This window comes from Odocoileus virginianus, chromosome 34 (genome assembly GCF_023699985.2).
Source record: "Odocoileus virginianus isolate 20LAN1187 ecotype Illinois chromosome 34, Ovbor_1.2, whole genome shotgun sequence".
In the NCBI taxonomy this organism is placed as follows: domain Eukaryota; kingdom Metazoa; phylum Chordata; class Mammalia; order Artiodactyla; family Cervidae; genus Odocoileus; species Odocoileus virginianus.
Genome location: NC_069707.1, coordinates 15900108 through 16415319, shown reverse-complemented (window position 1 = coordinate 16415319; position 515212 = coordinate 15900108). Strand labels below are relative to the sequence as shown.

At 43.2% G+C, this 515212-nt stretch overlaps 12 protein-coding genes, 1 long non-coding RNA gene, 1 other non-coding gene and 7 pseudogenes across 30 annotated transcripts; 6 read left to right on the top strand and 15 right to left on the bottom strand.

Annotated features, from left to right (window-relative positions):
- Positions 1–25214: 25214 nt before the first annotated feature.
- Positions 25215–61036, bottom strand: ZC3H12D (zinc finger CCCH-type containing 12D). Of its 6 annotated transcripts, XM_070461674.1 has the most exons (7): positions 60954–61036; positions 60139–60310; positions 49813–50188; positions 37164–37303; positions 32789–33023; positions 29698–29804; positions 25215–28029 (listed from the first exon to the last, which is right to left on the bottom strand). In XM_070461674.1, exons 3-7 carry the CDS (start codon positions 50115–50117, stop codon positions 27245–27247), a joined length of 1572 nt encoding a protein of 523 aa, XP_070317775.1. In that variant the 5' UTR covers positions 50118–50188; positions 60139–60310; positions 60954–61036; the 3' UTR covers positions 25215–27244. The 6 variants fall into 6 exon arrangements, with proteins under 6 accessions (XP_070317775.1, XP_020749332.2, XP_070317777.1 ...); XM_020893673.2 differs by lacking the exon at positions 60954–61036 and having other exon boundaries at positions 60139–60561; XM_070461676.1 differs by lacking the exons at positions 60139–60310; positions 60954–61036 and adding an exon at positions 59942–60022.
- Positions 61037–75393: 14357 nt separating this feature from the next.
- PPIL4 (peptidylprolyl isomerase like 4) lies at positions 75394–112630 on the bottom strand. Its single transcript, XM_020893676.2, has 13 exons — positions 112507–112630; positions 106977–107044; positions 106827–106891; positions 106425–106542; positions 105618–105760; positions 104745–104841; positions 103859–103975; positions 98507–98631; positions 96935–97001; positions 95389–95500; positions 89352–89448; positions 84198–84345; positions 75394–79049 (listed from the first exon to the last, which is right to left on the bottom strand). Exons 1-13 carry the CDS (start codon positions 112574–112576, stop codon positions 78798–78800), a joined length of 1479 nt encoding a protein of 492 aa, XP_020749335.1. The 5' UTR covers positions 112577–112630; the 3' UTR covers positions 75394–78797.
- Positions 112631–126359: 13729 nt separating this feature from the next.
- Positions 126360–145505, top strand: GINM1 (glycosylated integral membrane protein 1). The gene is made up of 8 exons (XM_020893678.2): positions 126360–126517; positions 132698–132754; positions 132921–133017; positions 140460–140611; positions 141135–141291; positions 141789–141919; positions 143623–143786; positions 144798–145505. The coding sequence occupies exons 1-8, from the start codon at positions 126398–126400 to the stop codon at positions 144907–144909; spliced, it is 990 nt and encodes a 329-aa protein (XP_020749337.2). The 5' UTR covers positions 126360–126397; the 3' UTR covers positions 144910–145505.
- On the top strand, positions 128869–128940 carry TRNAC-ACA (transfer RNA cysteine (anticodon ACA)). Its single transcript has one exon. It is a non-coding gene; the product is annotated as a tRNA-Cys (tRNA).
- A 1674-nt stretch (positions 145506–147179) lies between the features above and the next one.
- KATNA1 (katanin catalytic subunit A1) lies at positions 147180–179637 on the bottom strand. Of its 2 annotated transcripts, XM_020893680.2 has the most exons (12): positions 179352–179637; positions 177520–177654; positions 171078–171252; positions 169029–169186; positions 162786–162966; positions 159688–159809; positions 158249–158354; positions 156876–157034; positions 150802–150928; positions 150163–150297; positions 149297–149423; positions 147180–147541 (listed from the first exon to the last, which is right to left on the bottom strand). In XM_020893680.2, the coding sequence occupies exons 3-12, from the start codon at positions 171237–171239 to the stop codon at positions 147343–147345; spliced, it is 1476 nt and encodes a 491-aa protein (XP_020749339.1). In that variant the 5' UTR covers positions 171240–171252; positions 177520–177654; positions 179352–179637; the 3' UTR covers positions 147180–147342. The 2 variants fall into 2 exon arrangements, with proteins under 2 accessions (XP_020749339.1, XP_020749338.1); XM_020893679.2 differs by lacking the exon at positions 177520–177654.
- A 7338-nt stretch (positions 179638–186975) lies between these two features.
- LATS1 (large tumor suppressor kinase 1) lies at positions 186976–226001 on the bottom strand. Of its 2 annotated transcripts, none has more exons than XM_070461473.1 (8): positions 225681–226001; positions 214297–214767; positions 209436–209583; positions 198433–199946; positions 195387–195969; positions 192739–192921; positions 192424–192530; positions 186976–190843 (listed from the first exon to the last, which is right to left on the bottom strand). In XM_070461473.1, exons 2-8 carry the CDS (start codon positions 214636–214638, stop codon positions 190334–190336), a joined length of 3387 nt encoding a protein of 1128 aa, XP_070317574.1. In that variant the 5' UTR covers positions 214639–214767; positions 225681–226001; the 3' UTR covers positions 186976–190333. The 2 variants fall into 2 exon arrangements, with proteins under 2 accessions (XP_070317574.1, XP_070317575.1); XM_070461474.1 differs by having other exon boundaries at positions 214297–214646.
- A 92-nt stretch (positions 226002–226093) lies between these two features.
- Positions 226094–227843, top strand: LOC139033006 (uncharacterized). The gene is made up of 2 exons (XR_011485627.1): positions 226094–227401; positions 227619–227843. It is a non-coding gene; the product is annotated as an uncharacterized lncRNA (long non-coding RNA).
- A 2333-nt stretch (positions 227844–230176) lies between these two features.
- Positions 230177–246227, bottom strand: NUP43 (nucleoporin 43). Of its 2 annotated transcripts, none has more exons than XM_020910268.2 (9): positions 246161–246227; positions 244707–244932; positions 244289–244411; positions 243404–243481; positions 242236–242416; positions 240280–240415; positions 238443–238594; positions 235979–236101; positions 230177–232895 (listed from the first exon to the last, which is right to left on the bottom strand). In XM_020910268.2, the coding sequence occupies exons 2-9, from the start codon at positions 244824–244826 to the stop codon at positions 232666–232668; spliced, it is 1143 nt and encodes a 380-aa protein (XP_020765927.2). In that variant the 5' UTR covers positions 244827–244932; positions 246161–246227; the 3' UTR covers positions 230177–232665. The 2 variants fall into 2 exon arrangements, with proteins under 2 accessions (XP_020765927.2, XP_020765925.2); XM_020910266.2 differs by lacking the exon at positions 246161–246227 and adding an exon at positions 245530–246127 and having other exon boundaries at positions 244707–244793.
- A 271-nt stretch (positions 246228–246498) lies between these two features.
- On the top strand, positions 246499–289617 carry PCMT1 (protein-L-isoaspartate (D-aspartate) O-methyltransferase). Of its 3 annotated transcripts, XM_020910271.2 has the most exons (9): positions 246499–246794; positions 259766–259870; positions 261104–261135; positions 270501–270605; positions 272548–272668; positions 274606–274691; positions 278924–279093; positions 287119–287262; positions 288813–289617. In XM_020910271.2, the coding sequence occupies exons 1-9, from the start codon at positions 246566–246568 to the stop codon at positions 288823–288825; spliced, it is 1005 nt and encodes a 334-aa protein (XP_020765930.1). In that variant the 5' UTR covers positions 246499–246565; the 3' UTR covers positions 288826–289617. The 3 variants fall into 3 exon arrangements, with proteins under 3 accessions (XP_020765930.1, XP_020765931.1, XP_020765932.1); XM_020910272.2 differs by lacking the exon at positions 287119–287262 and having other exon boundaries at positions 246509–246794; XM_020910273.2 differs by lacking the exon at positions 287119–287262 and having other exon boundaries at positions 246511–246794; positions 278924–279140.
- On the bottom strand, positions 252599–346211 carry LRP11 (LDL receptor related protein 11). 6 transcript variants are annotated; one of them, XM_070461478.1, is made up of 8 exons: positions 345482–346211; positions 336194–336351; positions 319941–320082; positions 313182–313307; positions 312179–312385; positions 299838–299933; positions 283015–283109; positions 252599–257004 (listed from the first exon to the last, which is right to left on the bottom strand). In XM_070461478.1, the coding sequence occupies exons 1-7, from the start codon at positions 346113–346115 to the stop codon at positions 283051–283053; spliced, it is 1422 nt and encodes a 473-aa protein (XP_070317579.1). In that variant the 5' UTR covers positions 346116–346211; the 3' UTR covers positions 252599–257004; positions 283015–283050. The 6 variants fall into 6 exon arrangements, with proteins under 6 accessions (XP_070317579.1, XP_070317578.1, XP_070317577.1 ...); XM_070461477.1 differs by lacking the exon at positions 252599–257004 and adding an exon at positions 260951–261196; XM_070461476.1 differs by lacking the exon at positions 252599–257004 and adding an exon at positions 274807–277105.
- Positions 346212–356928: 10717 nt separating this feature from the next.
- Positions 356929–363599, bottom strand: LOC110148333 (homeobox protein NANOG pseudogene; annotated as a pseudogene).
- Positions 363600–371126: 7527 nt separating this feature from the next.
- On the bottom strand, positions 371127–380536 carry LOC110148334 (UL16-binding protein 1-like; annotated as a pseudogene).
- A 9050-nt stretch (positions 380537–389586) lies between these two features.
- LOC110151708 (UL16-binding protein 3-like) lies at positions 389587–397324 on the bottom strand. Its single transcript, XM_070461745.1, has 5 exons — positions 397085–397324; positions 392759–393022; positions 392073–392357; positions 390845–390977; positions 389587–389669 (listed from the first exon to the last, which is right to left on the bottom strand). Exons 1-4 carry the CDS (start codon positions 397311–397313, stop codon positions 390862–390864), a joined length of 894 nt encoding a protein of 297 aa, XP_070317846.1. The 5' UTR covers positions 397314–397324; the 3' UTR covers positions 389587–389669; positions 390845–390861.
- A 7288-nt stretch (positions 397325–404612) lies between these two features.
- LOC110151706 (UL16-binding protein 3-like) lies at positions 404613–413086 on the bottom strand (annotated as a pseudogene).
- LOC110151707 (tyrosine-protein kinase RYK-like) lies at positions 408112–412782 on the bottom strand (annotated as a pseudogene).
- A 5143-nt stretch (positions 413087–418229) lies between the features above and the next one.
- On the bottom strand, positions 418230–423756 carry RAET1E (retinoic acid early transcript 1E). Of its 2 annotated transcripts, XR_011485609.1 has the most exons (7): positions 423352–423756; positions 422319–422501; positions 421266–421529; positions 420738–421019; positions 419750–419889; positions 419306–419346; positions 418230–418617 (listed from the first exon to the last, which is right to left on the bottom strand). XR_011485609.1 is itself a non-coding variant. In XM_070461426.1 (6 exons), exons 2-5 carry the CDS (start codon positions 422413–422415, stop codon positions 419780–419782), a joined length of 753 nt encoding a protein of 250 aa, XP_070317527.1. In that variant the 5' UTR covers positions 422416–422501; positions 423352–423755; the 3' UTR covers positions 418230–418617; positions 419750–419779. The 2 variants fall into 2 exon arrangements, 1 of the variants encoding a protein (XP_070317527.1); XM_070461426.1 differs by lacking the exon at positions 419306–419346 and having other exon boundaries at positions 423352–423755.
- A 24518-nt stretch (positions 423757–448274) lies between these two features.
- On the top strand, positions 448275–459561 carry LOC110151709 (UL16-binding protein 3-like). The gene is made up of 5 exons (XM_070461437.1): positions 448275–448468; positions 455465–455728; positions 455966–456241; positions 456842–456974; positions 457841–459561. Exons 1-4 carry the CDS (start codon positions 448396–448398, stop codon positions 456955–456957), a joined length of 729 nt encoding a protein of 242 aa, XP_070317538.1. The 5' UTR covers positions 448275–448395; the 3' UTR covers positions 456958–456974; positions 457841–459561.
- Positions 448481–453907, top strand: LOC110151710 (tyrosine-protein kinase RYK-like; annotated as a pseudogene).
- Positions 459562–471844: 12283 nt separating the features above from the next.
- LOC110133964 (UL16-binding protein 3-like) lies at positions 471845–475220 on the bottom strand. The gene is made up of 6 exons (XM_070461594.1): positions 475124–475220; positions 474729–474992; positions 474218–474493; positions 473470–473586; positions 472554–472680; positions 471845–472302 (listed from the first exon to the last, which is right to left on the bottom strand). The coding sequence occupies exons 1-6, from the start codon at positions 475218–475220 to the stop codon at positions 472188–472190; spliced, it is 996 nt and encodes a 331-aa protein (XP_070317695.1). The 3' UTR covers positions 471845–472187.
- A 7232-nt stretch (positions 475221–482452) lies between these two features.
- Positions 482453–483006, bottom strand: LOC110133966 (EP300-interacting inhibitor of differentiation 1-like; annotated as a pseudogene).
- Positions 483007–484398: 1392 nt separating this feature from the next.
- LOC139033032 (tyrosine-protein kinase RYK pseudogene) lies at positions 484399–485057 on the bottom strand (annotated as a pseudogene).
- Between the last annotated feature and the right edge of the window lie 30155 nt (positions 485058–515212).

Here is a 515212-nt window from a genome sequence, read left to right as displayed (position 1 = left end):
GTGAGTAATTGAAGATGGCCATGCTGCTTTAGAAAATAATGTCTGCAGTGGCACCAAAGGCCATTCCAGATTTAATATATGCTTGCTTGGTATTAGTACAGTTTTACACATAATATTACAAAATACTTATATTTCTTCATGACAAGTGAGCATGTTTTTTTATGGCTCTAGTTTTTAGAAGCTATAATTATATCCATTTTACTTGAAGATGAAATGATTCAGGGTTGTGATTTCATTTTTATTTCCATCTGAAAATATAACTAGGCAAATGAGAGAAAAGACTTCCTCTAAAGAAAGCACAATTTTTGTAGCTTTGTATTTGTTAAATTGGATTTCCTCCCCCTTAATATGTATGAGGCTGTTCGGTGTTTTTTGTTATTCTTGTCTTTTTTTTTTTCCCCCAGGGAGTATAGTTAATCATTAAATATGCTTGGTTATGCATTGTCTTCGCAACTGTTTAGTTTTTTCTGTGTTACAGATTCAAAACTCAAGTTGCTTTGTTAACAGTATAATAGTTCATTTATTTACTTAGTTATTTAAGAAGGTTCCGAAAGCAGTTGCTTTATTATTACTGCCACCTTGTTCCACAGCTAGACCCCCTCAAGTCTTAAAGAGTTGGGACAGCCGAGATCCAATTGGGCATCTCCCTGGATTTACTCTGTGATCCTGGGATAGTCACTTGCTTTTCACTACTTACCTTGTTAAAGGAAGATGATATTAACATTAAATGCTCCTCACAGGGGTGTTGAGAGGCTTAATGTGAACCATCAGAGCCAACCTCTTCTCTCCATAGGAACCAGATTATCCTAAAGCAATGGATTACGTTTCTGTATGAATGGGTTTTGAAACATTTTTCTCAACAGTATTAACAAACAGAATGCTAACTTGACTATTTATTTCTTTGAGTTGGCCTCAGAACATTTCAGTCTTTCAGAGTTTGGTATTTGAGTCACTGTGATTGAATTCTGTCCCTTTTTTGATGTCAAAAGATTTATTGCTTTGCAAAGGTTTCAAGGCTGACCTGAAGATCAAGTCTGTTTATACATGTCCAGCTCTCTAAAGAATGTACTTTTTATGATGGAGAATAACAAATTATTTCTCCAGTAAAATAAATACTTTCTTCAAAGGACTTAGTCCAGTGTTTGCACATCTGCATATTTGTTTTAACGCTAAAATTGACCCAAAGTCCACTTCATTCTAGCTACTCTTTACAGATGCCCGTCTTTACCCCCTTTCCCCCACCCCTTTTCTGAGGGCAGGACTACATCCTTCCTTTGATCCCAGCTGCACTCAGCACTCCATACCTACAGGTTCTACATCTTCAGATTTAAGTAACTATAGATCAAAAATACTCAGGAAAAAAGTTCCAGAAATCAGAACTTGAATTTATTGTGCATCAGCAACTATTTACATTGTATGAGGTATTGTAAGAATCAGAGATGACTTCAGACATACTAAATACTCTACCTTTTTATATAAGGGGCCTGAACATCCACAGATTTTGGTATGGGGTCAGGAGGATACCAAGGGACAACTTATATAATAGAATCATGACAACTTACTGATCCACATTTCAAAAATGTTTATTGATCCTCATAGCACACTGAATAAATGCTGCAGTATCTTCACTGGGGAAATGTTTTCCAGAGATTTTAAAAAGGAAAAAAAAAAAAAAGCACTCCCACCTGAGAGACCAACTAGTTCCTAGTAGGCTCACGCCTTTCACACTGATCTGAGTGGTTCCGCGTCCAGCTTCCTCTTACCTTGCACACTGCAGCTAGATTAAAGAGAGAACGTCCTGTCCATGTTCTCTTCAGAAATGTCAACTGTTTCCCCATTGCTAACTGGGCTGACTTGTGAGATTCTGTAGTCTTAGGATGGTTTTACTTTCCAATAGAATACACTTTACAACTCAGCTGGCCTAAGCACTTACTCTAACAGATCTTGCACGTTCCCCGCCGTTCCCCCGCCCCCCACCCCACCCGCCCCCTGGCCCACCGGCCACCGTGTACTTTTGTCCATCCCATTTCCCCAGTCTCTACTTAGGTTTAACCCTTCAAGCATCAGGTCAAGGGTCAAGACTAGGAGAACTTGGCCAACTACACCTTCTCGTAACACTTGCTGTATTTTCTGCCCACTTGGCGTTCATTGCGGCTTTGACCTTTCCATTTACATACTGACAGTAGGTATTGTGACACACCCCCTTTGTGTCCTCACAGTCAAAGACCCTATGCATAAGAAGTCGGTGATTGATGGTGATAATGATCCTTGAGGACCAAGTTAATTTCTAACATTTAGTCCCAAGTTAGTCAGCAGGTACAGCCACTTTAAACTTGATGTATATATTCTCATAAGAGCAATATCATAAGTGGTAGGTTCCCAGACCAAACCACTGACTGACTGGAATGGTTTGCATCTGAAAACAGGGCGCAGTGCTATTGGCATAGATAAATCAACAATGAAGTGAGAATGTTTCACCTCCCAACATGCATTTCTGGAAGAAGATGAGGAAGTCAAGACCCCTGGATATTCTAGAACATTCAGAAATTTGGCATTTGAAATTGAGTCTCCTGATTCTATTACCTCTGATTTCACTTTAGAGCTTTAATTTTATCTTTCCTTAGATAAAGATGTTTGCATGACTTAAACATAACAAGGATCTTTTTTTTTTTTTTGAACTAACAATTGAAGCAGAGAGGAAAATGGGAGAGTATTTTCCCGGGAAAATTGGTCTAGAAAAGATGAAAGTTGAATGTGAAATGTGTGATAAGTCTCTTCCCCTTTGCCAAGAGAGGGATGGAAAGGCAGACTTTGGACCAAAGGAACAATAGCAGAGAGCAGGGACTAGGTGTGTATTTGTGACTAGGGCGTGTATAACCAAGACATTGCCTGTGTGATGGATGCCATGAAATGTGTGCACTTTATGACATGAATCAACTTGAAGTCAAAATTACTACCTTTTTGAGTTTTTGTTTTCTGATTTTTTAACTTTTTTTATTGAAGGATAATTGCTTTACAGAATTGTGTTGTTTTCTGTCAAACCTCAACATGAATCAGCCATAGGTATACATAGATCCCCTCCCTTTTGGCCCTTTCTCCCATTTCCCACCCCATCCCACCCCTCTAGATTGACACAGAGACCCTGTTTGAGTTTCCTGAACCATATGGCAAATTCCCATTGGCTATCCATTTTGCATATGGTAATGTAAGTTTCCATGTTATTCTGCATATATCTCACCCTCTCCTCCCTTCTCCCCCATGTCCATAAGTCTATTCTCTATGTCAGTTTCTCTTTTGCTGGCCTGTAAAATTCATCAGTACCATTTTTCTAGATTCTATATATATGCATTAGAATACGATATTTCTCTTTCTCTTTCTGACTTACTTCACTCTGTATAATAGGTTATAGGTTCATCCACCTCATTAGAACGGACTCAAATGTGTTCCTTTTCATGGCTGAGTAATATTCCATTGTGTATATGTACCACAACTTCTTTATCCATTCATCTGTCAATGGACATCTAGGTTGCTTCCATGTTCTAGCTATTGTAAATAGTGCTGCAATGAACAATGGGATACATACGTCTTTTTCAATTTTGGTTTCCTCAGGGTATATGCCTAGGAGTGGGATTGCTGGGTCATATGGTGGTTTTACTCCTAGTTTTTAAGGAATCACCATACTGTCTTCCATAGTGGCTGTATCAATTTACATTCCCACCAAAAGTGCAAGAGCTTCCCTTTTCTCCACACCCTCTCCAGCTTTTATTGTTTGTAGACTTTTTGATGATGGCCATTCTGACCAGTGTGAGGTGATATCTCATTATAATTTTGATTTGCATTTCTCTAATAATGATGAATGTTGAGCATCTTTTCATGTGTTTGTTAGCCATCTGTATGTCTTCTTTGGCGAAATGTCTGTTTAGGTCTTTTCCCCACTTTTTGATTGTGTTGTTTGTTTTTCTGGTATTGAGTTGTATGAGCTAATTGTATATTTTGGAAATGAATCCTTTGTCAGTTGTTTCATTTGCTATTATTTTCTCCCATTCTGAGGGTTGTCTTTTTACCTTACTTATAGTTTCCTTTGCTGTGCAAAAGATTTTACGTTTAATCAGGTCCCACTTGTTTACTTCGGTTTTTTTTTCTGTTACTCTAGGAGGTGGGTCATAGAGCATCTTGCTTTGATTTATGTCCTTGAGTGTTCTGCCTATGTTTTCCTCTAAGAGATTTATAGTTTCTGGTCTTATATTTAGGTCTTTAATCCATTTTGAGTTTATCTTTGTGTATGGTGTTAGAAAGTGTTCTAATTTCATTCTTTTACATGTAGCTGTCCAGTTTTCCCAGCACCATTTATTGAAGAGACTGTCTTTGCCCCATTGTATATTCTTGCCTCCTTTGTCAAAAATAAGGTACCTATAGGTGCCTGGGTTTCTTTCTGGGCTTTATGTCTTATTCCATTGGTCTATGTTTCTATTTTTGTGCCAGTACCATCCTGTCTCGATGGCTTTTTGTAGCACAGTCTGAAGTCAGGAAGGTTGATCCCTCCAGTTCTATTCTTGTTTCTTAAGACAGCTTTGGCTATTCAGGATCTTTTATGTTTCCATATGAATTGTGAAGTATTTTGTTCTAGTTCTGTGAAAAATGCCATTGGTAATTTGATAGGGATCGCATTGACTTTTTGAGTTTTAATAGAATTATTCCACAGGCTGTTTCACTGAAGCGCCAGATTCAATATCCCAAAGCATAGTTATGTTACCATTGAATGGCAGAAACATACAGCAAAGTTTTTTAAACTTGTCACCTGTATTTCTTCATTAACCACAATTTTATTCTCTTCTACTGTTCATAACCATTAACATTCCGTAGTTAAAAGCACTGATTTCATATTACTGAAACAAATGGCCCCCACATTCTAAGACAAGTGAAATAATAAGCAGGACTCAAGCCACAGTTGTAATATATAGTGGAACTATATGTAACTTCTGTATTTTCCAGGTCTCCTATAAATGTGTTATCATACTTTCACAATTTAAAAAATAAAAGAAGAGAAACATTTTTTTAAAGAATAAGCAGGACTCGCTGAAAACCTTTAGCCAATAGTCATTTTTTCCCTCTGACCATGTGTACTCTGGCATCTATGTTTGCTACAGGGCAGAAATCTTGAGACCCTTAGCATTGTATAAGCCTTTCATTTTTCATGGCATTTTTACGTAATCATGAGTCCACAAGTAAAAAGATTTTATTACTATACTGAGTCATTGGTTCTATTTTCTCAGATTTCTACAAGCAAATAGGGGGGAAAATACCCTTCCATTCTCAAAAAATGCAATTTAGTAACACCAGCTTTCTCCTATAAACAGAGGAGTGAACTTCAGTTATTCCTCCTACAATCTGCTTTCATTTCCTAAGGTCCCAGGTTGTTCTACTGTTCTTTAAAAAGTATAATTGGACATAGAACCTTTGGCATCTTCATTCATTCAGAAAATGGGCTTAATATGTGTTTCCTGGCACTTGCATGTCCTATGTGTTGCCTGCACGCTGGGGGCATGTTGGAGTTCTCCTCCCACCGCTTTCGTAACACAGCTCTCTCTGGCTGTGCTGTCCAGGACCGTTTCCTGGACCTAGTTGACCTCAGAATTGTGCTATCCAGTTACACACTCTGGTTTTTGGTTTCACTGAGAAGGGCAGAGGTGGCCCTCTTGAGTGACGGATGTGCTTACACCTTGACTGTCAAAAAAAATCACATCAGTTTAATCGCTCAGTCATGTCTGACTCTTTGCGACCCCATGGACTGCAGCACGCCAGGCCTCCCTGTCCATCACCAACTCCTGGAGCTTGCTCAAACTCCTGTCCATCAAGTCAGTGATGCCATCCAACCATCTCATCCTCTGTCGTCCCCTTCTCCTCCTGCCTTCAGTCTTTTCTAGTATCAGGTCAGGGTCTTTTCCAATGAGTCAGTTCAAATGTATCCATTTGTCAAAGCTCATTTAAAAATTGGGAACTTTCTATATAAAAATCACACAATTTATGTGAGTGCACTTTACTGTATTAAAACAATACATATTAAATTAAAATAATGAATGTGTCTTAAAAGAAACTTTATGGGAGGAAACCTCTAATACATTTTAGTACTTTGAGGTGAGAAGTAATGAACAAACACTCGTGAGAAAGACAGATAAGGGGAAAAGCAGGAACACAAAAGAAGTACCAGCCAGGTGCCCTCTTGTAGCGATAAGGTATAAGGTGATACCTTGTCACATCTGAAGCTAAGGACTCACAGACATCATCCTATGTGAGAATTTCCATTATCCACACTGTCGCTAACTTGTGTTTTATTTACAAGTTCACAGGAGTGTGTATAACAGTTTCTCTGAAAGCTGTCACTGTCTATCAGGTGACCAAGATACCTGGTTGGTGTTCTTCTCAATCCGCTGACACCGTTGAATTAATGCTAAGAAAGATGAGGACAGCCTGTGCCGAGGAGCGTCGTGTCCTCATCCGCTCTAGGGAGCTCAGCAAGAGCTCAGCGCCTATGAACACACTGTGGAAGCAGCTGGTGAACTGTACCCCAAGATCAGCGCTTCCTAGGACCTTGGTTCCTCTGGCCCCTCCTAAGGGTCGTTCTTTGTGCGGGAGGGAAGGGCTGACCTGTCCTGGTGATGCTCAGCCCCATGAAGCCAGCACCCGGTGTCCCACAAAAGGACACAGCGTCGGGGTGGGCGTCCCCAGGGCCCAGCCTCTGGCAGCTCAAATTCTGCAGAACAAACAGACGTCCTCCTGGGGTGACTGCCTTTTCATTAAACTATTTCATTTTCTTGTATATAAAATTAATACCTCTGGTTACACTTGCTATGTAACATTTTATGCTTACACATCCTCAACAACTATCAGATGCTTCTACTGAGTTAAACCTTGCTTTATAAATTTCTTTTTTATTCATTCAAAACACGCAGTCCTACATACCTAGGCTTCTTCTGGTTCTAGGGACACAGGCAGGCCGTTGAGGTCTCTCCTGAGCCCACCTGGCCCCCGGGGACCTCTCGCCTTCCTGCACTGCCTGTCATGTGCCTGCTTTGAGAGTGGTCTTGTCATATCTTAGCTTCATGTTCTCTCCTTAGTAGCCTGTGCTCAAATTCAAGAGAATACGATTCTAGGAGTTGTTTGGGTGGTTTTGTTTTGGCTGCACCATGGGTCATGCGGGATCTTAGTTCCCCAACCAGGGATCGTACCCGGGCCCCCTGCATCGGAAGCACAGAGTCTTAACCACTGGACCGCCAGGGAAGTCCCGAAAATACACTTCTAAATGTCAGCAACCGTTTCCTTTACTGAAGAACTGTGAACTGGCTTTTCTGGCTTCTGCTTCTGCGAAGCAGTGGAGAACCTCACCAGGCAAGACGAGCTGCAGAGTGCTCCAAAAGCCAGCTGTCAGTCTCCTCAGAGCGGGTTTCGGTTGTGAGGTTGAGGCGGGTGGAGAGGGAAACGGACAGAGGAACCGCCCTGGGGTCCCTGCTCCTGAAAGGCTGGAGAGGGTGGCTCCGGTCCCGTGCTCCTTGCCTCTCGATTTGCTCAGAGGCCGCTGACACTAAGTTGGATGGGTTCCTAAGTCTGACACGGTGCTGCTTCTTTCTTGCTGACTTTCACTGTTCTCTTTAATAAGGAGGGAAGAGTGAGAGTATCTCAGAAGGATGTCTCCCCCCTGGACCGCCAGGCTGTGATGTGAGGGACTCAGCACACACGCGGCTTCTCCCCTTGGGCCCCCCTTTCTTGCTTTCTAAGCACATCATGAGAACATCTTCCATCCGCCCAGCCCCGGGCGGCACGGCTCCTGACTGCTGAATAAACAGAATGGAAGTCGAGCAGCAGAAAATCACGAATGCACACAGAGGCATAATTAATTACAAGGGAACGTTTTTGACTTGAGCACATTGCTTACCTGGAAAAAAACTTTAGAGAGAGGAGTTGAAGCTGTTTTCAGTTTGCCCTTCAGAAATAGTTTCTGACAGGGCTGATATTTCCAGAGTTCAAAAGCAACTCTTCGAGCAGAGGATTAAAGTTGGGATTAATTCCACCAGACGGCACAGACGTGGTGCAGCAGGCTTCAAAAGCACCTAGGATGCTGATCACAGGAAGGGACGTGGAGCGGAGGAAGCAGCGGCCCCACAGAGGGGTCTGGGCTCCCCCACACCTCGGAAGGCGCTGCCTGAAAGTGCCCGTGAAGCCATCACCTCCAGTGCCTGAGAACAAAGTCCCCCCCAGCAGTGGGCCTCTGCCAACCACCTACATTGGCTGGGCTAAGGCATTTAACCTTGTGTGAGTCCCATCCCTAAGCGCTCTTCACAAAGCACTAATGGAGAAAAAAAGGAAAAAGAAAAAACCCACAACTGCACGCCACGTGAGCACACAGCGTGAGCACACACATTGAGTTCACGGGCTCATCAGGGAACACGAGGAACAGAGCCAGGGAAACAGAGGAGCCCCAAAGAGGGATGTGTATTCCGGTGGCTCCCTTACCCCAGGCTTCAAGCTACTCCCAGCCCACGCCGATTGCTTCAGCAATCTGTAGCAAATAAGAAAAAATGAGAACGATACGCTGTATTTCCATAGCTGATTTTTTTTTAAAAGGCTGCCTTTTGTTCTAAACATTTTTAAACTTCTCTGTAGACCCTGAACCCCTTGAGACATGACCCAGCAGTGAAGGTTTTAAATCCGAAGGGCCTCTGTTAGTTCCCAGCCCCCAGGAAACAGACACGGTGAGGTGATTATAGAGGCGAGATGGGGGTGGGGGGAGCCTGTAGAGCTCGAGGTGGGCCTGAGCCCCAGGGTTGCAGGGGGGAGAGGCGAAAGACTAGGCAGACAGACTGGGACCCCAGCACACATCTAAGGCAGTTCCTTCCAGCCGGGGTGATGCGGAGTCATCAACTCTAGCGACATATCCGAGGAAAGCAGAGGAGCCCATGTCTGCATGGATGAGGTCTCATCTGGTACCCCTGGGTTCCATCAGTGACTGGAAGCTTCAGCAGAGATGCCGCGATGGATCCGCAGGGGACAGCAGCTGGGGCCTTGTGGCAGCGGGATGTCTGGATGGTCCGTGCTCGTGGCTGTCGCGGTCCAGCTACATGCTTCATGGATCTACCTCATCTCTTCCCGTGGGTCTAGGGAACAACACCTCCACAGGTCTATGGGCCTCTTCCTGTGGAGGGAGGGAGGTGGTCCGACTCCAGCTCCGGTCACTGCCGCTGGTCCTTAGGGCCACAACCCATACTCACTGCCTCCCTCATCCTCTGCCCATTCCAGTTTCCCTTCACCCTCCGCTGGTCTTTGGGGCGTCCCGGATGTAACCCAAACCTCGTTCCCTGAGGATCCTGAGTCCGGCCAACCACCACCTGCACAGCCCAGGGCAGCACTGCCTACTAAGAGCCGCGAGGAGGCAGGTAGCCAGAGGCCAAGCCCATCACCTCGGCTCCTTACATATGCCTCCCTGTCCCCATTTTTTAAGAAGCAGCCTGCCCTCCTCTGGCCGACCGTGACCATGACCTTCACACACTGGTTGTCGGACACAAGTATTGCAGGTGCCACCACGGTGCTTGTGGTTCAGTGGGCCTGGCCGTGCACTCTGGCAAGAAAGCTCCCCCTTTCTGACCCTGCAGAGCCTGAAGTTGGGGAAAGAGAAGCGCACAACCCCCAGGGTCATTAGTGGTCTTGGGAAGAGCACCCACTTCTTCTCCACCCCCCGTTTCCCAGCCCTGTGGGCATCTGATCCTGCTGGGACTTGATTCTGGATGGACCATCCCCATCCCAAAATGAACTGATGGTGGTTCACTCAACCCCATGACTTGAGGGGTCTGGTGGAGCCCATGATGGACAGTTCTGCATGGTCACTTGCCTCCCCATCATCAAGGCCCAGTAGCACATGTGTGTGCTAAGTTGATTCAGTCGTGTCCAACTCTTTGTGACCCTGTGGGCTGTAGCCCACCAGGCTCCACTGTCCATGGGATTCTCCAGGCAAGGGTACTGGAATGGGTTGCTGTGCCCTTCTCCAGGGGATCTTCCTGACCCAGGGATGGAAATGGATACTAATGAACCCTGCTCTGTGCCACCTTTTTACCACCAACCCTGGGCAGCTGCAGAAAGTATATGTGAACCTCCTGGTGATGCTGGCTCCCTCTCCCCCATGCATTCCTGATGAACCCTCCTGGAGTATCTCCCCCATAAGTCTTCAGCCTCACCTAGGACCATTCCCCTCCTTTCCAGCATGGCCATTCCCCTCCATCTGCATTTCTTCCTTCACCATCTGTTAGGGCAACTCAGGCCTGCTCACCTCACTCAGTGCTGGCTGCCACGCTTCAGCTTCAAACAGCCACCTCAGCAGGAGTTTTCCGCACCTCTGGAGGCCTTACCAGGATGTTAAACCCCATATCCAATAAAGCACCCCAAATAGATGAATTCTTGCTTATTCAATCTTATATTCCATCCCCCTTTGATCAAGGCCCTCAAAATCCACTTCCAGAGAGATGCCCCTGGCTCCTGTCTGTAGTGCTTTCTGATTCTCCCAGCTCCTTGGGATTATAATCATTTTCCTCCTTTATCAGATTCAGTCTGTGTGCTGGAATCGAACTGGCAGCCAGGAGAGGAGATGAGGGCAGCTTCGAGGGGCGCTCCTGCGGCACAGGGCAGGGCCACCTCTTCCTGGCGAGTGGCCACTCTCGCCAGCTCTGAGGCTCGGGGATCTGCAGAGCCAACACCCTCAGAGGCGTCGGTCCAGATGTCCCCGTCACATGCTCACCGGTCATGCGTCCAGCCAGGGCGATGCCCATAGCAGCCTGATAGACCTGCCTTGGCTGAGGCGTTCAGGTCCTCAATCTACTCTTTAGCTGTGTCAGTTTTTCCACTGCAGAAGATAATGGCTTTTAGCAAGAGGCCTCCCACCCAGCCTTTAATTGCTCATTAAGGGACTAATAACAACAATAGTAATAGTAATATTTATTATCCCTCTGCAGGGCCTCAAGGCAGCTTTGCTTAGTCACTCAGTCGTGTCCAATGCTTTGCAACCCCATGGACTGTAACCCGTCAGGCTCCTTTGTTCATGGGATTTCCACGATGTGTCGGAGTGGATTGCCATGTCCTTCTCCAAGAACTGGATAATAGGCCTCAGCATACCTGTTTCTTAGCTTGCACCTAGTAATTCAACTAGAGATAAAAGCTTTATGCCCAAGATATTTATATTGATAACAAAAGACAAATAAATAATGTGCAATAAAGAAAATTATAGTCTCTCTCACAGATCAAAGCATGTAATAGATGAGAAATTGCTCATTATAATATTATAGGAAAGAATATGATTTTTAGTTGTATCTGGAGAATGAGCTCAACTATACATCTGCAAACCAACAATAGCAACAAAAACTCTTGAGAGCATATCAGAAGGAAATACACCAAAATGTTATGTAGTTGATTTGATTTTTTTCCTTGTCATTTTTCTGTATCTCCTTATTGTCTATAGTGAGTATGTATCTCCTTAACTGTGGGATAATACACGTGCACAGTATTTTCCCAAGAACACTTGACGTTAAGGCATTTCACTCAGGATATGGATATCTGCGATGTCCGTCTGGTGACGTGTGGTGGGTGGGGACCATTCCCCTGCTTGTGAGAAGAAGCAGGAAGCAGAAAAACGTGGGGTGGAGGCAGCTCTGGTCGTCATGTGACTTTTCACTGCATCATGATTTGGGTTCAGCTGCATTTTTATATTTCCCCATGGAAAGCCCAACTCCTTGGAAAAGATCCTGATGCTGGGAAAGATTGAGAGCAGGAGGAGAAGGGGGTGACAGAGGATGAGATGGTTGAATGGCATCACCGACTCAATGGACATGAATTTGAGCAAGCTCCAGGAGATAGTGAAGGACAGGGAAGACTGGTGTGTTGCAATCCATGGGGTCGCAAAGAGTCAGACACAACTGAGTGACTGGACAATGACAGGGGAAGCAATGGTCTCGCGTAGCCTTTATCACATTTCCCGAAGAGCCCATTCAAGGGAGGAGAAGACGAGATAAACCCCGAGGAGAGTCACAAGCTGGCCAGCATCAGGCTCACAACTGGACTTTGTGCAGGACAGCAGCTGTGAGCCATGTGTGGCCACTTAAATTTAGAATTAAGTTAGCAAATAAAACAAAATTTAAAGTTCACTTCCTCAGCCGCACTAGCCACATTTCAAACACTCAGTAGCCACACATGGGTAGTAACTACTCTCTTAAACAAAGCAGAACATTTCCATCATTACAGAAACTTCCACACTGCTCCACAGTTAACAGAGAAAATTAACCAGCTTCTCCCATTTGCAGAGATAACTCAACATTAATATTATAAAAGAAACTCATATGGGAATTTCCTGGCTGGCAGGTGATTAGGACTTGGTGACTTTCTAACTTGGTGAACCAGGGGACACTGGTTCAATCCCTGGTCAGGGAATTAACTTCCCATCAGCCATGTGGTGTGGCCAAATAAATTTAAAAAAGAAATGCACATGAACCGATTAAAGGGGAAAATTGAATCTTCTCAATAGATGTCAACAAAGCATTCAGGGAATTCAAGATTTATTTATGCAAAAATAAATACACCAAGAATAGACTATGGGGGAAAAAAGAATAGACTGGGAAAATGGAAAGAAAAAAAGAATCCATTTATAGTAACAATAAAGACTACAAGGTGTTCAGGAATAATTTCAATAGTGAATGCACCCATACCTTTGTAGAGAAAATTGCAAATTATTACTCAAGGAAATAAAAGACAACCTAAGTAAATCTAAATATATGCTATGTTCCTAGATGGAGAGATTCAGTTCTCCATGAACTATTCTACACATCTATCAATTCAAAGCAATTCTATTAAAATTTCCATTAAGGTTTTCTGTGGGACTTGACAAGCTGATCTCAACATTTATCCAGAAGCATTAAGAAGAAAGTTGAGCACCGAAGAATTGATGTTTTTGAACTGTGGTGTTGGAGAAGACTCTTGAGAGTCCCTTGGACTTCAAGGAGATCCAACCAGTCCATCTTAAAGGAGATCAGTCCTGGGTGTTCACTGGAAGCTGAAACTCCAATACTTTGGCCACCTCATGTGAAAAGTTGACTCATTGGAAAAGACTCAAATGCTGGGAAGGATTGGGGGCAGGAGGAGAAGGGGACGACAGAGGATGAGATGGCTGGATGGCATCACCGACTCGATGGACATGGGTTTGGGTGGACTCCAAGAGCTGGTGATGGACAGGGAGGCCTGGCGTGCTGCGGTTCATGGGGTCACAAAGAGTCGGACACAACTGAGTGACTGAACTGAACTGATTAAGAACCAAAGATAGTGAAGACTCTCCTGAAGAAAAAGGAGAAAAGAAACTTGCCCTAGCACCATTCATTCATCCAATAAATCCTTACTGAACATTTACAATGGGCTAGAGCTTTAGATGCTGGGAATATAGAAGTCAGTACAATGGTCATTGATCTGTGCCCTTGTAGAGCTTGATAACATTCCAAATATCAAGACCTGCTCTCAAGCTGTAATAATGGAGATGCTATGTATAGGCACAGGCCCAGAGGAACAGACTAGAGAGGCCCAGAAACAGCAACTTGACATGGGATGAGATTTGAAAGAAGAAAAGGAGTCTATATGGAGAAAAAAAATTCCTTGTCACATGCAAGAACCAAGTACAGGTGGATTAAAGACCTAAAGTGGAAAAAAAAAGAAAATCTAAAGTTAAATGTAAAGTTTTAAAACTTTTAGAAGAAAATATAGAAAGATATTTTGGTGATCTCGGGGTAGGAAAATATTTCTCATAAGACACAAAACTCACATACACTTACCAAGTTGTTGATAAATTTGACTACATAATCATGTATAACTTTTGGAACTTCACTGGTGGTCCAGTGGTAAAGAATCTGATTTTTCCAACTCAGGGGACAAAAGCACAGTCCCTGGTTGGGGAACTAAGATCCCACAGGCAGTGGGGCAGCTAAGCCCACGCACTGCAACTGGAAAAGCCCACATGCCACAATGAAGAGCCAGCACAGCCCCCGCCAAAAAATTTACAACTTCTTTCAACAAAAATCCCTAGAGTTGAAGTAAGCCACAGATTTGGAGAAGATATTTCCAAAGCATGTAATGGAAAAAAAAATTATTATACACACACACACACATATACATAAGGGACTGCTACACATCAGTAGGAAAGGACAGTACATTAGAAGATGAGCAAAGAATATGAATAAGCAATTTATAGATGAGGAAACTCAAAAAGTCAGTAAGCACCAAAAGAGAGAAATTAGGAAAATGCAAATTAAAACAACAAAATGATTACATAAATCAGATTGGCAAAGAAAAGAACAAAATTAAAGAACATAGACAAAGAAGAAGGGTACACACCACTGGTAAGAGTGTAAATTGATTCAACCACACAAGAAAAATAAGGCAAAATTTGAGAATCAAAATACACATGCTCATGGCCTTTGCAATTCCACCCTTCATGGGAGAAACTCTTTGTACATGAGCACAGAGAGACCCACATAAGGATGATCACTGCACAGAAAATATAATAGCTGTTGCCTGGTTGTCCTGAGTCTGGGAATTTATGGTAAACAGGCATGGAGCCTTACTGGAGTGATAGCAAAATATTTGAAACCTGAATTATAGTAATAGTATATTACTATAATAGTATATATATATAATATATATATAGTATATAATAGTATATAAAACCTGGTAAATTTGCTAACAGTCCTTAAATTTGTACACTTAAAGACAATAAACTATTTGGTAGGCAAGTTATACCTAAGTAAAGTTGTTTGAAAATTGTCATCGTAACATTTGCTGCAATGAGTAAAAAGTTGAAATCAGCCAATAATTTTATAAATTGATTGTTGTAGAGATGCAATTGAATACAATAAAGTGCTTCAAATAAATAAACCAGAGCTACTCATATCAACATGAGCAAACCTCCGAAATGAAAAATAATGACTGAGGTTGTAAAAGCAACTTGCAAAACAATACACATAGTGTGGATGGTAACATTTACCTAAAAATTGCAAACACACAAAATGATATTATATAATGTTTATGAGTACATATAAATACAGTGGTGGCGCAGAAATACACAGGAATGATAAACACCAAATTTAAGATAGTATTACCAGAGAAATGTGTCTTCAGGGTTTTGTTTCTTTAAAACAAACACTGAAAAAAACATGGCAAGATATTACAACTCAACTCAAACGTTTCTCATAATAGTCTCTGCAATTTTCTGTGTATTCAAACTAGTTTACAATGAATTTAAAACTACAACATAAAAAATAAAATGTATTTTCCTTTTCAGTAGTTCGTGATACCCACAGCTCTTACATCTTCCATTAACAAAGAATGTAAGTGCCAGAGTGCAAGACAAAGAGTTTTACCTATATTCTATAAACTTGATGCCCGGTTTACTGATTTCTGGCCTCAGGCTGGCCACTGCGGAACAGTTGAAGCAAGAGCGCGGTCAATCGCCTGGAGTCCCGGTCAATACCAGTTGTGTGCAACAGTGACACCTAATGGTCAGACAAGGTACTTCCCTGTGCTCTTGGGTCTTGAAGGGCTGGGTGGTGGTGGTGGTTTAAGTCTCCAAGTCGTGGACGGATTTTTTGCGACGCTATAGCCCGCCAGGCTCCTCTATCCATGGGATTCTCCAGCCAAGAATAGTGGAGTGGATTGCCACTTCCTCCAGGGGATCTTCCGAACCCAGGGGTCGAACCTGCGTCTCCTGCGTTGGTAGGCGGATTCTTTACCACTGAGCCACCAGGGAAACCTCTAAGGGCAGGGTGGTGACAGGTGAATACTACCAACCACATGTGCGGGCGTGTTCTTCCACTGGCTGTTAAGTGAAACAGAACTAGTGATTCCGGACTAGAGTGGACTGTAGTTGATCAGGTCCCTTAGCCGACTCAGATGAACGCTCCCCCCAGAATAGAGGAACTAATTTGGAGAATTCTGATGCTGCTTTTTCTCTCCTTTCATGGGTAAGGGAGCCAAGCTCTGAGTCCTGAAGAAGCTTTCTCCAGGCATCCTCAGCACAACCAGGGCAGCGTCTTGGAGCCCTTTTAAAAGGATGCCTCCAGCCCACATGTGAAGTGAGATTTGAAGGGAAGAAATGTTTCTGCAGTTGGATAGGAAAGACTCCATGGGCCCATGTATTTTTACCCATTTCAAAGCAAGCTGCCTAGTGATGCTACATAAATGGGGAGGAAGTCGTTTCAAAAATCACAGAGTGCTGGGGCCGGACAAGACTTTGGAGCTCATACATACCAGTTCCCCACAGACATGGGACATCTTGAGATGCCTGAGAACGTACTCTTGACCAAGAACAGAAATGACTCAAGAACACTAAAGTTTCTAGCACCACACACAGGACCAGTGGCCTTAGCGTGTGTTCCCCAAACAGAAAACACGCTGAGATGAGCCAGTTTTCTCTTTCCACAGTCATTTGTAAAGCCTCTAAATCTGCACAGTAACAGGCCACCAACAAAACTTGCTTATTATCTGCTTTGACATTGAAATCATCACCAGCTTGAGTCTTTCAAAATTACTAAAAGTCAGCATCTTAATTTGAAGGGTGTTAAGTAAGTAGTGCAGGGAGAGCTAAATTCATCAGTATAGTAAGGGTTCACCAGAGAAACAGGACTGATAGGACAGAAAGGGAGAGAGAGAGATTTATATAGAACTGGGCCCCGCAAGAGCTGAAGCTTCAGTTCCAGTCTGAGTCCAAAGACCTGAGAACCAGCAGAGCCCAGGAGTAGTTCCCGTTCAAAGGCCAGCAAGCTTGATACCCAGAAAGAGATGATGTTTCAGTCAGAAGGCTGTTAGGAGGAAGAACTCTCCAACTCAGGAGAAGGCCAGCCTTTTGGTTCTGTCTATGCCTTCACCTGATCAGATGACACTCACCCATACTGGGAGAGCAGTCTGCTTTACTCAGTCTCCAAATGTTACAGAAACATCCTCACAGACACACTCGGAATGCTATGACTAAACATCTGGGTGTGGCCCAGTCAAGTTGGTACATAAATTAATAATCACGATCAGAAACTGTTAAGTCCCTCCAGGGTGAGGGTGGGAACTGAGGGAGGCAAGTGCCCACTGGGCCCCACAGGTGCCCTGGACAAGGGCCTGATTCCTAATGGTCCAGCTTCTCATTGGTTTCTGTCTCTGGAAAATGGGTTGCCAGGTTTATATCAAAACCCTCTTCCTGGGAATTCCCTGGCAGTCCAGTGGCTAGGATTCCACACTTTCACTGCCAAGGGCACAGATTCAACCCCTAGTCAGGGAATTAAGGTTCCACAAGCCTCATGGCCTGGCCAAAACCAAACAAAAAAAATAAAAGCCCCTCTTCTTTCCCTTCTTCTGGAGACGTTCTAGTCATTGCGGATATCAGGACTGAAGGAGGGCAGTAGCCATTTCTTGTAGCATTTCAGGAGTCTTTTGACCTGTCCATTCACCCGCGTCCAGGTCTCTTCCGACCCCAGCTCCCCGCACTCCCCTGGTGAGGACAGGGCAGTTTTCCACGCCACAGCACATCCCCTGATGAAAGTGGTTGCTGTCAAGCAAACTGCCGTGGCCACCCTGCGGGCCCCTAAGAAGCTCCCTCCAGCCCTGCCACAGCTTCCATCCACTCCTGATGGCCTCCACATCCTCAGAAGTCCCACCAGACAGCCATGCTTTCTGCTTCACAAAGAAAAGAACTATCAGTGGCTGCCTGGAATGGTCCTGGGGCTGGAAGCTCCCTTGGGCCTTGAGCGTGCCTCCCGGGAAGGGAGCCCCTGGGAGTGTCCTTCTGGGTCCATCCTGACGGGAAAGCATTGAGTCTGGTCTACCAGCTGCAACGTCTCATGCACAGCCCTCAGCTACAGGCCGCAAGAAGGAGGCCGGAGTTCCCAGGGTCCACAGGGCCCAGCTGTGCTCACAGACCCTGTAACGAGCTGACCCATCAGAGTCAATATGAAGTTATTTGACTCAGCCCACCAGCAAGCAAAGAGCAAGCTGCTGGGGAAGAATGCTAGGGACAAAGCTGGGCTGCAGGCAATGGCTGTGCAATGAGACACATCACAATGGGAATCTCCTTGGGGGTTTCTGGAAAGGGGTTAAAAGCCAGAGACCATGAGTGACGTGGTCCAGGGAGTCCAAAGGATCATGGCCTGTCTGAGATATGGGGCCAAGCTCCGACTAGGGCGTGAGGCCCAAGGGCAGGAGCCACGCACGCGGTCAGGCCATGGGCGGGAAGAACCAGGGAACCCTTCTTGGCACTGCAGCTCCTAAATCAATCTGGGTAAACAAGCAAAGGAAAGGCTCCCCGGGGCCCCAGGCAGCAAGGCAAAGGTCAGCAAAGCCATAAATCAACTGTATTTGCGCCAAGTAGATCATGGAGGGTTATTTTTGAAATGGCAAAAAAAAAAAAAAAAATCCCTGGCACTGAATCAACTCAACAAACACAAATAGAGAATGGGAAATGTCCATCTTCCTCGTCTCCCAGGCGATAAGCCCGAGAGACCTCTGCAGGGAGAGCTGCCGCCTTTACCCTTCGAGGGTGCGATCCAGATGTGAGTGTTCATGGACTCGGGTGCCAGAGGTGATGGGTCTTCATGGACCACCTACTGCAGCTGACAGACATACAGCTGGGGTGAATGTTGCCTCCCAAGAACCTTCAACCTTCCTGGGGTCCAGGGCCTGTTCTCTGGCAGTGGATCCAGTATGAGGCTCTGCTTATCTGGGCTATGACGTCACTGACCTCAGCCAGGTGTGACCCAGATCCTAACCCATGAGGATTCTCTTTCAGTTAAATATGCATGCATGTAGGGAAAGAGGTCTGGAAGGATCTACACCTTGATGTTATCAGATGTTAATTTAAGAGGCCTGAATTTCCTGGATCTTTTATAATGAATGTGCATTTTATCATTTTTTTAAAGGCAGCATTGTTTATCAAGGAATTTTTCTCTTGTTACCAAAATTAGTAGCTATAGAATATTTAGAAGACTATACTGACCAAAGAAGAAAGAGGGTCACTTGTAATCATAATCACCCCACCCAGATATATTCCCTTGACCTTCTACTAAATTTCCCTTGGTTCTTTTCTATAAGTATAATAAGCATTTTTTTGAAAAAAGGGACCATATGATTTCATTTTGGTTGTTGTTTTTACAATCTACTTTTCTACTTCATAATATAGACTCAACATTTTTTGTGTCATCAACATCTTCCTTTGATACCATTTCAGTGGCTTATAGTATTCTATTAAATGGATGCACCATGATTCATTTAATTCATTCCTTCTGTTGAGGTTTTCAATCACCAAACATGTCTCTCTAAGCCACCACAGGCAAATGTTTGTAGTGCTGTTCTCCAAATATACCTCTCATATACAGACATACAGAAGAATTGCATTTTCCTGCCCCTGGGGAGTTAGGTGTTGTCATGTCACTTGTTTTGGCCAATGGAACGTGGACGGCCATAAACCTGGGCGGGAGCTTTAAGGGAAGGTACCCATCTGAGAGCAGCCTCTGCACACACAGCCCCAGCCAGCCAACAGACACGGAGCACAGTGGGGAAATGAGCTCTGTGCTCTTAGCTACTGAGATTCAGTTCAGTTCAGTTCAGTTCAGTCACTCAGTCATATCTGACTCTTTGCAACCTCATGGACCCCCTGGCAGCACTCCAGGCTTCTCTGTTCATTGCCAACTCCCGGAGCTTGCTCAGACTCACATCCCTCAGGTTGGTGATGCCATCCAATCATCTTTTTCCTCTGACATCCCCTTCTCCCCTGCCTTCAATCTTTCCCAGCACCAGGGTCTTTTCCAAGAAGTCAGTTCTTCACATCAGGTGGCCAAAGTATTGGGATTTCAGCTTCAGCATCAGCCCTTACAACGAATATTCAGGACTGATTTCCTTTGGAATTGACTGGTTGGATCTCCTTGCAGTCCAAGGGACTCTCAAGAGTCTTCTCCAACACCACAGTTCAAAAGCATCAATTCTTTGGCACTCAGCTTTCTTTATAGTCCAACTCTCACATCTATACATGACTACTGGAAAAACCATAGCTTTGACTAGACGGACCTTTGTTGGCAAAATAATACCTCTGCTTTTTAATATATTGTCTAGGTTGGTCATAACTTTTCTTCCAAGGAGCCAGCGTCTTTTAATTCCATGGCTGCAGTCAACATCTACAGTGATTTTGGGGCCTCCCAAAAATAAAGTCTCTCACTGTTTCCATTGTTTCCCTATCTATTTGCCATGAAATGATGGGACCAGATGCCACGCTGTTCGTTTTTTGAATGTTGAGTTTTAAGCCCTTTTTCACTCTCCTCTTTCACTTTCATCAAGAGGCTCTTTAGTTCTTCACTTTCTGTCATAAGGGTGGTGTCATCTACATATCTGAGGTTATTGAGAAATATTGATATTTCTCCCAGCAATCTCGATTCCAACTGGATTCCTCCAGTCCAGCATTTCGCATGATGTACTCTGCATATAAGTTAAATAAGCAGAGTGACAATATACAGCCTGGATGTATTCCTTTCCCAGTTTGTTGTTCCATGCCCGGTTCTAACTGTTGCTTCTTGACCTGCATATGGATTTCTCAGGAAGCAGGGATTAGGGGCCACTTTGTTTCTGTAACGTTACCTTGCTGACCCTGACTGCCTGGACGCAGAGTTGACGGAGAGACAGGGTTAAAGGCAGATTCCCAGCCCTCCAAGTGTGCACAGTCGTGCTGGGGATGTCCAGCCTGGATACCAGGGAAGAGTTCAATGGTAAGCCACCAGTCACCATTCAGAGGCACGGCGCCATGGAGCCGAGCGAAAACGTTCAGCCCCGGGAAAGACAGCATGACGTGATCTGAGCAGAGAGCCTGCTCACCAGTGCTGGGACAGCCTGAGGGGGCTTCGTGGAGGAAGCATGATTAGAGGACTTTGAAGGCCTGGAAGGTTTGAGGGCAGGGGTGGGGGCAAGAGACCAAGGAGGTGAGAGCTAGGAGCCAGGATTGAGCGAAACACGGAGCCCAGAGGGCTGCCTAGCAGGTGATTTCATGTGAAACAGGTGTTTTGAGAAAATGAGAGATTAAAAACAGTCTGAGAGAGAGACAGATAGCCCATCTGGAAGAGACATCCCGTCTCCTTCCTGTGCTTCCTATTCTTCCTTTGAAGGAAAAACTGCCTCCAAAAGCTGCGTCATCAGGAACGACATCGGTCAAACTGACCTTTGGAGGCTTAATATGGCTTGTTTTAGTCAAGCATCCACTTGACTTGAAAACAAGAGTAAGGTGACTGCAGATAAAGTCAAAACTATTGTGGGTTTTCAAATCCTATTTGAGTAATCTCTCCCCACAGCTACAGGCGCTGACCACGCTTTCCACTCCTCATTTATCCAGTGTCAGTCAGAGTCAGTCAGCCTGTGAGTGTCCCAATGTCAATCAATCCGCCGATCACTGCCAGTCATTGTCCGCCAGCCAGTGACAGTCAGTCAGTCATTCAATCTCAACTAATGTCTGACAGTGTCAATCAATCAGTGTCAGTCAGCCAGTCAGTATCTGTCAGTCAGTCAGTCACCTTCTTAATCAGTGTCTGTCCATTAGTGTCAATCAATCACTGTCAGGGGCTTCCCTGGCAGTCCAGTGGTTAAGACTTCACCTTCCAAAGCAGAGAGTACAGGTTCGATCCCCGGTCAGGGAGCTGAAATTCCATATGTCTCATGGCCAAAAAGCCAAAACATAAAAAAAACAGCAGCAATATTGTAACAAATTCAATAAAAACTTTAAAAAATGGCCCACATCCAAAAACAAAAAACTTACGAGAACAATCAATGTCAGTCAGTCAACCAGTCAGTGTCTGTCAGTCAGTCAGCCAGTCAATAAGTCAGCTGGCTTCTGAGCACCGTGCCTGTTTGCCTCTATTTACCCAGCACCTTTCCTGTTTCTGATTCTGAAGACAGGTGTGTCCTGCCTCCATGAGGACATTTAGGGGACCTGTTTCCCCAGGAATCCAGAACAAAGCAATTGCCAAGCTGGGTCAGGCCCTCAGCCCTCATTTTCAGGCCAGCCATAAGCTGCTGAGCTGAGCTGCCATGATTCTGAGAGCTTCCTGAGGGCATCAGCTGAGAAGTAAGTGACTGAGAGGGAACCAGGTCGCCTTTGACTCTGAGGAGCCGCTTCCTCCCCCGCAGGGATTCTGGCAGTCTCTCACCTAACTACTCACCTGGCCGCAGTCCCAGGACTGGCAGGACAAACACCATGATACCTCAGGCGCTGTGGCAGCAGGCCCTCCTCACTTCCTCCCACAGAAAGCTCTGCTCTCTGCTGTCTGTGGATGTGACTAATGGGGACAGAGAATAAACAGCAGCTTCTTTCTCGGGTAGGGCCATCGTTGAGGGTACTAGAGGGTGAGGCCGTTCTGAGCCCTGAGGCACAGGGACCTTCCTCAGTGCAGACCTGGTGTGTTTACCGTCTCTTGCTTGTAGAAAATGCCCTAGTCTCCGAGGCTTCCCTGAGTCCCAAAGAACAGACTCAAAGCAGTTAGTGATTTTTGTTGTTCTTTGGTCACTCAGTTGTGTCTGAACTCTTTTGTGACCCCATGGACTGTAGTTCCCCAGGCTCCTCTGTCCATGGAATTCTCCAGGCAAGAATACTGGAGTCGGTTGCCATTTCCTTCTCCAGGGGATCTTCCCAACCCGAGTCGAGTCCACGTCTCCTGCATTGCAGGTGCATTCTTTACCACTGAGTCACTGGAAAAGCAGTCAACTCAAAAAAAAGGAATGATAACCTAAATAATAGATCAGCTGTAAAAGAATCATAAGGCTTCTAGTTTTCCTTGAGGGATACAGACAAACTTCTGATCACATTTTTAAGTTGTTTTTACAGAAGCCAGGATCCCACCAGGTGAAAACTGCTGATCACAAACAGGTGGATCCTAGATGAGCTGAACTGGTAGTCTGATGACTGAGATTTTGAAAACACCACACTGTTACCTCATCACCAACCAATCAAAAATTTGTCTAATGTTGCCTTTTAAAACCCTTACCTGAAAGCCACTGGGGAGTTTGGGTGTTTTGAGCATCAGGTGCCCATTCTCCTTGCCTGGCTCCATCCAATTAAACTGTACTTTCTTTCCCCACAACCCAGTTTCAGTATGGGCTTCCCTAGAGGCTCAGTGGTTAAGAATCTGCCTGTAATGCAGGAGCTACAGGACACTCGGGTTCCATCCCTAGGTTAGGAAGATCCCCTGGAGAAAGGAATGGCAACCCACTCTAGTATTCTTGCCTGGAGAATCCCATGGACCTGAGGAGCCTGGGTTCCAGTCCATAGGGTCACAAAGAGTTGGACACGACTGAAGTGACTTAGCACGCACAGTGTCAGCAGATTGGCTTTCCTGTGCATCGGATATTTGCTTTGTCTGCCTGGACACTGTCCCCACTTGTTTGATGGAAGCTCTGACCATCTCCATCAACTCCCCACAAACCTTGTGGATTCAGGTATGAACTGACAATCAGTGTGCCCCCTCATTCTGCCCACAGGTGGACCTGAGGCCCAGCTGGACCAAGGCCCAGCCCGACCAATCAGAATTCTTCCCAAAAGTTTTCTGAGGCTGCCTCTTGAGTCCTTTAGCCAGAAGGATACGTGCCTGTGTGCCAACAGAATGGCTTTCATTATGTGCTATGTGCTAAGTCACTTCAGTCGTGTCTGACTCTTTGTGACCCTATGGACCGTAGCCCACCAGGCTTCTCTGTCCATGGGGTTCTCCAGGCAAGAACACTGGAGTGGGTTGCCGTTTCCTTCTCCTTCATTGTATAGGGAAGTCCTTAAAAGGAGAGGATAATTCCACATATGGAAGACAACAGATGAGAGAGTCCTGACAGGGTTCAAGCCCCTAATTTCGGCCCCATAGTTGCCCCCATCCTAGCTCCCACCTTTAGGTTTGTGAGCAGTGCTTGTGAAAAACCACCTCACCTGATACCAATGAGTGTGACTGCTGCCCTGTTAGAGCCATCCCTACCTATATCTCCTATGCACTTGCAAGTGGCTGATCTAGTGTGTGGTTTGCCCAAGCCTCCCAGATTCTCTTCTTCAGCCCCTTGCATCTGAGGTGGGCACTTAGAAGGTCTTGTTTCAATGCTTAGTTGGCAACGTCTTGATATTCTTTTATATATATATAGTATTTACTTATTTATTTATGGCTGTGCCAGGTCCTTGTTGCTGCTCATGGGCTTTCTCTAGTTGCAGTGATTGGGGTCTACTCTCTAGTTGCAGTGTGCAAGCTTCTCATTGCGGTGGCTTCTCTTGTGGCAGAGCACAGGTTCTAGAGCACGCTGGCTTCGGTAGTTGTGGCACACAAACTTAGTTACCCTGCAGCACGTGGGACCTCAGTTCCCAGACCAGGGATCGAACCTGGGTCCCCTACATTGGCAGGCGGACCACCAGGGTAGTCCTAATGTCTTGAAATTCTTGATCACTTTTAAACACAGAGCCCTGCTTTTTGATTTTGTGTATGTCTCACAGGTTAATTTTGCACGGGGTCACAGTCCCTCCTGGTGGGATTTGTGACCCCACTTTATTGCTCCAGTTCCCAGAGCTCACTCTTCCATCACCCACTTCTTAATGACCCTTCCATTCACCCCCTCCCCTATCCTGCTCTCCCCCACAGGAGACTATTTTTCCCAGAGACAGGGAGTCATACCTGTGCCCGCATGCAGTTGGCTTCTTGCTCCCCATCCAAGCTCTGTATAAAATCTTGAGAGCAGGGATTCACTTGATCCAGAACAATGCTGACATGAGTGGCTTCTCTTGCATCTACCCCTCAACCTCCGGAATTCTGTGATTGTGTCTCAAACCACCTCCTAGAGGCCTCTGGGAAAGCTACACCATGTGGTTAAACATGGCCCAGCCCTGGGAGGCTTAGATTCAAGCGATGGAGAACTCTGCAGGCGTCCTCAGCAACAGCCTGCTGAGCATCCAGCAAAGGCTTGTCTCACTTGGGCCTTGCTGCTTCTCCTGGAAACGGTGAGTTCCAGCCCTCTCCCACCTCCCCTAAGGGAGAAATAACAGTAAAGCAACTATAGCCTCAGCCTTTACACGCACAGTATCTAACTTGAGAAGCCAGCCCTGGGCATGGGGGAGGTGAGAAGCTACCACAAGAGAAACTGATATGCAATTTGACAATGGAGACTCCAGGTGCAGGAAAAAAAACGATTTATTCTTGGAACACAATAGCAGCTATGCAACTAGGAACATTCTATTCACTCCCATCCCATTCATGTTTTGTGTCACAAAGACATACCAAGACTTTGGAAAAAAATTCCAAAGGGGATTACATTGAAATGTGCTGTTTCTTCACGTTTTTTTGTGCTTGTCTTAATCACAGTGAACCAAATAAAATAGCTTTACAGCTTACTAAAACTCAAACTTGTCCTCAAAGGAAGCAGTTTAAACATTCCTCACTGTATATCAGCAACACAACAATTCCAAGTCAGGACACAGACCCAAGAGACAAAAGCAGCTCTACCAGAAAGCTTGTCTTGTCGAAAAGAAAATAAAAACCACCGTGAGGGAAATCCAATTTGTCTAGAAAGACTGGGTCTTTTTCAGGACCATGGTCTCAAAATACTAAGGTACAATTTTGTGTGTTTCCTCTTTGGAAAAAAAGAGGCGAGGAAGAGATCTGACTGAAACCACACTAAGAATCTGGTTTAAAAAGATGAAAGGGTTTGCAGGAAATACATCATCTCTGTATCTCTAAAGGTAGCATTGACCATACTGAAGGGCACAGAAGCAGATTCTCCAGGGGAAACCCTGGTAGTGCTTGCCAGTCTGCAGGCTTGCCGGGGTCTGAGAGGTGGATTTCCACTGGGAGGTGCCTCAGGTCTTCTCAAGAACAAAGCAGCCAAGATCTGTGAGTTGGACTGGTACCCCGGAGTGAATGGGTAGATGCCACCCAGAGCTGCCAGGGCTCCAGAGGACACAGGGCCTGCATCCTGGCAGCACTGCCTCATCTCTGTCTATTGCAAATATGTAAGCCCTCCCTTCCCCTCCCCAAACTCAAAGCAGCAGCTAGCTAGGAGAAACAGCAATGGCTGAGGTGGCGAGAAACCTCATGGACTGAGAGGCTCATCCGAGCTCTCCTAGGATCCCCCTGGAGGTTTCTGAGCAAAAGTCCTAACTCACCGGGATTGGGCTCAGCTCGGAGGTGTGGCTCAGAAGGCCTGGCCAGTACAGTAGAGGGCCTGGGCTGGACACCACCATGGCCGAAAAACGAGGACACTTAGCCCTCAGTCAAGTGGGGTGTGTGTGGGCGTCAGGGCCCAGTACCAGGTGACCCGCCACACCTCCACAAACCAGCACAGCCACACAATCTCAGAGTGACAAGTAGGGCCCATACATGGAAGCCAGAACTCTGCTCATATAAAACAGCTCATATAAAAACCTCCAGGTGCCAACATCTCCACTGGCCAACTGACAACAGATTTCACACTTGATCTGCTGCAATGAAATCCAAGGCCTTTTACCAGTTTCCCCCCTTTTGCCCATGTCCCACATTAAGTTCACATGGCTGTGTGTGTGTGTGTGTGTGTGTGTGTGTGTGTGTGTGTGTGTATGCGCGCGCGCGCAAGCGCGTGCACTCGCTAAGTAGCTTCATATAGACTTGTCCCACTCTATATGACCCTACGGGCCAGCCAGACTCCTCTGTCCATGGAAGCCAAGAATATATATAGCTACCAAGCATACTGGTAGCTAACAGAAGAATTTCCTACTTAGCCTGTTTAAGTGGGGTATGCTCTGCCATTTCCTATTTCACTCTATTTCAGGTGTCACTCACTAAATTGATCTTGTGACCAACTTAGGACTCCCAGTTGTAGCGGGACAAAAACAGCCAGGGAGTGCTCTGGACAAAACCTTGGGGGCCTAGTGGGCCTCCTAGTCTTCAGGCAGGAGAAATCACTCCTGCCACATAAGGTCAACCTTATTCTGCGGGACATGGACTTTCAGCAGCGGCCCCTGTGTCATCAGTGAAGGTCATCAAGCACCGCCATGGGCACCACAAATGGTGATGAAGCTGGCCTCCTCCAGGGAACTGACCATCTTTAAAGCTAAAGGGGCTGGCTCCACAGGGTGGGCCGGCCCACGTGCCGGCTGATCTTCGCCACCAGCCCAGTTAGGGTACAAGGCAAGACTGGGTCATCACACGCGGTGGCTTCCACTAGCTCCTCAGCGCTTCCCCACGGGTGCACTGGACCTTTGGAATCTCTGGATGAGGAGCATGAGCCTGGCCACGTCGGAGAGCTCGGGGAACAGGGCCATGATGCTGTCCACCTCGTGGGGCGGGAAGATACTGTAGAGTGCGGTGCGCGCCCGGGCACGCGCGTCCACCTTGCCAGCTACAGCCTGGGACGCGGGCCTCAAGGGCCCCCCGAAGGTACCGTCGTCCCAGTCTGACTCGGCCCAGGCCGAGCGGCCCGGGAGCTGGCCAGCGCCTGGAGGAAGGACCCACGGGTCGCCAGGCTGCTGGCGCGGGGAGCGCCGGTCACTCTGCGGGGCACAGGCGCCATACCCACCCCGCAGGCCGGGCTGGCTCAGGAGGCCAGGTGGGGCTGGCAGGGGCGACAAGGACCCGGGTGCCACCCAATCGGGACCGCGTGGCCTGGGCGTGAGGCCACAGCCGGGACCCCGAGGGGCCACCCGGAGAAGCCCCGGGTCGTCGCTCAGGAAGAGCCGCGAGAAGCTGCTTTCGAGAGTCGCCACGCCCGCCGACTGCCGCGCGGGGGGCAGGCTGCGCGTGCCAGGCTCCCGGGGGCCGGGCCGGGCGGCAAGGGCGTCCTGGGAGCCGTCCTGCTCCGCCAGGCTGGCCGCACGCGCGCTCCCCCGCCGCTCCTCCTCGCCGCCCCGCCAGGCCCGCGTTTGAGCGCGGAGCTCGTCGGCCACTGCCAGCTGCGCCTGGTGCGGCCTCTCCGGGTGGTAGAACTTGCACTTGATGCCGTAGGTGCATTTCTTGCCTGGAAGGGACAGAGTGGGGGTGGAGGGGAGGGGCTGGTGAGACCTTGAGTGAGGACTCCCGTGGGGTCCCGGCAGTGGCCGCCTCGCGCCGCTCGTCTTGTTGGCAATTCCTGGGGGTAGGCCCCCAGGCCTGCTGCAGCCTTATACGGTTTGGGGTGAGAGGAGGTGGAGGGCAAGAAGTGTCCTGGGGCGCCGACAAGACTGATGCGGGCGCAGCACTGTGCTCCTCGTGGTACTGGGCTCTGCATGCGGTACCCCAGCGTTACCAGCTCAAGGCAAGGTCTTGTCTACGGGCTCCATAACCAGGAACTGAGACCAAATCTCTGGGTCCAGCGACCTTCAGCCTCTACTTCCCCAGGGATCCTGTGGATCCTGCCAACCTCGCAGGTGAAGAGTAGGTGCATATGGATGGGCCTTCACTGCTAACTCGGTTTCCTCCCTCCTTCCACCCTCCATCTCTCCCCCCACAAACCCCGACCCTCCCGCGGTCCACATCCCTTGTGCCAACCCTTGCCCTCTTCCTTATAGACTGTTTTAACAGAGATGATCAAATAATTTATCATCCAAACCAGGGCCGTTCTGAGAGTGGAAGGGAGAGGAATGGGCCACCAGAATGTCTGTGTGAGCACCTTAATTCTAACAAGAAATGACTTTCAGTATCACTTAGTGAAAGTCACTCAGTCGTGTCCACCTCTTTGCGACCCCATGGACTATACAGCCTATGGAATTCTCTAGGCCAGAATACTGGAGTAGGTAGCCTTTCCCTTCTCCAGGGGATCTTCCCAACCCAGGGATCAAGCCCAGGTCTCCCGCATTGCAGGTGGATTCTTTACCACCTGAGCCACAAGGGAAGCCCCTTCAGTATCACTTAAGGCGTCCTTAACTTTTATAGGCACAAAGAAACGAGACTTGGGTACATTAAATAACTTGCCAAAACAAGCTAGTGAAAGAACTGGCTAGAAGGCTGGTGTCCCTGGAGGGCTCTGGGATAGAATCCTCAATTCTCAGTGGATAGCACCAACCAAAGTCTCCTACCAACCAAAGTAGGAGATGGGGGAGACTGTGGGGCAGGATGGTGGCACAAGGCGCCAGGGGAAGGGCCTGAGAAAGGAGAGCTTGGGGGTGCACACAGACAGCAATCCTGCTTCCTGGACGTGGCTTTGTCTGTGGGTAACCCCTGCATCCAGCCCTCACAAGCCTTATGCAACAGGCAGTTCATCATTACAATGACAATAATTACAGCTTTCTGAGTGCCATCCAGAGAGGTTCAGTTTCCTCCCCAGGGTCACACAGCTGACTAAGGGCAGAATCCAGACTACAGCCCACGCTGCTGACCATCAAACATCTCATCAGGATGAAACTCTGGTTCTCTCTTAGGCATTTGCTTAATTTCACAAATCTTAACAGGTCTATTTTTAATAATACACTACACATCAGACACAATAACAACCTTCTCATCAGTTACACACATTTGCCAAGACGTGACTTATGGATGAATCATGAGATCTATACATCCAAACGGAGCCTCCATATATTCTTTATCTGCTTATTAATACACATAGGACGCGGCCTATATTACCTTACACCTTTCTAGAAACATGAAATATTGGAACCCAGGCCAGCACAGCTGACCTGAACAGGGCCCACAGATGTGGGGTGCTACCCACCGTAGGGGCAGTGCTGCCAGGACGGCTCTGGGGGCTTTGGCTTCCTGCTCAGAAAGTTGCTCAAGGTGGGTCCCCGACGGCCCAGGGGGTCATCAGGAGGCATGAACCTGGAAAATAAGCATGGGGGTGGGTGACTGCAAGCCCCCAAGAAACTCACCACTGGCAGCTGGGGGAGGGGGCGGAGGCGGCAGCAGGCCTGGCCTCTCGGTTCCGGGCTCTTTCTCCCACCCGGGAGTTGCCACGTGTCAGAGACGCGCAGCCTTTGTCCGCACTGACCGGTACAGAGCCCAGCACGGACAGCTCCCAGGACAGCGGCCCCGGGCCCCGTCCAGGTGTTTCTCCTCCTGAGTCAGCAGCGTCAGACTCGCTCAGCAGCTCCTCGAAAAAGGCAGGCTCCGGGCCTCACAGGAGACCTGCTTAAACAGAAGCTCGGGCTCTTCAGGAATCTGCATTTTGACAATTTCCCAGGTAGATTTTAGCCACTTAAGTTGAAACAGCAGTGCACTAGGTCTCCCCGGAACTTAGTCTGAAAGCAGTTCTATGCTGCCTTCCAGAGTCCTCAATGGATGACTAGAGACCTCTGTGGGGCCACAAACAGCCTCTCATCTTGTGAATTTCATTTCTCCCGTGTCACCCCACAGCTCTGGGCCTCTCTGGTGCAGGATAAAAAATTTACAGGGTCTGAAAGGCCAGTCAGTGGGTCAGTGAGGCAGAGGATACAGGGGCGGCCTGCACACAGGTGCGGCCTGGGCTCCACCCCACCCCCCAAAAACCTGGGGGCTGGGGGGGAATGTCACTCTGTCACTCTCTGACACCACCCTGCCCCCTGCCGGCCCCTTCCCTTCCCAGGCATTAAGGAAAAAGGGAACATATCCACAGAGCCCAGGGCTCAAGGGGGAAAACATTTCTCAGAAGGAAAACTCCCTCATTTAGCACAACCCATTTTTTTTTATATGAATGCTTTCATTCCCAGGAGACACTCGAAGGTCATACAAAGGTTCCACTAGAGAGGGTGTGGATTCTAATCGGGGCCTGTTTTTACAGACTGGCTTCCCCCTAAGAGTGAAGGGTCATGCTGGGGTCCCACCCAGCAGACCACATCCACCAGGCCGGCCCTGAGCTGGGCGATCCCCGGCCGAGGACAGCCTCCGTGGCTGAGATCCCAGCTACACAGCCGGCTTCTCAGAGTTGGGCCCTGACCAAGAATCCGGGGAGCCACCCAGTGCAGTTATTAAAAGTTCCCTGAGGCTTCACCTCCTGCTCTTTCCCGGGCCTCACAGCCGGGAGCTGGGCCAAGACGGCCCTGTGGACATGCCCTGGGCGCGGGGAGGGCGTCTTTGCCCTCGGGCAGGCGGCAGGCTCTGCACTCTGGCAGCTGGGGACCTCCGGGCAGGCCCTGAGCGAAGGCCAGTGCGTCAGGAGGACTTGGCCTGGACCCCGGGTTGTCGCCAGGCCAGAGGCGGCCATGATCCATCAGAACTCAGTGCGGATTTTCTGGATCCCATGATGACCAGCCATGCCAGATTTCCTCCAGGGCGGAGCCAGAGAGAGGGAGCTGCCAGCCTTGTGAATGTGGATATGACCGTGGGGGTTACTGCAGGGTAGCTGCTGTGACCATCTGCCCTGGGGCTTAGGAGCTAACCTCTGCCTCCTTTGCTGTGAGTCTGGGGGTAGTGGGGGCACCAGCACCCCCCTGGAGGCACATGTCCTGGCCTGACCTAAGAGTAACCACAGCCTCTACGGGGTACAGGCCTCTCTGATCCTCCAGATCACCTAAGAGGTAAGAGTGACTAATCAGTGCGTGCGTGCTGAGTCGCTTCAGTCGTGTCTGGCTCTTTGCGACCACATGGACTGCAGCCCGCCAGGCTCCTCTGTCCATGGGATTTTCCGGGCAAGAATACTGGAGTGGGTAGCCACTTTCTTCTCCAGGGGATCTTCCTGACCCAGGGATTGAACCCACGTCTCTTATGCCTCCTGCATTGGCAGGTGGGTTCTTTACCACTAGCGCCACCTGGGAAGCCCCTTGACTAAACCAAAGCGTGCTAAGTTCAAGGTGAAGAACGCTCAGCCCAGTGAGGTTGAGAGTTCGCCCACCGCACGCAGCCGGTAAATGGCAGCGCCTCAGCTTGAAACCTCATCTGCTGCTTCCAGCTCTTTCCACCACACACCCAGCCCCCCAGGCTCCAGGGTTATGTTGGTCTGCCGCCTGCAGGCATCCTGATACAGCGGCAATATGGCCTGTCTGTCCCCAGCTCCCCTTCCCCAGGGCTGCAGCCAGGGACAGTCACTCACTATCTACAACTATTCCTAGCCATTGGGTGCCCACATGTGCCAGGCTGGCTGGGAGCCGTGGCAGATAACACACATACACGCCCTGCCCTCACAGAGCTGGGCAGCTTGTCCTCGACCACATTCCTAACAGCCACGGAGAGAGCCAGGAATGAGGACCGAGCTGTCATCCCTGGAACAGAAATTGAGATGGGAGCCAGATCTCAGCGGCCGTGCCCTCCCCAACCCTGTCCCACCCTGTGGCCACGCCCACCGGCCAGGCTCCTCCCCTTTCCCCCTCAACCTGCGGCCGTGGACCACCCATCCTTCCTCCCACCGTAGCTCTGCCCGGAGGCCCTTGTCCTGCACCTGTTGTCTGGCCTGTGCCTTGTGACCCTGACCACACCCTCCCCGCCCCACCCACCGCCCTGTCGCTGGTTGGTCCGGGGTGGACCTGACCCAGGGCGGGCAGATGAAATCAATCAGATTCTCTGGAAAATGTCCACCAAGCCGTATTAGGACAGTCAGTTCTAAGGTCTTAACAGCCCTAAGGAAAAGAGGATGTTGACCGTGCCCGGACACCTGTCAGGCAACTGGGCGCTGGGTCAGCCGGATGTGGCCGCGGGAACAGAAAGGTCACAGGCAGTGGGGACAAAACAGCCCCAAGGGGAAAGCTGGTCGCGAAACAGAGGAGAACCGGGAGGGCGACAGAGATGGTGGAGGAGGGTTGTTTTAGAGCCCCGCGGCCCGAGCTAGTTGGGGTGGTTTCTGCCGGTCACCGCCCCCGCCCCACGCACCCCCGGACCCCGTGGGCCCCACGCACCGATCGTTGACGAAGGAGAACATAAGCAGCCTCTGCTCGATGAACCACTTCCACTCGGGGTTCTCACTCTGCAGGTCGCGGTAGTTGTCGTTGGAGACGATGACGCCGTCCTGCTCGTAGGCCAGCTTCACGATGTAGCGGTCGTCATAGCACACCACGCGCCTGCCGCTCACCTTGCGGGACGGCGTGTACACCAGCACCGCTTGCCTCTCCAGCTCCTCCAGCACGTGCTGCTCTGCAGACCGCAGGGGCACGCATGGAGCGTCTTCTCCGGGTGGGGGACTCCCCACACCCAGAACCAGCCTCAGACCCGGGGCAGGTCCAGCAACTCCAGGCTCCTTCTCCGATGGCCCCCTCCTCCCCTCTTCTTCCCCCTTCCCCCAGCCGCTTCTACTCCCCACCCCGCCCCACGGCCCAGCCCATCAGGCCATAAGTAGAGGTGTTTGCCAGCAGCCTGAGGTGAGGTGGGCTCTTGGCTTCCGTCCTGCGGGTGGTACCCAGCCAGGGAGACACACTTTGGAAGGAAGAGTGGCACCTCCGGCTCTGTCCTTCTCACCTGCCACGATGCCCCTCCCACAGTAGACACGAGATCTGTTTCTGCGGAAAGACATCTTCCCTGTTTTAACTAGCATCCTGGCAATGCCTGATGAATTATCAGGAGCCCCGCATCCACTGGGAAGTCTCCTGCTGGAGCTTTTACCAGAGAACCATGACCCTCTGTGATACAAGCATCTGCCAAGACAGCTCAGGCCGGAGCAGCCCACAACTGGCAGCTCTGAGGGACACAAGAATGTCACAGGGAAAGGCCAGAATCTGCAGCCTGTTTTCTGGTCTTAGCTCCAGCTCTGGGGCTCAGACGGTAAAGACTCTGCTTACAATGCAGGATACTCAAGTTCGATCCCTGGGGCAGGAAGATGCCCTGGAGAAGGAAGTGGCAACCCACTCCAGTATTCCTGCCTGGGAAATCCTAGGGACAGAGGAGCCTGGCGGGCTACAGTCCACAATTGCAAAGAGTCGGACACGACTGAGCAATTAACACTTGACACTGGGGTGCTTCGCCCCTCTCTGAACATCAAGTTTTACATTTATAAAATAAAGAAAATGACTCCTGCACCTGCCTCACAGTGTCTGTGGGGACACTGAACCAGTCCATGGGGGGCTGGCAAGCCCCCACGAAACCTGGGAGGAGAGAGCGTGTCTCAGGCAGTGCAGGCGTTACAAGTTCTCTTAACAGATGAAATCTGCATACCTGGAAGGTCTACTCTGTAATCCTAGTTTCGAATTTGGAGACAAAAGAAATTCCTTCCACATGAAACAGGTACTCCCAATGTGGAAGAATATGAGCACGTTCTTCACAAATCGTTTCTCCTCTCAAGTCTAAGTCCTTTGCTATATGACGTGGTTCCCAGACTTTTAAAAAGTGCATAATGCATTTAATGGCACAAAAATCACTTTTAAAAAATTACATGTGTGCATGGTGATCATTTTGTAATGTATAAAAATATCAAAGCACTGTGCCATATACCTGAAACTAATGTAATTGTGCTCAGTCATGTCTGACTCTGCGGCCCTATGGACTGTAGCCCGCCAGGCTCCTCTGTCCATGGGATTCTCTAGGCAAGAATACTGGAATGGGTTGCCATGCCTTCCTCCAGGGGATCTTCCTGACTCCGGGACAGAACCCATGTCTTCTGCAGTGTGGGTGGATTCTTTGCCATAAGCACCACCTGGGACGCCCACTAATATAATACTGTAAGTCAATTATACTCCAATTTAAATTTATAATTAATTTGTTAAATGCCATGCATGCAGCACTCCCTTTGAGAAACAGCACGAATGCTTTGAAGTCCCCACTGCGGCCTGAAGTTTACTCTCCCTCCACTCCCTTTAAGATAACCCTATTTTTAGAACTTTGTGTTTATAATTCCCTTGCTTTTACTTTTTAGGATGCATACGTATGTACCCTTCAAAAGGGTTATTTCCAACGTGATTATGAACCTCCAGACTTTACACGAATAGACTCATCGTGCACATATCCTATGCAACTTGTTTCTTCGTTGAACATTGTGTGGGGGAGGTCTGGCCATGTCAGGGTTATCGGTTTTACACAGACGTCTCCCTGTACAGGAGACAAGGATTTCTCCAGGGTCTGTCTTAAGAAGTGATATTGCTGAGTTGTAGGGAAAGCTGCCTTATGAGACAATGCTGAATCATTTTCCAAAGTAGTTATATCAAGTTACTACTCAACACTGCATCTAAGACGAACTTGCCGGCACTTGATATTTGCAGATTTTTAAGTTTTTCCCAATCTATACATAGATTGGGTATATATACAGATAGATAGATAGATAGGGTATAAAGTAGCCTCTTGTGGTTTTATTTTGCATTTCTCTGGTTACTAATACAACTGAACATCTCTTCATATGTTTATTGGCCATTTGTGTTTTCCATCAAAGGCTTATTCATGCCTCAGCACATATTTCTATCTGTCCTTTCAGTCTTACTAGCTTGCAGAAGTTCCCTGTAGATTCTGGACCGTAATCCTTCACCAGGGATATGTGATGTGTGGCCTTTCCCAGTCTGAGGCTTGTCTTTTCATGATCTTGTTTTTGTGGTATCCACTAATGAACAGAAGTTTTTATTTTAATGTAGGCAAATTTATGACTCTTTCCCATCTCCTGACACTTTTTGTGGCTTGTTTAAAAATTCTTCCCTACCCCAAAGTGAATTCCCTACTCTTTACCCATTCTGTGTTGCATAATATATATTGCACAATATTGCACAACTGTTGAAAGCCACCCTCCTCCACGTTCAGACCATAAAGAGTAATCTGGGATGAGTGGTCCATGATGAACACAAGTGTTCAGTCCCTGGCTTCTCAAAACCTCATTGAAAGAGCAGTGAAAAAGTACAGAAGGGGGAGGAGTCCATAATCACATTAAAAATCACATAAAAAAACAGCAGCAAAACCAAATTTTGATAAATTTAGGAAGACAGACAGCAGGTAGGATCATACTGATCCTACATTAAAGAGGGAGCCATAAGGTGTACAGAAGGTGTACAGAAGCTGAAGCAGAGGTGGAGCCCGTTCTCTGCAAAGCCCCACTTTCCAGTAGAAGTGGAGAGTGGGGAGAAGTCAGATGATTAACTGAAGGGTTACTATAGGGCAGCCGCATCCACCCTTTCCTATAAGGGAAGTGAAGATGTAACTACAAAGGAGGAGGCCTTTGACCGCCTACAGTAAAACATCACCCCTGTGGCAAAGCCACTTTCAGTTCCAACAGCTGCCTCTTGCCTGTTGAATGCAGGGTGCGATGAAGCAAACCCTGCTGGTCAATATAGTCAAAGGTCAGCCTTGACTTTTTGGGAAAGATCCAAACACCAGGAGAGAAAGTCCATGGAAATTGCACAAGTGTATATTTAACCAGTTTGGTTCTTTATTCACAAGTAAACACTAACAAGCAAAGGATCACCAGACTTTGGGGAAGAAGATTTAAGAGCACAGAGAGAAAAAGAGAAGGGAACAAAGAGAATCAGAGAAAAGAAATATGATTCATGGACCTTCAGAGAACCTTTTCAAAGCCTGTATCAGTATAGAAATATTCAAGAGGATACAATAAAACAAGAAAAGCATTTTATTTAAAATAAATGAGAAAGAGAAGAAAGAGAAGAGAAGAGAAGAAGCAATTGGTAAACACTGATAGAACTGAAAACAAAACCAAAAACCTTCAGTTAAAAGACTAGAAGAAAAACTCAATGAAACCTCCCAGGATCACTAGAGGTCAGTCATACCATCACTAACGTGGCTGAAACAACACCAATAATATCTCAGGATGGGACCTCTTATAAGAAAGCCAGACAAACAAACCAAAAAAAAAACCCCAAAAAACCTGTTTATTTAAATGACTTATTCTGTTCTTCGTAGCTTAAAATATTCCTAGCTGATGTAAGAATTAAAAATAAAGAATTCCCTGGATCTCAACTTCCTTTTTTTTTTTTAAATGAGGAGATTGGACTAGATATTCAGTGGACCGAATGGATGTCTCTTTCATTTCCTATACTCTATTAGGGGTGGGAAGCAGACCAACTTTTTCTGCAGAGTGTTGAAATTTATAAAATAGCTATTTTTGAAACTTAATCTTTCACACTATAAGAGTAAATATGCCCAATCGCCTGTTCAACAACTATTTATTGGGCACCTACAACATGCCAGGTAATACACTAGATGCTAGGGCTCTGGTTGTGCTTTCACAGAGTTTGAGTTCAGCGAGAAAGACATCATCAAACAAAGGATAAGCAGACAACTGCAACTGTGAGGAGCGCTGCAGAGGAAAGGTGCGCAGTGCGTCTTGAGAGCGCAGCCGCCCCAGCATACCTCTAATCGGGGAGTCAGGCCTCGGTGGCTCTTTCCTCCAGGAGGGGACAAAAACCTTGATGCAGCTGTGTCCTCTGTCCCTAAACCAGTCCACGGCCAGCTGGATTCCCCGGCAAGAGAAGACTTCTTTATTCCCATGGCTACAATGAGAAAACAAAGGCATCTGTAGAGAAGCAGGCGGGGTTCCTCAAGAGTGATTTTTCCTGGGAATAGCCTGGATCCTAGTCTCATCATCAAAGGGAATCAGGCAAATCTGCATTTTGAAAATAGGCCATTCTTTACACAAAATATATCTCTTAATCAGAACCAATTAGCTTGTGATAACATGTAGGGGGTCTCAGGCTCCTTGGGGAGTACATTCATTCCAAGGATGAAAAGACAAGCTCCTCTTATTAACTGAAGCTTATAAGGATCAAGAGACGGTTGTCAATGTGATAGTGGGCTTCCCAAGTCCAAGTAACAAGGTCACGTGCCCCACAAATTCCACTGAAATCATCGATGGAGGCAGGAAGGAGAGAGTGGTGTGAGAGGATGCTCAGAACCAGGCAGGGGCTTGTTACTGAAGGTCTGTCTTGCTCCTAAGAGGAATAAGAAGCCATAGATGGATTTTAAGACTAGGGGTACATGTAGTGTGTGGTGGCTCAGAGATAAGAATCCGCCTGCCAATTCAGGAGACAAGGGTTCAATCCCTGGGTCGGGAAGATCACCTGGAGAAGGAAATGGCAACCCACTCCAGTATTCTTGCCTGGAGAATCCCATGGACAGAGAGCCTGGTGGGCTACAGTTCAAGGGGTCACAAAGAGTTGGACATGATTTAGTGACTGAGCAACTGAGCAGGCGTGCTTATGTGATGTGAGCTGATCTTATGTCTGTTTCAGAGCTCCACCTGGCAGCAGAGAGGACAGTAAGTTGGAAGGAGCAAGAATGGAGAGTGGACAGCAGTTAAGAAGCTGTTGCAGTGACTATCAAAGCAGAACCTGATGGTGACCTGGACCCAGCTGGTGGTGATGAAGTGGAGTGAACTTGAGAGACAGATACTCAGGAGGTAATATCTCCAGATGCAGTGATCAGTTGGATACAGGGATGCTAGTGAAAAAGACACTGAGGAGCTTTTAGATCTCCAGCTTATATAAGAGGATGGAGGGCCCTGAGACAGACCCTGGTCTGGAGGAAGACAGGATTTAGAGAAAAAGATCCTGAGTTTGGTTTTGGACACATGTTGAGATGGGAAGAGCCTTGGTGACCTCTAAGTGGAAATATTAAATAAACAGCCAGGGTTCAGAAGAGAGGTCTGAGTGATAAAACGTGTGAGTCATCTGTTTAAGTACTGGTTGGAGCCACCACGTGGAGAGAATTGCCTGATCGCCTGAACAGGGAGTGAGTGGCCGGGGAACTGGGCGTGGAGGAGCTCCGGAGCCCAGCAGCTGGTCGCAGGCAGAGGAGGACAATCACACAAGAGACAAGAGGCATCATTCAGAAAAGTTCAGTGGTTAAGACTCCACGCTTCCAATGCGGGGGACCCAGGTTCAGTCCCTGGTCCGGATAAATTAAAAATTTAAATTAAATTTTAAATTTTAAATAAAATTTAAAAGAAAAATTAAAAATTAAAAGTAAATAAAGAAAGGAAGGGGGTAAATCCAAAGAGACTGCACTGTGGGAGCCTCGAGAAAGAAGCAGTCAAATGCTGCTCTGAGAAGCCAGAGCATCCCTTAAAACATCCCTCAGACTCAGTCAGTAGAGGTCAGCAGTGTTTTGCTGGAGAGGGAGACAAGGGCATGGATTTGAGATACTGAGAACGCACGCTCAATGGAACTCAGCCAAGGATGCGCCACAGACCAGCTTAAGACTAGATCAGCCACCCTCTGCTCACAACTTCTACCCCATCGCAATTCCTCAGCCCTTCGTCCTGCCATGTGCTTCCCTCCACTCCCACCGCAAGGCCTTTGTACCAACTATTTTCTCCCCTCTTAACCCAGTCTATTCCTCCTTCTCCTTTAGATCTCAGCTTCATTGCCACTTCCTTAGGAAAAGCAGCGCCATCAGATTCCCCTGTTAGGAGTCTTCACAGCAAGGTCACGTCCTGGTCCTTCCTGCACTTACCACAGCTGAACGTGCACATCCAACCACGGGATGAATCGCACCCCCCTTCCCTTTCTATATCATTGGCTTCCCAGGTGGCACTAGTGGTAAAGAACCCACTTGCCAAGGCAAGAGACATGAGACTGGTTTCATCCCTGAGTCGGGAAGGTCCCCTGGAGGAGGGCGTGGCAACCCACTCCAGTATCTTTGCCTGGAGAATCCCATGGACAGAGGAGTTCCGTGGAACCCTACAGTCCAATAGGGTCACAGAGTGGGACACAACTGAAGCGATTTAGCATGCATGCATGCATTTCCAGATCATAGGTTCCTGTTGCTGCCCATCAAATTCCCAGCACCTAGCACAGCAGTGCCTGATCATTGATAAGGGTTCAGTGAGAACATGTCGAAGGAATGAATGACTGAGAAGAAGCAGGTCTTGTGAGCAGCTGGAGGAGAAGCAGTCCAGAAGGGTTGGCTGGAAGGACCCTGATGTAGGAAAGGTTTGCATGTCCAGGGACCAAAAAGAGGACAGTGTGGCTGGAGCGTGTGGAGTGAGTGAAGGGGAGGTGGGGAGGCAGGAGGGGGCGCGGCTGGGTGCTCAGAGAGCCAGGGTCCCCACGACTCTTGCACCCTTTCCACATCCAAGCAAGGCCAGCACATCAAATCCTCATATCTGTGCTTTTGCTGGTGTGTGGCTCCTTCTGCTGTTTCCTCAGAGAGGGTTGGGAGGGGTCAGGGTTTGTCAAGAGAAAAGGGGAGTCTGGAAACACTCATCACTAGTGTTGGAAGCCAGGCTTTGTGGAGATTCAAGAGGACTCTACACCCCAGGGACATATCAGGGACCAGGCCTCAACCTCTAGGTCCATAGGATCTTCCAGCTTAGGGCAATAGCCCTTTGGCCATTGAGGCTAGACTGAGGATTCTGCAAATAGCAAGCAGAAAAATATCAATGGGGCCATCCGTGGAAGAAAAGGAAGAGGAAGTGGAAAACTAGTCCCTTCCACCGCAGCAGAAATTGAAAAAAGAAAGGAGATGGAGGAAGAATGTGGAGGCCATTCACAGGGTCCTTACCCCGCACCCCACCCCCAGGCCTACCCCACCCACTGAGACATGAGGGGCTGAAGAGGTTGGAAACAGCGGGACAGGTGTGAACAAGAGGCTGAAGGCTTGTCTCTCGGCACAGCCTGGGCAAGTCACAAGCCTCTCGGAGAAATCCTGGTTTCAGCAGATGCAGCATCCCCCAGGACTGCAGGGCCGTTGTGAAGAAAAGTGGCATCTAGGTGAGCCTGAGACAACACCCCTGGATTCCCTGCTTCCCCTGGAGGATGGTGTGTGGCCTGGGAGTGGACAAACAGGGGGGATCCCAGGAGGCACTAGCAGTTAAAAAAAAGAAACCCACCTGCCAGTGCAGGAGACGTAAGAGTCACTGGTTTGATCCCCAGGTTGGGAAGATCCCCTGGGCATGGCAATACACTCCAGTGTTCTTGCCTGGAGATGCCCATGGACAGAGGAGCCTGGCGGGCTCCAGTCCATGGGGTCGCAGAGTCGGACACGACTGAAGTGAATGAGCACCGCACATGCGCAGGGGAACAGTACTAAAGCCAGCATGGCTCCCCCAAAGGCCAAACAGGACCAACGTCCCTCTGGTGACCATTCCAGAAGCCTGGCCAGCCCCGTCACTCTGCAGCAGAGTCCAGTGAGGGTCCCAGACCCTTCTCCCAGCCAGCACCAGGTCTCAGAAGCTTCCAGCTGCCACTGGGGAGAGGAGCGGGAGAAGGGAGAGGAAACACGAAACTGGAGTCGTCCAGAAGACAGGAGAGGCTGAGGCACCACACATGGGCAGGTGTGAAGCTTGCTCCCTCCTGGTTCCGAGAAGGTGGTGAAGAGATTTCACTGTATCGCAGAAAATAAAGTCTATGTTCTAAGCAGCTGCAGCAGTGATGTGAGCATTTGATGACACCCCCACTCCCACCTTGCCCCCCAGCACAGGTATCTCTTGGCTACAGCAAAGTCTGTGCATGCGTGCTTGGTCGCTTCAGTCACGTCTGACTCTTTGCAGCTCCACAGACTGTAGCCCGTCAGATTCCTCTGTCTATGGGATTCTCCAGGCAAGAATGCTGGAGTGAGTTGCCATGCCCTCCTCCAGAGGATCTTCCCAACCCAGGGATCGAACCCATGTCTCCTGCATCTTCTTCACTGCAGGCAGGTTCTTTACCAGAGTCACTGGGGAAACCGTGCAGCAATGTCTATCCTCGGTCATTTCTCAGGAAAACAAATCGTTGCCACAATTCTTTAAAATTTGTTTCTATGGCATGCCATGTGGGATGGGGGATCTTAGTTCCCCGACCAAGGATGGAAACTGTGTATTTGGGAGCATGGAGCCTTAGCCACCCAACCACCAGAGAAGTCCCTGCAGTTTTTCCTTGCTTGCTGTCTTTTCTGTGACTACGTCTACGTATCTGTTCAACTGTTCAAACGCCAGCTTTCCATCCCTGATGCCCTCGATGGGTGTGTGATTTGGGGGAGGGATGGGGGCAAAGGGAACCCAGTGCCTGTGAGGGGACAAAGATGAGAGGTGTGACCAGTTCCAGTGACTCTGGACAGGACCTCAGCCTGCAGTGGCCCCGGCTGGAGGCAGGTGGAGGGGAGGGGGTTGGAGGTTCAGGAGTTCAGGAAGAGAAGAGCTAAGGAATGGAGCCACAATAGCTTCACGCAGCAAAAACTGGCCCCACAGCTTCTCGGACACAAGACTCCAACCAAGAATCTCTGAAGAACAGGTTAAGTACCACCTAGACCAGCTAGGCCAAGGCAAGGATGGAGGAGGTACTTGTCTGTCCATCAGTGCAGCCAGGACCTTCCCCGTTTCCCTAAGAAGCGCCTTCTCTTCCAGCTGGAATTCCAGGCTCAGGGAGGTCAGGCACTGGCCCTCTCTGGAATGGAGGATTTTCATTCAGGATTCATTCATTCATTCATTCCCGTTCTTGCAGACCCTACCCCAAATTCAAGAGCCTTCTGGTCTCTTGAAATGTGAAGATTATCTATTGTTCAGTCCTTACTATGTGGGTTTTTTTTTTTCCTAAACCAACCCCATCATGGCTGCCCTAGATCTGGCCACAGAACACCCTGGGCAATGGAAGGGTTGATGCCACAAGCAGGGAAGACCTGCTCGCCACGTGGGAGCTGGCAGAGCTCTGGTAATAAAGCTCAGCGGTCACCCTGGGAGCCCAGGCCCTGCATTCAGAGGGAGGGACGTAAGCCAGAGGCACCCTCCCCTGTGTGTCTCCTCCACTCACTCAGCATCCAGGCGTGAGCAAGCATCTCCATCAATGGGGCGCTGTGCTTGGGGGCCTGGGGAGCAGCGAACGAACGGACCTGCCCCCAGCCTCTCAGAGCTCACTTCTAACAGAGTCTGCGTACCTGGCCACTTTGCACACGCGCCTGATTCAACCACTGCAAGGAACTGTTGAGGGTGTGACGGTGGCCCCATTTCACCCTTGAGGAAACTAAAGCAAAGCTGTGTGCCCAGCTCACTGATCTTGCAGCTGACTTCACAGCCTGATCTGTTGGGCTGCAAACTCTTCCCCCCACCCCGTCTCCATTTTTTTCCCCTTTATTCCTGCCCCTCTCCAGTCTCCACCCCTGGGATCCAGACAGCAGCTCCTTCAGCACAAAAATTACCAGCTGGTAAAATGCTCAAGCTGAGGGCGGGACCCTAGCGCTTATTAACAGTCAGCGAGAACCAGTTCATCAGGCAGCAAGCTGAGCAGCGGGCCCTGGGAAAAGGTGAGAGGAGTGGTAGGTTTTGAATAAAGGGAGGTGGTGAGGGAAGTGGGTTGGTGCCCAGGGCAACTTCTGCCTGTGTGACAAATGTGCCGGGGCACCCGCCCATTAGCGTATAGCCATCTACAGTCACTGACAATCCAACTGAACACTTCTGTATCACTAACTGTTGCCCAAAAAGTCTCTGCAGAAATTAGCAGCTCACAAGACAGTCCTGTGAAGAGCGAGGCGGTGGTTTTGGGGTGGGACGAAAGGAAAAGTTAAGCAGTGATTCCTTTGCGGTGTGAGATATAAAGGCGTAACACTGATTGAATCGTGTTTCTTATTTGGGGTTAAATTGCAAACACTCTGAAGCTGGAGATTATAGCCATTTCACCAAGAAATCTCTCCCCAGCTCAGATCCAGGTGGGTGACTTCTGAGAGAGGGTGCTCCCTTATCTCATAGTAGGGAAAATGGGTGCAGACTTAGGAACCCAAGGTCAGCCTGGTCAGAGTCCACTCAGAGGCTGAAAACCAGGTCGGATCCCCTGCCCAGGAGTGTGCCCCCCACCACCCCATCGGTAGCCCTTGGTGAAAATCTCCATTGCCGATCTGAGCCCTATCATCACTGAAGATTCGTTTCTCCACCATATGCCAGAGCCTGTCTAGGTTTTTAAGAGTTTAAAAAAGTCAACAACAACAAGTTAAAGGAAAAATCCTGTACGACCCAAGGCAAGGACACGTTCAGATGAAACCCCTGTCAAGGCCAGTAAAAGGATGGGAAATTACCAGGTGGTTTTTCCCCAAGCTGACGGCCCTCAGATGGCTCCTTTCTACATTTGCCTACAGAGCGTTCACCACTTGTACTTGTGAGCGCGTGTGTGGGTATTTGTGAGTTTGCCAGGCAAGAAAAATGCTGACAAGAGCTGGCAGCGAGGGTTAATGCTCTTCCTGAAACCATGGTGCAGCTGGTCACAGGCTTTCAATGGTCACGTTTTTTTAATGGCATCTTTTTAAAACCTGCTGGGCCTTTTCCCAAAGGCCAAGCGTACAGCGACTCCAGGGCTCAGCTCACATCTCCCTGTCTCCTGCACGTACACACATGTGCACACACCCAGGTACACCCCCCTGAAGGTGTAGAGACCGTGCCTGGAAACCAGTCTCTGTGCTTCTGGTCAGGCAGAGCCACCATGAGATGCACCTGTGACCTTCTGTGGGCTTCCAATAGGCTAGGAGCCCCAGGAGGGGCGTGCTGGTCCTGAGGAAGAAGTGAGACACAGCACCTTCTGCCTGGGCGCTGTGGGCCTCATCACGCCTGGGGAGAGCTCGGTGGAACACGGGCAGGCTCTGGTCCCAGGGTAGCCCGCCCTAAGACCAAAGATAGTACAGAATTTGCAGCCCAAATATAGCTGATGCTGGAGGAAATGGAAAGACCACTGAATCCTGAGCCTGGCACTTACTTCTCTGTGACCTTGGGCACGTTACTTACTCTCTCTGAACCTCTGCTGAAGAAGAGAACTTCCTTTATAAGAAAAAGCCTTTATTTCTTTCATGCATACATAAAATAATCACCTGAATCCTAGAATGTCAGAAATGAAAAGCTACTTGAGACCATTATTACTCAGCGCAGCCACTTAATTGTAATAAACAGGGCTCAGAAATGTCAGATGACTCATGAGGAGGTCACACAGTGGGTAAGATGAGAAACTGGAGCTATACCAGCCATTATGTACCATACCACTCACCACATGTGGCTATTTACCCTTCAAGTGAATTCAAAAGAAATAAAATTGGAAGTTCAGCTCCTCTGCCACACCAGCCACATTTCCAGCGTTAGGTCACCCTGTGTAGCAAGTGGCCACCACAATGTACAGTGCAGGTACAGAACATTCCATTTTCACAGGGATCTCTATTGGGCAGTCCTAGGCTAGAGGTCTTCCCAGGTGATGCTAGAGGTAAAGAATCTGCCTGCTAATATAGGAGATGCAAAAGACACAGGTTTGATCTGTGGGTCATGAAAATCCCCTGGAGTAGGAAGTGGCAATGCATTTCCATATTCTTGCCTGGAAAATTCCATGGACAGAGGAACTAGGGGGACTACAGTCCGTGGGGTTGCAAAGAGTCGGACACGACTGAGCACACACACACACACACAGAGGTTAGAGGCCAGAACTCAGGTCTTCAGACTCTAAGCCGCATGTTCTGGGCCTGCTTCTGACCTCCCTGGTTTCCTACATGAAATACAAGGGATTTGGCAAAACGGCGCTTAGTTGCTCAGTCGTGTCCAGCTCTTTGCAACTCCATGGACTGTAGCCTGCCAGGCACCTCTCTCCATGAGATTCTCCTGGCAAGAATCCTGGAGTGGGTTGCCATGCCCTCCTCCAGGGGATCTTCCCAACCCAGAGATCAAACCCAGGTCTCCCACTTTGCAGGCAGATTCTTTACCATCTGAGCCACCAGGGAACCCAAACTAGGCAAAACTAGGGGCAAGCATAAGGTCTGGCTTCCCAGGTCACCATCTTATGCCTGCACCCCTGCAACTTATGGATAGAATTCTCACTGAAGTTGACCTACCACTTAGGAGTGATAAATGAAATGAATGCTCCCATTTATAAGAGCCAAATAGACTCCTTTTGTTGTTACAGTGGGGAGATGGAAGACTCTTGGAAATGGGTGGTATAGTCCTATTGAAATGACTTGAACAGAATTGTGTGCTCAGAACAAATACATTCCCACTTCTTTTAAAAAGCATTTGGTCAGTGACCCTTGCTGCCACTCTTCAGAGAGCAGCCACCCCAGGCTGGGTTCAGCCACGACAGATAGCCTTGGGCTCACCTAGGGAGAGGGGCCCATGGAAACTTCTACAGTGGTGGCAAGGTCAGAGCACAAGGATAGAGCCAGGGTCTGATGGAGTCAGTGTTGACCTTGGCCAAGCCCATCTAGGTCTTTCCTGTGCTTCTTCTCTCAACGTAAATGTCCAGAGGCAAGGACAGATGACCCCCCTCTCATGTTCTCTGAGCTAATGGAGAGGCTTAGCACCTCCCATAAAGCATGACACTACCTACAACTGCTCATTCTTCATTGGTGGTTCTTTATGTTTTGGGGGTCACAGACCCTCTAAGTATCTACTGGAAGCTGCGGATCTTCCCCCCAGGAAACCACAGATATGTATACTGATTCCACATTGTGTACATCATTTCAAGCCATTGCTACTCTGGAAGATGGAAGGGGCTGCATGCCAAGGAATGCAGATGGCCTCCAGAAACCAAAACAGGCAAGAAAATACATCGTCCCCTAGAGCTCCCCGAAGGAAACACAGCTCCGCCAACACCTTGATTTCAGCCCAGGGAGGCTCAGGCCAGACTTCAGACCTCCAGAACTGCAAGACAATACACTAGAGCTGTTTAAGTCACTACATTTGTGTGGTAATTTATTATAGCGGCAATAGAAACTAATACAGATTTTGATCTTTAAGGAAACACAACTTCCAAAAGAAAATGAGAAGGAAAAAAAACAACTGTGACTGAAAAGTGAGGCTGGGGCTTTCCTGATGGCTCAGTGGTAAAGAATCTGCCTGCTGATGCAGAAATCACGAGTTTGACCCTGGTCCAGGAAGATGACACATGCCGCGGAGCAGCTAAGCCTGTGTGCCACGACTATTGAGTCTGTGCTCTAGAGCCTGGAAATCGAAATTACTGAGCCCACGAGCCCTAGAGCCCTTGCTCCCCAACATGACAAGCCACCAAGGAAAGAGTCCTCACGCTGCAACTACAAGTAAAACCCCCTCGCTGCAACCAGAGAAAAGCCTGCATAGCAACGAAGACCTAGTGCAGTCAAAAATACATCAATTAGAAATTTTTTGAAAAGTGAAGTAAAACTTTAAAAATAAAGTAGCCCTGAGCTAATGTTTAAAGAAAAGAAAAAATGAGGCTATTCGTGAGCAAAGGCAGACTTCAGAGGACAGACCCCAGACAGCAAGTCGACAACAGGCACCCTAGAGGATGCTACTGCCAACAGAAGACACGCCTCCCGCCTGCTCAGGACAAAAAGGAACACGCATCCCAACCTCTTTTAAGCTCCTCCCCCTCCTTCCAGGACCAGGCAACACATGAAGCAGAAGCATCTTCAAAAGCAGAGAATGGCAACACTTGCGATACTACAAAACCTCAGCAAAGGAGAATTTTCAGGCTAACTGAGTTTTGAGGTCAAGAAATAGCAACTAGATTCCACACTGGGTTTCAACCACCTAGCCCCGCTGAAAGTGCACCCTACTCTGGGATCTACTCTATCCTTCATAACTGAAAACCAGGCAAAGTCTGAGGTCAAGGGATCCTGTTGAACTCTGGCTGGAGGACCAGGAGGCATTGTTGCAGGAGAAGGAACAGGGCTGCAGCTGAATGTCTGACCCACTCTCTCCTAGATGTGCCTTTGGACCAATGAAGTCCCATGCATAGGTGGTAGCTGTGAAAATTTTTTCCTAACTAATGGGATGCAGGGGGCAGGGGAAGGGATGTTTGTGTATATGTGCATACATGTACAGACACACAATGAGAACACACACAGATACACGTGTTCTGGGCATTTGAGGTGGTTTTAAGACAGCATAAGTGTGAAATAATTAATGTTCTGACACATTCTTCAGAATAAGCCTGAGAGATGGTTTCTCTCTGTTACCCACACAGACTGAGCATGAATAAACTAGACCAATTACAGCTGTAGGATGTGGGGGTGGGGTGAGACTAAACCCCCATGTTCCCAGAATTTACCTGGAACACCTCAAGGTCACATGCAAATAGAGGACGTGGTTTAAATTTGAATTCCAAGCAGCAACAGAGACTTTCATCAATAGAAAACGCTCCACAACCACCCTATTGTAACCATTCCTAAAAAATGGCCCCCGAAGGGAGAATGCTTTCCTATAGCACCTAAAGTAGTTTTTTCACCCTATAGCCACTCTGCTTTTCTGAGCTGGAATCAGAGAGTTCATATAATCTTAAGGCTGAAAAGGTCCTTGAATTAAACAGCATCATATCATTTTATCAAGGGGTTCTTGAGGCAAGAATATCGGAGTAGTTTGCCATTCCCTTCTCCAGCAGACCACGTTTTGTCAGAACTCTCCACCGTGACCCATCTGACTTGGATGGCCCTGCATGACATGGCTCATAGCTTCACTGTACACAAGGCATGATCCATGTGGTCATTTTGGTTGATCTTCTGTGATTGTGGTTTTCATTCTGGAGGCTATGGGATTGTAGTTCTTGCTTTAATGAGGTGGCTGGATGGCATCACCGACATGAGTTGGAGCAGACCCCAGAAGATAGTGAAAGACAGCCTGCTGTGCTGTAGCCCATGGGTCACAAAGAGTCAGACATGACTGAGTGACTGAACAACAACCATCTCACTTTAAATGTGAGAGGATACCTTCCTACTGATATCCAGAAGAAGAGATGCCTCATCCAGACCAGACAGAGGACAGGCCACCTCTCAGAACCCAGCAGACTTTCTTCCTAGGACCCTCAGAAACTACTGAATTCTTAAAAATCCCTTTAACTCCCTCCAGGGATCTTGAATTATCAGGATTTCAGAGGCTCGCCTACCTGGTGCCTACACAGAGCATGTGTGAGAATGCTTTCCAGACCCGAGGACCAGCTCCTAGGCCACAGGGAGAAGGCAGGGCTCTATTGCCTGTTGATATAATCAAGCTCAGGGAGACCTGGGTGGCTAAAACTTGAAAGAATGTTTGAACAATCTTGCACTACACACAAGCAAGGAACCACCCCCAAGGCTGGGCCATCTTGAGTTAACCCTTCCAAACTTCTGTCCTGCAGCACCCAATCCAGAGTGAGCCCAAATTCCCAGGGAAAAGCACTCAGCTCCTCAGCCAAAGAATCCCCTGTTGCCATATTCAGCAGTGGTGACACCGGTTTTCTCCATGCCCACCGTGGCTCAGCTTTTGGAAAGGGATGTGCATCTATGTGTGGCTCTGAATGACCGGCTTCCTATGGCTCTGCCCTCGGCTGGGCTATAGCTCAGCCAAACAGTAAAGTAATGCACTTGTTTGGGCAAAGCCTTCTCCGAGCCCAGTGGTGGGTGTGGGTGAGGCTGTAGAATCCCTCTCTCAGCAGAACTTAACCTCTCCAGGAAAGAAGAGGCCCGGCCTGGAGCTCTCATCACCGCAACACACAAAGATGCCAACGCACCAGTGTAACTACTGGATCTGCAGCTCCGGGGGCGGGGAACCACAAACGCCGCCCCCGACCCTAGATAGGGAGCTCCACCACCTCCACCACTGCGCCCCACCCCCAGCAGAGGGCTTTCAAGGCGGTTCAAGTCCATTTTCCATCTGATTCTTATAACCTTGAGGGAAGCAAAAGAGTTGTCTCTTGACCTGTGTCACAGAAGGGGAAACTTGAGATACCCAGCTTTCCCAGGGTCATGCGGCCGGTTAGGGACAGACTCCAGACCGAAAGCCACCTTCTCCCAGCTCTAGACTCCTCACCATTTATCCCTGCTGGGATAAAAGGGGGACAAGAGCCCCCTCTGCCTTAACGTGAGAATAGCTGCCTTCTGTTGAATACTTACTCTGTGTCAGCACTGCCCTAGGCATGTCCGGCAGCTCCAGTTCTTAGGACTACCTTCTAGGGAGGTTGTAGACCCATCTTACAGATGGCAAAAGTGAGGCTCAGAGCGGCGAACTGACTGACTTAAGGCCACGGGCTACTGAGGGATGAACCGGGGGTTCCGAGCCCCACCCACTGGCTCCAAAGCTCCTTATACCAAACCACCAACAAGAAGGGGTGAAGGACGCTACCTCATGGCCACGTTGCTGCCGTCGATCACTATGGGTCTCAAGGAGCTGGCGGGGCCTCCGCTGTCCTCTCCGGGGTCCGCTCCCAGCCCGCACTGGGCAGAGTCTGGCGTCCCGCAGGAGCCCCTGGGCACGAGCAGGGGTGCGGCGCTGCCCTCGTGCGCGCTGGGCCGGCTGCCCGTCTGGATCAGCTCCTGCAGCACGTCATTGACCAGGGCGTCCGCGCCCAGCTTGCCCAGCACCCTGACCACGTCCTCCCGGCTGTAGCCCAGCTTCTGGAAGAACTCCATCTTGCTCGAGCGCTCCATGCTGCGCCAGCCGGGGCCCCTGCGAGGGTCCTGCCGCCGGCTTCCTCCTGGCAGAGCCCCGCCGGCATGAGCTAGAGAGAAGAGGCATCCATCAGGTATTTGCTGGGCCGCTGGAGGCCGATTACGTGTGCTCCCCACCCGCCCCGATCTGTCAGGAAGTCACATCGGGGCCTTGTGCCCTGGGGAGTTTCAGTTGCCGGTGTGGCTGGTGAGCCGCAGATGCAATCTCGCTGCCTTTCCTAGCTGGCTCTCCCAGGCTTTCACCCCACTCCTGGCCCTCAAGAGGGTCACCCGCCTGAGCAGGCCACCCACAGCTCGGGACATTCATGTCCAGGCCACAGAAGTGCCTCTGAGGTTCTGCTGTGGCTGGACCGTGTCCCACCAAGTTGAAGCCCTATCCCCACCCCACCCCTCAGCATGTGACTATTGGGAGATAATGTCTTAAAGAGGTGATTATGCTAAAAGGAGGTCAGCGGAGCGGGCCCTAATTGAGTGTGACTGGTGTCCTCATACAAAGAGGACAGTTGGACACAGATGAATACAGAGGGAGGCAGTGAGGAAATACAGTGGCGGGAAAAGGCCAATAGCCAGCTGAGGAGGAGGTCTCAGAAGAAACCAGCCTGCCAACACCATGATCTCGGACTTCCAGCCACCAGAACTTCGAGGAGGTGATGATGATGGTGGCGATAATGTTAAATGTTAAAAACAGTGGATCAGGCGGTTAGGAATCTGCCTGCAATGCAGGAACCCAGGTTCGATCCCTGGGTCTGGAGGATGCCCTGGAGAAGGGAACGTCTACCCATCCAGTATTCTTGCCTGGGGAATTCCATGGACAGAGGAGCCTGGTGGGCTACAGTCCACGGGGTCACAAAGGGCTGGAAACGACCGAGCCGCTAACACAAAGTCATCCCTCTGCTGGGGGGAAGGTTCCAGGACCGCTGAAGATACAAACTCTGGATGGATGCTCAAGTTTCTTATACAAAATGGTTTAGTACTTATGTATAACCTAAGCGTATCCGCCAGGACTCTAAAGCCTCTCTGCACTACTTATGATATCTAATACAGTGTAATGCCATGTAAATAGTTGCTGGGACACGGAAAAGGAAAATTTTGCTTGTATGGCCCAGGTCTCAGGCTTTAGGAACTCTTTGAGTATGATTAGGGGTTCAGGGGAGAAGGGGGTCAGTGACGACAGAGGAAGCAGCAGCAGGTAGGGATTCCCCGTCCCCCATGGCTCAGTCTTGCCCCTCAGTCAGGCCCCACCAGGCCAGGGAAGGGGGACAGGGCCCAGGGCAGGTGAGGGGCTAGGCCTCCCAGGGCCTAGGAAACTTCTGGGATTCTTTTTTTTTTTTTTTAACATTTTTAATCCACAATTGGTTGAATTCGAGGATATGGAGGGCCGATTGTTTACATATTATATAGAGGTCTTAAAAGTGGTAGTCGCTCAGTAGTGTCCGTCTCTTTGCAACACCCCGGACTGTAGCCCACCAGGCTCCTCTATCCATGCAATTCTCCAGGCAAGAATACTGGAGTGGGTTGCCACGCCCTTCTCCAGGGGATCTTCCTGACCCAGGGATTGAACCCGGGTCTCCCGCATTGGAAGGCAGATTCTTTACCATCTGAGTCACTAGGGAAGCCCATATATACCCAAAATAAAAACCAACTCTGTGGTATTTTGTTATGACATCCATAGAAAATTAATACAACTCCTCGAGTTAAACAGGGGAAAACACCCTCTGGTGAATTCTATTCCCAGAAACACATGCTTTGACCGAAATTCAGATCTGCGCACCAACACAGTTTTCCATAGCAGTTAATTCAGATAGTGTTGAACCTCTAAAACAAGAGGTCCTAACTCACATTTGATTCTTTCCACCCAACTGTCACTTCCTGGCCTGTCACTACCCCCTTTGGGGTAGTTGGGGGCAGGAGGCTGCAGCCTGACAGATGTTTACAAGAAAAATATGACTGAGTCAAAAGGAACACTCTGAACAGACTGGATCTCTCTTTTCTACTCACAAAGACCTATATCTTTCAAAAAACTTTTAAAATACAGTGATAATCCTGAAAATCTATAGACTATGAAAAGTTGAAACAATGTGGAAGTATAATGAATGAAAAGATATAAAGTCTCTTCCTATAAACCCCAAACCCTACTTGCCTCTCCTGTCTCCTTCTAGCACTTTTTCTATGCATTTTCTTGCATGTCTAGCAGATACATGCACATACTATTTAAGGGAGGTTGTTTTTACACAGAGTATCATATTGGATTTATTGTTCAGCAAGTCGCTTTTCTTATTAAAGATTCATTTTGGAAATCTTACCCTTCCAGTTTAGCTGTTTGGCTGCCCACCCTATCCACCATATTTAGAATAGTGCCCGGCACACCTGAATCTCAATGCATATTTGTCAAATGAATGAACAAATGAAAGAATGTATGGTGTTTATCCATATGCCAAATGATGGAAATTCAGGTGGTCTTTGATGTTTCCCCTACAAACGGTGCTCAACATACATTCACACACATCTATCATTCCACCCTGTCTTCTTCTTCATTTCCTAGCCTCCTACTGGAATCCTCTGCAACACACTATCTTCTAGGTTCCCAGCATGGCCTCCTCTTGTCTTGCAGAGCCTCTCCCTTAATGCAAGAACCTCAGTAGAACTCACAATGCCTGGGGCTGGCAGGTCACAGACATTTGTCAACCAGCCTCCTGGATAGAAAATTCTTGTGGAAAATTCTTCAAGAGATAGGAATACCAGACCAACTTACCTGCCCCTTGAGAAATCTATATGCAGGTCAAGAAGCAACAGTTAGAACTGGATATGGAATAATAGACTGATTCCAAATCAGGAAAGGAGTACTTCAAGGCCGTATATTGTCACCCTGCTTATTTAACTTATATGCAGAGTACATCATGAGAAATGCTGGCCTGGATGAAGCACAAGTTGGAATCAAGATTGCCAGGAGAGATATCAATAATCTCAGATATGCAGATGACACCACCCTTATGAGAGAAAGCGAAGAACTAAAGACCCTCTTGATAAAAGTGAAAGAAGACAGTGAAAAAGTTGGCTTAAAACTAAGCATTCAGAAAACTAAGATCATGGCATCCAGTCCCGTCACTTTGTGGCAAGTAGATGGGGAAACAATGGAAACAGTGACAAACTTTATTTTGGGGGCTCCAAAATCACTGCTGATTATGACTGCAGCCATGAAATTAAAAGATGCTTGCTCTTGGTAGAAAAGCTATGACCAACCTAGACAGCATATTAAAAAGAAGAGACATTACTTTGCCAACAAAGGTCCATCTAGTCAAAGCTATGGTTTTTCCAGTCATGTACGAATGTGAGAGTTGGACTACAAAGAAAGCTGAGCGCTAAAGAATTGATGGTTTTGAACTGTGGTGTTGGAGAAGACTCTTGAGAGTCCCTTGGACTGCAAGGAGGTCAAACCAGTCAATCCTAAAGGAAATTAGCCCTGAATATTCATTGGAAGGACTGATGCCGAAGCTGAAACTCCAATACCTTGGCCACCTGATGCAAAGAACTGACTCATTGGGAAAGACCCTGATGCTGGGAAAGATTGAAGGCGGGAGAAGGGGATGACAGAGGATGAGATGGTTGGATGCATCACCGACTCAATGGACATGAGTTTGAGCAAGCCCTGGGAGTTGGTGATGCACTGGGGAGCCCAGTGTGCTGCAGTCCATGGGGTTGCAAAGATTCAGACACGACTGAGCGACTGCACTGCCTCCTGAATAGAGAGGTCTCTGCTGCAGCCAGCACTTGTCCGTTGCTACCCGCCTGGCCTACTGATCACTGCCATACCGAAATTGCCCTCAAGGTCACCAGTGACCTCCTAACTGCCAAAGCCAGCAGCATCTTTCCACTCCTTGCCTTGGGCAGCCTCTCTGCTGCGTTTGGCTCTGTGGCCCACATCCTTACTTGGGATTTTAAATCCAAAAATTTTGGACCACCTCCTTCTTGAAACTCTCTTCTCCCTTAGGTTGCACAACTTCACCCAGGTCTCCTACTTCTTTCCAGCTCTTTGCTTAGCTTCTGGTCCCTTGTTCAATGTCGGGGTCCTGCCCAGGCCATCTTCCCTCCCCCTCATGCTCTCCACCAGCCCCCTAGATCATGAACCCACAACTGCACTTCCAGCTCAGACTTCTTGCTAAGCACCAGGCAGACACAGCTGTAAACCTGTGAGATAAATGCCCTACGTGCTGTTTGGTAAAGCACTGTGGGAACTCAGAACATTTGCTGAGTCGGCTTCAGTGATTCTCAAAGTGTGGTTCAGAGGGAGCCCAAGACCCTCCCAGGGAGTGTATAAGGTACAACTATTTCCCTAATAAATGCTAAGTTGTAATTTGCTTTTTCTTCCACTCATCCTTTCACAAGTGTACCTTGAAGTATCCCAGGAACTACATGTCATTGTGATATTGCCAACAGCTTGAACATGGTAGCAGATATGAGAAGCCAGCTGTATTGTATTAAGCTGGATATTAAAGAGATTTGCAAAAATATAAATCAGTGCCAGTCTTCTTACAAATTTTGGGGGTTTGGAAAATAGAGTTCTTTCTCATAAAATACATCATTTATGTTAACATGATTGGTTTACCCTGATTTTGAAAGTAAATGATTATTTTTAAATTTCATAGTTTTAGTTTCTAATAAAGTACATATCGACAGATAGATATAAACCACATAAACAAAATGGGGGGGGGGAGGTCCTTAATAGTTTGTGAGAGTGGAAAGGAATTCTGAAACCAAAAACCCTCTTCTTAAATCCAGAGCTTCTCAACAGATTTTTCCATGTAGACGGTTCCGTGTAGGTGGCCTATAGACATATCATCCAGGGCCCCAAGCAGAGGCCTATGTCTTTCCTTCCTTCAGCGTCGCCCCTCTCACACCCATCTCCTGCCCACCAGCCCCACCCAAGCCTCCATGCCCATCTTCTGCATCCCACCCCCCGTGCAGGCCACAGCCTCCTAGGGGCCCCTCCTCCATCCCATCTGGCCCAGCTCCCATTTGTAGCCAGCACTGGGTTTCCAGAACCAGTTTGACCATGTCACCGCCTGCTTAGAAACACCCTCTTACCCTGTGTTGACCTCAAGAAAGACACCAAGTTCCTGAGCAGATGACTGAGCTGTCAGGATGCATTGCAGGCCCCCATCCGCTTCTCACCCACAATTGCCCTCTGGCCCTTTCTCTCCAGCTACACTGAAGCTCTTTCTGCTCCCCACTCCAGAATATTCTTATCATTGCCCTTCTGCATATGATGTCCTGTCTACCCAGAGTAATCTTTTGGGTTTAGCGAAAAACAAGATTCAACTTAAAAAAAAAAAATATTCAGCTCAAACGCGCTCACAGTGGTCATCCCTGACTCACTGACAGAATGAGTGGCTTGGGCACCTCAGCTCCCAGGCGTGTGCACACACCTCTGTAATGGCATATTGAGTTGTCAAGTATCTGCTTCTCAGACTGTGACCTGAATTCTGACCCATCTGTCTCAGAGTCAGTAGCACTGGGCTTGTATGTTCTAGCTGCTCAGTTATGTCTGACACTTTGCGACCCCATGGCCTGCAGCCCACCAGGCTCCTCTGTCCATGGGGATTCTCTAGGCAAGAATCCTGGAGTGGGTTGCCATGCCCTCCTCCAGGGGATCTTTCCAACGCAGGGATCGAACCCAGGTCTCCCGCATTGCAGGCGGATTCTTTACCATCTGAGCCACCAGGGAAGCCAGCACCTGGCATAGTGCCTCACACATGTGAAGAGTTTAGTAGTTTTTTCTTTAATAAATGCCCAAAGCTGAAACTATCTTCCCTCCTGGAATATTTTTTCTTGAGTTCCCATCTCACTGAATGGCATCCCCCGGAGATCCATAGAAGCAACCATGAGGTCAGCTTTGACTCATCCCTTTCCCACACTTCAACATTGAATGAGTCATTAATTCTGCTTCCCTGAAATTTTCCATAATCATGCTCTCCCTTACACTCACACCACCACCATCCAAGTTCACTCATTCATCCATTCATTCACTCTTTCATTCATGTAACTAACAGTTACTGATCACTTCCTAGGCATCAGGCACTGTGCTGGGACAAAGTTCTATAAAGACAAAATAATCCACAGTCTGATTTCTCTACAATCTATTCAGGAAAACAGACAAAAAATGTAAACAACAAGTCATACATCATGATGATAAGCACAATGCTTTCTATTAGAAAAATGTGCTTTTAAGAGAGGAATGACTTATCTTCGTTCGAGGAGAAAAAGGCAAGGCCAGAGGGGCCTGTGCAGAGCTGGACGACTGAGGACGAGCTGGCCTCTCCCAGCCAGAAACAGGCCACATTGTCAACTCCCCAGGGATCCTGGGAGGGCCACCTCACCACACTCCCACCCACAACCGCTCTAGTCAAGTTGGTTGCTGATCAAGACTTCCGTGTCCCCCCAAAATGTCCATGTCCCTCTATCCTGTACAGAGTAGATGTCAAAGCCCCTCAGCATGAGAAGCAAGACTGATCACACCCAGGACTGAGTTCCTCTCTGGTTTCCATGGCCACATACCTGTAGTCCAGCCTCACCTTTTCCCTGACCAATACCATTCTTTTCTTTCAGGGTGATTGCTTCCTCGGACCAGGGTCCAGCTTTGACCCCATCTCCATAGAGGAAGGCAACACTCACCCATGTGGTAGGCCATCAGACCAGGGACTGTGTGCTATCCCTAAAAGACGCTAGTGTCTCAGACCTGGAGACCACACCCCGGGCTCTTCCCTCTGTGGAACCCCTGCCCCATCTCCACTAGACCTAATCTCACTGTCACCTCCTCCGAGAAGTCCTCCCAGACCTAACGGCTTCAGTTACTCCCGCCCCACCCTTCCCCTGCTCTTCGTGCACGCACTGTAGCTCTCATTTGGATTTGGAAGAAAGAGACAGTAAGCTTGAGAGAAGAGGGTGGGAGAAAGAAAAGAGGGAGGGAATTAAAATGAAAGAAAGACAGTACGGACAACATGAACATAAAAGTTTATATTCACGTTCTTCTTCATTGTTTCCACTCACTTTCTTGCAGAAGCTCTTACTTGAAACTTCCCATTATCCCTGGTGGGTCGACAGGGTGGATTAAAAAAAGTATTCCCTGCTCACAGATGAAGACACTGAGGTTCAGAGTGGTACAGAGTGAGGACTATACAGCTGGCAAATGGCAGAGACTGACCATAAGTAGATGCTCCAAATAATGGGTTGCTTTGAGCTGTGGTTCAAGATAGCAGCAATACCTTATCACCCCAGAAATGGAAAAGTCTAAATATGACTGGGTCAGGTGACTTCTCTTGAGTCACCTCGTAACAGTTACGAGGAGAGTCCGAGTTTATTTTGTCACTTTGCATTCTGGTAGGGCAGAAGCATGAACATTCTTGAAGTGAAAAACCTTTCTCCTGGGGATTGGGAGGGGGGTCCCTGCCATGGCAGCTCTCCACAGAACCTTCAAACTTCAACAGAGCTCCTTTCTGAGCGGAGTTTTGCAGGGTATGCGTAGGATGGGAGGGCTGTTTTCACACGAAATTAACTGAAAGAATTCACCTACTTCAGAGGCTTTTTTTCCTCCCTTGAGACTCTAAAGTAACTTCATTTCCTTTTAAAATTTCTAAATAAGGGAGAACACTGGGGTGGGGGGCTGTTCTCCGGAGCCCCAAGTCACAGGCCGCCCCCCCCTTCCCCATCACCCCCCCCCCCCCACCAGCTGTGATGGTCTTTGAGCCACAGGGCTGCCGGCAGCTACTTTTTCCATTCTATTTTTAAGACCTGAAAGTACTAACAATTTCATCTTGGTTTTCTTCCTCAATCTTGACTGGAAGTCACAAACAGCACAGATGGCTAGTAACACTTTGAAACCTTCCCAAGTCTCCTGCACGCTGACAAGGGTCAGCAGGGCATGCTGCCCGATGCTCAGTGTCGAGGCTGCGGAGGGTGGGCTCCGGACCTGACGACCCAGCAGGAGAGAAAGGGAGAAGGGGGAAGGGGCACAGGGGACCCTCGCAAGTGGAACAAGGCGGGTCAGATCTGGTTTTTTAGCATCAGTCAATCCAGAAGGAGGGGCTCTGGGCCAAAAAGTCTGGCTGGAAGAGCCCCTAGGGGAAGAAAAAAACACATGGCAAACTGAAGAAAAAGCAAATACAAGCAATAAAAACTGCAGAGAATCAGCGGCTCACAGGGACACCGTGTTTTCTGGTTACAAGGTGCCTCCTTCTGTGTCATCTTTGGGAAATCCTGAAGTCGCTGCGACATGGGAAGAGTTGCTCAGGTTGCAGGTGACAAGACTCAGGTTTGGCTGACTTACCCAGGATCTCACAGCTGGATGGGAGACTCCCAAGGGTGGCAGTTCCTGCCAGCGGGTGCTACCCGGGGCCACTCGGGGGCCACGGAGCAGGGCCAGCCCGCCTTCAACACTGGACCCTGACCTCCAAGTCCGTTCCCAGGTTGCCTTGGCCAGCTGCAGAGAAATCTCCCGCAGACGCCCACCGGAAGTCACCCACCATGGTGAGGGGACGGTTCTAAACAGAGTCCCTGCAGAAGTTTTCTGGTTCAGCTTAGATCTAGAAGCCCTCAGGGGAGTTGTCAGAGTTTGAGGAAGTCACAGAGAGGCAAAGACTTCAGCCCATGAGATTTGTGGCTTTGGCCTGACCTTTTTTTTTTTTCCTTAACAAAATTATAATTTTTTAAAATTGTGGCAAATGAATCATAGCATAAAATTTACCACTTTAACGATTTTTAAGAGTGCATTTCAGCAGCATTAAGCAACCATCCTCACTCTTCATAGTCAGAGCATTTTCATCTTCCCAAGTGGGAACTCTGTCCCCATTAAACACTAAGTCCCCATCCCCCCACCTCAACTCTGGTAACCACAGTTCTACTTTGTATCTTTATGAATTTGAGGATCCTAGCTGCATCATGCAAGTGAAATCGTACAGTATTCATCCTTCTGGGACTGGCTTGTCTCATTTGTCATAATGTCTTCAAGGTTCATCCGTGTCATATAAACCACACTGTTTATCCTTCCATTCATCCATGGACACTTGGATTGCTGCCACTTGGGGACTGTTGTGAGTAATGTTGCTCTGAGCCTGGGGGGACTGGGCTAGCCTTTTGTTTTCTCCTGCCCTTGTGTACTGCTATAGGTTGCTTCAGGTGTACACACAAGTATTTACAGCCCTGATCGATACCCCAGGGCAACTCTGAAGCAAAGTTTAAAACAAAACCCTCCTCTCAACGCCCCTCCCAACCTATTCACCTGCCAGGTGTTGGCACTCCTGGCTTGGCAACATGTGGCCCTGGAGAAGAGGTCACCTCTTGGAGTTCATGGCCAAGCATTCTAAAATGGCTCCAGGGCATAAGCCAAGATTATATTCACTGCCATCAGGTGAAGACTTATTTCAACATCCTCATAGCCTTCTTGAAGCCCACGGGGCCATCCTCTAGAAGATGTGGCATTTGGGGCCATTGCCAAACATTCCCAATCTGCCAGGAAACTAGACACCCACCAGTTACCATCTCATCTACAAGATGCTCTCAAAAGCATTTTGACAGGTTTCAGATGTGCCCCAGAGTTCTGTGCGTGCGTGCTAAGTCGCCTCAGTCATGTCCGACTCTTTGGGACCCTAGTCCTTCTGATTTCATAAAATTAAGACATCTTTAAAGCAGGTTTTATGTAAACCAAAGAGTTTCTTCTGATTAATCTTTCTCCAGTAAAAGCCCTCTTGACATTAAATACAATTTTGCTAGACAGAGCAAGATTTCACCCAAAGGAAATTAAAGATGCTTACCTATTTTTTTTCCCCCACCGAGCCCTCAGAGTATCTGAGGGAGATGAGATTGTTGCTAGGCTGCTTCCCGTCCAAGAACACATGCCCTCCATCCTGGCCCCTGCCTCCCCGACAGCTCTGTCTCTGCCCTCCCACCCCCGGCCGCAAGTGTGACAGCGCTCTGTCACTCTGACCCATGCCAGGGGACGTGCACTCACCAGCAGGGCGTGTCGAGGCCCCTCGCAGTGGACACCCTGCTCCCCTCAGCTGTCCTCCCCGCTCTCCGGGTGTCCCCGAGGCCCGGGGACTCACTTCAGGCCGAAGTTCTACTTCCTTTCACCATTCACATTCAGCTGCAAAGGTAGTTTTGCTTTACTTTTTTTTTTTTTCCTTTTAAAGGAAAGGAAGAAAGCAATCAGATGAGGGAGGGAGATGAAGCCTGCACCTCAGCATGAGTCACTGAATCAAAGTTCAACAACCACATGCAAAACACACTCCGTGAGGGCAGGGCTGGGGCAGATGAAAGTATGAGCTCTCCGCCTCCCCACCCCCGCCCTGGACGGTGGACACGGTGGATGAAGCTGCTCCGCGGTGGCCGCTGACTGAGAAGAGCATCTGATCCTAGATGCTTCTTAGGAGGGTGGGTGCTCACAACTTTATACACAAAATTGCAAGTTATACAGAGCCAAGGCAGGGGCGCGGCAGGGACAGAACCTGGGTGCACGGGGCGTGGGCATTTCCCTGCCAGCACAGGGGTCCCGGGCAGGTCACAAAGCCCTTCTTGCTGGAGGGGCAGGGCACTGGCCTCCGTCAGGAGATCATACGGCCCTGGGCTTCCCTCTCTGTCGCCTCGCATGGGGTGGGCGGTCTCCTCTCTCACAATGGCAGGAGGAGCCTGACCCCAGCATTCTGAAGCCCAGCTTGCTGCAGCCTCAACAGGTATGGGCAACAGACCCCAAGCTCTGTGATTATTTCCAGCATCGGGGAACGCCCACCAGAGGAAAGAACACAATCAAACCCCACAGCAACCCACCTGCAGAGCAAATGCCAATGTCCCGACTGTGACCAGTCCAGAAATACACAGTCAGCCAGTTAGTTAAGCTGAGTTTAGAGCCTGGGCGTCGGTGCCGAGGAAATAAGAAGCCACAAGTCGCCAGACTTCCGATGCTCTGCTTCTTTATTTCCCATCTGTGCCACACAGAAGATGGGAGGCAGTCTTCTCTCTTAACGCACGTATAGAATGGATTATCTAAATAAAGATTAGAAGTACAGTGGGGAGGGGAGAGGGGTCAATTAGGAGTTTGGGATTAACATAAACGCACTACTATGTTTAAAATAGACAGCTGGTGGGAACTGGCCGTATGACTCAGGGAGTTCAAACCCAGGCTCTGTGACCTGCGGGGCGTGGGATGGGGTGGGAGGTGGGCGGAAGGTTCAGGAGGGGGGGCCGTAAGTATTCCCACGGCTGATTCGTGTTTTGTATGGCAGAAACCGACACGATCTTGTAGAGCAACTGTCCTTCAATTAAAGATAAATAAATTGAGATGTTTAAAAAATAAAATCGATAACTAAAAAAGATCCACTGTATAGCACAGTATACAAAATACTCAATATCTTGAAATAACTTCTAAGGGAAAAGAATCTGAAAAACAAATATGTGTGTGTGTGTGTGTGTAACTAAATCACTTGGCTAAACAACTGATACTAATACAACATTGTGAATCAACTATACTCCAATTCTTTTTAAACAATGAAAAGTCATACAATTTTAAAACTTTTAAAAATAATTTAAAAATTAAAAACAAAAACTACAATCAGAAACCATTCAAAGAAAAAAAGAACATTGTACTAGAACCTGGGTTAACATAGTCACTTCACTTGAGCACTGATCCTAGCTTTGAAATTTGGGACACAATGGATTTTTCTAATAACAATTACCGTTTGTTCACCTCTCCAGTATATTTGCTAAGTTTCCATCAAAGTTTCCTAATCCATACAACAGCCCTACAGTGCAGGAACTATTCTTCCCAGTTTTGAGCCGAGGTAATCGGTGTTGAAGGGCTTCCCAGGTGGTGCTAGTGGTAAAGAAGCCAGCTGCCAATACAGGAGACACAAGTGACACGGGTTCAATCCCTGGATCGGGAAGATCCCCTGGAGGAGAAAGCGGCAACCCACTCCAGTATTCTTGTCTGGAGAATTCCATGAACAGAGGAGCCACAGGGCTGCAGATAGTCAGATATGACTGAGCGCGCACACACACACACACACACACACAGAGTGGTGTTGAGAAAGGGTAACTAAACTGCCCAAGTTCACTCAGTAAGTGGTTTGAGTCAAGATTCAAACCCAGAGCCATCAGGCTCCAAAATACACCCTTTATCTGGCTGTGGGTAGCCTCTCAGCTCTCAAACACCTAGTAAAGCATGCTTGGTTTGCAAGAAAAATAAAGATTTTCCTGGTATGAAATTTTAGGAAAAATCTAAGTCCTAACACTGAGTAATATATCAGATAACATTTTCAGCTCAAGTTCTGCAGAAGATGCATGCATATATGCTAAGTCCCTTCAGTTGTATCAGACTCTTTGCTGCCCCCATGGACTGTCATCCACCAGGTTCCTCTGTCCACGAGATTCTTCAGGCAAGAGTACTGGAGTGGGTTGCCATGCTCTCCTCCTGGGGATCTCCCCGACCCAGGGATTGAACCCATGTCTCTAACGTCTCCTGCACTGGCAGGCGGGTTCTTTACCACTAGCCCCACCTGGGATGCCATAGTAGATGCAGGGGCATCAAGTGTCCATTCTTCACTGGAAGCCTCTGTCCAAGCGGTGTTGTTGCACCTCAATGCAAGGAAGGGTTTCTCTGTGGAAATGACCTGACATTGTCCAGGAGCCTTGTTCTCTGACTGTCTGGCCGAATAAAGCCACAGAACTCAGAGCCAATCACTGCCAAGAGGCTCCTTGGACTCTCTTGCCCAAATACCAGATTCTGAGGTGCAATATTTCTACATACAGGATAGCAACCAGTCAAGGAAGGAATTATCTGCGGAGGTTGCCAGGTGCCACCATGCTGTGCACTTAATAAAAGATGAATCTGAGTAATGAAATTTCTGAATCCTGATCTGTATCAGTCCAGGGTAATGGACACCTCTGCACAGATCAGGGAATGCAGTGGCCAGCAGCAAATGCAAAAAAGACATTAGAACCTGCTCAACTGTCAGACAAGTCAGCATTTATTTGGCAGAGACCCCATAATTCTGTGTCTGAACTCTCAGAGACATTATACAGACCTGAAAAACAGCTATTCTGTGGTCTTCATAAGAAAAGAACCACCATCTGGTGTTTTTATGGTATCTGATTTGGAGAAAACTCATCTTGGTTTCTCCACGACTGAAATGACTTAGCTGCTATGACTGTCAGAAGTTCAAAGAGTTGAACCGCTGTTTAGCCAGCCTGTGTGCGTGCATGTTCAGTCGCTCAGGTGTCCAGCTCTTTGCGGCACCATTGACTGTGGCCCGCCAGGCTCCTGTGTCCGTGGTATTTCCCAGGCCAGAATATTGGAGTGGGTTGTCATTTCCTCCTCCGGGGGATCGTCCATGCCCAGGGATTGAACCTGCTGTTTAGCCTATTTATCCCTAATTGTAACCCGCCAGAGGTAACAGCGGTTACTCAGTGTGCCAGCAAATGTGGAAAACTCCGCAGTGGCCACAGGACTGGAGAAGGTCAGTGTTCATTCCAATCCCAAAGAAAGGCAATGCCAGAGAATGCTCAGACTCCCGCACAACCGCACTCACCTCACACGCTAGTAAAGTGACGGTCAAAACTCTTCAAGCCAGGCTTCAACAACAAGTGAACCATGAACTTCCAAATGTTCAGGCTGGATTTAGAAAAGGCAGAGGAACCAGAGATCAAATTGCCAACATCCACTGGATCATCAAAAAAGCAAGAGAGTTCCAGAAAAACACCTATTTCTACTTTATTGACTATGCCAAAGCCTTTGACTGTGTGGATCACAATAAACTGTGGAAAATTACAAAAGAGATGGGAATACCAGACCACCTGACCTGCCTCCTGAGAAATCTGTATGCAGGTCAGGAAGCAACAGTTAAAACTGGACATGAAACAACAGACTGGTTCCAAATAGGAAAAGGTGTACATCAAGGCTATATATTGTCACCCTGCTTATTTAACTTATATGCAGAGTACATCATGAGAGACACTGGACTGGAGGAAGCACAAGCTGGAATCAAGATTGCCGGGAGAAATATCAATAACCTCAGATATGCAGATGACACCACCTTTATGGCAGAAAGTGAAGAGGAACTAAAAAGCCTCTTGATGAAAGTGAAAGAGAAGAGTGAGAGTTGGCTTAAAGCTCAACATTCAGAAAACTAAGATCATGGCATCCGGTCCCATCACTTCATGGCAAATAGATGGGGAAACAATGGAAACAGTGACAGACTTTATTTTGGGGGGGCTCCAAAATCATTGCAGGTGTGATTGCAGCCATGAAATTAAAAGCCGCTTACTCCTTGGAAGAAAAGTTATGACCAACCTAGATGGCATATTTAAAAGCAGAGACATTACTTTGCCAACAGATCCATCTAGTCAAAGCTATGTTTTTTCCAGTAGTCATGTATGGATGTGAGAGTTGGACTACAAGAAAATTGAGCACCAAAGAATTGATGCTTTTGAACTGTGGTGTTGGAGAAGACTCTTGAGAGACCCTTGGACTATAAGGAGATCCAACCAGTCCATCCTAAAGAAAATAAGTCCTGAATATTCATTGGAAGGACTGATGCTGAAGCTGAAACTCCAATATTTTGGCCACCTGATGCAAAGAACTGATTCATTTGAAAAGACCCTAATGCTGGGAAAGATTGAAGGCGGGAGGAGAAGGGGATGACAGAGGATGAGATGGTTGGATGGCATCACTGACTCAATGGACATGAGTTTGAGTAAGCTCCGGGAGTTGGTGATGGACAGGGAGGCCTCGTGTGCTGGAGTTCATGGGGTCACAAAGAGTCGGACACGACTGATCAACTAAACTGAACTGAGAGGTTACAGTTTTAGTTACTGCCTCATTGACCCCAAACTAGACTCTGCCCAGGAGACACTGAAAAGAGAACAGCAGCTTCCCACTTGCAGCAGTAACTTGGGCCCATGTTTACATGTCTCCAAAAGCTGTTAGGGGACTTCCCTGGCAGTCCAGTGGTTAATATTCCGTGCTTCCAGTGGGGGGGCCGTAGGTTCCACCCTTGGTTGGGGAACTAAGAGCCCACATGCTAGGTGGCTAACAAAAAAAAATAAAAGCTATTAGACTTAGAGAAGAGTGGGACCACGAGCATGGCACACTTCCCTCTTCTGCTGTGCTGAAGATGGGCATGGAGTCTGCCCCGAGGCTATTTTTCTCCACTCTGGCCCTTTGTGGTGAGAGACAGAGGTCTGTGCTTTCAGGAAGCAGCCTGGAGATGCTGAGACAGTGGCTCCTAAATGTGGGGTATGGACCCTGTGCAGGAACACAGGAACACGTGGGCAGATGGCGTGGGCTGTTTCAGTGGTTGACGGACCCAGGGCAGAATCCTTGGCTTGGCTACTCCCGTGTGCGAACAGCATCGGTGAGCACCAAGAACCGTCTGGATTGTATGATCTGTTTTCTCGGTGAACTAAAACAGGGTGTAGGTATTTGTAGCTCTGGAGGTTGTCACCAGCTTCCTCCCATTGACTCCTCCACTGGCGGTGTGTGGGAGTTCTTTTTTCTCTGTCACCCCACGAAATTTTGAGCCTGTGATTCTTTTTGCTTTTTACCAGCCCGATGTGTGAGACATGGTAAGTCATTTCTTATGGTTGTTTTAACTTTTATTAACCTGATTACAGTGGTAAATAATCCACCTGCAATTCAGGAGACACAAGAGACATGGGTTCTGTCCCTGGGTCGGGAAGATCCCCTGGAGAAGGAAACGGCAACCTACTCCAGTATTCTTGCCTGGGAAATCCCATGGACAGAGGAGCCTGGTGGGCTACAGTCTAAAGGGTCACAAAGAATCGGACATGACTGAGCATCTTCAGAAGCAGTAAAATGGAGGGTCTTTTCACATGCTTATGGAGCATCCAGTTTTCTTCTTTTTTCCCTCTGTTGACCATTCGCCTACCGTGTAGTCTTTTTCTTATTAGTTGGTATTGATCTTCAGGTATTCTTCATACCAGTCCTTTCTCTTTTGAATATGTATATCCTTGGTAACTTTCAGCTCCCAGTCAAATGCTTGTCTTTTTAGCTTTGCTTATGATGTTTTGGGGCCTGTGGATGTCTTTCCTTTCGTGGAGTCAAAACTTGGTTTTTTCCTTTTTTACTTGTGGTTTTTGAATCTTGTTTAAGAAGTCTTCCCCTATCCTGAGACCCTAAAGATATTTTCCCATATTATCTCTAAAGTTTGTTAAGTTTCCCCTTTTTGTGAGCAGATATTTTATGACGATGTGGAATTTTTTATAAATGGTATGAGAAAAGATCTAAGCTTATAAGGATGGCCAGTGTGGTGTCATGAACTTGAAGTCAGACTGCCCTGCCAATTATTAGCCATGCAACCTTGAGCAAATTATTTAATGCCCCTCTGCCTCCATTTCCTCGTATGTAAAACAGGGAAAAGGATCATACCCACCCGGGACTTCCCTGGTGGTCCGGTGGTTAAGACTCTACGCTGCCAGTGCAGGGGGTGTGGGTTTGTTGGTAAGGGATCTAGGACTCCATGTGCCATGCAGTGTGGCCAAAAGATAAAGAAAAATAAAAACTAGTAATCATAAAGAAAACAGCTAGGGCATTCCCTGGTGATCCAGTGGCTGGGACTTTGTGCTCTCACTGGAGTGGCCTGGGTTCAATCCCAGGTCAGGGAACTGAGAGCCCATAAGTCACGTGGCCTGGCCAAAAAAAAAAAAAATAAAATGGCCAATAGTAAGTAATGCTTCAAAAAATAATTACACCTGTCTCATCAGGACATCCTGAGAATTTATTTAATGCACACAGAGTGCTTAGAATAGTGCTTGGCTTAGAGTAAGTGCTCGATAGTTAGCTGTTGTTTTCATGAGAACTTTTATGAAGATGGGATAACTAGAACTTATAATGGAAATCTTAGGGCCCAGGGAACACTATGAAACTGCCAGGGCTACAGAGACAAGCAGAACAACATTCTGGATCTTTAGCAGCCATTTGCATACCCACAACCCACACAGATGCAAGTGGGAAAGCCGCTCTCATTGTTCTCTTGCTTAGCCAGTAATCTTACCAGTTATTATTGGCTTTGCCCAACAGTCTAACTTAAAACAGTTGTGTGTTTAAAACAATTTTTGTTTATTAAAATCTACTTTCTCTGAGTTCCACCTGAGATGTTACCACAAGCAACTGCAGGGATCAAGGCAATGAGAGCATTGCTAAATTCATTCCAATTTCATTTCACACCACCCACCAGCCTGAGAACATAAACACCAACTAAAGTTCCTGCACCTTAGTGACACGACTGTCAGCGAAGAGTGACAGTCACCGCGAACATTATTGTGAAGCAGACCCACATGCGCGCATGCTAAGTCACTGCAGTCGTGTCCAACCCTGCGACCCTATGGACTGTAGCCCGCAAGGCTCCTCTGTCCATGGAGACTCTCCAGGGAAGAATACTGGAGTGGGTTGCCAGGCCCTCCTCCAGGGGATCTTCCTGACCCAGGGATTGAACCCATGTATCCTATGGCTGTTGCACTGCAGGCAGATTCTTTACCACGGGGCCACCAGGGAAGCCCAAGGCAGACCTAGAGGAAAGCAACCTTGCTACCACTGCTGTTTCGGGCTGGAGGGCTCTTTGCTGTGAAGGCTGCCCTGTGCAGTGTAGGATGGCAGCTGGCCTTTACCCACTCCATACGAGTGGCACAACCCTCCACGTGGTGACAACTAAAAGTGTGCCCAGACATTGCAAAACATCCTCTGGCTGTAAAATCTCCCCTGATTCAGAAGTGCTGGATCAGAAGTCCCATCAAAGGGGAAGTGCTGACTGCATGAGGGGCAGAGGAGGCCGTGCAGAGGAAAGGGTGGCTTGATGGACTTTGAAGGAGAGTCTGAAATGTCCTGGGAGAAGGCTGGGTTCTTGGGAATGTTTCAGATGGAGGGAAACCCAGACAGAGGCTCAGAGGGACATGACTGGCTCACTGTGGCTGAGGTTCACAGAACAACTCAACTCAGGAGGAACTGAGCAAGCTTTGTTTGTGTGTTTAGAAAGCATTTTCATTTTTAAAAATAACAGTTAATTGAATCATTAGTATTTTTCACACGTGGGTAGTTTTGTTGTGATTTCCATTTCTGGGTCATCACGAAGACACCAGGTTGGGAAAACTGAGTCTCAGAGTGCTCAAGGTTATCAAGAGAGGGGTCTGGCCTTTGAAAGGTCATCTAGCCTTTGAAGCATCTCAGACCTTCTTACCAACCAACAGTAAGAAAAGTAACAGTTTTCCAGGGTGCTGTGCAACTGGCCCTATTCTTTCTCCAACCTCGGTTACAGAATTCGCCACCCTATCGTTTAGTATCTGAGTTGCTGACTGAGGGCTGGAGACTGTCTCTACTTGGATTGTGAGATTGTGTCTGTGTAATTAAAATAAGTTGGCATTTTGCAAAGTTCCCTAAATCTGCTGCAACTACAGTTTCAGTTGAAGTTGACTTTGGAGAACCTACTTTTTCTGGAGTCTGTAGTTCTCTCACAAAAAGCCTTGAGGGAATTATGAGATGGTCTAACACACTAGCCATTGTGAGGAAGAGAGACCATGAACCGACAGGTGTGAAGTTAATGGGAAAGAGGTAGAGAAACCCAGGTTAAGGGCACAGAGGGAGTGGTGATAGCTCTGTTCAGATCAGGTGTTTCTGCAGGGCTAAGGACAGCAGATTGTAAGTGGTCACATTTGAACACCTGCAACACATTCTGCATCTGGAAGCTTGTTCTCTAGGGCTCAGCTCCATATCCTCGCAACAGCATCTTTGCTGGCCTCTGGCCCAGGCGCTGCAGAGGCTTTTCTTGAATGTGGTAAATGCCTCACCCCTTGCAGTGGGTTGAAACGATATGTCCTAAAAAGATATGTTCAAATGTCCTAACCTCCAATATCTGTGAACGTGACTTTATTTGGACATAGGGTCTCTGCAGATGTAATCAAGCTGATTTGCTATCAGACTGGATGAGGGTGGCCACGGCATCCTGTGACTAGTGTCTTTATAAGAGAAAAGGTTAGCCTCGAGAGACCCAGAAGAGCCACAAGGAAGAAGGCCAGGTGAAGAGAAGCAGAGATAGGCGCGATGAAGCTGTGAGTCAAGGCCCACACTTGAAGCTAGGAATAGGCGAGCAAAGATTCTTCCCTACAGCCTTCAGAGGGAACACGGCCCTGCTGATCCTTTGCCTCTTGACTTCAGGCCTCCAGATCTGTAAGAATCAACACCTGTTGTTTTGGGTTTTTTTAAAAAAATTTTTGTAATAATTTATTTTTAATTGAAGGAAAAATGACTGTTGTTTTAAGCCACTCAGCTGGTGATACCGTGTGATGGCAGCCCTAGGAAATGAGTAACCCCCGCAACGCCTTCCCTCAGAGCCTTCAGCCGAGGTCACCATGGACTCCGCTAAGCTCCCCGCTCCTTTGCAGCGGGAAGACAGGAAGCGGCCAGAGGGAGTCCGTGGGCCCAGGGGCTGGCGGCCGACTGAGCAGCTGCTGGCTGCACCTACTTCTGCCCAGCCTACTCCTACACATGCCCGGCGTGTGCCGCGAGAGGACAGCTGAGAGAAGCCCGGAGATCAAGCAGGGAAGCCCGTCACATCCTTTCCCATAAGCATACGCTCGGGGGAGAGGCCGTGAGTGTGTGTCTCTGGTTTATTTTCAGAGAATGAGTAGTAGATAATTATCCACATAATAATGAAACACCACTTACTATAAAGTTACAAATACATACTGCCCCTAGCTGAGATGGCGGAATCTGTGGGGCCGGTCTCCTCCTGAGGTGAGGCGCTCTCCCGTGTGTCAGATGTGCAAAGACGAATCTGGACAATTCCAGGCTAGCCCTCGGCACACATCCCACCGACACAGTACAAAGTGAGCACCCCAAAATCGGGCCGGTGCGGTGGGGAGGCGGTGGTCTCCATTCCAGCCCTCACCAGATCAAACTTTCATTCAAAGCATTGAGTGATTGTCCAATGAGTGATTATGTCGCTAAGATAGTATGACTTCTACAGTTGTTATTGTGTGGCCCATTCCACATCCTAGCACTGCACCAACCTGGATATCAAACACAGAAGGTGTCACGTTATACATCGTCTCCTCTGGGAAGCCTGCTTTGATGTAAATCTGGATTGGGGGCTGTGTGTCGACAGATGGCAAATGAGTCGCATGCAAGGCCACCTGAGGAATTTGGTGTCAACCCTTGGGTAACTATACACAATGGCCAGAGCGACTTTTTCGAAAGTCCAGTTGACTTTTTCAACTGCCTTTGTTAGACATATATTCTGCTTTTCCTCTGTCTGGAAAATCAAGTCTCAGTTTTGCATTCATCTCACTCCTTCTCTCGCCTTTCCATGCTCTCTACTATGTGGTCCTCCGCTTCAGCCAGACCACCATATTACTCTCCCTCTTGCCTTTCTGTTTTATTTATTTTTTTGGCTGCGGCAGTTCTTAGTTGTGGCATGCGGAACCTTTAGCTGTGGCACGTGGGATCTAGTTCTCTGGCCCAGGCCCCCTGTTTTGCCAGTGTGGAGTCTTAGCTACTGGACCATGGGGGAAGTCCCCCTTTCGCCTTTTGAGTCATTTTCTGACTTGGAATCCCAAGTTCTCTTCTCTAGATCACACTGCCTGGAGGAAACAAAATTAAACAAAAAATTTTCTCCCTTTCAGGAACCAGAGGTCATTGTGGTCTTATTCTAGATTCACAACAACAAAACAGCACTTTTCTAATTTCTCATATTATCCAAGCCCTCTTGCTCATAAGTTACCATATTTTCGACCTTTTAGGTATTTTGAGCATTCCGGTGTCCTAGGTAAAAATAAATAATAACAATACAACCTTGTAATTGCATATAAAACATTTCTCCAAAACTCTGCCCAGCTGCCACTTCAACGTGCAAGGAGAGGAAGCAAAGATAAAATTAAACCTAATTAGCAGTTCTGGGTAAGTAAGATAGGGTAAGAAGAAAGAGTGTCTGTCCCATTATAAAGAATAATTGAGGTTAGTTGCTTTTAAAAAAGGGCAATTTTGAAAATTAAGGGGATCTCCATATTCTATCATTTAACAACAGGAAGCACAAACTTCTCTAAAATTTCCCATCAAAACATGGTTTCATAGCAACAGCCACTGAAAGGTAAGTCTTCTGTGATTTCGATTTTACTATCTGTAATATATTCTTTGTGACTCAGTCTTGATGCAAGGAAGAAATGTCAAACTTGAGACTGAAAATTTTTTATGATGAGTGGAAAACATAGGTATGAAATACATCTTTCAGTAACTAAAAAGCAACTAATACATTGAGACATTTGTGAAAATATGGACCTACTTAAAGTTTCTCTTCTGTTAGCCTTTAATAGTTCTATTCAAAATCAACCAGTTGAAAATTCAACTGGTAAGGGAGATCAAATCTGAAACTTTACAGCAAAGTTATAAGGAATGAGCAATTTTAGTCTCATAATGGCTATTTTTTCCCTCTGAAAGATAAAAATATATAACTATAGCTACTTTTTTAAAGAAAAGTAAGATATTACTGGAGCCTGGCTTTAAGAGTTCACCTAAAACCCAGAGAAGCAAAACAGAAGCAGGAAACACAGTCACTTTACCCTAGATGTTAGTAGTAGTAACATAGCACAATGATAGCCTTGTATCTAGTCAAGGAGACTTGATGGACATTATATCTAGAGGTCACCACCATTAAAAACAGTTTCTGATTAATAGGATTTAGTGTTTCCAAACACACATCTTTGCTAAAACTAGTCTTTCATACCTAAAATGTCATCTATGGCAATTAGGAATAGCTTTTCCTTGAAACAATAGGTTCAGAAATTTTTACTACTTTTACTTTTCCCACTGAACCTACTGAATTCAAATTTCAGTTGTCAGTTATTTCTTCTCAAGACTCCTATCACAGTCAACCATCATTTCTTTCTTGCTCATTCATTCTTTCAGAACAAATTTAAAATCTTCTGTATTTATCTTCTGTAATTTAGAATCTTACCTTTCTATATTCGGGATGATAGTTTTTTATGCAATATCTATACAGCTTTCTTCTATTGATGCCTAAGAATTACATATGTGACCAGAGAGACACCGGCTCTTAGCAGTATAGTTGTCTGGATATTCTGAACTGTAACACCTCCATTCCCTTCTCGCTACTCTTCTGTAAAACATCCACATGCCAGATAAATCAAGATAAGTTACAGCGATCATACTTTAAGTGCACTGGTGAGACTGTAAGACAGTTGGGGAATTTCCTCAAGGCCGAAAATATATGAACAAAATGATAAGTAAACCACCAGCCATGAAAGTAGAGCTTTGGGGACTAAGGGCCTCAGGCCACAGTGTTGAAAGATGTTGATGAAGACTATTAGGACTGATAGAAAGTTGGAAAACAAAATCTAAGATTTTCACATGAAGCCAGGAGAATAGAAGGGCTCTCCATCAGAGAAGGACTAGGCCAGGGGGGGAAGAAAATCTGCAAGCATCTTCCCAGCCCTGCAAGGATGGAAATGGGGATAGATCTTAATAACAGATTTATTTCCCATGACATTTTGTATAATCTATGTTTTATGGTTCAAAATTAAACTATGTATGCACATGGAAATGGTAAGCCAAGAAATTAAAGTGGCCCTAGGTGACAGCATCACCTGAAGTCTAAAAAACAAATGTAAATCTTCTTTAGAGAAAAGCATCCTCAGTTTAGATACCTTAAGAGTCCCAAATTATGTTAAAAAAACAAAACCAGAAAAACATAAAAAAGAAGCCACTATACATGAGTTAGCAGAAGAAAACTAAAGATTCAAATTCTCAAAAAATTTAAATGGGAAGCTATATATCAGCAGTTAATTTGTTTTTATGGCCAGTTTCCCAGGTGGCACTGGTGGGAAAGAACCCGCCTGCCAATGCAGGAGATATAAGAGAGGCAAGTTTTGATCTCTGGGTCAGGAAGTTCCCCTGGAGAAGGAAATGGCAACCAACCCCAGTATTCTTGCCTGGGAAATCCCATGGACAAAGGAGCCTGGTGGGCTACAGTCCATATGGCCGCCAAGAGTCAGACACAACTGAGGTGACTTAGCACGCACACACAAGGAAATCAAAGGTTGTGCTTCAGAAAAATGCAAAATGATACTAGGTGGAAGATCTGAGATGCAAGAAGAATGGAGGGTAAAAGAAACGATTAACACATGGGTAAATCTAACAGTTACCTGTATAAAAATGGTAATAACAATATAGACTAATTTCTAAGGTTAAAAATCACAAGCTAAGACTAAAACACTGGAGGATTATGGCACAAAATTAGAAAAGTGGTGATTTAAACTTTAAAGATGTCTAATATCTTCAGTTAGAAAGGAGGGTGAAAATATCACCTTACATTTTAAGTATGGATGGGAAATTCAAAGGCAATTCCCCAGGACAAAGAAGATGAGGGGGAAGAGGGCAGAATATTTTTTCAAGTTTTAAATTAATCCAAAAGAAAATGAAAACAAAAACCCAAAAAAGCACAAAATAAGGTTGTAGGAATAAATCCAAATATATTAGTAAATAATCAGGACTAAACTCATCAGTTATGATCAGATAAAACATAACCCATTTTGCTATATGCTGTTTCTGAGACACTAAAACATCAGGACCAAGTAAGACAAAATTAAAAGGTCAGTAAAAAAAACCAACTAGGTGTACTGCAAATATCTTCACATAAATTGAAAACATCAATGAAAACAAAAAATTTACAGAAAGACAAAGTAACAAAAATGAATAAACTTTTTGAGAGTAATAGAAAAACTAAGAATTCTATAATTACTGAAATTTAATCATTAGTTAAATTTTCTCACAAAAGAAATGCTAAGGTCAGACCATTTTGTAGGCACCGTCTGTCCAACATTCAAGGAAGAGCTATTTCAATCTTTCTCTTCTAATAGAAAAAAAAGAGAACAGTCACAAACTTAACTCTATAATGTGGACATCAAATCCAGATTAAGAATAACACAGAAAAGGAAGATTATAGGAAAATTTTATCACAGTACTAGAAATTTTAGCCAGTAAGCACTATATGAATACCACTGTCACTTATTGTCCACATAAAAGACCCAAGAAAACCATACAAATTCTAAATAAAAGACTTTTAGCGAAATGGCTGGATATTTCAGGGATAATTAATCAAAAATCTAACTTCTTTGGTCAAGAAACAGAAAAAAATCATTTGTAAGATATCATTTATAACAGAACATAAATGATAAACTAGCAGTAAATCTAAAAAAAATGTTCAAAAGTTTTCAAAAGAAAATTCTAAGAATTAAATGGAGGGGTTCGCTATCTTTGGGCCTCTCAGGTGGCGCAGTGGTAAAGAATCTGCCTGCCAATGCAGGAGACGCCAGAGACTCAGGTTTGATCCCTGGATGGGGAAGATCCCCTGGAAAAGGAAATGGCAAACCACTCCTGGATTCTTGCCTGGGAAATCCCATGGACAGAGGGGCCTGGTGGGCTACAGTCCATGGGATCACAAAGAGTTGGACAGGACTGAGCACATGCATGCATACACACACATGCAGCCTGTATGAATAGGAAGATACATGAAGATATTGTTGCCACAAAGTGATCTACTATTTGAATATAAATACAGTTGAAGTCCTAACAGAATCCTTTGGGAAACCTAACAAGTTGGTTCCAAATACACAGAAAAAATTGCCACAGCATTGCTAATGAAACAGATGGTGGGGGGTGAGGGGCGGGTGTGGGCGGGGAGGGAGGGTGTTGCTTAAATACCAAGACTTCTTTAAAGCCATAGAAATATAGATACTTGGTATTCATGTTGGAACAAACAATAAACCAATGGAACAGACAGCCCATGAAACAAAACCCACACACAAATCTATAGAAACTTATATGACAGATCAATGGGAAGTAGATGAACCATTCCTAACAGGTTTTTAAAAAATATTATTTCCCTAGTGGCTCACTCAGCTGGTAAAGAATCTGCCTGCAATGTGGGAGACCCCGGTTCAAATCCTAGGTTGGGAAGATCCCCTGGAGAAGGGAAAGGCTACGCACTCCAGTATTCTGGTCTGGTGAATTCCATGGACTGTAGAGTCCATGGGGTTGCAAAGAGTCAGACAACTGAGCGACTTTCACTTCATAATAGATTTTGGACAACTGATTAGAGCCACATGTGGGGGGAAAAGTGAATTTAAATCCCTCTTATCACACCATACACATAACACACAAACAATATGGACTGAATGTAAAAAATAAAACTTTATACTTTTGGAATATAGCAGAATATCTTTATTAAGGATTTCTTCAACAAAATACAAAAAGCACAAAACATACAGGGAAATGTTAATAAATTTGACACTAAACTTAAAAATTTGTCTAAAATGCATAACCTCATTTTAATCAAATATCTAGACTTAACTCACAGCTTATAAAAAGTAGAAAGGATGAAGGACATCATGAAGATATCATCAAATAATTTCAGAATGTGGAATACTCTACAAAGCAACTGGCCTGAATTCTTCAATGTCATCTAAAAATTAAAAAAAAAAAAGTGGTTGAGGTGGAAGGATGGCAGGAGAACTCTTAGATCAAGAGAATAAAATGACAACGACAAGCACTACATGAAGCATGGTTGACACTGGGTTTAGAAACAAATCAACATCAAAAAATGACATCCCTGGGACAATGGGAGAAATCTGAGTATGTTACATAATATGAGATTGTTGTTTGTTTTCAGTGTGACAATACTATCGTGGTTATAAAGGACACTTTTTAGAAAATGCATGGTGAAATACTGAAAGGTGAAATGTCTTCAATTTACTTTAAAATTATTCAACCACAAAACGTTAGTTTAATCTGGACGGAATAAATATGGAGGTTTGTTATGTTTTTGTGTTTCTACACATGTATGAAACCTTTCATATTAAAAAGTTCAGGGGAGAAAGGTGGGGGGAGGCAGAATTTACAACCTGTGCTCTTCCAAAGGCATCAATAGGTGAAAATGTAACCATGAACAGTGAGAAATGTTTACAACATTTAGTAGTAAAAAAGGACTAGTGTCCACAATCTGTTTAATTCCTTAAGGAAACATAAAATAAAAATAGCAATAACACAATATAAAATGCACAAAAGACATGAAATAAGCTTTTCACTGAGAGCATTCAGGAAATGAATATACGTGAAAAGAAGCTCAACCTTATTAGCATTTAGGAAATGCACAAACAATAAGACTTCCACTCTGGCCAAAGTGGAGTGACAAGGCCAGGGTTTCCCTTCTCCATGTTAACCAATGCAACACCTGTACAAAATATATACAACAGACTTTTTCAGACACTGGACAACTGTGCAGGGCAGTGACTCTTGAGAGAACAAATAGGAAAGTCCTACCACTGCCCGGACTAGCTGCAGGGAGAGCCTGGGTGTTCCCCTACCGGAGCATTTGGGACACCAAGGTAAAATCTGTAGGGCAGAGTACTGGAAATGGCAACCCACTCCAGATTCTTGCCTGGGAACTCCCATGGACAGAGAAGCCCGACAGGCCCCAGTCCATGGGGTCCCAGAGTCAGACACGACTGAGCGACTCATACATACATACGCAGAGCACCGGAGAGAGGAGGGGGCCACAAAGGGAGAGTTCTGCAGAGAGATCCCCTGAGGCTTCAGCTGAACAGTGTATACACTTGAGAAGACTACCCAAAGGTGGGGAAGAACCACCAGAAAGGAGTAAGTGGTAAAATTCAAGTTCATACAGGGCTCAGAACAGTTCTCATTCTCCATAGCCAGCGTGGAGAAAGCTCATAACCAGGCAGAAGGAGGATTATTCAGAAGGGTTATTACCTCAGTAGTGAGCCCAACTAGCTCTAGATTGAAGGCTGTTCTGGTCCTAGATCATTAAGTGTAAAAGCAAGCTATAAAGGATCAAGTTGTTTCTAAATAACTATGTCCCAGAACAAAGCTCAACATATTTAAAGGAATAAGCTCTAGCCCCCAACAATGTAAAATCCAAAAATTACCAGGCATGCAAAGAAGGAAATTACAACCCTAATAAAGAGAGGGGAAAAAATCAATAGAAACAGACAAGAAATGGTAGATGATAGTAAGGTTAAAATAGTAATTACAAATATATGTCAGATGTCCAAAACAAAAAAACAACAAAAAAAAAGAGGAAAGCAGGAGTCTGGAAGGAGAGACATGGAAGATACAAGACAGACCCACATGGAACTTCTGAAGATTAAAAATATAATATATGAGGTGAAAAATACACTGGATGGGATTAACAAGAAATTAGATACTTCAGGAGAAAAGGCTAATGAACCTGAGGAATGGCGACTGAAACCAATCTGGAAGGCAGGGAAAAAGGACAGAAAACAAAACAGAGCACAAGAGCACTTGCTGCAACAGTTTCAAGAGGTCTGACACACAATGAAGAGTCCCAGAGGGAAGAAATGAAGGCCAGAGACAAAAAAAAGTCATGAAAAAGTCCCCCAAATTCCAAATTTGATGAAAACCATAAACCTACAGATAAACAGCCCCAGCAGAAGAAACAAGAAGGGGAAAACAAACAAACAAAAACTATACCAAGCACATCATAATCAAAGTGCTCAACAGCAGTGATCAAGAGAAACTTTTAAAGCAACCAGAGAAAAAGAATAAAAAAAAATTTTATATAGAAGAACAAATGTAAGAAAAATAGTAGTGTTCTTGTTGGAAACTCTAATAATATACCACTTAACAGCCACTGGATTGACAAAATTAAAAAGTCTGAAATTAGCAAGTACTAGATGTGAAATACGATATGAAATATTATCATGTGAAACAAAGGTAATTCAAATAGTGCCTAGGGGTATTAACTGGTACAGCCACTGCAGAATATAATTTGGCATTATCTTATAAAGATGAAAATATCCATATCATATAACCAAGCAAATTATTCCTAGATAAAGAATGTTTATAGCAGCACTGTGTACAACAGCAAAAAGAAAACAAAAACCAAAACCCCAAACATCCATCAACAGAAGAATGGATAAATTACAGACTTGTCATATAATACAGTATAGCAATAAAAGTGGATGACTTTTAGAAGACACTAAGTTGAAAAAAGCCAGTCACAGAAGTAAACACACATTATACCATTTATATAAAATTCAAAAAAATACAAAACTTAGTACTTCATTTAGGGATACTTACATATGTTGTAAAACTGTAATAAGCAAGAGAATGACAAACACAACATTCAAAATAATAATTATTTGAGGAGACGGCACTTTTAAAATGCCAGCAATATTCATTTCCTAAGTTGGCTGATTGGTACACAGACATTTATTATTCTTTATACCTTATATATACATGATTGTGTATTTTTGCAGGTATGAAATACTTCATTAAAAATAAAGACTGAAAATATGAAAGACTTTAAAAATGAAAACTACTGATTTATGTATAACAATAAAATTAGTGTAAAAAAGTATACAAAGAAAATGTTCAATTCTTTATTGTCTTTCAGCGCCCTACACAATCAGTATTAATCTAAAAGGGCCATAATCCTACTGTGAAAAAAAATAACAAGCGGAGTCTTTAACTGCTCTGACACGAAATCTGAACATCTGGTACTCCAAGTTATACAAGAGTAAATATATTAGCACTCATGTCTGATTGATCCACTTTCATCTGTACTTGGATTTTTCTTTATCTTTGGATTTCCTGGGACTCCTGCTTCGGTCTCTCTTTTTACTCCTTTCTCTTTCATAGGGATCTGCCTGGTATTTGGATTTGTGACTGTTACTATAGTGGCCATCCCTTTCTCGAGATCGGCTACGACTTCGGTCCTGAGGTCGGTCCCTCTTTTCACTCTTCTGCTTCTCCCAACAACTTTCTTCTTCTTCATAGTGACCAAAGCCCATTTCCCTGTAGATATCCTATCAAAGGAAGAGAGAGAGAGGTATAAGTGAATCAGTAAAATAATCATTTTGTAGGACTATCAAAAATTCACAAAACTTAAGACATATCCCCCATTAGCAAGCAGTTTTAACAGGTCAAATTTGAACACCACCACTAACGCCAAGAATCCTGCAAATTAAAAAGCAAAACTAATTCAGAAAAAGACTGAACCATTTTCTGACTGATCTCACTGCTTTGTACCTACTCTTTCAGCTGAACTGAAAGACCACATCTAAAAACAAGCAACTGAAATAGCCCAGTTGAAATAAGTCTTTGGAAGAAATTGCAATACTGAGAATTCTGGTTATGCACAGCCACTGTTCCACTCTCCCCTTCCCCACTCCCCCAAAATGTGGTTCCATCACTGATCCACAATGAAACTACTAAAATCCCCATTAAGAATGCTATAAAGAAGACATCAATTAAATAACATATCCAAAAGAGATTTGAGACAGGTCAGTCAGTCTAAAGAGGAGAGAAAACAGATTCTGAATACTTGGGTCTGAGCAATTATTTTTTAAAGTACTTTTTTTTTTATAAGAGCTCCTCTCTAAATCTTCAAAGCGGGTGCATTCACTTCTGTTCTCAGTAACTGAGCAGCAAGGTCCAGGGGATTCTCCAGGCAAGGACGTGGAGGGGGTGGCCATCCTCCTCTCCCGCAGATCTCCCCGACCCAGGCTCTGAACCCAGGCCTCCAGGACTGCAGGTGGCTGCTTCACCGTCTCTACCATCTCAGCCAACACAGAAGCCCCTCAAGGAGCAGAAGTAACTCCCATAGAGAAAAGGGCCAGTTACAGCACCCTCTGCCTCTGCTCATGCCTATCCTTGATCAAAATGAGTACCTCAGCAAGTGGCTGAAATCTAAAGATATCAGAGCCAATGCTCTTTCAAGAATAACTGATAAAATTCAACTTTCTTAGAAGATTTCTCAAAATAAAGGGGAAACTCTGAGGACTGAACTCCCAAGTGCCCAACTCTATTACCTTAGACATTATTACAGTAGATGTAAATGTCAGTTTAAAATCCAAGTGATGAACATCCATGGTTATGGTCTGGGTTTTAAGGAAATGATTCACAATTATTCCATATAATGTCTGGATACCATACATTATGCTTATTACAGGGATTGCAGTATGGGAAAACAGACCTAACAAGACTGTTGCATGCCACAACATTTGTGGAAGACCTCCTATAAACTGATTCATTATTTCCCACAATACCAATAGTTTCTATCATTCTGTAAGAGTCCCAGAGGTAGAAAATGAGTAGGTGTTTCAACTTAAAACTTTTACCAATTATTTTTGAGCAAAATGTGACATGCCTAGGAAAAAGACTTTTTTTGTTCTTCCTGTAACATACACAAAATGTAAATATGTATGTATTATTCTGACTGTACAGCAAGTTCTGGTTGAGGCAATAAACTTCTTAAATGGAGACTGTTTTAACTGATGGATAATCCTATAAAGTCTTCAGCACATTATTATACCAACAGGCACTTAAATGCTTTGAGTGTTTAAAATAAGAAAGAGAAAAAAACAAAATAAAATAAGAAAGAGAGATTACATAGTACTTAATTCTTTGAAAAAAGTTGAGGAAGCTGAAAACCTGAAATGGACTGAAATCTTAAAGCCTCTCCTACTTGGCTTAGTTTTCAAAGCTACACAAGCTTTGAAGTCACACAGTTCTAGGTTCAAATGGTCTTTGCCATTTAGGAAAGGTGTCAAACAAATCCTCTTGAGGTTAGATTTATCAGTGAAGGTTCACAGAGGAGCTAAAAAGGACTTGAGCCTCAAAAGATGAGTGAGTGAGGGCTTGGCCCTGCAAGAAGGCTAATGCAAGAAGTGTATGTGAAAACTGACAGCAAGGAAGACAGCACCGCATGCATGAAGGAGAGGAGTTTAGGTGAAGCCAGATTAGAACAGATCTAAGAGTGTGCTTGCACAGTGCTCAGTACTCGTGGCGTACGTCACGAGATACAAGGAAGCTGAGACTCTTATTTAACTGATCAGGAACTTTACAAATAAAACTGAAAAGGGGGCAGTATGAAAAAATAATACCATGTCTGACTGAATTTTTTAAAAACATTAAAATTTCAGTCCTCCTACTAAACTATAAGGTCCATGGGGGCTTGCGGGGTCAGGATTTTCTTATCTAAGGTAAGGGAAACAACTTAGATAAGCTCTAAGTCATTTCCAATATGGACTTTTAGAAATCCTACTCATTTTATAGATTTAAGAAATAAGACATGATGATTAAACAAGCATGAAGCTAAAAAAAATGAAAGAATACCATAAAATGGCCAGTTTAAGGCAATCAACTTAACTGAGCCAATGACTTCACGTTTAGTAGTCAAAAAATTAAAAAATCAACCTTTGATGAGGTCTCCAGCAGTAAACTGGAGATTCAGTAACATCTAAATCACTAAAATAATATTAAATGATGAAAATGACAAAAACAGAGCTCCGGATTATAAGAACACTGAACACCCATGAAAGCCACAGAGGAGGACAGGCAAGCAGGCTGATGTTTCTCAGCCAGGCAGCCCGCGGTGGAGTACTCATTTCCTGTAACCCCAGTAAGACTCAAACTTTAAGAACACAGTAACCATCTCTGGATTTAAGACACGAGGTGGAAAAATTATAAACAGATTTCGAATTGAACAGTAAGGCTGTCGGTCAATAAAAAACAAAGCACTTGAAGAAATAAAGCATTCTTAGGAAACTAAGCTCACCAAGCAAAAAGACCAAGAAATAGGAAAATTTGAGCTGTACCTGAAAATTACTTAGCACTGAAAATTTCCTTTAATGATTATGTAATACTTTTGAGATTAAAATCAAAAGGATAAAAAGCAGAATAATAGAAAAAAACTGGGCCCACTGAAATCTTAAATATGGATGCTATTTTATTAGGAGGAAAAGAAAATCAGTGCAGCTATATTATTAAATCAAAGTATAAAACCAAAAACAACTGCTTTAATACACTTCAAGGGAAGGGATAAAGTTAAAATATTATTGCCAAAAGAGAAGGACATTTACTGTTGTTACTGTAAAGTCTTAAGTAATCAAACAGCAAGACAAAGAAAGATTCACAAAAAGGCAGGGGTGCAAAGATGGGAACCACAGACTTGAAATGCAGCCCATCTTCGGATTTTTTTAAGACTGCTGATTATCTCAAACACATCAATGTGTATTTCAGGCCTAAATTCATCACAGATTCCATGTACAAGTATAAGATGAGGAGCTGTGGCAACATATGGGAGTTGGCATGATTATAGAGTTTTAGTGGAAAACATGCTAAATATTCACAGAAATGTGACATAGCTACCATTAAAAAAGATGAGATGATCGTTGGCTAAATTAATAAGAGCATAAAAATTAATAGGGAGATGTTCCTGTTAGATGACACTGGAATATTATACTATGGGACAAGCTACATGAATTCCCAATTGGATTGAGGAAAGAAAACTGCTGGCAGGAATATATCTCAGGGAAGGAGATTTGTGAAAGAATCTGACAGGAATACATTCCAGGTAAGAGGAACAGCAGTGGGTACAGGTCCAGACTTACACTGTGCTTCTACTACTTACCAGCTGCATTAAGACCACTGGCAAGTAGCTTAACCTTTTTATCTTTTACTTTCCTGTGAATAGAGACAATAGCATCCACCTTGCATTACAAGGACGCAAGAGATGTTACTATTACTGATTCATGTGAGGATTACTGGAGGGATTGACAAGGGTGTAACTTAAAAACAGAGAGCAGGGCATGAATAAAGGGCAATTGAAAGAAGAGAGATTAGATCCTTGCTGGATGACAGCAAGGAGTAGGAAGATATGCTGTCTAGAGAATAGGGTGCTAATACATATAAAACATGCATTTGCTGTCATTTTTAAAAAGAAGAAACCATGCAAGACATAAAATGGCTGTCTTGGGGAAAGAAGAAAAAGGGGAGAGGGCAGGGATAGCTGCTAGGTGCCCTGCGTGTACCACTCTGGAGACTTTACTTTGGAACCACACAATTTTTCAAATTATAACAGAAAATATTTTAAGTGATTTGTAAACATCAAAATGAAAAAACTGAAATGTGAATCCAGTTAATGGCCTTACCACAGAGAGAAATGATTCCAAGTGATTTAAAACATATTGACTGTAAAAATAATAGTTACAGCCAATGGAGAACATGTTTGCACACACACTTTTGGGAGACAAGTATTGTCTCAGTTTCACAGAGGAGGAAACCATGGCTGAAGAAAGCGAAGTCATGTGATGAGGTCACATCAGTGACCAGCAATGTAGAAATCTGGGCTTCCCTTGTGGCTCAGCTGGTGAAGAATCCAAACCTAGCTCCTCTGACAGACAAATCCTTTACTGTGCCAGTCACACTGCATCTCTCCATCTTTGTGTCTTTGCTTGACATTCCCACTGCCATAAGCCCCCGCAACCTCCCCGCCAACTGAATGCCTCCTCATCTACCAGGCCCAGTTTAAAGGTCCTCATGTGGTAAAAACCAGAGCAAGGGGCCATAATGTAATCTGCTTTTCAATTAACTCAGAGCCAAACTGCAGGTTGGAAATGATTTCTTCTCTTTAATTTACTTTCTTTGGGGAAGTTTTATTATCATTGTCTTAGAAAATTTACTGTTCAGGAAAGCTTTGGGGATGATCAAGCTAACTATTTAACGTGGCTTTTATTTCATATATACCATATGTGAGGGCATAAATGTTTTTTTCAGGTTCTAAAACCTCAAGAGCTATAAATGCTATACACAACACCTTGTAATAAGTTAACATGATAAATTAGAAGGATTTTTTTTTTCTTTAACCATAACCACACTTGTTTTTGATGGGAATGAGTAAGTGTTCATAGAGATGAAAATCACTTCTGCTTCACAGTGTGGAACTATATGACATATTAAGTTATTCTGAAAACAATCTTTTATAATCTGTTATATATTCTTGAAAATTAAAGTTTCATTACCCAAGTAAAACCGTTCTACATCTTAAGAATTAAGAATGCATCCCTCCCTGTTCAGAAGCATACCTTTATTCCTAAATTACATCATTAAGATGTAATTGACAGATGGATGAAATATGTGTTTCTCAGCGGAGTCTGAGTAGCAGTACGTACCTGGTTGGTACTTTTGATTGGCATGTAGTCCTCATCTTCTTTTTCTTCAGAGCAGTGGCGGGTCTTCTTCTTGTGTTTCTTACTTGTGTGTGAGTGACTCGCCTTCACGTCTTCTGCCTGCTCATCCAGTACAAGTTCGTATTTGGCACTGGGGCAGCTAGTTAAGGACAAATGTGAGAACTGACCCAGATAACACATCAAAACATGAGAGACCGGTCAACAAGGAGGCCATCAGGCTGAAGACAACTTTTTAAAGCAAAAAGCATCTCAGAGCATAGAATATACTTCTAAAACAAAACTAATTAATATTTTACTTCATTACACAGGCAGGAAAAATGGAAAGAATTCTGGCTTCAAATAAACAGTTTACAATGGGTAAGTGGGCAAAAAACACAGGGGAAAAATTGATTTCATAAATGAAAAATATAAGTAGCATTAAAAAAATAAGGAAACCTATTTGTCAATAAGGAAAAAATTTAAACTTAAAAAATGAGGCACATATTTAACTTGAAAATATTAAGACATTATAAACCTCAATGCCAGAGAAGCTATGTAAGATGAAAATACACTCACGTGACTCTTCTTTTGAGTCTAAGTTCAGTACCACAGGAGAAAATTTAGCAAGGCATATCAACAGTTCTCATGTTGAAATTGAAATAAGAATTCATAAAAAATTGAAATGACAGTAAGTTAAATGAGTAACGGCACAGCTGTCCCTCACTATCTACAGGGATTGGTTCCAGGACCTCCTGGGGAGACCAAACGCCACAGATGTTCACGTCCCTTATATAAACAGCATAGTGCTTGCCTATAACCTACACACATGCTCCCTTACACTTCAAATCACTACATTACTTATAAAACCTACCGCAATATAAATGTGATATAAATAGTTGTAAATACAATGTAAATGCTACATAAATACATAGCTGCCTACACAGCAAATTGAAGTTTTGCTTTTTGGGACTTTCTGGTATATTTTTCCAGAATATTTTCCATCTGCAGTTAGAGATCCACGGATGTAGAATCTGAAGATGCAGAGGGCCAACTGCATACATAATAGGGTTTATCTTAAATAACAGAAACTGAGAACAATAAGCAGCCTAGTAATAACGATATACATAAACACATCAGAGTACTGCAACATGGAATTATAGAGGAAGTTATTAAAAATGACAAATGAATGCTGTTAAATAACGTGGCATGGTGTTTACAAAAAATAATAAGTTAAAACAGCTTGAAGCAAAAACTGTATATAATTTCATAAAACTTCATAAAAGATCAAGATTTGAAAGGAACAAGGAAAAATAAAATATATCCTTTGCCTAAATGGTAGACCTATGAGTGAATATTTTTTAATCTCAATAAATATATTATAAAAATTATAATAATGTATGCTTTACCTTAGAAATAAGTGTTTCATAAGCTTCAGTATCTGAGAATGAGAAAAAATGTAAAACCATTAGGACCTCTCTAACAATAATCTTAAACCCTAAACAGGCAAGACTAGAACAGTGGTTTTCAAAAAAAAGATTAGGAAGAAGCCCAAACACAGAACCATTTTAGTGGCGTGTGGCACTAGAGGCAAACAGACACACTTCCCTCAGGACCGGAGTTTCAGGTCTGTTTTCACCAGGCCACAGCTCGATGCCCCCTCAGGGACGTGTCGTGCAGTAAGGAAACCCTGCACCCTCTGGCTTGTCACAAGATGGCTGACACCAGCGAGTCCGCCTGTGCCATCCTATCATTACCCCACTATCTCCAACTTCTTTCTTCCTCTAGTCCGTGTAACAAGAGTTTCCACGGTACCTTCTGGAGAGTCTCCTTTTCCGGATACAAATCCAGTAGCCCTTGCCTATGATTTCACCTCAGTGTTTGCTCTACACATGCTGCTCTGTTCAAAGTGCGGCGGAGCTCCTGAGTATTTCTAATTGCTACTCAACAGGGTATAAAATCCATTTAGTGGGTCACTGAAAGCCAGCATTTAAAAATAACACAGACTAGAAAACAGAGTACATGGAATCTAATAAAAATATTATTTTACAAACTTGTCTTTCAATTCTGCGTGTATGTGTATGATTATACTTGGACTGTCCAAGGGGAAGATGTAAACTGTATTCCTTAAATAATGGACCAGAGTTAAAGAAAACAGTACCCCACCTCAGCCCTCATCTCCCCATATTTGCTGTAGCTTTAATGTCACTACTTACAGTATCATTTGAGGATCCTCTGACCCCTCACCTCTACTATGAGTCCCATATCCCATGAGAAACACTGGGCTGGAAGAAGCACAAGCTGGAATCAAGATTGCTGGGAGAAATATCAATAACCTCAGATATGCAGATGACACCACCCTTATGGCAGAAAGTGAAGAAGAACTAAAGAGCCTCTTGATGAAAGTAAAAAAGGAGAGTGAAAAACTTGGCTTAAAGCTCAACATTCAGAAACTAAGATCATGGCATCCGGTCCCATCACTTCATGGCAAATAGATGTGGAAACAGTGGCTGACTATTTTTCTGGGCTCCAAAATCACTGCAGATGGTGACTGCAGCCATAAATTAAAAAACGCTTACTCCTTGGAAGGAAAGCTATGACCAACCTAGACAGCATATTAAAAAGCAGAGACATTACTTTGTCAACAAGTACTTCCTCCTAGTCAAGGCTACGGTTTTTCCAGTGTCATGTAAGGATGTAAGAGTTGGGCTACAAAGAAAGCTGATCACTGAAGAATTGATGCTTTTGAACTGTGGTGTTGGAGAAGACTCTTGAGAGTCCCTTGGACTGCAAGAAGATTCAGTAAGTCCATCCTAAAGGAGATCAGTCCTGGGTATTCACTGGAAGGACTGATGTTCAAGCTGAAACTCCAGTATTTTGGCCACCTGACGTGAAGAGCTGACTCATTGAAAAAGACCCTGATGCTGGGAAAGATTGAGGGCAGGAGGAGAAGGGGATGACAAAGGATGAGATGGTTGGATGGCATCACCAACTCAACAGACATGAGTTTGGGTAAACTCCAGGAGTTGGTGATGGACAGGGAGGCCTGGCGTGCTGCGATTCATGGGATCACAGAGTCAGACATGACTGAGCAACTGAACTGAACTGAACTATCCCACAGATGCACTTCTTTGCAACATTCTACACATATTTAATTAATGGTGATTATTTAATGTCTGTTCTTACCCCAACTCCAAAATACAACACAAGGTCCATGTGGGCAGGGGCCATGTTTCATAGCTAAATTTCTCTGGGCATGTAACAGCCAAATAAGTATTGGCTCATTACTAAGACACTCATTATATCTCTTCCTTCCTAGCTCGTCCACTATCTTCTACTCACTACTACCATCAAGACTTTTAGAAGATGTCAAATCTCTCCGAAACCCTATTTCGTGATCCCCCTGACCTCTTCTCCAATTACTTACCAAGGTCTAGTCTAGCGAAGTTAAACTTCCGTCTTCTACCTCTATTTTTGAATCTTATTAATAGTTGTATAGCAATTTCTCTCTCATGATCTATAAAGTACTTCCCATGTCTTTCTGACTTATCAGTACTTAGATAATCCTCAGAATCCTCCTTGTTCACCACAGTAATAAAGTAATATATGTGAAAACATATATGAAAACATATGTCCTGTCCCTCTATTAATGTATCTGAAACAATAAATGTCTTGATAAAACAAAACCTATCAATTACCAAAAACATAAAGATCATTCCACTAGGTCAGATTCATGAATTCCTTTCTCTTGTTCAATATTCTATATCCGAACACGTGGTTTGCACCAGGACATGCCTGTCTTCTGTATCAACTTCAAAGGGTTAAAGCAACACTGTTCAATACTAGCTATGGGCAGTGGTTTAAATTTAGATTAATGAAAACCAGACAAGCTATAAAACCCTGTTCCTCATTCCACTTGAGACGCTCACGAACCACACGTGGTTAGTAGCCACACTGGACAGGGCAGGTACAGCACGCTTCCATCGCTGCAGGAAGTCTCATTAGGCAGCACCGGGCTAGGGACTGCTTCTCAAACATGCCGAGTTTCTTTCCTAACTCATAGTAATCTATCACCTTGAATGTAAAACACTCTTATACTAGGTAGCCTTCCTTTACAGCAGAAGATGCTCTTTCTACTTTATACTCCACGGTGACTTTCTTTTCATTTGTCCTACACACACCCCTCTTCCAGCTGCAGTTTCTAGTGATTTGCCTCAATTTAATTTCAAAGATTTGGTGAATCAACCTCAAGTGTATCTATCCATACCTTTTATGATGCTAAGAATTCAATCAAACGCCCTCTAATGTTCATCTTTTCAGACCAACCTTAGTTTAGTGTTTGGTTTAGAGTCTGAATATGAAAGCTTCCCTCGTGTTGACTATGTCAGTACACTCCAGACATTATCCAGCTCTAACACCTTACAATACTTGGTGCACTGCAGACAGCTAATACAATAAAAAACAAACACACAACAGGTCAACCTGATATTCATCTTTCCTTGATGAATTCTTTGGGAAAAAAATGTTTACACAGTATGGGGAAAGAGTATCCCTAAAACACCAATAGAAACTAGGAAACAAAGAAACCATTCACCAGATAAGAACTGCAAAAGAAATAACCACGTGTGGAGTGATAGGTTTATAATGAGAGTATCAATGAACAAATTAAAATGACATCACATGAAAAGTATGTTTCATTGCTTCTTTCTTGTCTCAACCTAAAACTTGGACAAATTTATAAAGACTCAAGTCTTTGGATTTCTTTTTAATCCTATAGAAGTCAACTCTTGCACACAGTAGGAGTGCAACAGTAAAGAAATTTCTGACGGTGAGACATTTAAAACATTAAGATTATATATAGAAAATACAACTCTTAACCGCATTTCTTCTGAAAATAAGTGGTAACCTTAACCTAAGTATAGGGAGGTAAAAGAATTAGTCTTAAAATTTCTCAACCCTAACTTTCTCCCCACAACAAAGAATATATTGAAAAAACAAAGTATACATATGTAAAATGGTGAAAAGAGATAAACTGATTTCGTCACAGAGCATCTGAATTCAGGTACCTTGTTTTCTATAGTCTTTTCATAAGATATGACAATGTACTCTCCAGAGTAGAAGGTCAACACATACGGGCCAACTAGTTCTTGTGAAGGATACTCCTGTTTGGGCTTTACTTTATCTTTCAGAACCAAATTAGATGGTTTATCCTGTTCTTTTTCATACTCCTTGAAATCACTCTTGGTGTATTTCCCACCTATTTAAAAAAGAAAAAGGAGCTTAGAAAAATCACCCGATTAAACAAGAATAACAACTGTAAGAGACAGAATACATAAGAACTATTTTATAAGTGGCATATATATCGGGGTGGGGGCGGCGGGGGGCAGGGGGGGGGCTTCCCTGGTGTTCAGACGGTAAAGTATCTGCCTGCAATGCAGGAGACCCGGGGTTTGACCCCTGGGTTGGGAATATTCTCTGGAGAAGGGAATGGCTTCCCACTCCAGTACTCTTGCCTAGAGAATCCCATGAACAGAGGAGCCTGGTGGGCTACAGTCGATGGGGTTGCAGAGAGTCGGACACAACTGAGCAACTAAGCAATATATCAGAGGATATAAAAGGCTGAGAAGAAAACAAAAGAATCATGTTAATTCATTCTTCACCATTATTTTAACTGAACTCAGAAATCCATTTAGTTAGGTAATGATATGCTGCCCCCTAATGATATATGTGAATATTACAACACCAAGTTTTCAAATCCTAAATTAAACAAAGGATACAACCACTGGAAAATAATGCAGGGTTTAAGTAGAGCCATTAAGTCTATGAGAACATTAGGCCCAAAGGAAATTGAGGGCTTAGGACTTGTACTTGGGATCAGAGAGGCTTATACATTTAGAAGAAGTGAGAGTTTAAGGATCTCTTATTTGTCAAGAAAGACTGCTCAAAATCTCAACAGAGCACCAGGCAGATAGGGGATAGCAGGAAATGTACAGATTTTCACTAAAGAGATGTGAGAGGGAAGGGCTGAAGAGAGCACCAAAGATAAATTGTCTCTGCTTTGAAATTCTTAAGAGCACCTTTACTGTCTCCAAGGGCCAAAAATGAAATCAACAATTCCTTCAGAGAAACAGGACTGCTAACTGGCCACCGCAGCAGGGCATGAAAGGAGGGAGCACCCCATGGAGCCTCTCTAACCTCAAACCTAGTCTCCATCAGATGAGGGTCCCGCTCCCGTCTGTGCCCTAGACCTGCCGCCTAACCTGCCTGACCCACCCCGCCTGACCCACCCCCTCAACTACTGTGAGGAAAGGTTTCCAGAGGGGAAGGCCTGCTACACAAGAGTCCACGTGCAAATAAAGCCGACTTGAGGTACACAGGTGTTTTGATTGAGAAACCTATATACACCTTGACTGCCACCAGGGTATTTAAACAAAAGAGAAAAGTAAAAAGAGGGGTAACCATCAAAGACAAGGTTAATCTATTGGCAATTTCAGACGCTCTGGAAACAAAAATAGCGAGTAGACAATGTTTCATATAAATGTGAAACAACATAAAGAGTTAAAATAGTGGTAACTGTAGCAAATAGGCATGGTTTCATCACTGAAAAGGTGTCTGCCATGTGCTTGCTATTAGAAGTCTCACCATGGATGAAGTATAGAAGGAGCAACAGATTAAAGCGAGAAGTTCTGGATTCAAATTCTGACTCGTGAGAAGTTGTAGGTAAGAAACTTCAATTCTCTGAAACGCTCTTCATTTAGGAACTGAAAATAATATTAACATTTCAGAGGGCTGTTGGAATCACCTCATAAGGCTATAAGAAAAAGTACCCCGCACCGTGAATGGTACAGAGGATGTGTGCTCAGTCGCTCAGTCATATCCAACTCTGTGACCCTATGGACTGTAGCCCGCCAGGCTCCTCTGTCCATGGGATTCTCCAGGCAAGAATACTGGAGTGGGTTGCCATTTCCTCCTCCAGGGGATCTTCTCGACGCAGGGATCAAACCCAAGTCTCCTGCAGCTCCTGCAATGGCAGGCATATTCTTTACCACTAAGCCACCTGGGAAGCCCAGGGCATAGGATACCACTCATTTTTTTAAATGTGAAAACATAATACATAAAATTATCGCAACATGAACTGAGATTAACAACAAATTACATGTTTATGACAGCACACATGAAACTGAAGCATGTCTCCTAAGACATTTTACTATAAATAAACTATACTGAAACTACTTAGGAAGGCAGTATTATTTTTAAAGTGGGCAGATGCATTAGGAAGAAAAGAAAATTGAGAGGGAGGAAAAAAAACTATTCAGATTCAGGAGTGATTTAAATCTGGGTAAACCCGACCCTGGGTAAATCACTTCACAAGAAGCTGCCTCAAGTTCCCCCTCTGTAATGAGGAATTATAATAATATTTGTTTCATATGTATCCCAAATGACAAAATTAAATTAGCTTTCTAGGAAAAGAGCTCCACAGAAGAGCTATTTGGCAGTACCACGGGACCAGAACCATAATGCATTCGGTCATTGTTTGTCTATATTTCCTAAATATACTTGATTCTTTTGACCATAAAGCTACAATTATCATATGTGGGGAGGGAAAAAATGTTCATAAGAACCATGAGAAATGGAGTATTATATAGAAAAAGAAAATAATCCTACAATTCCTAGTAAAATTTAGCATTACATGGTGAGTAACTGCCAAAACACTGTATCAGTGATCAAAAACCCGTATTACTTCAGTATACACAGATTCTACCTAAGTTTTGCATGCTACTACTAGGAGGAATTTATTTGACATATTTACGCATTTGTGGGGAATGTCAATATGTATAGGAATAGGACACAGTACACAGAACAAAAGATTAGAAACTTGACTGTGCTTTAATAGGACTGGTTCAGTAAATTATGATACATAGTTCAATCAAACACTACACAGCCACTAAAAAGATAAACTGTTACTTCATATACTGATACAACTATCTCTTAGATATATTGTTAAATGAAAAATGCAAAGTACAGAAACACTATGTATAGCCTGCAGTCATTTGCTTTCCTCTTCTAAAGGAGAAAACATACATATGTGTGTGTTTCTTTTTTAAAGGAGAAAATTTTATGTGTATATATATACACACACACACACACACACACACACACACATATAATAATGTGGGAAAACATGAAATGAAATCCTAAACATCAAATAAGTGGCTCAGATGATAAAGAATCTGCCTGCAATGTGGGAGACCCAGATCAATCCCTGAGTCAGAAAAATCCCCTGGAGAAGGAAATGGCAACCCACTCCAGTATTCTTGCCTGGAGAATTCCATGGACAGAGGAGCCTGGTAGGCTATGGTCCACGGGGTGGCAAAGAGTCAGACAAGACTGAGTGACTAACAGTTATGCTTTCTTTTTTTACATATATATATATTAATATGTATTATTAGATATATTCAAAGAATATATGTGGAAGGTTACAAAAGAAATAGGTAGCTGTGGTTAGTCAGTTCAGTTCAGTTCAGTCGCTCAGTCGTGTCCGACTCTTTGCGACCCCATGAACTGCAGCACCGCTAGGCCTCCCTGTACATCACCAACTCCTGGAATTTGCCCAAACTCATGTCCATCGAGTCGGTGATGCCATCCAGCCATCTCATCCTCTGTTGTCCCCTTCTCCTCCTGCCCTCAATCCCTCCCAGCATCAGGGTCTTTTCCAGTGAGTCAACTCTTCAAATGAAGTGGCCAAAGTATTGGAGTTTCAGCTTCAGCATCAGTCCTTCCAATGAACACCCAGGACCGAACTCGTTTAGGATGGACTGGTTGGATCTCCTTGCAGTCCAAGGGACTCTCAAGAGTCTTCTCCAACACCACAGTTCAAAAGCATCAACTCTTCAGCGATCAACTTTCTTCACAGTCCAACTCTCCCATCCATACATGACCACTGGAAAAACCATAGTCTTGACTAGATGGACCTTTGTTGGCAAAGTAATGTCTCTGCTTTTTAATATTCTATCTAGGTTGGTCATAACTTTCCTTCCAAGGAGTAAGCGTATTTTAATTTCATGGCTGCAGTCACCATCTGCAGTGATGTTGGAGCCAAAAAAAAAATAAAGTCTGACACTGTTTCCACTGTTTCCCCATCTATTTCCCATGAAGTGATGGGACCAGATGCCATGATCTTAGTTTTCTGAATGTTGAGCTTTAAGCCAACTCTTTCACTCTGCTTTTTCACTTTCATCAAGAGGCTTTTTAGTTCCTCTTCACTTTCTTCCATAAGGGTGGTGTCATCTGCATATCTGAGGTTATTGATATTTCTCCCAGCAATCTTGATTCCAGCTTGTGCTTCCTACAGCCCAGCGTTTCTCATGATGTACTCTGCATATAAGTTAAATAAGCAGGGTGACAATATAAGGCCTTGACGTACTCCTTCTCCTATTTGGAACCAGTCTCTTGTTCCATGTTCAGTTCTAACTGTTGCGTCCTGACCTGCATACAGGTTTCTCAAGAAGCAGGTCATGTGATCTGGTATTCGCATCTCTTTCAGAATTTTTCACAGTTTATTGTGATCCACACAGTCGAAGGCTTTGGCATAGTCAATAAAGCAGAAATAGATGTTTTTCTGGAACTCTCTTGCTCTTTTGATGATCCAGCGGATATTGGCAATTTGATCTCTGGTTCCTCTGCCTTTTCTAAAACCAGCTTGAGCATCTGGAAGTTCACGGTTCACATATTGCTGAAGCCTGGCTTGGAGAATTTTGAGCATTACTTTAGTAGCGTGTGAGATGAGTGCAATTGTGCAGTAGTTTGAGCATTCTTTGGCATTGCCTTTCTTTGGGATTGGAATGAAAACTGACCTTCTCCAGTCCTGTGGCCACTGCTGAGTTTTCCAAATTTGCTGGCATATTGAGTGCAGCACTTTCACAGCATCATCTTACAGGATTTGAAACAGTTCAACTGGAATTCCATCACCTCCACTACCATTGTTTGTAGTGATGCTTCCTAAGGCCCACTTGACTTTGCATTCCAGGATGTCTGACTTTAGGTGAGTGATCAAACCATCTTGATTATCTGGGTCGTGAAGATCTTTTTTGTACAGTTTTTCTGTGTATTCTTGTCACCTCTTAGTATTTTCTGCTTCTGTTAGGTCCATACCATTTCTGTCCTTTATTGAGCCCATCTTTGCAAGAAATGTTCCCTTGGTATCTCTAATTTTCTTGAAGCGATCTCTAGTCTTTCCCATTCTGTTGTTTTCCTCTATTTCTTTGCATTGATCGCTGAGGAAGGCTTTATCTCTCCTGGTTATTCTTTGGAACTCTGCATTCAAATGGGAATATGTTTCCTTTTCTCCTTTGCTTTTCGCTTCTCTTTTCACAGCTATTTGTAAGGCCTCCTCAGATAGCGGTTACCTCTGGTAAGGGAAATTGGGTGGATGAGAGGCAGGAGTGAAAGAGACTTTGTTCTACCACCTTTTCATTGATCTATTCAATTTTGCACTGTATGTGTGTGTTAGTCACTTAGTTGTGTCCGACTTTCTGTGACCCCATGGACTATTGCCCACCAGGCTCCTCTGTCCATGGGATTCTCCAGGTACGAATACCTGAGTGGATTGCCATTTCTTTCTCCAGGGGATCTTCCCAACCCACGGATCAAACCCAGGTTTCCTGCATTGCAGGCAGATTCTTTACCATCTGAGCTATATACATATAACAACTAAAACAAACAAACTTTAGAAGGAAGAATTAAGCGTTTGCATCATGGACTTCCCTGGCAGTACAGTGACTAAGACTCTGCTTCCACTGCAGAGGGCACAGGATTGATCCCTGGTCAGGGAACTAAGATCCTGCACACCGCACGGTGTGGCCAAAAGAAAGTTTTGCATCTAGAAGAGCCAAACCACCAAAGTCATAATAATTACTTTGGAAACATGTCATGTCTGCAATGGGTAATTATAAGTAATTTATAATATAGTCAAATGTAGAAAATACATTCATCATTAGTTTAAAATACACATCCCCACACCCACACACACCCCCACACACCCACCCTACCCACCTTAGATGCTAGAAAGCAGCTACATAAAATCAAACAGCAGGAGTTACATCTCTGAACATTTCTAACTAATAGCACTGTCAAAGGAGATACACACGCACACAAGAATGCAAAGCAGAACAGAAACAAATGAAGATGAACAACATACCTTTTCCTTTCCATTTAACCTTTGCAACAGACTGGCTAAAGTCCACATGTATTCTTCTGTCATCTATAAGCACATTGTCCATTTTGAAGAATGCTTTCTCACAATCTTCTTCCTGAGAGTAATCATAAAAACTCAAGCATAAATCTTTATGGAAAAGATTTCTGCAGCTAGAATAAATACTGAAAATATAAGAAGTTCCTTGTTACTAAAACTAAAATTTGAATATTTATGCACCAAATGCTTTGCATCTATTACCTCAGTTAACTCTGATAACAACCCTATGAGAAAAACATTCATAGCAAACTAAAGGTAGGCGAGATCTCCTTTCTGCTGACAGTGATGTACCTTGTAAATATCATTTCTGGTACACCTGACACAGTGTCTAGGTATAATCTGTTATGTGTCTGTGTTCCTCAACCCTCCAGTATACATTTTGAACCCCTAGGGCGTATTGCAGTGCCTATTGCCTGAAACACAGAAGGTATATGACAAATACTTTGGAACAATTATAATTCAGAATGAGCTACTATTGGACATACATCTGTCCAAAGTTACAAAAAGAAATAACACAGCCTAGCTAAATGGCCAAAAGTAGTAGGAATAGCACTAGACATATCTAAGTTCAAATCCTAAGGGTAAGTAACAGCTTTTGTATTTATTTATCAGATGAAGAAAAGTGCTGAGAAGAACTAGAATACAAATATTTCTGGCCACTGTATAAGTCACATTTAAATTTGATAATTTTTTAAAAGAATTACACTAAATATATGAGTATTTACAATGCTTTGAATCTGAACAATTTTACAAATATGGGTGGTAGTTAATACTTGTAACAAAGAGTGTTAACTGAGTTATTAACTATTTCTTTGAAAATAAAACAGCAGGACAGAAGGCTATGACATTAACTAGGTGCACGATTTTAAACAAGTCATGCTACCACTGTGTGTCCCAGTTTACTTATTTAGAAAAGGAGGATAGTACCTATCTCAGAGTTATGAGACCTAAATGTGAGCATAACACTTGCTTAAAGAAAATTACTTGAGTAATATAAGCTATCATTCCTATTATAGATCTAGAAAGTACCATCTAATCCAAACCTCAAATTTTATTTATAAGAAAAATAATGCCTAGAAAAAAGAATTCTAAATAAACTGCCAAATATCAAAGAATACTTGGTCAGTGACAGAGTTAAAATTAGTATCTAGATCATAATAACACTCAAACTGGTTTTCTTTCTACTACTCAATTGTTATATCTACCTAAATAGCACTGAAAACTTACTTATAGAATGTGAAGGACTTTACCTAAAACTTTAAAAAAGTTTTAGATACATTTACACAGTAAATAAAAGTACATATACTAACATTAACAGATATTAAACTTATTCTCTATTTGAATATAATTAAAGTTATTTTTCTTAGGTGCTAAAGAAATGCCAAACTAATTTCCTAATCTTCCAGACTAGAAAAAGTTCTCTACATTTTCGCACTTTAACACCACAGAACAAAAAAAAATACAAATTTAAGATAGCTATACTATAACTTACTTTTTCAAATTCAATAAAAGCATAACACAGGGATTCTCCAGTCTTCCAATCCCGGATAACTTCACAACTTGAAAGTAAGCGTGGAAAAAGAAAGAAAGAAAGAGCATTCACTGTTACTTCTCAAAAGTAAAAAACAAAATAAGCCAATTATTAAAAGGCAAAGTTAAATTCACAGAGTTATATTCCTCCAAATATCTTCAATAATAATTATTTTTTTAAAATAACTGACCTGTCTAGTAACTAAGTTTTCTAGATTCTACTATAAATGCCCTATACAGGCCTATAATCCTAAATTCCTAAAACACTGGAGAACAAAATAAAAACATTTAATTTTTCTTTAGCAAAGGGAAATTACTGCTAAAACTTCTTTTAAATCATAATTTATTTTTAGTCAAATACAAATGAATTATAGATTATCTAATGTCACTACAGAATAATGCACACATATTCATATATATATGCATGCTTATTAGTAAACTTATGATTGGGTTTTTTTTTAATTTTAATATAAACAAGGCTCAAATTTAATCCCGTAAGTACAGCTATTACATAGAACCAATCCATCTTAATAACCAAATGAAATAGCCAGTAAGGTGGAATTTGACGCACTTGGTTTAACCCTTTTTGCTCATATATCTTAAGCCTCATTTTAAAAACATGATATGAAACAGGAATATAAAACATTGCGAGAGGAAAAAAAATTGTGAAAGGATAATTAATCACATTAAAGAACATGGTTCAGCTGTTGCAATATTTAAGTACACATTAAAATGTAAATATTGAACAAAGACTTAACCAAAGTTATGATACAACCAAAGTAGCAGGCAGGGAGAACAAATGAGTATATAATGTCCAATTTAAAAATAAGATGTAACAGTGTAAGAATTTTTTTATAAAGATGCTCCAACTAATAAAAATAAATGAAAAAAAAATTTTTTAAAAAGAATAATTTTTTTTATAAAGATGATATACTATCAGTGAGTGGAAGAATAAAGTCAGGTAGTCTTTTAAAGAAAAATTTTTCTTTCAGTAGGAATAATAAAGAATGGCTTCACAGAAGAAAAAACATGAAATAAAAGGAAATTCTAAAGATAATACTTTTAATCAATTATAAAATACTTCCCTTTCTCAAAGAAATACTAGCTTCAAAACTTTTGCATTAATAATGCAGGCAAAATTAACAAAAAGAAAAATTTTAGAAAATTTAGATTAAAATTAATTTTGGAAGAGGTTGCTGGAAATTCTAGGGAGAATTTAAATGAGACAAGACATTTAAAATATTAAATAAGGTTTTTGAAAATACTATAGAACTACACTTAAACGGTTTCATTCACTTCCTGTTTTACAGTTGAAATGTATGTTTTGTAAGAAAATCACTCAATTTATAACACACACACATACACACCTACACATAGGCATACATACGTGTTTTTCTTCCCTACTGTTCAACATATTCACCTGTAAAACTCACTAATATAAATTTCATCTATAGTTCAGAGACTCATCAAAAATGTCATTAGAAAACCACCAATACCTAGTTTCTCTAAATCTTTCACTAATTCTAGAGACTACCTTCTTATTGGCCCAAATCTTGAGAATATTATCTCCAGATCTTCATCTGTGGTCACTGGATTCAATTTACAAACAAACAGCACATTTTCTGGAGGTTTAATATCTGCATCAGGTAAGTCTCCCACCTAAATGATAAATAAGAATATAAATTAACTTTTATTTAATTTCCATCATAAATACCATGAAGTTAGCTCCCATTGCTGATTCCCCAAAATATCTAAATTTACATTATTAACTGTGGGCTCTGGGAAAGAGATCTAAACAGATTTCAAAATTCAAAACTCCACTCTTCCTGGCAGTAAGAGTAACAGGCATGGTATTCACACAAAGTCAACATTTACCAAGTCTACTGGCTTTAGACTTCCAGTTTTATCTCTATTTTTTCTTTTTTCAAGTACTTGATCTATTTTTTAAAGAATTTACAAAAAGTATATCTAAACTAAGTAGCATGAAAATAAAAAGACCCCATGGTGATAACCAGCCTAAGAACTACCAGTAAAATGCTCCCTGATTTCATTATCCTTCTTTCTCTCTCACCACAAATGAGCCTTCAATTTTCATTCCTGGCCATTCCCTTACAGATTTATACAGGTATATATCCCTAACATAGTGTTTAGTTTTGCTTGTTTTTAAACTTTTGAAATACTATTACATTGAATCTAGCCTTTTAAGTAAGTAATGCCCAATTCTCTTCCACCGTATTGTGCAGTATGGAACACCAATTCCTGGATACAGTTTTGAGCTTTTTGACCTCACATTATCATCATCTACTTCAGGCAAACCAAAGTCAACTTCATAGTCAACTACCACAATGAACCAAGCAAACTGCATTCTGCTGAAGAACTCAAGAGGGTGACAGTAAGATAAAACCATGATTTAATGATGGTGTTGTTTTCACTGTGAGAAAAATATATTTACCATGAGCCTTTAGGTGGGGAAACAACATTCCTTCATACATATATTAAAAAATTCTCAGAGATGAGTTCAGGCAAGATTATCATGTGAAGTGTCTCCTCTTGGATAAACACATTTTAAAAAAGGTAGGGGGGAGGGACTTCCCTTATGGTCCAGTAGCTAAGACACTGTGCTCCCAGCACAGTGGGTAAACGTTTGACCCTGGTCAGGGAAAATACTTGCCATGTTCAGTTCAGTTCAGTCACTCAGTCATGTCTGACTCTTAACAACCCCATGGACTACAGCACGCCAGGCTTCCCTGTCCTTCACCAACTCCTGGAGCTTGCTCAAACTCAAGTCCATTGAGCTAGTGATGCCAGCCAACCAACTCATCCTCTGTCATCCCCTTCTCCTCGTGCCTTCAATCTTTCCCAGCATCAGGGTCTTTTCCAATGAGTCAGTTCTTTACATCAGGTGGCCAAACTATTGCAGCTTCAACATCAATCCTTCCAATTCAGAACTGATTTCCTTTAGGATTGACTGGTTTGATCTCCTTGCAACCCAAGGGATTCTCAAGAGTCTTCTCCAACACCACAGTTCAAAAGTATCAATTCTTCAGCACTCAGCCTTCTTCATGGTCCAGCTCTCACATCCATAGATGACTAATGAAAAAACCATAGCTTTGACTAGATGGACCTCTGTTGGCAAATTAATGTCTCTGCTTTTTTAATATGCTATCTAGGTTTGTCATAGATTTTCTTCCAAGGAGCAAGCATCTTTTAATTTCATTGCTACAGTCACCAACTGCAGTGATTTTGGAGCCCAAGAAAATTAAGTCTCTCACTGTTTCCATTGTTTTTCCATCTATTTGCCATGAAGTGATGGGACCGGATGCCATAATCTTAATTTTTTGAATGTTGAGTTTTAAGCCAGCTTTTTCACTCTCCTCTTTCACTTTTATCAAGAGGCTCTTCAGTTCTTCTTCGCTTTCTCCCGTAAGAGTGGTGTCATCTGCATATCTGAGGTTATTGATATTTCTCCCAGCAACCTTGATTGCAGCTTGTGCTTCATCCATTCCGGCATTTCATATGACATACTCTATAAATATAAGTTAAATAAGCAACATGACAATATACAGCCTTGACGAACTCCTTTCCCAATTTGGAACCAGTCCATTGTTTCATGTCCAGTTCTAACTGTTGCTTCCTGACCTTCATATAGACTTCTCAGGAGGCAGGTCAGGTGGTCTTGTATTCCCATCTCTTGAAGAATTTTCCAGTTTGTTGTGATCCACATAGTCAAAGGCTTTAGCATAGTCAATGAAGCAGATGTTTTTTTGGAACTCTCTTGCTTTTTTGATGATCCAACAGATGTTGGCAATTTGATCTCTGGTTCATCTGCCTTTTCTAAATCCAGTGTGAACATCTGGAAGTTCTCAGTTCACATGCTGTTGAAGCCTCACTTGGAGAATTTTGAGCATTACTCTGCTAGCATTGAGATGAGTGCAATTGTGTGGTAGTTTGAACATTCTTGGCATTGCCTTTCTTTGGGACTGGAATGAAAACTGACCTTTTCCAGTCCAGGGGCCAATGCTGAGTTTTCCAAATTTGCTGGCATATTGAGTGCAGCACGTTCACAGCATCATCTTTTAGGATTGGAAATAGCTCAGATGGAATTCCAGCACCTCCATTAGCTTTGTTCGCAGTGATGCTTCCTAAGGCCCACTCGACTTTGCATTCCAGGATGTCTGGCTCTAGGTGAGTGATCACACCATTGTGGTTATATGGGTCATGAAGATCTTCTTTGTATAGTTCTTCTGCGTATTCTTGTCACCTCTTCTTAATATCTTCTGCTTCCGTCAGGTCCATGCTATTTCTGGCCTTTCTTGTGCCCATCTTTGCATGAAATGTTCCCTTGTTATCTCTAATTTTCTTGAAGAGATCTCTAGTCTTTCCCATTCTATTGTTTTCCTCTATCTCTTTGCATGGATCACTGAGGAAGGCTTTCTTATTTCTCCTTGCTATTCTTTGGAACTCTGCCTTCAAATAGATATATCTTTCATTTTCACTTTGCCTTTCACTTCTCTTTTCTCAGTTATTTATAAGGCCTCCTCAGACAATTTAAGTGTGAATTTCACAATAAGGAGTTTATGATCTGAGCCACAGTCAGCTCCCAGTCTTGTTTTCACTGACTGTATAGAGTTTCTCCATCTTTGGCTGCAAAGAAACAAACTGATTTCAGTATTGACCATCTAGTGATGTCCATGTGCAGAGTTGTCTCCTGTGTTGTTGGAAGAGGGTGTTTGCTCTGACCAGTGCATTCTCTTGGCAAAACTCTGTTAGCCTTTGATCTGCTTCATGTTGTACTCCAAGGTCAAACTTGCCTGTTACTCTGGGTATCTCTTGAGTTCCTACTTTTGCATTCCAGTCCCCTATGATGAAAAGGACATCTTTTTTTGATGTTAGTTGCAGAAAGTCTTATAGGTCTTCATAGAACCGTTTAACTTCAGCTTCCTTGGCATTAATGGTTGGGGCATAGACTTTGATTACTATGATAATGGTTTGCCTTGGAAATGAACAAGAGATCATTCTGTCGTTTTTGAGATTGCGTCCAAGTACTGCATTTCGGACTCTTTTGTTGAATATGATGGCTACTCTATTTCTTCTAAGGGATTCTTGCCCACAGTAGTAGATACAATAGTCACCTGAATTAAATTCACCCATTCCCGTCCATTTCAGTTCACTGATTCCTAAAATATCAATGTTCATTCTTGCCATCCTGTTTGACCACTTTAAATTTACCTTGATTCATAGACCTAACATTCCAGGTTCCTAAGCAGTATTGTTCTTTACAGCATCTGACTTGACTTCCTATCACCAGTCACATCCACCACTGGGCACTGTTTTTGCTTTGGCTCAGCTTCTTCATTCTTTCTGGAGCTATTTTTCCACTCTTCTCCAGAAGCATACTGGGTACCTACTGACCTGAGGAGTTCATCTTTCAGTGTCATATCTTTTTTCCTTTTCATACTGTTCATGGGAATCTCAAGGCAAGAATACTTAAGTGGTTTGCCATTCCCTTCTCCATTGGATCATGTTTTGTCAGAACTCTCCACCATGACCTGTCCATTTTGGCTGGCCCTACATGGCATGGCTCATAGTTTCACTTGCCGTGTGGTGTGGCCAAAAAAAAGAAAAAAAAGGATGAACCTGGGTAAAAGTTATATAGAAGTTCTCTGCATTATTTTTTTTTCTGTAAATTTGAAATTCTCTGAAAATAAAAAAAGTTTACAGAATATGTTAAACCCTTTAATTCTGGCATATACTTTCTATTATTTGTTGTTGAACACTCTAATGATAATCTAATGTTCATTCCCTTTTAAGTCACTTACTCTTGCTGCCAGGTGTTCAAAAGATTTTTCTTTTAAGTCCATAATTTTCTTAGAGTTTGTCTTGGTGTTGACTCTTCTGGGTCAGAATTCTCAGGTAACACATTATGTTCATTAAGCTGTGCTTTTTAAACTTTTTTAATTCAGTAAAGTTTTCTTGAACTATACTCTTTAATATTTGTTCCTTCAGACTAGTGATGCTAATACAAATTTTAAAACAGATAATGAATCCTAAAGCTCTATTATATAAACTGACGTTAGCAATAGAAACTTAATTATTAGCTATCCATTCCAAAATTGATGATCTACTACATGAAAGGTATACCTATTCCACAAAAATAAGAAATGGGAAAAAAAAGCCTAGTAGGTGAAATAACCATGTACTGAATAACTGTTCCCCAAATAATTTCATATTGCTAGTAAAAGAGAAAAGGAGTACATTTTAGAGGTTCAATTTCTGCCCAGGTTTATTTTATCCTATAATTATTATTCTATTATTTAATCTCAATACTAGAGATATACAAAACATTATTCTCTATCATACTTAAAATTCAGTCCAAGAAACTCTTTAAAACTGAGATAACAAGTGCTCGGGCCTGGTGCACTGGGAAGACCCAGAGGGATGGGGTGGAGAGGGAGGTGGGAGGGGGGACTGGGATGGGGAATACATGTAAATCCATGGCTAATTCATTTCAATGTATGACAAAAACCACTGCAATGTTGTAAAGTAATCAGCTTCCAACTAATAAAAATAAATGGAAAAAAAATTTAAAAATTTAAAAAATTAAAAAAAAAAAACCTGAGATAAGTATAAGCAACTGAAATCCAATTAATATTTATAAACTAGATACCCATTTCCCATTTGCTTAAAATGCATTTGACACTACACTGACAGTAGAACCAAACTGCTTACTTTCATATGTATTATTATGTCATATCAAATTTAACCCAGAAAAGAACTCAGCTAATTTTTAATATTTTAATACTATCAATAAGTCAGGAATAAACTCACAATGAGTATGTATTGAACACACTGCTGAACAACTATTTGAACAAATTAATTACTTTACCATTTCTAGTAGAATAGCTTGAGTTTTGGCCTCTTTTTCAGCCTTTATTTCTTCTACTTCTTCAGCTGATCTCCCTTTGAAATCATCAATTTCTTCATCTGCTCCAATTCGACCACTCTGTAAGGCAGAAGTTACTCATATATATATACACATATATATATAAAAAAGAAAAATCTAAGAAACATGAGACATTATGCTTCATTCTTAGTTTCATCAAATTTGTTAAAACATTTGTTTCACAAATGTGAAACAAACTTATAAACCTCTGAAAACTGATTTAAGCTAATTCATTAATATAAACTAAACTAGGCTTCTAATTTATTTTTAAATCAAAATAAACATTTATATAAGAACTATCCGGTATCCAAGTAAGTGCTGAATACATAAGATAAATGATCTTAGAAATTAAGGATTAAATCCTAACTATAGAGATAAACTCAGCTTTGAGGAAGTCTCATTAAGCAGAAATTTATACCTTAAAAGATCTGAGGGGAAGTCTCCACTAAGTCACAGAAATTTCTGCATTCCAGCCTGGCTCAAAAGTGTCCCCAGTTGAAAAGTTCCCTCACAAGCTGACAACGTAATTTAGTCTTAAAGCTATACTCTATCTAGAGTTAAGAGGTAAGAGAAACATTTTATCAAGGTATTTGTATTCAGAGCTAAGACTGTTCTGGTAGAACAGAAACTGAAGAAAGAATATTAGGGAAAAGACAAGTATAAAAATGAGTGTCTCCATGGAAGAGAAAAAGAATTGCAAACTTTGCTTAGTATTACTGATCAAGCAAGATAGTCATTCTGGAGAAGTAAGTTTTAAAAAGGTAAAAAGCAAAATCTATGCAAAACATTAATATGTATGTACATTCAATCATAAGAAGACTCGACTCACATCTAGTTGTTCTCTGGTAGGTTCTGGTGATCGATCAGGAATTAACAAATCAGGAGGATCATCAAATGGATCATCTAAAATCACCGTATGATTTATCCTTATAAAATAAATCCAAGTCAAGTGTTACATTCATATTATTTCAGAATCCATGTTTCATTTTTTATAAAAATTATAACAAATATACTAAGTATCCCTAATGCCAAAAAAAAAAAAAAAAATCCATAAGCTCTTAAATTTTATTGCACAGGGGTATTACTAGGATATATTTTGATATTTTGAGTGCTTGATATTATATATTAATTCTCTGCATTATGCTAAGATGTAATATGAATAGCTATATCTTAGTAATCTTGTCATCTCTTTCAATAATCTGAATTTTTAAAAAAAAAACTAAAAAATTAGTAATTCCTCCCAACGTAAGCAATTATAATTAGTACAGTAATGGTCTTCTCTGTTATAAAGATTCTTACTGCTAAGTCACTTCAGTCGTGTCCGTCTCTGTGCGACCCCACAGATGGCAGCCCACCAGGCTCCCCCATCCCTGGGATTCTCCATGCAAGAATACTGGAGTGGGTTGCCATTTCCTTCTCCAATGCATGAAAGTGAAAAGTGAAAGTAAAGTCACTCAGTCATGTCTGACGCTTAGCGACCCCATGGACCCCAGCCTACCAGGCTCCTCTGTCCATGGGATTTTCCAGGCAAGAGTACTGGAGTGGGGTGCCACTGCCTTCTCCAAAAGATTCTTATTGTCCCCAATTAACTCACATTTTAGGATTATCCAAAAACCAGTCCTATGTATGCCATCCCTATGATCTGGCAAACATCACATATGAAAACGCCATAGTCCATTCCAATAATAAGTAGTAACCATACCTGATATCTTGATATGGTACAAAGTCCTTATCAACAAAGGTCTCATTAATTTTCTTAATTATGTCCATGCCTTCTGTCACCTCACCAAACACTGTATGAACGCCATCGAGGTAATCCAGATTCTCTCCTGTGGTAATAAGAAACTATATAAAAAGACATTTAATAAATACAAATATATACCTATATATATATATATATAATTCAAACTGGTATTAGTTACAAAAGACTCTACATTAACTGCATTTAGTACTTGCTACTAGTATTTCTCACCCACTTGGTACTAGTACTAAGTGAAAGGCACAAAGTTTAAATATAAAATATTAATAAATACACAGATGCTTGATTGTTTAAAAAATACTTGAACAAACCAAATCTCAAGTTTTTTCACAAGTAAACTCTGTGGAAAAAAAGCATCTACTCCAATGGGAACATTGTGACAGTGAGTGAAACGTGCTCAACATGACCTGTTTTGAAATAAGTAATAAATACTGCAAGAACAGGCCTTTCTATCTCTGAACAGTGATGATCTATGAATTGTGGGATTATAGGTAATGCTATTTTCTTCTTTGTACTTTCCGGTTTTTTTTTTTTTACAAGTTTCCTGTATTTTCTAAATTCCTCCCAAAGGATATGCCTTACATTCAAAAGAACAAAATAATAAGGGTTTTTTTAAACATAGGAAAAAACAGTGTCATTTTTAAATCCTAACAAATATCTTTGGTTGAAATTCTCTCCTTACTAGATAGTTCAAAAAGATAATTTCATGGTGCCCTCCAGCAAAACTCATCTCCTCACGCAGTTCCTAACCTGAGATCCATGCTGATCACTGCCATTGTTCACCATGGACACAGTGCCTTTCTTCTTGTGCTTAATTCTTGGCACTTTTTCAGCCTCGAAAAAGCTTGCTTGATCACCATACAGTTGACTAAAAATATATATAATAAGGTTATAAAATATAAGTACACTCAACATGAAATGCAGACATACTAGGATTATAAATAAAGGGGACTAGAGTTAGCATATAAGGTTACCATTTCTTTATAGAAATGGCACCTTTATTCAGAATATTCCTTTTTTTGCTATAGACATTTATGGAACTTGGGAAAAATCTGTATTTGAACCATATTTAAAAATGCAGATTGAGATACACTACTTAACATTTTTAAGAGGAATTTCTATTTTTATTCATTTGAAAATAAAGAAACTTACCCAAAAACTGATTCTCCTCCACGTCCAGTCCCTGTAGGATCACCAGTCTGTATGATAAAATCCCTCTGTAATATACAGGGGACTTCGTTAATTCAGAGTTTGTTAGACGGTTCCAATAACAAAGAACATGACTAATATCTACCAACTCACCTGGACATTGTGAATAAGGCAATAATTGTAATATTTTATTTTGCACAACTTCAGGAAATTCAAGCAAGCTGAAAAAAAGTAAATACTAAATTTACCACAGCAGTTCACAAATACATTTTCAATCAAGTAAAGGCACAGTTAGTATAATTTAAGTTTTAAGCTACCATATAAAAACCTCCCCAAATGGTCAAACGTCCAAAGTCATTTTAAAAAATAAGTAAGCTTCCCTCGTAGCTTAGTCGGTAAAGAATCAGCCTGCAATGCAGAAGATCGGGGTTCGACTCCTGGGTCAAGAAGATCCCCTGGCAAAGGAAATGGCAACCCATTCCAGTATTCTCGCCTGGAGAATCCATGGACAAAGAAGCCTAGCAGACTACAGTCCATGACGTCACGAGTCAGACACGACTTAGCAACTAAACCACCACAGCAAGCCTAGAAAAATGCAATATATTTTAAGTTATCTTTTATTCTCTTTTTCTTTGGGTTTTTTGGGCATCTGAGCTATACAGGAAACTAAAACTTATCTGGGATAAGCAATCATCTTTTTTTTTTCTATTTTGTAATTTATTTTTAATTGAAGGATAATTGCTTTACAATATTATGTTGGTTTCTGCCATATATCAGCATGAATCGCCATAGGTGTACATATATCCCCTCCCTCTTGAAACTCCTTCCCACCTCCCAGGCCAACCCACCCCTCTAGGTTGTCACAGAGCACCAGTTAGAGCTCCCTCAGTCAGCAAACATCTATTGATGAATTGATTTTGTTAAGAGAAACAAGAAAAACTAAAGAGAGCACTGTAATGGGAAAGGATCTAGCAGAGTATCTGAAAATGAGTATAGCTTATGCACATTAGATAAAACAAAGTATCCGGGATCCAATTTTTTTAACAATGATTAAATACCCCTTCACTAAAATCCATACAGTCACCATGTACCTCTGGAGGAGGGAATTGCTCCCCTCCTCCAGGGGATCTTCCCAGCCCAGGACTGAATCCAGGTCTCCTGTATTGCAGGCATATTCTTTACCGTCAGAGCCACGAGAGAAGCCCGAAGAATACTGGAGGGGGTAGCCATTCCCTTCACAAACATCCATACACTAATCATGTACCACCTTTTAAAATAAGTTCACTCATTTACCCAATAAACACGGAGTATCTTCTAGGCACTTGGCCCTCTATAAGGTCAAATGCCAGTAAATCTCTGCTGTTAACAAGTTCATAGTCTAGGTGTAGAGTAACATTCTAGCAAGTCTCAAGGCACTAAGCTAGAAACCAAACAGAAAGATATATGAGGGATCCCTACCCCTCAAGGAGCTTACACTAAATAAGGGTCCTTACATCTGAACAGTTATAATACTGAGCATACCTGATAATACCATTGGTGCACTTAAATAGTACGGTTTTGTTAATAAATATGCCAGAAGAGTTGAAAAAAAGAGATTGTTTCTGCCTGGGGAAAAGAGAAGACTTCCCGGAGGCTGAAAATAAACACTAAAAGAACTGGACTGGCAGAGAGTAGAGAGGGGCCATTTCAAGGTGGGAAGACATTGTGAAACAGCCTGCCCTCCTCCAGGGGATCTTCCTGACCCAGGAATTGAACCTGTGTCTCTTGAGTCTCATGCATTGAGGGCAGATTCTTTACCACTAAGCCACCTGGGAAGCCCCATTTAAGAGATATAGCAACCAATACAATACATGGTCTTTGTTTGGATCCCATTTCAAATGATGAAATATTCTTTTAAATGTTTATGAGACAACAGATAAACATGAATGATACTAAAGAATTATTGGGGCTCCCTGGTGGCTCAGTGGTAAAGAATCTGCCTGCAAATGTAGGAGACACGGGTTCAGTATCTGGATTGGGAAGATTCCCTGGAAAAGGAAATGGCAACCCACTCCAGTATTCTTGCCTGGTAAATCCCATGGACAGAGAAGCCTGGCAGGCTTACAGTCCATTGGGTTGCAAAAGGGTTGGACAGGACTGAGCAACTAAACAACAAAGAGGAATTATTGCTTATTTCTCTAGACGTGACCATGACTTATGGTTGTTATCTTTTTTAAAAAATAACTTTTCTTGTTGTTCAGTTGCTTAGTTGTGTCCGACTCTTTGCGACCCCATGGACTACAGTATGCCAGGCTTTCCTGTCCTTCACCATCTCCCAGAACTTGCTCAAACTCATTTCTTGCTCAAACTCATGTCCATTGAGTCAGTGATGCCATTCAACCATCTCATCCTCTGTCGTTCCCTTCTCCTCCTGCCTTCAATCTTTCCCAGCATCAGGGTCGGCTCTTTACATCAGCTGGCCAAAGTATTGGAGCTTCAGCTTCAGCATCAGTTTTTCCAATGAGTATATAGGGTTGACTTCCTTTAGGATGGAGTGGTTGGATCTCCTTGTAGTTCAGCAGACTCTCAAGAGTCTTTTCCAGTACCACAGTTCAAAAGCATCAATTTTTCATGGCTCAACCTTCTTTATGGTCCAACTCTCACATCCATACATGACTACTGGAAAAATCATAGCTTTGACTATACAGACCTTTGTTGGCAAAGTAAAGAGTTAAAAAGACTTTTGCTTTTTAATATGCTGCCTAGGTTTGTCATAGCTTTTCTTCCAAGGAGCAAGTATCTTTTAATTAATTACAGATTAAATAAATGCCATGTGTTGGTCACTCAGTCATGTCCGACTCTTTGCCACCCCGTGGACTGTAGCCTGCCAGGTTCCTCTGTCCATGGAATTCTTCAGGCAAGAATACTGGAGTGGGTTGCCATTTCCTTCTCCAGGGGATCTTCCCAACCCAGGGATCGAACCCAGGTCTCCAGCATTGCAGGTGGATTCTTTACCATCTGAGCTACCAGTGAAGCCCTTTAATGTCATGTAAAGAAATTCCCTGTCAGTGCAGTGGTTAGGACTCAGCACTTTCACTTCCACGGCCTGGGGTTCAATTCTTGGTCGGAGAACTAAGATCCCACAGGCTATGAGGCACAACCAAAAACAAAAAATTCAGTGGACGTGGCAAAATAAATGAAACATATATTAACAACTGTTACATGAAGCTGATCATCAACATGGGAGTTCATTCACATGATTCTACTTTTGTATATGTTTAAAGTTTTCTATAATAAAAAGCTTTTATAAAAAGGAAAAGGGAATTCATGTCAATGTATGACAAAATCCACTACAATATTGTAAAGTAATTAGCCTCCAACTAATAAAAAAAATAAATAAATAAAAAATAAAAATAAAGTTCAAATTCAAAAAAAAAAAAAGGAAAAGGGAGAGAGGGAGTGAGGAAAAAAGAAAAATAAGTCTGGATATATTTACTATAGATTGATAAGTAGTTATACATATAAGTAGATATCCAATCACAACTACTTACACATTACAAATATATACAAACAGCGTGGATTTATGTTTTAAGTGTTCCAAGCTATCATTGCAGAAACACGGCAAAAACACACAAAAAAACATTCTGTGTTAATTAGGTGGGATAATCCTACCTCTCTTTCAGTTCCTCATAATTCTAGGGAAAAAGGCCCATTCCTTGCCAAATGCTGCTCCACATGGAGAGTGTCAAACTCAAAGAAAAACAAAACCGAAAGATGAAAAATACAATTCCCTATAAGAATCTGTGAACCCCTGGATCCTGTCATCCTTAAAGCTTACCCCAGTGAAAGTGAAAGTCGCTCATTCCTGTCCGACTCTGGAACACCATGGACTATACAGTCCATGGAATTCTCCAGCCCAGAATACTGAGTGGGTAGCCTTTTCCTTCTCCAGGGGATCTTCCCAACCCAGGGATCGAACCCAGGTCTCCCACATTGCAGGCAGATTCTTTACCAGCTGAGCCACAAGGGAAGCCCAAGAATACTGGAGTGGGTAGCCTACCCCTTCTCTAGCAGATCTTCTGGACCCAGGAATCGAACCAGGGTCTCCAGCACTGCATGCAGATTCTTTATCAACTGAGCTTTGAGGGAAGCCCAAAGCTTACACCAGTAACATAAGGCAATCCATTATTTTCTTTAAGGCAGTTTCAGTTGAGTTTCTATCACCTGAACAAAGAGTCTGAATACAACACATATTATCCATTACTTCGGTGTGCACCTTCAAAGCGTCAGGCACTGCACTAGGTGCTCAAGATATAGAGATAATTAAGGAATAGTCCCTGCTCTCTTAAAGTTTACATTCTTGAGAGGAGACCGAGACTTGAAAATAATTCCAGGCCAACAGGAAAATGTATAACAAAATATGTACTATGTGATTTATAAAAGACCAGAGGCAGAGCAAAAGAAACCAATCTAACTCTGCTTAGGGACACAGGAAGCTTCACAGAAGAGATCATGCTTGACCTGAGAACTGATTAACAAACAGGAAGTTTGCCAAAAGGACAATAGTGGGAGAAATGTGGGGTACAGGCATCAGTATAAGAAAGGAACAGATGTACGTTGAGAGTTGCTGGGATGGGGGTGATAACTCAGTGTGGGATAAAGCTTAGCACCTCAGCAGGCACTCATGGTACCATATTTTATAGCTTGTTTCATCTTTGACAAACTGCATTCCTTGGGGGCAGAACCCTGATTGTAACTAAACTCTCCTGTTTAGTTACAGTTTCTCCCCACTCTGAAACATTCTCCATACTGCTGCCTATTATCGTCCTAAAACAAGTTTGTTACGCCTCTCTCAAACCTGCTTTCAAACCCTTCAAAGACTACGGTTTTCAGTAGGGCACACAAGGCTATTCAGGACCAGACCTAACCTAAAAACGTATATGACCAGATTCACGGCCTGCCATTTCACTGTCAAGCCACCCCGATCTACTTCCAGAAAATTCTAAGCAAACAAGAACACCCTCACTCCCACTCGTTTTTAAAAGAGCGAGTTCAAGTGCTCAGCATTCTGCTTCTCCCCACCCCCAGCCAGGAAGAATTACTCCCTCCTCTGGTTTCCATGGCAACTTACACATTCTACCACTACAACGCTTAAGAAATTAAATGGGTTGCGGCGCCTATTTCCCCCAATGGAAAATTAGACCTTCGAGGGCAAGACGCCCATCCCACGGCTTGGCACAAAGTCTCACGTAGTGTACGATCAACGAGTGTTTGCTAAGGCTGAGCGCACACCTCCAGACAGCCCTCCCTCTACCTAGAAGGGATGTCCACACTCACTGCTCCAAGCCCTTCGTCCTTGCTTTCATCAAGATTTACTGATTACACGCTATGTTCGTCTGACTTGTAAAAACCAGTAAAGCCACAAGAGCTATAGGCACTGAATACGCAGCCTGCATTACACACACACACACAGGGATTCAATAACCACAAGCACCCGCCAGCCAACTGGCCAGCACCAGAGGCGGAGAAGGGTTGCTCCTCAGAAACAAACTTTTCAACCAAGGCCCTCTGATAAACTGCGCGGTCGCGGGCACCATCAGCCCAGAAGCTCCAGCCAGTCCTCGCCGGGGACTGGGCAGAAAAGGCAAAGCGGGGGGAAAAAAAAGCGCGGCCCGCCGAAAGGTGAGCAGGGCCGGGGCCTCACCGCGCGGCCGCTCCTCGGTGTACAGGTCGATGACGACGTCGCCCAAAGTGGTCTCCAGCAGAACAGCCATGGCGCCCGCTCCTCCTCGCAACCAGCCCCTGGGGTGACAGGCGCAGCCTTACGTCATCTACGCCACGCGTCACCCTCGACGCGACGCCTTTACGTCATCTCTCCGGCGACACCGCCCTCTCTTGGGGAGGTTCCTTGGGCGGGTCTGATCGGTGGCAAGCCAAGCTGTCTGTGGGTTCCCGGCCCTTGCGCGGCCGTTTTGAAAACTCTTCCAAAGCCCCTGGGGACTGGCGCGGAAGGCTGTCACTCAAAGTGACTTCTGTGAAGGGTTTGTGGTCCATTTTGTGTTCATCTCAAAAATGACGCGGACCTTTCTTTAATGCTCCGTAGGCCCTCTGTTTCGTCGCTCGAAGGCGAATGTGGGGCGCCACCTTCCCCCGCCCTGTTGGGACAACTATGCCATGTTTCCTAGTCGGTCTCTTCTTATCGCCTCGAATCAGAAATTTTAGCCCTTAAAGGTAGGATTTGCTACTCGGAAAGACGGTTAACAGGTAGTTCTTTCCTGGCTAATTGTGTCAAGTGAAGCGAAGTAAAAGTCACTTAGTTTTGTCCGACTCTTTGCGACACTATGCAATTCTCCAGGCTAGAATACTGGAATGGGTAGCCTTTCCGTTGTCCAGGGCATTTTCCCAACCTGGGGATCGAACCCAGGCCTCTCGCATTGCTGGCGGATTCTTTACCAGCTGAGCCACAAGGGAAGCTCAGTTGTGTCAAGGACTGTACCTTTCACAGGTACAGCTGATGATGGGTGCGTCCTTAGTCCAAGTAGCTAAAAAATCGTAGGTTTCAGCTCATATCTCTACTGGTTTTATCAATACTCTTGATGAAATAAGAGAAAACTATTTTAAGGCAAGAGGACAATTTAAGCTGAAAAAGTTTTCTCTGCTCTTCGGCCTCCTCCCTTCCCTCTAATGTGCATTGTGCAGCTGTGTTGTGCATTACCCAGACCTCCTCCCCAATGGGAGAAATACCTGCTCAAATCCTAAAGATCAGTTTTTCTCCTGGTGACAACCATGTAACTCCTTGGAAGATAACATTGCTTTCTCAGTCCTGTAAGGGGTCCCCTTAAGGTTAAGTTGTGCAGACATCTGGTGAACTTTTATGTACAATGCAAGTGTATCATTTCCATCAGAGTTAATTTTTGGTACAGAATAGACTGGTAAGATGCCCTGGGGAGATACTGGGTTGCATCTAAAGGAAGCTCTTAGCTTAAGTGCTTACTTAAGACCATATTAATGTGACTAGCTGAATTATTTGTATTCTGCCTATTTTACAAGGTTATTGCACCTTGTATTAGCAAATGTGTGACAGAGCCACCAATAAAAATTATGATGACTAGTCAGCTTGAAGTGATTGACCAAATATATAGTGCTAGAAGATCAATGATCATAACGGAGTAACTCTAGCTATGAGAAGCAGCAACAAGAGGGAACCATTTCCTGAACCGTAATAGACTAGTAAGACAGGCGGTCTAGAGATTTAGGCTGCTAGGCCAAATCTAGTAGATCTGGGCTACTAGACCAAAAGTCACACTGGACTTTTGCTGTTCATTAAACACTACTTGTGGAGGAAGGGTTCTGCCGCAGGGCCATCCCATCTTGTTGGAGCTCTTCTTTTCCAGTTATCACATGATTCTCTTTTACCTCCTGTAGGTCTCTTCCTCATAGTCACCTCTCAGTGAGACCTTCCCTGACCACTACAGTTAAAGTTAATCCCACAAGCATACACTTCTATTTTTCTTCATAGTACTTTTTACAGTCTAACATGCTATTTAGGAAATTTGTATATTGTCACCAGAATGTCAGTTCCAGAGGGAAAGCCAGTTTTGTCTGTTTTGTTTACTGCTGTATCCCTAGTGCCTGACTGCCTGCCACATAATAAGTGAATACTTAATTGTTAAATGAATGAATATTGGCAATTAATTAAAGAAATGCAAATTAAAATAACAATGAAATTGTTAATGGGAAAGTAAAATAATACAGTCACTTTGGAAGACAGATTGGCAGTTTCTTCCTTGTACAAAGCTAAATATAATCTTACCTTGATATCAAGAAATCACACAGTTAGGTATTTACCCAAAGAAGCTGAGACAGGTCCATGTAAAAACCAGCATACAAGGGACTTTCCTGGGGTCCAGTGGCTTAAGACGGTGCTCCCAATGCAGGGGGCCTGGGTTTGATCCCTGGTCAGGAAACTAAGGATCCCTGTGCAAATAAGACCTGGCACATCCAATAAATAAATAAATCTTTTAAAACAAAAACCTGTGCACAAATGTTTATAGCAGCTTAATTCACATTTGCCAAAACTCAGAAGCAACTGAGACGTTTTAAATAGGTTAATGAATATACAAACTGGTTTAACAAACTGGGATAAACATCCATGTAATAGAGTATTATTTAAAGATCAAGAGAAATGAGTTAGCAGGCCATGAAAAGATATGGCAGACCTTAAATACATATAGGTAAGTGAAAGAAGCCAGACTGAAAAGGCTACATACTGTGTAATTTCAATCATATAACTTTTTGATAAAGGGAAATTATGTAGATAGTATAAACATTGGTGGTTGCCAATTTTCTGGCAAATTGAGAGAGAAATGAATAGTTGAAGCACAGGGATTTTTAGGGCAGAGAAACTGCTTGTATGAGTGAAAGTGAAAGTAGCTCAGTCATGTCTGACTCTGCGACCACATGGACTATATACATGGAGTGTATATAGTGTATATAGTCCATGGAGTTCTCCAGCCTGAATACTGGAGTGAGTAGCCGTTCCCTCTTCCAGTGGATCTTCCCAACCCAGGGATCGAACCAGGGCCTCCTGCATTGCAGGCAAATTCTTTACCAACTGAACTATCAGGGAAGCCCTTATGGTTATGTTTATTACCACATATGGGGCTTCTGCTCTCACTGTGTCTGCTCTAAACTACTACCATCCACAACACAAGTTCCAGTAGGGGCAGGGCTGAGATTTGAACCTGTGAGAACTGACCATGGAGCCCATACAATTACCCACTGCACTACAGCTGGTGGGGCAAGCGAAAATGAAAGTCGCTCAGTCATGTCCGACTCTTTGCAGCCCCGTGGACTCTGCAGTCCACGGAATTCTCCAGGCCAGAATACTGAAGTGGGTAGCTTTTCCCTTCTCCAGAGGATCTTCCTGACCCAGGGATCAAACCCATGTCCCTTATGCCTCATCATATTTTGTATGAGGCTATCTGTATTGGTGGGTTCCCAGGTGGCACTAGTGGTAAAGAACCTGCCTGCCAATGCAGGAGACTTAAGAGATGCAGGTTTGATTCCTGGATCAGGAAGATCCCCTGAAGGAAGAATTGGCAACCCACTCCAGTATTCTTGCCTGGAGGAGCCTGGTGGGCTGTGGTCCCTAGGGTCCTAAAGACTCTGAAGGACTGAATCAACTCGACAGCAGTGTATTAGTGGATACATGACATTATGTATCAATATTTGCAGAACTCTGTAAAACTAGGACACAAAAAGTGAACCCTAACATAAACCTATGAGCTTTAGTTAATAATAGTGTACCAGTATTGGTTCATCAGTTGTAACAAATGCACCAGACTAAGTCAATATGTTAATAATAGGGGAAACTGGGAGGTGGTGGAGAGGGTGGAGAGATCCCAACCTCTGGGATCTAGTGTCTGATGATCTGAGGTGCAGATGATATAATAATAAAAGAAATAAAATGCACAGAAAAGGTAATGTATTTGAATCATACTGAAACCATCCCCTACCCCTCCAATCCATGGAAAAATTTTCTTCCACAAAACCTGTCCCTAGTGCCAAAAACGTTGGGGAACCCTGGTATATAGGAACTCCTTGTACTTTACATTCAACTTAACTTTAAACCTTAAATTGCTCTAAAAAGCATGTATACAGAAAAAAGATTTACCATTTTTCATCTTTTACCTTAAGTGATTCAGAAGATAAACAGTCCTAAATATTAAATTTAAATATATAGCACTTAACATATTCTATGGCCTTATGGTTATATTTTCAATAATTATCTCTAAATATGGAGTCCCCAGAGATAGTAACCTTCCACTCCTCTCCAACTTCACTCATATAAAAATCTTAACCTTAGTGTAGCAGAATCTTTAAAATAAAAGAGATTTCATTTATTTTTTCTTTCCAAAATTTAGTACTTTGCTACATTATACCAAATGATGTTTTGCCAAAGATACCTATGGTGGTTAACATTATGTCCACTTGACTGGGCTAATAGATACCCAGATAGTTAGTAAGGCATTGTTTTTGGTGTGTCTGTGAAGCTATTTTTGGAAGAGACTGGCATTTTAATCAGCATGCTGAGTAAAGAAGATTACAATCACCATTTTATTTGGGCATCATTCAATTCCTTGAGGACTAGACTAGAACAGGCAGAAAAGGCACACATTTGATCTCTCTGCTTGACCTAGGATATTCATCTTCTGCCCACGGACCATCAGCATAGCTGGTTCTTTGGCTTTCAGACTCAGACCAAGACTTAAGACATCATTGGCCTTCCAGTTCTCAGGGCTTCGGATTTGGACTAAATTACCTAAAAGGGGTAGTTCTTTGGATTTCCCTGGTGGCTCAGATGGTAAAGCATCTGCCTACAATGCGGGAGACCCGGGTTCAATCCCTGGGTTGGGAAGATCTCCTGGAGAAGGAAATGGCAACCCACTCCAGTATTCTTGCCTGGAAAATCCCATGGACGGAGAAGCCTGGTAGGCTACAGTCCATGGGGTAGCAAAGAGTCAGACACGACTGAGCGACTTCACTTTCACTTTCACTCCAGAGGCTTTCTTGGTTCCCACAGACAGAAGATCACAAGACTTCTTAGCTTCTATAAGCACACGAGCCAACTCCTATAATATCTATACCTATGCATGCATGCTAAGTCACTTCAGTCATGTCCAGCTCTTTGCAACGCTATGGACTGTAGCCCACCAGTCTCCTCTGTCCATGGGATTCTCCAGGCAAGAATACTGGAGTGGGTTGCCATGCCCTCCTCCAGGGGATCTTCCCCACCCAGGGATTGAACTTGTATCTCCTATGTCTCCTGCATTGACAGACAGGTTCTTTACCACTAGCACCACTTGGGAAGCCCATCTGTACCTATAAATACCTATTATTTGGTTGCATCCGATCTTAGTTGTGGCACACAGGGTCATATGGGATCTTTCTTTGCTGTGCAGAGACTCTAATTGTGGCACAGTCTTATGTTAGTGGCTCCACAGCATGCAGGATCTTAGTTCTCCCACCAGGAATCAAACCCAAGTCCCCTTCATTGCAAGATAGATTTTTTTTTTTTTTGCAAGATAGATTTTTAATCACTGGACCCCTAGGGAAGTCCTCAGGAAGAAGTCTTTACTATGGTTTAGGGAGATGGGCAAGACACAAGTAGGTCTATCATTGGCTGCTTTGAATAATTTCAGCGGGCTCTGAGGTACGGACGCTATCTCTAGTTGTCTGGTGCCTGCCCTAGGATGATTAGGGCAGAGAAATACTGCCTCTTGGAGTTTAGTAAAAGCCTGATGTTGTTGTTTAGTCACTAAGTCATCTCCAACCATTTTGTAACACCATGGACTGTAGCCCACCAGGCTCCTCTGTCTATGGGACTTCCCAGGCAAGAATACTGGAGTGGGTTGCCATTTCCTCCTCCAGGGCATCTTCCCGACCCAGGGGTCAAACCCATGTCCCCTGCATTGCAGGCGGATTCTTTACTACTGAGCCACCAGGACCTGCAGGCCTGATAGTGGAGGGGATTTGGAGTACAGACACTGGATTGATTGGTTTACATATGAAAGGCAGGCTCACAGAGGAGAAGTTTACTAACTCTAGAAATTATCTCGAAGCTTCCCTGGTGGCTCAGTGGTAAAGAGTCAGACTTAGCAACTAAACAACAGCAACACAAATTAGCTCAGCCCTGGGAATCTCTCTAGTGTCAGCCAGGCCCCGGACAACAAACATACAGAGAATGAGAAAATATAGTTAATACATAGACATTATGAAGTTGCCCATCATTTTGGCATAAAATGAGGTAGAGGATGAGAAAGTAAGGCTCCTGTTTTCTAATGAATCAAATAAAGTGAAGCTTGACTCAAAAGAAGAAAACCCACTGCCAAATACTGGAAGCCCAATGAAGGCAGAGCAAAGAAATCCTGCAATCTGGCTTCTGCTTCCACATGGAGGCCCCTTCATTTCCTAAAAAATAGTCTTAAAATGTCGAAAAAGACAAATAAAAATGGGGACTTACAGCAAAATAATACCCGCTTATCTGTGTTACTAAATGTGAAATGATCCCTAAATAGACTCAAAAAGATTACTACCTCCACCATTGAATTTTTCTTGCAATATTTGTCACAGATGTCCTAATTTCAAAATTGGATAGTATTTTTAAATGTTTTGGATGTTTTTATAATCTTTTATCTCCAAAGTTTTTGTCAGAGTACCAATCAAACACTCATTTACATCTCATTTAACATCCTTGGATACAGATTTCTCTGCATGTGTTCAGGTTGCTGGCATCAGTTAGCTTGGGGAGCAGACAGCAAAGCCAGTCTCTTGACTCTAGGGCCCCTCTGACTATAGTTGTGGTGGAGAAGGAGGCAAAGATCTCCCACACTTTCCTATTTCTTTACTCCTCTCAACCCAGCTTATGTCCTTAGAAGGTCAGCTGAACAGAACATTTTGTAATCATCTCTATAAACATACAAAAACAAGTTAAAGTATGATTTTGTTTAAAATATATTATGACCCAAGAGAATGTATTCTATTCTTTTTCCCCTGGAGGGAACGGCAACCCCCTTCAGTATTCTGGCCTGGAGAATTCCACGGACTATATAGTCCATGGGGTTGCAAAGAGTTGGACATGACTGAGCAACTTATGCTTCACTTCACTTCAGAATGTACTAATTTAGTACATCAAGGTTAAAAACCACAGCTCCATCACTTACTATCCTGTGCATGCATGCTAAGTCACTTCAATCTGACTCTTTGCAACCCTATGCACTGTGTAGCCTACCAGGCTCCTCTGTCAATGGGATTCTTCAGGCAAAAATACTGGAGTGGTTTCCCATGCCTTACACCAGAGGATCTTCCCGACCCAGGGATCAAACCTAGGTTGCTTGCATTTTCTGCATTGGCAGGCAGATTCTTTACCACTCTGCCACCTGGGAAGCCCTTATTATCCCGTAACTCATGGCAAAATTCTTCATCTCTATACACAGAAAAGGATGATACTGTAAAGCAGTTTTAAAACATCTTAGGGGAAAAATAAGGTAAAATGTGTGAATGGTTTTAGAGATGTAAAAGGAAGATCTTCCTTTCTTTATTTCTTTTTTATCATCTCCTGGGGGTCGTCAAGAAGTTTGAAAATGTGTAGTTGTGTAACTCTGGAAAATAATGGAGTGGAACTGTGTTGCAACAGAAATGTAGTGACTCACTCTCTCCCAGAAATTGGAAACAGACATAGATTATGTCCCAGACTTCCCTTTGGTGCCAAGACTGCTTTTGGATTACAGAAAAAGCAGAACTCAAGTTCTGATTGAGAGAAAAATAAAAATAACAGAATCAGTCATTGGAAAAGAAAACTTATTAAAGTTTGGAGTCAAAGAGTACTATCTTGCATGAGAATAAAGATGTATTTTTTATACCTCATATATAATTTGTTTTCTATATATTAAATTTTTTATTTACTTGTCTGCTTGGGTCTTAGTTGTGCCATGTGGGATCTTTAGTTGTGACATGCGGGATCTTTAGGTGCAACATGTGAACTCTTAGTTGAGTTGAGACATGGAAACTCTTATTTGCCATATGCGAACTCTGGTTAGTTGCAACATGTGGGGTCTAGTTCCCTGACCAGAGATCGAACCCCGTCCCCCTACATTGGGAGGGCAGAGACGTAGCCACTGGGTCACCAGGGACGTCCCTGTATTAAATTTTTTCAAGGCTATCTTCTGCTATATGAAGGATTATCTTCAGGGAACATAAAGTGTGTAATGTGCACAGAAATAGAATGGGTTTCTATCGGCAAAATTAACCCCTTTGGAGACAAATAAGTGAAAGAATAATGTCTTTTCAGGAAATGTGGTGGGCTCTGTTGGGAAATACAGACTATGTTGCTCACCTTCCCCAACTACTTTTTCTTTCAAATGTATTTTGGAAACTTATATTACAAATTACACAAATCTACATATATCCTATGTCCTGATCATTAGATTTGATTTGTTTTTAATCTCAGTGGTCTGAAACAGAGTGAAAAGGCCAATGGTTGCCTTTGGACCCCTCCAGTGGGTGAGATATCACTGCAGAAACCATGTGCCAGTTAATATTGTTGTTGGGTATCTCATAGTAGGCAAGGAATTAGTTGAATGACTAGTTTACAACAATTTTGGCCAAAGATTTTGTTGTTTACCCTAGCTAAAAACACAGGCATGGGTGGGGGGGAAGTGTTGATAAAAGAGGAAGAGGACTAAGAGAGAAACCTATTTCTTTTTTGTGCCACAGTTTTATTTTAAAAAAAAAAAGACTTCTTTACTCTGCCTGAATGGCAATATCTCCAAGTTCTTCTTAATCAATGTACAATCCTGTTAACCTGAAAGACCTAAATTTCTTAGCATTTCTGTGTCAACCTTAATAAAACAGCAAGTTATTTTACCAGCAGAATGAGTTTATTCAGGAATAACAGAGGAACTGCAATAAGGGACATGCAAACAGAGTTTTGCCTAAAGAACACACTGGTCATAGCAAACACCCTCTTCCAACAACACAAGAGAAGACTCTACACATGGACATCACCAGATGGTCAATACTGAAATCAGATTGATTATATTCTTTGCAGCCAAAGATGGAGAAGCTCTATACAGTCAGCAAAAACAAGACCGGGAGCTGACGGTGGCTCAGATCATGAACTCCTTATTGCCACATTCAGACTTAAGTTGAAGAAAGTAGGGAAAACCACTAGATCATTCAGGTATGACCTAAATCAAATTCCTTATGATAATACAGTGAAAGTGACAAATAGATTCAAGGGATTAGATCTGATAGACAAGAGTGCCTGAAGAACTATGGATGGAGATTCGTGCCATTGTACAGGAGGCAGGGATCAAGAACATCCCCAAGAAAAAGAAATGCAAAAAGGCAAAATGGTTGTCTGAGGAGGCCTTACAAATAGCTGAGAAAAGAAGAGAAGCAAAAAACAAAGGAGAAAAGGAAAGATATATCTAGTTGAATGCAGAGTTCCAAAGAAGAGCAAGGAGAGATAAGAAAGCCTTCCTCAGTGATCAGTGCAAAGAAATAGAAGAAAACAATAGAACGGGAAAGACTAGAGATCTCCAGAAAATCAGAGATACCAAGGGAACATTTCATGCCAAGGTGAGCACAATAAAGGACAGAAATGGTCCTAATAGAAGCAGAAGATATTAAGAGGTGGGAAGAATACACAGAAGAACTATACAAGAAAGATCTTCATGACCCAGATAACCACGATGGTGTGATCACTCACCTAGAGCCAGACATCCTGGCGAAGTTGAGTGGGCCTTAGGAAACATCACTATGAACAAAGTTAGTGGAGGTGATGGAATTCCAGTTGAGCTATTTCAAATCCTAAAAGATGATGTTGTGAAAGTGCTGCACTCAATATGCCATCAAATCTGGAAAACTCAGCAGTGGCCACAGGACTGGAAAAGGTCAGTTTTCATTCCAATCCCAAAGAAAGGCAATGCCAAGAATGTTCAAACTACTGCACAGTTGCACTCATCTCACATGCTAGCAAAGTAATGCTCAAAATTCTCCAAGCCAGACGTCAACAGTACGTCAACTGTGAATTTCCAGATCTTCAAGCTGGATTTAGAAAATGCTTTAGAGGAACCAGAGGTCAAATTGCCAACATCCGTTGGATCACTGAAAAAGCAAGAAAGTTCCAGAAAAATATCTACTTTTGCTTTATTGACTACGCCAAAGCCTTTGACTGTGTGGATCACAATAAACTGTGGAAAATTCTTAAGGAGATAGGAATACCAGACCACCTGACCTTCCTCCTGAGAAATCTGTATGTTGATCAAGAAGCAACAGTTAGAACTGGGCATGGAACAACAGACTGATTCCAAATCAGGAAAGGAGTGCATCAAAGCCGTATATTGTCACCCTGGTTATTTAACATATGCAGAGTACATCATGAGAAATGCTGGGCTCAGTGAAGCACAGGCTGGAATCAATATTGCCAGGAGAAATATCAATAACCTCAGCCATGCACATGACACCACCCTTATGGCAGAAAGCAAAGAACTAAAGAGCCTCTTGATGAAAGTGAAAGAGGAGAGTGAAAAAGTTGGCTTAAAACTCAACATTCAGAAAACAAAGATCATGGCATCCAGTCCCATCACTTCATGGCTAATAGATGGGGAAACAATAGAAACAGTGACAGACTTTATTTTTGGGGGCTCCAAAGTCACTGCAGATGGTGACTGCCACCGTGAAATTAAAAGGCACTTGCTCCTTGGAAGAAAAGCTATGACAAACCTAGATAGCATATTAAAAAGCAGAGATATTACTTTGTTGACAAAGGTCTGTCTAGTCAAAGCTATGATTTTTCCAGTAGTCATGTATGAATGTGAGAGTAGGACCATAAAGAAAGCTGAGCACCAAAGAATTGATGGTTTTAAACTGTGGTGTTAGAGAAGACTCTTGAGAGCCCCTTGGACCACAAGGAGATCCAACTAGGCCATCCTAAAGGAAATCAGTCCTGAATATTCATTGGAAGGACTGATGCTGAAGCTGCAATAGTTTGGCCACCTGATGTGAAGAACTGACTCCTTGGAAAAGACCCTGATGCTGGGAAAGACTGAAAGCAGGAGGAGAAGGGGATGAGATGGTTGGATGGCATCACCGATGTGATGGACATGAGTTTGAGCAGGCTCTGGGAGTTGATGATGGACAGGGAGGCCTGGCGTGCTGCAGCCCAGGGGCTCGCAAAGAGTCGGACATGACTGAGCGACTGACCTGAACTGAGCTGAAACTAGGCTAAGCTGAAGACCGAAGGAGAGGGACACAGTTTTATAGAGAAAAGGGTGTTATTGGGAGGGATGGTTTTGAGTAGAAATCCATTGGAAGAGAAGTGTGAAAGTGTTAGTCACTCAGTCCTGTCCAACTCTTTGCAACTCCATGAGCTGTAGCCTGTCAGGCTCCGCTGTCCGTGAAATTCTCCAGCAAGAATACTGCAGTGGGTTGCCATTCCCTTCTCCAGGGGATTCAGAGACTGAACCCGAATCTCCTGCATTGCAGGCAGACTCTTTACCATCTGATTCACCAGGAACCTCTGGGGAGAGAGTTGGAGTTCAAACTTCTCATTGATCGAATGTGGTGGTTTCTCATTGGCAGGCTATTGCTGGGTAAGGAGAAAACCTTCCTTATGCTGGAGCAGTATAGTAAGACTCTTCCTTTTGGAAATGCATGGTGCCTCTCTCTTCTTGTTTTGGGGTTCTGCAGCACAGGGAATGATAAGGCACGAGAGCTCCCCCGTTGGGGCTTCCGGACATCCATCATTTTATTTTATTTTTTTAAGTTGTTTTTTCTGTTATGTTTGTGGTTGTTCTGGGTGGCATGTGGGATCATAGTTCCCAACCAGGATGAACTCCGAGCCCCCTGCAATGGAAGTTTGGAGTCTTAACCACTGGGCTGCCAGAGGAGTCCCTATTTTTTTTTTAACTTATTTGCTTTTTAAAAGCTTTTATTTTATCCATTTTCTTCCAGTTTTATTGAGATATAATTGACATATAAGTTTATGTATATGTTTAAGGTATGCAGGGCTTCCCTTGTGGCTCAGTTGGTAAAGAATCCACCTGCAATGCTGGAGACCTGGGTTTTATCCCTGGGTTGAGAAGATCCCCTGGAGAAGGGAAAGGCTAGCCACTCCAGTATTCTGGCCTGAAGAGTTCCATGGACTATATAGTCCATGGGGTCTCAAAGAGTTGGACATGACTGAGCAACTTTCACTTCAGTTCACTTTAAGGTATACAACATAATGAAGTTATTATCACAATAAGTTTTGTGAATATCCATCATCTCATATGTACATAAAATTAAGAAAATAGAAAAAAATTTTCTTGTGATGAGAACTTTTAGGATTTACTTTCTTAACAACTTTCATATATTGCATAATATAACATACATCAGTGTTGCTTATATTTATCATGTTTTACATTACATCCTAGTATTTTTCTTACAACTGGATATTTGTACCTTTTAACTGCCTTCATCCACTTCCCCCCTCCCACTTCCTCCCAGACTTTATTTTAAATGGGGTTTCTTTATTTTCACATTTGCTTTAGAGGGTTTCACCAAAAGTTGTTGTTGTTGTTGTTTTTAACCAGAAGTTTTTTTAACCTGAAGTGGGGAAGAAAAATCTGTCATTGTCAGTTTATAGGTTAAGAAACTGACTAGACAAGCCCTGAGAGCCCAGGTGACCTGGCTTCCAGCAGAGTGCTGCTCATCACCTCTCCAGTGATCCGATGAATGTTGAATTGAATGCGCGGTTGGTCCTTGGCCTTGGCACAATAAATCCCTGGGGAATTTTAAAAACTATCAATACCCAAGCAGCTGCCCAGACTTATCAAACAGAAACTCAGGTTCCCCGGAAGACCCCAGAAACAGCAATTTTTAAAAGTTCTGACAATTCCCAAGTTCAAACCAAGGTGAAAATACCTATTTAATAAACCTCTCCTCCAAACGTGATGGCTTCCCTAGGTGGCGCATGTGGTAAAGAACTCGCCTGCCAGTGCCGGAGACAGAAGAGACGGCGGTTGGATCCCTCAGTTGAGAAGATCCCCTGGAGGAGGGCATGGCAACCACTCCAGTATTCTTGCTTGGAGAACCCTCATGGAGGAAGGATCCTGGGGGGCTACATACAGGCCATAGGGTCGCAAAAAGTCAGAAAGGAGTGAAGCGACCTAGCAGGGCACGCTAGGTGATATACCCCAAATGTGGTATACAGTTCAGTCCCTCAGTCGTGTCCGACTCTGTGCGACCCCATGGACTGCAGCACGCCAGCCCCCACCCCCCCAACTCCCAGAGTTTACTCAAACTCATGTCCATCAAGTCGGTGATGCCATCCAACCATCCCATCCTCTGTCGTCCCCTTGTCCTCCCGCCTTCAATCTTTCCCAGCATCAGGGTCTTTTCCAATGAGTCAGTTCTTCGCATCAGGTGGTCAAAGTATTGGGAGTTTCAGCTTCAACATCAGTCCTTCCAATGAATATTCAGAATTGATTTCCTTTAGGGTTGATTATCCAAATGTGATACATACAACAGTGTTCTGATACATTACCATTATTTTCACTTTGTCAGTTCAGTTCAGTCGCTCAGTCGTGTCCGACTCTTGGCGACCCCGTGAATCGCAGCGCGCCAGGCCTCCCTGTCCATCACCAACTCCCGGAGTTTACTCAAACACATGTTCACTTTGTAGATACATGTAAGTATATACACATAGAGACATACTGATGTACACATACAGTATATACTAAATCAAAAACAACGGCAATGAGAATGTTTACACTCATTCAGGTGAGGAAATTCTCCTCAGATCAGAGAGCCGGTCTAATGACGAAATCGGACCTTCTGTGACTTGACCCCGCCCCCGAACGTTGTGCAGCGGCCTAGAGCCATACACCCCCGGCTGATCTCGGAGACTTCCGGGTCCCGCCCCGCCCCGCCCCCACAAAGGCTCCCCCCCCACCCCGCCCCACTAAAAGCCCCGCCCCTCAGGCGCGCTAGGCCCCGGCCTCCCGCCCGCAGGCCCACGCCCGCCGCCCGCCCCCGGCCTGTCCAAGATGGAGGGCGCTTTGAGGGCGCCCCTCGCTCTCCGGCTTTTCGTCTTCGCGGCCCTGCCAGCCACCGGGTGGCTGACGACCCGCACCCTGGAGCCGCCGCTCCTGCCGCCAGCCCCGAAGGTAGGGCTAGGCGGACGCGACTCGGCCGGGATCCTCGGGGAGAAGCCCGGGCCGGGGACTTGGACGGCAGCGTCCGCGTCGACGCCTCCCACCTCCCAGCGGGCAGGCCGGGGACTGGGGGCCGGGCTCCCAAAGGGCGGGGAGTGGTGGAGAGAAGCACCCAAGGAAACGGGGGCGGCAGGGGACGGGGGAGGCGAGAGAGTGAAAGGGAATCTTTAACGTGTGGTTAAGCCCGGCGCAGCGAAACTGTTTGGGTAGTCTCGGCTGTTGCCGTCTTGACGGGCGTTTGCCGTCGAAAGTCGCCGATCACCGCCTTTTGTAATGGCGCCTTCTTGGGGTAGAGCCGGGCTCTGGGGCGAGGCAGTGTTTATGTGCTAGGGAAACGTGGAAGTTGCTCAACGAGAGAGAGCGAGGGCGTTCCAGGCCACCTGTCTGCTGCAGCGGGCGGCGGGAAGGAATGCCTGCCCCCGGCGCGCGGGGCTCCGGGTGCGCGCAAGCTGGGTGCCCGGGGTCCGCAGAGCGAGAGAGACGGAAGACCCCGCGCAGACCCTGCCGGCCTGCCTTTAGCGGGCGGTATTAGAGGAGCCGGTCTCTAAGCGCGGTGGGGCCAGGCGCGCCAGCATCCTCTGGGAACCTGGTAGAAACCCTCCAATCAAAAGCTCGAGGGTGAGGACCCAGCAGAGCGTTGCAGCAAGCTCTCCATCCAGGTGATCCCGAGGTGGGCTGAAGTTTGCGCATCACCGCGTGCTTCTACTGCAGGGTGACTGACTGGTTCTTATAGCTTTTGCCCGGGTCGGGGGGACTCTCGCTGCCCTTAACCAGTATTTGCCTCTCAGCCGTTGAATGTGTGATAGGGGAAAAGTCTGAAGACTTCACAATGCTATTTTCCCAGAATGAGAAGAAAAGACATAGGTGCACCTTTTCTTACTAATCAAGACCCGAATACCCAGCATTTAGGTGTGACTGACACCATAAATGTCACTGTTTTACTTTCACTGTTTTAAGAGTTACGGCGTTACCCTTCCTGGCTACAAAAATAATAGCGTACCTCGGTTTCAGTTCTCTTGGGATTTTCCAAGAAGCCACACCATCCCAAGCTCTAAGAACCACTTATATCCAAAGTGGACCACAGTTGCAGCTGTTCGAAAATATGAATATGAAATCGAGACCAAATTAAAATGAAGTAATTCCTAGGGTCCTGGAACTAGAGTCATTGGTTACCCCTTTTCCAGACTTTAGAGATTTATCATAGTTATTTATCAACCCCAAAGACCTTTGAGTCTATTCCTATTATATGCTTGCCTTTAGACTGCAGGCTGATAATACACCATACTGTGGGTTCTTAGTGAGTTGTTCATTTCAGTTCTTCTTATGACTTCTGTCTGCTTTTGGGAAGCCCAGATCTACACTCATTTCATTGGTTAAATGAATGCTCTGCAACTAGGAGGAGAATCTCATTCCTTGGAAGGTGTATGTGGGAAGCTGAGGCTTCTGAATCTAAACATTTTTCAGAGTTTTATTGTGAAAAATTTCAAAGGTACAGAACATTTGAAAGAGTTTTAGAGTGGTCATGCATATTTGATACAAGTTGTTCTGTTGACTGTTGTGCAGCAATGGTGTATTTGAACTCTGCATCATGGTAACCACTGGACTACTGTGGTTATTGAGTATTTGAAATGTGGCCAGTGTGACTGAGGAATTGAGTTTTTTTTTTTTTTCCCCATTTATTTTTATTAGTTGGAGGCTAATCACTTTACATCATTACAGTAGTTTTTGTCATACATTGAAACGAATCAGCCATGGATTTACATGTATTCCCCATCCCAGTCCCCCCTTCCACCTCCCTCTCCACCCCATCCCTCTGGGTCTTCCCAGTCCACCAGGCCCGAGCACTTGTCTCATGCACCCAACCTGGGCTGGTGATCTGTTTCACCCTAGATAATATACATGTTTCAATGCTGTTCTCTTGAAACATCCCACCCTCGCCTTCTCCCAGAGTCCACAAGTCTGTTCTATACATCTGAGTCTCTTTTTCTGTTTTGCATATAGGGTTCTCGTTACCATCTTTCTAAAGTCCATATATATGTGTTAGTATACTGTAATGGTCTTTATCTTTCTGGCTTACTTTGCTCTGTATAATGGGCTCCAGTTTCATCCATCTCATTAGAACTGATTCAAATGAATTCTTTTTAATGGCTGAGTAATATTCCATGGTGTATATGTACCACAGCTGAGGAATTGAGTTTTTAATATGTTGTTTAGTTTTAATTAAATGTAAATAGTCACATGTGGTTAGTGGGTACCATGTTGAATAATACCAACTCAGCCTACCATTTGTATTTTACTATACTTCCCTGCTGGCTCAGACGGTAAAGCGTCTGCCTACAATGCGGGAGACCCGGGTTCAATCCCTGGGTTGGGAAGATCTCCTGGAGAAGGAAATGGCAACCCACTCCAGTATTCTTGCTTGGAAAATCCCATGGACAAAGGAGCCTGGTAGGCTACTGTCCATGGGGTCGAAAAGAATCGGACACGACTGAGCGACTTCACTTTACACTTTATACTTGCTTTATCACACACGTTTTCATCTGTTTATCTTCATATCCCGCCTGACCTAAATGTAAGAAAATTGGTTGAAGTTAGGAAAATTCACTGTGTATCTCTTCAGTCACTCATTTATTGGATTATAAGCATTTTTCTGTTTTGTTTACATTTGTAAGCTGTCAGCTGTTGAGGTTACACAGATTGTGAAGTAATAAAATTTTTTTTACAGTTTATTTTTCTAATATTAAAATGACTTGGTGACCAAAGAGAGGCGGGCAACCAGAGGACACTTATTTTTTTATATGTGTAAATATTTTTTTCTTATATGTGTAAATATTTATTTCATTTATTTCCCTCAGACTTACTTTAAACCAGGTATCTATTACTTTTGTTCTTAGGAAGTCATTTTGTCCCAGGTGGGCATTTGTGAGTGACGGAATCAGAGGAGAATTGAAAATGAGTGGGGAGAGACTTCAGTTCTGCCACCCATTTCTAAGTATACACTGCCCTGGCTGACAAGCCTGTACTTCCAGTTCCGTCAGAGGCTCTCGGAGAGAGCAAGAAATATGACCTGGCTCTGAACTTTGGGTTAGGAGGCAGGAAGGGATGAGAGTTTCTCCTGATGTGAAGTCACTCAAGAGGATCCAAAAGAATGTAATTGAAGTTGGCCCTCTGGAAAATATAGTGTGCTCGTGTCTATTCATTGTCTTTTCCAAAGACAACGGGTCCAGTTCTACTGGGCAAGTGATGTATGTAAGTGCAGTAAATGGCTCACAATATAGGGTATGTTCTCTACTGAAAGGCAGAAGCTATGAAAAGGTTTCTCGGAAGAGCATTGCTGGAGACGTATCTCCAGACTGTTAGAAGAACAGTGCTCTACAGTTTTCAGATAGATCATCTAGTTTGGAAAGAATGAATTCTTGACTGAAATTTGGGCATAAAACAGTACAGCCAGCAACTTGATGGTTTATTGAATGTTAGTTTGTTCTAAGAGATGAGTTCACTTGTTCTAACCCACACTTAATTCTAGATAAGGATGGGCCAGAAGAAAAATGGGCTGGAGCTGAGTAATCACTAGTCCTAAAGCTTCCTGGGCTCCTTTGGGAGTTGGGAAGTGGACCAAAGTCATCCTGAATAGATGATACAAACTTACATGTTCGTATCCTCTTGATCAAGTTGTCCCAGGAATCAATAAACTCAGCCCATAAAATTACTGTCTTAGTCTCTCATTTTTTATAAATTATATATAAAGTATTGGGGTTGCTCACAGTGCCAAGAAATACGCTGGTATGTTAGTTTGATGTTTATGAATAATTTTTCTTGGGGAGGAGCCAAGATGGTGGAGGATTAGGATGGGGAGACCACTTTCTCCCCTACAAATTCATCGAAAGAACATTTGAACGCTGAGCAAACTTGACAAAACAACTTCTGATCGCTAGCAGAAGACATCAGGCTCCCAGAAAAGCAGCCCATCGTCTTCAAAAGGAGGTAGGACAAAATATAAAAGATAAAAAGAGAGACAAAGAGCTAGGGACGGAGACCCATCCCGGGAAGGGAGTCGTAATAGAGGAAGTTTCCAAACACCAGGAAACCCTCGCACTGGCGGGTCTGGGGGAAGTTTTCGAATCTCGAAGGGCAACCTAACTGGGAGGAAAAATAAATAAAACTCACAGATTGCATGCCTAAAAGCAACTCCCAGCAGAAAAGTACCCCAGACGCCCACTTCCGGCACCAGCAAGGGGTGGGGGGGGCGGAATGGAGAGGAGCAGGCGGCATTGCTTAGGGTAAGGACCGGCCCGAATGCCCTGAGGGCAATTGGAGGGAGCTTTCGTGAGATAGCAACTTAAACTGTGGGATAGCTAGGGAGAGAGAGAGAAAATTAACCTGCCTACCGTTCGCAGAACAAAGGGACTGAGCAATTCCAGAGAAGAGCTAGCCTGCGGCGGTAGGGCCCAGCCCGGCGGGAGGCAGGAGGGAGTGGGGAGGGGAAAGGGGCAAACTCGGCTCCAGAGACGGCACCCCTACCAAACTGCAGAAGGCCTCCAGTTTCTAACCAAAGACTTCCTGAGATTCTGGATGGTCGATATCCGCTGGGAGGGTCGCGGCTAGAGCCCAGCTCCCGGGGATAGACACAAGCCGCAGGCACGCGACTGGCGCGCCACGGAAACTGAGGCTGGGACCTCGGAGGGGAGAAGGCGCGCCGCATCCGGGGAGAGTGCGACGTCAAGCTCCTGGCTGCCTGAGCTGCTCCGGCTGGGGAAGGCACAAAACGCAGGCGAAACCGAGTCCACGCTTTTGTGGAGTACCCGAAAACTGGAACTGCACGCAATGCAGGGCCCGCTCCATATAGAGCAGCTGGGAGCCTGAGCAGTGTAGACGGGGAGAGCACACACCCGTGAGCGGGGGCAAGCCCAGTGTGGCCGGAACACGGTGAGTGCTCCCCACACACAGTGATATCTGTCTGCAGCGCCCCTCTCTCCCCGCAGTGCGACTGAAAAAGAGAATAATTTTTCTCTTTGAAAATTAAGAATCCCCCCCCCCAAAGGTATTTAAGAGGAGTCTTCTTTTTGTTCTAGGATAACAACATCTGTGAATACACTTAGGAAAGAATTTCATTTACAGATAATAAATTATAGTTCCTGTGACCCTGAATACTTAAAATAGTGCTTTCTTCTGTGTAGTGAGCATCTCATGAATAAACTTATATATTTGAGTAGACTGTCTTTGAGCATCCCGTGAGAGGCACTGAGACTCTGTACCCCAAGTCCTTGTCCATGGGCATTAGAAGACACCTCTAAGAAGGATAAGAGCAAGTTTGTATGTGAAAACAATAAAGTTGGAAACATTTGATGTCTGCTCTCATGGAACAAATAAATTGATGGTATATTACACAATGCTGTTTAAAAAAAAAAAGTGCATCTACCCACATAACTGTTTTAAATGAAAGAAGTTCCAGAAGAATACATGCAATATCATTCCACTTATAAAGTTCAGGCACAGATGAAACTGAACAATAGGTTGTTTAGAGAGAGAGCACATGGGGAGTTAAGTTGTAAAGGAAAGCAAGAAATGTTAACATGGAAGACAGTATAGGGATTCCTTCTGAGGGCCAGTGGGAAATGTGACAGGATCATGCAGGGGACTTAGAAGATCTGAATGACATTTTAGTTTTGCTCCTGGGTAGGAGATACATGAGTGTTTATCTTTTCTTTTAAACTCTGTATTTGCATATTACATGCTCAGATACATGATATATTTCATATTAAATGGATAAGTGTATAGATTATGAAAAACTGAAATTGTGAATAATGGCATTTAAAAGACTATAAAGGGAATTCCCTGGTGGTCTAGCAGTTAAGATTCAGTGTTTTCACTGCTGGGGCCCTGGGTTCCATCCCTGGTTGGGGAACTAAGATCCCGAAAGCCCCCCCCCCCCCCACGCACACAAAAGAGCTGTAAAAATGAAACTAATGAGTCGTGTTTTCTTTTTTTTTCCTGATGAGTTTTTTAACAGTGTTCTTTTAATGTAGACATAAGCGATCATACAGTAAGTATAACTGAGGGAGAAGAGAATGAACTGAGTTATTCTCAGTTCAGCAAATGCATACCTACCTGATTTGTGTATTTATTTTGCAGGATAGCATCAGAATTAATGTAACCACCCTGGAGGATGGGAAGGTGTCTAAAGAACAGGTGTGTCTTTGTTATGCTTTCATTATATCACTTAGCTAAGTATCATGCAGACTATTTTATTTTTTATCTATACACCTCATTTAGTTAGATAAAGTATTTTTGACATGAAGAGTTTGTCATCATTTGTAAACCATTGGAATTAATGTATATGCTGCTTTATTTTAAGGTTGTTCTTAACATAACCTATGAGAGTGGACAGGTATATGTAAATGACTTCCCTGTAAATAGTGGTGTAACCCGAATAAGCTGTCAGACTTTGATAGGTGAGTACTGCTAAATTATTTCCATTATTGTTCTGTGTTTAATAACACTAAGTGAAACACAATTCTTTGATGTTATTTATTTCCATTTTAAATTTATAATATACATCATTACTAAAGTATATGATAACAGTAATGGATTTAAAACTCTATTCCTACTTAATATTGGTTATTTCTGGCATTTTCTTCTATCATGGCATTGATATTGCTCAGAACTGCATGTCTGGAAAAAAAAAAAAAGAACTGCATGTCTGGTAGGTTAATAACAATGTAAGAATGTGCCTCGAGGTAGTAAATAGGGATTTACAAGCAAGGCAAAATCTCTTCACATTTGTAAAAAGCAAAGAGAAAAGTGAATTGTCTTTCTGATTCTTCTACCTTTATGTCTATATTACATTTCCCTTTTTAACCTTTTAAAATCTTGAGTTGTTTAAAGACAAGCAAACATGTTACATTAGAATATACCCATTGTTTGAGTGAGATAAAGAATATGAGAAATTTGTATAGTATTCCTGTTACCTATTTTAATATACAGATTTAAGGTAGTAAGTATTTCTCTGACCACTTGTGTCCTTTACTTAATTCATTATGTGTCTTTATTATCATTCCATTCGTAGTGTTTTCCAGTTATTTATTGTGATATTTCCTTGTCCTAAGAGTCATTTTGAAGTGTATTGCTTAATTTTCAGACACTGAGGGATTTTTTTTTCTTTTTTTACTGATTCCATCTCTATCATCAGAGATGTAGCTGTATAATTTTAACCCTTTGAATTTGGAGACTTGTTGTATAGCTTAACATATGGTCAGTTTTAATAAATGTTGCTTTCCATTTGTATTTGAAGAGAAAGTTAATCATTTAATTAGTTGGATATGATGTTCTATATCTGTTAGGTCAAATTTGTTAACCACGTTCAGTCTTTTATGGATTTACTGATTTTTTTTGTTTGCTTGCCCTATGAATTACTGAGAATGGTATGTTAAAATCTGCGCTAAGAACATTTGTTCTTTCAGTTTTGTCAGTTTTTGCTTTGTATATTTTGACATACAGTATTACTAAATCCATGCAGATTTAGAGCTGTTATGTCTTCTGGTGAATCCACTCTTTTGTCATTATAATATGTCCTTATTTATTTCTAGTGATGTTCTTGCCTTAAAATCAGCTTTATCTAAGTATATTATTTTACTAGTAACTGCTTTTTGGCTGGGCATGGAGGAGGATGGTGGATGGTTTTGTGGTATGCTTCCATTTTTTTTCAGTCTTCCTGGGTCCTTATAATTAAGGTGAATGTCTTACAACAGCATATACTTGTGGTTTCTTTTTTCTTTCTTTTTTTAATTCAGGCTATCATTCTGTCTTTAATTGGAATTTTAATTTAGTCATATTAATGTAATAAATGATATATTTAGACTTAGATAGTCTATCTTGATTATTTGTTTTCTGTGTCTTATCTGTTCTGTTTCTTTTTTTTCTTTTTTGGTCCTCTTCTGGGTTATTTACTTTTTGTTTCATTGTCCCCTTCTGTCTTGTTGTTTTTATATTACTTTACGTTCTTTCTATTATTTTATGTTCTTTTCATGGTTGCCCTTGAGATCAGTAAACTGATTCTTTTATCCTTTCCCAACCACTGCAGGAATCTTAGAACACTTAAACTCTGTGTATTCTCTTTTTGCTTTTAATTTTTTTAATTTAATTTTTACTTTTTTAGCCTTGTGCCTTGAGGGATCTTTGCTCCATGACCAGGGATTGAATCTGGGCCATGGCGGTGAAAGCCCCGGGTCCTAACCACCAGACCACCAGGGAATTCCCCCACCTTGCTGCTTTTGTGTTGCTATTTTCATGAATTTTAACTCTTTGGATTCTTAAACCCTGAGCACCCTAAGTTGTTCTTAGTGTTTTCCTGTAGTCCAATGTTCTTTTGTGCTTACCTTCACAGTTAGTCTTTCTATTGCTTTTCATTCCTTCCTGAATATCTGTATTCCCCTCTGGAGTTATTTTCCCTCTACCTAAAGAATTTGGCTTAGTATTTATTCAGTGCAGATTTCAGTGTCTTGTGTTTGTGTTCATGTTTTTACATGTTTCCTATGGTTCTCAGTGAGAGAATTGGTGTACTGCAAGTTAATCCATCATAGTGGGGAAAAGAAGTGCCATTACTGGCTTGAATAACATCCCACTGATGTTACATGTATTAGGAATTTGACATGGCGCACAGTCTGCCTGCTTTATTTACTATAGTCATCTTTCTAGTCATCCCAGTTGCATTGAGTTTATTTCCTTGAAAGCTGAAGTAAAAGCCTGTCTTACCATTTCACAGGAATCTTTAAAACATTAAATGTAACTACAACAAGAGTCTCCTATCCTTAATTCTTTAAAAAAATTCTTCTTTGTAGATGTGTTAGTTATATTGCTGTTTAACAGTTGAACCCAAATGTTGTAGCCTGTGACACTATTACCTCCTAGTTCCTGTAGGTCATAAATTTGAGCTTGGCTTAGCTGGGTGCTCTGACTGTCTCAGCTGGGAAAGGTCTGCTTCCCAGCACTCGTGGTTCTTGACAGGATTCATTTCCTTGTGAATTGAATCCAGGATGTTAGCTGGAGTCCCTCCTTCATGTTCTTGCCACATGGGCCTTTTTGTAGAGCACCTCACAACATGGCAGCTGGCTTTATCACAGAACAAGAGAGACTGTCAGGGAGAGAGTGTACCAGCAAGACACAGGTCACAGTCTTCATAAGCTAATCACACAGGTGACATTCCAGCACTTTCGCTGTATTCTGTCTGTTCGAAACAAGTGTCTAGGTCCAGCGTGTCCTCCGTAGAAGGCAGTTACAAAGGGGCATGAAGGCTGGAGGGGCAAGAGTCACTGAGAGCCATTTTGGAAAGCGGTCTCCCTCAGTAGAGAGTCAGAATATAGAGGGCTCTTGTTACTAGTTTTACTCTATAGCAGCCATTACAGATTTGGAGGAAGAGTCATGTACATCAGTACTATTTGATGTATTGATGTGACTGCATTTTGTCATCTATTGAATCTCTATTCTGGTGACTGGCCTTTGGGCATACGAGTAGGCTGATGAGGAGCCTGCCCTTCGCTGAGGGAGTTCAGTTCAGCCCAGCTCAGCAGCTCAGTCGTGTCCGACTCTTTACGACCCCATGAATTGCAGCACGCCAGGCCTCCCTGTCCATCACCAACTCCCGGAGTTTACTCAAACTCATGTCCATCAAGTTGGTGATGCCATCCAGCCATCTCATCCTCTGTCGTCCCCTTCTCCTCCTGCCCCCAATCCCTCCCAGCATCAGGGTCTTTTCCAATGAGTCAACTCTTCTCATGAGGTGGCCAAAGTATTGGAGTTTCAGCTTCAGCATCAGTCCTTCCAATGAACACCCAGGACTGATCTCCTTTAGGATGGACTGGTTGGATCTCCTTGCAGTCCAAGGGACTCTCAAGAGTCTTCTCCAACACCACAGTTCAAAAGCATCAATTCTTCAGCGATCAACTTTCTTCACAGTCCAGCTCTCACATCCATACATGACCACTGGAAAAATCATAGCCTTGACCAGACGGACCTTTGTTGGCAAAGTAATGTCTCTGCTTTTTAATATGCTATCTAGGTTGGTCATAACTTTCCTTCCAAAGATTAAGTGTCTTTTAATTTCATGGCTGCAGTCACCATCTGCAGTGATTTTGGATCCCCCAAAAATAAAGTCTGACACTGTTTCTACTGTCTCCCCATCTATTTCCCATGAGGTGATGGGACCAGATGCCATGATCTTAGTTTTCTGAATGTTAAGCTTTAAGCCAACTTTTTCACTCTCCTCTTTCACTTTCATCAAGAGGCTTTTCAGTTCCTCTTCACTCTCTGCCATAAAGGTGGTGTCATCTGCATATCTGAGGTTATTGATATTTCTCCCGGCAATCTTGATCCCAGCTTGTGCTTCTTCCAGCTCAGCGTTTCTCATGATGTACTCTGCATATAAGTTAAATAAGCAGGGTGACAATATACAGCCTTGACGTACTCCTTTTCCTATTTGGAACCAGTCTGTTGTTCCATGTCGAGTTCTAACTGTTGCTTCCTGACCTGCATACAGGTTTCTCAAGAGGTAGGTCAGGTGGTCTGGTATTCCCATCTCTTTCAGAATTCTCCACAGTTTATTGTGATCCACACAGTCGAAGGCTTTGGCATAGTCAATAAAGCAGAAATAGATGTTTTTCTGGAACTCTCTTGCTTCTTTCAGTGATCCAGCGGATATTGGCAATTTGATCTCTGGTTCCTCTGCCTTTTCTAAAACCAGCTTGAACATCTGGAAGTTCTGCAGCCTGGCTTGGAGAATTTTGAGCATGACTTTACTGGCATGTGAGATGAGTGCAATTGTGCAGTAGTTTGAGCATTCTTTGAGATTGCCTTTCTTAGGGACTGGAATGAAAACTGACCTCTTCCAGTCCTGTGGCCACTGCTGAGTTTTCCAAATTTGCTGGCATATTGAGTGCAGCACTTTCACAGCATCATCTTTCAGAATTTGAAATAGCTCAACTGCAATTCCATGACATCCACTAGCTTTGTTCATAGTGATGCTTTCTGAGGCCCACTTGACTTCACATTCCAGGATGTCTGGCTCTAGGTGAGTGATCACACCATTGTGATTATCTGGATCATGAAGATCTTTTTTGAACAGTTCTTCTGTGTATTCTTGCCACCTCTTCTTAATATCTTCTGCTTCTGTTAGGTCCCTACCATTTCTGTCCTTTATTGAGCCCATCTTTGCCTGAAATGTTCCCTTGGTATCTTTAGTTTTCTTGAAGCGATCTCTAGTCTTTCCCATTCTATTGTTTTCCTCTATTTCTTTGCATTGATCACTGAGGAAGGCTTTCTTATCTCTCCTGGCTATTCTTTGGAACTCTGCATTCAACTAGATATATCTTTCCTTTTCTCCTTTGCTTTTTGCTTTTCTTCTTTTCACAGCTATTTGTAAGGCCTCCTCAGACAACCATTTTGCCTTTTTGCATTTCTTTTCCGTGGGGATGGTCTTGATCCCTGTCTCCTGTACAATGTCACAAACCTCCGAACCTCTGTCCATAGTTCATCAGGCTCTCTGTCTATCAGATCTAGTCCCTTAAATCTATTTCTCACTTCCACTGTATAGTCATAAGGGATTTGATTTAGGTCATACCTGAATGGTCTAGTGGTTTTCCTTACTTTCTTCAGTTTAAGTCTGAATTTGGCAATAAGGAGTTTATGATCTTAGCCACAGTCAGCTCCTGGTCTTGTTTTTGCTGACTGTATAGAGCTTCTCCATCTTTGGCTGCAAAGAATATAATCAATCTGATTTCGGTATTGACCATCTGGTGATGTCCATGTGTAGAGTCTTCTCTTGTATTGTTGGAAGAGGGTGTTTGCTATGACCAGTGCATTCTCCTGGCAAAACTCTGTTAGCCAAGGAGACCACTGGGTAAACGGTGAAAACACTGAAATGGACCATGAGAGACGGGAAGTTTTCCAGTTAGGAGTCTCGAGGATGTGAGGGAGGTTAGGTAGACGAGAGAGAGGGCACCGTAATGAGCCTGAAGAAGGAGGACCCGGCAGAGAACCACCGGAGAGATCGTAGGGTGCCACTGAAGGCGTCTAACAAGGACACTGTGTACTCAAAACCATGTGATGTGAGATTAATACGGCACCATGTGAATGGTGGAAGAGGGAGGGATTACAGAAGGGGAGAACAGTTAGGTAAATATGTTAAGAGTGAGTAGCTAATGAACTAGGTGTCGGGTGGGGAGGTAGGTGGAGCTGGAAAGGACACATGGAAGAGATACTTTGGATCTGGAATGGTCCAAAGGGAACAACTGACTGGATACAGAGGATGAGAGTGCGGAAGTCAAAGGTAACCTAGTCATTCTTGTCCTTGGTAGTTTGGAGAACGGGAGGGGTTTCTTAACAGAAGCAGAGAAGTCAAGGCGGAACACGTTTGTGAACTTCGGTTGAGCCCAGGGGTTAGGCCACTTGTTTCTCAATAAAAATGTATGTACCTGTTTAAAAATTACAAATGTTAGTCTGTACCCCTTGAGATTTTAAGACTAGAGTGAGGCTTTAGCATCTGTACTGTTCCCAGTTGGTTCTGATACATAGTTAGGGTTTAGAACCACTAGACCAGGTGTTTGTTTTAAATTATGTATTTATAATTCTGGGTGGAATCTCTACTTCACATTGGCTATAGAGTAAGAACTTAATGCATCCTCTCAAGGAACTCGGCCCAGTTGAGACAGGTTTATAGACTAAGAACTACACTGTTAGTGCTTTAAATTTTTTTTTAAAAAGGCATGAACTCAGCATTGTAAGGATATGGTATCTAGAACTATTAAGTAGGAGTTTATTAAAAATGTATGGAAGGGGACTTCTCTGGAGATCCAGTGGTTGACTTTGCCTTCCAACAAAGGGGGTACTGGTTCAGTCTCTAGTGGGGGTCTAAGATCCGATATGCCTCACGGCCAAAAAACCAAAACACAAAACAGAAGCAATATTGTAACAAATTGAATAAAGACTTTGAAAATGGTCCACATCAAAAAATAACAAAATGTAAAAACCTAAGGGAGGAGAGTGAGTAATGGAGAGCATGCTGGATCAAGAGAACAGCTCTGTAAAGGCACAGTGTCGGCTTGAACAGCTGGGCCTGCATGCAGGATATCCATCTGGGTTCCTTTTTGGTGGATAATTCTCAGCCAATAACATTTGAGGAACAGAAACGAAATGCTGCTTTTGCAGCAGTTTCATTGGTTTCTATTATCTTTTTCTATAGCACTGCTCAGCTTTATAAACCAGTTGTGACTGCCACCCTCCATCACTGCTGGAGTGGGGGTAGGGTTTCTCAGCCAGAAGGAACAGGGCCAAGAGCTGATCCCACTCCATCGTTTGTTAGTGGGGAGTAATTACGGGGCTTTCCCTCCCTCATCCCCATTCCCACCCTCCCCAGCGATTAACAAGTTGCCTACTGGGAAAAGAATTGACAAAAACCCTCAAGTGTCCTTACTGCTAGAGTCTTTTCTATCACGGATTTTGTGAATGAATGAATGGATGAATGAATGAATGAATGTGCTCACCTCTAACACGTGGGATTGTCTGTGTCTTCCATCCTGTTTTGTAAACAGTTGCACCTACTGGTTCCTCATAGCGAGTCTATGTAAAAGAATAGGAAAGATGTGGCAAGTGTGAAGTTCCATACAAAATCTGAAAGTCATCAGGCATTTTTCCCTTTAAATGAGTATAAGAATTGTAGGGGTTTGTCAAGTTGTCTTTGTTTTCATCGATCTGAAACATCAATGAGGTCAGAAATAAAGGTAAAGATAATGGTATACAACTGTCTCGTTCCATGTAAATGTCAACAGAATAATCAAATTCACTAACTGATTTGGTAGCATTTTTTGTTCAAAGCTATCACTACTTTTTGTTTTTTTTTAAACAGTGAAGAATGAAAATCTGGAAAACTTGGAGGAAAAAGAATATTTTGGAATTGTCAGTGTAAGGATTTTAGTTCATGAGTGGCCTATGACATCTGGTTCCAGTTTACAACTGATTGTCATTCAAGAAGAGGTAGTAGAGATAGATGGGAAACAGGTAAGATAGTACGCTTACTATCTGGGAATTAATTGTAAAGATTTGAGTTCAGTGTTATGCACATGTTCAGTTATTTATTTCTGACTTGATAAGGAAAGAAGCTACAGTAATGTTGCCTGTATCCAGTCATTTAGAATTGTCTACTTGTTTTAGCATTTACTTGTTTAGAATTTGAAGTCTTAATTTGAAAAAAGATCATCTTCATACATGTTTATATCCCTTAAAATTATGATCATTATTAAGCAGAGCAAGTAAGTGAAAAGACTGAATTTGGTTCGTAACTCTGCTGCCGTTTCTTCTGGCCAAGTCTCTCTTAAGTCAATGAAACGAAACTGAGAGCAAACCTCTAATAGTGAGTGCTGAAGCACACTGTGTGTGATTAAAGTTGCAAATTAATTGTCTTAAAGAGGAATTCTGTGAATAGGACAAGTTTTTTAGTTTCAGAAATCAGGGAAGAAAATTCAGTTTTAGATTCTTACCAGGTTATTCAAAATAAAGAGTAATTGCATCTATTTTTTCATAGGCTCAACAAAAGGATGTTACTGAAATTGATATTTTAGTTAAGAATCAGGGAATAGTCAGACGTTCAAACTACACCCTGCCTTTAGAAGAAAGCATGCTCTACTCGATTTCCCGAGACAGTGACATTCTATTCACCCTTCCCAACCTCTCCAAAAAAGGTACTTTGAAAGACCATTATTTAAAGTATTAAGGAAATGATTTCTTTAATTGGTAACTTTTTCATCATAGTTTGGAAGTAAGCTTCTTTTAAAAATGCTTTATAACATGTATTGCTTTATGTATCCATTTTGTAAAATGTGGTCTGTGCTGATGACAGAGGGGCATTTTGCTGAAATAATCTAAAAATACATAATAAGAAATCATTCACTTAAGTTCATTAGAAGAGGAAATATCATTTTTTCCACTGAAACACAGAACTTAAAAAATTTGACTTTCTATGTGACAGAATTGTAACTGCTGTAGCTCCCTTCTTACTGTCTTAATTTGAGGTTCCTTTCTGGCATTTAAATCTAAATAATCAAATGTTTGTTTTTCTCCCACGAAAAAAAACGGATGTTCTCACCATCCCAAATGTTACTGGTGCAGAGGCCTAGAACTGGTGGGAGAGTCACCAGCACGTGCTTAGCATTTGGGTAACCTGGCTTTTCCTTCTCAGGAGACAGTGTTAGTTCATTGCAGACCACCAGCCAGTATCTTATCAGGAATGTGGAAACCACTGTAAATGAAGCTCTACCTGGCAAGTTACCTGAAACTCCTCTCAGAGCTGAGCCTCCATCTTCATATAAGGTAAATAAGGTATCTGGGATTATCTTTATATGTGTAACAAGCATTTATGGTTATGGTAAAGAAAATAAGTGCTAGCGTTTTAAATGAGGTGGAAACCATGAGAATTTGATCCATGGGACGTTGTTAATAATGAACTCATCACTGTTTTAATGTGACATTTTTAGGTATTCCTTTTTTCCTTCTTAGTAATGTAGTCAGATGATGATGGTTGAGGTATAGATTTCAGTTTGTTTGGGGGTCTTTCTCATATCCCCATTGGTCTGTTTATTCTGTGACTTCATGCATGCACACATGTACACATACACACAGTCCCCTCAAGACCTTGTACAGTGACTTAGCACACTTGGTTGAGTGTACTTTCTGAAATCAGACTGCCTAGGTTTGAATCCTGGTTCTGCCACTGACTAGCTGTGTCAGCTGGGACAAGTTCCTAGCCTCTCTAACCTTTTTCTTTATGTGTACAGCAAAGGTCCATAAAGTGATGCCTTTTCTATGAGGTTGTTGTAAGCATTTAAATAAGATGGGTGCAAATGTAAGTATACATTGGCACCTGTTAAGTAGTCACATATGATTAATAATAGTATACTGCTGACTGGGAAGACAGGGTTCAGAGAGTATGGTGAAATCTCTGTTAGCTCAGCCCCTTACTCAAAATAATTTACATTTAAATGAGCAGGATATGTGCTTAGTAACACAAGATTGCAGAGATGATTCTTTGAAGAGGTTCTCACTGAAGGTTAGGATTGCTTGCTTTGGGTTACTGGAGAAACCTTGGTCATTTTTTGAATGCCTGAACTCTGGTGCCCTTACTAATCTTACTCCATCTCTCTCAGAGCAAGGAAGAGCAGACTCTTCAAAGTCCTTGCCATCAAAGCATGCCCAGGTTTCATCTGTCACTGTTGAAGTGCGCAGTGAACCCCCCATCACCAGTGGGCATCACCGACTTGATGGACATGAGTTTGAGCAAGCTCCGCGAGTTGCTGATGGGCAAGGAAGCCTGGCGTGCTGCAGTCCATGGGGTCGTAAAGAGTCGGACATGACTGAGCAACCGAGCTGAACTCCCTATAGGGTTCCAAAAGCTACGAATATGTCTGTCACTCCTTCCTTCTGTTGTCTTTCAAATACTGGAAACACAGAGCTGACAGGTCCATTCTGTATAAGTGGACTAGCCTTCTTGTCATGCATGCTTAGATACTCAGTCATGTCTGACTCTTTGGGATCCCAGGGACTGTAGCCTGCCAGGCTCCTCTGTCCATGGAACTTTCTAGGCAAGAATAGTGGAGTGGGTTTCCATTTCCTCTTCAGGGGCTCTTCCTGACCTAGGGATCAAACCAGTGTCTCTTACATCTCCTGCATTGGCAGGCGGATCCTTTACCACTAGTGCCACTTGAGAAGCCCTTTATAGTTAAGACAACACGTATGAATAACTGTAAAGGATAGTAACATGTAACAAACGTTTATGCTTCTTTTGCTAGAAAACAATTTTTAAATTGTAAATAACTTTGAGGTACATTTAAAAAATTAAATGCACCCATTTAAAATGTACAGTTCAGCAAGTTTTGACAAGTGTAGATACCCATGTTACCACCATTACAGTCAGCATGTATAAATGTTACCATCACCTAAAACTAGAACATAATTTTTAAAGTTTCTTAGAGCTCAAATGAAATTTGCTTATCTAATAAAAACTTTTTTTTTTTTAGGTGATGTGTCAGTGGATGGAAAAGTTCAGAAAAGATCTATGCAGGTTCTGGAGCAGTATTTTCCCGATATTCTTTATGTTTTTGAATGTCATGGTGGTTGGAATTATAGGAGCAATTATAGTAATAACCATCTTAAAGGTGTTTTTCCCAGTTTGTGAATACAAGTAAGTATTTCTCATTTTTTATCAACTTTAGTATTTTTAATGATTAAAAAGTAGTTGTATTTACTATAGAGTAGAAAATATAAAAATTAGGAAAAATAACACAAGTGGGGGGAAAAATAATATATCTCTTTTTTTCTAGTCCATCTTTCAGCTTTAGCAAAATTAAAAGACATTTATTGGATACCTATATGGTCAAGACACCTGTCTTGGGAATTCACATGTGGATAGGACAAACTCTGCTCTGTAAGAACTTAGTATATTGGAGAGAAAGGAAACAAGTGTCTATAACGGAAAATGCATTGTGTATAATAAGAAATAAATGAAACGAGGGCTTCACTATGTATTTTCAACTGCAAAGTATCAATTTAAAATGCAGTAAATTTTTTAAGACTAGCAAGGTATTTTAGTAACACGAGAAAGTAAAAGAACGTAAAAGTGAAAGTTGCTCAGTCGTGTCCAACTCTTTGGGATCCCATGGACTATATAGAATTCTCCAGGCCACAATACTGAGTGGGTAGCCTTTCCCTTCTCTAGGGGATCTTCCCAACCCAGGGATCGAACCCAGGTCTCCTGCATTGTAGGCGAACTCTTTACCAGCTAAGCCACAAGGGAAGCCCAAGAATACTGGTGTGGGTAGCCTATCTCTTCTCCAGTGAATCTTGCAGGTGGATTCTTTACCAACTGAGCTATGAGTAACAGGAGAAATGCTGTCTAAAGATCTGTGGTTGCATGCCAGTGGAGTGCTGACTAGAAAGCTGCTCAGGCCTACTCTTCTTGCCCACTTTATGCAAATCTAGGACTGTTTATGCCATGGGGATCTGTAATTTACCTTGTCATCTCCTACAGTACCAGCTAAGGAACTTCCTCTTACTCCTCCAAACCAATTAGTTTGGTTAAAGTGAACTAACCATCATAAATAAAATGAAGCAAAAATACCTAACCCCAGGTATACATTTAATTACAACCTCAAAGTAGCCCTGTCTTACTTTAGTATTAATTTTTGTATTTCAGAGGAATTCTTCAGTTGGATAAAGTGAATGTTATACCTGTGACAGCTGTCAACTTATATTCAGATGGACCTGAGAAAACAGCAGAAAACCCTGGAGATAAAACATGTGTTTAGAACACCCTCTCAAATCATGGACTCTGAGTTAGCCTAATGGTTCAAATTTGCCACTCAAATATAATTTTCTTTAAGCCATTAAGAATCAGTTTGTACACTAGAGAAATTGCTAAACTCCTAAAGCTGTCTAAAACTTGATCTTTAAAGTGACAGTTAAAGTTCACCTTATTCTATAATAGGGCTGCCTGTTCCGGTGGTGAATTATTAAAGAAAATTTAAATGCAATGGAAGAGAAGACATGTGAAGAAACTGAAACTACCAAAAAGAAAAAAAAAAAAGGGCAAGACAAAATGCCACGTGCCAATTCTTATCAAGGTGCCTTTGTTAAGGAAATTATATACATTTAATTACTATAATATATAAGACTTTATGAAAAGCACTTTATGAAATTCTAATTTAAAAGCTCAAGAACTTAACACTTATTTTTTTATTCAGTAAAATGTGCCTTAATATTAAGTATGTGACTCAGTATAAAAATCACTGAAGTGTGTATCATGATTTGATTGTATCCTGTATCAAGACCACTTACCTTGGATGAACCAGGATTTTAAAATAGTGACATGTTCTCACTCTAAAAATAAATCTTTTTTTTTTTTTTGAAGATAAAAGTATAATGTTTTTGGAATAAAATCTTTGCCCATGTGAGTTACTTATAATAGCTCCTTTCACATAACACTGGCTGAAACCAAGGGTCACATCAGTTAATAAGTCCATCAATGTTGTCTAATTAGAATGTGCCTTTGCTCTCATGGTTCTAAGTATAATCCTGTTTACCCCACAATAATGTTTGGTCTTTTTTTAACCATCACCCATACTGACGTATATTTTACAATATGATCTAGGACATATAATTCTTACCTTTACTCCATGTGATACTTTGTTCTATTAAAATTCTTTAAGTTTTTTAATTGTAACCCATCATTTAAATGGCTTCTTCGGTGGCTCAGTGGTATAGGATCCAACTGCAATGCAGGAGCCACAGGAAACACGGGTTCAATCCCTGAGTTGGGAAGATTCCCTAGAGAAGGTAATGGCAACCCACTCCAGTATTCCTGCTTGGAGAATTCCATGGACAGAGGAGCCTGGCAGGCTACAGTCCATAGGGTTGCAAAGAGTTGGACACGACTGAAGTGATTTAGCAAGCATCATTTAAAATACTTTAGAGGAAAAAAAAAAATACTTTAAGAGGGAAATGACTGGATTTTAAAACCACCTTCAATTTTGACTAAATAGGTACGTGTAGTGGAAGGATGATAGGTAGTAAAGGAGTCATTCATTCTGCGTATTTGTTTTTAATAAGGAATAACAGCCCTGTGTAATGCACTGTGTCCATCTTCTAGACAAATAATAATACAATTTGATCCCAAAGTCACTCAGCAATTAACACTTTTTTTTTTTCACTTTATTTTTTTATGTCCTTCACTAAGTTGCTAGAAATCACGAGTTCTAACTTTAAACAATGACAGGGTCTTATTTCATCCTTTAAGCATAAGCTTGTAGCCTCTTGTGAGAACAATGCAGGAGGCTTTCACTGGAGGGTGCAGGCCCTGCAGTCAGCAGCTCCTAGCCTGCCTTCTCTCCTTGCCTGTGATACTTGAGACCATAGCAAATCATGTGGTCTTCCTGAGGCTCTGTTTTCTATGGTCAGGGTGATACAGTAAGTATTAATTTATAAGGAATTATAAGTAGAAATCTTACCTAAAGGTTTATACCCTTACTCTTTATTTCATTTATTAATTTATATTTGTACTGTTAATTATTTTAATTACACTGTGCATCCATGAGTGATGGGTTAGTGACTCTCATTAGAGAACAGTGAGCAGCCCGAACGTAAAGGCAGCTTCTTGCCTGCAGTGCAGCCTTTTCTATGTGGGCAGAATAAAGTCAGGCAGGCAGGACTGTACAGATGTGTATATATATATTTTTCCTTTTAAACTGCACAGTAAAATGAAGGGGCCTTTAAAGCTCTCAGAACGAGGCGGGAAACCGGCCATAACACCAGGCAGGAAGGAAAGCACAGTGGGTGTGGTTCGGGCGTCACTCAATTGGCTACTTGTGTAAAAACGTTCAGGAATTTTCAGTTACCCTCTGGCACCTACAGAGCTAGGGCCAGGCTTATTCTTCAGAAGCAAGAGCAGCCACAGGCAGTGGAAGAGAAAAGGATACACTCAGAAGTGCACATAAAGACAGTTTTCCAAGCCAAGTAACAGCACTTGTGCTATAACATTTGTCAGTGAAGGAGAAACACAGTAATGCTAAAGTAAAACAAGTTTGCTTGTAACTTGAAAAAAATTGCCTTTATTCAGAATCATACTTTTTTTCACTCTTACCATAACGAAAGTTTAAAAAAATATAGCGCTTGGTGCAATGAAATACTACATTTAATTATTCAAACACTTAATGCAAGGTTGCTCACAGTTTACATGTGAGAATTTAGCATGATCCAAACTCCAATATCCATTTCTCATATCTTTCAATGTCTGCAGCAGACACTGACTTTGAAACCTTTTTTAAAGCCATTTCAAAATCTTCCATAGTTGTAGGCATGTGCATTTCTTCTCTTGAAAGATTTCTGATTTCTTCCGGGGTCAAACCTTCAATACGCCTTCTCATTGCCATCAAGGATGCATCCCTAGGTTTTAAATTAAAAAGACAAAAACCACAAAGTGATGTGCTGGTCAAATAAAAAACTGAACAGAAGGTTTTTTTCATTTCATGTGTTATTCTGCAATTATTTTATTATATATACATAAGTAGTACTGCACAGAATCTAGTATTGAACTACAAGGCCTGTTTTGGAGCTGTTTTGTTAGCAGTTAAATCTGAGCAAAAAGCCCAAGAAGAAGTAGAAGGATATAACATGAGGGCAACTGAATTTTTTTTAAAGTGTACCATAAAATAAAGAATAAGCATCACAGGGACAGGAGAGAACTTGTTAGCTGGAAAATTAAATATTTTCTACTGCATGTGTAAGAAAAGCTGAACAATCAAGTGGTCTCTCCTTTCCCCTCCTCTGTATTAGTGCTATATTTTTTAAGGAGAAACTTAAGATTCAACCACCTCCTTGCTTTCACCCAGTTTGATCCTTACCAGCAGCCACCACATGTGCAAAGCGACAGCTACAAAGCTGCTTCATACACACATTACTGCTAATCCTCACGTCAGCCCTGCATGGAATGCTTACTTTGGAGGTGAGTAAACCAGTGCAGTCAAGAACCTTCCTAATAAATGTCCAAACTAATACCAAGATTAGGACAAAACCTACTTCAATCACGTTTTGAAGCAGAGACCATCTTTTCTTGTTACTGATAATTCCTATCACATTTATGACACTTCACTGAAAATGAGACTGTATTTCCTTCTGATGTGCCAAATCAGTCTACGTCAGGTTACGTCCCCTATGGAACCATACGCTGAATGAATGCGCCGACATTACTTTTTCTAACCCAGGCACTTGGCAGCAGTCACCGTGCAGACGACTCCGCTCAGTCTTGCCTTGCTGGGCTTCCTCTGCCACCAGGTCTGACACACCCAAAATAGCTGAGATTATCAAATTTGGTAAGTCAAAACTGAAGACAGAAACAAATGGAACAGACAAATCCACTGCTTTCAAAAGAAATGACTGAACAGAAGCAGGCAAGTTTTAATAAGGTAAGTGACGCCAATAAGCACCGTACATTCCACAAGCTCTTCCTTCTTATTTTACTTCTTTTAGCTGTTTAACTTTGTAAGATGAAAAGAGTGTGGATCAAATTTAAATGACTGTGCTGCCCTTTTCACATCAAAGAAAGGAGAACTACTGACAGGAGGGCTGAAGGCCATTCCTGCCTCTCCCATCTGCCTGTCTGGGGAAGAAGAATAATTTACATGGTGGTGAAGGAAGAAGCTAAGTGGGGTGACAGTGAAATCTAAAGTAAAAAAGCAAACTGGTCCAAGGTGTCCCGTGGGCTGTTAAAATACAGTGTAATCAGAGTGACTTTGTTGTTGTTCAAATGATTTTAATTACTGTAATGCACACTTTTTAAAGTATGCAAATAAAAAGTTTGAAAACCTAAAACTTTTTTTTTCTAATCCAAGATAATTACTGGTTTTCTATTTTATATCAGTTGTTTTAACACTACCTTCTTGAACGTGTAGCTTTTAAATGAACCACAGTCTTCAATGACATACAAGATAGCCACATGACTTTACTAGCACTAGCTAACACTAGCTTAATGCCAAAATTTGTGTCTCTGACTAGGTTATATTATGTGGGTCTTTATTCTTCATCTATCTTCATTTAGCATAAAACCTTCATAACAGAAGTTTACACTGACAAAATTCTATGCTTCCTAAAAACAAAACCAGAACCAGAAACAAAAACCTATACTTCCAAAATAATTCATACCTGCACACGTTGGTAATGTCCGCACCTGAATAACCCTCCATGTTTTCTGCTATACTTGCAAGGTCAACATCGTCAGCCAATTCCAGCTCACGGAGACTTATTCGTAATAGCTCCTCCCTGCCTTTTGCTATTAGGAGAAATAAAATATAAATGAATATATATAAATATAAATATAACATATAAAAAATAAACATATAAATATAAACAAATATAAACATATATATAAATACCAACATATAAACAATGTTTTATTTTTCTCCAGTCTACTTTAAGAAGTTGTTTTTCAATTCTTAGAGCTCATTTGCTTAAAAAATTTAAGAGTTATTCCTCATTGAATTTTTATTTTTAAATTTTAATTTTTAATTGAAAAATAATTTTTTAATTGAAATTTTTTTAGTTTTTATGTTTTTAATTGAACTGGTTTGTCTTTTTTTTTCCCATTTATTTTTATTAGTTGGAGGCTAATTACAATACTGTAGTGGTTTTTGCCATACACTGACATGAATCAGCCATGGATTTACATGTGTTCCCCATCCTGATCCCCCCTCCTGCCTCCCTCTCCATCCCATCCCTCTGGGTCTCTGGTTTGTCTTTTAAAGTAAAGTTAATTAATACCAAACTTCAAAATTTAGCAAAACTACTTAAGAGTTAACATGAGGGACTTTACTGATGGTCCAGTGGCTAAGACTCCGGCTCCCAATTCAAGCAGCCTGGGTTCAATCCCCGGTCAGGAAACTAGATCCCACATGACTACAACCAACAGTTCATGTGCTGCAACTAAGACCTGGTTCATCCAAATAAATAAATTAATTAAAATATATTTTAAAAAAAATTTAACATGAGCTTCCTGATTCAAATGAAGATACCTGATGGTAATGGAATATAGATTCTTTTCTCAAGACGTCGTCTTAAAGCCTCATCAATATCCCAGGGAAAATTAGTAGCTGCCAGAACCATAACCATTTTGGAAGGGTCATCATTTTCAGAAGCACCTCCAACACCTTGAGGAAGGGTAAGAACATAGTGAAAAAAAAAGAAAAGCAAAGCTCAGATACTTAAAGATCCTCAAATATTTAGCACAACATTAAAAGCAATGTAATCATCAAGCCTCCTTAAGACTTACAAAGCAAACTGGTACATGTGTGAGTTTGCAGCTCAAGAAAAATGAGTTTTTGTAGCATGCAGAAAATATGACTCAAAAACAGATTTAATAAAAAGACTAGTTCAGCAAAACTATGTAACAATTTTAAAAATTCTTCAAAACCATACATATCCCCCTCTAAGGCCAACTGATCTGCATTTGTTTCAGTTTCCTGGCTAAGAACGAGATCAGCGTGTATGAGAAAAGGTGTCCAGTGAAGGGGCAGCCATTGCTTCCGGTATGTCAGCACTGTCAGCAGCCCCGTTTACTGCTGTGGATCTCCAGGACCTACTCGCCAGCCCTGGCCGCCGGAGCTGGGCTGAGCACTGAGTGGAGCTTAGCTCCCGCTTAGACACACGCGTACCGTCCATCTGAACCAGCAGCTCGGCCTTCACCCTTCTGCTTGCCTCGTGCTCTTCAGAAGTCCCTCTGCGGCTGCAGATGGAGTCTATCTCATCAATAAATATAGTAGCTGGAGAGTAAAATCGAGCCTGCAGGAAGAAACCAGGCAACACCAGGTTTTTAACTCCATTTAAAAGTAATCTACAGTTAAGCAATTAGAAAAGAGTGGAGCAGCCTGCCCACACTGCGCATCTCTCCCTCTTGTCCTGAGGACAGAATTGGAAGAGCTAAAATACAGCTTCTAATACAGACTTATTGTATACTTAAATATTATATGGCAATTTCTATATTATTCAATACTCTAATGGGCTATACATAAGTCATAGAAATACAGGAATCCTGTACATTACAATGGTATGGATAACAATAATGGGAAGACATTTATAGATTCTGATAAGTGTTCTAAAGTTTCAGAAAAAATTTTGTTAAAGAGAACCATTACCTTTTATATTAATAATATCACATAGATTTTTATAAATATTTTAAAGTATATTTAAATTTAAATATTTCACTTATATGTAAATGTATTTTAATGTAAATATATACAATATAATATATATAATGTATAAATGTATTTAAATTTATATTTTATACATATAAATTCTCTTTAAGGAATTCTAATTAAATTGCCATTTTTCATTTGACTAATACAAGTATAGCTGACCCCTGAATAATTCGGGTATGAACTGCATGGGTCTACTTACATGTAGGTATTTTTCAGTAATAAATACTATACTACTACCTAAGTTGGTTGAATCTGAGGGTATAGAGGAATTATGGATACAGAGGGCTAACTATAAGTTACATGCAGATTAATCTTCACATTGTTCAAGGGTCAATTAGAAGAGTCAATTAAAATGGCTTTTTAAAGATAAAATTCATACAACAAAAAATTCACCATTTAAACCATTTTAAAGTATACAATTCAGCATTCAGCATATTAATACTATTATGCAACCATCATCACTGTCAATTCCAGAACATTTCAGTGCCTCGCCCCACCCATTAACCCACACTTCTCTTCCCCCAGCCCCTGGTGATCACTGATCTATTTTCTGTCCCTAAGCATCTGCCTGTTCTGAACATTTCAAATTAATGGCATCATACAATACATGGCCTTTGTGTCTGCTTCCTTCCACTCAGCATGTTTTCAATGTCTATCTGTATTATAGCATGTATAGTACTTCATTCTCTTTTATGGCTGAATAATATCCCCCAAGTTTATTTTTGTACCTCAAATGCATTTCTTCTTCCTCAAATCAAAGGACAGGGAAGATTGATCCACCGGTCAAGTATTAACCTAATAAACAGCTGTGTAAGACTCAGTAGTATCACCCTTTTCTTAAGGAGACAGAAGCAGCATTTTATTTTATCTATTTATTTTTGTGGTTTTTTTGTTTTTAGTATACTTTATTTTTTTATTGGAGTATAGTTGATAAGAACCATTTTATTACAGTAATTAATATTTACTGTTAATCAATTTTTAAATGAAATATCCAAACTTACAGAATCACCACACAAGAAAGCTTGAAACTAAATGATGGCAAAGATTTCTCAAAACAGAGCTTAAGTGAACAAACAGCATTTTAAAGGTTCTGCTAAAAATAGAAGTCCACAATGGCAAATGAACACAACAGACTTCAACATGCAATTGTACTAGGTCCACCAATTCTTCTGACCATGAGGTTACAATCCATTCCCCTCTAAAACGCGATTAACTGTGCAGAAAGACTGTGCCTCCAAAGTACAGATTTACTTTTAGTCTGTTCACTTGGAAAAACCTAATATTAAATCTCACTTTCTTTTCTAGTTAAAAACTTGAATTCTAAGTCATCTATTCCCCCCAAAAGGATAATGCCATTTTTAATTCAGGTATCCTTTTACTTGGATTTTAGGCACTATGTACAAACATTTTTCTGCTTTCTTTTCAAGAAACAGAGGGGGAAAATAAACTGGATGGAGGGAAAGAAAGAAAAAAGCAAACATGCAAGAAAATTTGTAATTGAAATTCTAGCTAGCAACCATCAGAACCAATGACAAAAATCAACTTTCAAGCAAAAACTACTAGATTTGAGTTTCCCCCCATACTACGGGTACATAGAAAGGTCTAAATTAAAGCAGAGGCTATGTGGCACATTTAAAATTTGGTTTGGATGACCTGGGAAAGTATCATAGATGTGGAAGAGGACACCAAGTGTTTCTGTCTGCACAGCACCCCTTCTTCTGATAAGAGAAGCTCTCCTTTTCATTTGTACATAAATTATCTTTCTCATTCTTACTCCACTACTTCAAATGAGGCCAACCTCTGCTGGAGTCCCAAGAGAGTCCAGGCACAAGCGTGTGACTCAAGTAAGGCCAAACATTAATCTCTGGAGTTTTGCTGGAACAACTGAGAAATGAGGACTAATTCTTAGGGATTACCATAAGGACAACAAAAATAAGATTTAAACTTCTAACAGCTATCTTAGTCACCATATGGATCTGCCAACGTCAAAGTCAACCCAGACGTAAAAAGAGCCAAATGTTTAGACAGAAACAATTCCCAAGGACATCTGAATTGCTGGATCCTGCTAGACCTAAAAATATAAAATGTAACCTGATAATTCTGTTATGTCACCCAACATATTATTCTTTTTGTTTAAACTGATTTGATTAGACTTTTGTTTTCCTTTATTGGCTGCGCCTGTGGCATGTGGGCTGATAGTCCCAGACCAGGGATGGAACCCATGACCCCTCCATTAGAAGTGTAGAGTCTTAACCACTGGATCACCAGAGAAGTCCCATGATTAGATTTCTGACACCTGAAAATGAAAGTTCTTGACAACATAACAAAAAAAATACAATTAAATTTTTAAATGTCTGTACCAAGTCATGTGAAAACCCCTGGACAGATCTTAATATTTAAGTGGGACTACCCTGGTGCTACAGTGGATAAGAATCTGCCTGCCAATGTAGGGGACACTGGTTCGATCCCTGGTCTGATTTCACATGCTCATGGAGCAACTGAGCCTCAGAGCCAGTGCTCCACAGCAAGAGAAGCCAGTGAAACCAGAAGCCTGCGCAATGTAACTAGAGAGTAGCCCCCTCACAGCACCCAGAGAAAGCCCGGAACAGCAATAAGGACCCAGTGCAGCTGAAAATAAATAATTTAAAAAACAATATTTGTCGATGTATGGCAGAAATCAACATAATACTGTAACGCAATCATCTTTCAATTAAAAATAAATTAATTTAAAATAGTAACGGTAATATTTAAGTGGCCTTATTCATAATATAGGCCTTAAGCCATGCTCACTTTGAAAGATTCTGGTGGGGCCAGGCGCATGAGAGGCAGTCATCTGCAGAGCAGTCAAAACATGACATAAGAGGCAGTAGCACAATTTTACTCCTTGAGAGAGGCCACATGATGAAAAGGAGGAAATCAAGCTGGTTTCAAAGGAGCCATAAACAAACAAAGGAGCCTTCAAAACTACAGGCACTGGTTTGTGATTGAGCCTGTGCTCAAGTAAGCAGCTCAAGGTAGCACCCTCTGGATAAGATTTAAAGATGGTTAAGATTTTCCTAGGCAACACCAGGGAAGCCAGTAAAAAATAAGTTGTTTGATATGTCTTTATAAACTGCACTATAAAAAAAAACTACATATTAGCACTTTGTAAGAGGCTTTCCCTCATAGAAGAAAACAGTCCTTTTTCCTCAATACAAAACCCTATCTTATATACCTATGGCTGATTCGTGCTGATGTATGGCAGAAGTCAACACAGTATTATAATTATCCTCCAATTAAAAAAAATAAGTTAAAAAAACTCCCTATATTAAAAAATAATCAAATAATTCTTAAAAAGTAATAGTAAATATTTATGAGTCAGGCTCTATATTAAGCAGCTGAAGTGTACTGGCTGATTTCACCCTCCAAACATTAGGTCAGTTCAGTCGCTCAGTCGTGTCTGACTCTGTGACTCCATGGATTGCAGCACGCCAGGCTTCCCTGTCCATCTCGAACTCCCAGAGCATGCGCAAACTCATGTCAGTTGAGTCAGTGATGCCATCCAACCATCTCATCTGCTGTCCCCTTCTCTTCCTGCCTTCAATCTTTCCCAGCATCAGGGTCTTTTCCAGTGAGTCAGTTCTTCACATCAGGTGGCCAAAGTACTGGAGCTTCAGCTTCAGCATCAGTCCTTCCAATGAATATTCAGGGTTGATTTCCTTTAGGACTGACTGGTTTGATCTCCTTGCTGTCCAAGGGACTCTCAAGAGTCTTCTCCAACACCACAGTTCAAAAGCATCAATGCTTCAGCACTCAGCTTTGTTTATGGTCCTACTCTCACATCCATACATGACCACTGGAAAAACCATAGCTTTGACTAGATGGACCTTTGTAAGCAAAGTCATGTCTCTGCTTTTTAATATGCTGTCTCAGTTGGTCATAGCTTTTCTTACAAGGAGCAAGTGTCTTTTAATTTCATGGCTGCAGTCACCACATGCTGTGAGTTTGCAGCCCAAGAAAATAAAGTCTGTCACTGTTTTCGTTGTTTCCCATCTATTTTGACATTAAGTGATGGGACCAGATGCCATGATCTTAGATTTTTTAACGTTGAGTTTTAAGCCAGCTTTTTCACTCTCTTCTTTCAATTTCATCAAGAGGCTCTTTAGTTCCTCTTCACTTTCTGCCATAAGGGTGGTGTCATGTGCATGTCTGAGGTTATTGGTATTTCTCCTGCAATCTTGATTCCAGCTTGTGCTTAAACATTAGAGGCAGGTCCTAAATTATAGTCTTCCTCTTATAGATAAAGCAACTGAGCAACAGGAGAGGAATTCTCCCATAGGGAGCTAGCTGGGAAAGTGATAGAAGTGGGATCTAAGTCAGGCCATCTGACTCTAATGACACCATACTTAGCCATTCATTCTACTAAGCTTACATTTTTAAAACACCAAGTTATTCTGGAATACTGATAATTTTAACCCCTGAAGCAAATGGCAAAAAATTTTTTCAAGATGATCTAAGAGGTTCTCCATTAGACACCTACTGTGGAACGGACTATTAATAGTCCATAAGAACCTGTCAGAATTTACATTCTGCCTTATGAATTATCGCAGTTGAAGGGAAAAAAAATGGGAATGAAACAGGAAGAAGCCTTTGCAGAAATGGATAACATGAAATTATGAGGGTTTTTGTTTTGTCTTATCCTGAGCCTAGGAAGAAAGATGTGGTATAATGTTAGCATGATCATCTAAGATTTTGGCCACCATGACTAAGGATGTAAATCTTTGTTATTACTTATCTAATAAACCCAACTCTGTCTTCATGCATATAACTACACAATTTCTTAAATGAGTTAAGATGGAAACAGTTAAGTGAAACTTAAAAGTCTAAAAGCTATTGAATTCAACCCACTCAATCAGAACTTGTTGAATTATATTTCTTCTACTGATACTCAGAATTGTGACAGTGGATGAAGGAAAAAGAAACTCAAAGGAAGAAGCAAAGAACTGAGTTCAAAGATTATGGTTATGATTAAAAAAAAAAAAAAAAGATTATGATTATGATTAAACTCCAGGTATTTGATACAGTGAATAGATCAGAGGTAATCTCAGTTCCATATTTACTTGTGATTTTCACCTTTCCCTATTATTTACCAATACTGAATTTACTATAACAAAGCCTGGCTTAAAAAACATAATAATTTCACATTCCTATAGCAGCAGATCAGTAACATGGATCCCATAGCATGAGCATGTCCATAAGCTAACAGTCAGTCCTCCAGAGGAAAGGAGTTAAAGAGAAACACAAGTAATTCATGTTAGTAAAAAGTTTCTATGGATGAAGGAGCCTGGTAGGCTACAGTCCATGGGGTTGCAAAGAGTCGGACACGACTGAACGACTTCACTTTTTCTTTTTCACTTTCTTTCAAGGGCACAGGAACCATACCCTGGGCACAAGTGCACCCTGCCTGGCGATTCTACACCATGGAGTTAGTTACAACTCATTTTCTTCCCTTCTAGAAGTAAAGAATCATTAGAGTTGTCTCAAACATTCACCATTTCAAACAGAAGACGAACAAGCTTCTCAGACTCTCCTCTGTATTTGGAAGTCAGAGTTGATGAAGAGACATTGAAGAATGTTGTCTTACATTCCGTTGCTACTGCTTTAGCAAGGAGGGTCTTTCCTGTGCCAGGTGGGCCCACCATTAACACTCCCTGTTGGGAATATAACAGTGTCAGTAAAGGGTTTATCTGCCGTTGTTCTAATTCACAAGAATTCCATTACTAAGAATCAATCTTCAACAAACTTATACATAATATTGAGATATGTAAAAGACAAACAGAAGGATATTTTATCACAAATTTACTTTTTGCATTACAAAAGTAAGGTAATTACACACTATTAAAAATTTGGAACTAAGAGATGAGAAAAAATATAATTAATATTATAGTACTGATATCATATCCTAACACAGGTACCGTTAGGATCTAGATATATTTCCTGCTAATCCTTTTGCTCAAACAAATTAGTTGTTTTTTTTTTTAACATGGTTGTACTCAAGGTATGTCTAGAAGTTTTTATCTTGCTTATCACTTAACATTTCAAGAATTTAAAGAAACAAGTACAGAGTGAGCCATTAGCACATTTCCCAAATCCAAGAGTTCTTTGGACACTTTTCAGATCAGCACGTGACTTTTACGAAGTACTCATTAGGGCTTCCCTGGTGGTTCAGTTGTAAAGAATCTGCGTCCCAATGCAGGGGACACGGGATTGAAATTAAAATTCCTGCTCTGGAAAGATCCCACAGGCTGCAGGGCAGCTAAGCCCACGTACCACAGCTACCAAGCCTGTGCTCCAGGGCCCGGGACTCGCAACAACTGAGCCTGAGGGCTGCAACGACTGAAGTCTCAGCACCTACCTAGAGCCCGAGCTCCGCAACAAGGGAAACCACTGCAACGAGAAGCCCGCAACTCGAGAGCAGCCCCCCGCCTGCCTCATCTAGGGAACGCCCACGTGCAGAAATGAAGACCCAGTGAAGCCACATATAAACACATTTTTAAAAAAAGGAGTACTCATTAGATGCAGATATGCCTTGTTAATTTCTTAAGAACAATTCCAAGAAATACACAAGTTTTGCAACACAAAATGTAAAATGGAGTATTTTAGTATTTAGGCAACTTGTTCATATTTGCAAATCTAAGTTCACTATAAATCTACTATGGGTATACCTTTTCAAAGATCACACTTCATCTGTTTCCTATTCTGGAAACCTTGCAGTAGGTTTTGGTCTGAATAACACAACATATTTAAATTTTTCTGTACCTTCTCTACGTTCTATTTCCCCTTCCCTCAACACAGGTAAATACTGGCTGTCTACACAATACATTTGCCCTTTGCTTTGACAACGCTGTTACAGTAAGAAACTTACTTTCCATGGTCTCCTAATGCCTTTAAAGAATTCTGGCATCCACATTGGTAACACCACAGCTTCTTTAAGCAACTTTTTAGCTTCTACTAAATCAGCAATATCATCCCTGAAAGAGAAGATATTTGATTAAAACCTTAGATCACATATTTAATTCAGTGTAGTCATTCTTGAGAGTCACTGAAAGCACATGATTTTATGTTGCTGACAGAATGTGAAGTTTCTCCCTAGGCACTAGTGAACTAACACATTGTGACAAGGTTTCTGCCACACCAGCCAGTATATAGAAAGGGCACAATCTGAATCTTCAAGTCTTGGCAGCAATGATTTTCAGCTTGGTGGATGAGAACACAGGTCTATAGGCCTACTCTTTAAGTATTATTATGCCATCTTATTTTAAATTTCTGTTCTTAAAATGCTCATTCCATAAATTCCATGGTTTAGAAATAATGAGCCCACTAAAACAAACAAACAAACAGAATAAACATAGCATAAAGCAGACACAGGTTGTAATTCAGCTGCTTTGCCCCCTACTCTACCAAGAGGTGGACAGCAGGGTTAAAAAGTATCATAGAGATTGCCACGAAATCATCATCAACCACGAGACCACCACCACTTCTACAACTACTAGTACACATGGCACAATAATATATTATGATATATAACATGATAATATATTTTAAAATATCCCCAAAACTATACCTAAAAATAAAGTTTTAACAAAAAATATATAACTGAATGTGCCTAACTTTGTGGGAAATGGAGCTTTAGAACTTGTGATAAATTATAGTTCTTTGATTAGATATAATGTTTATTTTTTAATAATTTATTGAAGTATAGTTGATTTACAATGTTATGTTAGTTTCATGTGTACAGCAGGGTGATCCAGTTAAACATACATAGAGTATCCTTTTTTTTTTAGATTCTTTCCCCTTATAGATTAGTACAAAATATTAAGTATGGTTCCCTGTGCTATATAGTAGGTCCTTGTTGGTTATGTATTTTATATATATCAGTGTGTAATAAGTTAATCCCAAACTTCTAATTTCATAATATTAATAAAGTTGAGAACCACTGCTTTAAGTACTAGGATATAGGAGCAATACGTATTGTATAAACCTAACCAGCAATACATATGCATGAGAATGACTGCTATTTCACCTTTAAAGAATGTCCCAAAAAGAAGATGAAATTTTTGTGATCTTGTTCACATTCTGTACATAGGATTTTTTTATTTAACAAAATTTTATTATTATTTATTTCATTAAATTTAAAAATTTTAAACAAAAACTGGTACAGCCTGAATCAAAGTGAAGTTTTTCATTATGTGTCTTGCTCAGATTTTATGTCTTCCAGTCCTGTCCTCAAAGACTGATTGTCAGCACATGCCCATTTCTGTTCCAAAAACCAACATCCAATTGTTTTGTTGTGCTATAACTTACCACCGAACATTGGGATTCTGAGAAATTATATCCCTTTCCAAAGCTTCTACTAGGTCCTTATCATACCCGGTACTATCAAATTTATTTGTCTCTGGTTCTGCAGCAGCAGCAGGTGATTTGTTCTACACAAATAGAGGGAAAAAAAACATGAGCTTATGATTAACTCAGACACTATATTTCATTTCTATGAGTCAGAAACAAAGACTGGACTCGTGACATTTTTATAAAAGCTAACATAATAGTACAAGTAATACAGACAGAATCAAAGACTGTAAGTCATCGTTCTACATCAACAGCAGAGTTTCATACTGAATTTTTATTTTTACGTAAAAAGTATGACAATGGTGTTAAACAAAAATATTATGCATATGAACTGACAATAGAAAAAATTAATATTGAGATAAATTGTGGTCACTAGTGAATATTAGATATGTATATTTATCTCAAAGCTTTAGAAGAGATAAGGTTAAAGACAGATGGTTTTCTTAGGTAAGATAATAGGTCAATCCTTAACACCTACTCAGTTCCTACTGATGCTCCAAAAACACCTTTTGATTATTCCCCTATTCCCCCAAGAGACACCTCAGCCCTTAGAAGAGATTTCCTCCCATCCTCTGTGATGTTAGTCATTAGGGCCACAAAGCTGCATGCTAAAGCACTCCAAGGCACAATGACAAACTCACAGCACACTGCAGGATATTTCAAACTTCTGAGAGAAACACAAAAACATCTATGTGAACATTGGGTGAACTGCCAACTCAATGAAACCTAACAGAGAGCCCATAAACAGACCCACACGGATATTCCCCCCCAAATTTTTGAGAATGGTATAAAAATTTTATTGACATATATTATTTATAATGTGTTAATTTCTGCTGCACATCCTAGTGACTCAGTTATACATATATATATAATTTTTCATTTTCTTTTCCATTATAGTTTATCACAGGATACTGAATATAGTTCCCTGAGCTATAATAAATCCTTTTCAACAAATGGTGTTGGAACAACTGAATATGTATGGGCAAAAACTGAACCTTGAACTAAGCCTCACACTTTACATAAAAATCAACTCAAAGCACATCATGGACTTACATATAAAACATAAAATTATAAAACTTTTAAGAAAAAAATGTTTAAAAATTGGGATCTAGGGGTAGGCAAAGAGTTAAGGACTTGACAACAAGAATATACAAGGAAATACTGGACTTTACCAAAACTAAAATCGTTTGCCTTGTGAAAGATCCTGCTAAAACAATGACAAGACAAACTACATACTTAAAAAAAAAATTTGCAGAACACATATCTGACAAAGAACTAATCTCTAGAATATATAAAGAACTCTTAAAACTTAACAGTAACAAAAAAACGTCATTTGTATAATGGGCAACAGACCTGCCCATTATAGGAGAGACGTTTCTCTGAAGAGACTTGGTTCTGTGCTGTTATTTCCTTTTAAGTCAGCTTGTACAGCCACTATTTAGAAGAATAGACTGTCAGCATAGATTGTTAGACTGTTGAGAAGAACAGCACTGGGGACTTTACATTTGCTATAACCCAGTTTTTACTTTGCCCAGGTGGTGTGGAGAGGCCTTTTGGTACAATGAGCCAAATGATCCAGTGCTTTACCATTTCATAGACTATTTATGTTTCTTAGACTAATAATGTTCATGTGCCTCAGTCAAGGGAGTGGGGAGGTGGAACAAAAAAGACTGAAACTAAACTCCTAGAGTCCTATATGCTCCTGCAAGGGAGCATAAGCACTCAAATAATAACTAGCACTGAAATCTCGGTTTATAAAGCTCATTCCTCACTAACAGGAAACCAGGGTTTCCTGGAGAAACAAGAGTAAATACAGGAGGAGCCTAGGACACTATTTTGTCAGAGGTTGGTGAGTACATGTTAAAAAGACTTAAGATCCTGCTTCAAGGGTCTCCCTCTCCTCAAATCCTGGACAATTTAAGCATCAGAAAGATAGTAACACATTTTAATTCATTGAATAAAATAATCCATGAGTCCATACAGATAAAATTAAATAAAGGGGAAGAGATAGAGCTTTTTCTTACAATTCAAAGTCAATTTATTAAAGAAGAGATAATAGCATTAGAAAATGATTTTTCAATTGTCAGAGGAGTAACTGATTCAGGCAAGAACTCCTGGAGGCTGAAACAAATAAAATTTTGATGAGAAACAGGATATTTATGTAATCTCAAAAGTATCTCCCCACAAATGACTATAAAGGGAAAAAGAGTAACTTTAGAGTGGAGAGACTTGGCAGACGCCACCCTAACCAAGTGATCCAATGTATCACAAGTAACAGAGCCATAAACATCCTGTGTGCCTCATATGATACGCTGAGCAGAACAAAACTTCACTTCAGTGGCACTCCTGCCAAGAATGCACAACCTTAATCTAATCGCAAGGAAACATGAGGTGAATCCAAACTGAGGAATATTCTACAAAGTAACTCTTTAAAAAGGCCAAAAAAGGTAAAGGCTGAGGAAATGTTCACATTAAAAGAGACTAAAGAAACGGGACAACCAAATGCAACAAATGCTTCTATACTGGGTCCTGGCATGGAGCGGGCGGGGGGAAAAGCTATAAGTGACATTATTAGTGAGACTGGCAAAATTTTATAAAAGTCTGTGCATTAGATAACAGTACTGTATCAATGCAAAATTAATGATTTTTGATCACTGCTTTGTGTTTGTGTGAAAGAACATCCCAGTATTTAGGAAACTGACACTAAAATATTTAAGGGTAAAAGGGCATGATTTCTACAACTTACCCTCAACACTTCAGGAAAAATCAAGTATACACAGAGAGTAAATGATAAAGCAAAAAGGGTAAAATATTAATAACTGGTAAAAACAGGTAAAGAATATATGTAAGTTCTTTATTACCAAGATAGAAAGTTACAAAAAGCAACCAAAAATATTTGTTGAATACTGAGTGGGAAAAATCCTAGCCTAGGTGCAGTATGACTATGGTTTTATTATAGTAGCAGATTTAATTCCTAAAAATTATTAAAATTTGTACAGTCTTCACTTTTAGGGTTAATAAATAACTTTTAATTTATAAAAATCAGTAACATTTACCTTTTCCTCTCTTCCTTTATTCTGTTCTTTCTTTTCCCGACTACGAACAGCTTTCCCTCTGTCATTGTGAAGACTGTGTGTGGATGGACGGTGAACTCTGACAGCTGTACTTGGACGGTTACCCTGTGGTTTAGGGTCGCTGTACTGAGAAGACTGGCGTTTTCTAGGTCCTGGTGATGGTCTAATCAAAGACAAGATCAAGAAAATCATAATCAACTCTTGGAGTTGGTACAAACACAGATGAACACACACTGTGTAAGTCAATCTATGACTTGAAGCGATGGCAATGACTGAACACAAGATAGAACTGCAGGTCACTGAAATCTAAGACCTAGCATTGAAACTGGACATAACTGTCTGCAGTGCAGTACGGTTATATGGCAGAAACACAGAGGGCAAGTGATCATCACCTCTCTTTTGAAATGAAATACCTGCTGTATATCAAGGATAAATGAAAAAGTAGGCTGATTCTTGAAAACTGAAAAGAGAACAAAATAATCAGAGAAGGGAGTTTTATCAAAAGATAAAGAACAAAGAACGCAGGTGTGAATCACATTTATGTACAAACATACACACAGTTTGGTACCATTTCATTTAGAATGTATCATAGTTCTCACATTTTAATTAATAAAATTTAATCATTTTTCCATTAAATAAAAAACTGATACAGCACTGGCTACGGATAGTTACAAGAAGTCATGTATAGTGTTTTGCCTTTATGTAGATCACTTCATCTTCATTTCTGTGGCAGAATTTAGAGCTCTCAAATATTTATTAGGATCCTACTGTTATGCTTCTAGACTTGGTTGGGGTAAGATGAGCAATAAAAATGGTACTAGAGTCCTGTACTCAAATACCTCAGATAGAGTTAAGAAAGAGATACACAAGATTAGGCAAACATACTATAAAGTATGAAAGAGACCTAGTGCTGTGGCAATAGGAATGGCCTCTTGAAGACAGAAAGCAAACTGGATCTGGAAACATCCTCCTAATTTAGGAGTTGACCTAAGTAAGATGGTACAACTGCAGATAAGAAAATGAGTGGGTAAAAGCAAAGAAAGCAAGATGAGCTTAATCTACATAAAGGTCATAAAGACACAAATTGTAAAGATACAATGATAAACACTAAAGAATGATACTGGAGCTTCCCTGGTGGTCCAGTGGTTAAGAATCTGCCTGCCAATGCAGGGACACAGGCTCAATTCCTGGTCCAGGAAGATTCCACATGACACGGGGCAACTAAGCCCATGCTCGGCAACAAGAGAAGCCACTGCGAAGAGAAGCCCGAGCTCCACAGCGAAGAGCAGCCCCCACCGCCACAGCCAGAGAAAGCCCTCGCGCGGCAACGAAGACTCAGCACGGCCCCAAAATAAATCTTTTCTGAAAAGTGAAAAGTGAACTAAAAACAACAACAAAAAAAGAGGATACTGAACAGATAAGCTGGTTCAGTAAGTAGATCTAAATATCACCAGTTCAAGAGGCTTGGTTGTTAGCTGACTGTCACTGAAAAGGTTTTACAAAGACCAGTCTCACAATGAATAAGATATACTGATGAAAGAATGCAGGGAGGCACTATCAAGGCATAAGATGAGAGCCTAGCTTACGGAGTGATGATAAAAGTCTAAAAGACACACTGTGAAAAAAGACACCCCTAGATATCTTTCATATTGAGAAATGAGAATTTGGGAGGATGATAAAGCCAAACCAAGGTACTGATTTTTGTGAAAGGAATGATGGGGGTTCAACTTTGAATTTAGAAACTTGGGTAGCCAAGTAGGGATACTGTTTTAAAATATATATTTTTCCCCTTAAAAAAAAAAAAAACACTGAAATATATTTCAGTAATAAAGAATTCGAAAACGTCACCTGTGTGTATGTGTGTGTGTTAGTCGCTTAGTCGTGTCCAACTCTGCAATCCCATGGACTAGAGACTGCCAGGATCCTCTGTCCATGGGGATTCTCCAGGCAAGAATACTGGAGTGGATTGTCATTCCCTTCTCCAGAGGAACTTCCCAATCTAGAGTTAGAACCCTGGTCTCCTGCCTCACAAGCAGATTCTCTACTGTTTGAGTAGCTCAAACGGTAAAAGTCACCTGTATCCCCACTATCCAGAGTTAACCACTTAACATGCTATTTTCTTATGGTTGCCTTTCATTTAAACAAAACTGGAACCTTTATACATACATATTCCCTGGAGGAGGAAAAGGGAACCCACTCCAGTATTCTTGCCTGAGAATCCCATGGACAGAGGAGCCTGCCGGGCCATAACCCATGGGGTCACAAAGAGTCGGACACAACTAAGCGACTGATAGACACATACATACATACACTCATATTTTTCTCTCCTCATTATATCATGAAGCATTTTCAGTATCCTTTCCTCTATCATTACCTCATACATGACTTTTAATGGCTAGATAGCAGTCAGTCACATAAAATGTGCCACACTTAATCTACTTTTTTGGGGGGGCCAAACCACGTGTCTTGCAGAAAGTTACTTTCCTGACCAGGGATGGAACTTGTGCCACCTACAGTGGAAGCAGAGTCCAAATCACTGGACCACCAGGAAAGTCCCTTTATCCACTTCTTACTGCTGTTCATTCATCCGAGAAACTACTGACAGGCACTACTCTGAATTCAAGATAAAAATTAAAAAAAAAAAAACAACTAATAAAAGCCTTTACTCTCACAAGTTTACACATCAGTGTGTATGGGGGGCAGACGGGGTTTCAATGAAGAAATAAACAGTACATCAGACGATGCTAAGTGCCATCTAAGAAAATATAATAAAGAAGGGTAGGGGTTATGGAATAATACAGGTAGGCTGATCAGAGATGGTCTTTCTGAGGCAACATTTGAGACTTAAAAGAAATGAGAACAAGCCATCACACATGTGAGCTGAAGGAAAGGTGAGTGCAGAGAACTGAAACATTTGCATCCGACTTGTGCAAGAAGGCTGAGGGGTAGAACCGTGAGCACTGAGGTCACGGAGGTAGCGGGGGACCGGATCTCACTGGGTGGCACCGAGGGGCATGCTGAAAGCGTTGGGTTTTATTCAGCGAGATGAGATGTTTGAGGGACTCCAGCTGACTTTTAAAAGACATTTTAAAAGAATTATACCTAATGGCTTTATGCTATTTTTAATCGCTCCTCTGAAAGCCTTCAATGAACCTCCTTGTACAAACATGTTTGTGTACAGCACTAGAAGAGAATGAAGGATCGACTGACTCAGTTCTCTAAATGGGATTAAAATTTAGGCGATGTCACGGTTACAATCCCCAACAGAGGTGAAAGAATAAGCTTTCTTAAGTATGAGTACAGATTAAGACTAACAGAAAAATAAAGAGTTTTGAGGGATATTCAGCTGAGGAAGTTAAGTTAAATAAATTACAGAAAGAAATAGAAAGATGTAGCAAATAAAGTCAAAGCGGAGGACTTCGTAGCTAACAGCTGTCCAGGGCATTTAAAATCAGAGACAGAACAAAATATGGAAGAAAGCCAGAAGCAATAAGGAGGGACCCTACAGCTCATCATTACAGACTTTTCAAGATGAAAAGCTCATTTAACAACTTTCTATTACCCCAAAGAGAGAAACCTCCTCTCTCCCCTTGTTAAGATTATGTCAACCAAACAGTTCATTAAATCTGAAATCACCTGAATAATCACTGGGCACATCTATTCACTGGAAAGTTCTTATCAGAAACTGAGAAAGGAGTTATGGTGCTGTTACAGACAATTTTTGTATTCCTCCAAAACTCATTATGCTGAATTCCTAAACCCCAGTGTGATCATTTGGAGTAAGGAAGTAATTCAAGTTAAATAAGGTCCTAAGGGTGGGGTCCTGATCTAAGAAATAGTGTCCTTATTAAGAGACACCAGAGAGCTTGCTGTTTCCTCTGCCATGTGAGGACGCAGAGAAGAGGTCAGCTGCTCAAGAAGACTCCTCACCAGAAACCAAACTGGCAGGCACCTTAAGCTTGGAGTTTCTAGCTTTAGAACTGTGAAAAGTAAGTTTCAGTCGTTTAAGTCACCCAGTCTGTGGGATTTTGTTACAGCAGCCAGAGATTCTGTTACAGAGCAGACCAATACAAGGGCCAAATGATGATTCTGAAGGAGGGATTAAAAGAAAGTTAAGCAGGAGTAAAACATATTTACAGGCAAGATAAAATAAAAACACAACTTCACTCATCTTTATTAGTTCTACTTTGGAAATTAAGAAAAAGTAAACAGAGATGTGGAAAAAATTTCAATTTATTTATAATAAGAAAAAAGGGGTTAACTATTGTAGGTTATATCCCTTAAAAGTGCAGCAAACAATCCTTTAAAAGCAGCAAAGAAGAGGGTCTAAGATGGCTTATAAATTACCAATGTTTACACTATAAACAGCAAGTTACTTTACCTATCTAAGCTTAAGTTTCCTCATCAGAAATTGGGGCTAACAGTTTAGTACCTACCTTCTAAGTCTGTTTTGAGGATTAAATTATATGTGTAAAGTGACTGACATGGTATTCGGCAACACAGTAAATGTATAGCAATTGTCTACTATTAGGATTTTTTTTTTAAAAAATATGATACAAAGTTAAATATTATGGGTATAGCACAACTACAACTATGAAAATAAACAATAATGTATAAAGGACTAGAAGTTGTACTCGGATGACTATATGATTTCTCCTCTACTTTTATGCATTTTCCAGTTTTTCTTTAATGAGCCTATTGCTGTAGTTTTGAGGTTTTTTTTTTCTTTTTAGTGAATTCTAAAATAAAACAGAATACATACACACACACACACACACACACACACACATATATAAAAGTACTTAAGAGTAAGGGTAAAATGTAGTAAATATTCAGAAAGTATCACAGTCAATAACAGAATATTAATACTTTTATCTGGAGCTGAAGAAAAAGAAAGTGGCTAAGAAACAATCAATGCCCATTAGCCAATCCTAAACTGGAGGAAAAACACTTTGGTACAGTACTTCTTAAAGTGTGATCTACCAACCACTTGGATTAGAATCACCTGCAGATTCCTGGGCTCCCCTACTATTATACCAGACTCTCTGGGAGTGAAACCCCAGAATTCACATTCTGAATGAGGACCCCAAGAGATCTTTATGTATGCTAGAGTTTGAGAATGACCAATATGGCCGAGTGTGCCAGCTTTGTAACCAAACACATCTGAGTTCAAATCTTAACTCCACCAGCTACTAGTTTTGTGATAATGGGGAAAAGTTACCTAACTTCACTGTATCTCAACTATCTTACCTGAAACACAGAGGAAATATAACTAATTATTTGGAAGGCTTATTGTGAAAAATAAATAGCATGTGTATTCTATATTAGTGCTCAAACCACATGAGTACTCAGTATCTAGCACTTGTCATAAACTATAGTCAAGGAGGAACAGTTTCAATGATAGACTCTTAAACACCTAAAAAGCACCTGAGCAATGTTTTAATGCAAGGCTCTCAAACTGGTTAAGGGGCAAAGAAACTGGAAGTCACTGTTCTTTGTAGAATGCTACTATACACTAATATATCTAAACACACAATACAAACTAGGAAATCTATTGTGTGAGTAAAACAGATAAATGACATCCACTTGCACTCCTGTCAGTTAAAAAAACATGCAGTGGAACTAAGCATAATTGGCTGTTTTGAGCATTTCAGTAAATATAAACTTTCACTGATCGTTCACTTGCTGGCACCAGGTAATAGGAATCTGGAAATAAAAATGTCAGAATAAAATCTATAATTGAGAACATTTTATCTTTTTTCCCTGTTAACTAAAAAGCCCACTTTTTCAATTTTAGCAGCAGTGTAGCTTGATAAACAGCAGTGTTCTGTGATAGCTTTTTCAGAACTACTGTTTTAGCCTAATTCCCTCACTTTATATAACAAAATCTGAAGTCTAGAATGGTTATATGCTTTTCCCAAAGCTACAGACTGTGGCAAAGATAGACTTACAGTCCAGATATTTCAGTCTCCATCCCCATGTTCCTTCCATAAGGTGTATCTCTACTGCTTTGAGCTCATTCACAAAGCAATATGTCTACCTAAATTTAATTTACTGAAATGAGTCACAGAATCACATGATACAGAATTTAATTTATAAATGGTATTTAAAAAAAAAAACAAAACCCTCTCCCATTCCTGTCTCTCAGCCCCTCAGTTCTCCTCCTAGACAGGACCAATGCTATCAGTTCTGTGTCGGTTTGTTTCTTAAAGGGTCTCCACTTACCTTCGTTCGGCAGGTACGGGCAAGGACCAGACTTCTCCCTCAGATGCTGGAAGCTCGTGTTGTGCAGCTTTTAATGGAGTGCTGTCTAGTTTAAAGCTCTCTAGTGTTTTCATGATATCCTTAACGTGTTTCGCTTCCACGTTTATTTCCTGCCAAACCTGATTTCAAAGAAGAATGTGGTTCTTTACATTTCTGTAACTAATAAATCACTGCCAAATTAAGTTGGGCCATTTATTAAGAATGCTAGAAGCCTCTATTTTGACATCAGATATCCAGGAAACCATACCAAAATGTTTTGTTGAAATTTTAATAACAGATCATAAATTCTTTAAGTACAAAATTAATTCTGATAAAATGAATAACGTGTTCTGGCTAATTAGGCCATCGCTACTTATAGTTCTTATTCAAAGTGCATAACAAGTTTAAAAGTTACCTGTATCTTTAAAGTTTGGTAAAAAATATGACTTCTGCAAGTTGTGCTTTGACGGTTCTTATGTTACTTAACGGACTTTAAAAACGCTCATTAGAATTGACTAATTTCACAATTCACTGATGGAATGCATCCCACAGTTGGAAAAATAAAGCTTCAGAAGATAAATGGCTCAATTCACATACAACCTATATATTTTTTTTAAAAAAGCTGCCTTGACTCAACTTCAAAATGATATATATTTCATATATGAAGCTAGCAATGTTTGGTTTTAAAACTAAATGATTTAAATATCCTTTTTTTTTCTCTACTTTTTTTTAAAAAACACATTTAATCTTGGCATTTCCCTGGTGGTCCAGTGGTTAAGACTTCACTTTCTAAAGCAGGGGGTGGGGGTGCAGGTTCAGCCTCTGGGTGGGGAGCTAAGATCCAACATGCTCTGGGGCCAAAAAATCAAAACATAAGACGGAAGCAATGTTGTAACAAATTCAATAAAAATTTTTAAAAATATAGTCAATCTTTTATTTTTATTTATTTTTGGCCACAGCACGTACCCTGCAGGTTCCCACAACAGGGATTGAACTTGTGTCGTGGAAATGTGGAATATTAACTACTGGACAGCTAGGGAATTTCCAATTTAAATATTCTTATAAAAAAGTTTAGACTTCTTAAGTAAAAGTTGCTGGCCTAAGAACAAAAGGTCTTAAAAGTCTTTCAGTGGCAAATTTAAGACACTTTACGAAATATTTTCCCCTTCTAATGTAAAATATGAAGACGAAGATTTAAGGAAAGAGGTTAAGTTCACAGAGGTAGACCATTTCTCTGTTAAAGAAATTAAGGACAAATATGGAATATTATTTTAAAAGCAGTTTAGTAAAACTTGAGGGTAATAGTCTATCTAGAAGATCAGCTCAAAAAGACTATTAATTTCTATAACATTTCTCTCCTGGGACATTGTTGAACCTTATTGTAAGTGACACATCCAACTGGATGTGTAAGTTCTATAGTTTCTATTTATAAATTTTTTCCCTCATGGCTCAGTGGTAAAGAATCGGCCTGCAATGTAGGAGCCGCAGAAGACTTCGGTTCCATCCCTAGGTCGGGAAGATCCCCTGGAGGAGGGCATGGCAATCTGCTCCAGTATTCCTGCCTGGAGAATTCCGTGGACAGAGAAGCCTGGTGAGCTACAGTCCATGAGGTCGCAAAGAGTCGGACACGACTGAAGCAACTTAGCAAGCACAGAAATTTCTACTGTTCCTCGGTGGCTAAGATTCCTCACATGGGATTCAAGTATGGTCTGATTTATGACGTCCTATAGGGAATACAGTACATGTGAGATTCAGGTGTCATCAGCTTAATAAAGTCAATTCTAATTTTACCAGGTCAAAATGTGATCTAGAAAAAAATTTCAAAACCATTCCTATTAGATTCCAAAAATTAGAATAATTGAGTAGAACTCATAATACTGATGACGGTGACTATGACACATCATTTTAAGTAACTTTATATACAAATCCATATAATAAATTATACAGTCTTAATGCATAACTGCAAAAGCACTATCTATTTAAATCTGAGTATTTTAAACCACTGAAACAAACCACAGTCATGAATCTTACCTGTTGCCATTTCTGCTGGAGGTATGTGTCTTTGACTGAGCACAGATACTTGTTCATTTGGTCAAGAACTCCCTGATAGTAGACCACTGCAGAGTCGTAATTTCCCAGCAATGCATATTCACGGGCCAGCTTCACATTCTCACTAATCATAAGAAGACTCATGCTCAACTACAAGCTAAAAAAGGAAAATTTCATATTAGGTCTTTTAAAAATAAGTACAAAGAGTTTTTTTTAAAAAAGCATACGTTTCAAGGATCCCTGAAGAAGCTCGCTTTTACACACACTGCATTTTCCATCTCTGTACATTTGCTTATGATAATTTCCACTCCTTCAGAGAAATTTCTTAGTTCCCACAGTCAAACCCTACCTATGTGTCAAAGTCCCACTCAGATAAGTAGCAATTATCCCAGTATGTCTACCTTCCAAACTTGCAGTTCAGAAAAAGCCCTCCCCCTTCTAAGGACCCCTGGTACTTGACTGGAGCCCTTCATCTCAAGGCACTTGTCTACCTTGACTCTCTGAGAGCAGGAAAAGATCTGAGTTAGTAACTTCAGTGCATGAAATACAAGTCTTATGGAATATCTGCAGAACAAATGTAGAATGTTAGATGCTTTTCTTGGAAGGCAGTGTGAAATAGAGAAAACACATGTTTTGATGTTAGAAGAATCTTGGTAGAATTCTAATTTTGCCACCTTTGTCAAGCCCTTTATCTTTTCTGAGCCTTAGTTTTTAAATCTGTAAATTGGATAGTTACTACTTCCTTTTTGTTTTTAACCACATCACACAGCTTGTGGGAGGGATCTTAGTTCCTCCAACAGGGATTGAACTCCTAGGCTCTCAGCAGTGAAAATGCAGAGTCTTAACCACTGGACTGCCAGGGACTGCCCAAGTAACCATACTTCCAAGAGTTGCACTATAAGGAATAAACGACTATTTAAAATAGCCAGCACACTACTTGGCAAAGAGTAGGCCTTCAATAAATGCTAACTGCACCTTCCCTGAAACTTTTCATATGCAAAACCAAGCATAGTCTTTGTACTTAGTAGCATGTGGATATATGGATATGGAGTTTTCATAGGTAGGTTTTTGCTTACCCTCTAGACAGCAGATAATTTCAACGACATAAAAATTGGTCCAGAAAATAAGGGAAAACTGATCAACTTTTTATGAGGTAGAAAGTGGAAGTGTTAGGCGCTCAGTGGTGACCGACTCTTTGCGACCCCATGGACTGTAGCCTGCCAGGCTCCTCTGTTCATGAAATTCTCCAGGCAAGAATACTGGAGTGCGTTGCCTTTACCTTCTCCGGGGTATCTTCTTGACCCAGGGATGGAACCCACATCTCCTGTGTCTCCTGCACTGCAGGTGGATTCTTCACTTGCTGAGCCACCAGGGAGCCACCATCTCAATTTTCAAAACGAATTAAGAACAATACAAAGCCTACCTCACTTAGGACCACGATGTGGTCATCTTAAATAAAAGATTAGCTAACTAACAGTGTATCAGCAAGGAGACACGTGCACGTGCGTGTGTGCGCGCACACACACACACACTCCACGATCAAGAAGGTTTACCTCAGGAATGTAAGGATAACCTAAGATCAGAAAATCCACCTTATAACTCCTCACACTAACAGACAAAAGAAGTTCATACAAAAACGTGTAGCACATGAACGGCAATTTATGAAGGGGAAACCCAAATCGTTAACAAGTATAGATACTAGTAACAGAAGAATGCTAATAAAGTGTGAGACCTCTTTTACATTAACTAGATTTAAAAAAAAAAAAAATTAGTACTGGCAAGAATTTGGGGAAAAAAACATCCCCTCACATAAATTTGTGGGCATAAACTCCAATCATTTTGGAGAGCGATCTGGTAGTACTTAGAGAAATTATGTACACAGCTATCCTATGATGCTGCCACCCTACTTTTCTATAAATACTCCAGACAAAGTTTCACACAGATCCACAAAAGAACTTGTTTTCATATGTTAATGACAAAACTGTTAGAGATACCCAGTAATTGGAGGCTTTTTTCTTTTCAAGTTTTCAAGTTTTCTTTTCAAGATTTCCTGCTAGGGAAAAGATAAGGAAGTATGGTGCCTGCACTAACGAATACTACGTAGCAGATGGAAGCAATGAAGATGATGTGCAAATAGCAACATGGATATATTGTCAAAATACAGGGTTAAGGGGATTTCCTGGTAGTCCAGTGGTTAGGACTTGACACTTATTGCCGAGGGTCTGAGGATTCAGTCCCTCGTTAGGGAGCTAGGATCCCACAAGCTGCTAGGCCAAAAAACAAACAAAAAGTACAGGGCTGGGTGAAAAACAAACAAACTTAGACACAGAACAAGGTCTAAATCCCCAATACCATTTTATAAACTTAAAAATATGCTATATATGTGGTATATAAAACACTCTTTTTCAAAGGATACATACACATCCAAGAACATATCTTAAATATATTATAGTGTCTATAGAGGGTAAGATAGGGAAATATGAGTGGAGAAAGAGGATGAAGGGTAGTGTTAGGGTTAAATAACCACAACAAAAGAAGTGCCTTATATCCATCAATAATCACCGAGAGCCTGTAACATGGCTCTCAATGACCTCTGCCTTCTGGTGTCCATTCTCCCCCTGAATGTAAGCTCGTAACAAACAGAATGCACGAAAATAACGAAACGTCACTTCTGAGATTACACTGAGACTTCCGCCTTGCTCACCGTCTTCTGCTCTCTGGTGGGACCACTCCAAAGGAAGCCCAGCTACCATGCCTCGAGCTGGCCATGCAGAGGCTCATGCGGCAAAGATCTGACGGAAGCCCAAGGGCAGCAGTGAGGAACTGAGGGCCTCAGTCCAATGGTCCAGAGACACTGAATCCTGCCAACGACGCCGTGAGGGAGCGGGGAAGTGGATCTCCCTCAGCCGACCCTTGAGGTAACGGCAGCCTTGACTGGTACCTTGACTACAGCCTGTGAAAGACTCTGAATCAGAAGCGCCCAGCTAAGCTATGCCCAGAGCCTAACCGGAGAAACTGTGAGATAACAAATGCTTGCCATTTTAAGCCATTTAGTTTTCGGTTAATTTGTTTTGAAGTAGTACAGCTATGAACTGGGTCTATAAGTAATTCAAGACTGATCATCTGAGGTCCAAAAGAAAAGGGGAAAAAAAAAAAAATCCCATGACTTTCTGAAGTCATGACCATGGATAATATTCCACCTGAATGAAAGCTCTGGGTCAGGGACGTGGCTCTCTGTTATTTTATGGATATATCCCCAGCACCATGCAGCCTCTCACTCGGCAAATCTTTGGATGAATGAGTGCTGCCAGGTTTTGTCTAACTACTAAGATTTCTTACCTTTGTCCAGTTTCTCACCCTCGGCACGCTCACATTCCCTGATCCTCAACTCATCCCTACTACAAACTGTGTGACTGCTCGGCTCTGAAGCTACATATGCCCGAGAGTGACACCCAGTCTGGGGAGCAATGTAAGAAGAGCACAGCTGGGGCCTGTCAGAAGGTGTTCCGAGCCATACTGCTTGCAGCAGTACATCCCTGATCAGGACAAGCAAGGACGGCGACCTCGTACGTCTTTTCCTTCCTTTAACACACTCCTTTCAGCTCTTTGATCACCCCCACCCCACCCCCACTTTAAAAAAAATCTAAATTGCTGCCCTTTTGTTTTTCTGAGGGCCAGGGTTCACTGTCCCAAAACTCACAGACGTCACTCCAGGCCTTCTTTGAAGGTTCTGTGTTATGGATACTTCTTTCTACTCAGATAAAATTCCTAAGGAGTCAATGAATGGGCACTTCCTAACAAACAAATGTAAAGTCAACCCAAGGCCACATTAAAAATGACCTAAAAATTCCTGGTTATCAAAGAAAAGATGGATTTACTGAAAATGTATCAAAATACTACTCAAAATCTAAATGTCAGACAAAAAATAAATTTTCCAATTCTTTTACCATCTCTCAGTCTAAGACACTCTTCTCAAATGAATGTCAACATTGTAAGTTTACAGGAATCTTCAATTTCCAAGAATATATCCTTAGTTGTGCCTGCATTCTCAGTCATGTCCGACCCCGCACCGGCAGGCAGATTCTTTACCGCTGAGCCTCCTGGGAAGCCCTGGTGGCTCAATGGTAAAGAATCCTATCCATCTGTCAATGCAGGAGATGCAAGTTCAATCCCTGGGTCAGAAAGATCCCCTGGAGGAGGAAATGGCAACCCACGCCAGCATTCTTGCCTGGGAAATCCCATGGACAGAGGAGCCTGGCGGGCTACAGTCCACGGGGTCACAAGGAGTCGAATGACTTAGCAAAGAAACAACAACAATATATCCTTACCATTGCCAAAATTACACTTCAGGAAGACAGAATTTGGGTCTACCTGACACAGTATCTGGCAATACTTGAAGAAATGAATATATATGAAGAAAAGCCCTTAGACCAAATTTTAACCACAATGAACTGAAAACACTACCTATTGATTCAATTAATACCAAATGAGATTGTAAAATTATAAAAATGAGATTGTCCAAAAACACACTGCTGGTTTTTAAAGAGAGATTATTAAAAAGAAAAATAACCATAAGTATAGGTTATGCATGCCTTATCTGGATAAAAAATGTAAGTTTTTCCTTTATGTGATCCTTCCTGTCAGAACCACTCTTTTGCTTAAATGTCTGAGTATTTAGTTTATGATGAAATTCATTCATTTAACCTAAGTAAGATGCAACATGAAATTTTAATTCAAGTAACAGAGCCTCCTGATGAGGGTTTCTGAAAGAGGAGAGTGAAAAAGCTGGCTTTAACTCAACATTCAGAACTAAGATCATGGCATCTGGTCACATTCACTTCACGGCAAATAGATGGGAAAAGTAGAAACAGTGACAGATTTTATTTTCTTGGGCTCCAATATCACTGCAGACTGTGACTGAAGCCATGAAATTAAAAGACACTTGCTCCTTGGAAGAAAAGCCATGACAAACCTAGACAGCATATTAAAAAGCAGTCATTAGCTTGCCATATTGTCTGTGCAGTCAAAGCTATGATTTTTCCAGTCTTCCTGTATGGATGTGAGAGTTGTATCATAAAGAAGGCTAAGTCCTGAATTGAGGCTTTTGAACTGCGGTGCTGGAGAAGACTCTTGACAGGCCCTAGGACAGCACAGAGATCAAACCAGTCCATCCTAAAGGAGATAACCCTGAATATTCATTGGAAGGACTGATGCTGAAGCTGAAACTCCAATACTTTGGCCACCTGATGCCAAGAACCAACTCACTGGAAAAGACCCTGATACTGGGAAAGAGAGAAGGTGAGAGAAGGGGACAACAGAGGATGAGATGGCTGGATGGCATTACCGATGCAATGGACATGAGTTTGGGTAAGATCCCGGAACTGGTGATGGACAGGAAAGCCTGGCATGCTGCACTTCATGAGACCACAAAGAGTCAGACACGGCTGAGCAACTGAACTGAACTGAACTGAACTGAGAAGGGGACGACAGAGGATTAGATGATTGGATGGCATCATCAACTTAAAAGATATGAGTCTGAGCAAACTCCGGGAGATAGTGAAGGACAGGGAAGCCTGACGTGCTGTAGTCCATGGGGTCACAAAGAGTCAGACACAACTTAGCAACTGAACAATAGAGTCAAATTATTTTAAACACTAAAAACTCAGTATTAGAACAAAATTTCTAGCAAACTTGATGCGATGCTATGTAGTATTTTTGCTGCTGCTGCTACTAAGCTGCTTCAGTCAAGTCTGACTCTGTGCGACCCCACAGACGACGGCAGCCCACCAGGCTCCTCTGTCCCTGGGATTCTCCAGGCAAGAATACTGGGGTGGGTTGCGATTTCCTTCTCCAGTGCATGCATGCTAAGTTGCTTCAGTCAAGTCTGACTCTGTGTGACCCCATAGACAGCAGCCCACCAGGCTCCTCTGTCCACAGGATTCTCCAGGCAAGAATACTGGAGTGGGTTATCATTTCCTTCTCCATAGTATCTCTATAAAGAGACAAAGTATCTTTATTCCTCCAGGATTAGGGAAAGAAGCATTCAAAGAGACTGAAAAAGGTTACAGACCCAAATATCTGAGTTCTAAGATTTCTGTTCTCTGCCCAGAACAAATACCGGGCCTTCCCAATTCCACACCTAAACAGGATACCATGCCCAATTAATTTTTAAAGGAATCTCAGACAGGGTTCCACTCTCACTACAGTTTTTACTGTAATGTGCAAAGGTCATTCATTCAAGAAATATTACGGAACACACACAGAGGTGCAAGGAAAATAAGACAGACTTTGAAATCCTTTAAGTTTAGTGGGATATCATTTTATTTATCCTCAGTGTGTTTTTTTTCTTTGCTAAGCAGGAGGAAACACAGAACATTATTAAGCACACGCTAAAAAATCAGTATCAACGTTAAAAAATATTTACCTGCAAAACTAATGTCCTAAATTAAAAACAGATGAGGCTCAATTACGCATTTTCCTGCGGGCATTTCAGTTAGCTGAGTGTGTGTAACTTCAGCAGTGACAATACACTGTGAAGCAATTTTCAGAATGTTCATCTCTGGAATATGAAAGCAACCATAATGCTAATTTAGAATCAGTCACTGATGATTACAAATAAGTACAATAAATAGTGACCAATGATCAAGTATAGCATGGCATACATTCATACCTTTATAATCATCATGATAAATACTCAAGAAGTGAAAAAATGTTATCACTACAAAAAAAGCACCAAGAGATACCCGGTCAAGAAAACAAATATATATATATGTATTTGGTAAACTTTCAGTTCACCTCGAACAAAACAAATCAGTGAATATAACAATTAAAGTGTAACTTAGAAGCCATATCAATAAACACCACAGGCAGAACCTATTTAGCATGTTATCAATATTGACCATACTGATTTGATACAGTATCTTTTAAACCAGTCAAGCACTAAAAAGCAAACAAGCCCAGACCATTGTTGTAAACCAAAATTCAACACTGTTGTTAACACAGTAAATTCTACAAGATTCTCTAATCCTTAGTATTTGTCAGAATCGTGATACCAGTTTCAAAATAAGATGCAGAATCCATTGCAGACTATGGGCCTAGCACGGAATCTTTAAAATGTAAAAGCTACTTGAGTAACTTATGCCATAAAGGACCTTTACATAGCTTTTCATAGTCTAAGAATGTTGGAAAGTTGACTGGCATTGAAAATAAGTAAAAGGAAAACGTGAATAAAAAAACACGTTGATTGGCACTACCTCTTTATTTTTTTTTTTAAGGCATGAAACAAGTCACAAGTTAATACTTGTATTAATAATGCAAGACAAAGAGTTTTGCCACTGTTTCTTTGTGTGTGAACTCACTGATTACAAAAACCATCGCCTTTGGAAAAGAAAACAGGACTGCACTCAGATATTTTGGCCTGTATGAACATCACAAGAATCTTTCTTGATACCTTGGGTGTTCTAGCATTGTGACTATGTGGCAAAGATACATCGCACACATTCTAAAACATTAAGAACGTCCTCAGCAGCACCTAAGGGTCTGATTTCAAAGAGGAAGACACACATGAGTGCTTTTAAAAGAGAGAGGTGCAGCAGTGTGTTGTCAGAAGTTGGTAACTGATATAAAAATGGCACTTGGCACTTAAAAGAGAAAATTATTTTTGAGTCAACGAGGGCTTGAGTCTATCCCCCACAAGGCAATAAGGATCCACGTCCATCTCTAACTTTTATCACCACATAATATACAATATGAAACAAAGTTTCGAGGGATACTTTTTCTAAAAGGTACCAACTTGAAACAAACAAAAAGAGTCGTTAGCCTCCTGTAGGATGCCCAGCTCCAAAATAAGTAAGAAATAACATCCTCAACAATATCACAGCTACCTAACAAAATGTAATCCCCAAAGTCAAGGCTTTTGCTTCCCCCCGCCCCCCAACCCAGGGGAGAGGGTTTCGGGCGGAGAACGTGTCAAAAAAGCGAAGAAATAAAAACAGGTTCGTCGACCGGAGACGTCTCTAACGACATAGGCCTAGAATGGGATCGACAGGGGCCCCCAAAAGTCTCCGGCCAGACAGGCTTCCTCAGGTAGGAGGACCGCCACCCGAGCCACAGGTGTCAGCGACAACAGGGAGGACCTAGAACCTCGGCGCAGGCACCGGCAGGCTCACAAGCAGAATGCGCAGCGAGATCGCATCACAGGCTCCCGAGTCCCTCCGAGCCCCGATCACGGGGGTCCGGGATCCCCGCGACACTCACCTGTGGCGCAGAGGCTCTCGGGAAACCGCCCACTGCCGGGCGGAGGGGGAGGGCCGAGCGGGGCTCCGGGCAGCGAGGAAGGAGGGCCCTGTCCTGTCCTGCCCCAACCACCCTGCTCTGTGCTCACGGACCCAGCACTGCCTGGTCCAACCGTCACGAGCCCCAGATGCTGTTTCAAGTAGCCCACAATTTGAAGGCAGACCCGCCAGGGTCACTTCCGGTGCCAAGGGTGGCCTCGGTGACTCCAGCGCACGCGGGGCGACGCCCCGGGAGCGAGGACGCCAGGCGGCGTGCGCGCGCCGGGCGCCAACTGGGCGGGGCCAACGGAGGTGGGCGGGACCGACGGCGTGGGCGGGGCCGACGGGCGCGTCGGCGCAGTCCCGGGCAACCGCCTTCCCTGCGGACAGGTCAGGCCGAGAGGTGGCGATGAGTAAAATGAGTACTGCGGCTTCCAGTTCCTCGATATTTTCCGAAGTGCTTTGCTCGCTTTCCCCCCCCACTTGATTTTCTCCTAACCTGCTCAGAGGTTAGAAGAATTATAGTTTTTGTTTTACAGGTGACTGTCAAGGGTCATACAGTTCGTTTATGACAAATCCGGTTTTAGAACCAAACAGAATTTGGCTGCGGCGCTTCTAGCGATATAACATGAATACTATAAAATAGAGAATGAGTGACCAAAGATATTAGGACACAATGCTGGTGAAATTTTATTTTCTTTTTTTGGTCAACGTTTTAATGCAACCAAACTACAAATACAGTTATGATGTTCCACGATGTTTAGAAATACACGTAATGGACAGTTAGTACTTGTGGACAGGCTTCCTCCAGTCTAAATCTCCAGCCTTTTCCTTCACCTGAGGTGAAATAGACGCACTTAAGACGCGATTTCCTCTAGATGGGCTTGGTAATTAAAATTCTGACTTTACAGCATCCCTGCTTTAAAAATATTTAACATACTGATTTTAAATCCCCTAATTTAACACAGGCTTATATAAAGGCAATTCAAGGGAAATACATCCATTCAGTCCACAGATGTTTATTAATCGAGTACTTATGTGCCAGGTGACATTGTAGGCATTGAGTATATACATAGTTAACAAAATAGGATGTTTCATGAAGCTTAAAGTCTTGTAAAATTCTCAGCTAAGTAGAAAATAATAGTTTTGCTATGATGCATGTAAACTCTATTATAATGTTAAAGTATAATTAGTATAAGAAAATACAGTGTATCTTTTTGAAATGAAAAAATATTCAAGAAGGTACAGATTAATTACCTTAGTTAGACTGAATTAAACTTTAATTTTTCTAAGAGTGAAAAGATATGTTGAATTATACAGGCAATTTATAATTTAGTTTTAAAACTTCTCAGAGGGCACAAAATGAATACATATTACATGATTCCATTTATATGAAATTCTAAAACAGGCAAAACTAGCCTACATTAATAGAAAGAGGCTGGACTGGGGGCTAGGAGAAATGAGGGAAAAGATTATATTACCAGAAAGCATGAGGAAATGTTTTTGAGGTGGTGGAAATGTTCTGTATCTCAATTAGTATAGTGGCTAAGTAGGTGTGTATGTTCATTAAAACTCTTTGAACAGTACACATAAAATGGATACATTTTACTGTACGTAATTTATACCTCAGTGAAGTTAATAAAAAAATCCAAATAGTGGCTTACACTACTGTTTCTTATTGGTTGTAGGGTGTATTGTTTCTAGGGAGACTATTCTGTTGTCTTAGTCACTAAAGGTATTCTGTAGTAACCTCTACGCTGAAGAGGTTTCAAACACTCTTCTTATTTCCTCTATATGTTCATGTAGAGTGGAGGCAGGCACTTGGGAACAGTTGGAAAAAGAAAACGAGTCACTTGTCCAACTTCTGCCTGGGTATGAGAGGTGCCACCTCTGCCCACATTTCATTGGCCAGAGCAGGTCATGTGGCCAAACCTGTCTTCAAAGTGATGGGACATTGAGAAACATACTTGTGTTCCGCCTTCATGAGTACTACACTAGTCATTTCTTCTTTTACGGTGTGGTTTCTACAACCACCACCCCTCTAAAATGATTATATCCAAACTGGGACTCAGAGAAACTGGAGATGAGTTTTTCCCTGGTGTATGGTGACATAGATTTGGTAGGATCATAAGATACATACAGGGAAGTTAACAAAAATTAGGTAAAAAAGTAGGTGCCAGTAGAGATTAAATTTTATTCAGTAGGTATCAAGGAACCATTGAAAGCTCAGATGAAGGCATACTTTATAAAGGAATAGGAAGATTAACTTGATAACTGTGAGTAGAAAGGTTTGGAGGGGAGAGAGAATTACACAGAGGGGACAACATGAAGACTACTTCTTAGCATTATGTATTTGCTGTCTCTTTGCCCTCTTTTGGGCTTCCCTGATAGCTCAGCTGGTAAAGAATCCACCCCCAATATAGGAGATCCTGGTTCAATTCCTGGGTTGGGAAGATCCCCTGGAGAAGGGATAGGCTACTCACTCCAGTATTCTGGCCTGGAGAATTCCATGAACTGTATAGTTCATGGGGTCACAAAGAGTCAGACACTACTGAGCGACTTTCACTTTCACTTTGCCCCAGTAGGTAAATGATATAAAGTTACATACTTCCTCCATTTGGCTGGGGCAATGTCTGGCTTATGGTAGGCATTACTTAGACACTTGCAGGATAAACACATTGTCATTAAAAAAAAAAAAAATTCAGAGACACTTTTTACATTTTATCAGAGAAATCTAAAGGACTGTCAGGACTAGTTTCACTCATCTGGTCTATTGCATCTGGCTGTTCTCCTTCAAAAATCTGAGCCATCTCTTCAGGTACAGAATCTGTATAAGACTAGAAAAGTGAACCATGATTAAGAACCTCCAAAAAGAAAAAAAAAAGAATTCCTTGGTAGCCTACTGGTTAGGATTCTGGATTCAGTCCCTGGTCGGGAAACAGATCCCACATGCCACACAGTGCAAAGAATCTGCTGAATTTTTAGTCCCTGGAAACAGATCCCACATGCCACACAGTGCAGCCACACACACACACACACACACACACACACACACACACACACACAAAGAATCTGCTGAATTTTTATTACTAGATTATGTCACAGTATTTGAAGGAACAAACTGAGATAGATCCTCAGTGCTATCTGAGGATAATGAGATATCACTATCTCACTAGTGATAAGAATGTTCTTCCTAAATAATAGCTTCCATTCTTCCTAAGTAATATTCTTCCTAAATAATAGCTTCTTCCTTCCTAAATAATAGCTTCCATCACAGACTGGCTACTCCCAGATTGCTTAATGCCATAGGAAAAACAAATCACACCACCTTGAAGGCTGATGCACAATTGCCTATCTCCCCCACCTGACACACATTTTTCTGCATGTGATCAGTTCTCTCTCTTACTCTTCACTTTAGTTATTTCAGATTTGCACCACTGTCCTCAAGCCAGCCACATACCCCTTTCTGACCTTTCAGCAAATCACTTTATCTCCACCTTCAGAGAAAACACCTGTCCTATTCTTTGTGATCCTATGGACTGCATGCAGCACACCACTCTACTCTGTCCTTCACTATCTCCCAGAGTTAGCTCAAACTTATACCCATTGAGTCAGTGATGCTATTCTACCATCTCATCCTCTGTCGTCCCCTTCTGCTGTTGCCCTCAATCTTTCCCAGCATCAGGGTCTTTTCTAGTGAGTTGGCTCTTTGCATCACGTGGCCAAAGTATTGGAGCTTCAACTTCAGTAACAGTCCTTCTAATGAATATTCAGGATTGCTTTCCCTTAGGATTGACTGGCTTGGTCTCCTAGCAGTTCAAGGGACTCTCAAGAGTCTTCTCCAGCACACAATTCGAAAACATCAATTCTTCGGCGCTCAGCCTTCATGGTCCAGCTTTCTCATCTGTATATGACTACTGGAAAAACCACAGGTTTGACTATATGGATTTTTGTTGGCAAAGTGATGTCCATGTTTATTAGAGAAAATGGGAGCTATCAGATTGAAATTCCCTCAGCTTGCTCACTGAGACAGAGACTACCATCTGCCCACCAAGTCCTCATTTTCCTAAGTAACAAAGTCTTCCTTAATTAAGTTGAGCTGCTTGGAATAACGACTACATTTTCCAAGACTCTCATGCAGCTAGGTGTGGCCATGGATCTAACTTCTGGCCAGTGGAAGTGTCACGTAGAACTTTTAGGAAGGTACCTTACAGGGAGAGGCCCTGAAAATCCCCCTTCCAGTCACACCATCCTCTTTTCAGAAGGTTAGAACATGGAAAAAACTGGATGGAGTATGAGCAGTCAACTCTGACCATGAATGACCTTTAGGATGTAAGCCATGTGAAGATAGCAGAACTGTACAGATGAAGTATGGACTGGCGCTATGGAGCTGCTATACCAGGTGATGACTGCCAACTCTAGTCAGCCTAAGCAATTGTTGTTTTGGATTTTTTGTGTGTGTGTGTGTGTGTGTGTGTGTGTGTGTGTGCGCACGCTCAGTTGTGTTCAAGTCTTTGTGACCCCATGGACTGTAGCCTGCCAGGCCCCTCTGTCCATGGAATTTAGAAGGCAAGAATACTGGAGTGGGTTGCCATTTCCTACTCCAGGGGATCTTCCTGGGAATTGAACCAGATACTGTGTGTCTAAACAGTCCTTGTTTTGGGTTTCTTATGCCACATAACCTAATCCTAATAGTTTGACCAACATACAAACGTCTCTATTTCACACTTGCTCTTTCATTTGGCCTGTCTCATTGAAAGTATATCTTGCTTAGTCTAAGCCCAGTTCCTCCACTTGGACTTAAAGATTCTATTTTTTAAATTTTAATTATTTTTGACTGTGCTGGGTCTTTGCTGCTGAGCAGGCTTTTCTCAAGCTGCAGCAGGCGGGGGCTCCTCTCTAGTTGCAGTGTGCAGGCTTCTCATTGTGGTGGCTTCTCTTATTGCAGAGCACGGGCTCTAGGGTATGTGGCCTTCAGCAGTTGCAGCTCGAAGGCTCTAGAGGACAGGCTCAATAGCGGTGCACGGGTTCAGTTGATCCCTGGCATGTGGGATCTTCCTGGATCAGGAATTGAACCCATGCCTTCTGCACTGGCAGGCAGATTCTTTACCACGGAGTCACCAGGGAATCCCCAAGATTTTATTTTTTGTTTCCATTTTATGTATTTATATTTGGATAGGCAATGCATTCACATGGTTCAAATTCATAAGTATAAAAGATTATATAGTGGGAAGCCACCTGATGTGAAGAGCCGACTCATTGGAAAAGACCTTGATGCTGGGAAAGATTGAGGGCAAAAGAGGGTGGCAGAGGATGAGATGGTTAGATAGCATCACCAGCTCAATGGACATGAATCTGAGCAAACTCCGTGAGATAGTGAAAGACAGGGAAGCTGGGCACACTGCCTGGGGTCGCAAGGAGTCAAGACATGACTTAGTGGCTGAACAAGTGCCAGGCAGTTAACTTGGTTTGATTCTCTGTCGGGCAGCATCTCAGATTAGTTTAGTTGTGAGACAGGATGCCTTCCACCCAGAATCTGCCAGTTCTCTGTTCCACCTCAGTATCTTTAGGTAGATTTTTATTCTGCCCCCAAGTTTGTAGTTGTGTGATAATCAAGCCATCAGGAGCTTACTTGGTCACACTAGCAAAATCTAGAACTATCTTTCAAGTATGTCATTTGGTTGACAGTTGGATAATAAACTTGAAGGACCTGAATGAAGTTAAAGACTCCAGTTAGAAAGTTCTTACAATAATTCAGGCGAGTTGATGGGGGTCTCAACCAAATTAGTTTAGCCAAACAACAAGGGGTGAAGATGATGAATCAGAAAATGTACTAGTTAAGTAACTGAATTTCATGAGTCATTACATGGGAAATAGTCAAAGTATAAAATGACCTGCTTAAATTATTTTGGAAATCAGATTATATACTAACATGAAGTGTACATTATATTAGTTAGGCTATGAATTCAGCAACAGGAAGGAGTGAGCGGCAGGCTCGAAATATTAATTTTAAGGGTATGAAGTAGAACTGCATATATCACTTCTGCTCATACCCCACTGGTCAAAACTTAGTCACGTGGCACAACTAATTACAAGTGAATATGAGAAACACGTACGTTAGTGACACAGTTGAAACATGAACAGGGGCTGGGGGGTGCTGTGTTAGTAAAAGGAAAACAGAATGGAAGTTGGAGAACAAGAGCAGCCTGCGTCAGCCCCTCTGGAAGCTAGGTACCCTCGAGAATCCCCCTTTCCTCAACAGAACAGATTTAACCCTTCTCCAGAGAATGCAACTCAAAGTCCCACCCAGATTCTGAATCCACCAAGATTTCAGGATCTCTGGGTGACTTTACAGAAGGGAGAAGACTGGCTATTTGTGAGAACAATAACTGCCTGTGTTCCAAACATAAATTTGACATCCTCCCTTCAGCCTTCATACACATAAGCGGATACACTGTCTGTGTATTTGCATTTGGCATAACAAGGTATGGTCACAATTTAAGCATGCCAAACATGGATCCAAAATGTATTAAAATGACAAAGCTAATGAACTAGCTAGAAGGAGAGTTCCACAATGGCGCTGGCCAGCGCCACCGTTCATGTGGTAGAAAGAGCTCCCAAGAAGGGCTGCCACAGTGTCGATAGCTGCAGCTGCCCCCCACCTCAATGGGAGACTCTCCAAGACCAGCAGTGTATGTCTCCCATTCAGTTGTCAGCAAGATGGTGTGGGAGTCAGGGGAAATAAGCTTGGGCAAACAGAAACTAAACTGTGATGCAGGTCTGCTGAGACCACAGCCAGCCTGGCGGAGAGCTCTTGGATGATGATGGTAATGACATATGAGGGCAAACACACTGTATACAGGAATTAACAGAATTAAAAGGGAAAATGGGTTGCATGGAATCCTTATCACCTCTCACCCACCAAAAATATGCTAGGTAACTAAAAGGACAAATAATTAATAGGAAATTTTAAAAAATAGTAGTAAAGTGAATCATAAGCATAATGCAGTTTGCATCAGCTACACAACAGTCTCATATAGACCAAATATAATTTAAAGTGTGTGCAAACAAGAGGATAAAAGGAGACTTAAGAATGATGGTAATACTTGAAAAAGGTGGGGGAAAAAACCCTAAATATTTGTTCATCCATGTAAAATGGATTTAAGGTATAACATCAACATATATATTTGGTAGGCAGTTCATGTGATAAAGTAAAAGACTGTAAATAAAGAAAAAGATATTAGCCAATAACTTCACATTTTAAAAATCATAAACTGGACTCAAATGATACTAGAAGCAGAGTTTAATAATTGAAAATTATTAATTTTTTAAACCTGTACTGACCTAAAGGAAGCCTTTAACATGAACTATTTATTGTACTTATATTGGACAAAATGAAAACATTTTACTGGGTTACACTAACTCTATTCAGTTTGCCTTAATCTAAGTAGGAATTATCATTAGCTATATATATATATATATATTTTTTAAATTCCAAAGTATCAGATTTTTGACCATAAATTTTCTGAGAATAAAAAGATTAAATATTTGAATTAAAAAAGTCAACTTACCCTAAAAGCTTTCCACACATAATTTAAAGATTTGAATTTTGCTTTTTTTTTTTTTATTATGATCCCAGCAAATGTTACACTAGAGAAAATGATTGGGAAAATACAAATAGATTCATTAAAAACACAGGCTGATTATTCATTTCTACTACATTCATAAGTATGCAAAACAATTCAGTTATATTGCAAAGCTGTAATTCCTTTTCCTAACAAAGCATTACTTTATAAAACTGTAGTGTTGTACTGATTCAATTTTAATACAAAATACTTATATACATAATACAATATAAAAGTAAACCGTGGTATATAGTGCCTTCACAAGGGATCTATTAAGGCGCTTTACAAATATACCATTATATTGACCAAAATTACTTTTTGTTTTAGATTAAAACAAACAGGCTAAATGTTTTACTTTAAATACCAAAGGGATTTTTGTTTATTTTTGTTTATTAAAGAAAAATGTCTAAAGTACCTTAGGTAACAGCAGCAGCAATATCTAAAAATCCTCCCACTGTATTCTCTAATTTCAACATATTATTAAGTCAGAATAAATCATTTCCTCTCACAGTTTTGCACTTTGCAACAGCAGAAGGTTATAACTTTTTTAAAAAGTCAATTTCAAAGTGACTTCTTAGTCATACATTCTATAGTTTCTATTACAAATAAGGTAGAAAAGATATAGCAACAGGGCCTGCCTTCAGACATCACTGGACAATACATAACTGTATCTACAATTACATAATTACAGAACACATTTCATAAATACCATTGATATGCATAAAAGGGGAAAGTATAAGAAAGACAGCAAGTTTTTTTTTTTAATGAGTGGCAAAATTATTTTAAAAAGAAAACATGACTGGTCAGTGTTTTCACTCTATTTCAACTGAGAGCATATAGATTTTTGACATTGTTCTCATCTTTTTGGCAGGAAGCACCAGATTCCTACTGGAAGACTAGATATAGTTTGGGAATAAGTCAACTTAATGTAGTTTAATAGTTTGGGAATATGACAGTATATCCAAACGGTTAAAAAAATGCAGATACTAAAGGCTTGTACACTGCTTCATTTAAGTACAAAAAGTTTATACTGTCAGAGGAAATTTAAAAGGATACAGTATTTGTAGTGTCTGTTACATTTGAGGAATAAGGGCAACACAGATTTTGTGGGGAGAGGGAGAAAACAGCACCTTAGTTTTTCTACAATGTAACTGTAACAAAGTTGGTTCTGTACTGTATTGCACCATAGTCCAGAAATAAAAACTAAATGGAAATTTCAATAAATCTGAGAAAGCCTGAAGAGCAAGGGGTAACAACAAAAGTTCTTGAACTAATCTGTTTTGCATAGAATTTTATAGGACTAATCAAATACTCCATGAAGTGAAGACTGCCGTCTTACACAGTGCATTTTCTCACAATTCTGAGTAGAGGTCCTTCAAAATATTTCTATATTAAGCCTGTAACAAGTCAAACATGTATGGTAGTGCCCTTAAAAGTGTGTGTTTAAAGTGGAGCGCTGTTCCAGAAAGAGAGGCATTCATAAGGATATCTTATCACACGGTACAGACCTTTCTCATCATAAATTATCAGTGTTTATACAAGATGTGCTAATCTGAGCACTAATCAGTAAATTTAAAGCAAAGTTCTTAATTTAATACATCAGTGTTCTTACAGGACAGAGGTCCATAACCAAGAGTTTGTGACAGGTTTCAACACATCCAACTGCATGCGACATCTTAGGCATATTTGTTGATGTGCATTTTCCTGGGAAGAGAGCCAATTTTCATCAGATTCTCAAAATGATCAATAACTGCCAAAGACCCACCATTACATACTGGGTTATGCAGTGCTCTGAGAAGGCCACCTATGAAAACATTTTAAGTGTGAGCTAATTAATCTTTGCCCTCCCCAATTCAACTGGAACAGCTTTGCCTTTTTTTTTGCCTTTAATTTTACTTACATATATGATTCCATTAGCTTTTATAAGTTTGAAAATCACTAAAATTATGCCTCTTATCCACAGATACTAAGTTTTGATAAAACAATTCCCTACCAGTGGAGCTTAAGAAAAGCAAATAAAATACAAATTTTACTAATGTTAGAATAGAGCCCTTTTCCCCTTCCTAAAAGATAAGCTAAATGTATTTTGGTATGAAACAAGCTGTCCTTAAAACCTAAGTATTATATATAATAGTAATGCTGAAAAACATATTACTTAACTTTAAATAAGTTATGAGGTTTTGAATTTTCTACTACAACCACTATGTATTTTTTCCTAATTACTAATGGCCACCTTAATTAGGAGTTACATAATAATAATTTTTTTCACCAATTAATCTGACCATAGGTAAAATGCTGCCAAATAGCCAGACTTTCCTTTGCCAGTAACAGTCCATGTATGCAGCACTGTTTTGAAAGGGGAAATCTATAACATTATTGATGACATAATCCAAACTATCACTATATAGAAAAAGTACCCACAAGTAAGTTCTAATCAAAGTTTTATATGAAGTTGAAAATAATCTCTCTGCTTAACATGTGGAATTATTTCTTTTTTAATTTCAGAATCAAAATATGAAAGATCTTAGCTTTTAGTACTGAACCTTATAATTTATGGCAGCTTTATTCCCTTTAAAAACTGAAAGCAGCATTAAAAATACCAGTATAGAAAGAAAAATGTAGTGATTTGCTTCTTTCAAAGCCATTAATTTTTGAGATATGTTAAAAAATTAAATATTCTATAGAGGGGGAAAAAGATAAGCTGCACTATTTTTCATTTGGATGAGCATACTGTATTTCATTTTTGTATTTCATATTTTGTATTCATATTCAACTTTGTATTCCTTATTTATCAAATGTGAATTATACAGATTATCATTAGCCTAGGAACAGTCACCACCATGATGCCTTCATTTCTATAGCTTATTTTTTCCAATAATAAAGTTACAGGGAAAGGGAGAAAAAAAAAAAAGCTCTGTAAATGTGGGGTGTATTTCATATTTGGTTAAAGCAAGATAAAACTAAAACTGTCTTTCAAAAACTTTTCAAAAATTCTTGTTTTTTAAAATTATTTAGCATTATGTACAAATAGATAACAGGCTTCTCCTTTTAAACAAAGCACTATTTTTTATTTTAAGTACTTTAAGTACCAAGAACTGACTATAATATTCAGCTCATAATTTACTTTCTTTATAACAAATTTTTTCTAAATTACTGATTAAAAAGGCTGGAATAAATTAATATTTAAAAGGATTTCCCATAATTTAGGAACATAAAATATTGTACACAGAGCAAACATACATAGCTCTGTCACATTTGCATAATTTTACTCTCAGAGCTTCAAAAAACCCTGCGTTTCAGGCCTTTTTGCAAATCCTCATTACCATTATTTCCTAGCGTGTCAGACATACACTAGATCACGATTTTTCATCTCTGAGCCTGTGTGCTGATCATCTTCATCTGACTGCTGCTCTGAGCCTTGTGAGCTAATATATTCATATTCAATAGGTTTTGGATAATTATAAGGGTAGCCATTGTCATCAAAAAACCTCCGAAAGGTAAACTCATAGAAAGCGTGCTCAGGGTGCTTTCCATTTTTATACCACCCGTTGAGGGTGTCGTTTACATTTTCTTCCTCATTATCATCACTCCGTAACTTGTCAGGATCAACAGGATCAAAATTTGATGTATCTGTTGGGTGTGTGATTTTAGGAATGTATGAAGCAGATTGCTGTCTCAGGTCACTGGAAAAATCAATTGTTTTAAAAAATGGATGAGCTTTTATTTCATCAGCACCATTCTTGCCTAAGCGATCTTCTGGTCCTCGGCAGAGTTTAATAATAAGATCAGAGGCTTCAGGACTCAGTTTAGCTTGCGGTGGGATGTGAAGAGATGTTTGCCAGTTGATAACCTTTAAAGAAGATTTTTAAAAATTAGAAGGAAAGAGGTAAGAAAAACTTTCTCCAAGTTTTATGTGAAGAAGTCTTACTGGACTATTTGTGTCTGTGTGTTTTTAAATAAATTGCATGGTATTTCACATTCCTTACCTTTATTTTTTTGGTTTGTTTTTTGGCCACGCTACACAGCTTATGGGATCTTAGGTCCCTGACCAGGGATCAAACCCATGCCTCCTGCATTGAGAGTGCACAGTCTTAACCACTGGACTGCCAGGGAAGTCCCAGAAGTTATCGTACTTGCAAACTCTTTTTTTCTCTCTGCTGTTGAGACTGCATAATTTCTATCGATTTTTCTTTAAGTTCACTGACTCTTTCCTCTTGCCAATATGGTACCATGTGGATTAGTGTAACTTCCTCATAAGTCTTAAAATCAAGTAATTGATTCCTCAAACTCTCTTCTTTTAAAAACTTGTTTTTGTTATCAGTTTCTTTGTCTACCCAAATGAATGTTAGAATTGGCTCACCTATTCGATTGATTTTTATATATTACTCTCATACCCTACAACCATGCTAAACTCACTTATTAGTTCTGTGGAGGTTTTCACAGATTGCCTGAGATTTTCAATATAGAAAATTATGCCACCTGTGAATAAAGCAAGTTTTATTTTTTTCTAACTTTTATGCCTTTTCTTTCATTGCTGTATTACACTGGCTAAGACATCCAGAACTATGCTGAATAAGACTCAGACCAGACATCCTTGCCGTGTTCTTAATCAAGCATCCAATTTTTCACACACACAGCACCCACACAAACATATATGTATTTCTACCTATGCATTTACTTACATATATACATATGTATTAAAATGAAGGCTAAAATAAAGATAATTTCAGACAAAGCTGACACAAACCTGAGAGAATGTATTACCAGTAAACCTTTAAGAAAAGAAATTCTGAAGGAAGTTTTAAATATAATTTATTAAATAAAGTGACAGAAGTTATAACTTGAGGAGAGTGTCACAGAAAAGATAGTATGTCAAGACACGCTCAAAGAATGATTAAAAATGAACAGAAGCGAAACAGAAAGGAGGGAAAGTTGTGAAACATGGGAGAGAAAGAAGGGCATTCCAATACAGAGGGAATGGTATGAACAAGGAACAGAGGAAAGACTTGGACTTTATAGACAAGGCCACTAAAAGGTTTCTTAAAAGGGATAATTTATGATCAAAATTGCGAGCAGCTTTTCATTTAAGTGCTAGAGAGATACAGACATTTGTTAGTAATTTGGTGCAAGAATGTACGTGAAAGGAAACAAAGCCAGTAGTCAGTAGAAAGAATAAATTGGAATACATCTTCAAAAGGTACTAAAAACTTGTATGAGGAAGAACCATGAATGCAGTGTATGAATGAGGAAGGATATGAGGGTGGTAAACAGTCACATGGTGGAAATCACACGTGGAATTTTACTGGGTTCCTATATCCTTACAAGCTCATTCTTTAATTATAAATTAAGATGCTCTAAATAAAGGACTGATAAAGGTGTATGGTAATGGGGCTTCATAACAATTACTTTGGTACAGATTCTACACCTTACCTTCACTTGTGTTTCAAATGGTGTCTGTGCCAAGAAAGGAGGCTGTCCCACCAACATTTCAAAAAGAATGACACCAACACTCCACCAATCACACAACTGTGTATAGCCTAAAATTAGACACCAAATTTATGGTTATTCATAAGCACTTTTGAAAAAACTGCTCAGAATGAATACAATCAAAATTAATATTAAATCACCAATTTACACTATAGAATTAATACTTTTATTGTAAACCTGAACCATTAGGCATATTCTCCTGTAAGTTTCTGCTGGTCTACAGGCACACTGAGATTCTTTATAAGACAAATGTTCTACCTGTTCGTAACAAGACTTCAGGCGCAATATAATTAGGAGTCCCAACCAAAGAATGTGCGAGACACCGCTGATGCTGGCGTGCAGCTCTCCGCTCCAGCGGTTTCAGTCTATCACCACATCGACAGTTAGAGGGGTCACCCCATTCATTACTGAAATCCATGCTATCTTGCCGTGGATGGTCACCTGTACAGTAAAATAAATACATAAATAAAAACAAGAGTAAACCTATCTGTTTAATCTTTAGACATCGTAGTTTAGAGTTAACAACACTTCCCCATGTTGACAAGCTAAGACACAATGTATGCCAAATCACTGATGGTATGCTTATTAATAACTAGAGACTGTACTCTTGAAATACCAATAGGACAAGGTCTTACACTAAGAAAAATTAGCCTAAGATGCAGTAATTTACTCAACAATAAATGATGACAATAAAAGTTATTGAGTAGGCAGGACTGAGAATTTGTTATTCAGGCTGCTCTCCAATAGTATTCTGGACAAAGTTTCAAACAACTTAGATTTGTGTTTCATTTATTCAGCAAATGACAACAATAACAATAAAGACAATATTCTTCTCTCAGGCAGGTTATCTGTAGGGGAAAAATATAACAAATACATATGTAAGAAACAGTGATGCATCCCGTACAGAGAATCAACATGCACTGCTATGGCAAATGTGCTGAGGTGACATTTGTTTAAAAAAGGAAAAAAAAGAGGAACTCAACAATATGAAAACCAGACAAGGCATTCTACACACAACAGTACTAGAGAGGACCAGTGTGGTTAGTAAAGGGGAGAATGGAACGAAATGGAGCAGGAGACAGCGCACATGGGTTTTACAAGCAAAAGAAACAGTTTGCCTTTTACTCCCAAGTACAGTGAAGATATGGGAATATATATATATATATATATATATATATATGTATTTATACATATGAATATACTTACATATATACATAAGTATTAAAGAAGGCATTTCTTTTTAAACACATATCAGACCTTTTCATTCTCTTGAGGTGATGAAAAGGTCTGATACATGTTTTAAAAAGAAAACTGTTAACTGCTGTATAGAGAATAGATTATAGGGAGAACAAAGGTGAAAAAGAGACCAGGTAAGAGGCTGTTACAGTTAAGTTTGGACTATGATGATAATAGTGCAGATGGAGAAAAGTGAACACATTTAGAATCAACGATGGGTGGTGGTAGTACAATTTACCAAAAGGGGCGGGGAATAAATAGGGAGGGGGAGAAATTAAGAATCGTTTATTAGCAGTGTTAAGTTTGAAAGGCCTATTAGGAATCCTTGTGAAAGGGGGAGGACATTTCTGAAGAGAGATTTGGAAGTCATTGATGCAGAGATAGTAATTAAAGCTACGACTGGATGAAATCACCTAGGGGAAAAAAATCTGAAATTAACCTAACTGTAATAAACAACTGGGATGTTTGATTAAAATCTAATTTCTACCCTCCAGTGGAGAACAATCAGAAGACTGGAATAGAGCCTAAGAATCATATTTTTAAGATAAGCCCCAGATAAGATTCAGGTAAATCTGGGGAGATATTAAATTACGCTAAACTGAACATTAAAGTAGGTTCAGATATCTTAAGTTCTATCTAATGTCAATCTGCTTGTGTTCACAAGAAGCACTGGAGGCAATAATACTTACCTCAGAGGATTGCTGTGAACATTAAATTAGAATATATATAAAGCACCTAATCATGGTAAGTATTCAACAAATGTTAGATTGACTTACACTTCCATTAGTGCTTGGAGGGATCTTGGTGAGGCAGTGTGGTATAGCAGAAATAACATTGGCCCTGTAAGCAGACAAACCTGGGTTCAAAGCCTAGCCCTTACACTTATTTTCTGTCCGACCATGGGCAAATTTCTAACTTAGCCTCAGGTTCTTCACTCTGCCTCACAATGACATTGTGAGGATTAAAGAGAATCATGTACATAAAGTGTTTAAACAAGCCCTGTAACAGTCATACAATGGAATCCTAAACAGCTGTGAAAATAAATGTTATATGCAGGAACACAGATGAACCTCACACAAATATAGGAAGTCAACATAAAGAATGATTACATTTAAATAAAGGTCCAAGAGCAGGCAAAATGAAGTAATATGTTGTTCAGGGATATGAATAAAAGTATACAGAAAAGGAAAGAACTGATTATGGAGTTTTGAAATAAAGGTTAACTCTATGGAGGAAAGAAAGTGAAGTGATTGTTCAGGGACTTCAAAAATACTAATAATCTAGTTCTTAAGCTGAGTGGTGTGTAGGGGGCTTCATTTAAAAATTATTTTCAAATTGTGTATGACAGAAAACTACAAAATTCTGTAAAGCAATTATCCTTCAATTAAAAAATTTTTAAAAATTATTTTCAAATTGTTATTTGTCTGACACATTTCACATTAAAATGTAAAGAGATTAACTCAAAAATGTTAATGACATTTAGAAATAATTAATTCTAACACACACTTCCATTTTATAAATCTAAGTATCTAAAGGATTCACTCACATTTATCCAATGGAGTTAAGACCTGACCCAGGACTTCTGGCTCCCATCCAGGGATAATATCATCTTATATTTTATTATACTAATAAGTCATATGAATATGTACAAATTTTATGATTTTACTCACCACTCTGGTAGTACTTAGAGTCATGTGTCCATCTGAAGCCAGTGCAGAGGCCGAAGTCAGTCAATTTAATATGACCATCACGATCAATCAAAATGTTATCAGGTTTAATATCTCTATGAATAAAACCCATTTTATGAACACTTTCAACTGCACAGGTAAGTTCTGCTATGTAGAATCGTGCCAGATTTTCTGGAAAGATGCCCATTCTAATTAATAGGCTCATCATATCACCCCCAGGAATATAGTCCATTACAAAGTATAAATTGTCTTTGTCTTGGAATGAATAATAAAGACGAACTACCCATTCATTGTCAGCTTCAGCCAGGATATCTCTCTCAGCTTTGACGTGAGCAACTTGATTTCGAAGCAGAACATCTTTCTTTCGAAGAGTTTTTGTTGCATACAAAGCCTTGGTATCTACTTTTCTTGCTAGACAGACTTCACCAAATGCTCCTATTCCTAATGTCTTTATCTTCACAAACATAGACTTGTCCATTTTAGCCCTCTTAAGACGGATGTAATTAGACTCTTTTTGGCAAAGCATCTTTCTCATTTGATCTTGGGCATCTTGAGATAATCCAACCTAGGCAAATAAACTAAATATTAAATGAGGAATTATCTTCTATACTAAATATTAAGAAATTGCTTGGGAAAAGTTCAGGCATATATTTAAAGGTTAAATGCATAATAATTTTTAATAAAGCATGTTAGAAATCTAGAATATATTTCAGAGAAAATTAATCATCAAAAGTGCAGCATAAGGGATAGTTAACAGGACACACAAGGTGAATACATACGCAGAGTCTGCTGTGGAGAGCAAAGAGAAAATGCTATCAACAGTCAGGTTTCTACTCCTCTCTAATGCACTAAAAAAGAGTTCCCAATGTGCAATCACCAAACACGTTAACATGCACCCTCATCTACCTCTCCCTGCATATTCATCCCAAACTACATTATCAGATTGCTTTCATTATATGCATCTACTTGTGGAATGCCTATGTCTCAAATATTCTCATTTTGGTCTTCATGAAAAGAAATTCTTCACTCCAGGTTCATTTATTCTAAAAAACTGATGTATTAAGAACAAAAGAATATCTTTTCTAATCTACCCACTCACTAATCAGTCTTTCCTTTTATCTTTTTCAGGGCATTAGAGAAAGGGTAGGACTCACAGCCATCACTAACACAAAATGCACAGAGTATGTCCTACCTTATTTCAAAGGGACTACTTGCTTGATTATAAGGTATCTTTTAGATATTTTGGAACATTTCAAAGAAGAGTCAGTGTGACTTGTGAAGATACAAAAAAAAAAAACCCAGATAAAAACAAAAACCAAAAACCAGTGTCTAAGTAGACATGGAATACCTGGATTTAGAAGGAAAGAACAGTCTATTTATGACTAGTTAATAAAGGATTAATTTAAGAATCTAAATATAAAAGGAATTTGTTTTGAAAAGTAAAGAACTCTAGAATTGCAAGACTAATTAAAATACAGCAACCTCATGCTTCTGTTAGAATAAGCATTTGCATGCAAAATCTTTTAAGAAGGGTGGCATGCCAGACTTAGTAAACAACTGTTTCTCTTAAAATCTTACTTGCCTACACAGTAATGGAGGCTACAGAAGTCAGCAAAGCTTCCAACACCATAAAAGTTTAAATCAGCTATTAGTGAAAGTGAAGAGGAAAAAGGAAAAATAAACTAAGAAAATACATACAGACAGACTTTAGTAAGAAATCCTAAGAGCTAAATACGGATAAGCCATATACGTTATTATGGTATTTCTCACAATAAAATTCAGTTTATAGCAAGAGTAACTATACCGTGAAGTCCAATCCAGAAAAATCATTTTAAAAGAACAGCTCTCTCAAATGTCATGAGAAACTTTAACACAAATGAGCCTCTTGGATTTGGGGCAGTAGATGTAAGACTGGGAGTCAAACCTCTGACTGTAAACATGTGATAAAAGTAACAACAGTACCACCGTAGTATCTAATGAAGAGAGTTACATGGAATCACAACAGATATTAATCTAAAGTGTCTAATTATTCTGATCTCCTTTTTAGTAGATTTTAATAATTTCAGGACATTTTTCTAGTACATTAAAAAAATAAAATTAGAAAGGGAAATAACTGAAAGGAGATGTCTCTGACACTTTTAATAAGACCAGCCTGATGAATAAACCCCTAAGCCCCAAAACAACTATAATTAAAAATAAATGTTTCATAACTTTATCAAGAAATAGGGCTCAGATATTTCTGGTTTATTTTAAAATGTAAGATAATATATAAACTCTAGAAAATAACTCTTGCTTCAGTTTCCATTAAAGGGATTATGTATACCTAAACTGCATACGGCAAATTATACTTTACTTAATTTATTACAATTTTATTATAGAAAATTCTGAGTAAATTCTGAAATGCTAAAATAAAATGGTATAATCTAAAGTATTATTTACTGACTTTTAAATGATAATACATTTAGCATAAAAAGAAAAATACTAGACCACAGTATTTTAAAAGAAACACCAAGCAAATGCATGATCAAGTATAAAAACAGAAAATTTGAAAGGTTTTATACTCAGCCGTAAAAGAAATGAAACAATGCCATTTGCAGCAACATGGATGGACCTAGAGACTGTCATACAGAGTGAAGTCAGTCAGAAAAAGAAAGACAAATATAATGTTGCTTATATGTGGAATAAAAAAAAATGCTACAAATGGACTTCTTTACAAAACAGATCTAGAGTTATAGATGTAGAAAACAAACTTACTGTTACCAGCAGGGTAAGGAATAAACTGGGAGACTGGAGCTGACATAGACACACTATTATATATTACACAGAGAACAAAAACGGGCCTACTGTGGAGCACATGGAACTCTACTCAATATTCCACAATGGCCTACATGGGAAAAGAATCTAAAAAAGACTGGTCGTATGAATATGAATAACTGATTCACTCTGTTGTACAACTGAAACTAACACAACATTGTAAATCAACTGCATTCCAATAAAAATAAAAGATAATAATATAAAAAAGTTTTACCCGCATCATTTCGTTCTCTAATTGTTTTTTACGATGTAGACGTTGCTGATGAGATTTGAGCACATTTTCTACATGTTGCTCCATGAAGAATTTAAATGCCTGAGGAGAATAACTTTGAATACGAGATTCCCTTCGCTCTTCATCTTTCTTGTTTTTCCTAACGGTGATAGGTGAAGTGGTAATCTGTTTCTTTTCTTTATCTCCAGTATCAACATTGTCATAACTTTTTTCACTCTCATCTTCCTTAGGCAAGTTTGGCTGATCCTCTTTGCTAGACTTACTGACTGATTCATATGGAGGAACAGATGGGTTCTGGTGTAGCAGATGCTTGGGATAAGGTGGTGGTGGACCTTGATAGTTTGGAGCTTCAGCAACAGGTGGCATAACGGTCATATTTGAAGAGGTACTCTCAGGAAAAGCACTAGGTTGAACACTCTGAACGGGCTGTGGTATCCAAGAAGGGTGTGTAGGTGCTAAAGCAGTCTGCAGCTCTGGTTTCAATACACGTATACTTTTCACAGGCTGTTGAATGGGAGCTGGTGTAATAGCAGTGACTGTTGTAGCCGAAGGTTGAGAATTAGCAGAATGACTTGTTCTGTTTCCTAATGGGTTATTAAAAGAATTTGACCTCACTGGTATGTTAGGTTGCCAAGGAGGGATTTCATGTCCGCTGCTTGGGGATGACTGGGCAGGAGCAGATGATGACTGAGGCCAAGTTGTTTGCAGTCCAGGTACATTAATGTTATAAAGCTCCATGTTATGACTATTTCTGTTTGGCACCATCATAGCTTGAGGAATGTTCCCATTTGTGTATGACGACGGAGCAGCAGAACCCCCTGCTTGTAAAGCAGAGGGGCTTTGTCCATTAGTTGGGGTCAGAGGATATGGAGGGGGTGGCTGCCGATTGACAGCGCCAGCAGGGACAACATTCTGGTGCATCATAAAATCAGTCTGACCGCTACCATTCTGAATTCCAGGTCTCCCGGGTGGAAAATTAAATTTGTTAGAACTCTGCATGATGATTGGCTGTCTGCCAACAGGAACAGCATTAATGCCTCTCTGTCCCTGATTAGCAGGATTCATCGGGGACGTGTTAAGAGGTGGTGGAGGATAGCCCTCCTGCCAGGCTCCAGGTGGAACGGGAGAGATTCGGGAGATGACGTAGTCCATGTTCCCAGAGTAGCGCTTTGTTTGAGAGTTTGGTTCCCATGATGGGGGAGGCGGCGTTGTACCTCTTGGAGGGGGAGTCTGGCCTCTTGGAGGTGGTGGGGGAGTGACACTCCTTACTTGAGGAGGCGGCAGGGGGTTCACTCTCTGTCCATTGCTAGGATGAGCTTGAGTAAATGCTGTGATACCAGATCCTGACAAAGGTCTTCCTACATCTGCCTGTGAGCTGGGACTTTCAGAACGGTACGCTACACTTTCTCCTAGTGGTGGACCATGTCTCTGAGGAACTAAGGATTCTTTAGAACCCTTCCAGCTTTGTTTGCGGTTAATTGATTGTTGCACACTCCCTATGGGAATAAAACAGAAAAAAACAACATGCTTTTTAACCTCCTACTTTTGAAAAATTAAGCTTGGAATTCTAAGGCTACTAAAAGATAATACTCTTTCAAGAATTACAAAAATAAAATTTCAGCTTGTGGTTTTATATTTTAAAATTTTATCCATTTTTGACTAGGTAATACTTTCTCAGAGCTTAAAATTCAGGCAATAGAAAAGGACACTGATCTCTGTCCCTTAGCCAACCAATGTCACTGAAGGTAACCAAGGTCATCAGTAAGATATTTCAGGAATACAGTAAACAGTACTAGAAAGGGGAAAGGAAACCCTCCTACACTGTTGGTGGGAATGTAAACTGGTATAGCCACTGTGGAGATCAAAAAACTAAGAGTTGCCACATGATCCAGCAATACCACTCCTGGGTATGTATTTAGACAAAACTATAATCTGAAAAGATATATGTACCCAAATGTTCACAGCAGCACTATTTACAATAGCAAAGACAATAAAGAAAACTGAGTGTCCATTAACAAATGAATAGATAATGTAGTGTAGAGAGGAGCTACCCCTGGCCAGAGGTCAGGGGCAGCGGCTAACAGGAGCTACCCCACGCCCAAGATCAGGGGAGGCAGCCAATAGGAGCTATCCTGCACCTGAGGGAAGCGGCGGTGGCCGAGAGAGGCCACCCCGTGGCTGAGACGGGCTACCCCACACCTGAGGGAAGGGGCAGCAGCTGAGAGGGGCCACCCCGTGGCTGAGACGGGCTACCCCGCACCTGAGGGAAGGGTCGGTGGCTGAGAGGAGCTCCCCCACGTCCGAGGTAAGTAGCAGCGGCTGCGCTTCGCTGGAGCAGCCGTGAAGAGAGACCCGCGTCTGAGGTAACAGAAACCCAGGTAAGACGGTAGGCACTGAAAGAGGGGATCAGTGGGCAGACAGACTGAAACTACAGTCATGGACAACTAGCCAATCTGATCACATGGACCACAGCCTTGTCTAACTCAATGAAACTAAGCCATGCTGTATGGGGCCACCCAAGACAGACCGATCATGGTGGAGAGGTCTGACAGAATGTGGTCCACTGGAGAAGGGACTGGCAAACCACTTCAGTCTTCTTGCCTTGAGAACCCCATGAACAGTATAAAAAGGCAAAAAGATAGGACAATGAAAGAGGAACTTCCTGGGTCAGTAGGTGTCCAATATACTACCGGAGATCAGTGGAAAAACAACTCCAGAAAGAATAAAGGGATGGAGCCAAAGCAAAAACACCCACTTGTGAATGGGACTGGTGATAGAACCAAGTTTCAATGCTGTAAAGAGCAATATTGCATAGGAACCTGGAATGTTAGGTCTATGAATCAAGGCAAATTGGAAGTGGTCAAACAGGAGATGACAAGAGTGAACATTGACATTCTAGAAATCAGAGAACTAAGATGGACTGGAATGGGTGAATTTAACTCAGATGATCATTATATCTACTACTGTGGGCAGGAATCCCTTAGAAGAAATGGAGTAGCCATCATAGTCAACAAGAGAGTCCGAAATGCAGTACTTGGATGCAATCTCAAAAACGACAGAATGATCTCTGTTCGTTTCCAGGGCAAACCACTCAATATCACAGTAATTCAAGTCTATGCCCTGACCAGTAACACCAAAAAAGCTGAAGTTGAACAGTTCTATGAAGACCTACAAGACCCTCCAGAACTAACACCCCCAAAAGATGTCCTTTTCATTATAGGGGACTGGAATGCAAAAGTAGGAAGTCAAGAAACACCTGGAGTAGCAGGCAAATTTGGCCTTGGAGTATGGAATGAAGCAGGGCAAAGGCTAACAGAGTTCTGCCAAGAGAACACACTGGTCATAGCAAACACTCTCTTCCAACAACACAAGAGAAGACTCTACACATGGACATCACCAGATAGTCAATACTGAAATCAGACTAATTATATTCTTTACAGCCAAAGATGGAGACGCTCTATCCAGTCAGCAAAAACAAGACCAGGAGCTGACTGTGGCTCAGATCATGAACTCCTTATTGCCACATTCAGACTGAAATTGAAGAAAGTAGAGAAAACCACTAGACCATTCAGGTACGACCTAAATCAAATCCCTTATGACTATACAGTGGAAGTGAGAAATAGATTTAAGGGACTAGATCTGATAGACAGAGTGCCTGATAAACTATGGATGGAGGTTCGTGACATTGTATAGGAGACAGGGATCAAGACCATCCCCAAGAAAAAGAAATGGCAAAAAAGCAAAATGGCTGTCTGAGGAGACCTTACAAATGGCTGTGAAAAGAAGGGAAGCGAAAAGCAAAGGAGAAAAGGAAAGATATACCCATTTGAATGCAGAGTTCCAAAGAATAGCCAGGAGAGATAAAAAAAACCTTCCTCAGTGATCAATGCAAAGAAATAGAGGAAAACAACAGAATGGGAAAGACTAGAGATCTCTTCAAGAAAATTAGAGATACCAAGGGAACATTTCAGGCAAAGATGGGCTCAATAAAGGACAGAAATGGTAGGGACCTAACAGAAGCAGAAGATATTGAGAGGTGCAAGAATACACAGAAGAACTGTTCAAAAAAGATCTTCATGATCCAGATAATCACGATGGTGTGATCACTCACCTACAGCCAGACATCCTGGAATGTGAAGTCAAGTGGGCCTTAGAAAGCATCACTATGAACAAAGCTAGTGGAGGTGACGGAATTCCAGTTGAGCTATTTCAAATCTTGAAAGATGACACTAAGAAAGTGTTGCACTCAATATGCCAGCAAATAACAAAAACTTAGCAGTGGCCACAGGACTGGAAAAGGTCAGTTTTCATTCCAATCCTGAAGAAAGGCAATGCCAAAGAGTGCTCAAACTACCGCACAACTGCACTCATCTCACACGCTAGTAAAGTAATGCTTAAAATTCTCCAAGCCAGAGGAACCAGAGATCAAATTGCCAACATCCACTGCATCATTGAAAAAGCAAGAGTTCCAGAAAAACATGTATTTCTGCTTTATTGACTATGCCAAAGCCTTTGACTGTGTGGATCACAATAAACTGTGGAAAATTCTGAAAGAGATGGGCATACCAGACTACCTGACCTTCCTCTTGAGAAACCTGTATGCAGGTCAGGAAGCAGCAGTTAGAACAGGATATAGAACAGACTGGTTCCATATAGGAAAAGGTGTATGTCAAGGCTGTATATTGTCACTCTGCTTATTTAACTTATATGCAGAGTACATCATGAGAAGCACTGGGCTGGAGGAAGCACAAGCTGGAATCAAGATTGCCAGGAGAAATATCAATAACCTCAGATATGCCGATGACACCACCCTTACGGTAGAGTAAAGAGGAACTAAAAAGCCTCCTGATGAAAGTGAAAGAGGAGAGTGAAAAATTTGGCTTAAAACTTAACATTCAGAAAACTAAGATCATGGCATCTGGTCCCATCACTTCATGGCAGATAGATGGGGAAACAGTGGAAACAGTGGCTGACTTTATTTTTCTGGGCTCCAAAATCACTGCAGATGGTGATTGCAGCCATGAAATTAAAAGACGCTTACTCCTTGGAAGGAAATGTTATGACCAACTGAGATAGCATATTAAAAAGCAGAGACATTACTTTGCCAACAAAGGTCCATCTAGTCAAGGCTATGGTTTTTCCAGTGGTCATGTATGGATGTAAGAGTTGGACTATAAAGAAAGCTGAGCCCCGAAGAATTGATGCTTTTTGTGGTGTTGGAGGAGACTCTTGAGAGTCCCTTGGACTTCAAGGAGATCCAACCAATCCATCCTAAAAAACCAGCTTTTAGTTTTGTTGATTTTTGCTATGGTCTCTTTAGTTTCTTTTGCATTTATTTCTGCCCTAATTTTTAAGATTTCTTTCCTTCTACTAACCCTGTCCATCCTAAAGGAGATCAGTCCTGGGTGTTCATTGGAAGGACTGATGTTGAAGCTGAAACTCCAGTATTTTGGCCACCTGATGTGAAGAGCTGACTCATCTGAAAAGACCCTGATGCTGGGAAAGATTGAGGGCAGGAGGAGAAGGGGATGACAGAGGATGAGATGTTGGATGGCATCATTGACTCGATGGACATGGGTTTGGGTGGACTCCGGGAGTTGGTAATGGACAGGGAGGCCTGGCGTGCTGCATGCATTCATGGGGTCGCAAAGAGTCGGACACGACTGAGTAAGTGAACTGAACTGTACACACACACACCCCCCACAGGAATATTAGTCATAAAAAAATAATGAAATAATGCTATTTGCAGCTACATGGATGCAACCAGAGATTATCATATAGCAAAGTAAGTCAGAAAGAGAAAGACAAATACCCTATATCACTTATATGTGGAATTTAAAATATGACACAAATGAACTTATCTGAGAAACAGACTCACAGATATAGATATAGAGGACAGATTTATGGTTGTCAAGGGGGTGAGGGTAGAGGTGGGGGGAGGCTGGAAGTTTGGGGCTAGCAGATGTAAACTGTTATATTTAGAGTGTATAAACAACAAGGTCCTATTGTATAGCATAGGGAACTATATTCAATATCCATTATGGTAATAAACCATAATGGAAAAAAATATGAAAATGAATATATATATATATAAAACTGAATCACTTTGCTGTACATCAGAAACAATGTAAATCAACTATACCTCAATTAAAAAAACAATATACCTCCTATATATACTATTGTGCCTGGGTCTTTTCATTTTAAAAAACCGAAGATTCTGTATTAGTACATAAAGCAGTTAGTACATGTATTAGTACATAAAGCAGTTTTTTACCAAAAAAAAAAGTTATTACAGTTTTTCACTATATGGTTGTACCCAGATTTATTTAATTAGTTTCCCTGATGGCTATTAAAGTGGTTTCGAATCTTTTGGTTTACCCCTCCCCTCCGAAAGCAATGAAGAATTTTGTACAGATATCATTTCATAGATAAGTTAGGTGGGTAAATTATTAGAAATGGCATTATTGAGCCAAAGGATGTGTCCATTTGTAGTTTTGATAAATATAACACTAATTTTAAATATATTTCAGTACAGTTTTTAAAACAAAAAAAGGGATAACTAGCTGAACACTAAATAAGGTAGAGATTTTACAAAGTCTCTATTTAATGCAATTTCCAAATAAACAGGCAAGAAAACAGATGCTACCAAGGGAAAAAAAAATGATGTGTTCAAAACAGTTTTGTCACTTAGAAAAGTGCAGATATAATGTATTTTAAATATATGTAAAATACATTGGTGTAAAATACAATATACATAAATAATATATTCCAGAAGGATTAAACATTTAAATGTTAGAGATGATACCATACAAGTATACTAGGAAAAAAGCAAGGAACATTTGTTAACATTGGGGTACCTCTTTGTACCTCCTGGGAAGGTCTTCCCAAATATGACAAACATAGAGAACAATATAGTAAAAGACTGATAGATTTAAGTACATAAAACACTTAGCACCATTCAAAACAAAACAAATAAGAAACACCCATAAATTTGAAAGGTCAACACCACATTACCGTGATGGGGAACACATGTAAATCCATGGCTGATTCATGTCAATGTATGGCAAAAACCACTACAATATTGTAAAGTAATCAGCCTCCAACTAATAAAAATAAATGGAAAAAAAAACACATGAAAAAAGAAACTGGTAAATATTCAGAACGTGCAGTTTTAGCACTCTGTTTTATCTCGGCTTGGCAGCATCCTGGGGCTATGATTTCTGGGACCGTCACCACTCTGGGCAAGCTGCACCAGTCCTGACCACAGAGGCCTCTCGGCTTCCTTGGAGAGTCAGCAGAAGCCAAACGTGCCAAGCCACTCCCACTTTCACCAGCTAAGATGGAATCCCCGCAACCCTCAAGCGCACTGTGCTTCGCAGCTCAGTCGTGTCCAGCTCCTTACCACCCCGTGGACTGGACCGCCAGGCTCCTCTGTCCGTGGGGATTCTCCAGGCAAGAATACTGGAGTGGGTTGCCACACCCTCCTTCAAGGGGATCTTCCCAATCCAGGGACTGAACCTAGATCTTCCGAGGTACAGGCGGATTCTTTACCGTCTTGAGGCACCACGGAGGCCCAAGCACACTGCGACCCTTACTGCTGAACCGCCCATGAAGATCTGCGTTCTTCTACTTCCCAAACCCCCCACTACTGCCCTCTAGACACTCTTATTCTAGGACGAGCAAATGCTCCTCCATACTGACCTCTGCTCCAAGCTCTCCCCCACCTTCTTAAAGCGTATTATCATCTGCTGACGTTAACTTCCTTTCAGCCCTTTACAGTTAAGGCTTTCTTTAAAAAATAAACTGGGTTAAAAGGTGGAGCTCCACTTCTTTGCTCTCCATTTATGTTTCTAGATCATGGTTATTTCTGCATTCTCATTTAAAAAGCCAGTTCTTTGGAAGCTCATGCTATCTGTGGGAGGTCACATTCATTCTTTTAATGTTCGCTTAATGAACACCTACTTGCTCACCTTCATTCACCCATAAATTCTAACTCTGATGCTCTCCGCTAAGCCCGGACATTCTATAACTTCAACATCCACATAGACAAACCATGAATCACCCTGGTTCCAGGTTCAATCCCTGGTCAAGGAACTAAGACCCTGAAAGTGGTGTGGGACAGCCCCCCCCCCCCCAAAAGAAAACTGGATAAGAATTCTGAAGTATCAAGCTAGGATCTTCAACAAATTCTACAATATAATGGGATACTTTCACTTGGATAACTCAATGAACCTAACTAAACCTTACGTCAAAAACCAGACTTATGATTCTTCTCCACCAAATTCTGTCCTCTGAGCATTCCCTTTCATAACGTGAGGCATCACCACCCATAAAAATGGGTGTATAATGTATAAAAATACATTAAAAGCCTAAGAGTCACCATACTCTGTTATCACCCACCACATGCAATCTGTATCTAGGTACTTATCAATTTTATTCCTCCTCTTTCTTAATTCATTCAATTTTCTCCACCACCATCTCCCGAGTTCATTTCTTGTGTACTGTATTTCTTATCAAGTCTACACCCTCCTTTGCTCTAATTCGTTCTCATCCATTGCACCTATCTTTCTGAAACACAAAGTTAATCATGTCATTACCCCGCATGAAATGCGTCTGCAACCTCCTATTGCACTTAGGATAAAATCAGTAGACAGTCCTGCATAGTCAGGCCCCTATGCACTTCTCCATTCGTATCTTATACTCTTGTTTTCAGCGTTTGAGCCACTTTCATTTTTTCGAATGCACATACCTTACTGAAAGAAAAGTCAAAGCAAAAGTCGCTCAGTTGTGTCTGACTCTTTGTGACCCCATGGATTATACAGTCCATGGAATTCTCTAGGCCAGAATACTGGAGTGGATAGCCTTTCTCTTCTCCAGGGGATCTTCCCAACCCAGGGATTGAATCCAGGTCTCCCGTGTTGCCAAACAAGCCATGCATAGGAACAAACTTCCTCACTAAACCCATCCCCACTAACCCTTTTTTTCTTCAGCTATCAGCTCTATTATCAGTTGAACAGGAAGATTTTCTCTGATGTCCTTGATCAGGTCAAAAACCCCTCTATTGTATAAGTCCACAGAATCACATAACTCTCCTCTCTTCATTCGCACTTGTAATTCTACATGTATTTCTGTATTTGATCTCCCTTATTAGAATCTCACTCAAAAAAGGGCAACAACTTTATACCCAGTGCCAAGCAAAGGGCCTGAAACAGAAGTTGACCAATAAAAACTTGCTGAGTGAAAGAATGAAAAAATTAGGCCTCTTACAAGTCAATTTAAAAAGATAAACACAAGATTAAGAAAAAATTAAAATTTCAATTTAAAGATAATCAATAAACAAATGCTCAAGCCCACCAGTGATCAAAGAAATGTGGATATAAACTGATAGTATTTTCATAACCATTAAACATATGAAAAGGATAATACCTAGCATTTACAAATACAGGCATTCTCACATTAAACTGATTGGGACAGTATAAGTTGGTAACACCTTCCTGGACAGCAATACAGGCATATCTTGGATGGAGAAGGTTGTGGGTTCAGTTCCAGGCAAGGTCAGGAAGGTGAATAATGTGATAAAGTGAGTCATACAGACTTTTTCGTTTCTCTTTGCATAGAAAGGTTATGTTTACCTTATACACACACACACACACACGTGAATATATGAATATATATACACACACACACACACACTATAGTAAGTGGGCAATAGCATTACATCTAAAAAACAATGTACATACCTTATTAAAAATACTTTATTGCTAAAAAAAAAAAGGCTAACCATCATCTGAGCCTTCAGCGGATCATACTCTCTACTGGTGGAAGGTTTGAAACATTTCGAGAATTACCAAAATATGACACAGAGACATGAACTGAGCAAACGCTGCTTGCAAAATGGCACCAACAGACTTGCTTGGTGCAGGGTTGCCACAAACCTTCAATATGTAAAAAATGCAGTATCTGCAAAATGCAATGAAGTGAAGCACAACAATATGAAGTATGCCCATAAGAAAAACTTTCTGTAAGTCTTTGAAAATCTACTTTTACCCAATCACTAGAAAAGTACAAAGATTTAGGTAAAAGGGCATTTACTTCAGTATGTCTGTAATGGCAAAAAAAAAAAAGAAGCCAGGCAAATGTCAAAAACTGAGAGGCTGGCTAAATAACATATGTGATATATCTACCTCACTGTAGCTAAGGGTTTTGTAGGCCATTTAATAGCAATTAAAGTTTTACACGGTGAAGCAAGTGAAAAAAGCAGGTTTTAATATGCCCTCTGCTTTCACTTAAACAATAAACAAAATACAGACATATAAATCCACAGGAAAAAAAGACTAAGAAATAAAACATACCAAAGTCTGGTGGGTATTTATAGTGGTGCTTTATTTCATTTACTTTCTAAATCTATGACGAACATGTTTTACAATAAAAGAAAATTATGTACATGAAAAAGGAATAGTTTGAATGATGATATTTATGGTTAACAAGAAAAATATTTCAGTTGCATTATAACCAATCAAGCAGTTCTCAACCTAGATAGCTGCTTATCAGAATTAACTATGGAACTTTAGGGCCCCAGCAAATTCATTTTGGTTTAACAACTATAATGTTATTATGCTGGCTTGAGACTCTCACTTACTGTGATGCTTTTAACAGTTCCTAAGACAAAACATTTTATATACTTAAATATTTTTAAATATTTAAGGTGAGGGTGGGATGTTCTGAGAGAATAGCATTGAAACAAGTATACTATTAAGGGTGAAACAGATCGCCAGCCCAGGGTGGATGCATGAGGGCTGGTGCACTGGGAAGACCCAGAGGGATGGGATGGGGAGGGAGGCGGGAGGGGGGATCGGGATGGGGAACACATGTAAATCCATTGCTGATTCATGTCAATGTATGGGAAAAAGCACTACAATATAAAAAATAAATAAATAAGTAAATATTATAAAATAAGAGATTAGGAAAAAAAATTGATTGATCACCTGGCTTCAAGTTGGCATTAACAGGTCTGGCAGCTGCTGCGGCCATCTGTTCCCGTCGAGGATCTTGATAACTCATTTTACTGATGAATTCAATTGCGGCTTCAATACTTCTGTTATTAGTTTTCTGAAGAGCTTGTATAACCATATCCTGGCATGAAGTTTAATAAAATTTACATCATATCATTAACAAGAAGGAAAGAACACTATAATTTCCACTAGAGAAGTTCATAATTTTGAGGAACAAGGCCTGAAGCCATAATACTAATGTCCTGTTTGTAAAACTACTATGAGGCGGAGGGGCAAGATAAAGGTAGGGTATTAAGAGGTACAAACTACCATAGATAAAGTAAATAAGCTACAAGGTATAGCACAGTAAAACTATAAAAATCCATACAATCTCAGATTACTGAAAAACAAAACAAACCCTCGAATCCTTCAAATGTTTCTTTAATATTTTCACCTTTATGTAAAGTATTCCTGTTTTCTTCTAGGGGTTTTCCCAGATACAGTCATAATAACATGCTTCTGAATTTCTCATTCTTAATTTCATTTTATATAAACAGAGATTATCAGATTATTAAAAACAGTATCAATCAACATACTGGAAACCACTCTTCTGCATCACGGGAAGTACTTTATTAAACACCTCTGTTGTGTTTATTAGTAAAAGAGCTATGTTGTTCTGGTTCCTACCTTCCTAAGAGTTTAAGGAGACAAATACAGGACAAATGGTAGAGGGAAAACACTCAGACTTTATATGACTATGTCACAAAAGACTTCAGGAGACTAGGTGGTGTGACAGGAAAAAAGGACTTTGAGATCAACCGGAACCAAAGGGTCCGAGTTCCACCAGCCCTGCATTATCTTCTCATGCTTAGAAGCAAAAATACACTCCAGAGACTGGAGGTTTATGAGCCTCACTTTAGGGCTGAGCAAACTTTGGCAACTTGACTTAACATCTCAGAGCTCAATTTCTCTACCTGTAATTCACTCAGAATTGACATGAGGAATACACAAGAAGAGTATGTAAAAGCACAGAAGCACAGTGCCTGGAGCTCAGATATGGGTTGTTCTCCTGCTCTGTTCCTTATCCTTTATGTTATGTAAACATAAATTATACACTAACATGCAGAAAGTATACTGATACACATTTTTCAAGAGGGAGGCAGCTACTTACTTGTCCTATAGTACTTGTCCTATAGGATTTACTATTTCAAAAACTATTTTTAAATGAAAAATGGCTTAGTAAGACTAATGTGTTGAAGACAGTTAGGCAATCATCTTAGACAAAAGGACTAGAGATGACTGTGAGGCCAAGTAAAAAAGGCTGTGGCAGAGACTTGCTGCTTACTCAAGACCTACTCTTTCTTTAAAAAGTTTAAAGAGGATTTTGACCGAAGTTTTCCTTATACCTACAGTGGCCACATGACAATTCTGACCAATGAGACAAAAACACAAGGATTTCTGGAGGAACACTGCTATCCCTGATTTAGGTACTGGTCCTTGTTGTATTCTGTTTCTTAGGCAACAGATAAAAAGGTACAGTGTGGTCACATTTTATGTGATCAGACTTTGCTAATTTGTAGTGAGATACAAAGGATTAGTAAGTCTTACTTTATGTGCAAATTTAAAATAATACAAATCACTCAAATTAAAATTCATCAGGGAGGGCTTAACTTTAAAACTGGTTAAACCAAGTGAACTGCAAACTGTATTTATGCTGTTATCACATGGCAGTGCCATCTCAGTTGGTAAGAACACTGATGCCCACCATTCTCTTTCAACACTGTGGAAACCATATCCTTAAGCGCATTAGAATTTCAGCCTGTGATTTTGATGATTAATAATTATGCTGGCCTTTATTTTTTAATTTTACTGCTATATGTTAAAATATTTGTTACATCTGTAACAGTATCAACCAAGTGCTCCTTATGTGGGGGTATTAGTGCCCGTGTGAAAAAGCACCCTCAAATCAGTAACTTTGGAACAGGTCCTGTATGATACAAAAACATTATGTCCATATTGCTGTGCTTTGGTTTTTCATGCTTAGAAGCAAAAATATATTCCAGTGATTGTAGCTATATGTGACCCAAGAATACAGTGATCCTATTTAATACTTATTCCTATGAGGAAATTAATCTTGAAATATTTAAGGCAAAAAAAAAAAAAAAGGGTAAGTGAAAACTGAATCAGAATTTTGAAGTACCAAGTTAGGATCTTGAACAAATTCTGCAATACAATGGGAAGCTATCAGAAAGAATGATTCAGGAGGCAGAAGAAGTAAACTGCCATACTCTTTATATCACTGCAAATATAAATAATACCATTACTTCCTTATTTGAATAAATGAGAATTGATAAATGTCTAAATGTTTTTAGTAAAGCAACCTTGCTTAAGGGGCTACTAATGTCATAAGGTAAACAATTTTGAAATGTGTGATAGCAGTAAAGCTAACATCTTTGTAATGCAAAGCAATTCTTGTTGTTATTGCCAACAGATAAAGAATAGGGCACTGACTAATGCCTTACAATTCTTAAAACTGTCTACGTTAGAAAAAAATTTTAAGTTCCTTAAAGGTATGGTGGCTTCCCTTGTGGCTCAGCTGGTAAAGAATCCGCCTGCAAAGCGGGAGACCTGGGTTCGATCCGTGGGTTGGGAAGATTCCCTGGAGAAAGGAAAGGCTAACCACTCCAGTATTCTGGCCTGGATGGATTGTATAGTCCATGGGGTCACAAAGAGTCGGACACAACTGAGCGACTTTCACACTAAGGGTATGGAGCATTTTTGTTATGATTCCCTACCCCAACTGATGGGTTCACACATAGTAAGAGTTCCATAAATACATATTTAATTTTTTTCTTTTTTCAGTTTCAATAAAACTTTATTTATACAAGTGGCCAGCCCATAGACCACAGTTTGCTGATCCCTATGTTAAAAGATTCCAAATATTAGTGTAATGAATGAAATTTACCAGATAAATTTCAGGTACATCTGCCAAATTTCTCTCATTTTAAAAACTGTGACTTTAAAAAAGTGACAATTTCAGCATGCAAAAATGGTTTCTGGCTCTGCAATAAGTCAAACTAGTTATGATGTGACTTAATCTGACATACATATTATCACTCAAGGGCCTTTATAGTATAGCCATGTGCTTTCCTAAACTTCCTCTTCCTAGTACTAAGTAAGAGGAAAGTAAAAGATCAATGATTCAGCCTTCTCTCTATTCTCTGCCTTGTGACTAAAGGGTTAGGAAGAAAGTACTCTAAAAAAATCTCCATTCAAGCCATTTCTTTAATCCTCCAACTATTAACCAGGTCCTCTCCTCTACATATATTTTTTGGTGCAAATCCAATATTTTTAAAGCATTTAAATACAAAATTAATAGGAAATAAGATTAATCAAATGAAGAGAAAGGGCCAGAAAGAATCTTTTTTCTTCCTAGTTCTGTTGTAAATTTCCTGTTTCAAATCCATTACTATAATGCATACTTAGGTTCTCATTTTAAAAATTAAACAGAGATAGTTGAAAATGTGGTCACTAGAGTATTAACAAGGTGAAGAAAATTTAAGGGTAATTAATTTTGTGTGGTGAAGCTAAAGGTAATTTTTAGTTTTTTCCTTATGTAGTTGAATTTTGAAGATGGAATAGATAATACTTTTAAAATCAGGAAAAAAGTTAATATAATTTTTAAAGAAAATGTAATCAATGCCTTATTATTCACATTTAGTTATAATTTCCATGGCCAGTTTTTACTTAGAATGATTTCTGCCATTTAAAATACTCATCTGAAGAATATAATCACAGAAAAGAAATTTTATTAGTAACTTAAAACAAAATATGATTAAATAATAATGGCTATGAAAACTTTCAAAATGAGTTCTAAAGGTAAAAATATTAAAGTCAGTATTAATATGAACTGAAATTTCATCAAAAAACTGAAATTCTTGGAGATTGATCAGTAAGTAAATTTTTAGTTTTTGTGAATTTAAGATTTGATCTGAGAGTTATGTGAACATAACTGCTTGATGACACCTCTGACAGTACTTCCTTCTCTGTAACATAAGCTTCAGCTTCATATCCTGAGGGCTATCATTACTTCAACAGCCACTCAGCTCACCATAGCAACTATGACACACAAGCAGATGTCCTTACCCTGACCCCACCTGCAGCTTTCCTCACCTGCACTTTGGCTCTGACTTCATAACCTTTTAAATCTCAGAACCACAGAAAAAAATAAAGACATATTAATTATTTTGCTTCAGTAACTAATGAAATTGTGAACAACATTCTTTACTTGTAGAATGTACATATTTGTATGACTCACTGGAAAAGACCCTGATGCTGGGAAAGATTGAAGGCAGGAGGAGAAGGGGATGACAGAGGATGAGATGGTTGGATGGCATCACTAATTTGATGGGCATGAGTTTGAGCAAGCTCTGGGAGTTGGTGATGGACAGGGAAGCCTGGTGTGCTGCAGTCCAAGGGCTCACAAAGAGTCAGACATGACTGAGCAACTGAACTGAACTGAACTGATGGTAGTTGGTGGTTCAGTCGCTAAGTCGTGTCCAACCCTTGCGACCCCATGGACTGTAGCCTGCCAGGTTCCTCTGTCCATGGGATTCTCCAGGCAAGAATACTGGAGTGGGTTGCCATTTCCTTCTCCAGGGGATCTTCCCAACCCAGGAGTCAAACCCAAGTCTCCTGCATTGCAGGCAGATTCTTTAGGGACTGAGCTACCAGGGAAGCCCTACATATTTGTATACATACATAAATTCTCAAAGGCAACATTTAGGCAGGAGATCACCTAAAGTGCTACACAGTGTAAGGTAAGAAAAATTCTTTTGTTTTTAACAATGCTTACCTCATCAAATCCAGCAGCTTGCAAGTCTTGAAGCATTTGTGGATTAACTTCTGAAGGACTTCGACTTGTTTCATTTGCAAATGGTTGTAGGGAGTTTCGAATTTCCAGCAAGGCTTTATGATGCATCCCAAACTTGGGGGGATTTCTGACTTGCCGAGGATCTTCAGCTGACATTTTACCCATGTTTTGCTCAGCCTTAGCAGCATCTGATGGTTTGGATAAGTTCCTAAGGGATTCCCGAATTTCTTGCAGCATCTGCCGACTGCTGCCAGTGTAGTTACTGGCAGGAAAGGTCTTAGGCCTCATTTGTCTATATCCTTCCGGCTTTTCACTCCTCTTCATGAAAACATCTATATGTATAACCCACAAAAAAGACTTCTGTAACAGATACTGGATTCAGAGCTTTCCCTTGAGCAAAACTTAAAAAAATCTTTTGCAGAAGTCCCCAGGAATGTTACAATTCTTTAAAATCTAAATAAAAGAAAAAAATAAACAAAGCTATAAAGTGACTGACTGATAAAGCAGTGCCATGCTCAGTAGGTATCCCTTTATCCAAGGGGTATACCTTTTAAGACCACAAGTAGATGCCTGAAACTTCAGACAGTACCCAACCCTATATATACAGTAGACCTCTGAACAACATGGGTTTGAACCGCATGGGTCCACTCATGTGGATTTTTTTCAACAAATAGGTATTACAGTACAACACAATCTGGTGGTTGGTTGACTCCAAGGATGCCAGACAGAGGGCTGACTAAAGTTATATTCAAATTTTCGATGGCACGAAGGGTCGACACCCAGCCCCCGAGCTGTTCAAGAGTCAACTGTACTATGTTTTCTCCTATACATACATAACTATGATAAAGTTTAATTTAGTAATTAGGCACAGCAAAAAAATTAACAACTAATAATAAAAGAGAACAACTATGGGAATTCCTTGGCAGTCCGCTGGTTAGGATTCTGTACTCTCATTCCCCCGATGCCTCAAGTTCAATACCGGGTCAGGGAACTAACATCCCACAAGCCGTGTGGGCCCCCCACTCCCTCCAAAAAGATTTATAACAACATACATGTAACAACATGAATGTAGTTTCTCTCTCAAAATACCTTACTGTATAAATGTTATGTCTTAACTAAGCACATGTCATATACTGTGGTGATAACTTTCACAGTTTGAGGTGCAACAGCAAAACTAGTACACATTTCTGTTTTTCTTCTGCACAATCACAATTTTGCATATAGAAGATTTGTTCTTATGGTAGATCTTAAAGTCTCAGCACAGATTTTTTTCTTATTAAGCTGAGAACTTTCACATTAAACAAGTGCTTGATGGCTTTTCTTTGGCATATCTGAATTGCCAGCATCACTACTCTTGTGCTTTGGGGCCATTACTAAGTTCTCTCAGTATCTAGGTTGCATTTCATTTACAGCCATCTAGGCATTCCTTTAGTTTGGGTTTCAACTCCAAGTTAGCCATCATTTTATTATTATTTACCATTCCAAAGATGGTTGTCCTTAATAGAGAGGAAAAAAACAAAATAGGAATAGTTTTGCTTCTCTATGTCAAGACACATTTGCCTTCCACTCCCCTAACACAGAAACTGGTAAATATAGGCAGTGCAGAAGTATCTGTTAAACTAATAAATGCAAGTGATTTACTCCTTTTTACTCTTAAGAAAATATAATTTTGTTTCTTTAAATTTTTAAAAAAAAAATCACCCTACTGAAAAAATTCAAATACCTTGTAATTATGTAAGGTTAGAAGTCCCTCATAATTCCCTCCCTCAACAGAGAATCGCTGTAGTAGGCTGAATAATAACATCCCAAAAGCTAAACACTTCCTAATCCCTGGAATCTGCAAATGTTATCTTATTTGGAAAAAGGGACTTTGCAGATACCATTAAAGGATCTTCAAATGGGAAGATTATCACAGATTATCCGGTTGAGCAAGTACACGCATGAGAGGCAGGGGGAGATTTGATACACAGAAGAGATGGAGCCAATGTGACCACAGAGGCAGGGACTAGAGGGTGCAGCCAGAAGCCAAGGAATGCCAGCAGCCAAATGGAGATGGAAATGACAAGGAACTGCTTTTCTCCTAGAACCTCTGAGGAACAGTGGGCTCACCGATGATTTAATTTTGGGCCAGTGATACTGATTTTGGAATTCGTGCCTCTAGAACTGTAAAAGCATGCTGTTTTAAGCTTTCAGTTTTATAGTAATGTGATTGGGTTGGCCCAAACCCAAACTAACTTTTGGGCCAATCCAGTATATAAGACAAAGGAAACTAATACAATCACTATTTTTTAAAATCACTATTATTAATAATACTGCATATTATAATATTTTACTCAATCAAAATGGGATCACAACACACAAAAGACATTATTCTTTTACCTTATCATCTGAATTTACAAGAAAGGAACATCATGTTGACCAAACTGAAATGACCAAAGAACTCTTTCCTCCACAGCATTTTATGAAATTGGTGCTCTGTGTACTATACTTTAGAAAATGCTGAACCAGAGAGATTCATTCTAGTCCTATATTTACGAAGGACTATATTTAAAGGTGTGTCTCATCAAGGCTATGGTTTTTCCAGTGGTCATGTACGGATGTGAGTGTTGGGACTATGAAGAGGGCTGAGCGCCGAAGAACTGATGCTTTTGAAATGTGGTGTTGGAAACGTCTCTTGGGAGCCCCGTGGACTGCAGGGAGGTCCACCCAGTCAAAGGGAGATCAGTCCTGGACGGGCACTGAAGGGCTGACTGCAGGGAGGTCCACCCAGTCAAAGGGAGATCAGTCCTGGACGGGCACTGAAGGGCTGATTGCAGGGAGGTCCACCCAGTCAAAGGGAGGTCAGTCCTGGACCTTCACTGAAGGACTGATTGCAGGGAGGTCCACCCAGTCAAAGGGAGGTCAGTCCTGGACCTTCAGTGAAGGACTGATTGCAGGGAGGTCCACCCAGTCAAAGGGAGGTCAGTCCTGGACCTTCACTGAAGGACTGATTGCAGGGAGGTCCACCCAGTCAAAGGGAGGTTAGTCCTGGGCCTTCACTGAAGGACTGATTGCAGGGAGGTCCACCCAGTCAAAGGGAGATCAGTCCTGGACCTTCACTGAAGGACTGATTGCAGGGAGGTCCACCCAGTCAAAGGGAGGTCAGTCCTGGACCTTCACTGAAGGACTGATGCTGAGGCTGAAACTCCAGGGCTTTGGCCACCTGATGTGAAGAACTGACTCCTTGGAAAAGACCCAGATGCTGGGAAAGATTGAGGGCAGGAGGAGAAGGGAACAACAGAGGATGGGATGGTTGGATGGCATCACCGACTCGATGGACGTGATTTTGAGCAAGCTTCAGGAGTTGGTGATGGACAGGGAAACCTGGCATGCTGCAGTCCATGGGATCCCAAGGAGTCGGACACAGCTGAGCGGCTGAACTGAACTGATATTTAACTCTGTACTTTAGCAATTACTCAAATGTAGTTACTAACATTCCTAACATCCAAGTGAGTGCACAAGTCATAGAAATGGCTGAGTTCTGGGATATGTGTAAGAATGTGTTTTAGGTTTACACAAATGAATAGTTTACACTTTTTCATATACACATTGAAATATTATACTTGTGAATAAATATGATGCCTGGAACTTCAAAATAATATGATTTTATGATGATTTGGATGAAACAAAAGTAGTGATAAACTGATGATTGCTGTAGCTGGGTGACAGGTACCTGAGAGTTCACTGTACTATTTCCTCTACTTTTGTGTACACTTGAATTTTCCAAAACAGAAAGTTAAAAAAGAAAGAAAAGGAAATGACTCTGGATATTGGAATGGTTCTGATACAAATTATTCTTATTCAAATACAAAGTACACTAAAACACACAGGATTTCTTTAAAGAACCTATCTATTCCATGTAACAATATCATTTCAACATTAGCTTTTCAAGGAAAATAACAGAAACATTTTTAATTAAAAAAAAAAAACCGGAATATAATTGCTTTACAAAGCTTCTGTATTTAAATGTTCATTTCAACCACAAGATGATGTGCATCACTGACTTCAGAAATGGTGAAATGGAGGAAATATGGCATATGTTCATTTTCAATCACTGTTTATTCATCTCTGTGGCAGAGACTATACTGACATACTGCCCTCTATTTCCCAGATTAGCTGCCAAAGCCCTGCAAGTAGATGTCTGTGAGTCAATTCTGGGCTGAGGCAGTTGAAAGCTGGTGAGGTTCTCCATCTGCCATTTTTCTGCTTCAGTGACAATCTAGGTGACATTTTGAGATGGTAGCTTCCTATTTATGGAGGCACTGTAGGTCCCTAAGCCACTGAATGACTTAGAACTGACCCCCACGGGGCTCTGTGTGAGCAAGATAGGATCTCTGATGTGTTAAGTCATTGATTATTTTGGGATTTGTTACCACAAAACAGTTTAGTATTATGTGGCAATAAAGACCATCCAAAACAAGCAGAGTCTATTTATTCAGAGCTTACTACAGGAAGGCAGTTAGCCACTATCACTTGTGTTTAGCAGAGACTCAAAGGCAGGCATGGGAGTGAAAAAACTTTATACTGAAAAAAGAGGGAAGACTTCAGGAATGCTCTACCACAGGGAAGTTGGAGGCCGGCTAACTAGAAGTACAGCATCCTGATTGCTTTGGGAAGCATATTTGGTTTCTCTGCTTGGTCCTGAGGCAAGGTGGCAACTACTGATCAAGACTTGACTCTTTGGGACTACTGCCACTAAGACTGTGCATCCCAGTTCTGTTTTCACATATGATCTGGCCACTGTGTATCTGTATACCTAGTCTCTCATTATCCTAATACAGAAGTTGATACCTAGAAGTGAGGGGCTGCTATAACATAAACATAATATGGTACTGGCTAAGTGGTCAGGCTGAGGGCTTCGAGGGAACTGATACTGGAGGCTGGACAAATGGAGAACCATGTTTCACAGTAGCAAAATATTTGATAAAGTGATTTGCCTGTTATAACTTACAAGGTAACAAGGAGCCCTACTGAACTTGTAGTTCCACGAAATGAGTTAGGAAAAGAGAATCTTAGAAATGTATGTAGGCTGCTATTGGCTATCTGGGAAAGCATTATAAATAAAGGATAATGTCATGAAAGCAGCAGCTTATTTGTAAACAAAAATAGAAAGGGATAGAGTCCAGAAATTTAAAGTCTTGCAGAACTGGAAAAGCAGCTTGCTTCTAGATTGAAACACGAAGGGACAGAAGTGAAAGATTTTGAACACAGATGCTCACTGAAACCTCTTAGCTACCTAAAGTACCTCAGTGGCTTAAAACAAACAACAACAACAAAAAAACCAACATTAAGGGTATGGTCTTCCCTCAAATAACCAATTGAGAAGAGAAACGAGAGTTCTTAAATCTTTGGATGAGGTTCCTAACACATGTGAACTTTTGTATGGTTACTGACACATGGAACTGACTGGAACTAAACACATCAGAGGCTTTCTAACTTTGAGGAAACTGTTTTGTTAACCATTCAAGCTCAAACGAAAAAAACTTTCAGCTCTTGGGCAACAAAACAAAAACCCTTGGGCTCTTAACTTCTTTGAGCAATAACTTAGTCAAAAAAGATCTGCACCTTCCAAAGAAGAATATTTCCCCAAAACTCATGCTTCACAGGTGACTAAGGATGGAAAATGAAAAAGAACTCCCTGGCTCTTGGAGAACAATGGCCAACAGTAACAGAGAACAAAGGATGAGGCAGTTCCTCCCAGGAATCTCCTCTTCCTCCAGGGCTGGTTGCTTTCACAAGATCTGCCTGTGGAGGTTTTAAAATTGTTTTATCAGAAACTGCTATTTCCCATTCTTCTTTTCTTTTTTAAAAAAGATTTACTTATTTACGGCTATGGTGGGTCTTCATTGCTGTACTCGCGCTTTCTCTAGCTGTGGCAAGCAGGGGCTCCTCTCTAGTCGCGACGCAAGGGCTTCTCACTGCAGTGGCTCCTCTCGTTGTGGAGCAAGGGCTCCAGGCACACAGCTTCAGTAGTTGCAGCATGTGGGCTCTAGAGCCGGGGCTCAGTTGCTCCCCGGCATGTGGGATCTTCCCAGACCAGGGATCGAACTGGTGTCCCTTGCACTGCAAGGCAGATTCTTAACCACCAGACCACCAGGGAAGTCCCCCATTCTTCTTTTCTAATAGTAGTGCTTATTACGGCCCTCCTGTCCTTGTTCTACCATTGTGTACACGGTGAGTGAAGGGTAACAGAGAGGATGACAGACAGCAAGAGTGAGGATAACTTCACAGATCTCTGGACCCAGAGGAGCTATATCTGGACCTGATGGAGAGATTACTGGACATACAGAACACAGGACCTGTGTGTGAATCTACCTACTGCTGCTTAGGGCCCAACTTGCTAGCAAGAGTAACACAGTACTAAGAATGTCTTTCTAGGATAGAAAGTATAGTGTTTTCTTGATTCCAAGATACATGCTTTTCCACATTTTAACATTTTTGAAATTGAGCATATCTTAAAATCAATATTAAAAGGAATTTGCCAGCTCCAAAGCAGAGAAGATCTAGAACAGCAGAGAACACATGTAACTTGACCATAAGTAAAAGGTCAAATTTCCTTGTCACTTCAACTGCATTATTTTCACTGGCAGCACCACATGTGGTTGAATCTAGACCTTTGATTAATGCTCAAAATGTCTTTGAAGACATTTCACTATGATGTAGCATTATGTATTCAGAAACTGTCATCCAACATGCAACGCAATTAAAGGCATAAACAGCTGTCAAATTTCAGTGAGATCACAGAATTTTCAAAGGAAAGAGTCTTTTATGAAGGACAAGCACTCAGACAAGAAATATCTGTTAAAACCTTTTGAGTTACCTTCAGAAGTTGTTTAATTTCTAGCAATAACTCACTCAATTCAGATAAAAAAAAAAAACTAAGAGTTTAAGAAAAGAGGAAAGGAAGACAAAACTCCAGTATTCTTCAATATGCCTCAAATTATATTTCAATCATAAAGACAATAAAGAGGTTGAAGATTATTAGCTGGGGTTATAAAAAGTAACACACCATCATGATGTTATATGAAGCCTAAAGTAAATGAAAAGAACTCTAGATTCTGAATGTGAATAAGGCTGAAGCTCAGAAAAATTGAAAGGCATTGAAGGGATAAATGTATGCCATTGAAGCTTAGTTAAAAAACCAAGTTTATTTTCTTTGCCCTGAAAAACTTACTAAAAAGACTGCTTGTTTTAGACTTATTAACGGTATCATGGAGTGGAGGAAACTGACAATTCAACCTCATCTTTTAAAATAACCATATTGAATTACATCATGTAGATGTATCATAACTATCTATCCCCTACTGATGATCCTTTATGTTATTTCCAATATTTTGCTATTATAATGTTTTAAACACTGGTAACTTCAACTGTATTGGTAATATTCCAGTTCTGAGGATGGGTGATGAGTTCATGGATATTCATTTTATTATGCTTCATAGCTTACATGTATACACATGTTCTTTGTACATATAAAAGTTAATAAAAATTGCAGCAATAAAAATTCTTGTGTTGGGACCTCCACTGCAATGGGGCATGGGTTAGATCCCTAGTCAGGGAACTAAGATTCCACATGCCATGTGGTGGTATAGCCAAAAATAAATAAATAATGAAGTGCATAATTCAATCATTTAAAGTAAATTTGCAGAATTGTAACCATTGAAACAATCCATTTTAAAAAAACAACACTTTGTGTGCCAATTACTGAGCATTTCCCTTTAAGATGAATACCTAGAAGTGGAAGGAATTGCTGGGTCAAAGAGAATGTGTATTTAAAATTCTGATACGTATTATTTAGGTTGCCTTCCAAAAAGCTATATTAATTTACAAACCCTCCAACAATGTATAGTTGACCCTGGCATTAACAAATATGAAACTGATATGTGAAAACTCAAGAAGTAGAGAAAAATTTTAAAACAACTCTTCAACACCTAACAGCTTACCTCTTTAACCCATACCACACTGGTGCCAGATGAGTCTTTCTAATACATAGTTCTGACCATGTTACCTCAGTACTCCAGAGCCCTCAATGATTCCTTTAGCTTAGTAATTAAAGCCAGAGATCTGGGTCAAAGAGCAGGGTACAAATCCCAGTTCCACTAGTAACTAGCTTTGTGATCTTCAAATGTGGGCAACAGTCCTATTTAAACAGGGTTATTTTAAGCATTAAATAAGTTTAATACATGTCAAATGTTTAGAATAAGTGCCTGACTCAATAAATGTTATCTTCTTACTCTTTTCACCATCTTACCCACCCAGATTCTCCTGGATGTAACAGACACTCTAATCGAACCAAATTACTTGCTCTCAGCTAATGTACCTTGTGCTTTTCTACTTTCATGTTCTTACTCTTCCTGTTCACTCTTCTTGGGAAAACCTCTGCCATATTTCTTGTAGAAATGATACCCAGCCTTTAAGGTACCATCCAAATGCTTCCTTCATGAAGTTTTTATTGAAATGTTAGTTGTTATCCTATCCAAATGCACTTTGCATAGTCAAATAAAATTTATTTTTCCTGCTAAATCACAAGAGCATAAGATGTCTTGGGGATATATATATATACATATATGTATATATTCTTCAGATGAGAAGATCGATCAGAGAGGTAAAGTGGCCTGCCTAAGATCATATAGCCAGCTGGAGGTCATGCTACAGATGGACTCACCATAACCTGAACCAGTCCAGGGCTCTTTTTATTATACCTACATCTTGAGTCTTCCTAAGGGATTATGATTCTTTCTCTGAAGGAAATCTTCAATTTGTTAGACTGGACTGACAAAACCTCCATTTCCTAGAAAGTCCAGACCTTGATCAAACGTGCAAGGACCTACTGTGTAGCACATGGAACTCTGCTCAATGTTGGGTGGCAGCCTGGATGGGAGGGGAGTTTGGGTGAGAATGGATACATTATATGAATGGCTGAGTCCCTTTGCTGTTCACCTGAAACTATCACAACATTGGTGATTGGCTATACCCCAACACAAAATTAGAAGGTTTTTCTTTTTTCTTTTTAAATAAACTTGTGGATCATAACTGTTCTGACTATCCCATTATTCAACACTTGGAAGTCCAGCTTGCTAAGAGAGTTTTCTGATGTACACAGAGAACAAAATGAGCTCCTTCCATACCCTTCCCCCATACCTTTCCCCTTGAGATTCAAAGCTCAGTATGAGTTCCATTTTCCAGGGATAAAAGGGCTGCATTAACAATAATGTGCCCTAGATTTCTTCCTTTTACAATAAATTATCATATTTATTTTTTTAAAAAGTACAAATGTAAGTCTCAAAACATATCACTGATATCTTGTCCAGCTTTTAAGAAGAATAGATCCCATTACAGAAGGAGATTTCAAAGTGTTACTTAGGTGGGATTGGTTTTATAAAAAGACAGCATGTCTCCATACTTTGACTAAATCAGCTATGAGAACAGAAACAGTAACATGTACCATCTTAGCAGCAAAGCCTTAGCTGCTCTCACAGCAATATTCAAGAATCTCTGCATATTGATGACGTTTTCTCCAACTCACTTTCTAAGAATTTATCAAAAGTGAAAACAATCACTATATTTTATCTTCATGCTGAAAAAGGGTTGCCATTTATACTTGATAAAAATGTTGACCAATGACTAAATTACTTTTGCAGTCAACAAAAATCCCCCATTAATCTAAATGTAATATCTAGAAGGAAAACTAAATCATCAGAGTGGACACTATTCCAATACTACATTTATGCAGAGTAACAAGGAGAAGCATTAAAAACAAAAACAAAGGGACTTCCCTGGTGGATAAGAATCGGCCTGCCAACACCGAGGACACGGGTTCGATCCCCGGTCCAGGAAGATTCCAAACGCTGCAGAGCAACTAAGCCTGAGCGCCACAACTACTGAAGCCCACGCTCTAGAATCTCAGCAAGAGAAGCCACCACAATGAGAAGCCTGCACAGCACAACTAGAGAGTAGCCCCCGCTCTCCACAACTAGAGAAAGCCTGCATGCACAACCAGAAATATAAAAGCAAACAAACAAAAACTTAAAAAAGAGAAAACCGAAGAACCTACAGAAGGAAATCTATATATCATATCAAAAATATGTAGCAGAAGCATTTATTATTTGCTTTTGAAGAGTGCTGAGTCACATTCAATAAATATTCAAGCACAAAGAAAGTGTGCCTTCCCTGGCATGTACCATGATCTACTTTCTTGCAGTAGCAGCTGATCAGGGGAACACAATGCTACTTCTTTTACTGTTAAATCAGTCAAATTCCTCCATTGCCTTAGGGAATCAACAAGCTCATTTTACCTGTCTGTCAACTTATTAAATCACAAATGTAGACACCTTAGCAGAGAATATTCATTCCAATGATAAGAGTCCTACCTCTTCTTCCACATGGAGTTAATTTGATAAAAAAAAATTTTTTTAATCTCCAATATATAATCCATAAAGGCCTGACAAGCTTCTGATTCAAACCCATTTCCCAAACTGGAGTGAAACAATATTATTTGTGTGTGAGATTATACCTATTTCCCACCAGATTTATGAATAACTTCTACCCGATAATATATTTTGAGTAATATGAACATATGGGTCAACAGACATTAAATTTTGCTCCCTTAGAGAAGTCCTTTCAACTGAAGAAAACAACTTTCAATCGGAGAGAATGGGGTGAAATCAAGTCACCTGAAAGTCATTCTTTGTGATACAAATTCTTTTTGAAGTTATAATAAACAGTGTCCCCTTAATTTCCTTTCCTTCCTTTTCTGTGTTTATATATACACTCCTCAGTAATGATCCCTCCAGCTCTCCTACCCCTTCCAACTATGTACAGTACCTTATTTATAGAGGACTGTAAACAGAAATTCGCAGAATTTGTTCAAGGTATATAGCATCTGGTTCCTCTGGGATGAAAGAACCGTGGCTCTTTTGCTGCACATTTCCTTCAGAACCACTTTTCGCTTTTCCCTCCTTCCTAAATACCGCTGACCCGAGCGCGCTGGGGATAAGGGTGGAGGAGTGGGAGAAGACAGTTCGCGCAAGGCCTCCAGCGGCACAGGTCCCTCCCAGCCTAACCTGAACCTCCAAGGCCTCAAATCCCGGGGCTCTTCCTGCAGCCCCGGGCGCGGCCAAGCCTCGCTTCCCCAGGGCAGGGCTCCTCTCAGGTCCGTGCAACCAGCCAAATCGGGCCCGCACTGGGCCACCGCGGCCCGCCCGTCCACAGCAGCTCCTGGACCCCCGCCAGAGGGGATGGGCGTGGGCCCCCACGGCCACCGCCCCGCCAACTCAGGTTCTAGAGGAGAGAGTGCGCCCCACCCGCTACGCCAGCCTCGGACCTACCTGCAGGGGGACAGCGGGGCTCCTGGACAGCGGCCACGGGCCCGAGGGCGGGCGCCGAGGCGGCCGGAGCCCTTCCCGGGGACCCCAAGTATCCCCGAGGGGGCAGGGCGGACAGAGGCGCCGGGGGGCTGCCGCGGGCCAGCGCGGCCCGTCGCGGAGGTCGCGGGGACCTGGCTCTCCCCTCAGCACCAGGCCACCGCCGCCGCCGCCATTTTGCCTTTCACTCGGTGTCGCCGCCGCCGCACTCCCTTGCAGGTTTCCCGGATGTGGGCATTTCCCGGCGTCGCTTGCGCGGGGGCCGAGGACTGGGGGCTTCTGCGCGCCAGGCGGCGGGGAGCGAGCGCGCCGCCTGCGGCCTCCCTCCCTCTGCGGTCGCCCGCTAGTCTGCGCGTCCGCCGGCTGCGTCGCCCCCGCCTCGCGCTGCCCAGTGACTCGCCGTCTGGTGGCGCCAGGCTCCCTCCTCCCAAGCCCACTCCTGTATTTCAGTGTCTCTCTCTTTTCAATTTGAGCTCTTTCTGTGGCCGAGTATAGAATAAAAGATGCGTATCTGAAGGAGTTTAATTCTCAAAAGGAAACAGCAGTGAGCTCTGAAACCTAGCTGTGGACATTCGGGATTCGGGATTTCTAGAGACTTTGAAATAAGTACAATTTTGCTTAGCACTTTCCCCGAGTGAATTCTTGCGTTTAAGAATTTGCTGAATCAGCCGGATTAGTATATTCTCGAACCGGGACAGACCAGGGAGTTTAGAGATTTTGATCGGCCAACCGAATCGGTAGAAGTCATTATTGCCGTAATTGGGATAATGATGACCGCGAGAAGAGGCTTTATTTCTTGTTAGACTGAATTAAAAGTTTCGGATAGGATCATTGAGTTTATGATGTTTAAAGGTCCTTTCCACCCATTGTACAGAGACTCTTTGCCAATTCTGCCTCTAGAAAATATATACAGTTAGTATTTTCAAATATCTCATCCTTTTTTAACTAGAGGAGACTATTTGTTTTTAAGACTTTTCTGATGTTGAATTCGTTGTTGGCTACTGTATGCAGAAGTTCAAATGTGAAACCCTCTGTTAAAAGATTACATTCCAGGAGGGGTTGGTTGAAAATCTATATTCCAGAATCACAGAGTCTGTAGAAAATATGACCCAAAGTGGCCCTAGGTCTTAACTGTCTTCAACTGGAGAACTAGGTAACCTGCAGGGTATCTCAGCCTCAACATTCTATGACTTCTGTCAATCTAATATGTTCACGGGCCTGCTTGCCCTTGCTAGAAGGATTATGTATCTGAAAGAGCAGACTGCTCCCTGAACCTTGTCACCTCTGTCACCAACCCTCAGAACTTAAGCTCTTCATCTCTCTAAACCTAAAGGTGGATATCTCCAAAAACTACTGTCTTTGGGAAAACTCCAGGATAATTCAAGGAGCTCAGGAAATTTCACTATATATTAAGAGGTTGACTCCTGTGAAGCCAAGGGAGAAAAGAGCAGGGGAAGAGAGAGGGAGTGCTCAGAAGAGAAGAACCAACCAACAACATGAAAAGTAGCAGAGACTGGGAGGGGGTGGAAGCGAAAGACAAGGAAATACCTACTAGGAGTGCTGGATGTCTTAAGAATGACAATACACGCCATTGTGTTTGAAGGTCTTTGTGTTTGTGTCGCTGTGATGGAAAACCCTTGGTCCAGCTTTGGCCTATTCAGCTCTTCAATGCTTCATGGAAGAAGGTTATTTTGCTTTTGTTGTTGTTAAGTGTAGTTGATTTATAATATTGTGCTAGTTTCAGGTGTACGGCAGTGACCCAGTTCTAAATGTATATGTTTTTCAGATTATTTTCCATTATAGGTTATTGCAAGATACTGAATGTAATTCCATGTGTTATACAGAAAATCCTTGTTGCTTATTTATGTAGAGTAAGTTGTCTCATTTTGTTTTTATCAACAGATGTAAGGGGTCAAATGGCATGCTTGGGTGATTGCAGGAACAGAGGCAGCACACGTGGAAGAAGTCGCAGAGCACCGTGGTCCTGAGGACACAGGCCTTCCCAGTTCAGAGTATCTTAGGGGAAGGTTCTCAACTGTGAGAAGTCATGTTCTCCACTTAGGAGTGGAGGATTGTGTTCCACCTTCTTGAGAGCAGAGAATCTACATAAATTACTTGGAATGCTGAGCAGATTTGTGTCTCCAGTTTTTTTCAAACATTATTAGTGTGGACTTATGGATATTTCTGTAATAGTTTGGGAGTTTTTAAAATGGATCAAATTTTTCCAGCTTTGGCTGTTAAGAGCTCTTCCAGTTAGCTTCTGTGTCCCTGTGACATACTCCCATCATTGCGAGCTTAAAAAAACAACAAAAAAAACCTTTCTCACTTTCTGGCACTGCAAAATGCTCTAAACTACCTGGTTTATTTCTTGCCCTCCAAGGAGTCTTGGTTCCTTTTATTGGGAGAACGTTGTTAGAAACCAAATCTGGGTTCAAGTTGTGCTCATTGCTACTGAGGTATCCTTGCTTGTAGGATCTCTAGCTAAGAAATTTTGATTCCATACTATACAGGAGTAAGTATAGTGTGTTTTGATTTGTTGCAGCTAGTATTTTACAGTCTGGTATTAATTACAGTTTAGCTTATTTCCATGGTCTGTACAAAAATTGTTTTGAAAACTGATGCATATCTGATGGCTATGTTGGGCTGTCAACCGTTCTTCCCCCCAAGTCCAGTCATGACAGTTTGTAATTAAAATTTTTTACCTGATCAGCTAGATTTTAGTCTCTTCTCCCTAATTCTGTCTTCTCACCCCCACCTCCTTTGTGGCTTTCTCTTCTAATATAGTGAAGTGTTGAAAATGTTTTGATGTTAAGATGACTGTAGTCAAGTATGTGTGTGCATGCTCAGTTACTCAGTTGTCTGACTCTCTTCGACTCTATGGACTGTAGCCTGCCAGGCTCCTCTGTCCATGCGATTTTTCCAGGCAAGAATACTGAAGTGGGTTGCCATTTCCTCCTCCAGAGGATCTTCCCAACCCAGGGATCGAACCTGAGTGTCTTGTGTCTCCTGCATTGGCAGGTGGATTCTTTACCACTGAGACTGTTAGTTTGTTATTTTATTCTGTATTGCCACTTAACATTATGGTTCAGAATGATACCAGTGAAATAGTTTAACAGTTGCATATCATAATTTGGCTCTACCCAGATTTCATTATCTGTAAAACAAGAGCACATCTATTGCTTCAGATCATCTAACTAGTCTGAGCTAGATATCTTGATACCGTAAGCTTAAATGAAGGCTTGATATAAATTCTACACTAGTGAACTTAGTATGCTCCTTAGACAAGATTCTAGAATGGATTATTAAATGGATGACGTTTCCACACTACCTTGAAATAGAAGTGTTAATTCTCAAGGGACAAGGAATTTTTCAATTATGCCAAAATTTGGCTAGGAAGATGGCTATAGCACAGGTGTTTTTCTCACAGTAGCCTTGTGAACAAGATAAATGAATGGGGCCGAATGTCAAAAATCAGGCTGGTTTACAAATATTTCAACAACTATAGCCGAATGCTAATGACTTGGCTGTCACTGATACTTGGGAAGACTCTAGGAGTGTGCCTAAGCATTATAGTCCATTTAACCCAAGGGGATGAAGGTGCAGCAAGCATGCTGGACAATTCTAAAATGATCAGCTTCTGCAGAAAGGACTGAAAGGTGATCATTAGCTCTTTCCTAAAGTGACGTAACACTTGTCTTATTAACCAGGAAGGATGTACCCATTCCAAGAATCAAAACCATTGGCGTTAACTTCAGAATAGGGAGGTATGGTTTAGGGAGTATCAGGTGTGAAAAATTAAAGGTGTAAGTTAAATTAGCAGTCTAATTGGACAAGTATCAAAATAGTTAGAAAAGGCTGAGACAGCCACTACAAAGGAATATTGTACCCAGAACCAAGATAGATTTGTCATACTCTTAGCAAGTCAAGGCAGATAGCACTGAGAAAGTATTAATTTTGGAAGTCACACTTTAATGGTGGTCTTCGGCAAATGAGGCATTTTTTTAAAAAAGGGAAAACATAATTGTGAATTTAATTTAGTTCAGACTGATTCAGGGCTTACTGTTATCAGATGTTGTGTTAACTCAGAGATGGGCCCTGTTCTTGGGATTATGCTCCAGTAGAGGGAGACAGGCTGCTCAGCAGATGGCAGGAAGCACAGTACAAGTTCTGCACAATGGGCTTTTGATGCAGAGTACAATTTAGCCCAGATTGTTAAGAGGCCAGCGAAGGCTTTCTCGAGAAAATGACACCTAAAAGGAGTTCAGAAAGGTAAGCCGGATTTAGCCAAAAAGGGCAAAAAAAGTGGGACAGGGAACCTGCCCACAAGAAACCACTAAAGAGATTTTAAAAGTTTACCCCAAAGCAGCTACAATATGTAGTTCTGAATATCTGAATATATGCTGAAAGAAATTAAATTTGCTTTATGTGGCTCCCAAGTAAAGAGGACAAATGGAAGCAAATTTCAGTTCAGTATGTGAAAATTCATTTATTTAGTGGAAACTTAAAGTACCCCAACACAATGGAAATTCCATAAAATGACTGGTGGTTGGCTTTGTCTCATAGTGAACCTACTATGTAGTAGGTTCACATGATCATTTCATTAACCCACAATAATGATTCTACCTTTTTTATAGGATTGTTTAGGACCCCACTCACACATTAAAACCTTGCCATGTGCTATATCACTTACAGCTGTCCAAACGAGGAGGCTACACTGGGAAATGGGAGATTTTATCATCATGTATTTTCAAGTAGAGGCTGGATGAAAATTTTTCATTGGGAATCTGTGGATGTGATGATTAAATTTAGGTTGGAGATGCCTTCAAAGATATCGCTCACCTTGGAGATCCTAGAGCCCTCAAAAGAAACTATTTGATAGCTTTCATGAATGAAAGCAGTGAGAATGAACAAATTCATAAATAAGGGTTTTATTTATACTACATAAAGCTTATGTTTCTTATTACATCTGGCAGAACTCATCAACTGATAGAAAATGTAACACTATTCAAATGTACTTTCTTTTACTTATGGTTACAAATACCCTTAAATCAAATCAAAGCTTCAAACTTGTTTCCAGTTCAAGCTAGTATGCTAAGCCTATATATCTGGTTCACTCCCTCTACTGATTATTTACTATAACAATCAAGAGAAATTATTTACATTACTGCTGGAAATTGAGAAGGGTGCTAACAGCATTCATGAAACCTTCAACTTTTCAGCAGCAGGTAATATGATTAAAGCAGAGCCACAAAGCATTTGCCATTCACTGAACATGGAAAATGTGCCCCTTGGGAGCCAGGGTCTCCCAGGAATGAGGATCAACTCTGGGCCCGTTCAAAGCAAGGATGCTGAGCTGCCGAGTGGAATGCGAGGATGCCTCTGCTAAGTGAAGAGAGGGGCGCTGCTGCTTAGGCTGCAGTAAGGCATTCCTATAAAGGGAAGTATGAAGCCAAAAGGACAATTCTTAGCTATACTTTTATTACCGAATCTGTGTATTTACTGTGAGAGAATGTGCATTCACAAATATAACAAGTATATTTCATTTTTTATGAAAAATTATTTACATTAATGGATACAAAGTGGTATGAAAAGAACTGTGTCTGTTTGAGATTATCAGTACTTTTTCTTTTGACTGCTTTTTCTGTAATGAATGGCTTTTGTAATAACAAAGTTTTAAAAATTAGCCCCAGCAATAAAACTAGAAACTGATTAAAAATTCCTATCAGCAACATTTTTTTCCGTCTTTGAGTCTTTGGAATTCAAAGGTACTAAATACCTTTAGTCAATTATTTTTTGAGCCAAATACATACATACAGAACAACAAATGCATATATATATTCTATTTTAAAATGTAGACCAAAAAAACTCCAAACCCCCAAAATCCTGAGAGTAAGTCAACATAAAAAAACTGAAAATATTTATTGGGCCAGAAAGACAAAAACTCATAGTTATCTGTTGTTGGAACTGTAAAGTAAATAAACATACACTTCCTGTGTAACAGGAATGATCTTTCATTAAGGTCTTTACAATTCAATGATGCATTTACTCTTAACAAACTTTGGAAAGACAGTATCATAAAACTGTCTCAAAATGTGTTAGGTCATCATTAATATTAAAATTAAGGATAGCAAAACTCTTTACTCCTATCACATCATCATGCTAGTCTCATACATGTTACCTCTCAAATTTTAGTTTGGAAGCTGGCTCACTTACCAATGTCAAATCCTATTTTATTGCACAATGTCCAATTCAGCAATTTTCAACTATGGTGTAAAAAAACTAAATAAAAGCAAAAATTCTTAGGAAAAATGTATTTTGTCTTTTTTCATTTCAAGAGAAACAAAGCTGGGTCTAAGGAGGTGACAGAGTTCTATTCAAACCCATTCTAATAAAGGAACCCATTGAAACATTTTTCACTTTAAATAAAAATTTGAACACTACCAAAAACTGTCATTTTTGCTCTACTTAATTCTTACTGAAGAAAGTTTACTGAAATTATTAAGGAAATAAAATGTTGAAGAACTGAAGAAATACTTGCAGTACAGAGAATAAATACTAGTATTGGAAAATGTCACCAGGGAGGGGCATACCATACCCCACATACTGCTGATAAAAAGGAAAGGAACCTGTTGGTGGTTTGACATTAGTAAGCCCTACAGCATCTAAAATGGAGAGTTGGTTCCATGAGCTGTCTAGAATGGTGCCGAAGGCAGTGCATTTATCACAGATGTTCCGCCACATGTTTCAATTCTGTTGCCATGGGTCATCAATCAGACTCCAGCAACTGTTAGAGCAATATTCAACTAACAGACTGGGCATCAACATTAACAATAGTTTACGGATGTTTCCCTTACAAATTTCACATTTTCCAATAACAAAAATTTGCACAGAAATTGGCATTTGAAAGGCTGTAACTGTATTATGTTTTACCTAAAATCTTTTAGTATCTTCATGAAAAAAGCTGTCTAGTAACATAAATTGCTTCTGCATCCGTTCCACAAACAAGACAAGGACCTAAAACATCCAGACTGTTTACAGACAAAGTCCTATTAGGAAGCAAGCTTGTGATTTCAATACGATCTTTGGCAGGATCAGTGCTGAGCCAGGAGCTTATAAGAGATTGGTGAACATTAGCTTGGTTACTAATGCTATGAGACAAAAAAGTACTATTTCTTCCTCCTGGGAACAAAAAGAAAAGGGGAAAACATTGTTCAAGACCAATTTTATACTAGTAAATATCTGAAATTCTAATATTTAAAAAAATGTAATGATATAAACTTGTTTTAACTCTCAAGAATAACAGGCTGATGATTCCATTATAACACATCACTGTTTTTGACAAAAAGCTTTTAAGTCAGTGATATTAAACATCATTTAATGGGATAATATGGTTTTCAAACTTGAACTCTTCAGCAAAGCACAGGATTCATTTTGACCCTGTCTTCCTGGTTATACTTTAATGGAAGGTCTCAGAAATGTAGCAAAATGGCTAAAGGACAAGTAGAACAGATGTAGATAATATGTAGAAACCTAAATGGTTAGATAATCAAAAAATGAAGTGATCATGAGAAAATTTCTGGATGTATTTCTGAGTATTTCTAAAAATATATTTATTTGTATATTTCTAAAAATATAATCAACTTGCTGTAGATCTCCCTTTATTCTTGAGTTTATTTTAGGTAAATATTCTTAAAAGTAGAATTTTAGAACACTACCAAATTATAAACTTTTATCTCTGACAGTGCTCTGCATTTAACATATAATTAATTATAGTTTTAGCCTTCATTTGAAATTTTCTTTCTACTTTTTGCCAGATCAAATAAAGACAGGTTTCATCTACTCTCAATAAATGGTTTGACACCTACTATATGCCAGGCTCTGTGCTAAGTGCTGGAAATACAAGGCAAAGTTTCTCATACCTTGAAGTTTAAAAATTAGTGGGTTCAAATCTTGCTGATTCTTAAAGCCCAGCTCAATTTCCTTTTCTGAGAAGTCTGTTCAGATGTCTCTAGTTCATGCTTCTCTTTTCCTTCCTGGAACCCTCAGCACTTGTATGCACCCCTAATAATTTACTATTTGCAACATTTCTTATATCATGATTTAACTTTCTGTGGCCCCTTCTCGTAAATTAAAACTAAATTAAGTATTCCTTAAAAGCAGGTTGTATAGATTATTTTACTTTTTCACAGTGTCTAATACTGTTCCTTGCAATACCAGACACAGGATATAGTAAATGACTATTTCTAATCTAACCAGCATTCTTCAAACTATAAAATCTCAAATGCAAGATAGTGGGGGTAGAAGAAGAAATAAAAAACCAAGTGCTTAGCTACTCCTGGGTATTTATTAGAAACGAATAAAACTAGTAGTTTCTCCATACATGAAGTTATTAACACAGGCATACTCCATGCTCCGCACATTGCATACTTTTCCAGAATTTTTCGGGAGAAGTTTTGGCCTTTTCCTTCTTAGTTTCTGTTTACCTTTTGCTCCGATGTCTTATATTACTCTTGAATACCGTGAAAAGGAACATTAGAACCACTGTGCAAAGTCTCTTTCCTGGTCTCCCTGCTTCCACTTTTCCAACCCTCTCCCCACAGTTGCCAAAGCGACTGATTGGAAACCTAAGACAGATCACCCCACTCCCCTGCTCAGAATTCTCCAGTGGCTCTGGGTCATGTCAGAAGGAAATCCCAGGCCCGCTCCCAGTCTGCAGAGGCCCGCTCCCAGTCTGCAGAGCCCCGCTCCTCAGCTCCGCCCTACCACCTACTCCGCCTCCGGCCTGCTGAGCGGCGGCCACACTGGCCCTTCTGTCTCAGCCTCAGGCGTTTGGAATTTGGTGTTTCCTCTACCTGGAATGCTGCCTGTGACTGCTATTTTCATCTCTTCAGGTCTCTGCTCAGATCTTCTCTCCTCTGCCCCGTGGCCCCTCCCCGATTAATTTTTTATCGTCCTCCTCTCTCCACTCTTCGGCACCATCATCAGGGTATTTGATCAGGTCTTTTCCGTTTTGCTCTGTCTCCTTTGCTGTGCTCTGCTATGTACTGTAGGAGTGAATTCCTTTTGCCAGGCTCCCTTGCCATCTGCCTTCCAGGCAAAGCCGGCGTGTGGGAGATAACTATTGCGGGTGAGAAGGCAGAAAGGCTGTGGGGAGTAGGGTGGGGTGGAAAAAGCTCCAGGTTTCTGACAGTACAGTGATTCCAGCCCCAGCTGAGGTGGCACCTTTTCTGCTGATCCAGAGCCAACTCTGACAGCACTTGTAACAGGACAGTGGAGGTTACTAACAACTGTTCATTTCTGGGCATTCCTCCTTTTTGCTATTTGCTCTTCGTTCTTCTAGCCCAACACACATGAAAACAATTCCTTCTAAACCCAGGGTAGTTTCTGCTTTTCTGATTGGACTTTTACTGAAACATCATCTACTGACTTACTGTTTACTGGAATATTTGCTCTACATGCCTCAAGGCTTTTCTGCTCACTATCATGGGCTCTAAGACCTAGAAGAGTACCTAGCACATGGCACTTGATAAACATTTGCTGAGTGATTGAACAAAGTTTGTGGTCACAGGCAAGCTCAAAAACAGGAAGCTTAGAAAATACCAAAAATAGAAATAAAAATACTTCTTGATTTTAAGTGTATAGTTTCTGGATGACCTTTACTTAAGTTATGTCGTTTCAATCGTGTCCAACTCTTTGCAACCCTATGGATGGTAGCCCACCAGGCTCCCCTGTCCATGGGATTCTCTAGGCAAGAATACTGGAGTGCGTTGCCGTGCCCTCCTCCAGGGGATCTTCCCAACCCAGGGATTGAACCCGCACCTCTTAGGTCTCCTGTATTGACAGGTGGGTTCTTTACAACTAGCACCACCTGGGAAGTCCAACCTTTACTTACCTGTCTTTAATCAGGAGACAGAGCCTTTTATTCTGAGAAACCAGTACCTTAATACATAAAAGATCAACTTTTGTCTTGTCATACACCTTTGACAATGTAACGTAAGAGAGTGATCAGTGCCTATTCTATGGCATGAGGGCCCACAACAATGTACTTACAAAGTTAGCCAGCTAATAGCATTTCTAGTTGTCAGCAGTATAGTGGTCAGCAGCTGATAGATTTCATGTCCTGTGATACTAAAATTTACCCTGAGGCCACAGAATGGAAACCTTCTCTCATTCCTTAATGTTAAAAATATGAGTATTTCTCATTTAGTATATAAAAATATAATCTCAAGTTGCCCACAAGAATCTTCATCAAAACATTTTACCTTGGTGAAAGAGTGACGATTTCTCAGGCCCGTCTGTGGAGGCATCCCAGTGCCAGAGAGATCCATCTTCAGAACAAGTGAACAGGTGATCTGGGTTGGATGGGTGAAAGTGAACTTCCCACACTGTGAGATAAGAGCCAAGGTCAGTTAAACCAACATCAAAACCCTACCTCTAGGCATATCGTCCGTTAACCTCCATCACACACCTTCAAACTCCAAGCCTGTGATAAAAATCAAAGGCTTCAGTGTCAAAGAGAAAGCATAATATAATGCTTCAAATGGCTGAAACATGTAGATAGGATAAAGACGTCAACTAAATCTACTGGTGTATCGGGCCAGCAAATGAATGAAAATAAACCCTAGTCATCTGACCTACTGCTTTTTTATATAAGAGTATTGGGTTGGCCAAAAAGTGTGTTCAGGTTTTTTCACATCAATTTATGGCAATTCGAACAAAGTTTTGGCCAACCCAATATAACAATGGGATAATTCTGAAAAGATTTTTTGAAAATTGTTAAGTTCTTTCATTTTCAATTTCTATGTCATTAATATTTGAAGGTTTTATTATTGGAAAGGGAGAGAGGGAAGACCATAAAAGCAGTATACAAATGAAGTTCTAAGAGGCAGAGTCCAATTCTGGCTCATGCCAAGACTCTGCTCTGTATCACAGAAATAGCAACTAGCTCTCAACAAGCCAAAACCTGGAAAGGCTTCAAGAATCTGGATCCAGTTTCAGATGGAGGACTTTTAAGAAGCCAGCTTGGGACTGGGGGCACCTCAAGCTCTAAGCATTAAGGGAACTTTATGTGCCAACAGTCACCTGGGAGCCAAGGGCTGGCCAGGACTCCTCAGGAAGTTATCTGCAGCATGAAGGTGAAAAAAGGAATCTGTGAGCAAGGCTTCTGTGATCCTGGGTTAGGTAGGCTTACAGAGGCAGCACAGAAAGCACCCAGAGTGTCGTATAAAAAGTGCAAGGCACATGTTTGCAAGCTGGCATTTTCATCCTGACAGTTACCACAATTAAACATGCTGCAGAACAAAAAGGTGACCTTCCTCCAGAAAAGAATGTATTCTGGGTGACTGTGTAAAGTACATTCATGCTGTTTCACTAAAACAAAGTAAAACAAGAAAAGCCTAATAGAGCCATTGCAGGCTGCCCAAATCTAGACACTTACGTATTTATATACTTTCCAATTAGAAAACAAACCTCTAGCCAACAGTCAGGATGAATCGAAATACACTACAAGCCACTAGTGTGTTCTGCTTAACAATACAGGCTGGCATTTAAAAATAGGCTGGTGAGAAGAGCTTTGAAAGTTTATAACTCTACCTACCACTAGGTTAGCAACAACAGACTCTGATGCATACCCTATTCATTCCCCCCTCTTCCCCCCTGCCCCGCCCCACAGAGCCATACAGAGAAGAGGGAAACAGTTTCTATTTGCTTCTTATATATAATCTTAAAAACTATTTATCTTCCCCAAGTATTAATGACGTGAAACTTTATAGCTTCGAAGTTACAATACTGGTATAACATTTGCTCTTCTACACTTTTATTCAAGCATTAATACCAACTTTTCCTAAGACAGAATTTAAAACTATAATCCACCCTGACCTGTGGTGATAAAATGAAACATTTCTGTTCAGCCAAAACATCTCCACTAAAATAAAAAAACAAAAAAAAAAAAGGCAAGAGCCTATATCTTTTGTTCTTGCTAAAAGAAAAAAAAAAAGGTATAATAATAAATTGAAGAACACACAGACTGGCAAATATTAAAAATAACAACCTGCATTTTGCATGGGAAAAGTGCATTCTGACATACTGGGTATGACAATATAAACTGTTTATTATTTTTATGTAGAACAATTTGTCAACATGAATCACAGCTTTAAAATTATAACAACTTTTTGACTCATCAATTCTATTTCTAAAAATTATCCTAAAAAATAAGCACATAAAGATAAACATATATGGATAATCACTACAGTTTTATGTATAACAAGCATGTTAAAGAATGTAAATGTCAAATAAAAAAGGAGTTAATTATTATGCTGCTGCAGCTGCTGAGTCGCTTCAGTCGTGTTCGACTCTGTGCGATCCCATAGACGGCAGCTCACCAGGCTCCCCCCTCCCTGGGATTCTCCAGGCAAGAACACTGGAGTGGGTTGCCATTTCCTTCTCCAATGCATGAAAGTGAAAAGTGAAAGTGAAGTCGCTCAGTCATGTCTGACTCTGTGTGACCCCATAGATGGCAGCCTACCAGGCTCCTCCATCCCTGGGATTCTCCAGGCAAGAATACTGGAGTGGGTTGCCACTGCCTTCTCTGCTAATTATTATAAATCTATTCAATCCAGTCAAAAGTTCTGCTGTAGAATGATCCATATGTATCATTTATGGAAATCTGCTAACACTACATTGTATAGCTCACCCACCAAAAACTTCATGTATCTTCACAAGACTTACTTTCAGCTTCATGAGCCTTCAGCAGAGACACAGGCATTGTACCTTGTCGAACATCCCAAATACTCAACATTCCATCCTGGCCTCCAGTAGCTACAACGTGCTGCTGGTTGGGATGTCGATCAACACAGTGGAGTGGCACTCGGTCACCAGTCCTTTAATGGGAAATACAATGACTTCAAACAGTGGTAAAGTGTAATTAATCATTGAACAACCCATGAAACAAGTGTTATCCCATTAACTAAATGATAATTTTGTGGCTGGAGCTACTGGGTAAACTTAAATTATGTCAAAAACCTGACTACATTAAATATGAAAGTGAAAGTGAAGTTGCTCAGTTGTGTACAACTCTTTGCGACCCCATGGACTGTAGCCTCCAGGCTCCTCTGTCCATGGGATCTTCCAGACAAGATCTCTCATTAAATATACCTCTAAATACTAGAATTCTGAGGGGGAATTAAAGCCTAGAGTTATTCATTCTCTCTTCAATTTGGACACATATGGAACAAGAAAATTTGATGGTAAGATATGCAAAATATTTCCATTTCTTAGCTTTTCTTTTTTTTCTTTTTTTTTCCCATTTATTTTTATTAGTTGGAGGCTAATTACTTTACAATATTGTAGTGGTTTTTGTCATACATTGACATTAATCAGCCATGGATCTACATGTATTCCCCATCCCGATCCCCCCTCCCACCTCCCTCCCCACCCCATACCTCTGGGTCTTCCCAGTGCAAGCCCTGAGCACTTGTCTCATGCATCCAACCTGGGCTGGTGATCTGTTTCACCCTTGATAGTATACTTGTTTCAATGCTGTTCTCTCAGAACATCCCAACCTTGCCTTCTCCCACAGAATCTAAAAGTCTGTTCTGTACATCTGTGTCTCTTTTTCTGTTTTGCATATAGGGTTATCGTTACCATCCTTTTAAATTCCATATATATGCGTTAGTATACTGTATTGGTCTTTATCTTTCTGGCTTACTTCACTCTGTATAATAGGCTCCAGTTTCATCCATCTCATTAGAACTGATTCAAATGAATTCTTTTTAATGGCTGAGTAATATTCCATGGTGTATATGTACCACAGCTTCCTTATCCATTCGTCTGCTGATGGGCATCTAGGTTGCTTCCCATTTCTTAGCTTCTAAAAAGCATTATATATCAACAAAACAGCATACTCCTTACTTCTGCTCTGTCTTATTTAATGCTTAGTTTACATATATATTTTTCAGTTTGACACATACTATTATCTAGAGAAGAGGAGGCTGCACACATAGAAAGGGGATTTCTGTTAGAAAAAGTATCTTGGACCATATTTTCCTCCCAATCACATCTAGAGTGTATTATTTCACTATTAATAGGATCATCTGATGAGCAAAAATAAGTACCCCATTAATTAATATACACCTCAAAGAGAAAATATAAACTTCTGAATCAATATTACAAATATTTATTAAATGCAGCAAGGTATTATCAAGCCCATCAAATTATACAATTGACCTTGAACAACATGGGTCCACTTACATACGAGTATTTTTCAATAGTAGATGTACACTGCAACATGATCCGAGGTTGGTTGAATCTGGGAAGGTGGAACCTTCAGTACAGAGGATTCCTGGAATATGGAGCACTGACTATAAAGTATACATGGATTTTTGCGTGTATAGAGGGTCAGTGACTCTAACCCTTATATTGTTCAAGGGTCAACTGTATTTGCTTTATCAAAGTTAATCAGAAATTACTCTTAACATGAAATTAAAATACAATATGGCTTATAAAGTTAGTTGCTATAAATAAACAAATTTGTTTTACACTATTGAAATTACAAATCAAAACTTACAGTGATAATATCTGAGTGGGCTCATTTCCTTGTTGTCTAAAATCCCATATTTTTAACTGTCCAATTGAATTTACTGTAAGAATCTCAGGAGTTCGAAGGAAGGTTACAGCGTGGAGTGTACTGCTATCTGCATTGTCTGTAAATTAAAAAAACCGCAGGGTATGTTAATAGGCCACCACTTTTCCATGAATACCTTAAATAGCCTTCCCTCTGTTGACTGAAAGATTACAAGTAAAATTTTAAATAAGTCACAGTTTTATTTCTATGGAAAAATATGGGAACATATGTTAAAATGGACTCTCCTTTGGTAGAAAAATTATATCACTCACAGGACATCTGAACTGTTTTCCAAATAGAGGACTAAGTTTTCACATATTTCTGTTTCCACGTAAGAGTACTACCCTCCATTTCTGAGACAGCTGTCCAAGTCCCTTTATAATCCAATTTTATCTCCCATCACTGCTTCACCCTAGACAACCTAGACAGCATATTAAAAAGCAGAGACATTATTTGCCGACAAAGGTCTGTGTAGTCAAAACTACAGTTTTTCCACTAGTCATGTATGTATGTGAGAGTTGGACTGTAATGAAAGCTAAGTGTTGAAGAATTGATGCTTTTGAACTGTGTGTTGGAGAAGACTCTTGAAGTCCCTTGGACTGCAAGGAGATCAAACCAGTCCATCCTAAAGAAAGTCAGTCCTGAATATTCATTGGAAGGATTGATGCTGAAGCTGAAGCTCCAATCCTTTGGCCACCTGATGTGAAGAACTGACTCATTGGAAAAGACCCTGATGCTGGGAAAGATTGAAGGCAGGGGAAGAAGGTGGTGACAGAGGATGAAATGGTTGGATGGCATCACTGACTCGAAGGACATTGAGCTTGAGCAAGCTGCAGGAGGTGGTGATGGACAGGGAAGCCTGGCGTGCTGCAGTCCATGGGGTCACAAAGAACAACTGAACTGAACTGCTTCCTCCAGAACCTTCATTCTGTTGGGCCAAACACCACAGCTTCCTACAGAGCTCATTCTGACCCTGTGTTATTCTGCTGACTCATCTCAAATCAATTCATCTTTATCCTCATCAGCTCTCTCTTCTTCTGCCATGAACTTCTTCCTGTTTGCTTTCATGGTCCTTCTGTTTTTCCTAGTGTGTCTAAGCTTACACATCTTTATTTAGTATATACTTAAAAACTTTTGTTTTGTGACCCTCCTCCAAACTGTCACCAGGCCAGAAGTCTTTCAAAGCTAAACAAATGGTATTCCTCAGAACTAAAAATAATAACAATACAAAAAACTGATTCATGGGCTCAATTCATAGAAGTTCTAATTCAGGAGGTCTAGGGTGATAGGCTGTTAAAAATCTCCTCAGGCAAGTCTGTACAAAATATGGTTGAGAACTATTACACTAGTCAGACATGACTTAGCAACTAAACCACTACCACTGAACTAAATAATCCTTCTAAAACATGATGTGGGTACATTACCCCTTTTCTCAAAAACTTTCAATGGCTCCTCAGCCACCTACCTAAAATATGTGTTAGATTCTTCACAACCTGACTGCAATTTACCTTTCTTGTTTCATCTCTCAACTCTCCTATACAAATACCTAAAGTCAGGTCAGACTACACTTTCTGTCATTCTCTGCACGGCCTTACCCTGCCTCTATGCTATTCCCTGTATCTGGTGTGCCACTTCTTAGTATTATTTATTGTCTAGAATCTAGATTAATGAATTGTCCTGCCCCTCAATTCTTTATCCGATAATTCCTTCCAACCCTCCTCCCCACAAATTTCTCTTTCTTCTATTCAGTTCTTCATACAGGCCTTATCAACATACTATCTTGATAAAGGGATCCTGCTTTGTATATTTCTAAATCCCTCAAACATTAAACCCCTGGCATTGCACATGGGAGGTGCTCAATTACTGTAAGACAGGCCAAAGAAAGATGACTTTTTTTACCTATAGTTCTTACAGCTTCCTTGTGATCAGCTCTGAAGAGATTTATCCGGCCATCTTCTCCAACTGTAACAATTTCTGGGTTGTTGCACACAATGCCCGTGCATGGTGCATTGCTACAGGAAGGACTGCCTGGACCTGTGTGGTAGTGAGCTGCTGTCCACTGCTGGCTGACTGACAGAGTCTAGGTGTCAGAAATGAGGCTACGATTAATTAAAGCAAAGCTCCAAAAAAATAGCCCTTTCCCCAACTAAACTATTATTTTAAAACTGTGTCTCATACTTTTCTAGAAAAATAGTACTCTTTTCCCTTTGTATTTCCAAGTATTAAGGTCTAGGAAATACTTCCATTAAAGCTCTGTATTCACCAGATTAGATTCAAAAGAAACAATGTTTAATAATATCCCAAATTTATCTCAAACTAAAGAAACAGTTTTTAAGTATCAGGTAATTATGTGTTCAAAGGCAACTTTAAATTCTTAAGGGAACTGACCTACATTGAAGAGATAAATCTCTGCAGGGCTTTCCAAATGACTCTGTTAAGAATAACATTTAACTAGATCTGGGTCTTATATCACTAGGTATGCCTATTAGTAAGATGACCTTTATTAATATCCAAATCTAAATAAGCATTCTCTTCCAGCAACTGAAAACTGTTACTTCAAGCGGGGCTATTTTAAAGGATTGCCCTTACCACTGTGCTCTGAAGGTCAGCACTCTCAGCCTTTGACATACAAGAAAGGCATTGAAAAAGTGTCAAGCCTTCATATAGTATGTCTTTCCTTCTAATTAAAACCTAGGTTCTGTCCACAGAAGGAAAGCAGCAGTTCCCGCTCCCTCTCACGATGCCTGAGCTAGTAAGTGCTCTTTCTTCAAACAACCAGAGGAGGATCTTAAAAGACAGTTACAGATAAATTACTTGCCAGAATACCATACTGTTACATTCAACCTAAGAAAATTGAAGAGTTACCCAATTTCAATGAAAGTTCACAAAGAAATGGTTCTAGAATTAATCTACTAAAAGATGGGTAATACAATGACATTTCCCCCTCCTTTTTATAGTTTTTGAGACTATAAAACTTTATTATTTGTCATTATTAAGTACAGCCTTCTCTAAACCTTCCTAAAAATAATTAAAATGCAAACTGAGTTTTCAAACAAAAGTTCTTTACCCGGTTATTTGGATGGTGGAGGAAAACTGTCACACATCCTGTCGATGAAGCAGCTACAATTCTTTCCTGGTCAAAAAACTAAACAGAAAATTCCTGCATGTTATAAATTCATAAATATCAGCAGGGAGGAAGCCCATCTGTCTAACTCAGTTAGCAGTGTAACAATTTTAAAATGCAAAGGGCCTACAGATGCTAAGCAAATAAAATATGAAAGTCAAAACTGCTATACAAATAAAAGTATTTTCATGAAGAATAAACAATAATTTCCCCCCCAAACCTGTTCATCTACAATTAATTAAATTTTGTACAACTACCATAAAGGTTTAGGAGAGCATAATTCCCAGGATCAGGCAGCTTTCCACAGAAGAAAATGCAGGGACTCTGAAGTCTTACAGATCAGAATTTGAAAACTTAATTCCATTCCCACCACTTATTACCAGCTTTGAAACCTGGCCAAGTTAAGTTCTCCAAGCCTTGGTAAACTTGTAAAACGAGAATTCAAAAAGCAAAAACATGTAAAGTGCCTTGTACAGTATTTGTCACATAGGCCATCCTCAAAACATCTTAGTCTCAGTTTTCTCATAAGAGAGAACAATACTTGATTCACCAGCATCCCATGAGAATGAAATTAACTTATGTAAACACAGCTTGGCACACAGTAGATGGTCAATTAAACAAACAAGCTACGATCAACTTCACATCCCCTTCCCCACTGCTGATTCTGCCATAACCAGCTATATGACGCTGGCAAATCATAACCCACAGAGAACTCAAGTTCTTGTAAACCCGGGGTAAGACTAGACAAACTTTAAAGTCCTTCACATCTCTCAATGTATTACTCTCAATTTTTTAAAAGTTAGCTTTTGGATATTACAACATACGTACTTGTAAATCCATTACATCACCATGATGTTTGATACTGCACAATAACTGATGATCTCCTTCAAATCCTCCATCAGAATCCAAGTTTCCAAAATCTCCAATAGACCACAGTGAAACATAATTTTCCTGAAAAGCAGAAAATTTCATCTTGAGATGAAATATACGTCAAACTCCCCGAGGCTGAAATGTGCACTGCCTTCAATCAACCCTGCTTTAAAAGCATCCCGGGCAAACGGCGACCAAAAACACAAGAAACGAGGCCACTGATGGCTCTCAGGTATAAGGCGACCGAGCGTGAGACATGCATTCGGGAGACAGAGAACCGCGCGAGGAGCTAGAAAACAGGAGTTCGCGCGCTGACGGCCGGGGGCGCGGTTCCTGGAAGGAATTGGCAGGGAATCCCGGCCGGGCGCAGGGGTACCTCATTGTCCCAAGAGCCCGTGGCGAAAGTCTCCGCTGTCTGCAGGCTCCCTGGAGGTAATGGTCGCCAACGGGTCTTGCTGATTTTCTGTGATACAAACTTAGCATAAATTTCCTCCATGCTGAGAGCAACCCAGGCAGGCACAGCACGAAGTACAGCGCGCGCCACTCAGTCCCGCCCCTTCTCGCTGAGCCCTGATTGGACCGGAGCTCATGAAGGACGGTGGCTGCAGAGAGACAATTCTCCTCAGTCGGCAGTGCGGGAAAGAATAACCCGACGCCACACGCAAAGATACGGCGCCCTTCCTCACCCTGGCGGCTCTGAACCAAGGCAAGAGCATGCCCGTCCTTGTGCTGTAGGACCAGCTTCTAATCTGCAAAATCGGTATAGGAACACCGAGACAATACATTGGCGCAAAAAAATTTGTAATGTAAAGACAAATTTAAGGGCAAAAACAAAATAAAATCAATGCAAGAGAAACGAGCTAGTAGCCACACCTAAGTAGGCTTGCATTTCACCACGCATAGAAAAGATTCAAAATCCTTAAATTCTCGTGGAATTACGTCCATTAACTTACAATGTATTATTCAAAACCTCTCTTTTCCTTCCCCCCAAGCAAGTCCTTTTCTTCAATGCTAACACACAGTCAGAAACTGGAGTTGTAATTCTGAAGACCCCCAGTTCCAATTTTGAGTCCCAAACTGACTAATTTATTCCCAATATTGAAGTAAAAAAATGCTGCCTCGGTTATTATCCCAGAATCCCACGAAATAGTTAACATATAAGTATATTTCGGATTGGAAATATATACGTATATACGTACATAAACACCACATTTGCCAGTCTGGTTAGAACTAAAATTTGAGCATTGTTGCTGACGCAGTAGCATCGATGTCTTTACATAGCTTTGTTTCCTTCCTTAAGTTTATTGGGACTAAATGATGACTGGATCGTTCCAGTCTCAGTTCTGATTAGGAGTCAGCAAGTTGGATTCTACTGGCAATGTTCCTTGTCAGTTTCACTCAGTGTCTTACATAGCTGATAGCAGCAAAGCCGGAGTCCAGTCTAATGGTGGAATTTGTGAGGCTTAAATAACGCACACTTGTGTTAGGAGAAAAACATAGTTGCCACAGGCTACTGTAATATTTTTAAGCAAGTGCATTTTCCTGAGGAGCAAAGCATTCTCGGTACTCCACCCTCCAACCCGTGTCTCAGTATTCTTCCACTCTCCGAATTTGTGCTTTAGAGCTGAGAACAAATCAGGGTCCCAAAGTCTCTGCTAACCAGACACTAAATGTACTTGTCAACTAGACCCTGGAGTAACTCGGGTTAGAGAGGACGTCTGCCCTCCGTTTAAGATATTCAGGCTCCACCATAGGGAGCTCTGACTCTAACCGACCTAAATACATTAGTCATTCATTGGGTTGGGTGAAGGCAGGACGGAGGAAGCCCACCGTTTAACAATCTGGACAGCTATAGGTGCAGACCCGCCACTCGCAACAGCTGACCCAGCGGCGAGTGCAGAGCCACCGGCAGCCTCGGAACCACACCCGCCCTGCCATCCCGCCACCGTTCTCGGTGACCAGAGCCGCAGCGAGGCACGCGGCCGACTGCGCTGGGGCCCACCCCGCCTGACCGCAGGGCAAACCCAAGCAAGGAGGCGCTGCGCAGCCCGAGGCCTCAGAAAGGCCACGCAGTGGCGGCGGTGGCGCTGACTCAGCGAGGCCAAGCCGCCAGTCTCAGGCAGCCGCAGCAGCCCCTTGCGCGGGCGGCGGGGCGCGAGGCCACCCCCGCCTCCGGCCCCACCCGGCCGCGCCCGAGGCCGCGCGGCGTCACAGAGCGCATGCGTGCCGCGGGGGATGCCGGGAGCGCGCAGTGGCGGCAGCAGCGACGACGGCAGTAACAGCGGCGGCTCCAGCGGGGACGAGAACGGGGCGGTGACCGTGTGGGAGGTGGTCTCACTCTTGGGGAAGCTGCTGGGCACCGTCGCCGCGCTGAAGGTGGTTCTGTACTTGCTCCGGGTGTGCTTAGCGATGGCCTGGAAATCCGGCGGCGCCAGCCACTCGGAGCTAATCCACAACCTCCGCAGTAAGTGCCACCCCCGCCGGGTGTAGGGCAACCCGGGAAGGCCAGGCCTGGTCCAGGTCCCCTGGGGCCGTCCGGGACGTTCTGTCTACTCCCCGTGCCTGCTGGAGGGCTTCGGCCCACGGTTGCATCCGCGGTCCCGAGCAGCGAGCGCTGGAGATTGCCTCCGCCGGGACCTGTCACTCATCGGCGATGTGTACTGGAATCAGAGAAGGAGCTCGGGGCCGCTGCTCGTGGGGCGGGGGCAGGCGTCTCTCCGCGGGCCTGGGGGACGGGGCTGGGGGGTGGGCGCACGGGTAGTGGGGCTGTCACTCGAGTCCGTCGCCTCCCGGTTCAGGTCCAGCGAGCGAGGGGCGCGCCCTGGTTGGGGGTGGGGGGAGTGGGATATTGGCCAGGCCTCCTAGAGACTGGAGCTGGAGCTGGGAGGATCCCGTCCTCGACCCCCGCGTCCTCACACCCCGCGTCCTCACACCTACTCTTCCCCATCCTAAATCGATCTAGCTGCAAGCTTTCTCGCCTATTCTGCCTCCCCCACCCCCCGCCCTCCGTTTTTTCCCCTGGCGGGAGATGCCACCGTCTGATACTGGCGAGGGGGAGGGAGAGGAAGATGAGAGTTGCTGTCACTGCGGATGCTGGGAGAAATTTCTGGGACGGCTGTCCAGTGGAAAGCTTCGTAGGCGGAAAGGAGGAAGGATGCTCTCCTTTGAGAGACTTGTGTTTCAGGAGCCTTCAGAGGTCCTGGAGATCCAACGAACGATTGTGTTCTGCGGCACGTTTTCACTTTTATCAGGGCCATCGTATGCTTTAAAAGCTGTTTATGGAAGTTTTCTTTACACCGTTCTCTTTAGTTATTGTATTCCTTCCTCTGATGATAATTTTAGGGTGGGATGAGTGCTGTGTCACTTTCTTTTTTTAAATTGAACTATAGTGTCGCCGTCTGGTCGGGAGACCAGAAGAACCGCAGTCTATAATACTGTCTCTTTGGTCAGAAATTTACAGCACTCTTCTTTGCCACTGACTTTGCAAATAATCACGGTCCTGCCACGTGGTATTTTTAATTGTTATAGGTTGTTTAGCTTTTCGTGTGTCATGTTTCGGAATTCGATTTATAATCTCCTTGAGGGCCGGGACTTTTTTCTCTTTTTTTTTTTTAGTATCTTTGAGTCCCTTCATCTTAATTATCATTACTTTTTAAAAAATAAATGCCAATTAAGTATATATTATATGCTTGGATCTATGCTAGGAATACCAAGGTTAGTGAGAGAAATAAGTAACATTGGCTGGCACGTGGTTAGTACTTAATGTTAGTCATTTGTTTTTTGTTTGTTTTAAGAAACACAATGTTCCAAAGTTAGAGATTGTGTCCTTAGTGTTTAGTAAAGAATGTTTGAGGAGAATACGGCACCCCACTCCAGTATTCTTGCCCTCCAGAGAATCCCATGGACAGAGGAGCCTGACGGGCTACAGTCCACGGGGTCGCAGAGTCCGGACATGACTGAAACAACTTAGCGATATATATATAGATATGTTCAAAGAATGTTTAGGTTTAAAAGCCCTGCCTAACATTGCCAGTATTCACTTTATGGAAGGATACTTGATTGGAAATGTAAATTTATGTGCAGTGGCAGTGTTAAGAGTGATTTAGGTTCGCGTAGACCAGAAGTTCAATATGTTGTAAATATTTTAATAAAACTTCTTAAAATTATCTAGTGCCTACGCACCTGAAACATTCTGTACTTGAATTGTGATTAAGTAATTTTCCACGAGCAGGTTATCTCAGTAAACACTTGGCTGTTGCAGAAATTTGTAATTAATCAGGCTCTTGAAGACCCTCCTCTTTGGGCCAAATTTGTAGTAAGCCAAAACTAGATCTTTTCCCAGTGGTTTTGTAATTATTTTAATTTATTTCATTAAATGTATTCTTAGCTGAAATTTCTAAGGCTGTTTTCCTGTCAGAAAATTTAATGAGAAATATTTAACATACATGGATGTTGATACTTAGTTCTATACTAGTTCTATGATTAATAAGAGGAAATAATGTAGGTAGATTGTTTAACCTTTTTCATAATACTTTTGCAACTTTAGCTTCAACTTCTAGATGAATTAATTTGAGCCAATAGATTTCATATTTATTTAATAGTTCACTAATAACACTAACATTTGCTCACATAAAAATTTCAGTTGGCATACATTGAAAATTTCTCACTCTTTCCTGGTAATTGCACCACTGTGTATTCTTCCTCACTTAAAGGCTTCTAACTGAATCTGTAGAAAAAGATTAAAATGTGATAACGCTGATGCTGAAGTGAATATGGATCTGCAAATTGGAAGAGGAAGCAAATACAGTTTTAATTTTTTTTAATCAAATAAGGTTCATGATTAGTTTCATTTTAATATTTTATATTAATTTTATTGAAAATACCTACTGAGGTTTTTCTTCTACAAGACATGATAGAAGTATGATTTCACAGTTGATATTTATAGATTATTTTAGATTGTAATGATACATTCATAATACCTCAGAGCTTATGTTTGTATTGATAACTGCTCTAAAGTGACTGCCAACCCTGGTCTAAAACTTGAGTATGCCTCAAAATCTGCTGGATCACCCAGAGAGCTCATTAAAGCAAATTAAGACCAATTGCTGGGGCTCAAGATTTCACATTTCCAACAAGTTCCTAAGTAATACGCTGCTGCTGGTCTGGGGACCACACTTTGAGAATCACTGACATAGAGAACTGAAAATTACAAGACTAAACCCTGCCAGTGTTTCAGTTGAATCATTTTTATACTTTGAATAAAATTTTAGGAAAAAAATCTCTAGCAGACCTGCCCAGAAGAGCTGCCTGTCACGTAAATATCTGTGCCGTTCAGTACGGTAACCACTAGCTGTACCGTTCAATACGGTAACCACTAGCTGCATGGGGCATCGAGTGTTTGAAATGTGGTTAGTGCAACTGAGGAACTGGATTTTTGTGTTATTTAAATGAACTTTGATGCCACATGTTGGACATCACAGGTCTTTAGAAATGGAAAATAGATAGTTCATGACTATAGACTGATAACGTGCTTATGAAATGTTAATTCAAAACAACTGCGAGCCTGTTTAATCCAGGGAATGTGACAATTAAATGTTTACATTAGAGTTTATTTTCTACTTTTATTGGGATAATTTTATGCCGTGGTGAAAGGAAGAGAAGGGGGCAGGAGTGGATGAGCTTGAGAAAGGTTGTCTGCTAGAGCAGGGATGTCCAAACCAAAGTGTTTGTGAAAGATTTATTCTGACTAGACTTCAAATGCTGTATTGGTCGCTTAAAACAATGCTAATAATTGTTCTTTTGCCTATTTTGTTGTTGTTGTTAAAAAATTCAGTCCACTACCCTAACGCATCAGTTATTTCTAAGTATATTTCCTTTGCAACCCTGAGTATGTCATTTGCATGTATAATGTATGTATAATTTGTGGAAACAGTCAACTGACATTTGACTGTCTTCTATGTGCCGGACACTGGGGATACAGCAATGAGAAGCAAATGTCTATTCTCTCTTGAAGCTTACTTCTTGTGGGAGCAGACAAAGAAAATATATGTCACATGATAAGTGGCAAAGTAGGGAACAAGGATAGGGAGTATGGGGTGGTAGGTTTGCAGCTGTAGGGGAGAAGGCCTCACTAAGGTGTCATTTGAGGAAAGATCTGATGAAGAAGAAATTCAAGTCATGCAGATAGAGCTGGGGGACAGCTCTATCTAGACGGACAAAATAGAATGTGCTAGGTTTGGATTTGGGGTGTAGGAGAAAGACTGGAGTCAAGGATATGACACAAGGTTTTAGACCTGGGCAATGGGAACGATTGGCCATTTTCTGAGTTGTAAATAATAAGTGAGTGAGCTGCAGGGATTTGGGGATGGGGTGTGCTATGAAGTGTGGGAGAGCAGGAGTTTATTTGGGGAAATGTTTGGCTTGAGTTGCTTAATAAAACATTTAAGTGAAGACCCTTAGTAGGCATTTAAATTTTTAAGAATTTTTAGTTTTTATGTCCTTCTTTATTTCTACAAATAAATTGAAATCATTTTCTTATTCTGGAGTGTCAGTTCTTATCCACTAACAGCATAACTAGTGGAAAAGAGAATATTAGTTTTATCATGTGCATTCATGGGCTAAATGTAACCAGGTAATAAAATCCTAAGTGACTTTTTTTTGGAAATTTGGGCCTCACTTAGAATCCAAAAAACACTCCCTCATTTTAACTTATGTCAGTCTCATGGTTACATCCTGGTAAGTAAACTTACAGTGTATTGACTAAAATGTAATAGAAAAAATTTTGAGGAAGAATTTTAATATCAGTGTATCTACTTAAATTTAGCTAAAATTAAAAATTCAGCCCCTCAGTCATACCAACCACATTTCAAGAGCTCAATAGCCATATGAGGTTAGTGGTTAGACTGCTGAACAGTGCAGAGGTAGAACATTTCTATCATCATAAGAAGTTCTTTGGAGCAGCATTAGATCTAGATGATAGATTATATTACATTCTATTCGATGTGATCTTAGTTCTATTGTGCTGTTCCACATATTTTTATTAGTACTGCACTTAGTTAAGACCAACATGCTTTAAGTGTAGCAGTGAAATACCAAAGATTTTCAGACAAGAGTGGTCAAGATGAGAAGTGCACCAGGATCTTATATGATGATTTGATGAAATGGAGGTTATTTGATTTAGCAATGAGAAAGCTAAAGAGAGCAGTAGTGTTTATTTTAAAATTAATTTTTATTGGAGAGCTTTACAATGTTGTCTTAATTTGCTGCTGGGCAACAAAGTGAATAGTTGTACATATATCCCATCTTTTTTTTAATTTCCTTCCTATTTAGGTCACCATAGAGCATTGATTAAAGTTCCCTGTGCTATACAGTCGATTCTTGTTAGTTATCTGTTTTATCCTTAGTAGTGTGTATATGGCAATCCCAATCTCCCAGTTCATCCCCTGCTCCCTAGTAGTGTTTACATATTTGAAGGAAATCATGTAGTGAAGGGTCAAACCAGGACAGATGGGAGGCAGATTTTGACTCATTATAAGGAAGTATTCATAAAGCAATCCTAACAGAGTTTTGGCTTTAAAAAACTGTTTTCTGTCACTGGATATGTTGAAGCAAAGAATGATCGACCATTTCATTGTAAGCGATATTGTGGAAGAGATTTTTCCTCAGCTTTCACTATATAGTAGACCTCTGAGGACCCTTCCAAATCCAATATGCTGTCATTTTAATCATTTCATGGTTTGCACGAAATCACGTGTGGGGAGTGTATGTGTGTGTGTGTGTGTGTGTGTGTGTGTTATAGGAGAGAGCCAGAGAAGTTAACATTTGGTTACCTATATGTTATAGAGTTTTGCATGACATTTTACTTTGTCAGAAATGTAGGGAGTCCAAGGAACATGCTCGTTTGAGAAGTAGTGTCAGAACAGATAACTGTGTATCTATTAAGTGATAATGGTTTAGAGAAAGATGTATTTTTAATAATCTCTGATATTTAGATGATATGCTTTTCATAACTTGGTATCACTTAGAATTTTTCTTTGATTATGGTTTATTATATAACTTAAATAATATAATTTAAAGTTAATCCCTTTCAGCCTTTCTGTACGGAGAGTATCTCAGGTTCTACTTACCTTCTTTCAATGCCTAATTGTTCTAGATTGGAACTAAAAGGGAACCATTTTGTTGATTTCTTACTGTTCTCCCTGGCATTTTGTTAGTGGGGAGGAAATAGAGAGTAGTTAATTAACAAATGCTCAAGTCATAAAACTAATACAATAATGTAGTAGTTCTTTATTTGAGATTTAACTCTGTAACAAGTTACAGAAACTGTTTCTGTATGACCTGAAATCCATCTGTAGCCTATTTTCTTATCTGTGTGTTCAGTGCTTCATACCAGCACCAGATCTGTCTTTTTTTCCCATCTCTGCCAAGATTGCTTCCGGTCTTTTGTTCTCTCAGATCAGAAATCTTGGAATAGTTATCGATTCTTTCAGATTGTCCCAAGATTAACTCAGTAGTTATTACAAATGCCTTTCACAGTCAACCCTTTCACCATATTTTCATTGACTGTACCCTAGCCTAGGCTCTTAATTCTTACTTGGAGTGATATGCTTCCAAGTGTCTGATTGGTCATCACACTTTGAATTTCTGTCCCCTAGGTTCATGCTACGCCTTAAACTGATTGTCTTAGTATACTACTCTCTGTTTTGTCACTGTTCTGCCACGATTTCTGTTGCTTACTGTACCAAATGGAGATGCCTCTTGCTTAGCTTTCAGGCCTCTTAGGGGTCTTCTGCAACCTGTTCCCATACTCCAACTCCAGTCCTGTTGTTCAGGCTGATCTCATTTTACACATACAAAGTTTGTCCTGTAACAATCCAAGTGTAAGCAAGCAATTCAGAGTTAACATGGTAGTTCTATGATCTTGGAGATCTGGGCTCCTTTTTTCTCGTTGTGACCCCAAACTTTCCCTTGTCCACAAAGTTGAAGTTAATTTGACTCCATCATTTCCATATTCCAGCTGGTGGGAAGTAAAATGGGAAAAGGAGAAAACCCACATTCCTTTTAAGGGCATACATCATTTCTTCCTGTGTTCTCATTGGCAAGAACTTAATTGTAAGGCTACATTTAACCATAGAGAGGCTAGATAATGCCCCCAATTCTACCACTGTGAAAGAAACAGAGACCCTGCCACATCTTCCATCTTGCTCACTGGAGCCTCTAGTGAACACTTTTAATTGCGTTTTTGGGTCTTCTGGTGATTGTCTTCATGTCTCTAAATAATATGCTTGAACTGCTATTTCTTTATCAGCTTTAGACATCATCTACTGACTTCCTGCCAAGATGGATGAGTATTTACACCCTTTTAACTTACTCCCTTCCCCACATACAATTATATTGTAATTTCTGCTTCCTCTTTTGTGGCTCCCTTTGTAACTTTGCGTAATATACTTTAACCTCAATTTTGTGTTCTTTAATTTATAAACTGACACTGTAACTCTTCCACTTTGTAAGAAAGGGTGCTTATTTTTCAACTTATTGGTGGCTCTATTACATTGTCAAAGTTGATAACATTTCATTTGGTTCTGAGCAGTAAATCTTCTGCACTCTATTAATTTTTAAGTATTGAAAATTAATAACCATCATCACATACATTAATGACTGGGTCAGTACTTCTCTGAGCTACATAGTGCACTGTGAGTTTATTCTCTGCTCTTTTTTTCTAATATCACAGACCCCTCTCTACTGTTGAAGAGGAATAGTCAAATGTTTTTCCTTTTTCTTTTTTTTTTTCTTTTTTTGCTGTATGGCTAGTGGGATCTTAGTTCCCTGACCAGAGACTGAGAGTGATGAAAGTGCTGAGTCCTAACCACTGAACTTCCAGGCAATTTATGGTTTTCCTTCTTTTACACTTTTATCAGTTGCTTGAAATCATGCCACAGTTTACAGTTCTTATATAAATTATGACTCTTGTATAGGGTTTTTGTCCTTTTCCTGGGATTTATTTCCCTTTTTACCCTTCCTTATTCCTCAAGTTGAAAAGAGAAACAAATACTTTCTTAACATGGGTCTAATTGTTTCAAGTTTTTTTTTTGTTGTTGTTGTTTATAGCTTGGATTCTGCATTCTCCTTTCTGGATTCTACTAACTTCTTATTCAGATCAACATTAACCATTGTTATAATTATTTAATTGGGGCCCTTGATCCTTAGGGTGCAGGAAAATTGAGTGTGAGTGGTTCTAAAGCTGTTCACTAATTCAGAAAACCTAATAGTAATTGCATGTTTACTTATAATTAGGCTGTACAAATGAAGTGAAACATTACTTTGCTGTTTACTAGAAATATTGCAGGGCACTGGCAGTTGTGTATGTCAGATTGTCAAAAATGGGAAAATGATTTAATAGCTTAGTAAGCATAGCTTGCTTTAGGCATCTTTCAAAATATGGAATCCTGGGAAAAATCAAATAATAACCTTGCAGTGGAAATTTTGGAAATCACCTACTCATAGTCTAAGAAGTCTTTATCCTGAGTCTTATGTGTTTAGCTTCTTAATAAATGACTGGTGACATACTTTAAAACCTGTTAGTTTTTTGGTGTGTGTGTGAATTCTATATATCTCTATAGATTAAGAAACCTACCAAAGAAACTCAGGTAAGTTTGACAGATGTATGTTATCTAGCTTAAGGGAAGTAATCTCTTCAATATACTTGATTTTTAGAATGTGCTGGCAGCAGTGTGTTTGATTTTATGTATCACAAATGTTCATTTAGAGAAGAATGTGTGAATATAATGGTAATTGGAAGTGTTGAGTGAGGCTGCTTAACCTGAGAAAGATAAAAGCTGAAATGATCATGATTTGTTTAAATGTGTAAAAAGTATTGTTTGGATAGAAAGTTCAGTATATTCTATGTGACTTTAGAGAGTAGCATTAAGGGTTTATGTAAGTGAGTTATAAAGAGGGAGATTTTCTCTTAATATAGGGAAGTATTCTGATAATTGGGCTTCCCTTGTGGCTCAGCTGGTTAAGAATCTGCCTGCAATGCAGGAGACCTGGGTTTGACCCCTGGGTTGGGAAGATCCCCTGGAGAAGGGAAAGGCAACCCACTCCAGTATTCTGGCCTGGAGAATTCCATGGCCTGTATAGTCTATGGGATCTACTGTATAGTCTGTTGGGCACGACTGAGCAACTTGCACAGTTCGCACAATTCTGATAATGTAGTCTAAATGTGAAATGGCTGTTTCACATTGTGCAGCTCTTCAAGTAGAGATCATGGTACCAATTTACGGAGACGTTAGACTTGATGACCCTTATGACCTTGAGAGTCTGTGAATTAGTGTAAGTCACTAATCTATTTGAATATGGTAGTAGCGGTACAGTGAAGTGGTCCACAGGAATCTGACATCTCAGTTTCAGTGGCCCTACCCCTCATTTGCTCTGTGACCCGGAACAACTTAGTTTTTCGGTGTTCAGTCTTACTATCTGTAAGATAGAGTAGTAATGGTGCTTACTTTATAGGATTGTTAGAGATAACGTAAGATTGCTACATAGTTCCTAAGTTCATATCTCAAAAGAGATAGAGTGTGTAATGCGCTTAGGGTTTTGTCTGGCCTGTGGTAAATATTGAGTAAATGATACCTCTCTTATTACTACTCTGCTTTTAAAACTTTTTAAAAAATGCTTTAACTGTTTCAGTAGCCTTTACAGGTGGCTTGCCTGAGCTTACTTATGTAGAAACAGCACTTTCTATTTGGGTTAATGAATCCAAATTTGTAATATTTTTAGTTGGAAAATGATTTGTATCTTTACCAGTCTATGACTATTTAAGTGTTTCTCTAGTTGGTATGCCTTATTTGCTAGTTTTTAAAGCATTCTTTTGTTATTTGGACAGTGTGTATTTATACATTTTATAGTGTCCTTAAACTACCTTTTCTTATGCTTAGTATTTCTTATGTTGCTATTTCTTTCTAATACTGTCTGGTCAGTCAGTATTAAGTGGTATCCTTTGATTCCTCAAAACAGTCAATGATCTAATTCTGCTTTTCCCTTTTTTCCCTTTTCCTGTTGTTTTTAGTTGCATTGTTTCTACTTTGTCAGAACATACAACATAAGTATTATTATCCCACTAGTGTCTTTTTTAAAAATGCATTGCTGTGCTGGGCCTTCGTTGCTTTGTGAGGGCTTTCCCTAGTTGCAGTGAGTGGGCACTGCTGTTCATTGCAGTGCACGGGTTTCTCATTGTGGCGGCTTCTCTTTGATTTTTTTAAAACAGCTTTTGGTCTCTTTTACTTTTTGGTCTTTAAAAAAATGATTATTTATTTATTTGTTTTTGGCTGTGCTGGGTCTTCGTTGCTGTGCAGGCTTTTCTCTAGTTGCGGTGCCCAGGGGCTCCTCTCTCGTTGCAGTGCGCAGGCTTCTCGTTGCAGTGGCTTTTCTTGTGGAGCGTGGGCTCTGGGGTGTGCAGGCTTCAGTAGCTGCGGCATGTGGACTCAGGAGTTGCAGTTCCTGGGCTCTGGAGCCACGGGCTCAGCCGCTGTGGCCCGTGAGCTTAGTCACTCTGGGGCATGTGGAATCCTCCTGGAACAGGGATCAAACCCACGTGCCCTGCACTTGGCAGGTGGGCTCCCAACACTGTGCCACCAGGGAAGTCCTCCACTAGTGTCTTTACCCTTTTAGTCTTCCTTTAAAAAAAAAACAAAAACTAAAACCAGATTTTAGTCAGTAACAATTGGAATAGGGGAAAAGAGCCATCGGTATAAAACTGGTCTTAGTTATCAATACAGCGTGAGTGAGTGGGGATTTATAGTCTAGGAGCAGGGAGGGGATCAGTGGGTGGAAAATTACATCAGGAGTAATGGGTGTTCTGGCTAAACCAATTTGACAGGATCCTTCTGGAGGCAGGCCAGTCCACCCTTTTAATTTTAACCTTTCTCTACAATTGGACATATGTACTTTTCTGAGGTATCCCTGGTAATCACTTCATTATTTCTTAGGAAGGACGTGTATTTAGCATTCCCTGAGTTCTTGCACATTTAAGACTTTTTTCCTATAACCTTGATAATTCGAAGAACAGTTTTGGCTGCAGTTTTAAAAAGTCAGCTTTATTGAGACATAATTTATGGAAAAATTCACCCACTCCAGTGTTCTTGCCTGGAGAATTCCAGGGACAGAGGAGCCTGGTGGGCTGCCGTCTGTGGGGTAGCACAGAGTCGGACACGACTGATGCAACTTAGCAGCAGCAGCACCAATTTTAAGACCACGATTTGAAAATTTTGACAAATACAGTTGTATAACCACCACCCTAATGATATAAAACAGGAGTGAGCAAACTACAGCCCACAGGCCAAATCTGGCCTGCTGCCTGTTTTTAGAAATAAAGTTTTATTTGAGTACAACCGCACCCATTCGTTTATGTCTGTTGTATAGCTGTTGTTGCACTTGTGGCAGAGTCTAGTTGCAGCAGAGACTATATGGCCTTCAAAGCCTAAAATATTTACCGTTTGGATCTTAACAGAAGTATGCTGCTCTCTGATACAGACCATTTCTTTCACCTACAGAATTTTCTCATGCCCTTTTGCAATTAATCTCCTCCTTTCACCCCCCAACCCCTAGCAACCCCAGATCAAGTCAGCCTCTATGTTTTTGACTTTTCTGGAATTCAGTATATTAATAGATGGAATCACATAGGGTAAAATCTCCTTGCCTGACTTCTTTCACTGTGGTTAGTGCTCTTGAGATTTGTTGTTGGGTACATTTACAGTTTCCTCCTTTTAGTTATTAACTTGCACATCCTTTCCTTGAATTTCTTGAAAATGCTGCTGCTTCATTCTTGCTTTGCTTTGAATGTTGCTCTTAAGAAAGCTAATGGTTGCCTTTTTTTTTTTTTAACTCTTCCTAGGTAATTTGATTTTTTTGCCTTGAGAGTTGAAATTTTTTTTTCTTGTGTTAAAGTCTGATAGTATTTTCTTTTTTTCTCTCTCTCTCTCTCTTTTTTTTTTTTTGGCTGTGCCATGTGGCTTGTGGGATCTTAGTTCCCAGACCAGGGGTTGAACCCAGATGCCCTGCAGTAAAAACACTTGAGTCCTAACCACTTGGCCGCCAGGGAATTTCCTGATAATTGTGTTAGTAGATAGATGTCTTGGATGTTGATGTTTCTGGTAATATTTACTTTCTGTTAAGTTTTCTTAGAATATAGTATTGGTATGTTTAAACAGCTGAAATATTTTGTTTGCATGTTGTCTTGTTTTTACAGTAGCTTTGACTGGAGTTAGTTTTTTTTTTCCCTATTTTTAGGCATTTTATGCACACAGTTCAAGAGCACTTGCAGTTTCTTTAATGGACAGTGATATTGGTAACAGTGGTGAGAAAGGGGGAGGATCGCTGTATCTTGTTTCTCTTTTGTTTCTGTAGGATCCTTCGCTTTCTTCCTTCTTTCCCTTCATTGCCGTATCACGCGGTGTCATCTCTTCCCTGCCTGTATGGTTCTCTCTCAGAAGCAGTACTTCTTATGGTTGCCATTTCTGGCCTCACTAAATTTAAAAAATAATTCTCTAATTTAGATGGTAAAAGCTGGTGACTTTTAGTGTATTTACAGGTATGTGCAACCATTACCATGGTCAATTTAATACTTTCATCACCTCAAAAAGATACCCTGTTTTGCCCTCCTATTCTCCTAACCATAAGCAACCACTAGTCTCCTTTCTTTCTTCTAGATTTGCCTGTTCTGGACATTTCATTAAATAGAATCATACAGTATGCCATCTTTGCCCCTGAGTTCTTCACTTCTATAATGTTTTCAAGAATCATTTATGTCATATGGTCTTGCCTTCCTTTTTGAAAAACTTATTTCTCTTAGTCCCTGTAACAGTATGTCCGCTTGATTTTCTTCTGCCTCTGTGGCTGCTCCGCATCATAACTTTGAAGGCTTCAGCCCTTTTGCATTTCTCTTAAATGGACACTTTTGTTTTTCTTCTTTGTGTACTTTTTCCCCTGGCCACTTTCCTTCACTTCCCTTGCTTCGGTTGCCATCTGTACAGCTAGTCATTTATAGCTCTAATCTAGATTTTTCTCCTGAGCCCCAGATCTGTTTGTCCAGCTGGCTGCTGTGTATCTCCATGGGTATGGTCCATCGCTCCTCCTAAATACATAGCTTCTCCTTTTCCTCCTTAGCTATGATGCTTCTCTAGGATTTCTCAGACCAGTGTATGACACCTCCCACCTTCAAAGCTAGTCAGTCAAGTATACATTACCTACTAAATATAACTCAAGTCCTTCTTTTCTTCGTCCTCACTTTCACTATTAAAGACCAGACTGTGGTCACCTGGGCCATCGCAGCAAGTTTGCTCTCTCCAGTCCGGTCTCTGCAGTGTGGCCAGAGCAATTACGCTGAACTACATCTGATCATGCCACTCCCGCCTTAACGTATTGCTTCATTCATTTCAGAAAATGGAATCATCAAGACAGATAAAGTGTTTGAAGTGATGCTGGCCACAGACCGCTCCCACTATGCAAAATGTAACCCTTATATGGATTCTCCACAATCAATAGGTAAGTTTTGGATTTTTGAGAATGTCACAAATTTTACTCATTTGCTGTCTAATCTTTGTAAGTAAAAATAGACCATTTCCCATTTTTTACCTTGCTCATTCATTTTAATAAAGTGTTGTTTATGAAGTGTCTTTTCTATTTTCTTAAAGGAGATATGTAAGAATTTTATAAACAATTTCTTAAAGCATCCTTTAGATGAAAACTTACAGTTTCTATTTTCTTGAAGGATATATGTAAGAATTCTATAAACGTTTCCTTAAAGTGCTCTTTAGATGAAAGCTTAGAGTTTAAGCTGCTTGCTGAATTCTCTTTAGGGTCTCTAATATTGACAAAGATTGTTTTTTGCAGTAGCAGAAAATTCTAAAATCGGTATTGAAGGGAATGTGTAGCTAAGTTATTACTGACTTCTCTGCTTCACTTGCCCTGAGTTTTCTGGTTTGTGCTTGTTTTTAGAAAGTGCCATATTTAACTCCTTCTCCTGAAGCAGGCTTTGCTGAACTGCTGAGCCTTGGCAGTGGGCGCCTTTGAGGCTTAGGAGTGCCTCAGGATTCTGTCGGCCAGCTGCCATGCTGCCTTCTTTTGGAAGTACTTTAACGGTCAGCAGAGAAGATCCTGGGGAGCTTCTGAACCCCGAAGGCACCTGCTACCACCGCTCAGTGAAAATTGCTTCAGATGCAGAAGCAGGTAAATAAGTCTTGAGAAAACAACACTGGAGAAAACTAAAAGCTAAAACTAAAAAAAGATTGTTTTAATTAACATTAGGTGATAGTGTAAAGAGTAAATGGAAGTACTTTATTGGTCTCTTAAGTTCCTCTGGTTGCTAGTTCCAGTTTTTTTTTTTAAGGTGCCAAAAATATGAAATAAGTTAATTTGCAGTGATTTTGCATATTTTATGATATATGGAAGCTTATTTTTGTGAAACTGAAGGGGAAAACATCATAAATTTATCAAGTCAATGAAATTCTTCCTTAACTAACTATGTGGGGGAAGAAATTTTTAGAAATAGTGGGACTGTTGTACTGAGCACAAATAGCCTTTGGCATGATTATATTTTCTAATTTTAACTGTGCATGACAGTACTTTCAAGTGCAAAATACTTTTATTTCTTGACATCATAAACATGAAAATAATTATTATGAAAAACAATGTACGGATGCTAGAAAAGGACTGACATGGAGCGTTTCGTGTGTTTTTGCAGCTGAATGTATCAGTAGTTCTCTTCTTCTTTTGCAGGATTCCAAGCAACAATCAGTGCTCCACACATGGTAAGTTAACATCGGTCATTTGGGTACAAATGGAGCATGTATTTCCTCTTCAGAGTGCTTTCTTCAGTAAAAACGGTTATAAGAACATTTTAAACTTCTAATCATAATCAGTTTTATTATTTTATTTGTAATGAATTAGTTATTCTTAATACAAGATGTGTAGAAGGAACTCTTTCTGGTAGAAACTGTCATTAAAGTTTTTGGTGGTTGTCATTAATATCTAATCATGTAAAAAGTGGATATAAAAAGTAGTTATTTATTTAGTGATGAGTTAATTAAGGGAAAGAATATTTTAAAAATATAGAAATATAATGGCCATGGACTTCCTTGGTGGCTCAGTGGTAAAGAACCCGCCTGCCAGTGCAAGAGACACAGATTTGATCCCTAAGTTGGAAACATCCCCTGGAGAAGGAAATAGAAACCAACTCCAGTATTCTTGCCTGGGAATTCCCGTGGACAGAGGCAGGCTACAGTCTATGGGGTCGCAAAAGAGTTGGACAAGACTTAGCAACTAAACAACAAATGACATTTTTATGTTTGACATTTTTATGTTTAACATTTTGAGGAACTGCCAAACTGTCTTCCAAAGTGGCTGCATCATTTTATAGTCCCACTAACAATGTATGAGGGTTCTAATTTCTCCACTTCTTTTCAACACTTGTTATTGTATATTTTATTTTATCCATCCTAGTAGCTATGAAGTGGTATCTCATTGTGGTTTTAATTTGCATTTCCCTAATAATAATGATGAGCATCTTTTCATGTGCTTATTCACTATTTCTATATCTGCATTTAGTGAACCTCAAAGTCATAGGTTTGAAAGTAACTGCATTTCTGGAATATTTTCCAAAGTCTTAATTACAGAAAAATATGAAATGATGTCCTGGTAGCAATGAGCATATTTAGTATCCAGACATTGAATCCCAAGTACCACTAAGAGAAATACTAGAGCTTCATGGAGAAGTGACTAAATTTCAGAAAGTGAAGAAGTAATTAAAGTCTACTGGAGTATTATCAGGAGGACATGGGAGCAGATTTAAAGAGACTCCCAGAAGCCAAATTGGAGACAATTTGAGAATCAAAAAATGGTAGATAATGAAGACAATGGATTGTAACAGAGTGAATTCAGAAACAAAAATCTGTGAGTCCATAGAGACTAAAACAAAAAAAGAAAAAATAGCAAGATGGAAAAGATGAAAAACAGAATGCCAATTAATGAATGTGGAAAGAATAATAGAATTTTAAAAATCAATTCTTTGTAATTATCAGTGTAGTTGTTGAATTAGACAAAGATCATCAATTAATCTAAACCATTAAGAGGAAAGTTGTTGGGGAACAAAAAACATCCTTGTAGTCTCAAATTATTATTTGACATATTACAAAGAGACAGCTATGCCCTGAAAAATAGAGTGATCTAACAGTTACTGCATTTACTGAGTAGTTCAGCTAAGCAAGTCCAGTAGTGAGATGGCTCAATGTTGTGTGCATCCTGATGTGATGCAGTGGGAGGTGCTCTGCAAGCCCTGCGTGGTGGTCTTGCTAAAGTTCTTTGATCTAAATTTAATGATGTGGAAATTGACACATCTAGAATGTGTGGGTAGGATGTTGGACAGTTGGGCAGGGCTTTTAAAAGGAGTCAGTGCTCTGATAGACAAAGAAAAGTGGTGGATGGAACAGAAGAATGGGGGAGAATATTCTGGAATTGGCAGTTGCAAAGCATGAACTTTGAATGGATTGGAGGGAACAACTGTAAAGGAGATTGGGGGACAATTGCGGAAACTTGAATGTGGTGTGTCTGTTGATACTTTGTTGTTGTTCAGTCTCTAAGTCATGTCCAGCTGTTTTTGAAACCATCGGCTGCAGGCTTCCCTCCCGTGCTGATACTAAACATGATTTTCTTGAGTGTGGTAATGGAGATGTGGTTGCAAAGGAAAATGTCCTAGTTTGCTTTTTTTGGCAGGTACATACATGCTAATGTATTTAGAAGTGTAGTATTATTATGTCCACAGCATATTTTCAGATGGTTTGATAAAATAGTATGGCACAATAGAAACAGTTGATGATTATGTGAGAAGAAAAGGGTGTTATGTGTATTTCCTGTGGGTTTGAAATTTTTCATAATTATCAAAAACGAGTTTTTAAAAAAACTTAAATTTTAGAGATGAGCATGGATTATCCAAAAGAATATTAACTATAGTGATAAAAGCATGAAAAAAGCTGGTAATTGCGATCGAAGACCTTGACATTTTAAATCTAAATAGGATTTTAGTAGTAGCTTAGCATACTATCCTTTAAAAAAAAAACAAATTTTATACAAACCTAGTACTGAAAAAAAATTCCTGGATTTCTTTCGGTGTTAAGCTGGGACAGTACAGCCTATAAAATAGGGATTGGCACCTTAAATCCTTTCTAGTCCTTTCATTCTTGGACTCAGGAAAGTCCAGCTGTTACAGGAGTTATTTTGTTTCTTTAATTACTTCAGCCAAATATGATACTTGTTATATTATTAATGGGTTTGTTAAACTTGCAGGGGATACTGATTGTTTCAAAATATCTGATAAAAGTTACAGACCTTCCTGAAGAAAGTTCACAAACTTTCTTTTAGAGATTCCATTCTTCATGTGCCTCTTGTCTAAGAACAATAGCTTTGACTAAATAAAATGTTTCTAGTAGTTTCTTCAGTAAAAGTTAAACCAGTGTGTCTCATAGAAACCTCATTAATTAACACTTCTTTGTTCCACCTGTTGATGTACATAATGATAATTCAAAGATAGTATCCCACTCTATCTTTTTGTAACATCAAAGAAAGATAAGGTTAGTGAGGGATTTTTGAAACAATCTCAAACTTACAGAGTTGCAAGTATATTATCAAGAACCTTTCTTTCTTTACTCCATTTGAGCCTATGTTCCTGAAATGATGCTCCATCACTCTTGAATACTTCAGGATGGTAGTATATTTCCTATAAAGGAAATTCTCCTATACAACCACAATATAGCCATCAAAACCAGGACATGAATATTGACACGTTACTACCATTTAATCTTCAAACTCCTTTTACATTTTTCCAGTTGTCCCTATGATATCCTTGGGGTGTTTCGCCTTGTGTTTATCCTGTTTGGGACTCTCTGGGTTTCTTGGACTTGGGTGGCTATTTCCTTCCCCATTTTAGGGAAGTTTTCAGCTATTATCTCCTTGAGTATTTTCTCATGGCCTTTCTTTTTGTCTTCTTCTTCTGGGACTCCTATGATTCAAATGTTGGGGCGTTTCACATTGTCCCAGAGTTTCCTGAGGTTGTCCTCATTTCTTTTAATTCTTTTTTCTTTTTTCTTCTCTGCTTCATTTATTTCCACCATTTTATCTTCTAACTCACTTATCCTATCTTCTGTCTCCATTATTCTACTCTTGGTTCCCTCCAGAGTGTTTTTTATCTCATTTATTGCATTATTCATTTTTAATTGACTCTTTTTTATTTCTCCTAGGTCTTTATTAAACATTTCTTGCATCTTCTCAATCTTTGGCTCCAGGCTATTTATCTGTAACTCCATTTTGTTTTCAAGATTTTGGATCATTTTTATTATCATTATTCTAAATTCTTTTTCAGGTAGATTCCCTATCTCCTCCTCTTTTGTTTGACTTGGTGGGCATTTTTCATGTTCCTTTACCTGTTGGGTATTTCTCTACCTTTTCATCTTGTTTAGATTGCTGTGTCTGGAGTGGGCTTTCTGTATTCTTGTGGTCTGTGTTTCCTTTTTATTGTTTCACCCAGTGGGTGGGGTTGGACGATTGGCTTGTCAAGGTTTCCTGGTTAGGGAACCTTGCATTGATGTTCTGGTGCGTGGAACTGGATTTCTTCTCTCTGGAGTGCAGTCGAGTGCCCAGTAATGAGTTTTGAGATGGGTCTATGTGTTAGGTGTGACTTTGGGCAGCCTGTATGTTGACGCTCAGGGCTATGTTCCTGCATTGCTGGAGAATTTGCATGGTATGTCTTGCTCTGAAATTTACTGGCTCTTGGGTGGTGGTTGGTTTCAGTGTAGGTATGGAGGCTTTTGGATGGTCTCTTATTACTTAATGTTCCGTGTATTCAGGAGTTTTCTGGTGTTCTCAGGTTTTGGGCTTAAGTCTCCTGCCTCTGGATTTCAGTTTTATTCTTCCAGTAGTCTTAAGACTTCTCCAACTATACAGCACTGATAATAAAACTTCTAGGTTAATGGTGAGAAGATTCTCCCCCGTGAGGGACACCCAGAGAGGGTCACAGAGTTACATGAAGAAGAGAAGAGGGAGGAGGGAGATAGAGATGAGCAGGAAGAGAAAAAGGGGGACTCAAGAGGAGAGAGACAGATCTACGCAGTTATCTGTTCCCAAAGTGTTCTCCGTAGCCCAGACACCCACAGAGATTCACAGAACTGGATTGGGAAGAGAAGGGGAAAGGAGGAAATAGAGGTGTTCTGAGGTAGAAAACGGAGAGTCAAAAGTGGGAGAGAGTAATCAACACACTCCTGAGTAAAAATGGGTACTGAATATTGGATTCTTAAATGTCCACAATTTATATCACATACTGAAAAACAAAAATTAAAAATCTAGAGTAGAGGTTAGACTCTTAAAGATACAGTGTTAAAAAGAAAAACACAAAAATTTTAGAGATATATATGAAGTTCGGTTTAAAAATAGGGTTTCTCTTTTTTTTTTTGGCAAGGTTATAGTGAAATGAAAACGAAAATTAAGGAGTAATAGAGGAGTAATAGAGGACTTTAAAAGAAAATAAGAGAAAAAGAAAAAAAAAATTTTTTTTCCTAATTAAAAAAAGTGTAAAAATATATGAAAATGAAAGTTAAGGAGTAGTGGGGGAGTAATAGGGAATTTTAAAAGAAAATAAAAGAGAAAAAATTAAAAAAGAAAAGAAAAAAGTAAAAATATATCTAGGAATTTCTCTGGAGCTGTTGTGGTCAGTGTGGGCTCTGTTCAGTTTCAAAAAGCTCCTCTTTCCAGCTTACACTTCTCGATATCTATAGGCCCCTTCCGGTGTAGTCGGTGTTATCTACAGGGATTTTAATCTGTTGCACCGGTCCCTTCTGAAGCGGTTCCCTTTGTTTATTTGGCTTCTGTTTGCCGGTCTCTTCAGTGCCTAATTTCCGCCCTGACACAGGCGGGCAGAGGTGGTCTCTTGTTCAGGTTCTCTAGTTCCATCATGCTGCGGGGAGGGAGGGGAACTGCTCTCCCCGTCTACACTGCTCAGGCTCCCAGCTGCTCTATATGGAGCGGGCCCTGCGTTGCGTGCGGTTCCAGTTTTCGGGTACTCCACAAAAGCGCGGACTCCGCTGCGCCTGCGTTTTGTGCCTTCCTCGGCCCGAGCAGCTCAGGCAGCCAGGAGCTTGACGGCGCACTCTCCCCGGGTGCGGCGCGCCTTCTCCCCTCCGAGGTCCCAGCCTCAGTTTCCGCCCGCGCCGCCGGTTGGGTGCATGCACCTTGAGTTTAGCCGCGACCCTCCTGGCAGATGTCGACCATCCAGAATCTCAGGAAGTCTTTGGTTAGAAACTGGAGGGCTGTTTGCAGTGTGGTAGGGGATGCCATCTCTGGGGCCGAGTTTGCCCCTTTCCCCTCCCCCCTGCCTCCTGCCTCTGGCGGGGCTGGGCTGGTTCGCAGCCCGCTAGCTCTTCTCTGGACTTGCTCAGATCCCTTTGTTCTGCGAACGGCTGGCAGTGTGTTCCGGCCGGTTAATTTTCTCTCTCTTTTGCTATCCCACAGTTTAAGTTGGAATCTCACAAAAGCTTCCTCCGATTGCCCTCAGGGCACTCAGGCCCAGTCCTTACCCTAAGCAATGCCGCCCGCTCCTCTCCGTTCTGCCCCCACTTGCTGGTGGTGGATGTGGGCGTCTGGAGTACTTTTCTGCTGGGAGTTGCTTTTAGGCACGTAATCTGTGGGTTTTATTTATTTTTCCCTCCCAGTTAGGTTGCCCTCTGAGATTCGAAAACTTACCCCAAACCCGCCAGTGCGAGGGTTTCCTGGTGTTTGGAAACTTCCTCTATTAAAACTCCCTTCCCGGGACAGGTCTCCATCCCTAGCTCTTTGTCTCTCTTTTTATCTTTTATATTTTGTCCTACCTCCTTTCGAAGACAATGGGCTGCTTTTCTGGGTGCCTGATGTCCTCTGCTAGCGATCAGAAGTTGTTTTGTGAAGTTTGCTCTGTGTTCAATTGTTCTTTTCATGAATTTATAGGGGAGAAAGTGGTCTCCCCATCCTATTCCTCTGCCATCTTCCTATGATATCCTTTATAGCAATACTTTGAACATTTAATCCAGCACTCTTTTTCATAGTACCAGTGGTTTTCACTCATTAGGCAAGAAGCTCTTTGCAAAAGAATCCATATGAAAAATGGAAAAATTTAGTTTTCTATAACTCTTTTCCCAGACACAGTACCCACCAGTCTACACTTGTGTGTTACTCCTAAATAGGTTCTGCAGAACCTTAATTACTTTCTGGAACACGGTTTCAAAATCTTCAGATTATATGAGGCTGCATCTATTAATAGCCTTCTCCACTTTTTGTGTTAATTGTGGGAAAAGGTAGCCTCAATGTCTTTAAAAAATTTTTTAAATGGAAAATTTCCAACACCACACATGCAAATAGGATAATATAATGAACCCTCATGTAGCCAATCACCCAGCTTCATTAATTACTGACAGTTTGCTAATCTTATAGTTATTTCTTTTTTACTGAAATATGTTAAAGCTATCCCAAACATAATATCATTTTACCCCTAAATAGTATAAATCTGAAGTATTAAAAGCACAACTACAATATCATATCATGCCTAACAATGTTCCTTAGAATTATACCTAGTCCATGTTCAAACTTTACCAGCTTTCATAGTTGATTTGCTTAAGTCAGGATCCAGACAAGAGCCTTATGTTACACCTTTTTAGTCTTTTTAAGTCTCTCTTCATTTTAATAGTCTCCCTTTTGAAAATACCATCTGTTTATTGACAGTTTGTTCATTTATCCTATAGAAGTTCCCATATTCTGAATTTGATTAAATGATTCTTAGCCGTATTTAACTTTCCTTTTTTTTTCTTTTCAAGAAAATTTCCTGATGGTTCTTCTGTTCATCACATCAGGAGGTACATAAATGTCTGTACCACCCACTTTTAGTGATTGGAGTAAATAGTATTTTCAAAGTTTTTTTTATTAAATTGCAGTATACCCAAAAGTGGCTCAGACAGTAAAGATTCTGCTTGCAGTGTGGGAGACCCGGATTCGATCCCTGGGTCGAGAAAATCTCCTGGAGAAGGAAATGGCAACCCACTCCAATATCCTCGCATGGAAACTTCCATGGGTAGAGTAGCCTACAGTCCATGGGTCGCAAAGAGTTGGACACGACTGAGTGACTTCACTTTTATTTTTTCAAAGTGCACACATCTTAAGTGTACAACTTGATGAATGTTACGTGTCTACATATGTGTGACCTCTACCCACGTCATTTCCTGCGCTCCAGAAAGCTCCCTCAGTCAGAAAGGCTTCTTTTCCCAGTCAACCTCCATCCTGTAGGTAACCAGTATTTTAGCTTTTAGCAGCTAAGTCAGGGAGTTTCCATTCTGTCCTCCATTTTGAATGGTAACCTGTATCTGATGACTTAAAAACAATTTTTTTTTAAATTTCGACATAATTTCAAACTTAGAGAAATATTCTAAGAATAGTACAAATAATTCCCAGATACTGTTTAGCCATATTCCCCAAGTGTTATCATTGTATTACATTTGGTTTATCATTTATTCTCTCTCTCCTTCTCTTTCCCTCCCCCTATTTATATGGGGGGAGGAAGATATATATATATATATCACACATATATATAAAAGAAATATACATATATTTTTATGAACTCTGTAGGCGTAATTTGTAAACAGAATGCTCTTTATCTTTAAAAATAGAACGTTCACCTAAATAACTATACTAAGGTTGTCAAAATCAGGAAATTAACATTGATACAACACTGTTAGCTACTTTACAGACCTCATTAAGATGTTGTCAGTTGTTCTAGTAATGTCCTTTATAGAAAAAGAAAGTTACAGATCAGGAGTTTCATTCAATTGCCATGTCTTTTAAATCTGGAACAGTGCCTTCGTTTTTTTCTTTTATAGTCTTGAAAATATTTATGAATACAGGCCAGTTATTTTAATAGATTTCCTCTCAATTTAGGTTGGTCTGATTTTTCTTCTTGATTAGATATGAGTTATGCATTTTTGCCTGGAATATTGCAGATGTTGTGTAATGTCAGAGTGTCCCATTTTTGGTGATAGTAACTTTAATCATCTGATTGAGGTAGTGTCAGTCAAGTTTTTCCACTAAGAAACTTCTGAACTCCATTGTAAAGTTATTATTTTTCCCTTTTGTAATTAATGTGTCTTGGGCAAACACTTTGAGAGTGTTTCCTTATCAAGTGATAATATACCAGTTTCAGCATCCATTTGTGATTTTTGACTTAAATCAGTTATTACTGAATTTGTTGCCAAATGGCAGTTTTCTAAGTTCATTATTTCATCTGTATTTGGAACATTTGGGAACAGTTTCTCCCTATCCTCCATTTATGTATGTGTTGAGGGATATATTTACTTACTGTCACTATGGATTCATGGATGTATATTTTTATCTGATAGTGACTGTGCTTATTGCTACTGGATCTGATGATTTTTAGTAGTGAACATACTAGGCATTTAAGGACAGCTTTTGAGATACCATTTATTAATTCTAACCTCACATTTTGGAAAAGTACTAAAATGTAAGTTCATAAAGAGGATGGAATAGAGAAGTCTTTATTTCTTGGTTTGGTCCAAACGTTAACCAGTGACTTTATTTGATATGTAATTTATTTGATATGTAATTTACACTGTAAACATAAAAATATGTATCCTTTGGCCCCCTTACTTCCACCTCTAGCTATTTATCCTATGGATATACTTTACAAGATTATTAAAAAGATTATTATATTATATTATATTATGGTATATTAATACCTTTTAAGATTATCTATTCGTTATGGAAGATTGAAGCTAACTTAAGTATCTCTCATTAGGCATATTTGTTCTTTTTGTAACTTTTTACTTTGAATTAGTTAAATTTTAAATATTCATATACTGGAGATCTAAAATTACTGAAACACTTTAAACATAAGAATTTTAATCAAACTAGAATGTTCTTGCATAATTCCTCTGTAGGTATAAGTATGTAATATGTTATGTTTTCATTGTTTTGGTAGATGACAGTAGTGGAAAAATTGTTGAGAAGTTAGCAGCTTTATTCATATGCCATTGTATATATACTTTATAGAATCTTGGGAATAAAAATGAATACTTGCTTTGTTTTCTTTTGGCAGCATGCATATGCACTAGAACTTCTATTTGATCAGTTGCATGAAGGAGCTAAAGCTCTTGATGTAGGATCTGGAAGTGGAATCCTTACTGCATGTTTTGCACGTATGGTAAGAGCTTTATTTACTATTCTGGCCCCAACAGAAGCATATTACATGATTTGGCTGTGTATCTTTTTCACTAGCAGTTTTTGAAGGTTTCTTTCTTTTTAAATTATGTTAAGATAGCAATTAGAATATATGTCACCTAGGATTTCTTTTTTTGTGAGGGTGACAGAACATTCAGTTGAACTCTGGCAGAACTAGAAGGGAATTATTTGGTTATGTCATGGAAAAGTCTAGAGGTCTCTCTGGCTTCTTGTATGGCTGGATTCAGAGAAAGATCTCAAGTTGTTATGGACAGTGAGTTTCTCTCTGGTTCTTGGTTTGACTTGGCTCTCCTCCACAAGTTCTCTGCATTCTCTGATATGCTTTTCTCTTGTGATCACACAGTGGCAACCAAGAGCTCCCAGATTTCATTCTTGTAAGTTCTCATCTGGCAGAACCAAATACAGCCTGATATCCAAATAATAGGTTTATTAGGTTTGAAGGAGAGCTCTTTTTACATTAAGAAAAATGACTGCATTTTTATTTTATTTTATTATACTGCAAATTTCATCATCAGAGACTTATCCGATAATGCCTATTCTGAGTTTAAGTCTGGAGGCCCACTCAGACACCTTGGAGTAAAAGTTTATCTGTGCTCAGATAATCAAGTCAGCTTGATTATGAAAAATCTATACCTGGAGGCCTGCTTGGAAGGTTATGGTCTAGTTAAGTTAGGATTTATGGATCCTTTTTGACTAGAATCCATTTAATTTGCTATGACTATATAATTGGCAGGCTATTAGAATGTAACCTCCAGAGTGGTGGGAATTTTGTCTGAGTTTTTTTCATTGATGTATCCTAAGCCTCCAGAGCAGTGCCAGGCACACAATAAGGATTCAGATATTCCTTTTCAGTTGTTTGACTTGTTTTGTATAAATTTAACACTCAGTAATAGGCTGGATGGCATCACCGACTCGATGGACATGAGTTTGAGTAAACTCTGGGAGTTGGTGATGGACAGGGAGGCCTGGCATGCTGCAATTCATGGGGTCACAAAGAGTCGGACATGACTGAGTGACTGAACTGAACTGAACTGGATGTAATTAAATACTAGAAATGGTGTTTAATTGATGACTTGTTCTCTACACTTGACTGTTTATGGTTTCAGAGGCATTATCATTTTTTAAAAAGTCATTTTATTTCTGAGTTATCTTTTTGAAAATGATACTAATTAATGTTTTTCATACGTTTACCATGTGCTGGTCAGTGTTCATGATGCTTTTCATGTAATCTCTTATTAGTTCCTCATGTCATTTATGGGGTATGTACCCACTTCCTCCTCACTTTAGAGCTGAGGAACCTGATTGATAGAATAACTTGTCAAGGTTATATAGTTGTAAGTAAGAAACTTAGATGTAAACCCAGATAGTCTGACTTCAGAGTCTTTATTGTGTTAATTTTGTTCTACAGTTAATATTTATATTTAGGGTCTTTTGATTTTTTTATGTATTTTTATATTTCCCATATGTGGCAGCAGAATCAGTATAGAAATTCCTATAAAATTTTTATGTATCTGTTTTATGTTTAAAGTCACACTTTTCAATGGAATTTAAATAGAAAATGGTTGCACTAATAACTACCATTTAATATTGGTAGCTAAGTCCCATTTCAGGGTTCTGGGTCTGAAAAAAATGAAGGAAGAAAGACACCATTTTTCTTAGTATTATACATTTTTATAATTCTGGTTTTGTAATTACTGAAATATCATCATTCACTTAGGGTTATGGCTGAGAAAGTTGTATTTGCCAAATAATGTAGAATAAACTGAGTGTTTAACAATCAAATTAGAGGCTTAAACTGTTTATTTGTCCTGATTTCCATTGCTGAACGTGACTTTGGATAAAGAAATATTTTATTGACACCTTAGAAAAACTAATTAAGACCATCGAATTATTCTCACTTCTAGGTTGGACCTAGTGGAAAAGTCATAGGAATTGACCACATTAAAGAGCTAGTAGATGACTCAATAAATAATGTCAGAAAGGATGATCCAATGCTTTTGTCTTCAGGGAGGGTGCAACTGGTTGGTAAGTATCAGAGAGCTTTGAAAATTTCCTCTCTGGAGAATTTTTGTTTTCAGAAAAGTCCCATGCAAGCGACAATAGTATTCAGAGCTAATTATTGCTTTTTTTTTTTTTAACATTCACTTTTACGTACTAAGCAAGAAAATAAACTAAAATGTTACGCCGCCTTGACCATGGGTGACATGACTGTTAACCGTTTCAGAAGATGTCATGTTGAGTTCTCTCTTCACTGCTTCTTTAAGAAGTGACATCAGAGTAATCAGTGTGGAATGTAGACAATGTAAGCGGTATACAGAGGTGTGTAAGGTAAAGAAAGCCTCTTTTTCTCCTCAGGTTTTTAGACATATAAATATACGAATGAATAAATTGTACACACACACACAGTTTTTAGATTGACTCGTACTCTACATATTGTTCTTTAGTTGGCTTCCCTGGTGACTCAGAGGTTAAAGCGTCTGCCTGCAATGCCGGAGACCCGGGTTCGATCCCTGGGTCGGGAAGATGCCCTGGAGAAGGAAATGGCAACCCACTCCAGTACTCTTGCCTGGAAAATTCCATGGACGGAAGAGCCTGGTAGGTCATGGTCCATGGGGTCGCAAAGAGTCAGACACGACTGAGTAACTTCACTTTCCATTCAGTAGTATTTGTGGACACATTTCCATGTGAGTATGTTTTATATTGAGAAAAATAACAGACCTCAAAATATGCAGAAAACATAAATGTGAAGCTTACCAAACACCTGTTTAATCACCACACTGATCAAGAAATAGGACGTTATCAGCACCTTGAAAGTCCTCTGCTTTCTGTTTCCTCATTGTAACTACCTCCCTTTCCCTAGTGGTAACTAGTATCACTAGTTTTAGGCATTTACTACCTAATTGCAGTTCCATAAATGATGTTTAATATCTTGAATGTTAGCTTAATGGAATCATACAGTACATATTCTGTGATGAATGACTTTTCATTCATTATTATGTTTGTAAGATTCATCCTTTTTGCATGGTGGTTGATTTTTATTGCTGTATAGCGGTCGAATGTAGGAACATTACCAAAATTTTTTTACTAATGCTACTGTAGATGGATATTTTGGGTTGTTTCTGATTTAGAGATATTCACAGTGCTGCAGTGTACATAAGTCCAGATGCACTCATCGCACAAGCACTTATTTCTGTAGATGTGTTGTTACAAGTTCATCGAGTGTGACCATAGATATTGCAGAAATTGTTTTTTTAAGTGACTGAACCAACTTACATTCCCATCAGTAATATATCAAGGTTCCTATTGCTTCACCTCACAATCCCAATACTTGGGATGACTAAATTTTTCTCTTCACCCACTTAGTGTATGGTAGTATCTCTGTGGTTTTAATTTTGTATTTTAATATTACTCAGTGAAGTTGAACACTTTTTCATATGTTTGGCCATTTGGATTTCCTCTTTTGTGAAATGTCTATTCAGATATTGAGTTATTTATATTTTTCTTTTATTTGTAGGACTTTTATACACTAACCTTTTGTCTATTTATACATATTGTAAATCTCTTCTCCCACTTTGTGATCTTTTTACTCTCTTACTGTTCTTTCTGATAATTAAAAATTCTTAATTTTAATATAGCCAGACTTACCCATTTCTTGCAGTGTTTTTTGTATCCTGTTTAAGGTACTCTGAAATCATGAAGATACATCCTTGAATTATTTCTCGGACATACTACCATTTTAACTTTTTACATTTAGACCTTTGATCTTTTTGATGTTCATTTTTGTGTATTCGTGAGGTGTGGGGTTCCAAGTGTCTATTTTTTCTTTGAATTATCCATTGTCCCAGCATCACTTAGTTAAGTGATTTTAAAAAGATCTGTCCTTCGCCACTTTAAACCTCCTATAATTCTTCACGCTGGGTAATTCTGTCAGAACAGGTGTTTACAGCACTGTTTTCTTTCAGTGGGGGATGGACGAATGGGATATGCCGCAGAAGCCCCTTACGATGCTATTCATGTGGGAGCTGCAGCCCCAGTTGTGCCCCAGGCAGTGAGTTGGTTTTTTTTTCCTGTGTTTGTCTACCTCATTCAATTAAAGCTCTTAAACATTTATAGGAAATGACTTCTGTTGATGTTGAAAATACCATCTATGTTACATTGTGCCCTTTTTCTTTTTTTTGGCTGATAATTATGCTCAATTTTTTAAATTGAATTTTAATTTTAATTAGCTGTGTATTTTAATTAGTTAGTAGGCAGTTTTTTTCATATACAAACAGTTGTATAAATGACATGAAGATGACTAAGCCACAGCTCGTGACTGTCTTATTTCGAGCAGTATTTGATTCAACTAAGAACTAGTACACCAGTAAAATTGGGAAAATCCCTCTGGAGTTCATGACCTGGTAATCACTTGGTGTGTTATGTACAAGACCATGTTAGGTGCATGGGTAAGACCAGGAAGTATTTGTCATACATCTTATCCTCACTGACTTTACTAAAAGAGATCTATCGTACATATGTCAGAGAAATGAATGATTTGATAGCATATCGTCAGCATATGATAGATATTGAAGGGAAAAGAAAATACGCACTGTAGGAGTTCAGAGGACGGGGAGTATGTTGTATAGAATAGTGAAGGAGATTTCATACGGTAATAAAATTTGAACTGAATCTTAAAGAATAGTAGGAAGAAAGATAGAAATCTTAATTTGCATAGGTGCAATGAGAAGGTAGGATATTCTAGTAGTATGTATTACATAGTCAAGGAAATATTTAAGTACAGAATTGAGTTTTCATTTTAGTAAGACTCTGATAAACTTATGTCAGCCCAAATAATCCTTGGCTTAGATTTCTATTACATGTGATTTTTACACAGTTCTTAACTAGATGACAAGGGGCTAAAATTGACTCTGTCTCTTTTGCCCAGTCTCATTAACTCCCCAACCTGGATGTAGTTTTGTGTGTGTTTACACAGTTATGAGGAGCTGAAAGTTTGGAGATATGCTCTGATTACTGACTTGTTACTCACTGGCTGAATGACTTTAGGAAAATGAACTATTCTCTCTGGCCCTGTTATCTATTTTTTTAAAAAGACCAAACTAGTAGTTTTTAACAGAAGTATTAACATGATGTAGAAAGTTGTACAAGTCATAAGTAAATAATGAATTTTCATATACAAACACAGGATCAGTAGGGTTTTTTTTTTAACTTCTTAAACTTTTTTTGTTTTTTGAAAATATTGGCAACCTAGGAGGAACAGTTAAAATATAAAATAGAAATATGTTTAAATGAAAGATTCTTGGGGGCGGGACTCATCTTCCCTACTAAGATCCTAAGATGATCTTGAAGGGCATTTCTGGCTTTAGCTCAGTATGAATTTGAACGTTTGTAGTCACAGGTGGAGTATTATTTGGGGGGTGGCTCTTAACATCTGATTAAATTTGAAGATAGACATACACGCTGAAGGGGCTTTCCAGTTTTAAGATAATAGAGTCAGGATGTTTATGCCTCCTTTGGATACCGCCTTATAACAGCTAGAAAACACAAGAAACAAGAAATATGAAACTCTATATTCAGTTATCTAGGAGATTATACTTAACAGTCCTGAATGCTACAGTGTATGAAGACAGAAAAGCAGATGAAGTAATAACGGACCTGGAAGGGTGGAGGAAGCTGAACCAAAGAGACTGCAGAGGGGAGTATCAGGCAGAGGCCGTTTGTTTTGCAGAACTCCGCAAAAGCTTAAAAACTGGAGGCATCAGGACCTTGGAAACCAGAGATGACATTGTGGCCTGAAAAGAGGAGCTGCTGCTTGAAATTCTTTATGAGGAACAATTAGCCCTAAGAAAATTTCCAAGAACTGAAAGACATGATTCTGTAGTTTAAAAACATCTATTGAGTACCTAGTATAATGAATATTTTAAAAGGGGGGTACCCACAGTATCACCATGAAATTTCAGAATGTTATAAAGAGAATATTCTAAAAGTTTCCAGAAAAACAAAATGGATCATTCATTGAGGGTCAGTAATCAGAAAGGCATCAATCTGTAGGTAAGCACCATTAGAATGAACAAGTTAGAGGCAAAGCATCACAATTGTGAACTGAATATGGTTTCCAGTCTTGAATCCTGTACCTGCACATATCACTAAATACATAGAAGAAAGATAATTTTAGACTTGCAAATCTCAATCTCTTTAAAAGTATTCCACATACTGTTTCACAGAATACTTCTGGAGGAATTGCTTTAAATGTCATCAAAAAATGAGGGAGTAGAGAGACAGTGGGAGAAACCAGAAAGAAGCAGCCATGGCGTCTAGGAAGGTAGGACACCTTGTTCAGGAGAGAAATGGTCAGAGTTGCCAGTATTGTTGCAAAGGGAAGTCCCGGTATGACAGCTATGCAGCAGGCCGAGAGACTCACCAGTCCAGATTTAGAGCAGAGGAGGAAAAGAACTAGAAGGGAGCCTACAAAAAAAGAGAGAGAGAGAGAAGTAAAAGAAAAAAGGAAGGTGCTTATAAATAGATTTGACTGTATAAAAACTTCATCAAGAAGCTGTTGGGAGAAACAGTTACAAAGAAAATTAAGTGAGTGAAAAAAAAGAAAAAGCTTCAGTTTTTAACTGCAGAGAAAACAGCTATTCTATAAGAAAGGAAACAGTAACTGAGTACCTCTTGGCTCAGCTGCAAGTTATGTTTACACAGTCATAACAGAAAATGGTTTTCATAAAAAATGATATTGGTTGGATTAGGGGAAAGAAGCAGAATGCAGCTGGCCCTTTGTATCCAAGGGTTCCACATTCAAGGATTCAACCAATCACAGATCGAAAATATTCAGAAAAAATTTTCCAGAAAGTTACAAAAAGCAGAGAACTTGAATTTGTTGTTGCAGTTTGAAGTTGTACCTGGCAGCTGTTTACATGGTATATGCCTTGTATTAAATGTAATCAGTAAGCTAGAGATGATTAAAGTACATGGGATGTATAGGTTATATGGAGGTACTACACCATAGTCTATAAGGAACTTGCATGTCTGTGGATTTTAGTATCAGAGATAATGTCCTGGGACCAGTCCCCCTTGGATACTGAGGGACAAATGTTTATGTATGAGACCTTAGTCCTCATCTGGCATGTAATTTGAAGTAGAAAAGGAAATGTTATTCGGCATGGTGACTGTATACTATATTATATAATTAAAAGTTGCTAAGAGAGTAAACCTTAAAAGTTTTCATCACAAGAAAAAAATTGTAATTATGTGTGAGAATAGATGTTAATTAAGTTTATTGTAGTAATCATTTTACATTATATACATATGTTGAATCATTATGTTGTACACCTAAAACTAACACAGTGTTTATATGTCAATTATATTTCAGTTAAAAAAAAATGACATGCTTTAGAAGTAAGCACTATAAAAAAAGACAGCTAAAAGGTTTTAAAATTAATGGATTAAAGGAGCAAGATTGAGAGAGAGGGAAGAAGCCTATTTTTTCATTGAAAATCTTGACATTTAGAGGAATTAAAAGGGAAAACATAAGACTTGCTGACAACCAGATTTTTAATTAAGGACACCCTTCTCTGGGAAGGTTTTTTCCTTACTGTTTTTGATTGATGATCATCTTTCAGGCTGCATTCACATTGTAACATGTGACTTAAAAATTTTCTAACCGGAGGGGCTTTAACTGAGCAATTTTGGTTCTTCATTGACAAGGGGCGTCCTCATTCTAATGCTGCAGGGACCCCAACCCTACCTTCCTTTATCACGTCATGCTGCCTGTGATCCTAAATTCAGTTATAAAACTGGAGTTCCCTTATCTCTGGTTCAGTGATGCCTTAAATTCTTAGATAGGATAGGGATTCCTTGCTGATTGTCTTCACTTCCCCTCTTCCCTCCCAAACTGCAAAGATTGATAACAGGCATACAGGAATTGAAATTTTCTGCTTTGCCTTTGGTCTTCTCAAGAGGATAGTCCATATTATGTGGTTCAACTCAAACATTTTGAGCTTTGCAGTTGTACTAGGTACTGTGTTTGATGCTAAGGGCACAAAGATGAATAAGACACAGTCCCCGTCATCAGAGAATTTGTATTGTAGTAGAGGAGGTCAGTAGTAAATGAGTAAGTGAGTAATTGAGTAACAAGTTTAACAATGGAAGAATGTATGCACTTAAATAAGGTACATTTTTGCTTTCTGCCCATGGACACTGAAAGTTGTGTGTAGTGATATAAAACGATTCTTAATAAAAAATCTATAACTTGGTGTGTGTGTCCTTTTCTCTTTCTTTTAGTTAATAGACCAGTTAAAGCCTGGTGGAAGATTGATATTGCCAGTTGGTCCTGCAGGTGGAAACCAGATGTTGGAGCAGTATGACAAGCTGCAAGATGGCAGTGTCAAAATGAAGCCTCTGATGGGAGTGATATACGTGCCTTTAACAGATAAAGAAAAGCAGTGGTCCAGGTGGAAGTGATTTTATCTTCTGCTCTTTCTTCTTCCACACACGCAAGGTGAAAGGGTGTGGATGTTCAGAGATCAGACTGCAAGAGCCGCGTTTTTGGTTGTCACCTTTCTGCTACTCCATTTTAATATCAGAAATTCACTACATTAAAAATGTAGAAAAGTTTTGCATGGTCTGTCCTTCTTTTGATTTAACTCATCTTTGGGAAAGGGGGGTGAGACTTGGTTGGCACAAAGGTGTTTTTCTTTTTAAAGAGGCTGTCAGTCATGCTTTCTAAATTTTACTTTATTATCAGCCACTCTGTTTCTATATTGACAACTAATTTTTATATCTGCTATATGGTCATGGAAATGAAGGCTTTCATCTGAAGAGAAGGGATCATTTCCTGCCATAGTTCATCTTCTATTATAGCATTGTTATGAAGAAAGAGAAGGGAAAAGATACTCTTGTCCCAGTTTTCGAAGGTGTCAATGCCAGAGAGGACATTCTTGCTCTGAGCTTGACTTCTCTCTTTCAATCAGGTTCATAGATGCCTGACAACCTGTGCCTGTTTTATATCCTGCTGTTATTTCAGAACCATAGTAAGGAAGAAGCTTACCATTTTATACAATAGACTGGCCAATTGTTGAGCTCTTCTAAGTCCGTGGGGAGGGAAGGGGGTTCTGTGAGTGCCCAGGTCTCACACACCCACCCAAAGGGTCAACAGCATGCGGCATGTCTTCAGCACAGCATGGCTCGTTTAACGCCCACTTTTGTTTCTGTGTCTCAGCATCTCTGGATATTCCCTTTGAAGCCAAGCTTTCTGTTTCCTGTCTTCCTTCTTCCACTGCCCACTCTCTCCAGGGGGAGGGAGTGAGATCCATAAGTAAGACATTAGCTAAGACTACTTGAAATTACCTGCCAAAATAAGGCAGGTAAAACTGTTTCCTTGTTTTAGAATCTGTTTTTACTTGACAGAGGTACTTATTTTAAGATGATTTCTTAATAAGTAAAATGGCGATTATAGATTTAATGTTGTTTTTCGTTCGCTAAGTAGTGTCTGACTCTTTGTGACCCCGTGAACTGCAACACACCAGGCTTCATAGACCTCTCAATTTTGTTTTCTGGAAAGAGGGAAGATACCTTTTTAATGAATGTTTAACAGCAAAAGTGGTAATGAATCTAACTTTGTTTGTTCAAAACTGAGTTTTACTTTTGATTAATTCTGACTGGCCATTTCTGTTAATCCTTATTAGGAAATGTATTTTAATTCTCCACCTAATGTAGTTGTTAATAAAGTTAAGGACTTCCCTTGTGGCTCAGCTGGTAAAGAATCCACCTGTGATGCAGGAGACCTGGGTTTGATTCCTGGATTGGGAAGATCCCTTGGAGAAGGGAAAGGCTACCCACTCCAGTATTCTGGCCTGGAGAATTACATGTATAGTCAGTCCATGGGGTCTTAAACAGTTGGGCACAACTGAGCGACTTTCACTTCACCGTGTAGTTATAGCTGTTTTCTTTGAATTCTAACCTGGAGCACAGCCACTTTTTTTAAAAAATTTTTTAAAAGCTAGCAGTCTTGTCAATTAGAATCAGATATAGTTACAAACTTCCTTCACTTTGCTTCTAGTATGGCTATATAATTACAAAATATTATGATTGCTGCTCTATAAATGTGGCAAACATATCACTGATATTACTGAAGTAGGGTATCAGGTAAGAGTGCTTTTTGTTTCTATAACCAGATATATACAAAACGAGTTTTGTTTTTATAAGCAGAAGTAGATTTAGCTTGAAGGTAATGAAACTTAAGTTTCTGGGCCCTCACTTCCTTTGGGCCAGTCATGGCCTTATACCAAATTTTATATACATAGCCTCGTTTTTTTTTTTTTCCCTTCATAAAGCAGTTCACCCGCCCCCACCCTTACCCAATTATATAAGCTTCAGGCTTCCACTTACCTGTATTTTACCCCTGATAAGACTAAACTATTTGTATTAAATTTAGAATAATTTTTAAATCTATGGACAATTGTTCAGTCATTTACCAAATATTTAAATATATATATATATATATATACTTGGTTTTCTTTTTGGCCTTCAACTTTTTAGAATACTGAGCAATTTTACATGTATGCACATAGGAAACTTTTCTCCAGTTGTACTAAGAGGATTTTCTATTTTTTTCTATTGCAAATTTACTATCTTTTCAAACACATTTTCCTACATCCAAAGATGTAGTTATAATTACAGAGGTAATCAGTTGCTTAGTTGTAAATCATGAAGTTTAAAGAATATAAAACAGAATCTGGAAATGAAGTTGGAAAAAAAAAACTGACGTTAAATTTGTGCTGAAAGAAATTATTAGAAAATAGAATGTTTGAAAGAGTAAAGCATCAACGGTTAACTTAAAATCTTAAGGGACCATTCATCTGCTCTTCCTTTTTGTGTTCATAAATTGTCAGTCAAGGTCCAAGTGTGCTTAGCCAGGATTTTGAAGTGATTTTAGTGAAGGGACTATTCAAAGAAACACGGGAAAAGTTATGGGAACCGGTGAAGGATGTGGCATAGCCAGGGACCAGGGATTTCCAAGGTGATGGTAGGAAGCTGTTACCTCTCTAGACCTAAAGGTAAGGAAACGATTTTACTGGAACCCAATGAGAGCAGAGACCGGGTGGGGAGCCAGGGTCTCTGACAGGAGCTGTGGCTATAGAGAGAAGCAGCTGCTCCCACATGTATGCGTCATCTCAGTTCTCTCTGCCGCTGCCCTCTTCTCTTTACCAGGCATCACAGCAGACAGACTTAACTTTAAGTCAGAGAGGAAGAGGTCCTCAGCCAGATGTAGTCTGAAGTCAGCTCTCACCACCTCCTTCCTTCCCCTTTCCTCCCATGGAGCAGGTATCTCTGCTTCTTTTTAAATTTGGGTATGAAAGAGATTTGAGAAGGTGTCTAGTTTTTATATGTCCTGTTTCTACTGCCATCAGGCTAATCTATGCTTAAACTGTCCTTGACAGGGAAAAAAAAATGCATTTGTTTTAAATTGCCTTTGCACATGTGTAAAAGAGCGTAAGACCAGAAAAACAAAGCAAAGCCATCCCTAAGAAGGCACACAGAAGGCTTTTAATGAACAAATAACCTGCATTTTATGGAGCACATGCAAGGGAGATGCAGTCCCTATGAGCACTCTACATAAAAGGAATATTAGCATTTTCAAGAGCAAAGGAACTCAGTCATGGAGTTCTTCAACATCCCAGTACAGAAGACAGGGGTTAAGAAAGCTAAGTGTTCCCATTTTCTATTGTTATATAATAAACTATCCCCAAACCCCCCAAAAAAAAAATAAATTGCCTTTGAAAAAGCAGTATCTAATACTTTTCTTTGGCAATTCCGTTAAATTTGTTAAGCATATTCAGTGTGATGACCTTCTAATACATCATTAATTTAACAAGTGTGTGAGTGCCCACTGTGTGGGCCTTGCTGCAGGGCCAGGAATACACAGCTGTGAATTTGAAACTGACTATTCTAGTGGAACTACAGTTAGGTAGAGGATCCAATAAACGAGACCAACAGGCCGTTAGCAGTGTGTTAACTCTGGCTTGAGGGTGGTAGGGAGCAGTTGTTCAAGCCAGGCAGTGAAGGGGTCAGAATTCCATTTCAGAAAGAGAATTTTGGTAGTAGGGTAGAGAGTAGATTGGAAGGGGATAAAGCTATAGCCAGAAATAGAAGATACCTATAGCAAATCAGGGGTGTGGTGATGGTGGGCTGAATTAAAGCGGTGGTAAGGATAGAATGTGATTAAAAAGTCACTTATATTTTCTCATCTCACATGGTAATTATGTAAAAAGCTTCCTAAGTCAGTTTCTTGTCAGGCTAGATGGTTTTTTTCTTCAGGATTAATTTAAGGACTCATCCCAGTGCTTTCTTAGAAATATTCCCTTATTTCTCACCTGCTTTCCATCCTTCTCTAATTGAGGCATCCAAAGCTAAGGCGAGTGCTCTGTGAGAGTGAGATCCAAGCTTTGCTGGAAAGACGTGATAGAAACTAGATGGGGAAAAAGAAAAAGAGAGAGGACTTAGTGGGCATGCCGAATTTTCATGTCAGATAAACCTGGAAACTTGAATGTAGACTTTTGTCCCCTTATACTTGGAAAAATATTCCTTGCAATTCTGATGGATTAATTAAAGGAGAGAGAATGCCAGATAAATAGGCTGTAGGCCTAAAATCTGTGGTATTATGTTCAAGACTATAGATAGGTAATAGATGCATTAGTTGGTTGCAACTAACTAAATGCAAATATTTATTTATATTTTATTTTTTACATACATGTATATTTTACATACCTAGAAATCAACATTTTGTTAATCTTCTGGTAAGTTTTATTTCTGTTTTTAATAGCCACAAGGGTCGATGGAATAAGTCCATCTCTGTTTTTTGAAACAGAGGAATGTTTCAGGGTTCTTGTTCCATAGGTACTTTGTCTATATCTTCTTAAAGTGCCATGTATTCATGAAAAGGATGTTTTGAACTGACTGGGCATTTCTAGGATTGATGGTATAGGTCCAATTGATCCTGTGTTCTGAATTGTTTCTATACTGTCCCTTTTTAATTTCTTTATCCAATTGATCCTGTGTTCCAAATTGTTCTATAGTGTCCCTTTTTAATTTCTGTACATGTGTTACACAGCATTATGATAAACTTTGCATCCTTAAAGGCTAGGATATTGTTACTTTTGGAATTCTTTTTATGTCTTTTCATAATGCTTTGCACAAAGTTAGTTGTACAAAGCTTGTATTACCTCAGAAAGCCCATTAATTAGAAAACATTCATAGATTTTGATTGTTATTTCCTGACAGTACATATTTTCAGTTCTTGATAAAGAATATAAAATACTAAATATTAGTGTCTTACAGTTATTAGCCTAATAATTGTGTATAATTATTTATTATACAATAAAGTAATATGTTACATATAGTTATTAATCCAATTAATATGAAACTAAATAACCAATCTAAATAATTAATAATCTAAATAATATGAAGTCAAGTGGGCCTTAGGAAGCATCAGTAAGATCAAAACTAGTGGAGGTGATGAAATTCCAATTGAGCTATTTCAAATCCTAAAAGATGATGCTGTTAAAGTGCTATACTCAGTATGCCAGCAAATTTGGAAAACTCAGCAGTGGCCACAGGACTGAAAAAGGTCTGTTTTCATTCCAATTTCAAAGAAAGACAATGCAAAAGAATGTTCAAACTACAACACAATTGGACTCATCTCACACACTAGCAAAATAATGCTCAAAATTCTCCAAGCCAGGCTTTAACAGTATGTGAACAGTGAACTTCCGTATGTTCAAGCTGGATTTAGAAAAGGCAGAAGAACCAGAGATCAAATTGCCAGTATCCATTGGATCATCAAAAAAGCAAGAGAGTTCCAAAAAAACTTCTATTTCTGCTTTATTGACTACAACAAATCCTTTGTGTGGATCACAACAAACCGTGGAAAATTCTTCAAGAGAAGGGAATACCAGACCACCTGACCTGCCTCCTGAGAAATCTGTATGCAGGTCAAGAAGCAACAGTTAGAACCAGACAAGAAACAGCAGACTGGTTCCAAATTGGGAAAGGAGTACGTCAAGGTTGTATATTTTGTCACCCTGCTTATTTAACATATGCAGAGTACATCATGCAAAATGCTGGGCTAGATGAAGCACAAGCTGAAATCAAGATTGCCGGGAGAAATATCAGTAACCTCAAATATGCAGATGACACCACCCTTATGGCAGAAAGTGAAGAAGCACTAAAGAGCTTCTTGATGAAATAGGAGAGTGAAAAAGCTGACTTAAAACTCAATATTCAGAAAACTAAGATCATGTCATCCGGTCCCATCACTTCATGGCAAATAGATGGGAAAACAATGGAGAAACAGTGACAGACTTTACTTTTGGGAGGCCCCAAAATCACTGTAGATGTTGACTGCAGCCATGAAATTAAGACGCTTGCTCCTTGGTAGGAAAGGTATGACCAACCTAGATAGCATATTAAAAAGCAGAGACATTATTTTGCCAACAAAGGTCCATCTAGTCAAAGCTATGGTTTTTCTAGTAGTCATGTATAGATATGAGAGTTGGACCATAAAGAACACTGAGTGCTGAAGAATTGATGCTTTTGAACTGTGGGGTTGGAAAAGACTCTCGAGAGTCCCTTGGACTACAAGGAGATCCAACCAGTCCATCCTAAAGGAAATCAATCATGAATATTCATTGGAAGGGCTGGTGCTGAAGCTGAAACTCCAATGCTTCAGCCACCTGATGTGAAGAACTGACTCATTGGAAAAGACCCTGATGCTGGGAAAGATTGAAGGTGGGAGGAGAAGGGGACAAAAGAGGATGAGATGGTTAGATGGCATCACTGACTCGATGGACATGAGTTTGAGCAAACTCCAGGAGTTGGTGATGGACAGAGAAGCCTGACGTGCTGCAGTCCTTGGGGTCACAAAGAATTAGACATTACTGAGCAACTGAACTGAACTGAACTGAATCTAATTAATATTAGCACATATATAGCAGTTTTAAAGAGCCTTTGTAGAAATTTAGTACATACTATTTTTTATTTTAAATGATCTATGCATGTAAGTCAGATAAAGAAAAATATGGTTATGTAGACTTTTAAATATTAGGAAAAATTAAGAAGGTTAATAGATTTTGGAGTCGTAGGATATGACAAGGTTATACATGCCATAGCAGCAAATTTTTGGTTTTCCTTAACACTTTAAATAATTTCCTTAATACGTTATAATTCAGATCTGTAAACTTAATTTCTTTTCCTTTGTGTGTGTGGGGGTTGGGGGAGGGATGATACTGTTAATATAAATTGCCTTCTATTTGGTTTCCACAGTACTGTTCCTATCAAAGTAATGTACATGCATTGTAAAAATAGGAAAAAACAAACACAAAAGAATAAAAGTCACCCATAATCCCAGAATTTAGAGATCACCTCTTATTAACATTTTATAGATTTTTTTCTTCTTTTCTCTATATCCATAGAAGTATATACATTTCTTGTAGTCCTGAGATCATAGTTTTATTTTGTAATCTCTCTTTATTTAATAAAATATCATCAACATTGTCCCTCATCATTAAATATTTTTTAACGGTATGATTTTTTTTTCACCAGTTTTGTTGAGATATAATTGACATATAGCATTGTAGTAGTTTTAGGTGTACAACATAGTGATTTGGTATATTTCAAAATGATCATCACAATAAGTTTAGGTCTTACATTCCAGTCTTTAATCCATTTTGATTTTGGGGGATGTGGTGTTAAGATAGAGGTCCAGTTTCGTTCCATTTTTATGTGGCTGTCCAGTTTTCCCAACACCACTTATTGAAGAGACTTTTCTTTCTTCATCATATATTTTTAGCTCCTAATTAATTGACCATATATGCATGAGTTTATTTCTGGGCTCTTTACTCTGTTCCATTGGTCTCTATGTCTGTTTTTATGCGAAGTACCATACTGTTTTGATTACTTTGGCTTTGTAATATAGTTGGAAGTCAGGAAGTGTGATACCTTCAGTCTTATTGTTCTTTCTAAAGGCTGCTTTGGCTATTTGGAGTCTCTTGTGGTTCTATACAAATTTTAGGATTGTTCTATTTGTGTGAAGAATGTCATTGAAATTTTGATAGGGATTGTATTGATTCAGTAGATTACTGTGGGTAGTATGGATATTTTAACTATTAATTCTTCCAGTTCATGGGTACGAAATATATTTACATTTATTTGTGTCATCTTCAGTATCTTTCATTAACATTCTATAGTTTTCAGTGTACAACTCTTTCACCTCCTTGGTTAAATTTACTTCTAGATATTTTATTCTTTTTGCTATAATTGTAAATGAGATTGTTTTCTTAATTTTTCTTTTGATAGTTTATTATTAGTATATAGAAACAACTAATTTTAGTTAGTTATCATCTGCAAAAAGACAGTTTTACGTCTTTCTTTCCGATTTTGATGCCTTTTATTTCTTTTTCTTGCCTAATTGCTCTGGCTAGGATTTCCAGTACTATGTTGAATAAAAGTGGCGAGAGTGGGCATCCTTGTCTTGTTCCTGATTTTAGAGGAAAAGCTTTCAGTTTTTCACCATTGAGAATGATGTTAGCTGTGAGCTTGTCATATGTGGCCTTTATTATGTTGAGGTACGTTCCCTCTATACCCAGTTTGTTGAGAGTTTTTAATCCTTTTCCCTTTTCAAAAAAATTTTTAAATGGAGAGGATATTTAGAAATGTTGTACTATATTGTTGGGCAATAAGGATATCTATTGACAAAATCCTTAGTACCTTGCAACTGGTCAATAAAATGTGGTAAAATTATTAAAAAACAATAGTATTTTTAATTCATATTTTAAAAAGCACAAGTAAATTTATGAATAGAGCATTTTGCAAGTCAACTCTTTAATTGTATGAATTTCAGTAAAAACTGTTTTATGAGAACTATAGTACTTATGTTATTTGGAAGAATATATTAAGAGGAGCCAGAACTGATAACTTATCATTTAACAGATAATTCAGTACTGTATGACAAAGACAGCTTATGGGAGAAATCATTTTTAAAATATTTTCTTGCACAATTTATAAAATTCATATTTTATAGAAAATACCATATTGTCCAAAAATCCCTTAATTCACCACGTACCTGGGAGATTTTAGCTCTTTATCTATCTTCCCTTCAAATTTATTTAATAGTTTTTTAAAAACATAAAAAAAATTTTGTTACAGACAAGTTGCAAGAATTGTGCAAAGAGCTCCTGAATCTTTTCATCCAGAGTTAACAATTATTAACACTTTCCACATTCCTTTTCATTCCCTTTCTATATATATATATACACACATACACACATATGTAACTTTTTTCCCCTGAATCATTTGATATTTAGTTGCAAACATCATCCTTCTTTACCCCTAAAGTACTTGAATATTTAACAGTGTTGCTTGTTCCTCAGATTATCCTCAAATAAGAAGCTTTTCTGGTAGCTTTATTTTTTCACTTTTAGCAACTTTATTAAGAGGTATAATTTATGTACCATACTGTTTACTTTAGACTGCATTTTTATTCCTTCCCTCCTCTCACTGGCAGTTGCTGGTACAGTGCTGCACCTGGCTGAGCAAATGCTTTCTCTTAGAGCTGATAAAGCTGCCTTATGAAATCAGCTGACAGGTATATTATACCTACAGGTGATGCTTTTTCTCACAGAGTTTGGGTTGAGATTGACACACTCAGTGATTGCTCAACAATATACTCAACAGATACTCTAAACAAAAGACTAAATTTTTGTCCAGTTTTGTGAATGTAACTATAAAGACTTATCTGAACTCTAAATACTCAAGTTATTATTTTACAATAAATAGTATTAGCAAGATCCTGGATCTAAAAGTTATCATTTCTCTGAATTTTTGGTCTTGAAGGAAGAAAATTACTTTTGAATTAAAAAATAAAGAATTCAGGCCCTTTAGTTTTCATTATTCATTCTGGAGTAGCATGAACAATGTTTGAAATGGCTGGTTTCCATTTCTGCTTTGACCTCAATCATTTGCTTAGGGTTTTTTTGTTTTTGCCTTTTTTCAATGTAATATATTGCTTGGGGATCAGTATATTTTTACTGATTTATTAGTTGTATCTAAACTGTTAGAAAGCCAAGTTTTATCATATGTAACTCCTACTTATATATTTCTCTCTTTCTCCCCCCAGGGATGAACTGTAAAAGCAACATCAGCTTGACCAGTATAATAATATTACAGTGGATTGCTCATCTCAGTCCTCAAAGCTTTTGAAAATCAACAGCATCACAGCTTGTTTTGAACTTTCTTACACTATTTTCAGCATGAAAATGTGTGGATTTGTGGGGTTTCTAATTCTTCAGAGAGGCACAGAAGCCAGATTGGAAAGAAGAAGGATGAAAAATATAAATTTGTGTATTATTACTTTAACATGCCCACGTTTTCCTTTAAATATTAAAAGAAGGGGTTCTGCAAAATGGAAAACATGGTTTGTGAATTGATTTTGAGGAGTGACTTTTCTTAGGCACTTAATTCTGTTCTGATGTTAATTTATCGGATTGCTTTTGTGCAGCAGATAACACCATCATTCACAAGTTGAGATTCTTGGTTTTTGGGTATATGTTAGATGCTACTAAGAAAATAGAGATGAGCTTCCTTTTTAAAGCTTTTGATGTGGTGTCATAGAATAGCATGTTGTAGATACAATCAGCTGCTTTGTTACCTTAAAAGTAAGCATTTGTAAATATTAAGACTTAAGGAGATGGCAGATGATGTCCCTTAAAACACTCGGCTGTTCAGATTGGACATAACTGACATAGTTCTTCCTTTTTCTCTTTAAAAATGATAGGAGACTTGTAGCTTAGTGTTGTTTTTTCTGTTTCTAACTTGCTGCTCATAATGTATATGGATTTAACATGCTGTGTAAGCTGTGTCCTAGTTACTGAACAGTTTATGCAGTGCTGCTTTGCCAAATAAAGTTAAAAATGAAAGAGGCATTGGTGGTGTTTGAATATAGAAGAACCATATGTCCACCAGCTACAGAATGCTAAGATCACAGAGAAAACGTTATTTCTCTGATGCTCCATTTTGTGAGAACTGAGTAAGTTAAGAGCATTAATCTAACTGCACATTTGAGGAATGTAACTGTGTTTCTTGGGGACAAGAACTTCACCTCATTTATTATTTTTCTTTGTCTAACACGGGGCCTCTTGTAGATGTACCATATATGCTGAATGAATGAATGAATTGACTTGATGTCAAGAAAGAGCAGATTAAGGATAAATTTACCAAAACCCATCTATGACCTACAAATAGATTTATTAAGGTAACTACTGTAAAATGAGTTTAAGTCTGTAACACATTGGGATCTCGCTTAAATGTTGTGATCTTCTCTTTTACAGCAGGATCTTAGCTTTTTTAAGGGCTCTAAATGTTAAAGAAATACACGCTCCAGAACTTATCAGAACCAGCACTCTCAGCAAAGCCCTTCGCTCTGTTGTATGCAAGTGTTTATGATTCTGGCAGGCAGAGCCTTAGAGAGGTGCTGAGGCAACTTTCCCCCACCTCTTAAGTTAAAGTATAAAATATTACTTCTTTAAAAACTTCTTTAAAAAGTTGTACATACATCTTTGACCAGTGTCTCTTCTTGGGCAAGGTCTTAGGCACAGGAAACTTGCATTAGTTGATAACCAAAACTTGTGAGTTCATTGCTGGCTTCAGTTTGCTGTGGTTAGTATTGCTTCTGGCCATGAACTTTTTTGATCCAGGACTTGCAATTTGCCATAGCTTCAAAGGTCAAGTATTCTCAAGGACTTTAAATTAATTCTTCAACTTATTCACTCATCTGTATCCTTCCTAGCCATTATCAACAATTTATGTTAAGTCTCTTTGTTAGGTCTTGGGGATAGAAAAAGGCCCTTACTCTCAAGGGGTGTGTAGTCTCCAGTCCTGTTGAGGGGACAGTTAATAAATCTGATAAGACAAACTAATAAGTGGCATCTGATTGGTAAAGACACATGCTATGCCAAGCCTTGCTCTTGGACTTCACACTTTTTGAATTAAAAAATGTTTAGGAATTTCCCTGGGAGTCTAGTGGTTAAGACTCAAAGCTTCTACTGCAGGAGCCGGGCTTTGATCCCTGGTCAAGGAACTGAAATCCGAAATTCTGTGTGGCAAAAAAAAACCCAAAAGATTTTTAAAAATGTTGAATAAGGAGGAGTGGATTTAAACAAGCACCATTTATTAATGGGTAAATATGAATGAATTTTAACTATATGAACTTTTAATTTACATATGTTTTACTCAAAGAAGAAACCAAATAGAGCGCTACTAAGAAATCCTGCTTGAAGAGAAACTGGTTGCCCCTGGAGCCCAAGGAAGTTTCTGTTTATATATTATAATAAAGAGGGGGAAAGCCTGATAATTTCCCTATGCCTAATCTGTCCACTATCCCTGCTACCGCAGTCGTGTTGGTTCCCCACTTCAGGCTCTTTTTTTCTAACTGACCTGTGTTGTCCAGGGTAGGACTCTTCCATGCCCCGTTGCTTTAGTTCCTAGAGTGCTCTCCTGGGCCGTGAAAGCCTGCCTCCTTTCCTCATTCTCTCTCCACCCCATCACCGCCCCCCCCATCCCCACCCCCATTTCCTGTGCGGCTTTTCTTCCCTTTCCCTTCACTTCCTTCCCTTTTTCTTTCCTAACGTGAGAGGAAGTTCTAGGGCTGCTGGGTCTAAAGAACTCATTCTCACATGGGCGGAGTATCCAGGCTGGTGATGGTAATAGGATACTTTAAATATTAATAAAAGAGGCAACGATCCAGGGACCTAGGGCAGCTGAGTATATCTGTATTTGATTTCCCACACCTTGAACATTACTATGCCCCTTACAGCCTTGCATCACATGGAGTAATTTCTTTTGCCAGCACTATTTGTTTATTTAGGTTTGTTGGTGATTATCCTATCAGGATTTCGCCTAAAAATTAGCTTATGGATCAAAGAGGCTGGAAAATTTAGGCATGATAACACTATTGTATCAGTTTTCAATCCATAGTAAAAATGATATTTTCTTGGGGGGGGGGAGCGGGGAAGACCTGTGCTGCCACTGTCCAGGGTCACAAGAGTAGATATACAGCATATCACTAGCCAAAGAAAAAAATTTAAAATTCAAGTATAGTTTCTATTGAATGTGTATCACTTTTGCACCATCATAAAGAAAAAAAAAAAGGTAAGTCAGGGCAACATATTAAGTTGGAGACCATCTGTACTAGTAAGTATTAAAAGTTGTAAAAAAAAAAAAAAAGGCTTAAGAATAAAATACAATTTATTAAAGAATATTGTACACATAGACATGGGACATCTTTTTATCAAGAATTTCAACACCATAGCAATACTAAATTGTGTTTTAATTTCTTCATGTATAAAAGATATGCTGAAAGGTGCATGCCTCAACAGTTTTTATTTTATTGGATATGGCTATAGGTGACATCCTTCTATATAAAAACAAATTGCACAGCATCACATAAAGAATACAAACATCTTAAGTTCATTCATACAGTCATTTCTCTAAACTCCTTAACGAGAAATTTAAATCTTTGCTCAATTCTAAAATTCAACAAAATGCTCGAGTTTCTCAGGAAATAAAAAATAACCAATTTCTTTGTTTTCCTACCACTAACTACCCATTTCTTAATGTGTATCTCCAACCCAAATTAAGTCCTTTACTAAAGGAACAACCTACATCAGGTTCAGTCTAAACATAGTTTTCTAGAGGGTTTTCAAGTATCTTAAAAGATTTACCACTTATGGTAAGAAAAAAAAAACTATTATATAAATAGAAGACATTATACATTCGCCTCAGTAGAGTAATTTCTAGAATGTGTATTGTCCCAGCATTAAGCAATGGTGGAAATAATATGCCTTTAAAATCCTACAGATTAAAAGGTAAAAGATGCTAAGCTAGATGCTGGTTTTCTATAAAGATGAATTTGTGCAAAATTCCCTTATGCTCTGGGAATATATAAGCCTGGCATTAGCTGTTTGCATACTGTAACATTTTAGAGCATTAAATAAATAATGGGAAAAAACTGCATCACTCCATTGAATGGAAGAATCACCAATTCTTAAGTTGATTATTCATGAATCACTGACTCTTATTTTTGCAAAAGCTGTACCCAGAGATCCATTCAGTGTTATTTTTCCATTTGAATGTGGTTTTTTTTCTTTTTTCAACACTAATGTTGAAAACCAGTGACTATATAAGTGAGCTGCTATGTTCTGGACCATTGAACAGTGTTGAGCAGAGATCCAAGAAAGAACTCAACATCCCCCTTGCTCATTTTTCCCTCAGCTAGGTGTCTGTTAAGTTTTTGACCTGCTAGGTTCTCTGCTTCTGCTTTAATTTTCTATCTCACTTGATGACTCTGTTAGAGCTACTTGTAATCCAAAGTCTGAGTTACTCTCCTTTGGAAGAATGAAGCAGCCACATGACATGATGTCAGTCAGCCATTGGAAAGAACTGATATTTACCTTCCTGCAGGCCTCACTGACCTGATCATTAGGCTTATAGCTTAGATATTCCTGCCACGGATAACATATTGAAGGTGTGTGCTCCCTTGAGATCCATCCCCAGAAACAGGTTTTGAAGAGGAGAAGGGAAAGGAGAGGACTGGAAGCTGAAAATGAGGAAGGAGAAGGCCACAGGACAAGGGACTCGGGGTGCTATGAAGTGCCAACGGCTGGCTTCTGTGAAGTAAAGTGTTAACACCGCCATTGTCAGGCACCTCTAGAGACACTGAATTTTCTGCCTTGGCTAACTAAAAATTCCTATTTTTAGAGATAGCTTACATATATCAGAATTAGATTTGTAAAAGTCTGTAATCATGTGGACTCCTAAATTTCAAAATGTGTCACATACTTCCCACGGAAAATCAATACGTAAAAACAAAGGTTGAATATTTGCAGAATCTTCCAGGGTTTTCAGTAGTTTTCTTAGCTTAGTTAAAAACAGAAGAGGTAATAAATATCAGGACCCAAACTATGTATAAATTTTAAGTGAAACATGTCCTTGGGCTCAGCTATTTAGATTCCACTCTTATAGGTACATCCCGTTTATGAGGTAGTCAGATTCCTCAGATGTGATGGGACGAGCTTGTTTAAGTTTCTGTTTCACCAGTCGTAATCGACAGGCAACCATGAGAAGCAGCAAAGCGGTGATAGCCAAACCCAGGGCCAGAGGAAGCACTGCACCTGCGCAAGGCCAGAAATGAACAAGGGTGGGTCAGTGCCTAAGAACAAGGACAGCTACAAGCTACTGTATGACAAGCACTTTGCATGCACTGTTTCATTTCACTAGAACAACTCGGTAGGCACTTGTACTACTACAAGTGCTATTAACACTACAAGTAGGCACTTGTACTACCCCTGTTTGGCAGATAAACTGAGGTACAGAAAGATGAAGTAATTGGCCTAAGAGCACACAGCTTGTAAACTGAAGGTCTAGGTCTCAAACACAGACTTCCTTAAAGAAAACTTGTGTGGCAAGTTCCTATGAAATGCATATGCCATCAGCAGGTACAGATGTTGCGGTCAGACTCCCCTATATCCAACTTTAACAGACATCCTGTAAACAGACAACTGCAGAGACACTGTAGCCATAGGAAATATTATATTTCCTACAAAAAATCATTGTAGCTTTATGGATTCATACATGATCATTCTTCATTAAAATAAATATGGACGAACTCCCGATTCCTTGCTCTGGTTAGGGCTTAAGGACATTTTTATTTCCTAAAGCCAGAGAACCTACTCTCAGCCTATAGAACCATTATTAAAAGCTTGAGGTAGTGACTCCCCTGGTGGTCTAGTGGCTAGGACTGCGCTCCCAATTCAGGGGGTCTGGGTTCAACCCCTGGCCAGGGAACTAGATTCCACATGCCGAAACTAAGAGTTTAGGTGCTGCATCTAAGACCTGGTGCAGCCAAATAAATACTTAAAAAAAAAAAAAGTAAGCAAAAAAATCACTACTTCTCCATCATGGGTTCTTTCCCTGTGGGGTTGGTCCTAGACACCTAGACTAGAAGCATCTTTTAGAACCATCCAGGAGTCTGAAAGGAACAGAGTGTACCCCAGATCAGTCTGTCTTATCAAGCTCAGCAGGGTCTATTCTTAGTCCGACCTGCTCTGTAGTCAAGCCAGGCTTGGAGATGGCATGGTGGAAATATTTTTAGCTATAGGGGCCTTGCCAACTGGTGGAACTAGAGGAGCCGAAATCTCTACTGCATAAACTGACTTCATAATACTTTCTTTCATTTATTTATTCATTCATTTTGCATTAATAGCCATGTGCCTGACACTGGTAATTAAAGATAGTAAAGAGTACTTTATACATGAAGTACTTTAATTCCCACAACCACCATATGAGTTCGTACTATTTTTATCCCCATTTTACAAATGAGGGAACTAAGTTATCAAGAATTAAGTGACTTGACTAAGTACGGTACATGGTACAGACAGTACGGTTTCAGAACCACTATATATACCACTTCTTCAAAAGTTAAATGAGATTGTTTTCTAATGACTTCAAATCTGGGTAAGAAAGACATTTAAATGAAAAGATACAATAAAGTATTATAGTTACTACGGTAGAATTATATACAAAGTGCAGATATAAAAAGGAGTGGTCCATGCATCTGATTCCTAGGACTTCTGCTTGCACTATTTACATGTATGATGGAGCTTATTCAGAATGGGCGAGGGAGATTATATTTTGACAGTTTCATATTGAGATGCCTAAGGCCAATCCAGGTAGAATTTTCTATTAGGTTCTTTGATTAGTTGGGCTTAAATACATGAAAGGCTGGGACTTCTCTGGTGGTCCAGTGGTTAAGAATTGGCCTGCCAAATGTAGGAGACACAGGTTCAATCCCCGATCCGGGAAGACCCCACATGCCATGGAGCAACTAAGCCCGTACACCACAACTACTGAGCTTGTGTGCCGCAAGTACTGAAGCCCACGTGTCCTGGAGCCTGTGCTCCGCAACAAGAGAAGCCACTGCAAGGAGAAGCCTTCACACCCCAACTAGAGGGTGGTCCCTGCTCACCGCAACTAGAGAAAGCTCGAGCACTGCGACAAAGACCCAGCACAGCCAAAGTAAGATAAACAAATAAAAATTAAAAACAAACACGTGAAGCCCTTTAGCATTAAGGTGGTGGCTGCCGCTCCAAAACCGGGTGAGACTTCCAGAGAGAAAGGGAAGAGAGAAGAGGGCCAGGAACAAGGCTCTAGGAGACATCAACACTTAAGAGGGCAGGCAAAGAAGAGATCCAGGAAGCATAGAAAGAGGCATGTCAGAGGGATGGCTGGCAACCAACCGAGCAGGCAGTCCTGGAAGCAGAGGGCCGAGGCTATTTCAAGAGGAGAGTGGTCAGCGGAATCGAATGCTAAGGAGAGGTCAAGTGAGGTGATGCCTGGACCGGCCACTGTGCTTAGCAATTGGGAGTTCATTTACAGAGAGACTGAAGGCTGAGGGATGCCGTTTTGTTTCCTGTGTGTTTTGAGAGAGCTGAGTGTGTCTAGGGGAATGAACCAGTGGAGACTATAAACATGGGGAGTTAATAAATGATGGAAAAACAAACTTGAGGGGATAAGAAGCTGCAAGGTCCTTATCAGGGACTTTGACAGGTCCTTATCAAAGTCAGGGCGGGCTACTGACCTTGGAAAAAGGGGAGGGAAGGAAGAGAGGGTGGGGGACTTCCCTGGTGGTCCAGTGATTAAGACTCCATGCTCCCAATGCTGGGGAGATGGCTTTGATCCCTGGTTGGGGGACTAAGATCCCACATACAGCACAGTGGGGCCAAGAAAAAAAAAGAAAGGGTGGGTACTGACAGGTATTGGGTGCAAGTAACCAAGGAAGTTCACTCCTGATGGTGGTGCTTTAGTCACTAAGTCGTGTCTGACTCTTGCAGCCCCAGGGACTGTAGCCTGCCAGGCTCCTCTGTCCATGGGATTCACCAGGTAAGAATACAGGAGTGGGTCATCATGCCCTCCTCCAGGGGATCTTCTCAACCCTGAGATCGAATTTGAGTCTCTTGTGTCTCCTGCATTGACAGACAGGTTCTTTACCACTAGCGCCACCTGGGATAGCTTTGATTTTCTGAGCTTAAAATCATTCCCAGGTATAGCTGGCCTCCTCTCCAAGACAAGAGGAGCTGGAGCTGAGTACACACTAATGGCATTTCAACCTCTGGTATATTTGTGGAATCCTAGGTAAAACTCCTGAAGAAAATTCTCAAGAACATTCTGGCATTGTCTGGGTTCAGGAGGAGGGGATAACGAGGTTGCATCAGTGAGTCTTGATACAAAACAGTGTTTTGAGTGAGGCCAGTATTCCCAAGGGCTTCCCAGGTAGCTCACTGGCAAAGAATCTGCCTGCCAATGCAGGAGACGCTGGAGGCGTGGGTTCGATCCTTGGGTCGGGAAGGTCCCCTAGAAAAGGAAATGGCAACCACCACAGTATTCTTACCTGGAAAATCCCATGGACAGAGGAGGCTAGGAGGCTACAGTCCATGGGGTTGCAGAGAGTTGGACATGACTGAGCACACATGCACAGTATTCCCAAAGAGAATTGTAAAAGATAAAAGTCTGTGTTAAACCAACCATCTAGAATTTGACTCTCGAGCTGGTGCATACATTCCAGTTTCCTAATGGTAACCCAGAGGAAAGAAGTTCTGAAAGGGCTCAGTTTGGCCCTGAAGTTGTCAGTTTCCCTGCATCTTCTGGCACTAGTCACAAAGATGGATAGGTTACAAAGGATCTGGATAAAAAAGAGACTTTGGTCAACCCTAGGAACCTAAAACCACTTCTTACAAACTGGATCCCAACACCCAGCCCCAGTTCTGCTTGTTCAGGGAAGGAAATTGATTACAGGCTGCTTTTCTAAATGCATGTGACTTGTTTGAAGATGAACGCCAGCGTTTAGGCTTCGGGAAAAGAGAGCTGTGATTGAAGACCCCAGTCCCAAGAATGGGACTCAGAGGGAGCTGTGGCAATCGTAAAACAGCATATAATCTAAGGGGATTTTCTGTTTGCCAAAGTCAGATACGGGCTTCCCAAGTGGCTCAGTAGTAAAGAATCTGCCTGCCAATGCAGGAGATGAGGGTTCAGTCCCTGGGTCAGGAAGATCCCCTGGATAAGGAAATTGCAACCCACCTCCAGCATTCTTGCCTGGGAAAGCCCATGAACAGAGGAGACTGGCGGACTACAGTCCCTGAGGTCACAAAAGAGTTGGATACAATTTAGCGACTAAACAACAACAAAAAGTCAGGCATAGGGTTTCTCTATTGTCAGAGCTGATTCCCGGTTAATGAATCAAGAATGATTTATTAATCACTTTGATGACAAAGAAGATGAAGCCTCCCGTAAAGTACTTGTTAGGATACTGAAAGATATTTTCAACTTTTAAATACTCAGTTGGCATAATTTAATGCTTTTAGTTCAGGTAATTTAAAATTTCCCTCCCTCTTCTAAGGGCTTCCCAGGAGGCGCTATTGGTAAAGAACCCGCCTGCCAATTCAAGAGACATGAGATGCAGGTTGGATCCCTGGGTCTGGAAGATTCCCTGGAGAAGGGAATGGCTACCCACTCCAGTATTCTTGCCTGGAAAATCCCATGGACAGAGGAGCCTGGTAGGATACAGTCTCTGGGTTCGCAAAGAGTTGGACATGACTGAAGCGACTTAACACACACACACACACACACACACACACTTCTAAAACACACCATGCTAGTTTTCTCAGGAATGAGCTAAGTAGATGGACTTCTGTTCATAAGACTGGGAGTGACACTCAGGTGTGTAACGGTTAGGACAGGCCCTGGGCAATTAGAACCGAGGGTCTCTGGACACATCTGGCCATGGAGGCAAGGGGCGAGCCCCGTTCTCTGTGTCTGTCGGCAGGGGGCGGGCTCTTCTTTTTTCTTTAATTTATTTTTTGGCGGCAGCACTGGGTCTCCGTTACTGTGAGCAGAGGTGGTTACTCTCTGGTTGTGCAGCGCTGGCTTCGCATTGTGGTGGCTTCTCTTGTTGGGGCGCACAAGCTTAATTGTTCCACAGCGTGTGGGATCTCCCCGGATCAGGGATCGAACTGGCGTCCCCTGCATTGGTAGGCAGATTCTCAACCACTGGACCACCAGGGAAGTTTTTATTCAAATATCCTGGGACAGCTAAGTCCAGCAGGTCCACAGACTGGGCAGCATCTAGATACTTGATAACTGGATATTTTATTATTTAAAATTTTATTTATTATTTAAAATTTATGTATTATTTAACAATGTTATTTAAAAATTAGATGTGACCATTGTTATGAGACTACTTCTGGGGTAAAAAGAAAGTTTTCTCAGTGTTTAGATCTGTAGCTTAATAATCATATTTTGTTCTCCTAAATTGTATTTTACTAATTTGTTTGTGAGATTTAGGATCAAAATCTACCTTTATACAGGACTATGTTGAAAGTGTTTCCTGTCTAGTTAAAAATAACCAAAACCATGAAATTACAGTACTCTTCTTCTACTTACTAAATATCCCCTCTACCTCCTGCACCCTTTCTCCATTCCTGTGTCTTCCATTTCTTGTCACTGAAGCACTTGGAGAAAGAACTGTATACTCTAACATCTCTGCCCTTGTTGATCACAAATAACAGTCATAATAGCCATCATTTATATGGCTTATCTCATGAGTCAAGCAATATGCTAAAAGCTCTGTAGTGATATCCTATCTATTCTCCCTAACAGCTCTGGGTATAGTTATTACACCCATCTGACCAATGAGGAAATTGAGACCCAGAGAGAGAAGATAACTTGGTCATGGAGTTAGTGATGGAGCAGGGGATCTAAACCTTGGCATCTGATTCTAGAGCCCATGTTCTTAACCACTGTGTCCTGAGTATTACTCATTCCACAGAATGTTACCCCTGGAAAGGGACTGTAGTGATCATCCACTCCAGTCAACTTATAGAACAGAAAGCTGAGGACCAAACCTGTGAAGATACTAGCTCAAGAGCCCCAAGATGAAGTGTGATATAGGAGATGAGAATTTACAGGTTTTCCGGCCCATAGATCCCTGTTCTTGTCATGAACTCTTGTAAATTTGCTTGATAACCTCAGCTACAGGATACATGGTCCTGCAATTGTTCTGACCCTGCAATGAGTTTCCAAGGTGAACATTTACCTGCTTCTGGGGCTGGGTGTTCCCCTCCTCCTCGATTGCTCTTTGACTCAAAAATATAATTTTCCTCTTTTCTATTCTTCCCTGAGGAATCACCATCTGTGGAAAATAATAAAACATACTGAAGGTTCATCAGAAACTTCAGGAAATAGACATGAAAATACAGCCATATATATTTTTTTAGGAAGAGCTTAAAGAAAGGACTTACAGGCTTTATTTCTCCAATAAACATAGGTCTATGTCTGATACTAAAACACAAGATAACCAATGTGACCAACTGAATAACACAGAGGTGAGGCTACTGGAAAACCACTGGACAGAGATGGGAAACAAGCTCACCGCTCCAGAACTTTCCCCTCACCCCCAAGCTCTACCCCCCCACCCAGAGAAGGAAGGAGAAAGCTCAACTAGAAAAGCCAAGGGTTAGGGTTGGACTTTATAACATAGAACGCAGAAACAGTCCAGAAACTTTTTTTTCTTTAGAAACTGAACAGTGAGCACATATAAATCACTCACACAAACTATTTCACTTTCTTACCTCAATGCTGTTTGGCAGGTTTATAGCTCTGTTGCCTTTTTTTTTTTTTTTTCTGGTTAGTCTCAGAGAGGTTCAGTGCTTACCCGGGTTCATTCAAGTAATCAGTGAGTCATAGGGTTGAGATTCAAACTCAGATGTGTCTAACTGCTTATTGGTGGAAACCGGCACTTCTGATTTAATGATAGCTTGCTCATTGTTTACCTGTTCTACTCAGTTATAATATACTCCTGAGAGTAACAGAAGATTAAATCTTAGAATTTTCATCTCAGGTTCTGATGAGCCATGGCTGTGTCATTCTATTATCTGCCATCTAGGAATTCACAGCACTTGTGTGCTCAATGATACTGATAATAATGAATGAGTTAGTGGAGTTGCCCTCACACGGAAGTGTAATTTCAGGTGAGACTTTTGCAAAATAAAATGCTCAATGGAAATGAATCAGAAGTGATCTGCTGACATGAGGAGTTTTATGAAGAAACAAACAAACAAAAAACTTTAAAGCTTCTTCAGCATATTGAAAACCAGAGATATTACTTTGCCAACAAAGGCTTGTCTAGTCAAGGCTATGGTTTTTCCAGTGGTCATGTATGGATGTGAGAGTTGGACTATAAAGAAAGCTGAGCGCCAAAGAATTGATGCTTTTGAACTGTGGTGTTGGAGAAGACTCTTGAGAGTCCCTTGGACTGCAAGGAGATCCAACCAGTCCATCCTAAAGGAGATCAGTCCTGATTGTTCATTGGAAGGACTGATGTTGAAGCTGAAACTCCAATACTTTGGCCACCTGATGCGAAGAGCTGACTCATTTGAAAAGACCCTGATGCAGGGAAAGATTGAGGGCGGGAGAAGAAGTGGACGACAGAGGATGAGATGGTTGGATGGCATCACTGACTCAATGGACATGAGTTTGGGTAAACCCCCGAGAGTTGGTGATGGACAGGGAGGCCTCGTGTGCTGCAGTCCAAGGGGTCAAAAAGAGTCAGAGATGACTAAGTGACTGAACTGAACTGAACTGAACTGAACTGATGGGACTGGATATCATGATCTTAGTTTTCTGAATATTGAGTCTTAAGCCAACTTTTTCACTCTCCTCTTTCACTTTCATCAAGAGGCTCTTTAGTTCTTCTTCACTCTCTGCCATAAGAGTGGTGTCATTTACACATCTGAAGTTATTGATATTTCTCCCGGCAATCTTGATTCCAGCCTGTGCTTCACTGAGCCAAGTGTTTCTCATGATGTACTCTGCATATAAGTTAAATAAGCAGGGTGACAATATACAGCTTTGACGTACTCCTTTCCCAATTTGCAACCAGTCTGTTGTTCCATGTCTGGTTCTAACTGTTGCTTCTTGACCTGAATACAGATTTCTCAGGAGGCAGGTCAGGTGCTTGGTATTCCCTTCTCTTTAAGAATTTTCCATATTTCGTTGTGATTCACACAGTCAAAGGCTTCGAGGTAGTCAATAAAGCAGAAGTAGATGTTTTTCTGGAACTCTCTTGCTTTTTCGATGATGCAGCAGATGTTGGCAATTTGATCTCTGGTTCCTCTGCCTTTTCTAAATCCAGCTTGAACATTTGGAAGTTCACGGTTCATGTACTGTTGAAGCCTGGCTTGGAGAATTTTGAGCATTACTTTGCTAGTGAGTGAGATGAGTACAATTGTGAGGTAGTTTGAACATTCTTTGTCATTGCCTTTCTTTAACAAATAGATTCAAGGGGTTAGATTTGATAAACAGAGTGCCTGAAGAACTGTGGATGGAGGTCATGACATTGTACAGGAGGCAGTGAATAAGACCATCCCCTGGCAACCCACTCCAATATTCTTGCCTGGAGAATCCCATGGACAGAGGCGCCTGGTGGGCTTCAGTCCACACGCAAAGAGTCGGACACAACTGTGTGACTGCCACTTTCACTTTTTCACCAGTGCTGAAATTCCTCATGGCCCCAGTGGTTCTGTGAACAGGGGTTTCCTCTCGGTATTTCATTGGGTGAGAAAACGGAGCATTTAGCTAATCTTTCAGATACTCTGTTTTACACTCAAAACAGTTCAGTGACTGCCCAGTATCCATCTTCACACACCCTTTTTGCATTCCCTTTACATCATAATCCCTGTTTCTGTTCTTGCTTTTTAGACTAATTCATTGGTACCCTTTAAATAGCCACCAAATCTCATTGTATAGTCACCCACATATTTTGATCTCTGTTGCTTCCAAGGTAGGCTGTCTCTGATGGCTCAGCAGTAAAGAATCCACCTGCAATGCAGGAAATGCGAGTTTGACCCCTTCGTAGGGAAGATCCCCTGGAGAAGGGAATGGCAACCCACTCCAGTATTCTTGCCTAGAGAATCCCATGGATGGAGGAATCTGGTGGGCTACAGTGGCAAAGAGTTGGATACAACTTAGCAACTAAACCACCACCATCTTCAAGGTATTAGTCATTTTTACATTCACCTATTCGTTGTAAAATACTCTAGTAGGTAACAAAGTTCATCTTCCTAATGACTTACAGGGTTTCTACAGTGATTAACAAGATTTGGATTAAACAAATCTGTAGTGGGGTGAAGAATCAAATAAAACAGAATTGCTTATTTTGCTTTCTGAAAGACTGGTTGTCTGTTATGCAAGAAAATATCATAGGACAGTGATAATGACCTTTAATTAAGACTCTTTTACAGATGTCACTTGTAAGGGGTCTAATGCTCAGAATGCCACCACCGAACTTAAAGCTCATAGAGAATGTAAAGACAAAGCAAATAGGTCTAAGAATATTCCTGCATAAATTGTTTTTATTTAATGAAGAATGTAAACCTTCAGTGTCTCTCTCAGACACCCTAGCGCTGCTCACAGAAGGTGCTGCCACTTACGTTTGATGTGCTATCCCTCTGGTTCTGAATGTTCATTGTTAAAACTGGGAAATAAGATGGAAAAATGTATCTGGGTGGAAGTGTCACTCTGTTGATTTGTGAGCTATGAATGTTCACCTTTAAAAAATAATTTAAATGTATACATAAATGATTAATTTTTAAGTTGATATAGCAGCAAAAAAAAAAAAGAGCCATTCTGTACTTTGGTTGTTGCTTTAATAAAGGATTTGCACAGGTGTAAAAAAAAAAAAATACCATCCCCAAGAAAAAGAAATTCAAAAAGGCAAAAATGGTTGTCCAAGGAGGCCTTATAAACAGCTGAGAAAGGAAAAGACGTAAAAGGCAAAGGAGAAAAGGAAAGATAAACCCATTTGAATGCAGAGTTCCAAAGAATAGCAAGGAGAGAGAAGAAAGCCTTCCTCAGTGATCAATGCAAAGAAATAGAGGAAAACAACAGAATGGGAAAGACTAGAGATCTCTTCAAGAAAATTAGAGATATCAAGGGAACATTTCATGCAAAGGTGGGCACAATAAAGGACAGAAATGGTAGGGACCTAACAGGAGCAGAAGATATTAAGAAGAGGTGGCAAGAATACACACAAGAACTATACAAAAAAGATCTTCATGACTCAGATAACCACGATGGTGTGATCACTCACCTAGAGCCAGACATCCTAGAATGTGAAGTCAAGTGGGCCTCAGGAAGCATCACTATGAACAAAGCTAGTGGAGGTGATGGAATTCCAGTTGAGCTATTTCAAATCCTAAAAGATGATGCTGTTAAACTGCTGCACTCAATATGAGAACAAATTGGAAAACTCATCAGTGGCCACAGAACTGGAAAAGGTCAGTTTTCATTCCAATCCCAAAGAAAGGCAATGCCAAAGAATGTACCAGAATACTTGGGTATATTTAAAGGTATCTGCTGATTGTAGCTCATTAGATGATATTTTCCAAAGAAGTTAGGTCAATGAAAGAGGACCTACTCCCTTCAAAATAAGTTTGTGGAAATGGCCATCTGATTATCTTCATTTGTGACAAGTACATTTATTTAACTAAATATTCCATTCATTTGAGAATCCAGTTGATTCCCACCACCACACAGGAAGACAATAAACTATTCAGAACAAAAACATGAAATATGAAGATCCAAACGTAAGACTAGAAACTATAAAACTCCTAGAGGAGAACATAGGCAAAACACTCTCCGACATAAATCACAGCAGGATCCTCTATGACCCACATCCCAGAATATTAGAAACAAAAGCAAAAATAAACAAATGGGACCTAATGAAACTTAAAAGCTTTTGCACAACAAAGGAAACTATAAGCAAGGTGAAAAGACAGCCCTCAGATTGGGAGAAAATAATAGCAAACGAAGCAACAGACAAAGAATTCATCTCAAAAATATACAAGCAACTCCTTCAGCTCAACTCCAGAAAAATAAATGACCCAATCAAACAATTGGGCAAAGAACTCAACAGACATTTCTCCAAGGAAGACATACAGATGGCTAAAAAACACATGAAAAGATGCTCAACATCACTCATTATCAGAGAAATGCAAATCAAAACCACAATGAGGTACCATTACATGCCAGTCAGGATGGCTGCTATCCAAAAGTCTACAAGCAATAAATGCTGGAGAGGGTGTGGAGAAAAGGGAACCCTCTTACACTGTTGGTGGGAATGCAAACTAGTACAGCCACTATGGAAAACAGTGTGGAGATTTCTTAAAAAGCTGAAAATAGAACTGCCATATGACCCAGCAATCCCACTTCTGGGCATACACACCGAGGAAACCAGATCTGAAAGAGACACGTGCACCCCAATGTTCATTGCAGCACTGTTTATAATAGCCAGGACACGGAAGCAACCTAGATGCCCATCAGCAGACGAATGGATGAGGAAGCTGTGGTACATATACACCATGGAATATTACTCAGCCTTTAAAGAGAATTCATTTGAATCAGTTCTAATGAGATGGATGAAACTGGAGCCCATTATACAGAGTGAAGTAAGCCAGAAAGATAAAGACCATTACAGTATACTAACACATATATATGGAATTTAGAAAGATGGTAATGATAACCCTATATGCAAAACAGAAAAAGAGACACAGATGTATAGAACAGACTTTTGGACTCTGTGGGAGAAGGCGAGGGTGGGATGTTTCAAGAGAACAGCATTGAAACATGTATATTATCTAGGGTGAAACAGATCACCAGCCCAGGCTGGATGCATGAGACAAGTGCTCGGACCTGGTGCACTGGGAAGACCCAGAGGGATCGGGTGGAGATGGGGGAGGGAGGGGGGATCGGGATGGGGAACACATGCAAATCCATGGCTGATTCATGTCAATGTATGACAAAACCCACTACAATATTGTAAAGTAATTAGCCCCCAACTAATAAAAATAAATGAAAATAAATAAATAAATAAAGTTCCACATGAAAAAAAAAAAAGGAAAGAAAATTGAAATTGTGTGTATTGTCATATTCTGGCTACCAGCATCTAACCGGATTATGTATAGGTCTGTAGTTTGTGGAATATCCCCCTATGCGTTGTATCATTTGACACTGCATCAAAATAAATGTACTTATATGAAAAAAAAACCACGAAATATGGAGCAGGTGAAAAAAAGAAAGAAAGAAACCCTTTAAATATCCTTTGTGAGAATCCTCTCTGAATAAAATACTTTCCATGATAACCCAAAGGTTGAAGTTGCTCACTGGTTACCTCCAGAGATAAGTCCAACAGCGAGGCTTTGGCATATTTAGCATGGGAATTTGAGAAAGTACGGGCAAAACCCCCTCACCCCCATACAGAAATTGGGCATTCTTCTAAGTCCATGCTTTAATCCAGATCCTTAAAAAATGTGGCTAACATGCTGGGATGAACATGTATTCTAGTTTAAAAAAGAAATCCAGATTCAGGGTCAGGAGGGAGGCTGAAGAGAGAGGGGACATCTGTGCACCTGTGGCTGATTCGTGTTGACGTATGGCAGGAACCAACATAATATTGTAAAGCAATTATTCTCCAACTAAAAAGTTATTAGACTAGTCAGAAAACGGAAGAAGTTTGTTTGAGTGTGTAATAAAAAACTTAATTATTAAAAAAAAGAGCAACCCAGATGCAGTGTGAATGGGGATACCCAACCATTTTTCTAGCTAATCTGCAGAACTGGAAACCAGATTTCTTTCCTTCAGCGGGGTCCACACAAGAGGACGGCCTTGTTCACAGACGGCTTGGACCACACAGAGAACAGGCCTCACAGCTGCAACCACCCCAGGAAACAGACCAGCCATTGTGCGTCTGCATCATGAGCAAATGCCAGCCCCCCTGTGGCTCTGAGCGTACAGAGCATGCGTTCACTGGTGGGACTGAATATTCGCCCACGCCCTTAACTTCATCCTTAGGAACATGCTTGGGATAAATTCCTAACAGCAGCCTAATGGGTCAAGGCATACATACAAGGCTTCAGAAACTGCCCTCTGGAAGACTGTACTAATTTGAATCCCACCAAAAGTAGGTGAGACACTTCTCTATACACTTATAAATATTATTATTATTATTATTATTATGTTTTCACCTTTGCCAATGTGGTAGATTAAAAAACTTCATCTCACTACTTTCTATACTACATTATTAGTATTCATCTTAGTATCTCTTTAGCATGTCTTCAGGGAGCTAAGTCTTATTTATCCTCTCAAGCCTGTGAGGGAATGAGGGAGCAGAAAAATCGACTTGTCTATATTACTGTACTAGCTGATGATCCTTGTAAAACACTGGCGTAGGTCACAAACCATAATGCATTAAAATTTGTTTTAATGGCTGGGTTGGGTCTTTGTCGCTTTGTGCAGGCTTTCTCTGGGTGTGGTGAGTGGGGGCTACTTTTTGTTGTTGTGTGTGGGCTTTCATTGCAGTGGCTTCTCTTTGGTGGAACACAGGCTCTAGGCGTGCGAGCTTCAGGACTTGCGGCTCTTGGGCTTTAAGAGGAGTAGGTTCAGTGGTTGTGGCTCAAAGGCTTAGTTGCTCTGCGGCGTGTGGGATCCTCCCAGACCAGGGATCGAACCCATGTCTCCTGAGCTGGCAGGTGGATTCTTATCCACGGCATCACCAGGGAAGCCCCCAACAGTGCATTTTTAAATCTGCTTATATTATGCTGAGTATAACATAATTTCAAATCTCAGGAAGTCAGAGGCTGCGGATTCCAGTCTGGTGGTTCAGGGGTGATGGAAGAGGGAGGAAATGGGGGCTGCTGTCCAAACAGAAACCACACACTGTGGGAGGCCCTTTCTAACACTTTCAAGGCTCTGTTCTTTTCTTCCCATTTTCTTTGCCCTGGACTTGAAAAAAAAAATTTTGGCTATCTTAGTACCCAGACCAGGGACTTGTGCCTAACCACTGGACCGCCAGGGAATTTCTACCCTGGATGTAATAATTTTGTGATTTTGATGGACATTTAATAACATGAAAATATTCATAAGTGAGAAAAATGTTTTGTAAAATAATATCCTAATTTTGTTATAAGTGAATAAATGTACGTGGGTCTGTATATACATTTTGTTGTGGATCACCAAAAAACTGTGGAAAATTCTTCAAGACATGGGAATACCAGACCACTTGACATGCCTCCTGAGAAATCTGTATGCAGGTCAAGAAGCAACAGTTAGAACTGGACATGGAACAACAGACTGGTTCCAAATAAATAGGGAAAGGAGGATGTCAGGAGTATATTGTCACCCTGCTTATCTTATATGCAGAGTACATCACGTGAAATGCCGGGCTGGACGAAGCACAAGCTGGAATCAAGATTGCTGGGAGAAATATCAATAACCTCAGATACTGCAGATGACACCACCCTTATGGCAGAAAGCAAAGAAAAATTAAAGAGCCTCTTGATGAAAGTGAAAGAGGAGAGCAAAAAAGCTGGCTTAAAACTCAACGTTAAAAAAACCAGGATCATGGCATCCGGTTCCATCACTTCATGGCAAATAGATGGGGAAACAATGGAAACAGAGAGAAACTTTATTTTTGGAGGGCCCCAAAATCACTGCAGATTCTGACTGCAGCCATGAAATTAAAAGATGCTTGCTCCTTGGAAAAAAGCTATGACCAACCTAGACAGCATATTAAAAAGGAGAGACATTACTTTGCCAACAAAGGTCAGCCTAGTCAAAGCTATGGTTTTTCCAGTAGTCATGTATGGATGTGAGAGTTGGGCTATAAAGAAAGCTGAGCACAGAAGAATTGATGCTTTGAACTGTGGTGTTGGAGAAGACTCTTGAGAGTCCCTTGGACTGCAAGGAGATCAAACCAGTCCATCCAAAAGGAAATCAATCGTGAATATTCATTGGAAGGACTGATGCTGAAGCTGAAGCTCCAATACTTAGGCCACCGGATGCAAAGAACTGACTCATTGGAAAAGACCCTGATGCTGGGAAAGATTGAAGGTGGGAGGAGAAGGGGATGATAGAGGATGAGATGGTTGGATGGCATCACTGACTCGATGGACATGAGTTTGGGTAAACCCCCGAGAGTTGGTGATGGACAGGGAAGCCTGGCGTGCTGCAGTCCATACGGTTGCAAAGAATTGAACACGAGTGACTGAACTGAACTGAACTGGGAGAAAATGCAACAAGTTCTTAATGGTGAGTTTTGCTAGATGATTTTACTTCTTCATATTTTTCTGTATTTTCCAAATTTTCTACAGTAAATACATATTACTTGAGTGATTAGGAAAAATAATATATAATAGAAATAATAACTGCATATTATCTCACTGCATCTATGAAACTCCATTCTTTACACCTTTACAGCCCAAGTCAAAGGTTTATTATTAAAAAGGACAGAAATAGAGATGCAGGGACTGCCCTGGTGTTTCAGTGTTTAGGACTCTGCACTTCCACTGCACGGGGCACTGGTTCCATCCCTGGTTGGGAAAAAAAGATCCCCGTGAGGCTGAGTCACAGGATGGATGACTCAGCCCCCAGCCCCCAAATAAGGAGAGCTGCAAATACATCTCAGATTGGGTGTCAACTCCCATTCACAGTGGTGGCAGCCTGGAGCATTACTTGCAAAAGGATTATGAAGCTGTCTTCCCTCACCCCCCTGCCCCCACAGGAGACAGAACTGGGATCACAGAGCAGGATCTAGCATGGATAAGGGCTGATGGAGGCCTGCATGAGTCTACGGTTATTTATCTTCCCTGAAACAGACACCAGGCTAGACAGAGCCTTCGGGGTTACCAATGACGCCCGAATTAACCAATGAGGAAACTGAGGCTCAGAGACATGAAGCAACTCCTCGGGGTTCTAAACACAGAGCTGGGATTAGACCTCAGGAAGGAGACTGGCCTTGGGTCTCCACTCTGCTTTCAGCTAATTCATTCAAGTTCACGTGTGCCTTTCCATCAAAGTGACGGAGCAGGAGTTCACCCGCTGTGACCTCTGAGAACTTCGTTAGGTCGGTCAACTTCATCCCTGCTGCCAAAGACACCTGGTCCCCCCAGCTCTGCTCTGAGGTTCTCCATTTTCATACAGAGAAAATGGACTAAGACAAAGTTGAAGCATTGGCTGTAGTGACAAAGTTCTCCCATTAGGTGGCGGTACCAGCAAGGAATAGATAAAGCAGGTCTCTGACGGGCACTTGCCTAATGGTTTACTTATGAAGATTCCGCCCTTCCAGTGCAGAGGCTGTGGGTTCAATCCCTATTTGGGGAACAAAGATATCTGTGGTATGACCAAGGTTTTGCTTTTTTGTTTTGTTTTTGTAAATCTTTTGTAGAGTATTTTGAAGATATATTTGTATCAAAGCACTTTAAATTTTACAAAGTAGATAACTTTGTAGATAAATTTACAAAGTAGATTAGAAGGAAATATTAAAAGTTAATGTCAATAAAAGGGTGGTATTTTAAGTTATTTCCGTTTTCACTATTTGCATCTTCTATAATGAACAAAATAGTTTCATAAAGAAGTTACTGACATAGTGAGAGATTATTTTGGGAATATTTTGTCTGTGCAGTTTGGCCTCTTGTCTGATTGAGAGAAGATAATGGACCAGCGTGGAAGAGAAAGGAGACAGGCAGGCCCTTGATACTGTTTCTTATTTAAATATGAAGGGTGTGCTCACAGGGGGTCTGATGATCAAGGTGCTGGGTGCTTTCTGTCTTTCCATCAGTCACCAGGTCTTTGGGAAGGTTATAAAGGAAACGGCTGGGAAAGCTGATATGTGGGGGCTGTTTGGCACTCAGGCGACAGGAGCCCTGCCAGGAGTGTGATCCCCACTGTGCTGCCAGCATCACCAGCCTTTGGCCCTCAGGAGCAGAACCTAGCCCACCCAGCACCCTCAAGTCCATATCCTGGCCCACCTGGTAAAATGATAGTGGGATCTATCTCACACAAAGGCCTTTGCTGTGGGCTTTCCAGGTGGTGGTAGTGGTAAAGAACCTGCCTACCAATGCAGGAGAAGTTAGAGACACTGGTTCGATCCCTGGGGCAGGAAGATCCCCTGGAGGAGGGCATGGCAATCCAGTATTCTTGCCTGGAGAATCCCAAGGACAGAGGAGCCTGGTGGGCTACAGGCCATGGGGTCACAAAGAGTCGGACACCGCTGAAGTGACTTAGCATGCACATGCGCAGAGGCCTTTGCTACTTTCTTTTTTCTCCATGCAACCTACTCTGGTCAGTTGTGGTGTTAACCCTGCCCTCAGTTTGAAGCTCAGTCCTTGGTTTGTCCCTTTCTGGGCTTCCTGGTGGCTTGGTGGTATATAATCCACCTGCCAATGCAGGAGACACAGGTTTGATCCCTGGGCTTGGAAGATCCCCTGGAGAAGGAAATGACAACCCACTCCAATATTCTTGCCTCGGAAATCCCATGGACAAAAGAGCATGGCAGGCTACAGTCCATGGGGTCGCAAAAGAATCAGACATGACTTAGCAATGAAACAACAACAGATATTGGTAAAATGTATGCAGAGTTTGAGATCTGAAAGACATTCACAAAAGCATATAGAAGTATGATCATCTATATTTCTCTCTCCTATGTCATATAACTATCCAAATATAAAAGTGTAAAAAATTTTTAAAGAGAATCTTGTAATGCTTTAGGAGTATGAATGTATTTTAAAACATTATTAGCCATCTCTTAAAAAAAGATGATAGATTTAGTTAAATTGGAGGCATGACACTGAATTACTAGCACATGCTACTTTTTCAACATAGTACATTATTTTCTTTACATTCACTTGCTTAGTGTTAAGAGGATTTACTTAAACATGTAAGGGTTATACTGTTTCACCTCAAAATAACCTAAAGTTTAGCACTTAGGGCATTAGTTTCCTTTAATATAGGTGTTAAAACTTTTAAACTCCACCTTATTTACAATAAATGTATTGATACCTCTGCAGTATGTATTTTGTTCAGTCACTAAGTCATGTCCTCTTCTTTGCAATCCCATGAAGGGCAGCTAGGCTTCCCTGTCCTTCTCTGTCTCCTGAGGTGAGTTCAAACTCATGTCCATGGAGTCAGTGACGCCATCCAACCATCTCGTCCTCTGTTGTCCCCTTCTCCTCCTGCCCTCAACTTTCCCCAGTTTCAGGGTCTTTTCCAGTGAGTCAGCTCTTCACATCAGGTGGCCAAAGGATTGGAGCTTCAGCTTTAGCATCAGTCCTTCCAATGAATAGTCAGGGTTGATTTCTTTTAGGACTGACTTGTTTGATCTCTTTGCTATATTTATGTGTATTTATGGATGTATTTAATAGGTGTTCCTTGCTATAAATAATCAGCAAAAATGTCAGGTTTTTTTTCTTTTTGGCCAAATCATTTGCTTTAAGTCTGTTCTTTCTTTTAAGATACTTCCTTAACACTCTTCAAAGAGAAGCTCACTTTGATCCAAGTGTCATTATAGAAAATGAGACTCTGAGAAAATCGGCTTCAAGTCCTTACCTGGCATTTCAAGATCAATGCGACTTTCTGGTCCCCGAAAGTTGGAATGATTCTTCTTTTCTGTGGTTGATAGTTCAGGTGGCTGTTTTGAGGTGGCAGCTTTCTCAGACTTTTCAGGCAGCTCGCTCCGGCCTGCCTCTGCGCCTGGCCCCGGGGTTCTAGGCTGTGCCGGGGTCGTGTGGGTCTCCATCTCTCGGCCAGTGCTCACTGAGGGTGAAAGAGCTACCGTCAGTTACGTTCCTCCCCTGACCTTTGCCTAAAACCACCATATTTGCAATAGATTCAAAACATATCATCTAAGATATTTCAGAGCCTTGTGACAAACTACTAGCTCTTGTTTCCAAATAAGTCATCAGTTCTCTTCCAAGAGTTAGCTTTCTGAAATTTCTCATAAAGAAATAGACAAAGTTCCCTTCAACCTAAGGTTCTGGGATCAGTCATCCTTCCTCAAGTTCTTCATTCAAGTACTTCCAGCTCTTCAGTAAACGTTTCACAGCCCTTCTTCCTTTCTTGCGATGTTTATGTACACATTGCTGGTTGTTCAGTTGCTAAATCATGTCTGACTTTACGTCCCCATGAGCTGCAGTATGCCAGGCTTCCCTGTCCTTCACTGTCACCCTGAGTTTGCTCAGATTCATAAGAATGATTTACAGCTCTGACCTAGCGACACCCTAATGTCATAACTTTTCTAAAAAAATCTATCAAAACAAAACATTAACTCATTTTAGTTTTCTTAAAAAGCGTATGCTAAACAAACTTTTTAGGATGAGAAAGACTCTTTTAGAAAATTGAAAACTATCTCTTAAAATGTTAAGTAAAACCAAAATTTGACATTTGTAATTTGCATTAAAGATTTACAGTAAGTGCCCATTGAATTTAAGGCATAGCTTGTTCATGTGAAGTTATACTGAAACCAGGCAGAAAAAGAACACTGCTGAATGTGCATTTACTGTCAGAATACAGACATGCCTTCTACCCCCAAAATGTGATGCAGGTGACTCACGATTTTGACAGAAAGCTTCATCAGACCCATCAGGACACTGCTCCACTCCATCACAAGCCAGAGTGATGTCAATGCAACAGCCATCGTCACAAAAGAAGTGGTAGCGTGAGCAGACACTGGAGCATCCTGTTTGTAAACAAGTCTCAAGTCACAGGAGTGCAGAAAGGAAAAGTGCTTCCACCGCGTCAGGATTAAGCGAGACTGTGTGAACGACAGATGGCTTTGGGTAAGGAGATGCAGGTAATGAGGGGACACTTAACAGGCTGTGTGGCAGCAGTAGGTTCTGGAAAGGTTAGGGGCTTTCTTCTTGACCTTCCTGACCGAACTCTCAGGAATCACCATGGGCTTTTCGTCTCAGGGTCCTTGTCCAAGCCAACAGTGCTGAAGAGATGGGAGCAGGGAAGCAATAGCTGTGGTCCTCCCCACCCAGCCCTGGGTGTCCTCCTTCAGGTGACTCACTCTGCACTCATGTGCTCACCCGGCACATCCTCAGCCGGCCCCTAACACTGGTTCATCCTCTGCACAGCACTTGGCTGGCTGACCCTATTTCATCAGAGACACTAGTTTTGTTTTGTTTTTTTTTTTTAAGTGTACCATTTTTAAAGTCTTTATTGAATTTTTACAATATTGTTTCTGTTTTATGTTTTGGTGTTTTGCCCCGATGTATGTGGGATCTTAGCTACCCAACCAGGGATCAAACCTGTGCCCCCTGCATTGGAAGGTGAAGTCTCAGCCTGAAATCTGAACCACCACGGAAGTCAATATGGGTTTTTTTTTCTTTTTTTGGTCATTTTTAATGATTTAAAATTTTTAAAATTAATTAATTTATTTATTCTTGGCTGTGCTGGGTCTTCCTTGCTGCTCAGGCTTTTCTCTAGTTTCAGGGCCTGGGCTTCTCACTGAGGGCTTCTTTGCTGCTGAGCATAGGCTCTAGGGAGTCAGGGCTTCAGCAGTTGTGGTTCCCAGGCCCCAGAGCACAGGCTCAGACGTTGTGGTCCACAGGCTTATTTGCTCCATGGCATGTGGGACCCTCCTGGATCAGGGGTCCAACCAGCATCTCCTGCCTTGGCAGGTGGATTCTTTACCACTGAGCCACCTGGGAAGCCCAGAGACACCGCTTTCTACATGCTGTGTGTGTCTTGCATTCATTTTTCCTAAATAATAATTTTTACTGAGATCAACTTTCTACTATTGAATTCTCTTTGCTGGCCATCATAGATCTGTGGTGCTGTAAAGAAAAAATAGAATCTTTAGCTACTAGCTAGTGAGAATTTATTATCTACAAATAATGAAATTCCCTCCATTTTGGAGCAGTGGTGGTGGTTTAGTTGCTAAGTGGTGTCCAACTCTTATGATCCCATGAGCTGTAGCCTGCCAGGCTCCTTTGTCTGTGGGATTCTCCAGGCAAGAATGCTGAAGTGGGTTGCCATTTCCTTTTCCATTTGGGAGTGCTCAAGGGCTTTTAACCCTCAGAGCTACAAGTATTTTCTTGAAAGGCATTCCCTGTGCCCCCAGCTCCAGAGTAAGCCAACTAATAACCACTGACACTGGTGGTATAGACTAAAGGTATCAGGCTAAAGGAGTCTATATTCTCCAGGGACAGATGGACTAGATAACTGTCTCAGAACACAGGAGAGCAACACATGATGATATTTCTGAGCATAGAATACACATCCAAGCGGGTCTTGGAAGCATTCTACTGGAAAGAAGTTCAGTTAAAATGCTGGGAAAATGGAGAAGGTAATGGCACCCCACTCCAATACTCTTGGCTGGAAAATCCCATGGACGGAGGAGCCTGGTAGGCTGCAGTCCATGGGGTCGTGAAGAGTCAGAGATGACTGAGCAACTTCACTTTCACATTTCATTTTCATGCACTGGAGAAGGAAATGGTAACCCGCTCCAGTGTTTTTGCCTGGAGAATCCCAGGGATGGGGGAGCCTGGTGGGCTGCCGTCTATGAGGTCACACAGAGTCGGACACGACTGAAGCGACTTAGCAGCAGCAGCAGTGTGATTGCTGGGTAATATGATAGTTCTATTTTTAATTTTTAGCTCTTAACTAGTTGCACAGTACATAACCCTTCTTAACTATAATTTCCTCATTTGAAATTCCATTAAGTTCTAAGTCCTTTTCCTGAACTGTTTTTATGCTCTCTCAATATAAATTGTTACTAATTAGAAAATTAAAACATGTATTTTAACACTTAAAAAAAAAATGCTGGGAAAAGAGTCCATATGGGTGGAAGGCAATTTGAGGATACCTAGATTCTGGAGGAAGAAGAGGTGAAGAAAATAAGGGTGGCAGGGACATCCCTCGTGGTCCAGCGGTTAAGAATCCACCGCCAACAGGGGACGAGGGTTCGATCCCTGGCCTGGGAGGATCCCACTTGCCACGGAGCAGTTAAGCCGGTGCGCCTCAACTGCTGAGACTGTTCCCTACAGCCCCGGAGCCGTGACCACTGAGCCCCTGGCTTAGAGCCTGTCCTTTGCAGCAAGCGAAGTCGCCGCAAAGAGAAGCCTGTGCCCCGCAGCTCGAGTAGCCCTCACTCTCTGCCATTGGAGAAAGCCCTCGTTCAGTAACAAAGACCCAGCGCGGCCTAAATACATGAACGTGTGTGCTGTCTCTGTCATGTCTGACTCTTTGCGACCCTCTGGACTGTAGCCTGCCAGGCTCCTCTGTCCATGGGATTTCCCAGGAAAGAATACGGGGGTGGGTTGCCATCTCCTCCTCCAGGGTCATCTTCCCAACCCAGGGATTGAACCCGGGTCTCCTGTGTCTCCTGCCTTACAGGTGGATTCTTTCCCCGCTGAGCCAATACAGAAGCCCTAATAAATAAATAAATAAGCAAACACCTGTTAAGAAACAGTGGCAGAAAGAAGGGGACAAAGGGAGTCAGCAGTTCTGGCTGAGCACCTGGGCCTAGAGAGGAGGATCTGCTTCGGTCACGGGGAAGGGGCTGGGAGGGAAACTAAAGGGAAACTACAGACAGCAAGTCAGGATGCAGCCTCTGCTCACATCTTTTAAATGCGTGACATGAAAATCCTAACCACCTCAAGGCTTTCCTGACTCCTTGGTCACTATGGAGACACATCCATACGAACAATTTCTCCATGTATTTCTGGATCAGTGGTCTCCGGACTTTTTTGACCATGTATATCTCCCATCTATAAATCATATGTGTGTGCCACTGTAGTAACATATTTTAATACATGTTATAAGATAGACTGAAAATTTAAAGAGGATTAAAAATGAATACAAATATAAGTTCTTATATTTTCTTTTCCATTTAAAAAAATGTCCTGACTGTCTGCGGGGAATCCTGTATGGAGACCACACAACAGGGTTACTTTGGGAGTGTCTCTTGGCTTGCTCTCTCAGTAGATTATTGCTTGTTTGTTTTTTATTCATTTTGACTAGATCATTTTTTGCAAAGCTTGAAAACATGTGGCCTCTACATCCAAATCTGAATCAAGTTATCACAGAAATAAGGGTATATGCTTGTCTGTTTACTATAGAACTTGCCATCTTTGATTACCAGAATGCAAGCTAGCAGCAAGATCCGTATATGTAATCAAGGGGACAGAAGCCCTCTCAATCCCTATCTCTCAGCTTCAACATCTCCACGTGGTCTCCTATAGTTTCCCAGGTGACTTGGTGGTAAAGAATCCATCTGCCAATGCAAGAAACTCAGGTTTGATCCCTGGGTCGGGAAGATCCCCCGGAGAAGGGAATGGCAACCCACTCCTGTATTCTTGCCTGGAGAATCCCGTGAACAGAGGGGCCTGGCGGGCTACAGTCCATGGGTTCGCAGAGTCAGGCACGACCTAGTGACGAAACGGCAGCAGCAGCAGCATGTGGTGTCTTATTAACTTTAATTCAGTTTGCTATTCCAATCTAACCAGTGGGTGATTCCAGAAGGCAGTTAACACAACATAATTCTTTTTATTTTCTGTATAAAGTTACATACATAGGATCTCTCTCTCCCTCAAACTTGCTCAATTGTATCAGACTCTTTGTGACCACCCTGGGCTATAGCCTGCCTGGCTCTTCTGTCCATGGGGTTATCCTGGCAATAATACCAGAGTGGGTGGCCATTCCCTTCTCCAGGAGATCTTCCCGACCCAGGGATCAAACCCTGGTCCCCCACTTTGCAGCCAGATTCTTTTTTTACCATCTGAGCCACCAGGGAAGCCCTACATAAGACCTATTACACCCGACTGGCCTTTCAGTAATAAGAGGTGAATCACATCACCCTCTGCAGCTTCAAACACACTTTTGTCATATTGAGAAAGGCCAGAAATGTCCAACTGGCAACTTGGCTACTCTCTAGTTGCCTTGGGAGTCCAGAAGACTGGCCAGAGTGAATAAATCAAAGCAGCAAGCAGCTGGTTGATGTCAGCCCTTTGCCTCCATCAGCTCAGGCCATGTCTCCCTTTGCTAATTTCTGTAGGGTTGACAGCTGCCCAGGAGCACTCTGGTCCCTGGCTAGGGAGCCCTGTTCCCAGGAGCACAGCCCTCCAAGCTCAGCGCCTCCCCACTGGCCGTGGCCTCAGCTGGACCGGGTGCCATTGTTTTCTGCTCCCACCTGCCCCAGTGCACAGTCAGCATTGCCAGGTTTGTTTTAAATTAACTGGCTCTTCTGTATAGCTGCAGTAAGTCCACAAACAGGGCCTTGCTCCAGTATGGACTGGGATGCTGCTGGCTCATTCCCCATCGCCGACTCACGGTCGTCCACTGGACCGGAGTTTGGGGTACCATTTGCAGCCGCTCTTCCTTCCTCCAGGTCAAACTGAACCGTGGTTGAACAGGAGTGAGCCAACCTGATTTTTTTTTTTTTTAAGATTTACTTGTTTGTTTTTGGCTGCACTAGGTCTCCACTGCTGTGCTCAGTCTTAGTTTCAGAGAACGGGGGCTGCTTCCAGCTGCGGTGTGAGGGCTCCTCACTGGGGGGGCTTCTCCTGTTGCCCAGCGTGGGCTCTAGGGCACACAGGCTTCAGTAGTTGTGGTATATGGGGCTTAGTTACTCCGAGGCATGTGCAGCCTTCCCGGACCAGGGATCGAACCTGTGTACCTTGCATTGGCAGGTGGTTTCTTAACTGCTAGACCCCAAGGAAAGCCAGCTGATCTCATTTTGAATGTTGCTAGTATCTGTATCTTGCTAGCACTGTTTCTTTGTGGAAGGCAAATTACCAAGGTGGCAGAGTTCTTAGGATTCTAAAGTCTCCTTCCTTCATTTCTAATATGCACAGGGACCCTGGTCTTTGATGGAAGACAAGGTCAGCCCAAGTACAAGCAAATCCAATGATTTTATTCTTTCTCCCGACTGCTTGCTTGATTATGATCCAAATATGGAGGAATCAAGGACATAGGAGACAGTCTACAAGTTTGCTAGAGCCAGGATTAGTGAAGGGTCACTAATCAGGGCCAGGGATCAGGTCAGTGGAACTCAGCACCCATGCTGGCTTCCTTGCACACAGTTACCATTCAGAGCAGATGCCGAGAAAGTATCCCCTGACCGAGCAACGGGACTCTAGACACACACACACGATCTCTGCAAAAGCTCTTAGCTTTAGTGCTGCCAAGTTGCATGTACATTTTTTTTAACTTAATGAGCTAATCTTAGAACTGTAGATGTTTGGGACAGCAAGAAACAGATAAATTGAGAGAAATGAGCTTACAATGAGCAGCAGGATGTGGGAACCATTGTGTATATGTCAAGCTATGTTATCAACATGTCTGTGCTTCTCTGTAAAGTGTCCATGAAAAGTTTTCAACAGTCCTTTGAAATTGACACATGCACTGTATATGTTTTGTTTTATTATTTTTTAAAATTTGTTTTAAATCTACCTCTTAGCTGCATTCTCTGAACATAGTATCAACTAGTCCACCCTCCTTTAAACAGGAGGGTGGTCCCCACCCTCTCCTGGGAAACCCAGATGTCTTTTATGAAACTGAGTCAAGGAAAGATGGGGCATCTCTAAGGTCCTGTGACTCACACAGCCTATTGTCATCCCTGGAGTGTGAAGTGCTCCCCTGTTCCACTCCGGCAATGTTGCTTAACATGAAATATAGTGGAGCCTAGTTTTGTAATCATATTTTTAGTCAAGATTTTCCCACTCAGCAACAGCCACAAATAAAATGGAAGGGCCCACTATATTGCCCAGTTAGAATATAAAATGGCAAACTTTTTTTATGTGGACCATTTAAAATTTTTTACTGAATTTGTTACAATATTGCTTCTGGTGGTTTTTTAAAATAATTTTATTTATTTTTGACTGGGCTTGGTCTTCACTGCTGCTCGAGCTTTTTCTCTAGCTGCGGTGTGAGGGCTCCCCATTGCAGCGGCCTCCCTTGCTGTGGAACACGGACTCGGGGGCATGCAGGCTTCAGTAGTTGCTGCACATGTGCTTGGTAGATGTGGCTCCTGGCCACAACTTAGTTGCTCCACCGCATGTGGAAATCTTCCCAGACCAGGGATAGAACCCGTGTCCCCTGCATTGGCAGATGGATTCTTTATCACTGACTGAGCCACCAGGGAAATCCTTGCTTCTGATCTGTGTTTTGGTGTTTTGCCCTCAAGCACTGTGGGCATCTTAGCTCCCCGGCCAGGGATGGAACCTGCAATCCCTGCCGTGGAAGATGAAGCCTCAACCACTGGACACCAGGGAAGCCCCTAAAGTGCCAGTTTAACACCACCCTTCCATCCACAGCCTGGCTTCTGCTGGCCACCGTGAACGCGCGGGAAGGGCTTTCTTCTCACCTCCTGTGGAGAAGGCCACGGGAAGCACGGTCACTGAGACGTTGTCGGAGCTCCTCTGCCCAGCAGTGTCCACCACTGTCAACTGAAGGGTGTATGTTCCTTCCCGCAGGTGGGACAGCTTCAGGGTTCCGGACTGAGGCACCTGATACCCAGATAGGAAACGTCACAGTTAAGAACCCGAAGCACAGAATCTGACGTCCTCCTGAGCTGGCAATCAGTGCCATCCTTGGAGCAGTCCTGTGACCCCCTTCTCCACTCCTGGTCCTGGATCTCAGAATACTGATCACACACAATTTTGGCAGGCTGGCCAGGAGACCTAAGTTCCGGTGGGTTTGGGGCCTGACACCCCCTTTCTTTGGGAAACTTCCCTCCCACCCCCACCCACGTGGTTGCAAGGGAAGGGTCATTATGACCCCTCCCTGTGGCCACAGGGCCGCGGCTAAGCCAAGGGGAGCGGGTGGCCAGGCAGGGGGTGAAGAGCGGATCTGCCCGGAGGAGGTGGCCGGGCAGACTCTCGCTCTCTCCGACTCTGGCTCGGAATCAGGCAGGCCGCGCCAGGCGGCAGCCACGCAGCAGGTGACACCACTGTTTTTTGCTTCTTGGGACTTAGACAGGAATGCAGGGGAACTCGGGGGCGGGCGATGACCACACCGGAGCTTGCTGACGGGAGCCCTGCAGCCTCGAGCAAGGTGTGTGAGAGAGAGGCTCTGCCCTCCGCCCCAGCTGGTCTGCCCAAGCGCAGACCTAAGGCTGCGGAAGGCCAGCAGCCGGGGGGTTTGCTGCCCCGAGTGCACCGGGCAGATGGGAGGACGGAGTCAGTGCGCTTGTGACTGGGGGATGCCGAGTGAGGCCCAGATGAAGTTAGTGGGGATTTTAAGAGACCAGGGAAGCATTGAGACTGGGCCCTGGGTGGGACATCCACACAGACATCAGCCTCACCCAAGCCCTGGTCAGATTTTTCTGAAAGCGAGTGACGTACTGGGCTTCTGGATGTCAACACGCAGCATGCCAGTGTCCAACTACACCTCAGCGGGCCGGGCCTTCTCAGGGAAGCCTCTTCTCAGCGCTGGGGCTGGAAGGACAGAGCATCCCCCTCTAAGCGGCCAGTCCATCCACCTGGGCTCTGAAGCCTCCCTCTGGCCTTCCAAGGTACCTCCTCTCTGAGGCAGGAAAGACTGGATCCAGATCCAGACCTGGGTGCACTCTAATTTTGGTCTTTTCAAATGAAATATCCCTTCCCTGCTTTCTTTCTTTCTTTTGTGTGTGTGTGTGTGTGTGTGTGTGTGTGAGTTGACATTTTTTATTAAACACAGCTCTAGTTGTCCTTATTCACTTGGCAGGATTAATGTGGTTTTTCAAAGTAATTTTATTTATATATTGCTTGTACTGGGTCTTCTTCTTGTCTTTTTGTACTGTTCGTGGGGTTCTCGCGGCCACCTGATGTGAAGAGCTGACTCCTTGGAAAAGACCCTGATGCTGGGAAAGATTGAAGGCAGGAGGAGAAGGGGATGACAGAGGGTGAGATGGTTGGGTGGCATCACTGACTTGATGGATATGAGTTTGAGCAAACTTTGAGAGATAGTAAATGACAGGGAAGCCGGCGCGCTGCACTCTGTGAGGTCTCAAAGAGTCGGACACCACTTAGCCACTAAACAACAACAACAACAACAACAACTGGGTCTTCGTTGCTGCTCACTTTTCCCTAGAGGTGGTGCTCGGGCCTCTCCCCGCGAAGGCTCTAAGGCGCGTGGGCTTCAGTACTTGCGGCTCGAGGGCTCAAGTAGCTGCACACCCCTCCCCGGGCTCTCCAGCACAGGCTCAGGAGCCGTGGTGCATGGCGTGTGGGATCTCCCCAGACCAGGGCTCGAACTTGTGTCTACTGCATTGGCAGGTGGATTCTTCACTACTGGGCCACCTGGGAAGCCCCTCAATATGGTTTTTAACAACCCAAATTTCCCTCTGGCCCTTATGGGGCCAGAGCACTCTAGTAAATATAGCCGAGGTATGTAGAAGTTTGTCTCAAAAACTTTTTCAGATAAATAGAGTTTGAAAAATCTGCTTAGAGGGGAAGGATAGGTCTGTCAGATTTTGCACTTTAGCTCTCTACAGGCGTGATGACGATCGACTATCTCCATGGGAAAGCTCTGAGAGCCGCTGGGTTTGGACACCAACAGAAAAGGGAGATGCTGACAACTGTTTACGGAGAGTCGATCTTGCCTGAAGGGCTTTCAAAGAAGGCTTTGCAATTGGCACCAGTCCACACCTGCAGGCCTTTCCTCTCTGAGCAGAAACTAAGTATAGTAACTTAATACCAAGGACTTTGTGTGAGATTTATTTTGATAACTGCAAAAGTCAACAAGCTCCTGTTAGTCTCCTGTGAAAATCCTTCTACGAAAGGCTTCTTGCCCCTTCTTGTGCAGCAATTTGTTTAAAGAGTTTGCTGTTTCACCTGGTCTCCCAGACCCAGAGAGAAAATGAAGCAAACACTTTGACTTTTGGATTTCCTCATTTCACGTTGTTTTTTTCCCTCCGTGGTTTTACTTCCTGGATACAGAAAATTCTTTCAGGTTTTTAAGCCATAAAAAGCAAAAACACTAACTTGATTTGATTATTTTTTTAAGCTTTCTTTTTTTTCTTTCTTTTTTGGCATTAGTGATCTTAGTTCCCTAACCAGGGATTGAATGCCCTGCATTGGGAGTGCAGAGTTTTAATCATTGGACCACCAAGAAAGTCCCTGATTTAATTTTTTAATCTCTTTTGTGACATAGCTTGACATGTGCTTTTTCTTTTTAATTGAGGTATAGTTGACTTACAATATTAGATAAATTTAAGGTGTATAACATAGTGAGTCAATAACTACTCCATTCACAGTTACTATAAAATATTGGTTCTATTCTCTGCCCTGTATAATACATCTTTGTAGCTTATTTATTTTATACAAAGTAATCTGTATTTTTAACTCCCTGGCCCTTTTTAGTTTATTTAGCTAACTAACAAAGGCTATCTTTCCTCAACATCAATATAAGAATATATAGAACTGTAAGATAGATGATTTCCCTCCAAGCATCCAGGTGTTTCTAGATGTCTCCTCACATTTCTGACATTGGGAAGGATTTACCACACACAGACATATACACAGATTATATGCAACATATCTTATTTTTGTTTGTTTTTTTTTGGCCAAGCCCCAGGGCATCTGGGATTCCCAAACCAGGAATCCAACCACACCTGATGCATTGGAAGCTCCGAGTCTTAGCCACTGGGAAGTGCCACAACACACCCAATTTGTAACTTGAAAAGTACACTACCTTTAATAAAACAAAGAACTTCTAATCTCTGCCCAGGATCTGTTCTGTAGTAACAGAGGCTTTGATGGTTGGCCTCTGGCTAAATCAATGTATAACTCAGTCTGTTGTTCTGGCTCCACTGCACCTCCCTAAAATAGTGATTTAGTGGCAAGGAACATACATTTGCATTTGTTTGTATACCGCACATATATACATACGTGATTATCAGTACAACACTTGGTTATAAAATGAGTACTGCCTCTTTGTTCCCCTCACCCCCACAGTTGCTTCTAAAGTATAGAAGGCATTGGGCATATTGTCATAAGCAGTGACAAGATAACATCGCACAAAATATTTCAGTAAGAAATTCTATTGAACCAATGAACCCAAAGGCATGCTAGCTTTCTGCCTTGTGTCAACTTACAAAACCGAGAACTCTGTTAGTGGTTTGAAGGCCACCATTAAGATCCTTGTTGTAATCCAATGCCATCTCCCACCACACACAGGCTGAAGGAGACACAGGGGCAGCTAAACTGACCAACAGAGGCCAGAACATATACTGCTATTATTAATACAATTGTCTAGACATTTCAGGTGAACATGCTTAGGTTCTGTTCTTTAGTTATGTGTTCCTCTTTCTATTTACTTTTCATCACAGATATGACCCAAAATTTCATAAAAGAAGCAAAATGAATTCAATTGTCTGTATTTTCCTAGTCAAAAAGAGTAGTGAAAGTGTTAGTTGCTCGGTCATGTCCTACTCTTTGCTTCTATCTCAGCCCAATCAGAGAAGAATCATCTTCTTACAAACTTAGGGCTAGGGGCGCGAAGAAGCAACATATAAAATCCAAGGGGTTGAGCAAAGTTAGCTGCTGACAGTGTGTAGAAACACATGCAGACATAGCAATAGAGGAAATGGGGATGTCTCTGGTGGTCCAGTGGTTAAGAATCTGCCTGTCAATGCAGGGTACACAGGTTCCATCCCTGGTCCGGGAAAATTCCACTTGTCATGGGGCAACTGAGCCCTCATGCCGTGACTACGGCAGCCCATGTGCCCTAGAGCCCGTGCTCTAAGATGGGAGAAGTCGCTGCAGTGAGAAGCCTGGGCACCACAATGAAGAGCAGCCTTCACTTGCCACAACTACAGAAAGCCCTTGTGCAGCCATGAAGACCCAGCATAGCCCAAAATAAAGGGTCTGCCTGCCAATGCAGGAGATGCAGGCAATGTGGGCTTGATCCCTGGGTTGGGAAGATCCCCTGGAGGAGGGATAGGCTACCCACTCCCGTATTCTGCGGCTTCCCTGGGGGCTCAGATGGTAAAGAATTTGCCTGCAATGTGGGAGACCTGGGTTCAATCCCTGGGTTGGGAAGATCCCCTGGAGGAGGGCATGGCCACCCACTCCAGTATTCTTGCCTGGAGAATCCTCATGGACAGAGAAGCCTGGTGGGCTACAGTCCATGGGGGTCACAAAGAGTGGGACATGACTGAGCGACTGAGCTCAGCACAACACAGCATATGATTCCAAAGCCCATGCTCGGAGTTTCTGGAGACTCCGACCTCCCAGTTAGCAGAGCTTTAAGCCTTCTGGGTTCTTATTCCAGAATCATTTTCTTAGAAAGACCTGAACCACAGCTCATGCACAAAGCAGCTACCTGTTGTGGCTTGAAAAAGTCACATACTCCTTATACACACACACACACAGTCCTTTAAAACCTCTGAAAGCTCTCACCCACCCCCATCCTCACCCCACTACAAACCCCAAAATAGAAGTGCCAGGACCTTTGAAGAGAGAGTGACAGGAAGTCGGGTTTAAATGCAAGAGGACCTGGAAGCCCAGATTGACTGCAGATTTTGTGATGCCGGAAGCCTATTGTGCTGTAAATTTATTGTCTGGGAAGTTGAGTGTTCCTGAACCGGAAAGAGACTTCAAAGCTCCTGCTGCTATTGGAGTAGTGCTTTCACAACTCAGCTTACTCAGATTTATTTTTCAGGAGGGCTTTTTTCCCCCCAGGGAGATTATTTTTCAACCTTTCCTAATAAGTACTTTTTCTTAAAGAAAAAAAAAAAAGCAGTTAAATATTGAAGGCCTTGAGCTACTGTGTAAAAAAAATTCATGCCTAAAGAGTAGTCTACGTCAAGGCTCCAGGTTAACTTTGAAACAAAACAGGTATGAATTATTCATTTATTATGCTCTCATGTATCTTACTATTTAACTGGGACAGTAAATCCTAGGATTTGCTGTGCATTGGGGGTAGGTTATGTTTTTTTTTAAAACTGACTGACATCTCCCTTCATTCTTGAAATAAGATACAAAGAAATCCTTAAAGCCACCACAGAATATTCATACATGTGCACCAACTTAACCCCAGACGTTTCTTAGGAAATTTGCAGCCTTGATAATCTTCTGTGTCTCAAAAATGCCCTGTGGGCTGCTGTAACTTTTTTGTCCTTCATTAAAATCTTCAGGTGAATAAAATAGCTGAGAGGCAGTAATGTAGATGAAATTTTGCCGAGGTCCCTATCTGTTTTGGTGCCCTGACATATGGTGGTTTTTTTTTTTTTTTGCTTCTTTGTCCTCCCCTCTGTCTTTGCTCTCACCCCCAGGAAACCACTATTCTCTGGTTTTTCAGTGTTAAAACCCGCACTTCTGGGGGGCTTCCTTGATGATCCAGTGGTTAAGAATCTGCCTACCAGTGCAAGAGTGCTTAGTCGCTCAGTCGTATCCAACTCTGCAACCCCATGGACTCAGGCTCCTCAGTACATGAGATTCTCCAAGCAAGAATACTAGAGTAGATTGCCATTCCCTTCTCCAGGGCCAATACAAGGGACACGAGTTCAAGTCCTGGTCTGGGGAGATCCTGCATGTCTCAGAGCAACTTGGCCTGTGTGCCACAACTACTAAGCCCATGTCTAGAGCCTGCAGGCTGCAACTACTGAGAACACACATCAGCGACTGAAGCCCGCACACCCTGGAGCCCACGCTCAGCAACGAGAAAAGCCACTGCAATGAGACGCCCTAGCACCGCAAGGAAGAGGAGCCCACAAATAAAATAAATGTCTTAAAAAAAAAAAACTGCACTTTTCAAAAAAGTCCTGTTTAGAAACAAGAGAGAGACAAAAACACTGTCCAGAAACCAGTGGAAAAATGATGGTCCTCAAGAAACGAATCAGTAGAACTCTGTTTTCTTGGGTGATTACAAAAGGGGACTATGTGGGACTTTAAAAGGGCCATTGTTACTTCTAAACTTACCAAATCTGTTAAGTAATTCCAAAAGAAACATATTATCCTTGGATCCCCAGAGGGGTGTGTGTGTGTGTGTGTGTGTTTGGGTGGAGGGGGGTGGTTGGGGAGAGTGTCTGGAAATCAGTGGAAAACTGGTGGTCCCCAGGAAATGAATCAGTGGCACTGTAACTGTTTCCTTGAGTCAATACAAATACGGCCTGAATGGGACTTACAAAAGTGTCACTGTTACATTCAAACTCACTGTTTGTTAAGGTTACTAAATTTGAGTAATTCTGAAATAAACACATTATCCTGTATCTCCGAAAGGGGGGAAACACCATACTGTTTTGACCCAGACTGATCTGGGGTGGCTTCCACCTGCAATCAGGGGCTTTGGTTCCAGAGACTGAGGTCGGGGCATGGCAGTGAGAGCTGAATCCTAGACACTAGACCAGAGGTCAGGGACAAGGCCATGGCCCTTTGGCTTGGCAGAAAAGAACTCCCACAAAGACAGGAAGCAGTGAAACCTATTAGGAGGAAAAAGAATACAGTATATGTGGACAGACACAGGGGCGGATTCAGAGAGAGACAGTCAGGCCCTAGTGGCAGTCTGAATCACTTTTATGAGACATTTCTTCCTTTGGGTGTCCTTTGGTCAGTCATTTTGATTTGCCTGGTTCAGAATCCGTATTAAGAATATTTCAGTATCCTCCCATGCGTGCACACACATCTTTCAGGCAAGATGGATTCCACTAAAGAGGACTATAGGTAGACTTGACATCACTCCCCTTTTGACCTCCAAGGAGCTTTCTAGTCAGGAGGGTCTCCTTAATTTTGAGAATGAGAAATATGTAATATGTGGTCTTTAATCTTTTATCTGAGCAGGGGCCCAGCCTCCTCTCTCGATGGTCCCGTTATGATATTTTGGAGTTTCTGTCCACAGGGAACAAACTCCAACGCTCACCTTGGGTGTGGGTTGGGGGCATGAGGTGGGGCGTCCATCTATCTCCTACCTCAAGACCAGAGTTTGGAGGATTTCCTCCACAGGCACTGGAGGTATGAGGTTTTGCTCCCTGTTAAAGGCCTTCTGGGCACTGTTGAACACAGGGAGTAAGTGTTTGGGATTCCTTGGGAGAATCTCTAAGAGAACATTACCCAGGCACCAACATAGTCTGTCTGGGTGCATGACAGGGCTACCAGAGACCACGTGGATACCATCGAAGGAAAGACGATCTCAGAATAACATGATTTTTGACTGTTTACTCTGTGCTGCTCACTGGTCCAGGGGTCTTATCTGCATTTGCAGTTCATCCTTTCATCACAGTAATAATGTTAGGAGAACCACTGACTGAAACCGCCCACTCACTCTGGCCGTGTTCGACAGTAACTGCTTACATGAGTTACCCTATGGTAGTAAGGAACGTGGAACCTATTGAACTACGTCCAACTGAAAGAATTCGGCACAGGTCAGAAGGAGAGAGCAGATGCCAGTCCATACGTCCTAGTGTGTGTGTGTGTGTGTGTGTGTGTGTGTGTGTGTGTGTGTGCGTGCGCGCGCGCGCTAAGTCGCTTCAGTTGTCTCCGACTCTGTGTGACCCCACGGACGGCAGCCTGCCATACTCCTCTGTCCGTGGGATTCTCCAGGCAACAATACTAGAGGGGGCTGCCATGCCCTCCTGCGGGGGCTCCTCCTGACCCAGGTATCCAACCAGTGTCTCTCTATGTCTCCTGCATTGGCAGGCAGGTTCTTTACCACTATGTCCTCCCAACCTCCCAGAATCCTTCTCGCTGGAATCCATCTTGCCTGAGAAATGCGTGCGCCACCAGGAAGGACCGGTGAGTCGGCATGATTGGCCACAGACAACCTGGAAACGAATCCCATCACCGTAAAGGCCAAGACTGTGAGCCAAGCGGCAGAGCAGTTCTCCCGGCGCCCCTTATCCTGCTGTTCGCCGCCCGGGCGCCCTCCCAGGGAGTTCTCTTACTTGGTCAGCACCTGTGTCTCCTTGGAACGTTTCTGCCCGAGTGTTAGACAAGAGCCCAGCCTTGGGCCATGGAAAGCTTTCCCTGTTCATGCAACGGCAATACCTTGAAAAGGGGCTTTTGTTACCCCATCTGGCACAGGGAAGTGGCGAATCGAGGATTCAAAAACCAAAGCCAAGGAGAGGCTGTGTTAGATTTTCTCTTTCATTCACTGTTGTTAAACTGAATCACTCAGGGAGGAAGGAAATAGTTGAAATGTGATAGGAAGCTTTCTCAGTTATTAATATCCTTTCTCTTTTTAAAATTTAGAAACAGTCTACTACACTTCTCTACCCCTACCCCATGGCCTAGAATATCTAGGGTAACTTTTATTAAAGGGATTTACAGTTTGTTTCATGAAGACAAGATATTGTCCAGTGGCCAAGAAAAATATGTGTCTAGGATCTCCTTTGATGAGATGCAAAGTAATTGTTAGATTAGTGGCCCTTCCTAACATCAGTGTGAGGCCAGAGTGTGGGACAATGCTGACCTGCTCATCTTGCTAGGAAGGATGATAAAAATTTGAGGGTTAAAACAGAAGTTTTTGAAAGGTTAGCAAAATAGTCAATTTTTTTTTTTTTTTTTTAAAGATCAATCAGTGAGTGTTAGCATCCTAGTGAGTACAAAGTATAGTTCCAGGCTTCAGGAGATAAAGGGAAAAAATATTAAGAAAGGAATAAAGAAAGATGAGAAGGAAGAAGGAAGAAGAAGTGGAAGAAGGAAGAGAGGAGTAAGCGGAGGGAAAGAGGAAGGGGGAGAAATCCTGGCAGCATCCAGACGATTGAAATCCCTATTCCATTCATCACTCGGTCCCTCATTGAAAATAATTCTAAAGGAATCCTTCATAATCCTTATAAATTCTGTTGTGATAGTATATATTTTATATGTTTTCTTGACCTGTTATCAACAAACATAAATGAAAAACAGAAGACAGATATAGTTATTAATAGCCTTTACTCTTCAAAGATCACATGGGTTCTCTGGAACTTTGTGTATTGGTTAAACAACCCAGGCTGCCTTAAAAACCCTGCTAACTAAATATTTAGAAAGTCTTTCAATATGTTTTTTAATACTCTCCTTAATATATATGATTCTTTTCTTTTGTGGTCACTTTCAGTATTGACCCAGATTATATCCCAGGGAATCTGACTGAGGAGGGGTAAACCACAAAACATCTCCTACATAAGACATAAGGCAACTTGAAATTCAACATTTATTTTGCGTTCTCTTTCCCCTAGGATAAAAAGTCAGTATTCTTCTATTTATGTTCCTTTCCTGGAAAACTTTTTCTCTAAGCCTCAGTTTTAAAATACTATTTTAATTCATTTAAGGGGATCTAAAAATGAGATTAATGAGGAGACCAATCATTCAGTCTCACAAAACTTGAGTTTTATCAAGAGGGACCCATGTATCTGTTTGCTCAAGACAGTCTCAGTTTATCTCTGTGGTCCTGGTATAATTATTATTTCCACTTCCCAAACATGTTTCAATGATAATACACCTATCTGTTTGTAAAAATTAATTATTTATAGCAGACACACCTGTGTGCAACTGGTTTTAAGTTAATACTGAAGTTATTAGTGTAAGCAATATCCATCCTTTAGTAGGCTTCCGTTACATGTGGCTCCACCTCCAATGCAGGAGACACGGGTGTGGAAGATTCCCTGGAGAAGGGAATGGCAACCCACTCCAGTATTCTTCCTGAAGAATCCCCATGGACAGACAGCCTGGTGGGCTACAGTTCATGGGGTCACAAAGAGTCAGACACGACCGAGCGACTAACACTTTCACACATGGTATTTTAAAACAGTTTAGCTCAATTTTCCACATCTGATGAATGGAAATCAATCTACAGATTTATGAATTTCAAATCTCCCTGAACATTGTCATACTCTGTATCATATTTTACATTCTGACTTCAGATTTAACGTATTACATTAAATAGTCATGAAACTCAGCAACATATAATAGACTATCTGAAAAAAGTGTCTTGTTACATTTGAGAATGTGTTACAGAATACTATTCAGTTAAATGGATGTAGAATATCCTGTTAGAGCGCAGAAAATATGTGACTTTAAAATCAGAAACCTCTTGGGAATTCCCTAGTGGTCCGGCGGTTAGGGCTTGGCACATTCACCGCTGTGGCCTGGGTCTAATCCCTGGTCAGGGAACTAAGATCCTGAAAGCCACATGGGTCAGCCAAAGCACAAAAACAAAACAAACAGATCCTCCTGGTCATGGCCAGTCATCTCTTACTCACTTCCTTCATAAATGAGGAAACCATATGAGCTTTTCCATAAGAACATGAGCTTTTCCTGATGCTTAGAAGATTTAAAGTGCTGAGAACAATACTGGACACACCCTAGATGCTAAAGTAAGGTTAGCTATTAATATTACCATAATTAAGGTGGCAGCATAATTCTTCTTAAGATGGAGAACCTCATCTATTTTTGTTTTTTGGAGACCTGAATGGGTGATTTGGATATGAAAGGATAGGTTCTAGAAACTGGTCATAAAATACTGCAAAACAAAATGAAGTTGACTAGTGCACCATGGAAGATGAGAGAAGGGGGTGAGGATTGTGCAGATAGTGGAGAGGAGAGGGGAGGGCTCAAGAAGGGGTTGGATAGGCACTCAGTGGAAAGCCTGACCAATGAGCGTTGAGTTAACTTTGAGGGCATTCGTGAAAGTCTCACGAATATATAACATGTATATAATAAAATACAATATATAATACCTATATTATATATAATATACATTATAATAATGTATGATATATAAATACTTATATATTTATATATAATATATAATTATAAATATATCAATATATTAACATATTATATTAATATATACTTATATAGTATATAAACATAATACATATGTTATATTATAATATAATTACATATTATAATTATATTATAATATATAATAACTATATATAATGTATAATATATAATATATAATAATTATATATACAATGTATAAATATATAATATAATATAATATATATAATAGTATATAATAATATATAATATATAATAGTATATAATAATATATAGTATATAAACATATAATATATATTATATTATATATATGTTTATATCTATTTGTATATGTATATATACATATTATACACATATATATACATATACATATTTATATACATATATAAATATATATACATAAACATTATATACATATATAAATATATATACATCTATAAAATTATATAATACATTATATATAGTATATTAATATATATTATATTTATATTAATATATAATACATATAAAATATATAATATATAAATATATAGTTATTTATAAATATATTATATTAATATTTATATTTTGATATAAAATATATTTATATATTATTTATATAATACAGTTATTATATTATATTTATTATGTAATATATTGATATTATTAATATATGCATATATGATTGTTATATAAATCATATTACAATTTATATTTTATAATTATATAATTAATTTAATTATATTATTAATTGCCTCATAATTTAATTATATTAAATTATACTATATAAATTATATAAACAATTTATTATATAAATTAATAAAATTATCAATATATTATTATATTTTATATAATATATTTATATAAAATTATTTGTAAATAATTATTAATAACCACTATAAGACAGTTGCAGTTTGAGAGCAAATCACTCCCCTATTGCAGGATCTGTTGCTAGATGGTGGCTTTATAGTTTTAGGTCTATGTGCTATCACTGTTATAACTTGGCTGGGGAATTGGTCCAAAATTTCCTCTTTTTTCTTTCCTTAGTTCTCTTGACCAGAGATAGAATCCCCACGTCCTGCAGTGGAAGTGCAGAGTCTTAACCACTGGACTGCCAGGGAAGCCCCACACATTTTCCTCTTCAGTCAGCCTTGAATGCCTAATTTTGTTACTTCTTTATAAACACCTTCAGTAAATTTAATACTGAATCATAAGCATTATTTTTATTTAGCATTCATACACACAATTCATAATCTGCAGAATAAAGCTTTTCATAGCAAGTGTGAAAATCTAGGTGATCCTAGAGACAGATTTGCAATTGCTTGAACAAATATATCCATGAGTGCCGTAACTCTCACAGAGGTCTGATCAGTGGCTTGTTCATGCACCTTTTCTGATCAATCTTGAAAGTAAAAGTGAAAGTGTTAGTCACTCAGTTGTGTACAATTCTGCGACCCCATGTTCTGTCCATGCAATTCTCCAGGCAAGAATGTGGGAGTGGGTTGTCCTTCCCTTCTCCAAGGGATCTTCCTGACCCAGGGATTGAACCTGGGTCTCCTGCACTGCAGGCAGATTCTTCACCATCTGAGCTACCAGGGAAGCCCTCTGATCAATCTTAATTCTCAGAAATTTCAGTAAAAATATATTAATTTTGCAGCTGACACAATGCACAGAAGAATAATAAACAACGGGTTGGCAAAATGTTCATTTGAGTTTTTCATCAGGTTTAACATCTTACACAAAAACCGAAACAAAAAATTTTTTTAAACTTTTAATTTAGTATTGGGGTATTTAGCCAGTTAACAATGTGATAGTTTCAGCTGAACAGTGAAGGGACTCAGCCAGACATGAACAAACTTTTTTGCCAAGCCCAATATAATGGATGATACTCAAAGTTCAAAAATTATTTCTGTTGTAGTTGAAAACTACACTGATGTATAAAAAGGATAAACATATGGCCTTGCAGTCAGGTTCAATAAATCAATTACACAAACATAGAATGGGGGAGACCTCAAGATGGCAATTTGTGTGGATAGATAAAGTAGACTTTAGGTGTTCCTTCTAATGGAAAGCTCAACATGAACCTACCCTGGAGGAGGAAACGGCAACCAACTCCAGCATTCGCTCGGAAAATCCCATGGACAGAGGAGCCTGGTGGGTTACAGTCCATGGTGTCACAAAGAGCTGGACATGACTCAGCATGCATATTTGTAGTTTCTGATGGAAAGCTCAACATGAACCTATAGTGAGAAGCAGATACTAAAATAGTTTATGTAAATGAATCTTCATTAATAGAAGTGAGACAATGTCTGGATCACAAGAGGTAACAGTCTGTCAGGAAGAACCACAGTTTTAAGTATGGGGTTCAATTAGGGGGGTCAGATTGTAAGAGGGGCATGGATGAACCTGAGAAAATCTAAAAAAGGCTGGATGGTGGACAGTCTACGAGCCAATTCATATGAGGAATGTTGTAAGAACTGGGAGAGTTGAGTTGAGAAGACCATTTTCAGTGGTGACATTCATAAAAAAAAAAAAAACAAAAAAAAAGACAAAGTTTAATTGCTGCTGCATAGAATAAAAAGATGAGTTCAGTGCTTTTCCAAAAGGAAGACCCAATATAGATGCATTGAAATAACAGGGAGGCACATCGTATTGACCCAGTAATGAGAGCTGATTAAAGATGTCACAGGACATGATGCGAACTAGCGAGCTTTCATCTCTGGAAATACCAGGCAGACTGAATGACCACTAGAAGGGAGGTGAAAGCAGGGGCTCTTGTATGGATAGGAGACTGGGTAAGATGCTTGTCGAAGGTCTGGTCCAATTCTAAGATTGTATAGTCTTTGGACAAATCAACGTGCTTATATCAGTCTCGAGGAGCTAGCTGATTACTGTTCTTGTTTTCATCCTAAGAGAACGGAAATCAGTGTTTCCTCACAGTGGGAAGAGCCTGTGAATATGTAGGAAAGAGAAGACAGCTGCCTGCAAGCCAAGGAGAGAGGCCTTAGAATACAGCAGAACTGCTGACACCTTGACCTTGGGCTTCCAGCCTCCAGGACCGTGAGAAATGCATTGTTTAAGCCATCCAGTCGGTGGTACTCTGCTATGGCAGCCCCGGCAAACCAACACAGATTTTTCTCCACCTTCTCTGACTGGAGTGATTTGGATGAAGTTTATCTGCCTAAGCCAGGAAATACTCTTATCTACAAAGAGGCTCGGCAGGAAAAAAAAAAAAAAAAGCCACTTTCCTAACAACTGTAGACTGTTGATACAGCGATTCAATGTCTGGGTATTTATCTGAAGGAAACAAAAATACTAACTTGAAAAGACATACAGGACTTCCCTGGTGGTCCAGTGGTTAAGAATCTGCCTGCCATGCAGGGGACGAGGTTCGATCCTTGGTCCAGGAAGATTCCACGTGCCACACAGCCACAAACTGAGCCCACCCTGCAACTACTGAAGCCAGGTACTCTAGAGCCTGGGCTCCACAAGAGAAGCCCCTGCAAGGAGCACCCTTGCGCCGAAACTAGAGAGCAGCCCCTGCTTGCCCGTGCACAGCAAGGAAGACCTAGAGCAGCCAAAACTAAAATAAATAAAGTTTTAAAAAGATATATGCACCCCATATGCACTGCAGTGTTACTTAATGATAGCCAAGATATGGAAACAAGCTAAACGTCCATCAACTGATAAAAGCATAAAGAAAATACGGTGTACAAAAAGAAGGACATCTTGCCATTTGCAATAACATGGATGGTCCTTGAGGTCATTATGGTAAGTGAAATAAACCAGACAGAAAAATTAAATACTGTATAATCTCACACTTACATGGAATCTAAAACCAACAAAAAAACGCAAACCAAGCTCAGAGATATAGAGAACAGACTGGTGGTTGCCAGAGGCATGGGGTAGGGCGAGGTGAAAGGATTCAAAAGGTATAAATTTCCGGTTATAAAATAAATAAGTCGTGGGATGTAATTTATAGCATGGTGGTTTTAGTCAACAACACTGTCTCATATATGAAAGTTACTAAGAGAGTAAATTATAACAGTTGTTACCACAAGAAAAAAAATTGTAACTGTGTGGTGACAGATGTTAACTAGACTTACTGTGATGATCGTTTCACAATATATACATATATCAAGTCATTATGTCCTACATCTGAAACTGATATAATGTTGCATGTCAGTTACATCTTAACTGAGTGTAGGTAGCCAGTGGACAAGAGGCTCATTCCCATCAGCTGCAATTCCAGCGCAGGTAAGCCTTATGAAAATCAGTGAGGAGCACTTGATTAGGAGCCCTTGATGTCAAACTCCCCTCACTTAATTAACTCAACTAACTCAGGTAGGCCTAATGCTAAGTGAGACGCTTGCTTTCTGGATCCTATGAAGAGTAAGTTCATTTTGTTGTTGTTTTCCCCTTTATGCTCTTTTGTATTTTTCATATTTTCTACTTGGGCTCCGAACTGAAACAAAGAAGAAAGGAAAACATATAATGCTTTTAACATTTCTTAAATGTTTTAAAAACATGTTTTATTCTGAGTCAACAAAACAAAGCATGAGTCTTTTCCCTTGAAGCAGCTTTTATGTGCACTGGAGAAGTCGACAAAAAAGCAAGAATGAAGGTAAGCTTTAAAACACATGACCAGGGTCTTCCCTGGTGGTCCAGGGCCCGGGTTCCATCCCTGGTTGGGAAGCTAAGATCCCACAAGCTGAACGGTGTGGCCAAAAATAAATAAATAAATAAATAAATAAATAAAATAAGAACAAAACACATGGTCAGGATCACTGTTTACTCAGAAGAAAAGTAAATTCATATAATAAGACACCTTTTCAACAATCATTTTTATGCTTTCTCCATTTTACACTTCTGCCAACTTACAGACATTTGGGGAAAGTAAGTAGAAAGATCACTTTGCTGAAACATTAGTTTTCTTTACAATTACAACATGAATTACCTTCATGTCCACTGTCGGGTCACCTTGCAGCAGTGTCCACTCATACTGGACGATGGCGTGGTCATCTGTGCTTTCTCGGCCATCCAGAATCACGCCATCTGTGGGCAGATGCAAAACCACATCCTGCCCTGCCTTGCTGAGTGGAGGTTCGTCCTTTTCTGTGAAAGAAAATAAATAATTCATAAGCGAGATGATTCCCTATTTTTTCTCATTTATTATGAGAGGTATTTTTGCCAAGAGGATGTATAGCAACTGAAAATTATTTTCTTATTTTCATTGCAATAAACTAAATCTGGAAAGTTAAGGCAAGTTCTTGGATTCACATAAAATTCACATAGAAATGCTTGGAATCCAATTTTCATCTAGGAAAACAGAAGAAGTTCACAGCTTCTTACTAGTTTTTATAAGGGAAGCTGACACAGAATTTGAGATATCCTAAAATATTAATAGCAAACAAGTGTGTACTGATATTTAGCTTTTCTCCTTCATGGTAAGTCTCACTGTGTCCACTAAATATTAAACATGATTAACAGCTGCTCCAGGGATGGTTGATAGATGGCATCAGATACAGAAAACATTCTTAAGATCAGAATTGTAGATATTTTACTTATTTAAGCATCTTATTAGTAAACTTATGCAAATCCGCATATATTTTGATGAAACTTAGTAATTTCTTTTTTGATGTGGACATTGTTAAAGTCTCCATTGAATTTATTACAGTATTTCTTCTGTTTCATGTTTTGGTTTTTTGACCATGAGGCATGTCAGATCTTAGCTCCCTGACCAAGGATCAAACCTGCACCCCCGGCCCCCCACCGCCGCACCGGAAGGTGAAGTCCTAACCACTGGGCCACCCGGGAAGTCCCAGAAACAGTAATTTAGCTGGGAAAAAACTCTGCAGGCTTTTGTAATACATCCTTATTGGCATCCACTATCTCTTCCTCCTTTTGAAGAAGGAATTCATAGGGCAGGACTCCATCTCAGGCCTATCTGTGCTGATCATGCTCGGCTGCCTCTCCAGTGGACTCTGAACTCTCTGCTTAGTGCCTGTGGGAATGACAATGGAAGGATAAGATCCCCTCTGGGCAGGGGAATCTTGAAGATCACATCCAGGTTACTCATTGCCTAAGAGGAAACATACCGTAATCACCCCTGTCTCTGGACAGGTCATAAATTTTTTCCTGTTTCTATCAGGATGTAATCACAGGCTTATCAATTATTAACTGGCTTGAACGTGACCACGGGCTTATTGATAATTAACTGTTTGAACACATATCATGTGAATGATGGGGTTATTGTAGTTGTATTTACCCTTCCTTTGTTTATGTAAGTCTCAAGGAAATTGGGGTGGTGGTTGGACATGTACACATGGGGTATAAAAGAATTTCACAAATGCTGGTTGGGGTCTTTGGCTAAGAGAAGACTCTGCCTTGGGCCTGCTGGTGTACTAAATTGCACTCCACTATCTGCATTGTCCTTCTGAGTGAGTTTGTTTCCCGGAAAGCGTGGCTATAACACTCTAGCACCAAAACTTGATCAAAATTTTGGCCTGGATTTCCTTAACTTCTTTTAAATGATGCTGCTAAGACAGTGCTCTCTTTCTGCACAGCTGAAGTTGCCTCCAAAGTAAACTTCTAAGGCCCAATCCAGATACTCACTGCCTTGAAGAGGAAAAGTTAAAATTTTACATAACTCAGCCTCTGTAACTCAGCTTGCAAACTCTAGATCTTGTAGGTCCCATAGTCTCAGAAAGTGGGGACTTGCAGTACTAGGAACGGGAGCTTATCTCGCTCACGTCCTGCTCTTTGCAGTCGCTCAGCCCCTGCAAACCTGCTTAATCATGCCTATCCAGCTCAGGCAGCCCCCTCCCCATCTTGTTCCCCCATGTGCGAAACCCCTTCGTTTAAACCAGCCTATTAACAGCTAGTGTTGCCCACTACAGTCTGTCCATAAAAACTCTGTAATCCCTTTGTTCAGGGCTCAGAGCTTAGAGTGTTAACTCCTCTGGGCCCGCTGGCATAATAAACCTGGGTTCTCCAACAGTCCAAGTGTGGTGCTTGGTTTCTGAGTGCTGGTTTCTGCAACAGCCTGACATTTGAAGCTAGCGGTAATCCTATTATTTTCTCAGACTGCAAGGAGATCAAACCAGCAAACCCGAAAGGAAATCAACTTTGAATGTTCATTGGAAGGATTGATGCAGATGCTGAAGCTCCAAAACTTTGGCCGCCTGATGCGAAGAGCTGACTCATTGAAAAAGACCCTGATGCTAGGAAAGGTTGAGGGCAGGAGGAGAAGCGGACAGCAGGGGATGAGATGGTTAGATAGTAACACTGACTCAATGAATGTTAGTTTGAGAAAACTCCAGGAGATGGTGGAGGACATCCCACCATTGCATGCATGGATGCGTGTGGCAATCCATGGGATCACAAAGAGCTGAACACGACTCAGCGACTAACACAAGGAATCAGCACACTTACTGTTGCCGAAGTGCACATGTTCCTATTGAGAAAATGAGTCCCATGTTCACAGTCATTTAAAACAATGAGGACTACTAATCAAATTATGCCACACAAGCAACCTCTGCCTTAGAAGACAATTGGTCTCCTTTTTTCCCCTTGAGCAAAGGTCCAGGGCCTGATGACTTTATTCTGCTTCTCCCAGGGAAGCAGTGAGATGACAACTGCATTACTAATAGGCCCTCTTTTAGTTTTATAGAGAACTTTCCTTTGCTTCTGCAAGGTTCATCACTTTTGACACAATGGTTTACTACTTTACAATTCTGGAATCTTTTGTGCCTTGCTGCAAAGCTTGTGGAATCTTAGTTCCCCGACTGGGATTGAACACTTGCCCATTTCGAAAGTGGAAGAAGAGTGGAATCGTAACCGCTGGACTGCCAGGGAAGTCCTAGGCCCTCAAAGATTTAACCAAAAATATTTCAGATGGAAAAACAGGTATGCCTGGAAATATTGCACATATTGTAAGACTAATCCTTGCCCTCCTGGAAGGAAAAAAAAAAATCATCACTCTAGTCATTTACTTTTCTTTAGGGAAGCTTAAAGATATGGTTTATGAACCCAGTAAAATCATCATGTCCTCTAAATTGGTCGCTGTATCAGAAATAATAGAGCTGTATTTCCTACTCGGTTTAACTCCAGGCAAATTACACTGTATAATGTCTTTAAAAATAAGTCAGAGCTGGGACTTCCCTGGTGGTCCAGTAGTTAAAAATCCGCTTGCCAAGGCAGGGGACACTGTTCGATCCCTAGTCTGGAAACTAAGATCCCACTGAAGGAGGAAACAGACAGAACAGGCTCTGTCTTGAAAGCAGGACTCCATCTCGGGCTGGACTGTGGACTTTGAGCTATGTGCCCAGTATCTCTGGAAATGACATACCAACTGGAAAACCAGACCCCCCCACCCACCCATGGAAGAGCCGCAGAGCTCGTACCTAGACTCTCCATCGCCTAAAAGAATACCCTAATTGTCTGTGTAACCCAACAGAAACATAGATTCTATTACACTTATCAGGGTACGACTACAGGCCTATTGATAATTGTCTGCTGTTAACTATGGAGGCCTAAGGCATATGAATCACAAGTTAACTTTGTGTCTTTCTTTTCCTTTGTTCAGACTAGTTTCAGGGAATTTGGGGAGGTGGGTTTGGGCCCGCACACTTAGGGTATACAAGGTTTTCACAAAAACTGGTCGGGGTCCTTGGCTAAGAAGAGACTCTGCCTTGGGGCCCGCTGGTGTAATAAACTGAACTCCACTATCTGCATTGTCCTTCTGAGTGAGTTTGTGTCCTGGAATGCATGGCTACAACACCACAAGCAGTGGGGCAACTAAGCCCATGAACCACAACTACCCAGCCGCAGTGTGCTAGAGGCCGAGCTCTGCAACAAGAGACGCCACCGTAATGAGAAGCCTGTGCATGGATACTAGACAAAGCCTGCATGCAGCAACGAAGAACTAATGCAACCATAAATAAACACATAAATAAATAAAATCTTAAAAATAAAACAACCCAGAGTGATTTGGCTTAGGCGACTTAAGCCAGAAACAGGTCTTAAAAATAAACAAATGACAACAAAAAGAAGAGTCTGCCGTCATTCAAAAAAAATTTGACTTGATGAAGAACAAGCTTAAATGTCACTTTGAGTTTTTGTTATACAACAAAACAAAACAAAATGTAATAAGCCAACGTGAAGTACTCTGGAAACACTGATTTCTTTTGAAGATTAAGCATATTTGGTATGATCCACAGAGATGAAATAAAACTCATACCCATCTTGATGGAGCATATCAAGGTGGCGCTTTACGCAGAGAGGTATATTAACTACTCTGATTTTCGACATATTGCTCTGAACAATGCCTTAATGACAAGAAATAGGAATCTGGGTCTTACTGCTTGGGCACCAATAATAGCCAAGGCTGAAGATATGGAAGTGGGGCCAGACTAAGAGAAGAGGCTTAGATATTAAAGGTCAAAATCCATCTTGATTTTTTTCAGTTTGTTTGCTTTTGTGATCTGTTTTCTTCATTGTGCATTTTTCTTAATTCCAACATGTCAGGAAAAAATTATTTACAACCCCAATATAGTTATCTTCATTTTTGGTGTGTATTGTTTGTCTTTCCCCATCTGAGCTGCCGATAATAGTAATTAATATTGGTGATGGTGGTGTTTAGCTGCTCGGTCGCGTCCAACTCTTTACCACCCCATGGACTGTTCCCCGCCAGGCTCCTCTGTCCACGGGATTACCCAGGCAGGAATACTGGAGTGGGCAGCCATTCCCTTCTCCAGAGTATCTTCCCCACCCAGGGATCGAACCTGGGCCTTCTGCATTGCAGGCAGATTCTTTATCACTGAGCCACCAGGGAAGCCCAATAATAAGTAACAGCTACTGTTTATTGGGTGATTTCTTTGTACCAGGTATCACACGAAGCATTTTTGAGCCATAAATTCACCCAGTTTTCACAAGTTTCTGAGGAAACTAGGTCAGATTGGCTAACTTAGTAGCCTAAGACCACACAAGTGATAAATTTGTCAGTTGAGATGTCAGCTCAGATCTAACTGAAAGGCTCCACTTATCCCACTATACTTTGGGAGCACTCACATATACTCTAGTTACAGTAAATATAAAGTTACATCCTGAATTTAACCTAACTTATTGATGTATTCTTACTTATTGATATTTATTCATATATCCTACCATTGCTTGTGTCACTGTATAAACTTCACAGTTGTCATTTTAAGTCCCTAGCCTCTACTACTGGATATTACTTTGTTACCAATTATCTTCATCATCATACATAATGCCACAATAATTTTTTTGCTAATACTTTTTTTTTAGCATGGATCATTTTCCTTAAAACATATCTCAGGAGAATGAATATTTTAATATTCTCTGGTATCTTTCTTGATTGATTTCCAAAAGAGACATTTCAATGTACACTCTCAGTGACCATGTATGATTATAAGTTCTCCACATGCATACCAATGTAACTCTTAAGTAAACTTATTATTGTCAGTGTAATAACAGTGCATGTGTGTGTGCTAAGTCGCTTCAGTTGTGTCCGACTCTTTGTGTCCCGATGGACTTGTAGTCTGCCAGGCTCCTCTGTCCATGGGATTCTCCAGGCAAGAATACTGGAGTGGGTTGCCATGCCCTTCTCCAGGGGATCTTCCTGACCCAGGGACTGAAAGAGTCTCTAAGGTCTCCTGCATTGGCAGGATGGTTCTTTACCACTAGTGCCACCTGGGAACAGCAAGCTGGTATTATTTATATTTCTCTGATTACTTCTAAGTTTGAGCATTTTTCCATGTTTATCAATTAAATATCCTCTTCTGGAAACTGTGTTCATATCCTTTGCCTACTTCTTTTTGTTTTTCTTACTAATTCACATAACCAGGTCTCCTGCATTGCAGGCAGATTCTTTATCAGCTGAGCTACCAGGGAAGCCCCTGATTCATATAAGCTTACTATTAATATAATAAATACATTGGTCTCATAACTTCCCAGACTCCTATTTGCAATTTCTTTTGTTTCTTGACATAATGAAGTTTTTAAAAACATGTGTATACTACATCCTTTCTCTTTGTGATCTCTTCAGTTGATTAGAAAGTTATCTTCCCCCCAGACGTGTAATAGTGAATTTATTTTCTTCAAATCTTCTATGTATGGAGTAACCTATGGCCTAATTTTTTAAAAAATTATTTAATTCTTTAACCCATTTGGAATTTCTGTGTGATCAGAGTTGCAAGTCTCAATATATTCTCACTGGTTATCTCAATAGTATTACATAATTATTTGCAACTCTTTTGTGATATTTATTTATAACACAAAAGGGAGAGGTTGAAAATGTGAGAAACATGCAATAGGTCAGGCACTCATGGAGGGATGAGCTTTGAACCTTCCCCGGTCAGTTCTTTCCTTTGCCCTTGGAGTAGATGAGAGAGAGGCCAGGGATAGCTATGCGTGGGTTTGCAGAGGGGATGGCAGAGTGCTGTCCAACACCAACTTTCCCTAATACAGATGCAAGCCTGACTTCTCAGATTACCCTGCATTTGCCTAGAGATCCTGGTTTTCAGGCTGAATATCCAGTGGAAAGAGCATAAAGGTGCTGGCCCTTGAGCTCTTGGAGACTGTATTCTCCGGGTCCTCTGAGGTCCTAACTGCTGCACTCCCTCCTTCCTGCTGCTCCTCACTTTCATCAGAAAACATAGACCCCCAGTCCCTCCAGTCAGCCACACAATCCAGCCAAGGTCCCATAGTGACATCAGGTGCGTGGGAAACACCGTTCTAATTCACAAAGCGTGTCCACCCTTGATCCTCATGACAGCCCAGCTGGGAGGCGAGGCCAGCACTCGAGTCCTAAGAGGATGAACAGAGACCCTCATGGAGAAGAGCTGGCTTTCAAATTCAGGATTGAGGCCAAAAGCCCTCTACCCTGCCTTTTGCACACAACTGCAGGCAGCTTGTGTCAATTCAGCACACCTCTCTCTCCAGCATCCTCCACTCCTTTCCACCTTCTCCCATCATCCCAGGTAGCTGCTTAGTCAGTCTCACCCTGGAAACTCAACAGCGGGCATCTCTACTTCCAGGTGGCCTGATGCTGTTGGAGAAAGCATTCAAGCTGCCCCACAGTACAGCTCCACAACTCACAGGGCACAGCTCACGACTCACATAACACAGCTCACAGCTCACAGCTCCACAAAACACAGGTCACAACTCACAAAGCACTGCTCACAACTTACAATGCATAGCTCCACAAAGCAGGTGCTATGAGACCTTTGGGCAGGTTACTTTCTCTCACCAAGCCTTCAAGTACCCTGGGGATTATGAGAGAACCTAGATTTGGAAAGGACAGATTTGTGAGGACAGAGTGAGTTCACGTGTCTAAGGAGCTTATAGCAGTGCTGTTTATCAAACTCAATAAATGTCCAAAAAAAAACAGGGCTAACGGGGTCCACTGTAACAACAAATGGCTGACGGGTCCGCTGAAAGTGTGTACTGTGCAATTCCACCTGGCCCCCTGCTCTTTTTTTCATGATCCTTGTATTCACCTCAAATGGACCCTAAAACATTTTCTGTAAATTTCGAAGCCATTTTCATGCTCCTTTAGCCTTAAACGACATGTGCTCACGAGCTTCAGAAAAACAAAAAAACATTCATGAAGGAACCACTTAGTCTCAGAAGCACAGAGAACTTCAGGAGGTTAAGGATCTGGGCAGGAAAAACATAAGACATCAGGTAGGGTGACCTTTGCCCTCTCTGCGGACAGAATGAGGGCATTTTGGAAGCAGCACCCTTCCATGTGTCCACATTCCTGGGATGCAAAGAACTTGTGAGCAGAGCAGCTCTTTTCCTGAATAAGGACCAAGCCCAGTGGTCATCTGGGTGTACCCTGGAGCATCTCCAAAGTGAATTACTAGACAACCCCCCCACCCCCGCCCAGAGAAAGGAAGTTCAAAAAAGGAAGTAGAAGAAAAAATGATTCAGAAACTTCTACAATAAAGTCCCCCCTGCCCGCCTTGGCAGTCCCTCCTTCTTTCCTGGTTTCCACTTTCCTTTCTGTTTCACTGGCTTAGGAGAAAGCTCCATTTGGCAATGCTGGTTTCCTCCAGTTGTGCAGTGAGAAGGGAAAGGGATTTTGTTTCATTGGTGCTGGGATTTGTTTTTGAGTCCCTGCTTGGGCGGAGGAAAGATGTATGTGAAACAGCCATGGGATGCACGGTGAAAGTGCCTCCCACCTCCACTTCAGGGAGAAAACTTTGGGGTCCTTTGCAGTGTGTGCCTCAAGGCCTAGAAATCTCAGGTGACCTTGGATATTTATTGCACTGGAGGTGGGAAGGGAGGTAGGCCATTGTGGACACAGATTTCCAGACCCTTCTCTTTGGACCTAAAGGTCATGGAGACTCCAGATTTCCAAAGTGGCTGAGGCTATGCCCCTCTAGTCTTGTTATGGTTTCACTCTTGCGTCATCATAAAGCAAACAGCAACAGACTGCAATCAAACACACTCAGCTGAACACAGGCAGGCCCAATCAAGCTTTTATTTCCTGAGACCTTATCTCCAACTGCCACATTTTTTTTCTTTTTTGCCTCCTGTTTGGGTCTTAATTCTCATTCTGATCATCCCCAGAATAAAAACCATCAAACAAAAAGCATCCTTTTTAGCTTCTCTTTGAAAGAGAGGTGCTTTAAACTTTATTTTCAATTAATGGAGCTCCTTTTCTCCCGACTCCTTAACAAAGAGAACCATAGTTCATAGAAAATAGTTAGACCCACTTCAAAATAACCTGACCTGTTCCCTTCCCAATTTTGTCTGATGAAAGCAACTTTAGGTGGAATCATGAATCCTGAGAGCCAAGCTAAGAAATAAGGGTGTGCTGTGAGCAATCTGGTATCTAATTAGATTTTGCTCTTGTTATTACTTGACACAAACCATACCTTATAAGAACCTTTGAGACTAAAATAGACTTTCCCCCCTGAACTTTTCTCTTCCATTAAAGCGAATTTCCGCGAATCCTTTCAGATCAGTATTCCTCCCTAAACTTAGAAAAATTCCAGAAGCAGTCCACTGTGCCCGCTTCCACCCAATCTACTGGGAGTTTCTCAAAAACCATCCCTAGGACTGAGATGTCAAAGCTGGATATTTCATTTCTGATTTGACTGAGGAGGGCCCAGCGGTCCTGCCTAGGTAGGTCTCCCAAACGCAGCCACCAATAGGTACAAGGACAGACAGCAGGGCCCGAGGGACCAGGCCCGGGCCTCGGGTGGGTGCTTACCCAGGCGAGGCGAGGCCCGGGCGAGGGCCAGGGCGCCGGCTTCCAGGCCTTCCTGCTCGCCCTCTGGGGCGCGGCTGAGGCTGTAGCTGCTGTAACCTCGGTGCAGCGCGAACTTGCAGACGCTGCGGCCGCGCCAGGTGCAGTTGAAGAGATAGCAGCCGAGCGCGGCGGCCGGGGGCGCGGGCCGCCGGGGCAGCTCCACCACGGCCACGGAGCAGCGCGGCTCGAGGCAGCAAGCCTGCAGGCACTGCCGCCAGTCCCGCACGGCCGCCGGCGCGCTCAGGAAGCTGGCGCCGGCCGCGATCGAGTCCTTGGTGCGGATGATGGCGTCGGGCCTGGCCCTGTAGCCGCCGCCCCCAGGGCCGGGGCAGCCTTCTTGGCGGTCGCCGCCCGCGCGCAGCTCGAGCTCCAGCTCCTCCTGCGGCCTTTCCTGCTGCAGCTGTCGGTGGAACTCCTCCAGCAGCTGCTCCACACCCGAGAGCTGCGCATGCAGCTCGGACAGCGGCGCGGAGGGCGAACCGGCCGCGCGGCCACCGGGCAGCCACAAGCACAGCAGCAACAGGCCGGGCAATGCCCGGCGCGGCGGCGGGCGCCTGCGCCCCGAGCCCGCGCCCTCCCGGGCGACGGAGGCCATGGCGGGCGGCGGCGGAGGAAGTGAGGCGACGCTGGGCGTCAGAGTGCGAGGGAGACGGAAGACGGGCGTGCGCCGGCCCCGGGATTCTCCGGCGCTGCCGCGGCGGGCGCTGGGCACCGGGGACCTCAAAGCGCGGCCTCCCCGGGGCCCCGCTGCGTCCCAGAGGCCGCAGGCGCGCGGTCGCCGGCGGGAATCGTAGCGGATGGAGGCATAGCCGGCCCGTCGCCCTGGCACAGCTCCTCGTCCCTTCCCGGAAGCCCGGGTGCGACGGCGTCTCTCTGCCAGGAGCCCGGGTCAGATCGAGGGCGAGAAAGAGGCCGCGTCTACCGGATCAGCACTCCGTGGTGAACAGCGGCCGCGGGAGATGGGGCGTGTCAAGCCCCGCCCCGCCCCGCCCCGCCCCGCCCCGCCCCGCCCCTCCCAGCCCCTCCGGGCCCGCCCCTGCAGCCTCTGCCCCGCCCCCCGCAAGCTCGGGCCCCGCCCACATTCCTCTCTTTCTTTTTTTTTTTTGTGGGCGGCAGGAAAGGCAGCCGTCAGATATGCAAATGTCACCACCCTTAGGGAAGAAAGTGAAGAACTACAGAGCCTCTTGAAAGTGAAAGAGGAGAGTGAAAAAGTTGGCTTAAAGCTCAACATTCAGAAAACTAAGATCATGGCATCTGGTCCCATCACTTCATGGCAAATAGATGGGGAAACAGTGGAAACAATAGCTGACTTTATTTTTCTGGGCTCCAAAATCACTGCAGATGGTGATTGCAGCCATGAAATTAAAAGACTCTTGCTCCTTGGAAGGAAAGTTATGACCAACCTAGACAGCATATTAAAATGCAGAGACATATGGCTGATTCATGTCAATGTATGACAAAAACCACTACAATATTGTAAAGTAATTAGCCTCCAACTAATAAAAATAAATGGAAAAAAAAAATGCAGAGACATTACTTTGCCAACGAAGGTCCGTCTAGTCAAGGCTATCGATTTTCCAGTGGTCATGTGTGGATGTGAGAGTTGGACTATAAAGAAAGCTGAGCGCCAAAGAATTGATGCTTTTGAACTGTGGTGTTGGAGAAGACTCTTGAGAGTCCCTTGGACTGCAAGGAGATCCAACCAGTCCATCCTAAAGGAGATCAGTCCTGACTGTTCGTTGGAAGGACTGATGTTGAAGCTGAAACTCCAATACTTTGGCCACCTAATGTGAAGAGCTGACTCATTTGGAAAGACCCGGATGCTGGGAAAGATTGAGGGCAGGAGGAGAAGGGGACAACAGAGGATGAGATGGTTGGATGGCATCACCGACTCGATGGACATGGGTTTGGGTAGACTCCGGGAGTTGGTGACGGACAGGGAAGCCTGGCGTGCTGTGGTTCATGGGGTCGCAAAGAATCGGACACGACTGAGTGACTGAGCTGATCTGAACTGAAGGTAGCCATGGAGAGAAGGCGGTGCCCCACAGGAGTCTAGCGCCTCTCCCACCGGCCTCCACTTCTGGGCGGACATTCTGGTTCAAGCATGCTGGGCTTATTTTTTTTTTTAATTACAAAAATCTTTTTGTCAGTTAGTAATTTATTGCCTTTTGACTCCAGGTGCATTTCAGTACACCCTCGGAGATAAACACAGGTATTCTTTTAAATCATTATTCTTTTTTTCTAGTAGCAGGGAGAAGACATGATTTTATTTTATGTTTTACCTTTTTTTTTCTTGAGGTATAATTGCTTTATAGTATTGTGTTAGTTTCTGATACACAGCAAAGTGAATCAGCTATATGTCTGTACGTGGAAGCAACCTAAGTGTCCATTGACAGATGAATGGAAGATGTGGTGCATATATATAAGGGAATATCGTTTAGCCATTTAAAGGAACAAAACTGGATCATTTTTGAGATGTGAATGGACCTAGAGTCTGTCAGACAGAGTAAAGTAAGTCAAAAAGAGAAAAATAAATATCATATGTGAAAAATAAGTATCATATATTAAGAATAAATATCACATTATAATATCATTATTAACCTTTGTTTTCTTCTCAATGCGACACGGGCTCCTGGAGAGGAGGGGAAGGGGTGTCTCCACAAATCTTTGTGACCTCAGGGCCACTCTAGAGAAGGGATGTGCTTCACTGGAGAACCACCTGGCACCATCTTCAGCCCTTCACCTCCAGTGTCCATGATTGTTTTCATCTTAGCTCCCCAAGATGCACTTGGTAACAGAAGACAGGCAGTGCTGTGAAACAACACAAACAGTGGTCACATTCATTCAATTTTCTACAAACTTAAACTAGAAACCTGAGCACAGTCACTTAAGGGGAGCTACAAAGTTCACTCTACGGTGCGCACAGAGGCCTTTGGCTGAAGTCTTATAAGAGGAATTGTTTTATGTGACCTAATAAAGTATGGGCTACTTTATGACCTATACCCCTGTGAAAAAGTCCAACCCAAGGAAGGCTACACCTGAAAGTTCTAGCTGCCTGTGAGCTGCTGCTGTGTCCCGTTTACTTCTGAGTCTGTTTCTATTGATTCATTTTTCTCATGATTATGAATCACATTTTCTTGTTCCTAGCACATCCAGAAATTTTTTTTTTACTAGAAACTTGAGGATTGTGAATTTTACATTTTTAAATGTCTAGATTTTTAGGGGGGTATGAATAAATGACTGGATAGGAAAATAGGTCTCTGCTGTAGTTTATTTTCACAGCTGACAGTTAGGAACCTATTGCTTTCAAATAAAGAACAGAGTAGGAGGTGAAATTGGAAACTAAACATAGAGAAAAATAGAAAAAAAATTAATCTAGTATTTTTTTGCCATTTGACGAAAAGGAGAAATTTTAAAGTTGTGTGTGTATGCGTATTTGAGTGATGTTGAAGCTTAAAAAAAAAAAAAATCTCTTAGCCCCAAAGGCTGTGTCTGGGCTGTAGCACTTTGGGCTGTAGTTTCTTCCATTGTGAAATATTTACCCCACATGACTGCAGCCACTTTCAGTGCCCTGAGAGTCATATAAATTCCAGTTTTATTTAAACCTCAGAGCTTGAAAAAGCTTGCTATGAGGATAAAATTCCACATGTAATAAGAATGGCTCCAGAGGTATCATCAAACCTTCTAAAACTATTATTAAAATGATTAGTATTAAAAACCAACATGTATGATATAATATATCAACATGTATGATATAATAACTAACAATTGTATATGATTTTTTGGTTTGCAAACACTTTCAAACACACGATATCATACAGCCGTCACAAAACTGTTAGATGAGCAGGTGACATCACTCATCTCGGAGACAGTGTAGAGTCAGCACAGAGTGCAACCCACCTAGCTCACTTGCTCCACCGTGGTGGGGGAGGGTGGTGGGATGAGGAGGGGGAGGAGGGTGGGACCGCACTGCTCAGTGGCATTAAGGCCAAACCCTTACAGCAACCACACAGTTTCCCCACTTTGCTAACTTCCCAATATTTTTGAGAAAAGTGGAAATGACCTTTCTTTCTTTCTTTTTTTTTTTTTTTACCATTAGGAATGGTTATTTCTAGGGTCAAGATAGGAGCAGTGAAGAGGAATGTTCACTTTCTTACTTTGTATTGATTGAATTTTTTGCTATGACTTGTGATAAAGGAAATCAATCCTGAATAGTCATTGGAAGGACTGATGCTGAAGCTGAAACTCCAATCCTTTGCCCACCTGATGCGAAGAACTGACTCATTTGAAAAGACCCTGATGCTGGGCAAGATTGAAGGCAGGAGAAAAAAGGGACGACAGAGGATGAGATAGTTGGATGGCATCTCTGACTCAGTGGACATGAGTTTGAGTAAACTCTGGGAATTGGTGGTGGACAGGGAGGCCTGGCACGCTGCAGTCCTTGGGGTTGGAAAGAGTAGGAGGTGACTGAGCAACTGAACTATGATAAAGGAAGTAATTTATTTATCATTTATAAATATATTTATAAATTATCATTTCTAAAATAAATAAACTCATTTCCATTATTTTGGAAATAAGATAGTTTTGATTTGAAAGCCTAAACAAATCCTTATGAATGGACAGAAGAAATTTTATGTGAGGATATAGATGTCAGGACTGTGATCTGAATAGATGGAGATGTTTCTCTGTTTTATAAGATCATTAAGGGTAAAAGTCCAGCAAATTGAGAGTTGCACATTATGCATCAATTTATTGAAGGTTGGAACGAGGTTGTCATTCTAGTGACTGTCTTAAATGCTTTACAGGCAATAAACAAGTTAAACTAGTGCATGTAAGATCTTTACAGGGCACCTGGCATATGGAAGATGCTCAATAAATAATAATAATTATTATTTCTTGTTCTACCTTTTAAGTTTACAGGAAAAAACCAGGTCCCAGAGAAATAAGGGAGCTTCCCCAAGATTAGAAGATGTGCAACCAGCTGAAGCCTGAATCCCCTACAACCTGCCGACCCAGCAGTCGTGTCATGAAGGTTCGTCCCCATCCTCACCCCCTTCACAGCGTCTGCTCTGTCCACATGCCTGGAGGGGCAGCCCCAGCTCCCAGGTGACCCAGCTCGTCCACTGCTGATGGAACCATAATGAATTCCTGGCCCGAGCCCAGCAACCAACACTGTCTCCCAAGGGCAGAGAATCCAGGAACAATGGAGTCAGTGAGGGAAGTGAAGCTGGGAGCCAGTGGTGGTGGTGGGGGGCACATGGTCCTGTGTGGGGTGATGGAGCAGAGAAGCTGCTCAGCTGAGGGGGTGCAGGGGCACCTGTAGAACATGGGGCACACGCAGTCCCCAGAGAGTGAAGGCAGGGGCTGCCTGACAACTTTCTCATCCCAGCAGCTTCCCTGGGCACTTCCCTGGCCTCCTCCTTGGATTCTCTGCACAGACTTGTATATATCATTGCTTAGTGATGGGGTTTGTCATGGTAAAATCTTTGTAGATTAGGCTTCCTTGGATGTCCAATGGTTAATAATCCACCTACCATTGCAGGGGACACGGGTTCAATTCCTGCTCCGGGAAGATCCCACATGCCACAGAGCAGCTAAGCCCATTCGCTGCAACTACTGAAGCCTGAGCAGAGTAGAAATGGTGCTCCACAGCAAGAGAAGCCGCCAGAACGAGAAGCCCAAATCAGAGAGTAGCCCCCACTCTCTGCACGCAGAGAAAGCTCACACACATCAGTGAAGACCAGCGCAGCCAGGAAAAAACAAATCTCTCTGAGTGGCAAACAACAGAAGCCTACTTCACAGTGGCCTGAGGAAAAGCACCAGGGAGCTCTGGCATGGAGAGATGCCACTTATGGGCAGGGCAAGAAGTGTCGCCAGCCAGAAAGAGGGCCGGGATCCCAGGGCGGAAACCCTCAGCCAGGCAGCTGGTCCCAGAGGCTGCTTTCCTCCTGGGCTGGTGGTCTAGCATCTCCACCCCTCTGAACACAGAAGTCCTGTTTCTCTCAATGGCTGATGTTTTCTGCCCTCCATGTACAAAGCCTGTGGTTACCATACGTTAATTTCGCACAATGCACAGAAACTGCACCCAGGTGGTTTGGGAGGAACTGTTAGGAGTCCAGCTGGGCCCTGGGTGCCCAGGTGCCGTTACTGAGGTGCAGAGGGCATGAACCTCGAGCATGGCTAGGAGCACTGCCTCTCCCCGCTGAGGGCAGAGTGAGAGCAAAGGAGCAGTGAGGGGCCGGGGGAGGCCCCAGAGATTGTCTTCTACTTGACTAAGGCAACGCCTAGCGTTTGCTTAAACACTTCTATTCATTTTTTATTGCAAATTTAAGAGACACTTTAAAAAGGACTGTGCTTGGACTGCCAGTCAATACTCTGAGTTCAGCACAAACATTGATCATTGACTTACCACAGCCTCACACACCAGGTACCAGTACTGTCCCCATCTCATCCTGGCTGGGAGCGCAAGACTTCACCCGGGGAGTCCATCCTCGGGTCAGCCTTTCTCTTCACTAGAATGCTGTGTCTTATATTCAGTTACAGTCGGCTGTGTGGTTTCCACACACTTTTTGTAGTTTATTTTCTTGAGGTCTGTTTGAGCAATCTATAATTTGTCTCAAGTGATGGTTCTTCATATATCTAAAAGCTGCCATTATAGCCTGCAAGCAACGCCGCCTGTGAGATTCAACAGTGTTAAAAGCACTGTGAGCCTGGGGCAAGCCCCAGAGGACTCATCTATAATGTGGAAGTGATTGTGTAACCTTACTTTCCAGGGTTGTCGAGACGTTTAAGTGAAAACATCCGCCACACGGCCAGCCCAAGAGACAGGGTTAGTAACTGTTGGCTACTCAGCCCTGCTGTCCGTCCACAGACCCATCCATCCTAGCATGAGCCCTTTAGATCTTGGTCCTGAAACCTAACACCTTCTATCCCACCTGGCTTTGAATCATCTGTAAAGTGTCCTATGTCTTTGTCCAAGAAATTGATTTAAATGATGGACTGTAGGAAAGCCAAGGAGGGAGGCTTGAGGTATTCCACTAAGACCTACCCCAAGGTTAACATGGATTCACTAATTTGAACCCTTTGGCTATGATTATTAGGTTACTCATCCACCCAGGTGCTCTTGCTCAGCCAAATTTCTCCATCTTTTCTGCAAACATATCATGAGAGCTTGTCAAGTGACTTGGAATTGCAGTACGCTGTATTAGCATACTTTTCAGTTTACAACGCCAAGTTAAACAGATGGATACAAGTCCTTGGAAAATGTAGTAAGCGACTTACTGTCCTGATGAGCACCGTTTTCCTGTGAGTTCTCCAATAAGCCCATAAAAGCTCTTTGTACAATCTTTCTTAATTCAGGGTTGTTTTTAGGTACAAGTTTTGCAAAATCTATCTTTTGAAAAGTTAGATTGGCTTTTGTCCATTTCTGTTGTCTGAGCAGTTTTGATAGTGTCTGTCTAGTTTTCTATTGCTGTTGTAATAAATTAGCACAAAGTGTAGTGGCTCAAAATAAGAGACTATTACCTTATAGTCTGTAGGTTAGGCTTGGACATTTTAGAGGTTTTTTCATACACTTTGCCAAAATATCCTCCAGGACCAGGACCTCCTGCTAACCTAAGGTCCTCCATACCCTGCCAAACTGAGGACTCACATTTTATAATATTTGGTCAATTTTGAAAAGTTTTTGAAATTGTTGAAATTAAAAATATTCTCATCTTCCCAGTAATTCTAACTCCAGGAAGTTATTCTGCAAATATATTCATATAAGTTTGGAAAGATGTATGTACAGATGTTTATTACAGGATTTTTTCTTTTTTTTTTTTTGTTTGTGAAAGCAATAGCTGGAAACACCCTGAATATACCCAAGTGAGAGATGCTTAAATAAATTTTGGTAGAAACATGCTTTGGAATACTCAGCACTGTGTGTCTCCCAAGTACATCATTAAGTGACACACAGATGAGGCAGCAGCATATGTACAGTGAAATCTTCTGTGTTAAAAACATACCTACTCTCCTTCCTTTTTTAAAGGGAAAATTGTATGCTATAACCTATATTAAGTTTGTTTTTCTATTCAGGGTGGGAAAACAGGTATATTTGGAAACCACAATGGAAAGAAAGACTGGTTTGCAGGTACCCCTATTTTTATCAAGGAAATAATTTTAATGAGCCCTGACTCGTGTATGTATGTATGTATGTAAATAATGTTCATTGCAGCACTGTTTACAATAGCCAGGACATGGAAGCAACCTAGATGTCCATCGGCAGATGAATGGATAAGAAAGTAGTATTGCATATACACAATGGAATATCACTCAGCTATTAAAAAGAATGTATTTGAGTCAGTTCTAATGAGGTGGATGAAACTGGAGCCTATTATACAGAATGAAGTAAGTCAGAAAAAAAAACACCAATACAATATATTAACGCATATATATGGAATTTAGAAAAATGGTAACGATGACCCTATATGTGAGACAGCAAAAGAGACACAGATGAAAAGAATAGACTTTTGGACTCTGTGGGAGAAGGCAAGGGTGGGATGATTTGAGAGAATAGCTTTGAAACATGTATATTATCGTATATGGAATAGATCGCCAGTCCAGGTTCGATGCATGAGGCAGGGTGCTCAGGGCTGGTGCACTGGGATGACCCTGAGGGATGGGATGGGGAGGGAGGGAGGGAGGGTCAGGATGGGGAACACATGAACACCCGTGGCTGATTCATGTGAATGTATGGCAAAAACCACCACAATATTGTAAGGTAACTAGACTCCAATTGAGACAAAAATAAATAAATTTAAATAATAAAATTAAAACTCCCAAATTAAAAAAAAATTATTCCTTAAAAAAATTTCATTTTATTTATTTATTTATGGCTACACTGGATCGTTATTGTGGCATGCCAGCTTTCTTTAGTTGTGAGAAGCAGTGGCTACCCTCTAGTTTTGTGCTGGCTTCTCAGTGTGGTGACTTATCTTGTTGCAGAGCGTGGGATCTAGGAGCCAGGGCTTCAGTAGTTGTGGCATATGGGTTTAGTTGCCCCACTGCATGTGGGATCTTCCTGGACCAGGGATCAAACCCATGTCCCCTGCACTGGCAGGCGGATTTTTAACCACTGTGCCTCCAGAGAAGTCCTCAATCCTATCATTTAGTGATTCTTGTGTCCCAATGGTTATAACTGTGGTATTAATCTTTCTCTTATTTTCAGTGTCAAAAGTACTCAATGAGTAAACTTAGCAGAATCTTTCAGTTTTTTATGGTGTATTTTTCAATCTGAAAGTGCTTAAAGAATAATAGGAAAATAGCTAGATTTTACGTGTATTTCATCTCTTGACTAAAAGTACCGTTTTGTTTTGTTTTTTACTGATGTTATTAGACTGATAATTGCTTTGAATAAGATTAAATTTAATAAGATTCATTTTCTTCATTCAGTATTACATTTGTAATGCAGCATTTTAAAAAATTCCAGTAAATTGAATGGAATGTTCAAACAAGATCTAAGGTAAGTATACGAATTCTGTTTATTTTCAAAGGTAGTGAGAATGGTATGATTTTGTCCTAGCACTTTGAACTACATAAGGTCCAGAAAGTACTTTATAGTTAAAGATTTGCCATATGTTATCATGAGGGGATGCTAAGGAATTCAGTTTAAGGTGATGAAATCACTATCTGGTTCTCATTTTCTGTCCCAGAACAAATTCACAAATCCCCTCATAAGGATGCTCCTGTTTAATAAATGCATGCAACTAGTATTTAGCATGGAAATAATACAGGTTGAACTGTGTAAATTTATTTTCTAAGGCAAGGTAAGAAATTAGAATATATGCTGAAAGCTGGAAAGTATATTATTGTCAGGTCAAATAAGTTGAATATGGGAAAGATCTCTTCTCTAGTTTTGTGCTCTTACAGCTTACTGAAGGATGTAAATATATTTATCTATACGCCTATATATTTAACAAATAGCAAAATGTGTGTAACCTATGTGTATGCTATGTTTGCTGCTAAGGTTTCAAATGATAGGCTACTTACTTCCCTCAACAGTCAGAACTACTTGAGTGTGAATTTGTCATCAACTTGTTCTTTTTTGAGTAAATAATTTATTCATTTATTAAATCTGAGTTTAGCTAAAAAGTATATATATATATATTTCCAGAGTTTCCGGCTGACCTAGTGGTTAGGATCCCAGGCTTTCACTGCCATGGCTTGGCTTCAAACCATGGTTAGGTAACTGAGATCCCACAAATCACAAGGCACAACCAAAAAAACAAACAAAAAAAATGTCCATGTCTCCTTTAGGTAGAGCTCAGAGTTTGCATTTAAAATATAAGCTACTACATATACACACTACTGGATATAAAATAGATAAACAACAGGACTTACTGTATAGCACAGGGAACTATACCCGGTATTGTGTAATAATCTATATGGTATGTATATGTACGTATAATATACAACTGAATCACTTTGCTGTATACCTGAAACTAACTAAAGATCATAAATCAACTACACTTCAATAACATTTCTAATTAAAAATAAAATAAAGTATAAGCTACTATTAGCACAAAGAAACAGTGCATTGTGTTACCATGTGCATATTTAGTATTTTAAAATATGATGTTTATAATAAAGTATTTTGAGTCCATCAAGAAGAAAAAGGGCCGAGGTGAATAAAGAAAAAAATTGCTTAAGAAAAGGAAGTCAGCATTTCTGCAAAGGGAGAGATTTGGGGTTCTCTAGTCAGAAGGGAGTAGAGGGTTTCTCTCTGGGGGATCCTGGAGAGTTTAAAAGCAACTGAAGCTTCTTCAGTCATGAGGAGAGCTGATAATTGTTGAGCATCTCTTGGACACTGAGAGAAAGCGAACGTCTCGTCCAACTCTTTGCAACCCCGTGGACTATACAGTCCACAGAATTCTCCAGGCCGGAATACTGGAGTGGGTAGTCTTTCCCTTCTCCTGGATCTTCGCAACCCAGGGATCGAACCCAGGTGTCCTACACTGCAGGCGGATTCTTCACCAGCTGAGTCACAAGGGAAGCCCCAGAATACTGGAATGGGTAGCCTATCGCTTCTCCAGCGGATCTTCCCGACCCAGGAATTGAACCGGGATCTCCTGCATTGCAGGCGGATTCTCTACCAGCTGAGCTATCAGGGAAGCCCGCTCTTGGGCACCCAGGGCTTGGCAAATGTGACCTCACTTTTTCCTCACTCCTTGGTGAGAGTGGTCCTGCTTCTCTCCCTGAGCGACTGAGGAAGAAACTGAGGTGAAGTGAGACTGCCCACTCACCCAGCTCAGCAGTCAGAAAGGAGTCACGAGGGGACGGGTGGGCGGCTCCGACTGTGGCTTGAGTTTTGTCTCACCTCGGCGCTTTGCACCTCTGACACATGACACTTAATACAGTGGGAAGTGGAGTCAGCGCTGCCGATGAGTGTGGAGGAGCGTCCGCAGAGAGTGAAGCTGGGGGTAGTCCAGGGAGAAGTCTCTCTGGACACCCCGGAAGCCCTGGGTGAGCCCAGCGGAGCAGCCCTGACAGCCCAGGCGGCAGCCTGGCCGCCCGCCCAGCTCGCCTGGCTGATGGCGCCCTCTGGCATGGGCTTGGGGTGTGGCCGTCCTCCTGGTCCAGGGTGAGGGTGAGGGAGAGAGCAGCGGCTGCCAGGCAAACCCCTCAGCTCCTGGGGCACACGTGGCTCATACCGGGCTGCGTGTTGCTTCCTGTTGGTGTTCTGAAGCTGAGGCAATCCCCACAGTGACTCACACCACCTCACTTGACCTCTCCTGTTGGCTTCTTCAAAGCTGAGGCGACCTGGATCTGGCCAAGATTAGCCCAGTCCCCAGGCTCTCCTGATCCGTGACCACACCCCCACCTCTCCTTATTAGCTCAGCTGAGCTGAGAGACACAAGTTAACACCCTTTTGTGAGAACACAGGCCAGAGTCTGAACCCAGAGGAAATGCGGCTCTCATTCACTTTCCCCAGTGTGGTGGCCTGCGTAGAGCCCGCCTCCCTGTTCAGAGAGCCCAGGGCAAAAGGCTCCAGCAGCTTTAAGGACCCTGAGGTGGGGGTAGGGGAAGAACTCAGGGTAGAGAGACCTGGGCTTGAGTCTGGGTGGGGACAGGGGTCTTCAAGCTTTCTCCATTCTCTTCTCTTATGGAGGCCTTAGCAGAGGTACCACAAGGGAACCTTGGCCCAGGGCCTCAGAAAACGAGACTAGGAAGGAAGAAAGTGCGAGGAGTGTGAACATCTCTCAGGTCCGGGCCCTGAGAAAGGCTGCAGTGCCCAGCTGTCAGCAGTCTGGGGTGAGGAGGGCAGCTCTCGATGTGAGGCTGGCCAGGAAGGGCACACAGGTTTTCAGCCCAGAGTTGGACTCTTCACCTCTCTGTGGAGAGGGTTGACTCTTGTTTTCCCATCGCCTCTCTGTTCATTGGCTTGTACCTTCTTTCTCTTCCATTCCATCAGGAGTTAATTCCTGCCAAAAGTTTTGGGGAGTTCTGGCAAAGTGTCAGTACACAATCTTCTACCCTTTCTCCGGCTCTGAAGAACAGGGCAAACTATTGGGCAACTCACACCAGGAAGAGGGTTCTTCCAGCTTTAGGCAACGTCCCAGGTCCACATTTTCAGATCCTTGTTGTTGGCTCTCAGAGCTGTCCCCATCCTTCCCTACCCTACCAGCCCAGCTCAGCAGCAAACACCCACGTCATCATCACCTGGGCATGGCCTCTCTCTGCAGCTGCTCCTGCTGTAAACCAGTTGATACTCAGAGCAGAAATCAGGTGCAGGAGGGGTCAGGGTTGAGGCCTGCTGCCGGGAGTGCAGGACCAGTGATGAGCCAGAATTGTGCACCCTTAGCTGTTTTGTGTGTGTTAAAATACACATAGCAGAATCTACCATCTTAGCTAATTTTTCAAGTTAATGAATTAATTTATTTTTGGCTATGCTGGGTGTTGCTTGGCGCACACCGGCTTTCTCTAGATGTGGTGAGCATCTGTTGCAGTGCATGGGCTAAGTGGCTTCTTCTGTTGGGAGAACAGGCTCTAGGCACACAGGCTTCAGCAGTTGTCAGGTGAGGGCCCTGAAGCATGCCAGCTTCAGTAGCTGTGGCATGCCAGCTCAGTAGTTGTTGGCGCATGGGCTTAGTTGCTCTGCAGCACATGGACTTCTCCTGGGCCGGGGACTGAACCCATGTCCCCTGCATTTGCAGCTGGCTTCTTATCCACTGTACCAACAGGGAAATCCCATCTTAGCTATTAAATATTTTTAAGTGTACAGTTCAGTGATATTAAATGCATTCACATTGTTGCATAATCATCACCACCATCTTCCTCCATAGATCTTATCACTGCAAAACTGTAACTCTGTACCCATCAAACATTAACTCCCCATTTCACCTTCTCCTTGACCCAAGAAAACCACCATTCTACTTTCTGTTTTGTGATTTTCTCTACTCTAAGAATCTTGTATATGTGGAATAACACAATATTTGTCTTTTTGTGATGGTGTTATTTCACTTAGCAGAATGTCCTCAGTTCAGTTCAGTCACTCAGTCATGTCCATCTCTTTGCGACCCCATGAACCGCAGCACGCCAGGCCTCCCTGTCCATCACCAACTCCTGGAGTCCACCCAAACCCATGTCCATCATGTCAGTGATGCCATCCAACCATCTCATCCTCTGTCACTCCCTTCTCCTCCTGCCCTCAATCTTTCCCAGCATCAGGGTCTTTCCAAATGAGTCAGCTCTTTGTATCAGGTGGCCAAAGTATTGGAGTTTCAGCTTCAACATCAGTCCTTCCAATGACCACCCAGGACTGATCTCCTTTAGGATAGACTGTTTGGATCTCCTTGCAGTCCAAGGGACTCTCAAGAGTCTTCTCCAACACCACGGTTCAAAAGCATCAATTCTTCTGTGCTCAGCTTTCTTTATGGTCCAACTCTTACATCCATACATGACTACTGAAAAAATCATAGCCTTGACTAGACGGACCTTTGTTGGCAAAGTAATGTCTCTGCTTTTTAATATGCATCTAGGTTGGTCATAGCTTTTCTTCCAAGGAGCAAGAGTCTTTTAATTTCATGGGTGCAGTCACCATCTGCAGTGATTTTGGAGTCCAGAAAAATAAAGTCTCTCACTGTTTCCATTGTTTCCCCATCTATTTGCCATGAAGTGATGGGACCAGATGCCATGATCTTATTTTTCTGAATGCTGAGTTTTAAGACAGCCTTTTCACTCTCCTCTTTCACTTTCATCAAGAGGCTCTTTAGCTCTTCTTCACTTTCTGCCATAAGGGTGGTGTCATCAGCATATCTGAGGTTATTGTTATTTCTCCTGGCAATCTTGATTCCGGCTTGTGCTTCACTGAGCCCAGCATTTTGCATGATGTACTCTGCATATAAGTTAAATAAGCAGGGTGACCATATACAGTCTTGACGTACTCCTTTCCCAACTTGGAACCAGTCTGTTTTTCCACGTCTGGTTCTGTTTCTTCTTGACCTACATACAGATTTCTCAGGAGGCAGGTCAAGTGGTCTGGTGTTCCCATCTCTTTAAAAATTTCCCACAGTTTGTTGTGATCCACACAGTCAAAGACTTTGGCGTAGTCAAAGAAGCAGAAGTAGATGTTTTTCTGGAATTCTCTTCCTTCTTCTATGATCCAGCAGATGTTGGCAATTTAATCTCTGGCTCCTCTGCCTTTTCTAAATCCAGTTTGAACATTTGGGAATTCATGGTTCATGTACCATTGAAACCTGGCTTGGGTAATTTTGAGCATTACTTTGCTAGCGTGTGAAATGAGTGTGATTGTGTGATAGTTTGAACATTCTTTCGCATTGCCTTTCTTTGGGCTTGGAATGAAAACTGACCTTTTCCAGTCCTGTGGCCATGGCTGAGTTTTCCAAATTTGCTGGCATATTGAGTTCAGTACTTCGACAACTCCAATAATTTGGTCACCTGATGTGAAGAGCTGACTCATTTGAAAAGACCTGGATGCTGGGAAAGATTGAAGGCAGGAGGAGAAGGGGATGATCGAGGATGAGATGGTTGAATGGCATCACCGACTCAATGGACCTGAGTTTGAGTAAACTCTGGGAGTTGGTGATGGACAGAGAGGCCTGGCATGCTGCGGTCCATGGGGGTGCAAAGAGCCAGACACGACTGCACGACTGAACTGAACTGAACTAACTTTGACAACATCATCTTTTAGATTTGAAATAGCTCATCTGGAATTCCATCACCTCCACTAGCTTTGTTTGTAGCGATGCTTCCTAAGGCCTGCTTGACTTCACATTCCTGGATTCTGGCTCTAGGTAAGTGATCACACCATCGTGGTAATCTGGGTCATTGAGATCTTTTTTGTATAGTTCTTCTGTGTATTCTTGCCACTTCTTAATATCTTCTGCTTCTGTTAGGTCCATACTGTTTCTGTACTTTATTGTGCCCATCTTTACATGAAATGTTTCCTTGGTATCTCTAATTTTCTTGAAGAGATCTCTAGTCTTTCCCATTCTATTGTTTTCCTCTATTTCTTTGCTTACGAAGCAAAGAAATTTTCTTTCCTTATTTTCTTACTTACAAAGGCTTTCTGATCTCTCCTTGCTAATTTTTGGAACTCTGCATTCAGATGGATGTATCTTTTCTTTTCTTCTTTACCTTTCATTTCTTTTCTCAGCTATTTGTAAGGCTTCCTCAGACAACCATTTTGCCTTTTTGGATTTCTTCTTCTTGGGGATGGTTTTGATCTCTGCCTCCTATACAGTGTCACGAACCTCCGTCCATAGCTCTTCAGGCACTCTATCAGATCTAATCCCTTGAATCTATTTGTCACTTCCACTGTAGGATCGTAGGGATTTGGTTTAGGTCATACCTGAATGATCTAGTGGTTTTTCCTACTTTCTTCAGTTTCAGTCTGAATTTTGCAGTAAGAAGTTCATGATCCAAACCACAGTCAGCTCCTGGTGGTGTTTTTGCTGACTGTATAGAGCTTCTCCATCTTCAGCTGCAAAGAATATAATCAATCTGATTTTGGTATTGACCATCTGGTGATGCCCATGTGTAAAGCTGTCTCTTGTATATGTTAATTACTAAGTCCCATCCAACTCTTTTGTGACTGCAGGGACTGTAGTCTGCCAGGCTCCTCTGTCCATGGGATTTTCCAGGCAAGAATACTGGAGTGGGTTGCCATTTCTTTCTTCAGGGGATCTTCCCAACCCGGGGCTTGAACTGGTGTCTCCTGCACTGGCAGGTGGGTTCTTTACCACTGAGTCACCTGGGAAACTCCAAGGTAAAAAGGTGCAAAATGCTAAAAGAAGAAAAATTCCAGAGAATACAGTCACTGCTCATATTCAAGATAGAATAATATAGCTATCTATAAAAATCCTGACTCTACATTTATAGAATAATTTGGGAATAAATCCATGATTTGCTGCTGGGAACTCAAATAGTTAGCAGTTTGCTATGTTACGTTATAGCTTTCTCCAGCAGTCTCCAAAGTGCCTTCCAAATCGCTGACGGGACAGTTTTGCTGGACCTGGATCTGGGGTGGCAGGAATTCCTCAACATGTTTGTTGAACTGATTGTTCCAAGTCTGGCTCTTCTAGGCTTGGGGATACCAGCTCTGACTCTGGGGTGGTTGCTTCAAGACCAACTGTTCCAGCTCTGGCTGCTCCCAGGTGGGATATCCTAGGTCCATTCACTCCGTATAGGCAGGTTTCCAGAAGAGGTCACCAAGCAGTCCTGTGCCAGGAAGAGAAAGCCAGGAATTCTGTGGTTGTTGAGCCCTGAGTCACAGAGTCGCTATTCCTCAGTCAATTGTTTTTCTGGTTCTGGAACCAGGGCTTCACCTGTTTGTAGCTAAGTTTCAGGATATTGGAAAGTTCTTGCATCTGCTGGAGACTGATTCCTGCCTCTGAAGTCTGTCGTTGAGCACAGACAGCTGGTTCTGAGTGAACATGGTTCTGATCTTCTGTTTCTTACCTGGGTCCTTCTCTTCCTTCTTTGCTGCACTCTTCTCTGCAGGTATGGGCAATAGGTTTACTCTGGGGCTTGTGGAAGAATCAGGACTGTCCAGTCTCCTTGTCGAGGGTCCCAGCAGATGATCCTTGCAAGGACACCTGGTTTCCTTCAGGCCCAGAAATTTCAGAAATTGGTGAAGAGTCCCTGGAATTGGATGCTTTAGGACCAAGCAGGCTGGGTCCACACTCATGTTGTGGAGTTGAAGCAGAGAGAAAAAAAAAAACCTGTGAGCTAGATGGTAGGAAGAGTCCAGGCTTAAGAATCTAGGTAGAAGAGCTTAGAGAAAGGTGAAGATCTCCAGGTGTAAAAGAATTAAGAACATGGAATGAATGGAATCAACTGTCAGGTAACAGGAGCAAACCAGTCCAATCTAGAGAAAGGGAAAAAAAAGCCTTGATTCTTAAATGAGGTCATACTCTCCAGCAGGCAGGGATCCCTCCCTTGCTTGCCCTCCTGTGTTTGCCCAGAGTACCTGCTGCCCTCCCAATGACTGTGACCAAGTTGAAGTCAGTGAGAGGGGCTTGCTGAGATGACCCAGTGGAGTCTATGACTCCACCATAAAGTGGTTGGTGGAGGTGTGTGATATTGTTGAAAAAGAAATAGAAGATAAAAATCCTCATCTTTACCTCTATTCTGAGCAGATGTTGTTCCCAGATGCTGTTGTCTTCAGTTTAGTAAAAATATTTTGTTGTTGTTTAGCCACTAAGTGGTGTCTGACTCTTTGTGACCCCAAGGATACAGTCCACCAGGTGTCTCTGTCCATGGGATTTCCCAGCAAGAATACTGCAGTGGGTTGACATTTCCTTCTCCAGGGGATCTTCCTGACCCAGGGATCGAACCAGTGTCTCATACACATGTCTCCTGCATTGTAGGCAGATTCTTTACTGCCGAACCACTGATAAAAGAACTGCTGTTGTTTAGTCGCTCAGTGGTGTCTGACTCTTTGTCACCCCATGGACTGCAGCCAGGCCTCCCTGCCCCTCACCATCTCCTGAAGTTTGCCCAAGTTCATGTCCATTGCATCGATGGTGCCGTGCAGCCATCTCATCCTCTGATGTCTTCTTCTGTTGCTGCCCTCCATCTTTCCCAGCATCAGGCATTAATAAAAATATTAGTTCTTTGCAAATGTACTGCTCCTCTACCACAAACAGCCACTGTTTTCTGACTAGAAACTGAGGGAGGGAAGGCAGTTCAGCCCCTGGGCCTGGAGGAGGCATCAGTAGGTAAAGGCTGGTGACCCCAGATGGCACCTGTCCCCAGGCAGCTATTCTTGTGTGGCATTTCCGAGCTAAAAGAAAAAAAACATTGACAGGAAATGACAGGTGTTGTCAGTTTCTCCCTTGTCCCTGCTGTTCTTTGGTTCCCTTACAACCTCCCTCCCCTTCCCCCATCCTCACTGGTGACTCCATTTAACCCCTGATGTGCCGTAGACACATCCACATGGATGGCTGAGGACTTCCCCAGGGAACAGGCTGATGCCAGTACAGTAACCCTAACATATTGGGGAGGGGGTCAGCCGTGTGAAGAGGAGAGTGCCAAGTGACCCAAGAGACAAAAAACACATGATCCTGTCTGATCCTGAGTTCTGCAGCTAACAACCTAGCTAAAAAACAAAAACCATCTGGTGGGAAGTAAACATTATGATAGGATCAGTTGGAGGGTGGCCTCTTGTCAAGCTAAAGTCCTTGTATGGAGCCTGGGAGGATGCCAGGAGTAGAAGACTCTGGAAGTAGAGAATTCCTGGAGTCAATGCTGTGGGTGGGGTGGAGTGTTTTCCAGGAAACTGGCTCAGGCTCCTGAGTCCTGTTGCCCCTGAAACTGCTTCTGCTGCTGCTGGAAATTCAGGACATATGTGGCCGTGGGTGTCTAAGGGTGGGGCCGGTGGGTCTCACTGTGCAGGTTCCTGGCTTCCTGCCTGAGCTGCTGGACAGACCCGGGGGAGACCTGGGAAAATCTGGGATGGGGGGGCGGTAAGAGGAAAGGCAGGAAGGTGAGAAGGAAGGTGAAGGGAGAAGCGAGGACGAGGCAGCGATTAGGGGACAGTGAGGGGGGACCCAGCCTGGAGAGGGGCATGGCAGAGTGCTCGTGGTAGAGGGTTCGCGCCCCGCCCCTGCGTCTTCCTTCTGCTTCTCTCCACCTCCCATCTTTGCCCCACCCTGCGCATCCCTTGGGGCCAACCCTGCTCGACCTTCCCAGCTCCATTCAGTGTCTCACACTCTTCTCTTCACACACAAAACCCACTTCCGTTTGTGTCCCCACTCCCACCTGTTGCACCCCCAGGAGTCCCTCCCCTTGAGCTTTGCAGGCCGGAGGGGATTGAAGGGAATGTAATTGCTCAGAGGCTCCAGGCTGATTGGAAACAAGGAGGGAATGCAGTTCAGCCCCTGGGCCTGGGGCAGGCGTGAGCAGGTGAAGGCTGGTGACCCCAGCTGACACCTGTCCCCAGGCAGCTATTCTTGTGTGGCATTTCCAAGCTAAAAGAAAAAAAGATTGAAAGGGAGTGACACGGGGGTGTCAGTTTCTTTACTATCCCCGCCCATTTTGGCTCCCTTAAAACTTCAGTTCTGGGCCCAGGCCAGGAATAAACCTGTTAATTTATTCCAAAGTCCAGGCTAAGGAAAAGCCAGCCAGAGGGAGTCGGTTGTTATGGCAACCACTCCAACAACAGCCATCACCCGCCTTAGCCCCATACTCCCCATCCGTGTTTCTTCTCACAGCCCCCACAGTCATAGATACAAGCCCCCTCATCCTCCACCCTGACTCTCCAGCTCCACACACTCATACACCCCTCATACACTCCATGCTTCTCACTTACATCCTTCCACCCTTGTGCACACCAGCCCTCGAGAAATTGTCCGTGCAAGTCTCCGCACACCCTCTCCCCACTTTGCACACCCCACCCCCCACCACACACTTCCTTTCACACACAAGTGCCCGTTTGCCTGCCCTCCACACTCTCCACTCTCTGCCAAGACACACTGGGTTCCCCTCCCACAGGGACCCCGGTTTCCTCACACTGTACACACTGCTTCACACAAAGTTCCACACAGAAGGCTCCTGTCTACGTCCACTGCCATCCAGAAACTTTCCCCTCACAGCCATTTCCCTTCACTGTCTTCCTCCTCTCTGGTCCCCAAGGGGATCCGCTACTGGGACCTCTGCATATGCATACTGTCCACTCCCCTTCTGTCCCAAGCTCACCTGTCCAGAGTCTCACACACACACACACACACACACACACCAAACACCCAACTCATTAGAGTTGTAGTTACTCCCCTCACACCCAACACACTCTCCCCAGTGGTCCCTCACTCTCTTCACTTACCTTCCTCATCACACATAAGTGTCACCGCCACACACACTCCTCTCTTGTGCCCTTCTCCTCTCAGGCACAACCTCCTTTCTATTGTTAGGTAGTTAGAATAGGGAAAAAGAGTCCAAAATGGCGGTGGCTTAAAGACCTGGAAGAGAAAGCCCTCGAAAATAGAACAAAGGAAGGTCTGAGGACCGGAGTGAGAACCTCAGGTAAAACAAACAACACTCCTGGCTGGCCCAATTTACATAAGACAGGCCCAGGGACAGAGAAACATATAAAAAGAGGAGCCAAAAGTCTCTCTCTCTCTTTCTCCCGTGCGATGGAGCAATCTTCTCTTCGCGTCTTTGGATCGACGTGCCCTCACGCCTCGAAGATAGATTTTCCTGCTATTATCTAAATAAATAGAGCTGTAACATTGAGCTGTAACACTGATTTCTTTAAGAGCTATAACATGGTCTGTCCTCCGAGAGCTGTGACCTGCCGAGGGGCTTTAATGTCCGTCACTCCAAATTTTTGTTGTGACGAGACAAAGAACCGAGGAGCATACACACGCGTGACACTATCACACACACACACACACAAACACACTCATACTCTGAGAGTCCTCGCCCGAGACAGGGGGCCCTACAGCAGTCTCAGAGCCCACACAAAGCTCGGGGTAGTTCTGGGAACAGGCTGGCTGCCAGGACTCTGCCCCAAGGCTGATCCAGGAATTTTAGGTCTCTACCAGTCAATCCTAAACTAAATCAACGCTGAATATTCATTGGAAGGACTGACGCTGAAGCTGAAGCTCCAATAATTTGTCCACTTGATGCAAAGGACTGATTCATTGGAAAAGACCCTGATGCTGGGAAAGACTGAGGGTGGGGCAACAGAGGATGAGATGGCTGGATGGCATCACTGACTCAATGGGCATGAGTTTGAGCAAACTCCAGAAGAAAGCAGAGGACAGGGAAGGCTGGTGTGCTGCAGTCCATGGGGTCACAAAGTGCTGGACATGACTTAGTGACTCAACAACAACCTGAATCCTACCTGAAACAGTGTCTTCTCTTTTTTAATGCTCCAGCCCCCTACCTAAAGAAACTCACCAAATACACTCCTACTAGCGTGCAGCCCTGTGATTGCATGAACAGTCATATTCATGTATTAATCAACCTAAAATTAATTTTTCTATATTGTGTCAAATAGAAATTCCTTTCTATTTACATCATTAACCAGTTACCCCTTTCCTATGTACTGATCAGTACACCCTTCACTGGTATTTCTTGCCACACCTACTAGATGTCAAGTGTCTAGACATCCCTGGGTCTATTTCTTTGCTATTTTCTAAAACTGGTCTCCTGGCTGCATTATGACTCACCAACTACCTTTGGTGTTGGAAATAAAGCTCAAGCCGATGCAGACTGGGTTGGAAGTCCTTTCATAAAAAATTACCATACCCGACAGCGTAAAACAATCAAAATTTATTCTTTGGCAGCTGTGGAAAATAGAAGTCTGATATAATTTGTGTCCTTGATATACAAGAGTTTTAATAAAAACTTGTGATTCTCATCAGAAAAGAAAAATTTACAGCATCTTCATAATTGAATTAACTGATTTTATTCCGGAAGGAGAAAACTTCCAGTTTGTCTAGATATAGTGAAAAAACTGTGATATTAATTTATTGTTGAAATGTGACACCCTTACAGTTTAGTGCACAAATCTCAATAAATGGTCAGTCAGTCAGTTCAGTCACTCAGTATGTCCAACTCTGTGACCCCATGGACCGCAGCACTCCAGGCCTCCCTGTCCATCACCAGCTCCCATAGTTTACTCAAACTCATGTCCATTGAGTTGGTGATGCCATCCAACCATCTCATCCTCTGTCGTCCCCTTCTCCTCCTGCCCTTAATCTTTCCCAGCATCAAGGTCTTTTCCAATGAGTCAGCTCTTCGCATCAGGTGGCCAAAGTATTGGAGTTTCAGCCTCAGTATCAGTCCTTCCAGTGAACATCCAGGACTGATCTCCTTTAGGGTGGACTGGTTGGATCTCCTTGCAGTCCAAAGGACTCTCAAGAGTCTTCTCCAACACCACAGTTCAAAAGCATCAATTCTGCAGTGCTCAGCTTTCTTCACAGTCCAACTCTCACATCCATACATGACCACTGGAAAAACCATAGCCTTAACTAGATGGACCTTCATTGGCAAAGTAATGTCTCTGCTTTTTAATATGCTGTCGAGATTGGTCATAACTTTTCTTCCAAGGAGTAAGTGTCTTTTTATTTTATGGCTGCAGTCATCATCTGCAGTGATTTTGGAGCCCCCCAAAATAGTCTGCCACTGTTTCCACTGTTTCTCCATCTATTTGCCATGAAATGATGGGACCCCATGCTGTGATCTTAGTTTTCTGAATGTTTAGCTTTAAGCCAACATTTTCACTCTCCTCTTTCACTTTCATCAAGAGGCTCTTCAGTTCTTCTTCACTTTCTTCCGTAAGGGTGGTGTCATCTGCATATCTGAGGTTATTGATATTTCTCCCAGCAATCTTGGGTGAGCCGCGGCTGCTTGGCACTGGGGCAGCTATGAATAGGTACTCCATGTCCAAGGTCAGAAGCATTGGCTGCACTTTGCTGGACTGGCCGTGTGGAGGTACCCCACGTCCAAGGTCAGAGAAACCCCAGTAAGATGGTAGGCACTGGAGCAGCTGTGAGAAGATAGCCCTGTCCAATCACCAACTCCCAGACCATCTCATCCTCTGTCCTTATTAAGGAATGTAGAAAAAAAGTTTGTCCTTTCCTCCTCCTTGAGAATTCCAGACCCCTATCTCCTCCTTGAGAGCGCCAGACCCCTTTCTCCTCCTCGGGGTCCCTGGAATTCTTTTAAACCTGCCTAGGAATTGACTCAGCTTGCAGACAGACATCTCATCCCCATGTCTTCACATGGCCCTCCATGTAACATACCAGGTCTGTTCCATTTTCTTATAAGGATACCAATCAGACTGGATTAGGGGTAGACCCTAATGGCCTCATTTTAACCTTATTATTTCTATAAAGGCCTTGTCATTAAATATGGTCATATTCTTAGGTCCTGGGGGTTTAGGGTTTTAACACATGAATTCAGGGGAATACAATTCTGGCCATAAAAGCATGAAGTAACTGTGCATAAAAGTGAGAACACATGAAGTATATCTCATTAAACCACATATATTTATTCCTAACTCATATTCCTCTTAATGGAATTTAAAAGTGCCAACAAACACTCCAATTCCACCTAAAATGGAGGGAACTCATAGAAAAGCATCAGGTAAAGCTGATACCCTTAACTGATTAGGAGCAAATATCTTATTTAGCAAATTGTTCAAAATGACTAAGTCAATACATGGGAAGGGCCCATCAACAGCCATGGAAAGTCAGGAGTTCTCTAGCTTCTTGGTAAACACAACTCTGAGTAGAGGAGAATATACTAGACTGGCAGCCAGACTGGCAGTAAAGATCAGTTTCTTCATCCAAGGGCTCATCTAACATTCCCACCTTCTCATGGTCAATAGAAGAAACATCAGATGATGGAACGAACAGCTGTTAGAACATTAGGTAAACTGTTGAACTGAATCACGGTATTGTCAGAAAAAAAACATTTTTTTTTTCATCAAAGAACTGGGGAAACCCTGGGTGTGATCTCAACAAGACAACACCCCACCCCAGCCTTTTAAAGTTTAGACCCCGCCTCTCCCCTCCCTGCCACAGGAGTAGATACTTGGTTTCCCTCTGTTCACTGCATTATCTTACTGCCTACACAGCCTCTTCTACCCCAACAACAGAGTAATTTCAGACCTACCGGGAAGTGTGGGGGCCCAAGACTAAGAAAGAGCATCCTCCTAGGTACCAGTAGAGAGGGGTTTGGGTGAGACCTGTGGCTCACTTCTCTGAAGTCCTGACTGGAAGAAACCTGCCCAGGAACCAGAGGACAGCCTGATTCTCACCTTCTGTGGTCCCTGATTTCTTCATACATTTCTTGAATATGATGACAATTAGGCAGATGAAGATGAAGATCAATGGGAGGATGCATTTATTTAATGGGATAGATGCAGGCTGGTGGTTATTCAGGGCCTTTGTGAGTGGTTCTAAAACAAACAAAAAGGCACAAGCCTTGTCACATCTAAGAGCCCACCTTCCTCAGCATCTACTGTCCGCAGATAGCACCTGTCCACCTACATAGATGCTGGCTCGATACGTGAAGCAATTGGGGCAGAAAGATGAATAGAGTTGGGCTCTGTCCTCATAACAGAGCTTCTACTTCTACTGAGGGATAGAGCAAATGATTATTTGACAATCTTGCAGGTGGACACGTTTACTGTGGGGAGTCCTTTTTAGGGAGAACACAGCTGGGGAGGTGCTTAATTCGGTCTGGGGAGGGGTGAGGGCTTCTTTAAGTGACATTTGAGCTGGTTAAAGGATCAGGACAACAGGAAGGAGAGAAGGTCTGGAAACAATATATATATAAATCTGGGGACCATTTAGCAGGGTTATGGAACTGGGTCATTGGTTAATGAGGAAAGGGGCTCCTGTGCTAAGGGAGGTGGGCTGGGAAAGGAGGATGTTGGGAAATCCTATGCAATGCCCATCACTGACTCTCCAGACAGGAAGTCCACCAAAAGATCAGTCACTCCATCCAGCTACCACATTTTTAATTGCACAAACATATGTGCTCATATCCACACATGAAGGCACTAGACCGTTGAAGAGAGCTACCACCTCCCCAACACCCCACTCAGTTACCTGTGGGCTCTGGGAGCAGCATGTTCTCCCAGTGTTCCAGGAATTCCCTAAGCCAATAACTGCAGTCTCCCGTTGAGATCTTCCTGAGATACTCTGCCAGTTCCTGGTTGTGCCCCCACTCCTCCTTGAGGCCTGTGGCTCCCGGATCGATGACTGTCCAGGTTATGCTCATGGGGTCAAGGAGGAGGGCTGTCCGTCCATTGAGGCTGAAGAGCAAGGATGCACCAGAGCATTGCTCGGCTTCACGCTGACAACACAGCCTGATCTGCAGGGTGGGAGGACCTGCGCCCCCAGACACGGTGAATCTTTCTGGATGTCCGCAGTCCATCCTCCCTAGTCACTCATGTGTGTCTGCACATCTAGGGGCCGTGATCTTCTGACCATGACCTCCCCCTCTTACCCATCAGGTCCACCTGGTCTCTAAGGCTGGATCGTGTTCAGTCTTTTCACAGGAAGGGCTTCCCTGCATGCACTCCGTCCCTATCCCTCTCTTGCTGTCTCCAGCTCCCCACCCCCTTCCCATATTACCCCTCATCTCCTTTTTGTCCAGTTTGATCACAGGCAGGACCATCCTGAGCTCTCTTCCTGCTTCTCCCAGCGTCTGGCTCAGTTCAGTCCACGCTTTGGTGTCGTTTACCTCCTCCCCCAGGAAACCCAAAGGTCTGACCTTGCTGCTGTCACTGTCACACTGGAGGAAAGGCTTTGTGTCCATGGAGCCCTGGACTTGACACCAGGGCTGGCCTGGTCTGGACTGAGATTTGACAGCGAGGTTGAGGCACCGAGAGTGGGCATCTGTGAGAGAAACCACAGGTGCGTCTGGGAGATTCCCCTCCAGGGCCTGGTTGCAGAGGGAGGGGTCTCTCTCCCAGACCCCCTCCTCTGCTGCGTCCTCAGTCCTGCCTCATCTTCTACTGTCTGAGCTTTAATCTCTTGGATGCCACTGTGGATCCTTTGGGTCCAATACTGTTAGCAGGAAGATTTATGTGACATATTTTTACCATCATGTACCAACTTCTGAGGCAGCAAAAACAGAAGACAATGTCTGCCTTCTAGTGGCTTAAAAATCCATCTGAACAAACAGGACTTTCAACAAGAGTGGGAAAAAAAGACCACAGAACACAGGCTACATTCAGGAGGGGCCCCTAATCATCAGGAAACTTTTTACTGCAGTGGGAGGTGGAGTTGGCATGAGAGGGCAAGCTGCTCCAGGAGCACAGGCCCAGGCACCCTGTCTTGGGCTGGAGTCCCTGCACACTGGGTGTCACCTCCTGGGCAGCCCGTCCAGCTAAACCACACCTGACCATCCTAAGAGCTGGAAGACAGGCCCCCACCAGGGTGGAGCCCCTTCCTTTCCCCTCCTCCCCTGCTCCACTCCCCCTGCCAGAGCCCCAGATCCCAGGACACTCACTGCCCAGAGCCTTCCTGGGTTCTATCAGCTGCAGTATCAGCAAAGGATGGCCTGCGGTGTGAGCTAGAGACATTCCTCCCAGCAGTTTTAGAAGAGTAAGGGGCAAATCGTAGCCTGGAGTGTGTCTACACCTCCGCCTCCGCCCACCGCCCAAAGTCTTCTGTCCGAGACTGAGAAAGCCCTGTTGAAAAACAATGCAAAGAACAATTATACCGAGGAAGTATCCTGAAAATATTCAAATGTAATTCCTCATTAAAAACAGCAACAACAACCACAAAGAAAACAGTGGTGACATTAAAAAGCAAAATTCACTTTAAATACCCCACCCTCACAGACCCCGTAACTTTTGTGAACAAAATGCTCAGGGCCATGTTGGCTTCTCCTCTCCTTCCGACAACGGCTCCCCCCACCCCACCTCTGTCTCCCACCTGCCTCTTTTGCTTCTTTTTCCATCTTCTGCTCAGTCATCCTGCATTTTTCTCCCTACTTTCTTCTCCATCCTAACCTGGCGGACTTTGTCTTCAGTGATCAAGATTTACTCTCACCCAATGCACCCCAGTGTTAATCCGACTGGCCACAGGCGACCGCACGTGGTCTACAATGGAAGGCGTGTGTATAAGAGTCGTGTTGGAGCCAAGACTTCAGAGAGGCCTGACAGTAACTAAAATAGCTTCTGAAGGAGTCTTTTGGGCCTAGAAAAGAAACCAACAGTCTCAAAGGCCCTTGCTGAATCATCTAACTTTGGAGAAAACAAAACAGAACTTTAGTTCCCCCCTCATGCTCCAGGCTGGTTGCATCTATCTGGGACTTATCACCCCCTGCCCAGAAATCTTCCACCCCCTACACCTGCCCAGAAGACTTATCACCCCCTGCCCAACTACAAATGCAATCTCAACTAAAGAATACTCAAAATATCTGGCCTGATTCACGTTTCCCTTATCGCTTCCACAAACCTCCCTATAAATATGGAGTCTCCCTGATCCCTCTTGGCGCTCAGCCTGGTCTTTGGCCGACTGTCGCCCCTCCTTGCCTGAATAAAGGTAACCTACTTCTGTTGAGGTTGTCTTTCCTTTTCTGTTTTGGCTCGAACTATAGCTTACAGCTTCTTGGCATGCTGCCAACTTGACAGCTAGGCCACAGGTTACTTTAAGAGTGTTCTTTTCATTCTCTGCTTCCACAATAAATGTAGCAGAATCATCAATTCTATTTAATCCCAATAGGTGGAAAAAAAGGTGAAATGTCCCGAGTTCTCTCCTTGAAGAAAAAGAAAGCTGAAGAATTTATGTTTTTTGCAATAGCAAGATACTGACTTAAGTATTAGTATTCAGAAATAAAATTACTAAAAGAGACACTCACATAATATTTTCTTCTGTTGAAAATACTCTGAAGTTGTTTCTCTGAACACAGAAAGAATCCCTGAGTCCTGTAATAGAAGACGATATTTTTCTCGCATTATCATCACTTGCAACAACGAGATTGCCATACGGAGGAGAGTCTGATTCTTCACAAACTAGAAGAAGACAGAAAGTGTCCTATGTGTGGAGGTCTCTTGTTCAAGTAGCTGAACATTTCATTGCAGGGATTCCATCACTTAGCACCAAGAGAAAGAGGCAGAATAGATTGGTGGAAAAAAAGGAGACTGAGGAGTCTGTTCCCCAGACATAACAGGACACATGAGACAACGCAGTTACTGCGTCATCATAACGGGAAGGGAGGCTCAGAACTCCTGGCTCTGACTTCTTGGCTATAAAGTAAATGGAAGGGGAACAAAGGCGGCCAAAAAGGCTTAGTCAAAGCCAGAGAGTCCCTGTAAGGCGCATTCTGGAAACACCGCCTCCTGCAGAAAAGAAAGAGGCCTTGGTCCAGGAGACTGAGGAAATCCTGCCACATTCCTGCAGCTGCCCCTCCCCAGTCCCCCCTCCAGCCCCGACCTCACTGAGGGGCTCCTCTGTCCTTCACTCCCACCCCCATCCCAGGCCCGGCGGCTTCTTGTCACCTCCTCCTTCTGTTAGGGGAAGCACATTGATTGAAACTGCCCACCCTGGCCAGGCACCATAGTAACCATTTGCATGAGCTGTTTTTTGACAGGAGCTCCTGATAAGGAATACAGAACTAATAAGCTACCACCAACCAGAAGAGTTCGGGAAAGGTCAAAGGAGACACCGTGTGTCCGTCCACTTCCCAGAAGCCCTCTCGCTAGCATCCATCTTGGCTGAGCGACACGTGCGCCACCAGGAAAGACTCTGAATTAGAATGATTGGCCAAAGACCACCTGGAGACTAATCCCATCACCATAAAACCCAAGACTGTGAGCCACGCGGCAGAGCAGTTCTCCTGGGTTCCCTCACCCTCCTGCTCTCCACCCAAGTGCCCTTCCCAATAAAATCTCTTGCTTTGTCAGCACATGTGTCTCCTCAGACAATCCTTTTCTGAGTGTTAGACAAGAGCCCAGTTTCTGGCCCTGGAAGGGGTTCCCCTTTATACAACACTTCCTTCCTGCATCACAGATTAATCCCAGGCCCTGGCACCTCCTGGGCTGCACTGTAGGGGGGACTGTGGTCGGTGATGCTGCAAGGAGAGTAAGAGTGATGCCCTTGTCCAGACCCCACACTGGGCAGATGCCTCCTCGCCCCCCTGACTCAGGTATCCCTACTGTGCAGACAGTTTACACCCATCACATGGAGGCCCCAGTGATAGATCCCCAGGCGAGATGGGGGAATGGAGGAGCCCCGTCCTCAAGGGCTCTGACAGCTGATGGGGGAGCGAGGTTTCCAACACAGCCCCTCAGTCCTGCTGGGACATAGAGACAGTGACATGAGGATGGAGTCCTCAGAAGCTGACAGCAGAGGTGGTGTTGACAGATTTCCAGAAGGAGGATTGGTGATATTGAGAAGAAGACTCTGGAAAGAGTGTACAGTGAGAAATAAATCCCAGAAATCAAAGAGATGTCTACAGGTTTGGCATCAGGAAAAATCCATGTTCAATTGTCCAAAGGCCTGTAATATGAGGAAGAGACATCAGGAGGTGGAAGAGGAAGGAGGATGACAGAGCATCCCCGGGTCAGTGTTCTCCCAGGACACCTCACTTTTTTTCTTTTTTTACATTCTCTTCTTTTATTAGCACCAAAAACATTGTGTATTGGGGTATAGCCATCAACAACATTATAATAGTTTCAGGTGAACCGCAAAGGGATTCAGCCATAGATATACATGTACCCCTTCTCCCCATCCAGGCTGGCACATAACATTGAGTAGAGTTCCATATGCTATACAGTGGGAGATTGTGGTTATCCATTTACATATAGCAGTGTGTACATGACCTTCCTAAAGTCCCTAACTATCCCTTCCCCCGGGGAACCATAAGCTTATTTTCTTTTTTTTTTTTTTTTAATTTTTATTAGTTGGAGGCTAATTACTTTACATCATTACAGTAGTTTTTGTTATACATTGAAATGAATTAGCCATGGATTTACATGTACTCCCCATCCCAGTCCCCCCTCCCACCTCCCTCTCCACCCGATCCCTCTGGGTCTTCCCAGTGCACTAGGCCCGAGCACTTGTCTCATGTACCCAACCTGGGCTGGTTATCCGTTTCACCCTAGATAATATACATGTTTCAATGATAAGCTTATTTTCTAAGTCTGTGAGTCTCTTTCTCTTTTGTAAGTTCCTTTGTACTATTTCTTTTTAGTTTCCACATATAAGGCATGTCATATTTCTCCTTCTCTTTCTGACTTAGACCACTCAGTAAGACACTCTCTAAGTCCATCCATGTTTCAGCAACAACTCACTTTAGATGGATCACTTTGCCAAAACAAACACACACACACACACACACACACACACACACACAGACACACACACACACAGACACATGTACACACACACACACACACACACACACACACACACACAGACACACACACACACAGACACATGTACACACAGAGACACACAGACACACACAGAGACTGGGTCCATATCACCTTGCATGGACTACCACTTCCTTATACTTGTCTCACTTACCTGAGGTCTTCAACGTTTTTTCCCAGGGCACCATAAAATCCTGAAGCCAGTCCCGACAGTCTCCCATGGAGACCCTCTTCAAGAAGTTGGTCACATCTGTGTCATTCTCCCACTTCTCTTTCATCTGTCTCCCTCCAGAATGAACCTCTGTCCAGTGTCCATTCTCTGAATCAAAGCGGAGGCACATTTGTCCATTGAAGCCAAACTGCCAGGATCCACTGATGTATCCATCCTCTTCACACCAGCATGTCATCCTGCTCTGCAGGGTCAAGGGCCTGACCCTACCGAGGAAAAGAAAGAGCTCAGGCTCTGAACTCGACAAATTCTTTGCCTCATCTTGGTCCACCTCCTCTGGGCCCAGGTACTTTAGCCCTGTTCTCTCCTCCAAGGCCCTCTCCTTCCTCTGGACTACTAGGGAAGGACTAAGATCCAATTGAATTTTTTACCCATAAACAATGGATGCAGCTAAGCCCCCAGTGTGCCCCTTCAGTCTGTGGACTTCCTAACTCACCCCTAGACTCGATGGAGTTTGAGCAACCTCTGGGAGTTGGTGAAGGACAGGGAAGCCTGGCATGCTGCAGTTCCAGGGGTTGCAAAGAGCGGGACATGACTGAGCGACTGAACTGAGCTGAATTGAACTCACCCCTGACTGTGTGTTTCTCCAGTATGATGTCAGGCAATTGCCCCTTGAGCAAGTCCCCGATGTCTCTCAACGTTTCTGTCTGTGTTTCCCAAGTGTTCGTAGTTTTCACCTCTTCTCCCAATGGACTTGTGGATTGGATCTTGGCGTCACCACAGTCATAGGAGAGAAAAACATTCCCATCTACCTGGCCTTGAACCACACACCATGGCTCTCCAGGACTGGGCTGAGGATCGATGGTGAAGTTGTAGCAAAGACAGTGAGTGTCTGTGAAGGAAAACGCAGGTGAGGGCAGGGTTGGGAGAAGAAGACCCGTTACCTCCTCCCCCCACTTATATGAGAGCAGAGTAAAGCTGCAGGGCTGGGTTGGCAGAGCAGGAAGGCCACTCTGCCCTTCAACACCACCTACAGGCTGAGCAAGTGGAGAAGCCACATAACATTATCTCCACTCTGCTCCTAAGGCCAACATAGAACCCAAAGATGCAGAAAGGAGAATTCACATTTAGGGGTCACAGGACTTAGCAAGGACAGGGAGATGCTGCTGATCTCCCACTAGGATGGGTCTTGGAAGCCTGGAGAAGGCCTGGTCCACATGGCATGAAAGAGAAAATCCAGAACTTCCGAGGCAGGTGGTAGAGGAAGGGATTAAAGGTTCAGAGACGCGAATCTGCCAAAGTGGACATGGAATGAAAGGGCAGGAAAGTGTGCAGTTCACCAGGTTCTATGGAGCCTGAGAGGAAAGAATGGAGGAGAAGCATCTCCAACAGCTCAAGGATGACTTTTGCTGAAGGTCAAGGATGGTGGTAGGAGATGGTGTTCCTGTGGGCTTCCAGCAGGAGTAAGGATGGAGAAGGTGGAAAGAGCTGATGCCAGGTGGAGTGCTCTATTTCAGAAACAAAGCAGATGCAGTGGTCAGAGTGACTAGAGAGTCCCAGTGTAGCCAGGCCTGACTGCAGAGAGTGTGATGCTGGCTCATAGCACAGAGAGATCCTAGAGGGAAACAGATGAGCAGTGAGCACTGTTAAAAACTACACGATTAAAAGGAAAAATTAAAAAAAAAAAAAAAATACAGAGACAGACACAAGGCTGGATGTTCAGGAAGCTGAATTCAGACATTCCAACAAAATGTCTAGATCCTCAGTTGCCAGCACTGAGTCAGGTCTTATATTCAGAATCCATTACTAGAGACAGAGATGCCAGGCATCAGCAAGGAGGGCCTCTTATCACCACAGCAAGTGCAGAAGTCCTTCTGGCCTTTGGAAGTCACATGGTCAGTGACTGGGGTAAGTGTACACTTGGCAGAGAAGCCACGCCCACATTCATAAGGACCTAGAGTGGGACTGACATCATGTCCAGCAATCTGAAACATCATCACAGCCCGCCTGTTATTACTGTGGTGCCTGAGGTCTGTGGTTAGGAATACACATCTGTCCCACGTGCTGCCCACAGGAGTGTCACCCACCCACTGATCCTCTAGTACTCATTTCACATCCGTTGCATTTGCAATATGAATGAAAAATCTTCACAGTTAGTAAATTACTGTGAGGGCTAACATAGAAGTGATTTCCAAGTTCAGACTTCTGACACTGACCTTCACCACCCAATAGTATGTGTAAACACAATATCATATCCTGGAGAAAATGACAGAGTACCAACCTACAACCTCTCCAGGGCTGCAGGAGTGTCATCCCTATCCCTATCTCCATTTAGTTCCCGGTGTGGCCCATAGATGTCTATAATTGTACATACGAAATATTTCAGGCTCTGCAGACCATAATTTTCTGTTAAAACTGCTGTCCTAGCACAAAAGCAGTCATAGATGATTGCTGGTGAATGATGACCTCCTTCTTGGGCAGATGACCCAGCAGAGTCTGTGACATCAAAGGTATCTCTGGTTGGAAAGGTGCTATGTGCCATCTATGGCATTTTACTTGGAGGTTCACAACACAGACCCTTTATGTCCTGAAGTAAGGCCAAGAGATTTGCAGTGGGGAATACTACACCATATAAATGTGGCTCCTGGTATGGTCCTGGGGGCTGGTAGAGATGAGGCCACTGGTCATGAAATGTCAATGTTGTCCATGATGATCTGGGTTCATCAAGCGCTAATCATTAGTTCAGACAGACCAGCCATCAGAGGATTGAAGTGATACTGTGGCATAAGAAGGGCCAGATGCAACACATAAGAGAGAGCAGCAGGTGGCCTAGGCCTGACATCAGAATTGTTAAGGACTATTCTCCGGGGTTTGCCCTCGTGGCTCAGCGGTAAGGAATCCACCTGCAATGTCAGAGCTGGAGTAGATGTGGGATCTATCCCTGGGTGAGAGAAGATCCCATGCAGGAGGGCATGACAATGCACTCCAGTATTCTTGCATGGAGAATCTCTTGGACAGAGGACCCTGGTGGGCAATAGTCTATAGGATCATAAAGAGTTGGACATGACAGAAGCGACTTAGCGTGCGTACACTATTCTCTGCTCATGCCTGAGACTTCATGCAGTGTCCCCTATCTCCATGGACCAAGGAAGTCACTCTAGAGCAGAGGGGGTCAGGGGACATTAGCCCATACCTGCTGGACCCACGCTCCTTTCACATTCACAACACCCGGAACCTATAAGGCAGGACAGAGCTAGTTTCTGGTTCACAAACAGGCAGCTAAGGCACCCCCTGCATGAGTCCCTAGAGGATGAGCCATCCATGACTGTGGTGTGACCCAGGGCAGTCACATGGTTCTTTAGGTTTTTTCAGGTCGTCTTTGCCTGCTCTTGTACCACAAATGTGGAGATGTATAATGGACACAGACACCAAATGGCTTGTCGAGACCAACAGATTTACTCTCTTTGAAGAAAAGGTTGTCCAACTCCTGTCTTAAATAATGGCTATTATAGGCCACTGTCTCCATAGTCTCAGGGAAGATGAATGTGGGACCGAAGGGTAGAAGTGGGGTGCCCTGTGTCACACACGTCGGGAAACTCTTCTCCCATCTCTCCTGCTTTATGTCCAGGGGGTCAGGCTGGGAGGCTTCTGCTGGGGTGAATTCTCAGGCAAGAGGATAGGGTGCCAGTTGACAGAGGGCAAGTTTAGGGTCCCTTCACAGAGGGGAAGTTTTTGGAGCCCCTGTGCTTCACGGACTGAAGGGATGGATGGGGAATAATGTAACCAAGCAGGACTCTAAGGAGGCTTCCTAGGACACAGTCCACCCATCTCCCCGCCCCTCCCTCCTGCACAACCCCACCCCCCACCCCAACTCCCCGGGCAAGTGGCGGACTCCACCTAGAGCCTAGCCCGTCTGCCCCCACCTCCCCTGCGCCCAACGCAACTGGTCAGACTCCTCCCGGCCTTCCCCTGAACCCCGGGGGTTCGGTCCCTCGGGAGCGGCCGCCACCTTTCCTGCACCCACTTCAGGGACTCCGAATTCCCGACGTTGGGGGGCGGGCAGGGGGGCTGCAGCTGCATTTCGTGACGCCGCCCTGGCTCTCACGTCTCCCTGCCTCCCCTCCCGTCCTGCTGGGATTCGGTTTTCACCAGGGCAACCAGCCGCGAGTGCGAGCGGGGAGCAGGAGCCCAGCGGGAAAGGAGCGCGCGGAGCTTTAAAAGCAGGAGGCGCCCCCCCCCCCCCCACCCCGCCACCGCGGCGTTCCCCCAACCGCCTCGGACACCCTCATCCCTCTCGGGTCTTAAGGCCCGGTGTCCGCTCCCCGCAGGTTAATCCCCGAACTCACCGCCTCGCGCCGTTCATAACCTGACAGGCAAGAGCAGAACCAGAGCCGAGAATCCAAGACGCGCTCCGGGGCCAGCCGTTCGGTCCATCACCAACTGGAAACTGGCTGGATCCGACTTCGCGGGGCGCTGTTTATAGGCGGGCTCGCCCCGCCTTCCCGTGCACTCTCCGCCCCGCGTCCGAAGCCTCAGATGGCGCCGGCAGTAGCAGCCCCCTCCTGACCCACTCCTTTCTCCTCCCGTCCCTCACTGTCTCTTTTCTCCTCGGAGTCCTTCCGGCCCCTCAACCTTCCTCCCCATTCCTGCCTGCGGTCTTTCCTGTGGGGGTGGGTTGCAGTCTTTCCTGTGGGGGTGGGTTGCAGTCTTCCTGTGGGGGTGGGTTGCAGTCTTCCTGTGGGGGTGGGTTACTCGCTCAGTCCTGTCCGACTCTTGCGACCCGGAGGGCTTCAGTCCTCTGGCCGTGGGGGTTCTCCAGCAAGAGTGCTTCCGTGGGTCGCCATGCCCTTCTCCTTGGGATCTTCCTGACCCTGGGATCGAAGCTGGGTCTCCTACATTGCAGGCAGTCTTTAAAGAGGGGGGAAATTCCCTTGAGCTACGAGGGAAGCCCTGCTTTTCTAAAAAGACTGAAGCTTTCCACGCCCCCCCCCCCCGCCCCCCACACACACACCCAACCACCCCCACTGGAGAACTCTGCGGATCTCTAGAATGGGCTTGAAGACAGCCCTTAATTGCCGTGTCATCAGCAATATGTTTTCTAGTAGTTTCCGTCCCAGGGAAGTCCTAGACCTTTTGGAGGGCAAAGTAACTGCTCATTAGAAAGAATTTGAGGACTGAGGCCACAACCTGAATTTGCAGGTTCCGCGTGGAGACTGGGATCAGGAACTGCCACCGGGCGCCACTTGGCGGTCTCTTCTGGCTGCTTGTTCTACACTGGCAGCCTGTGTGATCCGTTTTCTTTCCCCTCATAATTTACTTTTATGCAGCGTACAAGCAGCATTGACCATCTCACGTTCACATCTCAGGGCTATCCGCTGATGAAGAGTGAGGTCGTCCATCACTTGTTGGGACTGAAAAGACCTCCTAATTCTTGGGAGTGGGTCTACCAATGACATTCAGAGGTGAATGTCTGTGACAGTGGGCTCCATCTCTCTGTTATCATGGGGCTCTTAGCCTTTGCTAGCTTTAGGGGTGATTGAGCCCTGACCTCAGAGGGTCGCGCTGACCCCTCAGCAAGGGCAGTGCTCCAATTCATGTCTTGTCACTGAGTGAGGTTGGGTTCCCTATTGATACATGTGGAAATGGATGTGAGCAGAGTTTCAAGGATGTGGCAAGAGCAATTAGGTTGAATTTCATGTACTGGAATGTATAATCGTTTTCAACACCCATTAAAATCACCTCCTTTTGATTCCACTCCCATCTGGGGTCTACTCTGTGTCCAGGTGCCAGGAGCACACACGAGTGAGGGTGGCCAGGACTGTCCAGAGAGGCCCGTCTTCCCCCACCTGGCTTTCCTGACCAGGACTCTAACGCTGTCCTTCTTTCTTCTGCTCTCCCAGTTACTTGCCTCTTCACCAGCCTCCTCCACTGGGGCTACATGCTCCCCGTGTTGCCTCTTCCCAGAGATTAAACCCAGGCCCCTGTCCCCCAGGCCTATGCATGAGAGTCTTCCCCTGACACATCCATCACCTGAACCCACCAAGCTGGTGCCCCACCCGAGTCTGAGTCCTATCTTCCTCCCAGCCCCCATGTGTCTCTTGTCCGCAAATTGTTACACACCAGGGATCTTGGCCTCCTTAATCAATAGAAATAATTCAGAGGCCAGACAATAGAAATAAATCAAATATCTTAATCAAAAGAAATTGAGGCAAGGCTTTATTGGGGCTCCTGTTGCATCAGAGGGGAATGAGAATAAATGACAGGTTCCTTGCTTGCTCACTCCCTGAGGTGGTGGGGTGAGCTGGTTCCTTCTATGGGGTGAGTGTAGGGGTGTGTCCAGGGGTCAGTCAGAGGGGTGGCTTAGGTGACTGGCTGAACCCCTAAGTGTTCATGTGTGCTGGGGGACTGTGAGGCATGCTGCTTTTGCTCTGGGCTCTTCAAAAGTGGCAGTTGCATTTTTCGTATCTTTGTGTCTTTCCCCCAGAATTTTCTCCAACGATTCCAACTGAAAAACAATCTGTTTTGTAAAACCTTTTTATTATGTATTGGGTCTAGCTGATTTACAGTGTTGGGATAGTTTCAGGTGAACAGCTAAGGGACTCACCCGTATACATACATACACATATATACATACATACACACTTATACATACATGTGTCCATTCTCCCTAGACTCCCCTCCTGACAGGACAGCCACATAACAGTGATCAGAGTTGTGGGTTTGATCCTTGGGCTGGGAAGTTCGCCTGGAGTAGGAAATGGCAACCCACTTCAGTATTCTTGACTGGAAAATTCCATGGACAGAGGAGCTGACAGGCTATAGTCCGTGGAGACAGAAAGAGTTGGACATGACTGAGTGTGCCCACATAGACACACCATATGCCATACATAGGTCCTTGATGGTTATCCATTTTAAGTAGAGCAGTGTGTCCATGAACTTCCCAAACTCCCTAACTATCCCTTTCTGCCTCCTTCCCCCCAGCAAATGAAAGTTCGTTCTCTAAGTCTGGGCATCTGAATCTGAGAATGCAAAACATCCTTATTGCTGATATGAAGAAAGTTTTACAGGTCTGGATAGAAGATCCAACCAGCCACAACATTTTCTGAACCCAAAGCATAGTCGAGATCAAAGTCCTAACTCTCTTCATTGCTATGAAGGCTGAGATAGGTGGAAAAGCTGCAGAAGAAAACTTTGAAGATAGCAGGGGTTAGTTCATGAAGTTTAAGGAAAGACGGCATCTCCATAAAACGAAGTGCAGAGTGTAGCACGAGACTTGACATAAAAGAAGTAAAAGGAATCCAGATAGGAAAAGAAGAAGTGAAACTCTGTCTGTTTGCAGATGACATGATCCTCTACATAGAAAACCCTAAAGACTCAACCAGAAAATTACTAGAGCTAATCAATGAATACAGTAAAGTTGCAGGATATAAAATCAACACACAGAAATCTCTTGCATTCCTATACACTAACAATGAGAAAACAGAAAGAGAAATTAAGGAAACAATACCATTAACCATTGCAACAAAAAGAATAAAATACTTAGGAGTATATCTACCTAAAGAAACAAAAGACCTATACATAGAAAACTATAAAACACTGATGAAAGAAATCAAAGAGGACACAAACAGATGGAGAAATACACCGTGTTCATGGATTGGAAGAATCAACATTGTCAAAATGGCTATACTACCCAAAGTAATCTATAGATTCAATGCAATCCCTATCAAACTACCAACAGTATTTTTCACAGAACTAGAACAAATAATTTCACAATTTGTATGGAAATACAAAAAACCTCGAGTAGCCAAAGTAACCTTGAGAAAGAAGAATGGAACTGGAGGAATCAACCTGCCTGACTTCAGACTATACTACAAAGCCACAGTCATCAAGACAGTTTGGTACTGGCACAAAGACAGAAATATAGATCAAAGGAACAGAATAGAAAGCCCAGAGATAAATCCACGAACCTATGGTCACCTTATCTTCGACAAAGGAGGCAAGAATATACAATGGAAAAAAGACAACCTCTTTAACAAGTGGTGCTGGGAAAACTGGTCAACCACCCGTAAAAGAATGAAACTAGAACACTTTCTAACACCATACACAAAAATGAACTCAAAATGGATTAAAGATCTAAATGTAAGACCAGAAACTATAAAACTCCTAGAGGAGAACATAGGCAAAACACTCTCCGACATAAATCACAGCAGGATCCTCTATGACCCACCTCTCAGAATTTTAGAAACAAAAGCAAAAATAAACAAATGGGACCTAATGAAACTTAAAAGCTTTTGCACAACAAAGGAAACTATAAGCAAGGTGAAAAGACAGCCCTCAGACTGGGAGAAAATAATAGCAAATGAAGCAACAGACAAAGGATTAATCTCAAAAATATACAAGCAACTCCTCAAGCTCAACTCCAGAAAAATAAATGACCCAATCAAAAGATGGGCCAAAGAACTAAACAGACATTTCTCCAAAGAAGACATACAGATGGCTAACAAACACATGAAAAGATGCTCAACATCACTCACTATCAGAGAAATGCAAATCAAAACCACAATGAGGTATCATTACACGCCAGTCAGGATGGCTGCTATCCAAAAGTCTACAAGCAATAAATGCTGGAGAGGGTGTGGAGAAAAGGGAATCCTCTTACACTGTTGGTGGGAATGCAAACTAGTACAGCTGCTATGGAAAACAGTGTGGAGATTTCTTAAAAAGCTGGAAATAGAACTGCCATATGACCCAGCAATCCCACTTCTGGGCATACACACCGAGGAGACCAGATCTGAAAGAGACACGTGCACCCCAATGTTCATCACAGCACTGTTTATAATAGCCAGGACATGGAAGCAACCTAGATGCCCATCAGCAGACGAATGGATGAGGAAGCTGTGGTACATATACACCATGGAATATTACTCAGTCATTAAAAAGAATTCATTTGAATCAGTTCTAATGAGATGGGTGAAACTGGAGCCCATTATACAGAGTGAAGTAAGCCAGAAAGATAAAGACCATTACAGTATACTAACACATATATATGGACTTTAGAATGATGGTAACGATAGCCCTATATGCAAAACAGAAAAAGAGACTCAGATGTATAGAACAGACTTGTGGACTCTGGGAGGAGGTGAGGGTGGGATGTTTCAAGAGAACAGCATCGAAACATGTATATTATCTAGGGTGAAACAGATCACCAGCCCAGGTTGGATGCATGAGACAAGTGCTAGGACTTGGTGCACTGGGAAGACCCAGAGGGATAGGGCGGAGAGAGAGGTGGGAGGGGGGACTGGGATGGGGAATACATGTAAATCCATGGCTGATTCATGTCAATGTATGACAAAAACCACTGCAATGATGTAAAGTAATTAGCCTCCAACTAATAAAAATAAATGGAAAACAAAACAAAGCAACAAAAAAAAAGACTTGACATAGAAGTTGACACAAGTTATCCAAGAGATATAGCTGAGATAATCTATGAAAGTGGCTACATGAAGTTTAAGGTTTCCAGTGTAGACAAAAGAGTCATCTATTGGAAGAAGGTGCCTGCCAGGCCTTCGATACCTGGAGAGGAGTAGTCAATGCCTGGCTTCAAAGATCCCAAGAAACAGGCTGATTCGCTTGATAAGGACGAATGCAGCAGATTACCAGAAGTCTGTGGTCACTTACCACCTGGTAAATTCCAAGGCCCTTTCAATTTAGGCTGATTTTATTCTGCCTGTGCTCCATAAATGAAACAATGAAGCCTGGATGAGAGCATATCTGTTCACAACATTGGTGGCCAAGAATTTTAAGTCCAATATTGAGACCTACTGCTCAGAATGAAAGATTCCTTTCAAAACATTACTGCTGATTGACAAAGCATCCCAGAATCTGATGGAGAAGTACAATAAGATCCATGCTGTTTTCATGGCTGCCAAGACAACATCCAGTCTGCAGCCCATGGGACAAGGAGTGATTTTGATGCTCAAGTAACAGGATTTAGGAAATACATTTTAAGGCTATAGCTGCATAGATAGTTGTTCCTCTCCTGGATCTGAGCAAAGTCAACTGAGAACTTTCTGGACTGAATTCATTTTTTTTAAAAAGGATATCATCTTTTCTAAAAATATTATTTATTTATTTATTTGGCTCCATGGGTCTTAGTTGAGGCACACAGGATCTTTGTTGGGTCATGCATGATCATTCATCACAGCACAAAGACTCTCTAGTTTTGGTGCCTGGGCTCAATAGTCACAACGTGTGGGCTTAGTTGCTCAGCAGCATGTGGGACCTTAGTCCCCTGAACAGGGATCAAGCCTCCATTCCTTGCATTGCAAGGGGGATTCTTCATCACTAGACCACAAGGGAAGTCCCCCTACAGTGGATTTTGATTACAGATTCCATTGAAAACACTGAATCATGGGAATAGGGTGAAATATCAACAATAAGGTGAGTCTGGGAGAAGGTGATTCCTACCTTCACAGATGGCTTTGAGGGGTTCAAGAAATCACTGGAGGAAGTAACTGCAGATGTAGTGGAAATAAGAAGGGAGCTAGAATTAGAAGTAAAACCTGAAGATGTGGCTGAATTACTTCAATTTCATCGTAAAGCTGAAATGAATGAGAGTTCATTCTCATGCATGAGCAAAGAAAGTGGTATCTTGAGACAGAAACTGCTCTTGGTGAAGACGCTATGAAGATTGTTGAAATGGCAACAAAGGATTTGGAACATAACATAAACTTAGTTGAAAAACACAGCAGCAGACTGCAGAGGATTAACTCCAGTTTTGAAAGTAGTTCTAATGTGGGTTAAAATGCTGTTAAAGAGCATTGTATGCTCCATAGAAATCTGTGAAAAGAAGAGTCAGACGATGTGGCAAACTTCATTGTTGTCTTCTTTTCAGAAATTGCCCTGCCCACCCCAACCTTCAGCAACCACCACCCTGATCAGCAGACATAGTGAGACAAGACCCTCCACCAGCAAAAAGATTTTGACTCGTGAAGGCACAGATGATTCTTAAACTACTTTATTTTAGAAACAAACTGTTGTTAATGAAATTCTGTATGTTATTTTTTTAGTTATAAAACTATCTCACACTTAACAGACTTCAGACCATATCAACAAAACTATATACACAGTGGGAAATGAAAAATTTCTGTGATTCACTTTATTATGATATTCAATTTATTGTCCTGGTCTGGAACACAGCCTGGAATATCTCTGAGGTTCTGCTGTATCTACATGCCTTGGAGGATAAAATTAAGGCAACAAAGGTTATTTTGAGTTTTGCCAAGAGAACACACTACTCATAGCAAAAACACTCTTTCAACAAAACAAGAGATGACTCTACACATGGATATCACCTGATGGTCAATACTGAAATCAGATAGATTATATTCCTTGTAGCCAAAGGTGGAGAACCTCTATAAAGGAGCAAAAACAAGACCGGGAGCTGACTGTGGCTCAGATCATGAGCTCTGTATTGCAAAATTCAGACTTAAATTGAAGAAAGTTCGAAAAACCACTAGGCCCTTCAGCTATGACCGAAATCAAATGTCTTCTGTTATACAGTGGAAGGGACAAATAGATTCAAGGGATTATATCTGGTACAGAGAGTGCCTGAAGAACTATGGACAGAGGTTCATGACATTGTACAGAAGGTGCTGACCAAAGCATCCCCAAGAAGAAGAAATTCGAGACAAAATGATTGTCTGAGGAGACCTTAGAAATAGCTGAGAAAAGAAGAGAGGTGAAAGGCAAAGGAGAAAAGGAAAGATATATCCATCTGAATGCATAATTCCCAACAATAGCAAGGAGAGATAAGAAAGGCTTCCTAGATGATCAATGCAAATAGAGGAAAACAATAGAAAGGGAAAGCCTAGAGATCTCTTCAAGAAAATTCGAGATACCAAGGGAACATTTCATTTAAAGATGGACACAATAAAAGACAGAACCGGCAAAGACCTAACAGAAGCCATTCCTATCAAACAGTTGGTCAAGTTGTGAATGCAAAGGAAAAGTACTTAAAGGAAATCAAAAGTGCTCCTCCAGTGAACACATGCATGATAAGAAAGCAAAACTGAGCATCAAGGTCAAGTGGTAATATTGGTTTGAGAAGAAAAAAGAAAGATGCTGAGTAGGACGTGCAATGCAAGAACATCACTTTGCCAATAAAGGTCTGTCCGGTCAAAGCTATGGATTTTCCAGTAGTGATGAACTTATGTGAGAGTTGGACCATAAAGAAGGCTGAGTGCTGAAGAACTGATGCTTTTGAATTGTGGTGCTAGATAAGACTCTTGAGAGTCGCTTGGACTGCAAGGAGATCAAACCAGTCAATCCTAAAGGAAATCAACCCTGAATATTCATTGGAAGGACTGATGCTGATGATGAAACTCCAGTACTTTGCCTTCCTGATGTGAAGAGCTAAGTCTTTGGAAAAGACCCTGATGATGGCACAGATTGAGGGCAGGAGGAGAACAGGGCAACAGAGGATGAGATGGTTGGATGGCATCTCTGACTCAATGGACATGAGTTTGAGCAAACTCTGGGAGATAGTGAGAGACAGAGAAGCCTGGCGTGTGTCCATGGGGTCACAGAGTTGGACATGACTTAGCGACTGAACAACAATTCACCATATGTGAACAGCTCAAGCAGTGGCCAAAAAATTACAATTTATCTTATTTATTTGTAGCACTTCATTATCTATTCTGAATATGATTCTCTGTCTATGGGTAAATAAATCTACTTTTCAAAACAGACATAGTTAGTACGGTGAAGTCTGGCTTCTCCTTCGAGACGGTGAGGCATAGAGAACACAGGAGAGTCACCACTGAGGGTGCAGATCTCGATGAAACAAAAAAGGATTTCATTGCATAACTTCCCGAATATATCTTTGGATCCAGTTTATCAGGATATTGTTGGGATTGACAGCAAGACTGCATGTTAGTTTAAGAATTATCTTTTTATTCTCTGCTTCCACAATAAATGTAGCCAAATCATTAGCTCTATTTAATCCCATAAGGTGGGAAAAGTGTAAAATGTCCTGAGTTCCCTCCTTGATTAGAAAAGGAAACTTGAAATATTTATGTCTTTTGCAATAGTGAGATACTGACTTAAATATTCATATTAGGAAATAAAATGACTAAAAGAGACATTCAGAAATAATATTTTGTTCCGTTCAAAACACTCTGAAGTTGTTTCTCTGAACATAGAAAGAATCCCTGTGTTCTGTAATAGCAGATGGTATTTTTCTTGCATTATCATCATTTGCAACAATGAGATTGCCATACAGAGAAGAGTCTGATTTTTCTCAAAGTAGAAGACAAAAAGTGTCCTATGTGAGGAGATTTCTTGTTCAAGTAGCTAAACATTTCATTGCAGGGATTCCAGCACTCACAACCAAGAGAAAGAGGCAAAAGACAATGGGAAAAAACAGAGAGACTGAAGAGGGTGTTCCCCAGACGTGACCAGAGTCACGAGACAGTGCAGATCCTGCGTCTTCACAACTGGAAGGCAGGCTCAGGGCTCCTTGCTCTGGTCTCCTGGCTCTAAAGTGAACAGAAGGAGAACAATGGTGGCCAAAGAAAGACTGTTCCATGAGGCCAACAAGAGCACCTGTTGTGGCTTCTTGGAAGCACCATCTCCTGCAGAAAAAAAAAAAAGGGTGTTTGTCCAGGAGGCTGAGGAATCCTGTCACTTTCCTGGGGCTGCCCCTCCCCAGCCCCTCCAGCCCCGCCCTCACTGAGGGGCTCCTATGTCCTCCACCCCCACCCGAGGCCCAGCAGCTTCTCGTCCCCTCCTCCTTCCTTCCTGCATCACAGAGTCACCACAGGCCCTGACACCCTCTGCTCAGGCTCAGGACTGGAGCCAGTGAGGAATCAATCCGCTCCCTTTACTCAGGTCTGGATCCTCTCCGAGGGGGGCCTAAAGGACCAGGGAGCAGGTCCCCGGAAGAGGGGCCTTGCTTCCTGACAGCCTTGGGGGGCTGCAGGCAAACCTCCTTCCTTCGCTCCCCTCCGGCCTCTGAGCCAGCAGCACACACAGCTCTCAGGACCAGGGTCCCTGCCCCCATCTCTTCCTGGCCCCACCCAGCTGGGCACCTCCACCCCAGCTCAGGCCCACCATCCCCAGGCACCTCTGCTCAAGGCAGGGCCGCTCAGTGATGGAGGCTCTGGGTCCCCAGGAGGCTGGTGACGGGCAGGCCACAGGCGGAGTGAGAACTGCTGCTGCTCCAGGAGCACAGGCCTGGCCTCGCCCCTTCCCACAGTCTCTGCTGTGGGGCTCCTGCCTTGCCTGCTTGGCCCAAGCCACTTCCGGTGAGAACAGGCCTTTGGAGCTGGGTCTGCATAGGCCTTCCCAGCCCTTCCTCCTGGGATGAGAGCCCGGCCCCTCTCATCTTGGCCCTGGGTGGGTCCCCTCCCCGCTGACACGTCATGAGGAGCCCCATGCTGCTCTCAGCCCCGGGAGTCCTGCCCTCGCCCTGAGCGCCTGCTGTTCTCACACCACCCGCCCTGGGCCCTGCCAGCCAGCGGTCTGTGCGCAGTCAGGCGGACGTCGCTAAACCCTTTCAGCATCAATAGGCCCTCAGCCTAGTGCGGGCCCCTCCCTTTTCACAATGTCTGCTGACAGTGGGGACCTCTCAGAACTGAGGGCTGAGCTTGTCTGAGTTCTGCTCTCAGGTGATATGGGGTCTTATTCACCTGCTCATTTCCAGGATGAGGAGGTTCAGTGAGGGGCAGGGGTCAGCTCGGATTTACCTTCCTCCTCCTCACACCAGGCCCTGTGCCCCTGCCTTCCCTCTGGATTCTGCCCTCAGTACCTGCTCCTGGAAAGGACTCAGCCCAGGAAGACAGTTATGAAGAAACCGGTGAGGAGCACAGGGAGGATCGAGGCTTTGGACTTGATGGCTGTGGCCGTGGGCTGGACTGCAGAGGGGCCCGTGGTTGGTGATGCTGCAAGGAGAGTAAGAGTGACGCCCTTGTCCAGACCCCAAACTCGGCAGATGCCTCCTCGCCCCCCTGACTCAGGTACCCCTACTGTGCAGACAGTGTACACCCATCACATGGAGGCCCCAGTGATAGATCCTCAGGCCAGATGGGGGGAAGGGAGGAGCCCAGTCCTCAGGGGCTCTGACAGCTAATGGGGGAGCAGGTTTCCAACACAGCCACTCAGTCCAGCTGTGACATCAGAGACGGTGACATGAGGATGGAGTCCTCAGGACCTGACAGCAGAGGTGGTAGTGACAGATTTCCAGAAGGAGGACTGGTGACATTTAAAAGAAGATTCTGGAAAGAGGGTACAGTGAGAAATAAGTCCCACAAATCAAAAAGATGTCTACAGGTTTGGGATCAGCAAAAATCCATGTTCAATCGTCCAAAGGCCTGTACTGTGAGGAGAGACGTCAGGAGATGGAAGAGGAAGAAGGATGACTGAGTATCCCCGGGTCATTGTTCTCCCAGGACAACTCACTTTATTTCTTTTTTTACATTCTTTTCTTTTACTTTTTTTTTTTAATACCAAAACCACTGTGTATTGGGATATCGCTGATTAACAATGTTATGATAGTTTCAGGTGAACCATGAAGGGATTCAGCCATAGATATACATGTGCCCCTTCTCCCCTAAGCCCCTCTCCCATCCAGGCTGGCACATAACATTGAGTAGAGTTCCATGTGCTATACAGTGGGAGCTTGTTGGTTATCCATTTACACATAACAGTGTGTACATGACCTCCTCAAAGTCCCTAACTACCCCTTCCCTCGGCTAACCATAAGCTTGTTTTCTAACCCTGTGAGTCTCTTTCTCTTTTGTAAATTTTTTTGTACTATTCTTTTAGATTCCACATATAAGGCATGTCATATGATATTTCTTCTTCTCTTTCTGACTTACATCACTCAGTATGACACTCTCTAGGGCCATGCATGTTTCAGGAACAGCTAATTTTAGATGGATCACTTTCCCAAAACACACACACACAGACACACAACAGAAGACTGGGTCCCTGTCACTGTGAGTGGACTACCACTTCCTTATACTCATCTCACTTACCTGTGGTCTTCAAAAATTTCTCCCAGGGCACCATAAAATCCTGAAGCCAGGCTAGACAGTCTCCCATGGAGACCTTCTTGAAGAAGCTGGTCACAGCTCTGTCTTTCTCCCACTTCTCTTTCATCTGTCTCCCTCCAGGATGAACCTCTGTCCAGTGTCCGTTCTCTGAATCAAAGACGAGGCACATTTGTCGATTGAAGCCGAACTGCCAGGATCCACTGATGTATCCATCCTCTTCACACCAGCATGTCATCCTGGCCTGCAGGGTCAGAGGGCCTGACCCCACTGAGGAAAAGAAAGAGCTCAGCCCCTGGGCTTGAAAATTCTTTGCCCCACTTGGGTCCATCTCCCCTGGTCCTGGCTAATCTGGCCCTGTTTTCTCCTCCAAGGCCTACTTCTTTCACTGGACTACTAGGGAAGGACCAATATCCAATTTTATGTTTTACCCATAAACAATGGATGCAGCTAAGCCCCCAGTTTGGTCCTCCAGTATCTGGATTTCCTAACACCCCTGGACTCGATGGACATGAGTTTGACTTGATAGACATGAGTTTGACTTGATGGACATGAGTTTGAGCAACGTTTGTGAGTTGGTGAAAGACAGGGAAGTCTGGAGTGCTTCAGTCCATGGGTTTGCTAAGAGTCGGACATGACTGAGCGACTGAACTGAACTGAAATGAACTCACCCCTGGCTGTGTGTTTCTCAGGTATAACGTCTGGCAGTTGCTCCTTGAGCAAGTCCCCGATGTCTCTAAGTGTTTCCATCTGTGTTTCCCAAGTGTTCGTAGTTTTCACCTCCTCTCCCAATGGACTTGTGGATTGGATCTTGGCGCCACCACAGTCATAGGAGAGAAAAACATTCCCATCTACATGGCCTTGAACCACACACCATGGCTCTTCAGGTCTCGGCTGAGGATTGACGGTGAAGTTATAGCAAAGAGAGTGAGTGCCTGTCAAGGAAAACGCAAGTGAGGGCAGGGATGGGAGAACAAGACCCATTACGTCCTCCCCCCACTTACGTGAGAGCAGAGTAAAGCTGCAGGGCTGGGTGGGCAGAGCAGGAAGGCGCCCCCTGGCCCCCACTGCTTACAGGCTGAGCACGTGCTGAACCCACATAACATTATGTCTACTCTGCTTGTAAGTTCAACACAGAACCCAAAGCTGGAGAAAGGAGAATTCATAATTAGGGGTCACAGGAGTTAGCAAGGGTGGGGAGATGCTGCTGATCTACCGCTAGGATGGGTCTTAGAAGCCTGGAGAAAGGCCTGGCTCACATGCCATGAAAGAGACAATCTAGAACTTCTGAGGCAGGTGGCAGAGGAGAGGATCAAAGGCTCCGCGAAGTGAATCTGCCAGGGCAGGCATGATATGAAAGGGCAGAAAAGTGTCCAGTCTACCACACTCAATGGGAAAGCCTGAAGGACTCATTGGAGCCCTAAGGAAAGAATGAATGAGAAGCATCTCCAACAGCTCAAGGATGACTTTTGGTGAAGGTCAGGGATGGTGGTAGGAGATGGTGTTCCTGTGGGCTTCCAGCAGGAGTAAGGATGGAGAAGGTGGAGAGAGCTGATGCCAGGGGGAGTGCTCTATTTCAGAAACAAAGTAGATGCAGTGGTCAAAGTGCCTGGAGAGTCAGGCACTGACTGCAGAGAGTACGATGCTGGCTCATAGCACAGGGCGATCCCAGAGGCAAACAGATGAGCAGTGAACCTGGTTACAAACTACACGATTGAAAGGAAAATACACACAAACACACACACACACACACACACAGAAACTCATGGCTGGATGATGAGGAAGCGGAATGTAGAGATCCCAACAAAATGTCCAGATCCTTTGCCCAGTTTCCAGCACTGAGTCAGGTCTTATCCTCAGAATCCATTACTAGAGATAGACATGCCAGGCATCAGCAAGGCCCTCTTATCACCACAGCAAATGCAGAAGTCCTTCTGCCTTTTGGAAGCCACATGGTCATTGACTTGGGTAAGTGTACACATAGGAGAGAAACCACCCCCACATTCATAAGGACCTAGAGTGGGACTGACATCATGTCCAGCAATCTGAAACATCACTATGGCCCACCTGTTATTACTGTGGTGCCTGAGATCTGTGGTTAGGAATACACATCTGTCCCTTGTCCTGCCCACAGGAGTGCCACTCATTCACTGATTCACAGAGTGCTCATTTCACATCCATTGCATTTGCAATATGAATGAAAAATCTTCAGAGTTAGTAAATTACCATGGGGTGAGGGCTACCATAGATGCAATTTCCAAGTTCACACTTCTGACACTGACCAACATCCCCCAATAGTATGTGTAAACAATATCATATCCTGGAGAATATGATAGACAGGAGTACCAACCTACAACCTCTCCAGGGCTGCAGGAGTGTCATCCCTATCCTATCTCCATTTAACTCTCAGTTGCCACAGCAAATGGTGACTGCAGCCATGAAATTAAAAGATGCTTGCTCCTTGGAAGAAAAGTTATGACCAACCTAGACAGCATATTGAAAAGCAGAGACAATACTTTGCCAACAAAGGTCTGTCTAGTCAAAGCTATGGGTTTTCCAGTGGTCATGTATGGACGTGAGAGTTGGACTATAAAGAAAGCTGAGCACCGATGAATTGATGCTTTTGAACTGCGGTGTTGGAGAAGACTCTTCAGAGTCCCTTGGACTGCAAGGAGATCCAACCAGTCCATCATAAAGGAAATCAGTCCTGAATATTCATTGGAAGGACTAATGCTGAAGCTGAAGCTCCAATACTTTGGCCACCAGATGCCAAGAAATGACTCATTTAAAAGGATCCTGATGCTGGGGAACATGGAAGGTGGGAGGAGAAGGGGAAGACAGCATGAGTTGGTTGGATGGCATCACTGACTCAATGGACATGAGTTTGAGTAAACTCTGGGAGTTTGTGATGGACAGGGATGCCTGGTGTGCTGTGGTTCATGGGGTTGCAAAGAGTTGGAAAGGACTGAGTGACTGAACTGAACTGAACTGTGGCCCATAGATTCCTGTAACAGTACATATGAAATGTTTCAGGCTCGGCAGATCATAGGTTTCTGTTACAACTGTTGTCCTTGCACAAAAGCAGTCACAGATGATTGGTGAATGATGACCTGCTTCTTGGGCAGATGATCCAGCAGAACCTGTGACATCAGAAGTATCTGTTGTCAGAAAGGTGCTTTGTGCAGTATATGGCAATTTCCTTGAAGGTTCAGATCTTAGACTCTTTATGTCCTGAGGAAAAGCCATGCCATTTGCAGTGGGGAATACTACATCATTTGCATGTGGCTCCTGGTACGGCCCTGAGGGCTGGTCGAAATGAGGCCTCTGGTCGTGGAATGTCAAATTTGTCCATCATGATCTGGGCTTATCAACCCCTAATCATTAGTTCAAATAGACCAGCCATCATAGGATTGAAGTGATATTGTGGTTTGGCATAAGAAGGGCCAGAGGCAACAAATAAGATGTAGCAGCAGGTGGCCTAGGCCTGACATCAGAATTGTAGCAATATCATTCTCTGGGGCCTGCCCCTGTGGCTCAGCAGTAAGGAATCGTCCTGCAATGTAGGAGTAGGAGTAGATATGGGATCTATCCCTGGGTGAGAGAAGATCCCATGGAGGAGGGCATGACAACCCACTCCAGTATTCTTGCCTGGAGAATCTTGGATAGAGGCCCCTAGTGCCCTATATATAGTTGATAGAATCACAACGAGTTGGACATGACTGAAGTGACTTAGCATGCACACACTACTCTGCTCATGCCTGAGGCTTCATGCAGTGTCCCCGATATCTCCAGGGACCAATGAAGGCACCCTACAGCAGAGGGGGTCAGGGGACATTAGCCCATATCTGCTGGACCCACACTCCTTTCACGTTCTTGTACCCAGAACCTCCAAGGCAGGACAGAGCAAGTTTCTGGTTTACAAAGAGGCAGCTAAGGCACCCCTTGGGGGAGTCCCTAGGGGTGAGTCATCCATTACTGTGGTGTGACCCAGGGCAGCCACTCGGTTCTTCTGGATTTTTGAGGTCGTCTTTGCCTGCTCTTGTACCACAGATGTGGAGATGTATAAAGCACACAGACACCAAACAGCCTGTTGAGACCAACAGATTTACTCTGTCTTTTGAAGAAAGGGTTTTCCAACTCCTGTCTTAATTAATAGCTACTATAGGCCACTGTCTCCATAGTCTCAGGGAAGATGAATGTGTGACCAAAGGGTAGAAGTGGGGTGCCCTGTGTCACACACTTCGGGAAACTCTTCTCCCATCTCTCCTGCTTTATGTCCCGGGGGTCAGGCTGGGAGGCTTCTGCTGGGGTGAATTCTCAGGCAAGAGGATAGGGTGCCAGTTGACAGAGGGCATGTTTAGGATCCCTTCACAGATGGGAAGTTGTTGGAGGCCATGGGCTTCACAAGAAGGGGAGAGATGCAGAAAAATAGTGTTGTAAGCAAGCAGGACTCTAAGGAGGCTTCCTAGGACAGACTCCACCCATCTCCCCCGCCCTCCCTCCCGCACTGAAAACCCCGGACTTTTGCCCAAGTGGCTGACTCCACCTAGACTCTTGCCCATCTTGCCCCACCTCCCCTGCTGCCAACGCAACGGGTCAGACTCCTCCCAGCCTTCCCCTGACCTCCGTGGCAGGGACGGCCGCCACCTTTCCTGCCCCCGCTTCAGTGGCTCCGAATTCCCTACGGGCGGGCCGATTTCCTGGCGCCGCGCTGGCTCCCACTTCTACCTGCTTCCCTTCCCTTCCAGCTGGGAATCCTTTTTCACCCAGACCGTATCTTTCCCCTGCCGGGGTTGGGGGCCGTTGGGTGGGGGTCCGCAACCAGCCGGGGAGTCGGGGCAGGGGAGCAGGAGTGCAGCAGGAAAAGAGCGCGCGGAGCTTTAAAAGCAGGGAGGCGACGTCGCCGCGCCGTTCCCCGAACTCCCGCGGACACCCCCATCCTTCTCGGAGTCTTAAGGCCCTGTGTCCGCTCCCCACAGGTTAATCCCCGAACTCACCGCCTCGCGCCTTGCAGACCATGCTGCTGCTGCTAAGTCGCTTCAGTCGTGTCCGACTCTGTGCAGCCCCATAGACGGCAGCCCAACAGGTATCTCCGTCCCTGGGATTCTCCAGGTAAGAATACTGGTGTGGGTTGCGATTTCCTTCTCCAATGCAGAACCTCAGAGACCCGATTAGAAAGTGAGCCGCCAAAGCAAGACGCGCTGCGGGGTCAGCGGTCCAGGACATCTTCAGCCTGACACTGGGAGAATCGGGCTGGAATTCGCGGGGAGCGCCCAGATACATATATAGGCGGAGCCCGATAACCCGCCCACTCCCGCCCCATCCCCGCCAGCTCACGCCCTCTTCACTGAAGCCTGGCGGCTCCGCGGAGGCCGGCACCTCCCGAGTCCCGCTGCTGGCGTGGCCCCGCCCAGTGCCCCCCCCCCCCCCCCCCCGCTGGCTCACTCCTTGCTCCTCCTGTCCCTCCGCATTGCTTTTCTCCTCCGTGTCCTTCTGGCCCCTCAGCCCTCCTCCCCATTCCCGCCTGCAGTCTTCCTGTGGGGCTGGTTTACTCGCTCAGTCGTGTCGGACTCTCGCGACCCCGAGGACGGTAGCCCGCCGGGCGCCTCTGTCCGTGGGGATTCTCCAGACAAGAGTCCTTCAGTGGGTCGCCATGCCCTCCTCCTGGGATCCTCCCGACCCCGGGGTCGAAGCTGGATCTCCTACATTGAAGGTAGAGTCTTTACTGACTGAGCTACGAGGGAAGCCCTGCTTTTCTTAAAAGACTCAAGATTTCCACGCCACCCAGCACCCCACAACCACCCACACAGGAGAACTCTGAGGATCTCTTGAAAGGGCCTGAAGACAGCCCTTAACTGCAGTGTCATCAGCAATATGTTTTATAGTAGTTTCTGCCCCAGAGTAGTCCTAGACCTTTTGTGGACCAAAGTGAAGTCGCTCAGTCGTGTCCGACTCTGCGACCCGGTGAACTGTAGCCTACCAGGGCCTCCGTCCATGGGATTTTCCAGGCAAGAATACTGGAGTGGGTTGTCATTTCCTTCTCCAGGGCATCTTCCTGACCCAGGGATCGAACCCGCGTCTCCCGCATTGGACACAGACGCCAAGTTTGTGGGCCAAAGTAACTGCTAATTAGAAAAAGTTTGAGGACTGAGGTCAGAACCTGAATCTCCAGGTTCGGCCTGGAGACCGGGATCCAGCGCTGCCCCTGGGCGCTACCCGACGGTCTCTTCCGGCTTCCTGTTCTATCTAGTGCCTTGGTGCATTCTAAGTCGCTTCAGTCGCATCTTGACTCCTTGGGACCACCATGGACTTTTGCCCACCAGGCTCCTCTATCCATGGGGATTCTCTAGGCAAGAATACAGGAGTGGACTGCAATGCTCTCCTCCAGGGGATCTACACTGGTAGCCTGTGTGATCCATTTTCTTCCCCCGCATAGTTTACTTTTATGCAGTGTCCAAGCAGCATTGAGTATCTCATGTTCACATCTCAGGGCTATCCGCTGATGAAGAGTGAGATCATCCATCACTCGTTGGGACTGACAAGCCTTCCTAATTCCTGGGAATTGGGTCTACCAAAGACATTGAGAGGTGAACGTCCGTGACAGAGTGACACATCTCTCTGTTATCATGGGGCCCTTGGCCTTTGCTAGCTTCAGGGGTGACTGAGCCCTGACCTCGGAGAGTCGTCCTGACACCTCAGCACCGGCAGTGCTCCATTTCATGTCTTGTCACTGAGTGCAGCTGGGTTCCCTATCGATAGATGTGGAAATGGATGCGAGCAGTGTATTGAGGAAGTAGCAAGAGCATTCAGGTGGAGTTTCATGTTCTTGGAAGTATGCTCGTTGTGGATACACACTACAATCACCTCCCAGTTGATTCCACTCCCATCTGGGGTCTACTCTGTGTCCAGGTGCCAGGAGCCGCACAGGTGGGAGTGGCCAGGCCTGTCCAGAGAGGCCTGTCTTCTCCGAGCTGGCTGTCCAGACCAGGAATATAACGCTGTCCTTCTGTCTTTCTCCTGCTCTCCTAGTCACTTGCCTCTTCACCAGCCTCCTCCACTGGGGCTATGGGGTCCCCGTGTTGCCTCTTCCCAGAGATTAAACCCAGGCACCTGCCCCCCAGGCCTATGCATGAGAGTCTTCCCCTGACACATCCATCACCTGAACCCACCAAGGTGGGGCCCCACCCAAGCCTGTGTCCTGTCCTCCCAGCCCCCATGTGTCTCTTATTCCCAAATTGTTACGCACCAGGCTCTTGGCCTCCTTCATCAATAGAAATCAATCAGAGTCCAGACAATAGAAATAACTCAAATTTCTTAATCAAAAGAATTTGAGGCAGGCCTTCTTTGGGGCTCCTGCTGCAGCAGAGGGGAGTGAGAACAAATGACAGGTTCCTTGCTTGCTCGCTCTCCGAGGTGCTGGGGCGATCTGGTTCCTTCTACGCGGTGAGGGGAGGGGTGTGACCAGGGGTCAGTCAGAGGGGTGGCTTAGGTGACCGGCTGATCCCTGAAGTGCTGTCGTGTGCTGGGGGCATGTGAGGCATGCTGCTTTTGCTCTGGGCTCTTCAAAAGTGGCAGTTGTGTTTTTCATCTCTTTTTCATCTTTTTCCCAGAATTTGCTCCAAATACTCAACTAAAAACAGTCTAGTTTTATAAGACTTTTTGTTGTATTGGGTGTAGCTGATTAACAAATAGTGTTGGGATAGTTTCAGGTGAATAGCTAAGGGACTCAGCCGTATACATACATGTATCCATTTTCCTTGACAGGCAGCCACATAACACTGAGCAAATTGTGAGTTCCATCTCTGTGCTGGGAAAATCCCCTGGAGAAGGAAAAGGAAACCCACTCCAGTATTCTTGCTGGAAAATTCCATGGACAGAGGAGCCGGCAGGGTACAGTCCATGAGGACAGAGAGAGTTGGACACACACAGAGTGCGCACACACAGACACACCATATGCCACACATAGGTCCTTGATGGTTATCCATTTTAAGTAGAGCAGTGTGTACATGACCTTCCCAAACTCCCTAACTATCCCTTTCTGCCTCCTTCCCCACAGCAGATGAAAGTTCATTCTTTAAATACGGGAGTCTGTTTCTGAGAATGTAAAACATCCTTATTGCTGATATGAACAAAGTTTTATGGGTCTGCATAGAAGATCCAACCAGCAACAATATTTTCTGAGGCCAAAGCCTAGTTGAGATCAAAGCCTTAACTCTCTTAGTTCCGATGAAGGGTAAGAGAGGTGAAAAAGCTGCAGAAGAAAAAATTGAAGATAGCAGGGGGGCGGTCCATGAAGTTTATGGAAAGAAGCCATCTCCATAAAATAAAGTACAGAGTCAGAGTGTAGTACAAGACCTGACATAGAAGCTTCCGCAAGTTACCCAAGAGATATAGCTGAGATAATCTATGAAAGTGACCACACTAAGTTAGACATTTGCAGCGTAGACAAAAGGGCCATCTATTGGAAGAAGATGCCCATCAGGACTTTGATACCTGGAGAGGAGTAGTCAATGCCTGGCTTCAAAGATTCCAAGAACAGGCTGATTCTCTTGATAAGGACGAATGCAGCAGATTACTGTAAGTCGATGGTCATTTATCACTTGGAAAATTCTAAGGCCCTTTAGAATTAGGTGAATCTGTTCTGCCTGTGCTCTGTAAATGAAACAATGAAGCCTGGATGACAGAATATCTGTTTACAACATTGGTGGCCCAATATTTCAAGTCCACTGTTGAGATCTACTGCTCAGAAAGAAAGATTCGTTTCAAAATATTACTGCTGATTGACAAAGCATCCAAGAGCCTGATGGAGAAGTACAATGAGGCTCATGTTATTTTCATGGATGCCAACACTGTTAAAGAGTACTGCATGCTATGGATAAATCTGTGAAAAGAAGAGTCATAGGATGTGGAAAACCTCATTGTTGTCTTCTTTTCACAAATTGCCCTACCGACCCCAACCTTCAGCAACCACCACCCTGATCAGTCAGCAAACATAGGCACTGAGACAAGACCCTCCACCGGCAAAAACATGTTACCTCATGAAGGCACAGATGATGCTCAAACTACTTTAATTCAGAAACACAGCATTGTTAATTAAACTCTGTATATTATTTATCTAGTCATAAAGCTATTGCACACTTAACAGACTTCAGACAGTGTCAACAAAGCTATATACAAAGTGGGAAATTAAAGTTTGTTTGATTCTCTTTATTATGATATTCAATTTATTGCCCTGGTCTGGAAACCAGGCTGGAATATCTCTGAGGTTTTGCTGAATCTACATGGCTTTTGGTCCACATTTTCCATTTGGAACTAACACTGGGTTGACTGTGTAGTAGGAAGAGAGAATGATCTACCGTTGAGATACAGTGAAATAGACATCTCAGGACATTATTCAATTTTACTCCTACAAATGATATGAGAAAATTCCTGTTATTGCATTTCTTGTATCCCTTGATCCTGATTTATTAAAAAGGCTGTCATTTATATCAATATGTGAGGATATCACAGCAGTTTTTTTGTCGGGTTGATTATTCGGGATATGTTCAAACTTTTCACAGGTTTGCGCTTCTGTGAAGACCTACATGACGTTCTAGAACTAACACCAAAAAAGATGTCCTTCTCACCATAGGGGATTGGAATGAAAAAGTAGGAAGTCAAGAGATTCCTGGAGGAACAGGCAAGTTTGGCTTAGGCGTATAAAATGAAGGAAGGAAAAGGTTATTTAGTTTGCCAGAGAACATACTAGTCATAGGAAAAATACTTTTCCAACAAAACAAGAGATGACTCTACACATGGACATGGCCAGATTGTCAATACTGAAATCAGACAGATTATATTCCTTGTAGCCAAAGGTGGAGAACCTCTATACAGTTAGCAAAAGCAAGACCGGGAGCTGACTGTGGCTCAGATCATGAGCTCCTTATGGTAAAATTCAGACTTAAATTGAAGAAAGTAGGAAAAACCACTAGGCCATTCAGCTATGACCTAAATTAAATCTCTTCTATTATACAGTGGAAGTGACAAATAGCTTCAAGGGATTATATGTGGTACACAGAGTGCCTGAAGAACTATGGATGCAGGTTCATGACATTGTACAGAAGGTGCTGAGCAAACTATCCGCAAGAAAAAGAAATGCAAGAAGGCACAATGGTTGTCTGAGGAGGCCTCACAAATAACTGAGAAAAGAAGAGACGTGAAAGGAAAAGGAGAAAAGGAAAGATCTATCCATCTGAATGAAGAATGCCCAAGAATAGCAAGGAGAGATAAGAAAGGCTTCCTAGATGACCAATGCAAATAGAGGAAAACAATAGAAAGGGAAAGACTAGAGATTTCGTCAAGAAAATTGGAGATACCAAGGGAACATTTCATGCAAAGATAGACACAATAAAGGACAGAAACAACAAGAACTTAACAGAAGCAGAAGAGATGAAAAAGGAGTGGCAAAAATAGAAGAAGTGCACAAAAAGATTTTAATGACCCGGATAACCATGGTGGTGTGGTCACTCATCTAGAGCCAGATATCTTGGAGTGTGAAGTCAAGTGGGCCTTAGGGAGAATTACTACGAACAAAGCTAGTGGAGGTGATGGAATTCCTGGTGAATGACTTAAAATCCTAAAAGATGATGCTGTTAAAATGCTGCACTGAATATGCACTCACTATTTGGAAAACTCCGCAATGGTCAAAGGACTGGAAACCGTCAGTTTTCATGTTCAAACTACCATAGCAGTATACACATTTCACAGCAAAGTCAAGCTAAAAATCCTTCAAGCTAGGCTTCAGCGGTATGTGAAGCAAGAATTCCCAGGTGTATAACCTGGATTTAAAAATGCAGAGGAAGCAGAGATCAAATTGGCAACCCCCGCTGGATCACAGAAAAGGTAAGGCAATTCCAGAAAACATCTACTTCTGCTTCATTGACTATGCAAGAGCCTTTGACTGTGTGGATCACAACAAACTGTGGAAAATTCTTAAAGAGATGGGAATACCGGACCACCTTACCTGTCTCCTGAGAAGCCTGTATGCAGGACAAGAAGCAATAGTCAGAACAAGACATGGAAGAATGGACTGGCTCAAAAATGTGAGGAGTATGTTAAGGCTGTATGTTGTCATTCTGCTTATTCAAATTCTATGCAGAGTACATCATGTGAAATGCTGGGCTGGATGAATCCCAAGCTGGAATCAAGATTGCCTGGAGAAATAACAACAACCTCAGATGTGCAGATGATAGCACCTGAATGGCAGAAAGTGAAGAGGAACTAAAAAGCCTCTCGTGGAAGGTGAAGAAACAGAGTGAAAATGCTGACTTAAAACTCAATTTGGAAAAACTAGGATTTTGGCATCCGGGGCCATTGCTTCATGGCAATAATATGGGAAATAGTGGAAACAGGCAGATTTTATTTTCTTGGCCTCCCAAATCACTGAGGAAGGTGACTGCAGCCGTTAAATTAAAATTAATTTTAATTAAGAAATGAAAAGATGCTTGCTCCTTCGAAGAAAAGCTAAAGAAAAGAAAAAAAAATAATTTTACAGTGCCCTCTACATGTCTGAGTGAGAGGAAGAATCACACATCTTTCACTTTAAATCCAAGAGTAGAACTAGTTAAGCTTTGGGAAAAGACATGTCAAAAGCCAAGACAGGCCAGAAGCTAGGCCTTTTACATCAAACAGTTGGTCAAGTTGTGAAAGCAAAGGAAAAGTACTCAAAGGAAATCAAAATGGTCCTCCAGTGAACACATGCGTGATAAGAAAGCAAAACTGACCATCAAGGTCACGTGATAAAATTGGTTTGAGAAGAAAAAAGAAAGTTGCTGAGTAGGACGTGCAATGCAAAGACATCACTTCGCCAGTAAAGGTTTGTCCAGTCAAAGCTATGGATTTTCCAGTAGTGATGCACATATGTGAGAGTTGGACCGTAAAGAAGGCTGAGTGGTGAAGAACTGATGCTTTTGAATTGTAGTGCTAGATAGGACTCTTGAGATTCCCTTGGACTGCAAGGAGTTGAAACCAGTCCATCCTAAAGGAAATCAACCCTGAATATTCATTGGTAGGACTGAAGCTGAAGATAAAACTCCAATACTTTGATTCCTGATGTGAAGGGCCAAGTCATTGGAAAAGACCTTGATGCTGGGAAAGATTGAGGGCAGGAGGAGAAGGGGACGACAGAGGATGAGATGGTTGGATGGCATCAGTGACTCAATGGAGATGAGTTTGACAAAATTCCTCGAGATACTGAGACAGGGAAGCCTCATCTGCTGCAACCATGTCGCTGCAAAGGGTTGGACACGACTTAACGACTGAGCAGCAATTCCCCATATGTGAACCGCTCAATCAGTGGCCAAAAGGCTACACTTTATCTTCTTTATTTGTAGGAATTCATTATCTATTCTGAATATGATCCTCTGACAATGGGGAACTAAATCTACTTTTCAAAACAGACGTAGTTTGTGTGGTGAAGTCTGGCTCCTCCTTGCAGAGGGGGAGGCATAGAGGAAGACAGCAGAGTCAGCACTGAGGGTGCAGATCTCGATGAAACAAAAAACGATTTTATTGCTCAAGTTCCAGAACATATCTTTGGATCCAGGTTATCAGGATACTGTTTAGGATCGACAGCTAGACTGCATGTTACTTTAAGAGCGTTCTTTTTATTCTCTGCTTCCACATTAAATGTAGCTGAATCATCAGTTCTATTTAATCCCGGAAGGTGGAAAAAAGGTGAAATGCCCTGAGTTCCCTCCTTGATTAGAAAAAGAAGCTTGAAGTATTTATATTTTTTATAATAGTGAAATACTGACTTAAATATTACTATACAAAAGAAAATGACTAAAAGAGACATTCAGACATAATATTTTGTTCTGTTGAAAATACTCTGAAGTTGTTTCTCTGACCATAGAAGGAATCCCTGAGTCCTGTAAGAGTAGATGGTATTTTTCTTCCATTATCACCATTTGCAACACTGAGATTGCCATACAGAGAAGAGTCTGATTTTTCTCAAACTAGAAGAAGACAGAAAGTGTCCTGTTTGAGGAGGTTTCTTGTTTTCAGTGCAGGGATTCCATCACTTCGCACCAAGAGAAAGAGGCCAAAGAGGATGGGAAGAAACAAAGAGACGGAGGAGGCTGTTCACCATGTGACCGGTCAGAAGACAATGAGCATCTGGGTCAGCACAACTGGAAGGCAGGCTCCGCATACTGGTCTGATCTCCTGGCTCTAAAGTGGACAGAAGGAGAACAAAGGCAGCCAAGCAAAGACTGAGTCCTGAGGCCTACAGAGCACCTGTCAGGGGCTTCCTGGGAGCACCGTCTCCTGCAGAAAAGAAAGAGGTATTGGTCCAGGAGGCTGAGGAATCCCAACACTTTCCTGGGGCTGCCCCTCCCCAGCCCCCCCAGCCCCGCCCTCACTGAGGGGCTCCTATGTCCCCCACCCTCCACCCCCACCCCAGGGCCAGCAGCTTCTCGTCCCCTCCTCCTTCCTTCCTGCATCACAGAGTCACCCCAGGCCCTGACACCCTCTGCTCAGGCTCAGGACTGGAGCCAGTGAGGAATCAATCTGCTCCCTTCACTCAGGTCCGGATCCTCCCCGAGGGGGGCCTAAAGGACCAGGGAGCAGGTCCCCGGAGGAGGGGCCTTGCTTCCTGACAGCCTTGGGGGCCTACAGGCAAACCTCCTTCCTTCGCTCCCCTCCAGCCTCTGAGCCAGCAGCACACACAGCTCTCAGGACCAGGGTCCCTGCCCCCATCTCTTCCTGGTCCCGCCCAGCTGGGCGCCTCCACCCCAGCTCAGGCCCACCATCCCCAGGACCTCTGCTCAAGGCAGGGCCGCTCAGTGATGGAGGCTCTGGGTCCCCAGGAGGCTGGTGACGGGCAGGCCACAGGCGGAGTCAGAACTGCTGCTGCTCCAGGGGCACAGGCCTGGCCTCGCCCCTTCCCACAGTCTCTGCTGTGGGGCTCCTGCCTTGCCTGCTTGGCCCAAGCCACTTCCGGTGAGAACAGGCCTTTGGAGCTGGGTCTGCAAAGGCCTTCCCAGCCCTTCCTCCTGGGATGAGAGCCCGGCCCCTCTCATCTTGGCCCTGGGTGGGTCCCCTCCCCGCTGACACGTCATGAGGAGCCCCATGCTGCTCTCAGCCCCGGGAGTCCTGCCCTCGCCCTGAGCGCCTGCTGTTCTCACACCACCCGCCCTGGGCCCTGCCAGCCAGCGGTCTGTGCGCAGTCAGGGGAACGTGGCTAAACCCTTTTAACTTCAACAGGCCCCCAGCAACCCCCCACTTCCCACTATCATCTGACACTGAGGTGCTATCAGAACTGAGGCCTGAGCTTGTCTGAGTTCTTGCTCTCAGGTTATATGAGGTCTTATTCACTGGCTCATTTCCAGGATGAGGAGGTTCAGTGAGGGGCAGGGGTCGGCTGGGATTCACCTTCCCCCTCCTCACACCAGGCCCTGTGCCCCTGCCTTCCCTCTGACTTCTGCCCTCAGTACCTCTTCTTGTACAGGATACAGGCTATTATGATGCCCATTATGACGAAACTGGTTGCCCCGATGGCGATCCCTGTGGTGAGATCGATGGCTGTGGCCGTGGGCTGCACTGTAGGGGGGCCCGTGGTTGGTGATGCTGCAAGGAGAGTAAGAGTGACGCCCTTGTCCAGACTCCAAACTCGGCAGATGCCTCCACCCACCCCCACCCCGACTCAGGTACCCCTACTGTGCAGACAGTTTACACCCATCACATGGAGGCCCCAGTCACAGGTCCTCAGGTGAGATGGGGGAAGGGAGGAGCCCAGTCCTCAGGGGCTCTGACAGCTCATGGGGAGCAAGGTTTCCAACACAGCCACTCAGTCCTGCTGTGACATCAGAGACGGTGACGTGAGGATGGAGTCCTCAGGATCTGACAGCAGAGGTGGTGTTGACAGATTTCCAGAAGGAGGATTGGTGACATTTATTGGTTTATTTATTTATTTTTGATTGGTGAGATTGAAAAGAAGACTCTGGAAAGAGGGTACAGTGGGAAATAAATCCCAGAAATCAAAAAGATGTCTACAGGTTTGGGATCAGCAAAAATCCATGTTCAGTCGCAGAAAGGCTTGTGCTGTGAAGAGAGACATCAGGAGGGGGAAGAGGAAGGAGGATGACAGAGCATCCCCGGGTCATTGTTCTCCCAGGACAACTCACCTCTGATGGATCAGTTTCTCAAACACACACACACACACACACACACACACACAGGGTCCATGTCACCACAAGGGGACTGTCACTTTCTCCTCCCTTCTCACTTACCCGTGGTTTTCAACATTTTCTCCCAGCGCACCATGAAAGCCTGAAGCCAGGTCCGACAGTCTCCCATGGAGACCTTCTTCAGGAACTCGGTCACAGCTCTGTCATTCTCCCACTTCTCTTTCATCCATCTGCACCCAGGGTGATCCACTCTCCAGTGCCCATTCTCCGAATCAAAGTGGAGGCTCATTAGTCCATTCAAGCCAAACTGCCAGGATCCACTGATGTGTCTCTCATCCTCACAGCGACATGTCATCCTGGCCTGCAGGGTGAGAGGGTCTGCTCCCACCATGGGAAAGAAAGAGCTCAGCCTCTGGGCTTGACAGATTCTTTGCCCCACCTGGGTCCACCTCCCCTGGGTCCCCCCCTGGGCCCAGCTGATCTGGCCCTGGTCTCTCATGCAACAGCTGCTCTTTCCACTGGACGACTAGGGAAGGACCAACATCCAACTGCATTTTAAGCCCCATCTGCTCCTCCTGTACTTGGATTTTCTAACTCACCCGTGACCGTGGGTTTCTCCAGTGTAAAGTCACGCAGGTGGTCCCTGATGTCTCTGAGTGTTTCCATCTGTGTTTCCCAGGTCTTTATGGTTTTCACTTCTTCTCCCAGTGGACTTGTGAATATGATCTTAGCATGACCACAGTCATAGGAGAGAAAAAGCTCTCCGTCCACCTGGCCTTGAACCTCACACCACAGCTCTCCAGGTCTGGGCTGAGGATCGATGGTGAAGTTATAGGACAGAGAGTGAGCGTCTGTGAAGGCAAACCGCAGAGAGGGTGAGGGTGGGAGAAGGAGACCCGTGGGCCTCCTCCCCCAGGGCTGGGACAGCAGAGGAAGGCTGTGGGCTGGGCTGACAGAGCAGGACCCCCGCCTGCCCCCCCCCCACCAGGCACGACTGAGGAAGACGACGAAGCCTCAGGCAGGCAAGACACCCCACAGCCCTGGATGCGCCCCGTTTCCACTCTGCTCACAGGCTCCGCACGTGGCATGAACCAACACATACGTTTCCCAGGGATAGGCCAGGCTGGTTCAGAAGGAAAGGCCCAAACCCACAGGATGTCAGGTTCTCTCTGAGTATCTGTGGGAGATGCAGAGGGTAAGGGGGCTGTTCCTGAGGAAGCGGATCACAGCCAGTGGGGGTGTGGGTGGGGAGGATGAGCACAGAACCCAAAGCTGGAGAAGGGAGAGTTTATAATTACGGGTCACTGGGCTTAGCAAGGCTGGGGAGACGTGGTGATCTCCCACTAGGATGGGTCTTGGAAGCCTGGAGAAAGGCCTGGCCCACATGGCATGAAAGAGAAAGTCCAGAACTTCCGAGGCAGGTGGTAGAGGATGGGATCCAAGGCTCAGAGAAGTGAATCTGCCAGGGTGGACACGTATGAAAAGGCAGGAAAGTGTGCAGTCCACCAGCTCCATGGGAAAGCCTGATGGACTCTATGGAGCCCGAGAGGAAAGCATGGATGAGAAGCATCTCCAATAGCTCAAGGATGACTTTTGCAGAAGATCAGGGATGGTGGTAGGAGTGCTGTTCCTGTGGGCTTCCATCACGAACATAGATGGAAGTTGTGGAAAAATCAGATTCCAGGTGGGGGTGCTCTAGGTCAGCAGAAAAGAGGTGCAGGGGTCAAAGTGATGAGAGAGTCTCAGTGCCAGCCAGGGCCTGACTGCAGAGAATATGATGCTGGCTCATAGCACAGGGCGATCCGAAAGGCAAACAGATGGGCAGGAACCTAGATACAAACTGTACCATTGAAAGAATTAAAGAGAGGCAGCACACAAGGCTGGATGCTCAGGAAGCCAAAAGCAGTCATCCCTACCAAACTTCTGTTCCAGGCACATTTTCTGGATCTGAGTCACTTCTCAGAAGGTATCACCAGAGAAAGAAACCACTTTCTAAAGAGGAGGGCCCTTTCATCACCACATCCAGTGCAAAAGTCCTTCCATTCTTTCCCAAAGAGCCACATGGTTATTGACTGGGATAAGTGAACCTGCAGAAGCAGAAACTACTCTCACATTCACATTGCACATAGTGGTTCTAATATCATGCACAGGAACCATAGCATCATCATGGTCCCCCAATTGTTGAGGCGATGCTCAGAGGACCAGGCTATCAATGGAGAGCAGTCCCAGGTTCTGCTTACAGTGGTTATCATCAGGTCCACAGACCACGGAGTGGTCATTTCACATGCTCTGGACCTGTGACATTCATGGAGACCTTAGTAGCTAGTAAATTAACGTGGGGTGAAGGCTACCGTATTGGTGAATTCCAGATTCAGACTTCAGACCCTACCTCCCCATCCCCCAATAGTACGTGTACACAATATCCTGGAGGAAATACAGAGACAAGTGCCAACATACAACCTCTCAAGGGCTGCAGGGCTGTGGTCACTATTCTATCTCCAGTTAATACCACTTGGCCTTAGGTTTCCTGTAATGGTACAGAAGAAATATTTTAGGCTTTGCAGACCCTAGGTCTCTGCTGCAATCTGCTGTCCCAGCACAAAAGCAGTCACAATTGGTGAACGATGAGCATGGCTGGAGATGCTTCCTGGGCAGATGACCCAGCAGAACTACTGACATCAGAGGTATCTGTGGTCAGAAAGGTGCTTACAAGCCATTTTCTACTTGAAGGCTCACAACACAGACCCTGAGTGTTGCAGTGGAGAAAATCACACCATTGAAACGTGGCTCCTGGTGTGGTCCTGGGGCCTGGCAGAGATGAGGCCTCTGGTCATGGAATGGAGTTGCCCACCATGATGTGGGGTCATCAACCCCTAATCATTAGTTCAGCTAGGCCAGCCATCAGAGGATAGAAGTGGTTATGTGTTTTGGCATAAGCAGGGCCACAGGGAACAACAAGACCCACGAGCAGCTGGCCTAGATGTGACACTAGAGTTGTTATGTGGCCACTATCTGCTCACTCCTGTGGCTTCCCCTAGGGCACTTTGGAACAAATAGCTACTCTGCAGCAAATGAGGGGGTTGGACAGTAGCCCATAACTGATGGATGGTTTTTATCTTCCTAAGAAAAAGTACTGCATGTTGAAGATGAATCAACTCCAAAACTAGTGAAAGAAACCAAAACTTCAAAGGTGAATCAACTGCATTACCTTGTAGAATTCAGACAATAAAAAGCAGCTAGTAATATGATTGTTAGTCCAAATATGTGTGTTTAAACAATTTTAAAATCTATTTATTTTGTAAGAATATACCTGTACCTCTAAGGCAACTATGTGTAAAAGATTTACACAAACATTTTCAATTCAAGCTAATAAGAGTGAGATTGAGAAAGTATTCCACATCAGTAAGTCTGTGTTAGAAAGTTCAGATGCTAAAGCATTCCTAAAGCTCGGTGTTCTGAAAGACGAATCTGCTTCTCTGATGCTGGGTGATGTACGTGACTGGCTGGCTCCAAGTGGGCCTTGACAGGCACCTTCCTCCTGACGCTGGGGGACTGTGAGAGGAGGGTCAGACACAGGCCCCCAGGGCTGCAGGGACCTCTGTGAGACCCCGGGTCCTTAGCTGGAACTGCACCTCTCCTCTGGATCGAAGGCCCAGCACAAGCCATCACATAAATGGTTCATCAGGACAGTTGATAGGCGGGGCTATTTGGTAACCCTCTTTCAGGTACTCGGCCACATCAAACGGGCAGATGTCCACTGAAGCGCGTTTGGTCAGACTTATAAACACGTGGGCTCTTTAGTAGCAGCATGCTGACTTCTTAGTTGTGGCATGCAGGATCCAGTTCCCCCACCAGGGATTGAACCCAGGCCCCTGCATTGGGAGTGTGGAGTCTTAGCCACTGGATCACCAGGGAAGGCTGGAGAACTCATCATTAACCAGACTTTCAAAAGTCATCCATATCCCGTGTTTTTGTTGTTCCCCAGACAGTGAGAGTCCATGGGGGACAAGACTCTGGAGAGGGACTGGCTTTGCTCTTAACTTGAAGTTGTTCAATGACAGAGCTCCTAGCTGCCAGGTCTTTGTGGAGGACTTCTTTCTGACCAGGTAGCTCATTCCACAGGCAATCTGAGCAGCCATGTGAACTAGCTTTTGTTGAGAAGTTGCCTGCAGACTGTTGGCCTCTACATATTTGCACTGTCATAAAAACAACTTAATGTACCCTCGGTTCACATGAGGCAATCCACCATGGGTTTTTCCCCTTCTTCTGTTCACACGTGGGTAATAGGAAGATTTCTGTGATGAAGATCTCATAGCTTACAACTTTCAGGGAGCATCGTTGTCACCTGAATTTCAGAAGCTTGATCTCTAACTGCTTTTACAAATGCTTGTTGCTCTTTATCTGGATCTTTTTCATCTACATAAACCCCATGGAAAGCACACCAAAAGGTACCTTCTCAGAGTACATCTTTTGAGTTCCTCTCCCTGGTTAGATACTTTGATATCATTCACCTTAGCTTTGGCCTCCAAAAGAGTGACACTTCTCAAGTCCTACTCCTCTACCCACAAGGGAGGATAACTGGAGATGGGGGCTGTATTGTTGGGTGTGTTGCCTCTCACATACTGAGACATCTGGGAAGGACTGGGACTGAGACAGCCCTTGGGATCTACTGCTGGCACTGATAGCATGTTCTAGTTCAATCCTTTTCACACTATGAAGATGCAAAACAGCTAATACTAGTGCTACAAGAAATATACCTGGACAGCAAATCCCTAGGCTGATACAAAACACACGTGTAGACACGGCTGGAGCTGCATGTACAGGGTCATAAATGGGCTCCTCTGCTGGTCGTTTTGTCCAAGGCTGAAGTTTTCCTTCCTCAATTTCTGGATGGCAACTTTTCCTTCGTTTCAACTCTAAGACTGTGAAGCTTTTTGAAGTTACTGTCAAGTTGAGCTGCATTTAGTATCATAATTTCAGAATCTACTTTGACAGGACAGGACAGCTGGAGCCCAAACACTGATACAGTGCGTGGGAGTTCCGGGGGCAGGGGGGCGCCGGGGCGGCAGGCAGCCTAGGGGACCCGAGCGGTACCGGCGTCGGCCTTTGGCATGCGCGCCCCCGGGAGACGGGCCTGCACATCCGTCCCGCTCGGAGCTCCCGCTTCACTTCCCAGGAGAAGCTCGGCCACCCGCCGCCTCTCACCCCCGCCCAGGCTCTGGAGGGCCGCGGAGCTCTCCTCACCCCGGCAGCCCTGAAGGTGTTAACTGATCGGTGACAAAGAGCGCGGGTCCTTCAAGGGCCGATAGCAGTAGGGCCCAGAAGGGGCTCTGCGCGCAGATCGCGGGCTTGTGCTTTTCGGGCGGCTCTGGGTGCCTTCCCCGCGGGGAGGCCGATGGGTCCCAGCCCGCCGGGCTCCAGCACTCCCACTTCCCAAGGGGCGGGCTGGGCCCTGGGGGGCCTAAACAGCATTCCCTGTAGCGTCCCGGCCCCCTCTTCTCCTAGCGTCACCTCCAAACACCCCGCATTACTGCTTCACCCAAGGCACCCGTATTCTGCCCCGGAGAGCCGCTGAGGAGCAAGGCGGCCAGGGGAAGGGAAAGAGGAGGGGGTTGGCGGCGCCACCACGCAAGAAGTTTCGCGAATCCCCGCGCAGGGCACCACCCCTGTTTCGGTCGTAACTCACCCAACCTCCACGTGCCCCACGCCCCGCAGGTTCCCCGCCCGAACTCACCGCCGGGCGTCCCGCTGAACCAGACAATCAGAAGCAGGACCAGGAAGCCAAGACGGGTCTCGGGGCCACCCATCTCTCGCTTCGCCACCTGGATCTCAGTTTTGCTGGAGTAGGGGAGTCAGCGCAGCGGATCCTTTCCGGGGAAGCAAGTTCCGCCCTCCTTGGGCGGCCGGGCACTCCCCCGCGCGGAGGCCACGCCCAGGGGCCCAGAAGGGTGAAACCGCTTAAGTCCTGGACGCTGTCTCACTTGCCACCGCAAGGAGTGTTGCCACTGCCTCCTCCTCCCACGCCTTGGAGCTGTATTTGAGCTGTGCTTGGCCTGATAGCCAGAATCTTCCTAGTTAGATCATTTTGTCATTTTGGTCTCCCTAATTAATAGAAATTGATCAGAGGTCAGAAAAGAATTTCTGGCAAGAAGGTCATGGAGGGGAGAGCTCAGGGCTTCCTCCTTCCCCATCCTGAGCTTGCCTTGGATGATCACTGACCTTGTCACTGTACTGAGTTTCCTCAGGGTTCTCCACACCATCTTATGAAAACCTGAGGGAGCTTTTCAGCCCACCCAGTTACTGTTTCCGGTGCCAGTTCAGGCGGCAAACTGAACTGATAAACGTAGTCTGTGTCCTGACCCTTCCACTGACCTGCCCTTCTCTCATCTGTCTCCCTCTCCTCGGCTTCCCGAGTCCCACAGACACAGCAGTGTTGAAATTAGGCCAATTCATCACTCTGCAAGTCTGCTTCGGTCCCATTTGTGTATTTTTCCTTCAAAATGTCAATGCCAGTGTATTTTGAAGAAGGAGTCTGTATAATTCCACAGGTTGTTTGCCCTGTCTTCTTCTTCTTTTTTTTTTTGTATAATTGTACAACCTTTGAAAATTACATAAGGTACAATGATCCAGTATTATTTGTCATTCACACACAAAAGCAAAAACAAAAAACTTTTTCTTCCTCTCAGCAACCATCCAGAGGGAATTAAAGTTCCTGAAAGAAGACCAATTCAAGATGGCTTCTACTCTGGTAGAAACAGAAAACAAAAAAATGAGAAAAAGCACTAAAGAAATGGGTCCTCATCAAATTTATATACTTTTGCACAGCAAAGGAAACCGTAAACAAAAAAGGCAAACTACAGACTGGGAGAAAAGTTTTGCAAATGATGTCACCCTTGCAGGTGACAAGGGCTTAATTTCCAAATATATGAAAAGCTCATACAGCTCAATAATAAAGACAGGGAACCTAATCAAAGAATGGGCAGAAGACCTAAATAAACATTTCTGCAAAGAAGGGTTACACAGGTCCCATAGGCACGTGAGAAGATACTCAATATCAATATTTATATTTTTAATTAATTAAAAATTTTATTGCATATGGGAGTATATAGTTGATGGAAAGTGTGTGTTAGTGTCAGGTGTGCAGCAAAGTGATTCAATTATACACATACATGTAACTAGTTTTTTTTTTTTTTAACAAATTCTCTTCCCATTTATGCTGTTACAGAATATTGAGCAGAGTTCCCAATGCCACAGAAAAAGTCCTTGTTGGTTATCTATTTTAAGTATAGTAGTGAGTATATGCCAACCCTAACCTCCCAGTTTATCTCTCTCCATTTCCTGTCACCTCTGGATATATGCCCAGGAGTGGGATTGCTGTATCACAGGCCTCGCTGCAGAGGCTTCTCCTGTTGCAAAGCCCCGGTTCTGGTTCGCTTGGGCTTCCAAAGCACATGGTTCAGTCGTCCCGGGGCACATGGGATCTTCCCTGACCAGGGTCAAACCTGTGTCCCCTGCACTGGCAGGCGAACTCCTATCACTGGCCCACCGGAAAGCTCCCGCCACATCTTCTTTACCCATTCATTTGTCGACTGTCATTTAAGTTGCTTCTATGGCGTCTCAATAGCTCAGACCATAAAGAATCTGCTTGCTATGCAGGAGACCTGGGTTCAATCCCTGTGTTGGGAAGATCCCCTGGAGCAGGGCATGGCAACCCACTCCAGTATTCCTGCCTGGAGAATCCCATGGACAGAGGAGCCGGGTGGGCCACAGTCCATGGGGTCACAGAGTTGGACACGACTGAGCCCCTAAGCACACACACATTCTCCTTCCCCGGATGGTGTCCAGGCCCGGGTTCCCACTCTGACCCGGGGCCCACAATTCTCCAGCTGAACGGCCTCAGGTTCTGAGTCCTTGCCCCATGTCTCCCCCAGGGTCTGGGTCTGTTCTGAGCAGGCCTTCAAGGCATTAATTCTCCTCCAAGAGAAGCAAGGGTTTGGGCCTGTTACTGTCATAATGAAGGAAAGTCTATTTCTCCAATGCCCCGTGGAGCCTCCACCTCACATCAGGACTGGAGTGACAATGAAGTTGTAGCCGAGTTAAGTGTCTGGGAGAGAACTCAGGTGCTAGCTGGCGTGGGGCGTGCTGACTCACTCTTCATGTGCCCTGTAAAATTCGTCTGTTGCAACTTTGGCCCTGATGTGATGGTATCAGAAGAGGGGTATGTGGGAAGTGATTGATGTGTTCCGTTCAGTTCAGTTCAGTCTCTCAGTCATGTCTGACTCGTTGTGACCTCGTGGACTGCAGCACTCCATGCTTCCCTTTCCATCACCAACTCCTGGAGCTTGGTCAAGCTCATGTCCATTGAGTTGGTGATGCTTTTTAACGATCTCATCCGCTATAGTCCCCGTCTCTTCCTGCCTTCAATCTTTCCCTGCATCGGAGTCTTTTCCAATGAGTCAGTTCTTCACATCAGGTGGCCAAAGTATTGAAACTTCAGCTTCAGCATCATTCCTTCCAAAGGATAATAAGGACTGATTTCTTTTAGGATTGACTGGTTTGACCTCCTTGCAGTCCAAGGGACTCTCAAGACTCTTTTCGAACACCACAGTTCAAAAGCATCAATTCTTTGGCGCTCAGCTTCCCACCTGAGCTTCTGGACAGACCTGGGAACACCTGCGATGAGCGGTAAGAGATGACGGAAGGTGCGGAGAAGGGCGAGGTGGGGAAGAAGGAATTGGGGGACAGTGAGGGGTCTGGGCCTGGAGAGGTGGGAGGGGTGTGGTGGAGAGGTGTGGGTCTCCTCCCCAACCGGTTGTGGCCCCCACAGGAGTCCCTCCCCCTGAGTTTAGTAGGCAGGAGGGGATTGAAGGGAATCCTAGTCCTCAGAGGCTCCAAACTGAAAGTCACTCAGTTGTGTCCAACTATACAGTCCATGGAATTCTCCAGGCCAGAATACTGGAGTGGGTAGCCTTTCCCTTCTCCAGGGGATCATCCCAATCAAGGAATCGAATCCAGGTCTCCCACATTGCAGGTGGATTCTTTACCAGCTGAGCCACCAGGGAAACCCAAGAATACTGGAGTGGGTAGCCTTTCCTTTCTCCAGGGTACTTCCTGAGCCAGGAGTCAAACTGGGGCCTCCTGCATTGAAGGCAGATTCTTTACCAACTGAGCTATCAGGGAAGCCCCAGGCTGACGAGACTGAGGGAGGGAACGCAGTTCAGCCCCTGGGCCTGGGGGAGGCATCAGCTGGTGAAGGCAGGTGACCCTGGTTGACACCTGTCACAAGGCAGATATCTTTTTGTCGTGTTTCCAAGCTAAAAAAAGAAAGCAAATGGCAGGGGGTAACAGCTTCTTCCCTGTCCCTGCCAATGTTTGGTTCCCTTGGGACCTCGGGGTGATGCTGTGCAGGCCAGAGGGTCCAGGCCCAGAGAAGGGAGAAGCTGGGGAGCCGGTCACCACTGAGGCCTCTTCAGCACCAGTCCTGACGCACTGCTCACCCCACACTCTCCATGCACTCCTGTCTTCCCACACTTCAGCCCCAGTTACACACACAAGCCCCCTCGGCGTCCACACCGCCCTCCATCACCCACAGTCCCCCCGACTCTCCAGCCTCCCACACAGGCCCCCTCACATGCACGTGCTCCCCACACAGGCTTCATGCTTCTCACTCAGATCCTTCCACCCTTGTGCTCGTCACCCTTCCTGAAACTGTCCGTGCAGGTCTCCTCACACCCCCTTCCCTCTGTGCACACCCCAGCCCCCACCCCCACACACTTTCTTTCACACACAAGTGCCTGCTTGCCTGTCCCACTGGCTCTCCACTCTCTGCAAAGTCACACCGCGTTCCCCTCCCACAGGAACCCCGGCTTCCTCACACTGTCTGTACACATTGCTTCACACAAATTCCACACAGAAGGCTCCCATCTACTTCCGCTGCCATCCAGAAACTTCCCCCTCAGGGGCATTTCCCTTCGGTCTCTTCCTCCTCTCCGGGTCCCCCAGGGGATCCTCTCCCTGGCCCTCTGCATACGCATACTGTCCACTCCCCTTCTGTCCCAGACTCACCTGTCCACAGTCACACACACACACACACACACACCCCAAGGTTCCCAGCATTCTCACATACTAGCGGGTGCTCCCCACACATCCAACACACTCTTCCCAGCATCCCCTCACTCTCTTCACATTCGCTTTCCTATCACAAATTAGTGTCACTGCCCCACACAACCTAAGTGGGAAATGGCAGCCACTCCAGTATTCCCGCCTGGAGAATCCCATGGACGGAGGAGCCGGGAGGGCTACAGTGCACAGGGTCGCAAAGAGTCAGACATGACTGAGCAGCTAACGCAGTCACTCCTCTCTCCTGCCCTCCTCCTCTCACGCATACCCTCTCTCTGTCTCTCTCTCACACACACACAGTCACACTGACCAGTTCGTCCCAAGATACTGGGCCTTCCAGCTGCCCCAAAGCCACACACAGCTCGGGGTGGTTCTGGGAAGGCGCTGGCTGCTAGGACTCCGCCCCAGGGCTGAGCCAGGAATTTTAGGTCTCTGTCTGGGTCCTACCTGGAAAGGTGCCTTCTCCTTTTTAATGCTCCAGCCCCATATCTAAAACTATTCACCAAACATGCTCCTACTGGTATACAGCCCCGAGTCCACACAGTCACCTTCACGCATTAATCAACCAAAAATGAACATTTGTGTATTGTGCTAAATAGAAATCCTCCTTTAGTTACAGGACTAGCCAGCTCTCCGTTGTCAAGTATTGATCAGTGTTCCTTCGCTGGCATTTCTTGTCCCGTCTACTAGGTGTCATGTTTCTAGAAGTCCCTGGGTCTGTTTCTTGGCTCTTTTCTAAAACTGCTCTCCTGCCTTCCTTCTTGCTCACCAGTTCCCTTTGCACTGGGAATGCCACCTAAGGCCCCGCAAGCTTGCTTGGGACAGTGAAGTGTTCATAAAAAATTACCACAAACTCTATGGTGTGAAACAACCAAAATTTATTCTTTCATAAGTTGTGAGGGTTAGAAGTCAGAAATCAAGGTGTCAGTAGGGCCCTCTCTGAAGGCTCTAAGGGAGGCTCCATCTTTTTTCTTCCTGACTACTGGTGGTTGCATGGAGAAGGAAATGGCAACCCACCCAGTATTCTTGCCTGGAGACTCCCATGGACAGAGGAGCCTGGTGGGCTGCAGTCCATGGGGCCGCAAAGAGGCAGACACGACCGAGGTACCGTGCACAGCTCTGTGGTTCCCGGAAACCCTTGGCGTTGCGAAGCTTGTGTCTATTTCTGTCCTTCTATGACACTCTTCTCGGGTGTCCTATTTTCCTGTATCCGTCTCTTCTTTGCTTGTCCACATTTCTTTCTCCTGGTAAAGGAACCAGTCACTGGATTAGAGCCCACCCTAATCCACCCTGACCTCACCTTGGTTGGATTACATCTGCACAGGCCCTATTTCCAGGTGAGGTCTCCTTCACCTAATAGTAAGCCCCTAAAATAAAGGACTTTCAATAAACATTCATGTGATTCTCTTTGGGCAAAAAAGGTACAACCTATAATTGAATTCTCTGCATCATTGAATATATTCCTGACAGGAGAAAACTTCAAGTTTGTCCAGACATTAGTGAAAACTGAAAGGTCAAAATTTTTTCTGATGTTGTCTTCCTCTCGTCCTGGTATGAATGTATGAGCTCAAACATCCTCTTGGTTTGAGCGTTGTTTTAGGTGTTTCTGAGGTCAGCAGTGTTCTCTGTTAGCCAGTTCAGGGCACGTCCGCCCCAATTTCACCCCATAGGAAGAGACGTCTGATGGAAAGATAGAACTGGAAGTCTTAACTAACCGTGAGCAAATATTTGACTTTTGCAAATCCTCAAAATGACCAAGTAATACATCTTAAGGGGCCATCAACAGTCATGGACAGTGAAGGAATTCTTAAGCATGAGCTTCTTTAGCGTCTTGTAAAACCCCACTCTGCGTAGAAGGTCGTGTATTAGATCAACAGCCAGACTGTCATCAAGGGTCAGTTTTTGCCACCCAGAGTTGGTTTAACATTGTACCTTCCCATAGTCCAGGGAGAAACATCCGGATGATGGAATAGCTGTTAGAACATTGGGGAAAATGTTGAGCTAGATAATGCTATCATCAGAGAGCAAAAGGTTTTTTTTTTATCAAAGGGCTGGGAAAGCCTGAGTAAGATCTCAGGACAACACCCCACCCCACCACGGCTACATCTGGTACCCGGTGCCCCCACAGGAGAAGACACTTGTCTTCATCCCCACTCCCACTGCACTGTCCTGCTGCCCACACCAGCCTCTTCTACCCCAACAACAGAGTGGTTCTCAACCCTACAGGGAAGTGTGGGGGCCCAAGACCAAGACAGAACATCATGTAGGTAAAGATGGGTCCAGTGGACAGGGCCTTGGTGAGACCTGAGGCTCACCTCTCCCAAGTCCTGACTAGAACAAACCTGCCTTGGAGCCAGAGGCCAGCTGGCTTCTTACCTGCTGTGGTCCCTGATTTCTTCATAAGATTCATGATGATGAAGCAATTACAACTAACTGGGTGAAGATCAATAGAAAAATGCAAGCGACCAATCGGATGGATGCAGACTGGCTGATATCTGGGGCCATTATTAGTGGTTCTAAAATGAAAACGGAAAGGCCTTGTCAAATCTAAGAATACATCTTGCTCAGCACCTGCTGTCCTTAGACAGCACATGTTCCTCATATAGTTACTGACTCATGTGAAGCCACTCTTCACGTCTGGCTGTGGAAAGATGAATGGGCTTGTACTCTGTCTTCGTGGAGCTAATATTTCTCCTGAGTTGTGTTAGTCGCTCAGTCATGTCCGACCCTTTGTGAGCTCATGGACTGTAGCCCACCAGGCTCCTCTGTCCATGGGATTCTCCAGGCAAGAATACTGGAGTGGGTTGCCTTTTCCTACTCCAGGGGATCTTCCCAACCCAGGGATGGAACCTGGGTCTCCTGCCTTACAGGCAGATTCTTTACTGTCTGAGTCATTGAGACACAAATGTCCATCTGATTATCTTTCAGGTGGACATGTTTACTGTGAGGAGTCCTTTTTGAGGAGGACACAATTGGGGGTACTTAATTCTGTCTGGGAAGGGATAAGGGCTTCATTAAGTGACATTGGAGCTGGTTAAAGGTTCAGTACAACAGGGGGAGAGAAGCCCTGGAAACATAATGCGTATATAGATTTGGGGACCATCGAGCAGTGCCAGGGGACTGTGTCATTGGTTAATGAGGAAGGGGGCTCCTGTGCTGAGGGAGGTGGGCTGGGAAGGAGGGTGCTGGCAAGTTCTGTGCTATGCCCATCACTGACTCTCCAGACAGGAAGTCCACCAAGAGATCAGTTGTTCTCTCCATCCATCATATTTTCAGTTGCACAAACATATGTGCTCATATCCACACATGAAGGCACTAGACCTTTGAAGAGAGCTACCACCTCCCCCACACTCCACTCAGTTACCTGTGGGCTCTGGGAGCAGCATGTTCTCCCAGTGTTTCAGGAATTCCCTAAGCCAATAACTGCAGTCTCCCACTGAGATCTTCCTGAAATACTCTGCCAGTTCCTGGTTGTTCTCCCACGCCTCCTTGATCACTGTGGCTCCCGGATCGATGACTGTCCAGGTTATGCTCATGGGGTCAAGGAGGAGGGCTGTCCGTCCATTGAGGCTGAAGAGCAAGGATGCACCAGAGCATTGCTCGGCTTCACGCTGACAACACAGCCTGACCTGCAGGGAGGGAGGACCTGCGCCCCCCACACACAGTGAATCTTTCTGGATGTCCACAGTCCATCCTCCCCAGTCACTCATGTGTGTCTGCACATCTAGGGGCCCGTGATCTTCGGACCATGACCTCCCCCTCTTACCCATCAGGTCCAGCGGGTCTCTAAGGCTGGATCGTGTTCAGTCTTTTCACAGGAAGGGCCTCCCTGCATGCACTCCACCCTACCCCTCTCTTGCTGTCTCCAGCTCCCCTCCCCCTCCCATATTACCCCTCATCTCCTTTTTGTCCAGTTTGATCACAGGCAGGACCATCCTGAGCTCTCTTCCTGCTTCTCCCAGCGTCTGGCTCAGTTCAGTCCACGCTTTGGTGTTGTTTACCTCCTTCCCCAAGAAACCCAAAGGTCTGACCTTGTTGCTGTCACTGTCATACTGGAGGAAAGGCTTTGTGTCCACGGAGCCCTGGACGTGACACCAGGGCTGGCCCGGTCTGGACTGAGATTTGACAGTGAGGTTGAGGCACAGAGAGTGGGCATCTGAGACAGAAAACCACAGGTGTGTCTGGGAGATTCCCCTCCAGGGCCTGGTTGCAGAGGGAGGGGTCTCTATCCCAGACCCCCTCCTCTGCTGCGTCCTCAGTCCTGCCTCACCTTTAACTGTCTGAGCTTAATTAAACACTTTGATGCCACCGTGGATCTCTTCCGTCCATATACTATTAGCAGGAAGATTTCTCTGATATGTGATGGCTCACGCAGTAAAGAATATGCCTGCAATGCAGGAGACCTGGGTTTGAGCCCCTGGAGATGGAAACGGAAAGCCACTCCAGTATTCTTGCCTGGAGAATGGACAGAGGAGCCTGGCAGACTACAGTCTGGCGTAGGGTGGCAAAGAATCAGACACACCTACGTGACTAAGCAGGCACACGCCAGCTTCTGAGGTAGCAAAAACAGAAGACAGTGTCTGCTTTCTAGAGACTTAAAATCTATCTGAACAGACAAGACTTTCAACAGAAGGAGAAGAAAGATGCCATAGGACACATGCCACATTCACGATGGGTCCCTAGGCATCAGGAAAGTTTTACTGGAGTAGGAGGTGGGACTTGCCAGGAGAGGGAAAGCTGCTCCAAGAGCATAGGCCCAGGCACGCTACCTTGGGCGGGGTCCCAGAAGGCAGGGTGTCACCTCCTGGGCAGTCAGTCCAGCTAAACCACATCCTCACCATCCTAAGAGCAGGTGGACAGGCGCCCACCAGGGTGGAGCCCCTTCCCTCCCCATTTTCTCATGTCCCCCACTCCCCCGGCAGAGCCCCAGATCCAGGACACTCACTGCCCAGAGTCTTCCCAGCTTCGGTCAGCAGCAGTATCAGCAAAAGATGACCTGTGGTGTGAGCCAGTGACTTTCCTCCCTGCAGTTTTAGGAGCATGACGGGAAAAGGTAGCCTGGGGTGTGTCTATACCTCTGCCTCCGGGCACCGCCCGAAGTCTTCAGCCCTAGGCTGAGGAAGCCGTGCTGAAAAACAAGAAAAATAACACCTATGCCCAGGAAGTATTTCTTAAGTTTCAAATGTAATTACTCATTTAAAAAAAATAGTCATGACATTAAAAAGCCAAATTCACTTTGAATAGCTATCCTCCCTCCAAAAAAGCCCTTTTCTGGTGTGAGCAAGAAAAGCCCACGTTTTGTTGGCTCTCCTGCTCACTCCATGAGCCACTTCCTCCTCTGATCTTTCTTTGAACTCACTTCCTCCCTCACCCCCACCCCATCACCGTTGCCATCTCCTGCTCAGTTATTCCTTCTTTTCTCCTACATCCACTTTCCATCCTAACCTCTCAAACTTCCTCTGTGATGATTACGATTCACTGCATGTTAGTCACTCAGTCGTGTCCGACTCTGCGACCCCACGGACTGTGTAGCCCGCCGCTCCTCTGTCCATGGGATCCTCCAGGCAAGAATACTGGAGCGGGTTGTCATTCCCTTCTGTTAATCAAACCAGCAGCGGCCGACCCCCCCAGGTCTGCCATATCAGAGGAGGGTGTACAACAGAGTCCGATAGTCCTGTTGGAGCCGAGCTCCAGAATAGCCGCGAATTTATTACCGTTTGCTCACCCGCAAGTTGCAAAGGCTTCCTAGGGCCCGGGAAGAGCAAGCTCACCACCAAACACTGACGGATTTTCCCGTCAAGCAGCAGCGGCCCCCTCCCGCCTTTCCCAGTCCCTCCCCTGCTCTAGGCATCTCCCGCAGGGTGTCAGCCACGCAGGTGGCTCAACCCCGCGGTCTCCGGGCTGGTGACTTCGGGGTGGCGGGAGAAGACAGAACATTTGGGGGGGGGGGGGCCCGGCCGCCCTGGGTTCATACTCACCTCCCACTCCTCCGCACCCGGCTCCTGCGATCGGCGGGGCGCGGTCCTCGCCTGCCCGGTCCAGCCAAGGTCGCTTTCGCGCAGGTTGAGACTGTCGAGTTCGCAATCACAGAGAAGTTCCGAAACTCTCCTCGGGGTTTTCTGTTTGAATCACTCTTCGGGGCCGCGGCTCGGGGGAAGCTCGGCCGGCTGCTTTTGGAGCGGCTTTGCTAGTGCGGGGGATCCCCGGGCGGGCGCGGAAGAGGGGCCCCGGGCCGAGGTTCTGCTCTCGGGTAACCGCGCCCCCAGGAGGCCCACCCGGGCGGTGAGTGAGTCTCTGTAGAGAAGTGCCCCGGGTCGGGGGGTGATGACGAGGCTTTTTCCGGGTGTCAGTCTGGGCGCCGCCGCGGTGACTTCGGGGACCTGGGACGGGGGCCACCGGCGACTTCTAGGTCCTGCCCGGGCGAGTTTCCGGGCGCTCGGGCCCCGCCCCTCTCTTCTCTACCAGCCTATCCTGAGTTTCCTAAAGCGATTCTTCCCTGGCCACCTGACCAGCTGCCCCAAGTCAGTCCTTCATGGATGGCATTCTTTATAAGCGCAGCTCAGTTAGAACTGAACATGAACAACAGACAGGTTCCAAATAGCAAAAGGAGTGCATCAAGGTTGTATATCGTCACCCTGCTTATTTAACTTGTATGCAGAGTATATCATGAGAAACGCTGGGCTGGAGGAAGCACAAGCTGGAATCGAGATTGCGGGGAGAAATATCAATAACCTCAGATATGCAGATAACACCACCCTTATGGCAGAAAGTGAAGAACTAAAGAGCCTCTTAATGAAAGTGAAAGAGGAGACTGAAAAAGTTGGCTCAACATTCAGAAAACTAAGACCATGGCATCCGGTCCCATCATTTCATGGCAAATAGATGGGGAAACAGTGGAAACAGTGGCTGACTTTATTTTTCTGGGCTCCAAAATCACTGCAGATGGTGATTGCAGCCCTGAAATTAAAAGACGCTTACTCCTTGGAAGGAAAGTTATGACCAATCTAGACAGCATTATTAAAAAGCAGAGACATTACTTTGCCAACAAAGGTCTGTCTAGTCAAGGCTATGGTTTTTCCAGTGGTCATGTATGGATGTGAGAGTTGGACTATAAAGAAAGCTGAGCACCGAAGAATTGATGCTTTTGAACTGTGGTGTTGGAGAAGACTCTCGAGAGTCCCTTGGACTGCAAGGAGATCCAACCAGTCCATCCTAAAGGAGATCAGTCCTGGGTGTTCTTTGGTAGGACTGATGTTGAAGCTGAAACTCCAATCCTTTGGCCACCTCATGCGAAGAGCTGACTCATTTGAAAAGACTCTGATGCTGGGAAAGATTGAGGGCAGGAGCAGAAGGGGACGACAAAGGGTGAGCACCGGGAGCCGACGCACGAGACCCTAGCCCTAACAAGGCCGTGAGGGAGAAAACCTGACGGGCAAGGCGAACCAGGTTTTCAGGGGTTTCGAAAAGGCCAGCTCACGAGATCCCACCCATGACAAGGTCACGAGGAGAAAGCCTGATAGGCAAGGCAGATCAGGTTTTCAGGGGTTTCGAAAAGCTGCCCCCGGCGCTCACCTTAAATATGATATCTGTCTTTCTGATGCCTGCCTCAATGGACTCTGACACAGGCAGGATAGGCCTTCCCCGATCTCTTCCCAAATAAGAATCAATTTAGAACTTTAATCAATAAGTTTCCCAGGTGGTGGTATTTTATGAGATTATTCAGGATGAAAGGAGTGTTTTAATTCAAACTCCTTTGCTGGTAGTTTGTTAGCCAAATGCATTTATGCGCTTGGTACTAATATGCATGATTGCTTATAATATCCTAATCATAAAATAGCATAAAGAACCTGATTATATAAAAGCCCTAATAGATATAGAGCCGTTTTAAGGGGTAAAGGAGTCCTATTAGAAAACATAAGAAAAATTATTCTATAGGTGGTTATTGGGTTGTGATTTGCTTGCTGTGTTTTTGTTTGCTGTATTTTTGCCTTTAATGTGCTAAGGTTGTGTTATAAAAACCATTGTTAATATAGTTAAAGATCTAGAGAAATAAGAACTTAGCCCTAGTGTGGTAACAATGAGATGGTTGTTAATTGTCAGCCAGGAGTGCTGGGCAGAAGCTGCCTCACCAAAGTCGCAGAGTCAGTATGGGGTAAACTTCTTAGATAAATGCAACTGACAACTTTTGCAGAAAGATTAATTTTTGTGTTAACAAGAATATAATTCTACTCTGTACTATTTCCCTATGACCCTGTTACCTTTCAGTTAAGCTCACCACAAAGACAGAAAATAGGTTTACAATCACCTGACCTGCATAAAATGTTAATAGCCCCAAGGCCAGAAGATCATGTGCTAAGAATTACTATAGAATTAGAAAGCAAAAAAATCCTGCTTTTCCTAAAAATCAAAATGATGTAATGCTAATCCTGTGTAATCATGAATAAGCACCTTGTACCTTGAAAACGTTCTGTGGAAGGGTATAAAACCGGTTGTCAAAAAGTAAAACACAGACTTGGCCCTATCAAGGCTGGTCTCATGTGTCTTCTCTCTCTCTCTTTCGCTGATGCCGTTCATCCTGAGGGTACCCCCTGGATCCTGCCGAGGCTGGACTCCGGCAGATGAGATGGTTGGATGACATCACCGACTCAATGGACATGGTTTGGGTGGACTCCGGGAGTTGGTGATGGATAGGGAGGCCTGGCGTGCTGTGGTTCATGGGGTCGCAAAGAATTGGACATGACTGAGCGACTGAACTGAACTGAAATAAATAGATGAGCTAAATAAAATACATGGCAGCAGGCCATTTGTTCTTCCGACCCTTCCGTTACTCCCACCACCCTTCTAGGTGGTCTGTGATCAAGTCTGGGACAAGTTAGAGGGCACAGGGCACCACCCCACCTCTCTAGGGACAGCCCCTCTCTGCTCCTCCCCCACGTTCACCTTGAACTTTTAGGGTCTGAGGGACAGGGTCGTCGCCGTCACCCCTCACTTCACACTGCCTCCCACACTGAATGTCTGTTGTGTACTGGTTTGATCTCATTTCAAATCCACTTGTTTTTTACTTAAATGAAGTTGTACTCCTTGTTTATGACTTAAATGAAATGTTCTAGTCCACTTGTTTATAACAAAAACAAAAAAGTTAGTTTTTTATGGTAAAGTTATTATGAGACTAGAATGATGTAAGATGTGACAGAGTGTTTAGATCACCTGCCCTGGGTCCTCGCTGGGAGCTTGTCCAGAGAACACACACATTATGGAGTGTGAGCTCTTTATTCTAGATGCCAGTCACTCACCAGATATATGTGTGCTGGTTCTTGTGTTCAGTCGCTTGGTTGTGTTTGATTTTGTGATGCTATGGACTGTAGACCATCAGGCTCCACTATCCATAGGATTTGCCAAGGCAAGAATACTGGAGTGAGTTGCTATGTCCTCCTCCAGGGAATCTTCCTAATCCAGGATCGAACTCATGTCTTCTGGATTGGCAGGCGTATTGTTTACCAATGAGCCACCTGGGAAGCCCTACCAGATACATGACTTGCAAATATCTTCTCTCATTCTAGATAGATTTTGCACTTTCTTCATGGTATCCTTTAAAAAGCATTTAAAAAAAAATTTGAAAAGTTTGTTTTTCTTTTTTTTCTGTTGTCATTTGTGGCTAGTATGTATTTAAGAAGAGTTTTGTCAAATGCAAAGGCAAAGATTCACTTATCTTTTCTTCTAAGACTCATAGTTTTAGCTCTTCACTGTATGTCTCTGATCCATTTTGAGTTAATTTTGTATGTGGGGTAAGGGGGCGGATCAGCCTCATTCTTTCGCATGTGACTCTCCAGTTGCCCCAGCACCTTTTTTGCCCCAGCACCAAACATTCTTCTTTGCCCATGACTTGACTTGGTAGACCCTTGAAAATCAATTGACCAATGTTGACTTAAAAAATAGTCACAACCTTAAAGTTGAGAGCTGTGTTTTATTTGGTGGAAATTTTTAAGACATAAATCTGGGAGGTAGCTTCTCAAGCAGCCTCGAGAGAACTCTTCCAAGAAGGCAGCAGGGAGGACTCAGGTGATGTAGAAGTTTGCAACAAAGGGCAGGTAGTCTGAACATCAAAAGTATTTTTGTGAATTAAAGAAAACCAGATATCTCAAGTTAGGGAATTTAGTGCTTTCCTGTATATGGGAAGATGCAAGAGTTTGGGCTCACTAAAATCATTGCTTTCATGTGCATCTCAGCTTTCAGAGGCCAATTGTCTGTGTTTTCACCTTCCCAGTTCCTCCGGGCTCCCAGTAGCAAGTGGCTGCAGCCTGATTCTTGCCATATCACAGGTGTTCTTTTCCCTCCTGAGTACTCTGGAGGGCTGGAATCGCTGATGACTGTGACATCCTTGTTTACTGACATAACAGGAAATATTCCATTTTTCAGTCCTTTCCCTTGGTCAGAAATTCGACCAATATTTGGGAGACATTTCATGACCAATTTTGGTCCCACGGTGCTGGGAGGCACATCCCAGGTCAGGTGAAAGTTTTCATTGATATATCACTCCAGGTGTTAGTTTCTGAATTAGACCCATTGATAGACAATGAAAGATTTTCTGGATCCTGTCTTTTAACCTATTGTGATCCAGGAGATAGTTCCCTCCTTTTCTTTTCCCACACCTAGAGTCACACTATTATAATTATTGATCACATACAGAACTAAATATTTGATTAATTGCTTTAAGTCACTGTATATTTGTTGGAAGCCTGGTTATACACTCTAAGAGACAACAATCTTATAAAATAGACAGAATATAAGTAATGTAGCTGTTAATAGCAAGATTGACAGAGTCATAGTGTAGTAGAGACACAGGCATAAACAATTTGGAAACGAAAAATAAATTAAAACAAAGATTAGTATCACTAGTTCAATCCAGTTGTAATAAACCATCAAATCCATAGGAGGGCCAGCTGGAGAATCCACATTTTGCCAGTATCAGGTAGAGAGAAAAAGTTAAATGTTTCATCTTTGTTTACAAAGGCTTAATATATCAACTTGTGACAGTATCAGAGAAAAAGGTTTACTGGAAAACAGATTCAAGTTAGTATGTTTTCGAAAATCAAAGTTATAAATTCTATTTATTTATTTAGTCTCATGTACTTAATTCCTAGTGATCTTCAGGAATTAGTCAGATTTTCTATTATAGTGTGCCATTTGTTACCCAGTTTAGTGGCATTACCCTATTAGTGGCTATCAGAAACTTACATTTGTTTAAACAGGTTCTTTTTATGAGTCTTTTTGAAAATCTTTATTTTGTACAAGCAATGTAAAATTATAATACTCTATGAAGGACAAATTTAAAATAGTATAGTTAAACATTTGAATACAATGAAATTGGCAGGAAACTTGGGTATTTCTGTAACATATAACCTTTTAGGATAATAACTAGATTATGACTGATAACATTATATCAGGACATATCAGATGTTAGGGATAAATTTTGGAATATCTATATTAATGACATTTGCCTATATGTTACATCCTAAAGTTTACCTTCAATAACTTGACAATGTTTTTGAATTAAAAATAAGCTTAATTTAGTATTTCTCTCTGAGATGTCTCAGAGATTTTTTTTTTTGCCACATCCCTGAATCAGCTGGAGACTAAAGGAGCTTTAGTTAGATTTTGCTATTTGGGAAGTTTGTTAGAAATATTCTAAAAAGTTTTAAAACACAACAGGATCATAGGTCACTGAAACAGTACTTATTCACTTCACCAAAGTCACAAAAACAGTGAAAATAAATATGGCTCACCTAAGGGCATAGAAACTCATGTGATTTGTTTTCAAACAGGAGCACTTTGAACAGAAAGAGAAATCAGATTCCAGCCTTGCATTAGCTTCCTTAACAAAATCCATTTAGTTAGCTTCAATCTAAGTGTTGTTCATCCTAACTATGTTTAAATTTTTTTCTTCCTCAGGGTTTCTTTGCATAGTCTCTCATCACTGTCTGTATTCATCCTGTCTCTCATTTTTCCATCTAAATATGATCAACCAGCTAATTATTTTCCTCCAGAAAATGTAATCTCATTTCTCATATCTTTTTTAACTGAAAACATATATTTTACTTCTTACTATATACTGAAATGTTACTGTATTATTCCTTATAGCTTTACCAAAATGTTTAAATTAGAATCCTCAACACTTAAAACCTTAGTTTTTAGTAGAAGCTAAGAATTAAGCAATGAACTATCTTTTACACTGGCATTTTATAGACTGGTTATCATAAACACCAGTGATAAGTTTTTAAAACTTTTGTTCTCTTATAGAGAATATCTCGATGTGATATCAACATTTTTGTTGACATTTCTAAATACCTTTAGTTTTTTTTAATCTAGTAATTCCTGTATCAGTATATTTTATTTAATAAACTTTTATCACTTAAATTAACACAGTTCTAGGACCTTCAGTCAATCAGTCATTTCTGTTGCTCAATCATGTCCAACTCTGCGACCCCATGGACTTCAGCATGCCAGGCTTCCCTGTCCACCACCAATTCTGGAGCTTGCTCAAACTCAGTTATCAAGTATCTATGAAGATTATTTTAAGCAGACATTTTAAAAATATAATTATTTTAAAGAGTTTATCCCAATGTTTTCATCTCATTTGCATTTATTTTCAGATTTCATCATATCAAGTCATTTTTCTTATAACAGATCTAGTAAGGTCTTATGTATTAAATCTAGGTACAATAAAGAGTTACATAATTTTGATGACTTTTGACATATCTATATCAATTAGATAAACAAACATTAATACCAGATATCAACTTGAGTATTTCCCAGTTCACATGAACCTGAAAGTCACTTTAGCCATTGTCTTTGAATGCAAGTGCTTTTTCATTAAAATTAAATAGTTATTTATAAATCTAATATTGATAAAACTTTTTGGAAATAGCAATATCTCATATGTATAATGTGTACACAGAAATAGACAGGCAAAACCACAGATCTCATAGCTTCACTTAAAAGCTTAACTATGAATCAGGTATTACAATATAAACTCATTATTTTACAAAGAACAGCTGAAATACATTAAGGTTGTTTGCTCAGATGACTAAGGCCTTGCTATCTGTAAGGTTTGGTTAAGAGAACATTCCCAGTGCTTTTAATTTTAAAGCTGCCACTTTTCCCCCTTGGTTTCAGGTCTTGTCTGATGGAGCTCATCTGGCTCAGCCTAAGTCCTTGCAGCTTGTATTTACATTTTGGTTTGTAAGAGATTTCTAAGAGAAAGCCAGTTGCTTCTGTAGTTTTCCAAAGAACAGTTCTGTCACCTAAAGATATTAAAATCAGTGATAAGATCTTTAACAAAACTGACATTTCTTTTACTAATTGTCTGTTTTAGAACTTTAGAGATTAACTTACCATGACTTCAAAGGTTTATACAAACTATTTAGCAAAGATCCTTTTGAGTTTACAATTTAAACCTAAAGCAAAAACCACTATTTTTATTAGTCCTTGTATGTTAGTTCCCAGTTTCTTTTTTTCACTTGTATGGCTCAGGTAACATTATTGGTTAGTGTGTTTAGTTATTATCTCCTGGGTGGCAATCTACATCTCTTATCTTATTACCACACAGGAGAACTATTCTCCAGTGAAACATGTCTATCCATAGTATAATTAAACAAGAGATTTAGCCATTTTCCATAAATCTATTTAAATATACCAGTTTTATATACTTTTATCTAAATTCCATTAACTTGTATACCTTTTAACTTTAGCTTCTATAGTTATTGTTGTTCAGTAGCTCAGTCGCATCCAACTCTGTGACTCCACGGACCGTAGCCCACCAGGCTCCTCTGTCCATGGATTTCCCAGGCAAGAACACTGGAGTGGGTTGCCACTTCCTTCTCCAGAGGATCATCCTGACCCAGCATTTGAACCTATGCCACCTGCATCGCAGGCGGATTCTTTACCACTGAGCCACAGGGGAAGCGTATTGGAAATGGTTTTTTTGTTGTTGTTCTGTGTTCATTTTATCTGGTTTTATATAAAAAGCTCTGGGATCCCCAGAGTGGGGTTGAGCCAAGATGGTCAGGCCCCTTGGCCTAATTCTTGCCCCAAATAACTGTTGGTCAGATATCTCAATGTACATTTTTCCAGCCCCTTAACTAACGGCTGCAGCCTGATGGCTGCTGGATCGCAGGTGTTCTCCTTCCCGAGTGGCCTTAGGGCTCACCGGCTCTCGTAGGAAGGCTGCAATCACTGGTGACTATAGCACCCTTGTTTGCCGATATGGCAGAAGATATTCCATTTCTCACTTTCTTAAACATCTTTTATCTCCCCTAATCCTGCATCTCTCTCCTATCTCATTTCTTTATTAATGGGATATTTTGTGTGTGTGTGATATAAACTGCTTTTTTTTATTTATTAATTTTTTTTGGATTGTGGTATTGAGATATCTATTATATAAGTCTCAGGTGTATAGTGCAGTGATTCACAGTGTTAAAATGTTATTCTCCACTTATAGTTATAAAATATTGGCTGTATTCCCTGTGCTGTAAATTAAAGGTAGTATTTAAGTCTGAATTCTAAGGAGATACTCATTTTTCCCTGGGTATCTCCCACATGTACATAAGTTATACATGTTAATAAACTTAGCCACCTGATGCAAAGAACTGACTCATTGGAAAAGACCCTGATGCTGGGAAAGATTGAAGGTAGGAGAAGGGGACAACAGAGGATGAGGTGGTTGGGTGGCATCACTGACTCGATGGACATGAGTTTGAGTAAACTCTGGGAGTTGGTGATAGACAGGGAAGCCTGGCGTGCTGCAGTCCATGGGGTTGCAAAGAGTCAGACACCACTGAGCAACTGAACTGAACTGAAACTTTTGTTTCTTTTTCTCTAGTTAATCTGTCTTTTATTAGAGCCTAGAACTCAGAGGGGTGGAGGGGAAATTATTTTTCCTCCCCTACAATAGGAATATTTTATTTTATAAAATAATTTTATGTATCTATTTATTCAGTGGTGGCTGTGCTGGGTCTTCGTTGCTGTGATGCTTTTCTCTAGTTATGGAGAGCTTTTCTCTATGAGGAGCCAGGCTCTGCTCCAGCTGTGGTGCGCAGCCGTCTTCTTGCAGCAGCTTCTCCTGCCGTGGAGCACCGCTCTAGGATGCGAGGGCTTCAGTGGCTGAGCCCCACGGTCTCAGGAGCTGAGCTTCCTGGGCTCTGGAGCAGTAGTTGTGGCACACAGGCTTCGTTGCTCTGCGGCACTGGAACCTCCCTGGATCAGGCAACGAACCCCCGTCTGCTGCATTGACAGGCAGATTCTTTCCCACTGAGCCACCAGGGAAACACCCCAGTGTTTACAGAAAGCTCATTCTTTCTCAAGCTGAGTGCCTTGTTGGGCTTGTGCTTACTTGACTGCAAGTCCGAGCTGAGCTCTGAAGTCCATCACTGTGCTCGTGTCAAGGTCACTCTCCCCACGTCTGCTCCCAGCCAAGAAGTAAGCCTGATAGTCTTGGGGGCTGAGGCAGGCCCCTTCCTGGGGAACATGGATTCCTCCAGAGCCTTATGGAAATTTCCCCAGATGACATGGCAGTGTGGGATGCCTCCACCCTGCCTCCTGCCCCTCTCTCCTTCACTTTGGGTCAGAACTGTGCCCGTCTGAGTGGTTCTCCAACTCCTCAGGCTTCCTCCTTTCTCTCACAGGGGTTTTCTTCAATGAAATCCCTGTGGGTTAATCCCATCTTGGCATCTGCTTCTCATACCTGGACTACCATCTGGATTTATGAGCTGAATGCATCTTATGTATTGAATATCAGGAGAAAAGTAAGAGAAGGGGGAACGTGTAAATTAAGCAGGGCTGTCCAGGTTTGGAACGAGTGTGGAGAGTGAAAAGGTAGTCCAGAGAGTGAGCAGCTGAGAGCGGAACACTCAGGTGAGCGCTGGGTGGGGAGAAAAGGATGCTTTATGTCCCCGGTGTCCCTGAGACCACAGGGAAACCTCTGAAGGGCTGGGCCAACAGTGGGAGGGGTCTCCATTCTGGGTCCCAGTGGTCTCAGCCCCCAGATCCTCAGCTGTAACTCCTCTAACTCTCTGAGGTTCGGAAAAAATGGCAGATTCTGCAGATCACTAAGCATGTTCACTGTTGACAGGTACATTCCCATGGTCAGATGCTGGGGGAGCAGCTACTATAAGCAGAGTGTGAGGTAGGGTCCAGGGCAAATTATGACAGTACAAGACAGGGTCCGTCCTCCACCAGGGCTTCCCGGTGGCTCAGCAATAACGAATCTGCCTGCACTGTAGGAGGCGCAAGTTCAATCCCTGGGTTGGGAAGATCCCCTGAAGAAGGAAATGGCAACCCACTCCAGTATTCTTGCCTGGAAAATCCCTAGTGGGTTACAGTCAGTGGGGTTGCAAAGAATCAGACATAACTGAGCTACTAACACACGTATCCTACAAAGGCTCACAGTGTTTCTGGACTCATAGGACATTCAGCAGATAGTGAAGAGGCAGAACATCTTGGGAAACGTGGTAAATGAACACAGAGCCCAGGGTGGCCAGAGGCCTCCTGGGGAAGAAGGTGGGACTCAGCAACAGGCAGAGTGAAGAGGAGGAAGACTAGAGGGAGGAGTTATAAACCGAGGGTCCGCTTTCCAGAAGATTCAGAGAAAGGGGCAATATGAGGAGAGATCTACCTTGGGGTGTAAGAGGCAAGATTCGAGAGTAGTGATGAAAGAGATTTTCACATACTGAGAAACGGGGAAGTCATTCTGGCTTATACATGAGTTCACTTGAATTTTATGTTAGTTAAAATAGCCTGTTTGTGGCCTATCAAACATACATTGTACACATGCTTTAATTACTGGGGCAAAGGGCACCCTGACCAGAAGTAAAGAATGTCCATGCTAAAATTGAAGAATGAAATGCCCTTCCTCCTGGGATTCCAGTCCTGGTCCTTCTTTAATGGTAAGACGCCCTTCCCAGGGGCCAAGGCCGTACTGACTAGATGTGTACATGCTGGTCTGTGCTTTTTTGAAACATTGGAGAAATGTAAGCCTCACTTCTTTAATGTTCTTTGTTCTGACAAGATATAAGACTGTGCTGAAAACCCTGCTTCTCTGGAGCATTTTCTCAGAGTAATCTGAAAGCTGGCTTCTGGGCTAGTTGTTAGTTTGACTCCAATAGAACTCTTTTCTATTCTTATTATGAATTGTTTCTTGATTATTCCTGTTAACAGAGGGCCGGGCTCTCTCTCAAACACTGGGAGGGGACAACTTCCCTGGTACCTCCTGGCTAATCTACAGGCCCCTCTAAACACACCTGGAAATCAGACAGACAGACACACACACATCTGAAGAAAGAAACAGGCAAAGCCCCAAGCACCTGGCTCAGGAGATTGAGGGAAGGATGAGAAAGACTCATCTTCTTCCTTCACCAAGACAGAGTTCCCTCCTCCTTGGCCGGGTCCATGTCCTAATTGTGGCATAAAGGGACTTGGAAGGTAGACTGCCCTAATCCCCCTCTAGGTATCTGGGCATCTCCTCCCGGTCCTCAGCAGGAGTCCTCAGACCCAGCTCTGCCCAGGCTCCTCTGACTGGCTGCTGAAGACTGAAGGTGCCCAGGGCCCCAGGCCCCAACTCTCATCACCTTTTAGGAGCCCAGGGTATCTCACAGTGGCAGGGAAGCCGATCTCTTTTCTTATCAGCACAGGGGCCGCCTATTCTGCCATGCCTGTTATTCCAGAGAAACTAATGTCTCTCAGATCTCTGTTGTGGAGGTTGGCAGTTTAGCACCTACACCACAGATTACCAAGCCTCTGCCTTGCACACTTCAAAATACCCCATTCCAAATTGCCCCTTTCTAATCCTTGGAAGGGATCTACTCTCCAAATTCAAGGCTTTCCTCACTGTTCCAAATCTTTCTCCTGACCTAGCCTGGCTACTGCTTCTCGAACCTACTATTTCCTCACCTCCACCATTACCTTTCTCGTCGGTAAACCCTATAATCTGGGATACCGATAACCTGTCCATCGCCTCCCACCATACTCCCATTTATATTTGTCTAAAAGATCCAACAAAGTTTCCCAATCAACCTCAATATCCTATTTCCCAAATACATCAACAGCGATTAAAACCCCTCATCTCTAAGCTGCTGCATCAGGGTCCCTAGTGCCCAACTCACTCTCCTTATAACACGCCTATCCTACCAGTTAAAAAGCCAAACGGCTCCTACTGCCTGGGTCAGGACTTGAGACTTATTAATGCTGCTTTTGTCCCCTTTGACCCAGTAGTCCCAAATCCCTAAAACCTTCTTTCCCTTATTTCTCCTTCTACCAACTATTTCAGCATCCTGGACCTCAAGGATGCATTTTCCACCATCCCTTTACACCTAGACTCTCAAGATCTTTTCGCTTTTACCTGGACAGATCCAGACACTCATCGCTCCGAACAATTAATGTGAACTGTCCTTCCCCAAGGATTTCATGATAGTCGTCATTTCTTGGGCCAAGCCCTGGCCTCAAACTTAACCTTCATCATTCTTGCTCCAATCTCCATCCTCCAATATGTAGATGATCTTCTTTGCAGCCCCTCACTCATACACTCTCAGCAACATACAACTCCTCAACTTCCTAGCCAATCGGAGCAATCAAGTATCTCCTATTAAAGCTCGTTTCCCTTCCTGACATCACCTATGTTGGAGTTCTCCTGACACCAACAAAGAGACATAAAACTACTGATAGAAACTCCCTTATATCTGCCCTACTACTCCCTACATCAAAAACAGAAATTCTGACCTTTTGGGGCTTGGAAGGGTATCTACACCTCTGGATCCCCAGTTTTGCCCTTCTAGGCCAACCCCTATACCAAGCTACCCCAGGGGATCTTTCGAAGCCTCTTAAGCCTAAGTCAAACATCCTTTAGCCTTTAATGCTCTAAAACAAGCTATACTCTCGGCCCCAGCTTTAACACTGCTTGATCTTTCTCGCCTTTTTATACTCTATATTACTGAGAGACATAAAATTGCCTTAGGAGTCTTAGGACAGATGAAGGCCCTTCCTTTGCCCCCATTGCTTATCTATCGAAACAACTGGATACCGCCACGCAGGGATGGCCAGCCTGCCTGCGTGCCCTGGCCATGGCTACATTATCGCTCAAAAAAAGCCAAAAACTGACTTCTGGGGCACCCACAGTCACTCGCTCACCACATGACCTTAAGGACTTGCTCTCACACAAGGCCATGTCTTCCCTATCGCCTTCTCGTATCCAAGTAATTCACGCCACCCTCCTCGAATCTCCCGAGTTCTCTTTCGAATGCTACCCTACTCTTAGCCCCGCCACCCTCATCCCTATTCTTCTTGCCTCTGAGTCACACTTGTAATGGGATATTAGAAGCCTTGATGCCTCATTTCCCCCGTATCTCCTCAGTCCCTCCAATAACCCTCTTCTTACTTGGTATATCTCTGTTGCTCCTAACAACAAAACCCTCCCTATCACACCAACCCAAATAAACAATTCAACTTATTCTGTTATTGATAAGCTTAGGAATAGCAGTGGTATTGGAACAGGGACTGCAAGGCTCACGAACTCTTTAAACTACCATCAGAGTCTCTCTAAGGATCTTACTGAAAGCCTAGAAGAAGTAGCGCCAGTCTCATCACTCTCCAGGGCCAACTAGAGTCCCTGGTAGCTGTGGCCCATCAAAACAGAAGAGAGTTAGACCTATTCATGGCAGTAAAGGAGACCTATGTCTTTTTCTAGATGAAGCTTGCTGTTTCTACACCAATAAATCAGGTGTTGTATAAGAGGCAGCAAGGAATGTGACAAATAGGGCCTCAAGAATACACCAACATCTCAATAATTCATGGGAAAACTGGTTAAGCAATTGAGATTGGATGCCATGGGTCCTACCTTTATTGGGCCCCCTTCTAATATTAACGGTCATTCTAATTTCAGCCCATGTCTAATATATGTTTTTCAAAGTTTCTCCAGGATCACCTATGAGCCTCTACCAATGAGACTGTTCATGAGCTACTTCTAACTCAGTCCAATTATCAAAGCCTTGAGCCCAGTCAGACTTCCCTTAACCCATGTATCAACCTTTTCTTATATTACCCCATGACATCACCCCAAACCAGCGCAAAGCAGATACAGAAGAATGACTTTCAGCCCTTCATTTCAGCTTAGCTCAATTCAGTCGCTCAGTTGTGTCCAACTCTTTGCGACCCCATGAACCGCAGCACGCCAGGCCTCCCTGTCCATCATCAGCTCCTGGAGTTCACCCAAACCCATGTCCATTGAGTCGGTGATGCCATCCAACCATCTCATTCTCGGTCGTCCCCTTCTCCTCCTGCCCTCAATCCTTCCCAGCATCAGGGTTTTTCAAATGAGTCAGCTCTTTGCATCAGGTGGCCAAAGAAATGGAGTTTCAGCTTCAACATCAGTCCTTCCAGTGAACACCCAGGACTGATCTCCTTTAGGATGGACTGGTTGGATTCCCTTGCAGTCCAAAGGACTCTCAAGAGTCTTCTCCAACACCACAGTTCAAAAGCATCAATTCTTCTGTGCTCAGCTTTCTTTATAGTCCAGCTCTCACATCCATACATGACTACTGGAAAAACCATAGCCTTGACTAGACAGACCTTTGTTGACAAGTAATGTCTCTGCTTCATAATATGCTGTCTAGGTTGGTCATAACTTTCCTTCCAAGGAGTAAGCGTCTTTTAATTTCATGGCTGCAATCACCATCTGCAGTGATTTTGGAGCCCCCCAAAATAAAGTCAGCCACTGTTTCTACTCTTTCCCCATCTATTTGCCATGAAGTGATGGGACCAGATGCCATGGTCTTAATTTTCTGAATGTTGAACTTAAAGCCAACTTTTTACTCTCCTCTTTCACTTTCATCAGAGGCTCTTTAGTTCTTCTTCACTTATCCTATATCAAAAAGCCTGGAAGTTAGGGTTCACAAGGGGTTCTTAGTATGTAGTTAAAATATGGCCCATTGTGGTGGCCTGAAAACAAGGGATGAAGTCACAGTGGCCACATTGCCCTTGTGGGCATCCTGTTTCTTCCTTAAGGTGATATCCTGTTTTCCCCTGCTGGTTCCAGTTTCTCAAGACTCCTTGACCACCCGACTGTGAGACCCCTTCAACTAAGTGACCACAAGACCCCAGCTGTGGGCTAAAGATAAACTGGGGCCCCCTCCCTCTGGGGCACAACTTCCCATCAATAGGGTATAAGAAGGGTTGGCTGTAAAGGGAGAGAACTGGTTTCTCTCTAAAGCCAGTCACTTTATTTCTCTTCCCATGAAAAATCTTTCTCTACCTGAATTCCCGGCTCACTCTCTTTTCCTCCGCACTCATCTTATAGCACAGGCATCTTGGGGAGGGTCCATGCACCAGTCAGGTGTGAAGAAAGAAACAAGATAATTGGCCAAAGGTGAACAAAGGCCCGGAAGGAGTGTCCTGTATAAGGAATTTACATCACCTTCATGCTGAGCTCCTCCTCACTCAGGATGCCAGCACTCCTCTCCCGTGTGTCTCTGCAGAGCTTCTGACATGCTGCACTCCTCCTCGTTAAGGACGATGCCCATACCCTTTCTCTCTTGGTATTTATTTCTGCCTTGCTTCTCTCTTAAATAAACAGCCAGTTTCTCTATGTGCTCTCTCAAACATTGTGCTGTATCTCTAATAATAAGCTTTGTACCTATTTTACAGCTTTTGCCTCCTTGAAACATTCTTGCTTTCAAATGGGGCAAAGAGCTAGAGCCACTTTGCTTCTAGCCTCTAGTGCCTGGTCGTCTGGTGGCTAAGGTTCTGGGGTTTTCATCAAGGCTACCTAGGTTCAAACCCTGTCCAGGGAAGCAAGGTCTCTCTTTAGGACCACTCACTGCTCTCCCTCCAAAATCACTGGGAGTATTTAACCAATAGAAATTGATAAGAAGCCAGATGAGAAATTCAGGCAAGCTTTTATTGGTGTTCCTGAAACTAGGGTCTGGCTGCTTGCTGCTCAAAAGTCATTAAAGAGGTCAGGTTGATGGAAAGGTAAGTTTGCTTTATTTTGGATGGCAGCAATGGTGGGGGGGGGGGGGTTGGGGAGGGGATAGGGGACTTCCATGGTGGCACAGTGATAAAGAATCTGCCCAGAATCCACCTGTCAATGCAGGGGATGTGGGTTCAATCCTGCCTCAGAAATGTTCCTTGCAGAAGGAAATACCAACCCACCCCAGTATTCTTGCCTGGAAAATCCCATGGACAGAGGACTCTGCAGGCTACAGTCCATGGGGTCACAAAGAGTCACACACTTAGCGACTAAACAACAAATGGAGGTGAGGGGGGAGTAGGAAGGATGGACATCTGTCCAAACGTTGACTTTCCCCAACTGACAATCAGTGGGCAAGAACTTTTATAGACAGAGGGAGGGGGCTGTATGCAGAAACAGCACAGTCAGCTCTGACAGTCAGCTCCAAATTGGTCATGAAGGTCTGACCAGAGTCATCTTGATTGTTTCAAGTACAGTTCATCTTTGGTTCCATGGTTGGTTTGTTCTCATCTCCTTGAGGACAATTCTTGGAATTGTGGCAGCTTATGTCGTGGCTACAGTCTGGTCGTTGGGTAGCTAACTTCTTCCAGTGGTGGGAGTTTATGGGTCTATGAGCCAGCTCACAGGATTGAGCTCAGAATACTATCCATAGCCCCTGAGCAGGACCTAAAAGTCCTTGACTATGCTTAATGCCTACATTATTCTTATTTGGTCTCCTTTGACTATTTCCTTAGTTTCTGCATTTTCTCACTTCCCTGATTAAGCTTAGTATGTGGCTAAAGCTCTTTCACAGACAAAAGGCAGGCTGAGGACATGGTGGGGCAAGGACCATAGGGTCCTGCCCTGTTTCATGGGAATTCTTGCTACAGTTCGAGGGAAGGGAAACAAATTCCCTCACTCGATCCTGAGGGGGACAAGCCGGTCCCTTATGCGGGGTGAGGGTGGGGGCAGATCCGCGGGTCGGGCAGGAGGGGTGGCTTAGGTGGTCTGCCCACCCCCTTGGTGGTGCTGTGTGTTGGCTTATACTCAGTACTTGCTTTTGCTCCCAGCACCTCAGTAGAGGCAGCTGGGGTTTGATCTTTTTGTATCTTGTTGCTCATAATTTGTCCCAACTGAGCATGCGTGCAGCACTTTTTCGCCGTTTGTAGTGTCTTTGCCTTTTGATGCTAGATGAGGCCTTTGTCCAGGTCCCAGCCTGTCTCAGGAGTGACAGAAGCAGGAGGAGAAGAGGGAATTCTGGCTTGGGACTCCCTGGTCATAAGCTTGCCCACGGTCTATACTCAACACCTAGAAAACGATTTCTCAAAATAAGCGAACCCCTTCCATCTGATTTCATCAGTCTAGTTAATTGGAAGAACCACTATATGGAGTGAATTTCACAGTGTGTAGTGAATTAACTTCTCATCCAGACATCTAAAAATGGTTCTGACTATGTGCCATCCTTGTGGGATGAATTGAGGAAATGGTCGCTGAACTCAATTACTGTGCTCCATGGTTCAGATGAAGAGTGTGGTTGACACAGAGAGAGGTCCTGGCCACACTGTGTGAGGAGATGGTCAACAGGGGCAGCTGCTGTCTCGATGCCTGCCAAGTTCCCATTTCTCAGCAAGAGTCCAATAAATATTTATTGAATGAATACATGTTCAGTCACTGCTTGTTTTCTAGCATTAATGAATATGTTATCAGTCCAGGATCATCAATAGATGGTAAAATTATGGGCTGAAATATTGTCAGGGAACAGAATATTCCTGTTTTATAATAGAGGAATATTACAATATTCCTATTATTTTTACTGTTTTATAACAGAGGAATATCCCTTTATTCTAACACAGAAATGAAGTTTCAACCCACATTTTTTTTGTCTGTGCAAATATCAGAATCAAACTCACCTTTTATTTTTGTCGTCATCATAGTCATCGTGATCACATGCTAGTCTTTGTATCTTATTGACATTCTGGAGTCTTTGGTTTGACCGCCTTTATCCTGACTATTGAGGAATTTTTCTTCCTTATGCGAGTTGCTCTGTGGTTTCCATTGGCTTTATTTTGAGAAGTGTGACCAGGGTAACCTTAATATTTCTTTTAGCTGTACTAAACTTGACATGAAACTTGAGCTCATTCCAGGCTCTATCTAGGCTCCTGACTTCCCTTTTCTTAGAGTATTCTGTTTCAAAATCTTGTCATTGTCATTTTTTTCTCTTAGCAGCTTTACAACTCAGGACTGTTTCCGCAAGGCCCTGGGAGCCATCTCTTTCTTTCTTTCTCTTAAGGTGACTTATTAAGGCCATTTATTGCTTAAATGTGCGAGCATACTCAGTGACCAACCCCACCCAGATGAAAGGAAGAACGAGAAACTCAGACAAGCTATCCACCTAGTGGAAAAGGAATCAGTGAAGGATAATAATTTGCCAGTCCATGTGACACGAGCTTTTCTCCTGCGTATTATCTGTTAAGGTGTAACTTCCTGTGATGATGTTTAGTCCCTAAGTCACGTCCAACTCTTTGCGACCTCACGGACTGTAGCCAGCCAGGCTCCTCTGTCCATGGGATTTCCCAGGGAAGAATACTGGAGTGGCATCTGTTTATGGATTTTTTTTGGTTGCCCTGGGTCTATGTTTCTGCGTGCAGGCTTTCTCCAGCTGCAGCTAGCAGGGGCTACTCTCTAGTTGCGGTGCTTGGGCTTCTCACTGAGGTGGCTTCTCTTGTTGTGGATCACTGGCCTTAGGCGCGTAGGGTTCAGTAGTCACGGAACTGGGTTTGGTAGTTGTGGCCTGCAGGCTCTGGAGCCCGGGCACTGGGAGCCATCTCTTTGACTCTGAAGTATTAAAGGAGAAAGTGCTGGCATCTCCCAGTCTCTGTACCAGGGTAGGAGCCTATATTTGGCTCCCAAGTAGCTCAGCTGGTAAAGAATCCACCTGCAGGGTAGGAGACCCTGGTTCGATTCCTGGGTTGGGAAGATCCCCTGGAGAAGATATAGACTACCCGCTCCAGTATTCTTGGGCTTCCCTTGTGGATCAGATGGTAAAAGAATCCACCTGCAATGCCAGAGACCCAGGTTCAATGCTTGGGTTGGGGAGATGCCCTGGAGGAGAGCCTGGCAACTCACTCCAGTACTCTTGCCTGGAGCATCCCCAAGGACAGAGGAGCCTGGAGGGCTATAGTAGGTGGAGTCACAGAGAGTCAGACAGGACTGAGTGACTAAGCACAGCACCGGAACCTGTACGAGTCAGCTGCTCCTTCCACACAAAAGACCGCAGGCTGGACAGCTCACACAGCAAACCCAGGGTTTCCTACAGTTCTGGAGGTAGGAAGTCCAAGACCATGGGGCTGGAGGGTTTGTATCTTATTTTTTGATGCATTTGAAACTTGAAGACAACACAACATTTGCCTCAAACACTTCATCATGTATTTCAGTAACTAATAGTCTTTTCTGCCTTTGAATCCATACTCTTTCCCCATGTCACCTTGAACTTCTAATTTAATGAATATTGCTGCATTTTCTTTAATGGACTGTATTAATTTTTTAGTTTTAATATTTAAAGGTTAAGGTTTAAAATTTAGTTTCCCTGGATGGAAATTAAGATGCATCATTTTTATTTTTTGACTGTGCCATGAGGCATGTAGGATCTTGCTCCTTAATCAGGGATCGAACTTCCACCCCTGGCAGTCTAAACATGGAGTCCTTACCACTGGACCACCAGGGAAGCCCCCCGATCCACCACTGATGTATATATGTATGTGTGTGTGAGTATATATTTATAATACAGATATGATGAATGTATTTTATGTTCACCTTTTGACTTCCCCGGTGGCTCAGACGGTAAAGCGTCTGGCTACAATGCAGGAGACCAGGCTTCAATGCCTGGGTTGGGAAGATCTCCTGGAGAAGGAAATGGCAGCCCACTCCAGTACTCTTGCCTGGAAAATCCCATGGACGGAGGAGCCTGGTAGGCTACAGTCCATAGGGTTGCGAATAGTGGAAAAGACTGAGCGACTTCCCTTTCACTTTATCTCAGTAAAAGATAAATGACGACTAAAGGGAAACTCCTCAACTGCATAAAATCGTACAAATTGAAGAGTTCAGGTCTTGGGTTTGCATTGGATGAAAATGAGGAAGAACACAAGATAAAACTAGACATCAAGGATTCAAGACAGCCTTTCATTACCGTCCCTTTTGGTTGTCATTGTTGGTGTTAGTCCTGTTCAGAACAATCATCTCCAACATATTTTTAGGGGATATATCAACCAGGCTCCCCTCTAATTTTCAGAAAGCGATAGGGACCTCAGCTCCAGAATTCTTCCAGGGGATGCATGAATGTGATGTTAGCAAGACCGCAATCATAGGAGAGAAAAACCTCTCCGTCCACCTGGGCTTGAACCTCACACCATGGATGTCCAGGTCTGGGCTGAGGATTGATGGTGAAATTATAGGAAAGAGAGTGAGCATGTGTGAAGGCAAAACACAGTGAGGGTGAGGTTGGGAGAAGACCTGTAGGCCTCCTCCCCAGGTCTGTGAGAGCAGAGGAAGGCTGCAGGGCCGGACTGACAGAGCAGGATGCCCTGCCTGCCCCCCAACCTCAAACACACCCCAGTTACTGGCTGAGGAAGAGGAGGAAGCCTTAATCAGACAAAAAAACCACACGGCCCTGGATATGCCTATCCCCACTCTGTTCAAAAGCTCCACACCTAGCATGAACCGACACAATGTTTTCCAGAGATGGGCCAGGCCAGCTCAGAAGGAGAGGCCTAAACACAGAGGACTGTGAGAATGTCTCTGAGTGTCCTGAGGAGAGATGGGGAGCCGTTGGGGGCTGCTCCTGAGGAAGAGAGGTCACAGTGGGGAGGGTGAGCACAGAACCCAAAGCTGGAGAAGGGAGAGTTCGCAATTAGGGGTCACAGGACCTAGCAAGGCCAGGGAGATGCTGCTGATCTCCCACTAGGATGGGTCTTGGAATCCTGGAGAAAGGCCTGGCCCACATGGCATCAAAGGGAAATTCCAGAACTTCTGAGGCAGGTGGTAGAGGAGGGGATCAAAGGCTCAGAGAAGTGAATCTGCCAGAGCAGACATGGTATGAAAGGGCAGGAAGGTGTGCAGGCCACCAGGTTCCATGAGAAAGCCTGAAGGAGTCTACGGAGCCTGAGAGGAAAGCATGGATGAGAAACATGTCCAACAGCTCAAGTGAGATCTGCCGGGACTTGAAACCTGGGATCTGTGGACGTTTGCTCTAGTGCTTGCACCTGGACAATGATCTCCTCCAGAAACAAAATACAAAGAAATTATAAGGGACTGAAAATAACTGCATGCATGCCGAGTTGGGGTTGATTATAAATGAAAAGATGAAAATGAAAAGATGAAAAATGAAAAGATAAAAAACCCAACTGGAAAAGCAGGGTACAGGGTATGATCCCTGCACAGTGCACAGCCACGACGGTGGGCAGACCACCTAAGCCATCCCTCAGGTCCTAACCCTTGACCTGCCCCTACCCTCACCCCATATAAGGGAACAGCTTGCCTCCCCCCACCAAGCTACCCCCCAAGGGAATGAGCAAGGAAACCTGTTGCTTGTGTTTGCTCCCTCACACTGCAGCACGTGTCCCAGCGAAGCCTCGCCTGAATTTCTCATCTGGTCTCTTATCCACTTCTATTGATTAAGATTCTGTTTGTGCTCTCCAAGAGTCTATTTCCCCAGTCCAGCTCTTTGGTGGGGTTAATGGCGACCTCTGCCAAGAGGACTTATGCCATACCCAAGTCTGCAGCACCCAGCCATACCCAAGTCTGCTGAAGCCAGAGCCCCTGCCCCTGCGGCATCACTGACTCAACGGGCATGAGTTTGAGTAAACACTGGGAGCTGGTGATGGACAGGGAGGCCTGGTGTGCCGTAGTCCGTGGAGTCACAAAGAGTAGGACACGACTGAGCAACTGAACTGAACTGAATGAACTGATTGATTCAGGAGGCCAAGAAGCCTGGTCGCTAACATACTCTGTGGCAACCATGAAGGGCTACTGTCCCCTTTCTGCCAGAGCATCTGGGCATCTTTGTGATCTCGGGATGCAACTCCCCTGTGGTGACAAGTGGCCACCTGAACCTCAGCTCAGAGTCACCAGGTTTGGTTGCTCTGCCTTCCTGGTCCCTGGGGGCCTTGGGGCCCTCATTCAGGCATCACGCTCCCCCTCACCCTTTGTCCCCTTCCCTCCTCTATTCTGTCTCTACTTCTTCTCTCTCTGTCCTATCCTTCTGAAAGAGTGGACCTCAGCAAGGACAGCATCACTCCTGTCAGCTTAGGAGACAAAGCTCCCTCTGGCTGTCAATGGCTCACTTTGATGGGTGACAAGCTGGTGGGAGAGACCCACCTCATACCCTGCAGGGCTTGGTCCAGCAGGTTCTGCCTCACAGGAGGTTTGTGAGAATGATAGAGGTTCAAACCTCTTATTAGGCAGTGGCCGCAAGTCTGGTCATTCCAATATTCTCACTTCTATTTTCCTGCGCCAAGAGAAGTCCCGTTGGGAACTCAGTGAAGTGCCAGATTTCTATATGCTGGTTTCCGTGTATATGCACCCCACCTCTGGGCGGCAGTCCCACAGCCGATGTACAAGGGGCTGGTTTCTGGGCTTGATCACCCCAGTGGGCAGTGGACAGGGTGCTCCCTCCCTCACTGGCCCTCTCTGGAAGCCTGCAGGTTAGTGCCTGAATAAATAGACACCCACAGGGGGCAGGGGTTGAAAAGGCAATGGCTCCCTTTCCGTTTTTCAGTCTTTTCTATCCCTCCTCCCTTTGCTCCCTTTGTCCCCAAACCTTCACTCCTGTCCTTTTACATCCAGGAGACTCCCTGCTGGGTCACCTGTTTCACCACCACTTGTTTGTTCTGTGTTCCCACCTCAGGCTTGAGGTTCCCACTGGCCCCCTTGCAGAAGGGCCAGTTGAGAGGAGTTGGGCCGGGCTGGACAACGTGCCCCAGAGGCCACTTCCAGGTAAGACCCTTTCTTTGTTTCCTGTTTGTTAATCTTCTGTCACTGGTATGTTGTCTCAGTCAGTGAATTAAAAGCATCTTTGTTTTATGAACTTTTGTCTGTCCAATGTCCCCTGCAAATCTCTGCTACAATTATAGGCATGGATTACTTGTTGTTCAGTCACTCAGTCATGTCTGACTCTTTGTGACCCCATGGACTGCAGCAAACCAGGCTTCCTTGTCCTTCACCATCTCCTGGAGCTTGCTCACACTCATGTCCATTGAGTCAGTGATGCCATCCAACCATCTCATCCCCTGTCATCCACTCCTCCTGCTGCCTTCAATCTTTCCCAGCATCTTTTCCAGGTCTTTTCCAAAGAGTCAGCCCTTCACATCAGGTGGCCAAAATATTGGAGCTTCCACTTCAGCATCAGTGCTTTCAATGAATAGTCAGGACTGATTTCATTTAGGATTGACTGGTTTGATTTCCTTGCAGTTCAAGGGACTCTCAAGAGTCTTCTCTGATACCACAGCTCAAAAGCATAAAATCTTCAGTGCTCAGCCTTCTTTATGGTCCAACTCTCTCATCCATACATGACTACTGAAAAAACCATAGCTTTGACTATAGGGACCTTTGTTGGGAAAGTGATGTCTCTGCTTTTTAATATGCTGTCTAGGTTTGTCATAGCTTTTCTTCTAAGGAGCAAGCATCTTTTAATTTCATGGCTGCAGTCACTGTTAACAATCATGTTGGAAGACTTTAAAAACAAAACAAATAAAAAAGGGAGCTTGCATTTCTCCCCTCCAAAAATGTAAGTCTTTTGCCCGGGTTCTCAGGAACTATCTGGTCCATCTGTGGTCCCCCAGAGTGAGGGAAAAAAAATAGCATTTTAAAAACTGAAGCAGTAAAAACAAGGAGATCTCTGGTTCTGTCTTTACATGGAAATGAATTTGTAACTGAGCTGGATTTAATTGGGTTAAGGAAAAGTAAGCACTATATAAATAAACTCTCAGAAATATCAATAAAGCTCACCAGAACACACTTCTGACACCAGGAAGGACCGTGAGTTGGAATGATTGGCCAGAGATGACCCAGAAACTAACTCCATCACCAAAGAACCTGAAACTACAAGCCACGTGGCAGAGCAGTTCTCCTGGGTTTTCTGACCCTGCCGCTCTCCACGCTGTAGCCCCTTCCCCAAAAAGCCTCTTCCTTGTCAGCATGTGTGTCTTCTGGAACAATTCATTTCCCAGTGTTAGACAAAAGCCCACTCTCAGACCCTGCAAGGAGTCCCCGTTTCTGTAACAGATGGAGAGTCTGGTGGGATTTCCTCACTGCGACTGATGCCCTGACCATTCAGGTACTTAGGGACAAGTTTGACCGCTGACTGAGCCGACCCAGTGGCCGGAACAGGGATTTTCTTTTGTCCCTTGTCTCCTCCCAACTCAGATGACTGGCCTGGGTGCCCCGATCTGATAAGGAACAAAGACTTAAGACTGATAAGGAACAAGAGCCTTCAGTTCAGTCGCTCAGTCGTGTCCGACTCTGCGACCCTATGGACTGCACGTCCATCACCAACTCCCGGAGTTTACGCAAACTCATGTCCATCAAGTCGGTGATGCCTTCCAACCATCTCATTCTCTGTCGTCCCCTACCGCCTTCAATCTTTCCCAACATCAGGGTCTTTTCCAGTGAGTCAGTTCTTCGCATCAGGTGGACAAAGTAATGGAGTTTCACCTTCGGCAACAATAACTCCGCGGTCTCCTATCACCACTGCAAGTCGGGCACCGCGTAAGCAAGTGGGCAGGCGAGTACACAGGGAAGCCGGGCGAGTGAGCGAGCCAGCTGGCAAGAGAGCCCCGCCCAGGCCCCGGCGCGGGGCTCCTAGTGGTTACTTGAGAAACCTGGGGCGGGGCCTGTCGCGGAGGGGCGGGCCAGGCACTCAGCGCAGGAGCGGAGGTCCAGACCGCAGCTGCCGGCCCGCCAGCGGCAGAGGATCGCCGGTTCTGACTTGGCAGCCTCGCACTCCTGCAAAATTGGGATCCAGGTGGCAAAGGGAGAGATGGGTGTCTCCAAGACCAGTCTTGCCTTCCTCGTTTTGCTTCCTATTGTCTTATTGAGAGGGACGTCCAGCGGTGAGTTCGGGGATGAACCTGCGGGGGAACGCGAGGATGTTGGATGGGTTAGGACCCGGAAAGGGAATGGGGGTGGTGTCCGCGGGGGTTCGCGAAACTTCTTGCAGGATGGCGCCGCCGCCCCCACCTCTTTCCCTTCCCTGGGCCTGTTTGGTCCTCAGAGGCTCCTCCCGGCTTCTTGCCTGCTCTCCGTGTCAGAACAGGGGTGACTTGGGTGAAGTAGTAATGCCGGGAATTTGGGAGGTGACGATGGGAAAAGAGGGGGCCGGGACGCGGCAGGAAATAGGGTTGAAACCCCCCAAGGATTCAGACCGCCCCTGGGAAGTGGGAGCCCCGGAGCCGGGCGGTTTGGGACCAGTCGGCAATTCTGCAGAGACCCAGACCCGCCCCGAAAAGCACACCCTCCCGCCCCGACCTGTGCAACAGAGACCCTTCTGGTCCCTACATCTCCCGGCCCTTGAAGGACCAGCGCTCTTTCCCGGCCGTGAGTTATAAACGCAGAGCGGACCGTAAGTTCGCATTGTCCAGGAGGCGTAGGCAGCGCGCTGGAGGCTGAAACTTGCTGGAGTTGCTCTGGTTTGAGTGGCTGCTGCTGGCTCCACCCCCGGCCCCGGGACTCCGCTGCGAGGCTTCACCCAGAGCCCCGGGGCGGGTGCGAGCCACTTCCTGAGCGGGGGAACTGGTGCGGTGACTCATTGGTCTAGATGCAGAACCTTTTTTTTTATTAGAGAAGTGACCTTGTTGGGCACTACGTCTATCCTTTAACATGTTAGTACCCAGCGAAACAGCTGTCCTGCCTTTCACTTGCGCTGCAGAGTCCAAGTCGAACATAATCAGGTTTCCAAGTAGAAAATTCGTGGGCCTGCCCCAGGTCAGCATTTCTGCTTGATGGGGGTGGGGGTGTAATGGGCACGGGGTCGGGGGGGGGGGGTTTCCACGCACTATATCGGCTCTAGCTTTCCTTTTCTGCAAAGTAGATGATGAGGTTATGATACTAAATGCAGCTCAACTTGACAGTAAATTCTTCAAAAACTTCCCTTCTTCAAAAATTTGAAAGGAAGGAACATGTGCTACCAAAATCTTGAAGTAAAAACTTCAGTCTTGGACAAGCCACTAGCGGAACTATCTGTGATCCTGTCCATGCAGCTCAGCTACTTCTACCCACGTGTTTTATATCAGCGCAGGGGTTTGCCATGCAGTTATATTTCTTTAGTGATAATATTACCTGTTTTGCACCTTCATAGTGTGACAAGAATTGAACTGGAAGACAGCATCAGTGCATATTCCCAAGGGTTGTCTCAGCCCCATCCCAGATGACTCAGGATCTGAGAGGCCAACAGTGGTACTTCCACCCGTTATCATACCTTGTAGGTGGGTGGAGGAGTGTCTTGAGAAGTGCCACTCTTTTGAAGGCCAGAGCTAAGGTGAAGGATATTGAAATATCCAAGGAGAGGATAACACTATCCACGGAGAGGATGTACTCCAAGAAGGTAGTTTTGGGTGTATTTTCCCTGGGATTTATGTAGATGAAAAAGATCCAAATAAAGAACAGCAATCGTTTGTAAAAACAGAGATTAAGCTTCTGAAATCCAGGTGACAGTGATACTCACTGAATGTTGTAAGCTATGAGATCTTCATCACAGAAATCTTCCTCCTATTTCTCATGTGGGTACAGAAGAGAGAGAAAACCTCTCGTGATATTGCCTTACATGAATTGGGAGAATCGTAAATAGTTTTCACAGCATTTTTAATGCTGTGAAATTGCAAATTTCACAATTGCAAATTGTGTGTCTGCGTGTGTGTTAGTCAGTCAGGCATGTCCGACTCTTGCCACCCCATGGACTGTAGCCCGCCAAGCTCTTCTGTCTGAGGAATTCTCCAGGCAAGAATACTGGAGTGGGTGGCCATTCCCTTCTCCAGGGGTCTTTCCGACCCAGGGAACAAACGGGTCTCCTGCATCGCAGGCAGATTCTTTACTGTCTGAGCCACCACGGGGCCTGCAGCACCAGTTAGTAGAGGCCAATAATCCGCAGGCAATTTCTCAACAGGACCTGGTCCACACGGTCAGATATCCCGTGGAATGAGTTACCTGGTCAGAAGTCCTCCACAGAGACCTGGCTGCTCGGAGCTCTGCCGCTGATGACAACCCCAAGTTAAGAGTGCAGATAGGCCCTCTCCAGAGTCTTGTTCCCCGTGGACTCTCACTGTCAGGGGACAATGGAAGCGTGGGGTCGATGGATGGCTCATGAACCTGTGGTTAAGAATGAGTTCTCCAGACTTCCCTGGTGATCCAGTCACTAAGACTCCACACTCCCAATGATGGGGCCCTGTTCGATCCTTGGTCAGGGAACTGGATCCCACATGCCACAACTAAGAAGTCAGCATGTTGCAACTGAGAGTCTTCATGCTGCAAAAAGATCCCAAGTGCCACAACTAAGACCCAATACATCCCCCCAAAAAAGATATTAAAAAAATAATTTTTTTAGTTCTCCAGTGCTAGTGATGTGTGGGCCTTCAGAGTGATACTGTAGGAGCTCATGGCTCTGGGCCAAACACCTTACACGGATGTCAACTCTTCAGAAATATGAAAGAAGGTTATTGAATACCCCAGCCTATCAGTGTCCTGATGAAACATTTGCTGTGATGGCTTGTGCTGGGCCTTAGATTCGGAGGAGAAGCCCAGCTCCAGCAGCTGGCCCGGGGTCTCACAGAGGCCCATGCAGCCCTGGGGGCCGGTGTCTGATTTTCCCCTCCCAGTCCCCCAGCGTCAGGAGGAAGGTGCCCACTGAGGCCCACTTGGAGCCAGGCAGCCACATACATCACCCAGCACTGCAGAAGCACATTGTCTTCCAGAACGCTGTGCCTTAGGAATGCCATAGCATCTAAACTTTCTGAGACAGATTTAGTGATGTGGAATATTTTCTAGATATCACTTTCATTAGGTTGAACTGAAAATGTTGGTATACATTTTTTGACCAAGAAATTTTTAAACAATGTTATAAAATAAATAGTTTTTAAGATTGTTTCAACACAAATACTTGGACTAGCTTAGTGCCAGGTGCTCTTTAGTTTTTACTTCCTCATGGGAATGGAGCTGACTCACCCTTGAATGTGCCCTGCTTAGTACCCAGTCCTGTCCGACTCTTTGCGACCTCGTGGACCATGCAGTCCATGGAATTCTCCAGGGTTGAATACTGGAGTGGGTAGCCTTTCGCTTCTGCAGGGGATCTTCCAACCCAGGGATCGAACCCAGGTCTCCCACATTGCAGGTGGATTCTTTACCATCTAAGGTACCAGGGAAGCTCAAGAATACTGGAGTGGGTAGCCTCTCCCTTCTCCAGGGGATCTTTCTGACCCAGGGATTGAACTGGGGTCTCCTGTGTTGCAGGTGGATTCATTACCTGCTGAGCCACCAGGGAAGCCCTTAAGTTTCTCTCTTTTCTTTCTTCTTTTTTTTTTTTTTTAAATATTGATCACTAGTCTTGGGAATTATTTGTCTATAAGATGAAATACTTTGTCTTAGGAAAAAAAAAATGAAAAAATGCTGTTGCCTTGTACAGGAAAAAGCAGTGTTCAAGGAAAAAAACTTAAAAACTAGAAGAATAAAAAGAGAAAAATACAATATACTAATAAAAAAATACAATAGAAACAGAAACTACTCTCTCATGGAAAATTTTCTTTTAAAATTTTTTTTTAATAAAGAGGAGTTCTGCCTTCTTCTTTGGGGTAAGTAGGAGCAGAATTCACTGAAGCATCTTAAATTTGGTAGATCCTAGCATTTCTGAGAGCCAGAAGTGGGCTTGGGGCAGGTCAATAGTAAACAGTAGTAATTTTATTTATTTTTACTTTCTGGAAAAGGAGATAACACAATTCCAGAAGGTGCAGTCATGTTTTTAAGGTTAAGAACCAATTTTACTGCACCTAGAATAGTGCCATGCACAGAATGGGTGCCCGAGTTGTGTTGTGTTAAAAAAAAAAAGTAAACAGATCTTGTGCTTATCTTCAAGGCTGGCTTAAGTATAAAATGGATTTTTAAAAACACCTGAAAAAATTAAAGCATTCAATTCATTAAAAAAAAAAAATTCCATGTGCATCCCCAGGAAGGCGCTCAATGCCTAGCCACTGATCAGCGCCTCCCTGGAGTCAAAGCTCCTCCCAGACAGCTCACGCTGTTGCTAATTGAAGCTGGCTATGACCCAGATCCTACCACTGGTGAAGTTAACAAGTGTGGAAAAGGAAAAGTCAGTTTGTTCAGGGACCCTGGGAAAATAGTGACCTAACGTCCTCAGAGCGTCTCCAAGCTTCCCAGTTAGAAAAGGGGGCGGAGGGGGCTGCTGCGGTGCATCAGCATACTGTACAGTCAGGTTGTTGGCACAAGGCGGACGTCTGAGCATCACCAGGCTTATGGTTTCAGCCAGTCTGGGGGTCTGTGTGCTTGCAGCCAGCAGTTTTTATGTGCTGGGGGTCTGCTTCCTGTAGAAACAACGTGAGACTTGTGTCAGATCTTTGTTATCTTTCAGGGAACTGGTGATTTCATGACACTGCCATGTGGCTGGTCACAGTCTAAATTGTTACCAGTTTCCCAGCCTAAGGAGTATTCCTTTCTCCATCTTCACATGTTCTAATCCTTAACTCTTAAACCACTGTTTTGAGACTCACAGGAGGCCTGGCTGACTAAAACTTTTCTACAGACAAGAGGCAGGCAGAGACCGTGGAGGGCAGGTCTTTCCACTAAGGCCCCTGAGAGCCGTTTTGGTTACAAGACCATTTATTACCTATTTTTCCATGGTCCCAAGAAGCCCAGGGCCTCCAACAGCTTCCTATCTCTTGAAGAGAATCTAAACATGGCCTCTATCAACTGGCATCTTATCCCTTTGTCTGATAACTCACCCAGAAAAACCCCCCGACCTGGCCCCCAGGACCTAACGTAGGAGGGACGGGAACAGGGTTTCCCAGAGTGTGACACAGGACTTGAGGGTGAGGCTGGGCATCCCCACTTCTACCCTTTGGTCCCACACACATATTGTCTAGGAATTGGGACAGTGGCAGCCTATAATGGTTATTGATTAAGATAGGAGTTGACAGATTTTTTTCTACAGAAGAAAGTAAATCTTGTTGTCTCTTTAGGCCATTTGGTTTCCGTCTCTGGGTGCAAAAGGAGCTTCCACATTTGTGGAGCACCAGGAGCCAAATATAATGTGTGAATCAACTGAGAACCAGACTTGTCCACTGTCCTGGCTTCTGACCCCGTAATGAGTGACCCATCCCCTAGAGAGTCATCCAAGAGCTGCCTCAGTTGTCTGTTTATGAACCAGAAACTTACCCTGTCCTGCCCTGTAGCTTCTGGTGGTGGGAATGTGATAGGAGCTGGGTCTGGCTGTTATGAGCTAATGCGCCCCCTCTGCTGTAGACTGGCTTCCTTGGTTCCAGGAGCAGTAGGGGACACTACATGAGGCCACAGGTGTGAGCAGGGGTAGTGGCCCTGTATCAACTCTGGTGTCAGGCCTAGGTCACCTGCTGGAGCATCTTGTTTGTTCCCTGCGGCCCTGTATCAACTCTGGTGTCAGGCCTAGGTCACCTGCTGGAGCATCTTGTTTGTTCCCTGCGGCCCTGTATCAACTCTGGTGTCAGGCCTAGGTCACCTGCTGGTGCATCTTGTTTGTTCCCTGTGGCCCTGGTTACGCCAAGCCACATAATCACTTGTATCCTATGATGGCTGGCCTATCTGAACTAATGGTTAGGGGTTGATGTACCCAGATCATGATGGGCACTTCTGACATTCCATGACCAGAGGCCTCATCTCTGACAGGCCCCAGGACCATACCAGGAGCCAGTTGGTAAAGAATCTACCTGCAATGCCGGAGACCCCAGTTCAATTCCTGGGTCGGGAAGATCCAATGGAGAAGGGATAGGCTACCCACTCCAGTATTCTTGGCCTTCCCTTGTGGCTCAGCTGGTAAAGAATCCACCTGCAATGTGGCAGACCTGGGTTCGATCCCTGGGTTGGGAAGATCCCCTGGAGAAGGGAAAGGCTAACCAGTCCAGTATTCTGGCCTGAGGAATTCCATGGACTGTATAGTCCATGGGGTCACAAGAGTCAGACACGGCTGAGCGACTTTAACTAATCGCTTTGACCATTGTACCAACTTTGCTCCTCACATACAACACTCTACCTGGAATCTGATCTTCCCCCATTTTCCATCCCTGTTCCTGCCAGAAGCCCACAGGGACACCACTCCTACCACCATCCCTGACCTTCCACAAAAGTCAGCCTTGAGCTGTGGAGATGCTTCTCATCCACGCTTTCCTCTCGGGCTCCATAGAGTCCATCAGGCTTTCCCATGGAGCTGGTGGACTGCACACTTTCCTGCCCTTTCATACTGTGTCTGCCCTGGCAGATTCACTTCTCTGAGCCTTTGATCCCCTCGTCTACTACTGGTCTTGGAAGTTCTGGATTTTCTCTTTCATGCCCTGTGGGCCAAGCCTTTCTCCAGGCTTCCAAGACCCATCCTAGTGGGAGATCAGCAGCGTCTCCCTGGCCTTGCTGAGTTCTGTGACCCCTAATTGTGAACTCTCCCTTCTCCAGCTTTGGGTTCTGTGGTCATCCGCCACCTCTTTGCCCCTCTCCCTGTGATCCTTCTTCCTCAGGAGCATCCCCACAGGCTCCCTATCTCTCACAGGACACGGGGTTAGATTCTGACAGTCCTCTGTCATCTAGACTTTTCCTGCGTAGCAGCCTGGCACGTCTCTGCAAAGGTGATGATGCTGGGACCTGACCCGGTGGACGAGGGACCACACCCCGGATGAGTGACCTTTGCCAGGCGGGCCTCCTCCTTCTCCACGAGGAGGGGGCATTGGTGTGTGGTGTGCATGTCGGGGCGGGGGGTCATTGCTCTGTCAGGCCAGCCCTGCACTGTACTCGGCTCTCATAACTGGGGGAAGGGCCTGTGGGTCTTTTTTTCCCAACTTCACCCTCACTGTGTTTTGCCTTCACAGACGCTCATTCTCTTTCCTATAATTTCACCATCGATCCTCGGCCCAGACATGGACAGCCATGGTGTGAGGTTCAAGGCGAAGTGGATCAAAAGGTCTTTGTCTCCTGTGACTGTGGTACAGCTGAGATCAAGTACTTGAGTCCATTGGGAGAGGAAGTGAAAAGTATGAACGCCTGGAAAACACAGACTGGTACACTGAGGGACATTGGAGACTTGCTCAAGGAGCAAATGCCTGACGTTACACCAGAGAGATACACAGACAAGGGTGAGTGAGGAAGTCCAAATGCAGGAGGAGCAGACTAGGGGCTCAGCTGCATCCACTGTTTTTGGGTAAAAAAAAAAAAAATTGGATGTTGTCCTTTGCTAGTAGTCCAGTGGAAAGAGCAGCTGTTGCAGGAGAGACCAGGGCCAGATTAGCTGGGCCCAGGGGAGGTGGACCCAGGTGGGGCAAAGAATCTGTCAAGCCCAGAGACTGAGCTCTTTCTTTTCTCGGTGGGGTCAGGCCCTCTGACCCTGCAGGCCAGGATGACGTGCTGGTATGAAGACAACGGACACACCAGTGCATCCTGGCAGTTTGGCTTCAATGGAAAACTGTGGCTTCTCTTTGATTCGGAGACTGGACACTGGACTGTGGTTCATTCTAAAGGGAGGCGGATGAAAGAGAAGTGGGAGAAAGATAGAACTGTTACTGACTTCTTCAAGAACGTCTCCATGGGAGACTGTCAGCTCTGGTATCAGGCTTTCTTGGAGCGCTGGGAGAGAATGTTGAAGACCACAGGTAGGTGAGAAGATTAGGAGAAAGTGGTAGTTCTCTCATGGTGACATGGACCCACCCCTCTGTGTGTGTGTGTGTGTGTGTGTGTGTGAAAATGATCCGTCAGAGGTGAGTTGCTCCTGAAAGAACAATGACCCGGGGATGCTCTGTCATCCTCTTTCCTCTTTCACCTCCTCACATCTCTCCTCACAGCACAGGCCTTTGTACGATTGAACATGGATTCTCACTGATTCTAAACATGAGAGCATCTCTATGATTCCAGTCTCCTTTTTACTCTTCCCTCTTTCCAGAATCTTCTTTTAAATGTCAGCAATCCTCTTTCTGGAAATCTGTCACCACCACCTCTGCTCCTGAGGACTCCATCCTCCTGTCACCGTCTCTGACGTCACAGCAGGACTCAGTGACTCTGTTGGAAACCTCGCTCCCCCATTAGCTGTCAGAGTCCCATGGGGACGGGGCTCCTCTCCCCCATCTCGCCTGAGGACCTGTCACAAGGGCCTCCACGTGTGGGTGGAGGGGTAGGGGTACCTGGGTCAGGGGGCTGAGGCGGCATCTGCCGAGTTTGGGGTCTGGACAAGGGCTTCACCCTCACTCTCCTTGCAGCATCACCGACCACAGGCCCCCCTACAGTCCAGTCCTCGGCCCCAGCCATCAGTCACGTCACATGGATCCTCCCCGTGGTCCTCACCAGTTTCGTCATAACTTTCTTCCTGGGCTGAGTCCTTTCCAGGAGCAGGTACTGAGGGCAGAATCCAGAGGGAAGGCAGGGGCACAGGGCCTGGTGTGAGGAGGGGGATGGTGAATCCCAGCCGACCCCTGCCCTTCACTGAACCTCCTCATCCTGGACATGAGCAGCTGAATAAGACCCCATATCACCTGAGAACAATAATTGCGGACCCAGCTCCAAAGGCCTGTTCTCACAGGCAGTGGCTTGGGCCAAGCAGGCAAGGCAGGAGCCCCACAGCAGAGACTGTGGGAAGGGGCGAGGCCAGGCCTGTGCCCCTGGAGCAGCAGCAGTTCTGACCCCGCCTGTGGCCTGCCCGTCACCAGCCTCCTGGGGACCCAGAGCCTCCATCACTGAGCGGCCCTGCCTTGAGCAGAGGTGCCTGGGGATGGTGGGCCTGAGCTGGGGTGGATGTGCCCAGCTGGGCGGGACCAGGAAGAGATGGGGGGCAGGGACCCTGGTCCTGAGAGCTGTGTGTGCTGCTGGCTCAGAGGCTGGAGGGGAGCGAAGGAAAGAGGTTTGCCTGCAGCCCCCCAAGGCTGTCAGGAGGCAAGGCCCCTCCTCCGGGGACCTGCTCCCTGGTCCTTTAGGCCCCCCTCGGAGAGGATCCGGACCTGAGTAAAGGGAGCAGATTGATTCCTCACTGGCTGCAGTCCTGAGCCTGAGCAGAGGGTGTCAGGCCTGGGGTGACGCTGTGATGCAGGAAGGAAGGAGGAGGGGACAAGAAGCTGCTGGGCCTCGGGTGGGGGTGGGGGTGGGGGTGGGGGATATAGGAGCCCCTCAGTGAGGGTGGGGCTGGGGGGGCTGGAGAGGGGCAGCCCCAGGAAAGTGACAGGATTCCTCCGCCTGCAGGACCAAGGTCTCTTTCTTTTCTGCAGGAGACGATGCTCCCAGGAAGCCCGACAGGTGCTCTGTCTGCCTTTCTTCTGCTCTTCACTTTAGATCCAGGAGATCAGACCCCATGGAACCTGAGTCTGTTTTCCGGTTATGATAACACAGTAGACGCATCATCTCATGAGCTTTATCACATTTGACGAAATCCTACTCAGCATCTCTGGAAAAAAAAACAGAAACAATTTATTTCACTTTCTTCTGGTGCTAAGCGATGAAATTTCTACTCTGAAATGTTCAGGTACTTGAAGAAATCTCCAAAAACTGGACATTTTTCATCTTATTCTAGTTTGTGCATAATTAGACTCTGCCTCGTGACCTCGTTCTTGCAAATGATATTGCAAGAAAAATGCCATCTGCTATTATAGGACTCGGGGATTCTTTCTGTGTCTAGAGAAATCACCTCATCCTATTTTCAATAGAGCAAAGTTTTGTTTATGACTGTTCCCTTAATAATTTATTATGCTGGAAGTGAAAGTGTTAGTCGCTCAGTCCTGTCCGGCTCTCTGCGACCCCGTGGACTGTAGCCTGCAAGGCTCCTCTGTCCATGGGATTCTCCAGGCAAGAACACTGAAGTGGGATGCTGTCTCCTTCTCCAGGGAACCTCTCCAACTCAGGGATTGAACCCGCATCTCCTGTGTCTCCTGCATTGACAGGCAGATTCTTCATCATCTGAGCCACTGGGGAAGCCCATTTATTATGCTGCTGCTATTTAAATCAAAATCTCAGTACTCCAGAAAACTTGCAGTATTTAAGTTTCTCTCTCACGAGAGAAGTCATGATATTTCACCATTTGTCCACCTTATGGGATTAAATGTACCTGGTGCTTCTGAGAAAATGTGGTCTGAGCAGATGCGTGAACCCTGTGTTCATGGCAGTGCTGTTCACAGCAGCCAGGCCTGGAAGCCACCTCGTGTCCACTGACAGATGAATGGAGAGAGAAGATGTGGACATATATCCAGTGCAATGTTACTCAGCGTGAAAAAGAATGAAATAACGCCATATGGAGCAACATGGATGGACCTGGAGATTGTCATATTGAGCGACATACGTCAGACAGAGAAGCAGAAACACCTTTTGACATCACTTATATGTGGAATCCAAAAAGTCGGGACACAAGTACTCTTACTTACAAAACAGAAAGGGACTCACAGATTTAGAGAATGAATTTATGGTTGCCAGGGGGAAAGGATGGGGGGATAGTTAGGGAGTCTGGGATCAACATGTAGACACTGATTTATTTAAAATGGATAACCAGCAAGGACCTCCTGTGTAGCGCATAGAACTCTGCTCAATGTTATGTGGCAGCCTGGGTGGGGATGGGAGGGGAGTCGGGGAAGAATAGATGCATGTACGAAAGTGAAAGTGAAAGAAGCTTAGTTGCACAGTCATGTCCGACTCTTTGGGATCCCATGGACTGTAAGCTGCCATCTCCTCTGTTCATGGATTCTCCAGGCAAGGCAGTACTGGAGTGGGTTGTCACTTTCTTCTCCAGGGCACCTTCCCTACCCAGGGATTGAACCCAGGTCTCTTGCATTGCAGGCAAATTCTTTACCAACTGAGCCACCAGGCAGGATAGAGATGTGTATGTGTATGTTAAATCCCTAGCCTAGCTTCTTTGTGCTGCTCATTCAGGACGCCTACATTCCTCTCTGGGTGTATATTTCTACTTTGCTTCCATTTTAAATAAACAAACTGTTTCTCTATATGTCTCCAGTAATAACACTGGTACCTATTTTTACAGTTTTTGCCTGCTTGAAACATTCTTGCTTTCAAAGGCGGTAAGAGCCAAGGGAACTTCGCATCTCGCCCCTGGTGTTTAGTGTCTAGAATTCCTCATTTTACACCAAGGTACCCAGGTTCAGTTCCTGGGCAGGAAACTAAGATCCCTCTTTAGCACAGCTCACTGCTGTCTCTCTGAGATCAATATTAAGGAAATATACACCTTATATTATTACACCTTATATTAAAGTGTAAATATGCACCTTACATATACAGGTAGAGGGGCATCACAAGTTTGTCATGGGGGCTTTTGCCTCCACCAAGTGTTTTTTTTTAAAAAAAAAAAGTCCTCTCAAAGTTAACCTGGTTCCTTCCCTCTCTAGGCCCTTTAATGGCTATTGTTGTTCTTTCCTTTCTAGTCCTTGTTTATTTAACCTTTTGATTGACTTTGTGTCTGTAGGATCTACCAGTTTGAAATAACACTCATGGTGGCTCAAGGAATATAGCCCGTTCCAGTGGAGGGTGGCCCAGGTCCATGTAGGTCCTGTGAGGGACTTCTGCACCTTGAGGGGAGGCTCAGTTCAGAAGTGTTTTCCAGCAATATCATCAGTTTTAAGAATAAGGTCACAATGCAGGGTAAAGTCTAATTTTCCAAAAATACTTCTGCTATTTCAGGACTCAGGTATATTTTCTATCTCCAGAGAAACAACTTCAGTGTATCTATCTCCAGAGAAACAACTTCACTGTATTTTCAGTGGAACAAAATTTTATGTTGACTGGTTCCCTTCATAATTTATTGCTCTATGGGTGCTGAGTCATGTTCGACTCTTCGTGATCCCATGGACTGCAGCCCACCAGGCTCCTCTGCCCATGGAATTTTCCAGACAAGAAAGAATACTGGAAAGGTTCTTATTTCCTTCTCCAGGGGAGCTTCCTGACCCAGGGGTCAAACCCATGTCTCTTGTATCTCCTGCCTTGGCAGGCCGATTCTTTACCACTAGCGCCATTTGGGAAGACTTTACAGTTCAGTTCAGTTCAGTCGCTCAGTTGTGTCTGACTCTTTGCGACCCCATGAATCGCAGCACGCCAGGCCTCCCTGTCCTTCACCAACTCCCGGAGTTTACTCAAACTCATGCCCATCGAGTCGGTGATGCCATCCAGCCATCTCATCCTCTGTTGTCCCCTTCTCCTCCTGCCCCCGATCCCTCCCAGCATCAGGGTCTTTTCCAATGAGTCAACTCTTTGCATGAGGTGACCCAAGTATTGGAGTTTCAGCTTCAGCATCAGTCCTTCCAATGAACACCCAGGACTGATCTCCTTTAGGATGGACTGGTTGGATATCCTTGCAGCCCAAGGGACTCTCAAGAGTCTTCTCCAACACCATAGTTCAACAGCATCAATTTTTCAGCATTCAGCTTTCTTTATAGTCCAACCTCAGATCCATACATGACCACTGGAAAAACCATAGCCTTGACCAGACGGACCTTTGTTGGCAAAGTAATGTCTCTGCTTTTTAATATGCTATCTAGGTTGGTCATAACTTTCCTTCCAAGGAGTAAGCATCTTTAATTTCATGGCTGCAGTCACCATCCACAGTGATTTGGGAGCCCAAAAAATAAAGTCTGACACTGTTTCCACTGTCTTCCCATCTATTTCCCATGAGGTGATGGGACCAGATGCCATAATCTTAGTTTTCTGAATGTTAAGCTTTAAGCCAACTTTTTCACTCTTCTCTTTCACTTTCATCAGGAGGCTCTTTAGTTCCTCTTTACTCTCTGCCATAAGGGTGGTGTCATCTGCATATCTGAGGTTATTGATATTTCTCCCAGCAATCTTGATTCCAGCTTGTGCTTCTTCCAGCCCAGCGTTTCTCATGATGTACTCTGCATAGAAGTTAAATAAGCAGGGTGACAATATATAGCCTTGACGTACTTCTTTTCCTATTGGGAACCAGTCTGTTGTTCCATGTCCAGTTCTAACTGTTGCTTCCTGACATGCATACAGGTTTCTCAAGAGGCAGGTCAGTGGTCTGGTATTCCCATTTCTTTCACAATTTTCCACAGTTTATTGTGATTCACACAGTTGAAGGCTTTGGTGTAGTCTGTAAAGCAGAAATAGATGTTTTTCTGGAACTCTCTTGCTTTTTTGATGATCCAGCAGATGTTGGCAATTTGATCTCTGGTTCCTCTGCCTTTTCTAAAACCAGCTTGAACATCTGGAAGTTCTCGGTTCACGTATTGCTGAAGCCTGGCTTGGAGAATTTTGAGCATTACTTTACTAGCGTGTGAGATGAGTGCAATTGTTTGAGCATTCTTTGGGATTGCCTTTCTTAGGGATTGGGAAGCCTTTACAGTGATCCTTAAATCAACATCTCTATATTGCAAAAAAGTTAAGTACATCATGCCTGTTTTCTAATCCAGGAGAAAAGTCATGGTATTTCACCATTCCTCCATGTGATGGGATTAAGTAAAACCAGTGATAATGCTTTATTTCTTGTGGAAACAGAGAATTTAAGGATCACTCCTAAAGTAACATGCAGTCCAGCTGTGAAGTGATCCTTAAATTTTCTGAATTTTTAAATGTATATTTCACCATATCCCAACAGTAGGTCATATGTTTACCCTACTACGCAGCCATTCCCAATGTTAGCTCTAGGCTGGAAAATGTGGACTAAGAGCCATGTAGATACAGGCTGACCTCAGGGATATTGGAGACTGGGTTCCAGACCAGGGCAATAAAGTGAATTTCACAATAAGGGGAATCACACAAATTTATCATTTCCACTGCATATAATATTATGTTGACATGGAAGTCTGTGAAGTGTTCAGTATCTTTATGTCTAAATAAACAATGTACAGACCTTAATATACAACACTTTTTTTCTAAAATAAAACATGCTGAGCATCATCTGAGCCTCCAGGGAGTCACCAATTTTTTGCTGGTGGAGGGTCTTGTCTCAATGTCTATGGCTGCTGACTGATCAGGGTGGTGGTCCTGAAGGTTGGGGTGGGTAGCGCAATTTCTGAAAATAAGACAACAATGAACGGTGTCACATTGTTTGACTCTTCCTTTCACCGAAGATTTCTCTTAGCATGCAATGCTCTTTGACAGCGTTTTACCCACACTAGAACTTCTTTCAAAATTGGACTTAATCCTGTCAAACCTACCTGCTGCCTTTTCAACTAAATTTATTCTAAACTTATAATATTCTAAGTCCTTTGTTGTCATTTCAACAATTTTCACAAAATCTTCACCGGGATTAGATTTTACATCAAGAAACCACTTTCTTTGCTCATTCATTAGAGTCAACTCTCATTTGTTCCAATTTTATCATTAGATTGTACAATCAATCCCATTTTACATTAGTCTCCACTTCTAATTCTAGCTCTCTTGCTATTTCCACCACATCTGTAATTACTTCTTCCAGTGAACTGTTGAACCCCTCAAAGTCATCTCAGAAGGTTAAAATCAACTTCTTCAAATTCCTATTAATGTTGTTATTTCAACCTCTCATGAATCACGAATGTTTTGGGTGGAACTTATAATCGTGAATTCACTCTAGAAAGTTTTCAATTGATGTTGCCCAGATCCATCAAAGGAATCACTATTTGTGGCAGCTATAGCCTTACAGAAACTATATCCTAAATACCACGACTTGAACATGGTGACTACCCCTTGATCTGTGGGCTGCAGAATGGATGCTGTGTTAGCAGGTGTGAAAACAACATGAATCTCATTGTACTTCTCAATCAGGGCCCTTGGGTGCTTTCTCAATGAGAAGTGTTATCTTGAAAGGAATCCTTTTTTGGGAGCATTAGGTCTCAACAGTGGATTTAATATTTTTGGTAATCAGTGTTATAAACAGATATGCTGTCATCTCGACTTTGTTGTTCCATTTGCAGAGCACAGGTGGAGTAGATTTAGCATAATTCTGAAAGTCCCTAGGATTTTTAGAATGTAAGTGAGGCTTGGCTTCAACTTCAAGTCACCAGCTGCATTAGCTCCTAACAAGAGAGTCAGCCTGTCCTTTGAATCTTTGAAGCCAGGCTGACTTCTCCTTGCTAGCCATGCAAGTCCTCGGCGGCATCTTCTTCCAATAGAGCACTCTTCTCTACACTGGAAAGCTCTCATTCAGGATAGCTGTCTTCAGAAATGATTTTATTAGATCTTCTGGATGACTTGCTGCAGATTCTGCATCAACCCTCAGTGTTCGACTCTGTGCTGTATGTTAGGAAGATGGCTTTTTACTTAAACCTCATGGACCAATCTCTACCAGCTTTCAACTTTTTTTCTGCAGCATCCTCACCTCTTTCAGCCTTCATAGAATTGAAGAGAGCTAGGACCTTGCTCTGGATTAGGCTTTGGCCTAAGGCAGCATTGTGATCTTTGGTCCAGTCCACTGAAAATTTCTCCATATCAGCAGTAAGGCTGTTTTGCTATCTTCTCATTTGTGTGTTCACTGGAGGAGCACTTTTGATTTCCTTTAAGAACTTTTCCTTTGCGTTCACAACTTGACTAACTATTTGGGGCAAAAGGCTTAGTTTCTGGCCCATCTTGGCTTTGACATGCCTTCTTCAAAAGCTTAACCATTTCTGTCTTTGGATTTAAAGTGAGAGAGGCATGATTCTTCCTGTCAATGGGACATATAGAGGTAAGGTTATTAATTGGCCTAATTTCGATATTGTTGTGTCTCAGGGACTCAGGCGTCTCAGGAGAGAGATGGACGGGTCAATGGAGCAGTCAGGACACACACACATATTGGATGGCAATGTGCCCATGGTTCCTGGCACCCCAAAACAATTACAATACTAACATGAAAGATCATTGATCACACAAAGGCAAAATCAAGATGGCCAAGTAGGATGCCCTGAGCTCTGCTCTCCCATGAACACACCAAAACTACAACCACGTACAAAAAAGCTCTCTTTTTGAGAAAATGACCTGAAATCGGCAGAACATCCCCTCTACAACCAGCATAGAGAAAGAACCACACTGAGAAGGGCAGGAGCAGAAAAGAAGGGATCTAGTCGGGACCCTTTGGCCAGCTACTCTCAAACAGAGTGGTCATCACACTGGAGCATTCTGCCTAAGGAGCAGGAGGTTTTGGCCCTACATCAGGCACCCCAGCCCTGGTGCAGCACTGGGACAAGCAGCCCCACACCCTGCCCCCCCAACTCCTGTTTTGGAAATCAAGAGGGTTTATGATCTGGAGCACTAGAGGACTGTGGGAAACGGAGACTCCACTCTTAGAGACCATGGGCACAGAATTGCTTGCTCCCTGTACCAGCTCAGAGTCAGTAGGCTGCAAAGTGTCTGGTGCTCTGGCCAGCATTTGGAGACCATGCCTAGCATTGGCTGGGGCTCACAGCCAACAGGGCTCTCACAGAAGACTCTCTGCAAACAGCCACCCCCTCACCAACACACACACACACACACACACACACACACACACACACACAGGAGACAAACTTGGCTATAGCCATCTCTCAGCTCTGCCCCGCCTCCATGTGACCACAGCTCAGGCTGAGACAATCGTCGCAGGTCCCTGGGATCCTGATGAGTTGTGTGACTGCATGGCCACACGCAGGCTTATCTGGTAGAAGCCCTGACTCTCATCCGTCCAACGCCATGCTCTACCTTGGGGTCACCCAGCTGCCGCCCACGGAGAGCAGCAAACTCTGTGAATCAACAGGTGCAAAGGAGGCAAGAAGGTTCTCAACGGGCTCACTAGAGTCTCTGTGTGGGACGGACCTGTGCAGGGAGGCTGGTTGGAGGACAAGAGGCCCACAAGGGTTTGCAGGACTCGGAGTTGGGTGGGACAAGAGCTTGGTGGGGCCAGGCGACCTGTGTGGGGAGAGACGCCCTTATGAAGGGCTGGGGGCGGGAGCCTGGGTTGAATCCCCTGGAGGAGGCAACCTGGAAGCCCCGGGTAGACCCAAACCACAGAGAGGAAGGACTGGGAGAACAGGAGGAAGTCAGAGGCTGCCATCAGAGATGTGTCAGGTTGGCCTGGTGTGAGGAGCGTGGGCCCCAGGGACCTGGGCAACCAGACTCACCTCAGGCATGCCCCTGACCCCGGACTCACCACAGATCCCCAGGCGGGAGGTCAGAGGTGGAGGGCTGGGGAGGTTGGAACTAGCACCTGAAGCAGATTCATGGTGTGGACTATAGACACCTCCGGAAACAGGAATCTGGACACAATTCTCACTGTGCTAGTTTCTTCATCTGGCCATGCCTCAACTTACACATTTGTAAATGGGAAACGCTACCTACGGGGATGAGTAGAGGCTAAATATTCACTTAGGACCTGAGGAGATCATGCAGCTAACCCCGAATTTGTGTATGCTGAGGACTCACCAACCCATCTCAGGAGTTGTTGTTTAGTCACTAAGTTGTATCTCTGGGATCCTGTGGACTGTAGCCTGCTACCCTCCACTGTCCATGGGATATCCTCAGGCAAGAATGTTGGAGAGTGTTGCCATTTCCTCCTCCAGGGGATCCTCCCCATCTGGGGATGGAACAGACACCTCCCACATTGACAGGCGGATTCTTAACCGCTGCGCCACCTGGGAAGCCCCTTATCAGGTGTTGGTGCCCCTAAAGATACACAAGGAACCTGGGGATCCAGAGAAGGGGATAGACAGAAGAAAGCTGAGGCAGAGATGATTGCAATTTTGAGGAACAACAGCCCCACAGAGGGTGTGGGGAGCCTGGGGGGAGCCCCCAGGAGAGACTCCAGCGGGAGGACTCTGGAGACTCTCCCTCCTCCACTGGCCAGCCAGGCTCCTCCCCATGGTGGGTCACCCCGGGCTCCAGGTGGCAAGGGCTGCTGGCACCAACGTCAGTCTTGCTTCCTGGTCCTGCTTCTGCTGCCCAACTGTGTCCACGAAGCGCAGGGTGGTGAGCTCCTGGTGAACCTGCTGGGAGAAGGCGGGGTGATGCATAATAACCAGAGAGCGCCCCTAAGTTGGCCTTGGTTAGAGAGCCTACGGGCGCGGGGTTGCCTCCGCCTCCTCCTCCCAATCCTTAGGTGAGCTCCTTTCCTTCTTGGCAGCTGCTGGCCTGGTTGGCCACTTTCAGGCCAGCAAAAGGGCAACTTGGTTGAAAAAGCAATGCTCACACAATGGGAGGTGGGGCGGCGAGAGGCCAAGCAAGGGCATGAAGGGACCACTGCTATCCCCAAGCTCCCAGCCCCTCACCCACGCCCCCAGGAGTGGGAGCCCCCGTGGCAGGGCTGGGCCAGGCCACCTTCCTGTGGGGGGAGCCCAGATACCCCCTGAGAAGTGCACAGCACTGACCTCATCTGTTCACACAGACCCCTCTCCTCCACACGACGCCCTGCCCTTGAACTCCCAGGCCACTTTACCAGCCATAAACCACCCGCGCCGCCCAGGCGCTCACTTCCCCAGACACATCCCCTTAGGGGGTCACAGCTCCCCCCCTGCAGCTCACTAAGTTCACTCCACATTTCTGCATCCCGAGAAGCCCGGGGCCGCCAATACCTTCCCACCTGAGAAGGGACCCGAGTCACACTCTCCATCACCTGGCATCTTATCCCCTCGCCTGAGGACTCACCCCTGCAAAAGCCTCCCAGCCTGGTCCCCGGGAGGGACGGGAGCCCAGTCCCCCAAAGTGTGACATGGGGCCTGAAGGTGAGGAGGGGCACCCCCACTTCTACCCTTTGGTCCCACATTCATATCGTCCGCAGACTGTGGAGATGGAAGCCTATAATGCTTTGATTAAGACAGGAGCTGCGAAACCTGCAGAAGACAATAAATGTGTTCGTCTCTTCAGGCCTTTTGGCGAATGTCTCTGTGCACCTCCACGTTTGTGGTGTGACAACAGGCAAAGACAATGTGAAAAACCAAAGGAATCCCTCTGACCACTGCCCTGGTTTGCGAACCCCAGCACTGGGTGACTCGTCACCTGGGGAATTATCCAGGGGCTGCCTCGGCTGTCTGTTCACGAATCACAGCCCTGCCCGGTCCTGCCTGTAGCCTCTGGTGGTGGGGATGTGACAGGAGGGTGGGTCCTGCAGTCACGGGCTAGCGCCCCCTCCTCTGCTGTAGACTGGCTTCCTCGGTCCCAGGGGCCACAGGGACACTGTATGAGGCCACAGAGGTGGCAGAGGATCGGGGAGTCACAGCATTTCTGGGGTCAGGGCTCGGTCTCCTGCTGGTCACCTTATTTATCCCCTGTGGCCCTGCTTATGCCAAACCACACAGTCACTTCTATGCTAGGACAGCTGGCCTCTCAGTAATGATTACCGAGTGGATGAGCCCAGTTCATCAAGACCAGAGGTCCCTTCTCTACCAGACTCAGGACCATATCAGTAGCCATGTTTAAGTGATTGGCTTTCTCCACTACACGTGGTGTGACCGAGCCTCTGACCCTGTGGTGCTGGGTTGTGATGCTCTGATGAGGATGTCACAAGCTGTCCCTGGGCGAGGGCATGGCAAGCCACTCTGGTATTCTTGCCCGGAGAATCCCATGGACAGAGGGACCTGGTGGGCTACAGTCCATAGGGTCGCAAAGAGTCAGACACGACTGAAGTGACTTAGCAGGCAGGCAGGTTACCCCCGGCACGATTTCCCCCGCTGACGGACTTCAGTGTCATGGGTGCTACAGGGTCTTAGTGTCCTAGTAGCAGATCCCATCACACTCATTCCTTCATGTCCTTTCCATGAACACCTTCCACAGCTGAGTTAAGCAGGCCTCTGCAGAGGCCTCTGGCCTTCAAATTCCGAAATATTTAGAGTTTGGCCATTGATAGAAATGCTTTAGACCAGGCAGATATAAAATAGAGATGTGAAGGAATCACAGTCCTGCATGCTTTCAGGTTATGACTGTTCAAGAATCTCTGTCATTTTACCCAGAAAAAGGTGGTCTTGCAACATTCTATTTGTAGCAAAGGAAAGACAATATGAGAATGTACTCATACTTCTCAACTATGGCAGCCTTCACCCCATTCCTAACCACAGAGAGTTTTCCATCACTGGTTCAAATCCACAGAATGGGAAATAACCACTGTGTGGGTCTTCACACACCATGATACCCCTGCAAGCAGGATGCAGGACGGTTATGTATTCAATACCTTGTATCTCATGCATCACATTAATAGCAGTGGGGCTGTGATGATGCTTCAGATCCCTGGACATGATGCGAGTCACACACTGGGTCCACAGGAATGTGGGGTGGCTTCTGCATCCCAGTGTGCACTTACCTGAGTCAGTGGCCATGTGGCTTCCAAGGATGAATGGGGAAGGCCAGAGGACTGCTGCACTGTACTTGCCATGGTGATAAGAGGGCCTTCCTGCTGGAAACTGGCATCTCTCTCTAGTAATGGATTCTCGGTTCTGATAACTGGCTCAGTTCTAGAAACAGGGCCAAGTATCCAGACAAGCTGTTGGGATGGCTCTTCTCAGCATCCTGATCATCCAGCTTGTGTTTTATTTTCTTTTCGTTTCTGGGGTTTTTATTTTTTGGTCGGCTGCCTGGCTTTTGGGATCTTAGTTCCCTGACCAGTCATCAAACCAGGGCACCTGGCAGTGAATGCCCGGAATCCTAACCAGTGGACCAGCAGGGAATTCCTTTGTTTCATTCCTTTCCATCGTGCACTTTGTATCTAGGTTGGCCGCCCATCCAGGTTGTTTGCCTCTAGGATCGCCTTGTGCTGTGAACCAGCATCATACTCTCTGCGGTCAGGACCCGGCTGGCCTTCCCATCTCTCTGCTCATATCAGCCATTGCACCTGCTCTGTTCCTGACACCGTGAGCCCCCACCTGGAATCTGCATGTGCTCAATCCCTGTTTCTGATGAAGCCCACTGGAGACACCATCTCCGACCAGCATTCCTGACCTTTATTTGTCAAAGTCCTCCTGTGTTACCAGCCAGTGTTCTTGGACTCGATCAATAGAAGTTGATAAAAGGCCAGACACAGATTCAGGGGAAAAGAAGCTTCATTGGGACTCATGAGGGAGCAAAAACAAGTAACATGTTCCCTTGCTGGCTCCAGAGGGTGGGGGAGCCAGTCCCATGTATAAGATGAGGGTGGGGGTGGGTCCTGGGTTCCGACCAGGGGGATGACCTGGGTGGTTTGTTCCCCCTTGGTGGTGCTGTGTGCAGGGATCATGACCAGTACCTGCTTTTGCTCCTGTCTGCTCTGAAATCGCTTTGGGTTTTTGGTCTTTTTGTATCTTGTTGTTGATTATTTGCCCCAACTGCACAGGCACACAATTATTTTTAGCTCCTTATAATTTCTTTGTATTTTGATGGTTGATATGACTTTTGTCCAGGTACACTCACTGCAGCAAACTGTCCCAGCCTGTCTCATTACCCACTGAGGGGTTCTACACCCTTATTTTTAAGGGTTAAGGGGCCGAAGCTTTCTTCTATCCAAACTTCTCCCTGCTGGACAGGGACCACTGAACTGAGCCTCCCCTCAAGGTGCAGAAGTCCCTCACAGGGACCTACATGGATCTGGGCCACCCTCCACTGGAACGGGCTATATTCCTTGAGCCACCACAAGTGTTATTTCAAACTGGTAGATCCTACAGGCACAAAGTCAATCAAAAGGTTAAATAAACAAGGACTAGAAAGGATAGAACAACAATAGACATTAAAGGACCTAGAAAGGGAAGGAACCAGGTTAACTTTGAGAGGACTTTCTTTTTTTCTAAACTCTTGGTGGAGGCAAAATCTCCCATGACAAACTTGTGAAGCCCCTCTACCTGTATATTTGAGGTGGATAGTTACAACTTAATATAAGGTGCATATTTCCTTAATATTGATCTCAGAGAGACATCAGTGAGTGGTGCTAAAGAGGGAATCTTAGTTTCCAGCCCAGGAATTGAATCTAGGTAGCTTGGGGTAAAATGAGGAATTCTAGATACTAAACACCAGGGGCAAGATGCTAAGTTCCCTTGGCTCTTACTATCTTTCAAAGTAAGAATGTTTCAAGGAGGCAAAAGCTGTAAAAATAGGTACCAATGTTATTACTGGAGACATACAGAGAAACAGTTTATTTAATATGGAAGCAAAGCAGAAATATACACCCAGAGAGGAGTACAGGTGTCCTGAATGAGCAGCGGAAAGAAGCTAGGCTAGGGATTTCACATACACATACATGTCTCTATCTTCCCTGGTGGGTCAGCTGATAAAGAATTTGCTTGCAATGCAAGAGACCCGGGTTCGAACCCCAGGTTGGGAAGATCCCCTGGAGAAGAAAGTGGCAACCCACTCCAGTACTCTTCTGCCTGGAGAATCCATGAACAGAGGAGCTGGCAGCTTACAGTCCATGGGATCCCATAGAGTCGGACATGACTGTGCAACTAAGCTTCTTTCACTTTCACTTTCGTACATGCATCTATTCTTCCCTGACTCCCCTCCCATCCCCACCCAGGCTACCACATAACATTTAGCAGAGTTCTATGTGCTATACAGTAGGTCCTTGTTGGTTATCCATTTTAAATAAATCAGTGTCTACATGTTGATCCCAGACTCCCTAACTATCCTTTCCACCCATCCTTTCCCCCAGCAACCATAAATTCACTCTCTAAGTCTCTGAGTCTCTTTCGTAAGTAAGAGCACTTGTGTCATGACTTTTTGGATTCCGCATATAAGTGATGGCAAAAGGTGTTTCTGCTTCTCTGTCTGACGTATGTCGCTCAGTATGACAATCTCCAGGTCCATCCATGTTGCACATTTGGCGTTATTTCATTCTTTTTGACGCTGAGTAACATTGCACTGGATATATGTCCACATCTTCTCTATCCATTCATCTGTCAGTGGACACGAGGTGGCTTCCAGGCCTGGCTGCTGTGAACAGCGCTGCCATGAACACAGGGTTCACGCATCTGCTCAGACCACATTTTCTCAGAAGCACCAGGTACATTTAATCCCATAAGGTGGACAAATGGTGAAATATCATGACTTCTCTCGTGAGAGAGAAACTTAAATACTGCAAGTTTTCTGGAGAACTGAGATTTTGATTTAAAAAGCAGCAGCATAATAAATGGGCTTCCCCAGTGGCTCAGATGGTAAAGAATCCGCCTGTCAATGCAGGAGACACAGGAGATGCGTGTTCAACCCCTGAGTTGGAGAGGTCCCTGGAGAAGGAAACAGCATCCCACTTCAGTGTTCTTGCCTGGAGCATCCCGTGGACAGAGGAGCCTGGCGGGCTACAGTCCACGGGGTCGCAGAGAGTTGGACAGGACTGAGCGACTAACACTTTCACTTTCAGCATAATAAATTATTAAGGGAGACAGTCATAAATAAAACTTCGCTTTATTGAAAATAAGCTGAGGTGGTTTCTCCAGACACAGAAAGAATCCGTGAGTTGTATAATAGCAAATGGTATTTTTCTTGCAATATCATTTGCAAGAATGAGGTCACGAGGCACAGAAGAGTCAAACTATCCACAAACTAGAATACGATGAAAAATGTCCTGTTTCTGGAGATTTCTTCAAGTACTTGAATATTTCAGTATAGGCATTCCATCACGTATCACCAAAAAAAAGCGGTGAAATAAATTGTTTCTGTTTTTGTTTTTCAAGATGCTGAGTAGGATTTCATCAAATGTGATAAAGGCCATGAGATGATGCATCTACTGTGTCACAGCAACCGGATAACATGCTTAGGATTCATGGGGTCTGATCTCTTGGATCTAAAGAGAAGAACAAGAAAAGGCAGACAGAGCACCTGTTGGGCTTCCTGGGAGCACCATCTCCTGCAGAAAAGAAAGAGGTTGATCCAGGAGTGTGAGGAACTCCTGTCACTTTCCTGGGGCTGCCCCTCTCCAGCCCCCCCCCAGCCCCGCCCTCACTGAGGGGCTCATATGTCCCCCACCCCCCACCCGAGGCCCAGCAGCTTCTAATCCCCTCCTCCTTCCTTCCTGCAGCACAGAGTCACCCCAGGCCCTGACACGCCCTGCTCAGGCTCAGGACTGGAGCCAGTGAGGAATCAATCTGCTCCCTTTACTCAGGTCCGGATCCTCCCCGAAGGGGGCCTAAAGGGCCAGGGAGCAGGTCCCCGGAGGAGGGGCCTTCCTTCCTGACAGCCTTGGGGGGCTGCAGGCAAGCCTCCTTCCTTCTCTCCCCTCCAGCCTCTGAGGCAGCAGCACACACAGCTCTCAGGACCAGGGTCCCTGCCCCCCATCTCTTCCTGGTCCCACCCAGCTGGGCGCCTCCACCCCAGCTCAGGCCCACCATCCCCAGGCACCTCTGCTCAAGGCAGGGCCGCTCAGTGATGGAGGCTCTGGGTCCCCAGGAGGCTGGTGACGGGCAGGCCACAGGCGGGGTCAGAACTGCTGCTGCTCCAAGAGCACAGGCCTGGCCTCGCCCCTTCCCACAGTCTCTGCTGTGGGGCTCCTGCCTTGCCTGCTTGGCCCAAGCCACTTCCGGTGAGAACAGGCCTTTGGAGCTGGGTCTGCAAAGGCCTTCCTGCCCTTCCTCCTAGGATGAGAGCCCGGCCCCTCTCATTTTGGCCCCTGGGTGGGTCCCCTCCCCGCTGACATGTCATGAGGAGCCCCATGCTGCTCTCAGCCCAGGGAGTCCTGCCCTCACCCTGAGCGCCTGCTGTTCTCACACCACCCGCCCTGGGCCCTGCCAGCCAGCGGTCTGTGCGCAGTCAGGGGACTTGATTAAACCTTTTAACTTCAACAGGCCCCCAGTCACCCCCCACCACTTCCCAGTGTCATCTGACAGTGAGGACCTTTCTGAACTGAGGCCTGAGCTGGTCCGAGTGCTGCTCTCAGGTGATATGGGGTCTTATTCACTGGCTCATTTCCAGGATGAGGAGATTCAGAGAAGGGCGGCGGTCGGCTGGGATTCACCTTCCCCCTCCTCACACCAGGCCCTGTGTCCCCGGCCTTCCCTCTGAATTCTGCCCTCAGTACGTCTGTTGCAAAGGATCCAGGCTACAATGACCAAACAGGCTGTAACGGCGATCCCTGTGATGAGACAGATGGCTGTGGCCGTGGGCTGCACTGCAGGGGGCACCGTGGTCGGCGATGCTGCAAGGAGAGTAAGAGTGACGCCCTTGTCCAGACCCCAAACTGGGCAGATGCCTCCTCAGCCCCCCTGACTCAGGCACCCCTACTGTGCAGATAGTTTACACCCATCACATGGAGGCCCCAGTGATAGATCCTCAGATAAGATGGGGGAAGGGAGGAGCCCAGTCCTCATGGAGCTCTGACAGCTAATGGGGGAGCGAGGTTTCCAACACAGCCACTCAGTCCTGCTGTGACATCAGAGACGGTGACATGAGGATGGAGGCCTCAGGAGCTGACAGCAGAGGTGGTATTGACAGATTTCCAGAAGGAGGACTGGTGACATTTAAAAGAAGATTCTGGAAAGAGGCTACTGTGAGAAATAAATCCCAGAAATCAAAAAGATGTCTACAGGTTTGGGATCAGGAAAAATCCATGATTAGTCATCCAAAGGCCTGTGCTGTGAGGAGAGACATCAGGAGATGGAAGAGGAAGGATGATGACCGAGCATCCCCGGGTCATTGCTCTTCAGGACAACTCACCTCTGACGGATCACTTTCTCAAACACACACACACACACACACACACACACACACGGGAGTGGGTCCATGTCACCATGAGAGAACGACCACTTTCTCCTACTCTTATTACTTACCCGTGCTCTTCAACATTTTCTCCCAGTGCACCAAGAAATCTTGATACCAGAGCCGACAGTCTCCCATGGAGACCTTCTTGAAGAAGTCAGTCACAGCTCTATCATTCTCCCACTTCTCTTTCATCCGCCTCCCTTCAGAATGAACCACTGTCCAATGTCCATTCTCCGAATCAAAGAGGAGACACAGTTTTCCATTGAAGCTAAACTGCCAGGATGCACTGGTGTGTCCGTTGTCTTCACTCCAGCACGTCATCCTGGCCTGCAGGGTCAGAGGGCCTGACCCCACCGAGAAAAAGAAAGAACTCAGCCTCTGGGCTTGACAGATTCTTTGCCCCACCTGGGTCCACCTCCTCTGGGCCCAGCTAATCTGGCCCTGGTCTCTCCTGCAACAGCTGCTCTTTCTACTGGACTACTAGCAAAGGACAACATCCAAATTTTTTTTTTACCCAAAAACAGTGGCTGCAGCTGAGCCCCTAGTCTGCTCCTCCTGCCTTTGGACTTCCTCACTCACCCTTGTCTGTGTCTTTGTCTGGTGTAACGTCAGGCATTTGCTCCTTGAGCAAGTCTCCAGTGTCTCTGAGTGCGTCCGTCTGTATTTCCCAGACGTTCATCCTTTTCACTTCCTCTCCCAATGGACTCACATACTTGATCTCAGCTGTACCACAGTCATAGGAGAGAAAGACCTTTTGATCCACTTCGCCTTGAACCTCACACCATGGCTGACCAGGTCTGGGCCGAGGATTGATGGTGAAATTATAGGAAAGAGAATGAGCGTCTGTGAAGGCAAAACACAGTGAAGGTGAGGTTGGGGAAAAAAGCCCCGCAGGCCCCTTCCCCCAGTTATGAGTACAGTGCAGGGCTGGCTGTCAGAGCAATAACCTCCCCCCACACACACACACCACACACCAGTGCCCCCTCCTCGTGGAGAAGCAGGAGGCCCCGCCTGGCAAAGGTCACTCATCCGGGGTGTGTCCCCGTTGTCCACCAGGTCAGGTCCCAGCATCATAACCTTTGCAGAGATGAGCCAGGCTACTATACAGGAAAGGTCTAGATGACAGAGGACCGCCAGAGTCTAACCCCGTGTCCTGTGAGAGATGGGGAGCCTGTGGGGATGCTCCTGAGGAAGCAGGATCACAGAGAGAGGGGCAAAGAGGTGGCGGGTGAGCACAGAACCCAACGCTGGAGAAGGAAGAGTTTATAATTACAGTCACAGGATATAGCAAGGCTATGGAGACGCTGCTGATCTCCACTAGGATGGGTCTTGGAAACATGGAGAAGCCCTGGCCCACAAGGCATGAAAGAGAAAATCCAGAACTTCCGAGGCAGGTGGTAGAGGAGGGGATCAAAGGCTTAGAGAATCTGCCAGGGCGGACACGGTGTGAAAGGGCAGGAAAGTGTCCAGGCCACCAGGCGCCATGCGAAAGCCTGATGGACTCTATGGAACCTGAGAGGAAAGCGTGGATGAGAAGCATCTCCAACAACTCAAGGCTGACTTTTGTGGAAGGTCAGGGATGGTGGTAGGAGTGGTGTCCCTGTGGGCTTCTGGCAGGAACAGGGATGGAAAATAGGGAAAGATCAGATTCCAGGTGGAGTGTTGTCTATCAGGAGCAAAGTTGGTACAATGGTCAAACTGATTAGTGAAAGTCACTCAGTTTTCTCTGACTCTTGTGACCCCATGGACTATACAGTCCATGGAACTCTCAAGGCCGGAATACTGCAGTGGGTAGCCTTTCCCTTCTCCAGGGAATCTTCCCGACCCAGGGATCAAACCCAGGTCTCCTGCATTGCAGGCAGATTCTTTACCAGCTGAGCCACAAGGGAAGCCCAAGAATACTGGAGTGGGTAGCCTATCCCTTCTCCAGCGGATCTTCCTGACCCAGGAATTGAACTGGGGTCTCCTGTGTTGCAGGTGGATTCTTTACCAACTAAGCTATCAGGGAAGCTGAAAGTGATCAGAGAGTCCCAATGCCAGCCAGGGCCTGACTGAGAGAGTACAATACTGGCTCATAGTACAGGGTGATCTTAGAGGCAGAGAGATGGACAGTGAACCTAGATACAAACGGCTTGATTGATAGACAGAAAAAAATGAGAGACAAACACAAGACTGGATGATCAGTAGGCTGAAAGCAGCCATCCCTACCAAGCATCCCTACCAAAATTTCCAGAACTGAGCTACTTCTCACAAGGCATCACCAGAGAAAGAAGGCACATCCCAGTGAGGCAGGCCTTTTCATTACCGCAGCAAATGCAGAAGTCCGTCCATTCTTTCCTGATGAGCCACATGGCTATTTACTGTGGTAACTAAGTCCAATACTTTGGCCACCTGATGCAAAGAACTGACTCATTGGAAAAGACCCTGATGCTGGGAAAGATTGAAGAGGGAGGAGAAGGGGATGACAGAGGTTGAGACGGTTGGATGGCATCACTGAAGCGATGGACATGAGTTTGAGTAAGTTCCAGAAGTTGGTGATGGACAGGGAAGCCTGGCGTGCTGCAGTCCATGGGGTCGCAAAGAGTCAGACAGGACTGAGTGACTGAACTGAACTGGAACTGCAGAAGGAGAAACTACTCCCACATTCATATTGGACCCAGTATGTCACTAACATCAGGCATGGAAACAGTAGCATGCTCATGGCCCCCATGTTGTGAACTGATGCTCCAAGGACCAGGCAGTTAATAGACACCTGTCCCAGGTCCTGCTAACAGTGGTTATCTCTGGCTCCACAGATCCACTCAGTGTTCATTTCACATGTCTTAGACTTCTGACATGAATGGATAATCTGTGTGGTTAGTAAACTACCATGGGGTGAGGGTACCATAGTAATGAATTCCACATTCATACTTCTGACCCTGACTCCCCATCCCCGATAGGACATGTATCATATCCTGGAGGAAATAAGGAAAATGAGTTCCCACCTACAATCTCCCCAGGCCTGCAGAGCTGTGATCCCTACCTTATCTCCATTTAATTGCCACTGTGGCCCATAAATTTCCTCTAATGGTACATATGAAATATTTCAGGCTTCGCAGACCCTAGGTCTCTGCTGCAACTGCTGTGCTGGCACAAAAGCAGTCACAACTGATGAATGATGAGTGTGGCTGGACCTGCTTCTTGGGCAGATGACCCAACAGAACCTGTGACATCAGAGGTGTCTGTGGTTAGAATGGTCCTCCATGCTGTACATGGCATTTTAATGGAGGCTCACAACACAGATTCCTAGTGCCCTGAAGAAAGGACACACCACTTGCAGTGAGAAAGCCCATACCATTTAATGTGGCTCCTGGTATGGTCCTGGGGCCTGGCAGAGATGAGGCCTCTGGTCATGGAATGTCAGAGGTGCCCATCATGATCTGGGTGCATCAACCCCTAACCATTAGTTCAGATAGGCCAGCCGTCATAGGATAGAAGTGATTGTGTGACTTGGCATAACCAGGGCCACAGGGAACAAATAAGATGTACCAGCAGGTGACCTAAGCCTGACAGCAGAGTTGATACAGGGCCACTACCCCTGCTCACACCTGTGGCCTCATGCAGTGTCCCCTACCGCTCCTTGAACCAAGGAAGCCAGTCTACAGCAGAGGGGGCGCATTAGCTCATAACAGCCAGACCCACCTCCTATCACATTCCCATCACCAGAAGCTACAGGGCAGGACAGGGTAAGTTTCTGGTTCATAAATAGACAACTGAGGCAGCTCTCGGATGACTCTCTAGGGGATGGGTCACTCATTACCGGGTTAGAAACCAGGACAGTGGACAAGTCTGGTTCTCAGTTGATTTACACATTATATTTAGCTCCTGGTGCTCCACAAATGTGGAAGCTCCTTTTGCACCCAGAGACAGATACCAAATGGCCTAAAGAGACAATGACATTTACTTTTTTCTATAGAAAAATTCTGTCAACTCCTGCCTTAATCAATAACCATTATAGGCTGCTGCTGTCCCAATTCCTAGACAATATGAGTGTGGGGCCAGAGGGTAGAAGTGGGGATGCCCAGGCTCACCCTGGAGCCCTGTGTCACACTCTGGGAAACCCTGTTCCCGTCCCTCCTACATTAGGTCCTGGGGGCCAGGTCGGGCGTTTTGCTGGGTCAGTTATCAGACAAAGGGATAGGATGCCAGTTGATAGAGGCCATGTTTAGATTCTCTTCAAGAGATAGGAAGCTGTTGGAGGCCCTGGGCTTCTTGGGACCATGGAAAAATGGGTAATAAATGGTCTTGTAACCAAAAGGGCTCTAGGCGGCCTTAGTGGAAAGACCTGCCACCCCCATGGTCTCTGTCTGCCTCTTGTTTGTAGTCAGTCAGGTCTCCTGTGAGTCTCAAAACAGTGGTTTAAGAGTTAAGGATTAGGACACGTGAAGATGGAGAAACGAGACTACTCCTTAGGCTGGGAAACTGGTGACAATTTAGACTGTGACCAGCCACATGGCAGTGTCATGAAATCACCAGTTCCCTGAAAGATAACAAAGATGTGACACAAGTCTCACATTGTTTCTACAGGAAGCAGACCCCCAGCACATAAAAACTGCTGGCTGCAAGCACACAGACCCCCAGACTGGCTGAAACCATAAGCCTGGTGATGCTCAGACGTCCGCCTTGTGCCAACAACCTGACTGCACAGGACGCTGATGCGCTCGCAGCAGCCCCCTCCGCCCCCTTTTCTAACCGGGAAGCTTGGAGACGCTCTGAGGACGTTAGGTCACTATTTTCCCAGGGTCCCTGAACAAACCAACTTTTCCTTTTCCACACTTGTTAACTTCACCAGTGGTAGGATCTGGGTCATAGCCAGCTTCAATTAGCAACAGCGTGAGCTGTCTGGGAGGAGCTTTGACTCCAGGGAGGCGCTGATCAGTGGCTAGGCATTGAGCGCCTTCCTGGGGATGCACATGGAATTTTTTTTTAATGAATTGAATGCTTTAATTTTTTCAAGTGTTTTTAAAAGTCCATTTTATACTTAAGCCAGCCTTGAAGATAAGCACAAAATCTGTTTACTTTTTTTTTTTTTAACACAACACAACTCGGGCACCCATTCTGTGCATGGCACTATTCTAGGTGCAGTAAAATGGGTTCTTAACCTTAAAAACAGGATTGCACCTTCTGGAATTGTGTTATCTCCTTTTCCAGAAAGTAAAAATAAATAAAATCACTACTGTTTACTATTGACCTGCCCCCCCAACCCACTGCTGGCTCTCAGAAATACTAGGATCTGCCAAATTTAAGATGTTCCACTGAATTCCACTCCTACTTTTCCCAAAGTAAGAAAGCAGAACTCTTCTTTATTAAAAAAAAATTTAAAAAGGCAATTTTCCATGAAAGAGTAGTTTGTTTCTATTGTATTTTTCTCTTTTTTTTCTTCTAGCTTTTAAGTTTTTTTCCTTGAACACTGCCTTTCCCTGTACAAAGCAACAGCATTTTTTCATTTTTCTTTTCCTAAGACAAAGTATTTCATCTTATAGACAAATAATTCCCAAGACTAGTGATCAATATTTTTAAAAAAAGGAAAGAAAAGAGAGAAACTTAAGGGCTTCCCTGGTGGCTCAGCAGGTAATGAATCCACCTGCAACACAGGAGACCCCAGTTCAATCCCTGGGTCAGAAAGATCCCCTGGAGAAGGGAGAGGCTACCCACTCCAGTATTCTTGAGCTTCCTTGGTACCTTAGATGGTAAAGAATCCACCTGCAATGTGGGAGACCTGGGTTCGATCCCTGGGTTGGAAGATCCCCTGCAGAAGGGAAAGGCTACCCACTCCAGTATTCAACCCTGGAGAATTCCATGGACTGCATAGTCCATGGGGTCGCAGAGAGTTGGACAGGACTGAGCAAGCAAGCAGGGCACATTCAAGGGTGAGTCAACTACATTACCGTGAGGAAGTGAAAACTAAAGAGCACCTGGCACTAAGCTAGTCCAAGTATTTGTGTTGAAACAATCTTAAAAGCTATTTATTTTATAACACTGTGTAAAAATTTCTTGGTCAAAAAATGTATACCAACATTTTCAGTTCAACCTAATGAAAGTGATATCTAGAAAATATTCCACATCATTAAGTCTGTCTCAGAAAGTTTAGATGCTATGGCATTCCTAAGGCACAGCGTTCTGGAAGACAATGTGCTTCTGTGGTGCTGGGTGATGTATGTGGCTGCCTGGCTCCAAGTGGGCCTCAGTGGGCACCTTCCTCCTGACGCTGGGGGACTGGGAGGGGAAAATCAGACACTGGCCCCCAGGGCTGCATGGGCCTCTGTGAGACCCCGGGCCAGCTGCTGGAGCTGGGCTTCTCCTCCGAATCTAAGGCCCAGCACAAGCTATCACAGCAAATGTTTCATCAGGACACTGATAGGCTGGAGTATTTGATAACCTTCTTTCATATTTCTGAAGAGTTGACATCTGTGTAAGGTGTTTGGCCCAGAGCCATGAGCTCCTACAGTATCACTCTGAAGGCCCACACATCACTAGCACTGGAGAACTAAAAAAAAATTTTTTTTCTAATATCTTTTCTTCTTGGGGGTGTGTGTACTGGGTCTTAGTTGTGGCACTTGGGATCTTTTTGCAGCATGAAGACTCTTAGTTGCAACATGCTGACTTCTTAGTTGTAGCATGTGGGATCCAGTTCCCCAACCAAGGATCAAACTGGGCCCCTTCTTTGGAGTGTGGAGTCTTAGAGACTGGATCACCAGGGAAGTCTGGAGAACTCATTCTTAACCAGACTTTCATGAGCCATCCATCGATCCCACGTTTTCATTGTCCCCCAGAGAGTGAGAGTCCATGGGGAACAAGACTCTGGAGAGGGGCTATCTGTACCCTTAACTTGAGGCTGTCATCAGTGGCAGAGCTCCGAGCAGCCTGGTTTTGTGGATGACTTCCCTTCTGACCAGATAGCTAATCCCACAGGCAATGAGAACAGACATGTGGACCAGGTCCTGTTGAGGAATTACCTGTGGATTACTGGCCTCTACTCACTTGTGCTGCCATAAAAACAATTTAAGATTCTCCCAATTCATGCAAGCCAATCCACCATGGGCTTTTCTCCTTCTCTACATACATGGATAATAGGGAGATTTCTGTGATGAAGACTTCATAGCTTACAACGTCCAGTGATCATCACTGCCACCTGAATTCCAGAAGTTTGATTTTTTTTTTAATACAGAACAAGAAATTTTTATTATCTTGAATGCTGGTTGGTGCATAACCAAAAACAAGCTTAATCAGAGGAGGAGACAGAGGGAAACTTCAAATACTGAGGTGGATTTCTGGGAAGATTTAAAACTTTTAAGGGTTGTTCGTAGTGTCTTTTTTTAGATGTAGGGCTTTCCTTTTACTGGACAATTTTCACTTAACAGTTCTTACATTATGAAGTTCAACCAGAGTCTTTTGCCTATAAAGTGAAATGAAAAAAGAGAGCAAGAGAAACAGAAAATTCTCTAGTATATACTGATGTTTGAAAGAGTTTATATTCTTTGTACCTTCATGTACATTTTACAGTCTAGATTTGAAACTTTATTAAGGACATCTTAAGTTTTGACTTTTAAAAGTGTTCAAGGTAACTAATTTTCTTGAATTAAAGATTACAATAGCTTTAAAAGTGATCTAGATACATGTACAACAAAATCTCAGTTGTTCTTGGAAACACGTTTTAAGATATAGCGCACATGACACACTTCTTTTGGGACTAGATTATCCTTTGAGATACTGAAGAATACTTGGTAGAAGATTTATTTTACACTAAAAATTTAACCTTTGACAACCACAGCTTGGATAGATCACAAAGTTGAATCTTTAAAATTTTTTCAATATGCTTTCAGTCCAAATATCTCAAAGACATCTTATGTCCTAAAGTGGATAAATCAGTTATTTTTTCTCATATAATTATCATCAGTGGGCTCTTGTACTGGCAGTCTGTCTTGGTCGTATCTTATTCTTGCAAAGCCATTCCTTACAGTGAAACATGAAAGATTATCTTCCCCAATGAAAGGAAATTAATTTGAATAAACAACAGTCAAACCTATAAGTGTCTCTGGACATTCTTGAAAACAGGTTTCGACAGTACTAAGATACTTTGCTTTAACAATTTTCCTCCTTTTTCATAACTGTGCAATCACTACCTTATTCTACTCTACAAAAAAAAAAAAAAAAGAAAAAAAATTTTTTTTGGAAGATCAAGCTTTTCATTGGTACAGAACTATTTGGAATGAACCCAAAAGACAGTGGAATGCTGGGTCTCTCCTCAAGCAGCTTCTCCTCTCTTAACAGCATTTAATTACTCTTTCAGTGATCTCATCATAGCCGAGTTCTTCCGTCAGACGACTGACAACCATAAGTGAAAAAAGCTCTCCGATAAAAGCCAACTGATCAAATGGGGTCTTCTCATAATGCATCTGAAACCCGCCATCCAGAGATGATCTCTGGCTCTGGAGGTTCTCAGAAACATCTTGTTGGCTTCTTCAAGAGTCGCTGATACTCTGTAGCCCTCACCGTTTAGCGGCTCCTCTTCCGGAGAGTCATAGTCATCGAATTTCTCGCCCTCGCCCTCGCTCTCGAAATCAGGGCGTGCGATCTGGCCTGGCTGCTCCCCAGGGCTGGGGCCCCTGTGGGGCCATTGGCTGGGCCGCCTCCTCCTCCACGGGGACTTCTTCCTCCAGCTGTGGCGGGGCACTGGCGGCGCGGGAGGGGTTCTGGATAGCTCCCAGCACCCGCCGCCTACCTTCATACGCGGAAGGTCACTCTTACCAGGCACCGCATCCATCTGCAGGTCATTGCTCTCCTCATAGAGCTCCGACAGCTCGTTCATTTCAGACATAGTGCAAGCAGCTCAACCTCCCCGCAAGTCGTTCGTTTTCCACCCAGAAGCTTGATCTTTAACTGTTTCTCTTTATTTGGATCTTCTTCATCTACTAACACCCAATGAAAAATACACCCAAAAGTACATCTCTTAGAGTTATCCTCTCCCTGGATACGTGAAACGTGAACTTCCAGATGTTCAAGCTGGTTTTAGAAAAGGCAGAGGAACCAGAGATCAAATTGCCAACATCCGCTGGATCATCAAAAAAAGCAAGAGAGTTCCAGAAAAACATCTATTTCTGCTTTGTTGACTACACCAAAGCCTTTGACTGTGTGGATCACAATAAACTGAGGAAAATTCTGAAAGAGATGGGAATACCAGACCACCTGACCTGCCTCTTGAGAAACCTGTATGCAGGTCAGGAAGCAACAGTTAGAACTGGACATGGAACAACAGACTGGTTCCAAATAGGAAAAGGAGTATGACAAGGCTGTATATTGTCACCCTGCTTATTTAACTTTTCTGCAAAGCACATCATGAGAAACGCTGGGCTGGAGGAAGCATAAGCTGGAATTAAGATTGCCGGGAGAAATATCAATAACCTCAGACATGCAGATGACACCACCCTTACAGCAGAAAGTGAAGAACTAAAGAGCCTCTTGATGAAGGTGAAAGAGGAGAGTGAAAAAGCTGGCTTAAAGCTCAACATTCAGAAAACTAAGATCATGGCATCCGGTCCCATCACTTCATGGCAAATAGATGGGGAAACAGTGGCTGACTTTATTTTGGGGGGCTCCAAAATCACTGCAGATGGTGACTGCAGCCATGAAATTAAAAGATGCTTACTCCTTGGAAAGAAAGTTATGACCAACCTAGACAGCATATTAAAAAGCAGAAATATTGCTTTGTCAACAAAGGTCCATCTAGTCAAGGCTATGGTTTTTCCAGTGGTCATGTATGGATGTGAGAGCTGGACTATAAAGAAAGCTGAGCACCGAAGAATTGATGCTTTTGAACTGTGATGTTGGAGAAGACTCTTGAGAGTCCCTTGGACTGCAAGGATATCCAACCAGTCCATCCTAAAGGAGACCAGTCCTGGGTGTTCATTGGAAGGACTGATATTGAAGCTGAAACTCCAATACTTTGGCTACCTGATGTGAAGAGCTGACTCATTTGAAAAGACCCTGATGCTGGGAAAGGTTGAAGGTGGGAGGAGAAAGGGACAACAGAGGATGAGATGGTTGGATGGCATCACTGACTCAATGGACTGGGTTTGGGTGGACTCCGGGAGTTGGTGATGGACAGGGAAGCCTGGCGTGCTGCGGTTCATGGGGTTGCAAAGAGTCCGACAGGACTAATTGACTGAACTGATAAAAACTGACCTCCCTGGATCTCTCAATATACTTCACCTTAGCTTTTGTCTCCAAAAAGTGACACTTCTCCACTCCTACGCTCCATCCCAAGGGTAAAATAATTGGAGAGGGAAGCTGCACTGTTGGGTGTGCCGCCTCTCAGATACTGAGTCATCTGCAACATGTTTGGGACATGTTGGGAAATACTGTGCACTGGTGCTGCCATCCAGTTTAATCATTTCCATACTATGAAGGTGCAAAACAGCCAATATTATTACTACAAAATATTACTGCAGAGTAAATGCCTGTGCTGATATAAAACACACATGTAGAAGGGGTTGGAGCTGCATGAACAGGATCATAAATAGTTCTGCTAGTGATTCTGTACAAAACTGAAGTTTTTACTTCTTCAGGTTTTTTTTGGCACATTTTTCGTTGTTTCAACTTAAAGACTGTAAAGCTTTTTGAAGACTACTGTCAAGTGGAGCTGCATTGGAAGATTAGAAGATTCTTATAACCTCAGAATCTACTTTGTCAGAACAGGAAAACTCAGTCCGAAACACTGATACAAGGTGTGGCAACTGCCCCCAAATAGAAATGTTGAAGAGGGAATTCCCACGAAATTGTTTACTTAGAAACCTGTTTCATGTTCAAACTCTGACTTGAAAGCCCAATGAAGGGCAGGAAATTTGTCTCGCTGGGTACTAACAGGTTAAAGGATTAGTGTTAGTCGCTCAGTCGTGTGTGACTTTGTGACCCCATGGACTGTAGCCCACCAGGCTCCTCTGTCTATGGGATTCTCCAGGCAAGAAGACGAGTAGGTTGCCATTCCCTTCTCCAGGGGATCTACCCAACTCAAGAATCGAACCTGGGCCTCCTGCATCGCACGCAGATTCTTTACCGGAATAATGTCATTTCTCACAAATGAAGTTATGCATCAAGACCGAAGAGCAGTTCTCGCTCAGGTAGAGGTTCGCGCTGACCTCCCTCCCTCTGCCCCTTCCCCCCACCACTTCCCCCGACCCCCCGGCTGCTGGTGGCAGGGCGCGGGGAGCTGGGGCGGGGCAGGGAGGGCCGCGTGCGGGGCGTCGCGGGGCTGGCGCGAGCGCAGCAGAGCCAGCAGGAGCAGCACCGGCGGCAGCGGCGGCCGCAGCGCCCGCAGGATGCGCGGCCCCGCAGATCCGTCCCGCTCGGGACCGCGCCTCGGCCGCCCAGGAGAAGCTGGGCCGCGGGCGGTCGCCACCGCCGCCCGAGCCCTTCACAGACCCGAGCTTCGGCCGCCGCCCGGCTCATCTCGTCCTAACACGTGGCATCCAGCCGCGGCCGCCACTTCCGCGCTCTCAAGCTCAGCCCTGGCTTCTCTGCAGCCTGGTCCGTTCTGTTAGTGAAATTTATCACCTGTAAAGAGCGCTGGCCTTTCAAGGGCAGAGAGCGGTACCGATCTGAAGGGTTTGTGAGATGGGTGGAGGGAGGGCGTGCTTTTCGAGGAGTTATCTGGGTCTCTTCCGAGGATGGCCGCCTGTCCCAAACCCCCAGGTTCCAGGGCTCCCACTTCGCAAGGGCGAGCCGGGGTCTTGCGGGGCAGCATTTCCTGGCTCTTTCTCGCCACCTTTTCTACCAACTTTACCTCCGAAACTCCCGGCACCACTATTTCACCAAAGTCACCTCTTTTCTGGCCCAGAGGGTGGGTAACCAGCCCGGGGAAGACCCCCGAGGAGCAAAGAGGCCAGGGGAAGGGACAGAGGAGGGCGGGAGTCACACAGCACAAAGTGTCTCTAACCCCCCTCGTATACCCCCATTCCCTTCCCGGGTTAAGTCATCCTCTCCAGCCCCTCCACCCACAACCACGAAGGTTCATCCCGGAACTCACCGCCTGGCATTGCACTGAACGGGTAAAACAGAAGTGGAAGCAGAAAGCAAAGACTGGCCTGGGAACCCCCCATTTAGGCCTTTGTCATCCCCAACCTAATTCCTCAGGAATGCCAGATTGCCTGTCGGAAGTGGGGATTATCTGAGATTTAGCTGGCTCTGGCTGATTTCTTTTCTGCCCTCTCCTTTCCAGCGGCACCCCTCTGGGGCCCGCCCAGTGGGCTGGGCCGAACTAAATTAGTCAGGCTTGTCCTGAAAGACTGGCTGGCTCCTGATTGCCAGTTGCTGTGCCCCATCCTTTCCCCCTGGAATCAAGGGCTCATAGCTAGAATCTTTGCAGTCAGATAGCATTCACTCAAGACACCTCCACAGTGCAACAGAACCAGAATTTCTAGTTTCAGAAGGCAGAACAGCCATCCCATATCATAACACAGAACACAAACTATACACTTAGGCCCAGCCGCCCTAATTGGTCGCCCCTTTAAATGAAAGGCTGCAGTCTCTCAGAAAACCTCCTACAGAGACCCAGAACTTCAGCTCCAAGTACTAACAGAGTAAACTGAAATAGCTCGGGTCTTGAAGCGTTGCAAAGGTAGGAAAGGAGGCCAGTTTGAAAGAAGAGGGGAAGGAGGAGGGACTAAATGCGGCCTTGTGGACATCACCTGCCACCAGGCATTACAGGACTTTTCCCTGGGCTTCCAAGCAGGGAGGACTGGAACTCAGCCTTCCTTCCAGAAACCAGACACCAGACCAGAATTCGAGTTTTCTGTTCACTGGAGGTGATCAGGCTCCGACTCAGTTCAGGCTGAAGCCCTTCAACTAGTCTCCTGCATTCGGGACCAGGACAGAAGAAAAAAGTACAAAGGAGGGACTGAAAAGAGGAAAGGGGGAAAAGGTCAATAAAGTCTCTTGTGTCTTACACAGTCAGGGCACTAGCCAGTTGTCTGCATCAGGAGGAGAACAGGGACAAAAGAGTCCCTGTTTCTACCACTGGATCTGGTCAGTCAGTAGACGAACTGGTCCCTGAGTACCCGAGTAGTCAGTTGTAGTGAAGAAATCCCACCAGGGTTGCCCTTTGTTGCAGGGAGGGGGAGCCCTTGTCTAACACTCAGAAATGAATTGTCCGAGGAGACACAGGCACTGGCAAAGCAACAGACTTTATTGGGAAGGGATGCCCAGGTGGAGAGAAACAGCGTAAGGCAACCCAGGAGAACTGCTCTGCCACGTGGCTCACGGTCTCGGGTTTTATGGTGATGGAGTTAATTTCCAGGTTGTCTCTGGCCAGCCATCTTGCTTGATCCATATTTGGTCTTAGGGTCCTTCCTGGTGGTGCAGGCATCTCTCAGCCAAGATGGATTCCAGGGAGGATTCTGGCAAGCTGGTAGGACATATGGACTGTCATCTCCTCTCCCCTTTGGTACTTTCTCCAATTCTTTTGGTGGATGGTATCTTGTAAGTTCTGCATTCCTCACCAGGACTTCCAGTTGTAAGATAATTCATGCAAGTGGTTAGTATCAGGCCTGGCCAGGGCCCATGGTTTTGGTCAGTGGTTCCCTTAACACAGCCTCTGTGGAGGATTTTCCCCACTCACGTTTGTCTCATTCATTCAGTCTTTTGTGCTGCCTCCAACCAAGATTTCAGCATCTCTGAATTCACATCTTGGGGCTATCTGGTGATGATGAGTGAGATCATCACCTGTTGGGACTGACAAGCCCTCTTAATTCTTTGAAAGTGCGTCCTTGTCTTTGGACATTATTTTTCACTCCAGGAGACTGCCAGTGACATCAACGTCTGTGACAGAGGGCTCCATCTCTGTTATCACAGAGGCCCTGGCCTTTGCTGGCTTCAGGGGTGACTGAGCCCTGAACCAGGAGAGGCATGCTGAGTCCTCAGCACAGGCAGTGCCCCATTTCATGTCTTGTTACTGAGTGAGACTGGGTTTCCTGTTTATAGATGCGGGCAGAATTTTCAAGAAGTAGCAAGAACAATCAGGTTCTTGGAAGTATGCTCTGTTGCCGACACCCATTAAAATCACCTCTCAGTTGATTTCACTCCCATCTGGGGTCTGCAATGTTTCCGGGTGCCAGGAGCATGCACAGAGTAGGGTTGACCAGGGCTGTCCAGGTATCAGGAGAGGCCCATCTTCCCCCACCTGGCTGTCCTGACCAGGGCTCTATCTCTGTCCTTCTGTCTTTCTCCTGCTCTCCCAGTCACTTGCCTCTTCACCAGCCTCCTCACTGAGGCTACCAAGTCCGCCATGTTGCCTCTTTCCAGGGATTAAACTCAGGCCCCTGTCCCCCAGGCCTATGCATGAGAGTCTTCCCCTGACACATCGATCACCTGAACCCACCAAGCTGGTGCCCCACCCAAGCCTGCATCCTGTCCTTCTCCTAGCCCACAGGTGTCTCTTGTCCCCAACCCATCCAGCACAGGCCCCCTCCTGAATGGAGACTCGAGTGAATCAGTGACATGAAAGTGAAAGTCGCTCAGTCGTGTCTGACTCTTTGCAACCCTATGGACTATACAGTCCATGGAATTCTCCAGGACAGAATACTGGAGTGGGTAGCCTTTCTCTTCTCCAGGAGATGTTCCCAATCCAGGGATTGAACCCAGGTCTCCCACATTGCAGGCGGATTCTTTACTAGCTGAGCCACAGGGGAAGCCCAAGAATACTGGAAGGGTAGTGTCTTTTCTTTATAATTGGTAATTTACAAAACCTGCTGTCCCGTGTCCCTGCACCAGGGCAGAGACAGATCCTAAGTCTTGTTACAGTTCTTCTGCCTCCCCACAGCTGCAGGACAGTGGAATTTATCGGCAGTAGATGCCTTGCCCATCAGTTGATGAATGTGTCGAGTAGGAGGGCTGTGACTCCTATTGTTTAGTGAGGAAAGGGCTCAGGTCTTAGGATTGGGCGCATGCAGCTCAAAAACCTAATGGGGAAGAATAGGTCATATATCCAGTCACTCCTGCTGGGATGGAAAATGAGGTGACTCATGAGAAAGGTAGTAGAGAGTGTTCCCAGAAGCTGGCATGTCAGGTTGTATGAAGATATTCCAGGAATAGAACAAGTGAGATGAAAAACAAAAGATTCTGGAAAGAGGGAACAATAAGAAGTAAATTATTCCAGAGTTGAATCATTTTGATTAGTGAATAGTCCAAAGGCCTGTGATGTGAGGAAGAGATGTCAGGAGGTGGGAAGAGAAAGGGAGGATGACAGAGCATCCCCAGGGCCATTGTCCTCCCAGGACCAAGTCATGGCAGATGGACCATTTCTGCAAACACACACACACACACACACACACACACACACACGCAAGCGTGCGCGCGCGCGCGCACACACACACACACACACAGTGGGATAGGTCTACCTCATTTCAAGAGAATTACCACTCCATCCTGAGCATCTCAATTATCTATTGTCTTTGGCATTTTATTCCAGTGAACGAAAACTTGCTCAAGCCAACCCTTACAGTCTCCATTTGGGATTTTCATGAAGAACTCAGTCACAGCTCTGTGATTGTTCAGTGTCTGCCTCCAAGATGAACCACTGTTGAATTTCTGTTCTCTGAGTCAAAAGAAGAGGATTTCCATCCTTGGAAGCCCAACTGCCAGAATCTGCTGGAGCATCCACTGCTTTGCCCTGACACATCTAACCCCAGTAGGTGAGGTCAGTGTCTGGTCTAGACAACCTGTCCCAATGCTCCATCACTCCTCTGCTTCTCTTTCAATCTCCTGGTCCCACTCTATCCTCTCTGTCCCTGCCCTGGCTGCTGGGCCTCTTAGGTGGGACCAACTTCCAGTCTGTATGCAAACACATAACTCTGTAACCCTACAATGATTCTTCTGCCTCTGCTCTGGGCCTTCCTACTTCTCACCGGTTGTGACAGTTTCCAGCTTCATGTCAAGCTGGTCCTTTTTTTTTTTTTTTTTTTTTTGAGTTCTTCCCCAGATTTTTCAGAGTCTCTGTCTGTCTTCCCAGGCCTTTCACCTTCATGTCCCAGAGGACCAAAAAATTTAACCTTCTCATTAAACAAAGATAGTAAACAAAAGTCTTATTGACCTGGCCTGGACCACACTCTATGGTTGTCCTCAAGATTGGGCTTGGGCTCAAGATTGGTGGTGAAGTCATCGCAAAGAGAGTGAGAGTCTGTGACAGAGAAATGCAGGTGAAGGTTGGGGTTGGGAGTGTTAGGTAGTTAGAATAGGAATCAGAGTCCAGAATGGCGGTGGCTAAAAGACAAGGAAGGGATACACCTGCAAAAAGAGAACAAAGGAAGGTCCGAGGACAAGAGTGAGGACCTCAGGTAGAACAAACAGCACTCCTGGCTAGCCCAATTTACAAAGGGCAGGCCCAGGGGGGAGGAAAAAACATATAAAAAGAGGAGCCAAAGGATGGTGGGGTTTCTCCAACACCCCCTACCCCCCCCCATCCCATGAATGCGTGCTTGTTCTCTCTCTCTTCTCTTCACGTCTTTGGGTCAGCATGCCCTCACGCCTCAAGCATGTATTTTCCTGCTATTTTTTAAATAAAATTGAGCTGTAACACCGATCTCTCTGTTAGGGGAAGCACACTGATTGAAACCGCCCACCCTGGCCAGGCACCATAATAACCGTTTGCATGAGCTGTTTTATGACAGGAGATCCTGATAAGGAATATGGAACTAATAAACCACCACCAACTGGAAGAGTTTGGGAAAGGTCTAAAGGAGACACCACGTGTCCGTCCACTTCCCAGAATCCCTCTCACTAGCATCCATCTTGGCTGAGCGATGCGTGCGCCACCAGGAAAGACTCCGAATTAGAATGATTGGCCAAAGACCACCCGGAAACTAATCCCATCACCATAAAACCAGAGACTGTGAGCCACGCGGCAGAGCAGTTCTCCTGGGTTCCCTCACCCTCCTGCTCTCCACCCGGGTGCCCTTCCCAATAAAATCTCTTGCTTTGTCAGCACATGTGTCTCCTTGGACAATTCATTTCTGAGTGTTAGACAAGAGCCCTCTTTTGGGCCCTGGAAGGGGTCCCCCTTCTTGCAACATGTCTAAGAGCTATAACACGGTCTGTTCGAGACCTGAGAGCTGTAACATGGTCTGGCCGAGAGATATGACATGCCGAGGGCTCTAACATCCGTCGCTTCAAATTTTTGTTGAGACCAGGCAGAACTGAGGAGAATACACTCACCTGACATCTAAGGTGTTGTGACTGAAACAACCTAGGCGTGGTCTCTGCAAGGAGGAGGCCAAGCACAGCAGGAGCCCGACTCAGGGAAAGTTCCCACGGTAGAAGCCAAACGCCAAGAAAACCCAGTGCAGGGGAAGTGGCAAGAAGCCCATCGTGCTGGAAACCGGGACAGCGGAAAACGAACTCAGCAGAAAGCTCACGCAGCTCAGTCTCAGATTCCAGAAGCCCCCCGGTTAAGGTAGGAGGTCCTCGCTCCTACTACTGGAGGGACATATGCCTAACGAAATCTTAATTCCTTTACAGTCTCTCGGTTCTTGTTTCCTCAAGCCCCCCTTGAACAGGCGGGTGGCAGTGGGTGCAATTGAGAGACCCTGGAGAGGTTACTCCTTAGTATGCCCCAAAGGCACTATCTGCTGAGCCCCAGTAGCTGTTACCCAAGCCGGTGGGGGTTCTTCTGTCCTTAATCTTTGTGCCAAGGAGAAGGCCATTGAAAACTGTGAGCATAGGTCAGGTATTTAGCAGATTTCTGGCAGGCTATGAAGGGGATTTTCCCACGTTTTTCCCTCCTGTCCTTCAGCTCTCTCTTCTGGGACTCGAGTCCAGCCAAAACCTATGAAGCTCAGGCTCTGATGTCTCATTGCAAAAATTCAGTGAGAGATAAAGTGATAGGTAAGAGGTGGATTTGTTAGGATTCAGAGAGAAGCCCCCTCTGCAGGGTGTGGGCTATTGCAGAGGGCTCTGGCCATGGAATGTGGCCTGGCTAGGTTTTGCGAGCGGGATGAATTCATATGCTAATGAGCGGGAGGATCATCCCATCCTTGCCTCCATCTTTTGGCAATGCCTCCAGTTCAGTTCTCTGTTCTGCCACCACTGGGTGTGCCATTTAGCTTACAGATTGGGGATTAAGGTTTACTTGAATCTGACTTTTCATCTTGGACCCAACTGATTTTAATTGGTTTACGTCATGCCCTTGTGCAAGAGTATTGGAGTGGGTTGCCATTTCCTCCTCCAGGAGATCTTCCCGACCCAGGGATTGAACCCAGGTCTCCAGCATTGCAGACAGACACTTTTGCCATATGAGCCACCAGGGAAACCCATTCTTTCAAAAATTGTGCCCTGCCCCCTTCCCTCCTGTTTCACGCTTCTTTCTTGAACCCTGTCCAGGCCCACAATGTTGCCTCTACAATCTTTTGGAGGGACAACCAGAAAATAGCTGGCCCTTGGGAGGGAAATACTGTATAATATCCAACCCCTCTAGATATCCGGGCCTTCATCTTCCATGTTCCCTACAACATGTGCAACATCAGCGTCTCTCAGTGGACCTGCTAGGTCAGGTGACGGGCACATACTGCCTGTTAGAAGTCCATCTGTTGGCATCTCTTCAAAGATGATTGGGCTTCCAGGGATAATGTTTGCCACTTTGGGAGTTGGCCCTGCAGGTTGTTTGGGCCCAAACCCTTACCACCCTTCTCCTAAAGTTACAAACATACCCCTGGGTCAAATTTCCATTCCACTTTTATGGAACATCTGGTCTGTTGCCTTTTTTTTTCCTCAGAAGAATATTTATCAATGCATGAACTAAAATACATAGGGTTACAAAGGAAACAAATTATATTGAAATATAGTTCTTAACTCCAGACAGTCTCTGGAGAATGAGTCACTTGAGTGCATGGACTGAGCAGGCCTTCCTCTCTGTACTGGGAGTGCCAAGCACAAAGCCTGGCACGTATAGATGGCTACTGAAAGCTCAGCCTGAGGAATGAGTCATTGCAACCGCTTGTGCACATGCCAGTGGCTTGCATGTGTCTCACCCCATCTGAGATCATTTAGACCAGGGCTATGAGGAAACCCACACTCAACAATGGGTACATAGCATTGACCAATAATGACAGGCTATTGGAAGACCAGGAAAACAACAAAGCTCATGTATTTCCACCAGGTGGAATATTAAGAGTGAAAGTAAACAGGCTCTGTCTTTAGGAGGCGATTTCTTGACTTAGGAAGCATGATGCTCACACTGCTTTTAAACAGTACCAACATCTCTGAAACAAGAAAGAAAGGAACCTGAGCTAGTGTGTAGGTGTTCTCTAGGGCTCCTCCTCTGTCCAGAGTTAAGCCTGTTGTCTCTGGGAAAGAGAAAAGTGTCCTTAAAACCCACAGTAGGGATGACATGTGTCTTTCTAGGTTCCAGTAGTAGTTTTAGACTTAGGCAAAAATTTTGTTTTTGTTTATGTGGAGCAACATTGCCTACAAAGGGGAAGGTCCTGACTGTAAGAGTTAGCAATTGGCTTAAGAACAAATTTGTTAAGAGGAAACAGACTAAACAGATGTTGCTCCACCCAGACTATTATTAACATTCTTTAATGCTCTTAACAGGGCCAGATAACCCATTCCTTTGTCATTACTTCTGTTATTACCTAAGGTGGTTCTATGAAATGCTTACCTGTGGATACACCCTAACCTGCTCTTATGGAGGACTAGGGGAGGAAATCAGTGACTTACAATCACTTACAGCAGTAAGAGGATAAGATTTATGACTGTTTCACCAGGTTCCCAGTCTCAGGGCACAGGCTTGGATTGTTTTACATCAAGGTATCTATTCCCATCTGTGGTGAACAAACTGGCGATGAGTTAAAATTACAACCCCTTAATCCTACCTAGCACTGGTCATGCTGGAGCTCTTGGGGATGCCCAACTCCAGACGGGAGTCCCAGGAAGTCAACCTGCCTAGGAATCTGGTCCTCAAAATGTTGTCATGCCTCAACCTGCTTGGGGATCTGCCAGTCCAGAGGTCCCAGGAGGTCGTCACGCCTCGGCCTGCCCAGGGACCCAATCCCCGGGAGGCCGTCAGGCCTTGACCTGCCCGGGGATTCGATCTCCCCCGACAGGAGGCTGTCACGCCTCAGCCTGCCTGGGGATCTGCACTCTGACCCAGGGACGCCTTGCTCTCAGGTTCCAACAGTACTGGGTAGGGTAAGCTTCAGAAAGACTCACCCCTGAGGACGTCCACCCATGACAATTGAAGGAAGCCTATTAACTGTGGGACTGTGCCCAGTCTCAGCAATAACTCAGGAGCCCAATGAGACCCCATTGCCTTTCTGGAAAGGCTAAAAGAGGCCCTCCTAAAGTTTACCAATCTGGACTTAGACTCTTACAAGTGACAGGTGATTTTAAAGAACAAATTCCTGTCCCATTGTGCATCAGATATCAGAATGAAGTTACAATAGCTATAGCAGCAGGACCCTGCTTCCTCTTTAGATGAGATGGTCCAGATGGTCACCAATACCTTTTATAAGAGAGAACAGAAGAAGGAGGCCAAGGTCCAGGAGAGGGAGAGAAGGAAACCGACAAGGCATGCCCAGATGCTGGCTGCCCTCCAGGGAAGCCCTATGGTACACCCCGAGTCCTTGAATGACAAGGCACGAGGCAAATGTCTAATCTGTAGACAGGCGGGGCATTGGGCCAAAGAGGGTTCAAACCGTGACAAGTCTCCTAAAACGGCTTGCCACAAATGCCATCAACTGGGACATTGGGCAGCACTCTACCCTGGGGACCCAAAAGCCTCAAAGTCAAGTGACAAGCCTTCCCTCAAGATGGTTCAACAGGACTGAAGTGGGCACACTCCAGCCAGCCCGCCTGTCACAGATAACCATCATGGGGCTGGAGCCAAGGGTGCAACTGGATGGGGCAGGTAGGTTCAAGAATTTCTTGGTTGACACAGGGGACATCTACTCTGTCTTGATTTCCTACTCTGGAGCCTTCTCCTCCCAAACCTGTACCATTTTGGGTGCTACAGGAAAAACAACTACTAAAAGATTCACTCGAGCACTTCTTTGTTGCTGGGTTGGACAAATATTTTCCCACCAGCTTCTGGTGGTCCCTGAGTGTCCGACTCCCTTATTGGGAAGAGACATACTCACTAAACTGGGGACCACCCTGGTGATGAGAAGCTTTTCAGCCCCCAGAGCCCTACAGCTCCTGGTTACTATTGAAGAATGCATTACACCTTCTCCAATAGAGAGGACCAAAAACTATGGGAGGACAAAATTAACCACCAGGTGTGGGAGCAGGGGACTCCTGGACGAGCCCACCAAGCTGAACTGGTCATACTGTCCTCCGAGATCCCACTCGGTTTCCTAACAGGAAACAATATCCCCTCAAAAGAGAGGCATGGGAGGGACAACAGGCTTTAATAAATAAATTCCTTGCTTGTGGGCTGTTGGTCCCCACCAATTAACCATGTATCACCCCAATCCTCTCAGTAAAAAAAAAGGGCAGAACCTGGCGAATGGTTCAAGATCTCTGGATCATAAATGAAGCTGTAGTCCCCCTCCATCCCACAGTACCCAATCTCCATGTAATCTTGGGAGAAAGCCCACCCAGTGCCAAGTGGTTTACAGTCTTGGATCTCAAAGATGCATTTTTTTGCATACCACTGGCTAAAGAATCCCAATATATTTTTGCCTTTGAGTGGGAGGCCCCAGGAGAAAAGCACCAACAGATGACTTGGACAGTATTACCGCAGGGGTTCAGAGACAGCCCCCACCTGTTTGGACAGGCCCTTAGCCAGGATCTCCTAGATCTGGACTTGGGACCTAATGGGAATATATTACAATATGTAGATGACCTACTAATCTGCTCTCCAGATGAGAAAATTACCCAACAACATGCAATTCAGGTTCTAAACTTTTTGGCAGAGAGGGGATATAAAGTCTTGTGTGCTAAGGCACAGATGGTCGAGACAAAAGTCACTTACCTGGGAGCTCAGATTACACATGGGTCTAGGAGGCTGTCCTCTGATCAGGTACAAGGAATCCTCCAATTGCCCTTCCCCATGACTCTAAAACAATTGCAAGTTTTCCTGGAGCTGACTGGGTATTGCAGAATCTGGATACCCAGCCATGGTCTAATTGCCCAACCCTTACATGAAAGCTTAAAGGGATGGGATGATTCAATCCCACTAGTGTGGGAAACTCCTCAAAAGAAGGCAGAGGCTACACTAAAACAGGCCTTAGCTCAAGCACCTGGCTTGAGGTTGCCAGACCCAGAAAAAACATTCCAACTTTATGTCCACGAAAGAGAGGGAATAACCTCTCTTTGAGTGTTAACTCAAAGGTTGGGATCTGAGCCCCAGCCTGGAGCTTATATATCCAAGAGGCTCGACCCAACCGCCCAAGGCTGGCCCCCTACCTTCGAAATCTTGCATCTATTACAATCCTGATCGAAGATGCTTTAAAACTGTGCTTTAGGGGTAAACTAACTATTTTTACCAGCCACCAAGTAAAACAACTCCTAAAGGGGAGAGACCATTTATGGATGTCTGATCAAAGAATCCTCAGATATCAAGAAATGCTGATGGAAAATCCAGGCCTCACTATATCCCCTTGTGAGGTTCTTAACCCAGCCACCCTCCTGCCTACCCGCGAGGCCTCTCTCCCCTTTCACTCTTGTCTAGAAACCTTGGCCTACTGGACAAAACCCCGAGAGGGATTGTTGGAAGACCCTCTGACCAATGCTGAGGAAATCTGGTACACTGATGGAAGCAGCTTTGTCTTGGATGGAAAAAGAAGAGCCGGGTATGCAGTAGTCTCTAATTTTGAGACCATAGAGGCTAAGTCTCTGCCACCTGGTACTTCAGCCCAATTAGCTGAGCTCATAGCCCTGACTCAAGCTTTTGAGTTGGGAAAAGGAAAAAGAATAGCCATTTACACTGACTCCAAGTATGCCTTTCTGGTGCTACATGCACATGCTGCTATTTGGAAAGAAAGGGGCCACTTGACCACCTGAGGGTCCCCAATCAAACATGGTGATCAAATTCTCAGACTCTTGGAGGCAGTCCATCTGCCCACTGAGGGTTTCAGTCTCCCACTGTAAAGGATACCAAAAAGGGAGCACGGAAGTGGCATGAGGGAGCCAAGCAGCTGATCAGGGAGCTAAGACAGTAGCATTACAGAACAATGACCTAATAGGGGTTGCCACCCTAGTTTCACAAATGAATTTGCCAGAAACTCCTTCATATACTGAAGGTGAGACTATTAAAGCTAAGAATGAAGGTTTTCAAGAAGATCATATGGGGTAATTCCAAAAGGAGGGACTCCTTTTTCTGCCTGGGAACCTCCAATGGAAGTTAGTTAACTCCTTACATGCCACCACTCATTTAGGGGCAAAGGCCCCCCAAATATTACTAGAAAGTTCCTTCAGAGGAATAGGCCTCCAAGCAACTATAAGGCAAGTGGTCTCCTCTTGTCCCACTTGCCAATTAAACAACCCCCGAGGAGCTCGAAGACCCCAGCTGACCCAGCCAACCCAAAAGAGAACCCAGAAGAGAACTGGCAGATGGACTTCACCCAGATGCCAGTTTCCCAAGGGTATAAATACCTATTAGTAGTGATAGATACATTCACAGGATGGATTAAAGGCTTTCCCACCCAGACTGAGAAGGCTGAGGAGGTGGTAAAAAAAACTGCTCTATGAAATCATTCCAAGATTTAGTCTGCCCAGGTCATTACAAAGTGACAATGGGACATCATTTACTTCTAAGGTCACCCAAGGGGTCTCTAAAGCATTGGGCATTACTTATTATCTCCATTGTGCCTGGAGGCCGCAGTCTTCAGGAAAAGTAGAAAGAGCCAACCAATTCTTAAAATCAGCGATAAAAATGATAACCCAGGAGACCTCCCTGGGATGGAAGGAGGCTTTCCCAATAGCCCTCCTCCGTACCCATATTGCCCCTAAGGAACAGGTTGGTCTTAGTCCTTATGAGATGCTCTATGGGAGACCTTTTGTTTATGTCAATGACCTCTTCCTAGATCCAGAGGCTCAGACCCTCCAGTCTTATACCATGGCCACTGGGCAATTCCAGCAAGATATACACTTATGGGGTGTGAACCAGGACCCAAAAGATTCTAAGGGGTCACTGCTGCATGCTCCAGGGACTCAAGTCCTAATTAAAGTCTGGAAAGATGGGTCCCCAAAGGCTCAACTCCAGCCCACATGGAAGGGCCCCTACCCTGTAATACTTTGTACCCCCACAGCAGTCAAGGTGCCAGGACATGACTCCTGGATTCACTACTCACGAGTCAAGCTGTGGAAGAAAACAGAAGAGGACACTTAATACACCTGTGAGCCCCTGGGAGATCTCAGATACCTATTCAGAACTACAAATGAGTGCCATTCTAATGAACACCCCCAGAATCTAGTTTCTGGGGATAAGATTTTTCAGCTCAGCTCTAAAGAGCCAACACATCTTGGCAGGGGGTGTACTCCAAAACAGACAGGAGATAGATCTTCCGACCCCTGAACAGGGAGGAACTTGAGCCATCCTGGTGATGGGAATTTGGAATTGGCTAATGCCACTACTAGTCCTTGTTATGCCATATTGATGCTGCTTATGATTGTTCTATGTATTATCAATTGTCTAACCTACTTTGTCTCTGCCACCAGGTCAACAGGCTACAACATGCAGTGCCAGTTCAACAAAGATATATAAAACTGCAGCCAACCACGAAAAATCTCACTCACCCTTAGGTGGACACCGCTATAAGGACTCTGAGGCCTGAGACTAACAAGAGGGGGAGGCCCAATACCCCTTGCTGTCCCAGTTCAGCAGGAAGTAGCCAGAAAGATCTTGACACCCCTATTCCCAAAGAATTGGGCCTCCCATCTCTTGAGGGGGGAATGTTAGGTAGTTAGAATAGGAAACAGGAGTCCAGAATGGCAGTGGCTAAAAGACAAGGAAGGGAAAAGCCCACGAAAATAGAACAAAGGAAGGTCCAAGGACTGGAGTGAGGACCTCAGGTGGGACAAACAGCACTCCTGGCTAGCCCAATTTACATAGGCAGGCCCAGAGCGAGGGAAAAAACCTATAAAAAGAGGAGCCACATGGCCCCGGGGGGCGGGGCGCGGCGGTCTCTCTCTCCCATACGTGTGCACTCGTTTTCTCTCTCTCTCTCTCTCTCTCTCTCTCTCCTCTCTCTCTCTCTCTCTCTCTCTCTCTCCTCTTTGTGTCTTTGGGTCAGCATGCCCTCACGCCTCAAGGATGTATTTTCCTGCTATTTTTTAAATAAAATTGAGCTGTAACACAGAGCTGTAACACTGATCTAAGAGCTATAACACGGTCTGTCCAAGACCCAAGAGCTATAACACGGTCTGTCCGAGAGCTATGGCATGCCGAGGGCTCTAACATCCGTCGCTTCAAATTTTTGTTGAGACAGAACTGAGGAGAATACACTCGCCTGACAAGAGGAAAGGACCCACAGGCATCCCTTCCAGATCCCTGTGACAGCAAGTGTGTCCCTCTGTAGGGCTTGGCTTGGCAGAGCAAGGGCTGTCCCTGCTCAGCCCTGTCCATCACCAGTCAAAAGAGCTCCCTTTGCTGGCTTGAGGAGGGCGAGGAAGATGCAGGGAGATGGAAAGCTTGTGGAGGCCGCCCCTGAGGAAGCAGGACTACAGAGGGGCGAGGAGTGCAGAATCCAAAGCTGGATACCATAGGAAATCAAGGGACCTGGCAACCCAGGAGTGCCCGTCGTGATCTGCGCTCCTCAACCCAGTACTCATTAGGTCAGGTGGGCTCAGCAGTCATCAGATACACCCTCTCCTCACACCTTCAGCTTCACGAATCATCTCTCATGGCCCCTTAGACCAGAAAGGCACTCCACAGCACACCCATGCTCCTAGCACATCCACTGTGCCCCAAAACCACAGCCAAGACTCTTCAAAGACAGGCTGAGAACCCCTCAGCATGTTCACTGAGGGTGAGGCACCCATTTCTGGGACCCCATATACCCTAAATCTGAGGACAGTAGCTAGGACAGAGGCACACCTGTCCCCCGCATTGATTGGCCTGTTGTCTTTAGCTGCTTTGGCTCTACAAAGGTGGGGGTGAGTCCCTGAGACAGAGACTGATACCAAATGGCCTGCAGGGAAAAGTTTGCAGAGTTCTGCTTCAATCAAGTGCCACTGGGATGTTTGTGTCCCCAGCGGGTAACTATACGGATCTGGGGCCAGAGGGTAGAAGTGGGGTGCCCATCCTCACCCTCACGGCCCAAGCCCCACTTTGGGAAACTGTACTCCCACTCCTACTTCAGGAACTGAGGGCTTTACTGGGGTTTGTCCTCAGGTAAAAGGGTAACATGCCAGTGTTTGGGGAAGTGAACGCTAGCTCCCTTTGGTCAGTGGTTTTCTTCTGGCAAGTTCAAGAGTAAAAGCAGAGGTGTCTTGACTTTAACAAGTGAGGGGGAGGGGTGTCTCTATGCACGTGGATGCATTCACTTGCTCACTTGCTTTTCAAAGTATTTTGCGTCTTCTCATGCTTCTTCAGGGAACCACAGGGAGAAACTGCCTTACCCTGCCCTGCCCAACTCAGGGGCTCCCACTTTCTAAGGGGGTGCGGTGGCCTGCGGGCAGCAGCATTTCCTGCCACACCTTCTTCCCAGCGCTCTACTTCTCCTCCACACAGTACTTTTATTTATTTTTTTTTTTTGCCAGGTTTTAAATCTTATCTGGCCTTGCCTTGACTGGAGGATGGCATCAAGCCACAGGAGAATTTACAAGGGGGAAGAGCCTGCAGAGAGAAATGAGTCAGGGGTGAGGAAACCACCAGCAGGAAACCTCTGGGTCTCCCCCTCCTACTTTTGGGTCTTAATTGCTGCCCAGTCCGGAAACTCTAAGGAAATGGCTTTTATTAGTGATCTAGTGAGGTAGGGCGGGGTGGGGTGGTGGTGCGCGAAGCTGATTCCTCCCAGGGCCCCAGGCCAAGGGCCCAGCTGGTCCACGCTTTGATCTCAGACTTGGGAGAACCAGAGCAGCGAAACTCAAGGAGTGACCTCGGACTTCTTTTTTTTTATTATTTTTTAATTTTTTTTTCCATTTATTTTTATTAGTTGGAGGCTAATTACTTTACATCATTGCAGTGGTTTTTGTCATACATTGAAATGAATTAGCCATGGATTTACATGTATTCCCCATCCCAGTCCCCCCTCCCACCTCCCTCTCCACCCGATCCCTCTGGGTCTTCCCAGTGCACCAGGCCCGAGCACTTGTCTCATGCACCCAACCTGGGCTGGTTATCTGTTTCACCCTAGATAATATACATGTTTCAATGCTGTTCTCTTGAAACATCCCACCCTCACCTTCTCCCAGAGTCCACAAGTCTGTTCTATACATCTGAGTCTCTTTTTCTGTTTTGCATTACCATCTTTCTAAAGTCCATATATATGTGTTAGTATACTGTAATGGTCTTTATCTTTCTGGCTTACTTCGCTCTGTATAATGGGCTCCAGTTTCATCCATCTCATTAGAACTGATTCAAATGAATTCTTTTTAATGGCTGAGTAATATTCCATGGTGTATATGTACCACAGCTTCCTCATCCATTCGTCTGCTGATGGGCATCTAGGTTGCTTCCATGTCCTGGCTATTATAAACAGTGCTGCGATGAACATTGGGGTGCATGTGTCTCTTTCAGATCTGGTTTCCTTGGTGTGTATGCCCAGAAGTGGGATTGCTGGGTCATATGGCAGTTCTATTTCCAGCTTTTTAAGAAATCTCCACACTGTTTTCCATAGTGGCTGTACTAATTTGCATTCCCACCAACAGTGTAAGAGGGTTCCCTTTCTCCACACCCTCTCCAGCATTTATTGCTTGTAGACTTTTGGATAGCAGCCATCCTGACTGGCATATAATGGTACCTCATTGTGGTTTTGATTTGCATTTCTCTGATAATGAGTGATGTTGAGCATCTTTTCATGTGTTTGTTAGCCATCTGTATGTCTTCCTTGGAGAAATGTCTGTTGAGTTCTTTGGCCCATTTTTTGATTGGGTCATTTATTTTTCTGTAGTTGAGCTGGAGGAGTTGCTTGTATATTTTTGAGATTAATCCTTTGTCTGTTGCTTCATTTGCTATTATTTTCTCCCAATCTGAGGGCTGTCTTTTCACCTTGCTTATAGTTTCCTTTGTTGTGCAAAAGCTTTTAAGTTTCATTAGGTCCCATTTGTTTATTTTTGCTTTTGTTTCTAATATTCTGGGATGTGGGTCATAGAGGATCCTGCTGTGATTTATGTCGGAGAGTGTTTTGCCTATGTTCTCCTCTAGGAGTCTTATAGTTTCTGGTCTTACATTTAGATCTTTAATCCATTTTGAGTTTATTTTTGTGTATGGTGTTAGAAAGTGTTCTAGTTTCATTCTTTTACAGGTGGTTGACCAGTTTTCCCAGCACCACTTGTTAAAGAGGTTATCTTTTTTCCATTGTATATCCTTGCCTCCTTTGTCGAAGATAAGGTGACCATAGGTTCGTGGATTTATCTCTGGGCTTTCTATTCTGTTCCATTGATCTATATTTCTGTCTTTGTGCCAGTACCATACTGTCTTGATGACTGTGGCTTTGTAGTAGAGTCTGAAGTCAGGCAGATTGATTCCTCCAGTTCCATTCTTCTTTCTCAGGATTACTTTGGCTATTCGAGGTTTTTTGTATTTCCATACAAATTGTGAAATTATTTGTTCTAGTTCTGTGAAAAATACCGTTGGTAGTTTGATAGGGATTGCATTGAATCTATAGATTGCTTTGGGTAGTATAGCCATTTTGACAATATTGATTCTTCCAATCCATGAACACGGTATATTTCTCCATCTGTTTGTGTCCTCTTTGATTTCTTTCATCAGTGTTTTATAGTTTTCTATGAATAGGTCTTTTGTTTCTTTAGGTAGATATACTCCTAAGTATTTTATTCTTTTTGTTGCAATGGTGAATGGTATTGTTTCCTTAATTTCTCTTTCTGTTTTCTCATTGTTAGTGTATAGGAATGCAAGAGATTTCTGTGTGTTAATTTTATATCCTGCAACTTTACTGTATTCATTGATTAGCTCTAGTAATTTTCTGGTAGAGTCTTTAGGGTTTTCTATGTAGAGGATCATGTCATCTGCAAACAGAGAGAGTTTCACTTCTTCTTTTCCTATCTGGATTCCTTTTACTTCTTTTTCTGCCCTGATTGCTGTGGCCAAAACTTCCAAAACTATGTTGAATAGTAGTGGTGAGAGTGGGCACCCTTTTCTTGTTCCTGATTTCAGGGGAAATGCTTTCAATTTTTCACCATTGAGGGTGATGCTTGCTGTGGGTTTGTCATATATAGCTTTTATTATGTTGAGGTATGCTCCTTCTATTCCTGCTTTCTGGAGAGTTTTAATCATAAATGGATGTTGAATTTTGTCAAAGGCTTTTTCTGCATCTATTGAGATAATCATATGGTTTTTATCTTTCAGTTTGTTAGTGTGGTGTATTACATTGATTGACTTGCAGATATTAAAGAATCCTTGCATTCCTGGGATAAAGCCCACTTGGTCATGATGAATGATTTTTTTAATATGTTGTTGGATTCTGTCTGCTAGAATTTTGTTAAGGATTTTTGCATCTATGTTCATCAGTGATATTGGCCTGTAGTTTTCTTTTTTTGTGGCATCTTTGTCTGGTTTTGGAATTAGGGTGATGGTGGCCTCATAGAATGAGTTTGGAAGTTTACCTTCTTCTGCAATTTTCTGGAAGAGTTTGAGTAAGATAGGTGTTAGTTCTTCTCTAAATTTTTGGTAGAATTCAGCTGTGAAGCCATCTGGTCCTGGGCTTTTGTTTGCTGGAAGATTTCTGATTACAGTTTCAATTTCCTTGCTTGTGATCATTTTGTTAAGATCTTCTATTTTTTCCTGGTTCAGTTTTGGAAAGTTATACTTCTCTAAGAACTTCTCCATTTCTTCCAAGTTGTCCATTTTATTGGCATAGAGCTGCTGGTAGTAGTCTCTTATGATCCTTTGTATTTCAGTGTTGTCTGTTGTGATCTCTCCATTTTCATTTCTAATTTTGTTAATTTGGTTCTTCTCCCTTTGTTTCTTAATGAGTCTTGCTAATGGTTTGTCAATTTTGTTTATTTTTTTAAAAAACCAGCTTTTAGCTTTGTTAATTTTTGCTATGATCTCTTTAGTTTCTTTTGCATTTATTTCTGCCCTAATTTTAAAGATTTCTTTCCTTTTACTAACCCTGGGGTTCTTCATTTCTTCTTCCTCTAGTTGCTTTAGGTGTAGAGTTAGGTTATTTATTTGACTTTTTTCTTGTTTCTTGAGGTAGGCCTGTAATGCTATGAATCTTCCCCTTCACACTGCTTTTACAGTGTCCCATAGGTTTTGGGTTGTTGTGTTTTCATTTTCATTCATTTCTATGCATATTTTGATTTCTTTTTTGATTTCTTCTATGATTTGTTGGTTATTCAGAAGCGTGTTGTTTAGCCTCCATATGTTTGAATTTTTAATAATTTTTTTCCTGTAATTGAGATCTAATCTTACTGCACTGTGGTCAGAAAAGATGACTGGAATGATTTCAATCTTTTTGAATTTACCAAGACTAGATTTATGGCCCAGGATGTGATCTATTCTGGAGAAGGTTCCGTGTGCACTTGAGAAAAAGGTGAAGCTGATTGTTTTGGGGTGAAACGTCCTATAGATGTCAATTAGGTCTAGCTGGTCCATTGTGTCCGTTAAAGTTTGTGTTTCCTTGTTCATTTTCTGTTTAGTTGATCTATCCATAGTTGTGAGTGGGGTATTAAAGTCTCCTACTATTATTGTGTTACTATTAATTTCCTCTTTCATACTCGTTAGCGTTTGCCTTACATATTGTGGTGCTCCTATGTTGGGTGCATATATATTTATAATTGTTATATCTTCTTCTTGGATTGATCCTTTGATCATTATGTAGTGTCCATCTTTGTCTCTTTTCACATACTTAATTTGAAAGTCTATTTTATCTGATATGAGTATTGCGACTCCTGCTTTCTTTTGGTCTCCGTTTGCGTGGAATATTTTTTTCCAGCCCTTCACTTTTAGTCTGTATGTGTCCCTTGCTTTGAGGTGGGTCTCTTGTAGACAGCATATATAGGGGTCTTGCTTTTGTATCCATTCAGCCAGGCTTTGTCTTTTGGTTGGGGCATTCAACCCATTTACATTTAAGGTAATTATTGATAGGTATGGTCCCGTTGCCATTTATTTTGTTGTTTGGGGTTCACGTTTATACCACCTTTCTGTGTTTCCTGTCTAGAGAAGATCCTTTAGTATTTGTTGAAGAGCTGGTTTGGTGGTGGTGAATTCTCTCAGCTTTTGCTTGTCTGTAAAGCTTTTGAGTTCTCCTTCATATCTGAATGAGATCCTTGCTGGGTAGAGTAATCTAGGTTGTAGGTTATTCTCTTTCATTACTTTAAGTATGTCCTGCCATTCCCTTCTGGCCTGAAGGGTTTCTATTGATAGATCAGCTGTTATCCTTATGGGAATCCCTTTGTGTGTTATTTGTTGTTTCTCCCTTGCTGCTTTTAATATTTGTTCTTTGTGTTTGATCTTTGTTAATTTGATTAATATGTGTCTTGGGGTATTTCGCCTTGGGTTTATCCTGTTTGGGACTCTCTGGGTTTCTTGGACTTGGTTGGCTATTTCCTTCCCCATTTTAGGGAAGTTTTCAGCTATTATCTCCTCGAGTATCTTCTCATGGCCTTTCTTTTTGTCTTCTTCTTCTGGGACTCCTATGATTCGAATGTACCTCGGACTTCTTTCCTGCAGACAAGAAGTGTGTGAAAATAGTGGGTTTGATTTGAGCAGTTGAGTCTGTCATCTGTTATGGCAGAAATAGAAAACTAGTACACACACCCTTCCCATTTGAATGAAACTTTGTCTGGATATAAAACTGTAGGCCCCAAAACTCTTTTCCTTTAAGACTGGCGATAGAGCTCCTAGGGGCTTCCCAGGTGACTCAGTGGTTAAAAAAAAAAAAAAAAAAAATCTGCCTGCCAATTCAGGAGACCTGGGTTCCATTCCTGGCTTGGGAAGATCCTCTGGAGAAGGAAATGGCAGCCCAGTCCAGTATTCTTGCCTTGAGAACTCCATGGACAAAGGAGTCTGGAGGGCTACAGTCTATGGAGTCGCGAAGAGTCAGACACGACTGAAGCAACTTAGCATGCATGCACACACAGGCAGTCATTTAGTCCTAGTGGAGGTGGGGAAGGTTTAAAAAACTTTTTCAAACAACAGGTCAATAGATGTGCTCATAGGTGGGGCAAGTTCATTGTTTCTTTTGTTCCACTATTATTAGTCTTCTCTCCATCTTTAATGTAAATCAGTTGCTGAGACATAATTTACAGATGGTTATAATTGAGATATAATTTATAGAAAGTTATTGAGATATAGTTTATAGAGTGCCTTCCTTTTGAATTAAGCAGCTTAAAGTCCTTTATCTTTGAGAGTATATTAGAAACATGTAGGTATTTGGCAAAATTATAAGACATGTTCCCAGACTGTGGAAGTAAGAACAGATGAATGATATTACTTCAGCCATGAATCATCATACCAACCTGTAAATTCTGTGGAGAATCATATTTCCAAGCAGTACTATTTTCAAGTTTGCAGAAGTGAAAAAACTAATGATTTTTCTCAGTGAAGCCCTTGATCTTTTAGACAAAGTGAATGCCAGAACTAGAAGTCACTTCCACTTACTATGATGTTTATAGTTTATGAGCTTCATAAAATTAGTCCCTATATTTATTATAAGTATGATAGATATTTTAATGAACTTCCCACTCACTTTTAGTCACTGGAAACACTTATGTTGATTATAGACTTTAAAAAATATGGACTTCCTTGGTGGTCCAGTGGTTAAGACTCTGTGCTTCCATTGCAGGGGCATGGGTTCGATGATCCCTGGCGAGGGAAGTTCTGCATGCTGCATGGTGTAGCCCCCACCCCCTAGAAAAAGCCACAGTCATTGGTGACAACATGGATGGACCTAGAAAGTGAAAGTGAAAGTCGCTAAGTCGTGTCTGACTCTTTGCGACTCCATGAACCATACAGTTCATGAAATTCTCCAGGCCAGAATACTGAAGTGGGCAGCCTGTCCCTTCTCCAGGGGATCTTCCTGGCCCAGGACTCAAACTGGGGTCTCCTGCATTGCAGATGGATTCTCTACCAACAGAGCTATCAGGGAAGCTAAGTGGAATAAGTCAGACAGAGAAAGACAAACATTGTATGCCTTTGCATGTGGAATCTAAAAAACAAAACAAATGAGCAGAGTCATAGATACAAAGAACAAACAAGTGGTTGTCACAGTGGGTGGAGGGTGAAAGAAGTAGGGGATGGAGATTAGGAGGAACAGATCTGCAGTTACAAAATAAATGAGTCAAGGGTATGAAAAGTACAATGTGGGGAACACAGTCAGTAGAGTTTAACATCTTTGCATGGTGACAGAAGGTAGCTCGACTTACTGACTTATGGTGATCATTTTGAAATATATAGAAATATTTAATCACTATGCTGCACACCAGGAACTAACATAGTGTTATATGTCAGTTATATTTCAAAAACTAATAGCAACCTCAGAAAAAGAGATTAGGTTTGTGTTTACCAGAGGAGGGGTGGGGGTGGAAGTGGTGGGAGAGGGGGAATTGAATGAAGTTAGCCAAAAGGTACAAATTTCCAGTTATAAGGTAAGTAATTACCGGGGGTGTAATATACAGTATAGTAAATAAAATTAACACTGCTGTATGTATGATATATCTTATCAGAGGATGAGATGGTTGGATGGCATCACTGACTCAATGGACCTGAACTTGAACAAACTTCGGGAGATAGTGAAAGACAGGGAGGCCTGGTGGGCTGCAGTACATGGGGTCTCAAAGAGTCAGACACGACTTAGTGACTGAACAGCAGTGTTATATGTTAAATTTTTTAAGTGAGTAAATCTTAAGAGTTCTCATCACAAGTAAAAAACATTTTTTTCTTTTGTATCTAAATGAAGTGATGGATAACTACAAAACCTGTGGTAATCATTTTATGGTGTATATAAGTCAAAGCATTATCCTGTATACTTTAAACTTATATGTTTCTGTATCTCAATTATATCTCAAAAATGGGAAAAAAATAGATCAAGTTACTAAAAAAAAAATTTAAAAAGTCACATTGTAGAATACAGCACCCTTTAAAAACTGAACTTGACCAAATTAAATCAGATACACTAGATAGTTTGAGGACTCTCAGGGAAGCTTAATGAATAGTTTGAAATAGTTTAAAATACATTTTTAGAATATATCTAAACAGGGTGAATTACAGTAACACTTTGCTGTTGAGGAGAAATCATTAGTTTGGGATTTAACATAGAGTTGCACCATAGGAAAAGATGAACTGGGAGAATTGTGCCTTTATGAATACAAGTGAGCAGTGAAAATCCATATTACACAGTTACTTCATCAGATGGTTAGACATTTCCTTGCAATATGAGAATTTTTTTTTAACCTTGAAACTACATAATTAACTGTCAGTTTTAGCTAACAGATACCATGTGATATAGTAGCAGAAGAGTGAGAAAAGCACACATTATTTTTTCTGCTACAATCAGTTTCAGATCATCTCCCACAAAACATTTTGGCTAAAGCCCATCTTCCCCATGATGAACTAACAAACAAGGAACATGGAATAGAAACAAAGATGAACAATATTTAAACCTCTGATCTCTACAATAATGGATGAAAATTGTCGATGGAAGAAAGTAATATTTATCTGGGGGGAAAAGGTATAAAATGGAAAGCTAGTAACATATGCTTTTCATGAACATGTTTTGCCTTATTAGCAGCTATGTGCTAAACATGTAATTGCACTTATATTAATATTTAACAAATCAATAGTAATTTTGTTTTCCATTTTTTTATTTTTTTGTATATTATGTGAGACATTTTCTCTTAATTTTTTCCCACAATATTGAATGCCTGAAATTTGTTCCTGTCAGAATGCTATCCATTTTAATTACCATCAAAACATTTTTTTATCTCTTCATAAAAGTAAGCTTTAACTTAAAGGAGTGTGCTTGAATTCTCAAAGACTCCTTTGAAAAGCTCCTATCTAATTCTCTTTCACTTCTCTCTGTTTTAGAAAGGACTCCTTTGGTCTTCCTTCTGAGCCAGAAGATTCGTCTTTGCGATGACAGTACTTAGCTTCTCTGCTTCTTCTGGAGAACATGAAGCTGGTCACTGGCACTCCTTGGCTGAATTTACAGCAAGTCATGCTCATTTTCTCAGAAAAACAAGTTTACTCATTTGTTCCATAACCATTGGTGGGAAAGAGAATGGTTTGGGTCACAGTGTGAGCAGTTAAGACATGCCCTGGAATAAGAGAAGAGAAGGAGAAGTAAAAATAAAAGAAGGAGAGGAAATACGAGACAGAATCCTCTAAGTCATCAGCAGGTTTTAGATGGTGCCCTGTGGTTACTCACGTGAAGAACACTTGCCCAGGAGTTCTTTAAGTGGTTTATCACCATCTCCATTGGCTCTCCCCAGTGTGGGGGAAACCTTCTCTTGATAGTTCTTGATGACACCATCTAAGACTTTCTCTCAGAGTTTAGGATTTTGGTAGGGGTGGGGGTTGGGGTGGAGGGAAGGAAGTCTTTTTCACTTTGCTGTGAATCTCCCTGGAGGGAAAGAACCCAGAAAGCTACTTGCTCAGATAGCGAGATGGAAAGATGGAAATATATAGAGAAACTTCTAATGTTTTTGTTGCTACGGTGAAGTCAGATTAGATTTTATTCTCTTGAAGTTTAAGCTGGGTACACATGAGAACCATTCTTGTGTGTTCTAATGGGGTAAGATTCATGATGAAATATTCACCTTTAACTGAGAGTTGAGATATTTTCAGTTTAGAGTTTTGGCTCTGAGTCTCCAAAGGGAGAGGGACACATAACTCCTTTCTTAAAGCACAGCTGAGTTTACATGAGAGGGAAATTTGTGAGGGTCAAACCGGAAAAGAGAATTGAAAGGCAGAGTGGTAAGCCAAGTAGGGGACCCTGTGGCTTTCCAGAGGTTGGTGGAAGGGCAGGGAAAGGGGGTGAAGGTTCTTGGCCTCAGGATGCTAAGCGTTTAGATTTTACTCCTATCTAGGCACCAGCCTACGGGCTTTATCAAGGTGAGGAGTTGGATCTGGGACACCATATAAAGCTGAGAGAGAGTGAAAAGATGATTTAGAAAAACATCTCAGGGCCACAGAGAGACAACAGTAAAAGGAGACAGCAGGCATACTTCTCTATCTTGGCCCGAGAGATCTGTGTAAAACAAATGAGAAACTCTCCGCTGAGAATTAATAACTATAGGTTGTCTTTACCTGGTTTTAGGGTTAGAATTTACTCTGCCTGACCCATCAAGGGACCTCCAAGTCACAAAACTAACATAAAAATGATTTCTGCTAGTAAAGATCCATGTGTGTCTAACAGGATTAAACTAATACTCCTCCAGAAGAACACAATCTCAAGTAGGCTGCTGATATTACTCATAGATAAAGCCCAGCCAAAGAAAACCTCATGGTTTAAACTTAGAAATTGCATCAAGACTCAAACCACAGCAAGTGAAACAAGTCTATCCAACTCAGTAGGAGCCATTTTATATATATATATATATATATATATATATATATACACACATACACACACACATATATATATATACATACATATATATGTAAATCATAAAGGCATATAGGAAAGAACAAAAATAATTGCAAATAATGAAACATTGTCAAAATAGACTTCTAGTAGTGAAAATGTTTGCTGAATTTAAAACTCACTGCACTGGTGAACCAGCATTTTAGACAAAGCAGCCTAGAGAATCCGTGAACTAGATGATTGATCTGAAGAAATTAATCAAAATTCAGCAGAGAGTTTCATTCTGAAACTGAGGAAGAGGTATAAGAGAAAGCTATACAATAAGAGGGCCCAACCTATATCTAACAGGACTTTCAAAAGCAGAAAGGAAAAAAATGAGAGAGAGGAAACGTTCAAAGAGCTAGGAATTTCCCAGATTTTTATGAAAGACATTAATTCTCAATTTCTGGAAAGAACAAATCCTAAGAAAGCTACACAAAAATAAATTAATTACTAGATGTATTGTAGTGAAATTGCAAAATATCTTCAAGATCTTAAGAGAAAAAGGAGAAAAAATTAAAAGTGACTGTTGATAAAATATAGGCTATCTGTAATGGAAAGACAATCAAATTGACAACAGACTTCTAATTAGTTTTAAAAAATCCTGAGCCATCATCTCTTCAAATGTGACTTCTTCCTTGTTTTCTTCTTTTGGGATTCTGGTGAAATGTGGGGTAGACTTCATTGTGTCTGCTATGTCTTCTTCTTCTGTATTTTTTCACCCTTTGGGGTTTTTGTACCTCATTCCAGATAATATCTTTTTATTTACCTTCCAGTTTATTAATTCTCTCTTCAGCCATGTATAACCTGCTATTAGACACATGTATTGAATTCCTAATTTTAGTTACTCAGTTTTACAGTCATAGGTTATTCCATATATCAAGTGTATGTAATTTCTAGTTCTACAATGAATTTCCATCTTTTCTAGCTCCTTAAACATGCTAAGTATAGCTATTTTTAATTCCTGCCTGATAGTTCTAAAATCTAAAACAGTAAGATCTAATATGGTAATTACTAGCTACATTTGGCTCCTGAGCACTTGAAATATGGCAAGTCTGATTTGGGATACTGTAACTGTAAAATGCGTGCCCGATTTTGAAGACTTGGTACAAAAAATGTCCAGTATCCCATTATGAATTTTATATTGATTTTATATTTATATTGATTACATGCTGAAATAGTTTGAAATAGCAATTTGGGTTAAATAAAAACTTGAATTAAAATATACTGAGTTAAAATTTAAAAAAATAATTTCAATTGTTTCATTTTCCTTTTTAATGTGGTTACTAGAAAATTTGAAATTACATGCATGATTCATGTTTGTGGTTTGCATTCTAGTTCTATCAGAGCACTGATCTAGACCTTCTGTGTATTTTCTGCTTCTGTTGTCTTATCTACAAAGCATGAGGCACTCAGTTGCTGTAAATCAAAGAGTTAGATATTTTTGGCCATGAAGAAGCTTTGAAGCTGGATTGCAGTCTGTTTGAGGACTGGTTTGCCTGCAGTTGACCTTTACTCCTAAGGTGCAGTTCTTCAGCATCTCTACCCAAAGAGCAGGAAGCTTACCAGGGTCCCTGTCTTCAGCAGGCCCTAGACTTCAACATGTGTTTGCTCTACCCCAGGAAGTTGTCTAAAGCCTGCATAAGTCACCAAGACGGAAATGTTGCTTCTAGGATTAAAAAACTACTGATGCCATTATTACATCACTACTGTTGCGATTTGAAAGCTGCCAAGATTAGGACTGTAAAACTACTCAGGTCATCACCACAATCAGAAGTCACAACTGATTTTGGGATCTCCAGAATCACATTGTGCAGGCATGCATGAATGGATGCCATGTGCCACAGGCCCTGCTCTCAATACTGCAAGGCCAGTGACCAGACCCCAGCAGCTCTGCTACTGCTCCTGCAGAAGCATCAAATGTCTTCGCAACTGGGCTTGCTAGCAGGAGCAGCAGAAACTTGGTGTTTGTGCTCCAATTTGGTCAGGTTGGATCGAAAGTGAAAGTGATAGTGGGTTGCCATTCCTTTCTCCGGAGGATCTTCCCAACCCAGGGATCAAACCCAGGTCTCCTGCACTTTACCATCTGAGCCGCCAGGGAAGCCTGCTTCTATGTAGACAATTTCTATAAAGGCAGAAATATCAGTTGTGACTTCAAGCTTAGTTTCTGGAATCACACTGTCTGGTTTAAAACCTGTATTTTTGTGACCTATATTTCCCCATGCTCTCTCAAACTTCTAGTTCTCTGTCTGTAAAATAGGTATACTGATAGTACCTACTTTAAAACAATGTTGTGGAGGGACTTTATCATCCAATGCAGGGGGTACAAGTTCAGTCCCTGGTTGGAAAGCTAAGATTCTATGTGCCTTGTGGCCAAAAATTCAAAATATAAAACAGAAAAAATGTTGTAACAAATTCAGTAAGGACTTTAAAAATGGTCCGCATAAAAACAGAGCTTAAAAAAATTGCTGTGGGGCTCAAATAAATAAGGCCTTTAATAGACCTCACAATAAATACCTAGAAAATTTTAACTGTTCATCATAGGAGTGACAGAAGATCTAGTTGCTAACCCTCATTATATTGCCTTGGCAAGCCTTTTAAATTCTGAGTCCTGATTTCTTTCAGATGAGGGTCTTGTCTTACATGCTCTGTAAGGTGAGTTTCTGAGCTAAAAATCTCTAGATCCATGACTGGAGAAAGTGAAGCACTGAAAAAAGCTATTAGCCTACTAAGGAATTAGATTGGAGAGTCTGGCATGTAGACATTCTAATTTTTAATTTCTTTTTTTCCACACAAGTTCTTATAATTTTAGCGCTATGCTAATTAAGAGAAATATGACGATGAAAGTAACACAGGGAAGCATGCTTAAACAGGACTCCGTGACTTCAGTTGCCAAAATAAAGACAGACACTAGAGGGCACTTGAGTTAAAGAGTGAAGTGGAACAGTTCAGTTCAGTTCAGTTCAGTTCAGTTGTTCAGTCGTATCCGACTCTTTATGACCCATGGAATATAGCACACCAGGCTTCCCTGTCCATCACCAACTCCCGGAGTTTACTCAAACTCACGTCCATTGAGTCAGTGATGCCATCCAACCACCTTATCCTCTGTCGTCGCCTTCTCCTCCTGCCTTCAATCTTTCCCAGCATCAAGGTATTTTCAAATGATTTAGTTCTTTGCATCAGGTGGCCAAAGTATTGGAGTTTCAGCTTCAGCATCAGTCGTTCCAATGAATATTCAGGACTGATTTCCTTTAGGATAGACTGGTTGGATCTCCTTGCAGTCCAAGGGACTCTCAAGAGTCTTCTCCAACACCACAGCTCAAAAGCATCAATTCTTTGGCACTTAGCTTTCTTTGTAGTCCAACTCTGACATCCATACATGACCACTGGAAAAACCATAGCTTTGACTAGATGGACCTTTGTTGCAAAATAATCTCTCTCCTTTTTAATATGCTGTCTAGATTGGTCATAATTTTCCTTCCAAGGAGCAAGCGTCTTTTAATTTCATGGCTGCAGTCACCATCTGCAGTGATTTTGGAGCCCCCCAAAATAAAGTCTGTCACTGTTTCTACTATTTCCCCATCTATTTGCCATGAAGTGAATGGACTAGATGCCATGATCTTAGTTTTCTGAATGTTGAGTTCTAAGCCAATTTTTTCACTCTCGTCTTTCACTTTCATCAAGACGTTCTTTCGTTCTTCTTCACTTTCTGCCATAAGGGTGGTGTCATCTGCATGTCTGAGGTGGAATGAAGTTAAGGTAAACATTGGCAGTCTTTTTAGGAGGTGAAAAGAAAGTAAGAACAAGAGGCCTGGTGGTGAAAGCAGTAGGATTTTAGTCTTTCATGAAAATCATGTGAAAAATGTTGTTTAATTTCATTTTCAACTCCCTGGACATGCATGACATGGGAGGATGGTTGGGTAGTTTTGTTACCCTCATTTGGATGTTGATATAAAGCTTAATGGGTCCCATTAATAAAAACAAATAGCAAAGACAAAAGTTTTCATCTTTTGCTGGGGATTCTTATGCAATGCAGGTATCTCTAGATGTCTGGTATTTGGTGAACCAGAAAATGCACTTGTTTAGAGTGTTTGTCAGCACTCCAGACCTTTCCATGACTTAGGGAGAGGAACCCCGGGAGTAAACTACCTTTGTGGCAGTATACACACAGTGACTTCAGTCCCCAGGAAAAACACAGGTTCAAAGAAAATCACATTAGACTATAATAAACCTTGGTGATTGATAAAGATGGATGTGTAATAACTGAAATATAATCCATTGAAATTATACTACCTAAATGAACCATTTCTAACTCTCACAGAAATGATGCTTTTTAAAAATTAGAAA

Coding starts and splice junctions, on each gene's coding strand:
- ZC3H12D (XM_070461674.1), bottom strand. CDS start 50,117: ATGGAGCGCTCGAGCAAGATGGAGTTCTTCCAGAAGCTGGGCTACAGC. Junction 37,304..49,812: donor GGCAGCAACGTGGCCATGAG/GTAGCGTCCTTC, acceptor TTCTCATTGTAG/CCATGGGAATAAAGAAGTCT. Junction 29,805..32,788: donor TTCTCCTTCGTCAACGATCG/GTGCGTGGGGCC, acceptor CTTATTTTCCAG/GTTCATGCCTCCTGATGACC.
- PPIL4 (XM_020893676.2), bottom strand. CDS start 112,576: ATGGCTGTTCTGCTGGAGACCACTTTGGGCGACGTCGTCATCGACCTG. Junction 95,501..96,934: donor CTTTTATTGAATTTGAAAAA/GTAAGTTATAGT, acceptor GATTACTCTCAG/GAAGAAGATTGTGAGAAAGC. Junction 79,050..84,197: donor CAATCAAAAGTACCAACCAG/GTACGTACTGCT, acceptor TTCCTTTGATAG/GATATCTACAGGGAAATGGG.
- GINM1 (XM_020893678.2), top strand. CDS start 126,398: ATGGAGGGCGCTTTGAGGGCGCCCCTCGCTCTCCGGCTTTTCGTCTTC. Junction 141,292..141,788: donor TCCCAACCTCTCCAAAAAAG/GTACTTTGAAAG, acceptor TTTCCTTCTCAG/GAGACAGTGTTAGTTCATTG. Junction 143,787..144,797: donor TTCCCAGTTTGTGAATACAA/GTAAGTATTTCT, acceptor TTTGTATTTCAG/AGGAATTCTTCAGTTGGATA.
- KATNA1 (XM_020893680.2), bottom strand. CDS start 171,239: ATGAGTCTTCTTATGATTAGTGAGAATGTGAAGCTGGCCCGTGAATAT. Junction 159,810..162,785: donor ATAAAGGAAGAGAGGAAAAG/GTAAATGTTACT, acceptor CTATTTGTGTAG/AACAAATCACCTGCTGCTGC. Junction 147,542..149,296: donor GACATTACCAACGTGTGCAG/GTATGAATTATT, acceptor TTTAAAACCTAG/GGATGCATCCTTGATGGCAA.
- LATS1 (XM_070461473.1), bottom strand. CDS start 214,638: ATGAAGAGGAGTGAAAAGCCGGAAGGATATAGACAAATGAGGCCTAAG. Junction 192,922..195,386: donor CTCTAAGTACTACCAGAGTG/GTGAGTAAAATC, acceptor TTTACTGTACAG/GTGACCATCCACGGCAAGAT. Junction 192,531..192,738: donor TGAAGTCTTGTTACGAACAG/GTAGAACATTTG, acceptor GTCTAATTTTAG/GCTATACACAGTTGTGTGAT.
- NUP43 (XM_020910266.2), bottom strand. CDS start 245,595: ATGCTACTGCGTCAGCAACAATGCTCAAATTTTAGTTCTAACCAGACT. Junction 244,794..245,529: donor CTGGCAAATGTGGTGTTTAT/GTACGTATATAC, acceptor TTTGTATCACAG/AAAATCAGCAAGACCCGTTG. Junction 244,412..244,706: donor CGGGCTCTTGGGACAATGAG/GTACCCCTGCGC, acceptor TCTGCTTTTCAG/GAAAATTATGTTTCACTGTG.
- PCMT1 (XM_020910271.2), top strand. CDS start 246,566: ATGCCGGGAGCGCGCAGTGGCGGCAGCAGCGACGACGGCAGTAACAGC. Junction 261,136..270,500: donor CAATCAGTGCTCCACACATG/GTAAGTTAACAT, acceptor TTCTTTTGGCAG/CATGCATATGCACTAGAACT. Junction 272,669..274,605: donor AGGGAGGGTGCAACTGGTTG/GTAAGTATCAGA, acceptor GTTTTCTTTCAG/TGGGGGATGGACGAATGGGA.
- LRP11 (XM_020910270.2), bottom strand. CDS start 346,115: ATGGCCTCCGTCGCCCGGGAGGGCGCGGGCTCGGGGCGCAGGCGCCCG. Junction 336,352..345,481: donor CCGGGCCTCGCCTCGCCTGG/GTAAGCACCCAC, acceptor TTTCTTTCACAG/AAAAGGACGAACCTCCACTC. Junction 312,386..313,181: donor TGAAGCTTTCTGTCAAAATC/GTGAGTCACCTG, acceptor TTTCACCCTCAG/TGAGCACTGGCCGAGAGATG.
- LOC110151708 (XM_070461745.1), bottom strand. CDS start 397,313: ATGTCCTGGACCGCTGACCCCGCAGCGCGTCTTGCTTTGGCGGCTCAC. Junction 392,358..392,758: donor TGAGAAACACACAGCCAGGG/GTGAGTTCATTT, acceptor TCTTTTCCTCAG/TGGGGTCAGGCCCTCTGACC. Junction 390,978..392,072: donor GAAATTTTTGAAGACCACAG/GTAAGTGAGATG, acceptor CTCTCCTTGCAG/CATCACCAACCACGGGCCCC.
- RAET1E (XM_070461426.1), bottom strand. CDS start 422,415: ATGCTCCTAAAACTGCAGGGAGGAAAGTCACTGGCTCACACCACAGGT. Junction 421,020..421,265: donor GGACAAAAAGGAGATGAGGG/GTAATATGGGAG, acceptor TGGGGGGCGCAG/GTCCTCCCTCCCTGCAGGTC. Junction 419,890..420,737: donor GCTGCTCCCAGAGCCCACAG/GTAACTGAGTGG, acceptor TTTTCATTTTAG/AACCACTAATAATGGCCCCA.
- LOC110151709 (XM_070461437.1), top strand. CDS start 448,396: ATGGGTGTCTCCAAGACCAGTCTTGCCTTCCTCGTTTTGCTTCCTATT. Junction 448,469..455,464: donor ATTGAGAGGGACGTCCAGCG/GTGAGTTCGGGG, acceptor TTGCCTTCACAG/ACGCTCATTCTCTTTCCTAT. Junction 456,242..456,841: donor GAGAATGTTGAAGACCACAG/GTAGGTGAGAAG, acceptor CTCTCCTTGCAG/CATCACCGACCACAGGCCCC.
- LOC110133964 (XM_070461594.1), bottom strand. CDS start 475,220: ATGCTGGGACCTGACCTGGTGGACAACGGGGACACACCCCGGATGAGT. Junction 473,587..474,217: donor GAAAATGTTGAAGAGCACGG/GTAAGTAATAAG, acceptor CTCTCCTTGCAG/CATCGCCGACCACGGTGCCC. Junction 472,303..472,553: donor CGGGGAGGATCCGGACCTGA/GTAAAGGGAGCA, acceptor TCTTTTCTGCAG/GAGATGGTGCTCCCAGGAAG.